This window comes from Vulpes vulpes, chromosome 8, assembly GCF_048418805.1.
Source record: "Vulpes vulpes isolate BD-2025 chromosome 8, VulVul3, whole genome shotgun sequence".
NCBI classification, from domain to species: domain Eukaryota; kingdom Metazoa; phylum Chordata; class Mammalia; order Carnivora; family Canidae; genus Vulpes; species Vulpes vulpes.
Window position 1 is genome coordinate 108,328,519 of NC_132787.1, and position 576,716 is coordinate 108,905,234.

At 44.4% G+C, this 576,716-nt stretch overlaps 1 protein-coding gene and 1 non-coding gene across 2 annotated transcripts; both read right to left on the reverse strand.

The window, feature by feature from the left end:
• Positions 1-18,343: 18,343 nt before the first annotated feature.
• SOX11 (SRY-box transcription factor 11) lies at positions 18,344-21,650 on the reverse strand. The gene has a single exon (XM_072767805.1). It carries the CDS (start codon positions 21,551-21,553, stop codon positions 20,078-20,080), a length of 1,476 nt encoding a protein of 491 aa, XP_072623906.1. The 5' UTR covers positions 21,554-21,650; the 3' UTR covers positions 18,344-20,077.
• A 192,581-nt stretch (positions 21,651-214,231) lies between these two features.
• On the reverse strand, positions 214,232-214,337 carry LOC112927796 (U6 spliceosomal RNA). The gene has a single exon (XR_003236634.1). It is a non-coding gene; the product is annotated as a U6 spliceosomal RNA (small nuclear RNA).
• Between the last annotated feature and the right edge of the window lie 362,379 nt (positions 214,338-576,716).

The following is a 576,716-nucleotide window of genomic DNA, read 5'->3' on the forward strand; positions in this document are numbered from 1 at the left end:
GGGACAGTGTATTAGTGTCCCCTATGGAGTGCTGACAGAGACGATGGGGCTGTGAAAACTCACGTTTCCCTGAAGCAGCCCCGAAGGCCCCATGCAGTGGCTTCTGTGGAGTGGCTTTGGGGCAAGGTGCTGACTGGCACTTAGCCTTCCTTGTTTCTATTTCCAGGCCAGGTTCTGCAGCCTTCCAGAAGATTCTACTTTCAATCCCTTGTTTTCTATTTGTTAACTAAGGCTGATTCTTACTGCTTGCACCTAAGAGCCCCAGCTGTCTGGGATGTTTGGCACATGACAGTGCATATGGTTTAGTACCTAATGTGACCTTGAAAAGCACATGAGCTTATAGCTCAGAAAATATTACAGAGATGTCATACAGGAGGGCTACCGGTTTAGATGCTAAAGAAATATATATATATATATATACACACACACACACACACACATATATATCCGTTTAGGAAGCCTGAGTCCATTAGTGAACTCCACTAATAGGTCAAGAAAAGTAATAGCTAGTAAATATTTTATTAGCATTTTTTGAATCTTGCTAATGGGAAAACCAACTATTTCAAAAGTAGTAAGAATCATATTTGGCGTCAGGCCATTACTCAATGCTTAGTATCTGCTATTTCTTATGACTTTTTTGTGGAATAATTAGGGAAGTTCTGATGGAATTATGTGGGCAACCATGAACATTTTTATTTTTCTGTTGTAGACCCTCATATTTTCTTACCTCATTTATTTACCTACATTACGTATTCAATACTAATTTTCTATCTATGGCATGGTAAATTTATGGCTATGTTAATATGTGAATATTTCTCCATCTAGCAAATGAAATAAATGATTTTTACATGTTTTGTTTTTAAAATATTAACTACAAAAACATATTAGATGTTATAATAATAAGACTCATTACGTGGTATCTTTCATCCTGAAGATTATTAGAGGCCTTTGCAAACCCAAAGAAAAATAACCAACAAAAAAAGAAAAAGAAAAAACCCCAAAGCTAATAGAACCTCCATCCATCACTGAAATAGAGCCGTAATTGTTTTCTTTTCTCAGCCTGTTTGAAGTCTTATTTCTCAGAAAAAAAAAAATCAAGATTAAACTACTAAAAAAAAATCAAATTTTTTCTTAATAATTAATATGATTTGCTGATTCTCTTCCAAGTAATGTATTTTACATAGTTTGGCATTTTCAAGAATTGAATTATTTGGAAGTAAGAGAAAAGTCGTTCAGGATATTGAAGGTTTAGAAATAGGAATGGGGGTCTTCATTAGGGCTTCATTAGGGCTGAGAAGCAAAGCCAACAGGATCTATAGAGATACATAGGAGGAGAGTTAATAGGGGAATTGGCTTAGGTAGTTATGGCGGCTCAGAATGCCATGATCTGCCATCTACAAGCTGGAGCACCAGGAAAGCTGGTGGCTTCATTCATTCCAAAGTAGAAGACTTGAGAACCTGGAAGTCACTGGTGTCAGCTCCCAACCCCCACCCCATTCAAAGACCCAAGAACCAGGAGCTCCAATGGCCTAGGGCAAGAGACGATGGATATCCTGGCTCAAGGGGTCAGGCAGAGAGGAATCCATCTTTTCCCCACCTCTTTATTCTAGAGGGACCCTCAAAGCCTTGGTGCTGGTGATCTTCCCTACTAGGTCTACTGATTCAAATGCTAATCTCTTCCAGAAACATCCTTCCACACATACCAAGAAAACTTTTACTGGCCATCTGGGCATCTGTTTATGAAGTCAAGTGGACATAAAATTAACCCTCCCAGGGTCCCCAATATTGCCTGAAGGTGCTCAACTGACCTCTCCTATAAAATAAAGTGCCATGGTTGACAGTTGTCAGCGTAATTAATAATCACACCCCCAAAAGCATACATGATTTAGCAGTCTGACAGGCCACTCAATAGCAGTTCCTCTCTGACACCAAATAAACTCCAAACCCTCTTTATCCTGGGGATTTACTTCTGTGCAAATAAGGGGTGGGGGGATCCAGCATTTCTCAACTCATCCACGTAGTCTACAAATGCTTGCCAATACCTTAAGTCACAAGGGCAGAAAAGTACAATAGCCACAGAAAGTTTTAAAGAAGAAAGCAACCTAATTACAGCAGCTAGGTTATTGATTAGGGCATAGGAGACAGGTACACACTCTCCATGGAGAGGCTATGGCCTTGGGTCCTGGAGCTGCCACCTGATGATCTGAGCTGCCTTGGGCAAGGCAGGTGATGAAGCTTCTTCTATAAAATTAAGTAATACCAGTTTTGCAAAGGTGGGGAGATTTTTTTAAAGGGGAGAGGGATAATATTTGGCACATAGAATATAGTTAATATATTGTAGCTATTATGGGTGGTGGCAAACCTGACCCAAGACAGTTCTGGATGGTTGGAGACTGCATTTCTAAGATTCTGCTAGAACAACAGTTGACGTGTTTATCTTACCCCCCTCCCCGTCACCCCCAAATCCTTGTGGTTGGATTGAATGAATAAGGTTCTGTACTGCCAATGGGGATCAGATTATTCTGGCTTGCCTGGGGCTTTCTGGGGTTTAAACTCATAAGTCCTATGTCCCAGGAAACTCCTCAGTTGCAGACAAACGAGGATTTTAGGACACCTGGGATTACCTAAATTCCAAAACTGCATATCAAGGCCCTTGCTACCCTGTTCCTCTTTCATTGCTACCCCAGATATGTTTCAGTAAAGACAGTGTGATTATGTTATGTGATCCCCAAGAGCATTCTTAGAACCCTTAGGAAAGCACTACTCGTATAGATTCCTGGAAGATATCAGAGACCCTAGCTTATAATCTGGATGAAGAAATGAGGCATGAATCTGAAAGGAAACATATAATATCTTACCATGAATGGTAAGTGCCAGACATATGACTATGTCAAGTTAGCAATGAGTTGCATAGTTCACAGTGCTCTAAGAGAAAAGGGACATCACAAGAGAACCTCCTGGAATGTTCTAATGGAATGCAAACCCAGCTTCAGTTGGCTGAACCATGAGGTAGACTTCCAGATGTCAACAGGCCTTCAGGTCCGTTTGTCCTTGAGTCCTAAGAACATCAACATATACTTGAGATTTTCTGCTTCGCTGCTTATGACATCATGTTTAGCTTCAGTCTGGTTTTCCCTCTGACAGCCAGATGGGTACAGCCACTCGAACCTCCAAAACTCTTTACATTACCGTCCAGAAGGGGCCAGCAAGCCTCTTTCTTTGGGCTGAGTAGGACCATCTGCCCATGTGTGACCAGTACTATAGCAAGCAGATGGTGTTATGTTGATAATACTGCTAAGAGCCAAATCCCAGCCCTACGATGTGTGGAGGGAAGGGGTGAGGGTCCAGCGGTCAGAATTACCTGGCAGAGGGGGAGGGGATGTTGAGAACGTAACGAAGCCCATCATGGAGAGCTTCATGCAAAAGACAGACCTCGGAATCTTGGATAATCCAACTCTCCGCATTATCAATGTGAAGGGTGACTTCTTGTCCAAATTGATGGGAAGGTTGAGACGGAGACAGATACCCCTTCAGCAGAACCCAGACTGTATGGGTCCAACCTCACCCAGCTTTGTCATTTACTGGCGGTGAGAGCAGCAGCAAATGACTGAGTCATCATCTGAAGGATGGGAACAGTGAGGGCCACCTGCTTCATGGGATGGCTGTAGCCATCTGGTTTGTGACCAGTTAACAGAGTCCTCGAACGTCAGGTTGGGCGGTCTATGCTTTATGAAAGGCTTAACTAATCATCCATAGCGTCGCTCAGGTTGTTACAGCCTGTCCAAAAAATACCTGGGGGTATTTCCATAGCACTGACTACCTGGGAGAGGCTGACTTCCACACTCGGAAAAGGCAAAGACCCTTCACCTTCTTATTCTTATCCAAATAGGGAGCCTCTGCTCTTACCTTCCCTGATGTGTCAGCTGGGTGGGGCCAAGGTATCCTGATGTTTGGTCAAACATAATCTTGCATACTTCTGAGAGCTTGTTTTTTGGATGAGACTAACATTTACGTTGATGGACTTCGCGTAAAGGAGATTACTCGCCACAGTTGTATGTGGGCCTAGTCTAGTCAGTGAAGACATTAACTAAACAAAAAGACTGACGTCTTTTGAGCAAGGGGTGGGGGGCGGATTTATTATCATGCTGTCTTCAGACTTCCTGCTACATCAGCCTTCCTGAACCTTCAGAGTGGAACTAAACCTCCTCCTGAGTCTCTGGCCAGATGGTCTACCCTGTTAGGTTTTTGTTTGTTTGTTTGTTTGTTTGTTTGTTTGTGTGGTTGGTTGGTTGGTTAGTTGGTTGGTTGGTTTGGTTTGGACTTTCTAAACCATCATAATCACCTGAAGCAATTCCTTATAATAAATCTTTTTCTTTGTATGTATACAACACATGGTTCCACTTCTCTGGAGAATCCTGGCTCACACACTTTAATGGAGCTGCCTTGAAAGAGTAATGTCCTAGGTGATATTGGACTGGGGGAATGGGGGCCCCTACTCGTACTAAGGTGCTTCCATGGCCTTCATGTAATTTTTCCAGGTGTCTGGTTTGTCATCCTCCCAGATCACTTTCTCTCAACTGTGCAACACCTGCCAGCATAGGCTCCATGCAGGAACCACTTTTACCAAGTGGGCGGCCTACACTGGAAGGGTCTTGCCACTGGTGGGTTTGTGTGAGGCAAGGGCTAACTGTCTTCCTGCGCCTGGCCAATTTCTCACGTGCTTTCTGCTCTACATGATTTCCTACCACCCTCCAACCCTAGCATGAGCGACCTGCCCTTTCATTCTCCTTAAGCCCCCATGAGCTCTTGCTCAGGTCTGGTCTCATCAAGGGGAACCAGCCTCCCATTGTACCTGCATTGTGCTTTCCATTCCTCTCTCTCTCTCTGGACTATGTCAACACCACTTGACACTGTCAAATTCTATTTCCCTGGTGTGATAAATCCCTCTGATGTACACAACCATCGCCTCTTGTCCTTCCCAGCCCCTGTACGTCCTGCACAGATATCCCGCTTCTGAGACTTCTTCCATCAACCATTCGTTGTGTTCAGGAGGTACAATTCCCCTCCATCACATAGGGGCTAGTTTTTCTTTTTTTTTTTTTTTTTTTAAATTTTTTGTTTATTTATTTATGATAGTCATAGAGAGAGAGAGAGAGGCAGAGACACAGGCGGAGGGAGAAGCAGGCTCCATGCACCGGGAGCCCGATGTGGGATTCGATCCCGGGTCTCCAGGATCGCGCCCTGGGCCAAAGGCAGGCGCCAAACCGCTGCGCCACCCAGGGATCCCTAGTTTTTCTTTTTTTTAATCTGTTCCCTGAAATTATGCAGGAAATGTCCCCATTTGATTCTTTATTATGTCTTGCAAAACATCTCCATCTTCTGTTTTATTTCGTATGTTAAGGCATATAACAAACTGTCTACCCCAGACCAGATTTCTCCTTTTCTTCTCTCTGACCTAGTACCCAGTTCCTGAGCTTCCTACCATCAGAGGCTAGTTTGGATGCCAAGTCATTTAAGCCAGTACGTCTCAGAGAGCTTTGCAAAGTTAATTAAACAATAGAACACCCTTAGGAAGCAAAGACCATGATCTTTATTTTCCAGGCAGATAGAAATCCGAACACACAAAGTTTGAGTGATATTATTTTTTGGCCATTGTTTAAAAACTGTCATCACTTTTATTGCCATGCCTTCTGATGCTCATGTCAGTGCTCCTGCCTTACTTTTCAGACGAGAAGATCCACGAGAGGTAAGGTCAGCATCAGGACTTTGGTAAATATTCACAAGGCTGCATATTTACAGGTCTCTAGGTTTTCCCTCTTTTATTTTCCCAATTCCACCAACCCTCTTCCCACTCCTCCCATGGCAATGTCACTCAATGAGGAAGCATGGAAAAATCCAGGTGTCGATTTTGTACGGTGGTGTGTATACCAACTCTCAGGCCACATGTTTGAAATATGGATCTCAGGTCTCCAAAGTGGGCAAGAAGCACAGAACGAGTGAGGAGGCATAAAGAGGTTTAAAAATCGGGAAATCAACCCCAAACCCAAGTGCCCCATCCCAGAACAAAAGCAAAGATTTAACCAGCATGTATTTCCCACTCCCCAGGGCTACTCTCCACTACTCCTGCACATGGTATCTCCAGAGACAGGGCTTGGCTTGCAGTTCCGGGGCCATGGGCACGCTCTCCAGCTCCCTGCATACACCCTGCCCAGAAAGCCCACCTCTGCTCTTGTTCCAGACAGTTCCCAGGCAGGTCTCACCCCTTAGCTTCCCTGTCTCCTCCAGTCAGGACCCACGAAGGCCCTAAAAGGAAAGCACAACCATGCATCTGTGTAAGCCCAATGCTCAACACGCAACGGAACTTCACAGAAGGAAGCGCGGCTGTGCAAGAAAGGTGGTATGAGAAAGGGGTGTTTATGAATAGAAACCTCATTACTTGACCCGAGATGCTATTTCTTGACAAAACAATTTTCATTTCTTGCGTTCCTCTCACTGATTTCAGGGCCATGGGTCTCAGAAGCTGGTCTGCGGCCCAAGAGCCTCAGAATCATCTGGCTACAGCGGTTAAAAGTAGAGATTCTCCGTCTCATTCCAAACACACTGAATCAGTACTTCGGGAAGTGGGCCCAGGGGTCTGTATTTTTGAGGATGTGATTTTGAGGTTTGTTTGCTACTTTCAGAAACCAGATGTGCCCTTCATGCAACGTTGTGTCATCTGCATTAATATTCCGTGTATATCCTCTCAGTTAAAGAACTTTGTCAATTGAGATAGCAATGTAAGTTTTCTGTTCTTTTCTTTTTTCTTCTGAAGAATTACATCGAACCTGATTTTAAGTATTTGCTGGACTGGAAAATAATTCTAAATTCTTGTAAAAACTGTAAAAGTAATGATAAAGTTCAAACACAGAAGTTCTCTCTTGGAACGGAGTAACCAGGGCCTTCAGACTATCCCCCAAACAATAAAACAAGATGCGGGGGCCAACGGCTATTTAGTTTGGCCCCCTGGGTGTTTGAAACGTTCTCAACGTGGACAAGGTGGGTTTGCACGGGCCTTTCCCAGCCCTCACCTATCGCAGAGCATCGGGCCGCCTGGCCCTAGCCCCTCACGCCACCACCTGCCAGCTCGGCAAGCATGAGTTTGTAGCGATGCCTCCAAGCAGGTGAGCGTCGATAAGTAGGAACTAACTGTATTATTTGTTAGACCTGAAAGAAACCTCAGGTATGATGTAGTTAGGCCACCACTTTATGTGTGAAAAAAACAGAACCAGAGAGGCTGACAGGTAGGCAGGTACCCCCTGCGAGCAGCTGGACTGACCACCCAGCGGCATCAGAAGTCACTCTCAATTCTCCGTCGCCAGGCCTGCATGCTAACACGCCACCTCTTCTCTTTTCCAGAAGAGAGGCCTCTGACTTGTCCCATCATGCAATTCTAGCCGCTACCCTTTTTGAGCAGCCATCTCCAAGATGGATATGATTTTCAAAATTATATCCATGTGCTATGGTTAATCCAATTATTAAATGTTAGTAGGGAAAAAAACCCTTAATTTTTGTACGCTAGAAAATAAATAGGAATAAAGCCCTATTACTTCCCTGTTGCCCCATCGCTCAGAGGATCCTGCACGATTCCAGGCCCGCTGAGCGGCCTCTCTCCTGGAGACTGTTGCACTAGCGCACAATTTCTCCGTGTGGACTGGGTCGTGCAGTCAGCCCTGAGAGCTCGCGCGAGTGATTGCTAACTAACACTTGCTGGCATACCACAGTTTGGAGTCTGCTGATTTATCTTTAAAAGTCACAATGTCTCCAAAAAATCTTTGCCTTCCCGTGTGTTCCCTTGAGGGATGCAGAGCTGCGGCCTGCCCTACATCCAGAGCAAGCCAAGGATGCGCCGTTCCCCATGTGGCCTTGCTAGTTGGGGTCATTACGAAGGACGGTAGTAATTGCGAGAGCTCGTCCCGCTATGTAAGTTGTTTCCCACTACGTCCTTAAGAGGTCCCTCCTATCATCCGCGGGAGTGACGTCCGCCAAGTGGGTCAGAGCAGGACAGTACGGTCGACACGCCTGCTCCCGAAGGCATCTCCCGGCACATCAATGAAGGGCTACACCTCGTCTTGTCCTAGGGAGATGAGGATCCTGGGGAGAAAGGCATGGGTGCCAATGTCTTCTCTGCCCACCGCTTCTTTGCAAGAACTAAACAAGCTTCTGCTCTGAAACCCCGCGTCTTCACCGATGGGTGGGGGAGCCTTCTTCACTCGCAAGGCTTGGCCCTCGACGTCCCCTCTAGAGGCTCGTCCGGGACCCCGCACAAGAGCTTTCCAACTCACATTTCACGACTGGTCAGTTGTTCAGTGAGCTTTCTAGGAAGCTGCCACCGGGCTTCTGTGGCAGGTTCTGGGGACCTGGAGCCCAACGAGGCAGAAGGTCCCCGCCTTCACAGGATGGCAGCCCTCAGGCAATATTTTTTATTTACTGGGTTCTTTTTGTGACCCCAGGATCTCATGTACTCCCCACACCAACGTACGCTTAGGCTCTCGTGTAACACCCAGAGGACGCGGGAGCACAACGCGGTTGAACTACTTCTCGATGGACACTTGGCAGAAAGGAGGAGACCCAGGCCTGGAAGCCAGGTCACTCATGCTGCTGAGCCTAGGCTGCCCGGTCATGCTGACCCCTTGGCTCGGCCCCACTCAGAGAGGGGGTGCCGACCCCATCCCCTTGGTCCTGCTCAGAGAGGGGGTGCTGACCCCATCCCCTTGGCCCCGCTCAGAGAGGGGGAGCCGACCCCTTCCCCTCGGCCCTGCTCAGAGAAGGGGTAGCGTGGAACCCACCATCCAGATGGACCCAGTGCAGGGCAGGAGGGGTCCGAGCTCCAGGGCCAGCCCACAGGTGTAAATGGGGTCACCCCAGCTGACTCTGCTCCAAGGACATTTCTCCACAGATGCTTTTGCTGACGACTAAATTATCAAAGGTCATAAAAAGAGTTCTTATGATCTCGCTTAAGCAGCCCTTTGCCCTCCTCCTCTGTTCCCATTAACGTCACATCGATGAAGTGAAAACTCAGATTTACAGATTTTACCGCTCTTTTTTCCTCTTTTCTTTCCCTTAATCTGAGCAGGACAAACTTCTGTCTCCCCATCCCAATTCTGTATCGGTCCTCCCGCTCCTGGTTCCCAGGACACCTGTGCTTGGCTAGCTGCTCCCACACAGCTCGAGGTCGCTGGCCAGGGTGTGCCAGGTGGCCCCCTGCTTTGTCGCAGTGACTGGCCAGCTCGTCGGGAGGCAGGCTTCACCCCCACGTCTCTCCCATTGGCTTCTGGCTGCACTTGCTCTCTCTCTCTGCCGCCCAAGCCCTCCGCTCCTGCATGACTCTTGTCTCTGTTCTCAAAAAGCTTCTGTAACTGATCTCACCTGCCTCTATTCAGCTCCTTGTTACCCAGACTGGGCCTGAGTCGAGGGATCTGAGTCCCGTGTGCTGGTGGCTCTCGTGCCAAGGGCCCTCCCGTCCACCTAGCTGCAATGTTCTATTTTGCCTCTTTGGCTTGTCGGCCTCCCTAAACAGAAGTTTCACTTGTACTATCTCCCAGTAGCTCTTGGACCAAAAATACTTTTTTTTTTTTTATTTGTAAAGCACTAGAAGTGAAGAGAGTTTAGGCAAAAGTGACTCTTCTGGAACTTGCTGGTTTCATTTATAATTACATGGAGTAGAAATATTGAAAACTTCTTACCTCCTTGCCTTGCTAAAGTGTCCAAAATAAACATGACCGAAGCTTTTCTGGATGGCCTCGCATCAGCATTACAAACATTGATTCCTGTAATATGTTTCTGCAATACATTTGTTGCTTGTGACATTCTATGAGCTAGAAAGTCAACATTCTGACCATGAGGCACAAATAAGAATCCATGGTGTTTGAGAACCTCTTCCTTCTGAGATGCCATATACTGAGTCAGAAGAGACGTCTGACCCAATCTGGCAGTGAGAAAGGTCGCGTGTGGAGGGACAATGCTCCCAGGGAAGCCACTTCTTGGCAAAGGAGTCATGACACACTAGAGATATAAAGACAAATGAGGTAGACATGGTATCACCCTGAAGAGCTGAGAAGCTCCACAGGTGTAAAGCCACTCTCACGTCCTTGATATAAATATAAATATTTCCTAAAAATCATCCAAAAACTTCTGTGGTTAAATCTGATACCCTGCTTGTGACTCTGAAAACTCTTGCTATTTCTTTCTCTTTACTCTTTTTTTCTTAAACTTTCTTTCAAGTTTAGCTTTCCTAAACTCTAGCTACTTCTCAACATTGAGCCCGTCATCCCAACTCTTTGGCTATTCAAACTGTTTTTAGTTTTGCTCATTGGGTTAAAAGAAACACAGATCAGTGCAAATAATCCCAAGGAAATAGGAGTGCATTAGGGTTTGGGTTTGGCCACATTTACGAGAAAATCTGAGTAACTGTGACTTACACACAGGCAGTAGTTGGCGATGGTTTGGCGGCTGGTCAAGGATTCGGGGATCCCTCCCCCCCTCTGCTCATGCTCACACTTCTTGTAGCTCCAGCTGACGCGAATATACTCTGCTGGAAGAAGCAATAGCAGAATGGTACGTGCCCACTATGTAGGCCTTCCTGCAGAGGTGTTTTCCTGGAGGTCTCACTGAACAATTCTCACCAGCATCACCTTGATCAGAACCGTGTCACAGGTCACCTCTCCCTGCAAGGAAGGTCGTGTTTTGGTTGGTCGTATTGGCACTCAAACCGAAAAAATTTTGTATTAGTAAATAAAAATGGCCAAATAACTCTTGGGTTGGTCATCAGCAGCCATGATTTATCATATGAAACCATTGCACCGGGACCAATAAGCCACCAGGAACCTGGTCCCCTCCCTAGACACACAGGAGCACTTCCTCCAGGAGACACATGATTCTCCCTCATGATTTCTCTGCTCCCCCATTTCTGTCTTCCAGTTTTCCTTTTGGCTTTGACCTCATTTCAGATGGGAATGGCTTCTCCTGTCCGCAGGTCCCCTCATGACCTCTCAACTCATATCTTGCAGAGAACTAGGTCAATCTGCATTTTCAACCCCAAACTGGGGAAGGAGTCTGATTACTAGTTCAGTTTCACTCTTGAGAGACAAATGAGTTTCAGCTTATGAGCAAGCCTATCGTCCACATGCTACCTTTTGGTTGGTGGTCACCACCCAGCCATTGGCCCCGGTCGGGGCAAAGGGTGTCGGGGGGGAAGGGGGTCAGTTTGTCCAGCTGGAAAGGGGACTGTGAGACAGGAAGGTCAGCAAACGATGGGATGGGCACCTGTGATACAGAAGCTCAAGCTAGATGTGCATTGGTGAGTATTTCATGGAAAGTCAAATCTGAAGGATGACTCCCATTTCTCTGAATTTTTCTAGGTCTACATACATGCTGTCTATTGCAGTTAGGTCCAGTTTTCGTTTTGATCAAGATGACAAAATTTACATCTCTGTAATTCAGTCTTAAGTGATGATACAATATAAAGAGGGAGCGAGTCTTCTGCTGGGGCCTCTCTCCACCTTCATCATGCTCAAAACATCAAAATGCTCCCCATTTTAATGAAGTCCCATGTACTTCTGCCAATGCCCAAATCGGGAATTCATGATTTTGCATTCGCCAAGCTATAGATGTCCTAACGATATTTACTTTCAAGTAGAACCGATGTACCTTGTGACAAGATTATCATGCACATTTGGGTCAAGACATTCGGTCCAGGCATACGATTCTTGTGGTGCCTTATAGATAAGCAGTCGCTGGAGTAAGTGTACGTCACCTCCTTTCACTCCCAGGTTTCCTGGGAGAAAAGTAAAGTCAAACTTTTCCCGTTTTATATGTCCTGCCGGGGACACTTTAGCTGAAGTTGTCCCTTCCATAAACTTAACTATTGAATAAAAGAATAATTTCTACTTTTAAAAAACCCACCGCATTGAAAGGAAAGGAGTGTAATCAATAAATAGTATAAGGAGTCCCGATGAGGAATCTGGAAACATGTCCAGGATCCTTTACTGCTAATTGCAAGGAGTTTTTTACTAGATAAAACTTATACAGGGTGTATTCTTTGTGTCCTTCAAAATTAAAAAATAAAACCCTACCAAGATGAAAGGCATCCCTAAAATATTCAGGAATAAAGTTAAAACATTGATTACGTAATGATTCGACAGTGCTGCCATGGATAGCTCTGGTACTCGTTCTATGGTCTGTAAGAGAAAATCAGTCTAACTAAAAACCCAAGAGTGGTTGTGTTAATTGTGCACTTGGAGATTTGTTACAATACAACACAAATGTTTCTACAAAACCAAATTTAATATACAACAAACACTCACCATGTAAACACATCTTTAAAAAAATCTGATAATAATTCCAAGGATCACTTACAGGCATCCATAAAAGCATTTTATATCCAGAATCTCAATACAGAATGATTTCTATGTCAAAATACATTTACACTGTAAATTGTTGGTAGGAAAAAACAAAAACAAAAACAAAACAAAACAAAAAACAAAAGGACACAGAGAAATGGGAGTTTGCTGGCACTGAATTTAACAGCATCAACTGGCCCTGAATAAGTTCCCTTCATTTTCTACCTCAAGCACTTCTGACCGAGCGTGTTCATCTGCCTTGCTATACTTTGCTTATGCTTTTACCCACTCGATTGGCCAGTTAAAAATCTCGAGACCTTATTATCATGCTCATTCCCATTATCAGCAGCTCTCAAACCTGCCCAGAGCATTCCTGTGGGGTCTACTCCTGTCCAGGCTGACATCCAGGACTCTGCAAGCCTGTCTGGGACGATCAGGAATCATACGGTAGTTATCAAATGCAAAACCGTAAAAGAGTCACATAAAAACCACAAGTGCAGATCGATCACACAATTTTATTAGAGTCTTTTGAACAAATGTATTCCTCTGTGAAAAACTCTTGCAAAGAGACATTGGGGTATACTATTTTCAACCCTGAGCAATAACACTGCATACCAAGGAGGGTGGGTCACGAAGCTGGTTCCATTGGAGCACGAGCACAAGCCACTGATATTCTCTATGTGATCAGGTTTTTACAAAAAAATACATAGTTTTCAATAAATAATGCTTAATTTTACAACTTTGATACAGCAATGTCATACACTGTTCTAACACACTAAACTCTGCATGCTAGATAGTCTACAAGAAGACGAAACTTTGCCATGCATTTTCTTTTCCCCCTAGTGCTACCAAACACTTCATCCTCCAGCGCACCGCCTCGGGGAGCTTCACCCTCTCTCTGTTTCACAGCATCAGGGCGTGCGCTGGCATGCAAACTCTAAAAAAGGTTCCCCCCCAACAAACCACTCAGACTCCTAAACAAAAGGGTTTTCAGCTTTTCTGCTCCCAAACCTGGAGTGGCTATGAAAGTTAAGTTTCATGTGGCCTTGGAAAATACAGACTTGGCAACAGTGTCATGCTGAAAACTGCTCTCACTCATCAGGTGGCCCTGTCCTGGTGGCCACCATGAAGCATTGCAGGATGCCGTGACCACTAGGAGCCCCAGACCGGAAAAGTAGGCCTCCAGTTTTGAAACAGTCCATTCAAAAAAAGGTGTCACAAACAAATGCAAAAGACTCTTAAACCCACAACATATGTACAAGAGTAAAAAGTAGACAAAATGGGAAATTAATGGTAATGGTATATAACGTTTCTCCCTATGTGATTCAAGGGATGGGGCATTGTGTTCTTGAACATAAGCTGGATGAAGAAAAATGTGTTAGAGGGCCCTTTGTCAATATCTATTTGATCAAAATTCTTTCTATGGTATCATCTTTATTATTTCCAGTCGCTGTTTCTTTTCTCAAAGAGGGAATATAATCCGTCTAATAAAATAACATAAACATCAACGTCCCTTCAAGGACCCTAGAGTAAATATTTCCTACGCATTTTCAGACTTTTCGTCATATTGCTTTATTTGTCATTTTTCACAGCAGAGAAAACCCACGTCTATGTGACTACATAAAAGAAGTTTGATCAAACCATGACAAGGAAGCCTCCACGTACGCACATCCAGGGTGTTTCAATTCCTCAACTGCTCATGTGAAACCACGTGGTCAACTCCGTCCTATTGCTTTCAGCGGTTTGTTTTCTCGACGGAGAGATTCTCTGTTTGCAACCACAGGCAACCAGAAGTTTCCAAGTCATTTAGAACAGTCCTATCTGTGCACTGGCAGAGGTATTGAATCTTTTAAGAGTATCTCTACCCAATAAAATTATTACTTTTATACATGGAACAGTATGAACTTATGTTTCCCTTTGTAAGCCATTTTATACTTTCTGCACTTTTGTGCTTTTATTGAGTATAAAAATAGGTCTCCTTTAAAATTCTGTTTAAGTTCACTAAAAAACTACTTGTTTGTGAAATTCTCTTATAAACTCACTGCATCCACATGGAATAGATAAAACTAATTAGGCAGCTAATGGATATAGGTAGTGTTAAAAAAAAAAAAAAAAAAAGAAAAGCAAAGCCTCAATGGAAAAATAAAAATAAAGCTTTAATGGGAAAAAAAAAAAAAAGGTATGTTAAGATTCAAGAAAAAAGAAAAGCCAGCAGCAAAGTAAAATGCAAAAAGAGTGGAGTTTAGAAAATTTTGTTTAATCTTTATTGTGAATGAAAGAAAAAAACAAAAACAAAAACCATGGGCTCGGCACAAGGGGGCAAAAACCAAAAGCCAAAACCGACAGACCAAAAAACCCAAACCAAGCGAAAAACAACTGAGTTCTTATCAAAGAGCAGAATTTGCCGGACGGATCATCAAATAAAAGGGGATATGGCAGAAAGAGTGAAATAAATGAACAGTGAGAAAGAAGCAATAATTAAAAGAAGCCCAATCTCTGAGAAGCATGTGCAAGAGTCATTGCATGGAGACAGTTACTTTGGGAACTCATGAACTCCTGTGTTGGGTTACATAAGGCTCAGACTCGGTACCCTCACAGGCCTAGGCTATACAAAGGGTATTTGAAACTGACATTCCTAATGGAAATTTTATAAAATTTGGCCCTTAGAATAACTGAGAAATATCCTGAAAAAATCTTCCCTGAAACTGTAATAAAGAAGGTTTCTTATCTACTGATAAAATCGACAACTCAGTAAACTATTTTTTGCTGGTCATCCTACATTTAAAAAAAAAAAAAAAGCACAAATATATTTGCCTCAGAAATCTGTTAAAAGCAGGGGACCACGCGGTAAAAGAGTATAAAGATTCTATAAATGGGGAGAGTCCAAGAAAACCTCTCTCCAAAGTGTCCACAAGGATACATATGCCCATTGGAAGAAAAAGTAAGAATATACATATTATTAATCATCCAGAGAATAAAAAAGTTAAGATTGATATAATATATTTATATTGAATGACTACTTTAAAATAGAGCAACTTATTTGCTTTATTTCTCAGATTCCTTAGGCAAAAGTCACTTAAGTTCTGAAGTGAAAAAGAAATGTGAATTTGTTTTACTGGACCGATAGCAAATGAGGATGGTTTCAACTCCCAGAGAAGAGAAAGGTTAAAAGTTTTGCCTTTCGAGTCTTTCTCTTTTTCAAAAATTAAAAATAAAATAACATAAAAACAACTAAATCCTCCTGACTGCTATATGCATGCATATTTAAATCACTTCCCCTCGATTAACATCACAAAGAAACATCTCTGCCCAAAAGGGTTGTAATGATCTTCTTCTAGCTAAAGGATAATCATTCTACAAATAATTTGCCCTGTGACTGTAGTCATTCATAACATACGTAATATTTGCAAAGCACAGTTTAAATACACTGCCTTTTATTAGCGTTATTTTCTTTTTTCTTAATAAAAGGGATGCATATCGGAGTGTAAGAACTGGAAGATTATTTCCACAGTTTAAAGAATTAATAAGAGAATGCTGGTTTAGGTCTTAAAGTTGGAAATCTTACCAAAATGCCATCATCAAAGTCTGTGAACTAGTTATAAACAGCAGGATACCCACTGGCTAGGCTGCGGCGCTCTCAGCGCCCACCCCCCACCCCCATGTTACCATTTTAAGATATTCTGTCCATGTTTAGTTAAAAATAAGACTTACTTAAGAGACCAAAAAAAAAAAAAATGCAATTAAACTTTTATTGAAGACTATCCAGTGGCAAGAATACCTGTGTATTATATTATGTTTTAGACATTCAATAAAGGATTCATTAAGAATGATTTTCACAATGCATTCATCAAAACAGCCTTAAATATGGTTAAAAGCGCATCCAAGCGCCGTCCTGAGTTCTAACAGGTTTTTAATTTAGATCGCTGACCACCTATTTTTCCTGTATTTTACTCTCAAGAACTTAGCTACAGAGCCTTTTTAAAATCATCATCTTCTTCATCATCATCATTATTATTATTAAATCAAGACTATTTGTTTCCATTCCGAGGCCAATCATGTTACTAATTCACCTAAAGTTTCTACCTCACCACCACAAAAAAAAAAAGAGTCCAAGATTCATCTATGATCAAAACATAAAATACATGCAAAGTTTTCAGATTTTCAAAATACATAGACTCAGTCTTAAAAATGGGTTTGTGTTTTCAACAAGTTTCAGAACTGCAGCAGAGGGCCGCCACGTAAAACCACCAGCACAGAGAATTGTCAATTGTAAACCGCTGGTTCAATTATTCGTGGCTCAAATAAATGTCCGACCAATGACTACATTAGTCTATCATTTTGAAAGGAAAAAAAAAAAAAAAAACAAAAACAGAACAAAAAAAGAAGGTAAACAACTTCAGAAATCCAGTTCCAAACTGAGAACCTTGTTAACACCATCAGCCCTTTCTTTTCCCAAGTGTACTACTGAAATCGGAGGGTTCATCGAAAGGAGAAAGCCACAGAAATCTGTCCCTCTGCAGCAAAAGCTGGTTGGCTTCGCATCCCAGGGCTGGGGGCTGGGGTGGAGGCCGGGGGAGGTAGGAGGGAGGCCGGGGGAGGCCGGGGAGAGGTCGGGGGGAGGTCCGGGGAGGCCGGGGGAGGTCGGGGAGGCCGGGGAGGCCGGGGAGAGGTCGGGGGGAGGTCCGGGGAGGCCGGGGGAGGTAGGAGGGAGGCCGGGGGAGGTCGGGGAGGCAGGGGAGGTCCGAGGAGGCAGAGGGGGGCAGGGGAGGCTGGGGAGAGGCCCGGGGGGAGGTCCGGGGAGGTAGGAGGGAGGCCGGGGAGGGCAGGGGGAGGCCGGGGGAGGTCCGGGGAGGTAGGAGGGAGGCCGGGGAAGGCAGGGGGAGGCCGGGGGGGAGGTCCGGGGAGGCCGGGGAGGGCAGGGGGAGGCCGGGGGAGGTCCGGGGAGGCCGCAGCTCCAGCGCCCGGGAGGCCGAGCCCCGGGAGGCGGGAGGGGAGGCCGGGAGGGTGCGGGCCCCGTGGCCTGGCCGTTCCCGGAGGGCTGCGGCCGCCCGCACCGGGTCTCGCCAAACCTCGGGAAACATGAGGCCGGACCTCGGTAAACCGAGTCAGTAGGTCAGAAGAGGGGCAGGGGCGGTGGAGACTCTGCTCGGAGTTTCAAGGAGCCGCCGAAAGCCGCCCCCGCCCCCCGCCCCCGGGGCGCCGCAGCCGCAGCCGCAGCCGCAGCCCGGAGGTGGGGCCGCAGGGCGGGCGCGGCCCCGGGGCAGGAGGGGTCGGGCGCGCGGGGCGGGGGGGCCCGGGGAGATCGGGGGGCCCAGCCGGAGGCCGGGAGCGCCCCGGGGAGGCGGCGGGGCAAGGCGCAGAGCCGGAGGCCGAACCGCCTTCCCGGGCCAACCGGGCGCCGGCGCGCGAGGCCCCCCTCCCCGCGCCCCGGAGCCCCCCGGCGCCCCCCGGCGCCCCCCGGTCGCCCCGGCCCCGGCCCGGATCCCCTCGCCGCGCCGCCCCCGCGTCCACCTCGGCGCGCGCGGAGAAGCGGAGAAGCGGGGAGCGGGGTCCGGGGTCCCGGGAGCGCTGCGCCCGGAGCCGGCCCCCAGGGCGAGCGGCGGGGTCTGCGGCCCCAGCGCGGGCTGCCCAGGGCGGTCACCGCGACGCGCAGCGGGGACGCAGCCGGGCGCTCGGAGCGCACCGCCCGCGGACCCCGGGCCCTCGCCCGGAGGGTGGGGAGGGACGGGGCTGGCGGAGGAGGTGAGAGGAAACGGGGGGAGCGAGGGAGGGCGGACAGCGAAGGATCCTCCTCCCTCCTGGTCCAGAAGCAGCCGCGGAAGGCGGAGGAGAAAGCCCCGGGCCTGCCCCTGCGCCGCCGCGCAGCCGGACCCCCGCCTCCCGCCCGCGCACACAAGAGCCTCGCCACTGCGCTGCCACCCCAGCACCTCCAGTTTGACTTCTATAGAGACTATGGGCGATGCGAGTTTCTATCAGTTCCAGCTGATTTATTAAAATTGTCAAGATACAGACTTCCAGCACAAAAAAAAAAAAAAAAAAAAAACAGGCAATGATGTCGACAGTGCATTGAGTCTGCTTTGCCACCATTTGCTACAAAATATGCAGATGGTCTGTACTTTATTTAGATTATATTGCACAAAATGAGAAACTTTTTAAACTATGTGCCTTTTTTTTCTTTTTTTTTCTTTTTTTTTTGCTAAAAATCGAGAATCCAGTTTCAAACCTTCCATCTGGGGCCCCATCCACATATCACAGCGTATGAGATACATAAAGTCCTAGTATAGTACAGTACATATACAATCTTTAAACTAAGATAACAGCTCTGAGGTCTATATCACCATTTTCAATAAATCTTTACCTACAAATATTGAACAAATCTCTACTATAGCTGTACAAAAAAAAGTTTGCTTTTTTTTTTTTTAAACCACAAGGCCTTTAGATGCAAGGATTATTTAAAAATTTTAATCCTTTTTAAACCAGGACATCACGTACCAACATACTTGCATGCTAAAAAAAACAGAGGAAAAAAAGAAATCAAAAGGGAAGAAGTGCCTGAAAGTCTTACTGAAAAAACACAGCAAGAATGTTCCCTTTTCACTGTACAAAAATACGCCTGAAAATATATTAATTTTTAAAAAAGACTGAGGTCTGTTATGTATCAAAAATGTTTCAATACCTTTTGTACTGAGGTCTAGGCTGTCTGGTATTCAATCAAGGAGGTATAAGGGAACAAGTTACAAAAAAAAAGTTGGCAAGTAGAAATCACATTTGTAAAACCATAAACAATTTGATCTGAAAAGTAAACTCTGATCTTAAGTCAGTTCACAGTTTTTTTTTTTTTTTTTGTGAGCGTTTGTACAGTCTGCATTTTTTCAAGCTCCCTGCAGTTTTGTTAAGAATCGGATGCATAGAAGACATCAGTTTTCTCCCTCCAAAAAAATAAAATAAAATAAAAAAAGTTGCAATGGTCCCTTTTTTGTTTTTGTGTTTGTTTTTTTTTTCTTAAAAAAATCACCAGTTCTTTAAGATCTCTTAAGGAAAAAAAAAAAAAAAAAAAAAAAAAAAGGAATCTCCAACCAACTCCCTAGCGTAACGGTTGTGCTGCCAAAAGGTCCTCTGCAGACGTCTTCCAGACTTCAAAGACCGACAGGCTTCAAACAGCGCCTTCCGGAGCGGGTCCTCCCTCCCCTCCCCCGCCCCGTCCCCTCCGCCTTTGTTGCAATCACGAATTTCAGGAAAAAGAAATAGTAATTACAAAAAACACATTTGGGGAGGGGTGGGGGGTGGGGGTGGGGGGATGGGGAATCACAACTCCAGACTAGGTATGCAACTACCTTGAGACACGGTAAAGGAAGGGAGGGGAGCAAAAAAAAAAAAAAAAAAAATAAGAAAAAAAAAAAAAGGACAGGAAAAATGTTTTAAAACTACTCATTTCACTTTTAACTGCACCGAAATCCCCATCATCGTTTTCCAATTTCTTTGTGTCACGACATCATTATCAAGATCAGCATCTTCTGGTCTCCCCTCCACCCTACCACCACCACCACCATCATCGACACCATCATCGACACCACCATCATCATCACCATCATCATCATCATCATCATCACCACCGCCACCACCGCGGCTTCCTCCCGAGGAGCCCTGCTCTGCTCTGCACCCCGCGGAGAGAAGGAGCGAGAAGCCGGGGGCGGCCCCGCTCAATACGTGAACACCAGGTCGGAGAAGTTCGCCTCCAGCCAGTCCCCCGCGATCATCTCGCTGAGCTCGGGCGTGCAGTAGTCGGGGAACTCGAAGTGGGAGCCCAGGCTGCCCTCGCTGAACGAATCCAAATCCTTATCCACCAGCGACAGGGACAGGTTCCCGGCCGCCGCGCCGCCCCCCAGCTGCTGCTCGCCCGCGCCGTGCGCGCCCTGGGAGAAATTCAAGCTCAGGTCGAACATGAGGTCGTCGGCGTCCTCGCCGCCGCTGCTGCTGCTGCTGCTGCTGCTGCTGCTGCTGCTGCCGCTGCCGGGGCCGCCGCCGGGGCCGCCGCCGCCGGACGAGGACGACGACGACGAGCTGGACGCGGAGCGCGAGGACGCGGGCGACAGCGCGGGCTGCGCGAGCGGCGGCGGGTGCTGCTTGGTGATGTTCTTGAAGCTGTAGTAGAGGCGGCTGCCGCCCCCCGCGCCCGCGCCCGCGCCCCCCGCCGCGCCCGCCCGCACCTCGTCGTACAGGCTCGCGCCCTCGGGGGACTCGGCGGCGCTGCTCAGCGTGGGGCTCGCCGGCACCTTGGCCACGTTGTAGCGTCGGAGCAGCGGCGGCGCCTGCTGGCCCGGAGGCTGCAGGAGCTGCTGGTGCGGCGGCTCGTCGTCGTCCTCGTCCGCCTCCTGCTTGAGGCGCAGCTGCAGCTCGTCGTCGTCCTCGTCGTCCTCGTCGTCCTCGTCCAGGAACACGCACTTGACCGTCTTGCCCGCGCCCGCGCCGCCCGCGCCGCCCACGCGCAGGGCGCCCAGCACGTACTCGTCGGCCGCGCCGCCCGGCTCCCCGGGCTGCGCCGCCTTGCCCGCGCCCGCCTTGGCGCCGCCGGGCGCGGGCGCGGGCGCGGGCGCGGCGGGGGCGGCGGGGGCCCGGGGCTTGCCGCACTTCTTGCCGGAGCCCTTGGAGGTCTTGGCGCCGCCCGCGCCGCCGCCGCCGCCGCCCGCGCCCGCGCCCGCGCCCGCGCCGCCCGCGCCGCCGCCGCCGCCGCCGCCGCCGCCGCCGCCCGCCGCGCTCTTCTCGGGGCTCTGGCCGGCGCTGGGCTTCGCCGCCGGGTCCATCTTGGGCTTTTTCCGGGGCCGGTACTTGTAGTCGGGGTAGTCGGCCATGTGCTTGAGCCGCAGCCGCTCCGCCTCCCGGATGAACGGGATCTTCTCGCTGTCCTTAAGCATTTTCCACCGCTTGCCCAGCCGCTTGGAGATCTCGGCGTTGTGCATGTCCGGCGACTGCTCCATGATCTTCCTGCGCTCGATCTTGGACCACACCATGAACGCGTTCATCGGCCGCTTGATGTGGCCCGACGCCGTCTTGCACCAGTCCGGGTCGCTCTCGTCCAGGGCCACCGGGCTGCAAGCCATGAATTCGCCCTCCTCCGTGTCCAGCGCCTCCCGGGGCAGGTTGCTCTCCGCTTCCAAGCTCTCCGCCTGCTGCACCATGATCCGCCGCGGGGCTGGGCGCTCCAACCCGGGCCGCTCGGTCTCGTGCGGAGGTCCCCCTCCCCCTCTCGCCCCTCCACCTTCCCGGGCAAGTTGCAAAGTCCTCGGTACCCCGCGTCCGCGGCTCCCCCCCTCCCCCCCGCCCCCCCTTCCAGGCTGCACACAGCGGCTGCGGCGGCGGCCGCCCGCGCGCGGGAAGCTGCGGCTGCGGCCGCGACCGGAGAGGCAGAGGCGGCGGCGGCGGCGGCGGCGGCCGGAGCAGCCCGGGACCCCTCTGTGTGCGTCTCTCTCTCTCTCTTTCTCTCTCTCTCTCTCTCCCTCTCTGCTCGGCTCGTGGCTCCCGCCGCAAGCGCCGGACCCCGAGCACTCCCAGGCGCGCGCGCTCCTTCTGCAAAAAGTTGAGGGCTCTCTCCCAACTAGTTATCAGGGTGTCATATGGGTGACATCACTCCCCGGGCCAGCCAATGGCTGCGGGCCGGCTCCGCCCATCTCCCTTTATTAACTCCTCGGCCACGCCCCCTCCTCCCCCCCCCCGCCCTCGGGGCTGCTTTGCAAAGATGGGGGGTGGGGGAGAAGGGGGAGGCACGTCTGGAGATATGTTATTTAAAAAAAAAAAAAAAAAAAAAAAAACACCCGCGTGCGTGCACAGATGCGCCTCTCCCCGGGATGCTCGCGAGCCGCGCAGAACCGGGCCAGTCCGGGCAGGGGCCCGCACCCCCTTTGTGCCGGGGTCCCCCGGAGCCGCCGACCTGGCGCGCTCGCTGTCCGGGTGCACAGGCTCGGGCTCGGGCTCCGGCTCGGGCTCGGGCGCGCGCGGCGGGGCGGGCGGGGCGGGGCGGGCGGGTGCGGCCCGGCGCGCCCCCGGTGGGTGCAGCTGCTTCCCGGAGCCGCGCGCGCCCGAGCCCGCCCGGGGAGCCCGCCGCGCCCGGGTCGACGGAAGGTGGCGCTTTAACACAACGCCTCCCGGCACGTGGGCTCGCCCTCGCTCTCCCTCCCGGCCTCTCCTCCTTGTCCCTTTCTCCCTCTTTTTCTAAGGCAGAGAAAGCCGCGTAAAGCCCGCGCGGCTTCCTTCTCCCCCCACCGCGCCCCGCCCCGCCCCTCCCCCCGTCTGCATTTTCTGGGTCGTCCCCTTTGCTCCGTAGGTTTTGCATCCTCGGAGGCGCCGGGGCCGCGCGCGTCCCGCCCCAGGCGGAGGCCGGAGTAACGGTCTGGGGGTTTGGCTGGGGCCGGGGCCTCGCGTTCAATCTGGCCACTCCGGAGGCAGGTTCTAAACCGGGTCCCGGGCCCCGCGAGCTCCGGCGCGGCCCCGCCCCCGCGCCCGCCCCCTCCCCGCCCCGCCCCTCCCCTCCCCCCCCGCGCGCCCCGCGTCCCCCTCTTTGTCCCCTCCCCCTCTCTCGGTCCCCGGCGTCCTCCCTCCCGACCCTCTAGCGAGGAGCCCGCACGCCTCCCGGGGCGCGCGCTGTTTTAAGCAAAACGACCCGGACGGAAGAGAAAACGAGGCGCATCCCAACTTGGGAGCCGAGGGGCGGCCCGCGTCCGTGCAGGGGTGGGGCGGGCGCTCCGGGGACGGCGACCCCGAGGTCGGGCCCCCAAACCCCGGCCGGTCCTGCTGGGCTACTTGGAAACCCGTTTTGTTTTTGTTTTTGTTTTTTTTTTTCTTTGTGTTTCCTTATTTAGTCGCTCTCCCCCCATCCGCGGATATTATGGGGAGGGGGGGATGAAAAAGCAACTCGCCGCTTCCTAGGCATTGTCCGCCGTCGTCACTGGCTTCACACCCTGCAGCGCTGGGGAGCTGGCAACTTTGAGCGATTCCCGAGATAACAGCCCAGAGTGTTCCACCAGAGGAGTCAGCCGCTTAGGACCAGTTACGGGGCCCGAGCCCTCCTCCTTTCAGGTGCCCTCCCTGCAAATAATACTGCAGCGCCCGAGCCTTGCAGTTGTCTGATGTCTTCAATAACGTGAAATGGTACCACGTTTTCACATGTTCCGCAGACCGTCGTCGTCTGTGTGGTCCATACTCCACCATCGCGGCCCCCTCCCCCTCCTTAAGCATCCTAAAGAGAAACACTGCATCCTGCACTTGGGATATTCAGGTCGGTCGTGCTGGCAATTTATTTATTATTATTTTTTTATTTATTTATTTTTTTTTAGAGCCCTCGGAACCAGAGGAATCTGCAGCCACGCATACCCGGTGACCTGAAGTCTGGAAAGGTATGAAACCAGAGGCGGTGTGTGACAATTCATATTGGCTCCCACAAGGCAAGCCCTGAATCGCATTCCTGGCTCAGCTCACACATTTCCCGGCCATTCCGGCCACTGGGCACCCCCGCAGGGGAGTGGGTGGGTGGGTGGAATGGGTGGCTCCACGCTGCTCTTCCCCCAACACCCAGGGACAGATGCATACTCTAGCCAGAAGGCTTGAGAGAATTTAGCTCGGTTGCATTATTTTCATGCAAACTATGAGGGCATCTCGTATTTCAGACTCAGAGAGAGAGAGAGAGAGAGTGCGTTTTTGAAAAAAATCTACAGCCAATTCAATATTTATTTGCCTTTTTCACTCCGTAAGCAAAAAAGTCACGTGGGACTTTAGAATGAGAATTAGGGGAGTGCAATATAAAGCTGGAAAAGAATGAGTTTCTTCTTCCAGTGCTATGATCTTCTGGGAGGAAATAGAAGTTAATATTTACCCTTTCAGATAAGAAGCGCAACTTCTGTTCTGAGAAAGATGGGTCATCTTCGGAGAAGAGAAAGCCAGCGAATCCGGGTTGTTTATTAGTTGTGAGTGGGCAGGCGGGGATGATGGGAGGTCAGTGTGGCGACTCCAGGGGTCTTTCAGTCAACGCAGGGCAGGGATGGGAGGAGGTCAAGCAGGCATGGAGGCTTGTAAGGAATGTCCTGGAGCAGATTCCTCCTTCTATTCCATAGACAAGGTAAGAATTTTCAGAGAGGATTACCTAGATTGCTATTTTGTAACATGATCTTACCATACCTATTCCATGTTCCAGAATTTACTGAGGATTGGGGGGGGGGGTGGGTGGAGGGAAAAGACAACTAAATAACTCATCTGTATACTTTTTCTGTCTGTCTTTCTTTTCCTTTCTAAGGAAAAGTTTTAAAATAAGGAAGCGGGAGGGGGGGAGTGTTTGAGACCTGCAGGCTTCTCATGGGAACAGTATTAAAAAAAAATAATAATAACATGTTTGCAACATCGTTAGTAACCAAGTATTTAAAGGAGTTTTAGGCTAACAAATGGAAAATGTGGCCCTCCGCAAGGATACACATGCCTCCTGAAAGTCTAATTTAGTAAAACGGAAACTCATCTGCTATTTTTAAAACCACTGAATGTGTATCAGGGCTAGGCCTAGGGGTCATCTTTTTTTGTAGCCAGTGTACATTTCATATATGGGTGAATACTTCTGTGTTTGTAAGCGAGATGCCTAATCGTAAACATTGTTGCAGATGCAATTCATGGTCAGAGTCTTAAGATTTACCTTTGAGCGGAGCCCCAGGTGACTATCTCTATGGTTATTATTGTCTCTTACCAATGATCTTTACAAAGAAGACCCTTCGCTTAAAGAACTATTATGGAAGGAAGTTAAGGTATTCTAGAAGTCTCTCAAAATTAGGAAAACACCATCAGAATACATATGAAACGTTCCTTTCCCCTCTGAGCAGGAAACGTTTTTTGCTAAGCCAATAATGCACTAACAATATCACGGGGTAAATACTTGACTCATTAAATTGAACTTACCCGTCTTGGATGAGCTCTGACCGCACGCACTGCTCCGCGCCTGAGACGCTGGCCCGCAGGACGGTTCTTTCTGGTCTTCTCTCTTGGTCGGCTCTCCCGAAATGAGCGCCTCCACTCGCAGTCCGGCCGCCCCTCTCTGCCTACCTCCGCCTCAGACCTGGACCCGGGGTTTGATCTGTAGATCTCCTGTCTACCTGGGCTCCTCCTTCTCTGTATCTTCCCACGTGGTAACGGGTTTAAACTGAACGCACCTGACTCTCCAGATCCCACTTTACCCTGTTGTTCCCGCAGTGCTTTAGGGCCTTGGTGTTTTATTCTAGCCACCTAGAACTTTCTATCCTCCTGGTCTTTGCATGTTGACCTCCTGCATTGCATTTAAACACCAGTGCAATACTGAGAGGGCTTACTAAGCACCTGCTGCTGCGCCTCCCCTCAACACACAGGCTGCCAACGACTGTCACTACCTGTTGGGTTCATCAGCGCGCGCTTTAAAGTTGCTAAAATAGTCTTGTTGATGTTGTCACTCGTTTATTCTCTCAATTGCCCGGCCAGAGGGTATGCTGCATTAATGCACAGCTGAGGGCACAGGGCAGGGTCCCTGAAACTTGTATGTATGTATGTATGTATTTGAGATAGAGAGAAAAAGAACGGCAGAGACACAGGCAGAGGGAGAAGCAGGCTCCATACAGGGAGCCTGATGTGGGACTTGATCCCGGGTCTCCAGGATCACACCCTGGGCTGAAGGCAGGTTCTAAACTGCTGGCCACCAGGGCTGCCCCGACCCTGAAACTTTTAAAACATGATTTTACATCATGATGAGCACACAAGCAATACACATATGAAGCAGAAGCCAAAGGTCACAAGTGAATATCTCTTCGTATTAAGCGTAATTCAGACTACTTTCTATTCCATTTCTTAAACAATTTTGGTTAAACCCCACTGATTTCATCTATTAATGAGACATTATTGAAGTTTGAATAACAGAGGCTTAGGTGTTCTAAGATTCTGAAATATTTTACCTTGGACCGGAAATACCAATTCCGGTGTCCATCCATCCATCCATCCATCTGTTCATTTGTTTGTTCTTTTCCTTCCTTCCTTCCCATATTTCTTTCCTCCCTCCCTCATTTCTTTTTTAGTAGATCTTATCACATAGCCCTTGACCTTTAACAAAAACAAAAGAATCACTCAAACCTATTGCCTCCAAAATTCATGTTTTGTCTCTTTTATTATTCACATGAGCTATGCATTTTTTTTTAAAGACTTTGTTTTTTACAGTAGTTTCAGGTACACAGCAAAATTGGGTGGAAAGTACAGAGAAGTCCCATAAATCCCTACTCCCCATGCACGTACGGCCTGCCCCACTGTGGACACAACCTACCAGAATGCTAAATTAGTGAAAATTTGTGACCCTGTGTTGACTCATCATAATCACCCACAGCTTGTAGTCCACACTGGGGCTCACTCTCGGTGTTGTACACTCCATGGGTTTTGACAAAGGGATAATGATACGTATTTACCATTATCACAAAATGCAGAAGAGTTGCACTGCTCTAAATATCATTTGTGCTCCCCCTAAAAATCACCCCTCCCTACTGCCCCCACCTCCGACAACCCCTGATCTTTCTATTGTCTCCATAGCTGTTGTTGTCTTGTCCAGGCTGCCTTATAGTTTGAGCCACGCAGTGTGTAGCCTTTTCAGATTAGCTTCGTTCACTTAGAAATATGTACTGAAGGTTCCTCGAGGTCTTTTCATGGCTTGACAGCTCACTTCTGTGCTTGTGCTAACATCCCTTTGTCTGGGCGGACCACAGCGTATTTATCCGCTCACCTACCAGAGGGCATCTTGGTTGCCTCCAAGTTTTGGCAATTATGAATAAAGCGGCGATAAATGTCCGTATGAATTTTTCTCCTGCGAACCTAGGTGTTCAATTCCTTGGGTAAATACCAAGAAGCACAATTGCTGGATCCCATGGTACGAGTATATTTAATTTTGTAAGAAACCAGGGAACTCCCTTCCCATGTGGCGGCACCCCGTTTTGCATTCCAGCAGCGATGCCCGAGAGCTGCCTGCGCTCGGCGGCCTGGCCAGCACCTGCGCCCTCGTCCTCCAGTGCTCAGAATGCCACCTGTGCATCATGAGATGCCCACACATGGGATTGCTGTTGCTATTATTTTAACCTTTCTTTGTCCAACGCCTCTAGCAGTTCCTGGCACACGGTAGGGAGCGGCTCCATAAATGTCCAGTGAGTGAATATGCCTATTTGTTCACACACCCCGGGGAGCTCCAGCAAGTCCCCCACCTGAGTCACCCCAGGATTCCCTGCTGGTTTCTACTATCGCTGCAGGTACTTAGGCTCTTCTCAAGACTATCAGAATTTGGGATCCCTGGGTGGCGCAGTGGTTTAGCGCCTGCCTTTGGCCCAGGGCGCGATCCTGGAGACCTGGAATCGAATCCCACGTCGGGCTCCCGGTGCATGGAGCCTGCTTCTCCTCCCTCTGCCTGTGTCTCTGCCTCTCTCTCTCTCTTTCTGTGACTATCATAAATAAAATAAAATAAAATTCTTAAAAAAAAAAAAAAAAGACTATCAGAATTTTCGCCACAGACCCTGAGCTGGTCTCCCAGGTCCTGTAGCCCCGTCAGACTCTTCGCCCCAGCGTGCAGTCTGGCTCTTCGGACTCTATGGGTTCATGTTCAAGGGAGCCCTTCACCCTGGAGCAAAATCCGCTGCCCTCTGCAATGTAGGCAAAGCATGCTTCTACGCTTTCTGCCTCTCCAGCTTTATCTCTCTCACAATTAATAAAAACACAAAGGGGCACGAGGGCTGCGTAGCACAGAGCAGTGGCTTTCAAACTTATGACCGTGACCTGCCATATGAAATACATTTTTACATCATGACCCTGGGCGCGCACACTACACACAAGTGAAGCCCAGCTAGTTACAGGAGGGATATTTGTGGCTCCAGATAAAGCTGTTTCACATGCTCATACTGGTCCCATTAACCCTGCGTTTGTTAGAAGGCAATTGCTTTTGCAATTGAAACAAAATTTATTTTTGTTACACTTACATTAATCAGCTTAAATCCCGCCCCCCTTCTCTTTTTGGTGAGAAGCTGCTCTAGAAAAGGATTTTGTTTGGTGACCGGACACCCAGGGATTTATGATTATCATTATCCTCATTATTATTTATTAAAAAGGCAAATAACCGTTTCCTAAAGCCCCGGTTGGCCATCCTCCTAAGCAGCCCGCTGGCTTTCTGCACAGTGCCACCTGCGGCCCCCTGCCTTGTGCCCCAGCAGAGGGGCAGCCAGCGAGGTGGGCTGGAGAGACGGTTCCTGCCTGTTACACTCCAACCCTTTGCCATCTGAATGAATGAGAGACAGACACGCTCCAAAAAATGCTGTGTGCACTTCCTCGGCTGGCAGTGTGTAGGGAGGGCGGGGGATGACACCTGTCCTCCCTCCTCGGGGCTGAGGAGGCCACTTCCCCTGGAGGCTCTGCTCCTGTTTTCTATCAGTACCTTCATCTCACACAGTCAAGAAGAGGACGTGTGATTGTGAGCATATGTGTAAGCACGCTTATAAGAATGTAAAGTAGAAAGGAACTGATAGCCAGTTTCGGAAGTACAATGTAAAAATCCACCAAATCTGACTTCTCTACACATAGCTACTGATGTATCTTAATCTCTTCCTTTTTAAAAAGACTTATTTATTTGAGAGAGAAAGAGAGACACAGCATGAATGGAGTAGGGGGAGGAACAGAGGGCAAGCAAACTCCCTGCTGACTGCAGAGCCTGATGCAGGGATCAATCCCAGGGCCCTGAGCTGAAACTGGCATTGTCCCTTGACAGATGGAGCCACCCCAGCTCCCCATCTTAATTTCTTCTTAGAGAAAACATGTTCACCCAGGGCTATGACAGCATCATTACTTTTGGTGATATCCCCCAAGGTGAGGCACCCAGGAGCGTGTGACTACCTTGCCAGTGGGTGTCCTGTAGATTTGGGGGGTGAGGTTGGTGCAACTGCAGGGGGAAGGTGCCTGGCCGAGAAACTGGTCCCCAGAGACGTCAGATGTAGCGCCCCTTCCCCTCGGCCTGCGATGAGGCAACATCCTAGCAAGGACTCCTTCTGACTCAGCCATGAGCTGTGGCCTGGGCTGCTTCTCTACCTTTCCCACATGAGCCCCGCACTCCCCCAAGGCTTTCCTCCATTGACGCCTGAGCTTCGGAACCTGTTGCTCTTTTCTTCTGGGGCCCATGCTGGACCCAGCCCCCCTTTGTTTTCCCTCTCCCCACCCCCCAGCTCCCTCCTTCTCTCCACTCTCTCTCCTCCTCTCTCCTTCTTCCCACCCCCCATCTCACTATTTCCCTCTCTCTGTCTCTGTTGCATCCTCTTATGGTCAAAGTAGTACAGATCTTCACTGTTTTTTGCCAAGACAGTTTTATTAGCCAGGCCGCCCCTTCAGTACAGGCAGAGCTGTGTGCTGCACCAGCAGTTCCTAAATTCTAAATAACCAGGCAGGGACAAGAAATAGCGTGAGCAGAAGCAAACATGCAGAGGGGCAAGGCCACAGCCCCCCTCCCTGGAGAGGGCTTCAGCTGTCCTCTCCAGTCCTGAGTGCCCGGTCTGCTCAGGAGTGAGCGCACTTCCAACCTTCTCCCTCCAAGTCCTCTGATTCCTAGAAACTTCTGGAGCTCCTGCCGGAGGAGGTTCTGGGAGCACCCGGCCCACTCACTCTGCTGGGCAGCCCAGGAAGGCCGGCCCTGGCTTCTTCAGGTGGGAGCCAGGTGACTCAGCCTCTGCTGGGCTCCCACCCAGGCTGAGACCCCGCAGTTCAGGGTTGGGAGCCTTTGCTCCTAGACGGGGTGAAGTCTGGTGAAGGGAAGATGAAGGTGCTGCCTCAGTTGGCCCAAGGGCAGAGCATCAAGCCTGAGAGGACTGTTGTCCAGCCTTAAACTGAACAGAATTGGCCCTATGTTTCCAAGCCTGACCCCTTCTCCCCTTCGGATTTCTCCCCTCTAGAGTGGGAGAAGGTCTGTCCTTGCCTGTCCCACCATCGTACTGTGGAAGCAGATAACTTGTCTGGTTTCACGGGTTTGCAACTGGAAAGGAGTTTGCCTCGAATGTCACCCTTCCCTGATCTAGATGATATTTAGATAAGGTTTGGATTTACCGATGATGCTGGGGCAGGCTAGGACTTTGGAGATGCTGGGACAGGATGCGTGTGTTTTACATAAAGGACATGAATTTTTAGGAGCCAGAAAACTGGAGTGTTGAGACTTGAATTGGGTTTGCCCCCAATACACACATTTGCGTCCTCATCCCGAGGACTTCAAGACGAGTCTGTATTTGGAGATGAGGGATGAGGGCTTTGAGAAGGGGGACGGTTGCTCCGGTGGGTTCTAATCTGAGTTGACTGATGTGATGCTCTTATAAGAAAGGGAAGTTTGGAACAGAGACAGACACACAGGAGAAAAGGTGAAGTGGGGGAGGCTCAGGGTGCAGGTGGAAATGGACAAGCCAGGTAGAGAGACTTGGAAAGGACTGTGCCTCCCAGTCCTCAGAGGGACCCGACCTTGTGACACTTGGATTTCTGGACCCGACCCTGGGACATTTTAACTTCTGGCTTCTGGTCTCCAGACTGAAATCATTGTTTACATTAGCCAGTTGTGTGCAACTCTGACACCTGAGCCCCAGAAACTTAACACAGAGGGGGACCAAAAACCATAAAGCCTGCTTCTCTTACACAGCTTCTGAAGAATTTCCCCCATCCGTTGGTTTCTGGACTTTTATTGCACTTCGGCAGTAGCAGCGGATAAGGAAAGGTCTCATTGGCCACCGTGTAGCTGGACTTCATTGCTCTGGTTGTCACAGCTTGGACATCTTATCCCTTTTCAGCTTTGGGGTCTCAGCAAAATTATGAGAACAGGAGAAGAACCATTTAAATTTGTACTCAGGCCAAAGGGCATCCCTTAATTTTTTTTAAGATTTTATTTATCTTTTCATGAGAGACACACACAGAGAGAGGCAGAGACACAGGCAGAGGAAGATGCAGGCTCCACACAGGGAGCCTGACATGGGACTCGATCCCAGGTCTCCAGTATCAGGCCCTGAAGGCGGTGCTAAACCGCTGAGCCACCTGGGCTGCCCGGACACAACGGTTTTTAATCATGTTTCTTGACCCCGCTGCCCATGGCCAGCAGAGCTGTCTTTCACCGCACCCCCCTGGCACTTTCTGCTCACCCCTAGGGCAGGACTTCTAGCATGTTCCCCCCTAATCTCCAGGGGGGACATGTCTCCCCAGGGACAGCGAGTTCTGTAAAGCAGGATGAATCTGCGTGCTTCACTTGCCTATGGAAGACACTTGGGGGGACGGAGTCTAACAGAGAGGAAGGTCCTCTGGGCTATTTATAAAAACTGGTTTCAGTGCTAATCCTCTAGGATACAATGGAGTTACTCTAGCAGGTTTCCCTGGCGTATTTTAGAGACAGGAACAGCTGACATGTACGAGAAAATTCATGCGAATTCTAGCTTACAAATGTCCTCACCATCACGGTGGGTGGTATAGATCCAATGATAAAAGTAGTATCGCGCCTGAAGGAGAAGACTCTCCTCCGGCTCCTAACTCTGGGAGATGAACAAGGGGTGGTGACTGGGTGATGGGCACCGAGGGGGGCACTGGATGGGATGAGCACTGGGTGTTATGCTATATGTTGGCAAATTGAACTCCAATAAAAAAAAAATTAAAAATTAAATTAAAAGGGGATCCCTGGGTGGCGCAGTGGTTTGGCGCCTGTCTTTGGCCCAGGGCGCGATCCTGGAGACCCGGGATCGAATCCCACGTCGGGCTCCCGGTGCGTGGAGCCTGTTTCTCCCTCTGCCTGTGTCTCTGCCTCTCTCTCTCTCTCTGACTATCATAAATAAAGTTAAAAAAAATTAAAAAAAAAATTAAATTAAAAGAAAGAAGACTCTCCTCCTTGACCGTGCGTTCTCTCAAAGGCAGAGGGTGTTTGGTTCCAACACTGCCTGAGCCCCCCCAGGCAGCAGGCCGCCCGGCCCCTAGGAGGCATTCAGATGGACGAGCAAATGAAGAAATGAGGAAGAGGACTCAGAGGTCAGAGTTACTTTGAGAGAGTGGCCAGCGGAGGAAAGAGGAAATTCAAGGAAAGGAAGCACTTGTCCTTGGCCAGCTCGTGGTTGGTTTTCTGCCTCACATGGCGACCTGCTCACAGCCCAGGCCACTGCCTTTCATATTTCAACAATATTATTTACGTGGATCTTGTCTTTTACATTCTCATGCAATGCAGTTTGGTGCTTTCAATATCGTACCAATATGTTAATGAATTCACTCTTAAACCACTTTTTGTGTGTGTGTGTGTGTTTTTTTCTCTTACCTATGTCTACAGGGATTGCCCTTGAGGTAAAGCCAGTTGTAGGACAAGTGTATCGTCTTCAGACACATTCTTACTCTCCATTACTCACTCATTTTCTCGCAACAGAACTCTAGCACTTTGGTTCCTTTTCCCTTTCTCCTTCTCCTATGAAACAAAATTCCTGGAGGCCTTGAAATCTGTGAAGATCTACATGAGCTTGTCCACTGCCACTTGTCATTATAGAATCTGAAGGTTTCTTAGACCTCAGGAGTGGGGAATTTGAGGACCTTTCAAAGGAAGCGTCCGTCACCGCATGCAACAGGTGTGCATCTCCAAGGTGAGTCTATAAAGAAGTGGGTCACCTCAGTAGGGAAATGCAGGGGCCCGTCACCCTCCCCACACGGTGCTCCATGGATCCAGGGAACAGGTCCACCCTTGATCTGATTCAGGGTGGAATTCCTATCTTAGAGAGGCCATAGTGATAATTCCACAGGTTTAAAATAGCTTTCTATGCCCCCACAGCTAGATGCATGTGTTTTTTTCCTTCAGCTCCCTCAAGCTTTTTCTGGGAGCAATGACAACTAGTCCACGTGTAGTTAGCACTTTTCCCAGGACGTAACTCTGTCGTTCCTCATACTGGGTGCTGTGCCTCTATTTACCCTCCTATAGGCAGAGAGCAACGAGAGATCTAATGGTATTCTGTGTGAATAAGTGACAGCATGGGTGAAATGTTGGTGTGTGTATTTTTGGTTCCAACAGTTGAAGAATAGGATCTGAGGCATAAAAGGAAAGATATTTATAGTATTTTCTGGTCATGCATTCACTAGCATAGCTACCTCAGCTGTGGCTTGTGTATCGTGTTAAAGTTAATTACGGCAACACTATTATGCCCGGTACGAAAATGGTTAGCTATTCCGTAGTACATATTCCAGTATATGGTAGATGTAAAAACTCCTACTCCACTGACATAAATCACATCTAAAGTTACTTTTATTTTCCAGAAGCGAAATATGAGAAACATGCAACTGCCCCTCCCCCCAAGCGATCCGCCTCAAATCCAAAGACAATGTATGGTGTCCAGATTGCCTACTTAAGAAAAAACAGGGGACATATTCTCTCTACAAGGATATTCTTCAGTACCCATTGGAACTATGGATTCAAAATTTTGAGTGCTAAATATTTTGCAGTGTACTTCGAGGGTGTCCACACACTGCTTTCTGGGGGCTGCAGAAACAGCATTATGAGCACATCTCTGTGCACATTACACCCTGGTGGACGCGGAGTGTGCGCTGAGAATACTCCGCACACGCAATTTAGATTGAGAAGTTCTGACTTTAAGGCTTGGAATCCCCATTTACTAAATTTATAAACTTAGATCAGACTCATGTACTTGCCCTGTAAGAGCCATGGTCTGTCCTTGGGAAAATGGCTCAGTACATCCCACCAGTCCCTGAAGTTCCTGGGAGGAGGAGCGGCCCTTTATGAAGCTCCCGTATGATTGTGAAGCACGTGCACAAAAATGGGCCAAGACACTGCAGGAAAGAAGGTATTTTAGCCATCTCTTTCCAGAGACGTGGTTATTTTGCCTTCAGAGTCTAGGAAGTCTTTGTCTGAATATCCTCTGGATTGGAGATGGAAAGGAGAGCGAGCAAAATTTAAATCCCGCTTGCCAGCATTGCTCTGAGTTTTCTTCATAGGTTAGAGACCTCGCTGAAATTAGACATAAAATTTCCAGAGCACGGCCATCCAGTGGACATAATTGCACGTTTCAGGGTCCTGATGAGGCCGGGAGCAGCAGGGAATGGTATTGGCAAGGCTAAGCAGGCTGTTAGTTCCATGGCAATGCGTGCTACTTGACCATGCCAACTTTGCTCTTCCGATCGCTCTTGCTATTTATAAAATTTTGCAATGTCAGCTATATTGGGAGTTGCCTGCGCATAGGGGGTCATCAGTAAGTGATACAGTGCATGCTAGGATAGCTCGTCGATGATTAATTCTGTTACTCAGGCTCTGTGATACCTTATTCTCCCTTCAACTGAACTTGGGGTCTGAAAAGGAACGATACCAAACGGCATGGCACCTCAATCTCAGAAAAAAAATACGCTTCTCTCTTCTCCACCCTCATGTGAGCTGAGAGAGTTCTACCATGAGTGACATTTGTAGGGGGCTCCACCAGGGTATATGATGGAAATTCTGTGTCTGTCCATAAAACCGAGCTTGACAACACCCAACTAAAACTCATGACTTTAGATCAGATACTCAGTCTGGTCTCGGATTAACCGCTGTATATTTTATAGCCTGGGTGCTCAAGGCTGTGCTGCTATGATGGAATCACAATTTGTGCTTAATGGATGCAGTGCCTACCAATTTGTGTCATCCCACTAGGCGCCAGTCCCGTTTGGGATGACTCGATCCTTGCTGATGGCACTCTGAGCAAAGCAGGGGGTATTTGTTCGAGAGTCCTGGTTATTTCGCTGCAGAAAACGTATTTCACGCCAAACAAGTAAAGAGAACAATCTTTGTGTTTAATATATCACAAATAGCTCATCTCCCATCACTTCATGCCCCTGCATTTTCTGTGAGGGGGTATCCATAGCCTTCAATCATTCATGTACATGTTTATATGTTTAATAGGTATTTATTGAGCACAACCGTGTCCCGGCTACTGTGATCAGGCCATTCACGAAGGGCCTGTCTTCTCCTCTCCTGGCGTGTATTTAACGAGCACATATAACATGCCCCATATTCCAGCGCTAGGGATGAAGAGGGGAGGTGGAGATGCTCGTCCTCGCAGAACGCCTGTCCCGTGGGGAGAGACAGACACGTGCAGGCCCCAGTACCATGTGTCAAACAAGGAGATGCCTCGTGGAAATACAGTGAAGTCTTTTTTAAATAACTTTCTTCTAAGAACCATGTTTGAATATTTTCCACTGCAGTGAGGTAGAGACACACACTCATTTTTAAAGGAAACGTGCTTGGCATCGGTTCCCTTCTGGAAATGTGGAGGTTGTTAAGGAGGGTGGGCAGCGCAGTCTGTCTGAAGGAACCCAGGCCTCGGAGTCCAGGAGACCACGTCCCCTTCCAGGGCCTACTTGTCCTCCCCATCTGTCCCGACAGCCTGTGACCAAGGACTCGCAAGGAGTGACACACGTGTATGAGAAGCAAAGCAGGGCAGCCCCGGTGGCGCAGCGGTTTAGCGCCGCCTGCAGCCCCGGGCGTGATCCTGGAGACCCTGGATCGAGTCCCATGTCAGGCTCTCTGCGTGGAGCCTGCTTCTCCCTCTGCCTTTGTCTCTGCCTTTCTCTCTCTCTGCATCTCTATGAATGAATGAATGAATGAATGAATGAATAAATAAATAAATAAATAAATAAGAGAAGCAAAGCACTCCTGAATCTACCTGGGGGGGGGGGGACCTGGGAAGGTGACATATTTGCGTGGAGACTGTTTCCTTGTCCACACGTGGAAGCGAAGAAGTCTTCCTTGTCCACCTCCAGAACTGTTAATAGGCCCACGGCAGTATGGTAGGGTTATATGACAACAGGGAAAGTGTCTCTTAATTTCCAAAGGACTCTTACTTATCCTATAGCATGTAATTAGCAAGCATGTATGTGTAGGTTTTGCTTTTTAAAAGATTTTATTTTATTTTAGAGAGAGCAAGGGAGGAACAGAAGGAGAGAGTCTCCAACAGACTTTGCACTGAGTGCAAAGCCCAACATGGGACTGGATCCCAGGACCCTGAGATCACGACCCGGGTCAAAACCAAGAGTCAGAGGCATAAGTGACTGAGCCGCCCAGGCACCCCGGTTTGTATATTTTTAAATGGGTTTCAAGAGAGTGAGGATCTGTGTGGGAAGGTGCACACATGACGCTGAGGACTTTTGCACTCTCCAGGCGTTTTTAACAGAAACATCCAAGCAGGGCCCAGCAGAGTTGTCCAGAGGACCCCCCTGAGACAGGATAGAGCGGAGAAGGCTGGCGGGAGTCAGGCAGGGACAGGATGCTGCTGTGTCACCCCACTCCCTGGACGTGTGAGTGTCCACATCATCCGTCACCTGCCGTGTCATCCGTCTGGCCTCAACCCGCAGAGGGACACCACACCCACCTGCAGGTTCACCCTGAAACCCATCACTCACACATCTCAGGATGTCGACTGGCTCCCTAACTAAGAAAATTAAGCAAAATAGCTTTTCCTGGCTTTTGAGAATTTTTTTCTGTGAATGTGGGCATTGCCTTCAAGAATTACCCTTGCCAGCATTTGCGTGTTCGTGTGACTTTAAATCTCAGGCATGTCTTTCCTGAGAACTGAACAACCGCAGGTTCCTCGACGAGGGGTGGATGACCCATGGGCTCCGAGGGAACAAGGTGGGGGGGAGGTAGCTGTCGGGCTTCGAACTCAAGTGTCCTCTCCACAGGATACACAACGGATATTTCATGTTTGGACAACTTCGGATCGTGGACGTATGTGTGTTCCAGAGTCGTAGACCAGGGCTGGGTGGGAAGATGGTGACCTGCCCGTGATGAAGCGGGCAGTGAGCCCGTGTAGGTCTCTAAGTCATCCACCCTGCACGTTACGACTCCAGCATAGAGATCTTGGTGCGAAGAATCCCGCATGTCATTCAGGATGACACATTTTGCAGTGAAGGTTTTAAAAATCCCCCCAGTCCCGGTGGCCTCACTGAAAAGAAGCATCCGGGTGAGACTCTCCCCAAAACAGGGAAGCTTCAGCCCTTAACAAACCCCCTAAAACACAACCGTGTTCTCTATCTTCTGAAAGACCCACAGATTCCACGGCAGCTGCACAGTTAGTCGTGCTTGTTTCGAGGGCGGCAGGCGCACCTTCGTGAACGACACACGTGCGGGGTCACCCTGTGCCAGCCTCGGCTCCTGCCCTGCCCGGCCCCACGCTGCGTGTTGGGCGCTAGCCTGGGCAGCCGTCGTCCCCCCGAGATGCCGCATCCTGCATCTCCCCGGCCCTCCCCAGCCACCTGCCCGAGCCGTAGCCCTCCGGAGACGCCTCCTTTCTGAACGAGCCAGCTGCCGCCTGCCAGACTCCCCGAGGGACCTCCTGTGCCTCAGCCCAGGCCACCAAGGGGCCGCGCTCCCGCCCTGGAGTCTCGCAGCCCCGCGCCTCCCTGGCAGCCGCCCTGGCGCGGGCAGGTGCTCGGCTACGGGCGCCGCGGGCACCGGTGGCACCGGTGGCAGGGAGCCAGGTGCTTCGTGAGCCTTGGTGCCTCTGGATGCAGGAGGAGCTGGTGGGGAGGGACGCTGAATGGCAGAGCTGGCCTGTGGCCAGGGCTCCTGCAGCCCCTGACACCCACGCAGGGCAGCCCTGGGTGCCTGGCCGCGGCGGGTGGTTATGGAGGGCGGGTGTGCCCTGGGCCCGACCCCACGCCGCTGACCCTGCCTCCCCACTCGCGGTTTACAGCGTCTCTGTCTCCCGGGCTGTGCTCTTGCTATTACAGTCTGGTCCCTGACAGCATCGGCACCGCTTCTGGCAGCTTCGTGGACAGGTGGCCTCAGGCCTCATCTCAGAGCCTTGGACCTGGAAGCGGCACCCGGACAAGCTCCCGCGCCTCCCAGACTCAGGAGGTGTGTGGTTGTGGCCTTGTCCGAGACCTCTCCGAGGCCCCAACTGTCCCCTGAATCAAGGACAAAATCCTTCCTGTCTGACCAGGGCCTCTGGATTGAGGCCTTGACCTGCCTCTTCTGGCTGAGGCTTTACGGCCAGCCCTGCAGGTGGACCCGCCACCCAGGAATGGCTCCAGAGGGAAAGAAATGATCTTTTCAAATCCTTATCAACTTAGAAATGGACATAAAATAAGAGATTAAAATACAAAAGGGAGAAATTCTGGACAAAGAGGAAATAAGGGTAGAAACCGCCAATGGGGCCGTAGAGAAGCTGGTCCCTGCGCTGCATTCCATGAGGCCCGCACGTTAGAGGAAGGGCAGGCATTTGGCTTTGAGTTAGTGAGTAGCCAAAGCCAGAAAGGGAACGCGATCCGTCACAGGATTCCTGGGGTCCAGAGCATAAAAACGAACCAGATGCTTTTCCAGAATGCGCTCTTCTGGGGACTGAGGCACGGGGAGAATTGTTCTTCTCCCGAAATCGCATCATGGAGGACAGTTTTGTGCAGAGCGGCTTCCAGGGTAGTTTTAGCAAAGCCAGTGTCTTCCTCCAGTGCCCGTCAGTGCCAGGTGTGGGCTCACCGTTTAACTCGTGCAGAAGAGTTAGACAAATCTGAGAGGTCAGAACTGGGGGAACCAGGGGACTTGTCCCCAGCTAGAAGGAGCACAGACCTTCTGAGCAGCACAGCCGGGTGTCCTCTTTGGAAGTCGCTTCTCTCACGACTCTGATGCCACCTGAGTTTCCGCAGAGCTCCCCAGAAAAGGCCAGAAGCGCAGGCACTGAGTATTGGTGGCCAAGGGCAGATGGCCCAAATCACTGTGAGCATGTCCCGAATTTCAAACCACGCTTGCCCATCCGATCTTCTCTTCTTGTTGAAATTTTTTGGACTTGATAGACAAAAATAGCAAGACACCAAAACACAACCCCTTCAAAAGACTGACACTTTGATTTCTTTAGGGTGTCAATGGATATTCAGACCTTCCTAAACTGTACAGTATGGGAATGAGAATAAAAGCAGAAAGAGAAATAGGAATTTTCTGGAAAAACATGGAAATAACAGCCCTTCCACAGATGAATGATGTGGCACATTTAAGAAATGGAATATTATTTGGCCACGGGAAAGAAGGAAACCCTGCCATGTGCAACCATTGAATGGACTTTGGTGGAATTAGACTAAGTCAAATAAGCCAGCAGAGAAAGACAGACGTGCACGGGATCATTTGCATGTGGAATCTAAATAGAAAGTCAGACTCATCACAACAGAGAGCAGAAACGTGATTGCAAGGGCTGGGGCTGGGGGAACGGGGAATGCTTGGTGAACGAGAACGAGAGCACACGTTCAACTGTAGGACAAAGAAGATCCGAGGAGCCCATGCCTACCCATCCGAGGCGACTCTAGCAAATCACACTGTAGTGTATCATTTAAATTTTGCTAAGAGCCCAGAATGTAAATGTTCCCCCGACACACAAGGATATAAATACGTGAAGCGGTAGGTGTGTTAGCTGGACGCCAGACTCCTTTTACAACGTATGCTTAGATCACATCATCACACATCACCATGTGTCCACTTTTCAGATCACATAATTTTTTGTTAATTGTGTCCCCCAAAACATGAAGTTAAAAAAAAAAAAGACGCTTGCGCCTACTACCTAGGAGGCTCTTTTTATTTACCTCCTTTAATCCTCATGGCAAACTGATACACAACTAGGAGGTTGATTTTTTTTAACTTTTTTTTAAAATTTTTATTTATTTATGATAGTCACACACACAGAGAGAGAGAGATAGGCAGAGACACAGGCAGAGGGAGAAGCAGGCTCCATGCACTGGGAGCCCGACGTGGGACTCAATCCCGGGTCTCCAGGATGGCGCTCTGGGCCAAAGGTAGGTGCCAAACCGCTGCACCACCCAGGGATCCCTAGGAGGTTGATTTTAAACACAAGGAAACAGAGAGTCAGGGAAGCTAAGGGACCACGGCCAATAGCTGGTAGAGCCTAATGCTGACTCAGATTTGCCCGACTCTGGAGCCCATATCAAAATCCATTCTAACAAGAGTTGATGGAGTATCTGTGGTGTCTGTGATATTGTCTCATATACCAGAGACCCAGTGTCATTTAAAGGCTTGGTTTCTATCCTCAAAGATTTCACAATCCCGGGGGGTGGAGGTTGGAGGAGAGACTCAGGGATGCAAATAGCTGAGCAGGTTTGTAGCAGGTGCCACGTCCATGGGCCGTGAACGGCGTGCATGGGGGGAGACCCAGTGGAGGGATCAAGGAACAGTTCAAAAGGCAAGTATTTGATCACGGCCCTGAAGGACGAGGAGGACTTCACGGATGGAGAAGGTGGGAAGGGTTATTGCTTTAAACTTGTGGGAGTTCCTGGGGCCTTGTTTATTTAGAAGTAGGGAGGGAGCGTCCGAGTTCAATTTTTACAAACCACAGGAGCCATGTTGCCAAATACCGGGGGAAATCGACTTCGACGTCGTCGAGAACGAATTCTTGGAGGGTAGGGACCGTCCTGTTCAGTCCTGCCTCAGCAATGCCTGGTGGGTCCCTGATCAGCTTGCATTTATGGAATGTAGTTTTGCAACTGCAGCAATGAATGAAATGTGGGTTCCGGCACACCTAAAATTTAGACAGACCTGAACGGTCTTCTTATTACACACACTGTAGCTAAGAGTGACCTGTGTCGTTTTCTGTGATGCTAATTGTAGCAAGTGAAGGCAAGTGTACATTCTTTTTGTTGCTAGTGATTGAGGGCAGCTGAGGATCCCAAATGTAGGGAATCCTGACACACACGCCGCCCCCCACCACCTTGGCACCTCCAGGATTTTAGTGCGGACGCAATTGTGCTATTGCCCTGAGGACAAGGTCCAATGAGCCTTGGTGGTTGCCTTTTTTTAAGATCCCTGTGTTATGTTCCTTTCCTCACCAGGTCCCGGCAGGCACCCATTTCCTGGTCTTTCCTCCCTTCTGCATCAAGTGAGGTGCGGCATTCTTTCTCTTCAGAAACTGAATATGCTGGGAGCGAGGGCCTTCGTTCATGGAGGTGATGGGAGTGGCACTCCCCATTACACGTTATGGGATCTACATGTGCATTTTCTTCACTACACCTCTATCCCTAAAGGTGAGCAGGTCGGAGTCTTGCTTAAATAACTTTGTGATGCTCTGCAGGCTGGGATGCTGGTGCCTGCGGCTGCAGGAGGCCGTCCACGCTGGACGTGCAGCCGCAGGGAGCCTGTTGCCATGTAGGGACATGCATGGAGGAGCGGCGAGGGCCTGTGGGCGGATGTGCAGGGAGCTGGCTGCTGACAAAGGTAAACGCAAGCCGAAGATCTGCCAGCATGAGCCCAGCTCCCGGTGGGTGCGCAGTGCCTGGGAGAGAAGCAGCTAAGTTCACGGATAAAGGTGGGCCAGTGAGCCAGGGGACGTGACCTTCAGAGCAAGAAAGGAAAGACTCTCTTCTTTGTCTTCTCCAGCTCCTCCTTCCCTCTTTCCGCCTCCTCTTCTCTGCCCTGGCTCTCTCTCTCTCTCTCTCTCTCTCTCCCCTTGCAATCTCCTTCCTCGTGGGTGGTTGTGTGTCCTATTCATCAACAGCCTTTCTCCCACATCACTGGGTTTGCTCTGCCTGGACCGTGATCCTGGGGCTTCCCTCAGTCCTGCACAACCCAACCCAGAGAGGAGCCCTGTGGCCAACCAGGATTTCCACAGCGTGTCGGGAGGCTGATGTCATGTGATGATATTCAGGCCAGGGGGACCTGAGCAGCTGCCCTGCAGGTGGCACCCCAGAAACACTGCCCAGTGCCCAGCAGGTAGCCGGGGGGGAGGAGGGAGTTTAATTTGGTGAAGCAAATTTAATCATTTGCCTCTTTGTAAAAAGGGACACAGGAAGAAACAAAAAAAAAAGATTTTCTTGGTAGATTTCTAATGTAAGCGGTGTTTCTAGTAGCACAAATGTCTGCATTTCTCTTTCATGGGATTCCCAAGATCGTGAAGACTTTCTGGTGGCTGTCAGGGGTGTGAGTGCGTGTCCCACCACGGAGCCCAGCACCTCCAGCTGGTACCTCTGATACCATTCCCTGCATGGAGCTCTAGAAGCACGATATGTGCCTATTTAAAGTGAAAGAAAGAAAGAAAAAAAAAAAGGAATTCAGATGGTTTTGTCCAAGGCCCAAAATGTCCCTGCAACTTTTTTTCCCTTTACTAATTAGAAGCAGCCCCAATGCATTACAAGTGGATGCATTTATAGATTTTCAATTTATGTCTACTTTTCGTTTCAGTAAAACATCTGTAAATTAAATCTACAACAGAAAACCTGCCAACCCAAGAAACCCTTTAATACTAGTCATCACATGAGGGTAGAAAATGTGGAACGATCTCTCGTAATCACTAGTAATCACTAGTTGTCTTGGGTTTCATGACAACACCAATAAGTAAATCATGCCGATATGCAGCTACCCTTAGGACTGCTTTCACCGTGCAGTTAGCGTTTGTCGGGATTTTTTTTTTTAAATAAAGAAATAGTTTTTCTTTTATTTTTAAAGATGTTTAAATCATCAATTAAAATTCTCTACAAGTTAGAATGAGACTTTCCAGACATTGGTCACAGTCATTTTGGTCGTTTCTATTGTGATGAATTGATTTTCCTCTTTCGGTTGGTACGCTGGAGCTCAAGGTTACATACCTAAGTTTATTAGGTAAATTAGATTTACTGCACATAATCTATTTACCTCCTGGGTGAAAGGGTGACCATCTATGCCCAGGCCTCGGTGTGTTTATTCTAGTTAGTTCTTGAAACTTAGAAACAAATAGAGCTGAATGGGAACTAAATCTGTCTTTATTCTACATCACTGTCGTCATCATCGTTCTCATTAAAATTAAATTTCACAAGCATTTGCCCGGCTGGTGGCAGGTAGGTGCAGGTGATTACCGTCCACGGGAAGACCTGGGGGATGTCACTGGCCAAGTAGGAGCACGAGCAGGCCCAGGTGTTTGGGGCACGTCCCCGTGGAAGGCGGGCCTTCCTGCAGCTGCTTCATGGGGGCCTGGGACCTGCACACCTCTCAGGGCTCACCTGGGGTCAGGGACTGGTGTGCACGGGGCTCAGGGAGGAAGATTGGGGTTCCCCCACTGGGGGAGTCACTGAGTCCGGGAGAAGTGCAGCGAGAGAGGGGCACCCAGGGTCCATCCAGAGGCCAGGGCAGAGCAAGCACCGGCCGTGGCTGCTGGACCGGGCAGCAGCAGGGGCCTGGCTCCCATTCTCCACATTGGGACAATGTATTCTACATGTCAGCTTGGTTGGACTGTGGTGACCGGATGTGGAACTAAAAACCAGTGTAGGGATCCCTGGGTGGCGCAGCGGTTTGGTGCCTGCCTTTGGCCCAGGGCATGATCCTGGAGACCTGGGATCAAATCCCACATCGGGCTCCCGGTGCATGGAGCCTGCTTCTCCCTCTGCCTGTGTCTCTGCCTCTCTCTCTCTCTCTCTCTCTGTGACTATCATAAATAAATAAATTTAAAATTAAAAATAATAATAATAAAAAAAACAGTGTAGATGCTACTTGGAAGGTCTACTCTAGATGAGATGAACATCTGTAATCAGAATCTTGAGTAAAGCAAGATCATCCTCCCTGTTGTGGTGGGCCTCATCCAATCAGGTGAAGGCCTTGAGAGAAAAATAACAGGGAAGTCCCCTGAGAAAGAGGGAATTCAGCCTCCAGAAGGCCCTTGGACTGGAGCCACAGGGTCAGTTCTTCAGATTTCAGCCCTGCAGATTTCAGACTTGCCAGCCCTTCACAAACGTCCTAGCCGATTCCCGAAAATAAATTTTATATATACATATAATATGACCTTCATTCACATCAGCTGTACCTACAAAATGGTTTTCAGGGTGACGTCCCCTTCAAAGACTGTAATTCTATTCAAAGATGCTTCTGTTGTTTCTTTGCTTTTTTGGTAGCTGCTCAAAGGGACAGATAGGACACGTAGCATCTTTTATGGGAGTGTTTATAGGAATTTTGGATGCCATTTTTAAAATTTTGCGATGGAGAAAGGGCTTAGAACTTTATAGGTTTTGAATTCCTTAGCATTTACCAATCAGGTGTAATAGCTATATATCTCAGCCCAGAACTCAGAGGTTGCAAGAAAGAACAGTTTTCTTGTTGTTTTTCTGTAATGTAATAATTTTTGTTTGCAGGCTCCCATCAACGAGGCTGGTACAGGTCTCTGATAGTTAGGGATGCCCTGAGGATGGGGTCTTCCCACCTCTGTGTGTCTCCCTGACCGACTAGCATCTTGCCAGCCCTCTCTTCCCAGATCCACATGTGAATTATCACCTGTCTTGGGGTTGCTGCCTTGTTGGGGTTCCTGCTGGGAATCAGGGAGCAGGACCCTCTGCCACCCACAGTGCCACCTCCACCCTTTTTCTTTCCTGTCTGGAAGCTTGGAGAGTCTTCATGATGATGCGGGTATGGGGATGGTCCTGAGGCCCACAGAAGCTCTCCTTATGCCTCCATTTCCTTAAACATTTTGTCTGGAACCTCTTGTGTTGTCCTGAGGGTTTAGGGTTTTAGATCTCCATGCCAGGAGGAGCCGGACAGGTTGGTTCCTCATCCTGACCCTGATACCTGATACCTCTCTTCTAGGAGGCCAAAAGCTCAGGGCATTCCATCTGCAGGCAGTGAGAGGTGGGGGTGGGTGAAGAAAGTGTAAAATATGGAGAAAAATGAAATTCAGTGACTATGTTAGTGCCTATCCCACCACACAGCCGTGAGAAACCTACATTCCAATGGCGTTTGGGCATCCTAATATCTTAAGGCAGCCTTTAAAAAAAAAATTGTGTTCAACTGTTAATATAACATGACAGCTTTATCCCATGCGTTAAGAGACACATCTTATTTATCTCTCTCTGTTTCCTTACCTCCTGCCTTTGCTTCTCTGGACCCAGGACAACGCCTGATACGCTGCACACACGCATGATTATTTGCTAAGCAAGTGAGTGAATGATTTTGAGAGTCCTTAGGAAAAGAAAAAAAAAATCATAAGGCAAAAAACCCCTCTCTGCTGAATTGTCCCCTGCGTATGTCTCTTTGTTTGGGCTTACTGATATAAAGCACAGACTTCAGTTGTTCTGACACATTACCACGGGCATCTGCGTCACAAAGATGCAGGCAAACAGATGCTAGCACGCCTGCCACAAATGGCTGTCTGCAAGGAGCGTGTGTAAATCAGACTGTTCAGTCTGGAATCCGTTCGGTACATGCATATTACACTATTGAAGATTTGCTGATTAAATCACCCAAGCCGAAAACAGTTACAGTAATTCCAGACTCCAATTGGATTCCAGTGTCAAGGCAAATCGTTCGTGAGCGCTGAGCTCATTTAAGCCTGGGAAGTAAACCTCGCAGGAGAGCTGTAGGCTTCACATGCCCCCCATCACTCAGTCCTCGCGTTCATCATCGTGTCGGGCAAATCGCACATCAAAACGCCGTGAAATCACGTTGTGGAGTAGGCCTCCTCCCTCTGCACAATTGAGGATAATGTGACCTAATAGATTGTGTTAATGCTTCCATGGAAATTTACAGTCTCTGAAGAGTAGTCTCCAATTCCTTTTTATTTTTTCCCTTTATTTCAGGAGAGGTGGTGGCTGTGGATGGATGTGAAATATCGTTCTAAGTGTGGAAGCCAATGGAAGTCAAACTTGACCTGGTAGCCCACGGTAAAGAAGAAAGAAGATGCGTCTCTTGGGGCCCTGTTACTCGGAGGGAGAAAACAATAGATTTGGTGTCAAGAAAATGGGGTTCCAGTCCTGCCCCTGCCCCTGGACTCCTCTAGGATATTGGGCCATCCACTGAACTTATTTTTCCATGAGTATGAAGTGAGAGGTTTTATTTCTAGTTTCCGCGGCCTTATGACTAAAATGTGCTACGTCATGGGCTTTTTTTTTTTTCATATTTATTGACTTAATGGCTACTTAGCTGGGAATAAAAGTATATAATGAGGAATATCAACATGGAAAGGCATCCAGCCTTTAGGGTTTTGTGGAAGATACTGGAAAGAGTCTGGGTTTTGTCAACAGGAAGAGTTGAGCTTGATTTCTGGGGCCGTCCTCTCTTAGCCTCTGTTAGCGGTATAAACCCAACATGGTCCCTGTGGCCTCTGCTCAGCTCTACATATTGGGAGTAAGGTTACTAATGCGATGTGTTTGTGGTAAAGATTAGAGAAAACACAAATAAATCACAATGCAGAGTCTTCGTCGTGGGGAAGATTTTCTACAATTGTTGCATAATTTCATTATTGGCAGTGAAACCGAATTGTAGTGAACTAAGCAGGATCTTGAGGTTTTTAAAAGGAAGGGAATTCCTCAGAGCATCTTTTCCACAGTTTCACCTGGTCCCAAATGTCCTGGCAGGTGGAAAGCCTGGGAATCATTCACGATAAGGAAGAGAGACTATTCCTGGCATCTAGCTGAAAAAAAAAAAAAAAAAAAGTAGATATTTGAGTCTCTTGGAATACTAACTCCAAATATCCCTTTTAAAATTAATGGCATTTTTTAGAGCAGTTTAAAGTTCATAGAAAAATCAAGCAAGTAGTACAGAGAGTTCCCAGCCTCTGTCCTCAAGACATAGTTTCTCTACTATTTACATCTTGTATTAGTGTGGACATTCCTCATGACTGAGAAGCTGATAACCATACATTAGCATTAACCACAGACCATGGGCTACATTAGGATTCATTCTTTCTTTTGTACATCCTATGGGGTTTTTAAAAAGGATATTTATTTATTTATTTATTCACGAGAGACACACAGAGAGAGGCAGAGACATAGGCAGAGGGAGAAGCAGGCTCCATGCAAGAAGCCCAATGTGGGACTCGATCCCAGGACCCCAAGGTCATGCCTGAGTGGAAGGCAGGCCCTAGACCGCTGATCCACCCAGGCGTCCCCATCCTATGGGTTTTGACAACATGTCATGTCAGAAGTTTCACTGCCCTAAAAGTCTTCAGTGATCCACCTCTTCATCCTTAGATATTGACCCAAATGGGTTGAATCCTTATGGCCACACAAAAGCCAGCACACAATTGTTTATAGCAGCTTTATTCATAACTGTCAAGACTTGGAAGTCACTAAGATGGTGTTCAGCAAGGGAATGGACAAATAGGCTGCGGCACACCACAGAGTGAACTATCGTTCCCTGATAAAAAGCAACCAAACGTTGAGCCTGGAAGAAAACAGAAGAAATGTAAAGGCATATAACCAAATGAAAGCCAATCTGGAAAAGCTACATACTGGATAAGTCCAACTAAACGACCTTGTGGAAAGGGTAGTGGTTGCCAGGGTTTAGGAGGGCCAGAGGGGTGAACAGTTTAGGGCCATGAGACTGTTCTGTAGGACCCCATAGAGCTGGTCACGGGCCTTTACGCATTTGTCCAAACCCACAGAATGGACGACACCAGAACTGTCTCCTAATGCTAACTGTGAACTTTAATTAATAATAATGTATTAATATTGGTTCATTGATCGTAACAAATATACCACACTAACGCAAAATGTTAGTAATCGAGAAACTGTGCAGAAGAAAAAAGATACAAGAACTTTCTGTGAAATTCTTTTTATAAACTTAAAATGGCTCCAAAAATAAAGTCTATTTAAAAAAATAGTGTAAAATACCATAAATGTACTGTTCTGGAAGTTTGCAAAAATATTTTGTTAGATGAGAAATCAATATGTAGAACAGTGTATATGAGACAAAATACTATAATTTTATAGCACTTCTATATAATTCTATAATCTGCAATTTGTACTTTTGACTATATATGTGTGTGTGTGTTTCTACATGCATAAAATATCTGTGGAAAGATATGTGTGAATCTGACAACCTGGGTGATAGGGTACAGAGATAAAAGCCAGGTTTACATTTACTATATGTTATTTTGTGACACAAGTACTCCTTATCTATTCAAATGTCATGAAATAAATAGATGAAATTAGCTAATAATATATCAGAGAGAAATAGCAATAAATTGGTATAGAATAATAAAATATAATGACAATAAAAGAGCAGAATCAAATAATCGTATATTAGACAATTCTGAACGCTGAAATATAAACGTAAAATGACATAAAAAATTACACAACATAATAGTTACAGCAATAAAAATGATCATTTAAACACAAAAGAAAAAGGCGAAAAAAATAGCAAAACAACATATTTGGATAGGTATGTGCTACTAAGTGAAACAATAGCAGGAGAATTAATCGACGTACAATTGGCGACAGAAGAAATGTACAAATGGTTAAATAGCAGCGCCTCACAGAAGCCCAGACGCCGACTCCTATAGAAACTCCCCTCCCTGGCATCTCCGGGTCTCGCCCACCGAGGGGCATTGCTGAGGTCTGACAGCACACAGGAACTGCGTCATTTGGGTGCCCAGAAGGAAAAGCTGCCCGGCTGTGCATCTGCACGTCCGTGTGTGGACATAGGCTGGCATGACCCCCATGTCTCCGTGAAGCATAAGCTCCCCCACAGCAGCCTCTCCCCAGGCATGAAGGTCCCTACCTCTGTCATTCTCTTGCTGGTTATCCACGGTGAAGGTACCTCTGACCCCATGGCCAGCTGCACGGTCTCCGCAGGGGACGGGATTCGATTCTCCCGGCTAGAGAGGCTTTCAGAGAGCTGCGTGATGCAGTGGAAGCCGTACCCCGAGTGGGTGAAGCAGGACGGAACGAGGTGCTTAAAGCGGTGGGAGGCCACCAAGCCCTTCCAGGAGGGAGGTGATGAGGGCCCTGTGGGGAGGACAAGAGAGGTGGGGGCAGGGAGGTGCAGGGAAGGAAGGAGGAAAGGCAATGAGGTTCTGAACACCAGGCCCTGAGAAAGTGCGGGGTGCTCTACAGAGGGGTGGGGTGGGGAAGGGGGGGAGGCAGACAACTGGGTATTTACATGATTTTTTTTTTTAATCTTCAGGAAGCCTCCGCTGTACATCCTTGGCCTGACTCACATCACAGCGAGGAGAGCCTGCCCGGCCCGCGATACCACGAGCCCTCAGCGTACTCGGTGCTTTACATTGCGGAGCATATTCATCAAGGAAGGTGTTGTTTCGTGTGCAAAAAACACCTGTTTTTGTTTTGTGGCAAACAAGCGACAGGGTCCGTCGGTGGTCGGTGGTCGGTAATGAAATCAGGAGTCGGGACTCGTGCGAGGAACAGGAGTAGCTTCTAAGCCGCGCTCAGGAGAGCCGGCCGGCGGACTGTAAGGCGGAAAGACGTTTTGTGGTTATAGAAGTGCTGGCTTGGAAGCCTTTCCTCTGCCCTGGAAAAGCAAGTTAGGATAAACTGCCCCGTTTTAATCCCAGCAGCCTACCGGTTGCATGTTTCCTTGCGAAATGAAAATAGGAAGGGATGAGGGAAGGTCCTAGGTATTAAGAACTTTTGGGGGCCCCTGAAGGGTTAATGTGGCTGCCTCGAAGTCAGGACAGCTGGATCCTTCTCCCCCTTTTCCTGAATATCCCGGGCTTTTGCTCTGCTGCTGTGTCCTCTCCTACAGACCTTCTCCCTGGGACAGCTGCTCGCATGCAAGACGTGTCCCTGTTCCAGAAAGATGGGGCCGAAGAGCATCTGGAGGGGGTCGTGGGTATAGAAGGATGACATCTTCTCAGATCCTCCCCAGATTACAGCAAATATAGTTATTTTATTTATTTATTTATTTATTTATTTATTTATTTATTTATTTATTTTTATTATTTTTTTTACTGAGAGACACAGATTGAGAGAGAGAGGCAGAGACCCAGGCAGAGGGAGAAGCAGGCTCCATGCATGGAGCCCGATGTAGGACGCAATCCCGGGTCTCCAGGATCACGCCCTGGGCTGAAGGCAGGTGCTGAACCACTGAGCCACCTGGGCTGCCCAACTATTTATATTTATATACATTTTTCATGTATTTATATGAATGTATATAAATTCATATAATTATATAAATATATGGCCACCTGGAAGATGGTCACCTGGAAGATTTTTGTGTTATTTTTTTTTTTCTGAGGAAGAAATGGTTCCTGATCCACGTAGCTACGGGATAGTTCCTGCTGCCCAGGATAGGGGCGTTATACACGGGAGGTGGGTAGTTGGTGAGATGAGCAGGAGGGTTTGGGCCATTTTCCCAAAGAACAAAAGATGAGGTTGGATGCATTGATTTCATGACAGTTTTAGGGGTGCTTAGAGGCTATTGAGACTTTAGTCTTATCTTTTTTTTTTTTTTTTCAATTTATTTGACATATTTAATGATGCCACATGAGCGACCGCCGGGAAATGGTGCTATAAATATCCAGGACTGTAGTAAGGCGTGGCCACACGGAGCCTTCAGAGGGAGGAAGGGCAGAAAGGAGTGATTCAGTCTGCCAGGTGCAGGGCCCAGGGAGGCCGGCAGAGAAGAGAAGCCCTGTGTGCTGGACCGGGACTCGGGGCTGGAGGTAATAAAAAGCCTGCGGGAGCAGGTGGGGGGGCTCTGCAGAGCAGCCCAGGTTAGAGAACCGCAGCTCCCCGCGCTGGAATCTGCTCGGGAGGACAGAGGGACTCTGTCGCATGTCCACAAAAATCTTCCTGTAGCCTAACCTGGTTTGAAAAGGTTTCCTCCAATGGCTCGGATTTGGTATATGGACGAGAGATGGCTTCGTGGAGCAAAGGAAGCCTGTAATTATGGCTGGTAATATTTCATGCTTAAGGATATTTAATTTTTCTTATAAAAGCCCTAATTTTTTTTTTTTTCTATTCTTAGCACGCACGTGGTTTTGGAGTTGGAGAGACATAATCCCGATTCCACCTTCATGTGACCTTGGACTCACTCGGGGGCTTAGATTCCTCATCGGTGAATTAGGGAAGCGGATGTTGGGCTCATAAAGCTGGTGTCCAGGCCAGGGAGCCGCGCGGGGGGGCTGCACAAAGCCGGGGTTTCTCCAAGCGTCTCCTGAGCGCCCTGACAGGTTCCGCGTGTGGACACCGTTACTGGTTTCACCGTGAACAGAGCTTAGTTTTGAATTTTGTCTTTGAGTTTATGCGGACCGTATTCTAAGCCTGTTTCCGGAGATACGAGGGTCCCTCTTCTTCGTGTGACCCTCAGCTCCTGACTCTTTGAGGGTAAGATGTCTTGGAAGAAGCTCCTTGATTCCATGCGGGGTGGCGCTTGGGCATTTCTGAAACCCAATACGCAAGCAATAAAAAAGTACTCATATTTGAAATTCCTATCGCAACGCAATGTGGCCTCTGTGCTGGTGAGGAGGTTACAAGTGAATGATTTCTGGGTTCCTAAATACCACGGAGCTCACACCCATCCTCCCACGGGGAGTAGATATAGCCCAGCGGTGCCCTGGCCAGAAATAGCTCCAGGGTCTAAATTCCTTCATGATATTTAGAAACAACAGTTGTGGGTAGAAAGGTCCATGGTCATGGTAATAGTGCTTAATTGATATTTTAGTTTTTCCTTCTATGATGCTCATTTCAAAATATATGAGTTTATTATTTGAAAAATATATGTACTTATTTTTTAAATATAGATGTTTATTTTTTTCCGATTAAACAAGCAGTGGAATTCAGACAGAAAAACATCAACATTTAGATTAAAAACTAAACACAGAAGTACAATAATAAAAATCCCCCAGTGTCGCACCGTTCACATTCTGGCTTTCCTGGATCTTTTCTTTTTTGGGGGGAGGAGGTGCATACAAATCCTTAAAAACCAAGGAAAATTAGAGCCACAGGGCATAGCCAGGGTGCCCTGTGTGTTATTCCTGGGCCACAAGGTCATGTTTGTGTGTGCATAGTATTCCAGCGGGCAGGTGTGGAGCAGCTGGCGGTTCCACCTGCTGCAGTTCCTCACGGGCTGCCCCTGACTTCTGAGCACCCCAAACACTTGAGCCACGGGCTCTGGAAACACTGTGGTTCCTTCAGAACACGTCACCGATTTTACAGAGAGCTGCTCCTGGCCGGGGCTCAGCGGTTCTCCGACCACCCTCTACCGTGCAGGTCGGTGGGCAGGGGCAGCGGATGCAGGTGTGAACACGTGGGAACCCGCGGAGAGCTCTGGACTCCAGCTCATTTGCTGACAGACTCGGTGTTCGAGGCTGAATTTCCCTGTGGCCCAGGAGCAGCGTGAAGCTCTAGGAATGAACAACACACGGACCCCGGGGTCCCAGGCTTCGGGAACCCCATGTCAGGAGGCCAGGGCGAGTCCCAGGATGCCTAAGATGACGTGGGGGCCTGCAGTGGGTGTGGGTGGAGAGATGTGGGAAGATTTCCCAGCCAAGGACATTCTTGAAAGATGGGCAGGGTCAGCAAAGGAGGGGGGGCGGGGGGGGCTGAGTGAGGAGGGGGCTCCAGGTCCGGGGGGGCTGTGCAGGCCTGAGGGGCTCAGGCAGCCCAGGTGCAGGCAGCAGCCCACAAGGCCTGGGGCTGGGGGCTCAAGAGCAGGATGGAATGGGGTGGGGAGAGGCAGACCCGGGCAGGAAGCAGGAAGGCCCCTCGTCTTGGGGCCCCAAGTCTTTGATGAAGCAAGGCTTCCACAGCTGGCCGGGGAGCCCGCGTCCTGCAGCCCGGCTGTCGGGTGACCATCCCTGGGGCGGCGTTAAGATGCCCCGACCCCCCACTTCCACGGTTGTGTGAAGGGCAGGGGGGCCTGCGGGCCTGGGCGCTGCCTGGGGGCGCAGGGCAGCCCCGGGCCAGGCGGGGAAGGAGGTGCCTCCCCGAGCCCCCCCGGGGCCCCACGGGCGCCTTCCCGCAGGCGGCTCCGTAGCTCCTCCGTACCGAGGTGAACGAGGTGGTGCTCTGGCCTGGGCTGCCCCGAGCCCACCGGACGGGTCGGGCGGCTCCTACCCAAGCGCAGATGCCTCCTTCCTGCTCCGAGGGGGACATTTCTAGGGAGCTGGAAAGGGAGCTTAGTGCCTTGAGGGAGACTTTTTTATCCACTTGCTAAAAAAGAAATACATTAAAGTATTTAGTGCATGTGTTGAATGGGGCCCGGCCCTCCCGAGCTATGCGTCTCGGGGTGGGAGGGGGCACCGCCTTCAGGCCGTGTCCACACGCGGGGCCCCACTGATGGCCGCGGGGCGGGCCTTTGCTTCCCCTAGAAGAGCCCCGGAGCGCGTCTCCGGGCCTGCACGTGCTGGAGAAGGCGGCGGGGCCCGCACGTCGGTCCTGCTTTGGCCTGGCGCTGAGCGGGGCGTCCAGGGCTCGCGGCCCGGCCACGGGGCGCTCGGCTTCTTCCAGGCAGCGCGGCTCTGCCTGCGTCTTGCCTTCAGTCTGAGAGGCAATGGGCGTTTGTCCCTCGCGGGTCCCATCTCCACCCGAGGCTCGCGGGCTGGCCTGGAGCCGTCAGCCACCGGCCGGGCGCGGGGACAGAAAGCCCGGGCCTCAGGGTCTGCGAAGAGCCCTTGGAGGACGAAGGAGGCCGCCGTGGGCCGTGGGCCGTGGGTCGGGAGCCTGGCGTCTGTGTGAAGTCACCAAGGGAGGGAGAGAGGCTACCACAGGCTCCGAGACAGGCGGGCCCTGTACCGGTGCGGACGGCCGGGCGCCCGGGGTGAGCCGCCGGGGGCCGCTGCTGGGAGGGACGCTGGCACAGGAGCGCCCGGGCAGGGCCATCGAGGACGGCCGAGCGCCGTCGCTGCGGGCTAAGGCAGGCCCACGGGGCGACTCTCCTCGGAACTTCACTGGTCGCGCCAACTTCACCTTCTGGCGACTGGACCGGAGAGCGTGGCAGCTGGAGCCGAGCCGACTCCTCCAGGACAGCAGGTGGCTGGCCCGAGCACCCTGGGGTGTGAGGCGCCGCCGGGTAGGCCTGGCGCTGCTCAGCGGGCGCTGACCTGGCCTCAGGGTGCAGGGTGGCCCTCTTCTGACCCGCTGGCAGTGAAACCACCATCCCCTGTTGAGGCTGATTTCCCCTATGGTTCCACCCCACCCACCGAGTCAGGACGCCCGCGTCAAGCGTAGGGAGCAGAGCGTGGGTTTCCCAGATGGTGATGAGGATGGCTGCATGATAAAACACAGAACAGAACAGAACACGCAAATAATGGATTTAACGTATTAAGCAAGTTACCCTGCACATCAGAATCTCGGAATTCCATGAGCCTTGTTGCAAAGAGTAAAGAGACATTTTCTAGAGAGTACATGGGTTTAGAAACAATGAAAATAGGTATGACTTGAATGTGGCTTTTTTTTTGGAGAGAGAGGTTATCTTCTCATTGCAATCTTTTCTGAATCCCTACTATCTAAACACTTTGTGGCTATTCTTTTTTTTATTATTTTTTTTGGTAGGTCCTTTGAAAATCAATAAATACATATTTAGCTTTTCAAAGTATACATTTCATGCGAAATTTTATCCATCTCCTGGAAAATTAGTACTTTTGAAGATTCTAACTCCGTTTCTACCTTCTTCCAATTCCTACGCTACTCATGACTTGTATTTGGCACTTGGCTTCTTTCTCTTCACCTCTTGGATTATTTCTCTTATGTCTACATATTTACCACTTTCTTCTTTTTAATTTTTTTTTTATTTACCACTTTCTTAATCTTCGCCTTCCTCTGCCTTAATTGCATCCCTTAATGAGAATCCGCTCTTGAATACACTCTCTTCGTTTGGTTTGTCTAAAAACGTCTTTTCTGGCCCTGTTCTTGGGAGGCATTTCATTGGAGGTTCCAGGAAGGTATTTATTTTACTTTAGCACCTGGGAGCTGAGATCCCACTGGTGTCCGTCCCCTAGTGCTAGTGCTGACAAGTCAGTGGTCAGCATCACTCTGCGCCTTGAAGGAAAGCTGTTTCGCTCAGGGTCCTGGGTGCACGTGTGTGTACACGTGGTGTGTTTAGATGTCCCGTCTCCGATTTTTACAGTACGCGATGCCATTTTCAAGTACTGCGTTTTTTTTCTTTTTCTTCTTCTTCTTCTTTTTTTTTTTTTTTTTTTGTGGGTCCTGCTACACATTTGGAGAGCTCCTTGTGTGCTGGCTGGAGACATCCTCAGCCACGACCTTAGCCTATTTCCCGGCAGGGTCACCCTTGCTCCATGCTCTTTCTCCTCCCCTGCGGGGACCCAGGGGGGCACGTGTGGACGCTTCCCCCGTGTTGTCCAAGTTGCTAAGCTCCTTACTGATCTCCACGTCTTTGCGCACCTGTGATGCCCGCAGCGTCACTTCTTAGGCCAACCTCCTGGCCGCCACCCGGGACTCGAGCTGTTTCAGGGCCAAGTTCAAGAGCCGTGAATTTTACATGGGTTACTGGTGTCGTTCAGTGTGAGGCGTTTCATTGTTTCCTTTTTGCACACACGCTCTTCCTTTTTGCACACACGCTCTTTCCCGACGTATTTCCAAGCCTGTGACAACCGTGCGCTGTGAGACGGGTTGTTTTACAAACCTTTTCCTGATTACTCTTACATCTGGAGCCTTCGTAGAACCATCGCCTTATCTGTTGTTTCTGCTGGCCGTCTTTAATGATGCTTTCTTCCTCAATTTGGCCGATTGTTTTTACCGCGAGTGGTTATTTTCCTTGGAATAGTGTTGCGAGAATTCTTTCAGAAATAGGAGGAGCTGGGATTTTTTTTTTCTTTTTTTTCTTTTCTTTTTTTTTTTTTTTCAGGCACTATGGACTCGATCGTCTGAAACAGAATTTGTGGCTTGAGTGTTTCAGGTTGTGAGTTTATGCAAGAGCCGCGTTTCCTCCAGGCCCTGCTGGGCCCTGTGAAATCTCCTGCTGACATGTGGAGGTGTGGGGAGTGGGGATCAACTTTTAGTACGTCCTTACCCTGGAGTTACAGCTCCCCCAGGGTTGCGTTTCACAGGGGGGAGGTCTTATACTAGTGGACACATGTTGGTTGGGTCCTGAGCTTTAGCTCCTTCTTCTGTTACTTCACAAAACCTTAAAAAGTGCAGCTCACATTCTCAGCCTTGACAAATTCTCTAAGGGCAAAGGAGCCTCAGCTTTCTGCTTGCTTTGTTAGGATCCTGATTTCACTTAGATTTTGGTCTGGAAATCCCTTACTATGTTGTAAGCTTCTGATGCTGTTACTATATATATATATTTTTTTTTTTTTTTTCCTGTCTTATCCAGAATTTCTCAGTTGTTTTCAGCAGTGTCAGCATGACTGACTTACTTTTTATTGGAAAGTACAATTATTCACTTTCTGCCCCCTCCTAATTACCTGAAGGATCTGGACATGACTGATTTATTTTTAGCCTAAGGCTCAAATCTATTCCAAAAAATATTTATTTTTTTTTATAAAACTATCCAATGTTAAAAGAGATTAAATGCATAAATTTGAATATTTATTCAGGATATTCAGGAAACCGAATATCCTCCAGTGTGATTAGGACCTTGCAATCACCCCCGGTCCTCCAATAGGCCCCGATCCTCCAATAGGCCTGTGATCACTAATGAGCTTAACAAATCAGGGTGCTTTAAATGAACAGCTTGAATCTTTGATGCGCCCTAACTGTGTTTATAAAGCGCTGTGGCTTACTTCAGGTGCACTAGTTCAGTGGAAGCTGGGCTCTAAGTGGATGCTCCATTATTCCACAGCCAGTTGATTGGATATAAACCCGATCCCTCTGCATGTTAGTCTTCTCATTCGTAGCTTAGAGCAAATTGTACTTGACTGGGTCTCTCGAAGCAGTTGGGGGAGTGTCAGAGAAGATAGACCACACATGCGTTTGTAAACCGTTTCCATGCGTGAATAAATATGTTCTAAGAACCAGTAAGGGACAGAATGAACAAGAGGAGTAAAATCCCATTTTTAAGTTTCTCTTTCATGGATTCCAGGAAAATTAAACTTTATAGGAGTCTCTCTGAAGCCACTCAATAGAATGCCATTGGCTGGGTTTATTACTATTTTATACGAAAAGAATTATTTGCAAAGAGAAGGCTCAGGCACCCAAAGCCACCTTTCGTTTCATTGCTTAGCCTCTGATTTCAATACACACCTTGTGTTTCTCCAAAAATTCTTTTGAGTGATGTTGGCATGACTCTGTTGAAGAGATTTTGTTTTATTCTTTGAACTGTGAGTCCCTGATACCAATGCTTATGCATTTAGGATCTAGCTTGCAGGCTTTGTTCTTCTGGGAGAAAACCCCAGGAGGGTCTTAGCTGCCCCTTGAGGCAGCAGGCTTGCTTTGGTTCCTGCAGTTACCTTGACTAGGTCACGTGATGACACAGACCTGGGCACAGATGCCTGTGTCCTGATGCCCCAGACTTTTCCATTTCTAAGGGCGGGACACTGGGCAAGTGACTGCACATTTTAGAACTGATTTTCCTCACTGAAAAACAGGAAGGGAAAACGTGTTCTCTTAATAGGATTTGAGGGAGAAGCAAATAGAGCATTTTATTTGATATTCCTTTATAAATTGTAAAGCAAAGTTCAAAATTTCAAATGCATTCATTATATCTATCTGTTTTAGCTTGTCCTAAACTATTTACTATCTATGTAATTTAAGCAAGTATATATATAAATATATGAAATTTATGTAGATGAAATTTATTTATATAAATATGTGAAATATATATATATAAATTTATGAAAGAGAATTTGTTAAATCTAAGTGGGATATCATAGTGTATGAATAAGGCCGGCAAGCCTGTCTCCTTCCGTGATGGAACCTTTAAGAAGCAGCAGGTGTGATAACCACAGTATTGACTAACTCATGTGAGAGAGACCCTGGCGGGCCAGGACAGAGAGCAGTTGCTAGAACAGGGTCTGCAGGCTGCAGGATCTTCCCTGAGGTTGCTGGGCTGCCAGGGGTTTCTGGAGAGGTCTTAGCAGGGGAGCTGGACTGGAAGGGTTTGCACATCTCCACCTCTGGAATATGTGTTCCAGGTTATATGCAGTGAGTGTTAGCCCTTCTCATAGGCCTGAGAGTTTCCAAAGACTATGTTTTCTTATCCTCCTTTCCCTGTGGGGGCTGCAAGCACTGTGTTCACATGCTTCCCTCTCACAAGACTTGGAGACAGAAGCTCACAGATGTACCATCAAAAAGGTAAATGATGTCCAGGTCAGGAAGGAATGGACCCCTGGACTCAAGTCATACTACCACTCTCCTGGTTGCACAGCCATCAGCCTGGAGAGAGAGTGTGGACGCTTGCCTCAGTCTCCTCCAATGCACAGATGCCTTCTGAGTCCATCCCATCACCCAGGGAGTGGTGGTCAAAGGCCCATTTGAAATTGGCCCATCTGAAAAGCAACTGTTCAAATTAAGTTTCTATGCAGTTAGAACAACAATAAAGGGAAGAAAAGAGAATCTGGTTGTTAGACCAAGTTCCTGGTGGCGTTTATATATAATTCGGGGTCTTTCCATTTTGCAAACAAAACAAATATTACAGAAGAATTTCTAAGAAGCTAAATCCATCAGTCTCAGGGAGAAAGCATTCACTTCAGGATGTATTCCACGAATATGAGAAGCAGCACTTACCTGATTGGTTAAGCATCTGTGGCCTGTAAGGAACATGCTTTCTAAAGAATGTGTGACACATCACAAGAACCAGAGTTTGTTTGTTTGTTTGTGAAGGTTATAAACATATAGCCATTCCTGTTAAAATAAGTATCAAATGTCTAGCTACGTTTTTTAAAACCTGAACAAAAGAGAGAGAGAGAGAAAAAAGCAAAATCAACCAAACAAAAAGCACTCTTTAATCTCATTAGATTCTTATGAGATTCTTTCAAATATCTAAATAAAATATTGCAAACTCATGATGAATACTTTGCCAGAGAAATGGGTAAGGAGTGAATGACCAGAAGAGAGCACTGAGGTATCAAGTTCAGTAATAAGCTAGATCCTCAGTAGGAGGGACTTGGAACATGGTAAGAGAAACTAGAATATTACAAGGAATTAAAGAGCACATTTCTCGGCTTTTACCCTAGGCCCCAATTTGTCGGATCCTGTGCATCTAATTTGTGAGCTTCAAACGCCATTCCTTTTTTTTTTTTTTTTTTTTTTCTTTCGGTAATAGTTTGGTAGGAGGAAAGGAAACAGGCCTGGAGTACAAAACTAAAACTTTCACACCGTTCTCTATAATTTGGTGAATTAGTTGCTCAACACAACGGTGTTGGCTCTCAGTCCGTTGGTTTATACCGATATAAACTTGGAGCCTATCCTTTCCCCAGTGGCATGCCTGCTTCTCCAGCACATTCCCTCTCTGGTAATGGCATCCCTGGCTCCCTGGCCCATCAGCCTGCAAAACACGGAGCCCTGATCAAGTGTTCTCTGCCCTTCTGACATCCATTGAACACCAAGTACTGTTGATTACATGGCCATCATGCCTCTCAAGTCTGTCTTCTCTCTCTGGCAGGTGGAACTGTCCAGTCTGGCTCCCCATTCACACCTGGGCTAGATGCCAGGACGCTGCGGGGAGAAAACAGGCAAGCATCCCCGACTGTAGGAAGTATGCCCTGGTGGGGGAAGACAGATTCAGGAGATAAACGATGAGGGGATGTGGGATACTTGGAGGTCGCAAGTGTGGAACAAATAAAGAAGGAAATGGAGACAGGGATGTCCTTCTAAAGGAGGATGTCAAGGTAGATGCCACTGAGATGTCAGCAAACTAAGTCAGTTGAGGGAGGTTGCCACCAAGCAGCTGGGGGAAGAGCATCCACGGAGGGAAAGAGCTTTTGCTCCAGCAATTGCGTAGAGTGTCTGCATGGGGTGGGAGCGCAGAGGCAAGGGGGTGGTGCCCTGAGGGTGGAGACTGAGTGGTGACCATAGAGTGTAGATGGGGAGTCATGGGAGGGCCTTGAGCAGAGGAGTGGAAAGGACGTGATGCACATGATTCACGTTTTTACAGGAAAGCCTTGCATGTTGTGAAGAGAATACACAAAGAGAGAGAATGAGGACAAAGGGGAAATAGGCCAATTAGGAGAAAAAGGGGCAGAGTAAGAGAGGTGGGGGCCCTGCCATCATCATAAGGTGACAGGGGGTCCAACTACAATATGTTTTAAGGGTGGGGTTGAGAGGATTTCTTGATACATTTGGTGTGGGATGCATTTGGTATGGGAGGAGGAGGAGGGGAAAAGATTTAAGGTTTTGTGCAAGTGTTTTGGCTTGAGTAGCCTAAACAATGTGATCTCCACTAACTAGGATGGGAGAGGGGAATACGGAACAAGGGTGCAGGAGGTTATTAGGAATTTGGTCTTGGGCATATCACATTTAAGATTCCTATTAGATATCCAGGTAGAAATGTCATATAGTCAACTGGAAATATGGGCATTTTGCCTTATCGAGAACTTTCTTCCTACAGTTGTAAACATGTCAATCAGGTCCGTTTTCCAAGGTAGATAGAAGTCTTTTGAAGCTGATAAACTGACATCACTTTTAGATTAAGAAATCAGATAAGAGGAACATTTCCAAATGTTTTACACAATGCTCCCTTCATAGCATATGTTCTTTTGAGTTATACTTACTTTCTTACTCACTGTACTTCAAAGTTTAGATCAGCGGTGAGTGTGTGCTGCGTATGTGTAAATGTGTGTTATGTAATGTGCCACTGTGAGCCACGTGTCATCACAAACAACTCAGCAACTCTTGTACACTCTTCTTTTTGTAAGAGAAAAACACAGTATTCATTTTTAAGTTTACAACTTTGTTTAATTTGTTAAGAGAAAACCAACAGTTGTCTGAAAAACATGATTTTCATAGCCATTCTCTGTCTCCCAATACACATTATTTTTTATTAAAAAGTATTCCATTATTACTCATTAACGTGTTTCTCTTTACACGTAATGAGTAATGATGAGAAACAATTATTTCTGTATTGATCCATTACTGAAGCAGAGTGTAGAAATTTCCACAAGCTGAGACCTGAAGGACACTTCACACTTTTCAACACTTTTCATTGTGTAATCTGTTTTAATATTAACTTCTTTACGTGGTTCATAATATTTTCTATAGATCGTGTAACAGTACGAGACTACAAAAAACTCTTTCATTTTGTTAGTATATTGTCTCGTTTTATTTATTTAGTTCATTATATTTTTCCATATTTCTTTTTTTTCCTTTTTTTTAAGATTTTATTTATTTATTTGAGAGAGAGAGAGAGAGAAAGAGGGAGAGAGAGAGCATGAGCAGGGGGAGGGGCAGAGGGAGAAGCAGACTCCTCCCAGCTGAGCAGGGAGCCTGACAAGGGACCCTGTCCCAGGACCCCAGGACCATGGCCTGAGCCAGACAGACCCTTAACCAACTGAGCCACCCAGACACCCCTCCCATATATTATTTCTGCTGTTTTTATCAAAATAATAGGAAAAACAAGCTTTTCAGTTATTACGTAAAGTTTTCAACCAATAGGAGGCAGATTTTTGTCTTCTATTGTTAATATCTCTCAAAAAAGACTTTTAAATGTTGTCATTAGGTTTAATTAAATTTTGGAAGTCGATGTCTAAGTGTTCTTAAGCCTGTGTAATTAGATCCTACACATTTTCCAAATACGATCATTACCTTTAAGCCTCAAGTTAGAATATCCCCTTATGACAAGGGTCAATATTGAAGATTGTAGATACACCTATATTTCAAGGTGCTTTCCTGATAATTTAGATTTTTTTGGGGGGGGGGTCTGGCTTCTTGTCATTATTTTAAACCATTCTGGGGGCAGGAAGAGCATGTAGGACTAATTGAAGAAGTAAAGGTCTGATATTTCCCATTCACTTCAGTTTACATTAATTGTCATGCTTGATTTGCTATTTCTTTGCAGGAAACTTTTGAAGCTGCTAACGCTTTGGTAAGGTGGGTTTAGTTAAAAGTCGATGAGTTAAACCTGAAATCCACTTAAGGGGGCCCAATGAACTGTGCTCCGTAACGATTGGCTGTGAAGGAATGAGTGAGGTCCACGCGGGGTCCACTCCCTGGCCTCTGCGATGCCCACTTCTCTGTGGGAGCCCGGGGCGATCACTTGTGTGCAAACCTCTGATGGGCGGAGTGACTGAGGATTGTGGAGTCGCTCTGCATGTTCAATATCACTAACACTTACGTATTTTTCCTATTTTAATAAAGATTCTGACATTTTCTTTCCAGAGCTAAACTGACTCATTTTTAGATCTACTCACATTCTACATGTGAGTCCAGTGGCTTCTTGGGTCTATCCTAGGGATTTGGTTCTCTTAGGATTCTGGAATGACATAAGCTCTATCACCCACCAACTGATGACCTAGAATGTGAACTTTGAAGCACTGTCAACATGAGTGACTGTGGAAATGGAAGGGCAGAGCCCACCCTGGCTTGTCGTGGACCAGACTGAGAAGGGATCTTTGGGAACTGGGATCATGTAGGAAGAAGTTCTCGGGTATGGAGTCATATGCATATTTTTCCATGATGATGGTTATACACAATGAACTATAAGAATAACCCTCCCTCCCCAACAAGGAATGAGATCTGCTTGAAAAATGCCAGAACACCATCCTGGAACCCAAGTGTATGATCATGACTCAAATATCAAAGCCTCATTTTTTTTTTCTTCCCTAAAATAGCTTTAAAAAAATAAAGTATGGATCTGATTGTCTCTTATACAAAAGCAAGTTGGAATTTGTAACCTGTGTAAATGCTGTAATTAAAACCTTGTTTTTACATGGATTCATTATGTTAAATTTTCCACTAATTACTGACATTTTCTTTAATGTGTACATGCAGGGAACATGAGGATATGATTAGCTGGAGTTAAAAGTGTAAGCAGTAATGAGCATATTATGGGTTTCCCTTTGTCTTCCTTTGGGCACTTGAAGGTTCTTGACAATAGGCCTGCCTTTTTATAGGGTTAGTGCTCTGCGCAATTTTCTGTAAACAAATACATGCATGAAAGTAAAACTGACAACATTCATATACACAAGTTGGATGTATTGCTTCCCTTTACATTACCTTTCTAGTGACAGGCTCTTTTCTTGTGTAGATACAAGCACCCCATTAAAGGACAGGAGACTTCCCTGATGCAGGAATGGGGTTTCTGAACGTCTCGGGCTGGGACATCCGCAGTCAAGAAACTAAAGACGCAGGAGAAGGAGGAATGTAAGAGACCCTACAAGGCACGGCACACTGCACAGCCCAATTCACTGAGTTCCTTGACGCTTATGACCAATGAACATGTTTTACTGGAAAAATCTTCTCCAGATCTCCTTCTCCCACCGTTGCAACCAGATGTTTATCCGCTCATTTTGCTTCTTTGCAGATAATACACACACTGAGAGACGTATTTCCTTTGCTTTGTTTCTCCTGGGCCTGGCTTTTTGTTGAGCTGGTGGTTTGGAGGCCCGCCCGACAGCTCTGATGGCCAGCGAGCGAGGCCACAGGGACAGAGGTAGCCTCCTGGGGATCTGCCCTTGGCCCCAGTGATGCCTGTGTCACCCCCTCCTGAGGGGCAGGCGGGGGACCCAGACCCGTCTCTCTTGAAGCCGCATTGCAAGACCTCTGCCCAGCACTGTCTGCCTCATTGTTGGTTTTCTTGTCTTTCACTTCCTCTTCTTTCCTCTTTCTAACCCAGTTCTTTCTTTTTCTGATTATATCCAACATGTGTAAGTTGAGAACACTGGAAAAAAGATCCCTATGGAATTAAGACCATGCTTACTAACATTTCACATAAGCAGAATTCACTGAAGGATTTCAGTAAGCCCACCTCAGGCTCACGCGGGCAAAGGGGACGGAGGTTGCTCAGGGCCGTGGTGACACAAAGCCCATGCCTGGAGCCATGCCTGACATCTCAGGCCTATGAGACCAACTGCTGCTTTTCACCTGGACTTTGGGCAATCGCTCTGACAATTCTGTGCTTGGCAAAATCCACAGATCATCGGATATGAACGAGGATTTCTGCCCCCCAGTTCATATTTCTAATAGCCCTGAGCGGAGTTGTGAAGTTATCCCTCTTCTCCACACTTCTGATCCCTGTCCTCTTCCTCCCTTCCACGTGTTTTGTGCCTCGTTGTTTTTGGCCCCAGAGCATTAGGTGTCGTTTCAGCTGCCTTTTGTGCTTACAAGACTTTTTCGATGCAGTATGCTCGGCTCGATAGCTATCTTTCTCTTCACTTTAAAATTTCCCAACCATTATATGAAACTAACCTTATCTAGCAGTCAAGATGTCAGTCTGATGGGAATAATTCATTATAGGTAAGGAACGATGGCTAGTTGCCTAGTAAATGGGTTTAAAATAAGGTAGTCACATTTTCAAGGAGTTATTTACTGAGTTATTTACTGGCCCCAAATCATAGCTTTGTCATTAGTGTATTTTAAGGTAGGAGGAGTTCTTTTCTTGGTGCTTCTCAAACTATATGATGTTTTGAAAAATGACTAACATGCATCTAGTGCTTTGCAAAGTGAGAAACACCTTTCATCCACGTAATCTCATTCCGTCTTCCAAAAAGGTCTATGCTATCAGAATCTCAGTTTTCCAGATGAACACACTGAAGATTAGAGCAATAAAGAACTTATCCCTGGTCTGACTTTAGGGTTTGTGCATTTAATATATCATTGGTTAGTAACTGTAAAACTATATTTTGTACTTTAAAGAAACCTTGACAGAATAGCGTTTATCTAGTGCTAAAAATGTGAACTTTGCTGGCACGCCAACCAGGGCTCAAATTCAGCTGTGCTTCTTTCTGCCGATATATTTCCTTGGGCAAATCAAATCACTTCTCTGAACCTTGTTTCCTAATCTGTGAAATGATCATGATGATCCTTGTAAAATACCTTGCCAGGTGTCTGGCACAATTAGTACTCAATAAATGTTATTATTATTATTAGTTTTGAATTGTTATTCGGAGGGGGACAGAATGGATGTTGACAAGACTAGCAATACAACGCAAGGCAGGAAGGAAGTACAATCCCTTCATGGCCATTTGCATGGCTACCATGTAAAGTATATTTGTCATTGCACTCAAAGACCATAAGCCAAAGGAACAGTTCAAAAACTGGAGGTAGAGGGATCCCTGGGTGGCGCAGCGGTTTGGCGCCTGCCTTTGGCCCAGGGCGCGATCCGGGAGACCCTGGATCGAATCCCACGTCGGGCTCCCGGTGCATGGAGCCTGCTTCTTCCTCTGCCTGTGTCTCTGCCTCTCTCTCTCTCTCTGTGTGACTATCATAAATAAATAAAAAAAATTTAAAAAAAAAAACTGGAGGTAGAGATCAGATTCCCAGCTAGAAATGTTACAGAGGAAGAGCAAAAATAGTCGCGGAGACCCACTTCCCTCTTCTCCTCGGCTCTGCTATCATTCTGTCAACATCAGAGTCAATTAGCAAGAGCGGTGGCCGACTTTCCCATTCATCCGGACCTTCAGTGTTCAGAACACAACCACTAACACCATATTTTATGCCAATGATTATATCTGGCAATGAAGTTACAACAAAAATTGGAGGAAATACAACCCTACCTTTGGAGCTCACAGCCCAGTGGAAGGCACCGTTCATTCACCCATGGAACATTTACTGAGAATGTAACACGCTCTGGGTAAAAGGCAAGCTATTTGAGGTAAAAACAAAAGTCATTGTTTTTGTTCTTAATGACATAGCAGCTATGGACGATAGAGCAATAAAGAGTTAGAGCTGAATAAAGAGTAATACATTTAGAGACTCAGGGAAACCCTGAATGCAATTAAAAACGAGGGCCACCTGTCCTAGTAAGAGAAGGGAGGCAGAGAATTATGGTAAGAAAGGAAGCTACAGGATGGCTTGCTGGGACACACAAATTCGAGCCTAAATCAGAGTCAGGTGGATAAACAGTAGAGTAGAAGCTGCCGTATTATAACTGTTCAACAAGCACCTGCAACGACGATTCACTGTCTGCTAGGATCCAGTGCTGTTTGCCATTCCTCATATTCTGAGCCGGCTGTGACTACTCCTTCGCTCCCCAGCTCTGCACTCAGGACCATGTCCAGAAGTTACATACGTGTAATTGGAAAACCAGGACAGGACACAGAGAGAGGAAAATGTCACAAGAAGAAAAAAGCCTATTAGAGAAGCACAGAATGCTGCAGAATTCTTTCAGAACGTATGGAAGCAAGACAAACAATGGAGAAAAGACAATCTAAAGTAATGACAAACATATTTTCTAACCTAGAGTCCTCCACCGAGCAAAATGAAGGGAAATTAAAGCCTTTTCTGGATACAGGAACGTTAAATAAATTCTTCATGGATATACTGGGACTACAGAAATAGTAAAGGAAATCAGGCTAGTAAAAGTAAAGTGATACCAGAAGGAAACTTTGTTCTACAAAAAAGGGAAATTAACAGCACCGGAAATACGTGAAAAATATAAAAGTCTTGAAAAATTGTGTCATCTCTTTAAAAGATAATTGTTTAAAGCAAAGCCAATCACAATATACTGTGGGATGTGTAGCACACATAAATGTATTTGAAGTAAAACGTATGACAATAGTGCAAAGAACAGGAGGAAAAAGCAAAATTCTTTGGATGTGTGCTCTTCACTCTACATAAACCTGCAAGTTAAAAATGTATATTGTAAACACTAGGACAACTGCTAAAAATCAAACAAAGACGCATTGATAATAAGCAAATAGCAGAGATCTTAAGAGATAGAATCATAAAAAATACTGAATCCAAAGAGAGGCAGAAAAGGTGGGGAAAAGGGGGAAAAAAAGGACATGAGTAGAGAATGAATAGAAAGATGACAGTCACATGATAATTGCATGAAAATTAAATCATCTGAATCTGCAGATTAGAAGTAGAAATGGCAGATTGGAAACAAGCAAAATCCATCCATCGGTTGTCCATAAGCGGCCGACTCTAAAGATATATGTTCAAAGAAAAGAATATAAAGTGATATACCATGTAGTTAATAGACATAATTTTGTGTCATCATTTTTTTTTACATTAACGCATAAACACAATGGCATTTTAGACATTGTGACCTTTTGCCTAATCACTCCCATTTTATGGGATAAATCCTTTCTGTAGGTATGTAGAAACCTGTAGAAATGACTTTTCTCTTGTTCATCCCTTTACACTAGGCCACTACTTTCCCATCTGCTGGAAACCATTTTGTTGGTAATTATAAAGGTAAAGCCACGGAGTTCCCCAATGTCATATCAGACCAGTGTGAGGGGAACCCTGTAGTGCAGGGTGAAGGAACCAGAAGGCTATGGAAGCTCTACAATACAAGAGCAGGGGATTTCGTTTCTTTTGTTCACTGGTAATAGAAATAACAAACATTGGTTCAATGACTAAATAAATCAAGTCATCAATGAACGAAATAAATGCAGAGCATTCTGGAATCATTCAGAATGGTAGTGAGTAATCATCTAGGCCTCACTTGTAGAGACAACACTGTAAAAAATACTCCATTTAATGACATATATCCATAATGGGAATACCACAATTATGCTATATTTAGAAAAGAAGCAAACCATATAATACCACATAGAAAAAAAAAATAAAACAAACACATAGGCATGATTGATACTAAGTTCTGGAATTTATAGAGATAAGCTTCATTTATTAGGGGAAAAAATCATATTGGATAGCACTTTATTCCCCAAAGAGTCTTAGTAAATAAGATGCTAAACCTTTTAAAATGAACCCTGCTGAAACAAAACAAAACAAGGGATCATTATTTTTAGGAGAATTGCAAAATAAAATAGGCCAGCAGCAACATGGCTAGTAACTGAGGTCATAAAAGCAATGGAGAGGGCGCCTGGGTGGCTCCGCAACTGAGCGTCTGCCTTTGGCTCAGGGTGTGATCCTGGGGTCCCGGGATCAAGTCCCACATCGGGGTCCCTGCAGGGAGCCTGCTTCTCCCTCTGCCTGTGTCTCTGCCTCTCTCTGTGTGTCTCTCAAGAATAAATAAATAAAATCTTAAAAAAACAAAACAAAAAACCAACCAATGCAGAGAAGCTGAGCTTCCATCAGGCCAGGCAGAGCCAGGCCCATTCTGTCCCACGCTCCCACTCTGCACTAAAGTCATTCGGGGGCCACCTCCCCAGCGCCAGGTGTCCCAGATCTCGACCTCAGCCTGCACGGCTCAGTAACTCCCACCCATCCCTAACCCAGGAACTCCCACCCGTCCCTAACCCAGCCGCCACAACCAAATCTCCACCAGGAAACTCTTGCTTCCACACTCATCTAGCTCCCAGGTCCCCGGACCGGGACTTCTCATGGCTCTTTGAATCTCACCGGCTCACCACGGATGTGACAGTCACCTGGGCGGGGAGCCTTCAGGACAGCCGGCCTCCACCTCTTAGTTGTGTGGACACCTCTTCAGTTCCTCGACCCTTCTGATTCTCAGCTCCTGCTTCTGTAAAATGGTAACAGGCCTCACAGGGCTGCATCCAGAAGGTCATGGGATCAGGAGGTCGTCCCCCGCCACCTCCAGCACATACCCAGGTGCCAGCCACCCTGAAGCCATGCCTGCTACCCACTTCGTTTTCCTCGCAAGGCGGGGAACCTCCCAGTCATGTGTGGGCCCCTGGGGGTGGGGGCCTTTCCGCCCTGCGCTTGTGCACACCCCCGCCTGGATGGCTTTTGAAGTGGCCACCTCTGATTTCTGCCGCCCCCCCCCAGCTTTCCTACTTCCTGCCCTAAGCGCCTTTCTGCCTGGGGTCAATCCCCTTTCCACTCTGCCTTCCCCAGAACAATGTGCTCGGGAAGTGGGAAGGATCCCCCCCACTTCCTGCCCCCTCAGCCTGCAGACCGGAGCTCCAGGACTTTGTTGAGAGCGGCCCTGCGCAGGGCACGGTCTACAGGCCACCTTGCTGGCCGCCCGGCCCCACTCCCCCTGCACATCCGCACCTCCGCGCCGCTTACATCCCACTGCCACTCCCAGGCTTCTGGCTCCTTGGCCTGGAGAAGTCCTGGCCTCAGGTATCACCTCCTCCAGGAAGCCTTCCCTGACTGGCCTGTAGACAGGGGGTCCAAACTTGGTCTCAGGTCACTCAAATAGCAGGGAACGTGCCCGCGGGGAGGAGAACACGCCGGCAGCCTCTCCCACTATGTGGATCTGCGGTCAGGTCTGTGGTCTGTCCTGAGGCGCATCTTGCTGCAACCACAGGGCCCCCTTCGTCCCGCCCGCCTTCGGCCCTGCCCCTTCACTTCTCTGCCCACCTTCCTTCTTGCCTTTCACTTTCTTGTTCTTAACTGGCCGATTCATAAATGCGTACAGATAACCAAAGTTAGACAATTGCGGCTATTTAAGAAAATTATGTTTCCAGGGAATTTGTGTGTGTGTGGAGGGGGGGAGGGGAGTGATTCCGAATCTTCTACATGAATGTGTTTGCTTAGGGAGTAGCAGCTGTTAAAATACAAATGTGGCTTTTGCCTTCAGACTGGAGCAGGAAATCATGCACAGTGCGGTCTGCGCGGGGCTCTTTCATCTGGGGGCTCTGTGCCTAACTGATTTAGGGACAGAGAGTAGGGCGGCCGGTGGAGTGGACGCGGGCCTGGAGGGGGTCGCAAAGCCCCCTCTCACCCTGCTCCTCCCTCCAGCCCCTGTCACTGGAAGTCGAGGCCCTTCACCAAGTGGAAAGATAATGCCCGCCTGGCCCAGTCGGGCGCAGCATGATGAAGGCGAAAGGCCCACAGACCCGGGCTTGGCCAGGGGGTGTCTGGCCTCCATGAGAAGTGACAGCCCTTTGCCGGGGTTTATCACCAAAAGGCGGGGAGGCTCATTTCCTTCCACGGTCAGGTCGGAGGTCGGAGCATCCTGCGGGGTGTGCGGGCTCTGCAGCCCCAGCCCAGGGGGCCCAGGTGCGGGCCTGACACCGGGTCCCCAAGGCCGAGCCCTGGCCTCTGGCTCCGGCGCCACACCTCTCCTCCCGGTGGGGGGCTGCGGCCTGCCCGGCGAGCTGGGTGCTATTTTTACAAGTGTCCCCGGAGGGACTGGGCCCCGGATGGTGTGCGAAGCCTGAGTCAGCCTGCGCGGGGACACTCCTCCAAGTGTCATTTCCTCTGCTGCCATAATCGGCGACATTCGCTTAACCCCTGCGCGGTGACGGCCGGTGACAGCAGCCACACCCGCCCGGCGACCCTGGAACCCCTGGCGCGCTGAGGGGACAGCTGGCCCCGCCGGCCGTGTGGTCACTGCCAAAGAATCCCCTCGGCCGCCGCCGCGACCCTGCAGCTGTCCCCGAGCATTCCGGGCGTGCCTCCCGCCTCCCGCCCCCCGCCTCCCCACCCGAGGCAACTGCTGGGCGTGGGCAGCGCGGCCCACAGCCCCCCCAGCAGCCCCAGGCGCCCCGCGGACCGCCAGCCCCCGCGCCCCCCGCGGCCCCTGCACCCCCAACAACGCCCTGCGCCCCGCGGACCTCCAGGGCCCCGTGCCCCCCGCGGCCCCCCGCACCCCAACAACCCCCTGCGCCCCCGCGGACCTCCAGCCCCTCACACCCTCCGCAGCCCCCTGCACCCCCAACAACCCCCTGCGCCCCGCAGACCTCCAGGGCCCCGTGCCCCCCGCGGCCCCCCGCACCCCCAACAACCCCCTGCGGCCCACGGACCTCCAGCCCCCCGGGACCCCCAACAGCCCCTTAGGAGCTCCCTGCACCCCCTCGGACCTCTAGCCCCCCACACTCCCTGCGGCCCCCCGCACCCCCAACAACGCCCTGCGCCCCGCAGACCTCCAGAGCCCCGCAGCAGCCCCCCAGCAGCCCCTTAGGAGCCCCCTGCGCCCCCGCGGACCTCCAGCCCCCCGTGTCCCCCAGCAACCCCCTGCACCCCCAACAACCCCCTGCGCCCTGCGGACCTCCAGCCCCCCACACCCTCCGCGGCCCCTGCACCCCCAACAACGCCCTGCGCCCCGCGGACCTCCAGCCCCCCGCACCCCCAACAACCCCCTGTGCCCCGCGGACTTCCAGCCCCCCAGGACTCCCAACAGCCCCTTAGGAGCCCCCTGCGCCCCCGCGGACCTCCAGCCCCTCACACCATCCGCGGCCCCCTGCACCCCCAACAATCCCCTGCACCCCGCAGACCTCCAGGGCCCCGTGCCCCCCGCGGCCCCCCGCACCCCCAACAACCCCCTGCGGCCCGCGGACCTGCAGCCCCCCGGGACCCCCAACAGCCCCTTAGGAGCTCCCTGCACCCCCTCGGACCTCCAGCCCCCCACACTCCCGCGGCCCCCCCGCACCCCAACAACGCCCTGCGCCCCGCAGACCTCCAGAGCCCCGCAGCAGCCCCCCAGCAGCCCCTTAGGAGCCCCCTGCGCCCCCGCGGACCTCCAGCCCCCCGTGTCCCCCAGCAACCCCCTGCACCCCCAACAACCCCCTGCGCCCTGCGGACCTCCAGCCCCCCACACCCTCCGCGGCCCCTGCACCCCCAACAACGCCCTGCGCCCCGCGGACCTCCAGCCCCCCGCACCCCCAACAACCCCCTGTGCCCCGCGACTTCCAGCCCCCCAGGACTCCCAACAGCCCCTTAGGAGCCCCCTGCGCCCCCGCGGACCTCCAGCCCCTCACACCATCCGCGGCCCCCTGCACCCCCAACAATCCCCTGCACCCCGCAGACCTCCAGGGCCCCGTGCCCCCCGCGGCCCCCCGCACCCCCAACAACCCCCTGCGGCCCGCGGACCTGCAGCCCCCCGGGACCCCCAACAGCCCCTTAGGAGCTCCCTGCACCCCCTCGGACCTCCAGCCCCCCACACTCCCGCGGCCCCCCCGCACCCCAACAACGCCCTGCGCCCCGCAGACCTCCAGGGCCCCGCAGCAGCCCCCCAGCAGCCCCTTAGGAGCCCCCTGCGCCCCCGCGGACCTCCAGCCCCCCGTGTCCCTCAGCAACCCTCTGCAACCCGCGGACCTCCAGCCCCCCACACCCCCCAGCAACCCCCTGCACCCCCAACAACCCCCTGCGCCCTGCGGACCTCCAGCCCCCCACACCCCCCGCGGCCCCCCGCACCCCCAACAACCCCCTGCGCCCCGCGGACCTCTAGCTCCCCGCGCCCCCCAGCAACCCCCTGCACCCCCCAACAACCCCCTGAGCCCCGCGGACCTCCAGCCCCTTGCGCCCCACCAGCAACCCCTTAGGAGCCCCCTGTGCCCTCGTTGATCTCCAGCCCCCCGCCCCCCCAAGCAGATCTCCAGATCTCCACAGCCCCCCACAACCCCTAGCAGCCCCCCATGCCCTCGCAGACCTCCAGCCCCCCGCGCCCCCAGCAGCCCCCTAGGACCCGCATCCCTGCAGACCTCCAGCCCTCCGCAGCCCCCCATGCCCCTAGCAGCCCCCCGCACCCTTGCAGACCCCCAGTCCCCCGAGCCCCCCAGCAGCCCCTTAGGAGCCCCCTGCACCCCCGCGGACCTCCAGCACCCCTGCTCCCCCCAGCAGCCTCCCAGACCCCCAGCCCTCCACAGCCCCCTGTGCCCCCCACGCCCTCCAGGAACCCCCTTAGGAGCCCCAGCAGGACCCTGCACCCCCACAGCCTCTCGCAGACCCCGCAGACACCCGCCCCCAGTCCCATCCAGCGTCCCCCCCCTTCCGCATCCCCGCGTCCTTGCGTCCCCCGGCAGGCGGCCCCCGAAAGTGCAGAAGAGAAGCAGAGGTTCCACTGGGGGAGCAGCCGGCCACCACTGTCTGTCACTGTGTCACTGTGGCTCCCGCAGCCGCAGCCTCCCCGGGCCTGCCTGGACCAAGGCTGCCGAGCGGGGCAGGCAGGGACCTGGGGTCAGGGCCCCCGGTGAGCCTCAGGCTGCTCATCCGAAAAGGGGACAGAGTGACAAGAGCCTCAGGATCTGCAGCAGCGCCCGCTCCCCGCGGGCTAGGATGGGGCATCTCCTCCTCCACCGCATGGGAGCTACTCCTGGTCCATTTAGTGAGTGAAGGGAAGGGGGGTGTTTTGTGAAACTTAGCACATTTAAGTCAAATTTTAGACCATTACCCCAATCTGTGTGTAGGCCACAGTCCTGGAGGGAGCTCACTTTTTTTTTTTTTTTTAAATGATAGTCACAGAGAGAGAGAGAGAGAGAGGCAGAGACACAGGCAGAGGGAGAAGCAGGCTCCATGCACCGGGAGCCCGATGTGGGATTCGATCCCGGGTCTCCAGGATCGCGCCCTGGGCCAAAGGCAGGCGCCAAACCGCTGCGCCACCCAGGGATCCCGGAGTTCACTTTTAACACAGGCTGATTTTCATGAGCACACACCCAGCCAGTTTACTTTTTTAAAGATTTCCCTTTTTAAAATTTTTCCATTTCTTCAAATACCAATGAGAAGGGTGGGTTTTTTTTCTATTAAAAAAAAATTCAGATAAAATACACATCATGTACAATTTACCATGTTAATCATTTTTAGATATACAGTTCAGTGGCATTAAGTATATTCACACTGTTGTGCAACCATCATCTCTGTCTGTTCTCAGAAATCTTCTCATCTTGCAAAACTGAAACCCTATATGCATTAAACCGTAATTTCCCATCCCTCCCCCCACCGACTCCTGATAACCACCCTCCTACTTTGCGTCTCTGTGAATGGGACAACTCTAGGTACCTTATATAAGTGGCATCATAGTACAGGTCCTTTTCGTAACTAACTTATTTCACTTCGTATGTAGTCCTCAAGGTATAGCCTGCGTCGGAATGACCTCATGACTGAGGCTGAGTCATGGGCCCCTGGATGTTCATACCACATTTTGTTTATCACCAGCCATTGTATGTTTAAACTTCTATTCTTTTTTTTTTTTTTTAAGATTTTATTTATTTAATTGAGAGAGAGAGCATGAACGGGGGAAGGGAACAGAGGGAGAAGGATAAACAGACTCCTTGATAAGCAGAGACCCTGGGATCCTGATCCCAGCTGAAGACAGACACTGAACTGACTGAGCCACCCAGGCGCCCCAGCTTCTAAGAGTACAAGAGAAAATGAAGCATAGGTCATCAGTGAGAGTGTGCAACACGAGCAGGTTTGTGAGATGAGATACGTGACAATGGGATCTTTGCAAAATAATTACTATTCCACTGTGCCAAGGCCAGTTTTACAAATTTTTTCCTATGCTATAAACATACAAATACGTAAACATGTATGCACATACATGTTACTTCCATACTCCTTTTTGTATCTCCTTCTTGTCTTTCCCTATTCAGGACAAGGACAGATTTAGTTTGGGGTGAGAGCATGGCACTTTTGTCACGTAGAGCTATACATTTTAAAGTGATTTATATTTTATATTTGAAATTCAAGAAGTTTCTCTATGCTGTGGGTTATAGGTAATTGTGGCCAGTTCAGCATTCTCTACCCTTGCTACTCTTGTCCTCAACATAGCCTGCCTCTGCCTCTCCCCCTTCTCTTCATCCTGCCTACTTCTGTATTTCTTTCACTAATTCGTGGATCCTAACCATGTAACATCCTCAGGTACAATGCTAAATAATTTCCTTACATTAAATCTAAAGCCTCTTAAAATATGGATATTCCCGTTCCTATTTCACAGATGAAGAAACTGAGGCACAGAGGGTTTATGCGACTATCTGGTGCCAAACATTTATCTGTGTCAGGATCAAGATCTAGACCAAATGTATTTGAAGCCAAATCCCAGATGTCGCCCTACACAGAGTAAGGCAGTTATCACTTTCTTAAGTCTTCTTTTATTTCCTACTGGATTTGCATGTGGATTTTACCTTTGCACAAAGAACTCCAGGATGCCAAGAACATAACTCAGGGCTCTACATCTAGTATTTTGTGCACAGTATTTGTTGTTTAATAAAAAGTTAATAAAATAGGGAAGATGTTTAAAATAAAAATATGAAGGGACGTCTGGGTGGGTGGCTCAGCAGTTGAGCATTTGCCTTCAACTCAGGGTGTGATCCTGGGGTCCAGGATGGAGGCTTTCATCAGGCTCCTGGCAGGGAGCTTGCTTCTCCCTCTGCCTGAATCTCTGCCTTTCTCTCTGTGTCTCTCATGAATAAATAACATCTTAAAAATAAATAAAAATATGAAGAACAGCAAATTACATCCAAAGTAAGCAGAAGAAAGGTAATACCAAAAAAAAAAAAAAATTGGAGCAGAAATCAGTGAAATTGAAAAAGGAGATCAATAATGAAAATCAACAAAATCAACATCTGTTTCGTTGGAAAGATCAATAAAATTGACAAGTCTCTAGCTAAGGTAACTGAGAAAAATGAGAGAAAACACAAATTAAAAGCATCAGAAATGAAAGGCAGGCATCACTATAGATCCTATAGACAGTAAAAGGGTAATAAATGAGTATTATGAACACCTGTAATGCCACAAATTTGATAACCTAGATGAAATGGACCAGTTCCTTGAATACACAGTCTGCTAAAACACAAGATGTAAACAGTCTACATCTGTTATATGAATTGAATCAATAATTGATATCTTCTGAAATAGAAAGAACCAGGCCCAGATGGGTTCACTGGTGATTCTATCATACATTTAAGGAAGAAGTTATATCAATTCTCTATAGTGTTGCTTCTCTCTTTTGCCCTTGAGCTGTTGATGGGGAGTTTTATTTGAAGACTCATGACCTTCTTCAGGCCTGAGAGATTTACATCTCTTTCATCTATTTCATTTTCTCTACTTTTTTCCTAGAATTTTTGCCAATTTGATGTTTGTCCTCTTGCATGGATCTTGCCTGTGTTTTCTTTGATATTTTTTATCTCATTCTAAGGTCTGGGAGGTTCTTAAAACTATATTTTTAAATTATTTTATTGCAGATTAAATATGTATCAGTAGTCATATGCTGAGTCTCTGGGAGCAGCTGAATTTTTAGTCCACACGCCTTTCCCCACCCTCAGCATCCTATGTTCTGTGGGCTGCCTCCAGAAACAGAGACCTGCTCCTCCATGATAGCCAATGAGAAAATGGGGCTGTCAGTTCTACAATACAGGAAACAAAATCCTGCCAACAACCTCAATGGGCTGGGGACATTGAAGTAGGATGAGTGTCCAGTGGTGTGGTTGTCATTTGTACATTGTCAACTAACACTCCTGCTTTTAGTCCAACGTCTAAATACCAACCTCTGTGCCATTTACTAATTCCGAACCCACACCCTCTCTGAATTCCAACAGCTAGATTCTCTCCTTTTTAAAGCATCTGAGTCATTTATCTTTGTTTGTTTCATCTTTCCATCCTCTCCCACCTCCCTTCAGAAATTGGTGGAAATCTCTTAACTGTTGTTGATTATTACCGACCCTTAATCTACTCTTTTTTTTTCTTTCCTTCTTTTGAACTTTTAATCTTTTATTTCAGTGGAGGTCTTTGGAAGGTGAAGAACAAATGTGTATGTTTATTCCTCTATCCTGAACTGGAGCTGCCTGATTAGTCTTTTTAAGAAGCTGATTCCCAAACGGATAGGTTTTATAGTCACTCTTTCTTGTTCTTTTTGTTGGCATTTCTATAAAGGCAATGCCCTGAGACAAAAGACGAATTGTTTTTCTGCCCAGTAAATACAAAGACAGACCTTGCCAAGGAATAGTAATGAAGTAAGACCTTAAATGGGCTTTGGAAAAGCCTCATTAAATCGCATGTTATCTTAGGAGGTTCTTTGGGATATTGAAGAGAACACAGACTTTGTATGATATACCAGCTTTTCCACATAGCATTGGGCAAATTACTTAACCTCTTAGCACCCAGGTTTGAGTGGATAAAGTATACCACTTTTCAAATTTTACAAGATGACTGTACAACATGCATTGTACCTAACAAACGCTTAATACATCATTCTGCAAATATTCATAGTTACACTCTGTTGGTCACTGAATATGTAATGGGGGGTAACCACAGGTTAGATCTCTCTGGAAGGTACATTTGAGGGGATGCAAAGAATAAGTAAATAGTCAGTCTCGTGACGATGCCAGTTACCACTCCATTTGTTCCACCCCCATCATCCCTGTGATGCCACGTGCAGCCAAGGTGAGCTCCATGGGATGATGTGGAGACAGGTTGAAAGGACTCTGATAGAACATGAGGAAAAAGGAGACAGAAAGAAGAGTAAAGGATGAAAATGAGGAAAGAGGAGTGAGAGAGATAGACCTTTGAATATCTAACTTAGAATGATTCAAAAAGAAAAGCTGAATCCATCCCTGTCCTAGTCTCTTCTGTTATAACAGAAGGCTACAGGATGGGTGGCTTATAAACAACAGACATTTATTTCTCACAGTCCTGGATGTTGGAAGTCTAAGATCAAGGCATCAACAGATTGGGTGTCTGGTGAGAGCCCACTTCTTGGTTCACAGATGGCCATCTTTTCCCAATGATCTCACATGGCAGAAGGGGCAAGAGACTTGGCTGGAGTCTCTCTATGAAGGAACTAATCCCATTCATGAGGGCTCCATTCTCATGACCTGACTGATCCCCAAAGGCTCCACCTCCTTCTACTTTCACAGTGGGAGTTAGGATTTCAACATATGAATTGAGGGGACATAAACATTCAATCTCTAACAATCGCCAAATATGGAAGAGATAATTTGTATACAAAGGGAGAATGTTTTTAAAATATAAACAGTTCTTTATGATTATAACGGAAAGACCACTAGTCTGGGAGATTAGTGTCTCAGGGTCTAACATTAACTATTAACTAAGTTACTATTTAATACTTTGGCTTTGAGAAACTTTCCTAGATACGTGGATCTGTTTCTACCATGAGGATTAGTGATCAAGTTCTCTTTTTAGATCCGACATGTTGTACGCCTCTTAAAAGATTATGACATCTTCAATTTTATGGAGTGAGAAATGAGGTATACACCTTACGTGAATAGTCACTGAGTACACTGAGACAATAAAGTATATGTAAGGCTTAAAATGAGATGAGAGGAAGGCCAAGAATATGTTACAACATTCAATTTTAGAAAGCCAAGTACAGAAATTGATGAGATTCATACGATTCTGAGTAAGTTGAGCCCAAATTTGGAAAGAACTGCCAATTTATCAGTTCAATAATGTTCAAATCCATGCTTTTATAGAACTGGGCTTATGAGAAAATAATTATAATCCATTGAAAATAATGGTTCTGTTTCAACTTCACCGATCAGATTCACATTTTACAAGCATAAATACACCACCACAAATGTAGTATAAATATCTATTGTGATAATAAAAGATATTTATTAAAAATTCAGCTTAACATTTCTCATGAAATGTGAGACTATTCAAGTGCTTTGTACAAATTGACTCCATAGGGGTCTTGATAAAATAGCAAATGAGTTTTTTAATGTTACGAGCTTTTGGAAATAGTCTATGAAAAAGAGCTATATTGTTTTTCAGCAAAGTGATTGAATCAGATGCCCATCATTGATAGAGGCAGAAGAACTTATTTGGGACTAATCAGTTATTATTTTCAGAATTTCAGTAAAGCCATATGAGATTTTAACTTTATGTTTTAGCAAGTCTTGTTTCCCAATGCAGATCACTGGTCTGAGAACATTTTGGAAAGCGTGTACAATTGCGGGCCTGTTCCAGAATGGGCTATCCTAGCAATGCTAGAGGAAACCTACTAGGCTGAAGAACCAATACAGTTAAGGCCAACCATGCCTCATGCGGAGAAGGAGCTCAATAAGTGTCTGTAGCCATGAAGCAAAGGGGGGGTAGGTGTGTGGGGGGTAAGTCCAGAAGAATCTGAACTTGAGTTCAAAGATCTGTCTCTGTCCCTTAATAAAGCACACATTCCTCAAGATGTAGGACCTCTTTGGGTCTCACAGTGAACTACCTGACTCAGGCTTGGTAAAAGGATAACTGCCATGATAATAATCCATGGGGTTATCTGTGTTTCAAATCAAAACAGAGTTGCAGGGATCTGTAAACTTAGAAAGGATGAATAGACATGAGCTTTGATGACCCTTCAGAATTCTTTGTTTCCTTCAGTTTATCTTCTCTATACTGTCCTTCTCTCTCTCTCTCTCTCTCTCTCTCTCTCTCTCTCTCTCAGAGTCTGTCTTGTTCCTCTTTACCCTGGAACTTTTGTCTGGAAATTGAAGCTTGTAGCTGTTACTGATGCTGACATTCAGGTTTCCAAGTCTGTGAAAATGAGCTATGCTTCCTTTCATAGCTTCCTTCATTTGTGCTCTTAACTCTGAGCAATTCTAAGCAAAATACTCTTCTGGGACTAACAGAGAAGTGGTACAAGGAAGGATATTGGCCAAGACATGCAGAGCTGTGAGCAGTGTTCCCACAGCAGACCCAATCTTCCAGTGAAGAATCCAATACAATGACAAAACTAGACCAGCTTTTTAAAAAAAAAAAAAAAAAAAAAAAAGAGGCCAGTATTTCAAAGGATAAACAGGAGATTTCTTTCAGGAGACCACCTAGCCAGTCTTTTCCATCAGCTGCCATACAAGATCATTGAACCTACACTAAATTCTGAGAAAGGACTGAACAATTTCATTATCAGCCAATACATCTGGACGTTCACAACAAAGTAGGATGATCAAATCAAAGGGACTGGACACGTGATTATCCCCTCTCCTCCATACCCATCCTCACGGTGTTGCCAAACTCTGTCCTTAGCTCAAACCAGCCCTGCTCCCCAGCTGCCAAACCCTGATGACTAAAGCCACACAGATGTGCTGATGAGATCCATGACAGATTTTTTTTTTAAAGGATTTACTTTTTTTTTTAATTTTTATTTATTTATGATAGTCACACAGAGAGAGAGAGAGAGGCAGAGACACAGGCAGAGGGAGAAGCAGGCTCCATGCACCGGGACCCCGACGTGGGATTCAATCCTGGGTCTCCAGGATCGCGCCCTGGGCCAAAGGCAGGCGCCAAACCGCTGCGCCACCCAGGGATCCCCCATGACAGATTTTTTTTTTTTTTTAATTAATTTTTATTGGTGTTCAATTTACCAACATACAGAAAAACACCCAGTGCTCATCCTGTCAAGTGTCCACCTCAGTGCCCGTTTAAACTTCTAAACTCAGTTTGGCTGTGCTGGTTCCAGTAATCCATAAACTGATCTCTTGGTGGGTTCCCACTCCCTAGCGTGGCTGTGCCAATGTTTCAAGACATTGAAATGTTACATTCTCATGACATTAACTTAATCCCTGACCTTCACACCCTCAATACTATCTTTTCCTAGTTCCATGGATATTAGAAGTCACAAAGGTAAACCCCCGTCCACATCTCCACTTGTTTTCCTCTATCCTATTTAGTAATAACTCCCGCCTCTGTGATTCCTTCTCCCTTATCTCAGGGGTCATAGTGTTCCTACAAACCATAGGAATATAGGTTCCTAGTGGACAACAGTGCGGTGCCTATGTGTTGTTTGACCCCATTTATTTCCTCCTTCCCCTTTGAGATCTTCCTCCATGAAACATCCAGTTGGACAATTTCTAAGTTGGATATTCAGGTTCTTTCTCCTCACTCTCTCCTTATCCCAGAAATATGCCCCACACTCCCATATGGTGCAAATCCCTTTGGAAACATACACTTGGACAGATACCTGGCAGTTTTCTGGCAAGAGGCAATAACATTTCTTGGGGGAGCAGTTACGGTTTCAATCATGCACAGAGTCTCCATATTGGGTAGAAGAGGTGCTGATCCTCCATCTTGGAAGGACTAAGTTTTCTTTTTTCTTTTCTTCTCCAATCTATGGCCATTTCTATTTTTTTTTTAAATGAATTCCTTTTTTTTTTTTTTTTTTTTTTTGCTGTATCTTGTTTGACTTTGGCCATGTTTTTGATCCTGTCTACTCCTGTAGATTCTGAGATGCCACCCTTCCGTTTCTCCGGTTTCCCTCAACGCTATTTCCAGAGTTTAACAATACTTTTCTTCCTTTCATTCCCCCCAAAATGGGATAGAGGACATGATTCTGTTTGCCTCTCTGTGAAGAAAGGAAGTTCTTGGCCTCAGCGTGATTGGTCAATAGTTCCTTATCTTGGGTGTGGAGGTCTGAGGTAGGGTAGTGCTGTGACCCAGTACAGATGGCACCATTGTATGAAGAACACATGTTTTGCTTTTACATTGTCATTTGGATGGACATTTAGGTTTTTTTCCAATGTTTTTTTTCTATTACAAAGAAAATACTATTTATGGAACTTGTTAAAATTGGTAAAGTAGAACTCATTCGGGACCATCATGATAGGTAGAGGCATCACCACAACAGAATTTTACAGTGTGAGAAACATTGGGTTCACCTCCAAATACAACATGGGCAAGTGGGCATTTATGACCGAGGAGCATGGTGGGGGTCAGTGGAGGAAAGACTAGTATAAGGAAACAGGTGTGAGCAGGGTTCTGACTAGCCTGACTCAGCAAGATTATTCCTGGAGGCAGGCAGGGTGGTCAGACATCACCTGGGGGTGGGAAAGGGATAAGAACCTGATCGGATACCAAGGGTGATCAGATAGGAAGGGTGGAGGCCTCTTGCTAAATTCTAACTTAGCCAGAATTTTTGCTAAAACTGGATTTTACAATGTAGAGCACAGATGCACCGAAGAGAAGGCTCAGGAGCCTGACTAAAATCTGGTCAACCAAAGAATTGTTGCCACTATTTCAGACGATGATGGGCAAACAGTGTCTCCAGGTTTGACCATCCTGATGTGGATGTGCGTGGTCTTTTCTAGGTTGTATACAGACAGCAATGACATTTTTAGGTTATGGGTCTGCATATATTTTGTTTTACTAGAATTATTTTCCAAATCAGTTGTACCAGTTTGCCTTCCTAATAGTAACATGTGAGAGTTCTTATTGCTGCATATTTTCAATTATTGAAACCATCAGACCTTTGAAACTTCTGTCAATTTGGTAGTTTTGAAGTGACATCTCATTGCTTTACTTCATGTTTCTGTGACTCCTCAAAAGGTGGAGAATTTCTACATAATCTTTTCAATATTCGACGTTCTCCTTCTGTTTGTGTTTTCCTGTTTTGGTTGCTTGTCTGACTGGTTTGTAGTAGCTCTTGATATATGCTGGCTGCTAATTTCTTTCATGCTTTAAGTCGGAAATACCTTTGCTCTGTTTATGATTTGTCTTAAAATTTTGTTTACGATGTTTATTTTAATTTTTACGTATAAGCCAAGCTTAACCTCCTTTTTCACTTATTAGTTGCATTTGTAAAGTCTCATTTAGGAAAGACTTCCAAATATATATCAAATAATTATGTTGAGACTAATATAATGTTGCTCTCAATTTACCTCAAAAAAAAAAAAAAAAAGAAGAAAAAAGTGAAAGATAGAAAAAAAGACTCCTATATCTCCGGAAACATATTCTTCTTGATTTAAGAACAAGTAAACAAACAAAAAACATTTTAAAGTTTTGGTTTTGAACTTTAAAATTCAGACATTTAGACATTATTATTTTATATATGGCAAAATGACTATCCCAGTAGCTCAGCTTCCTTCGGGAGCTTTAATTAATATATTCTCATTTGCTCTGTGCAGTGCTTCCTCTCTCAGACCTTAAGGATGCTCTTAAAGGTTCCAGACAGTTTTAATTCGTATTCTTTCTGTCTTTTCAGAGGGTTCTCCACCATCCTGATGGCTTAACAGAACTATGGCTCCAGGCATGTTTCTTGGTATCTCTCCACAAGGACAGACTTAAGAATTATATCAACCTCCCACTAGCTGTTGTCATTAGGATCCCAACACATGGAAAACGATGTTTCTTCTGGAGTTTCTTCTCTCAGTTGTGATTTTCCAGGAAAAAGGTAGAGAGGAAAAAAGACAAACAATGAAGGTTATTATCCGTGTGACAGTCAACCGTGAGCCAATTCCCTAAATAACTCTGTTCCCCATTTTTTCTCATCTATGAAATGAGGATAATAGCAGTACTTTCATCCTGGTGGAGGGTTCACAAAGTATATAAACTCTGTGTGTGTGTGTGTGTGTGTGTGTGTGTGTTGTGTTACCCTTCGGGCACATTGCCAGCACTATACAAGTGTTAGCTGATACAGTTCATTTTTTCTATTGTTTCCCAAGTAGGCTGTTCTTCAGCCGTTACCAAAATGGAACGAGAACAATTTACAAGCCAAACGTAGGTAATACGGTCCTTGGGTTGGCAAGGCCCACCACTTTGACAGGACATCAACACTCCTTTCTGATAAAGACAAGGCTACATAATACTTGGAGGTTCATCTTCTGGAATAATTGAGTCCCCTGAAAATACTGTCCCAACGTGCATCCCATCTCATGGAAATCCTTACAGGAAGTGATTTTCCCCCTGGAAACCGCTGTGACAGCCTGCCCCCCACATCCCCCTTGCTCTCCCTCAGGCCGAGATTCAGCGAGCTTCATGGTGGTGAGAATTACAGTAATCAGGCAGCGTCGAAATACCCCTGAGCTTGCCAACTGAAGTGTGACCCAGAACTGTTTCTCAGGATGAGTGTTGTGATTGTTTCTCCAGCTGTTCCTATTAGGATAATTAATATAATTAACAATAAAGGCCTTAATTATGGATGTTTAATGAGAGGCATTTATAATTATCACCCAAACCTCATCAAGATACATAGGAAACTTTTATTGAGTGCTTACTAAGTACTTTACATGTAGCCTCTTATTGAACCCTTACAATAATCTTTCAAAGGTAGATACCAAAATGAGGAACAATTTAATTTAAAATTTAAGAACCAGGATTGGCTGCAGTGTCCTGGGTTTACTGTAATGAAGAACCACAGATTGGGTGGCTCAAACAGCAGAAACTCCCTGTCTCACAATCCTGGAGGCTGGAGGTTTGAGATGTTGGAAGTTTGAGGGCAAGGTGTAGGCAGGATGGGTTTCTCCAGGGGACTAAGGAGGAAAGACCCAACCCAGGCCTTTCTCCTGGCTTTCAGTGACAATGGATGGCCATCTTCTCCCTGTGACTTCACATGGTGTTCCCTCTGTGACTGTTTCTGTGTCCAAATTTCCCCTCTTTATAAGGACGCTGGATTCAGGCTGACCCTAATGACCTCATCTTAGCTTGATCACCTGCAAAGACTCTATTTCCAAAAAGGGTCACATTCTGAGGTATGGGAAGATAGCATTCAACAACTTTTTTGAGGGACTCAGTTTCACCCCTTCAGTTAGAAAGTGCCAGAGCTGGGACTTAAGCCATGTACATCTGAGCTGTGCCGCTCTGACCTCTTCCCACCCCATTACCTGACACGTCCCCTGCCATCTTGGACTTGTTTCCTGCCCAAGTGAGGTTCTCCTCTCCCACCCTTCATAAGTCCTATTCTCTTCGTTGGTGTCTTTATTTCTCTTCCTTGAGAGTCCCTCCCTTAGCCTTTAGGTCAGCACCTAACTATGCTCAGATCTACCTTATCTTAAAAAGCATATTATGACCCCAAGCCTAGTTTCCCCTTCAGCTACTAGCCCATCTCTCCTCTGTTTCTCAGTCCAGCCACTGAGCAGTTCCATTGGTCTGCCATTCCCATCCCTTTCTTTCTATACACTCTGCAATGTCCTCAGCGTGCCTTCCACCAACACTGTTTACTCTTGGGTTGCCAGCAATTTCTATGTTGCTGAGGATCATGAACACTTTGACCCCATCATCCTATAGGATCCTTCAATAAATTTTATTTGATAGATGATCCTGTCATCATCCAGCACTGAGATGGCTTCTCTTGCGACACTGGCCTTTCTTGGCTTCCATTAAAACTAAGAAACCCTCATGAGCACCTTTAATATTTATGATAAGTTGGTTCCCTAAGTATTTCTATCTGCACAAATTACTTTAGTGACCTCTATTCTGATGACCTTCAGTGAATGCCTCTGAGCAACAGTCTTCTCAGCTCTGACCTGAATATCTGACTGTTCTTTCAACATCCCCAACCACATGCCCCACAGGTACCTCAGAGTCAGTGTGCGGGAAATAAACTCAAGATCCCCCAGGTCTCCTCTTCTTTCAGTCTAGAAGCTTAGACAATGTCACTACCCTGTTTTTAAATTTTGAGGTAAAAACTGGAAAGTGGGTCCTGAAGTGGTACTCTTACTCTCCTTCCTACCTCTAGCCCCACCAGCCCCCAAACCCTCTCAATGCCATCACCTATAGCAGGGCAGGGGGAATGCAGCAGCCTGGAAAGTAGAGGTGGAGATTCTTGAAATACAACTCATCTGTTCCAACTTTCCTTGGGGACTTGTGATGTTGTAATTTTAGCAATTCCTTAGTGCTTCAAAATGAGAAGCCCTAACAAACAGTTGTCCAAACAACTGTACCAAAGACACATTTGAGACACATTCATCAGCTTAGAATGAAAAAATAAAAGGAAGTACCCAAAGTCTTTGGAGACAGCAAGTCTTTCTCCTATCTCTGCTCTCCTGACAAGGACTTAGAAACAGTTTATACTTTGTTTTGACCATGGCTTTGGGGGAGGTGGGGGGGGGAGGGGGAAGTTCATGACTAATTTCTGCTTCTTAAAATTTAAAGCTGATTGAAGTTTTTGAGATACAGGAGCTTATATTTCACTAAAAGTTTATGTTGATAGACACCAGATCCTCTTCTTATTTTGTAAGTTATAGAAGCACGTCTAAATCATGATTATTTTGAATGAAGAAAGGGCCTCCAGGAGAGTCCTCAGGTTCCTCATGGAAAGGCAGGGTGTGAGACAGGTTTCCTTATGTGGAGCAGGGTCTGCAAGTGGGAAGTTTGAAACAGAAACTACCAGAGATGGAAACTGAGGATACAGAACCGCATTGTGAAAATGTAGACATGCTGCCTGCAGTCTTCCATAGAATTGACATCCTCAGCAAGTAGTGATAGCTCCAGACTTTCCTGCCCTTAACTGAGAACAGACCCAGCAACCTGGAGCCTGGAGTGGGGTGGGGAGGGATGGGGTGGAGGAGGGGGAGGCCTGAATGCACGGCTCATAGGCGGAGTCTAGTCCCCAGATGAACAGTGAAGTGAGCCTGAGCATATTGGATTTTTTTCTGTTTGTTTGTAAAAAAAATAAGTTGTTTTTTTTTTCTTTGTTGTTTTGTTTTGTTTTGGTTTTGGTCAGGGGATTATTCCAATTAATGAATAGTATTCCTCTTTTCTTCCAAATGGAAAGATTTAAAAATAACCTATCACCCAATTTGCTTTTCTCAATTGCAATCATCATGATGAGTCTTGCAGGTTTTTAGGAGCTCCCCTTTCTTGTCTATCTGTTGAGCAGATTCAAAATGTGCTATGTTGGGAATATTCACATTTTTGCAAGAAGAATGATATGAAAGACGTGCGTGGGGAAGACCCCAGATGTTTGTTGGTGGTGTGTGTGTTGTGCCAGGTAATTTAGTCATTACGTAATCCTACAAGGTGGATGTGATCACCTTCATTTTACGGCACAATAAACTGAGGTCCGGGGAGGTAGCATGTTCCATGTTCCACACCTAAAACTTGGATCTGTGGACTAATGTGGTTTTCAGAAGAGCAATTGCACATTGCTGGGATGGACACACTGCCCACCTGGAGGCCAGCTGGAGGGACAGGGTGCCCGGAAGCTAGCTAGCACCATCCCCATTCCATACAGATTCCCATGTCACTGGAGAATTAGTCCAGATTTGAATACAGGTGGTGGCTCAACCCACTGACCTACCTGCCATGTCACACTGCAATCACTGTCCTTAGAGGTGACATGACCCCAGCACTGAATCTTAGCAGTAGTGTAAAGTCTAGAAGGGGAATGTGTTAGCGACCCAATGCATACAACACTCACTCAATCCAGAACCTGCCAGAGAAGAGCTCCACAAATATTGGTGGTTTCTGAATAGTATTTCCCTTACAGGATGCTTTTGATAAGTAGGATGAACCCTCGAAAAATCCAGGATGTAGTTTAAGGTCCTGTGTGAAGAACCTTGCTCACGTCTGTCTAAGATCAGGCCCAGGCTCTGCTTCTGCCCTCCCCACTCCACCCCTACTCCTTCACCGGGCTCCTCCTCCACCTCCCCTGCCTACAGGTCCAGGTCCCCAGTGCAGTCTGTCTCTTTGTCACATTGCAGAAGGAAAAGGGGCTTTGCTTGACCAGTAGCCCTTCAAAGACCAGAGCATTTTTTAAAGATTTTATTATTTATTCAGGAAAGACACACAGAGAGAGACAGAGACACAGGCAGAAGGAGATCCACAGGGAGCCTAATGCAGGTCTTGATCCCAGGTCCCTTGGATCATGACCTGAACCAAAGGCAGATGCTCAACCCCTGAGCCAACCAGGCATTCTAGGACCAGAACATTTTTATTTTTATTTTTGGGAAGCCAATGAGAAGTAACAGGTCAGAGTCCCAATCAAGGGAAGCAGGTGAGGTGAGGTTAAGGAGGCGGCAGGCCCTGGGGAATCATGGCTGGGAGGCACCTGAGGTCATGGTCCTGGGACTGCGAGCTGCTGGGGAAGGCTCCAGGTCCAACATGTGCCAGCAGGAGACAGGATGGTTTGCTCTGAATGGTCCCCTGACCGTCTGCGGCGCTAGCACCGCGATCTGAAATTTGAGAGAGTCTCTGATGTTTTTACCTTGGAAATGCCAAATTGAAACAATTCATCTTCAGAATCAAGGAACCTCAAATTCCCCAAATGAGGCGGCACTCGATCTGTGTGTGTCATGAAAACGTAAGATCTATATCTTTGCAGGCAGGAGTCCCTGCCTTGAGAAAATATTTGTTATTCTTTTGGGAAATGACATTTTTTTCTAATTATGCTTGGGAATGTCATGGCAACCTCAAGTACCCCAGGCTTTCCTTCTTCTGTGGACTGTTGCCTTCCTTCTGCTCTCCGTCCCTCTCTCCTCCCCCCGTCCTCAGCTTCTCCTCCTCCCTCTTCTTTTACTATGCTCTGTCTTATTATCTAAATCGCTATTATTTCTGGTTTTAAGGGAAACATCTTCCATATGATCAAGGTCAAAATGTGGAGCTGTTTGCTTATTTTGCATCTGGAATTAAGAAAGCCATGGCCTTGGCCTCTCGCCCCCAGTGGAAGACATTTATTTGTTGTGATGATAACGTTCGACACTAGAAGAGGGAGTGCTGTCATCAGGGTCAAAGCTTATGCACATCAGACCCGCCAGCCGAGTAGGGCTAAGCTGATTCCACGTGCTCTACTTTCTTCGTATGTTGTCTTTTTTTTTTTTTATAATTTATTTTTTATTTATGATAGTCACACACACAGAGAGAGAGAGAGAGGCAGAGACACAGGCAGAGGGAGAAGCAGGCTCCATGCACCGGGAGCCCGACGTGGGACTCGATCCCAGGTCTCCAGGATCGCGCCCTGGGCCAAAGGCAGGCGCCAAACCGCTGCACCACCCAGGGATCCCCCGTATGTTGTCTTAATACATAGGATTCCGGTTAAGAGATGTAAACGAAAAGTACATTCTGGCTCACTATTTTGAACCTGAGAATTAAATCCCTGGTGATTTTTTTTCCCCTAATTAAAATTTTATTTGCAGACTGTGTTGTTTGCCGACTAGCTGTGTGTCCCTAAGCAAGTCGATCTACCTCTCTGGGTTTGAGTCTTTCTGCTACCCAATGTGAGGGCTAGAGAAGAGTTCTGACGACCCTCCCAGTGTGATATCTATGATTTCACTCAAATAACCATGGTCTCGACTGTTACTTTTAAGTCCTTTAAACAAACATATTGGGACTTCAACTCCTCCCCACACATACGACTTCCTGTAATGCCGGTGAGATCCTTCTGGAATAGAGCCACAAGGATGGCCTCAGAAGGAGATAGAGACTGTCTCGGGGTCACTCCCATTTCCCTTCCTCCCACATGTCCCATGATGGGTGCTCTCCCACTGCCTGTGTGCTGGGTCTTCCACCAAAGAGCATCAGCTCACGAGGCTGGCCTCCGCCTTGCTCACCATGGCCTCCTCCCCAATGCCCGTCCTCCCCAACTTTCGTTCTCTCTGTCCTCTGTCTTCTGTCTCTTCAGAATTCAAACGAACCAGTATTTCCTTCTCTTGGGCTGTCGCCAGGAATCTCTACATTCAAGAAATGTTTAGCGGAAGGAGATATGAGATATTTTATCCAAGGCCTTCAATTTATAATGGCTGGGGACACTGACTCAAGGCAGGGAAAGTGGCTTGACCACATGGCTCCCCATTGACAGAGCCAAGAGCACAGCCTGAGTTTCTTGACTTTCCCCTTCCCCCCACAGATACATCACCATTGCCCAAACGCACTACGCGTGTTGATGGAGCCTTAAATATCAGTGAGCAAGTACATGTACTAACTGCAGTAAACCCCAACATCACTGATTGCTCATAATCATTCACTGAATTTTACCAAGTAGATCCTAATGCGGGGAAAAGCCTTATTAAAAGTCAAGTTAACTCAAAGACTAGAAAGTGGTTTTGCATAGGGCAGGGAAAATTCTATCACCAAGCGGGATGGCAAGACTAGCTATTGGGTGCAGGTGGAGAAGAGACCTTTCCAGGTATCATCCAGCAGGAACCACAGCTGCCAGGAATACAAAGATCAGCCCTGCAGCGAAGGTCAATGGCTTCTCAATATTTCCTTTTCTTTCTGGGCAAACTGGTCTAATTCCCTCATCTTATTCCATCTGCATAACTGCACTGTGATTGTTATGTTTTTATTATGGTTGTTCTTACTACAGGTACACAGGAAAGGGGGTTTTAATTTTCCCTACACTTACCTGTTACCAGACTTTTGAATATTTGGCCAAAATTTCATACATGTTTTGTTCTGAGGTACTAGACATTTGATTGGAAGGTCTCCTTATCCAGAATATTGGCTGGAATTGGCAGATTTGGATTTGCATTTCTTTATAGTTTCCTAGACTTCTCCCTCTGGCCTCACTTTAATAGCCCTTATATTAGGACTTGACTCTCATCCCTGTAGGGGGGAGGGGGCCTGGCGTGACCTCAGCTCGAATATCCAGAGAAATTTCTGAGAAGCACCTGTCAAGCAAGATGTAAAAAGGCTCATCTATGTCAGTTTTGATCACTGGTGGAATGGCTTGAGCTTCTAAGACAGGAAGACATATTTTCCTTGTCCTTAGGATGCTTCCTAAGGAAGGGATCGCACACTTCAGGAGTTCCTAACAAATAATGGATTCTGGAATCTAGATTTTCTCTCCAAGTTGCTACTTGTTGAGTTGTGCCAAAATGCCAGACACGGGGTTAGCTACATTGCTACACACATGGCAAACATAGGCCGTATCTCCCAAGTAGCTCTTCAGGGAGGCCATTATATCCAGCTGAAGATGTACAAACCAAGATACTAAGAGGGTAAGTGTCTTGCTCAAGATCAAAATTGGCAAGTAGGAAACCTGAGGTTAACAGAAGATTTAAGGTTGTTTTTACAGTTGTTCTCTGGGCACGGGATTAGAAAGCAGGCTATTTCAAACCTCGTTCATCCATGCTAGGAGTCCTCTCTGTGGTGGAACACTCCACAAGTCTCTCCCATCATGACTTTGAAGGAGGACGGCAAGAGTGCATGGGGACATCTCAGAGCCAGCACTAATACACGAGCAGTGTTTGGGATGTCCTGAGTTTGAGGCTCAGCCTGCTAGGCCACAGTTTTTACCTTCGTGGTCTGAAATTATCGGGATGTCACACTGAGGGAACCTGGCTAAACGTCAGTACATAAAGCAATGCACAGAACTTCAGTTAGCTCCTGGTGAGCAGAACAACATTTAGGAATTGGGGCGGAGGATGGGCAGCAGATGTGCTCAGTGTGTGAACTGCATCCATTTGAGAAATTTGCAAGGAGTTACATAAGTTACAGAATAAATTTGTGAAATATATCCCAGTATATCCTGGGGATTTAGGAGGTGCTTACTCAGTGCCGAGCGTAGAGGCCCGGACAAGACAAAGCCCGGACAAGAGGCCCTCTCACTGAGGGGTCATTGGAGTAGGGAATCCAGAAAAGCTTCACAGAGAGAGACAGAGATTTAAGGGTGGGCTCCACATGCAAACATCCTGTGGTAGACCAGACCAGGGGCAACATGCTTTTCTGGCAGAGGGAATGGTGTGAGCTCAGGCCCAAGAAATCTCGAGATGAGGGGAAAGCTCAGAGACTTAGAAAGCATGGGGACACATGTGCCAGGAACTGATGGGAACCACAAGCCGCGGGAGAGCAAGCTCCATGCACAAGTGCGTGTCAGCCCTGCACAGGCACCCATCTTGCTGAATTCCCATTGGCTGAAGCAAGGCACATAGTAAGCTTGGAATTGAGTGGTGAAGAAATAGGCATCATCTCTCTGTAGAGTTCCTGCAGAATTACGTAATAAAAAGGCCTCAAGAGAGGGAAGGCAAGAGCTCATGGCTATTTTTGCAATCAAGCATGGATGATGAAGACCAGCATTGTCCAGCAGAACATTCTGCAATGATGGAAGTGCCGTCCAACACTGTAGCTCCAGCCACATGTGGCTACTGAATGCGTGAAAAATGTTGAATTTAACTATGAATGTGAATTTTAATTGTATTTAATTATAATGAATTTAAATTTCAATGGCTACATTGGCTAATGTTGACTGTATTGAAGGGTGAACAATACGTTCAGACATTTTTGATGGAGTCCAGCTTCTAAAGTTTTATTTTTAATCTTCCCAAGGTTAATATGAGCAGGAAGACAGTTTTCTTGTGCATCATCAGCAAAAATTATCCCCTTTCCATGAAGTGTCAGTCATTCTGAAGTTTTCTAACCTGAAAATTGGCTTATGCTTCCTAGAAGCTTCTGGCAATGGCAGTAGTCTCTTGGGAGGCATAGTCTCATGTAGTCTCACGGTGTAGCAAAGTGATCTAGGGCACTGACGACTTCCCATTTCTAGCATCTCTTGCAAGGCTGACTTGGGGATCAATGCAAAGCCTTGGTGGGGGAGGGGGTCTAGGCTAGGTGGAGGTGCAGGGGTGCTACACCCTGCAGGGGGCAACTGTCTACTGTTGGGGCCAGAAATTAGCAGATAAATGCCCCTGTCTTCCATCATATAGGGACAAGTCGGAGATTCAGTGTCTCTGGTTCTGTGGAGCATCCCCAGGGCACCAGACTGCGGCTGGCTGTGATTGAATCAGCTCAAGGATGCCTGCCTTATTGTCTTTCTTCTGGTGCCCTTTCTCTCTGACTGCTCCCTCCTGTCCGCTTCTGGGATCCACTCCCACATAAGTTACCCATAACCAAGTTCTTGCCTAGGACACTGCTGAGGGGAAACCCAGTCTGAGATAGGAGGAGATGAAAAGAATGCCCTCTTATGACCCAGGTGATGGGAATAACAGTGACTCCGACGAGTCAACACTCGTGGAGATGAAGAGCAGCAGACACGTGTGATGTGCATTTTAGAGACAGAGTTAAGGAAACATGAAAGTTGATCTTATGTATGCAGCAAGGCCTAAGAAAGTGTGCAGCAGGACCCTCCAGTTTGGGCCCCTATGTAACTAGAAGTGTCTTGTACAGGCAGAGGGAGTGGCGTCTGGAAAAGTTCAGGTTTTGGGCGGAAGATCATGAGTTTGGTTTGGGGTAAGTCCAAACCTAGTTAAACACGTGAGAGCTATGCGTTGAATGGAGCAGGAGTCAAGTCGTCCATTCCCGTGCTCTGTAGGTGTCTTGTCTGCAAAAGGAAAGTCCTCACACCTGCTACTCAGATATATAAGAAGTGTATGACATCTACCACATGACAGTTAAAAAAAACTCAGTGTTTTTGTGAGGGTAAAGTAACGCAATTTGCTTTATAGATAGGAAGATAAGTAACTTGCCCTTTCGATTTTATCACATGTCCCCCCTGCTCATGCAACTGAGCTGTGCTTAGCCCTCTTGGGAATGGCGACTTCCATTCCTCTTCTAAACTGTGTCTTCTGTGGCTTCGGATAATGCACTACGAAGGAAGCAGCAGCCTGTTTTAGGTGTGCGGATCATCGGTTTATCAAATGAGGAATTGCATTCAGTTTCTAAACTAATATTTTTGGACATTCTCTTATTTAATCACCCCTGGACTGTGTAATATATTCTAGCATATTAAGCATAGATGATAGATTAGTCTTCCCATGTTACTATGTCAGAAATTGATATTTTGAAAAGTTGTCCAAAATCATACATAAGGAGGTGGGAGAGGGAGGACGTGGACCCATGTCCTATGAATGTAAATCTTGCTGTCCACAAATTATATTGTACCTTCTAGAACCTTCCATCTAAGTTTTGTGTACAAAGCTTAGTTCAAAGGGATCCAAAAAATTTGGAGAACTTTTCATCCCAAATATTTAGTCTCTTTTGGCATTTTGATTTCCAAAGTGCTGAAATGAAACTCCTGTCTCTACCCCAAACAATTCCCTTGACTATTTACGAATGCCAGAACTCTTACAATTGCAGTTTAAAACTTTGGCCTCGGCCATTCACAGACCCTCCCCCGCCATGTTGTACCAAAAATGTTCCTAGGGAGCTTCCAGATCAGGTCAGATAATTTACTTTTGTCTGAATGTGGGTAGCTCACCGTACACAAGCCACAGACCATCAACACAGCCTTCTCGTTGTCAGTTCTGCTGTTGTGGGGCTCCAATCCCTGACAGGAAGGGTTGCTCTTTTCCAGGCGCAGACTGGAACCAGCAGGAAGCGGCACGGCGGGACGGGTCCTGGTTCTTGAGCACCAGCTTTGTGCTGGAGACGGTGACCCAGGCTTCCCTCTGATTATCCACTTGATTCCTCCAACAACCCTCTGGATGGCTCTGCCATCACCGCTTCTAGGGAGGAGAGGACCAGGCTCAGCGATGGGTGACTCGCTGGCCACCACACAACCCGTCAAGGGTTGAACCCATCTTCTCATTTTCTGCAATGCAAAATGCTTTGTGAGAGACTCTGTTTGGAGAATCCTAGAAAGTCCAAAACTAAGACGTTCAGGCCTGGTCTATGAGGTTGACCAGACGAATTTCTGACAGTTCACCTTGTTTGACAAAAGCAGCAATTTCACATGGACCCGCCCAAGCCCTAGCACGGCAGTCCCACCGGGACTTGGTTTCCAACCCTACAAGTCTAGACCCCATTTTTCTAGGGTTCTGTGTGTGCTCAGGCTGCCCACCCTCCTGCCATTCTGTCCCCATGTCAGCTGCTGATTAGAGAGGCCAATTTGGTGCTCTGGTTGAAACCCTTGGTTATTTCCCCAAAGTTTTCACAATGAATTATTATCTTTCATAAATGTCTTACAATAAGATGTTTCTTTACAAACTTAACCTGGCTTTGTCGTGATATTCTGGGTGTTTGCCCCCATGGGTGTCCCCTCCTTCCCTATCTTCCTCGTCTTGCCCTTCCCACTTAGGGAAATGGGCATCGTGCACAGCCTTTACCTACTTCAACAGCATGTTGGAGAAAGTTAGTTTGGGCTTTGGAATCAGATAGGCTCGGCTGTGTTCTTTTAGGTTCCCTGAGGAACCAGCCTTGAAACAGAGTTTTGACTGTAAGGTTTATTTGGGAAGTGACTCTAGGTATGAGACAGGGATGGGAGGACAGACAATAAAGGGTTTGTTACCAAACAAGTCACAACCACAGTTAACTCATTTTGATCCTTCTGGGGATGTTTGAGAGCCCGTGCAGTGTAGACCACAAGCCTCAGTGTTCAGTACCAGAGGATCAAGGGCATCGGGGCATCATATAGTCAGATGTCACATGAGCCTTGGCTCAGGAGATGTTCATCCTCTGCTTCTGCCCCACTTGTGGGCAGACAGAGTGGGCTTTGACAGCCAGAGAGAGCCCTCAGACAAAACCAGTGTGGACTCTGCCAATTAGAATTTGGCCAGCCTGCCCTGAAACGCTCCGGGATCGGGCATATACACTGGGTACTGACCCTGGTTTTGAATCCACACTGTGGTGTTATGTGGCCCTGGGCAAGTCTTTAACAAATACAAGCCTTCATTTTACCAATAAAACTTTAAAGCAGTGGAATTTCACTCTTGAGAGCAGAGTTTAATTATTGCAGTTGTTCCGTATCAGAGATGCTCTATGTATGTAAAGTAACACATTTTATCCCACTGGGGCCATGCTTTGTTACAGAATTTTTCCCTCTGCCTGAATTCTATTCCTGGGGTCTGTGAGCAAGAATCCTACATCCTACAGAGCTGTCTTATGTTTGAAGTTGTTAGCAGTTTCCATTTGGAAAGCATTTGCCCACCCCGGATAGGCAGGGAGATGGTAAGGTATCTTGTTCTTGTTTAGTTTTGGTTTCTGTTTTGAAGTTTCTTCCTGACATAAATTGTGTTTCCCCTAAGCAACTGGGTCTTTATAAAACTCTTGCATCTGGCTTTTGTTTGGGGCTAATTGTGTTTCAAGAATATTTTGTGCTTTCTCAGAACTGACCTGAAATGTATATAACAAACAGAGAGAGAAAAGGTCTTGGTGGGCTTAATTTAGGCAGTCACCGGGCTTGAATTCAGTCAGAATTGAGCCCTTAGTCCCCAGATGGGGAGTGGAAATGGTTGGGGGTAGGATGGAAGACCGTGATGAGGAAGTGGGTCAAATGGCCCGCCCTTCCCCAAAGAGAATCCCAGTGGCAGGTGATCTGCACCTCTGGAGCAGCCCACAGCACCATCCACACCCATCTCTGGGGCACGAATTATGCAAAGGTCACAGACACAGTGGGTTACCAGCAGGAACAGTGAGTCCTGGCGGAAAGGGGGTTAGACTTGGAGTTTATTTGGTTTGATCCGGGCAGATTTAGCTTTTTGCAACTTCCAAGCAATTTGATCTTTGGATCTAGTCCAGACTTTGAAGTGAGGCAGACCTTTCGCGCAGATTCCAGCTCTGCCCCTCACAAGCTGAGCATGATAATGTATCTCTCTGTCTCCATTTTTTATATAAAACGAGAGCAAAATCACCTACTTTACAGGATTATTGGGAGGCTTAGAAATAAGTCTTGTAAAACTGTTGGCACAAAGACTCCACTCAATAGCTTACAGACGCTTCTGTGCCTTTCAGACATGCCTGGTTAGATGGCCCATTATCACTTTAAACTCAACATGTCAAATATCAAGTGTATGTGCTTCTTCCCAAACAGATTTCTCTCTCCCTCTCTGTTTTAAGAGATTTCTCTTCTGATTTTTCTTTTCCGCATACTTGTTTTTCACATTTTTTCCCTTCTTCCCTTCGGAGTGAATTTTGCTTTTGTTGCTTTCTTTTCAGCCCTTCCCATTCAGGGAGCTGCAAAGTCACCCAGCACAGGTCGCTGAGGGATACCTGCCCCCACTCACCTCCACCTCCACGCCGTTCTAGAGTAACTGCATCCAGTATTGGCTCTAGAGCATCACGTTTACCCACTGAGCAGTGGGCCTCCGCCCCCTCCTAGAGAAAGGTCAAAGGCCTGCACCTGATGTTCAGTGTTATTTTCAGGACTGATGAAACTCCGTGAAGCGAGCAGGGATTTACAGCGAGTGGACTTGGAGCAGCAGGTGCCAGTGGCGGAGCAGAGTCGGGCAGCAGTTGGGGCAGAAATCCCCTCATGGGCAACAACGATCATTACAGAACGGGAACGTGACACAAGAGGCTCCTAACCTCCTGGATGCCAACACTTGAGTGGAGGCCACTAGAAAGAGGTTTTTCCTCTACTCCTCCTAAGCCTTGGAGCATTGGAGGATGGAGTTTTTGCATAGAAACTGAGAGGGAACCCAACAGAGGGAGGCCAGCTCGGAGGTGAGGACACCCGGGCCCCGGCAATGCCCCCTAGCTCCTGGATCAAACATACCTCGAGGTATAGACTCTGTTGCGCCCCAGCCGATGATTTGTTTCCTGTCACAATGAAAACAATCCCTCCGTGAAAGTGTGTGGTATCGGTGTATGAGGGTATTCAACACCCACCTACACACCATCGGATTAAAAGCTGTGTGACCTTTGGATGCCCTCTTCAGGTCCACTTGCACGTGGGGTCTTGTGTGCAAGAAGGCAGTCACTCTCTTGCTGATCGGGCTGCACTCCTTGGTCAGAAAGGGTCACTCCTGGAATCAGTAGCAGGTGGACCATGTCCAGCTTTGAGGTCAGCCTTTGCTGGGTGCTGTTGTCCCACCTGCCATGACTCCCCTCCCCTCCCAAAGCAGCCAACACTTTACAGTTTATGGTCACTGCTTCTTCTTATCAGTTTGGTAGAGTGGGATCTCTAGATAGTGCATTAAGTCTAGGTTTCTCTGAGTTACTAAAACTTCTGTTCCGTATTCATCCCTCCCAGACTGTGACCCCCTGCGAGTGTCTGGGCTCCCTGGGCCCATCACAAGCTCCTGCAGAGCCTGACCTGCGTGTGGCCTTTGGGTGAGTGAGGGTCGGGGCTCCAACCCAGAGAGGCCAGGCAGAGTGTGTTTGCTCACGGGTGTACCGTGTGGCCCAAGCAAGGGATTATCTCACCTGCGATCATACAAGCTTTTTCTTTCTTTTTAAGCAATGTTTCTCACACTTTGGGGACCGACCAGTAGTTGTATCAGCTGTCTCTAGAGATGCGCCAGGAGAAATTACATTTTCCCAGTACACCGTCCTTGTCGTCGCCCTCAGCACGCACTCCCACATTCACACTCACACCACACTCATATGGTTAGTTTATGAGGAGCTTTTTCTTTATTTCTTAATTTTTTAAAAAGATTTTATTTATTTATTCATGAGAGACACAGAGAGACAGAGTGGCAGAGACACAGGCAGAGGGAGAAGCAGGCTCCATGCAGGGACCCTGATGCGGGACTCGATCCAAGGGTATCATGCCCTGGGCCGAAGGCAGGCACTAAACCACTGAGCCACCCAAGGATCCCTTTTTTTCTTTATTTTAAGGTTTACTCCAATAATTTTTTAGGCTTCCTTGCTAATGAATCCAATACACAGCACAAATTTGAAGAGCTAACAAATAGTAATTAAGACACTCAAGACCAGATGATTAGACTCGGTTTACCTGGGGTGTTTTGATGCATATCACCAGGACAGAAATACCACATTGCATGCATTTGAGATAGTCATGTTTTCTGTGGGAACCCTCTCCACATTTGTATAATAAGATGAAGTACGCATGAACACTCTCTGATGTCTTACAAAATGTGCTATGACTTTTGAGTGCTCTACTACCCGAGTGAGCTTGAGAGCCCTTACTGTAGACTGAAGGAGCTTGACTTCGCAGTGGCGGTATGACGGCGCTGGGATGAGTTCACAGAACGATCTGTTGTACACAACGTGAAACATGGATAGTTAAAAAGCAACTACTCGTGGTGGTGTAAACCAAATACATTACCTTATAGACTAATCTATGACGGAGACTCCATATTCTTAGTCTTTTCTGTCTTGAGCAAACTTACTTTCAAAGCCCGAAACGTGACGATTTGAGGCTGAGGTTGTTAAAAGGGCATCTTAGGCATTATTTTGGTGAGAAGTGCTTCTTTGGGGCAATAAGAGGAATCCTGGCAAAACTGCATTTCCTCCGAGCATTTCCCCATTTTCTATTTGGCTTTCACAAGTATCTGTATTAATAAACTTACATTTTCTGATGTTTCCTCGGGTTTTTAAAAAGTGAAGGCAATGTAACTTAATTGATTTCTTCAGACTACGGGGTATGGACTGAATGTGTCTACTCAACATTCATATGTGGAAACCTAATCCCCGGAAGGATTGTATGAGGAGGTGGACCTCTGGGAGTTGATTAGGTGGTGAGCGTGGAGCGCTCCTGAATGGGATTAGAGTCTTACAAAAGAGACCCCCAAAAGCCCCCTAGTCCTCTTTCTGCCATGTGAGGACACAGCAAGAAGAGAAGAGGAACTTGGCCACTGTTGGCACCTTGATCTTGGACTCCCTGGTCTCCAGAACTATGAGAAATAACTGATTGCTGTTTGAGCTGCCTCGTCTGTAGTATTTCCATCTTGGCAGCCTGAATGGACTAAGATGATGTGTGTCTATTCTTGGGTGCAGACACGTGTATGTGTGTGTGTGTGTGTGTTTGTGTGTGTGTGTGTGAGATGGAATCAAGTGGATTCAGACTTGTTGCAGAGCAGGAGACCCCCCAGCTGGGCCTGACCATGACTATGGGTGAGCTGAAGTTGAGTTCATGGGGTTTCCCTAAGGGGAAGACAACATGCAGATCCTAAGGGGACCCAGTATCTCCAAGATGCATGCGTGCATGGGAAATGATCGCGTGGAGTGGCCACGCTCCAGGATCTCTCTCTCACGTCACCCATCCTGTATCCACACTCCTGGGTATGCACACAGGCTCCAGGAAACTTGGAGCTGTGTCTGGAGTGGAAACGTCCTAATTTCCTTTGAACAGTAGAAAAACACCGGGACTAAGAAAGTGTGTAATGTTGCTATTCCAATAACAACGGTTCCATCCTAGGTACGCAAAGCAGAGGCAGTTCACTTGGGAGAAATGTCTTCTCTCTTATGGAAATACCAACACGGAGGGCTGCCAGTGAGGGAAAGAGTCCTTCTGGATCTCTCTTGGTTCGTCCTTTCGTCCCGCAGACGTTCTTGAAGGACCCATTTGGTTCATCGCAGCTACGATTCGGAGCAGGAGCTCAGTTGTGCAAACACGGAAACGCGTCATCCAGGGTGGAAATGTGTTGTTTGGGGATATGTTTCTAGGTCTGCTCTCCGTAAGACATAGCAAGACGGACGCCTGAGAAAGCAATGGATTCCTATTATGAGTTTGGGGAAAGGAATCTCTTGATAGTATATTAAATCATTTTGTTCTTAATGAAACAGATGCTTAGAATACTTGTCTCACCCGAAGGGATTTTTTTTTTTAATAGTATGCTTTTGCTTTTCGTTGTGTTTTAATTTTCAGGAGAGCCTTTGTTTGTTTTACTGGGTGGCTTGCCCACGGACATTCCTCGTTGTGTGCTTAAATGAATTCCAGCAGAATGTAAGGTTTGAACTGCTTCTTCTCTCCCCTTCTGTGGTTGCTCTTTATTAGTCCCTAGGCTTGTGTCATTCATTTAAAAGTCATTAGTTAAAATGAAAACAGAAACATTTTGGTTTGAAAGCACACAGAATTATTTCATGTAAAATTTTCAGCAACCTCCTTGGTTGCCTGCTGCCTGAGACAGAGCAGGCCTCGAGCTCCCAAGTAAAGCTTCTTTATAAATGTGACACATATTTTGGTTTCTCCCAGAAAAATCTGAGAGCTGAGCGGTCCTGCCTGTTTAGCGTTTCCGCAGGTACCGCAGTACGTCTCATCCGTCCAGAGGCGCTGAATACTGCAGTATTTACATTGTGGCCAACATGGGTTGGGATTCCAATAATTTCTTTTTTCAGAGAGGGAAGCTGGGAGGGGTGGGGGAGAGGGAGGAGAAAATCCCAAGTGGACTTCACGCTCAGCAAGGAGCCCAACACAGGGCTTGATCTCACGACCCTGAGATCAAGACCTGAGCTGAGATCAAGAGTTGGACACGTAACTGACTGAGCCACCTTGGTGATTCTTCTTCTTCTTCTTCTTCTTCTTCTTCTTCTTCTTCTTCTTCTTCTTCTTCCTTCTTCGTCTTCGTCTTCTCCTTTTCCTTCTCCTTCTCCTTCAATCACTTTTCATAGCACATTCTTGTCCATTTGCTATTTGACTAAAAACCAATGATGCTAGTAACTCCTGTGTCATCATCCAGTGTCCCCATTTTATATGAGGAAATGGACACATGGAGAAGTCAAGTCTATTGTGGCCACAGTGAAAAATGTTAGCAAGGGACAGATGGGTCTCGAGACCGCATCTGCACTCAGAGCTGTGCGCTCTCTCGGTGCCCGTCCTGCACAGCGCAGAGTGTGTCTCCTACGTGGTGGGGGAAGGAACCCACATGGTTTGGGAACAACCCCGCCCATGGGCACAGATTACCCTCCCCTGCGTTTCCACCTCTGGGCCTTGTTGGGACGCTCGTGAGCTTATGGCCCTGAGAGCCTTTCTGCACCTGAGCCCCCAAGGCACCTGTCGCTGTTGCTAGGTTGGCGTCACTGACTTGGAACTCGCCCTTCAGTGTCCAGTGTGTCCCACGCCACCACCTTCCTGTCTTGGGAAATGCCCCATGCCTCGCCCTTAGCCCGCTTCCTGTGCGCCCCTGTCGGTCGGATCATTCCCCCAGGACCTCCCCCTCCTCCCAACCTCTGCTGCAGGCACAGATCCAGCTGCCTTGAGCTCACACTCAATATTCAGTGTTTAAAACTCACTGGACAGCTCAAGTGCCTCTGCACCTTGCAGCCGTCATCACCCCCACAACGGCAGGGATTTCCAACTGATGACCTTCGGTAGTGTACCCCCCAAATGACCTCTCTGTTCCCGTTTCCCCTTTCATGTCTAATCTAAATACAAAAAGCTGCAGTTGGCAGAGGGAAGAGCGAGATAAAAAAGAAAGAAAATCTAAAAATCACAGACGGTTGGAAGGGCACTAGTACCCCTTAGACTAAGTGTTTCCATGTTTCCACATATTTCTTTGCAGTTAAACTATTTATTCCCCCTACAAGAGGGAAGGAAAAACTACAAAGCATCGCAGCTTGCACAATGGCGAGGTGTTGCTCCTCTGCTGGAGGGGCTGGAAGGGAGGCTGTAGGTAGCCTCCCCGCCTCCTGCCTCCCCTGCTGCTTGGCCCCCAGAGGAACACTTCGGCCCCGTGGAACCCAGTTTGAAATCCACTGACATATGACAACCTCCGTGTCTTAGGCCGGGGGAAGCCGATACTCAGAGGGCTTAGGTGACTCGCCCACCTCATGTCTGCGTTCAGCGACTGTTCCCGGGACCATACCAGATGTTGCCTTGCTTTCTGTGGAAACTTCTGGGTGGCCTTTGGAACATCCCCGAGCCAAGCTCCGTTTCTATCATCCGTCTGAGAATTTCTGCAGATAAAGAGTGGGGCCCCTCAGGGTCCCCAGAAGTCTGGGAACAGCGGCAGCGCCTGGTGCACCCCGCACCTGATTTCTTCCTTCTCCGACGCATGCGTGGCTAGCGGATTGGGTGGTGTTGGGGGTGGCAGACCTCTGCTGTCTGTCGCCATGGATTCACATGGGCCTTGAAGTCCTCATCTCCGTGCACCTGACGCCTGACTGCCAGGCTGCTTCTGGCCGTGGGCTCCTGGACGGCTGGCCTCAGGGGGACCCTGACTTCTCAGAAATGCTCTTGGGAGGTGGGCGCCCAGGTTGCCTGGTGTGGGTAAAACACGCTGTTTCTTTTCATCTATGGCATTAATTTAATAAAAAAAAAAATCAGGTTGGTGGATCAATTTATCACTGGAGTGAAATTTAAAAATTCAGGGAGAGGGACGCCTGGGTGGCTCAGCGGTTGAGCATCTGCCTTTGGCCCAGGTAGTGATCCTGGAGACCCGGGGTCGAGTCCTGCATCGGGCTCCCTGCATGGAGCCTGCTTCTCCCTCTGCCTGTGTCTCTCCCTCTCTCTGTGTGTCTCTCATGAATAAATAAATAAAATCTTAAACAAACAAACAAAACACTGTCCCAGGGTTCCTGTCCACACTCGCTGGCAGACAGCATGAAAGTACAGAAAGAAGCTTCAAAGCCTTGCTCTGGCACCGAATGGTCACTTGGATCCTCTGCGGGCTGTCATTCAGTTGCCCCATCTCTAGAATGGGGTCCACAGTATGGACCTTATAGGTTTGTCTGAGGAGAAACGGTATGCCCCCCCCAAAGTGAATAAATACATCTTAAAAAAAAATGTTTCTTGAATAAGAACATAACTATTACTTCTTTCTGACTATTCTTCAAATAGAAGACGTTATGTCCAGAGATGAGCACAAAGACTAGATGCTTCTAGCATCTTTCATTTTGGGATACAGCCTGACATTTTATTTTTATTAAGTAGGTGGCATCGTCCAGGACCAGAGCATTATTTCCTGATACTCTTTGTGAGTCAAACATAAAATCCCTGTGGTCATGCCCAAAGCACTGGTGCTCTTGTCACAGAGTCTGTCCTCGCTTTTGCATTTGAAAGAACAACACCATAGAGCCTGCAGGAAGTGGCCAAAGGGCAGTAGCTGCAGGAGATTTTGGTGAACACAGTCCATTATGTTGGCTTAGTATGGAAGCTTTGCACGAAACCAACCTTTCATTGAGCTCTTGGGGTGTTGTCATCTTCGACACTAGATCTCCTTGGCGGGTGGGTCTGGATTGAGGGCTGCTGGTTCATGATTCAGACTCTGGCCATTTAGCAGCAGAATCCAGAGCATTTCCGCACTCGTTTATAGTCTGAGAGCCCCATAATTATGTTCTGTAGGAGGAAAATTAGCTGTTTCATTTATTCGATCAAAAGCTTTATTGAACGTTCATGAAACACAAAGTATGGTGCTAGGTAGGCATCGAGGATACAGCTCTGAGTAGGAAATGATCTCTGCCTTTGACAGTTTTGGGTAATGAGTGATGCAACCCCCAGGAACATACAGTTTCACTAGTGCAAGGATGCAGGTGAGAACATGACCCCCCACGTTCATGGCTAAGGTGTACTTCAGTGTTCCCATGTGGAAGGAGACGTCACAGAAACGCTTCTGTGAGACACAGCACATGTTAATTGGCCATGACCATGAAAATCTGCAGACTTTTCCCGGGGAGAAGAACAAGAAGTCTAGGAAGAGAAGATGAGAGTGTGAGTCTAAGCTCTAGACAGATAGAGGCTGATTGTGCCTGCTTGATTTTTCCCTCTGCATCTCTGGCATTTAGCACCAGTATACGTTAGCCTTATTGTTCACAGGGCTTCAGTGTTGGCAACATTGAATTAAGAGTGGAGGCCAAGTGGTGCCATAGAGTTCGGGAATCCAGACAGCCCGCACACAGCCCATTGACATCCACGCACAGGATCCCCACGGGGCCACCACTCTTTGTAAAAGCATCTAGTACCCATGTCAACCCACTGTTCAGAGGTAGACCAGAGGTTCTCAGACCTGCTCATCTCAGAACTCCATTGACTCTTAAAGATTTTTGAAGATCTCAAAGATCTTTACTTTGTGCATGCCCTATCAAAATTAAATGTATTAGAAATTAAAACTGAGAAATGTTTAAAACACAAGAACAAGGAAGCACACATTCCATTCACTGCCAGAGCAATGATGTCATCACACATTAGAAAGCTTCTGAAAAATTCCTCTCTATGCTTATTAGAGAATGAGACTGAAAAGAGCAAATGACATCTTAGTTTTATTATGATGATCATTTTATCTTCAAGGATCAACGAAAAGTGTCTTGGAGAGTCTCAGAAGTTCTTGGACCATACCCTGTGAGCCACTTACTTGGATTAACACTTCCATGACTCCCAGGGCTGACCCTAATATGACTGGACCCTCCCTTAATTTAGCTGCTTAGAAGGCATAGGCCATGGGTCCTCCTATCGTATTTCCACACTTGCTAATCTTCCCTCTATCCGCCTCCCTATATCCCTAGCTCATCACTGCTCGGTTCCAAGTGCCATTCTTGACTCTGTTCTTATAACTGAATAAAGTTTGATTTCTCCAATATTGATACTCAGCCTTGTAGATGGAGTTTTTAATGGCTTTACTGAGTTACAATTTATATATTTAAAGATCATAATATTCCCTTTGTAAAAGTGTGCAATTCAGTGATTTTACTATTACCACGGAGTTTTGTGACCATTACCACTATCTATTTCAAGAACGTGTTCACAGTTCCTGGTGGCATAGCTGATGAAGCATCCGACTCCTGGTTTCGGCTTAGGTCCTGATCTTAGAGTTAAAAGATCGAGTCCTGCGTCGGGCTTCAAACTTGGCATAGACTCTGCTTGAGATTTTCTCTTCCTCTCCCTCTGTCCCTCCTGCTTATGCTCTTTGTCTCTCTCTTTGTAAAATAAATAAATCTTAAAAAAAATGTTCATTGCCCCCAAAACACCTTATGCCCATTAACACTTATTCCCTTTATTCCTCTCTCCAATCCATAGAAATCACTAATCTACTCTCTGTATGGATTTGCCTACTTTGACTTTTTTGTGCCTGGGTTCTTTCACTTAGCATAATGTTTTCAGGTGTCATAGTATGCATCACTATGATATTTCTTTTTATAAACAAATAATATATGTTGAGAGGATGTACCACATTTTGTTCATCCATTCATCAGTTGATGGACATTTGTGTTGTCTCCACATTTTGGCTATTATGAATAATGCTACTATAAAGGTGTATATACGGGGTCCTATGTGGACTCTCTCTTCATTTCCCTTGGGTCTATATCTAGAGATGGACTTTCTGGGACATATGGTAACTATATGTTTAACATTTTGAAGAACTGCCAAACTACTTTCCAAGTGGTTACACCATTTTACCTGCATGCCACTGATGAATGAGGGTTCCAATTTTTCCAGATTCTGCTGTTGTCTGTTTGTATGATGATAGCCATCCTAATATGTGTGGAGCAGTAACTCCCAGTGGTTTTGGTTTGTATTTCCCTAATGATGAGCAATGTTGAGCATCATTCTATGTGCTTATTGGCCATTTGTATGTCTTTCATGGAAAAATATCTTAAGATCCTTTGCCTTTTAAAAAGTATGTGTTTTTAATATAAGTACCTCATTGACTATATGATTTGTAAATATTTTCCCCCATTCTGCGGGTGGTATTTTCATTTTCCTGTCCTTTGAGGCTTAAGTGTGTCTGATTTTTATGAAGTTCAACATGTCTCTTTTTTCTTTCATTGCTTGTGTGTTTGCTATCATATCTAAGAAGCCATTGTCTCACCCGATGGTACAAAAATGTATTCCTATGTTTCTTCCTAAAAGTTTTATAGGTTTAGTCCTTACATTTAGGCCTATTATTAATGTTGCACTACTTTTGTTTTCAGTGCAAAGTATGTGAGGTCAGAATTCAACCTCCTTCTTTGTACAAGTACTCCGATTTCCCAGCACCACTGGTTGAAAGACTATTCCTTTCTCATTTTATAAATGAGTTGTAATACCTTCTCTTCAGCTTTGCCAATGTTGACTACCTGGATACCAACTCAAAGGAGCCAAGACTTCTCTCTCCCCTTTTGGAACTGATCTCCATAGAGAGCATCTCTTCTGAGGGAGGAGTGGGAAGCCTTATTATGGAAACACATTAAAATAATTTCCCCAATCCTTCATAAACTCAGGGCACTCTGTAATAGCAGTGGTCTTGCAGATGTTGAGGCACACTGGACTTGAAAATATAAAGAAACCATATCTAGACTAACTTCTGCTTTAATTGACTACCTCAGGCAGATTTCCTGTTTTATTATAAAAGTAGAGGAGTGATGTTCAGTGTACTTAGTAATTGGTTCTTTTTCAATTTCCAGAGTCATATGGCAAAGATAGCATTTCTACAAAATGAAAAAGGAACTGCCACCATACTTGGCTAATAGTAATAATGTCATTTTCCTTATTCTTTAATTTTTTCGTTTTTGACATATACAAAATAAGGAGTTGAAACCCTATTTGCATTCAGTCTAGATGTGTCCCTGTTGGATTAGTCAATTTTTATATTTATATATATGAAATATTATATATTAGAAATATATATAAGAAAATAAATGATAATAATTTATAGAAATTATTGAGTGGTTACTATATGTCAGATAGTTTGCTAAATATTTTACATATATTGTACATATATATTTTTTACATATATGTTTTACACATATTTTTTATTTAGTCCATATTGCTCCTCGTGGAATAATACTATGATTATAATCTCTCTTTCCAATGAGGCTTTAAAGCAGATATGCAAATTGCCAAAGGTCACATTTTCTATATGGAAGAGCTGAGATATGACCAACAAGTTTGACTGGGAAGTTCTTATTTTTAGTCATTCCACCTGGGAAATTCTGGGAAACCTACCTATCTCATTTTTCTATGTCATTTTTCATTCCAAATTTATGCCAGAACATATTTTATAACTATTTCTTTTTCAAATGAGGTGCTCAGTAAATAATAATACTTAGTTTTTGCTTTGATTCATAATCAATTAAGTCAAGGAAAAGAAAAAAATGTTCTGCAAGGGCATTTATCTTGAAGAGCAAGTGTTGACCTGAATGCCTGAGTCTATATCCTACTTAGGAAAGATGCAAGGTGAATTGGCCACTGAAGTCTGATTGGAATTCATGGGATGGATGACGGTAACATATATCAAAGGATGGGTGATTATTACACAGTTCTACAGGGTCAGGATTGCAACTGTATAAGCTCTCCTGGCTTTATTGGGAAAAAGATGATGTCTACCAGTAATATGGAAGGCTCTTTGACATGTAGGGTTAATACTAACTCAATGTATGGTCTCCTTGATCTGAACTTAGAGCAATAGAGATATTAGAAAATTTGAGGGGGAGAAGAGTGTCAGGGCTTCTGCTAGTAGCTGGTTGAACCATAACATCTTGGGGGGGGGGGGACAATGCCTTTGATGGTATCAAGAATCGCCATAGCCTTAACTCCTGGGAGACTGACAAATAGTCCTTGAGGACAGTGTAAGGGACAGAGACATTAATGATAGACCAGGCACTTATGTGTACTTTAGCTTAATGAACAAGTGTTTTCATGTGACAATTGTTTGGAAGTTCCAGGATGGCAAATCCTCAGGAGAGCCAACTTTAAGGAGAAGCATGCATTGTGAATCTGAGAAGAAGGAATAACCAAAATGTAAGAACTCTAGCTGTCCAGGGAGCAGGAGCCAATGTAGAATGGGCACTCTTGTCCATAGACTTGAGAGGGAAATAGGTTAATTGCAAACCACCTTAATATGAAAAGTTGTCCAGATTCTGAGTCAGGACTTCTGGGCATTTCCTCTGGAAGAACGGCCAGCAAGAGCTGGAAGGCATACAGTGCTTTTTGCATAAAGGGTTCATTTTGGTGTTATTTATCATGGAGGAAAAGTGGAAATTGTGCTAATGTCCAATAGTAATGGAATATTTGAATATGTTATTATTTAATCACACAACAGAATATTATACAATCATTAAAGCAGGGATTATAAAGAATTTATTGGTTCTTTCTGATAGAATTTTGAATGATAAATGCATGATGCAAAGTTATATATATATGTATATATATATAATATGATCAAAACCATAAAATTATATGTGGACCTCTTTACAAAAAATAGAATTTCTTTAGTTATCTGAACAGCGTTAGAATTCAAGAAATGAAAAAAAAAAGCCAAAAAATGATCAGCCTTTGAATATGTATATCAGGCATGATTCCAAGACTAAAAAGGAGCCATAAAGTGATAGAATATCAGAGGTAGGTTTAATCTGAAAGATGATCACTATAACAACCTACTGATGTACAAACTAAAGCCCAGGGGAAGTGGTGTGTTGTTGGTTAAATTAAGGAAAGAACTGGTGTTAAATGTTATATTTTCTCATCTTTTCTCAAATTCTTAAAAAATGTTTCCATGTCCGCTGATGTCACTACCTCCCCCTTTTTCATCTCGTCCCCACCTCCTGGGGACCCACCCTGGGCTTGGGCAGAGATGAGTCAGGTTGAGCCTTCATCCTAGCTCCATTCCACTCATTCTAGCTGAAGAAAGCAGGCTGAAACACAAAGGTCTGAGGACACCGGTGTGATAGGATACTGCAATGCTGCTGCCATTATTTATAAATTCTCTTGAAATGTGAACAATTTGTTATCAGTAACAAGTTATTTCATATTCACCTTAGCACAGATATCATGGTTGAGAACTATGCTGTAGGTCTCAAGGTCCCTCCAAAGACCTGGCTTTTTGGTTAGAACAGGAAAAGCAAACTCAAAAGATCCCTCATCACTGCATCTGAGAATGCTGTACTCCAGGCTTGATGACTTCTTCTTCTTCTTCTTCTTCTTCTTCTTCTTCTTCTTCTTCTTCTTCTTCTTCGTTTCCATTAAGGGGAAAGGGGTAGAAGGAGAGGGAGAGGGGGAATCTCAAGCAAATTCCCCACTGAGCACAGAGCCCTACATGGGGCTCAATCTCGTGACCATGAGATTGTGACCTAGTGGAAATCAAGTCAGGTGCTTAACCAACTGAGCCACCCAGGTGCCCCTCTAGGATTGACTTCTTAGGCTGTAATGCAATGTTCCTGTGTTAAAGCGGTGGCAGCTTTTCACCTCATGTTTCCCTCTGTCCCACCTAGACAGAACAACAGAACAATACACTGACAATAGCTCACCCCACATGGATGTTCAGAGCTTGTCATGGGAACTAAGGATCTTCACTAACACAGGGTTTGCTTGTCCTCAGACTGCATCTTTCACACTCCCAACCAATGGTTGTCTTTTATATCAATAAAAGCATTGATTATCAGAAAGGTATAACAATCCCAAAAGTGTGTGTGCACTTCATCGCAGACTTCACAGCATATGAATAGAAAAGCTCACAGAAGTTAAGGGACAAATGGATGGCATGCACACTTGCAAGCAGTACTCTTCATCTTTCTCAGTATTTCACAAAACAAGAGGCTCACCATAAATAAAGCCCGAGCATTGGAATGACACTGTTAACTGAAATGATCTAGTTAACATCACAGAACACTACCACTAAAAATAATAGAATAGCTTCCTTTCAAGTGCTCATGGATCATTCACTAGATGGAACATACACTGGGCCATAAAATAAGCATTATTAAATTTGAGGAAGTTTGAAATCTTACAAACTGTGTTCTCTTATCGCAACATTTAAATTACAAACCAACAGTTGGTATACATGAAAAAAACCACAAATAGTTTGAAAATAAACACCACACTTCATAATAACCCCTGGGTCAAAGAAAAAAAAGAAAACGAGAAGAGAAATTAGAAAATATTTCAAACTAAGTGAAAATGAAAACAAAACATGAAAAGTGTGGAGGATGCTCCTATAAGCAGAGTTTGGAGGGAAATTTAATCTGTAAATATTTATATGGAATAAAAAAAAATTAAGAACAAAGACCTAAGATTATACAGTAAGGAGTGGAAAAAAAAAAAAGAAGTGCGAAGGAAATCTAAAATAAGTAGGGGAAAAATAGTAAGGGAAAGGCCAAAATCCATGAAATAGTAAGCAAACAATACAGAAAATTACTGAAGCTAAAATTTGGTTCTTTGAGAAAATTAATAATTTGAGTACACTCCAGGTAAACTGGTTAGGAGTAAAAGAGAAAAAGCACAATAACCAATGCTAGGGATGAGCTGTGGGCTTCTGCAGGTCCCGCCAGTATAAAACTGTAATAAAGTGATATCACGAACAACTGGATGCCAATAAATTTGCAGTGGATGAATTCCTTGAAGAACATAATTCCCGACACAGAAGAAATAGAAAATTGTAACAAGCTATATGTATGGGAAAAGTTGAATTCGTAATTAAAAACTTTCCCACAAAGAGTAACCCAGACTCAGATGTCTTTGCTGGTAGATTTTTATTAAGCACACAGAGAATAAATAATACTAATCTTATCAAAAGTCTACGAATTTGTTATTGGTCTCTAGATTATCCATTTCTTCACGATTCAGTCTTGATATTTTCTTTCTAGAAATTTATCCATTTCTGCCACATTTCCCAAATTATTCAGGAGTATTCTCTCATACATCTTTTCATTTCTGCAGCATCAGTTGTAAACATTCCTTCTTTCCTTTCTGGTTTTAGTTATTTGGGTCTTCGATCATCATTAAGGGTTTGTCAGTTTAATTCATCTTTTCAAAAAAACATCTTTTAGTTTTGTTGTGTTTTCTTCTATTGTCTTTCCATTATCTATTTTCTTTATCTCTGCCCTTATTTTTATTAATGTAGCCTCGGGATTGCTTTTTTTCCTAGTTTCTTGAGGTGTCAAGCTAGGTAGTTAATTTGAGATCTTTTCTTACTAACGCATGTATTGACTATAGACTTGTTTCTCGGCCCTGCTTTTGCTGCTTCTTATAAGTTTCAATATGCTGTTTTCATTTGTCTTAAGTTATTTTGTAATTTCTCTTGTGCCACCCCTCACTCAATTGCCGTGTAAGCAATTGTATGCTAAACAACACATTCTTTTTATCTATTTATTATTTATTTTATTTCTACAAATTGTAGATTTTCCAGCTTTTTGTTTTTGTGGTATTGATTTTTAGTAACATTCCATTGTGATTGGAACAAATACTTTGTACAGTTTCAGTCTTTCTGAACTTGTCTGGAGTCTTTTCTGGCCTAGTGTGTGGTCTATCGTGGTGAATGTCCCATGTGCACCTGAGAATTTACATTCTACTGTTTTTAGATGGAATGTTCCATATATGTCTGTCTGGTCCATAGGATTGTTGCAAGAGTTAAAGATTTTTAAAAAATGTTAAGTGTAGGTAAACACATTTAGGTACACACAACAAATATCACTTCCTTTCCTTTATCTATGTGCTGGGATATCCTGCAAGGGGGAAAAAAACATGCTAACAAGAAGAAGGAGGAGAAGGGGAAGGAGAAAGAAGAGAAGGAGAACGAGGAAGAAAAGGAGGAGAAGGGGGAGTAGGAGGAGGAAGAAGAGAAGGAGAAGGAGGAACAGGAGGAGGAGCAGGAGGAGGAGAAGAAGGAACAGGAGAAGGAGAAGGAGGAGCAGGAGAAGAAGAAGGAAGAAGAGAAAGAGGAGAAGAAGGAGAAAGAGAAGGAAGAGTAGGAAGAAGAGAAGGAGAAAGGAAGAGAAGGAAGAGGAGAAGAAGAAGAAGGAGCAGAAGGAGGAGAAGGATAAAGAGAAGGAGGAGAAGGAGGATAGGAGGAGGAGGAGAATGAGGAGGAGAAGCAGTAGGAGGAAGAGAAGGAGGAAGAGAGGAGGAGGAGACTGAGTGAGCCATGTTTCACTCGTTAAAATGGTTTCTTTCATTTTGCAAGTGATATTTACACCCCTCAGAGCATGTGCAAAATTCCGCATTCACAGTCGCTCGCTGTCCTGTCCCGACCTGGGCCTGTCTGGTTACCACTCCTGGCCTCCTCTTCAGCGAGCAAGCGCCAGCAGGTCTGCGCGGGGAGAGTGGGCTGTCAGAGATCACGGGGAGCAGAACGTGGTCTCTGCGCAGACGTGAGGTCATTTTCCTTGTAGAGATCATCTCACTGAGCAACGAGGAAACCGAGAAACACGGACAGTTAACTGATAAAATGGAAAAGATCAAACACATCTCAGAGAGCAAAGCAACCCTTCGCTTCCCCGATAGATGTTCCTAATTTGGAAACATCTGAGAATGATTTACTTGTGAGATGTTCGGGTTCAGGAACGGAATAGGGGCCTTTTCTGAAAACACTCCATCTGTGCTGGGGCTGATACGGTGGGCATGTCACAAAGACTCCGTAAGCAGTTCTGGGACAAGCCAGAGGCCATCTGGGCCGTCATTCCCGACTCTCCATTTCACCCCAGCCCTGCCTGCCTGCACTTCCACTCTGCTTTCATCCCTTCCTTTTCCAGAAGAAGACGGGCATCTTCTTGAGCGCATTTATACTGCTGCCCCCGACGGGCTCGTCTGTAACCTTGTCCATATGTCTCTTAAGAAGCTTTCACTTTAAAATAAAAGACAACAAAAAAATAATAAAAAAAATAAAATAAATAAAATAAAAGACAAGCATCCACCTCCCTCCAGCATCGCTGTCTGTTCAGCACGTCACCTGCCATGTGTCGTCTTTCATTGTTCCCCAGTAAGAAATGTTCAATTTCTATCTATTTGACCGAGTTTCTGCATAGTCATTTATTTATTTTGTACCTTTAGTGACAGATGTCTAAGGTCTTTCAAAACAATCTGATGGCTTGACAAATCAGTTTCATCCTCACGTTTCTGGACTTGGAGAGTCTTGCCACGTAGTACTCAGCGGAAGGGAAGACGGCCGTTTGTATTTGTCGGCACGCGGTTAGCTACAGCGCAGTAACGAGCAATCTGGACTTTTCGGTTGCTTCCTACCACACAGACGCACTGTTTGCTCCCACAGCACGTCCCGTGTGGGTCAGCATCTGAACTCCACTCCTCTTGGTCCCTCCGGGTCCCAGGCTAACGGATGCTCCGTCCTGATGTGTGCTTTTGCGATCAGTCCATCCATGGGTTGCGAATCAGGCTGATGCACACTGGCTCCTAATTCTTCTCTTTGGACGTGACACATTTTGCTTTTGCTTTCATTTTACTGGTCAAAGCAACTCTTATTCCCACTTAATGTCAGAGAGAAAGAGAACTACACTCTTTTTATGCCAGGAAGGAGCCATTCTGACACTATGTGATGAGCAGCTCTAATGACAGCCATGCCAAGTGACGTCGAATTGATGGGCACGTGCCCCAAATTGCTGCTGCTGGTTTGCGGGATATTTCAGGCAGTTCAAGCTGCTAAAACAGGCTACCGTAGACTATGTGGCTTATGTGGCAAACATTGATTTCTCATAGTTCTGGAGGCTGGAAGTCCAAGATCAAGGTGATGGCAGATTGTCTGATGAGGACCTGAATCCTGGTTTAGAGACAGTCATCTTCTCTTGTTTCCTCATGTGGGGAGAGAGAGGAAGCAAATTCTCTGGGCATTTTTCTAATGAGGGCACAGATCTCATTCATGGAAGCCCCACCCCATGGCCTAATCACCTCCCCAAGTCTCCATCTCCTAATACTAACACACTGGGGGTTTAGGAGTCAATATATGAATTTTGAAGGAACACAAACATTTCATCCAGCAAAGAATATGACTGGCTGGCTGGGGTGAAAAGTGCTTCATGTTTAAGCATGGACAGTATGCAGAGTCCTTGGTGAAGCCTTTTACGGGGTAAATAATTCTCATATGGTCCCAAATGCTCATATATGGTCCCTAGTGCTCTCCAGCTTCTTTTAATTTGATTATTTTCTTGAAGACAGCTTGACCTTTTCTTGAATGCTCATATTAACAACCAACACAAGATCCCTCTACAGCTTCTTTGCAACAGCTCCAGCAGTACTATGGCGACAATCTCAATCAGCCATGGGGAGTTTGTTCTCGAATCCAAAGGAAATGCCCAAAAGGGAGGCATTTCGCCATGACAGCACACTCTTGCGTCAGGGTGGCACAGCAGAGATCTCAGGGACCCAGGACTCTGCAAGCCAAATCACTCATGCTCATCAGCCCAAGGCTCCTGTCACATCTGCAGGTCAGCCTCCGAGGGACTGGTGGGGGAAGGCTCCCTCCGTGTGTGAGGACCCATCTCAAAGTCAATATATCACAAAACACAGCACTCTGGCCTGAGACCGGTTATATCACGTTGCCAGTTTGCTTTCTGAAAGAAGCTTCAAACTCCCTATCGCAGCATCGAAAAGCTTCTAGAATCTGCTCCTGCCAGCATTTCCAGTGTCTCCAGTCAAACACATGATATTTTAGCCACAGTGCACTACTTGCCAATTTTCCAAGCACAGCAGTTGCTTTCAGGCCTCTGCACTTTCTTTTTCTTTCCTTTTTTTTTTTTTTTTTTTTTGAAGCTGTTGTTCTCAGCACAGAATACAATATCATTTTCTGCCTGTCATAAATTCCTCTGTTTCAAGCTTCAGGGTGAGTGACATCTCTACCATAACTACTATTTTGTTCCCTGTAGCCAGAAGACATCATGTCTTTCCTTTGGCTTGTACCTCTAAAATAGGACTTATTGAATTTGTGCTTGTTTGGATGGTGGAGGATACGGGCTGGCCCACTGATAACCAGAACTAATTTCACAGATCTGCTTGCTTAAGGACAGCCTGTTACTGTTCTTCAAGTGAACTGACTAAATCTCAGTGGCAGAGAACAATCTTTCCAGAGAGAATTAAACCAAAAGAAGCAGACAGTTCTTGTTATGGAAATATTGGCCTCTCTGGCTGAGCTGTGATGGGGCTCAGCAGCATGACTTGTGGAGTTAGGTACAGTTGATGAGCCCCCTCTCATCATTTCAAAGTGGCACCCAGGGTCCTTGGACAAGAGGTTGAACTACATCCTCAGCGTCTGATGTGCTGCAAGGGCTGGGGCTGTGGGAGGGAGTTGGCAATGGAAATCAGACCGTGAAAGGAACAGTAGGATTCCTAAGAGGGGAAAATACATTACATTTACTCCCCGCCCCCGGTATAGATGGAGTGTGGCCAGTGTTGATACTAAGCAGTGGGCCCTGGGAAGAGTGGAAATCGAGCTCTTATATAGAGCAATGCCTGATACGTGATCTCACTCCATCGTCACCTCACTGGGGGTACCTGTAACACCAGGCAGGGGACAGACATGTTGGGAACTGGAGGAAATGCCAGATCAGGGCCCAGGCAAGGCCTCTTTGGGAGCTTCCCTTCCTCCTCCTTCTCCTCTTCATATGCCAGGAGCTGAGACAGGAAAGTCGTCCCCTACAGGATATGGAGTGGACTAGCTGGAAGTCAACGGTGGCTAAATGCCACCTCGTGAGTGAGTGTGGCAGAGCACAGGTGGCTCATCAGATACAGGCTGGTCTCATCTACATGAGACGTGATGCAGACGGACAAGAACCATCACCGCCGCAGAGGTGCTGATAGAACGTGACCTGGACACAGGCTAACAGGATTGGTGGGTGGCCCCATAGCCTCACAAGAAAGGGGGAAGGAGATCTGAGGTCCTACAATCTGGTCAGTGAGGGATGAAGGTCTATGGATCCCATGTTCCCCGATGTGAACCTTCCAAATGACGTTACCAAGAGTCCTCACAGGGTGGGCTGTTGGAGACATTTGGCTTGTTGGAGTATAATGCGTAGTTTCATTGGTCTTCCTTATCATGTGATGAGCCCATGTGGGAATGCACCGTCTCCTATGCTTCGGTCTCCCACAATTGTCCTCTTCCTCCCCCTGCCTCCTCCTCCTCTCCCTACCCTTCCTCCTCCTCCTTCTCCTCCTCCTCCTCCTCCTTCTTTGATATAGTAACAGAAGACATGAACTCCTAAACCACATGGATAATGACATTTCCATTTCAGCCAAGAGTTTTTAAAATTTAATTTTAGGTTAATTTCCAGTTTTTTACTGATTGGTTTAAATTAGGTTTCCATTCTCCAGGGGTCATGACAAAAGGTTCCCTGATAATGACTTTTATGGTTTCCGTAGCCCTTTCTTCCAGAACTTTAAGAAGCCTGGGGCTTTACATATTATGACTCATGTTTAGCTTATGCTTATGTAACTTCTGCTATTCAAATTGTAGTTGGATATTCAGAAGGGATAGTTAGAACCTCTTTCTCTTTCACTCTTTTTAATTTTCCTTTTAAAAAAACACACGGATTTATGTTACAAAGAAATTAATGAATACCACATTTACCCCCCCCACAATTTTGCCCCATTTCCCAATTTTCCGTAGTTTATCTCAGACACACATGGATCTCAACTTCTTTGAAAAAAATGAAGCTTTTGATAAACTTGACTACGGCTGTATCATATTTCAGAAATGAAGTCAGCATCTATCTCACTGTCCTCTCATTTCACTATTGTTTAAAGATTATTTTATTTTTGGTTGAACTATTTTCTTTTAAATTGAAAATAGTGGCCATGTGAATACTTTTCTTTCAGAAAATAAGTTATGAGAGAAACTTTACTCTGTTTGTCTGGCCCAGTCATCTTCTGGAATAAAGCAATTAAAAAGATAGTCAGACGGTCAGGTGGTCAGAGGCACTCTGCTGGTGGGTAGCAGGTTCAGGATTGGATCTTGACTCTCAGCCCATGAAGACCCTTCAAGAGCAAGTGATAAATGTTGAAGTGATAGAATTTGCTTTGTGAATAACCAGATCCCCTCTCGACTGATGCCAAGACCTGAATTGTACTTACTGAGCTAATCAGGGCATTTCACAGAGCATTTTGTGCACATGGCAATTTGTCTACACTTTGCAACCTTGGCAACAAGCATACTTTAAACCTTTCTCTCCCTGCTGAATCTTTTCTCTCAGTTCCATTCAATAAGCATCTTTTTTCACGATTGAATGTGTTGAGGAAGAAGTAGAAGCAGCAAGATTCTTGGACTCAATTCTCTAGGTTTAGGAGACTGTTGGCCCCAAATATTTTGAGGGGCAAGTGCTCCTGAAATAAATCTATCTATGAATCTTGAGGGATACTTTTGGAGTGTTTTGTTTTCAATATTGTCAGGATCTTCTGGGCAGATGAAATTAGATCTCATGAATGTATTTTTTTTAAAAAGATTTTATTCATTCATTTGATAGAGAGAGAGCCAGAGAGCAGGAGCAGGGGGAGGGGTAGAGGGAGAAGTAGACTCTCTGCAGAGCAGAGAGCCCGACGTGGGGCTTGATCCCAGGACCCTAAGATCCTGACCCAAGACTAACGCAGACGCTTCACCGACTGAGCCACCCAGGTGCTCCTCATGAACATATTTTGATAAAAAACTAGATGGGAAGTTTCTCTAACATACAAACAAATAAATAAATAGAAGGTAGAAAAGAGGAGAAATTAACCACAAGATATTTCCTTTCTGTACACCAGAGATGCCATTTAAAAAAATATATATGTATGATTATCAATGCCAAGAGTTTGAGGAACATTGTTATAAAATATAATCTTGTAATAAAATCTAATTACTCTATTTTTTTATGGCCGAAGTTTGGCTTTGCTCAAAAGAAATCAACCCCTATAATATCAGTATTAGAATAATCCTATACTTGCAAAACCATGAATAATAAATTTTTAAAAATAGTGTCTCTCTGTAGCTAAGATCTTTCACTCGCTGTGAACATATTGTATATTCACTAAAAATTCAATTAATTGAAGGTTTTGGTAATAAAGGTTTTTTTGAAAATCGAAAATTGTTAATGGATTCAGACTTAAGCCAAACCCAGTTTTGATACTTAGTGAAAGCATATTAAAAATGTATAAGACCATGTTTTTGGCTTATGAACAGATATACTTTTGTTACAGAATTTTCCTGAGGGGCGTGCCTGGCTCGCTCAGTAAGAATTTTCCTGAGAGACTGATCACAGTCGAGCAGTTGGGCTGACACGGGTCCAGTGGTGCGCTATCTGGAGAGATGTCAGTGTGCAACTCACGTAACATCATAATTGCTCTTTTAAACTTTTAATTGAAGCGTAGCATACATTCCAGAAAAGTTCATGAACTGACCCACGTACCATTGAATCTTCAAAAAGGTCACGTATCACACAGGTCAAGACATAGGCCGCTGTGGCCGCCGGGGGCCCCACTGGTGTCCACTCCCTGAGGCTGTCCCCTGTCAGTACCAGCAAGCTTGATACACCACGGCTAGATGTATTTTCCACGGGAAATCAGATACAACTAATGTATAAGTAGAAGATCTTTTACACACGTGGCAGCAGGTTACAAAACTGTAAGGACAATTAACATGAAAGGTAAACAACGCTCTTTTTATCTCAATTTTCAGGAAAAGTTAAGCTTTTCGATAAAGAGCTTTTCAGGGTTTCAAAGCTTAAATTTCCTGAAAATCTAGAAAAGACTGCCATTATATAACATCACTGGGAGTCACCTGGGGCCAGCTAATGGATGGCTCCAGCAAGAGTCTTGAGAACCACTGTGCGGGTGGCCCCCCTATGGTCCCTGGGCACCAGGACACAAAGTGTGATGTGTCTGTGAGGAGGCTGGTTTCCTTGCAGTCTACACTTCTACTCCTCACTTCAAACTATCTGCCACCCCCACCCCCTAGAGCCTGAGCACCCGACCCCCAGCCTTTACTGCCTGCTTGGACAGGTACTCCATCCCCTGATGCTACTCCCAGAATTCTTATCTCCACTTAGAGGGGAATTTGAACTTCCTTCTCCCTTCATTTCCCAAGGTTGACAAAAGTGTGCCCATCTCTCCCTGAGAAGCACCCTTGTCCAGTAGGGTCTTGTGTTGGGTTGCGTTCATGATCTACACAGACACACACACACACACACACACACACACATACCCCATTCGTGCTCACACACTCACATGCACACACCACACACAGGTTTGCTGGAGAAGCTCTGGCCCTGCCAGCTGGGAAGAATTAGGGTCTCCTCTGGACAGCACATCTCGTGGAGCAGGGGACTTACAGAAATGAAATGTCGCGCACCCTGCTGCCGGAGTCATGGTGCCCTTCACTGATTCCCAATCTCGGCTGCATACACACGGGTCTGCATGCTGCCTGCCCACTCCTCCCCACCACCCGTTGTGGAAATTTGTTTCTGACTTGCCTCACTTTTCCCTTCCAGCCCAGCTTCTCATTTCATCCTTGAAAACAGACTAAAGGGAAGACGCTGCCTTCATCCCTCATGCACAGCCCTGGGGCAGCCCATGTTCTCTGGTTCCAGACGTAGACCATCTGTGTGTGAACACCTCCGAGAGGCTGGACTGAGCTCTGGGAAAGAGACATGCTCTGGAGAACTGCCCTGAATGATGGTCTTAGGGACCCATGGGTGGCGATCCTCCGCAACCTGTTTTCCATGTTTGTGACTGTGTTTCACTATGGAATGATTCCTTTGAAATCTCACAGTGTGAACAATTCCCCGAGTTGGCCCAAATCATAATAACTAGAAGATTATTCCAAACAGGGCAATGGGATGTACATGTTTGTGGAGTCAGGGAAGCTGCCCTATGACCCCAGGTTTACAATAAGAGATTATGTTCATGGTGAACGACGCAAGAGCATTCCTCCATTTCTGAAGTTCATCATTCTTGCGGAGAGATGCGTGGTAAGTGTCATAAATAATTAAAATGAAATTTCACTTGTCCAAGGGCAATAAAGAAATTGCACTTGGTAATGAAATCTCCATGTGGTTTTATCTTAATCTCCTCAATTTGCTGGGCAGCAAAATTTGCCAGATGGTTGGTTCTTCCTGTTATTAATATAAAATAAAAAGTGAGATTTTTACTAGGTATTTATGTCTGCTGTACTTCATAAAAATGAGTATCAGAGTCAAATAAGATGCCCTCCTGAAATACACACACACACACACACACATAAATGTATTTAAAATGGGTTACTGTAGTATACATATGCATACATATATATTTACACATACATATATGAAACAATGTTAGATGCCCACTGACGAGCCCTTTTCCAACAGTGGTGACAGCAAAGCAGAACTGAGTGGACACTTTGCTCCAACATATTGAGTATCTGCAGCTGGAGACACTGAAAATTCTCCATCTCCCCCTGTAGGCCCTCACCCACTGTTTGCCTATCTTTTCTCCTCCACTTATTTATGTACTTACGGATTTCTTATTTATTATTAATCATTCGTTCTGTAGGAGGACATGAGTCATGATTTTTAGAGCATGTCCAACAGGTTCTGTCTTCACGGCCTGCATCCCATCCGCCAGGCCGTGTGGAGTATTTGGGGAAACCACCCAGTGGTAACACCATAGGGCCACTACAAAGTCTAACTGAGCAAGCACACTTAGACATGCTGCTGTCTGCTTGGCAAAGACGGAGAAAGGTAGCTGTTGAATTGAAGCTGCAGAGCAAGTCCGTGTGAAGGGATGATGGCCGGCTGGAAGCTTCTGGAAGTCTGCAAGTGCACAGACCAGAAACCGCTGCCTCTTGCAACGGTCGACCAAGGGTGAGTGTGCTGATGGCCAGCCTCCAGCAGCTCGGGAGGGGCAGTCCCAGCCGTGACTCTTCCAACACCGAGTTGGTGAAGTGACTGTGTCAACGGTGACAGTGGAGCTTGAGTCATGGTGCTTGATTCTCTTCCTGGAGATGGAACCATCATACTGAGAAAGCATAGCGCTGGAGAAGCGAGGTGCGCACGAGCCCCGCATGTGACAACGGTCGGCCCAGCTGTAGTTCACACAGCCAGAGGCTGTCCATGCTGTGCGCGTCCATCCACCTGGACTTACAATCTACGAGTATCAGTGCTGGCATTATTTTGCCAGCATTGGCCAAATAATGCCATTTGGGAAGCCCCAAAATAAAGCTACAAGTACAGATTCACAACACTTTTGTCACAGCTGAGTAACAGATAGCCAAGAATTGGTACGGAAGCCACGTCATCGTGTGAGACATCCAGAAATAAAGCAAAGTGGCTTTTTAAAGCAATTCACATATTAGGTGCTGTGAGTTCACTTTTTGAACTTTGATTCAATATGCAATTTTTTAAAAGTGCCTGTTTGAAGGAGGGCCTTCTTTTTTTTTTTTTTTTTTTTTTTTAAGGGAAGGCCTTCTCAATGCATTTTCTGTTGTTTTTCTTTGTTGCATGAACCTTCTATTTCTGTGTCACCCAGGGTACTCTATTTTGAGATTTGAGATGGGTCGCAGATAAATCAAAACCTGCTTATTTTCACAATTTCCTTGAATTTTTGCTACCACTTACTGGAAGGGAAAATTTTATAAGATGGAAAGTGGAAGTTTAAACATGCTGCCACAGTTTCCAGAAATAGCCTTTACTTTGAAAGACCCGTCTCTAATGAAACAAAGATGTGACAATGTGCTTGGAGACGACCAGGGCTCCTTACCAACTACTCTGGGCACTCAGAACCCGAGAGGTTTAACGCATAAGGAAAGTCCATTGGTCTTGTCCTCTGGGTGGATCCTTCATCCCCTCGTCTTCAGCCGCATGCCCGCCATCTGATCAGCGGCCTGCTGGGGTTCCTGAGCTCTGTCTTTAGCACAAGTGAACACGGTAAACCACAACACTCCTTGGCTACTGTGATGCCAAACGTTTCCCGGTGGGGCAAATTTAGTTGACCTGTCGTTGACATACGAGGTTTGGGGGCAACATCTATCAGGGATTGGGACCCGATTAGACTTTTGTTGCTTTTGTTTGTTTTAACTTTTTCTTTCTTCCTCGAAGAAAGTAGCGTTTGCTAGACACCTTCGCTACACACTGTATTTATTGTTGAAATCATGAAGCCTTTAAATTTAATACATTTTCCTTTACTTAACTCAATGTATGCCTATAGGGCAAGACAGAAAAGATCAATTACATTCGAATCAGGCTCCCTACACACACACACACACACACACACACACACACACATCATTTTTTTTTTTTTTTTTTTTTTTTTTTAGTTTGGCAAATTCAATGATTTTATTTTTCATTGCAAACATGTGTTTCTCCCCGGTTCCAAACTTAAGACCTCAAGGTAAAGCCTTACTTATAGCCCATTTTAATTAACTTGTAGACAAAATGCCGAGGTCTGTTGCCACAATGCCAAAAAGATCTTAAATCACTGAGCTCAACCCATTGCAGCCAGTGACACTGGTAGGGAGGGATTCGGCGGCCGCGGTTAAGCACATCGCCTTGATCCAAGGGGTGGGTGAGGGGGACGGATCGGTGATCGGCGTGCAGAACGGAACGGATGTGCCAAAACACAGCTCTGCATTTAGAAAGAATTTTTCTTTTGGTTTCTTCGGTTAAAAAAATATGTGTATATGTGCACACACACACACACGCGCACGCACACACGCATACACGGAGCTGGGCCCCAGAGTGTATGAAACACTCTAGTGGGCCAGTCTGTTGGTCTGAGATAAGGAGTAAAGAGAATCGCATGTGCATTTGCACACATGCAAATTAATGCTCCGGATTCCTTCCCTTTGTTTCACTTTGTTCTTTAGGACCCTGTTTCTGCAGTAGGTGCCAGGTGGGAAGGAGGGATGTTTTCAACAATTGCAGGGGAACAACGGTGCGCCTTTGGAACATTCAGCAAAAGCGCCCTCAGTCCCAAAATAAGATTATGGAAAGTGCGGCCCCTTTACCTTTGCTGTGTTCATCCCTGGATGAGGTGCATGCCTGGCCCTCCTCGCTTCAGCCCTTCTCCAGGGAGGCAGTGGGGAGGTGGATTCGGGAGCAGCTCTCACCCCGGCTCCACCCTGCACCGGCTTTAGCTCCCATCTCCTCCCCTAGCTTCCCCCGCACACCCTCACCTCCCCTCCTAGCACCCCCACACCCTCACCTCCCCTCCTAGCACCCCCACACCCCACCCCCCTCCTAGCACCCCCATCCCCCTCCTAGCACCCCCACCCTCCTAGCATCCCCACCACCCCACCTCCTCCCCTGGCATCCCCCACACACCACCTCCCTTCTTAGCGTCCCCTGCACACCACCCACCTCCCCTCCTAGTGCCCCCACAACCCCCACCTCGCCCCTTAGCGTCCACACCCCCCTCCAGTCCATGACACCCATCTGCAGGCTGTCCTTCCCAGCTGGCCATGGGGAAGGTGGGCAGCCCTAGTGGCCCAAGGCCCAGGCTTAGTGCACTGATTATGTGCTAACTGTGTGCCTGCTGGAATCCTGTGTCTTTTGAATGGATGGGGACACCCAAGAGATGGAGCGTTTCCAAAGTGAGGATTCCCCAGACGGTGAGCCCAGAGGTCCAGAGCTCTGCAGGATGTGCCTATGGCCTACGACCGTCACTGACTTCGCCTCATATGCCCAGACAAGCAGGGTGCGTCCTGGAACCTGGGTGCCGGCCCACCACCCGGCCAGGCCTGCACGGTCCTCTCCTAACCAGGCCACCTCCGAGCTCCACCATTCTCTGGCCCTTCCCCAGGCCTACCTGGAGCAAAGACACCTCTATGTAACCTGCCTCCTCTGCCTTTCATGTCTTTCTGGAACTGAGGGCCTGTGAGCGCTGTGTGAGCCGATCAAAGCCGGAGACAGAGCCCCCGGTGGATGGGTGCCCGGGCCCCACGTTGCCCTGCTGCTCTGTCAGGGGCCAGGCCCCCCTGAGGTCGCCACGGCCACTCCAGCCCGGGCTCGACCGCCTGCAGGCTCCTCATGGCCTCCCTTCTCCTGAGGTTCCTGAGATACTGCTTGGTGTCTGAGCAGGGGCTTGCCAGGGCCTCCCTCCCCCCTCCCCTCCCCCCTTGCTCCCCCTCCGCCTCCTTCTGCTTCTCAGAAGGCACAGGTACATTAATTCTGGTTGAAGCTGCCCCGGCATGACTTCATTTCTGTGAGCATCTCAGCACAGCTGAGTCATGGGGAGGAGTGACAGCGGCCAGGGTGGCCGGAGGCTGAGCGCCCCCACCCTCCACCCCCGCTCCCTCCCACCCGGCTCCAGAGAAAGGGCAGCATGCATGTCACACAATAGGCACCGTGATGGACCCGGTGGTTTTCCCGAGATCCTGTCTCCCAGATGTTAAAAATTAATAATACTGCTGAGGTTTTAGAAAAGGATAAACATTATTTGAAAGATAAAGACCTAACACATTTTCGTTACATATGAAAATAAGTCAAATCCAGCAAAATCTCAATAATTAATAGGGGAGTCTTTAGGACTCTATCTTTCCATAAGATTTTGGTAGATTTTAGCAGCCAGTGCCTGACCAGATGTTTGCCTAGACGTTGACCAACCTGTGAGGACGCCCACACAGCTCCCTCGGCCCGCCCTTCACCAGGGCATGTGCATTAATCTGCTGAGTAAATGTGCTCTGCCTTCATATAGCTCCCGGTGTCATGTTTTTGTTTTGACAGCCTATTAATTTTACCCTTAATTTTCCTGGTCACCCCACTTAGCTGGTGGAAACTCAAGTTTTGGCCTTAGTAACTGTCGGAAAAACGGCAGCGTTTTATTACAGAGTCATTCTTGCAAAGAAAAACACACACACACACACACACACACACACACACACACACAAAGGAGCCATTTACTATAGGGTTAGAAACATGAACTTGTAGTCACATTGACCTGGGTTCCAGGTCTGTCTACACCAGTACCAGCGAGATGCGGAAAGCGGCGTGATATTTCTGAGTTTCAGCCGGCCGCGTTATTATCTGGCGCTCCTGGGAATTCTCAGAATCCCCTACCCACTGGGTTTTTCTCTTTGACTCTAACAGGATCTTCACACTCGTACTGAATCGAAGGAGTGTTGACCACAGCTGTGATTCAGTTCAGATCCACTTGCACTTAGCAGGCCACATTCTGGGCTGGGGTTTGGGAATGTGGCCTACTGTGTCCACCTTCATCACGCTGATGGTCCACCTGTGAGTCCCAGGTACATATTTTCCTTCTCAGCACCATGACCTGTGTGTGTGTGTGTGTGTGTGTGTGTGTGTGTGTGCTCACGGACGCCCCACATAGGCGCCACAGTTATGAGTGAGTTACAGGCAGGTTCTGGGCTGTGGTGCCTCTGGTATCTCCCTCTCTGTTTCAGCTTGAGAAGCTGCATCAGACACATCTTGTGACACAGGAATTCATTGACCCTGGGCCTCCCAACCTCTGTCATGTGCATAAGTGGCTGATTTTGAGTCTCCTTGCTGCCCCCCTCCCCAACTGCCCCGTCTGCTTCCCCCTCACCTCCAAGGGTTGAAGCCTTGGCCAGGTGGTCAGGGAGATGCCTTGACCTGAGGGTGGCCAGTTGCCAGGTTCATGCGCAAAGGCTTGGATGAGGGGCCCAGAGGCCTATGTTCTTTGTCTCCACTGGAGTTGGAAGAGTGCTTGGACAAATACAAATTTGAAATGCCCTTCACTTAGAGAAAAATATATTTTTTTTCTTTAGACATCCCTCTTCATTGCAGAGAACCACAGGATTCTTTGAGGATAAGAAACAGGCAGAGAGGCACCAAGTGGAGATGGTGGCAGTGGTGATGAAGTTCAAGGAGATGGTGGAGGTGGTGGGGATGGTGGAGGTGGTGGGGACCGGGGACATGGTGGAGGTGGTAGTAAAGATGGTGAAAATGATGATAGTAGGCATGGTGAGGATGGTGGGGATGGTGGAGATGGAGATAGTGGGGATGGTGGGGATGGAGATGGTGGGAATGGGGGAGGTGGTGGGGACAGGGGACATGGTGGAGATGGTAAAGATGATGAAGATGATGATAGTAGGCATGGTGAGAATGATGGGGATGGTGGGGATGGAGATGGTGGGGATGGTGGAGATAGTAAAGGTGGTGGGGATGGGGACAGTAGGAATGGTACAGATGGTGATGAGGAGGGTGGTGGGACTGGTGGGGATGGTGGAGATAGTGATGGTATTTACTTCTTATACTGGGTTGCCAGGAAACTCAGAATCAAATTGTGTAGGCTCCTATGGGCTGCATATATAAGCATTATTTTTCTCTCCATCGCATTAACATCATTATACCATGTATATCTATTTGTATTTTCTATTTTATTTTATATATTCTTGAAAGTCAGCTCAGGTCTTTGTAGAATGTGTCTGGATGTTAGCAAATAAAATGCAAGAGTAATGATCACATGTCTACTCATTAAATAAATATAGGTAGTATCATCAGCACTTCATGTCATGTGCCCCCTTGAATCTATAAAAGGAAATGCTTAGGCGAAAGCACTTTAGCAGTTTCTCAAGAAGTGGAACATGGAATTAGCATATGACCCAAAATTTTGCTCCCAGGCACGTACATGAAAGCTTGAAAATAGGGACTCATTAGACTCCTGAACACAGATGTTCATAGCGTCACTGTCCACAAGAGCCAAAAGGTGGGAACCAAGCGAGTGACCATCCGCAGAGTAGGATGAACAAGGTACGGCGTGTCCGCACAGTGGAGTCCTATTCGGTCACACAAACGAATGAAATTCTGGTACATCCTGCAACATAAGAAAAGCATTGTAGAGACACCTGGGTGGCTCAGTGGTTGAGCGTCTACCTTGGGGTCAGGTCGTGATCCCGGGGTCCTGGGATCGAGTCCCGCATTGGGCTCCCGGCAGGGAGCCTGTTTCTCCCTATGCCTATGCCTCTGCTTCTCTCTCTGGGTCTCTCATGAATAAATACATAAAATCTTAAAAGAAAAAAAGAAAAAAATTGTACTGACTGAAATAACGTAGACACAAAAGGACACATCTTGTATGATCGTAGGAAATATCTAGGATACACAAAGGCATAGCGACAGGAGGTGGATGAGAGGTGGCAGGGCCGGGGTAACTGGTTACCGTGGGCAGTTTCTGTCTCTGGGAAGGAAAAGGTGCTGGAGGCGGACAGTGGTGCTGGTCGTGCGACAATGGGAATGTGCCGAACCCCAATGTGTCGCACACCTGAAAATGGCTAAAATGGGAGGGTTTATAATCTATAGCTACTTTACCACAGGGAAAAATAATTTTTGTAAAAGGAAGTGCTTGGGAAATTCATATTGTTTCCTGGGTTAATCATAAGAACAAGAAATTATTTTGGGGGGTGGGGAGAAAAAGCCATAGGTAATTGAAAAGTAATGTGTGTCCAGGCTTTGCTGTGTTTCAAAGACCACCTGAGTCAGAACCTGCACCTGTAAAAATGCTGGTTCCTGGATCTGCATCTGTGACTGAATAAGAATCTCTATGGTGGGATCCAGAGCTGGAAACCGAGGCAGAGCCCTTCCTTCCCCTGCCCCCGGAAGATTCCAGCCTGCACCGAAGATTCTGCTCCCTGGACGCAAGATCACCGGGTAAGGGGGCAGGTGGACAGGAGCCCTAGAATCCGCCCTTCCTTCCAGAAGTCTGTAGACAGGTACGCTTGGAGTAAGTGATATCTAATGACCCTTCAGTTCTCAACTACAGTCATGCAAACAAATAACAAAAATAGTCACTTTTTTTATACACACTGGATGAAGGTTAGGTTCCCATTGATTCACGCAGCAGAGCGGGTTAAAAGAACTAGGAAACCATCACAGATCTATTCACAGGCCACGCGGTCGCGGGGGAAGGTCTAAGTCCGAGCAGAGTCTCGGGGTGCGGGCCAGACGCGCGGTGATGGGTCTTGCCCTGGAGTGACGGAGGCGGGCTCTTGCTGCTGCTCTGTGAGGCTTCCGAGGGCAAACCCCAGCACCCCAGCACCCCACCCCCAGCCCCACTCCAGCCCTGGTGCTTGGTACCCACCGGCCTTGGCCATGCCTTCAGCTGCACCCAATTGATGGAGAGAAGACGAAATCCAGGTCAACGCGGGCTCCTCTTCTCCCCTGCTGCGTGCGCGGGTGCGTCCCGTGAGCTGCACACTGTCCAGCAGGCCAAGGGTCACCTCCCTTTTGTCCCCACAGCTGTCAAGGACATCTTTTAAAGCAAAGCAATTAAGAATGGGTTTTCTTAAAGGTCTCCGTTGAAGAAGGTGGGAAAGCAAGGGATGGGAAGGGCTGTCCAGGTAAAGGGAAGCGACCTGAGAGCGGGGCTGGAGGTGGCGGGCCGGGCCCTCCCAGTGTGGTCCCAAGGCCACAGCGCGTGGCCAGGCAGGCAGCGGCAGGTGGGGGCGACTCGGCTGGTAACCACGGATAATAACTGCAGTGATTTACACTCAAATATTGAGAAAATGCACTTTAGCAATCGCAACCAAAAACATCATGCGTGCGGCCCCGGCTCTGAACAAGCACTTTCGTAAATGTCATTTGTAAGCCGAGAGCTTTCTTTTCTGGCAAGAAACACAGACCTTTTTTTTTTTTTTTTTTTTTCCCCTGAATATTTTCAATTTACAATCCATTTTCCCTTGGGAGCTTCTGGATTGATTGCTGGGGGAGGGAGGGCGATGGGAGTTTTCAAATGGCTGAGGTCATTTCTGACTGTGGCCCAGGATTTCGTGATTTACAAAGAAGCTGAAACCTGTGCTGCGTCTGAGGGTTGCCTGGTTTCAAATGAATCACTCAGTGAAGACCCATGTCCTCTCTGGTTTATTTAAGTTTTTTTTTTTTCTTTTTTCACCTTTTATTTCTTCCTATTCTTGAAGAGTTCTGAGTCACAGAGCATTCCACTCGGAGAAAAGATGTGATTTTCATTTTATCATTTTCTGTTGTTCTTTTTAAAAATTTTTTTTTATTTTTTTATTTATTTATGATAGTCACAGAGAGAGAGAGAGAGGCAGAGACACAGGCGGAGGGAGAAGCAGGCTCCATGCACCGGGAGCCCGATGTGGGATTCGATCCCGGGTCTCCAGGATCGCGCCCTGGGCCAAAGGCAGGCGCCAAACCGCTGCGCCACCCAGGGATCCCATCATTTTCTGTTGTTCTTAATCGAAAAAGAAAAAAAAAAAAAAAGCTAGTCGGAGAACTTACTGGGCATCTTTTTAGCTTTTCGTGAACCTCCCTGCGGGGCCCAGCCTGCTATTCGGAGGCTGACACACCCACTACCAGACAGGTGGCCGTGGATGGGTCCCTCAGCCTCCAACACCCGCTTCCTCCTTTTGAAAAGAGAATGTCCCTCGTAGAAGATGATCGGGAACCGTGTGGTGGAAGCTTCCATCACGTAAAGGCATGACCCTCCACGCCAGCCTGACACTGGCTTTTTCTGGATTCGGTCAGTGAGTGCCACCATTTGGAGGCTGATCCAAGCTCCCTGACCACGTGGAATAAGGTGGCACCTGGGTCTCGGGTCACCTGAAAATTAACCAGAACCTTCTGGACCTGCGGAAACTCACACTCCACCTTTACTTTACACTGGAGCCACCGTCTGAGGGAGGAGCAGGGGACCCGCTGCCTCCTCCTGAGTGGGAGATGCTCGAGGTGCTGAGGAGGAGAGGGTCATGTCTGATTTCTCCCAAATGACGAGCTCCCGGGCCCGGATGGCACTTTGACTGGAGGTGAGCCGAGGTGGGGGGGGGGGGGATGGTCATGAGCACAGGCCCATCCTGGAATTATTCACCCCCTATCGCTTCCAGTGACTTTTTTTTTTAATAAATTTATTTTTCATTGGTGTTCAATTTGCCAACATATAGCATAACACCCAGTGCTCATCCCATCAAGTGCCACCCTCAGTGCCCATCACCCAGTCACTCCCACCCCCCGCCCAACTCCCCTTCCACCACCCCTAGTTCGTTTCCCAGAGTTAGGGGTCTCTCATGTTCTGTCTCCCTTTCTGATATTTCCCACTCATTTTCTCTCCTTCCCCCTTTATTCCCTTTCACTATTTTTTATATTCCCCAAATGAATGAGACCATATAATGTTTGTCCTTCTCCGATTGATTTATTTCACTCAGCATCATACCCTCCAGGTCCATCCACGTCGAAGCTGACTTTTAAAAATGTGCCCGCTGGAGGAAGGTGTTCTCGTGTGGAGGCCCCGTCCTCTGGGGCCTGGCTGCAGAGCAGGCCTCACTCCCGCACGTCCCCGTCCTCAGCGCCAGGCAATTCCGTGGTCAGGGCCACGGAAACGATCCACCTGCTTGGGACACCGCATGGAGTCTCAGGAGAGGCCCACCACCTTGGTAGGTCTTGGGTGGCCTTCTGCCGTCCGGCTGTGCAGTGTCTCTAGTAGAGTCCATTCCTCACGCCTTGTTCACCCCTGGTTTGAAGCCAGAACCACTGGAATCACTGACTGATGAAGTCCCTCATGGAACTGCTGACTCCCCGCTTTGGTGCGGGTGGAAGAGGCTGTTGCAGGTACGAGCTCTGAATGTTGGTGCACAGGGAAGTCACCAGATGTGTAGGTCCTGGGTCCCTTTCTAAGAAATCCGGACTCTTCCAACAATCCGTGGTGGGACCCACGAATCAACATCTTTATAGGATCTCCTTTATAGGATCCTTATAGGATCAAGAAACTGTTACAAACCTTAAAGCGCTGAGTGAACAAGGACACTGGTACCTTGCGGCCGCTTAACTCGGGGTGCGGAGTGGACTCCACAGGCCCGGCAGGTGCCACCCCTGAGCTTCGGCTCGGACAGCTGGAGACCAGACAGCAGGACCTGCACATGGCAGCGAACCACTCCCGGGCCACAGCAGGTGCCCGCAGAAGATTATTTTGATTAATCATTTATTGACATTCTTTAAGTGGGCACGTTTTATATAAATGTCCAGACTGCGGCCTTCTCTTAAAAGTTAATCACACAACACAGAGCCCCCACTCCTGCCTCCCTTGTGGGGACAATCCACCAAGTGCAGGAGGAGCAGCAAACCTCTTGGAACTGAGGGTGGACTCTTCACTGCACATCCCTGGGATGACTTTCATAGGTCCCAGGGGCCGTGGGGTTGGCTGTTCTTCATTACGCGACAGTTTTGAGGAACTAGTTATCTACCGGGAGAGAAACTTAACACACGATTGAATTTATTCGTGTAAATTGGTCTGGGTACTTTCATGATTTTAAATTGGGATCTAGAGACACACGCTGTTAAGTTCAAAATAACCTTCAGGATGATCCGATCCAGGATTGTTTTTTCCAAGTTAACTTACTTGAGATCTTCATGGGTATTAACACAAATACCATAAGTTCGGTCCCATGACCGAATACACTTGGTAAGAGAGGGAGTAGGCGTCTTCTCTACAGCTTTGTGGCTCTCCCCAATCCCCCGATGCCTGTGGGGTGTGCTGCAGGAACGCCTTTCTCCCCACCTCATCCCTCCGTGTTTTTAGAAATACCCTTTGCAAATGGAAATCTATTGCATCTCTCCTCCCCCACCCTGATTTTTTTTTAATCCCCAAAGACCCTGAATCTTAGGAGATTTAATGACCTCCAGAATTGGAACTCGGCTTTGCTTTTTGCACTCCAGTGCTCTGATTATTGTACAAAACCAGTCCCTGGCCAGCTTCAAATCAATCATTTGGATGAAATCAGAAGGTGGATTCCAGGATCCACATTTGTCTCTGGCCTCTTCAGGCTGTGGTAAGCAGGGAGGGAGAGGTGGCTTTCCTGCAGCGTTTAGTCGAAGTTTTGAGTCATCCCGATGAGCAAGTCGGTGAGTAATAGCCAACCAATTTTTACGGTTTGCTTTACGATGAATTTTATTAAGTCATCCATAAACGTAGCTTTCCCTGCTGCATAAAAACTAGTTATGTTTATTTCTTCAATATATATGTTTGTCTTGGGGTATAAGGTAGGGCAATTAAAAAAATACCCCTCATTATGAATTAAGGGAGTTCAAAGTTATATGGTTAAGACTGAAGCCGATTTTTTAAAAATTTTTTATTTATTTATGATAGTCACACACAGAGAGAGAGACAGAGACAGAGACATAGGCAGAGGGAGAAGCAGGCTCCATGCACCGGGAGCCCTACATGGGACTCGATCCCGGGTCTCCAGGATCGCGCCCTGGGCCAAAGGCAGGCGCTAAACTGCTGCGCCACCCAGGGATCCCTCTGGTGTCTCTTCTTATAGGGCACTGATCCCAATCATGAAGACCCCACTCCCATGGCCTCATCTACACTTATTCAGCTCACAAAGATCTCACTACATTGAGAGTTAGGCTTTCCTTAGGGCTTCAACATCGGATTTGGGGAGAGGCACAAATATTCAGTCCATAAACCATGGTATTCAGATATTTATTGAATTAATGAATTATGAATTAATGAGTCTGTTTCTCATGTTATAAGGTTTTTTTTTTAAGATTTTATTTATTTATTCATGAAAGACACAGAGAGAGAGAGGTGGAGACACAGGCAGAGGGAGAAGCAAGCTCCATGCAGGGAGCCCAATGTGGGACTCCATCCCAGGACTCTGGGATCATGACCTGAGCCAAAAGCAGATGCTCAACCATGGAGCCACCCAGGTGCCCTCATGTTATAAGGTATTAATGGAAGAATATATTCTGGGGACTGTAGAGTTTTGGAGACTTGGTGAACACTAGCTTTCTCCATCACTTGGCCCTGAGTGGGAAGGACACATTATCCTGCATATATGGCTGAGCCTGCTGCCATCGGACAGGCCAGTGACTTTCTCGGATGGTAGCAGTGAGGCCAGAGCCCACATATATTTTCTTAAGATTTTATTTATTTATTCATGAGAGACACAGAGAAAGAGGCAGGGACACAGGCAGAGGGAGAAGCAGGCTCCCTGTGGGGAGCTCAATCCCGGATCACGCTCTGAACCAAAGGCAAATGCTCAACCGTTGAGCCACCCAGGGGTCCCATCAGCCCACACCTTGCATCTTCTTATAGCCTAGGGTTTGTCCTTCTGTGCCTTTCTTTCTCCATCAGGGAAATCCTTTATACCACCCAGCAGCCACATGGTTTGTTGGAAAAGCCACTGTTTTCTCTAGACTTTACCAAGGTCTAGAAAATTTAGACAAAAACAATGTAAAAGTATAGACTGTGTGGTACCTGATGGTTAGATCCGTGCTCTTGATGAAACAACTGAATTATCCAGTTAATGAGAGCGTAACATTTTGTTCTGTATTCACCAGAATGCCGAACACTGAAAAAAAATTGATAGCTATCGTATGTTCTGTGCACAACACCACCTACGATCTTACATTTTCAAGCTCCTATCAGTCCCCGCAGGGACACCTGGGTGGCTCAGGGTTGATTGTCTGTCTTGGGCTCAGGTCATGATCCAGGGTCCCGGGATCGAGTCCCACGTCGGGCTCCCTGCATGGAGCCTGCGTCTCCCTCTGCCTGTGTCTCTGCTTCTTTCTCTCTCTTTTTGTCTCTCATGAATAAATAAATAAAATCTCTTAAAGAAAATCCCCACAACCATCCTGGAAGCTGTGGGAATCTCCTTCTCTATCCAGAACAAGCCTAAATTTGAACCGAGGGTTTTCTCATGCCGAAGCCCTATTCCTTTTGCAGTTCTGGACTGCGAGTGGAGGGCACCAGGGATGGGGACGTGGACCACAGTGGGCTCACCACGGCCTCCCCTATTTCGGAGACTGAGGAAGGGTGTGAAGCAGGGTGGGTGGGTTCCCGTCCTTTTTTGGTTCCCTGTTGTCTTTCCTTGCTCGTCCTTCTACCTCTTTTCTTTTATTGCCTCTTTTTGCCTGAAACCCAAGGTGTTTTTTGTTTTTGTTTTTGTTTTAACTATAACCTGGGGAAAAGAGACACACACCCCAGCAGACAGCCAGTCTGACAGGATGGGGATTCCACACATTCTTCATGCGGGGAGAAGAGCAGATGTCATGGGGAGGCTCTCCGCAGGCCTCCTCTTCTGATTTTTGTGAATAATGAGTATGATCAGCATTGTGTGCTGGGCTCACGTCCCTACACTCTTAGCTCTAAGATCCAGTCACCTCTAGACCTCACCTGCTTTTTTCAATCTTTGCAATGTCTTGTGTATCCTGGATCTGAGCTGGAAGGGGCTTCCTAGTGACCTTTGAAAATGAAAAATAAATACATACATGAAATAATCAAGGCTGGGTTTTGTATGTCAGGTGTTTGGCCTCATGGGCCTGGGGTTCATTAGCTCGGCCCACGGGCTGGGGTGAACCGTGCACCCAGAGGCCCAGCCAGCTCCCCCACTATCAAGCCACGAGTGTATAAAATACAACATGGGTCTGGGGGAAGCATCCCCTTGCTGGATATAGGGATGGATCCTTTGGCGTCGCATTCATTTCAGCTGACACATCACTCTTCACGAAGACATTTTTGTTTCCTATTTTCTCGGATTATTGCTCATACATGTTTGCAAGGATGCACCTACACAGACCATCCTAAGGCTTCCCTGAACAGCCAGCCCCCGCCCCCACCTCACCTGTTCCGTTAAAGACATACACAAAACCCATGATTATTTTGTTTTGTAATTTAAAAACAACAAAGACTGTGCTCTTCTATGGCAATGTTTGATTTTCCCAGAGCTTTATGATGATGCGTTTGCTGATCTCTATAATAATGAAGGGGGAAGGGGGGGCTAACACTGTATATCGGTATCACTTTATTTATTTATTTTGGCAACACAAATAAAGCTGAAAAAAACCTTCCCATTTGCACTGCCCCCAGAACCTTGGGTCTGTTAGCAGGAAGAAGTCGGAATCCTTCTCTGCCGTAGAGAGTGGCCCTCTGTGTTGTCGTCACCTGCAGTATGGCAATGCTATGGGCTCTCGCGAGTTTATTTTGAGGAGGAAGTGAGAAAATATGTCAAGTGTCGAGTCCGTAGGGGGGCTCCATATCTGGGCAGCTTCCTTCTCTGAGCTCCCTGAGCAAACTAAGGATCCACAAACCCCTCATTCAGACTTCCTGTGGATGGCTGCCCTCCACTGCTGCGCTGGGGGCTTGTTTTCTTTGGCTAGTTTGAAAGTTTGTGAGCAAGGCTCTGTCACTCGGGGGATGTCTTTAGATATCAAACCGGACTCAGAAACAAACCCCTCGGACACTAGATGAGTAGCCTTCTCGGGTAGCCACAACCTTTGCGGGTCCCTCGGAAAACATAAACACAGGCAGGGGCCCTCTCCAGCCTGGCGCTTGGATAAACACGCTGTCCCCTCCTCCCCCCGCCTGGCCCCCTCCTGCCTGTTTTTCCGGAAGTCTGGGAAGTTCCACATTCTCTCTCTCTCTCCTTCAGACCTGCAGAGCGGCCAGGTTGTGGGGCCCACCGCCCCCGCCTTCCCCCAGCCTCTGCCACTAGGAGCTTCAATCTCTTTGCAGCGGCAAGACCTGGAGCCTGGCCTGCAAAGACCAAAGGGGCTCGTTCCCCAGGCAGATGGGACCCAGCATCGCCCGGGCCACGCAACCGGTCTTGGAAACCCAAACATTGGCCAAGGGGCTTTGTGAAAATTGTTTTTGTTACCCCTTTCACCCAAAGCAGCGGTGGCTCTCACTGCTGTCCCCGGGGGAGCCCACTGAGCTTGCTTCTGTGATGGTTTTTGTCTTGGGCCTGGGGTCAGGAGATGTCCCTGGGTTTTGAGTCGATTTTCTCGGTTGTAGGGGAACTGGCTCCCCCAGAGACCGAACGTGTGAGTCCCCCCCGCCCTGACCTCCATTAGCACTGGACCTTCCTCACTTGAGCTGCCCAGCGCAGAACCCGCCGGGCCCGACAGGTGCAAAGGTGGTGGAGCACTGGAGCCCCCCGCCCCTTGCACCCCGAGTTCAGACCTACACCCTCTTCTGTCATCATGTGGGTAACCTTGGGGTTTGCACTGAATTTTCAGTGTGAGGCAGAGCCTGGAGAAGGAAGTGGGCAGGGCGCTGCCTAGACGTGGAGGAAGAAGGGAGCACAAAGCGGGAAGCTTGTCCCCCCGGCAGAGGTCAGAGTCACAGGTAACAGACGTGGGTGCTTTTCTGTCTGACGTCAGAGAGCCCGCAGCGCCTAATGCACGTCCTCACACCCAGAGCGTGCCCTTGCTCCCAGTAATGGGTCTCTCCCGTTCCGGAGGGAATGCTTCTCCCTCTTTCTGCATCGGATGGACTCCGTGACACACAGCTTGTTACATGGGCCACAGATCAATTTGAAGGAATGTCTTGTGGTCTTGTGGCTTCGGTCCCGCACGTTGGTTCATAGACGGGCTACACACACACACACACACACACACACACACACACACGCACACACAGCCTGCTCCTGGCTCCCAGGCCCCCGGTTCAGATTTCAGCCTGCAGCCCCTGGGAAACCCTCTGTTCCGCAGGCCCGGTGAGTGCCACCGACGACGTGGGGCCTTCCGTCAAGCCTGGGAGGGGTGTCTGCTGACCCCACTCACCCGTGTCTAATGGAAGACTGACTGGCCTGCGTTTTCTTATGGCAAATTATATGTCGGGAGGCAGAAGATTTGAAAATTAATTCAAGATTAATTTAAGGATGGCCGCACGTGGAATTATTTGGCCAACTGATGAAAAATGAAATTTTCACTACAAAGAGGGAAGATTGTAGAAGTGTCAAATTTTAATCCCATTTCCCATAAAGGATGATCATGTCTCAAGACCTTTCTGGGAACCCCAATCCATCACCCAGGCACCTGCTTTTCCCACACCCTTGGTGAGCCAGCGCATGTAAGCCAGGGTGCCGGGGGTTCTAAAAGGATTCATGTTTCGGGGGAGAATAAACTAATTAGTCCTGTACCAAGCAGGGAAAAAAAAAAATGCTGGGTGGATATTGAATCCAGATCTAGGAAAGCTCTTTACTTTTTTAAACAAATGAGAAAACACACACACACACACACAGAGGCCAGGGAACATCGTTTTTATTTGAAGTTCTGTTAAATTTTAATGACGACTGGAAGCAGCTCAGGCCTCATTGTCCCCCTAAATCAAAAGAAAAGTAGCAAGTCAAGAAAATTCCCTCTTGTAAATGTGAAGGCATTTTTGGTGACGGCGGGGTTGTGGATAATTGCAATTAAAATACACACACGCATTAATGGAATCTACTGGAATTAGGTCCTAACCTCAACTAGTATTTTTGTCTTGGAGAAATATATACATATCTAAGGAGGTGGAATTACTCCTCGAAGGCATATGCTGCTCAGATAAGAAGCCACATAAAAAAGTCACCCCGGACTGGCTGTCCTCTATTTTGAAATATTCAAAGCTGAACTTTGTCTGTACATCTCCCAGCTTCAAAAAGCAGAATGCATCTGGACAGGCTTTTGTGGCTTGTGTTTTCTTTCCCTCCAGCTTTCTACGTGAATGCACATTTGAGAGAGGATACACGTGAAGCAGTAGACTAACCTTCAATAATGCATTTTGTTTAATGCCCTATTTGGTCTGATCATTTCCTGAAAACTACTCATGTGATACCTTATTTTCAAAGCACTAGAAAAAAAAAAAAAATCAAGTGAATTGCAGTGGAGCTTTGGAAGGAACGGAATGGAGTCGAACGGAATGGAATGTGCTTCCTGGGCAGTACACTGCGCATTCAAAGTTCCTCCAGGAAGGGCGCCGGCAGGGAGCCCTCAGGCGCAGGCTGTGTGCAGAGGAGGTGACCCACCTGTAGCCGGCCACCAGGATGCAAATGCTTCCAGATCAGGTGTCTCCAGCCGGGCGGGAAGCATCTTCTTCCCATTAGATCTCCCTTCCTGGTCCATCTTGCACTTCTCTGCAGCTGATTACCTCATTCAAGAAAACCATTTCAAAGGGACTCCTGTGTCTGATGGCCTGTTTCTTTTTCTTCTCCCCTTCCTCCTCCCCCTTCTTTCCCCTTCTCCTCCTCCTTCCCCTCCTCTTCCCCCTCCTCCCTCCTTCCTCCTCCTTCTTCTCCTTCTCCTCCTCTTCTTCATGAATCAGCATGAATCAATTTCTACAGCATCTACTTCTTCAAAGCAAAAAATTAAAAAAGTTCGAGAACAGTGCCCTTAATTCGCAGAATGTGCAAAGACAAAGGAGAAGCAGAGATAGAATGTTTTTGTGTTTAAGTGATCAGTGTTGAGCTTATATTTTCTAGTCTTATCATTGTCATTATAATTTTTCCCACATTTTCATTCTCAAAATAGGATAGGGGATTGAAAATCGCATAGCCTAGTGGTTTTTAATGGTTTTAAAACCAATTTTACTACGGACATGGAAGAGTTAAAAGAGGAAATGATCCGGCTTCGATACCTCAGGAAAATCTGGAATTTGGCAGGAGAGTTTCCAGTCCAGCTTCCTCATTCTGTGAAGAGAAGGTCCCACCTTCACTGCTGTGCGCATCCAGAGCAGCACAATGATTCCCCCATGATCGAGTAAGAGCGGGGCCTTGGTGCTCCATCTCTTTCTTGAAACAGAAGCACAGGAAGAGGAACAAGGTCCATGACAGGGAGACCAGCACTCTGTTTGGACTCTATGGGATTTAATGTGTCTTCAAGATGTCAGCATGGACCTTCCTGATCCCAGAGTCTCATATAAGAGACAAAGATCAAGAAGAGATTGGGTAGGTGGCCCTAAGCCCATGGATGGTGATTAGAGTCATGGAGTGGATGGCCACGACTCTGGGAGAGCGTGTTTACGGAAAGAAGAGGAATGAAATCAAGTCCCAGAATCTACTCCAGAATAAGTATTGTGTTGGTGGCAGGGGCAGGGGCAGGGAGGTGGAGAAGAGATGGGATAGCCAAATGCAGTATGGGAATCAAGAGTGCACAGAGTCAAAAAAGCCAGGGCAGAGTGTGTTCAAGAACCAGCCAGCAAGGAGGGAAAAGGTGAAGATGCAACAGAGGGGAGAATCTCGGACAGAACCATGGCCCACAGGAGCGGCCGACCAGCGGCAGCCGCATCCTACCATGATCCAAATAACTAGGATGCTGTGGACACCACCCGATGGACTTGTGGTTCGATGTTTACCTGGCTCTGAGTAAGCGACTTGAATCCTCACACTTGGCGAATCTTAGCTACTTCGAAATTGAAACAACTCAGGAATTTTGATCACCTTTACAAGACCTAGACAGTGATGACATGAGACGGTCAGCCCCCGAGGGAGAGACCACCCAGAATGCGGGTTACTCTGAGAACACAGTAGGCCTGCGGATCCTGTCTGTGAAATGAAGGAAGGCCTTCCTCCTCTCTTCTCCAGAAGATGTGCGTTGGCCTGTTGTTCCAAATAAGTTGCAAGTTTTTGAAGGCAGAGAATGGTGAAAAGACTGCTTTTGTGAAGCCCACAGAATCTGTAGCTGGACACAAAGCAAGGACTTTGAAAATCTTCTTTTAACTGAATGCATGGCTCATTCAGAATAATTGATGATGATGCATCCACTAGGCTAAAACAACAAACAATTGATGATGATGCATCCACAGGCTAAAACATCCACTAGGCTAAAACAACTGTCTCTCCTATCTCAGAGATAGGATCTGTGATGATTATCAGATGATGAAACCTCTCCAGGTGCTATCTACCAGGAACTTCCCAACTGCCCCTGCAGCCAGCAGCCAGTGTCCCCGCAGCCAGCAGGCAGCAGACATGAGGGGCTGGGGAAACCAGTTGTTTGATGCTCTGCTACTTGGGACACCTTTACCTCTGGCTTTCTACTCCCCTAGACCTGCCAGGCTGGGTCTGTGCAGTTTTCTGGAAAACATGAAAGACCTAAGGCTCAAGCATGATAGTTATTAAACTATTATCAGCCCAAATTACTGGAAAGCACTCGATGGAGAGTAAGAAGACCCAGGTGTAGATCCCCACTTCGCCAGGGATGGGAAATGTGGCCGCTCCATTCATCTCTTTCAAATGTAGTTCAGTGCTCTGGTAAACGGTGATGATCATACCCACCTCGTGATATGTTCGTGAGGATCTGCCAATGGTGTGGAAGTTCTCTGTATGTGATACGTGTCTGTGGGGTCCTCAAATCTGGACAAGGAGTTTAGGATCTCATTTTCTCCACCCTTCCCTGTAAAAAGGGGCTCTCTGAGATGTATTTTAGGCCAAGGGGAACGCAGTGTGTTCGTGGCGCTAACGATGGAGTCTGTAGTGTGAAAGATGTTTCAAGTTATTCTTGCGCTATAAACCCCCATCGCAGATTGCTCTTCTCTCTTGTGAACAGTGTCTTCTTTCTTCTCCCTTTTGGGGTTTCTCTTGTTTGGAAGAGGCTCACTACCCTAGAAAAGCAGAGTGTGGCCCTGGGGCTGGGCTCAGGGGAGAGAGGGCTGGAAGCAGGGCTCTGACGGAGATGGCTGACCCCCAACATCCACGATCCCTTTCCTTAATGGACACACAGCTAGGAACTCCTTTTCCAGCCTCCCTTACAGCTGGCCCTTGAGAGTAGTGTCCTCCAACAGGATGTAGCCGATGCGAGAAGTGACACCTCCAGGCCAAGGCTTCCAGAGCGTCCTCTGGACTTTTTCTCCAGCTAGGTACAGGTGACAATGACATTGTTAACCTGACAGAGGCCTGGGTCCCTGAGTCCTTTCAAGGAAAATACCCATCTACCCAGGAGCATCCACATCGGACAACTACATGGGAGAGAGAGAAATATTTATTTTAGCCCCTAGATACATTTTTGGGTCTATATGTTAACTAACCCAAGCTAGTTTCTAGTCTTTGTCTTAAACTAGAGGGAGAAAAATAAGCCCCTGGTCTCACGTATAGTCCAGGCCAGCTCCAGAGTATAGTGTTTTCCAGGGAGGTTCTGAACCAAAGTCTTTACAAAATTATAGAGCATCCACTTGCTAGTACTTTGTCTTTTATCTCTCAGGAATTAACTCAATGACCAAAACAGTTAGCTGGAGCCAAGATGCGCAGCTGTTCTCTTGTGCCTTGGATTCGTGCCACCTGCTACCGCCTCACCTGCTCTGGTTAGGGCCCCATGGATCCAAGTTGTGGAGAAGCACTCAAGATAGCCCAAGGCCATCAAAACGATGGCACAGGTATCAAAAAGATGCAACCACAGTACCTGAGCTTCTTAAGATTTAGAAGTGAAACCCGAATGAAGGGAGGAGCGAAGACTCCCTTCACAGCATCCCAGATTTACTGTACATCTGCTCTTTCATCCTCTTTCCTTTCTCCTCGTTTCTTCTTCTCCATAACTTTGGGGAGCATATGGAAGCCATCGCTCCCCATCCTGGACTTCACGTGCCCTTCGGCTGCAACACCCAAACGGTAATGGATAGCTTTGTTCTTTTCTTTACATCAAGTTCCTGAGAGCTGATCTGCCTGTTTTTCCTTTTATGTGTGACTGTGGGGCAAGGCCAGGTCTCAGGGTCTTGCCTTCCCCACTAGTCTAGTCAGTTGTGATCTGGGTTAAACAGAGATATTTCTTATTTAAAAAAAAAATACTTTTGGAGGCAGCAGGAACTATGGGAAAAGCAGATGTTATGCGAGGGGAGTGTGGGATGATGGGTTGTGATCAGCGTCTCTGACACCACGGCAAGCAAAATACAGTGATGAATGAATGTGGGCTGTTATTACACAATACAAATACAAGTACACAAACCTTTCATACCAACTGTGTTTTAGGCACCGTGTTAAAGTATTGAGAAAACAAATTATAAAATAGCCCTATGTTTTAGGGCTTGTTTGGTGGGGGGAATAAAAGTATACAAATAAATAATAAATAAGAGTAAACCAATAGATGTGTGTATCCGTTACTATATCTAATTAATATCTCTTGAGCAATTTTTCATGATTGATTTCATTAATTTTTTTGAATCAATACTCTGAGGTAAACAGCATCATTGGCTTATGGAGGAGAACGTAATATTCCAGAACTTTGTGACCGGCTTGCAGGCCTGGGGTTTACTGGGGCTTCTTCCAATTCTCACTTAGCTCCTGTGGGTCCAAACCCAGTGATCTTGCCATAGGATCTTGCCGCAGGACAAACTCCACATGTCCCCAAATTCTTTCACTGATCATATAAAGGGATTGAAGGAAGGCATTTGGGATTTGGGATCTGGTCATTTTCAGGAGCAGAGTAGAATGGGGCACGAGCAGCACTGGGATGGAGCTGCCTCCCTTCCCTGAAGTGCAGGATGTGGTTTGGGTCCACGATTGCATGGAGCAGGCGGCTGAGAGCAGAACCTCTACCCAGAAAGCACCCCGTATGGCCAGTGGGGTCTGAGCTGGAGCTGGATGCTCAGGGAATTGGTTCAAGATACACAACTTGCCTTTGTTAGACTCTGCTAGGAGGATGGCAGTGAGAGCATCGGTTGCTGCCCTGCAGTCGCTAAGTTTTGTAGGATGTCACATTAGTGGCCACGGCACTACCATGTCAGTCATTTTGAAGTTTCCACCTGACTTTTATGGTTTAAATATTTTAGGATTTGGGGTTCCCCGGGTGGCTCAGCTGATTAATCATCTGCTGTAGGTTCGGGTCTTGATCCCATGGTACTGGGATCAAGCCCTTCATTGCACTTCCTGTTCAGCAGGGAGTCTGCTTCTCCCTCTGCCTCTGTCTCTGCTGCTCCTTCTACTTGTGCTCTCTCACTCCCTTTGTCAAAAAAGAAAGAAAGAAAGAAAGAAAGAAAGAAAGAAAGAAAGAAAAAGAGAGAAAGAAAGAAAAGGATTTCCTTCATGCCTATATTCTTTGAGCAACATTTTTGAGCACTGACGACATCCTAGGCTCTGGGAAACCAAAACTGAACAGACCAGGTTCACATCCTCAGGAGCTTATTGGGTGTGTATCAGGACAGGAAGAGCTCACCCCTCAAGTTTCTGCTTCTGGTCACGTGACCGTGGGCCCACTGATCCTCGGTTTCCTTCTTCATAAAGTAGGCGGATCCTGTTCATGAGGTTGTTCTGAGAGTGAAATGGGATGATCCTTTCATTTCAACAAGATGAGCAGGAGTGCACACATCACGGCGCCCCTCAATGAACAGCACCCAGGGCAGGGACCGACAAGAGCGGACACACAATAAATAGTAGGCTTCTTGTTTTATGTTCCCCCTTTACGTCCGACCCTAGAAATCTCTGCCCAGAGAACCTACTCCTCTTCTCAGATTCTACTGAGTTGTTGACTTAGAAGCAACTGCCCACCCACAAGGTTCTTCCCCACTCTGGCCAGAGCTCACCAGGACACTTGCATTCTAAATTTTGAAATAAAATGAAATTTTCTTTTGCATACATCTGTTCTACTGCTTATCTTCTTGGTGAAATCCATTCGGTGCGTTTATCAGCCATTTTTTCTAATGAGTCACATTGAACAATTTGAAGTAACTGCTATTAGACGAGCATTTCCCAGTACAGCTCCCTGGGACGACAGAAGTGCTCTGAACGCGCAGTCTGACAGGCCACTTGAAATGCCTCTGGTGCCACTAAGGAACTGAATTTTAAATTTAATTTAAGTTTAAACTTGAATACTCCCATGTGGCTAGTGGCTGCTGTATTGGCCAGTGCAATTTAGGTAATTCAGAATCCCACTTAATCAGGTATCACCTATCCTTGCCTTTTCTACGCAAGCCATTTGGGAAGGTAGTCAACTGGGGCACCTGGGTGGCTCAGTGCTTGAGCATCTGCCTTCGGCTCAGGTCGTGATCCCAGGATCCTAAGATCAAGTCCCAGATTGGGCTTCCTGCAGGGGCGGGGGGGCCTGCTTCTTCCTCTGCCTGTGTCTCTGCCTCTCTCTCTCTGTGTCTCTTGTGAGTAAATAAATAAAATCTTAAAAAAATACTTAAAAAAAAAAAGAGAGAGAGAGAGAAGATAGTCAACTGAACAGAGACCAGGATCAGTGAACTTGTCAGCAGCGCCTGCCCTAACTCTAGGCTGTGGCCCAGCGCTACACACAGAGGAGAAGTGCAATGGCCCTTTCTGGATGGCATGAACCTCACTGTGCTGAGTGAGCTAGACACAGTCTACTGTGCCGTTCCATATACCGTTCCTCGACATTGGATCCCAAAACTGATTTTCATAAGAGGGAAATGTGTGCGTCCATGTCTTGCTTCGGGTAAGGGGGACAAGAAATGAAGTCCACTAGGGACTCAGGCTGGAGCCAATGAGCCTGTGTCCGAAGGAGGCCCGGGCGTGGGGTCAGGGAGCCGCAGCATCACATGGTGTCCCAGATTCTGAGGGAGAAATGCTGTGACCCCAGATGGCTGTGGCATCGCCTGCCATCTGGTAGCAGCTGCATGGACAGTTTGGTCTGATGAACCTGAGCCAGACAGCTGGTATCACATATTAGAAAATGTGAAGTCCAAAGTCTACAGTAGCTGCCTCTGAGCCTGGGATTCTGGGGAAAGGTCTCATTTAGAAAGCTGGCCACGGGTGGGAGGATTATCTACATTTACATGTGTATTTTTAAAAACCTCCACTATGTGCATAGCTTGTTAATTCTTAAACCCACGTTAGCTCGTGGTCCAGTACTGTGGTGTCACACAAAACTTCACTCCATTTTTATTTCAATATTATATGGAAAATTCTTTCTCCAATAGCACACCTCAAGTACACATCTGAAACATCCAATTTAACCTCCTTAAGTATAACAGTGGTTCGGTGAAGAGAAATCACCAAACATGGGACTTCTCAGAAACAGTCCTCAGATCTCAAAGCGTCCTAGTGGGAGCCTTTGAGTAAGTGCCATGCTCTGGAGGTGGCCCGGGTCCCTGCAGCAACATGACTTCTCTACCGTTGATCATAGAAGGGCACAGCCAGCCTAACCCCAGAGGCCCATTGACTAAAACTGACCTGGAAGCCTGTGCAGCCCTGCTGATGCTCTGACACCGGCTTTCAGTACCCAGAATAAATGATTTTGCAAAATGGGCGTAGGTCACTAGCTTACAAACAAAATATTTTTTATTAAAAAGCATTGTTCCCATGTTCTGATGTAAAGAGCAGAGCTGGCATTTTTTTTTTTTGATTCTGACCGGTGCTTGGCATGAGTTATTGAGCCATGTCCTGGAAAGAAGCCAAGGGCGCCTGTCATGGAAGTGAACTTCTGAGATGCAGTCAATTTTCCAGTGTCATCTCTCTCCTCTCTCTCTCTCTCTCTCTCTCTCTCTCTCTCTCTCTCACACACACACACACACACACACACACAAAACCAATGTAAAGCCATGTCTACCAGGTTCCGCTGCAGTCTGAACGTTTTTAGGAAGGTAGGTATGTGTAAGACACTCCGTGATCACCCAGATATGCAGCTGAAAATGAGCTGATAGATGGATTTCTCCCCCCATGGAGGGTGATTTCCGCCTGGCCCACATTGAAAAGGCATTAGTGGGAAGACCCGGTTGCTGGGAGAGGTCGCGGCAGGAAGCGTGGCTCCGGGAATTTACGAGGCCCAAGGTCGGATACCTCAGAACTGCAGGCCGGGCTGGGCTCCTGGGCCTTCTCACCCAGCAGGGCCTCTCTGGCCAGGCCCCAGAATGCTTCCAAACCTTTAAATTGATTGGTTTCTCTGATCAAAGCCTTGAAACGCTGGAGTTGCGGGGATCTTTCGTAGTTCTGCTCCAAATCCTAATTGGCTCTTGAATTCTATCAGTGAGCATTTTGTTCCAAGTTTAGATCCATAAGAGATTCTCACTGGGGGATATTTTGGAACACACGGTGGGTTTTCCTGGGTTGGTTCATTGCAGAAGCATCCGGGCAAAGTCTCATGAGCTGTTGCCAGTTTTGGAAAGTCTTCCCAGGGAGAGTGAGGGGGGAAGCCCTGTGACTGGATTGGGGTGGGGGGGGGAGGAATATACTAGAACTAGGGAGAGGTTCTGTTAAATGGACACAACTATATTTAAAAGAAAGTAAAAATGCTCAGGATCTTTCAGAGCATGCATGCTGGATGGTAGGTGTCCTAGAAGCTACACACTTTGTTGACAGTGCTGTCAAGCTTACCTCTGGCTACCCACGCCCATTTTTCCCCACCTCTCACCCTTCCTTCCAGACAGGTGTTCACAACGCCCCCTTTGCTCATTCATTCCTCCTCTAGACAGCTTCTAGCCCAGCACGGGGAGGGGAAGAGGACTGGCTTCCTGCCCATCTTGTCTGTCCGTCCTTCGGTGATGGAGTGTAAATTCATGCCTATGGACATGGGAGCTGGGATCAGGTGAACAAGCTCAGCAACACCGCATACCATACAGTCTTTTACGTTGAACATCCATATTCTCTTAAATGCCTCATGATAGGACTGTGAGTTGCATTGCTCTGGCGCTACACGGCGGCCTTCCAGGTGGGCAGAACATGGTGCCTGGAAAAATGGTGAGGAACAATCAGTGACAGTCTAGGCAAAGCCCAGATCAGGGGAAGCCCGGGGTGTCAGGGTATGAAAGGGCACTCGTCCTGCTGTTCTGGAATTTCAACCGAGTTATAACCCAGGTAATTGTGCCTATGCAGAAAAGCTAGATTCGTATGTACAGGCCTCTGAGTGGGTGTTCAAAACCATCTGTCCCCATAGTCCCTACCTCTAGCCCATTTAAGAAAACCCTTAAAAATGACCAAAGACACAATATTTTAAAATAATTTGTATGAGTGGAGTGACTATTTTGTATCTGGTTGCTTCTCCTCATGAGAGGTGAGGAAACTCTGGGACATCCACCAATGAAGATTGGAGTTGTCAGCCCGAAGGGAAACCCATCCCCACCTCAGTGGTTTCTGGGGTGCAGAAACTCATAAACCACTCAGAGTTGAGCATGAGAGGGTTCTCAAGAGGATAGGAGAGTTGGAATCTGGGGACAGAGGGATGGCTGCCTGAGTCCCAGCTGGAGAAGGTGAAGGTGAGTGTCTGGTGGGGCTCCCTTGGGGGAGCAGCAGGGGCGGGGGCTTGTACTCCCAGAGTCTGAGAGAACAAGGATGTATAACATTTCACAAGGGCCAAGTGGATTCAGAACAAGTACTCTAGAGCCTGAAAGCATGATCAGACTATGAAGAAGAAGCAATAAAATTCCAGGAATGTTGGGGTTTTCAACATGGATTTCTAATATACCTCTCACCAAACCACACTCAACTAAAAATCAAATGAACAAACAGACAAAACATAGAAATGGTTAAGAAAGATTGCTAAGGCAACTCTAGGGGATCTCTCTGGTATCACACCACTCGTTTTGAGGAGTATTCACCAAAAGCTATAAAATATAGATGTCATGAGAAATGTAGACACAATCCTGCTTCCCAAGAGGGTGGTGTTGTGAAATAGGAAAGAAATGAATGACATTCTATAAAGCTCACTTTTGATGGGGGAAGCGGGGGCCCTGAGGGGCCAGAGAAGAGCCTGGAGATACCATGAAGCCAGTAGGACATCGCATTCCACCTGCAGTTAATGAAAATTTAAAAAGAAAGCCATGGTTGACCATTTGAAGTAGAGAGTGTATCCTGACATCCGGGGAACCTGGGAAGAGGGATGTTGAGGATGGAAGGCAGCACTTTAGACAGGGAAAATACAATATATTTTCTGAAGAACGTTTTCAAAACTAAAAACCGAATGGAAAATTCATGCTGTCAACCAGACAAAGAGCCCTCAAGACACAGGACCTGGATTTATCAAGTGGCTTCTAAGCCAGAATGGAAGAAATAGGCCACAGCCAAAGACAATGCACATGAGAGATTAGGTTATGCTCTTGTAGTTCAGGGATTGTGGCCTGAATCAGGAGGGTCCCAGCAGCTCCTGAACCTCCCTGAAGCCCTGAGTTACTGAACAGATAACATGAACCCCGTCACTCAGCGCCCTGACCTCCTGGCAAAGGGTTAGTACAGGTGGTGTCAGGTGGCGGGGCAGGAGAGGAGGGGCACACATTGACCCACATGATTTTGGAATGGGGTGGGGGCAAAGAAGAATTGCCTCCTTCTGCAAACAAAGAGCTCGGGACAGAAGTAGAGAAGAATACACATAATAAGCAGAACGCATTAAAGGTATGTATATTTTGGGAGATTTACATCAGGAAACAAATGCTTTATGAATTATAGCATATGTTCAACAAAATTAAAAAAAAAGATTCTCTGAAATAAAACATTATTTGATGACAACATCCTGAGACATAAAGAGAGGTTTTTGTAACTAAAAAATTAAACTCGGGAGACAGGTAATATTATTACAGCATTAAGTGAGAGTTTAAAACACCCAAGTTGTTATTGCAAGTGAAGTCAATGAAAAAATATCCCCAAATCTGTGGGGATAGGTGGCATTTGTTTTCTCTTCCTTCCTTCCTTCCCTAGGTGTCTACGTGAAGGCATAATAGGAATATATAATCCACAAATGGGAGCCCATGATGGGAAGATCTGGCGATGAGGTTCAAGCCATTTATACATGAAACTAAGTCTGATGAATTAGAGATTATGGTTTCTTAAAATATGTCACTATCATCCTTCATGAAGAAAGCTTCAGTAATGTGAGTATTGCAACAGGGGTGCGTTGAGTGAATGCAGCTGTATGTGCTTGACGCCCAACCCCCCCATAAGAGGACTGGGGCCTGGGGAACTTAACTAGTGGCATTAATTTTGCCTGCCATACAGCTCCAGGCGTGGGCCCCGCGGAGGCGAAACGAGGGACGTTTCTGAGGTCTCCTTAGGAAGCCCCAGGTCTCCTGTGATTCCCAGACCATCAGCACCTTCCTGCACTTTGGTTCCAGCATTTGAGATAGCTACTTGGTACACTGGGGCCCCTGAAACCAAGCCACTTTACCTGATGCTTGACTAACAAAACAAAACAAAACTGTGATTTTCAACATTTTGAAGGAGAGACTGAATTAGCTCAACGTAGTGAAAGTCTTTATCAGCTTCCAATAATGCACACTCCTGGGGAATTTTCAAAGCTAATTTTGATGAGACATGATTTTTTGGCTCATCCATGAGATTTGGAATAGCTGCAAGGAAGAGTAAATCCCACAAAAGACATGATTCTGCAAAAAATTATTCAGCTATAATAGACTAAAGAAAAGATCTGAAAACTTCTTTGCCAAGCCTGGAATGTGAAGTAGGCAAGAGTGTAGATAGATGCCCTGATGCTATTCTCTTTTGTGGAAAGAATAAATCATCCTTTGTTTAATATTGGTTTGTCAATAGTAAAAATTAAAAGAAAAAGATTATTCCCTCAAATTAAATGGGAGCAAGAAACAGAAGACAAAACACAAGACCATATAGCAGATGATTAAAGGTGGGGGTAATATAGACAAAACAAACAAGGGTAAACTCAAGAAAACATAAGGACGTAATTTGGAAATTGAGACCATGCACGACCACTGATTTACTGGGGGCATCATGGGAGGTATTCAAATATACACAACATTTTCAACATTGGTTAACTCAGGTGAGGAAATTGAGGGATAGTTTTTACCAATCAAACTTTTCTGCTTGACTGTGAGGAAGAAGAAGGAGGAGGAGAGGAAGGGGATTTCTTTTCATGATTAAAACCAACAATAAAATCATCTCATTTGAAGAAGAAAAGAAAAGAAAAAAAGGGAGAAAAGTCGAAGTCATATTTTTATAACACTGTTTTATCCTTTCGACAGTGAAATATCCAGTCCTGAGTAACAACATCTGAGTTTCAGAACGAGAAACCTGACGATCTGAATAGTCTTTGGTCTTTGGAGAAGGATGCAGTGGTGCTCAGAATGGAAGCTTCTCTTAGTTGAGATGTGAAGTGCACTTTACAAGTGAACTTTTATTTTTTATTTTTTTTTTAGATTTTATTTATTTATTCATGAGAGACACACACACACACACACAGAGAGACAGAGACAGAGACAGAGACAGAGGCAGAGACAGAGACAGAGGCAGAGACACAGGCAGAGGGAGAAGCAGGCTCCATGCAAGGAGCCCGACGTGGGTCTCGATCCCTGGTGTCCAGGATCAGGCCCTGGGCTGAAGGCAGGTGCTCAACCGCTGAACCACCTGGGCTGCCCTACAAGTGAACTTTTAGCGAGAGATTTTACATCAGTAAAGTTTTGATTAATCTCCTGATCCTGCAGAGCATTAAATTAATCATGGTCCCACTCAAACACATTCTGATTAGTTGACGGATAGAAGCCTTCGGGTCCCTTCTGGAAGAGACACTGTCCACTTAATGTGAATAAGGTCCATCATCACCTGCTCTTTCTTTCCCCTTCAGCACCTACGTTTCCTCTTTGTCTCATGTGATATACAAATTTATAACTGTATCTCTGGAGAGATTAGTGACATCTCGGGATTTTCATAGGTGGGAGATCCTCCTGTTTTGTGAAAATTGTGGAGACAGTGTAATTATCGGTGTACATTTTTCGTCATACTCAACCTTTGCTCTTGGAAGCTCACGCCAGAAGCTCTTGAGCTTTTGCCATAGACCGACCACGTCAGGTAGATCAAGTGAGGTTTCGGTTTTCACCAGATAAACCAAGTGAAAAGTGGCATAGGGAATGTTTCTTCTCCTGGAACAGAAAATCTTTCCTCTGGAATAAACCCTGAGTAAATCTACGACATGACTTTGGTCAAACCTGGAGGAAATTCGACAGTAGTTTCATCAGCAATCTGTGCCCGTGGATTTGAGAACTCAGGGTACACCCAGTGCTTGCTGGTACCACGCTTCACATATGGGAACCCACGTGCCATAAATCAAAACTTCATGTCCACTTTCAATGAGAATTGACTGGCATTTTAAAGGGGTCCAAAGAAATATTTGCAAGGAATTAGATTGGGATACTAGCAACTATCTTGCCAGAAGTCAGAAGATGAGATAGCCGCCTGCGTATTTTAAGAAGTAATAATTTTGATGATATGGTATGTGCACTTCGGTATCATCCATGTGACTTACTGGATTTAATCAGAACCTTATCTTCCACATTCTTGACCAGAAGTAAGTTGAATAAATATTTATGTCCTGCATTAACTCCAGCTCCTGCTCCTGTTGTTATAAAGGTATCAGTGATGACAAATTCGCCTTGATTATAAATGACCGTTAATGACATGCCGATGACGTAAAAATAAAGATAACAAATATGAGCCCCTTTTGTAGCCTTTATCCTTTGCCTTGATGACATTACAGTCTGATTCCTTATGCTCTTTTAAATGTGAATAACGAGCCTGGCTCCAAAATCATTTATTTTTGGGAAAAGATGCAAATTAATAAAACTGTGGGAAGCTGGGGACCCAGGGAGCCACTCTAGCCATAAAACAACAGATTTGGGGGCTTCACCCTTCCTGGTTAGTTAAGAAGCAGTAATGAAGCGGGCCTGTCCAGGAGGCAATGCGTTTTCAATTAGATTCTGTGTTGCTGGGCCCATGGGTCACCTCTAACACTCAAGAACATCTGCCACAATCCCTCACTGCCCGAATGGGCCAGCGGCTGCTCTGGGTGGGCAGTAATGAGCTGGCTCCCGGAGAGAAGCCAAGGAGATAGAAATTGCCACCGTTACGCAATGATGGTGGCTCACGAAGCCTGTGACGGGAATCCCCAGTGCCGTCCTCACCATATTCCCTTCTGTGTCCCCTTCCCGGGAATGGTAAGGCTGAGCCTGTTTTCATTCATACACAACATTGAAATGACAACAAGACCAAAATCACAGTTATTTTGAGCACAGACAGTCTCACTACCCTTCAAGGGGGGGAAAAATGCAAACATCTGTATGGTATAATCTGTTCGAGCATTATCAAATGTTGAGGGGAATCTAAAAATAAATAAATAAACAGGGGAAAGGAAGTGCTTTGAAAAACCATTACACAGGACGCGCTGCTAGGATGGGTTGTGATACAATTGCCTTTAAAAATCACTCTAGAACGTTCAGAATCCAAAACGTTCTTCTCTTGGCCATCCGTCCTTTTGGAGACATGAGGAAATATAAATATGGCTGGGATCATCTCAGAATTCCGAATTTTGCAATTTGGGCTCCAACGAACATGAGAAAATAATTAAGGAAATTGCTTTGAAAATTCTGCTGACTTTTAACATGAAGAATGTTACGGCGTAGTTAATGATCTATAATAGATCATCTTCTTACAAGCTGCCTTTCCAGCACATAAACCATCTTTAGTTTAAATGTATGTCGCAGTTGCTCTCAGGCTGGCGGCTCCGCGCTTCGAACACCAGCTCTCCAGGGGGCTGAGTCTGTGTGCTGGAAACAATCACGGGAGAGCCTGATTCCGAGACTAGTCACTCTTCGACTTCTCCTCTGAGACCCCCAGAAGTCGTGCCGATGGGGGCTTACAGTGACCGCAGTTTGAAGCGGCCGGTGTGCTCCTCGGCTAGGGCCTGGGTGGGGATGATTAATGCTTAGCCTGCGAACCCCGAAGCGAGCCGGAGGAAACGGGTTTGAGAAGTCCCTGAATGTTCCTACGTTCACTGCACAGGAACTCGGAGAGCGCGGCTCCCTGCCGGGCCTTGTTCTCTGTGAAGCCAGGCGATGACCTTTCCCCCCTGGAGCTTCGGTTCCAGCGGGGAAGACAGGCAGGGCACAAGGGACAGGAGGCTGGCGTGCATCTGGGGGTGGCGCCTGTGATAAGGACACCACCAGAAACGCAGGGCGAGGGACGGAGGGGCGGGAGGGCGCACCTGCAACACGTGTCACCACATCAGGGTCCCCGAGCCAGCTCTCCAAGGAAGCGGGGGAGGGACCTCCAAACCCTGGATGCTAAGGAAAGAGACAACCCAGAAGAGTGTGACCCTGGAACAAGGGGAGGCTTGGTCCACCAGGATCATCAGCTGCTGCCAACTCCTGCCAACTGCAGGTGACACCAGCAGCAGGTGTCTCCACGATCAGCGTGCGGTTTCAGTGGGGCAGTCGGGGTGAAAGGTTAATTGGAGTGAATCAAGACAGAACAGACGAGAGGGCTGGAGACAGTGAGGACAAACAGTGGGTACGAACATTTTTTGTAGGGTTTGCTGTGAAGGGAAATGGATGGAACAGTGATACTTGGAGAAACAGGTGCAAGGTTTGTTTTTTATTGTTTTTGTTTGTTTGTTTTGTTTGTTTTGCAATAGGGAAGATTCCAGCATGTTTCTATTTTGATGGGGATGGAAAAATAGAGAGAACGTGGTGGTAGAGGAGACACAGAGGGGCGAAGAGCACACACGTGCTATAGCACATCTTTGTGTTTAAAAAAAGCAGGTGACAAGTGCCCAGAAGAAGTTGCTGGTCGCACGCGGCAGCAGGGACGGGCCTGTAATCCCCATGAAGGGGTGTCAGGATGTGGTGCTGACCAAGGTTTGGCTGATGTGGGGTGGTGGCGTGCAGAGTGTCTTCTGATCTTTTTTTTATTTTTCAATCAGAAAATACGGGAACAAGATCATCCCCGTAAAACCGAAGGTTGAAATCCTTACCCTTAGAGATGATAGTAGTGGGAGGTGGGGCCTTTGGGAGGTGCCCAGGTCACAGGGAACACAGGAGCAGCTGACCTGACCGCCCTGATCCCTCGCCACCCTCAGCCACCCTGTTCCTTTCCCCGCCCAGCTGAGGTCCCGTGAGCCGTCTACACAAGCCCACTCTTGCTTCTCTCTCAGTGTTTGACTTGCTCATGAAAACCCCGGTAATACTGAATTATCTGCCCATCGGGTGTGTACCCAGGACGAGGGGCATGGATGAGGGGACCCCCTTACCTTCACTGACAGATCCCTCCTTAAATTCATGACCATCTTCTTGACTGAGAGATCTCCATGCTGTCCAACAACCCATGCTGCTCCTGATTCCTTAGTTTGTGTTCTTCCTAGATGAGTAACTCAATCCTCCTTCCCTAGATCCGCAAGACATGCCCCTCCCCATCCTCATTCTCAGCCCGAGGCTTTGCCGGCTACATCCCGAGGCAAAGTGTAGCAATCAGGAGAATTTCCATGTTCTTACCACACACTTCTAGGGAACCACATACTTGCCTTCGTTCCATCCCTGATGGCCTTTCCATGCTCCTGTCTTAGGCAAGCCCTGTAGGAATTAGATCCCATACTCCTTTGTGTGCTTGTCATTGTATTTTGACTAACTCATGGGGTCTTTCTCTCCCCCTATCGCCCCGCCCGTATGCAAACATGCTGTAATTTCTCTCATCTTAGAAAAAGAGTCTCTTCAGACTCCACATCCCTTCCAGCTGCCACTCCATTCCTTTCTCTGCTCTTTACGTGCAAAACCCTCAGCTATTGTCTATACCCTTTGCGTCCCGTGCCCCTCATTTGTTCTACCTCCTGTCACTGAAACCAGGCTCTTGCCTGCGTGCATCAAACAAAGGAAATTGCTCTTCTTGAGGTCATCGATGTTCTCTTTATTGTTAAAATCCGTGATCAATCCCCCATCTTTTTCTTGTTTGGTGTATGAGCAGCTTTTGGTGTGGTCCACTCTTCAGTCCCATCTGAAGCACTTTCTTCCGCCGTATGTCTGCTTGTGATGCAACTTTATGTGCCTTGCACAAGACCATGCTCGTTGTCCTTAGCGGTCATCCTGGTGACCCGCGGACTACAGGAGGCCACAGTCTCGTGCCCTCAGGGAGCACCGGGCTTGGCTGGGGAGACGCAGAATGGGTGCTCTGGTTGAGGCAGTAGGACCTGCTCAGGGCTGGCCCAGGCCCAGGAGAAGGTTGGGGTGGGGAGGGTCCAGTGGAACTTTCAGAGAAAAGGAAACACGGTGGGGAGCCTGCTCGGGCTGTGCTGGGGGCACCGGGTGGGAGGGTGGCATACGGTCGGGGCACAGGTTAGAGGGAAAACGAAGGGGGGTTTATTTTAAGGTTTCCTCTTGCCCTGCCAGGCTGGCTGGAGCAGGGGGCGGGGGGTCACCTTTAGGAAGCAGTAAAACTCCTTTACTGAGAACAGTTGAAAGGACTCAAGCTGCTGGCTGAGAGGTCTGGACTCCATTCTGTGGAAGCAACAGGCAGGGCCTTTCCCCAGCAGCAGAGGCCCCCAGGGCAGGTGTGAAGAAGGTGCGGCCCTGGTGCAGCTCACAGTGAGCCTCTCAGTGTGCTGGGAGTGACACAGGTGGTGACAAGTTAGGAAAACGAGTGTGACGGCATGATGAGCCCCTGGACATGCCACCCCTAAGCACCAGCAGTCACCTTCTCGGGGGGCCTTGGCCTGGACCAGATGGGCTTTGGTGCTGCGGGGCTCCAGCCTTCTGGGGGTCAGACGGGGCAGCTTCCTCTGCGGCGGGAGCGTGACCTCGGTGCGGGTGGTGCACAGGGGCGTCTGGACCCCGAGGCCCAGGAGATGGGGCTCACTGGCAGGTGCACCTGGACGTGGGTGCGGCTCCATCCCCACAGCAGTCCGTCCCAGGGTGGGGGCTGCAGGTGAGCTGGGTGGGGGGGTCTGTCCCCAGGGCATGCGCAGCACCACACATGTGCAATGGGCATGCACGGCAACACACACACACACAGCAACACACACACGGCACCACACATACACGCTGTATCACACACAGTATCACACACACATACTGCGCCACACACAGCAATGCACACACACGTTACATCACACAAGCACATATATGTAGTGGTGTCATGTTCCTGGACAAATAAATGCAAGTTATGTTAAGACTATTTCTAAGAAAGTACCAGAACTTTTTGATCCGCTGGTATGGAAATTACATTTCCTTTTCACACTGGAAGTCCTCCTAGGGGGATTTAAAAACAAGTTAAATAAAAGATAGAATAACAAAAATGGAAAAGAGACATTGATTTAGTTAAATATGAACAGTTCATCATATTAAATTGTACTTTTTCCCCACGGAAGTCAAAGAAACTATCTTGAAACTAGCAAAGTGAAAATAAAAACAACAATAAAACTGAGGTCAATGTTTCCTTTGAAAGTAGATCTTTATTCAACTAATTTATTGTGTTTTGGATATTATAATAGTTCTTATGATGTTTTGTGCATCAAAATATTCGATGTTACTAGAAAAAAATTCTTAAAACTACATCTTACCTTAGTAATGTTGGCATCAGCATAAGTGAGCCTCAAGTGACCCAAACTGTGTTCCACGTTTAAGGGTACAGAAACCACTCTTTTGTTTTTGCTCTTTTCAATCACACATCTTAGAGACGTTGACTGGCGGTGCTCTTAATGTTAGAAGAAAGAACATGGCCCCAAGTTCGGCATTATAGTGGCGCAGGACAATATTCTGTTTCATTAAAGGTGCCTGTGTGTCCACGGAAAGTCGGGGACGCTGCTCTGAAGGATGCGGGCAGTGCTGGGGGCAGGGACCCCGCAGCGTCCCAGAGCAGGTGTTCAGAGGTCCCGCCAGGCGCGCCAGGAGAGCACCAGGAGAGCCCCCAGGTCGGTGCACACACACACCCCCATCCCCCGCAGGAACAGCAGAAACCCAGGGATTTTCTGGAGCCTTCCTGCTGAGGAGTGTTCCTGTGTGCCCCTCCTTGGGTGCGCAGCCCAGGAGCCCGTCTCTGGGAGACCAGGGCCTGTGGCCTCAGAGGGGTCACATTTCAGGATTTCAGTGTGGGCCGGGGAAAGCTAGCACACACCCCCAAGACCCCCAGGACCCCCAGGACACCTGGGCCTTCAGAGAGGCCTGGGGGCTGAGGCCTAGCAGCTCCCACAGTAGGCCTGGCCTCTGGAACCACTTTGAAAGAAAGCTTCTGTGCTTGAGCAAACTCGGGTTGTTGGGGTTTCTGCACCTCTCTCGCCCCTCTCCCTCCTCTTTCCCTCTCCCCCTGCTCCCTTTCTCTCCCTGTTCCCTCTGCCATGTCCTGCTCCTGCTAGGATCTAAGGTGCCCCCCTAATATCTAGCGGGGTTTGGAGCCCAAGCAGCGTGAACCTACTGTCTTGTTTTTCCTTCTGAGATGGTAAAATGATGGTTTTCCTCAGCTTCAGATGGTTTTCCTCAGCCCTCCTGCCACAGGGAAGGCGGGGGCCAGAGCCTGGAGGTGGCATGGTTGGCCTGAATTTTTTTTTTGGGGGGGGGTTTGGCCTGAATTTTAACGGCCATTCAGAAACCCCTTCTCCAAAGCGCAGCTACTCCAGGAGGCCCCAAACCATGATGGTAACTCAGCCTTGTGTTCTGCACCAGCCACCTCTTAGGAGCTTCTGGTACCGCTAAGTGAAAAAAGGCAAGTGACAAAATTCTGCATGTAGTATGACCTCATTTAGCTCAACACTTTATAGGAGAACCATGGGCAAAAGCAGTACGCGGACATATGGGGTACGTAGAGAAGCCCGAGAAGGAAGGCCGGCTCGGGGGCAGGCGGGGGGCGGCCCGTAATGTTCATGTCCTTTCCCTCTGCTGAATAGTACTTCCAAATATCCTGCCTCCGTCCAAGTAAGTTTTCCATGTGTTGGCTTATGGGTCAGGACGTAGGCCACACCACTAAGTGTATTTCTAGAAAGAGGCAGAAGAAAAGAATAAAGACAGAAATACTGTCTGTATTTAGCTAATACTGTCTGGATATCAGCTAAGATTTCGGCAGTGATTTTTCTGGGTGGCGAGTAGTCTGCATACGCATATTTTTTCTTCAGTGTTTGGCCCTGTGTGTGCTACTGTGATGCTGGGCCTGGGTACGGTTTACTACCGTAGGCTTCTTGCTCTGACTCTCTAGGGACAAAGGGGCGGAGAGATTGCCTCGGAGCCTGAAGCAGAAGATTTGGTTTAGAGCTTAAGATACCATTCCGAATTAGGACTCGGGGCTGCTAAGAAGGAACTCCAGGTGGAGAGGCCTGCACTTTTGTTTCCAGGTAAGCTTTGCCATTAGAATGACAATGAGGCCTTCCAGGGAAGGGGAGCTGAAGGATCCCAAGATCCTAACCTGAATAGCAAATGCAGAGCGCGCCTCCCCCACCTGAACTAAAAAGTGATGAAAGGAAGAAAGTCTGGGGGACAGATGCCAATTCACCTCCATTAACATCATAAGTGGACATTAAAATATTCCAAAGCCTTAGATTGGATTAACAACTTCTCACCGAATTGATAAAGCCTCTTTGTGTTTCTTAACCGAGAGGCTATTTTCTGCCCTTCCTCCTTCCCTGTGGAAAAATCTCAGCAGAGTAGAAAAAAAAGTGAAGGGATGACTTACCGTGGCAGCGTGATGTGTGTGTGAAAAGTCTAGAAGCCTAGGAAAATGCGAGGAGGTGTTGCTTGCTACCCACTCAGGGCGCTCCTTCAAGCTGTTTGCTCCACGGGAGGTGCTCGCAAGGATCCCTAAGGAAATTTTCTTTTAAGTGAAGTGTATTTTTATGCCACTGAGTCAAATCTAGCTGGGGGTATATAGTATATCACGATTCAATTTATTGAATGTTACGTGAACATTTACCTAACTATATAAATAAAAGTGAATCGGATATATGCTGCTATTTAACAGGCATAATTTATATAACATAGTAAATAATACAATATGTAAATAATATCTATCACATAGCCATATAATTCATAACTATATATATAAAATACATAAATTATAGATGTCTCTCTCTTCCAAGTGAAACCGTCATTCTTAATAGACGTTTCGTACCTTTAACTTGAGGTTTTATGCAAAGTTACAACCCATACCCTTAAAAAAATGCATGTCAATTTAAAAAAAGAAAATTGGCTCCTAAGGAAGGCGGCAGCTGCGCTTTCATAAATTGGGGGCTGAGAGTACAAGCCACAGTCGTTACCGAGTCTGAAGAGAAGACAGTGGCTCAATTAAAATATTGCTAAGTCTGTGGTGGCCAAGATCTCCAACTACATTTATTTGAATTTCCACGTGAAGCCTTACAAAATCAGCCCTGAGACATGAGTAAACGAAGACCCCTCACTCAGGGTGACATTAGCATTTGAAATTCCAGAGAAAACCAAAATATTTTGAAAATATCCCAGAAGCTCTGCTCATCCTGTGGGCAGCATCTTTTGAGCTCACCGACAATAAAGCTTTCCTCTCCCTATTTGCCGCGATGAAAGCCCCCCCCTTCCCGCCAGGGCCGCTCCCCAGGCTCAGGCATATAAAAGAGGCTCTGGGTCAGCGCATAAGAATGAGAAGGAAAACTATTTAGAAAGCCTTGCTTCGGGAGGGAGCTCAGGTCTCTTTTATCTTCTGCTTTTAAACTTTAAATTCAGTAGAACAACTCTTTGTGGAGGAAATCTATCTAATTTATACCTGTTTACGTGGCTTTCATATTCCAGAGACCTCTGCCCTCCCAGTCTCTTAGCTCCTGCCCCTGAACACGTTCTGGGCTCAGCAGAGAGCTGCCCAGTGGAGCCCTCCACGAAAACGTTGCTTTTAAAAGCAGAAATAACACGTGTCATGGCAAAAGCAGCAATAACTTTGTATTTGGGGTTAATCCTCCTCTGTGCTTATATTGAGGGGATTTCATAGATTCTTAGATTTGAAAAGCAGCCTGGACATTCTCTCTCTCTCTCTCTCTCTCTCTCTCTCTTTTTCTGTAGAAGCTAAAGATAGGTCAAGTGAGTAGCCAGTGATACCAGGACAGAGCAAAATTGCCTAAACTGTGACCGGCTGCCACTTAGCTGCCTCTTGCAAACAGATCCCTTTGAATAGACTCTGGCTTCGGATCAGGCCTGGTTTCCATTAGCTTGCACTGTTAACAATGGTAACCGTGGACGGTGCTTCTCTAATGATTCCAGTGCGTGGACTCGGGTCCTGAAGCCTGAGGCCTCCGGTTCGTCTTTAGCGTTTGGTCTATCCAGTATAAGCTTTTCTTTATTACATGGTCTAGGGGGAAAAGGTGGCTCTGATAAAAAGAAGCTTCTTCCAGTTAGGAGTCAAAAAGATCTGGGATAAGGAAGTGGATATTAGATATTTGGAGAGAGATATAAGGTTTATTTATTTATTTATTTATTTATTTATTTATTTATTTAGACATATAAGGTTTAGGGGCAAGTCTGCCTCAGGAGCCCAGCTACTGCCCAATAAGGTAGGGAGGAGAAGGGCCTGGTGAGGAGAGGGTCGGACCAGGGTATCCATCACGTCCCAACCCAGATGCGCTGTCTGGGCAGATCTCGTTAGGCGAGAAGGGTAGCACAATACAAATAAAACAATAAGCATTTCTGCCACAGGGAAGACTAGGTAAGTGATGTAAGCCAGTGTAAGGAAAAGAGGGGTTTCTGACTTAGAAGAAAGTTTTACAATCTGCGTTGTCTGTACTCAACTCGATGTAGGAAAAGACGTTAGGGTTCAAAGCCAACGGCCAAGAAAGAGTTCTTGAGACGTCTTTGGTGCAAAAAGGTGATGTTTATTATTTTTTTTCTTTTTTTTTTTTTTAGGTGATTTTTATTAAACCAGGAGGACAGGACTCTTGGGCAGAAAGAGCTGCCCTGGGGTCATGAGGAGTGGCCCATTATATCCTTTCAAGTTGGGAGGGGGTCAGGGAGACCCTAAGTCTCTAAGGAATTTGAAAGCAAGGTTTCCAGGACCTTGAGGGGGGCTGCCTGTTGTTGGGAGAAGGTCATTCATTACCATCTAATAAAACCTGAGTCCTGAGACCCTTCAGATGCACATCGGTGGGTCATATGCTCGGGGGATGATTGCCAACATGTATCTTGGGGAATTTAGAGATAAAGGGAATTTCTAAAGGGATTTTTATATGTTAAAGTAGAATTGCAGGATCCCAGGGGGTTGGACTAAGAGTGCCTCTTGGCCTGAGCAACGTAACATGTAACATTGAGGCAGCTGCGTCCCCAGAGGAAGGTCGCTCTTCTTGTTTCAAGCACTGGTCAATGGGGTGTAGGTAGTAAGGAAATTTAATAATTTTATTTCTGCTTTGTTTCCCACATCAAACTGACCAAGGAGGGCAATGGAGATGAAGTTAATGAGACCCTGCGGGGCTGCTCCAAACGTGATATATAGGCTGTTGTCATCGGTACTGTTGTTATCAATTACAATACGAGGGAACCGCCTCTGTCTGGGGGCTTGAGAAAGGGTCGTTTTAGTTGGACCCTAAAAAGAGCCTGGAGACCTCACCTCGGGTCACGGGACAGCACACAATATTGCCTTCTTGTCTTTGGTGGAGGGTTAGCTTCCAACGCAAACTAAAGCTGCCGCACCCTGCGTGAGACAAGTCCAGGGCCGGACCCGGCAGGGAAAGGGGACAGGCCGCTAAGGCTGGGCACGCCTGCGATTGTGATCTATGTGGGAAACTTTAAAGAAACGAGCTACATTTCACCCGCATGGAGTTTTGATTATGAAAAAAGCCTTTCATATGTTTTTGTAAAGATAGTCTGTTTCACTTAATATAAATCAAATGTTCGGGGGTGGAGGACGCAAATGGCACTCCGCGTTCAGCGGTCAGAGCGAGCTCCCTGCCTGCCCGGGGAGAAGGCCTTCCTCTAGTTTATGGGCCCATATTTCCTCTAAGATGTCAGCTAACAGGCAGGGGTGGAAGTTCTGAGAGACAGGAGGGCGAGGCGCAGGAGAATCCCACCGCGTGGTGAGTCCTGATGGGGAAGGGCTGCAGTGGTGCTCCAAGCTCAGGGCTTGGAAGGACCACGGCCCGTGTCCCCAGACAGCTTGAGAATGTTCCAACAAAGCAAAACCCATAAAGTGAGGCGTCAGACCTCTTCCCTTCAGGATCACAGCTCTTAAATTACCAAAGAATATTTTGCAAGCCTTGCTGCAACATATGCATGATTTGTTTGTACAGAAATGCTCTGGTTCTTCCTATGTGTCATCTCTTCTTTTTAAGGTAGAGCTTAAAACCATTAGGCTACTTGTTCTTCGCTCAACACATGGCTGAGCGTCTTCGATGTCTAGGATGGTGTGTATTATCATCTCGTTCTTCCAAGACAGAGACGCCCAAAGTGAGTCTCACTTCGGGGCTGCAGACGGCCTGCCCAGCTGTGATGTGATCTAGTTAACAGAAGGAGGTGACCAAGGCCTTGATGGACACATTGTGTAAGTAAAGTGAGGTCCACGTACCAAATCCAGAAAATGCCAAGCAATGCTTGTAACTCCCTGCAGCCCCGATCACTTCTAGAAGGTGCTTTGTCTGCTTTTCCTGGCAACCAAGCAGTCACTGCATGATATTTCCCAGTGAACCTGAATTACTGGGCTCTGGCTTGCTCAATAATCCCGCCTTTTAGGTCAGGAACTAGATCTGTGGTCTGTTTATTGCTTCCTCTTTTATCACTTGGGACGGCTGAGAATTTGCAGGGACAGAGAACGGAGGTGGGAGCTCAGGGGCCGGGGGGGAAGGGGAAGAATGAGTAGTGGAAGACAGAACAGGCTTGGCTCACAGTCCTTGATCTCAGGATGCTTATAATCTAGTGCAAAGACAAAACTGTGGCATGTACAACAATTAAATGGCAATAAATAACCACATACATCATCAAGTGTTAAGTGGGTGGTAAAGAACCCGCCGTGGTGCTTAGCTGAAGATGGGCAGGTCACGGCTGGGAGCAGCCACAGGAAGGAGTGTCCACTGCATGTTTTACACATCTCGTTTAAACCTCGCAGAACAAAAAAACAAACAAAACAAAAAGCAAAACAAAAAAACATTTGAGGCACAAGTTGCTACTCATATTTTTTTATGGAAGGCTCTGCTCTTCCTCTCTCCCCAGCCCCTGCCTTCCTCACTCCCTTCCCACACAGAGAAAATGAATGACGGAAGCAGGCCCAAACCTTCATCTGTCCACCTTCCCAGCCCGAGGGCTTTCCTTCACTGTCCGTCGTGTATCTACAGGGCATCTTTCTGAGGTTGTGACATGAGTGCCCAAGTCTGGTGGAAGTTTAAAGATTCAGGATGAATGCTGATGACAATGGGCAAGTCTAAGAAGTCCTGCCCATGCCCTGTAACCTCCAACAATGTCGTGGGCTCCAGAGAGCAGAAACTCTGTGCACCAGCTTACAGCATTTGATAGCACATAATCTGGGAGTAGGAAGAAAGATTATTGCATTTGGCTTTCAAAGTGGCTTTGAAAGTTACATGGTGGCTCTGCATTGCTCCAGGTTCAGGTCTCACAGACTGTTCGTCAGAAGTGGTGTGAAGACCTGTCCCAGACGCTGATTCCGGGGCCCACACTGGACCCAGTGGACCAAATCCAGAGAACATCCAGGAATTGTGCATTATTTTATTTATTTATTTATTTTATTTTATTTTATTTTATTTTATTTTTATTTTATTTTTGTTTATTTATTTTAGATAGCATGAGAGAGTGAGAGTGGGGGAGGGAAGAGCAGAGGAAGAGGGAGAGGAAGGGGGAGAGAATCTCAAGCAGACTCCCCGCCGAATGAGGAGCCCAACGTGGTGCTTGATCTCAGGGCCCTGAGATCATGACTGGAGCCTAAACCAAGAGTCTAGACACTTAAGCGACTGAGCCACTGAGGTGCCCCCAGGAATTGTACTTTTTAATAAGCTTCCCAGGTGATTTTTCTGTACTCTACCTTCACGAACAATCAAATGGGAAGAGTGTCTGGGTGTAGCCAGGTCTAAATCACTCCTAACACTTAGTGAGCTCTCACTGGATGCTCTCAACAGCTCTATGATGCAATTCTATTTTTATCTCAACTTTACCGATGAGGATGATGAGGACCAGTCAGCACCCACGAGAGTTTTAGTTCAGAGTCAGGCATCTGGCTTATCATCATTGTCCTCTACCCTCTCCCTGGTGAAGATTGAACAAAAGAGAAGATTGTTAGCAGAATGAATTAATAATTCCTTGAATTAGTTAAAAACTCCTCAGGGTACTTCTCTTTATGTTTGTCCCTGGCTCTAGTTATAAAATACTACAGATTGGCCACTCATTCTATGGCCATGGGAATCCTGCAGGGAAACATCTGTGAAACGAAAGCAGCAGTAGCACCAACAACTGAGTCGCGTTCCTCCCTAGACAAGGCACAGCCACTTAACTCAGAAAAGGGGAAGAAGGAAAAGAAGGAAATTTTTACTTTTGCAAACACTTGCTTTGAAATGAAAATGGCCTCCCACTAAAATCACACTCTAGAAATTTCTTTCTGGGAAGAGAAAAATATATGGTTGCATTTGCATTGGCTTATAGAAAAGCAATTGTATTAAACAAGATTGATCCCACCTTCTTCTTCTTTTCTTTTTTTTTTTTTTTTTTAAATGTTGTGTTGTGGCCTGTGTGTCCATGAGAAATACGGGGAAGTTCATGGTCTTATTTATTCAATGGAAACCTTTTGAAGTCCTACCTCATGGCAAGTACCTCTCTTGACAACTTGCAACACTATGGATTCACGTTTCAGAACAAGTCAGAAGTTAAAGGCGTTTACACAATCAGCTTCTCAAGCAGAAGTTGCAGGATGTAGAAATATGTTCCAGGAACATTTTGACTAGTGAACGCCATTGATGAGCAACTAGAGGAATGGATAATTGAAGAGGAGAAGATGGTCCTTTATTCAAGTAGTAGTGCAATGAATATTCTAGAAACTACAGATGTTGGGGAGGAAGCCATTTGAGCTGCCCTCAAAGGAGATTTGTGTCATGCAACAAGGGACAGTGTGAACAGAAAAGGTGTCCTCGGGGATATGATTCTGGAGCGGGTGTCTGGAAGAAGAGTGGCTCACTCTCCCCTGGTGGTGGGCTGCAGGGGGTTAGCGGGAGCAGAGCAGAGGCTGTGGAGGTCCCATGTAGGCAGACAACACACAAGAGGTGGGTTTGTCCAGAGCACTGGAAAGCGGGTGGAGCAGGGGACACCTGCCGTGGGATGATAGCAGCCAGTTAGACTGGACACAAGAGGAGACAGAAAGGGAGTCATGGATGGCTGTGCGTCCTGCCAAGGAACCTGGACTTCTGTCTGCGGGGGGTCAGGAGCCATCAAAGGTACAAAGAGCTACGGATCTTGAGCAAGTCCTATCTTTGTCAAGGCTTCATGCTGTCACTGCTAAGCAGCTCAGACACAGACCACAGGCACCCTCCACGGATCAACCACAGGCGATCAATTAATGGATTAATCAATAAGATAAGAGCCAGGAGGGAATGATCACCCATGTGACCTATGCCCATATGATCACCCATGCCCTGTGACCAGGAGGAGTCCTTCATCGTTGGGCCCACATCTTAGTTCATGACAAAGCCAAGGCTGTCCATCTGGTTCCAGTTCCTCTCCTTGAGCACGGACTGAGGCTACCGTGGCTTATTTCAATCCTCCGGATTTTCTAACTTTCTTTTTAGGGGGAGAAATTCTCATGGGCTTCTCGCTAACTCCAACAAATCTCTTAGCATATACTCTATCTAGTAACACACCTGCGCTCATCTAGGTAGCTCTACCGCTGTAGTATTATCAAACTACGGAACATTTACATGTTAAATACAAGAAAGGAATAAAGCCAATGCAGCTCAGATCAGCAAACCCAATCAAAAGTCATGTTTTGATGAAATAAAAGTACCACCCTGGGGTTTCATAGAAATAGTACGTTTTGATAATTCTCTTGTCGTTTAATTTATTCTTTTAATTTCTGGAGTGATGGGGTCTATTTAAGTCATTGTCATATCCACACAACTGTGAGATTGTTGTGAAATATATAAATCAGGGTGGATCCAGCTTTTGTAAGGCCTGAAGCTAATAAAATTTGGGGGATGGGGCTTATTTAAGGAAACGGGTACAACACCGTGAATACATTGGAACTGCTCGCTTCTCCCCCAGGTCAGGGAGACAGCCACTGCCACAGGCTCAGGCTCTACGGGCTTCACCATAAACCCATTTTTGTGTAAAGGGCCCAGGATCAGAACATAGCAACTGCTCGATAAGAATCCGTTTCTGTTGACTTGCCTTCACATCAAGCAAGCTCTTTGCTCCGGATGACATCCGAGGGGCTACAATTTGTTCTGCGCTCTCTTCCCTTAGGAATACCCACTAAATAGGTAGCCATTCCGCCAGAATTCTTAAGGTCTCATGGACGAAAACAGTTTAACTAGTCAGAGGAAAGTGACCTAATAAATCAAAGCAGTCAATATAACCTAAAAATCCGGCCATGGTGCCCTGAAAGCAGCCCACCCAGTCCCGGGGAGTGAGCTGGGTGGCGTGTAGGTGCCATCGGTCTTAGAGAATGCGTCCTTGATGTCTTCATTTGTTTTCCCCCACTGCCGTGACCTTGACTGCCATCGGATATCTGCAGGTGGATTTACTCTGAGAGCTGAGAATGAGGGGGTATCAGGACCCCGCATTCATGTTGACATCCACTTGTGATGGGCATGTGTCTGAGAGACGTAGCCCCGGGGTCCTAGCTTAAGTTTAATGGCACTGCTCTGGTTATAAATAAAATATGGATTTGCACATTTTAAAGCCATCAGAAAGGAGTCAATAGAAGCTGAAGCAGAATGCCACTATTGCATTACTCCTGATTAAAAATAGAATCAATAAAAAAACAAATTGACATATCTCTTAAGCCGTGTCTGAGAGCCAACGTGACGCCCCGGTAATAAGCTAAGCAAACATGTACGCTGGCGTCAACATTCTAGATGCACACACGTCAGCAGCTCCGTCCTCCTGGCTGGCCCCAGGCTTCAGCCGACAACGCAGGGAGGTGCTGCTGTCCGGGCCCCTGAGGGACACAGGGGAAGAGGGTAGTCTTTGGATCCCACCAAAAATTGCCTTCAACGCCAACCTTACAAGGTCACGACTAGGTGCGTGTCTGCCAAGTCTCTCTCTCTTTGAAGTGTTCCTTCCCCACGGAGGATACGGGACAGGCGAAGGCTCTCTAGCTGAAGCTCCAGCTTGCAGAAGGGCGGAATGCTGGAGGTCCAGGCGGTGCCAGGAGAATCCGCTGGAATCCAGAAGCATAATAAATAGAGCAGGGAGACGGCCAGTTCTGCACCGGCGAAGGGAAAGCTCCAGGCCCAAGGGTGTCATTGACATAGAAAGCCAGAGAACAGCAGACAGGGGCTGAAGTGTTCATAAAACGGGGAAAATAAAGACAGAAATAGGAAGCTGGGGGGAGAGAGAAGAAAAGGAAGGGCAAGAATGAAGAGAAAGGAAGCTTTCAAACAAGCCACGAGGACAGAAAAGAAACGAGTGCGAATCGATGATGAAAGAGCGTTTGTGGAGATCTTATCCTGGCGCACTCGTGCAAAGAAAGAATTCCGGATTAGAAAATTTTTAATAATTGCTTCGGTGCTAAACGACGTGCTCTGGCAGCAACAGTGGGAATGCTCTCTAAAATCAAGCCGTGCGTTTTTCCCAAGGTTCCTGGCCTACCTCTGCTCTCCGAGGTAGCGCTGGCATTCGGTGGGGGGGACAGTGGTCTGCTTGCGTTCTTGTTTGTTTTTGGACAGACATGAGAGAAGAAAGGAGAATGTTGAGAGGATTTAATTTAACGGGCCTGGGTAGATTATTGCGTTTTCAATTTTTTTTTTCCCCTTTGCAACTATTGAAAGATAATAGTAAAAAAAAAAAAAATCAAAGAGATTCCACACTCCTTCCCACTGCTACTCTGCAAGATTAAATCATGTTTCTCAGAGATGAATACATTCAATTTCACCCTGGGAAGAAAAAAAAATCAGCTTTTTGCATGAACAATAACGAAACAATTTTATAAACTACCGAGATGTTTAATATTGAATAAATATTTAAAGCAATCATCTTTCTGTATTGCATATGTAAGCACATATAAAACATTTATACCCTGGTCTGTTTATATCCAACATAATCTATCTGATAAATGTGATTTACGGGGGGCAGGGAGTTACCTACCTGCGCGTGACCTCTATTATGCTTGAAAAGGTGGCTGGCCTGGTCACAGGCTTCTGATAATGAACTGCATAAAACAAGGATTAACTCATTGTTCGCTGCTTTATCTCAAACTAAACAGACTGCAGAAGCATTTACATTTCAAAACAGGGATTTACTCAAAATATTCAGATAAGCTGGAGAACACCTGCTTTTCAGCCTTTGCAAATAATATCTGTGCATTTTTCCTCGAAGGCGGTCCAGGCCTATCTTATCATCGAGTCAACGAGGCGCGGGCATCTGAAGAGATGGAGGAGAGAAATTCGTGGGAGCAGCGGGTGTTGAGGGGGAAACAGGAAGATGTGAAATGAGAGACAAGTGTAGGGAGGATGGGCCTGTGATTATCAGGGCATTAGGATCTCCACGGAGCCCAGGCCGCGCTTGTGTTAGCTGGTTTGGCTCCGTGAACGGGTTTGCAGAAGAGGTGGAGGGAAGGGGGTGCCCGGGGGTGGTGTCCTGCCACCCTGGCCCTCTCCAGGCGAGTGGGTGCCGCACACCTGCGCCCCCAGCCAGCGGGTCCCACGCGGGCCCGTCTGCCTCCAGCCTGCCTCCTTCACCTCCGCTGGTGCCCCCCTTTGCCATTGCCCAGAGTCGCTGGGAAAGAGCTGGGCCTGTTGGTGCCCCCTCGAGCTCCCAGTCTGAACCCGAGACTGTCCCCCTCTGGGGGCCCCGCCACGGCCTCTCGCTTTCCTGGCCTGCGAGCCGGGCTGTTGATGCTGCAGCGAAGGGGACGGCTGAGAGGTGCCCTCAAAAGCTAAGGCGGTGTTGGGTGGAGGGGTTGGAGCCGGGCTGAGGGGACGCTGCGGGCAGCTGCCACAGAATGGAATGTGGGCACCGTCTCCCCGCCCAGGACGGGACAGGCCAGAAGCCGGAGGAGCCGGGGCCCTGGCAGGTGGGAAGGCCCAGTGAGCAGGGTCACTGGTGGCCTCACGTCTGGGCCACCCGGGCCCTCCGCTGCGGGGACCACGGACGGCTGGGCCAGCGCCTGTGGCAGGACTGGGCACGTGGGCCCCAGCGGCTCAGTGATCCCCCACCCGGGGCAGGGCTCCGAGAACAGCAGTCGGAGCCCGGGGCTTGGGTCCCGGAGAGCTTCAGATGCCCCCCTCGGGACTCCCCTCGGCCTCGCTTGCTTTCTGTCTGGCGCGGCCAGCCACCCTTGGGTCCCTCCCTTCAGGTTTATTTTTATTTTTATTTTTATTTTTATTTATTTATTTATTTTTATTTATTTTTATTTTTATTTTTAAAGATTTTATTTATTTATCCCTGAGACACAGAGAGAGGCAGAGACACAGGCAGAGGGAGGAGCAGGCTCCCTGCAGGGACCCCGATGGGGACTCGATTCCAGGACCTCGGGGGTCACGTCCAGAGCCAAAGGCAGACGCTCAACCGCTGAGCCCCCGGGTGTCCCTTCCATCCAGTTTTAAGTGCTGATGTGAGCGGCCTGCAGCCACCCCCTGGGCCGCGTCTGAAGAGACTGGAGAGGAACAATTATTTTCAGAGAAGGACAAAGGCAAGGCCAGAGCTGGGGGTGCTGGGAGCGTGGCCCGGGCCCAGGGTGAGCTCCGGCTCCTCCGCAGAGCTGCCTGTGTGTCCCGGGCGAGGCCTCACAGCGTGTCCACCCGGTGAACGTCCGAGTGTCTCTGAGCTACATGTCATTTCTGGTGGCGGGAAGAAAAAGTTGAAGTCAGAGGGATTTTTAAAACACGACTTGCACGTCCCAAGGACGGGAGAAGTTCATCTGACGGGGTCGCCTGGCCCTGCCCGCCGGTGCTCCCCACTGGCCTCTTCCGCTCTCCCCGGGTCTTTTCAGTCCTGGGTGCCCCGGCATTTGAGGGCTCCTGACACCCTGGGCCCCAGGACGCCACCTCTGCACCACCTGCTGGGAGCCAGGCCTGGTGCTCCCGGTGCCCCGACGGTGCTGGCCGCTGGGCCCTCCACCCCGGAGGCTCCAAGAGGGAACCCGAGGCCTGTTCTTTGAGCAACTGGCGGCCTCCAGGGAGGGACCCGACAAACTCGGAGGTCACTAACTTGGAAGCACTCGGCGAATGTGAACGCTGACGTTACTTGGTCGCCCGTCTTTGCTCCGCCGTGGCCTGGCTGGCAGGCCCCCCGGGTCAGGGGCAGAGTGTGGCCCAGGCCACCCCTGGGGGGAGGCGGACACAGGCAAGCTCCTCCGGGCTGGGCGCTGAGGGCCACAAACCCCGACAAGGCCACAGAGCATGGCCTGGGGACGTGCTCCGACGGCCGCGTGGGATCCTGCCAAGCCAACCTGAGTGTGAGCAGCGGTGTTTTAAGGAAGCAGAAACATAAACAAATGAAGGGCAGCAGGAAATGTTTGGAGAACAGAGGCCCTAGTAAGTTGAATGTACCTTTTTATCCCCCAATCGATGAATAACAATCTTTTTTTAAAGAGTATTCATGATTTTTAGGGGCCCCTGGTTGGCTCAGTGCATGACCCCAGGGTCCTGGGATCGAGTCCCCCATCAGGATCCCCCCAGGGAGGCTGCTTCTCCCTCTGCCTGTGTCTCTGCTTCTCTCTCTGTGTCTCTGATGAATAAATAAATAAAATCTTTAAAAAAAGAGAGAATATTTACAATTTTTTAAAATTAAATTTTCATCCTCATGGAGTCATAGGGTTTGAATTTGCAGGTTTTGGCACCCAAACAAGCCGGCACCACCACCTATACTCAGGATTGACTATCATCTGCCTGATTTTAAATGGCACACACACACTCACACACACACACAGACATGCCCTCGCTCACACTCGGACACACACACACATACAGAGCAAACAAACACAGCCCAGGGGGTGGCTTAATTTGAAGGTAGGTAATTGGGTTTCTGTCAGTTTATACAATTATCCTAACATATTAATCTAGCTTTTGCATAGCAGCTCAAAAACACAGAACAAGGGATGTGAAATGCCTCCACGAGGGGCAGTGGGGACGTGGCCTCTGCAGGCTGATGTTGGCGCTGTGACTGCCCCACGTACCTCCTAGGACTCGGGGTCTGCCCTCCAGAACCTCCCTTTTTGTTCCTATCAGCTGGGGTGGGGGGGCTTTGCCAACCCTGCTCTCTTCCAGGGACAAATGAGCCGTCGTGAAATCACTGTCAACTTAACATATTAGAAGGACAAAGCATGGGTCTCATCACTGAACGTACCAGATACAAAACATGCAGGGGTGACCTGTCCATGTGGCCTAGCGTTAGGCACCTTCTCTACACCACTCATTTCTTGGAATCAACTTCAAGAAAAATGCAACTGTAGAGAGAAAACAGCCACCCGGTTGTACACCACACGCCGTCATTCGGCCCTAGGGCTGGACCCCAGCTGTGTCTCACTGAGAAGCGCATGGTTTGCAACACGATGCCTTATCAAACAGGCGTTGAGTGGCAGGACTTATTTTAAACAGTGATAAGAAGCAAAGGATTTGCATGACCTTTTGTATCGCAAGGAGACAGGAAAATATTACTCCGCTCTTGTATTAAACCGCAATGTGTTCTTGCACACAGAATGCAGGGTTGGGTGTGGGCGCTGCGCCTGGCAGTGTTCTCACGGTGGCAGAGAAGGATCTGAGGGATGGTGGAAAAGCCAACGTCTCCAAAAGGAGACCAAGAGCCTCCCACTGGCTTCCTATCCTCCAGGCTCTGCGCCAAGTGCTCTCCGTACACAGCACTTCCATGCTCAGAAGTCTACTAGTGGCTGCCGACCCTTGTTACCCCCACTGTGGGCTACAGAGAAGGGGATTCACTCGGGTGCAGGGATGAATCAGTTGTTGCCAGAGACCCACCTTGTGGTAGGTCAAGAGATGCTTAATTAAGCAGGGCTGTCGTGATGCCAGATGCCACATTAGGTTCTTTCACACTTGGCACTCCTGGGACAAACGGCCATGACTGGGTGGCCTGAAACAACCAAACGTATTGTCTCACGATCTGGAGGCCAGAAAACTGAAGAGTCTGCAGGGCCATGCTCCCTCTGAACCCTGTGGAGATGATCTTTTCTAGACTTTTCCGAGTTTCTGGTGGTTGGCTCCGGCCGCCCTTGGCCTTCCTTGGCTCATAGCTACAATCTGCACCTTCATTCTCACATGGGCTTCTCTCTGCATCTCTGACTTCATCTGGTCACTTTCTGGCAAGGACACCAGGCCCATGGGAGTAGCCCCCCCCAACTCTAACATGATATAATCTTAACTAATTACACCTGCAACAACTCTATTTCTAAATAGTCTCACGTTCTGAATGATGGTCAGGACCACAACATATCACCTTTTGGAGAACATAGCTTAGCCTGTAACAACAAGATATGCTTATAAGACTCAGACCCACAGATACCAGATATAAGTTCAATATAGACAAACTTCAGGAATGTCTAATTTCGGGTAGAGGGAAACTAAGATGCATGGAGTCTCACTTGCTTTCGGTACTACGCAGAGAATATAAAAAATTAGGATTTGCTCAAAATTGCCTGAAACGAGCATGGGACTAATGGCCTAGCCTCTCTTTCTTAATCCCTTATTGCCCTTATCATTGACCTGTCTATCTCTCTGTCATCTCCTGAAGGGGAAAATTGCTCCTTCCTTGGTTTTGTGCATTAGCACTTTCTACCAAGCTTGCTATATGCTGGGTGCTCGATAAATAAAGAGTTTAGAACTGGCCAATTTCATGGTGCCCACCATGAGCGTGGAGCCCAATGCCGATGTGCTTAAAAGTAACTTAAAAAAACCTCAAAGACACTGCCACACAATTTGTCCCCAGTTATTATGCCTCACTGCAAACATTTTGGTGGGATGGGAACTTTTTAGTAGGCTCCTCAGAGTTCCCTAGGAATTCGTACTCTCACTTGGGGGCTGAGGCTGGCTCGTACATACCTAACAGAGCTGCTGCTTCCTTGGCACCATTAGGCCTAAAAGATAGAGGTGGAGAACTATATGATATTTTTGGCATTCGTGCCAGTTAGGACTATCTTATCTTCATTCTGGATATTAACAGGGTGACCTTTGTTTCCTTAAGAGCCTTGGATCCGGGGGCTCAACCAAGAGCTTCGTCTTTCAATACACCTATGAAATCTTAACGTGTCGTTAGAGCAATACAATCCAAACCAGAGGATTTGGAACCGATTTGAAGTGGACGCTGTCAGGTCAGGGGCCTCGGCTTTGCAATTCCAGAGCCTTGGAGTAGAATCCTTGACAATGACATTTATGACCATCCTAGCAAGAACTTACCGGTAGCAACTTTCGCAACATTTCCTTGACTTTGGGACATGTTCTCATTTCCCTTAATTAAGCATAAAGAACACATTTATTTTCATCTTATGTGTGGAATACATCTAGTGCACTAGGCAGACACGATTCTAAGCACCTCCTTTGCTGGATGAGGAAACATTGCTGGGTCAACCCCATGCCTGGCGAAAGTCACAGAGATACGAATTATCCGTTGGACCCAGTTTTAACTTAGTTTTGATGTAATAGTGAAACATTTATGGATTTGGTGGTTTCAGCCCAAGAGGAGAAAACCTCTTCTCCGTAGGTTCAGGAATTAGGTCCTTGTCCCAGCCCCCATGGCTGTGACAAACCTCCCCAAGAGTTCACAGCCTCACTTTGCTGGTAAATACAAATCTGCAGTGTGGCTGGGACTCAGGTGGGACAGCTCACCGTGGTGTCAGCAGGGAGGTCTGAAGACCCCTCATTCTCATGCCAGGGGTGATGTTGACTGTGGCTGACACATTAGTGGGGCTGTAGGCCAGGTCACCTTCATGTGACCTTTCTGCATGCCTCCTCCCAGCATGGCGGCCAGGCTCCTGGGGTGAATGTGCTGGGAGAGAGAGAGCATGGCAGGGGCCCATCGCCTTCCATAACCTAGCTTCAGCAGTCCAGAGGCCTGGCGTTTTATTTATTTGTATAAATGATTGGTGGGTCACAGAGGCCTGCCAGTTTCTTTTTTCTTTTATAATATTTTATTTATTCATTCATGAGACACACACAGAGGCAATGACACAGGCAGAGGGAGAAGCAGGCTCCCTGTGGGGAACATGATGGGGGACTCGATCCCAGGACCCTGGGATCACACCCTGAGCTGAAGGCAGATGCTCAACCACTGAGCCACCCGTGCGTCCCAGGCCTGCCGATTTCAATGAGAAAGGATATGGACTCCAACCAACTCTTGTTGGGGCATCTCAAGGCTCTGGAAGGACAGGGGGCTGGAAACACCTCTGTAGGTCTTTCAGGGAAATGCAGTCTATCCCACACCTGAAGTTCAAGTAAATAGACCAGCTACACAACCTTGCTTTCAGCTTAATTCACACTTAGACACAAGTCAAACACATTATCACTTTTTCTTGGTGATTTTCATATTATTTGTATTTTCCTTCCACATGGAAAAAATGCTTCTTTTTTTTTTATATATATATATGTAATCAACCTTTGATCCTGTTCCAGCCGGCCATGCTACCTTCCTTTGAGAATCTAATGTGTGTCAATGAAAACACTCCGACCTTCTGTTTCTCTAAACTCTTTTTTTTTTTTCCATCTTACTTCTTAATAATTTCAAAATCTCAACAGAACTTTAAAGCAGGAAAGATTAGCGGCTATGTAATCTGCCACTGTTACTGACAGATGGAAAGCCAAGTTTCTAAGAGAAGGATGCACGCAACCAAGGGGGAAAATAATCCAGTGAGTTCACATTTCCTAACACTGACCTTGGAGTATCCGATAGACACCTAATCTCCAACTTCCTTGTTATAAGCCACCAGTGACATTGGAATTTCTAAAGCTCCTTAAATCTATCTATTCTCTCTCCCTCTATCTTTTATCTATCTACCTACCTATCACCCAATGCTATATCTCAACCAAGAGTTTTATTGCAGTTTTTAGCACCTGGCATTCATACTCACATTGGGAAGCAGTATTCCTTTGGTGATTCAGGAAGCGCTTCTTAAATACTTGAACAACTTACCCACGGTGCTCACGCACACACGCACCCCCCCTATACTGTCAGGCAGGAAGTGAGAATGATTTCCCAAGATACATCATCCCGTAACACTGAGCACTCTTGAATGCCATATTCAGGTTTCGATGCTGTGATTTTCATGCTGCGGTCATGTTACTCCATTTCCTGCTGTGTTTTGGGCCCTCCGCGCTGACCTAGGCAGGGTGGAGTGATGAATGGGGGCGCAGACCTGAAGAGGGTCCCTAAGTAGATGCCTTTCATCTCTGAGGAAGCAGAAACAAATGGTCTTCTCATCTCCATGCTCCCTCGCTCTCTGTCTGCCCCACAGGAAATGCACAGTGACTTTGGCTGCGAGCTGCAAAGTTTTTATTTCCCAAGAGTTACCACAGACGCTCGTCTGGCCGGTGGAATGGAGCCTGCAGTGTGCTGGAATAAAGTGATTGAAAAATCATTTTCTAGCAACAGGGACAATACTGTGGCTAAAGCTTCCAAGTAAAGCAACTTTGCATCTCCCCTCCCGCCACCCCACCACCCCCCCCTTGCCCGTGCTTCCCCTCGGGGTCAGATTTCACACTTGCAGATTAAAATGTCCATGCTGCTCAGCTGCACCCCTGCCTCCCTGGCTGGTGGAGTCTGAGCCGGGGCCTCTGTGGAGGTGCTGCTGTAGGCAGTGACACGCAGTTTTCTCTGCAGGCGTGGGGATCTAGTTGCACAGGTGTCCTCAGGTGTGTTGGTGCAGGGCAAGTGGCTCATGTTCAACACCTACTGGGTGTCCGGCAGACTCCTCAGCTGCTGGCATTTCTACATGCCTGGGTCATGTGGAGTCTGTCGAACCTTGCCCGGCCTGCGCTGGTATTTTAGACATGTGTCACCATCTTGCTCACACGACTGCTCTCATGACCTGGGAGAGCAGGGCCCGAGAGGTCCGTCTGGATCTCTGATGTGTCCAGGAAGCCAGAGGCCGAGAGACCAAAATGACTGTGCTCACCCCTCTTACCTCCCCAGAGACAGTTTTGAGGCCTGGACTCTCGAGCCACCCCCCCTGCCAGGCTGCAGGTCTGTCCAAGAGCACTGGCTGCCCTGTCCTCAGGGAGCTGACACTGGTGGTCACGGTCACCACTGTGAGGCTGGGCTGTGCCAGGCCGGTGGTGCTGGGCCAAGGCAGGGCTCCCAGAGGAAGGAGGTGAAGGAGAAGGGATAATGAGAAAATTGGGGGCAGACTGGTCTTATAGTGATGTGCTCTGGGAAACAGAGCCAGCTCGCTGTCCTGCAAGGAAAAAAATGCTTTTCTTAATGAGAAAACATCTCTAGAAATGTCTAAAAATGTCAAGTCAAAGCCCGAGTTTTTTAAACTGGCCAAACCAGAATCTTTGGAAAGATTCTCCTGTGTTTTCTCCGCCGCATCTCTCCACTGTGACCTACAAACCCGCAAACCCGCTGCCCCGCCGTATCCCGAGTGATGCTCTGAATTTCCACTGCGCTCCCACGTCCCCCACTGTCCTCGCACTGCAACCTCGTCCTGCTTGGTAAGCTGTGGGTTCCTGCAAGGATTGCATCACAGTCGAAACGCGGATACCTCTTGCTGGGCAAGATGCCCTCAGCGGCTGCCCCCCAACCTGTGTGCTGGGGACACAGCAGGCTCACCAAAGGGGGTCGTGGTAGAGCCGGGGCTGCAGCTTCAACGTTCCACACCGCAAGCGGGGCCGGACGACACCCCGGCATCCAAGCCCAAAGGTCTCGGCCCCACAGCGAGCAAGCAGCTGCCCAAGCAAGGCCGTAGGAAGGGTGCCCGTGCCGGGTCCCCAAGGCCAGCACACAGCCTCCTGGCACAGCTGCAGCTGAGCGGTGACTTCCATCCAGCCTCTCCTGCTCCGGCCTCAGAGGAAGGCCGAGCACCCCCGCCGGCCCAGGCCCCGACCTCCCAAACTGACACAGGACCAGATGTCCCCAGTTCCTCCCTGCCGACAGGCAGGTGCCTCAGTGAGGGAGGTGTTGCTGGCTGTCAGAAGCGACTGCCTGGCCTCAGACACCCGTGCAAACCCCAGAGATCCCCCGGGAGCTGGGACTGTGTGTATGTTTTCCCAATATTTGTTATTCTTTTCGCTGCAGAGCACCCAGGTTAATTAAGGCCCAATTAAAGCACAATAAGATCTAGATCTTGTGCATTCCCGATTTACGAACAAATTAACTGGTGGCCAGGGATCCCCATCTCAAATTGCAAGAAGGAAGAAGCAGTTTGTGGGTGGCTTTGGGTGTGGTGCTGGGCTAAATAGATGCTCTAAAAACCACCTGGCACATCAGGGACCTCGTCTTTTTTTTTTTTTTTTTTTTTCTGTGTCCAGCATTTCTAATTTGATGGTAGCATTTAAAGGCATGGCATCAGCAAATGGTCCATCCGAGGACTGGCATCCCGGAACAGGGCTGGAAGGGCTTGCCAAGGGACAGTCCGGCCGGCCCCATCTGTCTGCAGAGGATGAACAGTGTTTGCCTGATGTCATGCAAGTACTGGCTGTCCTGCAAGTTCTGGATGTACTTCTTGCAGGCAGGGTGGGGCCCACTGACAGCCCGTGACAGCGGGGCCTGTCCTGTCATTTTCTGCATGAGATATCTCTTTCTGGGCACTTAGAAACCTCTTTTCTACCAAAAATGCATTTACACACACCTCTGCATACACACACACACACACACACACATATATATGTACATGCATAAGATACTTACACATGATCTATTATATATTAAATATATAAGTACATTTAAATTACATCTAAAATACAATATGATTGGAATTGCTTAACACAGATAAGATAAAGAACAGGTTATTTTATGTTGACTATATATGTTCTGTCATATATGAATGCTTATATACACATGTAGAGTCTCTCCTGCTTCGAGGAATTTTGATGCAGATATTGCAAGAAAAATGTATCACAAGCTGTGTATTTCGACATTTAAAGAAAGTACTCTACATTTTAGAATCTAATATATATATCTCTCTCATGTAGTACTTAATATGCTGTGGTTTACACTGGGAACGAAAAGCATGGCGGTTACAACAAGGAGTAGCTAGCTACTAGCGCTTCAATTTTCAGGGAGAAAATGATATTCTGCAAGCATAACAGTCAGTGATCTTCCAAATCCTAATCCCTGATTAGATAGGAGCCCGTCTCCTAGGAAATATGCAAATAGAGAGGAAAGAAAAAAAATCACTCTGCAGACTCAAGCCTAAAAAAAAATCACAAATGATCTAGTTTCACTAAAACAAAACAAAACAAGAACCGAGGGAATCCTATAAACACATATCCATGAGAACATCTCCCGTCTTATTTACTTATTTATGAACCTACGTTTGTCACTGAAATCCACCCCCCAGTGAGCGCCAGGCTCACGTAATCTGGACCTGATCGGCATCTCCAGACAATTGTGGCTGCAACTTTACACCTCCCCCAATGGCAGGATATAAAATTTGGCCCACCCCAATGACACACCACTAATTAAGCTGAGCTGCTGGTGTGGAGAGAACAATGATGTCGACATCCAGCCCTCAGGGGAGGGAGTTTCAAATCTCAGACAACACCGTCCCCCAAGTCAGGTCTTAAAGGGAAATGTGCCCACAAGCTTCTGCAAATGGCACCCGTCAAGGCAGGCCTTGCTTGGATTTTTAATAACTGTCCTTAATTGTCTGCCTAGTTCTGGGTGGGGGAGATGGTCACGGACAATATGCATGAAAATCTTCCTTCCCCTTGGAGGTGAAAGAGCCCAGCAGGACATTGGGATTTTGTGGTTTGGGACTCAGGGGCAGAAGCCAGCACCGCCTACAGCACCCGCTGGATCCCTGGGTTGTGCTGGCTGCGCAGGGCAGTCACCCAGCCAGACCCATGCAGGAAACCCAGCGGGACCCTGACTCTCTACAGCTGCTGGTCCACCAACTATTGGGTAAGCCCTGACCGTAGGATTTATGAAGCATGTTAAACTGTCTCAGAAAAAGCATTCTCTGAACCAGAAAGCAGGAAGGGACCTGGCAAAATTTCAGAGGACATCAGGTATCAGTCCTGAAGAAGCTGAGTCTCTATCACGTGGCTCACGCAAGACGCACCTAGTCCCTCCTCCAGGATTCCATCCGATAAGAATCAAAACAACTCCCAAGGTCTACTATAGAAGGGGGTCTATCCACTGGTGCTCTAAAGAGTCAGGATTTGGGAAAATAAAATCTTCCATTTTCAGTAGAGGATTGTAATACGTGCATTTACCAGTTTCTTGTTTCTTTCTTTATCATTAAAGTGCCAGTTTCTCAACAGACAAACAAACAAACCAAACCAAAACAAAACCCCCAAAAACAAAAAACAAAATATGGAATGAATGCTGATTACTATTCTGGATTTGTCTAAGTCCCATTGGGAGAGTTTCTTATGCAGATCAAGAGCAGCATATGGCTGCAAGATATTAAAAACTAGATTAAATAGTAATGTAAAAACACATGAATAATAGTGTATATATTACAAAGGCCTAGGGCTGTGAAATTTATTTTTTTATTAAAAAATACTGATATGAGGACAGTATCCCAAACCAGTACCTTCGTGGATAAGCTAAGAATTCAACAGGCACAGTGTAAACTTATGTGGCGGATAAGCCCATAGATGCCACCATGTGCATATGAAGTTTCGCATATATGCACACAGATATATTCGCATTTTACTTCCTAAAGTGGGTAATTGTGCCAACTAAGACGTCCCTATACAATCTGATAGAATGTTGAGATTCCTTCTTTCCATCTTCCTTCCTTCCATCTTCCTTTTTTCCTTCCTTCCTCCCTTGCTCCCTCCCTCCTTCCAACACCAATTATCTAATACGTGCCAGACACAGAGCCAGGTATATATCAGGAGATCAAAAACAACTGTTCTCATGGAGTCTATAGTGTAAACAACTGACGATAATACAAAGAGCTTGAAATGGATGCCTGCATAGATGCACAAACATTTTTAGCGTGATGGTATAAAACAAAGGGTAGCATTGCACAGAATTTGGAATCAGAAGTTCTGGGTTCAAATCTCATCTCTGCTGCCCACTTCCTGTATGAACTAAGTAAACTGAATTTTCTTCCCAGAAATGAAATGATATTTGTGCTATCCTTCACAGGAATGGCATAAAGATGGAATGATCAAAGCTGTCAAAACATTGTGTAGAAAATATACAAATTCGGGTAATGTACCTACACCCACGGATCCCTAGAGAAAGTCAACCTTTAGCCCAGCTTAAGAGAAGAAGAAGAAGAAGAAGAAGAAGAAGAAGAAGAAGAAGAAGCAGCGGAGGAGGAAGAAGAAGAATAAAGGTTTCTAGAGGACCAGAAGACAGATGATCGAGGCTGAACTGCCACTCTTAGGGATGCTAAAGTTCAGATGGTTGTGCGTGGAGCTTGGTCAGCTCCCAGGTGGCGAGCCTGTATGTGGATGGCAGGCCAAGGGCCGAGGGGATGTGCACACCGCATCTAAAATGTGACTACATCACAGAAATTTTTCCATGCTTTGCTAAGGGACTCTATTTCTGGCCAAGACAATGACACTACTGATCTAGATTTCAAGTGGCTTGTGTCTGCAGGAGTGGGAAGAGACAGGGAAGGTCTAATGCAGGGAAGAGCCCACCTGGAGACCAGGTGTAGGTCAGCGAGTTCTCTAAGTGAGGTACCTGGTGAGCAGCTGCCTCCCTAGATGATCAATGCCCTCGACCTGCCATAAAGTGTCCCAACCTGGGTGGCTTAAAACAACAGAAATGTATTCTCTCACAGTCCTGGAGACTCCATCCAAAGTCTAGGGGTCTCAAGGTTGGTTCCTTCCAAGGCTCAGTGGGAGAATCTGCTCCTTGTTCTTCTCAGCTCCTGGTGCTTTGCTGGCAATCTCTGGTGTTCCTTGGCTGGTAGACACACCACTTCAATCTGTCGTCACATGGAACTCTCCCTGAGTGTCTCTGTGTTCAAATTTTCCTCTTCGTATAAGGATGCCAGTCATTAGATTGGGCCCACTCTAATCCAGGAGGATGTTGTCTGAGCTTGATTCTATCTGCAAAGACCCTATTTCCAGTAGAAGCTTATCCACAGGTTCCAGGGCTCAGGATACCGATGATCTTTTGTGGGACACCATCCAACCAAAAACACCAAGCATCTTGTTAGAAGTGAAAGTTGAGGGCATCTGAGTGGCTCAGTTGGTTAAGCGTCTGGCTTCAGCTCAAGTCATGATCCGGGGGTCCTGGGACTGAGCCCCGTGTTAGGGTCTCTGCTCATTGGGGAGTTTACTTCTCTCTCTCCCACTCCCTCTGCTTGTGTGTGTTCTCTATTTCTCTCTCTCTGTCAAACAAATAAATAAAATCTTAAAAAAAAAAAAGAAGTAAAAGTTATCTTAACTCCACCCCTGACATGCTGAATCTGCTCTGAGCACCTGATCCCACAGTCTGTGTTTGCCACAAGCCTCCAGGATCCTGGTCCTCACTCACGTTGGAGGACTACCTGCTGGGACAGGTGGAGGGGAGGATATAAGGTGTGTGTGGGGGAAAGAAGAATCATCCACTGCTGGGATGGGGGAAGGAGGGAGGGAGGGAGGGAGGGAGGGAGGGAGGGAGGGAGGAAGAGGGAGGGAGCCAGAAGGGTGGGGGTGGGTATCTTACTCAGAATTATTATGGTTCACTCAAACATGATTAAGTAATTTTTTAAAAGATTTATTCTAGAGTTTATTGGGGGGAATCCCAGAGAAGCAAGGGCAGGTTATAAAAGCCACAAACTGAAGGAACTATGGCCTTCCCACCTCTCTTTCTCTCCCTTTCCCTCCCTCCCTCCATCCTTCTCTCTCTCTCTCTCTCTCTCTCCTCTTCTCTTTCTCTTTCCTCCCCTCACCTGCTTTCCCTCCCAGGGTGCTCACCACATTCCCACACCTCCAGTGTTTAAGCAGAAAGCAGAGGCCAGCTGACATCGGTGAATCCCCATTCTGAGTTTCCAGGAGATAGGATCTCTTTGTCATGAATTGGGTACAGAGTCCAACTCTAAGGCCCCATCTGGGCTGAAGGGTGGGATCACTAGGGTCAGCGTGATTGCCAAGACCACCTATGTGGGAGTGGGTGATGATTCTCAAAAAGGTTTCAGAGACTAGGTGGACACCCCACGACAACACACACTGGCCAGACCCCTGAGCCCATGCTCCTTCCACTGGCCTCTGATGACATCTCAAGAGAAAGAAGTCTCACTGCAGTCTAGAGAGTTTAAGTCAAAGGTTTTAGAAGTTGGATGACTATGTAGAATTTATAAATTAGATCTTGAGTAAGAGAGAAGACTATAGGTTGGGACTGAGTCGAATTAGGAGCAAAGATAGGGGCACCTGGGTGGCTCAGTAGATTAAGCATCTGACTGTTGGTTTGGGCTCAGGTCATGATCTCAGGGTCCTGGGATGGAGCCCAGCATCGGGCCCCGGGTCTGTGCAGAGCCTGCTTGGGTTCTCTGTATGCCCTTCCCTCTGCCTCTCTCTCAAAACAAAACAATTAACAACCAACCAACCAAAACAAACAAACAAACAAGCAAACAAAAAGACAAAAGACAGAGATGAAGCCAGCAGACCTCAGAGGTATTTTAGGGGCCAAGACCAAAGCGAATAAGCACCGAGACAGCTCAGCTGAGGACAGTGGTTGGCCTCCTGCATCTGGGTTTGGAAAGCAGGTGTGAACTGCATGAAAGGGCTCATGGGGTGGAGCTGGGTTGGAACCAACACGGTAAAAATAAAACCAAACTAGGATGTAAACTGGTCATTCAATAGTGATTCTCTCCTAAGATAAAACACAGGGAGGAAAATCCAATGTATGTATCTGTCTATAAAGCGAGAGCAGCATCTGAAACACCTGTGTAGAGTTACTAAAAGAACAGTAGGTGAGCATCAGAGGAACCAGCCAAACCACTGCTGCCAGCTGGCTTTGTGACCCGAGAAAAGCCCACCTCTTACAACTCCATCTTCTATGGAGAAACAGCAAGGTTGTACCAAGTAACCTCCAGCATCTCATAGGACACTTAGGTCCGCTCTTCCATGAGTGCTTCTAAAAATCTCTGGATGAGCATCGTTTTGAGCTTTCCCATTCTGGGAAACAAAATTTAGAAAGAAAAACAGAATCCAGGTAAATACCATGGAAAAAATTGTCGTGAGGGTGGAAGTGACTGCAGGAAGCTCTCCACCCCTGCTCTGTAGGGACAAGACAAGAGGAGTTCCATGCTTTTTCACAAATCCAACAAATCTTTCTGAATTTGCAGTGAATCAGGCATATCATCACTCAGTCCTTGAGATGCCCTGTGAGGATTATTTGATTTATTTGCTTGATGTACTTAAAGCATTCCACTGGTCTGGGAAGAACTAGATGCTTGGAGGAGATACACATCGAGGGCTCAGACAAAATGCTGCAGGTAACCGTCCCTGCCAAGCAGAAATACACATGGATCGTGATTGGACACAGCAAGTGAGGAACCCATTGATATGAACCACATGGGGCTTCTGGGGCGAGTAAACCAAAAGTCAATCATAGCTACCCATCCCTGACTATAATTTCATTCGTTCAAAAGCTGACAATTCTACCCAAAAGAGCCTTCGACAGAACATGCTTCAACTCTTCTCCCCACAGATGATACCATGACCACCCTTGGATCAGAAATGAAGCTCACATTCGTGAGTTTTTACTAGGTGCTTCATGGAATTGCACACTTTTTAACGTGGGGTGTGTGAAATTATCCTGATTGTACATGAGAAGTCTGTGTTTAGAGAAGTCAAATATGACTTATTCAGGATAACAGAAGGTGGTGAGCATAGCCCCAAATATGTGATTTCCAAGCTGGAAATCCATTTCAATGATGGTGGACAGGGATGAGGATAACTTTATTTTTCGTAAAAATAAAAAAATAAATAAATAAATAAATAAATAAATGTATGTAAGATTCACTTTTGACACACCTAAAGTCCTTCATTTGTACAGATTTTGTAACGTAGCTCATTTGATCATTACAACCTTCTGGGCAGATGACATGAATACATTTTACAAGTGTAATCGATCGCCCGGAGAGTCTTAGTAACTTGTACATGAGCAAATGGTTAACGGTTGGGCCAGAATTTGATTCATGTCTCCTGGCACCCAATCCTGTATTTTTTCCTAGAACCTACACTATCTATCCTATCAGCAGGAAATAAAGTTTCAATATAAAATAGTCATAATTATATTTCTGGTGAAATTTAAGTACATTTTCTTTTGAGCAATATAGAGTAGAGCAATAACTATTATAACTAACAAGCTGTAGAGCCCTGCTCAGAATGCATTGATGGGGCTGCACGGTTGGGCCTATTATGCATATTACCCATAGAATACGAATACTATTCTGCTTGAGTTGACTTTTCTGGTGCTGCTTGGAGAAATCCCTCTCCCCAAGTCAAACATTGAGTCAATCCATTGGTATCAGCTCCCGTCCCCAGTGATACCCCATATGGAGTTTGAGTCTGCTTCTTGCAGATGGTAGGAGCTCCCTGAAAGTGAGAAAGTCTGTCCTCCTGCTGGGATCCAGGCCTCATGTCTCCAGCCACCCTCTGTGTCCTCTCTCTGGTGTTTGAATAAACACAGCACCCCGTTCTTGATGCCCAGCTATAGAGTCTTGGCACAAAGAAAAGCAGCACCCTGCAGCATGCTGTTAAGCCAGGTCCATCCTGAGATCCTTTCAAGGTGATGCCATTTTCAAATGATTGGATTCCTAACAGGAGTCCAGTTGCATCTCTGTAGCTTGGTTTCTACCAAGGTGACAGCAGCTGAGATGCCCTGCAAGACACTTTGCTAATCCGTGTGACACCTTTTTGTGTCCCGGATGATTAACCACAGTGACAAAACAGACTCTGCCACGGGTTAGACCTGAGCTCTGCCTTGTTTCAAAGTTGGTATTTCCCCCCAGGAAATTAAACTGATGATCTTGCTGAATACATTGGAAGTTTCTTTTATGAACTGCTTATTCTCACTTTTCACCAGAAAATGATGTAAATATATTTTAACTGGAGCTTTTGTTCCCAAGAGGAGTCTCATCTCAAGCCATTCAGTCATGGAAGAGGCTCAATCCGTGGTTACTGAACACACGGACAATCTAAATCTGTGACCTCTACCCAAACAAACACTGATTCCCAGGCCAGCCCACCTTTGGGATTTGCACTTTGCATTTGCATTGCACACACATGTACAGTACATTTACATCACACGTGTACACATGGGCATACATGTACACGCAGGCATATGCCTACCCCAAACTCAGACGTATATGTACACACATAATACGCATATCTCACACACACACACACACACACACACACCTGCACACACACGTTTTCATTTCAAAATGCAAAACTAAGATATAACAAATCAGTGTCTGCTCTGGGTGGGAAGATTTTCTGGTCTTCCTTCTGCATCTGCAGCCGGCTGCCACTCTAGGACTTCCCCTCCCATTGTGGCACCTGGTATTTATCTGTCCCCCTCCTGGCAGCTCTCTTTTTAGGAGCCACCTTGGAGCATTCTGATAGGTGTACAAGTCAGTCTATTTTAGGCATCCTGGAAGCAGCAGATGTCTCTGTCCCAGGTCTTGTGGCTCACTACTTGAATGTCAGCCTGTGTCCCTTGTTATAAGGCTTCGTGTTCTGGGTGCTTTCCTCCTGCACCCCTTTGTCATCAATGTCAGGATTCAGCACACTTCTGGGAGGAAAACAAAGTCATTGTTAACTTTTTAAAACAAAATTGTGAACGAATATTCCCCTCAATCTGGTCCTCTAGCATAGCTGGTCCTCTAGCATAGCTGGTCCAGGAATCTTCAGAAGACAGATGAAACCTTTCTCAAATGCTCCTTTGAGAAGAGCGAAAGTCACCTGCCTGCCTTCTCTGAGGAGGTTTTAAATGGCTCACAACATTATATTTATCTTCTAGGCCTCTGGCTAACGAATGCCAGGTATCAGGGATGCAAAGATGAGAAAGACAATTTCAAGAATGGAGACAGTAACGCCTCGGGTTAGGTGCTGAATGCTTAGAACTAACCGGAGCCTGTATCTGTGCAAGACCAAACAGCTGCGTGCATACATCACCACCAACAGGTGATCGACAGAGTGCTTGTATCATTACTTACAATCCTTCAGCTAAGGTCTTGCTGAAACCCTCACTCAACACGTATGAGGGAAACATTTGTGTCCTGATCCTGCTCAAATGATTTTCCTTTTCCATCTGGTCTGATGCCCAATTCCCACTGCAGCTCTTGGCAAACTCTACAGAAATGGTCACATAGTAAATAGATGAGGCTGTTCCGGTCATACACTCTGTGTTGTAACTTCTCAGCTCTGCTGGCGGAGCTGAATGCAGCCACAGACAAAGCACAAACCAATGAGCATGGCTCCTTCCGATAATACTATGTTTACAAAAGCAGGTGGCAGACCAGATGTGACCTGTGGTCCTGTGTTGGGCCCTGGTCTGTGGGGTCCTCTGCCAACCGGGAACCACATAGGCCTGAGTCGGATGGATCATTTCTGTGCCCTGCAACATCTCTATCAATTCCTGATACTCATCTTCCTGTGATTTCCTGATGTTCACTGTTCAGGCACAGAACTTTCTTTAACTTTTATAACACAGACTGTCTCTGTTTCCCTCAGTTTCAGAGCAAATCTGTATAATCCTGGAACAATTGCATGGCAGCAAGCCTGAGGATAAAGAGGATGAGACAGGGAAGAAGGAAATGAAAGATAGGGGGTGCATCACTGAGCTGGTGAGTATTTGAAAAACCACCTGCTCTTCTCAAGGAACCATCTCCAGACATAGATAGATCACTGATTCTTGGGAGCTCCATCTGCGGAGGAGCAGGGGAGGACATGCCCACCAGGTCCTATCTTCCACTGACTAAAGCTCACTCTATGGGGCAGCAAATCCCTGTCCATCCAGACTGCACATGTATGGGTCCTGAGTGGGTCCCATGGGTTTATACTCCACTGCAGCAAGGAATCTCTCCTCTGATGGGACAGATGCATAGATGGGCACAGAGCAAGAGGTTGTGGGGTTGTGCTTGATGCCACTCCATTGAGGAAGCAAAGGGCCAAGGGCTAGGAGGTACCTATGAAGGAACCCATACTTGTACTACTCTGAACTCAGGGCCTCCTATTGTATCCAGGTCCCACAGGATTTTTGTCATAAGAAATTCCCTCATTTCTTCCTTGAGGGAGGAGGCAAAAGTCCAACAGTCCATGGAATTCCATTCAAGGTGATGGCTGGCCATATTTCTGACAAGATGAGATCAAGAAGAAGAGAATCTTCTGCTGTCGCAACTGATCTCAAGACAACAACTGGTAAGGATGCAATCCTCTTCACCACTTATTAGATCTTAGATCTGTTAAGAATTCCCTTACAGTTCTGGCTTTATCTAGATGGATAGGGTTTAGTTTTCTTGAGGGATTTGGTTTGCTTCCTTGGTTTGAATGGAAGGAAGGATATGATCCCTTAGTTGTCCTGCCCTTGATACACATCATACCAGCTCACCTGCTTTTCACTGGGCATGGCAACACCTCGATACTTATCTTAGACACTCATTCAGGCTCAGGGACACTGATAATGCTTTCTGGTGTTTTGATCTCTTGTCCCAAAGAGACTAAAGTGAAGGTAGAGAAGGTAGACAGAACTTCAAGTTCAGTGGGTGATCCCAATAAAAATGATCCCCATTTGGATAGTAGGGCTGACAAGCTGAACTAGAGGTGATAGGATCAAGAAGCATACACCCCATCAGTAGGTCAATGAGATAATGGTGAGAGCTGCCAATTATACCTCCATCTTCTGGACCACATGCTCACATATTCTAGCTTTGAAGGACACATTACCTGTAGCTCTGCTATTGGTTTGGCATCATATTGAGTTCCCAATGCCACCTAAAGTCCACCACCAAACTCAGCCTATAACCAGCCACTGTCCCATTCTATCAAGCCAGATGTTTCTTCTGTGTGACAGGGTTCATGGTAAAACCTGTGGTCACATCTCTACAGACTCACATTGTTTGCCCATAAAATCACTTCTGCTGGTCTAAGGCAGAGTCATATGTAGTCAACCTGTGACCAAATGGCTCTCTGGTCCCAAGAAGTGGTGTTAGAAGATTCATCATCACTTCTTGATGTTGGCCAGTGCATTCAGATCATGGATGTAGTTAGTTCAGCCATGGAAGAAGAAGCCCATAGAAAGAAATTGGGTTAATAATGACATTATAGGTCCATTAAATCAACCTTTCCCTGAACCCAACTTGTAAGGCATCGTCTTACATGAGTCAATATATCTCCTTATTTTTTAAAAGCTGGTTTTGAGTAGGAGATTAGGCTGGTGGATGGCAGTGAATGCAACAGAAAAATATCCAAGCTATCTGACCACATTAGTTCTACTGTAGTGTGTTGTGAAGGTGTCATTTACATTTTTGGGTCCTGGGCCTCTTCTCACTTCTCTTGATATATTTTGAGTGGCAGTAGCTGAATGAAAGGGTGAATTTTATCCTGATGTTTCCAGGGCAAGTTTGTAGATATGCTACCAATTTCAAAGTTTGTAAAGTAATATCTTACATGGCACTTGCCCAAACTCCATCTGTACGCCAGTTACATCAGAATAACCAGCGTGCTTGTTGAAAGGACAGATTCCCTGGCCCTACTGTAGATCAAATAATTAATAATCTTTAAGAGGAAAGCTTAGGGATCTGCATTTCCAGCAAGCTCTCTGGATAATTTTCATTCACTGCCAAGATTGAGAACAAATGTCTAGAGAAAATTGGCTCAGATCAAAGCCAGAGTAGGAGCATGCTGATTTAGCTGCCTGGGATGAAAAAGTCCTCATTAACCTAGGCTCAAAACTGTACATGTCTGTTTGCACTTTTCAGGTTGAACTAGAAAGGGCAGTAGCTTCGTGGTCAGGAGAACTGTCACGCTCATCCTCTGTCCGTCTCTAGCACTACAGAACCTTGGAGAAATCACCTTTTGGGGGTCTCAGTTTGGTCATCTGGCAAGAAAGAGGGAAAGGATTACATAAGATTACATTTAAGAACCTTTCCTCACAAGACATTCCAAAGCACTCAATGACATCAACCTTGGTCAATGGCTACAAAACTTTTATATTCTTAGGCAGATATGTGTAATTGTATTTTAATTCACTGATTTTGACTTTTCAATTCCCACCATGACATTTTTATAGGTAAGCAAGAGGGCAATGGGAAGGGTGTGTTTAACAGTAAATGGTCCCCCAGAGATACTAATCAGTAGGAAACCATCTATGAGTTAAGAGTCCTGTTTCTGAAACTGAACTTTCACATCTTGAAAAGAAATTACATGATCTTATGGTATACAGCTCTATGACATAGTTGAAAAGTAGTTCACCAGGTGAAATTTCGCCTGACTTAGATTTTCCACTTTCAGAATGCACATAATTTGAAGGCAAATTATATAAAAATCTAGAAGAAAGCACACTCGCATACTCAAATTATCATATAGATGCTCCATGTTATTTTAGCCAAGACGTTATTACCTTACGGACTGCATTTTCCTCTCTGTGGTCCTATAGGAATCTCCCATCTAGTCTATAATGCGTGATTTGGAAAGACTGCTTTCGACTGGAAGAATTTGCTTCCAGCCCTATAAATCCGATGTGAAAATTCATCACATTTTCCTGCTTCAGACAAATCCTTGGTGTCAAAGCTCTGCAACCTCAGTGCCTATAAAAACAACCCAACTGAAGTGTTGCGATTGCTTTTGTAGAAATCCTCCTTCTCTCCCTCAGGCCCTGCAATAAGTAATGAAGCCTTAAAAGTCCTCAAAGGAAGCATTGTGAAGAGGTCAATGCCAGGGCTGGTGCAGCACTATAGCCTCGCTGGGCCGATGGACCAAACAATCTGTGGCCCAACAGCCTAATGTGGCGTACTTCGCGTCTTCTGGTCTCTTCCATTCTTCTGTTCAGACATTTCCATTAACAGATCAAGCCACAGAGCCCATTTCCTGCCATTCCAAGGAGCTCTTAAAACCTAACTTAATTTAACAGCGCTGAGTAAAGGCACAGGTCCCGTGTGCCCAGGTCTCATGGACCTGGGCTGCACCAGGCCCACAGCCCGCCACTGGACTTGCAGGTGAACAGCTCCAGGGAGTAGCTGGGCATAGTCTCCACACACCAAAGCTTCCACCCTCCAGCACACACTGCTCCCTAGCAATCACGGTTCTATTCTAAATCCTGCTCTCTCAGCTGAAAATATGCTCCTTGATCCCCAGTGCCACCAAAGTCGCTCTATTCAAATGGGGTCTCCTCCTCACACGTTTGAAGGACCTCGAGCGGACCTGCCAGTTGCCATCAGCTGACGGATGAGACGTGCATGTGCCACAGCGGGCAGCGTGTCCCGTAGGCACTGTGCTGGGGTGCATGGAAGGGCTTTCTGACCCGCGCCAAGGTGTGAATTCATAACAAGAGAGGGTGTGCGCAGACTTTAACAGCTTGTCAAATGTGTGAGTTGAAGATAATGAATTCGAGGCCACTGGTGGGGTTTTTCTCTGGTTTGCAGGTTTATTAACAAGGAAGATATAGATACAAGAGACACCTGGAAAAAAAAAAAACCCAGCATGTTCTGGGAGGGCTGAGAATCGAATGGTCTTTTGTGAAAGGCCAGATTGACTGTGGAGAGTAACTGGGCCTGTGGACTCCCTCTCTTCCCCACAGAATCAATCAGCCTTCATTTTCACCAAGCCTGCACTTAGCAAAAAGTAGCCCCAGTCTGGCCATTTTGAAATACAGCCATGATTTTATGGGAAACCTTATCCACACCGCCCACTAGGCAGCCAGCCATTCCCCACACGCGACTATAGAGCCCTCGAAACGTGGCTGGTCTGAATTGCAAGGTGCAGTTTGGGGGAAATGCGCACTAAATTTTAAATACTTATCACAGAGAAGTACAATACACCATCGATGTTTTTATATTAGTTATACATAGAAAGGATGATATTTTAGGTACATTTGGCTACGTAAAAGGTAATGCTATAATGAATGAGACCTCTTTACTTTCTTCAGTGTGGTTACTAGAAAACTCAGATATGTGGATGGCTCCTGGTCTTTCTATGGGACAGCGCCACCTTAGCCACCTTAGATTCTTCTGACTTAACCCAAACCCCGAATAAGGAGATGTCTCTTTAAAGTGATCAAATAATCACTTCGTTTTGATGTACTTCCTTTCCTCACGATGATGTCTGCTTGGGAATTTTTAGATGGCAGTTAATAATTCTTTCGTAGGTCTTCAGTCTTAATATCTGCGTACCAGATCTTATCTCCAGATTCATAAACACACGTCACTTTTGAAAATAACCCTGAAGTACTTAGTGTGAATTTGAGCAAAAAATAAGTTATTTTATGATCTCTCCCAGAAAGATTTCGACTTCATTTTCACCATAGCAACTGTTAAAGGAGACAAATATTTTTACCCCAAATCCATTCATGACTTCCTGTACCAATTATTTGAAAGATAAGTGTTCTAATAACCAAAAAAATATTATCTCCTGGAAAAATCCTGCTCAATCTCTGTCTCTCCCCCTGCTTCATCCGTGTCTCCTTTATCTTCAACAACCTAATTGATTCCTTTCCCTCAACTTACGTATTTAATTTGTACCATACTCGTGTAAGTTATTTTTTTTAGAAGAGTACATTTTTTTTTGCTATTGAGCTGATATTTATATAACACAAAACTATTTAGAAGTGTGCAATTCAGTGGTTTTAGTGCATTCACAACGTTGTGCAATCATCATCACTGTACAATTCCAAAATATTTTCATTGCCCAAAAGAAAATCCAGCCCCATTCAATAGTCCTCCTATCTTGGTCTTGCCCTAGCCTTTGGCAACTCCTTATTTACCTTTTGACTATATGTATTTACCTATTCTGGAAATAGAATAGAACTTTCAGAATCACATAATTACACGTGGTTATATATAATATAAAATATATAAAATTATACATATGTGTATATAAATAATTATATATGAGCATATGTTTCAGATACATATTCATATAAGTGGATTATAGTACACACTATGATTCTATGAAGTGATTATATATTACGTAAATCTATAATTATATTTACGGTATAGTCCATACATATGCTGATGCTGGCAGTTGCTGAGAATGTCCGTTCTGATTGTGTATTGTGGACTGTGGAAATAACTGCAGGTGGGCTGGAGACCCACTGGACCCAGTCTGAGGCGTGGACCTGAGCTGGCCCCTGTCGACCCCAACTCTAACTAATGAGCCCCAGGGACAACTGGGTTTCCTGAAACTAATGTCAGTTCAGTACCATTGTCAGGAATCCTCCCAAATACGAGTGTTTCCTTTTCTCCAACATACAGCCACCCCAGTAAAGGCCAGAGATCCCTTTGGGGGAGGCTGAGAGTAAGATTAACAGTATAAATTTGGGGCATGGTAGCTGAGTCCTCAAGGGGACCCGGCCTGCTCCTAACTGAAGTGGTTGTAGGTCCATAAACTGGCTCAGGGGAAGAAAGGCACCTTCCAAACTGCTGGTTCAAACAATAAAAGGTGATGAATGAAGAACCATTTGTGGCAAGAAAGTAGTGTTCTCAACATAATCATACATTACAACTTATTAAAGATGGAATAGGGGTCAGCTTTAAATAATAGAAATAACAAAGTAGTGGAACAACAACAAAAAAGCAAATATTTATAAAATCTTGGTATAGGAAATAATTTTCTAATCATGATGCAAAACCCCAAAATTATAAAGAAAAACAATTGCGACTATTAAAGCACTAATCCAAAAAAGTTGAGCAAGCCAAGTCTGATATAAGCAATGGTAAGTTTAGATTTTCATCACCTCCCACTGGGGACATGCAAACTCCAATGTGGCATTAAAAATGATTCTGACTTTGGGTCCCATCTACCTTTCTAGATCCATGTGCTACGCACTGTCATGCAACCCCTGGCTCCTGGAGTACTGTCTACACTCACGGTGGTACCCGTCATTTCTTAAGCACAGCAAGCTTCTCTCCTACCCTTTTCCCCTTGTTCATACTGATGTTTCTCTTCCTCCTTCATGCAGGAAAATTCTATTCATTTATTAAGGACCCTTGAGTTCCATCTCCTTGAACTTCTCTGTCTCTTTTTGCACTCTGAGTGGGGCCATGTGACTTGCTCTGGCCAGTGCAACGGCAGGGGTGAAAGTAAGCAGAAGTGCTTGTATCTCTGCCTCCACCATGGGACACACTCATGAGAGGGTGAGGGACAGGAAGCACAGTGTCCCCACGGCCTTAGCAGACGGACACTTGGGCCCAGCCGAGAGCAGAGGACCCTCCCAACCCAGCCCCGACAGGTCATGACTCTTAAACTAATGCCTTTAATAAATGCCTTTTTTTCTTTTTTTTTAGCCACTGAGATGGGGATGGCTTGTTAACAGCAGGACTGCAGAGCTGATAACTAAAAGAGGGCCCTTGGAAGGCAAGGCCGTGCTTCCTTGGAATTTGCTGGCTCACTGGAGCATGGACACTGGTAGACGCTTCTGAGCTGGGGAACGTTTACAGGAGGCTGCTCAGGGGTGTGCTGGACAGTATACACTCACACCGTTTGTCGTTTGTCAGGGCGCGGATGCAGGATTTGTTTTGGGCTCAGTGGAGGGGACTGGGAACACTTCCACATCCCGTGTTTTGTGGGGGCCATGTTCCTGGCTTTTCTCAGATCCTTTATCTTTGTCTTCCTACAGCAAATGGAGTGACTTTCCTGATAAGTGAATGCAGAAGAATAAACGGTTGTGCTGTACCCGCCCTCCACCTTCACGGGGAAGCAGGGGTGCACGGGGTGCAGGCTCTACTCCTCCCCACCAGTTCTCAACCATCTGCCCTGTGGGAGACCTGTCACCAGTCACAGCTGCTAGGACCTCTGGGCTCCCGCCTGGTCCTGTTCTTCATCTTGGTCGCTTTGTGCCTGCCTCTTATTTCTTGGTCAACTTTTCCATTTTTCCAGGACCTGGGCAGGGAAGAGGGGTCCTATAAGTAAGAGGTACTAGTGTGAGAAGATTCTAGAAGTAACCTAGGACGGGCGGTCAGAAGCAGGAACTGGGGGCATCAGGAGCACTTGGCTGGCAGGTGCAGTACCTTTTCAGGTGATGTCTCCTCCAGCCCCTCCTGCTGCCCTGAACCCGCGCCCTCCCCAGCGTCCTCCCCCCACCCCACTCCTCATTCGTGAGGGAAAGTCCAGACCCAGCAGGGCTAGCTGCCGGAGAACTGGGAGCAGGGCAGTTAAGGAAAAGGGATTTTGCACGTTTCAAAACAAACCACTTTCCCCAGCCCCTGTCTGGGAGACCTGGGAGAGGGGAGGGGTGGAAACAGAATGAGCGAAGGAACTCAGGGCCCACCCACCGTCTCAGCAAAGGGCTGGAGCCGGCCAGGGACTTGGACAGGACACCGGGTTTAAGTCATCCTGAAGTGAGCTTTTTGAGAACTGAAAGAAGTCTCAGCTCCCAACACGAGACCGTAGTTCTAATGGAAAGTGATTGGAAAGCTGTGGGACCTTCCAAGAGGTTGTCAAGTGGTAGGAAATAGTAGATATTATGGAGAGATGTGAAGGCAGGGTTTGGAGAAAAATAAAGCAATTTCCTTTCGTCCCACGCCGAATCCAGACCGTGAATTATACTGGTTCCACTAGATAGCCTTGAGGCCTACATTTCTCATCCCTGACACAGGTCTGGTCTTATACGTATGACCTTCCATCGGTGTGGCACTCTCTCTCTCCAGACCTTCCACAGGTGTCTACCCTCCACAGGTGTCTCAGGGACCCCCCAAATCACCCTCTTGAACGGCCTGAGGATGGCTCCCAAAGCCAGTTCTGTTAGCACGCAGAACGGTATGGCTCCCTTCCTGGCTCCTCACAGTGCTTTAAGACAATTAAAGAAGCAGTTCTCTCCCCAAGTAAAATGCTCTGACCTTGAAGAGTGAGAGGCCAGGCTGCAGCCATTTCTTAACATAACGATTGTTGGCTTCCCAATATAAGAGCATTGCCCACAACCCAATATCACAAGAAGAGGTAACAGGAATCGCCCGATACTATGCATGCCAGGGAACCCTGGGGACAGAGCGATTCTAGGCAAAATGAAGACACACAACTGGATAAAAGGAAGGAAATCTTCACTTTTGAGAAGAGAGGGCTCCGAGGCTATGAGAACCACTCACCTTAGTGCAGGGGGAACAGAGTGCACGGATTTTGTTCATGATCCCAGGAGAGTTCTCAGCTGCCAACAGGTGGTGATGGCAGTGGTCTTCCCTAAGCATCCATTTGATCACACGCCCCCACCCTCAAGACAGGGTAAATTTTGAATAGTGAGGGTTTAAACAAGCTAGTACTAGCCCAGATGATTTTCTAAATTGGGCATCTCGCAGTTCCTAAAATGGGAGTAATGGACATTCTTTTAAAAGTCCTATCGTGTTCCACGTTCCGGAGTGAAGATCTTGGCTTTCAGTGGGAAGCTCGCGTTTCCGCAGTAAGACTGAGCACGACATCATTACCGACTTCTCTTTGCCACAGAAGCAAGTGCTTCCAGCATTTTTGTGCTTGGAGTTAACTAGGGACATATTCACTGGGAAAGAATGAGACTTGAAAATGTAAAGATGCACAAGTCGAGAATATTTCAAGATGATCATTTCATAGATAGCAGCCTACAACTATGCAAGGAATAATAAAAAAATGGAAGCCGCCTTCCCTGTACCAAATGCGATGTAAGGAAAAGACGAAGTTGTGGCATCACTAAAGTCCTTCTTCTCAGCTAAGATGGAACCAAAGAGATTCTTCTGGATGATTGCTTGAGCCCGTTGCACAACGTGGTCAAAAGGGCTTTAAAATCCTTGCTTCTTTGGTACTGCGCTCACTTGGAGGCCATGCTAACTCATCGAGTCATGCAAAATTTAAGGAAAGATCTCGATTCCCTATTAACCTTTCCCGTATCATACATCCATATATAATTGCAGACTCCTGTCTGTGGATGCTCACCCTGTCTGGTCTTCCTTGCCCAGCTGAGACCCCGAACACCCTAAATGTTGTAGCCCCTGCTAGAAGCACTGAAGCCCTGGAGATGCTCACCCAGGGGTGAATGAGGAGAGATCTGTGAAACTCTTCAGCCTCATAAAGGGCGGGAGTGAAGGAGACACAAGAGCTTGGTTTCTACTCTCGCAGGTGCCTGGAAGTCTTGTCAATTATTTTTTTTTTCCTGGATGTGTCAATAACTGTTCTTTCTTCCTTCCTCATGATCACCAGGCCTTCATCCCCTTAGGCCAAGATTGCCACAGAGCATCTTGATTCTCTCCCTTCTTCTAGACTCACCTATTACTCTGAAGCCACAACAATGGTTTATCCCTATTCTTTAATTCTTAAAACCTAAGAACTTCATATTGCCTTGGTGATGAGGTCCTCAGATGTGCCAGTTTCTAGTACAATTAGTAAGTATCATTGAAAAAGAACTCTCTGGCCTATACTCGCTAAATAACTTGGCACTTTTTTTCCTTCCCGATGTCACATTTCCTTGTCTTCTGATTATTTCAAGCAGAACCAGTGGTACCTTTCTCCGTGTCGTTCTATACCCTTTCCAAACTTCCGTACCCCTCTCTGGTCCCTCTGCTCCCTGGACCCTCGTCAGACCACCTACCAGGTTTTCACCACCTCCCTCCGGGCCCTTACTTCCTCTTTGGTGTCCAGTGTCTGGCGTTGATTGTGTGCTACTTCGATGGCTAGCTTGCTTTTCATGCACAATTCCCATCTCCTCAACTAAATCGTCATCTCAAGACAGGAATCCTGGCTTCCAATTAATTTGTTCAAAAATCAAAAAAAAAAAAAAAAAAGGATTGACTGAACATCCAGTGTTGAGGTGGACCACAAAAACAAAACAAAACAAAAAAACCCACAAAGATCAGAAGAAAAACACATCACAGCTCTGAGCTCTGAACACTCCAAAGCATACGAGTATCTGTTTGATTATTCGTGGTGGGAATTGACATTTTACATATGTTCTTACTTTTTGTAGTTTTTCTTAGAAGGATATATGTGATGCAAAAGGGAGTATAAAAAATAATACATAATTATCTAGAAAATTATTTCAGAAGCTAACACTTGTATATACAGAGAAAAAATACCTAAAAGCTTCCTTAGGTCACACTTCAAAATTTTATTGTGAGAGCAAATCAGGCTTTCAGTGCTAAAATCACCCGTCCACAGGTTTGCCCCGGTGCCTTCGACCTCATTGTGAGGAGCTGACTGCTCAGGGTAGTTTGGGGACTATAGGGGGAGCAGGAGACCCAAAAACTCCCCCCTTCTGTGTCTTTTCCAGCAAACGCTCCCAAAGCTGTGGTTTCTGTCTTGGGGGGTGGTGATCTCTTCTTTCTGTTAAATCACAGATGTGTTACAGGGGAATGGTAGCCAGCGGGTGCCCCACGAGGACAGATTGGTTCTGGGATTAGCTGGGAGTTATTAGTAAGAGGAGGTAAAGTTTGATGAGATGAGCTGGTTCTGCAGCCCAGGAAGGGGGTACCAAAGGCAAAACGGTCCAAGAGAAGACAATTCTAGGTCCAGTGGTGGGGAGTGAACACTCAGCGTGGAGCAAGCTTTGGACAGTGCAGAACAGAGGAGAGGAGAGTCCCTAAAGGACTCCATAGACCCACCCCTTCTACCAAAGCCTTCAGCTGGGAACATGTCCCAGTTTACGGACTGCATTCTTGAGCTCTTTGCAGGGGCAAAAGCATCAAAGCATCATCTGCTGTCACCCTAGCAGCAGTGAACCCCTCCTGTGACTGCCCGGCCTCTGCTCATGGCCCAGGGACATGTATGCAAGGAAGAGGGCCCGTGTCCGCCCCTCCAGGGTGCTCACAGCTCTGGACCATACACTGATCCTTCATAACCCTGCAACTCCCTCTTGCCCATCTTCTGCTCACTCTGGGCCCCTTGCTTTACCCTTGAGCCTGAAACCACCTCTTCAACGTCAACCTTTCCCTGCGTGTGCATCTCCCTCAGAGCCCTCCCCCGGGGCCCCTCAAGAGTGAGGCTTGCATGGCATCCACCGCTGTATCCTGGTTCGGGCTCTCGGGGTCCACAGTAGGGTGACACGGCAACAGTCTGTCAGGCACCTTCCACTGAGTCTTGGGTGTGATGCTCTCCGAGCTCCCGACAACCACTTTTCTGCTTGTCTCCTGGACAGGGGGGCAGCTAAGCAGCTGTTCCCTCCAAGTGAACCTCGGATGTCCCCGGGAACAGCCTGTTTGGTCTCATTCTGTGCATCACATGCACGGTGGACAGATACCCTTGGAGCCCGACACCGTGTACACCTTTCCTAGATGTTCCCAGAATCTGCTCCAGATGCACTGTACGGTGGCCTCCCGCCGCCTCCCTGCTCTGGTGCCATCCCTGCACCATTTCTCATCCTTCGGAGCCAACAGCAGCCTCCGTCCTCCTGGACGCAGCATTAAGAGCTGCAAATACTTAATAGGAGCTGGGGTGTTAGATTAATTGTATTTGCTGCCTTTCCCTAAACCGTTCCCCCGCAAGGGTTGTGTGTTCTCTCTCTCTCCCAAGGGCCAGGCAATCACTGTCTCCCAGGATCTGGGATGTGCCCCGCCCTCTCCAAACCTTGTTCAAAACAGACATGTCTTTGCTTTACTCTCCTTCAATCATTTACCCACATTTCCTATCCTATTTCTTTTCTTCTGTCCAGTCATCTTCCTACGGAAAACTTTTTTTTTTTTTTATAATAACTCTACTGTGTTTTATGCCACAGGTGAAAGAAGTTTCTAACCAATGAGAAGACCGTTTCAAGGGCTCCTGTAATGTTTTGATGTTGTACCTTGTAGACAATATTGTTAGAAAGGACTTTATGATTGCAGAAGGGATGGGTTTAAAGATAAAGGATCATTATGAAAAGTCATTCTTAGTCTATTTTAAAAAATCTGATTTTCTTAACATACAAACCTATTAGCAGCCTTTTAATTTCATTTGTTTGTTTTTTTGAAGAAAATTCCTTCTCTCCATCCCCAAAAGTCCCATCTAGATCAATTCCCAGTGCTAGGAGGGTGGAAACCATTCCCCAGTTATCTGGTCTACCAGAGAGTCTCGTTGTTTTTGCTTCCCTGTGTTCTCTGAGTACAAGCTCTGGCTTCTTTCCTGCTGTTGGTCTTTTCTCTTTGGTTTTGAACTGGGCCCACCATTGTTTCTCTGGGCTTCCTGTACCATCTCCCTCTAGAGAGTTCTTTCATGTGTTGTGTGGGTGGGCATTGTGTGTTGTGTGGCTTGGTCTCCAGACAGAGCTCTCGCGGACTTCAGTGAGAATTGCACATGGGGCCTGAGGCAACGTTGGGGGAAGGAAACTGAACTTACTCAGATGGACTTCTCTGAAGTCTAAGTCAGCTCACAGCACGGACATGAGCCCAGAGTGAGCAGGACCTGCGGCCCCTACGATGGGAGTGCGGCGGGGAGCGTGAGGACCAGCCGCGCCCCAGGAAACAGCAACGTGTGATAGGAAGTGCTTGGGAGTTAGAGTCAGACTCTTTGACTAATGCTAGGTCTTCTACTCCCCAACTGTATCATCTTAACAAAATCTTTGTGGAAATTTACTCATTTGTAATGAGGATAATAATGCTAAGGGGCACCTGGGTGGCTCAGTCGGTGAAGCGTCTGACTCTTGATTTTGGCTCAGGTCATGATCTCAGGGTCCTGGAATCGAGCCCTGCGTGGGGGCTCTGTGCTCAGCAGGGAGTGTGCTTGAGATGTTTTCCCTCTGCCCCGGCCCCCACACTCTCCCTCTAAAATAAATAAACAAATCTAAAAAAAAAATGTCAACGCATAGAGCTATTGGTAGGATTAAGCAGATAAGCATGTGGCACACCTAGGAGACTATATGATGCTCCATATTACTTTGTTTTTTTTTTTTTTCATTTTAAAATTTCTTTTGTAGTTTTTGTTTTACTTTTATTTATTAATTTATTTTTAATTTTTTAGAGAGAGGGAAGTTGGTGGAGGGAGGGACAGAAGGAGAGGGAGAGAAAGAATCTTAAGCAGGCTCCAGGTGCAGCTCAGAGCCCAACACAGGGTTCAATCTCATGACCCTGAGATCATCACCTGAGCTGACATCAAGAGTCGGATGTTTAACTGACTGAGGCACCCAGGTGCCTCCCTTCTGGATTTTTTTTTTTAAACTTCTGGAAACCCCATGAGATCACTTGTGTTCTTTGAAATTAATGAAGCAGAAGACGTGCCTGACCCAGCAGCCTAGCAGCGCTGAGTGTCCAATGGGCTGATAGGTTTCCGTCTTCTTGCTGCATGATGCGTCTTTTCTCCAGCTAACGCACGTAGCTGTTACTTTTCACGGCTCCGGGCACCTTGCCCCACTCAGAGACGTAGACACAGCTAAGATGAGCTGGAGCATAATTCGGGCAGGGCATTAGAGGCCTGCTCCTCGGTGGCACAATTAGTGTGGCTCTTTCTGTCACTTCCCCGGGGAAATGTCTAGCCAGAGCGTGGCCATGACGTGAATTGAATTTAGTGACTGTCAGCTGTTTGTAATCTGCAATCTTGTTTAATTTCTGGCCAGATCCGTTGTTTTGAACACTCTGCAGACTTTTAATAACATTTATTACTTTTTCTTTGCTCTATTGAAATTTATAAAATTGAGACAGTGTAAAGAAAGATGAAATCACTCACAATCCCATCACCTACAGATAACCAAGATTCATATTTTCATCCATTATTTTCCAGTCTTTCTTTTAAGATATTTAACATCATATTTCCTTAGCTCTAAGATTGCATAGATTATAAGATGCGTTATTACAAGAGGGCTTTTGGGGGGAAAAGAAATTGGAAAGGACATAGGCACCACCTTATTCAACGTTTACATGGTTTGTAAGATTGCATCACATTTTATTTTTTAGATGCATTGCATTTTAAAAATGATAAGGGTTAGATATGAGAATCAAAGACAAGTAAACACAGATCCTGCATGACCCCAATGTATCCAGTCTCAAGGACATGACTCTGTGAAGCATCCGCGGGGCAATAAATTGAGCTCTGCCCTACATGGCTGCATGCTGCCTGCATTACCCACCTCCCAGGTCTCTCTGGGAATCTCCATGTAAATGCAACGAATGTCCTCCCTTCCCCAACGTGTACACAGAGCGGCACTTCCTGCCGCAGAGCCGTCTGCATGTGTCTTTCGAAGATCATCTGTTGTCCTCTAAGCCGTATAGAAGCTCAACACAAAGCAACATGTAAGGTGTGCTCAGGATCACCCTACACCCTCAGGTGGCTGGAAGGAAAGAAAATTCTAAAAGAAAGAAACTACAACAAAATATTTTTATCAAAGATGGTACATTTTATTTGGAATATATATAATATATATATTATATATATTAAATCAGCTTTGGAGGCAATTCTGTTCCTGTCTGCCTCCTTCCCGTGTTTCATTAGCCCACCAGCGGGGTGCACACGCATGGGTGCCTGCCTGGCCTCCCCTGGCCAGTTCTTTTAGATTTCCATCCAAAGCTGATATAAGCTTATCTTGTCACTCCTTATTGAGACATTAAATTCTGATAACATGTTTCCTAAAATTGAGAAACAACAATTTCTTTATATTGGGCATTGTTTTTAAGTTAAACTTGATTTGGCTGCCACCTACCTGGCTTGGCTGAAAGTTGAATCTCAGTTTGGGGTTTTCCATCTGTTCCCTTGAGCTCACACGAAAATCCTCGGCTTATGCAATCTAATACCTCTGACCGTGTGCTTCCGGAAGCCTCTTGAAACCCAAAGAAACAGTTGATTCCCTGGTGTGAGGAAGCCCAGGGCCCAGAAGTAGGGTAATATTTACCGGAGACTGCGGGAGGAGCACCTGTCCCTTCCCTCCTCCTCCCCCTCAAAGAGGACCCAGAACACGGCAGGGATTGACGTCTTGTGCTAGAAATTGCTCAGCCACCCTGGACATGCAGTGAGACAGGAGCTCCCACCTGCCCTTGCGGGTGTGGGCGCGTGACGGAGACCAGAGGATGTGAGCAGAGGGGAGGAGGGCCCCTCCTGGGCTGGCCCATGCTCCCTTCCATTGGCTGGGTGCCCCGGCTCTGAGACCCTAAATGGAAGACAGACCCACAAAGCAAGAGGGGCCTCCTTCTCAGTCAGCAAATAGAGGAGAATCTCCTGCCTACCAGAAACACATGCCACCCTAGAAGGTCGAGAGAGAGAGAGAGAGAGACAGAGAGAGAGAGTTCCATGTGTAGAACCACTGTGATTCCAGCGTGTTTGTTATGTAGCTAGAATTATCTTAAAAAACGCATCTCTCAAGTATCTGTCTATAACATATACAGTCATAATCGCAACTTATTTAACCACCTCCTTACATTTAGACATTTTGCTTCGTTGACATTTACTTATTAGAGACAATACTATAATAAATATCCTTGAAGAAATATCTTTGCCTACTTGAAGAAATAGTTACGGGAATACATATATTTTTATAAGTGGAGATTTGTAGTCCAAGTGTATTGAGGATTTTAAATGTCAGCTTAATTGGATGGGAGCTAACAGATCGCCCTTAGGAAATGTGTGCCACCTTAGACTTCTCCAGATAATACATGCAAGCATCTTTTTGATACTTTTTTCAATCATGTATATCAGCAATCATTTCACTGTTTGTCATCATGACAGGAAACAAACTAACTTTTTTTCTTCTTCTTTTTTTGTTTTACTTATTTGCTACAGGTGACACTAGGTTTCTTTTCCTTTCACATATGCTTAAAAGCTGTTTATATTTTCTTATGTGTATTAGTTTTTCATGTGTTTTCTGTAAGATTTGTTTCAGTGGATTGTTAATTTTTAATTTTTTTTTTCTAGTGAAGAAACTTTATATATTAGGAATATTGTGCTTTTGTCTCTTGGTTATCTTGAAAATATTGTCTCTTGGCTTAATCTTACTCATAATACATTTTGTCATACAAGGCAACTATATTTTAAATTTATATGGACATATTGTTCTATTATTTTATTTTTTATTAAATATTTTATTTATTTATTCATGACAGAGAGAGAGAGGCAGAGACACAGGCAGAGGGAGAAGCAGGCTCCAAGCAGGGAGCCCGGTGCGGGACTCGATCCCAGTTCTCCAGGATCAGGCCCTGGGCTGAATGCGGCGCTAAACCACTGAGCCACCAGGGCTGCCCTGTTCTGTTATTTTATGACAAATAAGTATTACTGTCTTCTTTGTAAAGCCACGATATTATAAGAAAAGTTTATATTTTCTTGTAATTAATGCAAAGATATAAATATATATGCATGCATATACATTTATGTATGTAAATATATTATTTTGGATAAATATATTTGTGGTGTATTTAGAATCAGGAGTTGATGTGTATGTGTATATATATATATATATATATATATATACACAGTTTAAATAAACACAGAAATATATGTGTGTGAGTGTGTGTATATAATCCATCTGGGAAAAGTATGATGTAAGAGAATTTATGATTTCCATTCACATAACAAATTATAGTAACATTGTTCATCTACATTCCTGATATAAAATTCTACGTTTGTCACACACTAAATTTCCATATATATCTGTATCAGCCTGTGATGTTTCCATTGACCCACTTGCACACCAAATGCACAGTTTTGAGCCCTGCTTTACATGATTGCATGGGATTTCATCATGTGGATGTACAATAATGCACTTGGCTTATTTCCTCCTTGATACCTTTCATGTTATTTCTTTCAAGATTAATTCTTTAAATTAACCCCATATCAATACTTTAAAGGCTCTTGACACATATTTTCTTTTCTTTTTTTAATATTTTATTTATTTATTTATTTATTCATGAGAGACAGAGAGAGAGAGAGAGAGGCAGAGACACAGGCAGAGGGAGAAGCAGGCTCCATGTGGGGAAGCTGATGTGGGACTCGATCCAGGACCCCAGGATCACGCCCTGAGCCAAAGCAGACGCTCAACACCTGGGCCACCCAGGCGTCCCAACACAGATTTTCAGTACGATCTCAGAAAGAAATGAGTGACAACTTCCATCACCAGGAATGGGTGCGAGTTCCTGTTCTATCATATCGACACCAGCGTGGACACTTTAGAGAATGTTGGCCAATTGGAGAGGCTGAAATAGCCTCTTGACTTCATTGTGAGCTCTGATCTTCAATGGATCATTGTAAAAATAGAATTTTAGGATCCAGCATCGTTATTCAAATTAACTCTGCATAAAGGGTGTGACCTGGTTAAGAGTTAATCCAGAAGACTTCAAAGTTCCAAATTACTTTCCTGAATGTGCTTGGAAGTAGGAGAAAAAACAAAAACGAAAACAACACACTTCTATGTTCTGAGCCTGATAATATTATAATGTAATATTGAGACCTTTATCTTTCTCGTAGAAACCCCCAAGTAACTCTAGTTTTTCAAGGTGGGGGGGGGGGGTTCTGTGGCAGAGAGCAGAGCGGCTTCCTGGAGGTGACCCAAATGACCACCACTCTGGTGGGAGGCGGTCGGGTCCAGCATCGCTGTGGCTGAATGAGGAACTCCCATCAGCTCAGCAGGATGTGTGCTGCACACACGCACACCCAAGCCCGCAGGAACGAGGCTAGGCCCAGCCATGTGTGCTTGGGTAAATCTGCTTCTTCCTGAGATTGAACAGCATCCTGCTCAAAGCCCGGCCAGCCCTAGGAAGTTCACTGCTGGTGCAGGTGAAAGCCTCCTCTCTCCTTTCTTTCTCATCAGGAAAAGGCTTTGTGGGCAGCCTGTGGCTTTGCCGGTGACTCTGGGCGTTCCTGGTCCACGCTGGCCCTCTGTGACGGCCGTACACTTGGGGAAGCCAGAAATGTCGGGATGCAAAACTGAATTTCAGAAGCTCCTTCAGGTCGACGCTAGGCCACGTTTGCTGTTGGAAGCACACTGCAGCCTGCTAGTGAGAGGCTGCTAGGTTCTGACTTATGTCAGGAGGGGAAACATCATAAGCAGAGGAGGGGTAGTTCTACTGCTTTCTTGCCACGAAGAACCCTTCCTGAAGAGTCTGGTTTTGTAAAATTGAGTGACCCCCAGAGGCTGAGGGATGCTTTTCTAATTCACTGCCAGTAGCAGCAGCAGCAGCCTGTTCCCCAAGGACAGGATGTAGCTAATAATTGCCAGGTCGGAGGAAAGGCAGGAAAAGAAAATCACTGTGACCGTTAGACATGACTATGAATAGCAGAACTCCCCAGCAAAAGAGATAAAACCAGAGACAAAAAGCAGCTTGCCTTGCACCAGTGGTAGCTGCCGTTCCGAGAGACTAGTGTTTGCACAGCTCAGCCCGGGCAGTGTGAGGCACAGGGTGTCAGGGAGAGGTCTGGACAGGCAAAGCTAAAGGCCCTGAGTTTGCAAGCCTGGCCTTCTCAGCCACATAAAAACACCACCGATTGCCTGGGGGGCAGATGTGGGAAGAGCAAAAGGCAGGTCCTCCTACCCCAAACCCCAGAGAAGCCCCCAAACAAAACCAAGCCCCAGAGCTCGCTCCGGTGCATTCCTGTGTCAAACACCATAATCCCCTGCTACAAATCAGCCCCCCACACAGAATGTAAATAAGACATTTAAGATACCAACCTAACAAAGTGCTCCACTGAATCAATCAATCCATTATGTTTGTGGGCACAGAAAGGTTTATATAGATGCTTTAAGTGAGCCAGAGAAAGGGGGAGGAGTAAATGTGTTAGAGGTCAGTGTAAATATTTGCCTACACTAACAAATGTATATATTTAAAAACCAGAGGGGAGAGCTTGTTGAAGAGTAAGTAACAGGATGCATGCTGTTCCACATCAGATAGAATTTTCTAAAAATAGTTTTGACGATGCCCCCTCCCATAGAAGGGCGAGTGTCAGAGGAAGGGGGGGCAGGGCTGAGGAGGAAGGCCCCCCCCCCCCCCCCCCCCCCCCCCCCGTGTCTCCAGCCTCCAACCTCCCCTGCAAGTCTTCCCTGGAGTGAAGTCACTGTGGTCGTTCAGGACTGAAATACAGTGGACATCTAATGGAAATACCCTACTTTTAGGTCAACGGGCTCTACCTTAAAAGGTCTCTATTTTGTTCAGAGATATTAATAACATCTGAAATGTTGAATGAAAGTAAAAAGTATCCTCTGAATGCTTGTGTTCGATGAGTCCCAAGATTTAAGTTTCATAGAATTTTTATAAATATATATATTTTTAATTTATGAGGCATTGGAGGCCACCTTCTCCACTGTCACGGCCCAGATAGTCCTGCTTGTCACTGTTGCTTCGGGTACAAGTGAGAACTTGGCAAGACCGAGGGGAAAGTAGAAATGACCAAACGCTGAAAGCCCTTCATCAGAGTCGCACTTTGAAACCACATCATCGACAAAAAAAAAAAGACAGCATTGCTCATTCTTGTTCTCTCGATAGCAGGGCCAGTATGGTTCTCAGAGTCTGGCGAAAGGTTCTGAGGAAGTAGCTAATGGACCACAGCGTTACTCACTGAAGTTTGTTGGTTGGTCATTCACTCACCCACTTACTCATGCCAGAGCATTTTCCAAAAACACAATAGAGCAGTACACCACAGTTTGGAAAACTCTTATCCAAGTTTTATTTTCAGACTTCCTGATTTAAATACTTTGGTATCAGCTTGGAAGCTAGATGGTAGTAAGAGTGCTGTCCAGCCCATGGATTTCTTCTAAGATGACTATCGCGGCACTAGGAATGGTTTCCACCATCAGCGTGCCCCGGACTTGCAAGACTGAGAACACGTTCTTCTTCTTGGCTGCGTCAGAGGCCTCCAAAGGACCTGGAAACATGGAGTCTAGAATGTAGGACTCAAGCTCCCTGCTTCAAATGAGCTTGCTATGAGCTTCCGCAGTGCTGTACCTTCTGCACGGAAGAGTCCTGAATTCTGCAAAATTTTCAGCTGAAGTACAAGGAGTGCATGTTACGTTGGGATATTTCACGCAACACGACACGACCCTGATCATGGTTCTTGCAACCATGCACCCACCTCTTCTAGACCAGTTATTCATTCTTTACATGTTGCCAACCATCACAAAGGATTTGAAACGCAAAGCTCATTTGGATGTCCTGGGTATCTTGGACTGATCGGTCTCTCTTGCCTGCCTCTTTGGTACGCCTCGTCACGTCTTGCGTAAATATGCTCTAACACAACGGTTCCCTGCCTCATCAATCCACCTCAAGATCCAGTCTTGTCTTTCTTCTTTCTCTTTTATGAATCAGCCTGCACTTCATGTTTTCATCTCCTACTCAATTTTCCTCGAAATCTTGCTTCTACTTCACTCTTCTGTTGACCTGTGGATTTCTAATCATAAACATAATATTTCTGAGATAGGATTATTCTCAATGTCTTGGATCATATTTTTAAGTTTACTTCTCATTTTGGACACTCAAGAAAGGGGCCCTGGAGGAGATGATATTGAAGAATGCATTAGATTTCCATTGCAGAGGGACAGTGAGGGTGGAAAGGCACTTTAAGATGAAGCATTCGTATAAAGAAATATCTACTTAGCGTCTACTATGTGCCAGAGTCTATGCATCGAATGTGAACTGAAGACCAAATTATAGTCTATGATTTTAATAGTTTTAATTAACTGGTAAAATAAGACATCTGTATTAATATCTATAGTATAAGTTCCGGGGATTAATGGTGTCACACAATAGTTATATGTGGCGTCTTATGGCTCTTAGAAAAGATAAACATTTTCCTCAAATAGGATGGTCAGAGAAGACTTCCTGGTGGACAGGAGCTGGAATGCATCTGTAAAAATGAGTAGGAACCAGTAATCGGAAGGGGCGTGGGCAAGCAGAGCTCTGCTGTGTTTATGGAGATGCATGCAGCACTCGCAGAGGATGATCCGAATGGAGTGATGTCCAAAAAGAGGTTTGGGAGGAGAATGTAGGAAAGGTTGGCTACACAGAGCTTGAAGGGAGCTTCAGAGAGCTTGAAACAACAGGCTGAGGAATTTGGAATATACCCTCCAGACACCAGTAAATCTCTGATGGTTTAGAACAAAATGATTCTTTGTACAGAAACTATAATTTTCTGGCATGCCCCATTCAATCCTGCTATTTCACCGACCGCACGTGTTTGTGGAGTGCTTTAAATGTTTCTGTTTGACACAGCTAATTACATCACCGAGGCTTAGCACGTCATCCCAGGTGAGTGGGCTGCCCTGGGTCTCCCGAATGAACCGTCCCTCTCTGCCTAGGCATGCACCTGTAAGCTGAAACTTATCAAATGGTCTCTCATTTGGAGCAGTGCTAGTTATGAAAGAAAAAAAAATATGCCTTTAAATTTGAAGAAGGAGGTAATCGTCTTCCTTAATTAAGAACTGGAAAAATATTTGTCTAGACAGCCTGAAACTGGAAAAGAAGATATGATTTTGAACAGATAGAAGAAAATTGGCATTAATGAAGTGTCTAGAGAAGATATTTGAGAAACAATTCATCTTGGGCAAAGCATTTTGTAAACAGCTCTATTTCCCTTGGCCTGAAAGCCTTGGAGGAGTTTCTGTAAATTGGCATGTCTGCCTGCATAACTAACTATCTCTTCAAACGCACCATTATATCAATGCCCTGATCTGCTCTGACAAACTTGTCATTACATCATGCTTGCTTTAAAAATGAGAGCAGCTTGACTGGTCTCCCATGTGGCTGAAAATATATGAGTTTGAAATTTAAGAACCTCTATTTTAAATAAAACTGGAAGGGAAGGTAGGTCGCCATTAAAAAGTATCATCAATTACATAGAAACCAGATTCTAAAATGATGGTTTGTCTCAGCATTCAGGCCACACAACCCACTGCGAGGGCCCTCTTCTAGAAGCAAGGGAAAGCTCTGAAGAGGCCTGCTACGGTTTCAGTCATTTATATACATTTTAATGGATTTATAATTGGATTCAGGATTCCAGCTGGAAAGCAGGAGTAGGAAGTGGGGAAAATGTGTCCCTGGGTATTTCCTTTATAGGGATCATTGAGAAACAAGCCACATACTGAACCAGGAGAGAGGTGGGACTTGGTATGCCCCAAATTGAAGAATATCTCACAGAAGTCGTCCTGAAAAAGCTAAGCATCTGCCATCTAGCTGGCGAGGCTGACAATTTTGACATCCCGAGTCTGATCATTAATACGATTATTCATTCCAACCAGGACTAAGTCATTCTATTTGCATTAACTAAATATATTATGAAAAGAAGTCAAGCTGGCCATGGCAATAAATGGAATATGGAGATCCCATTTACTTCTCTGGCAGAAACCCAATATCCTTTCATGTTCCTTTTTTCCCTTCACAATGGACACAGCTGGGAACCTGCATATATAAACAAGAAGGGCTGGGCTGTTGTTTTTAATTCCTCTTACGTTTGAGGATTTTCACGATTACGGCTTTGGCTAATTTCGAAGTGATTCCAGCGTATTTCCTCATGTCGCAAACACAGAAATTGCAATTTATTCCAGGAAGGCACATAGAAATGTTCTAGCTCCTATTCCTTGTTTTATTATTTTTTTTACAGATATCTATGCAAATTTGATAATAAAACAGAGCTTGAAGTATTAAACAGTCATACGGTTGGGTAAACTCTTATCTAGTCATTAAATAAAAATTGAATTATTAAGGCTGTTACTAAGCCAGTAATAATTAACAGAATCGCTTATTAGCAGCTGCCTAAATGCTATGCTCTTCAGGTGTTTTTGCTTTGCGAGGAGAATAAGTGATTTTGAAGGTGCCCTGTTTATTTTCTCAGATATTCTTGAGAAAATCAACTCCAAGCATCGCCATTCACTATCACTGGTTGGCGTAAATAAGTGACTTAAATTGTTTTTCTAAAGTGTCTTCAATTCCAGTTATTTTTCACCATGACCACAGTGTGGCTTTACAGCCAAGGTCAGGCCTCCGTGTTGACAGGGGACTTTCTTTTGGATGAAAATACTGAAAATTCTGGTTGCAGTGGCTGAGTCCTCTGTCCCTCCCGCAGGCCTGCACTCATGGCTTCAGCTGTCCCTTCCCGACCCTCCTGCTGGCCCTGAAGCTCATAACCATCCTTCCTGCTAATCGGTGTTCCTCCTCCCTCAGAACACACACCACACACATGCACACATGCACAGAGACACATACATGCATCCACATGCACGCACACACACATACACACACACCACTATTCTCAAAGCATCCCCTGCCAATCCTTCTTTTACTATGTCCCTTCAATTCTTATGTGTTCTTTATTCTGGCATATATTTTGCATTTGCCACCAGCCTGCTATTTCACAAATTACTCTTCTGGGTGAATGTTTTCCTCCCAATAAACTATAACTTCCCTCAAGAGCTTCTGTGTGATTCTTCGACCTACCTCACGCCATCTAGCAATTTAGTTGGTGCACAATGGATGCCTCGTAAAGACTTTTAATTAGCCATCTCTCCCAGAACCACATTTTGTTGTGTTTTTCATTGCCTGGTTACCTAATTACAACGGTCTTTATGGCCCTGAGGTCATTCCCAATACCCTCCTGGTCCCGGTCAGCCTGCAATTGTCACCACGTTAGCTTCTCCTTTTGGCAAAGATGTCATTGGCTTCTGCAAGCCAGACGAGCAAGCTCCCTGCCTCTGCTTAAGTGCTTCACACTCCTGCACTGCTGTGCTGCTGCCTTAAACAAGAGAGCAGCCCAAGGCAGTAAAATCACACCTAATGCGTACTTGGGACATTTTCATGGGGTTCCTCACTCCCTACATATTGCGGGATTTTTCTTGCAACAAAGGGTTTTGGAAAAACATGATTTTATGTTAGATATAGCACAGACGCAGAAAGGCACATAAAATATAACGTATATAACATAAAGAATTGAGTGAGGCCGACACCCTTGTCATGACCACCCAGGTTAGGGGATGGAACTGTGGGCCCCTGAGTGCGAGTGACATATCAGCCCCCTCTTTCATGGAAGTCACCTTCTTATTTTCCCTTCTACCTTCATCTCTCCAGTGTGCTCCACTACACACTATAATTTAGCTTGCCCATTTATTTTCATTATCTTCTAATAATTTTAAGAATTCAAGACCAATTGCTTTCTGAGTATTAATTCTACATGAATGCTTCAGTAAGCTCTGTGTTTCGCTGTGAACTTACATATACGCTATGCATATTCTCTTAGCTGCACAATACACACATCCGTACGCACACCTGTATTCTCTCTACTTTCGTCTATCTCTCTTTCCACCTTTATAACTATATATATATATACACCACTTAAATACAAATTTCACTGCTACTTAATAGTCCTCTTGATTTCGAGCCATTATGCATGGTACGATCTCTGTGATTTTTCAGGTTTTTAAATTTTGGAATAAATTAACAACTATGATGCTGAAACTAAGGGAAAATGTCAATATAAAATACACTTGGATAGCTTAATACCTATGGGTACTGATGGGACATAAGAGAAAAAAAAGTTTCTTTCATTAAAGACTTGATATAAAATCTATAAAGATTATTTTCAGAAAAATTACTTCTCATGCCAGGAAGTACTAAAGATAGTGTTAAGTCCAGTTCAGACAGTGATTTCCTTCAGAAGGGTTCAGATGATTTGCACACATTATCTTGTCCTTTTAGCTTCTGAAGAGTGTCGAATCATGGGTAAGTAATGATGATCTTATTTTGAGTCAGGCAAGAAGGGCAGAAAAGAAGGCCAGCAACGACAAAGGAGCAAATGAAATACGTGTGTGACCTAACACAGCATCCTGCAGGTCCTGTAAGATTTCACGGCCTCCGACACGGGACGGCTGGTAGTCCAACGCTAAACACAAATGTAGAAAAGCTGGAGCAAAGTCCTTGCAAGCCGACAAAGTCTATCTTTCTGAGTTTGAAATCAAAGTAAGACAAAAGGAAAGGAAATCAGCCAAGGAACTCATCAGAGGGTTTTACTGGGAGTTGCGATTGAAAGTAGAGTGCAGAGGGACTTTCAACATTATTGAGCTAGAATTACACAGACCACGTCTGGGTACTGAGATATTTCTAAACCAGCCTGTTAGGTTTGCATTTGTATCTGTGGCCTCAGACCCATCGGCAGGAGGCAATTCGCGATGAAGTCAATATAACAAGGACAGAGCTAAGGTCCATTTGGAAAAGCCTGATGTCGGCTCTATGTTGCCCCTCATTTATATTTGTCCACTTCCACATTCAAATGGAAGGCTTGAATGATTCCAGATTTAAGCCAGGGCATCCATGCTTCAGGTAAAAGGGCATCACATGTGAAGTGTGAATCTGGAGAGCAATCTCTCTGCTGATACTGTAAGCAAGTGCTACGATTTATCTAACACCTGGAAAAGATCAGTAATATCTCCTATTGTTGAAGCACAGTGGATGTGATGCCTTAACTTCATTTCAATACTAAGCCTCTGTGCCTCATTCTGTTGTTTAGAGTTATGATCAGAATACAGGATCCCCTCTTTTTTGAATTAAAAAGTGCTGTAGCAAATACAGACCATAGTAGTGACTTTGGTCTCATCTAAATGAGCTTGAAGTGCCAATAAGACCTATCTAGACTCAAATGTACAATATATATATAAAACAAGATCAATAAAAATCTGCAAATACCCAACTGTCCCTATTGCTCATAATGGAGATTATGAAACAGAGTAATAGTGACTTATGGGTGAATAAATATGAATGTATTCTACAATACAGAACGAATAAAAATTCCTGAGCATGTTCCTGTTTATGATAAAGGTTTTATCTTCCACTTGAAAAAGAAAAAAAAAAAGTTCCAGTAGTTCAGCTTACTAGGCATTCACGTAATAATTTGTTTAGCTATTGGTTTGTTGGTGGCTCTCACTTGCACTATAAGTGATATTTAATCCATTAGGTCACTTCAAAGCAATGAAAAAGTCATTGTTTTAGGACTTGGAGCTCATAGAGATAACTATGTTGAGGTTTCTTATTGAACATAGCATGATATGTTATTTTTGAAAAGGGTAGGTAAAAAGTTCATGTCTATTTTGCATGTGTATTTGTGGATGGAGGGAAAACAGAAATCTCCAGCATCTGGATTCACATTCTGAGGAATTTACTTAGATTTTCTTATTATTACTGTGATTTCACACCAGTTTTTAGAAGCACATTGTCACTTATAGATCTGAATTTACTCTTACAAAGAGTTGAAGAATGTTCTGAGAAATTTATAGTGGGTCTAAGACTAGCTAAGCTTCTCAGAGTCCCACAGGCCGTGTTGTGTTTATCAGATCACTGACTCTATGGGGAAAAAAGTGCTTTCTTGTCTCAGTATTTCTCTCTCTGGTTTGTGTTCATTCTGAATGGGATTAAATTAGTGTGAAGAGTTTGTACACCTAGACTATGGATGCTGGGTCCTTTAAATGGTACCTTGAAACCATACAGAATCCAAACCATCCACTAAAATGGGGTCATCAACCCTACAGGGTGATTGAGAGGATTCAGTGGGATCTTACAAAGAGCTCTCATGAGGCTTCAACACCATGATCCACTCTCCTGTTTTCCTCCCTCTTCCCCCAATGAATCAACACCAGGCCTCAGTGATTCTTCTTGGAAGGGTCCTTCCAATGTGTCCTCTTCTGTTCTGCTCCATAGAAACTTCTCTAATTCACCATCACTTGTCATCTGAAATATGGAAACCAGCCCGTCTGGCCTCTTGCCTCAGGCTTGCTTCATTCTAATAGAATGTCCCTTCCTCAGCCAGGCCTGCCTTCTCAAAACAAAAATAAACATGATCATCTCCTGTTTCAAACCCTTTGGTGCCACCCCAAAGTCCCCAAGATAAAGTCAGCTTCCTTCATATGGCTTACATAGTCACCCATGACCTGAGGCTGCCCAGCTCTCCAGGGCGGTGTCTGAGCTCTCTCTCTTCAGCCTTTGGTGCTCCAGAAAAGAGCATCTGTGAGAGAATAGATGCAAACAATGAATTTCATGAGTTTAATAAATATACAGCTAACATTTTCAAAACTTAGGGTATAATTTCCACAAGCCTGGAGTAGGTAGGTGATGTTAGAAAATAGTCAAACACTGGTTAGTAATAGGACCCTGGGAAGTCCCTTTAGTTCCACATCTTGGCTCCTTGTGTGTGATGTGAGGGGCTTGGACAAGATGATCCCTTGGGTCTTAGAAGTCGTGGCCCCTCAGGTCTTGGAGGTCGTGGCACTCAGAAGTTCCTTGACCGTGCACTCGTGTTGCATGTTCATGCTGTGTGTGCAAACAAGCTGAGCAACGTGTCAAAAGAGGTCAAGTCCATCCTTACACAGTGACTCCTCTTTTTCAGAGCTGAAATCTACAGTTTGGGGCATGGTGTGAATTGTCCATGAGCATTATTCATTAACATGCTAGAGAACCTGTTACTGAGTAACTCTATCAGATGCCTTGCTAGACACCTCTCAGGCATCTTTCCATTGAATTCTTTCAATGTCCCGTATGATGGATGGGTCCCTTCCACCCGATGCTGCAGAAGAGAAAACTGAGCCTCCCAGATGAGAAGCCTTGCCCCACAGAGGGAAGATGAAAACAACCCCAGTCCGTCAAAACTCAGGGTCTTAGCCATTGTGGCACACCTCCTCCTAAAATCCCACCTGCATCTGGATCTCATCTGAGATCCCTAAAATCTCCCATTGTGAGAAATATTCTGCTTCTTCAGTGTGGTCAACTCACTTCTAAACTCTGATCATCTCTGACTCTCAGGAACAGTGTGACCCAAGCCAGGATTTGAGCCCAGAAACTCGTACCTGCTGCTGCAGCTCTGGGTAGATGCCAGTGTGACCCCTGAACCCAGGCTGTGAGGGGGGGCGTGGGTAGGGGCACCTCGGACGCACTTTGCCCTCTGCGCCCCCCTGGCCCTTGCAAAGGGGATAGGACCTTCAGTACCTCACAAAGACAGACCCGCGGTATTTCGACTCTAATTATCATCATGATGGTAAAGCTGGTCATCATATGCCAAACATCAGGGTTATAGTGCCACAGTGTCAAGTGTTTTCCAAACTCCGGCATTGCCCACAGGACCTCGATAAGGGGGTGTGCTTTCTCTTCATACCCTTGTATCGGGGTGTGATAGCCTCACTGTTTCATTAAAATGTGGGATTTAAAAAGGAAATCTTTCACTTTTCTTTCTTTCTTTTTTTTTTTTTTTTTGAATACGAACATTTCATGAATTTGCATGTCATCCTTGTGTGAGGACCATGCTAATTCCCTCTGTATCGTTCCAATTCTAGGATATGGCCTACCGAAGCGAGCCTTAAAAAGGAAATCTTTAACTCCAAAACAAAAAATGAGGAAACTGGTCTCATTTGTCGTAAGTGCAATTTGAAGAAATGCAGGCATCACTAAATAGATGCAGGACATTTTTTTACAGTTTACCTGTGTGCTACTCACAGTCATCGGTTCTACCAAAACGTTGTGCAAACCGGACCAGTTCTTAGGAAATCTAGATGACTTGATTGCTGGTTTTTACAATCCTGCAAGATTGGACACATTGTCTCCATTTTACAGATCTCACATCATGATAATCTGCGTAATTTGCCAAAAATGTGCAATATTTCTGATTCCAACATGTTTGATCTTCCCACAGCCAATCCAGCTGCAGATCAATTAGATTCATGTCATGCAATCTTTTCTACTGTAGGCACACACTTCTTTGTTTTGCGTCTATGCTGTTATTCCTTCTTACTTTGACAGTCATGGCAAGCGACGGAGAAAACCATCAACCAGAATGTAAGTCACGATACATCTCAAAAATTTTTTTCCTTATAAAAAGGGACTCTGTGTTCCAAACTGCTAAATTTAAAAATGCTGTTTAAAATTGTGTGTCATCTTCCTTATTGCTCATACAAACTCCAGAACCTTGGGTTAGAAAAATCCAAAGGACGATCAAACCAACGCACGTCTGTATGTCCACAGGGAAGGACTCCCAAGTAGCCCATTTTCACTGTGAATGATAATGAAATTCAGCACCTGTATGAAGAGCCTTTTCAGCCGTCCACCTCACTCACAGACTGTGGCCCACAAAAAAAAGGGACAGCAGAAACAGTAACCTACAGGCAACCCATGAGAATACCCCTTGTCATGATGGATGTCGGGCTTCGTGCACCAGTGCAATGACATGCCACACTGAGACATTTCAATGAGATTGTGTAAACTTTACATCTATTACCTGCAAATCTTGAGGTGGGAGTGGGGAGGAAGGATAGTGGGAAGGAGGTTATTGAAGATACTATAAGAAAATGAGAGAGGATGATGGGGGAATCCAAGTGGCTGAGTTGGTTGAGTCCAACCCTTGATTTTGCCTCAGGCCATGCTCCACACTCAGTGGGGAGTCTGCTTGAGATTGTCTCCATTTCCCTCTGTCCCTTCCCCCATGTTCTTTCTCATAAATAAATAAATAAATAAATAAATAAATAAATAAATAAAGGTGAGAAGACAAGTGGGAGAGAGAGGGAGGCAGAGGGAGGCGACCCAGATTGCCTGTTGCCGACCAGACACTCCTGACTGTCCCTGACTTCACTAAAGGTAACAGAGCTGAGATGCATCTGTGTGAAACAGGCCCTACCTGGCGCTAAGACCACAAGCCCTCAACAAGGGCTTTCAGCCTCAATTCAACTGCTTAGCTCAGGCTTTTCATCATTTCATGTAAAAAAAAAAAATCCACCTGCTTAGAGTGGTTACCTTAATCTAACTTGGGAAATTATAGCTGCAACTAGTATTTAGAAAACCACCTGGCAGCCTGACAAGTGAGAACACAGTGCCTGTGAGCAAAAATCCAGGCTCCTTGAAGCACTTTTGCCTGGGAAGATGCTCTACCAGAGCTCAAAGGTAGTTCCTACAATGTGTGGACATGTCAGATTTCAGAGCAGCTTTTTAAGCAACAAACAGAGGAAAGATGTTATTTTTTTTCACAACCATTGTGCCTTTTGAAAGAAAGGGGCCAGAGTGTGTTTATCTGACCTGTTGTGACATCATGCTGTGTTGTGACAGGCTGCAGCACAGTGAGTAAACAAATGACAAGCAATCCCTCATGGGATGGTGATATCATAGACACCTCTGAACGAGGGGACCTAGGGACTTAGTAGGGGAGGCGGGCAAGGTGGTGCCAGCATCTGGTTGGAGAGGAAGCAATAATAGGTTTGTCATTTTCTGCACGGTGTTGTTTTGGATTTTTATTTTGTATTTACTTCCAAATTCTTTATAAGCCCAGATCACTAATCTCTCAACATTTTCATATATGGTTTGATACCATGTAGCAATGTCCTGTTTTTGTTTTTGTTTCATTGCATGACCTCATTGACATTATTCTGCACTTCTGTAGCTCTTTTCCTCCTCCAGTCATTTTTTAAGCTTTGAATTGCATATGGATTGCTTTTCATTCAGAGATTATATCCTTAAAAAGTTTCCCATAAACATTTCTAATTCTTTCGATCTTCTATTCCTATGACCCCTACTCCAATGATTAATGCTATCACTGATAACAATACTGAGCACCTACTCTAGGCTAAGCTCTGTGTTGATACTTTCTACACTCAATCTCTTATTCTGAAGACCTTGTAAGGTGAGCATTATTTTATTATTTTACAGGTTGGAAAACAAAGAGTAAGAGAACATAAATAACTTGCCTAATGCCACATGCTTAGTAAGTGGTGGAGCTAAAATCCTACAAGAAATCCTGGAATGGAAGAGAAAAATACTCAACACAAAGGGTTTCCCAGATACTGGTTGAAAGTGATGGGAGGGAGACTTGAACTGGCCACTGTCAGAGAAATCTGAGTCTCTGGGATGTAGCAAGTCCACACTGCATGTAGTCTAGTCTGTGGGAAGATGCTGAATATGGTTTTCAGAAGCTGGCTATGACCAGATGCCCTGCTCTCCACTCTAGTACTCAGGCTGAGAGCTTCCATCGTGACCTTTATCTTGGAGTGTTTCACCCAGTGATCTGCATTGAGGAGATGCCGCCCACATGATCTTTGCCCTCATGCTACATCTCAGAGAATGGCTATTTTAAATGGAAACAATTCTTTTCTGAGGGAGAAAGAATATGACATAATGTGGCTGTGAGTGGCCTGTGAGATTAAGGTTCTCCCGGGTTCCAATCTTAATTTACATATTCAACATCAACATACCTGCTATCTCAATATGATCCGTGCTTTGGTATGAACCATAGAGTTTACTGAATATAAGTGAACAAAATACCTGTGTTTTAAAGAATTGTATAATTGGAATAATTCCTAGGGTGGCTAAATATGGTCTGGGATTGTTCAACTTTGAGACAATCCATAAACCTCTGATCCTATGGAAAAATAAGATATGATGTCAAAGATGACCAGTCCCAGAAAGGACATCTTCCCAAAGCCATCTCCAGTATCCCCCTGGAAGACAGACAAAGGCAGTTTTCCCAGAGAACAAAAATCCGAGCAACCAGACTAATGATTAAGAACCTGTACAACCAGCTACGGGATCCTCACAACTACTCCTGGCAGGATGTGAAATGTGCTGTGGAATGCTGACCACTGAGCATTGTTTTCCATTCTTCAAAGAGTGGTCGTCCCCATCACTCCCACCCTAATGAGTCTGGTTCTCTATTTGTGTATACTGGGTGCATTAGCAATTGTTTAATTTGTCATTTGGCTATAGACCACCACACCACGAGGGAGTAGAGGAAGACCGATCAAAGAACTGGATGTCAACCAAGAATTCTTAATCCTAACCTAGAACTGAGAGAAAGGACATTTTTGTAGATGTGTGTGCTTGGGAAGAGGCGGTTGCAAAACGTGGGGGGCTGTAATCAGTGGCTGTTACTTTTGCCTCCTAGCATCAGTCCATCCTCCTTCAAATAACAATGTCCCAAAGTCTGGAGGAAATATGTCTCCTCTCCTGTGTCTAATCAATGAGAATGTAAAGTTACAAAGGCAGAGGATTTGCTCTACACTGCTTAAGTAACTCATTTCAGTTTCCCAATCAAGCAGAGTTCAGACAGAAACAAATGACCCAGATCAAGCTGATCAGGGCCGGTGAGACTCAATTCCAAAATGTTGTTTCTGTTCCATGGAAAATGAACTCTTGCCCTCTCTGAAGCACACAAAATGTGGATATATTAGAATGGCTGTAGCTACCTCAGGAGGAAAGAGTGCTGCAAACAGGTTCAACCCCGAGGCAGCAGAGCTGAGATGCGAGGGGAACTTTGCTCGGTTAACACTGTTTGAGACTAGGGTCAGAGGTCTCTCCAGGACTCTTTTTGGCTTGTCCTTAAACTCAGGTGAGTTGTATTTCCTATTGAAAGCAACAGAAATCATCTCATCCAACCAATTGGCAACGTTCTTGGCAAAATGAGAGATGTATGGTCACTACTGGAAAATCTACAAAACACAATAAGTGCTTTTCATAATGCTTGATGTATAGTATAGGAAACTGATAACATTTCTAGAAATAAGAATTTGAAAAAACTAGGCCAGATTATATTATACTAGAATAGGAAGATGGGAGTATTACTTTACTTTCAATATTTGTAGGACATAAAGTTAAACAAATCTGGCATGAATTCTTTTTGGAGCTTTTATTTATTATCTTTAAATTCAAAGTATATCTTTAGATGTGAATCTGGCATTTGTACTATTGTGAGTGTTTCCAACCCTTCAGGGGGTTGAGAGAATCTTTTTTTTTTTTTTAAGATTTTATTTATTTATTCATCATAGTCAGAGACTGAGAGAGAGAGAGGCAGAGACACAGGCAGAGGGAGGAGAAGCAGGCTCCATGCACCGGGAGCCCGACGTGGGATTCGATTCCAGGTCTCCAGGATCGTGGCCCGGGCCAAAGGCAGCCGCCAAACCGCTGCGCCACCCAGGGATCCCTGAGAATCTTAAACATATATGAGTGTGTGTGAGTATACACAACACAAAAACACACACACGCCTACAAAAGCTTACCAAGAAGTATAATTTTTATATTTGAAAGTGGCATCTTAAGAATTTTCCCCAGTGGGAATGTGCCTTTAGAAGTTCTCCTCTTAGCACACCAGAGAGGCTCAGTTGGTTAAGAGACCAAGTCTTGGTTTTGGCTCAGGTTGTGATCTCATGGTGAGATTGAGCCCCTGCATTGGCTTCTTGCCCAGTGTCAATTCTCCTTGAAGGTTCCCTCCTCCTTCTTCTCCCCTTGTTTGCTCTTTCTCTCTAAATAAATCTTTGGGGAAAAAAAAGAAAAAAAAAATCTCTTCATACAAATACTGACCAAAATCAAACTGCATATTGATAACACCTGCAAAATTCAACTGATGGCAGCATAAAGTCAATCTAACATCTTTTTGACATAGCTTGGGTTCACTAGATTTTACTATTCTCTCCTAAGTTGAACTATGGTTATTTTCCTAAAAACAAAAAAAAGTTGCAATCATGTTATTAGAATTTTTAAATTATAAACTCAATATGTCATCATTTCCTGTCTGGAAGGATATCTATGAACATTTTTAGCCTTAAAAGATTCAAATGAATGTCTGTCACTTAGACAAATGTGTTATATTAGTCTTTTTAATAATTAGGAAATACAACTAAGTATACATATTGAGAATACGCTCAAAAAATAAATTGAATATTGAGTGTGGAACAGTTAAGCTTGGTTCACTTTTCCAAAGAGATATAACTTGGGCTTTCCAATTTTTTAAATTTCCTTTTGTGGTCTGGTTAGGCTTTAGGCATGAAGAGAGCATTTATATAGATCCTGAAGTATTGGCCTGTAAAACAAGATTGTGTATTGGATTATCAGTATTATTACCAATTGAGGAATATCTAATATCATGTCCATTTAGCATCTCCTATGAAATAATGAAACTGTTTATAAGACTTCCACGGTAATGCCAGCAGGAAAGTAATTACGTGAACACAGGACAACTGCTTCTGTGAAGAAAAGGAATGTCATAACAGCATGAAGAAGAAGGGAGCAAACCATCTGCCTTACTCTTACCTACTTCTATTCTCAGACTATGCCACACTTACTCCCCGCCCCAAGGCTTGAACAATGTTTATAAAAATTCTAGTGAATACTGCATACTTTAGATCATCATTGCATCCTAAAATATTCCCAGGATTAAAATTGATCACATATTGGGTGAAATTCAATCTCTATCAGCTTCTATCATTTAATTTGCAAAACACAGACAATCCATTTTTATTTTTATTTTTTGCAGCTGGAGTGGAAATTAATGTAAGCATGCTAATGATTCCGAATGCCCAGGTATACAACAACTTGGAAGCTTTCAGGCCAATAGTCAGTTGTGTATTTGTGAACTTGCTTGGAAAGATGGAACCTGTGCTACATTATTTTCCACTCTCAAAACTCTCCCACTTAGCGATATAGCAATGAAACATTTATTAGGAATAGTTATAAATACATATTTTATTTATTTTGGGGGTTTACTTCTCTACATGAGTAGAAAGTGCTAATCTTGCCCTTTCTACAATTGTTGGTGTTTGGATTACAATATTTATTGTTTTCGACATAATTTAGTTTCCAAATTCCACAATGCATATATTCAATTTCATTCCTCTATTACCTCATATATGTAAATGGCTGAGGAAGTGAAATGCTCATAGTATCCATAGCATGAAAGTGGTTTCTGTCAGCAGTGACACTTACCCTGGGTCAACTAAGGTTAATAGTGGTTTTCCACTACAGACTCTATTTTCTTCACCCATCTCAGTTTATTTTTCCAGGTTTTCAAATAGAGATCAAATAGTGAGTGAATATTGGGAAAATCCTATACAGAATTATAATTTTTTATATTAATTATTTTTTATAATTAATTTTTAATGTGGAATTCAGAATTTCTCATCACTAGAGTTCTTCCATGAAATGAACCATATCTAATAAGTTCATTAATATAGTTACAAACTAAATGTTCCAGTTAAAGCAAGAATCAAAAGGTAGAAGCTCCAGTTAAAAGCAAGAATCAGTTAAAGCAAGAATCAAAAGGTAGAAGCTCCAGTTAAAAGCACAGGGACTGGGGATCCCTGGGTGGCGCAGCGGTTTGGCACCTGCCTTTGGCCCAGAGCGTGGTCCTGGAGATCCGGGATCGAATCCCACGTCGGGCTCCTGGTGCATGGAGCCTACTTCTCCCTCAGCCTATGTCTCTGCCTCTCTCTCTCTCTCTTTCTCTCACTATGTGCCTATCATAAATAAATAAAAATTAAAAAAAAAAAAGCACAGGGACTGACTACAAGATTCCAAATGTCTGTAACTTATGAGAAACACATCTAAAACATAAGGCATATCCCAAACACAAGGTTAAAATAAAAGTAAAGATAAAAAGGTATAGCAAGGGATTATCAATCAAAAGCAACCTAGGTAACTATATTATCATTGGCGATACTGACTTTAGGGCAGAGGGGGTTACTAGACATAAAGAGTGAGTAATGAGAGGTCCAAAAGATAAAAAGTTCAATTTATTGGGAAGATACAACAATTTATGAATCTCATATAATTTTATGGCCTCAAAACATGAAAAGAAGAAACTTATACAATTACAGGAGGAAATGTAAAATAACTCACAATCATTGTGGAAATTTTGCAATGTCATCCTCTATAATAAAGAAAAACACAAACAGATAAATTGTTAATGGTATGAAGCTTTAAACAAAGAGATTAACAAATGTAACCTAGTGCAAAGAGAAAAGGAGAGAGAGAGGTGGGGGAGAAGGGAAGGAAGGAAGGAAGGAAGGAAGGAAGGAAGGAAGGAAGGAAGGAAGGAAGGAGGGAGGGAGGGAGGGAGGGAGGGAAGGAAGGAAGGAAGGAAGGAAGGAAGGAAAGAAGGAAAAGAGAGGGAGGGAGAGAGGGAGAGAAGAAGGAACAAAGGAAAGAGAAACAAAAAGAGAGGAAGAAAAAGAAATCCACGGCAGAATGGATTTTTTGCTAGCATACTTGCATATTTTTCCAAAATTGAACATATCCTGGTCCAGAAAGCAACTCTCAACACATTTCTAAAGGTTCCAGTTACACAGAGCATATTTTCTGACAACTGTGCCATTAAATTGGAAATAACAAACAAACAAACAAAAAAGATACAACAAAATACACTAATGATTGGAAATTAAGAAATATATTTCTAAGCAACCTGTCAATCAAAGGCAGAAAGTATAATGGAAATAAAATATTTTGAACTGAACTACAACAAAACTACGATATATCTGAACTTGTGTGATATCACTGCAGGAGTACTTAAAGAATACAATTAAATATATACATGTATAAAGATATACAAATTAATGAACCAAGAATCTATCTCAAAAGCTTAAGAGAAAAAGAAATTAACAAAATAAACCCAAGGAAGTAAGAAAGGAGAAGCAAAATAATAATAATGATAATAATAATACTAATAATAATGATAACAGTCAGAAGTTATTACAGTAGAAAACCAATACAGAGAAGATAAATCCAAATAGTGGTTCTTCAAAATAACTCAAACTGGTAAACTCTGTTGAGACTGGTCCAGAAAAGAAGAGAGAAGGCCCAAAGGACTAATTTCATGGATGAAAAGGATCAGTCTCTGGAGATAGGCAGATATAAAAAAGATAATAAAATGATATTAACAGACAACCTTAAGCCAATAGAACAATTTATTAAATGGACAAAGTATCATAGAAAAATATAACTCACCCAAACTACCCTCCCCACAGCATAGAATATGTGAGTAGTTCTTACTATAAAACATTGATTTCTAAAACAAAAACCCTTTCCACTAAGAGAACCCTAGGTCCAGATGGTTTTACCTTCCACATTTTTCCCAAATATTTAATAAAGATATAATTCTAATTGTACAGGATCTCTTCCAGAACTCATTTCACAAACTGATTGATCTTTAAAGAAGATAAAGAAGAGCAAATCATAGGTCACCTTTCTAGTGAATAGAAATAAAAAAATCTTAAACAAAATATTTTCTGACTAACTATAAATCATGATTTCACTGAGTTTATAGCCAAATGCAAGATTGGTTTATTATTAGAAAACCAATCAAAGTATTTCAACTCAAAATCAGTTCCTAAAGGATTGTCATAATATAGTCATTTCAGGAGATTCTATCCGCATTAAATGAGGTTAAAACTCCATTCCCAATAAAGTCACTCAGTAATTTAAAAATAGAAAGGAACTCCCTATACTGATAAAAGGTGTTTATCAAAGCAGCAGCATATACTTTGCTTAACATTGAAGTGCTGGATGGTTTCCCTTAGGTTCTATCAGAAGGGGGATACTTCCTCGGTCACCACGTCTTTTTTGGTTTACTATGCAGTTCTTATCCAGTGTATTAAGCATGATAAATTAATACTATCCAGTATTTTAAAGAAATAATAAAATGAAAGGTCTACGAATTGGAAGAGAAGAAATAATTCTGAAGGAAGAAACAAAACTGTAATTGTGGGTAGGTGCTCTGATGGAAAGACTCCAAAAGTATCTGTAGAAAAGCTGAAAGCACTCATGAGAGTTTACCAGAATTGGGGGAGATAAAATCAATTAAAAACAACAACAACACTGTATTTCTCTATACCAGTAACAAATAAATTTGAGGAAAATATACTCTGTATAAGATCCTCTCATGTGTAAGATGAGATATAATTATAACAAGAAGAACAATAGTACGAGATCTCTTAGTGAAAAAATATAAGCCTTTTTGAGTGATATTAAAGGACTAATGGAGAGATACATCGTGTTTCTGCACTGGAAAACTTCACAGTGTGATGTTATAAAGATGTCATTTCTTTCCATATTGAAATGCATGTATTCAGTGCAATCCTAAACAAAACCCCAAAAGAATTTAAAACAAATGTATAGGGTAGCTTGAGGAAATTATTCTAAAACAATTATGAAAATTCATATAATCAAAATAGTTTTGACACTCAAAAGAAGAATAATCTGGGAGATCTTTATATGTCTGCTATCAAGGCTTTTTATAAAGGTGTCGTGATGAGTACAATGTGGTATCTGGCCCAGAGAGAGACCAATGAGCAAGAAAAAAGAACTCAGGAATAGACTCTCAGACATCTGATCAGGACTCATGATGAGAGACACTTTATTAATCAACTGGAAGTGGGTCATTTAGATACGTGGGACTCAGTCAATAAGGGATCCATGCACAAAGCAAAATGAGCTTGAGCTTCTATCACAAATACAATTTTACTCTAGATGAGTTGTTAGCCTAAATGTAAAGGGAAAAACAAAATAAATAAAAATAAAAATAAAATAAAATAAAATAAAATAAAATAAAATAAAATAATAAAATAAAATAAAATAATAAAATAAGATAAGATAAGATAAAATAAAATAAAATAAAATAAAATAAAATAAAATAAAATAAAAAAGTGAGCTACAAAGTGATATAAAATTAGAAATGTTAGCATAGGACAATTTCGTTACCTCAGATAGAGTAAGATATTTTTGAAAAGATACAAGAGCACAAAAGTTTATAAAAGACTGAAATATTGGACTAAGGTAAAAGTAAACAACTATATTTACTGGAAGTATGTTTTTTAAAGATTTTATTTGTTTATCATGAAAGACACAGAGAGAGAGGCAGAGGGAGAAGCAGGTTCCCTGTGGGGAGCCCGATGTGGGACTGAATACCAGGACTCGATCCCAGGACCCCAGGATCACGACCTGAGCCAAAGGCAGATGCTCAACCCCTGAGTCACTCAGGCGCCCCTGTTGGAAGCACTAAAAAGAGAGTGACATCAGGGCAGCCACTGACGGGATGATTACACCTGTGACCCATTGATCTGCAGATGACTTATAGCTAATGAGCTCCCACAATTTATTATTATCATAATCATTATTAGAAGACAAGTAACCCAGAAAAATGAGCAAAACATATAAACAGATACCTCACAGAGGAGCAGATACATGTCTGAAGAATATGTGAAAAGGTGTTCACTGTTAATAGAAATTGAGAAAGTGGAAATTGAAATCCTCGCGAAATGGTACACACCCGCAGCCCTGAAAATATAAAGTGAGTCCCAAAACCCAGTGCTGTGGAGTACTTAGAGCGACAGGAATTCCTGCTCTGCAGGTGCCTGAACCCTTGTCCCTGTAGAGTTAAACACACATGTGAACCAGTAATTCCATTTCTGAAAATACATGTAGGCAGCAGAAATCAGGTATGGGTGCAACCAGATAAAGGTACAGGGAAGTTCACTGCAGCACCGTCCACAAAGACCTAACGACTGGAAATAATCCAAATAAGCATCATTGGTCAAATGGGCAAATGCCTGATGAAATATTCAGACAATGGGGGCACCTGGCAGGCTCCGTCGGTGAAGCATCTGCTTTGGGCTCAGAGATAATCTCAGGGTCCTGGGATCCCCCTGCCCCCCACATCGGGCTCCCTGCTCAGCTTCTCTCTTTCCCTCTGCCATTCCCCACCCCTGATTGTGCTCTCTGACTCTATCTCTCTGTCAAATAAATGAATAAAATATTTTTTAAAAAGAGAGAGAGAAAAAAAAAAGAGAGAAAAATTTTCAGACAATGGCATACTACACAGGAATGCAAAGACTACAACCCTTACAATTAATTTTTAAAAAATCCATTGTTGACTAAAAGAGGCAAGGAGCAAAACAACACATGCTATACAATTCCGTTTCTGTACAGTTCAAAAATATGCAAAACTGGAATATCTCAGGACATGCATGTGGTCATGAGACTATAAACGAAGAAAAGAAAGGATTATTTTATGAGTCCGGTCGTGGCTGTATTGCTGGAAAGCCTATGAAGCAGAAGTGAGGTCAGGAGTTGGGGAGACCCCTGGGGTCTGGCAATGCCCCGATTCTTGCTGTGGTAACGGTTACATGGGTGTTCCCAGTGATTTGTTAAACTGTGTACTTATACTTTGTGGATTTTCCTGAATGCGTATTAACTCACAATAAAAAGTGTAAAAAGGGGATCCCTGGGTGGCGCAGTAGTTTAGTGCCTGCCTTTGGCCCAGGGCGCGATCCTGGGGACCTGGGATCGAGTCCCACATCGGGCTCCCGGTGCATGGAGCCTGCTTCTCCCTCTGCCTGTGTCTCTGCCTCTCTCTCTCTCTCTGTGTGACTATCATAAATTTTTTAAAAAAATTAGTTGACCATACAGTTCAGGGTCCACTTCTAGATTCTCTATTCTGTTCCATTGATCTATGTGTCTGTTTTTGTGCCAGTACCACACTGTCTTGATGACCACAGCTTTGTAGTACAACCTGAAATCTGGCATTGTGATGCCCCCAGCTATGGTTTTCTTTTTTAAAATTCCCTTGGCTATTCTGGGTCTTTTCTGATTCCACACAAATCTTAAAATAATTTGTTCTAACTCTCTGAAGAAAATCCATGGTATTTTGATAGGGATTGCATTAAACGTGTACATTGCCCTGGGTAACATTGACATTTTCACAATATTAATTCTGCCAATCCATGAGCCTGGAATATTTTCCCATCTCTTTGTGTCTTCCTCGATTTCTTTCAGAAGTGTTCTATAGTTTTTAGGGTACAGATCCTTTACCTCTTTGGTTAGGTTTATTCCTAGGTATCTTATGCTTTTGGGTGCAATTGTAAATGGGATTAACTCCTTAATTTCTCTTTCTTCAGTCTCATTGTTAGTGTATAGAAATGCCAGTGACTTCTGGGCATTGATTTTGTATCCTGCCACACAGCCAAATTGCTGTATGAGTTCTAGCAATCTTGGGGTAGAGTCTTTTGGGTTTTCTATGTAGAGTATCATGTCATTGGCAAAGAGGGAGAGTTTGACTTCTTCTTTGCCAATTTGAATGCCTTTGATGTCTTTTTGTTGTCTGATTGCTGAGGCGAGGACTTCCAGAACTATGTTGAACAGCAGTGGTGAGAGTGGACATCCCTGTCTTGTTCCTGATCTTAGGAGAAAGGCTCCCAGTGCTTCCCCATGGAGAATGATATTTGCTGTGGGCTTTTTGTAGACGGCTTTTAAGATGTCGAGGAAAGTTCCCTCTATCCCGACACTCTGAAGTGTTTTGATCAGGAATGGATGCTGTATTTTGTCAAATGCTTTTGCTGCATCTAATGAGAGGATCATATGGTTCTTGGTTTTTCTCTTGCTGATATGATGAATCACATTGATGGTTTTACGAGTGTTGAACAAGCGTTGTGTCCTGGGGATAAATCCTACTTGGTCATGGTGAATAATTTTCTTAATGTGTTGTTGGATCCTATTGGCTAGTATCTTGTTGAGAATTTTTGCATCCATGTTCATCAGGGATATTGGTCTGTAATTCTCCTTTTTGGTGGGATCTTTGTCTGGTTTCGGAATTAAGGTGATGCTGGCCTCATAGAACGAATTTGGAAGTACTCCATCTCTTTCTATCTTTCCAAACAGCTTTAGTAGAATAGGTATGATTTCTTCCTTAAACGTTTGATAGAATTCCCCTGGGAAGCCATCTGGCCCTGGACTCTTGTGTCTTGGGAGGTTTTTGATGACTGCTTCAATTTCCTCCCTAGTTATTGGCCTGTTCAGGTTTTCTATTTCTTCCTGTTCCAGTTTTGGTAGTTTGTGGCTTTCCAGGAATGCGTCCATTTCTTCTAGATTGCCTAATTTATTGGCGTAGAGCTGTTCATAATATGTTTTTAAAATCGTTTGTATTTCCTTGGTGTTGGTAGTGATCTCTCCTTTCTCATTCATGATTTTATTAATTTGAGTCTTCTCTCTCTTCTTTTTAATAAGGTTGGCTAATGGTTTATCTATCTTATTAATTCTTTCAAAGAACCAACTCCTGGTTCTGTTGATCTGTTCCACAGTTCTTTTGGTCTCGATTTCATTTAGTTCTGCTTGAATTTTAATTAACTGTCTTCTTCTGCTGGGGGTGGGGTCTATTTGTTGCTTTTTCTCTAGTTCCTTTATGTGTAAGGTGAGCTTTTGAATTTGAGATCTTTCCAGTTTTTGAATGGATGCTTGTATTGTGATGTATTTCCCCCTCAGGACTGCTTTTGCTGCATCCCAAAGATTTTGAACGGTTGTATCTTCATTCTCATTAGTTTCCATGAATCTTTTTAATTCTTCCTTAATTTCCTGGTTGACCTTTTCATCTTTTAGCAGGATGGTCCTTAACCTCCACGTGTTTGAGGTCCTTCCAAACTTCTTGTTGTGGTTTAGTTCTAATTTCAAGGCGTTATGGTCTGAGAATATACAGGGGACTATCCCGATCTTTTGGTATCGGTTCAGACCCGATTTGTGACCCAGTATGTGGTCTATTCTGGAGAAAGTTCCATGTGCACTTGAGAAGAATGTGTATTCAGTTGAGTTTAGATGTAAAGTTCTGTAGATATCTGTGAAATCCATCTGGTCCAGTGTATCATTTAAAGCTCTCGTTTCTTTGGAGATGTTGTGCTTAGAAGACCTATCTAGTATAGAGAGAGCTAGATTGAAGTCACCAAGTATAAGTGTATTATTATCAAAGTATTTCTTCAGTTTGGTTATTAATTGGTTTAAATATTTGGCAGCTCCCACATTCGGGGCATATATATTGAGGATTGTTAAGTCCTCTTGTTGGATAGATCCTTTGAGTATGAGATAGTGTCCCTCTTCATCTCTCACTATAGTCTTGGGGGTAAATCCTTCTCACTATATTTTCAACAACCACTGTGTTAACAAAAATTAGTATTCACTGCACAGTTATCATCTTAAATTTATTCATTATAAACTCAAATAAATATATTGTTAAACTAAAGGATATTGATGTCTATTAAGGTAGGGGGAAATCCTCTTATAAAATGCTACAACTTGTGTTTTCTGAATGTGTATAAAATAATGCCAGGTCAAGTAAAATGTGCTTGTATATGTCCTGTTAAAAAAAATCTGTTATTTCCTTCAATCTTGAAAACCAAAAAGTGATGTGCTCATTTTAATATTCAATAAAGGAGGAAAGACTATCCATTGGAAGAAAGACAGTCTCTTCAATAAATGGTGCTGGGAAAATTGGACATCCACATGCAGAAGAATGAAACTGGACCACTCTCTTTCACCATACACAAAGATAAACTCAAAATGGATGAGAGATCTAAATGTGAGACAAGATTCCATCCAAATCCTAGAGGAGAACACAGGCAATACCCTTTTTGAACTTGGCCACAGTAACTTCTTGCAAGATACATCCACAAAGGCAAAAGAAACAAAAGCAAAAATGAACTATTGGGACTTCATCAAAATAAGAAGCTTTTGCACAGCAAAAGAAATAGTCAACAAAACTAAAAGACAACCTACAGAATGGGAGAAGATATTTGCAAATGATGTATCAGATAAAGGGCTAGTTTCCGAGATCTGTAAAGAACTTACGAAACTCAACACCAAAGAAACAAACAATCCAATCATGAAATGGGCAAAAGACATGAACAGAAATCTCACAGAGGAAGACATAGACATGGCCAACATGCACATGAGAAAATGCTCTGCATCACTTGCCATCAGGGAAATACAAATCAAAACCACAATGAGATCCCACCTCACACCAGTGAGAATGGGGAACATTAACAAGGCAGGAAACAACAAATGTTGGAGAGGATGCGGAGAAAAGGGAACCCTCTTACACTGTTGGTGGGAATGTGAACTGGTGCAGCCACTCTGGAAAACTGTGTGGAGGTTCCTCAAAGAGTTAAAAATAGACCTGCCCTACGACCCAGCAATTGCACTGCTGGGGATTTACCCCAAAGATAGAGATGCAGTGAAACGCCGGGACACCTGTGCCCCGATGTCTCTAGCAGCAGTGTCCACAATAGCCAAACTGTGGAAGGAGCCTCGGTGTCCATTGAAAGATGATGGATAGAGAAGATGTGGTCTATGTGTACAATGGAATATTCCTCAGCCATTAGAAATGACAGATACCCACCATTTGCTTCGACGTGGATGGAACTGGAGGGTATTATGCTGAGTCAAGTAAGTCAATCAGAGAAGGACAAACATTATATGGCCTCATTTATTTGGGGAATATAAAAATAGTGAAAGGGAATAAAGGGGAAAGGAGAAAAAATGAGTGGGAAATACCAGAAAGGGAGACAGAACATGAGACTTCTAACTCTGGGAAACGAACAAGGGGTGGTAGAAAGGGAGGAGGGTGGGGGGTGGGGGGGAATGGGTGACGGGCTCTGAGGGGGACACTTGACGGGATGAGCACTGGGTGTTTTTCTGTATGTTGGTAAATTGAACACCAATAAAAATTAATTTATTAAAAAATAAAAAAATTATTAGAAAGTATAAAAAGTACCTAATACAAACCTTTTTCAAAAACCTGTATTTTACATTCTAATTGAACCTGGTACTAATGGCAAGAATTATGAGCCCAGATCTACATTTCATGACCTTAAAATGCCAATTTTACTTGTCGCTTACAGGCAGCGTGTTCCACACTACTGCCCTTGGTCAAGCCTCTGTCTGGTTACCGACGTAGGGGAGGGAGATGGAAGCAGTGTGAGGGGACTTATAGCACTGAGTTGCTAAATCCTCATTCCTTGTGAACCCAGTGATTCACTCTGCATTTTCCGGCCATCCCATAAAATTAATAAATGTGAATTTTCACCATGCTCATCTGAATGTCTGAAGATTAGTTGTCATTGAGCTGCATGTGGAAATAGCACACTTAACATCATTCTGATGTTTGGACACCTTGTTTTCAACTCTGCCAAGGTTCTTGGAATATGGAACTGGATATGGATGAGGTAGGTAAGTGCGTCAGCCTCAGACAAACGTTCAAGAAGTTTATAGGCTCCTTTCTTTGCGCTGCTTTACTACTGACTAAGAGAGAGCATTTTTGAAGCACTCAAGTTCAGTTTTATTTTGAAACAAAAGGTGTCTTTCTCATGGAAATGGAAGACTGCGTTCCACTAGATCATGCAGGGGTGAATCTAAGAGCCTAGGACATTCAGACTTAGCAGTGTCTTCTGTTTACGAGCCCGTGGCCTTAGGGTGCGATCCACTTCATGGACGATGGAGTCTGCCAATTTGCCTTGACTTCTGAGGACTTGGCCTCCTGGGCAAAATGGAGCGAGCCCGCTTAGTTGTGTTGTTTTGCACTGAGCAGTGGTAAAGGCTATTAAATTAATGGAGGAGACGTTTGTTCTTTTAATATCGTATGCATGAGACTCTATTCTTTTTGAGATTATCAATCATTAGTTGGTGTGGGAGAGCTCATTTAAAGCAAGAAAGTGAAAAGTAAAGCCTGCCCTTTAATGCAGAGTTCCTGGCCATATTGATCAGCATCTGATATTATGAGAAGAATGGAAAGCGTTTACATTCAGAAAGCTGCTAAAGCTGCACTTTTACCACTAAGAAAATTGCACTCAGAATGTGAGTGAAAGTAATTGTAAGTTTACTCAATAACGAGCATCTGATTTGACTAAAGAGCTCCACATTTTGGTAGAAACATCTTAACGGGTTATGGAGAAGCAAAGGTTCTCTGCCAATAATAAAGCTCACCTGGACTGTGTCTACCACTTGGGTCTGAGCTACTTCCTGCTTTTGGGAGAGAATTTTTACCTCCAGGGTGTGTAGCTTGCAAATTCAGCCTACTTCACAATGGAAAATGTCAACAATGCCAGTCAGTCTGCACTCCTTTTTCAATTTTGTCTGGTTAGTCCTTTTGCCAGACAGGACCGGTACTGGAGCGATCACTCCTAAACCTGCCCCAAGTTGAACATCACCCTTTTGCCTCCAAGCCGACCCTCTACCTAAAGAGACGTGCATGGTAATTTGCGAATGTGTAAGAATTTGGTCCCACCTCACCTGAAAATATTTTGAGAGAATATTCTGAAATGGTTTTATGCCTCAGGCATGACACCAACCCTGGTGGAATGTTGAGAGAGGTGGTCGGCATGTCAGCCCTCATTTTGCTGTCAGGCACCACAGCCTGTGCTCTAGATTTAAGGTCACAAAACCTGGCTTGAGCCCCCACTCTCTGATTGACTGGCTGTTTGACCTCAAGGAAACCATTTGTCTTCTCTAAATTCGAAAGAATTAAGATGGAATTATCTTGAGGATTGAGTGGGAAAATGTATCTGAATGTCTAATGGCAAGAGGCATCTATACCTCAAACAGGGTGACAGATGATCTCACTCAGGCACCACTCCCGCCGGGGGGGAAACAGGGCTATCACTCTTGTACTTTGGTCACTAACCTTTTGATAAAAATTGTTACCACTCAGTTTTTTGTGTGTTTCATTAGATTGTGAGAATAGAGATGAGTTCAATTGTGGAGATTTTACCTATTAATAAATGCATTTTAAGCTCCTTTTGTGTGTGTGTGTGTGTGTGTGTGTGTGTATGTATTTACACTGTAGAGTATATGACTTTTTTTTTATCTATTCTGGTGTTTGTATCTAATTCGTAAAGATATTGATATGCTTTGAGTCTTATAAAACCATTTCTCCAAGGCTAGCTACATAATTTGTGGGTCCCAGTACAAAATAAAAATGTAGGGCCATTGTTCAAAAACCAGAAGGAGGGATCCCTGGGTGGCGCAGCGGTTTGGCGTCTGCCTTTGGCCCAGGGCGCGATCCTGGAGACCCGGGATCGAATCCCACATGGGGCTCCCGGTGCATGGAGCCTGCTTCTCCCTCCGCCTGTGTCTCTGCCTCTCTCTCTCTCTCTCTCTCTCTCTCTCTCTCTCTGTGACTATAATAAATAAATAAAAAAAATTAAAAAAAAAATTTAAAAAAAAAAAAAAAGAAAAAAAACCAGAAGGAAGAGACATGACAGGTACTGTGATATAAAGCTTTCTACTCTTTTTTTTTTTTCATTTTTTAAAACTGATTTTAGAGGGGGAGGGGCAAAAGCAGAGGGAGAGAGAGAGAATCTCAAGCAGACTCTCACCTGACTGTGGAGCTGAAAGTGGGGCTTCATCTCATGAGATGAAGTGGGGCCTTGAGATCCCTCAGGCCTTTGACCTGAGGCCAAACCAAGAGTCCATTGTTTTACCAACTGCACCACCCAGGTACCCCAAAGCTTTTTTCTTTGAAAAATGGTTGAAAAACATTATTACCTATAAACATGATAGATGTGGTGGTAATGCATGAGTAACAAAATTTATAAACTGCAGAAATGATTTTTTTTACTGCTCTGAGCATATACATATAATATAGTAATTTATACTTCATTAATGTGAGAACTTGATCACAAAGATTTTTCTGGTTGACTTTCTTACAAATTTATTTATTGGACTATCAAAATTTATATGTTAGCCACTTCACTTTCAGCTGATAACTGAAAGAGAGATCAATCTACTGAAAGATCTTAAATAAGTTTTAATGATATTTAATTTTGAGAAGAATCTTTCTGCTAAGGCGGCTATTCCTGGGGATATTAAGAGTGTTTTATAGGATGTGGCAAAATCGAGATAAAATTCTGCTAAATTATTTTGAAATAGAAGTTTTAGTGCATGTAGGGCTAATGATGCTTTCATCTTCAATACTTTTCTTCTGTTATATTTTCTGTTAACCTTTCCATTTCATTTGTCCAGACATTTTTCTTTGTGAGAGCCAATCATCTAGATATTAAGTCTGTGTTCTGTTTTTCATGTGTACCTTGTTCTTTTTCTTTAAAAGATTTGTGAATGTGTGTCCTTTCTGGACTCTATGATGGCTCATCAAATTTAGCTTCTCCATCACCAATTTTTATGAGTATCAGTTTGTCTCTTTGCTGCTTTCAACATGAATTTGTGTGAAGTGTACCACTCACTCGTCCTGCCACATCTTCTGTCCTGTGCAGTTTTCCTTTATGACACTCATTTCCTCCTTACCTTTTTGTTCTCATTTAATTCTTAGGGCTTTATATGCTTTTCAAACATCTACCACTAACTTCTTGTTCTGCACCATGGAAAACAGGGTTGTTGAAAACTCTCATGGTGAATAATCTTCCTCCTCTAAAGTAGATTCTTCTGAGTTTTTCTGAGGTTTGTGGTCACTCCAATTTTAAATCATTGCTGTTGAGAACTTTGATTCATGTTTACTCCCTCCTCCTCCTATGTCTTTATTCATGGACAGAACCAGATACACCCAAACACAACAGCTATCAGAAGATTGTACAGATTGAATTTGGCCCATGCTCGGTGGACAAGGGTGGTGTTTGACTCTGCCCCAAATGCTTCAGAAGCTGTTAACTGCTTTCTAGAGTCTGGGAGCCTCTTGCTCCCGGCCTGATGTTTTCCCATCTGACTTACAAATATTCCGAACCATTGGGTCACGAAAGTAAAAACAGCACAGCCCTCACAGAAAATGCTACCACTGTCTTTTAGTTGTAAAGTAATGCAATCGGTACAGGAGTGTATAGAAGAAGAATTGATGGTCTTTCTTCCAACTCCTCCTGACCCTTCCATTGCTGTTCCTACCCACCTTCTCTAAAAAGTTTAGTTTTAACAATTGTGGGTAGAGCTTAGCAATATTCCCTTTAACTTTTATGTATTAATGTAGACACACACTTTCTTCCTTTTTTTCCATGATTCTATTGTATACAATATCAAGTGGATAATACTCTATAAAATATTCTGCAACGTGTTTGTTTTTATTTCCATAAAGGTATAGCTCAGAAAAACTTTGTTTTTAGTATATTTCAAGATTTTTAAGTGTCTTATGGTATTTCATAACAGAAATATTCCTTTTTTTTGAGTACCTTCTCTTTTAATGAGTTTTGTTGTTTACTGCTTTCTGCTTTTACAAAAAAAAATGTTATGTTAAATATCCTTGCAAAAGTTCTCGTATGTACGTAATTGCAAATATTTTTGTAGAATAGGTACTAAAAAGAACAATTATTGTTCAAAAATGAGGATGTTTATGTTTTTTAATCAATGATCCCAAACTGGCTTCTAGAAAGGCAGCACTAAATTAGCTTCCCTAACAGCACTGATTTTTCCTCACTCTTCCCAATACAGTTTATTGCCAAAGATGCTAATTTTTATAAAAATGGTGGGAAAATAAATTGTGTCCTATTATTTCTTTTAATTGGCAATTTCCCTAACTACTGATGAGAGAGTATGATTTTATATGCTTATACTTTTTCTTCTATGCTTTTTTGCTCTAAACTTCCTGTGTTTATCATTTGCACAATTATTCTTTGTTGGTCTTTGTACATAAATGGCTTTAAATGCATCAGATATTAAGTGCCATCTGTTCTATATGCTTTAAATATTATCTCCCAACCTGTCATTTTTTATTTTAATTTTAGTCAACTGGGTCAATTTCTTTATTAGTCAAGGATTTTGTTACTTATTTAAGAAGTTTCTCCCTTCTCAATAATTATAGCCCACCTTCTCACAGGATGATATTCAAACCTTTATCCGATTCACTTTCTAGATTTTCACCAAAAAGTCAACCTGGAATTTTTTCTTTTATTTCCTCAAAAAACATATAAAATACATCCTTCTGGTTTATAAAAAGAGACTAGAATTCTTGGAGCCTCCGTGGTTTCTATGATTAGTAAATCTCCTGACCTAAGGAGAATCCCACTCCTCAATCCTCCACAGCAGCTCTCACTCAAGAAATGACATACAGGTAATTCTGTCAAAACACAATAAAGATTTTGCACTCTAAAATCTACTTGTAGCAATTGCATACAAAGATTGTGCAATTTGTACTTGCCCTCACATAAAGATATTGCCAGTGAATAGGGACCAGATTATAGTGGAGAAAATCACTAAACTGCTCAGAATAGTTTAATAGAAGAACAGTAAGACTCAGCCAGGAACAGGCTGAAATATTTATTTTGGGCCCCATGGTTAACAGCAATACCAATACTTCAGGTTACACTAATGCTAGAGTCATGCTCAAGTTTCTAGATGCATATTTTTTAAAGATTTACTTATTTATTATTTTTGAGAGAGAGAGAGAGAGAAGAGAGGAGGGGCAAAGGGAGAGGAAGAAAGAATCCCAAGCAGACTCCCTGCTGAGCGTGGAGCCCCACGCAGAGCTCAATCCCAAGACCCTGAGATCATAACCTGAGCCGAAACCAAGAGCTAGACACTCAACCAACAGAGCCACCCAGGAGCCCCTAGATTCATATTTTTTAATCGTTGTTTATGTTTTTATGCTTTAGTTATTTAGGACATTGTAGAATTTCACTTCTCAACTGAGACTTTTTATATACATTTTATATCTTAGTAAAAAAATGGAATCACTTCAAGAATAGTTACAGAGAGAAATAACTAGCTGACCACTGTGGCCAGGATTCTGATGCCCCGGGTACCTACACTAGAAGAGGAGCCCTCCTTCAGTACTAAGAAGCTGTACTGAAGCACCCTCCACAAGCTCATGGGCACTCAGTGACTATTGACTGAGTAATTGATCTCTAATTATAGTATTTAGTCCTTGAGCCTTCTATAGGAAATGACAGTTGTCCTGTAGAAGACAGGGAGCAAAGATTGCTTAATTGGGACATAGCCATTTAAACATTGTGATTTCTTCTGTAAGCAGTTCATGTGAGGTTCATACGTGACATCAATTAGGTGGTCTCAGGATAAGTCACCTTAGAACTGGAAAATTGCTCACAGAGGCCAAAATGTGTCAAGAAATGTGTGAACAGGGCCACCTGGGTTGCTCAGTGGTTAAGTGCCAGCCTTTGGTTCAGGGTGTGATCTCAGTCTGGGGATGGAGTCCCACATCGGGCTCCATGCGAGGAGCCTGCTTCTCCCTTTGTCTATGTCTCTGCTTCCCTCTGTGTCTCTCATGAATAAATAAAATTTAAAAAGAAAAAGAAATGTGCAAACAAAGACTATACCTTTCCTGTGTGGCATGCTCTTCAGGGAAAAGAATCATTTGCTAGGACCTGGGCATTAAGGTAAGCACATCTTTGGTGCTGACCAACCGGGTCTCGTGACTCTCTTCCTCTAGCTTCCCGATCTGTGATAGCCATTTCGCACAGGGATGCCAGGAGGGAAAATGAGATAATAAAGCCGAGATCATATGCTTTGAGAGGTGCCAGATTAGTACAAGGTATGGTTATTAATTTTGTAGGCTATTATTAATAACCCATAAAGAAAACCTGAATTTAACTTCATGCCAATTCACTGGACCACGAACTGAGAACAACCGTGCGTCAGAATAAAAAGAATGTTATTTTCTTAATCCCTGTAGCAAAATTGTTTGCAGGACACCACATGCTTCTAGGGATTTCACTGAATAGAAAATCATTCCAACCAGATATTTGGTAGACCAAAACCCATTAATTCACAGGTAAACAAGAGCAACCCAAATGTCGAATTCTGGGAGTATGCATATTTTTCTATTACTACCAAAGGTTAGCTGCACATGCTTTCATAAGCAAAATAAAAGGAAGGAACTATTTCATTATGAAGATTCAGTTCCTCAATCACAGTGAACATTTTTGAAGGCTGCAGCCTTTAGTAGTTCTGAGAATAAGGCGTCCAGATTCAAACATACAGCAGAATGAACAATGTGTAGACAGGACGGTGAGGCCGCCAGCATGCTGGGAAGTCCCTGCTGTTCTATTTACGGGCTGGTCAGTAGGACTTGGAGATTGTTGAAACTGGAAGGGAATTTAGAGGTCATTTGGTCAACACCATCTTTTTTCAAGGCTTCAAACCCTCCAGGATTTCCCTGGTGAAAACATTTGCATAAGTGTGTCTGAAGTGAGAGGATCTTGGAGCTAGCTGCTGCCTCACCAGGGAACACGACTGTCGCTCTTCCTCCGGTGTGAACAGCCAGTGTTGGTTGCTCCACCTGCGCAGCTCAGCAGCCCTGCTGGAAATGCAGCAGAGGACCTCTGGATCCTGCCTCGATGGCTAGCAAACAGCATCCTAACGGCATCCCCAGGTCCTCCCTGCTGGGCCTGCGGCCCCGAGACATCTCCCATTCTGACCCCAGGCCAGTCCTCCCCACTGACACATGCTCTCCTGTCCATCCTGCTCTCCAGTCGGAATGGGCTCACGGTTAGTCATTTCCAAGGGCAGGGCGATCTCTGCACCTCACGTGCTCGCCCCCGCTCCTCCACCCGTGGCTCGGGTGCTCCCACTGTGCCCTTCTCCCATATCCAGGGTGATTCTGCTACGGCGCCTGGTACTTACCGCACGGCAGCACTTACCCACTAATCGCCCATTTACACCTTCAATCCCTGATTCACCGCTGATTCTCTCATAACCTAGCTGGAATCGGAGCCCCAGTTGACACGGGATGGGGTTCAGGGGAGGATGTGGAAGGTAAACCTTGGCCTTCAGTTACCTCATCGTTCTGCTGGATGCAACCCAGCAGAAAGAGGCTACTTCAGGTAGAGCACCTGAGCCCGGTGCACCGGGCTACCCCACAGGGCTTGGTCTGAACAGCAATTGTTCACATTCCACCAACTGCAGAACACCTTCGTAGGCAAGCCACCTCCTCTCATCGTGCTGGAAACCTTCCCTCCTGCTCTCTGCCTCTTTCTTTGGAAATGCTGACCATTCACATTGTTCCACTCAGGTGCATATTCTAGCTTCACTTTTGCACCAAAGTGAGTGGTGGTGGGAGGCAGGCCATGGCACATGGCATTACTGTAGGAGTGTCCGTGGCAACTTGTTCAGACGGTGTTGTGGGAAGACCCTACAGAGAGACAGGGAAGAAACACACACACACACACACACATACACACACACACACACGAGAAACAATGGAAGACTCATAGTTTGTAGACATTTTCAGTTGTGGAATTGTGATGCTAGAAGAACCCACATAATTTCAATCACTTTTCCTTTATTTACTAACATCTACCAAATGCTGGTATATTGTAGGCACTGTGATCTGTGCCAAGTATCCCATGGTGATCCAAAGACCATCTTCATCCTCCCTGAGTGAGCAAGGTAGGAGAGAGGAACTGAATTCCCTATAGTGTTATGGGAACTTGATGGGAGTAAGGTGTAGAAGATTTGGTGTTTAAGGTCATAGAAAAGGTCACATGCCTGTGAATTTAAGTGTAAGACTTTGCTGAGCAGTCATGACAGAAATTGTATTTATAATAGACTCAAAATTTGGGGGCAGGTTGTACAGTGCCTATATATGATATATTGAATGTTGAAGGAAACAATATTAAGGCTTTCTGGAGGATGTCATGGACCTAACCAAACACTTAACTTTCTTGTAAACACAGAGATCACATCTTATAAAGAGTCTACACTGTTCCACATGTTGCCCATCATGCTTTGAATATTTCTCCCAAAGGCTCAGCCCCTGGCAAATAATTCTGTGAAGGACAGGCCATAAGATAAATTCATAAAAAATACTCCTAATGCCATCAATTTTTGGACACACCCTTTCTTCTTTTCAAACAGGAAGAATGTCTGTGGTTGCATTCGAGGCCCCAGAATCCCTGGGGTGGAGGGGGAGCTGTGGGACAGCAGGTAAGAAGCCAAGGGTGGAGATGGTAGGTGGAAGAATTGAAAAATATATTTACATGATGTAGCTGATGTTATTATGTTCATCAGAAATCCTCATTATTTGGTCTAAAACTCATATTCCTATGTTGTTAAGAAGTAAACAGTCTAATAGGAAGTATTTATTTTGTAGTAGAACCAATTTGGTTGGTGAAAAAAATCAAAACAGATCAAATCTGACATTATGCATCTCCACATACAGTGGTGTTCCATTGCTGTTTTTAATGTGGTGATCCTAAGAATGTTTCCATAGGACTTCCACGTCAAACAGGAACGTTTGAACACATTGAATTTTTTCATTTCAGTAAGAGAGAATAGTGTTTTCCTCAAATATGAGAATGATAGTGGAATATGACATATGTTAGTTTTATTTTGTGTGGTGCTAAGAGGGAGAAGTTGGATTGATTAACAGAAGGTTCGGGAGACAGATTCCAGATTTCAGCTTAGTATGAAGACAATTATGGATTTTTTTTAAGAAATAATAAGTTCTTCAACACTAGACATGTTCATATACAAATTAGAGAGTCAGTTTTTGGAAGGTCTTAAATGATAGGTTCAAATAATTGACATGTGCCATGTATAGAAGACTTTTGTTTTGTTTTTGTTTTTTTAGAAAGAATAGAATGAGCAGAAGGATGATGGAAGAGGGAGAGGGAGAGACAGAACCCCAAGCAGGCTCCACGCCCAGCACAGAGCCTGACACAGGACTCAATCTCACAACGCTGAGATCATGACATGAGCTGAAACCAAGAATAGGATGTTAAACACACTGAGCCGCCCAGGCACCTCGTGCGGATGACCTTTTAGAGTCCATTCTTGACCAAAAGTTCTGTGAGCCAGATTTTCTTGGTATCTTTCCACTTTGTTGATTCAACTATTTTCAGAATGGTTTTAAATGTTAATTTTATTGTACAGTAATGCTCTGAAAACACAGAGTTAGATCTTTGTCCTGGTTGGCCATTTCCTTTCAATCACAAGTTTATGGCACTCACAGATCTAATTGGCTCTTGTGGGATATATATTAATTATCAATTTCAATATATTTCCATATTAGGTCTGGCAAGATTATCACATATATTTATAGTCTTTTGATGACTTCTAAAAGCTCAAGTACAAAATCAGAGGTACAGTTGATGATCATCTTTGTGCGTGTCCATCATAGTTTTTTCAGAGTCAAACAGGCACGTTTTTTAGTTACTAGGGTGTATTCACCGAGGGTTTATCACCACGGCTGCCCTGTGGATGGTGATGGGGATTCTTGCCCCGTGCAGCATGGCCAGCTCCCATGCAGGAGAGATCATTCTGAAAGTCCACGAGAAATGAAAGATCAGGGACTAGTCACACCTGTGTTCAATCATAACTGGAAAGAAGTGGGGATACCTATGAATCAAAACTAGCCCTCAGATTGTTGCATTTAACCTTGTACCAAATTACCAGAGAATTAATAAAAGGCAGACGCAATTATAAATGCACATCACAGCAAGAACGAAAAAATAACTATGTTCTTAAATTTGCCAAACATGCGTACATTACACATACATATTACATACGCATATATCATTGAGATCCACATTTCTTGTTAATTTGAATAGAACACATTGTCTGGAATTGCTGTACACCATGACTGGACTTCAGAAAGTTTTTAAAAAATCATATCACTAAAATACACTTCACAGAAATCAGATAGGTACCAGTGTTTATCACATGTATAAAAATATAAAACACACATTACACAGGTTTTCAAAACCAAATACATCCACTATAATGGGTGTTATTTTTTTCCTGAAGTTTCTAAAGCTAGCTAATGAAGGGAAAGGCATCAGAATATGAAGTGATTACAAATAAAAATCAATTTGCAGAGAAAAATGATGGGAAGAAGACCCAACTGGCGTGTAGATAAAATTGATCAGGGGAGCAGTGCATTCGCTTGCTCACTCTTTCAGCTGACATGTGCCTTTTGCGTAACCGGTGTGGAGATGGCTAGAAGCCTCCCCTCATTTCTGCACGGGGAGAATTTTTATCTTGCTGTCTCACAATTAATTTAGAGGTCTGATACATTATTATTCGTAGACATTTATCATGTACTCATTTCACAATCATTTCAGACGTGGAATGATAGACTACTATCAAATTGTTTGTTGAAGATGAAAAGTAACTGGAACATATTTTCAAATCACAGATTTGGGATTTTAATGAAGATATTGAGGCACAAGGGACAGAAAACGTACATCTTGTAATATGTTCATTGTCTCTGGTTCTATAGACAGAAAACATGATTGCCGTCGACTTTCTTAAAGAATACTGGAAAATATTGCAATTTGGGGTTATAATGAAACCCATGTTACTGATGCTTAAGCTCTTGTGCTAATTAAAACTGGGGAGGGATTTTTGCTCTTGTCATTCTTACAACTATATAGAATATAAAGAGTTTTTAATAATAGTCAACAGCGTGTTCTGAGTCCATATATATTAGTGCTAATCAATACAGATACGTATGTTTAAATATACAAAAGCCTAACACCTCAAACTTCACAATCTTAATGATCATAAAGACTCTCCTAACTAAATCAGACTCACACCTTCATAGCTTGTAGGGATTTCATTCTAGTATGTTCTCAGTATTTGCTCCTGATTATGGATGCGCTTCACTAAACATCAAATCAGAAATGTTATTCTATCTTGAGAGCCAATGCATTTCCACAATAGGAGTCCATTTGACCACATGCTGGTGTTCTCCATAAAGTCACTTGTATTTAAATCAGAGACACAAACCTCTTTCTTTGGTTTCTCGCCCTTCCCCCTCCGCCGGCTGGCGGTATATTTTCCTTAGCATTCGTAATGTTAATTGGAGTTACATGTGTGCAGTTGGATCTGAATGTACTTCCAGATGTGACTTTTGTAAGCAAGGCCTTTCAGACAGAAACCCCTTCATATTTCAAATGAAACTGCATGCACCACACAAAGTACCTTCATTTATAAAAAAAAAAAAAAAAAGTTCCAAAGGACACAGCCATTAGTATGATTAAACACAACGTTAAAAAAAAATGTAAAATTACATCTATATTCCGAATTAGGTCATCTGATTTTGATTCTTGCTTTTTTTCTTATTTTCTACTTTGGAATTTGCAAAGGTCCTGGGGATGTGATGTTTAAAAAAAATAATAAATCTCTGTTATTCCCTTTTAAAAAAAAATTCATGTGATCCCACTTGGCTTTGTGGAAAATTGAGGGCAGTACTAGAAATCCTATAAGGTAAACGATGCATTTAAAATGATGTCAGCTGCCTGAAAATGAGTTTTATTTGTGCCCTTACCTAATATTTTGGTTATTTTCTAATGACGGCAGATATGATACCAAGGAAATAACCGCTTTTGTGCATATCCCGGAGGGTGGACGGAGAAGAAAACAGGACCGAGACAGTCTGAGAGAGCCCACTGTAAAAAGAAACGCAGAAGCAATTAAACCTCACTTCCTGCAAGGTCCGTGCGAAAGCACAGCGCTGTTTCCATGGTCATGTGGCCGCGTCTGCTTTCATCTGGCAAGAATTCTCTTATCGTTTAAGTCAGTGAATCCTAAGTTTTTTTTCAACGGAATGAAATAAAAGCTGAATCTCGGTAACAAAGGGCAGACCAGGCTTTTCAAGAACGTGCCTCCCTGTGCTATGTGGTTAAAAATATATATATATATATGTTTAAGGGTTGTCGTTTTGATTGTAGGAAAAACCATAATAAATAATATCAGGAGCAGAGCATCACATATTTAAAAATCCAAAGAAGCAGAGCCATGGAGAAACCCTGGTTATACTCAATCAGAGAAACTGGGTGTGGGGTGTGGGGTGGGGAAGGGGCAGGGAATCTTCAATGAGCCGTGATGTGGCCCCCCCTAAGAACACCCTGAGCTTAATTTTCGCCCATTTGTGTGGGGCTCATTTATAACTCTGTGCCTGGTTCTACTTCATTGGCAAAGCCAGACACCAAAACGAGTAATTACCATAATTATTTTGGTCCAAGATGAAATCCTTTCGCAGAGAACACGTTTTGTTTTGTATGGGATTGTTCTTAGCCATATACGTTTGAGTGAAATTTCTCTCCGGAAGCATTTACAAACAGCACAGTGACTTCATGGGCGGGTGGGCTGGTAATTTAACATATTCTTATCTCTTTTTGACTCTTTTTCATTTTCTTGTCACCACTTTAGTTTTTATGTCTCTACTTTGGGAGATACAACAAATAACATGCATAATTTAATTTTCAGCATTTTAAGGCAAAGGAGTGGATTTAGTTTTCCCCAGAGCGTTTTATTAAGGAAATATTCTCACAGCAAAGAAAAATCCAATATGAAATACAAAAGTGAAACCAACGTGTGCGCGGTGGTATATTTTATTACGTGGGGCTTATTTTGATCAATCAATCATACTGAGACCACAGATTCTTTAGGTCCATATTTCACTGCAAATACTGGTGGGGGAGTTCAGTCTAAATCTCCAGTGTTTAATGAGGTGTCTGTTTCATCCTTCCTAACTGAGATGCTCTAAAAACCAAAGTGGTGAAACTTAATAATTTTATTAGACGGTAATAGTTATTTTATTAACATTTTTCTCCAAGGATTTTTCTGTCTGATTATGAGTACTTTGCAATTTCAGACAGTATGATGGATGCTACTTTTCTATGACAAGAATTTTAACAGCCCGTCTTCAGCGCTCAATGCACACCCAATTATGCGTCTGAGCTAGTAACCTTGAATTTATGTTGCCATGGTGACAAACTGGTCATGCATTATGGATTATCATTGAAATTCTACACCCCTACCTAGCATAATGAGAGTTGGGGACTTAATCAAATCAGCCATTCTGTGTGACACAAAGTGAAGAACTAGCTCTCATTGTTCCACACCGAGGAAGGAAGCGGGCCTGATGGGGAGGCAGCTGCAGTCCTACAGTCTGATAGATGGCCCTTATATACATTTGTGAATGTATAGACAGATGGTGCTCAATGCCTGGAATTTCCAGCTTAGGCAGCAGCTGTTCGGATAACCTCTGCCGTCTCACCTTGTTGTCATGGAACATTGAACAGAGACTGAGACTGTGTGTGGATACATTGACAATCTGACTGAATTTACACTGCATGGCATCTTTCTTTTATCATAAGACGGCTGGCCTAGAATGAATGCCGGGTGAGGGTAGAGGAGGTGGGTGCGGGGCCGGGGGTGGGGGCTCGGGGGAGGGGAGGGTGGCCAAGAGTGCCCTTTTGAAAACCAGACCCTGGAACTGGACTATCTCCCATCCCCATTTTCCAAGAAGAAAGAGACCCAGTAGTGTGGTGATCTGTGCCTTGGAGAAATCCGGGGGGGCTGCTTTTCCAAAGCCCAGGACTCCTAAGCAGGACCCCCTCGTCCTTGTAGAGAGCTCGCGCTGCCTCTGTCCCCTAGGTGAGGGGTGTCTCGGTTATCTCTGTGCCTGTCACTGAGACAATTCCAGCCCCGCCAGGTCAGAGCGGCAGGGTGAGTGTCGGGGCAGCAGTGACCAGAGAGAGACGGTCCCCACCTTGGCTGGCTTCTCTCTCTTCACAAAGCGCGGTGAGTATGAATTAGCGAGAAACCATCCCAGCAGCTCCTGCTTTGGTGTGATTTTCACAAAAACGGACTTGTTAAATGATCTTTTTTTTTTCCTCTCTCTCTCTCTCTCTCTCTTTTTTAGAAACCACTGTGCTAACGTGATGCTTCAGAAAGGCATGTTTTTGAACAGAATATCCAGCTCCCGAGGTCTCAGGATCCATACGAATGCTTCTCAACCAAAGCACGAAGGCTCGTGATCGGGCTTGAATGACACGCTCCCGTCCCTCTCAGGCCACCACGTCCCATGACCATCCATGAGGCTGACCTATTAATACCCCTGGAAACGCTATGCATTTCCTGGAGCATTCTCTGTCGACAGACATTCGACCCGTCTCTTTCTTCCCTCTGAAATCCTCTCTCTGCTCGATTTTTGTTATCCCTTTTATTCTTTCTCTTTACCTTCCCAACCTCAACACTTAAAACTGCCTGAGCCCTTTGGTTTGGAAGACTTGTTTACGTGTGCACGGAGGAAGGCCCTTTTTAAATATTTCATAAGGCTCTGGGTGTCTCGCCTGGTTTGGCAGGCTTCCACGACTGCAGGATGAGCAAAATTGTCTTATCAATGAAACATGCGTTGACCCAATACATTATCACGGCTCCAAAAAACCCATTACCCTTTCTCATGTTAATGCTTAGCAGACTATGAAGTATTTTAGTAAGGTCTGCGAGACAGGGGAGTCTCCAAAGCCAGCACTATCCATATCTGCGGCCAAGAAGAAGGTTGCTTTTTAGAAGTCTTGAAATTGGGTCAATATTACACATTTAAAAGCTTCCTGGGATCTATTATTGACATTCAGGGAATCAGATGCATAGAAAAATATTAACAATTGATAGATACCTGTTTGTTATTTTCCAAGGCCTATTATAGGCTATCCATAAATAGGTAAAGGACTTAAAATATGAATTTGTATTTAAGAATGTGGAAATTGTCACCAGAACACTGACATTATATTGAAACTAAAGCACGATACTGTCATAAAAATATTGAACACCTGAATAAAAAGTACAGGCACGGTAATCTGGAGCACCTGATATATATATATATATCCGTTTTATATGAATGTCTTGTACTAGGGTGGGGGAGTTGTTTGTTTCAAATGGATGAAAAGCAATATCCATTTGAATTCCGTGTCTCTGTGCTCATGCATAAGCAGCAGCTTTAATATATTATCATCACAACTATTATACACGAGTTCTCTTTTATTTTCCTGAGAGATGGCACTTAATGAGTAGTTTTATTTTTTTCCGTAAAAATGTCACAAATAAGCAGGCTGAGAACATCCATGCAAATGATACTGCAAGCTCTAAATATGTATTTTAATTTTTTGACAAAATGAAGGAAAAAATGGTGCATTTTTCCCATTAATTCTTTAAATTAATTCTTTAAAACTATTCATGTATAAATATGCCCTAGGCAGATATATATTACACTTAAAATGTCATAATTAAAGGTAACATTATTTATTGCCTCTAGAAACGATCGCAAATGTGTAATCTTGGCCATAAGAAAGTTTTTCTAAACAAAACTGCTACTTATATATTTTTTTAAATATCTTCAAAGGGTTTTTTTTTTGTAAGTTTCCAAATACACGCTAAATACTTGCAGAATAATAATTTGAATGTATAATTAATGATTGTAAAAGTAATTTGAAAGGATGGATTTCTAGCAGAGCCCTAATTCACTGACTAGGTCTTATACAGCACCCCGACACTTAAAGTCAAAAGCATATTGTCAACTGTGAAGATTAAACTGTGGAAGTTTGACAATCAATTAGTTCCAAAGAGCCTCTTCACTGAGCGCAGTAATGCTCGTGAGGCCACATCTTTCAACCAATTCTCCTAAATGGTCTAATAAGAATTACCTACATGAATTTTCTGTAGCTTATTTAAAGTAACTTTTGGTGGGGGACTTGAGTGGCTCAGGTGGTAAAACATCTGGTTTTGGTTCAGGTCATGACCCCAGCGTCCTGGGATGGAGCCCCACATTGTCAGGTTCCCTGCTCAGTGGGGAGTCTGCTTCTCCCTCTCTCTCTACCCCTTCAGCTGCTTGTGTGCTTTCTCTCTTTCTGTCAAATACATAAATAAAATCCTTAAAAATAAAATAATTTTCAAAAGAGTCATCAATAGAAAACATTTGTGATAAGCAGATCTGCAGATAAATAGACATGCACATGTATATATTTACATACTTGTCTAATTCCTCTTTTGTGTGACTTCATCATTTCTGCCCATACTAGGGCTTTTTGACCATCTCTGCTGTGACACGGATTAACAGAAGCTGAGCATGTGTGATAAGTGAGCTTAGGTTTTGTTTGTTTATATTTATTAGACATGCATTAAAAATGCACAAATTGGGAGTGTCCCAGTGAAAACAGGAAGACCTCCTAGGAGAGAGTCCCCGGTGACATAGGATTTGGAATGGGTGCTGGGGAGTGACAGCAGTATCTTGCTATCTGCTGCTGAAGCTGGGGAACAGGGACATGGTCTCTGTCACCAGCCCTGCATGACCCCCCAGGCTTGTCCTCCCTGCCGACCCACGCTGGGAGAGGCACCCAACACTTAACCACCGATCCCTACTGGCCCACGTGTCAGAAGGTTGACCAGTATGCCACGTATCAACAGGTACGACGGCCACACACAAGACTCGAGACCCCGAATCTCCCAGTTTAGAAGCATCGCTGCAGTGCCCCTCTCTTTACCACACGCCCTCTATGTGGCTCATGGTACCTATTCATGCCATTTTTGGAACACTGGCCTAAGTCCCAAAGTTGTGATATTCTCTTTCTGTCATAAAGGAGACAATGTCGTTCCACAGTCATGTTAATTTGGGGGTTTTTGTATACTGGTTCTTTGTGAAAGATTAGAATGAACACCATGGGGCGCCTGCCAGCTGATGAGGCCGTGGTGCCTTATGGACAACAAAGGTCAAGTGGAGCCCCCCACTCAGAGCAGGGGGCTCCCTCCTTATGCAGCCTGAAGCGTTACCCTCAGCCTGCAGATGCCACAAAGCTGCTTCTGACGTGGCCTGGCCTCTCAGGACAGGAGCCAACACCCTTCCAGGATCCGACAGGTCAGGAGGCCAGACCGGGAACGGCCGAGACGGTCCACAGCCTCCCGTGGTCAGAGCAGACCAGCCTGGGCTCCTACACCTCCCTCCCTCCTTCCTGCCATGTTGCAGCCTCCACTCCAGGACCCTGGGCTCCCTCCTGAGCAAATCTGCTCAGTCCCCTGCAGTCGCCAAGGAAAAGTTGAGCTCTTTTCTGAGGGAGAGGGGGCTGGCCTCCACACAGCAGGGGCTGTTTTCTGCAAAACACCTCCACCTGACACACTTCCACTTGCTGAGAGCCTGAGTGTGCGCCGTGGGTTGTGAGGTGTTGACCTGAGCTCAGTGCATTCAGCGAGACACACCGATCTTTCCTCTTCCGTGGAAATGCCCTCCCCTGCCCACGAGCTGGACAGCACAGGTGGTCCAGGCAGCTCAACTTTTGACTCACGGATCACAGTCTGCTGACACCTGTTCTACTTCAGAGAGACGGAGCTGGTGTTACTCCTGCTATACCCCCTGCCCGCCTTCCTACACGCTCTGTACAGGGGACAGTGCGCACCCCCGTATGTCCGCAGGCAGGATGTGGAGACAGCTGGGCTGGAGATGCTAGTTTTCAAATAGTTCTTAAGCAGCAGAGCATTTTATCACCTACTATTCTAAGAAATGCAATCTATAGATCAGATTTTAGAATAGGAAGCTTGGTAGAAGTAGGGTACCGGCTTCACCCCCCAGCAGGCCGGCCTCCCACACGTTCCCTGAGCTCCTGTCCTAATGTGAAGAATCCCGACAATGAGGAAAACAGTGTGAAAAATCACTGGTTTAGCAGAATGCGTGGGGGGTGTGAGGTGAGAGCAGGTCATAACGAAAGGCGTGCCACCAAATCCTGTGGCATCTCAGGCAGGTGTCTCTGCATGCCTGCCTCCGAATCTGCAGCCTGGGGGAATAATGTCCCTGCTCTCCCATCCTCCTGGAGCAAAAGAAAACCCCCTCTTCCCAGGACACCCACAGAGTGTGGGCCAAAAGATGAAAACAGACCCACAACCTTGCCTGACTTCTGGGAATCTGCTTAGGAAAAGTAAGTGTGCAGTTAATATGTTGAAAGATCAGAGATGCTCTCTGGGAGATTTTAGAAATAAAAAATAAATAATAACAGCTCCTTATTTTATATAACCTATATTTATGAAACATAATCTCCACCGATAATCTGCCTCACACACCAACAGAGATATCTGAAAGTCAGATGAAAAATATATTTGGAAATTTTCCGAAGTCACTATTTTGCATCAGAGAAGAGATTAAAACCATAATGTATGCCTTCATTCCCTTATTTATGAATCTCATTTGGTCCCTATCAATCAGCCTGATTGACTATTATTGTCAACTAGACAAAATACAACCTGTAGAGTGATTTGAAATAGGAAATTGATCTTGTTTTTCCATTCCCCTTAACATCCTTCCATGGTTCTGGTCTTCTAACATGGTTTGTGGAGTCTCGTGGTCCTTTATTTCTGAATTTAACTCTGGGGGCTTCCATTTTTCAACTCTATCAAGGCAAGTTAGTGCTTAGAAACATGTATTTTTTTTTCATCTTATCATTTTTAATTCTAGTGAGTATACTGTGGATCATGCTAATAGAATGATGGTTTAATTTTTGACAATTAAGTAACAGAAAAATGACAGCCCGATGTTCACAATTGCAAGAGCTGCATAAGAAGGGATCCTGGGTGGCTCAGTTGGTTCGGCATCCAGCTCTTGGTTTTGGTTTAGGTCATGGTCTTAGGGTTGTGGATTGAGCCCTTAGTCAGACTCAATGCTGACCATGGAATCTACTTGGGATTGTCTCTCTACCTCTGTCCTTCCCTCTGCTTCCATGTCCTCGAAATAAATAAAATCTTAAAAAAAAAAAAAAGAAAGAAAAGAAAAGAAAAAGAAAAAGAACTGCATAAGAGTCATTGTTGGGTTTCTAAAAAGTCTTTGCTCTGATAATACGATATTCACTATGGAAGAAATAGTGAATCCAGAAGAGATGCAGTCATTCGTGGGAAAGAGGAATAGACATAACACACTGAGCCAGAGTGATTTCTGCTTCTATCTCACAAATAAATGTTTATGATTAAATCAATACATTATCTTCGCCTTAAGAAAAGTATTATTATTTACAATAGTGCGTTACTTGCATGTATTAAACATGGGCTATGTGTCAAGAACACATTGATTATCTCCTTCGAATCCCACACATCTCCTTTAATTTATAAATGAAGCCACAGAGGCTCAGTGAAGAAGAGTAATTCGTTTGAGTTCAAAACTGGCTTATGGTCAAAATGATGAATGTTTGCCTCATTTTTTTGTCTGTGATTTTGAATTTCTCTCTGCCCGATGGGTTGGGATTTGCTGAGGACACCATTCAGCATCTGTGGAGAAGGAGTCCAGCTAACTGGAGGCAGGTTTTGTTAAACCACATCTCCCCACTGGGAACTGGATGGAAGAAACCAGACCCTCCAGAAGGCTGACTCTAGCTCTCCAGCCGTGCTCCTCATGATTGCCCCATAGCGGCGTGGATCAGTGCCCATCTCTTCTCCTTGATGCAGTAGGATTGAAAGAACAGAGGTTAATTACCAAGTAAGGGAAAGTTTTATGATTTTCCTCAGCCATGGCCATGCCAGTCTTGGGGCAGTTAGAACACAACTCAGCCAACTGGGCTTTCTTTAACAATCATACTCTTTATCAAAAAGGTGGCCATAAGTTACCTTTCTCCCAAGATAGCCCTGGTTTATTTCTGTGGCCCCGCCGTAACTACGAGGAGGACCTTCTTTCGCCCTCAAAGGACATTGGATCAGATAACAAATATGGTCAACTGACTCATAGCCACTAGCACATATGATGTCTACTCTATATTGCTATCATAAGTCAAGATACAAAATTGAGCAAATGTGTAAATAACTCTATCAGTAGCTATTATATGACAGCTTCAGTAATCGAATTTAAATGATCATTTATTACTGCCTAACTTAACTCTAGTATTCGTTTCCAGGGCTCATGGAGACAGCATGGGTCTCCCAACACTTTTCCAATGAGGTAGAAATAACCTTCTGTTTTCTACAACTTTAGCGATGACAAGCCTTCGGGGCCACACAGCAGTGAGCTCTGTCTGCAGGGCTGGCCTCGGCGCAGCAGGAGCATGCAGCTCTGACCCCACCCATGCTCAGCTGTCCTCCTACCATGGCCTGACTTCTACTTGCCTTTGTATTCTCTGAAATCTTGGCACCAGCCATGGCTTCTCTTTCTCTGTCTCTCTCCTCTTATTCCTGGAGTAGAAATCTTGATGCTGGGAGTGATAGTCCAAAAGTAGAGAGAAAGAGCAAGAACAGTAGGAGCACTGGTGTGGCTGCACAAACTTGAAGGGAATAGCATGTTTTCAAAGTACAGTTGCATCCTGACTGCTTTACAGTATGAAAGTAAGCCATTCTTGTTTAAATAAAGCCACACTAGGTTATTATTTTGGTGACACATCTTAGCTTGTTGATAGCCCAGTGTCATACAATTAATTCACTGTCAAATGTCAACCTGAGTTTATAGGAAAAAAAGAAAGAGAGAGAGAGAGAGCAAGGATAATGGAAAGAGAGAGTGAGTGAGGGAGGATGGAGGGAGGAAGGAAAGAGGGAGGGAGATAGCTCTGCTTGCTCTGAACCTTGTGATTCCAATGGACAGGAAAAACTGTGATTTCAAATAAGAAAACTGAGAATCTCTGAATAGAGATACCCAGAAATCATGATGAACCAAAATTACGTGAACAGGTTTGGATGGATGACAGAATGGTCCTCAAGCAGGGTTTCTGAGTCTGTACATGTTGATGGTGCTGAAGAACTGCATTTCTGACCCACTTTCAGGAGCTGCTAGTCTAGAGGCCACATTCAGAGACCTCTGGGATTTGAGAAGGGGCCGCTGTGAAGACACTGCGCTGGCACACATGTGGCCAGCTTCCTGGTCTTCATAGGTCTCCATACATAAGATGAGCTTAGAACTTCAGTCCCCAGCTCCACCGAACCTCTGGTCTCCAGGATGGACCTTGCCAGTCCAACCAACTCTTCTCTGAGTCTCCTGTGGAGATAACCAAAATAACATGGTTCTTGACTGCTTCCTAGGGAAATTTGCCTAGCTGGGAGGCACGCTGCCTGACCTAAGACTCAGAAATTAAATGGCTCAGGTGGAAGAAATTAAATGGAGAAATTAAATGGCTCAGGTGGAAGACAGAAGGAAACCAGCCAATGGGCATTGAAGGTTAGGAAAGACCTAGGGGATCTCACTACCGAGATGATGGAGGAGGTTTCCCTTTTCCTCCCACCAGGCACGTCTAAAACTCTGGACGTTTTAAAAAGCAACAGTAAGAAATTCTGAGACATGTTTCTTTTTGAGCAGGAAAGACAGACTGCACTGAACGGGGAAGGCAGGCCAGTGAGGGAACTAGGAACTGAGGAATGACACAATGGTGGGTGCCCCGGGGAAGATGTATGGCCTCATGTATCCCAGCAGAAGAGGTAGGCCACCTGGAAATACCCTAGGGGCAAGGTGTAAACATCCCAACAAAAGCCTTCTCTCTCTAGCCCTCCTCTCTAGCCCTCCCTGAAAAGGAGCAGCCTCACAAGGTGGAGAACCTTTAGAACATCTGCTCTACTCTGGACAGCACAATGGGAACCAGTGCAGCCCTACTCACACTGCCAGCAAACCCCGACGGCCAGGTCTGGACAAGGAGGCCCAGCTGTGCTGCTGGGGTGTCAGAAAGGGTAGGGTGGGGAACCAGGGTATCACCCCCACTGTGGTAGTGGAGACCCCTTGGAAGGCTGCACCTCAGTCCCCAGCCTGCCCTCACCCGCCCAGATACTGTGGGTTGATTGTCATGAAGTGTGACCTGGGGATCGGGATTTTAAATCTCCCCCAGAGATTGTAGCATGAGGCAAAGTTTGGGAACCACTGACCTAGAACAGGTGTCAGCAGACAGTGGTCTGTGAGTCAAATCTGTGCAATGGGCCGGCTGGTTCTTATGAATAAATTGCTGTTGGAAGTCAGTCTCACCCACTTTATTACACATTGTCTGTGTCCACTTTCCTGCTAGAACACAATGCTGAGTAGTCATCTCAGAGAGTGCCAGGCCCCAAAGCCCAAAATATTTACAATCTGGCTCTTTACAGAGAAAGATTGCTGACCTCTGACCAGAGAAGATAGTTAATCAAAGTCAAGATGCTTTGCTCTATGACATAACCTTAAACATGGAAGTTAAGTTCTACTTTATGTATTTAAAGGACAGTTCTACAAATAGGTTCTTCATAAAATAAGTGGATCATCCTCAGAAGTATTTCCTTGGCAGTTCATGAGATGAGGGACAACCTCCAGTTTGCGATCACACAGGGGAAGACGGCCAACACGCAGGAGGAATGAGAAACCACCGAGGACAAGGTGCTGAGGGGTCTCGAGTTCCTGCAGAGGAGAAAAAAATAAAGAAATAAAAACAGCGTGAGGGAGGAATTTGATCGTTGTCCTCAAATATTTGCAGGACTCTAATATGCCAGAGGGTTTAGATTTATTTTATGTAACCTCATGAGGAAGATAGATGCCCAGTAGATGGAAGATGTGGGAAATTAGATCTGACACAGCATTAGATAGAATTTCTACCAATAAAAAATGTCTTCCATGAGATCATTAGCTTCCTCTCATGGAATATTCATGTGAGCTGACCCCTTTTAGCACCTGGGATGTGTTGGACTGCTTCCTCACCCCATTCCTTAGACACTGTATCAGGGCACTCGGATTGACATAACAAATAGAGCCCAGAGTGCATTTGGTGATATATTCTATTTGCCCACGGGGTCCCCCTGACTCAGCCCTGCTTTTTGCCCCAGGAGGTTGCCCTGTGTGGGTTCTATCAACCTCATGCCCTGTGGCTTCCCTTTGGATTTCTCCAACAGGGAGATCCTGCTGAGATTGGAGGGGAGCAGTAGAATGAGGACCAGGTATTATAGTCCGGTTCCCTCTTGGGAGGTCATCTTGGGGTGGCCGTGTCCTTGACAAAACATCCTTCTCCTTGATGAGAACCTGCTCAATGCCCCTCTTTTTGGCTCCCAGTAACCCTTTGTCCCCTTGTCCCTTCAGGCGGCTGGTAGACCTAGGTCACTGCATGTCTCCTGTGGGTCCCCTACGACCTGCCCATACCTGTATAATTGGTCCCTTTGCAAATAAGCGTTCCTCAAATTATCCTAATTTGAGTGTGCTCCCTTATTTCTGTCAGCATGCTGAGTGACAAGTGGATACTGGCTCAAGCACAGTCAGACTCTATTTTTCACTCACAGAAGAGTTCAAGGTGGGTGCACTTGCCATTTCAGAAGCCTGGACGTGGGCTGTTTATCTTCAACACAAGTGTGCCCTAGGGTGCGGCCTTCAGTGGGGAAGGGGAAATAAAATATAAAGAAGTGCATGTGGGTGCCCTCTGTGAGCCGCATCTGGAAATGGTACGCCTCATACTCATATTCCCTGCCTAGGACTTGGTCATATGGCTTCTCTCAATTTGGCGAACTGTGTCGAGTGGGGTGGGAAACGTTACCTAGCCATGTGCACAGGAAAGAGAGGAAGTAGAGGTCGGTGAGAAGCCAGCGGTTTCTGCCATAGACACTGACCCTGAATTGGGAGCAATGGGTCACTTTTGGCTGATCCCTATTAGTAAGTCAGGGGTAGGGACCCAAATCAGGTGAGCCTCTGCTATCTCAGGGTGCATAAAATCAGGTAAAACCTCTGGTATCCAGAAGCTACCTCCAGTTCTCACCACGTAATTTGCCCATTTTGTGCTGGAATAGAAATCATATTAGAAGTCAGGTCTTTCTACGTGAGCAAAGAGGAAGGGATATCTGAATACGTTTTTCAATTCCTTCTTTGCATTTCATGATCTCCTCACTTTAAATCTAAACCTAATTTGTACAAGGCTATGGGTCTCCCACAGGACAGACATTGAAATCAATCTGAAAATGCTAGTTAATCAAAAAAAGACAAGTCCAATGGACTGGCAGAGGAATAAAGAATGTCATTGCACAAATATAAAATGAATCTTCCAAGAAAAAAATCTTTAATGAGAGAGATCCTAACTTAACAGCCACATTAGAGTGGAAATTAAATGGTATTTCTGCGTAGTGGAGTGAGAGCTGTGCCCCATATATTCCCCTCGGGGCACCGGTGGTGGTAGGAAGCAATGTTGTAGGAATCATTGGTGCTCTGCCCATTTGTCTTCTACCAACTGCCTTACACATCTCTCAGCAGGTAAGAGTATCGTCAACCTAGCCCAGGGATCCCTGGAGACTTCCGCCATGCCCAGGTTGATTGAAAAGGACCATCATTGGTTGAAAAGGAAGCACAGATCCAGGCTCTCTTGACTTATCAGAGATGGCGTCTTTCTTTATTTTCCTTTGATGCTTTCCTCACTCGCCCTTTCCTGAGAGGGTGTCCTCAATAAACCATCTGCAAAAGAGTCCCTGTCTCACTCTTCACCCAAAGAATCTGTGCGAAGGTCACTGGTATAGGAACTGTATAGCTCAGGGATAGAAATTACTTGACAGTGTCCACCCTCAGCCTCTACCCTTGATTCCACCACAGACACTTCTACTCAGGTGATGGTAGGGCTCCAGAGACAACCTTGATCAAGGGAGCTCTAGGGACATCTTCTATGTGACCAGTATAGGATCTGCAGTACTGATGACCCTGAATGCAGGGGACTAGGGGCCTGGGAGGGTAAAGATGCTGATGGTTGATGGTACTCTGGACTAGACACCCAAAGTGGAACAATGAACAACTTGTTACCCAGAAGAGAACAGTCTGGTTCTGCAACCAGAGCAGGAGAGAGCAGAAAAGACAGCATTGACTCAAACTGTAAGTGAGTCCTCCCTGCCATCATGAGCCTGGGGTGTCAGAGACTGGCAGATGGGGGCAGGATTAATAACCTGCCACTGGGCAGATGAAGGTTCTCTCCAGGGGAGACAGGTAAGCCGGTAAACTGACCTTGCTTAGGATCCATGAACTCACAAGGCTTGAGGAAGGCTGGGGCAGATAATAAACAAGAGGTGGGTAAATAGTGAAGTCTGGACACACCCCCCCTGACCTTAAGGCTTCTGAAAATGGGGCTAGTGCTCCTTGGCAGGTCTTCTTCTCAGAGAATGGAGTGAGGGAGTCATGAAGGAGTGGTGTGAGGAGTCAGGAAGACCATTCCTACGGTGGTGGCTCCGTTGCTATAATTCTGACACTGGGGCCAACCTGCCCCCTCTCTCACTTTCCAACAGAGCATCCTTGTGATGTTTGAATCCCAAGCTTTAGGGAATTATAAGCCAAAACCTTCATAAATCATGAAGCTATATTCACAACCTGGACTAACTTTACCCCTTCTCACATTTACTTTTACAGTCTTTTAAAATATGAAGAAGGATCTTTGTTTGTTTCCTCGATAGAAGGGATAGGGCTTAAAAGGAGCCAAGCTGACACTCTGAGAGTAACCCATGCGCTTGTTTGGGATGCAAATGAATTGGTATCCTCTTCCCTTTTGGCAGGAACTCTGTAGGCTTGGAAATAACATCAAGATGAGGTAAAGGAAGTAAATAATTTATTGCTAGATGAAAAACATCATTTCCACTAACCTACGTTGCATAGTTAGTAATGTAAGCCAGGCCACATTCAGCTTCTAGAGGTTCAGAAATTCTATGCATAGGAAGAAAGTAATCTGAAGACCTCAGTGAACCATTGTGGGTTTATTTTGTTAGGACCGTGATATATGTAATTTGGTAACTTCAACTTTAACCTGCCCCGTCTAGATGCATTCTATAGACTGCCTAGTTTGGGAATCTATACGTAATCTTGGCCATTTATGTTTTGGTGGAGAAGTTGCCTGACCACACCTGTTCAAACACACCATGTGTGTGTTTTTTCCTACGTTTCCACACTTCTACAAAGGTTTGCAATTTTTAAGTGTCTTCTTCCCCATTTATCTGTGAGCTGCTTGAGGCCATAGGATGAATCTGTTCATATTTTCCCCTCAAATTTAGCATAATATCTTCATCACAATCCATGCTAAATGTGCTCATTAAATAAGAGGATGAAAGAATGAACTAAGAAAGACAGATTCAGCATAAGCTGAGTGGCTTGGAGGTATAGCTGAGAAGTAATTTATGTAAACACAAGAAATACAGTTTTCAGATTGGCAAGGCTTTTTAACTCTTCCACTGATAAAAAATAATAATATTATTAAAGGCTCATCTTGTCACATGCATGTGGATATTTATATATAAAAGCAGAATTTGTGTCTTTTTGAACTGTGTTTCTCCTCATAGGGGCAGCCTCTTCTCTAGAAAGTTATCACACACCCACATACACACACACACACCTAGAAAATATCTAGTTAAGAAGGGCAAGAGGAAAGTTTTACCATAGATGTGGATTGGTGGCAGTGACCAAGGGAATAAATCAAAACAGCAGATATTGGGAAAAAGGATTGAGTGAGGGGCAAACACTATGTAAAATGTTTTTACATTGTAAAAATGTAATTTTTTTTTGCATTTTACATTTTACATTCCTACATTCCAAATGTAGGAAGCCACCAACATCGCCATAGATGAGCTGGAAAAGAATGGAAATGGAACTCTGGTTCCAAGCCACAGCTGCCCTCACCTGGATCACTGACTAGCCTCCCAAATGGACCCCCTACTTCTGTCCTTATAAACCTCGCATTGAGTCTCAACACAGTAGCTAAAGGGACTCTTTGGAAACGTAAGTGGGGACATGTCCCTCTGCTTCCTCCAAAGGCTCCCTCGCTCCAAGCAAAGAGCAGGAGCTCCTGCTCTCATCGAGCTCTACTCCCACTTTCTGACCTCTTCTAGCACTCCCCCTTCTTGCCTACGCGGCCAGCCTTGGGGCATCCTTTGCGATCCCCTCTGATGCACATGTAGTGGAGAACTGAATATAGCATGTGAGGGGAGTTGGGTCGAAGCTGTTCCCCCTCCCTGCCCATCCCTTTCTGCAAACATGTCCCTAGGATGGACTAGGATGGTGCTGCTTCCTTCCCCTTCTCTGATGCTTGGTTAGAGAAGCAAAGTTGTCTTCTGTGACTCTTGGTCCAGACCAATCACATGCATCCAGCACCAGGGAAGGAGGTTCTAATTTCTTCCGTGTCACTTGAGAGTCTTGGCGAGAGGGAGGACTGGATTCAGTCACTTGTGGGTCTTGACCCTACCACTCCCCCTGTAGAACGAAACTTTATCCCTGGTGTCTGATGGGGAGACGTGAACTGTACACTGTGTCCCCCCTCACTCACCCTTCTTACACCCCTCACTACTTCTCTGGCAGAACTTTTCATCTTTCTACACAAATAAATAGATGGGAGAAGGAAGACAGTGGTCCTGGACCTGGTCCTTGTCAGTGCCTTAGAGAAGCTTCCGTTTTGTTCTTTCTTCAGGTAGATGGAGTGACTACCAGGACAGGTCTTTCCAACCAGAATTCAAGGATCTGTAATATTCTATGTCAGCAAGTCCACAAAGAAGCAAATACAGGAATTGGTTCTTTGTCATCTTTTTTCTTTCTTTTTTTTTTTTTTTTTTTTGCTATTATCTATGTCTGTGATTTAAGTCATAGTTTCTCTGAAATAAAGCTTAAGGAAAATGCACATATTCATCCATTTGAAAATTATTGAGTATAATTTGGTTTTTAACTAAGCTACAATCATCTTTTTGGCTTTTTCTTGGAAACATGGTTGCCATGATTCTCTTCTGCACGTGCATGGAGATGTGCTCCCTCGCGTCTCCCTAACCCCGCCTGCAATGCCATGGTCCCTAGCCTCTGCCTGCCATGCTGTGGTCATTTGTTTTCATCTTCCAGTGACATCAAGAATGTACTGGAACTTGTGGGTGAACCAGACATCACGTGTATGAAATCTCATAGGGAGGGTTTAGCATCCTGTGGAGAGTTGTTTCCTGCAACGAACGTTCAGAGTTGATGTGGAGGACATAGCGGCCGTGTCCTTTTGGTCTTAGGGTTAGTTGCATCAGGAGCAGCCTTATAAAACACGCAGAATCCTTCATCAGACGAGCGAGGGAAAATGACATCTGGCTGGCTGCCAGTATCCCTCACGTATCTTCTTCTTCTTCCTGACCCAGGGAACCTTGGCCACCATTCAGTCTCTCCTTGCTCTGACAGTTCACTGGCACCAGGACAGGAACAGAAGACCAGCTGTTTTACACTGAGAGCTTTTATGATAAAGGTGCTATCGTATCTGATTTGAAACCTGATTTTTTTTAAAAGGCAATAACTTATCAAGAATTGCATTTATGTGCAACTCTATGATTGAGCCAGACATTTCTTTCTATGCACCCCAATGCCAAATGGGCATCATTCAGAAATCTCTTACACAGGTATTTTATCTCTACAGAGACGCCACTCTGCTTCATTCTGCAGGCTAGTTCCCTGTAGAGTTGGGAGGAATTTTTGTTTTCTACAACTCAGCGACTCTGACAGGCAGTTTTGTGCATTCTTAAGTTCTTTTGTCTACACACACAAGCATGGGGATCCTTCCCCACAGAAAAAAACTGCACGTGACTATTGTCCTTCCATGGTTATCTGAAGACCCAACCCAGGGGCAGAAACTGAGTGAAGCAAACGCTCCTTGACATTTATGTACCTTGGATACCTAATGAAGCACTCTTCCAAGAAATTATCACAATGTGCCCAGACGAGAATTAGAATTAGGGGAAAACCAATCACAATTTGGTTGGCTCGGCTTTTATCATTTCAGAGAATGATATTGAACATGTCAGAGATTCCCAGATTTCATTGTGCCTTTTCTACCTCAACATTACAGAGAAGTGTAACCACAGCAATTGCCTACTGTCTGCCCTGAGATCTATTTCCACAAACTTCCATTACATCAGACTCACTGCAGGACAGGTGAGCTCAGCACAGATTACTTCCTGAAACTGATCCTCCCCACGATAGTGGAACATTCTATGGGATGGGTACTCCTAGTGTCTATATGTCCTCTTATCCCACTAATACTTCTTGAGGTTCCAAATTATGCTACTTATCACTCAAGGTATTAGATATAGAACAGTGCACAAAACAGACCAAGCCCCTGCCCTCGGGAAGTTTATATCCCAAGGCAGAGAGACAAATGACAAAGAGCAAGAAGAAGGAGTATATCAAGTGCTCAATGTCAGCTCAATGGAGGAAACTAGAGCAGAGAAGACAGTCAGGGAATGTGAGGTGTGGGGCAGGATGGCAGTGTTGAATAGGATGTCTGAAAGCATATATGTATAAATTAAAATTTTATAAATATTTTTACATGAGATTTTAATATATTTGGAAAGTTTTGCATGGAGGGGTTTTTGTGTTTATTTCCATGTTTATTTTTAGTGGTTACAGAGGGAAGCTCATTGAACAAAAATGGTGCTACGTTCCCCCTTTATTCCTATGCAATCCAGAAATTCACAGAGAAACTATTTGCATGGGAATGAGCTGGTACTAAATGAACTAATGAGTGAATGAATGAAATGATGAGTTCACCAGAGAGAAGTTTCAAATAAGAGAGAACTAAGTTCTCATCCTTGGGAGGGTGCAACACCTAGGAGAGCACCAGCAAAGGCTGGTGTTGCCAACAAGGAGAGCAAAGGGACTGAGTGAGGTTCAAGAAAGGGCAAGTGGAGAACAGATTTGAAAGCTAGAGAGATCAAAGGAAACAGGAAAAGGGCCCCTGGATCTGATTAGTGGAGCACTATCAGTAGGCTGGGGATTGGGAGCCCGTCACAGAGGGCAGGTCTTGTCCACAGGAAAGGATTCCAGGCTTGAGTTCAAACTGTAATGCACTCTTTTAGATGCATCTTTATGGAAGACAAAGATGAAGACGGAGGAGGAGAAGGAGGAGGAGGAGAAGGAGAAGAGAAGAAAGAAGAAGAAGAAGAAGAAGAAGAAGAAGAAGAAGAAGAAGAAGAAGAAGAAGAAGAAGAAGGAGAAGAAGGAGGAGGAGGAGGAGGAGGAGGAGGAGAAGAAGAAGAAGAAGAAGAAGAAGAAGAAGAAGAAGAAGAAGAAGAAGAAGAAGGAGGAGGAGGAGGAGGAGGAGGAGGAGGAGGAGAAGAAGAAGAAGAAGAAGAAGAAGAAGAAGAAGAAGAAGAAGAAGAAGAAGAAGAAGAAGAAGAAGAAGAAAGAAGAAGGAGAAAGGAGAAGGAGAAGAAAGAAGAGGAGGGGGGAGAGAGGAGAGGAGAGAAGAGGAGAGGAGAGGAGAGGAGAGGAGAGGAGAGGAGAGGAGAGGAGAAGGAGAAGGAGAAGGAAGAAAAGAAAACCAAGACAAATTTTGAGAAGCAATACAATATATTGTAAAGACCGTTGGATGGTCTAGAAGACCCGGGTGATCCATGACAGCTCCATGACCACCTGTAAAATTAAGGTAATGCTTGTTGTGCTCCTAGAGGAAACAGGAGCCAAGTGAAACTTCTTTGCAGCTGGGAAGTGCTGTGAGCTACCAACTATCCTCGTCACTAGGTCTTTCTCTGATACTGGGCTGGGCTCAGCGCATGTTGCTTCTTTTGTTTTACTGACAACAAAACCATCTTATCGCGCAGAAATTCATGGGAGGCTGTGACATGGTGAAGGAAGGTTCAGGGTCAGAAGATCTCTGTTTTCATTCTCACTTGACCAGTGAGTGGTTTCCAAATACATCGAAGACTACATTGCTCCATTCCTAAAATTTCTCCTCATTGGACAGGTTGGCAAGACTTCTGTGGTCTGGTTGGTGTCTTCCCGCCCGTCAAAAGTAGCCCCTTCACCTGCCCTCCATAGCCCCTCCACCTAAACACCCATGTGTGCCCAACCCCAGCATCTTCCTGAGCCTAGCTTATGTCATCACCCCAGCTCATGCTTCCTTCCTGTCTCGCCATTCCACCCAGGACCCAAGTCACAGCCTGGCCTCTACTTTCTGTCTTTCCTCACTTGGAGTGAATTGCTCTTTTCTTCACACTTTACTTACTATATATCTTTCTTCCAGTTGATTGTTCACATATTTGTGTTTACTACTATACCGGAAGCCACTTTTTAAATATATATATATATTTGCATTTATTCTATGCAGAATTTACTGCTGGGCCATAAGTTTTTGTTTCTTCAGTTTCTTCTGGGTTATCTTTTTCTTCCGTGCAACCTCCTCTTCTGGCTTAGGAACGATCTGCTCTTTTTCAGTAAGAATCATCTTGATGTGGCAGGGAGAGCTCATGTATGGATTATTCCAGCCATGAGCCCTGTAAGTTCTACGTCGCATCTTGGGAGCTTTGTTCACCTGGATGTGCTCAACAATCTGAGAATCTACATCTAGACCCTTACGTTCAGCATTGCTCTGTGCATTTTTAAGCATGTGCAGTAAAAATTCAGCACTCTCCTTGGGCCACCTACCCTGTGTCCAGCCCCATTGTTTGGCCTGCGCACACCTACCAACTCCACCATTGTAGCGATAGAATGACACACATGCTTCTGCAAAGTGACATCTTTCAGATACTTGGTGGCTTATTGGATATGCATATCCTTGATGGCCTGGGGAGTATCACGCGTGCTCTTAAAGTGAACATGAAGATTTGAACCTCTCGATTTGCATGATTCTGTAGGGTTTCAACTGGGTCCAGCAACTAGTGAACCATTTTTGGAGGTCACCTCAGGCTGCGTGGGGGCTGGAAGCCACTTGAGGACGAGACTGAAGCATGTTTGTCAGGGCCATCCATCCTGTCACCAGTTGTGCCCCAACCATTAGTGTCTGTGGGGGCACTGAACACAGGAATGGCTCTGCCCTTCAGTTATCACTGGCCTCGGCTTGACCCCCTGTGAGACGAGGCTCCTGGGGAAGAAGACCCCCAAAGACCCATTCCAGCCCTGATGCCTAAAGTTTCATGATCTCATCTTTTCCCAGACTCTCCGTTCTTCCCATCCTAATCCATGTCCATGCATTTTGAGAAAGCACGTGGTGAATAATGATCACACATACAAAACTGGAATTGAAATAGTGATTTGCTAGACAAACACACACAAAATCTGGACACAAGTGTGAAGTGTGAATCCTTGTCTGAGCATCTGGCTTCAATTACCAGGGTCAGGACAGATTTAATTCTATAGTCACATGTTTCAAAATTATTTTTAATATATATTTATTCACAAGCTCAAACTCTGTGCTCATAAGAATGATGGACTAGCAAGGGAAAAAAAATGTTTGCCCGTGGGTCATGAGATTTACACATGGCTTTATATATATATAAAGTTTAAATCACTACCTAAAAATGTTGTTTTTCCCTTTCTCCTTGATGAGAAAACTGCAAAACTGGCTGGAATCCTATAGCAGAGAGGAGAACGCATCCTATCTTGTATTTTCCTCATGCCATCTAATGAGCGTGGCAGTGCTGTGGGCTGCACTGAGTATTACTTTGCAGGTTCTTGTTACAGTAAAAGTTAATGCTGTACTGAAATCCTGCTTAATATTTACACTTGTGTGAGCCATCGAGATGATGCATTATCTTAAGTGCATTGCCTCACCGTGTCTGTGATTCAGCATCATTAGGCCAGGATGAGATCATTTTAAAAGGAAGATTTAAAAGAAATCAAGGTTCTGGGAATTGATGGGGAAGAGGGAGAGACTGTGCTAATGATACTGAGCATTTTATTCAAACCTTTTGGCACAGAGAGCTTCGTGTGGCTCTTGCTGCTGCTGCTGCGAGCATTTCAGCTCGTGGGATTGTATGATGGTTGACACACAGTCATTATTGGATCAAAACTTGGGACCTACATGGGGAGACATTGAGGTTATGAAATGTCAAACGATGTGACTCCAGAAGGAAGAGCCCCTGTTATCAAAATTTTATATATTTTTTTCCCAAAGCAACTTTTTGAAGAATTAAAGAGGAAAATATTTCTGGCATCATTGAATCCTCTAACATTTTTATTTTGTGTATGGTAGCCTCCTCTTACCCACTCTACGCCTTCCAGTAGATGCCCAAACCATGGATGGTACAAAACCTATATTCCCTATATGCACTATGCGTTTTTCCTGAACACACATACCTATGACAAGGGCTAATTTCTAAAGTAGGTGCAGTAAGAGGTTAACAATAACTCATAATAAAATGAAAACAATTAGAACAAAATACTGTAGAAAAAGTCATATGAATGTGGTCTCTCTCTCCAAATATCTCATCGTCCTGCGCTCACCCTTCTTGGGATGATGTACGATGACAAAATCCCCACATGATAAGATGAAGCGAGGTGACTGACATAAGCATTGTGACCTAGTGTTAGGCTACTGTTGACCTACTGCCTATAATTCAGAAGGAAGGTCATGTGCTTCTGGGCCATGGTTGACCTTGGGAAACAAAACCCATAAACAACAAAAATGCAGATAAGGGATAACTACTGTACTTGGCATCCAGTAGGTCCTGAATAATCTCACTTCCCTTGGCTCTATGACACATGCTCCCTAGTGAACTGATCTTGGATAATTTCTCTGCATTAATCAACATTAACCATATTTTTAGCAATGTTAAGGATGCAGACTTCTAACTTTATTGCAAACACACATTGCCAGAAAAACCGTCGCTCTTGGATCATTCAGTCTTGGCTTCTTGTTAAGAAACTCTAAGTTTGAGAATAAGATGGATATTTCTGTTGCCAGGGGAGAGGGCAGAGGACAAGTTGTTATTTCCAAAATGTACCAACCAGGGAATACGATACGGATGTCGACATTTTAGTAGAATTGAACAAGTACTTCATGGCGACAAAGGGTTATGCCTCCAACTTTTCTTGGTGATCTTTCCTCGGCTCCTGCTCATAACTACCCACACGCCCTTCTCCCTCCCTCCCTCAGATCTGAAGAGGTCTTAAAGAGTGCCTTTTCCATCTTTCACAGATGTCCTTGAACAAGTAGGGGTTATAGACACAGCACTTCCCAAGTATTGAGCATGTGAGTGATTACAAGGCAGGTTGATGCACTTCAGTCTAGTTTAAGGTTTCCACTCACTCAGATGTAGCTTAACCGTAATTTCTTACATCTCCTGATCTCAGAACCACAAGAGATGCTCACGACCCCCGAGTTCACATCCAATGACAGGCTAGTCTCCAGGACTGCCCCCAGCTCTTCACCTCTGCACGCAGCCTGGTCCTCCCCAGGGGCAGAATACGACATGAAGACAGCTCCTAAAATCCTGGTGTCGGTGACTTCCACTCCTAAGAAGAGTTACCTGTACGCTTCCTCATCATCCGCAAACTTTTTTTTTTTTTCACCTTGAGCTCTTTTGTTGATAGATCTTAAAATAATTTGGTGTGACCCAAACTGGTTGAGAAACCGCATCTACAGGGAGTTGATCATGGGCAGTCTTGCAGCGTAAAGATGATACAGCTTTAGGAAGCGAAGATGTTTTATCTGGAGAAGAGAGCGCTCAGGTTACAAATGCTTACTGGTGTATGAGAGCGTAACTGGACTCACGCAGTGTGGCTCTGGATCACAGAACTGTGTTCAAAATCTGGAAGAAGGGATAAACTCAGCGACTTTTAAGGTCTCTTATAATACGGGGTATGGGATTTGCAAATCCCAGTGCAATGTGAAAATGGAGGTGCTGCTTAAAATAAGAAAAAATGTAATCAAAGATGCTAAAATATAATTTTATTTCATTTTTTTCTACTCTCTCTCTCTCTCTCTCTCTGTTGCCCTGTCCTGAAGGTTCTATTTCTTATTTAATGGCATACTCCTTGGGAATAGGAATCCAGTGGGGCAAGTACAGACCCCTAGGGGTGCCCTAGGCACCCCCAGCTCTGCCACTTGGTGTGCCTGCATGGCCATAGGTCCTCCTCATGCTCCCTCCCGCTGTCTGTGGACTGACGCTGTGCCCATGTCGGGGTTGGGAAGCTGAGCCAGGTATCTGCCTTCCCATGGATCCCCGTCCCCACCCAGGTGAGTGTCCCTCAAGAAACTGTAAGCCCTGTGCTGGGACACACTCTGTACTAGGTCGGGGCGGGTGAGAGGCTGACCTGCCAAGCTGTCTTCCAAGGGCTCTGTGGCTGCCAACCCAGGGCGGGGGACAGCCACCACTAGGCTTGTGTCCAGGCCTCTGCCAGGGTTGAGTGTAGCAATGCAGGCCACACAGGGGCTGGGAGAAGGTTGGGTGGGGCCCAGTGGGTCAGGAGGTAGGGATCACGCAGCCAATCACCCCTCCCAATGAAGTGGCTAGTTGTGGGATACCCCTGAGTCAAGGCCCAAACCCTCTGTGTGTGCTCCGTTGCACCATCCAATAGCACTTCAAAAACACAACTTCATGTGTATAATTATTAAGAATCTCAAGACACCACCAGCAGACCCTGAAACCCCCAGCGCTGGTGCCTTCTGGGCTCTAGGCCTCATCCCACTCTTCAGGGCCCATCTCTAGGGAGCAGGGGGTGCATGAGGGGTGTGAGCAGGCCTGTAGAGTCCGGCTGCCAGGCTACACTTCTGGGCTGTGAGTCACTAGTGAGCTGACCTCTTTCCCTTTGGGTTTAGTTCTCAGTGAAGCAGCAACATAATGACACCTGTCCCATAGCATGGCTTGAGCGCCACGCACACCGCATGTGCTGGGTGTTTGTACTCACCAATGGTGGTGTCACCGTCAGCTCTTTTATCCTTGTTTCTGATAAGATTGTCTTGTGGTCCATTGTGTGGTCTGGATTATTCAAGATTCATCAAGAAGGCCTAGTCTCTGGTCCCTCTTCGTATGTTTTGTCACCACCAAATGCCTTGAGGAGGGACACAGAGAGTCATTGGATATCAAATATCTGCAACGGGGAAAAGAATATATGAAAACTTAAAAGTTAAATAGAGCAGATGTTAAGATTGGAGAGAAGAGGCATGGCTTCTTGTACTCGGCCCGACCCTCGCTCCATGTGACTTCTCTACCAAACAAGGTGCCGCACCTGCACCCCAGGAAGATTGGGGCCACTCTGTAGAGCACTGCACATGGGCTGGTCATCCCGCACATCTCTGTGCCCCCTTTCCTTTCAGAAATATCCTCTGTGTGTTTGTGTTGCCATCTTTATGGCCACCAATTAACGGTCTATCGGCTGCCCCACGTGTCTCTTTGTCTGTTAGAAACAAACACAAGAGTGAAGGTTTTAGGCCTGACAAATTTTGTTTGGCTAGCCTGCTTTATACTTTCAGATGTAGACACGTTAAAATCTTCTCCTATGACTAGAATTTAATTCCTTATAATTTTATCATTTTCTTTAGACTTCATATATTTTGACATTCGATGGTCAGGGGCATAAAAAACCTGATTTCACAACTCCTTGGCAGCTAAATGTTCATTTTAGTATTGCATAAGATTCATTTTTATTCTAATCTCCCCGACATTATCATTTTACACCACTTTACATTTGCTTAATATTTATAAGGCATAACTTATCATTCAGTGTTTTGCGTGTTTTAATTTTATCTTAAGCTAGTTGTTTACACACCGAATCAGATAGTCTTCTAATTACTTAGTGTAAGATGGTTACGTTTACTGTTACAACTGATTGATATATTTGGAATTATTTCTACTGTCTTAAGTGTTTTTCTATTTTTACCTTTTTCTTTGTCACTGCGTTCTTCTGGATGGATAGTTTTCTATAATACTTTATCCCCTCGGAGGGTTTTGCTTCTATTCTTTTAGAGGGACTTGTATATTATTGACAGACATAACTATATTGTTTGACTTCTGATTATGGTTATTTGGTATTTCTACCTTCCTCCTGACTCTAACTACTCATTGACTATTCCTTCCTACCATGCTATTGCTGCTTAGAGGTTTATTTTCAGTTCTTTATAGTAAGAAATTGTTTTCTGTGAACAATGAATGATCCCAAGCATATTCAATTTGTGGGCTTATGATTATTCTTTAAACCGCACCTTCTTCTTTTGCTGGCCCTCCCACACACTAACATAGACTCTGTCCTAGTTTCTCTGGTGTGGGTGTGTGTGGGGAGCAAACTCCCATCATTAGGGTCTGCTCAAAAATATCTTTATTTCGCACTACCACTTTTTAAAAAAAAACTCCATGCTTGAATTTTAGATGTTAATGGAAAGTTCAAATAGTTAAAAATCTTACTTGATGTGTAACCGCCTTCCCTAAGATTGGTATTAGTGATACTACTTTGAAATGTTCCAAGTTTATAATGTCGAAGTGTCTGTGATGTGAACATGCATAGTTTGGGTTCTATGTTTAAATAACTTCATGGCGCCTCAGCAGCAACTCTTTGATGATAGTTTCCCCTCCTTTGTGTTATTTGTATTCCTTTCTTGGTTCCTTGGCTTTCACCTTCATTAGACACTTCCAGATGCCCTTCCTCTTGCATGCCCGTAACTGTACACACAGCTCTAGGCTGATGGGTCTTCAGCTGCGTGAGGACACGTCCCCATTTCTTACTTAACTGGGATCCACTATTTCTAGTGAGAGGTATGCTATTCGTCTAATTGAAGTTCGTTGGAGGTAGTTTATTTTTATTTATTGTGCTTGGGTGCCCTTTCTAAATAAAAATTGATCTATCTTGAATCTTTTAACAAATTAGTAATTATTTCTTATTCTTTCTCTGGTACCCACTTTACCCTCTGGTGGGATTTTTATTAAAGGAATGTTGGAGCCCTATGATGATTGTTCTTCTCCGATTGACTTATTTCATTCAGCATAATACGCTCCAGTTCCATCCATGTTGAAGCAAATGTTGGGTTTCACTCATAGTGGAATATAAGAAATAGTGAAAGGGATTATAAGGGAAAGGAGGGGAACTGAGTGGGAAAAATTAGAGAGGGAGACAAATCATGAGAGACTCCTCACTCTGGGAAATGAACAAAGAGTTGTGGAAGGGGAGATGGGTGGGGAGATGGGGGATTGGGGATGGGCACTGAGGAGGGCATATGATGGGATGAGCACTGGGTGTTATACTAGATGTTGGCAAATTGAATTTAAATAAAAAATGTAAAAAATATTAAAAATAAAGGGATGTTGGAGACATTCTTCAGTGGTTAGAGAAATAGTTGGGAAGGAAACCTATTCTTCTGTTTCCCACGACAGTGCTCATTAAAGGAATAATAAACTCTGTGTTTCTCTGTGTGAGTCTCTTGAACGGGCTGTTAGTCTTCTTTTCATTTCACAAATTCTTGTAAGCTCTCCAGCCTTCACAATGCCCCGTGCGTGGTAAGCAGAATCCCAAGAGTGGCCCACAGCTGTGAAAGCCTTCCCGCGTTGAATGCAGGTAGAGACCGTGGATGCAACGGCACGGCTCACCTGGGTTGTAAATGAGGGCTTATACGGCTAAGGGGAGAGTCTCTGAATGGGCACAATCCAATCACTTCTGTCCCTTAAACGCAGAGAGGTTCTTCTGGTTATTAGCCGAAGAAGTCTGAGAGATTCAGAGCACAGAGGAAGCTGGTGCACCGTCACTGGCTCACAAGAGGGAGGCTGCCCTGTGGGAAGGAATGCTGGCGGCCTAGACCAGGACAGAGCTGCCCCTGTCGACCAGCGAGTAAACCTAGACCTGTGGGACCTCCAACTGCCGGTGACAGGGAGCTGGACTCTGCCAACAACCCCAATACATTGAAAATGGAGTCTTTCCCAGGTGCAGTGATTTCTCCTTGTGATAGCCTCGGTAGATAGCCAGGAGAGCCCACCGGGCCTCTCACATGAGATTAAAGAGGTGTTCCTTTAAGCATCTAAATTTGTAATAATTTATTAACACAGTAATGGAAAAACTGATACTTCATCTCCTACACTAAAAATAAAAATAAAAATAAAAAAATCAATGTCTATATTCTCCTTCCTCAAATTTGTAATGGACTCTTTTAGTAGTAATTGGGTACTAGTACCAGCAACACTCAGACTGGTGGTAATTTAGACCTGTTTCATTTAAGCGGTTTGTTGAAACACTCTTTTGATAGTGATATAAAGACAAAAGTTTTTCTATCAAAAGTTGAGTTTCTGTCCTTTGAATACCCCCCCCCCCCATATTTACCCTTAGGTCATAGTCTTCTACAGAATTAACTCCATCTAGAGAGAAGTCCTCTTCTGGTCATTTCCTTTGTGTTTCTCAACATTAAATTACTGTTAATATGTTTGGGTTATTTGGTTTGTCGTCATTTAGAGTATATTTTAATTCTTCTCTCCTTCTCTGTCCATTGGTGACTATCCTTTCCTGTCTCTGGAGCTTGCATTGCTTCCACCTGCCCTCTGTGCTGCCCGGTGCAGAATCTCACCTTAGGACCGTCAGTTGGGGGCTTGGTCTCAGTGCCGTTTGGGGATGTCACGGATCCACTTATAATAAGCCTGTGGGAATTTTGGCTCAGCCCCATGTCTAAAGGCTGTCCTATGTCCCCTCCTTCTCTAGACACAATTTCAATAAGCCATTGGGCAGAGCCTGGGTGGCTCAGTCGGTGAAGCACCCACCTCCTGATTTCAGCTGAGGTCGTGATCTCAGGGTCCTGAGATCCAGCCCGGCATCAGGCTCCGCTAAGGGAGGTGTCTGCCTGCGATTCTCTTCCTCTGCCCTCCCTTGCTCTCACACTCTCTCTTCTTTTCTCTCTCTCTCCCTAAAATAAATAGATCTTTTTTTTTTTTTTTTTTAAAAGCCATTGGGGAAGGTGAAATTAACAACTGCTTTTGGTTTTCAGGTCCCTTTTAAGATAAGCAAATACTTTATCTAGCATCTGGCACTGAGGGGCAAGCCTGCAAGGAAATGCTCTATTTCCTTTTACACCACTTTGGGGCTGCTCCACAAACCTCGTGGATGTCAAGCTCCAGCCCCATTTGCCTTTTTGGAATGTTAAATCGGGCTCACAAAAAAAAAAAAAAAAAAAAAGTAAGACCCTGTTTTAAAGCTCGCCTTGCTGTTACTGTCTGAAAATATTTCACCTGTCAACATGCCTGGAGCAGAGTAGCTGGTCGGGAGGTGAACCCCTAAGCCACCTCCCCTAGAAGGCACAGGGACTCCACCTTTGTCCCTTCACTGTTCTCGGGAGCAGAAATGATAACACCCGGCCCCTGCTTAGCTCAGGAGTTTGTCAAGACTGTCATATGGGAGGAGGTATCCAAACATGCTTTGAAAACTGTAGCATTTATGAAAAAATGTTAAGAAGTTGCATTGGAAGTCCTCTGTGTTGACTTGTATCCATCACTGAAGGCTGGAAATGTCACATGCGAGGGGTGGTAACAGCCTCTTACCTAAGAAGATGCAATGTGGGTGCTGAGGGCACCAGGCAGTGAGCTGGAAAAGTGTAGAGACAAGTCAAGGGCTCAGTCTGCGCTGAGTGTGCTCTCCTTGACACTTGTCAAAGGCAGTCACAAATTTCATGTACTATAGGGTTTTGGTACAAGTCTGTGAAATGTCCCCTGAACACTCAGAATCTATTCAGACAAGCTGGGAAATAGTTTCAGATCGTTTTTAATGGAGAATTACATGAAAGAGCATGTTTACTTCTCATGTGGCTTTGCAGCTGGAGAGGAAAAAAAAAATTAAAAGAACTCTCGGGATATATGTTGGATACAAATAGACTTGTTTCCAGACAGCCAAGTGGTAGGTTTTTATTAAGAGGGACCAGATGTTTTTAGGCAGGGAATGAATTTATTCTGTTTCATTTTTCATCCAAATAACACAGAACCTTGAATATGCAATGTTACCAGATGGACCTGACCCAATATCCTTTATGCAGAAAAAAGAAAAAAAAAAAAAAGCAACCTTATAAGGAGCTGAGGCTTATGTCTCAGAAAGGCACTCTGCAGAAATGGGGTCAGCCTGGCCAGGGGAGTCCAGGACACTGAAATCAGGCTGATCCCAAAGGGAGGAACAGGTGCTTCTTTCCATAAATGATCAAAGTTGCTCACAGCACACAGCCACATGCATAATATAGAGAATGTGGCCACGTGGGACGGATCACAAGGGCTGGGGGTTGAAAACAGTAGTAGAATATTGGTCCATCCCAAGGACAGGGGACGAGCACAGGGATTTGGGGATGTCACAGGGAAGTGCACATACATGCCATGCTGTCAATGCACAGAGGCCTGTGGTTTGCGTTAAATATTTCTAGAAGCAGAAGTAGGAACTCAGCTATGACATCTGGTTTCAGGGTTGGGACCCATGTTCACTGGAAGTGACAAAAACAAGGAACAGCCTGGACTCCAAGCCAGGGGACAAAGGAAACTCTTTTCTTTTTTCTTTCTTCTTTCTTCTTCTCCTCTTCCTCCCTCCCTCCTCCTCCCCTCCCTCCTCCTCCCCTCCCTCCTCCTCCCCTCCCTCCTCCTCCCCTTCCTCCTCCTCCCTCCCCTTCCTCTTCCCTCCTCCTCCTCCTCCTCCTCCTTCTTCTTCTTCTTCTTCTTCTTCTTCTTCTCCTTCTTCTTCTTCTTCTTCTTTCTTCTTCTTTCTTCTTCTTCTTCTTCTTCTTCTTCTTCTTCTTCTTCTTCTTCTTCCTCTTCCTCTTCTTCTTCCTTCTTCCTCTCCTTCTCCTCTTCTCCTTCTCCTCCTCCTCCTCCTTGTCTACCTTCCAAGGACCATGCAAGGGTTTGCATGCTATTAAACTTAATAATAATTCTGTAATAAAACATCACTGTCCTGATCACCAAGGGGGAGCAAATGGGAAAGAAGATGAATTGTAAGGTTAAATGTGTATTTACACAGCCTCAAACAGCATCCGAGACATTAATTGGTGTTAGACTATTGTAAATGTGCTGTTTTTACACTGTCTGAGAACCTCGATTTCTGAAATCTCGATCAATTTAGGCTGCTGGACACAGGCAAAGAAATATCAGCAAAGAGAGCTCTATTTCCTTTCATGACTGCTTGAACATTGCCTGATTTTAACCCAAACACAGCTCTCTCTTTTACTATGTTACACAAAAGGGTGAATAATGGTGAACATCGACCAACAGTCTGAGTTTTGCCAACTTTCTCTGAGAGCAAACTTCTCAGTCTTCCGAGTGACTTCAGATGGAAGTTTGATAGTTTTTTGATACTGGATAAATTGAATACTTTGATATTCGGTAAATAGTTTGCCACAGCATCACAGGGCACTGTGATTCCTGGGCTGCCTACCTTCCAACTAGTAAACCGGTGCCACGTATCTCAGTTTCCTGTTTGTTGGGGAAGTATCCTTCGTGTTTGTCAGGATGCAGGCTGGGCTATTGTAACGAAGAAATCCAAAGATCCAGAAGCTTAGGTTCAGAGCTGTAGGGTAACATCCTGGGAGTGGGCTTTGGCAGGAGCTTCTGCCTTGCTGGCTCCTGCGCAAAAGGGGGGTGACAGTCGGGGAAATTACCTCAAGGTGCTGATATGGAAACTGCACACATGCCTTCCCCCAGTGGACCAAAACACCACCCCTTGACTTCACCTGCCTTTAGGGAGCCCTAGCAATGCAGTCAGTAGTTGGGCAGCACCTGCCAGTGGAAACAAGGGAGTTCATTCTTCTAAAAGGGAAAATATCAAAAAGAAAGGGGGGACAGTTGCAAGTGCCTGCCATCTAGGCCTTCTTTTCTCTCACGGGCCCAGGATCCTGGCATGAGAGCATTTAGAATACTTTATTATAATTGTTTATTTAATGATTTGTTGTGTCATCCCCGTCTAGGTTCCAGCAGAGGCTGGGCCTTTTCCTGGTTTCTTACCACTTAGCAACTGATCTGGTGGGTGGGGTGGACTTTATCAGCTCTCAGAAGATTGTGTTGAAGCCACACCTATTTAGTGTAGTCACAGTTCAATGTTACAGGTAAGGCACTGATGTTATTAGCTGGGTACATGGGAAGAGACTCTTTGCAAAACGCTCTGCAAGATAATCTGAAACATGCGCTATCTTAACTGAAGATTTCTGATTTTTAAGTGCATTTATATTTAAATATGTTCAATCACCAAGATGATTGATTTTTTAAAAAGATTTTATCTATTTATTCATGAGACTCACAGAGAGAAAGGCAAAGACATAGGCAGAGGGGGAAGCAGGCTCCGTGCGGGGAGCCCAATGTGGGACTTGATCCTGGGACCCCGGAATCATGACCTGAGCTAAAGGCAGATGCTCAACCACTGAGCACCCAGGTGCCCCTTTAATGTAACATCTTATAGTACAACATTGATGGAGCTATTTTAGCACTTTTTCATTGTGTTAAAATAATCTGTTTTTTTGCCTTGCTTCTGGATGGGGAGCAGGCTGAGTGCCACCCTGGTATCTCCAGCAAGTGGCAAAATCGATGAGATACAGCAGGCGGCCACTAAGCATCTGCTGAAGGAATAACAGAACAGATCATCGAATCAACTAAACCTGATGGGTAGACCGTCTCACACGCAGGTACCGGGCGGAGAGGCAGGTATTCCCAAATTGTGTACAATCTCTTAAGCAGGTTGATTTCTTCCCAGTGTACCTGATACATGATTTTCTTTCTTTTTAAACCAGGCAATTTCTCATGATTCGGTTATTTTCAATTCATTCCTCGGAAAATGGCCAAGAATGACCAAGCACCATCTTGATCACCCAGTGAGCTGTGGAAACCCTAGAGATGGGGCCCTTCTCCTGTACAACTGACATCTCATCTTTACATCTATGTAAAGCGTCTGTACATGTGGGGACGCCTGGATGGCTCAGCGGTGGAGCGACTGCCTTTGGCCCCGGGGTGTGACCCCGGGGTCCTGGGATCGAGTCCCAAGTCGGGCTCCCTGCATGGAGCCTGCTTCTCCCCCTGTCTGTGTCTCTGCCTCTCTCTCTGTGTCTCTCATGAATAAATAAATGAAATCTTTAAAATAAATAAATAAATAAATAAATAAATAAACAAACAAACAAAATGTCTGTATATGTAACATACATAATATTGTATATTATATAGCTATAACTATAATATACATTATATGTAATTATACATGTCATGTATTATGTACCTACATTATATATTATATGCATTTATGTATTATCTGTATTAAAATAATACATTTATATATTATTTATTATTATATTTTGATAATAGGACAATATAATATAATGCAGTATCCTTGATAGACGTTTTATTATGCACAACTTATATATCATATATATAAACATTACACACAGGTGCGCACACACATCTGAATCGGAGACTTTTGCACTTTGTTACTCGGATAATCCCACCTTTTGGCTGCCCGGCCTTTCATTCCGGGGCCTGAGGGACACTGTCTATTCTGGAAGTGGCGGTGGCTCACAGGCTCCGGGCTCCAGCACAGCTGGGGGAGATGACAAGGCGCTGTCCAGGCGGCGCGGCTGCGGGGGGCTTCCTGCTGGCTCCGGAATCCCCCTCCCACGAGGGGAGGGGAAGGAGGGGCCTGGAGGGCGCGGGGGCGGTCACACACCTGTGTGTGCACACGCGCCACCCCCAGACACAGGCACGGGCACCACCAACCACACACGCGTGCACACGCGCCACCACCCCTGCACTCATGCCCACGTGCCACCCCCCACACGCGTGCCCACATGCTGCCACCCACATGGACGTGGCCATGCACCACCCCCCACACGCGTGCCCACGCGCCACCACCCACACATATGCACACCTGCCACCACCCACACAGGTGTACTCACACACACCTACACATGCGTGCACACGCGCTACCACCCACACATGCACACTCGCCACCACCCATACACACATGCCCACGTGCCACCCCCCCACACGTGCCCACGTGCCATCCCCCCCACACGTGCCCACGTGCCACCCCCCCCACACGTGCACACATGCCACCACCCACATAGACGTGGCCACGCCCCACCCCCCATATGCGTGCCCACGCGCCACCGCCCACACATGTCTACACACACGCGTGCCCACGCGCCGCCACCGTCACACTCGTGCACACGCAGGTGTGCCAGGGCAGCGGGGAAGGGCGCAGGGCGGGCGGAGCGCGGGAGCCCACGGGTGCTCCGCGGGGCCTGGGGCGGGAGCAGGCGGCCAGGGCAGGTTGGCCTGACCTGCGGGGGCTGGAGCTGTCCAGGGTGCTGGGGCGGCGGGCTCGGCGGGGAGGGGGGCAGGACCCCTCAGAGGAAAGGGCCACCTCGCCTTGGGATGCCGGGCGCCTTCCCCTCGGCTTCTGGAAGGCAGCCCGTGCTGTGGAAGGAGCACGTAACTGAGGCCCAGTCTGCACCCCACGTGCAGCGAGTTTCTTCTGCGGCTGCAGGCGGTTGGTGGCCCTGCCTCAGTGTCCCCATCTGTGTGCATTTTGAAGTGTGTGCCCTTCTTGCTCCTTCCTCCAGGGAGCCCTGCGCAGCAGGCCGGGGAGGGGTTCTCTAAGACCACAGGCTCTAAAATGTTTATGCATCATTTAAAAACAACGCTCTATGACCTCTGACTCGGGGTGTGCTTCCCTGTGGGTATTTCTGCCCCTTATATTTGACGGCGTGTGATGTGAGGGGACTGACCCCTAGTCCGGTGTCTTCCCGGCAGGTGTGCGCTGGAGCAATGAGCAGAGGCAGCACCAGCCCGGGCCCAACACCTGTTAGAAGGTCACGTGTTCGTCTCCCAGGATGTTCCTCGAAACACTTGAGAGAGACACTTGAAAAGTCAGATTTTTTTCCAGAAAGGATTTTTAGAAGGTAACGAGTGTTGCCATTTCAGTCCCCATTATTCTCTGAAGTTGGTGATATCTGAGGTCGCTAATTTTTAATCTTTACTGATTTAAGATATGTGGTGGCCCTTGCACTTAATCTTAGCAGACCTTGAGATGAAAGGATATCCTATTATTTTAAAAGGCTGAGCCAATTTTTTTTTGAAAGAATATCTGCAGAACAGATAGGTGAAGAAGAATATTGCCTTAGAAAGTTAGGAATCTTGTAATGATTTCAAAGAAAGTATACATGATTATACATATTTTTAAAAATCACTAAATGAGAACTTGTCTAACCTTTTTCTTTTATGCGCACTTATCTTTCTGCTGCAACATAATAATTCTTTTTGGTACGATAGGATTTGGAAGTCTGAATCTCATGCAAGTTTTCCCATATTTAGGGAGTAATAGAGAACTGTCCTGATCTTTAAAATCCCTGGTGTGATTTTTATGAAACTATGGAAGTACTATCTTCTTTAAAATATGTTGAAAACAAGGGGGTCTCAGTAGCATTTGTTTTTTCACTAATTACTTTATTTTTGCCTCAACTAAAAGAAGCACCCCAGGCCCTCCCTTTCATGCATCCCATAAGTATATGGGATGTCCTTCCCACAATTGAGTCCCATGAATTTGAATTCTGTTTGATGAATTTCTGTTTCTTGTCTGAGGTTAGCATGTCTTTCTGTGACTTGGGCTACCTACAGAATGGCAGGGCAGCCTTTTGGGCCGGTGCTTGGAAATAGTAGGTAAAGTTTCCGAAACTAACCTTCGGAGTGAGCTCCAATCTCGCCACATGGAATCCACGCCGGGATTTGGCGGGCACCGGGCCCACCCAGAAGGAGGTTTGTCCCTGGGAGGCTGGAGGCTGGGGCTGGGGCTGGGGTCCCCAGCAAGGTGTGGGGAGGAGCTGAGCAGTCGGTTCTCTCCTCCGCTCTGGGAGGGGAGCAGAGTCCCATACCTGTCGCTGGCTGGCAAAGGGGGCATCTTTTTAGCCCAGCCTGAGGATGTTGGGAGAATGTGTAAAGTGAATTTTTCAAAAATAATCATTAGAGGCTTGTAATGTGTGTCCCATTCAGGAGCCTCATGCTGCGATGGCCTTTGGAGGGAGGGGAAATGTGGTGTTTCCAGAGCCTCTTTTCTCCCGACAAACACAGGCACACAAACAGCCCTCTCAAAGGGCTCTCTATCCTAGACAAGAGTTTTTGTTTTTGATGTTGGAATTTTAATGTCTTTGCTTTGCAGCATCTGCTGATTCCCCCACGGCGGACTCCCTTGCACGAATCCTAGAGATTTGAGATTTAACTTGTGGGGTTTCCTTTCTTTTATTGGGTGGGGGGAGCTTTTTCTTTTTCTTTTAATTTTATCTGAATAACTATTTCACAATTTTATGCAGAAAATATCACCTTAGGGCAGCCCGATGGCTCTGAAGGCACTGCCTTCAGCCCAGGGCGTGATCCTGGAGTCCCGGGATCGAGTCCCACATCCGGCTCCCTGCATGGAGCCTGCTTCTCCCTCTGCCTGTGTCTCTGCCTCTCTCTCTCTGGGTCTCTCATGAATAAATAAATAAAATCTTAAAAAAAAATCATCTTAAATTTTATTGACTATGTACATTGTTGTATTTAAAATAGTCTCATATACTTGTTAACTGTTGATCCAATGTACAAAGTTGCCGTTCATTGCATACATATTAACTGGTTACAGAAAGGGTCATAAGATACAAAATCTGCCAACTCTGGCCTCAAATCCTCTCCCTAATACTTGCCCCTTCTCACATAGTTTATAAAATCATTAGCAGAAACTTCAGATGTATCCATAATCCTCAGTATATGAGATTCTAATAATCTCCCAGTTATAATGATCCTATATTCCAGAGAGCTCAGGTTCAAATTTTTTTCTTTTTTTTTTTTTTAAGATTTTATTTATTTATTCATGAGAGACAGAGAGAGAGGCAGAGACACAGGCAGAGGGAGAAGCAGGCTTCCTGTGAGGACCCTGATGCAGGACTTGATCCCAGGACCCTGGGGTCACGTGCTGAGCCCAAGGCAGACACTCAGCTGCTGAGCCACCCAAGTGCCCCAGGTTCAAATTTTCCATGTGAATGCTCTCGCTTGTGATTGTCGAGATGTTCCTAACTTTTAGTTAAGGGAATGTTGTCACAATCTGTATTATCAATTGCTTTCTTTAATATAATCGACTTCTTCACAAATTGGCATTAATTGAAATGCCTAAGAGATTGAGTCCAACTTTGGAAACATGCCCTGAGCCCCTACGCCATGTGTGAAGGCTCCTGAGATGCTCAGGGAGGTGCAGCTTTGGATGTGGGCCCTGTCATCAAGGAGCGGACCGCTCGTTTCTACTCTCCTGCCATACTTGAAACAATTTTAAAAAATTTATTTAGACGTGATTAAAGAATTGGGAGTCAAAAAAAGAGAAATTTATATCCTTAATCTCATTCTAAATAGATTCTCTTCGCAGCCCAGTCGAATCCGAGTAGGAGAACACGCTGCTATCAGAGAGGGTATTTATAAAACTATGAGTAAGACATAAAAGGAAATTTCAAAAATGATTAAGCAATGGGTAATTAGTATTAAAGGAAGGACATTTTAGGAATGCACAGAATTCTTCCTATGAGGGATTGGATTACTTCAGGGCCTGTAACTAAAGGAACTTGCAGCATATTGGGTTCTGGATCCCTCAGCCAGCACATTTGTTGAGCATTTATGCATGCTATTTTTTTCTTCTGTGACTCCTTATCTTTCCCACTGAAATGTTGGCCAACATTATAAGCATGGAGTATTTAAGAACTTGGAGGAAAAATGCAGAGTTCATGGGTCCAACTTTCGGATTTCGTGAAGAGGAAACGGGGACCCTGAGAAATGAACGGACTTTGAGGTTCACGAAGTAAATGATTGGCAAAGCCAGCGCTTTCCCCATTACACGTCTTTCTATTAATCAGGACCTTGTCCTAATCAGTACTATGTCTAATGTATATTTTTCCTCTGGGGATTTCTGTCCATAGAAATCTTTTGATTTCATGAATGTTTCCCCGAGATTCTAGAATGTAAAACGCAATAAGATGGTAGAGGGCTAAATGAAAAAGGGAGATTTTTTTTTTCTAAAAAGGAGCCCCTTGTCATTCTGATAACACGCACAGTCCAACTAGTCTTCAGGAGGACAATACCCTACAGCTCTGTGGTTCTTCTCTAAGACGTGATAGTGCTGGGTTTCCAATGCGGTTGTGGAAGAGTGTGTGTGTGCGTGAGTGTGTGCGAGTGTGCAGCACCAGAGCTGCTCTCTACAGTAGGAATTTATGACAATTACTGCCTCGTAGGGATCATCAATCACCATTTCGTGGACTAGAACAAGAATGATGTCCAGCAGGAGGCTCGGAGAGCCGATTCGGTTCTGGGCTGGCCTGGTGGAGCTGGATCATCGTGTGTCTCTGTAACGTCTATAAACTCTTGCGAGACCGAGCGTGCCGACTAAACTCGAACTCTAGCAAACACAAGAGTTAGAACATTTCTAAAATTTTGAGGGAGAATGATTTAGAAACCTTACATCACACAGCCTCCAGCGCTGGGCACAGGTATGGAGAGGCAAATTTCAGCTTAATACAAAGAAGGCTTTTCTTGGATTTTACGAAATTTTATGAAAGTCAAGTGAGCTTCCTGGTGAAGCCAAAGATTTGGCATGTTTGAGGTTTGAAAAACAAGAAAGCGTTGGGTTCGGGGATGCCGTCGGAGAGCTTTCTGCACTGGATGGGATGTCCCACCTGACGACGGCGACCCATGTGCCTTCTTGGCCTACGAATGAAGCTGCTCCCTGTCCAAATACAGCAGAGGGGACCCCATGCCCTGGGCAGAGGCGGCACACCTGAGGGGGCCGGGGACAGGGAGGAGGACCCGCTGTGGTTTGCATATCCTCGCCGGAGCTGTGCTAACGAGCAAGCAGAGAAGTCCAGCTCATCAACATTCCTTCCCGCTCCAGGGTGACACATTGTATGGCAACGGATCAAAAGGGGCATGTCTGACACACAGGATGAGTTCCAACCTTCTGTGGACAGAATGAGAATTGGGATGGCTCCAAATTTGCCTCTGCGCATCAGGAGGATTCAGGTTCCTGCACGGACAGACCTTTGACACCCCAGAGGCTTCGATTTCTCCCCACTGAGCTTGGCACCGTACCGTTTTTGGTTGTAACACCCCCGACAGTCACGCGAATGCACACTGTCACTCTCCCCGCCGTGCCCACCGAGCATCCCCATCCCAGCCCCGAACTGCGGCTGTGCCGCGGGCAAGCCGGGACTGCGGGGGTCGGGGGCACCCCCTTGCCAGGGACCCCCATGGTTGGTGACTTGACCAGATCCATGTGTCCTGAGAGAGGGCCTTGTGCTCCCTGCCTCTCGCCCTGTCTCCTTGCCACATATTATGTTTTTATTGTAATATGATTAGATGCTATGCAGACTGTATTTTATATTAGCGCCTGTTCTATTCCAGTATGACATATTAAGCTATTCCACCATTGGATCTCTGCCCCCCGCCAAAGAAGGGGGACATGCCATGAAAATAAGCCAGCGGGTGTCCGTGCTGGAGCTCTGGAGGGCGCGGTAGCCCACGAGAGTCAGCCACTCCTTCCCACCCGGAGCACGTGCGTGTCCTCTCCCTGGCCAGTACGGACCCGTGACCTGCCTGGAGCAGGACCGTGGGGAGGGGGGGCTGTGGGGTGTGCAGGAGAGCACCGGGGCTCAGGAGCGTCGTTCCAAGGAGCCGGGCTGCTGGGGCCTGAGGTCTTGTTTGCAGAGCAGGTCACCCGCCCAAGGTCAAGTGGGCGCTGCTTCATGTCTTCATCAGTAACGGAGGAAGGATGAGGGAGGACCACCGGCTTCTACTCAGGGGTTGTTTTGGAGCTAAGACACCTGTATCCTCGTCACCTTCATTTACATCCTTTTTGGATTTTCTTTCTGCTGTTTCTCTCTTGGCCTTCTCCCTTTGCCTCTTTATATCTGGTCTTCCCTTTTCTCTTTCTTTCTTTCTTTCTTTCTTTCTTTCTTTCTTTCTTTTCTTTCTCTTTTTCTTTCTTCTGTCATTCTTGCTTTCTTCTCTAAGATTTCACGTCTTAAATTTCATGTTTTAGGCTCCAGAAGAATGAGGAGGAAGGTACAGAGGTTTCACACCTCCCCACCGTTGCCCACGTGGACACCCTCCTCACTGCCACGGGCCCCACTGGGTGGGACATTGGCTACCATCCTGAGTCACACACCGTGACACACCGGGACACAACACCACCATCAGCCTGGGCTCCCCAGGCTGGGCTCCCCCGTGTGCATCAGGGTGCCTTCTCGGTGCTGCTCGCCCTGTGGGTGCAGCCCTGCCCCTGCGCCCCGCACCTGCATCTGCACGCTCTCTCCCACTCTCTCCCATCCCTGCAGACGCCCATCTGGCCCTGCCTCAGGCCCCACACATTCCTGGATGCCAGCGTGTCCAGCCTGTCAGGACCCTGAGAGGATCCACTTTCAGCAGAGCCTCTGTGTCTTAGGCTGAGCAGGGAAATGCTTTCCAGAATGATTCCTCTGATTCTTATGATTCTCATGGGTTAACGCTGTGAACTGTATGAGCCTCCCTCATCCAACAGCCAGAGCCTCACGGGCCCGTCACGCTCATCAGACTGTCCCTATTGTGTCACATCCCAAGGCGCTGCCGGTGAGAGAGACAGACCAACAGAGAGACAAAGAATAAGAGAGATACAGAGAGACAGAGAGACACAGAGAAGAGAGATCTACTAACCAAGGCCTCGTTCACCCTGGACCTGATGTCCTTTGTGAAGAGCGACTGGAAATGGGCTTGGCTGTCCGGGCTGCAAGACCAGGCGGGCAAGAGAGAGGATCTCCCCAAAACCTGTGCAGGCTGCGGCTTTGCTCTTGAGATGCGACGCCCAATTCCACGCTGCTTGCCCTCCTGTCACTACTTCAGCTGAGGCTTCGGGCCTTGACTGGCAAGTGAGAGAGGGCTTTGCACCGCTATATGACAGATCCTTCTCTAGGCTGCCCCTTCAGGTGTGCGAAGACGCGTCTTCCCCTCCCCTGAAAGGCTACCTGAGCAGGTGGGGACAAGTCACTGGTCCTGGCTGAGGATGGAGGAATGCAAATTGGAATGCTTTCCTGGCAGAGGCGTGCGGCTCCCTGGGGAAACAGAAGCCTCGGGACCGGAGGAGGAGGCCAGCAGCCGGTTTTCCAGAAGTCTCCAAAGTGTCTGCGAGGGGAACTCGGTAGAGAGCAAATGGGCCAGGGAGCGCTGGGCCAATGGGAGGAGCCCCCGCCGGACGCCCAGGTGCCCCGCGGCGCCAGCTGACTGTGCGGTCAAGGGCAGCGGGTGGCCCAGTGGGTGGCTTTTGGGGCCCTTGTGCGCGGGCGGCACAGCTGACACGCTGCGAAGCCTGCCAGCCTCCTGTCCTCCTGTCTCCCACGCGGTCTCCCGCCCTCACCCGATTCCCTCGGGAAGTCCACCTAAGCAGCATTTTGCAACGAGCCGTGTGCTTAATTTCTCCAAGACTAGGTCCAAGGGATAGAATGAAATTACGGATTTCTTCCAGTGCCTCGGTCTCCTGGGGATTCAGCGCTGCCCCCGGCCGCTCTATCAGCCGTTCAATCCCTTTTGAGAGGGAACGGGAGGGACACTGTATTTTCAGATGCACAACTTCCTTTTGGGCCTGATGATTTGGGATACAGGCTCTGATAGCGGAGTCTATGTCTTTGCTCAACACAGACTTCTTTGCTTTGGGGGATGGGGGGAGCAGGGGGTAAAATGAAACCTGTCCAAAGAGGAGCAGAAGCAAAGCAAGCTAACTTGGAAACACATTCCATGCGAAATGGCAGACTGGGGCCCTTGCCCTCTCTCAAATCCTGGCCTCGGGCTTTCTTAGAATTCAGTTGATTGTTTCCTTGGAGAGGAGGAGCCCTGCACATTCCTCCTGAAGCTTTTGGACTCTCCCTTTTAATCCGTTCTCAAATGGCACAAGTCACAAAGCCTCCCCGGTCTGCCCAGGAGGGAGCACCCCCCCCCCCAGGAAGTGCCTCCCCCGGACAGGGGTCCCCGGCTCTGAGGACCAGGGGTGGAATGACCTTCGATTCCAAAGGACACTTTGATTCCAAGAGCAGCGCTCTCTCGGTGAGCCGTGTGTCCTGATTTTATGTTTTTGAGATACAGTCTTTTGGGGAGAACTACACCGTTTCAATAAGCTTATTTAAATGTTTCATTTACTCTTCTCCAAATGGCAAAGCCAAGCAGACTTTTTCTCTCTACCGCAGAGGACACGGACTCATCAACATCCTTCTCTGGAGAGAAGCGAAAAAAATGTGGGTTATAGATTCACAAAGAAACTCTGTGGATTTTTTTTTTTTTTAAAGGAAATGAAATCAGCATAGATCCAACAGGAAACCCATAATCATGTTGTCACTTCTGGGGCGATGGGTACTTTTTCCATGCTCTGTTTTATTGTCTAAACCAGAAATATATCCTCTCTGGGCCTTGATTTTTCTCACCTATAAAATAGACTAGATGAGGTAAAATATAAGCTCCTAAATAATTTCACAGTCTGCAGGTGGAAAAAACTGTTCTTTGAAAAAATATTAAGCTCTCTGCTGTGATGGAGACCAGCAGTGACAGGCCATTCTGCACACCCTCATGCGAAGGTGGCACACGCTCTCCGGGTGGGACCCACGTGGGCATCAGGGATGCACCTCTGCACCGTGGGAGGTCAGGATGGCCTCTCCTCATCTTTCCTCCAAACTGTGTCTCCAAGCCCACAGCTGGCTTCCCCCTTGAGGTTGCTCTTTGGCACACGGGGGAGGCTTTGTGACTTGGGCCATTTGAGAAAGGATGAAAAGGGAGAGTCCAAAGGTTTCAAGGAGGAAGGCGGAGGCTTTCTCCCACCCAAGGAGATGAATATTTTCACACCTGTGAGCCAACAACATAGATCGAATTGAATCCCAATTAACAGTCTGTAATTTTCGTGTTGGAGACTAGTGGTTTCAGATTTATGAGAATTTCTATTTGGTTCTGTCCTACGACTCACATCTGCCAACCTAAGTGTAAAGACGGAGGCTAGTTAGAGACGTCCACCAGATGCAGGGTGGGAGAGAGCTGCCTTCTTGCCTTTGTGGTCCTTAAAACCAGACTGGTCAAGCCTGCGTCCCCGCGTCCACCAGGGGGTGCTCAGCCCCACTGAACGCAGGGCGGCAGGCTCTGAACCACTTGACTGAGAGCAGCCCAATGGAAGACGTCTGCCTTAACCCGCACCGGTCTTTCTAACGTGTCATTGTTCTGCTTGTGTCAGGAGAATGACATTTTTTGAAGAACACAAATACACTTTGCAAACACAACATTTTGATTTAAACATGGTAACTTATCCATGCATGATTTTTCATAGCTATAAAAATAGCAGTAGAGCCGGATTCCCCATAATATCATTTCAGATGTGCTTATATTAAGCTTCATCAATGGTACCAAGTCTGGAAAGTGGAGAAGAGAACCATGGCTAAAAAATTTAAAAAAAGAAAAAAGAAAAAAGATGTCGATCTTGAATATTTCTTGTCAGCTATTTTCTAGGGAAGTCCATCAGGTTAACACATGCTGGTGGACAGTACATAATGATCCCGGCCTTTTAAATCTTTTTAATGATAACATTTGGTCAGGGTGATATGAGAGCGCATAGGCAAACCTGATGTCACTCCCAAGTCTGCAGATTCTAAATTTGGAATCATAAAAAACTGTGATTTTTCCATAATTTTCATTTATGATAAAAGATTTCTATGATGCAAATAAAAATGAATAATCTACATGGCTTGTGGGCTGCGATAATCAGCACGTTTTGATGTGAAATGGCTGAGACAGGAGACAACTTTTGAAAGCGTATAAATGAGCAATATATCCCTTACTTACAAAAATTGTCCTGAGTTAAAGAATATATACATGGTTTGCCTCTCAGTAAATACTGTACACAGTTCAGATAAACACCTCATCACTCTCAGGAGAAGATCCAGTTTGTTACTTTAAAATGTTAGTTTTTCCAGCAATTATCTGCACTCTGTATCCCTGCCCTTGATGGAAAGTCTTAAGCATGGTTCGTGGTTAAAAGAATTTGATAGAAAACCTAAACTTTGGTTTATCAGGAAACTACACAGAACTTACTCCAGAAAGTTTAGATTTGGATGCGTGGCAGTTTATTTTCTATTTTTTATTTTTATTTTTTTTAGTTTTAGTGTCCAATTGATAGGAAATGAAGACACCACTTCTGAAAGTGATAAAAAAACAAACAAACACGATGAAACTTTTAAGTTGGTTTCCTTTCATTGTTTTGTTCTCCAATTTCTGTGATTCAGACATCTTACCCTGACAGACAATTGCCTGAGATACCTTTGCTTTTGCCTTTTTAGCTGCCTATGCACTTAGTGTGTGAGGCCGCGGGGTGTGTGTGTCTGGAGTGAGGGGTTGAGACACAGGAACAGATCACATGGCAAAAAAATAAAAAAAGAAGAGCTGCATTTATTGTTGGTTCTGACTTAAAAATTTTTTAATCTTTATATTCTCAATAGAAAATAGGACCAGATATTTTGTAGTATTTCTTCCAAAGCCCAAACCCTTTGGATCTGTGAAAGTCAATGTTGTTGCCTAATTGCATGACTTCCTTTCCGTTCCCTTGGAGGTATTGTAGGGTGACGCGCCAGTGCTAGTCTAGCTTCCAGTGCATAGACGCTGCCTAGTAAGTTTTCTATCATCTTCTATGTATCTACGTGTCTACCTATCTATCATCTAGTGATCTATTTATCTGAGTGTTACCTATTTACCATTCAGCATCTATGTGTCTATCCATCTATGTACCCAAACTATGTCTATCATCTTTCTTCTTCCTCTTCCTCTTCTACTTCTCCATCACCATCACCACCACCATCATCATCACCCTCAAGAAAATAACAAATATTTTCCTCTTGATTCATCTGTTCCATGGGAGAGCTTAAATTTTGATAATTCTTGTTTTCCTCCAGCATAAGTTCCCCCAACAACTTATATGTATGTTAAAATCAAGTGTTTGGTCTGATAGGATATTGACAGAAAGCAGCACAGGTCAACGAATACAATGCTTGATTTAGAATCTGGAAGATGCTGGAGAAAAACTGATATGACTTATTGTGTGAACCTTCATGAGTCTCCGGAGGCCTCAAATCTCCCAAACAATATAGTAATGGTCCTACTCCTCCCACAATGATAATACTGACCAAGACAGAGTCAGTCCTTCGGGAGAGATTTGGTGCTAAAACAGCACCATTATTTCCTTAAAAGGAATGTATTTTCAAAACATTCTTTTAAAAAACAGATCAAATATGGGCCTAAAGATGAATAGATTATTTTCCGATTATATCTGCGCTGTGCAGAGACTCTCCTGCAGCAGAAAGATTATATAAACATCAGATGCCAAATGTTAACTTAAATTTGTTAAATTTAAATTTTGTTAAATTTGTTAAATTTGTTAAATTAAATAACTTACTAATTTTGTCATTCTTTGGAATAGCATTTAAATAACTCAAGCCACAGGACACACACCATACATTAATATGGCTTTAAAACTCATTCAGATGTAGTCTTGCCCTTAACATGAAGAAGAAAAGAAGAAGAAAGAAGAAGAAGAAGAAGAAGAAGAAGAAGAAGAAGAAGAAGAAGAAGAAGAAGAAGAAGAAGAAGGAGGAGGAGGAGGAGGAGGAGGAGGAGGAGGAGGAGGAGGAGGAGGAGAGGAAGAAGGGGAAGGGGAAGTAGGTGAAGAAGGAAAAGAAGACACTTCCCATAAATTTGGCCATTGAAAACCCCACAGTGAGCCATATTGTTATCTTTCTGTACAGGAACACTGAAAACTCAACAGAACCCAGCCTCATAAGCAACATTCACTAGTCTCCCTTGTGCTTACAGGTTATTACATAGGAACAAAAAAAGAAAGAAAACAGATTATCCTGATTCTTTCAGAACTTGGGAATTCAAGAAAGCCAATGACCTACTCCGCATATATTAGATCCAAGGGCGAGGGTCTGAGCCAATGATCACAAGGCTGTGTCAGTGACAGGGGCCACAAGAACAGAAAGAGTCCTAAAGGAATAATAAAGGCCAGCTTAGCGCATCAATTTTTTCTTCTTGAATACCACCCTTTATTTTCTCTCTACTTTAGATTTTCTTCCATCATTTAACCAGGAAGTTGATTCTGAATGTTATGACATCAGAATAAACAGTGCAGATACTGGGAGACTTTTTGGGTGGTTATTCCCAAGTCCCGAGACTTAGAGAGATGAAGTAGAGAGTTTGGGAAAAGAGGTGAACAACGGAGAAAGGGATTTGCAGGTACCTGGGGAGATATTATTTCATATAAAGTCTGAAACCCTTCCCTGTGTTGGAGAGGTCTTTCTACATGAGTCTTTTTCTTTTCTTTCTTTTCTTTTTTTTAAGATTTTATGTATTTGTTCATGACACATACACACAGAGAAGAAGCAGGCTCTCTGCAAGGAGCCCGATGTGGGACTTGATCCCAGGACCCCAGGATCACACCCAGAGCGGAAGGCAGACACTCAATCATTGAGCCACCCGGGCATCCCTTACTACACTCAGGCGTCCCTTCTTTGGTAGGAAGAGGAGCCCATTTCTTACGATAGTAGAAAAAAAAGCAGAATAACCATTTTTGTGACTCTCCTGTCAACAGGTATCGGGTATATGACGTCTGCTTAGGGGATCTCATGCTCCGATCTAGGATTTCTAATGCAGAGCAAGTGAGATGCAGGAATGACCAGGGGAGGTTGGCAAAGACATCAGCAGCAACAGCCCATGGCAGGGGTAGTGATGCCCTCCTCTGCTCATTCCGGGCGCGGGCTCCTGCCTGTGCTCCTGGATGCCTTACTTCCCATCCCTTGTGCTCTCAGGACCCACGCCTGGCTCTACAGTAACTCCAGGTCATTCTGTGACCTGACCAAATTCCTTTCAGACTCAAGTTAGCTAATGTTAATTGTGTGGCTCTTGACTAAATGCCATGATGAAGACAGATGTTAATGATGGGGTCCCTCAGAGAAGCAGATTCTGCTTACATCCTGCCTACACCAGAAGAGCACCAGTCCCCGACCCCCGACTGGGCATTTCCGTAATCCATCACTTCACAACTATTTCAATCCAAAACCCCTCTATGCCCTTCGATATTATTCAGGACAGCAAAAAATGCTTTCTTATGTGGCTTGTACTTATTTAAACTTATTAGTAATTAAAACTGAGAAATTAGAGTATATATGTTCACTTGCTTACAGATAACGATACAATTTCATGGCACGTTAGCACAACTAGCATATGTTCCTAAAAAATCAGTGAGTGTAGTGTCAATGGTTTCTCCAAATCTCTTCAGTGTCAGGCCAGATAGAAGAGAGCTGGATCCCCACTTCTCCTCTGCACCAACTTGTTGCAATAAGTTGGGAGGTTAACATAGGTTCGAACGCACATGAAGAATATTCTAACAGCCTTTTCATAAAATTGTGCATGTTCTCCTATGATAAGACATTGAAACTTGAACAGTGTTTCTTTATTTTAATTTATTTTATTTATGTATTCATAAGAGACACAGAAAGAGAGGCAGAGACACAGGCAGAAAGAGAAGCAGGCTCCCTGCCGGGAGCCCGATGTGGGATTCGATCCCAGGACCTTGGGGTCACGTCTTGAGCTGAAGGCAGATGTTCAACCACTGAGTCACCAGGTGCCCCGAATGGTGTTTGTTTCTTAGAGGTTAATGACAGTGTGAATTCTGGGCAGACACCCGTGAACTCCACTGCATTGATCTACCTGTACTTCGAAGGGACTTTTCGCTCATGCACGGTTTTGCAACACCATGCACCGCTTGTTGGGAAAATACTGGTTCACAGAGCTACCCAGATTTTCTACATGTCAACACATTTCACTATATAATAGCGAAAAAAAATCACATCTGTTATTATCACCACCCATCCTATTAGAAATACCTCTAAGTATTGAGAAGCTGTCAAGTTAGCATAATGGATACAAGTTTTCCCTATTTCTGGTTTCCACTTGAGAATTCCAATGTTATCACTGGCGACAAATACAGTCAGTTGTTTTTCTTGTGGTGACAGGCTTACTTTGTTCCTTTTCCAGAAAATATCTGCCAAACACCCGAGTCTGAGTAACCAGTTTGTCCCTCGATCTCTCTTTTTTGTAAAAAGGTGTCCTGCGAAAAAGCAGCTGATTCAGCGAGCAGCTCAGATGCTTGACAGGTTCTTTCCTTGACGTGACTATGGCAAGAATCGTACAACTAGAGGCAACCGCAGCGCTGTAGGCACAGAAGAGCAAGGCCACGTTATGTAAGATTTGAAGTTTAGTAACATTAATAATAGATACAGCTTCATCAAGGGGACTCTTCAGTGAAACTCGCTCACACACGCGCACACACTCATGCAGGCACTTGAACTGCAAGGGTGGGGCCTAAAGACCCCAGCAGCCAGTAGTCCATTTTGGTGCTGCTGCCTCGACTTCTGCTTGGACCAGACATTTTACCCATCAGTGCTTACAACTTCAGTGAGAACATCAGCAAGGCGAAAAAAGCAAATCATATCGTAGTTCCATTTAAAAAAAAAAAACACCAGTTTTGAGCTCCCTGATATCCTGCAGATATCTCGGGCACCCCACGGGTACACCGACCAAAGAACTGCTGGCTGGGTCCTTCACCTTCTGGGCTCTTAGAAACTATTTTACACCTTCTTGACTCTCCTTAAGCCTCACATACCTCCTCTCTCCTCATCCTTGTCTGGTAATTTGGTTCCACTGTAAGTTCAGAAGCAATCTGCAAAGACCCCCCACCTGTACCCCGGGCCCACCACGTTTCCTAGTCTACCTGCACCGACTCCATGTGCTTTCCCAGTGGATAGATTGTCAGCTTCCTGCCTAAGACCTGTCCGTCCTTTGGGCCTCTGTCCTTGCCCACTCTAGCATATCCCTGCAGCTCTTGCCTCCCCTTGTCCTGAACTGTCTGTCATTCATTGTGTACTGATTAATTCCTATCAGAATAAAATCAATAGAGTAGCATCTGCCTTAATCAAATCAGCGTTCCTTCATCTCACGTTTGCCTCTGGAAGCCGCCCCGTTTTGCTGCCTCCCTGTATCACAAATCCCTTCAACATTTATTCTCATGCGCTGTCTCCAAGCTTCTGCTCCTTCTCCTTTGAACCCACTGGAGGCAGGCTTTCTTCTCCACGGCTCCATCAAACAGATCTTGACAAGGTCACCGGGGACCTCCACGTTACTAAGTCCCATAGTTCACGCTCAGGCTTCAGTTCACTTGACTCTCGCGGAGGAAGGGGGTGGGGTGTAGTTAACTGTTCTTTTTCAAAACAGTCTTGTTCCTTTAGTTTTGGGGTGCAGGGTAGCTTTTTCATGAGGCACTTATTACATAAAGCCCACGGTCTGTACCCCTTAGCTGTTCTGCTCACGATTCTTGCCATGTTTTCAACTAGGGTGTTACATACAAGTAGTGTATGTGATTTCAAGGGGATCTCCTTGGGGAAGCTTAGGTTTTGCTCATAATCCTACAGGCATTTGTGATAGTTGACAAATCCCTTTCCTCCTATACTGGGATTCTTTTCTCCTCTTAAGTTAAAAGTAAATATAACCATTTGTTAGCTAATTAAATTAATATTAAGAGGAAAAATAATAAAATATGTCTCTTGCTGCCAAGAAATGTACTATTTAATCTGACCAGCTAGAGGAGAAAGAAACCATGACCCTAAGAACCACGGCAAGCTGTTGCTCTACCATTGAGTGAGTACACGCACACACACACACACACACACACACACACACACACACATTAGAATAGCAAGAATTAAGAATGTTAAATAATTGGCATGTCAGGTAATCTATTCAACTCTCACCAAACCTACTGATTTCACCAGTAAAAGCTCCCTCAGGCAGCTAAGTGTAAACATAGAGACATATGGACAGAATGGGACAGTGGCCCTGTTTGCATGGAGATTTCTGCATTTTACCTTGACTTGGGGGCTGATTTTCTGTTGGTTATTTTTAGAAGCGGTGCCAATGCTTGGGAATAAGAGAGTGAGAGTGTGAGAGAGGAATGGGCCTTCATGAGGGTTTCCTACCACACGGTGGGAACCCTGAGAGTTTGCCGCAAAAATAACTTCCCTTGCTCACCTACCAACTGACAATTATTTGAGTTAACGAGCTTTCTCGAAGAATACAAATCATTCTCCAACTTTATGGCAGTGGCTTTAATTAGATTAGCACTTACTAGAAATTAGTTTAAGTGAAGTTAATTCTTGGCATCTTATCCAGGATAGATAAGAAGGATAAGGATGTAAAGAACTACAATCGCTAGCATTTGCCTGAAACGTTAACAAACGCAGAGCCCGTTTCCTGAAGGTGGTCTTGAGCCTTCAGATAACATGATGAGGCCACTGATACTATTTTCACTTCAGGTGGATAAAGTAGGAGGCTAATGGTCTTGGTGAGGTGTATGCAGTAAACTGTGGAGCTGAAGGTCAAATTTTGACCTTCTCAGTCCATGCCCAATTTATGTTCTTTCTAAAAGGAGGGGATGGAGTCAGGGGCAGGACATAAATCAGCCTCCTCTCACTGGACACACTCTCTCTGCCCTCACAGTGTGTACTTCCTCACCCTTTGGGGCAGGTCACAGCTTTGTCCAGAGCTCTTTGAGACTCAGCTCCTAGTAAGACAAAGGTCCATGCTCCTAGATGGTCTTGTTAAAAATGTCACCATCCTTTGTGTGTAAGGACACACAAACTTAACCACAATCTTTTTTTTTTTTTCAGTGAACCATACCCAGAGTTTAGATTGTTATATTTAACTGTTTTTAAAAACATGTCCTTTTTTAAAAAAAAAAAAAGTTTGGCCCACCACTCTGCCCACGAGTAAAAATTATGTAAACTTTGACTCTATTTATTCATGGTATAAAAGGCTTGCAATGTCATTCAGAGAGAAACATTTAGATTCACATAGGTCTCAACTTTTGTCAAAAAGGCAGACACCACTTGCCACTTATTTTGAATTTATATATAGGGCACCTCTTCTCGAAGCTTCTTAGAGGTATAATGGAGATGTATTTTATGCTTCTGCTGAGCTCCCTCATTTAGATTGCCATTGGGGCAGCATTGCTAATATTCTCAGATAACTAAGAAGTTTTAGTCTATAATGGATAACGTAGTAAATGAGATATTTTACAATAGAAAAATATACGTATGTAAGAAAATACATATAGTAGGGGCTCCTGGGTGACTCAGTCAGTTAAGTGTCTGCCCTCGGCTCAGCTCATGATCCTGGAATCCTGGGATTGAGCCCCGCATCCAGCTCCCTGCTCAGCGGGGAATCTGCTTCTCCCTCTCCCTCTGTTTATGCTCACTCTCTCTATAAATAAATGAATAAATAAATAAATAAATGAAATAAAAATAAATAAATAAGTAAAATCTTTAAATAAAAAGAAAATAAATACAATAGAAAATATAAATAAATATGCATTCATATACATTCATTTTTTGTGACTTTTTTAGATTTATTTATTCACTTGTTAAAAAGACACTCTACCCAACATTGACTATTGATAGGGATCATGATTTAGGCATGTGTGAATTGAAACTTTCGAGAGAACGATTTTTAGCTACAGCATATTAACCTTTATAAAAGATTCTCTAGAGGAGAACATTATTTCAAAGAGTCCTGTTTTCACCAGACTGTTTTTTAAAAAGTTTTGCTATATATCACTGATAATTTTAATTATTATTATTTTTTTTCAAAATGGAATTGCTAGTCACAGCACAGAGAGATCAGGAAAGGCTGCCGGGAAGGCAAAGCTATGCCAGCTGGACCCCTTGATATCTTGTCCAGTGGGTTTCCACTCATGAGCAAAAGCGCAGTGGCCGTGCGAACTTCGGCGAGGGTCAGGCAGGGAGACACACAGGTCTGTTAGCATTGCTGGATTGTTTGGTGCTGGTGAAAAATATGACGGAGTGCGTCGATTTGGTCAAGGATGAAATTGAAAGCCTTGGGAATCATGATTCGCCTGAAATCACTAATCCTACAATTTTAAAAGACTCTCAACCATCTGGGGCCACTGGGGGATGTGAGGGCCGAGCAGGGCTTTTTACCTTCAGGCTTCTTTGCCCTTGGGAGAGTTTCACACGTCTGGGCAGATGTTGGCAAAAAAATTCCATCTAAGGAGGATGAATTTTCGCCCAGGAGGATTCGAGTTTGCGACAGACTTTGAAAACACCCGGGGTGCACCAGTGTTCGCTACCTCAATCCACCCTTCTCCTCTCAGGTTTTAATGACCTCCACACTCTTTATTAGCTACAGTCGCGTAATCCACCTGTCCTTCCACAGGATCTGTTCACTGTGTTCTGTTCGGTCGGTCATTCATTCAGTCATTCAGGAAATGTTTGTTAATTTGGAAACTGTGTCTCCACTAAGTTGGAACATACAGAGCCTTTAGTAGGTCCAGAAGAAAGTCAGCCTTCATCGTTTCATGGGAAACATCTTTAAATGGTTTATGGCAACGTGACTGTGTCTGTCTATACAATATAATTTCTTCTAAAATTTTGAAATGAGGAATAACGTAGATTTTTATGGAAAAAAAAAACCACATGAGTAGTTTTCAGAATGAAAGCACGGCGGTAATATTGGAGCCATGTGGTCTGTAAGTGGACCAGGATCACAAAGAGGGCCAGGGGAGCAACCCAAAAGCAGTGGAGACAATTACTCTCGTCCCTTTAACATTCGGGGGCGCCTAATCGCAGAATCATCTGCTCCACACCATCTGCCAGCTGTGGAGTGAGGGAAAGTAGCATGTGCAGGTACTGTAATATACAATCTAATTAGTGTACTAAACCTTAATTTATTGGAGAAATTGTAAATATAAAAACAATTACAATCTAACAAATCTATTCCTCTGCTGCTGTAATGAACACTCTGCATGCGCTGGGTTATTATGCATGGTTTTCCTTTTCATCTTATCTTGAAAGGTACCTTCCTTAATATATCACGGGGACAATGAAATCACGCTCTGCTACCTGTCTACACACTTCTTCCGCATTTGCAATCGTAATCGCAGTCCGCTTGACAAGGGAGCCGCTTCATTGCAAATAAGTGCAGAGTTGAAAAGTCATATGCCAATCTGGCTCTCGTTCTGAGGGCAGCTTGAGGACTCACCAGAGATAAGGCTTCTCAGATGACTTTTCAGCCTTTGAATAGAACAATTTAAAACAATCACTGTCCAGTGACTGCTTTTTCTAGGTTCTTCCTCCTGTTTTCTTCTACTGCCTCTTATTTTCCATATTTTCTGTTTACCTTACCCCCTCTTCTTCCTCTTCCCCTTGCTCTTTTTTGTGGGCCTGGATGGATGGCCTTGTCCTCCATGCGAGTGAAAGATGTATCAAGAAGTGTGGACTCCTGGGTGGACCATCAATACCTCTGCTATCAATACCTAAACTTAAAACAACCGTCTGGTTGAGCAGGGGGGGCCTTTAAAAGATGAGATAAAATAATTCAATACAGAGATTGAGTATCAGAAAAAAATGAGATTACGTGGCAGAAATTAAGCTGGATTTTGCATTGTGGATAAGCTAGGGACTTTCGTGATATCAATTATTATTTTTTTTAAAGATTTTATTTATTTATTCATGATAGACACAGAGAGGGAGGCAGAGACACAGGCAGAGAGAAAAGCAGGCTCCTTGCGGGGAGCCTGATGCAGGACTCGATCCCAGGTCCCCGGGGTCGTGCCCTGAGCCAAAGGCAGATGCTCATCCCCTGAGCCACCCAGGCGTCTCTCATGTAAATTCCAAATAGACTCTGATAGGTAGGTAGGTAGGTAGGTAGGTAGGTGGGTGGGTAAAATAGGCTTGTTTTGTGGGATGGTCTCCGTTACTTAAAGACCTTTCAGGGCTTTGTTCACTCACCACGGCTTCACGGACAACCCTACAGGTACATAGGCAGGTGGGAGCCCACGTGCTTTAGCGTCATGGTTTCTGGACCTCCCTGAACGGACGTGCAGGGCTTTCGCAGGGACCAGCTTGCACTGGGGCTGCTGGCCAAAGCTCCAAGACAAGGGTTTTGCCCCTGCAATTGTTTGGTGCCCCTCCTCTCAGGAGGCGGGCACTTCGGTGTGATGGAATTGGTGGTGTGTGACTTGTAGTAGGACCGGTTCGGCCTGAAGGAGCTCTCTGCTGCAGGTTAGGTCCCTCCCCCAGGAAGCCATCTAGGAGAAATTTCTTTTGGTCCTTGAGACTGTAAAAGGTCCAGAAAGAGATCTTTTCCCTTCTCTCTGACAAGTAAGAATTATGAGTGAGAAGCTGAATATTGGCTACAAGCAGGTTATCATCAAGTGACGAGCTCCACTACACCAAATGTGATGTCCCTCCAGGGCTGCATTTCTGTTGTTTTTTTAAAAAATATTTTATTTATTTATTCATGAGAGACACAGAGAGAGAGGCAGAGACACAGGCAGAGGGAGAAGCAGGCTCCCTGCAGGGACCCCGATGCGAGACTCCATCCCAGGACCCTGGGGTCACGGCCTGAGCCAGAAGCAGGCGTTCAACTGCTGAGCCACCCAGGCGTCTCCTGACTCGTTCTCTTCTGTGACTTTACTTTCTATTCCTGTTTGCCTAAATTGTATTGATTTATTATATATGATTTTTTTAAACGGGATGTGATAAATCTTTATTTCTTCCTCACCTGCCTGAGGGTCTCTACTCTGTCAGGTGCAGAGTCAAGTGCCAGATGCACCTGTTCTGCAGTTCATGTCTCCGACCCTCAAAGGGCTTCCTAAAAACTGGGGAACAGGTGGGATCAGATAGTCGTGATACTCTGCTATCAGCCACAGTGGAGATCATACAGGAAAGGGGAGGGCCCGGGGCGGGGGGAGACGGGAGACTTAGGAGCATCAGAAAGGAAGTTTGGACTAAGTTGGAGGGGATGATGGGGATTTCTCAGCAGGACACCCAAGAAGGGATAACTGAGGCAGAAGGTCCCAGAGGCAAGGGCAAAGTGACAGGCCAGAGGACGGCCTGTGGGACCGTTCGGTTGGATTCCAGAGCCAGGGCACTAAGGATGCTGACCTCTGAGCCTGTGTCTAAAACTGCCAGCAGCAAGCCGGATTGTGGATTTCACTGCGGAGCAAACCGCTAAGAAACTCGAGGCAAGGGGTGACATCACTGCATTTTCATGTTTGTGCTGTGTAAAAATAAGATAAAATCCACAAATGTCAGCTGAATTAAAGTGCGTTTTAAAATAACCCCGCTGACATTTACTGCAGAATTCGAGGGCACGCCCGCATTTATTCATAAAACGAGGAGCCAGGCCCATGACTCAAAGTGGGGTGAAAACCTGCTGCCCCTCCTCCGAGGAACGACACAAATAACCTCGTTTTACGTGGCCCGTGTGTATCTGTCTGACGGTCAATTGAGACAGGTTCGATTTTGCCCCCCTTGGCTGAATTTTTCCGGAGCACTTTCGAAGCCATTCTTGCCGTGTTTGGTGGCCAACACACATATAATGGCTTCTGGAGAATGATCGCGTGTTGGTCTGGGCGGACCATGCTCTCCCTGGAATTCGGTGTGTTTTCACAGCACATGGAGACTGATCTGCTAATCTACAACAATACCCGAGAAGGCCCTGTTCATTTTTCAAGGGGAAGGCAACCTTTTGGCTCCAGCGCGATCCAGCTGCACAGAGGCAGCATCCATCAGGATGACATCCACTGCAGAGCAGCGTACCGCGTGGCACGAGAGCGCAGGGATGCGCCGTCCTGGCTACAGCAAGGACAGGAGACGTGCAGGTCAGAGTGCACGAGTACTGAAGGTGAGCTCCTGAGCTTGCACGCCCATGGCTCACGGAGTGGGGCATCGACTCATATTTTGGACAAAAGTCTTTCGGCCTCTCTGCCCTTCCTACTCCCTTCAGCTTCAGTAGGTGTTGGCTGCATTGTTTTATTGTTCTAAACTTGTGGCTTTCAGCTGAATTCACTGTGAGAGTTTGTTTTTTTTGTTTTTTGTTTTTTGTTTTTTTTGTTTGTTTGTTTTTGGACTTATTTACTTATTTGAGAGGGAGAGAGAGCATGTGCAAGCACGTGCAAGGCAACAGGGGCAGAGGGAGAAGGTAGAGGGAACCTCAAGCGGACTCCACGCTGAGCACAGAGCCCGATGGTGAGGAGCTCCACCCCGGGACCTGGGACCACGGCCTGAGCCAAACCCAAGAGGCGGACACATAACCGACTGAGGCACCGAGGCGGCCCCGTGGTAGCGTTCTTCATGCACCCCTGCCCGTTGCGCGAATTCTCTCATATTGGGTAGAGAATATGCGTACTTTCAGGCCCACTTCCCTCCCTCACTTGTTATTTTAGTCGATCAACAAATAAATACTTATTGAGAAAATAGACTTCGCCGGGCGCTCCGCTGGGCTGCGGGGATGTAATATGAATACGACAGTCCTGCCTTTGTGGAACCCACCAGCTGGTGAAGAAAGACACTCAGGCCAATGATCACCGTGCAGCGGGCTTCAGGTAGCGATGTAGCGTTTGAGGGGAATGGCAAGTAAATTAATAACTTTTAAAGTGTGCGTTGCTGCTGTTGGGATATGAAAAGTTGCCTTCACCTGGTTCCTCAATATCTGGAAGAGGGATTTCTCACAGAGTGAGAGTTAATCACAGGTCCTCAGCAGTTTTGCCAGAGTCCCTGGGCTGCCTTAGCAAATCCCCCCACCAAAGGTGGACTATTGCCTCTGAGCAGCAGTGGATCTGAGCTGGGGTTACTCTGCAACCCCTCCCCACTGCCGTGCAACCGGGGACATCTTGCAATGTCTTGAGACATTTTTGTTTGCCATATCTGGATGGGGTTGGGACGCTTGTAAGTAGGGGCTGGGGATGCTGTCAAATATCCTACAGGGGCCCGCCCAGCCCCCATAACAAATAATCATCTGAGAACCTAAAATATCAATATTGCCAACACCGTGCAACTCTATTGTAAAGTCACTTACAGGGTGGCCGTACCTGTACCACCACGGTATGTGGTCCGCAGGCAGCGAGATATGTTTTAGAACATGAAAGAAATCTTCAATGAGATTCCTCATTTTCTCCCATGTCCAGATCATTTCTTGGGTCCCAGGTGAGTGGCTTTCTTATGTTCCACCGATGTTTTAATGTAGATGGACATGCCTTTTATTTCCCTGTACTTTTTCCTGACGTGATGACACACAGGCGCCGTCCACAGTGGTTATTAGGGCTTGCCTCTCCCTCTCCGTTCCCTGGCTGCCCTGGGCCCGGGCCTGGCCCTCACAGCTGCCATCTGCCCACCAGCAGCAGCTGTCACTCTCCGCTGCTGCCCATGACCCGCTCCTGCCCCGTCCCCACCCGGCCCTGCCGCCAAGTGGTCAGGATCCCTGAAGCCAATCTCAGAGAGCCTGCTCTTCGCGACCGTAGCTCGTGGAAGGGGTGCAAGAGATGAGCTTTTTCTTGCAAATGTGCGTCCCCTGTTATGGAAGGGACGGCTGTCCAGTTCTCAAGCACGGAGACCGAGAAGGTTTGCGTGACTCCATCTACGGCTATGGCGAATGCCTCTCTCACAGCCGCCCACCGTTTCAGGGTGAGGTCCTGTGTGGCTCATGTTCTCTTTGCAATGGTAACCCTTTCCAGAACACGCTTTACTAATGGCTGGGTGATTGGAAAGCTCATTGCTTAATGCATGAGTAACCCGAGAGCTCAACTGACCATATTCTGAAGTTTACATAATAAAAACATGTAAAAAATTGTTGCTGTTCACATGAGTAATGTGGTTCTCCACATTATGCAAATCAAAACCTCATGTCCTGCTCTGACATATCAAATGTTTGGAAGCGAGGACTCAGATCTGGCCTTCACTGTTATCTTTAATGTGTGCGTTGTGCTTTATAAAATGCTTTACTTATTTGACAGAGACAGAGCATGAGCAAGGGGAGGAGCAGAGGGAGGAGAGGGAGAAGCAGGCTCCTGCTGAATAGGAAGCCTGACCTGGGGCTGGATCCCAGGACCCCGGGATCACAATCCGAAGCTGAAGGCAGATGCTTCACTGACAGAGCCACCCAGGTGCTCCTAATTTGTGTTTTTTTTTTTATCTTAGACATATTTGATTCAATATAACAATAATGCTGGGCACCTTGGAGGTTCCGTCGGTGAAGCATCTGCCTTGTGATGCCAAGGTCCTGGGCATCACACCGAACTCATCACTGATAGCCAACGAGGGACTTGATGCGAATGAAAATAATCTTTTTTCCCCCTTATTTTGTCATATAACAAATCATTTCCTAACATGCAAAATTATAGCTCTGCAAATTATCACGATCATTATAGGAAATAATATACAAGAACTCTGGATGTATGCACTCATCGTTTACATCCCTGGCCAACTACGATGTCAGGTATCTTGATGGTGTTTTATGAATGGAGAAAGGGCATTCTGACTTACGCGTCCATTCTCCAATCAGTCCCTCCCCAGCTCCCTCCTTTGCATCCTTTACATACAACCGTAGCCATGACTTTATTTTATCCCCCGTCATGATATATATGCTTTTGCTCTGTATAAAATATTTATTGGAAAAAATACACATCGTGCTTAGAGATGCTGTGTGGGTTCATTTTTTGGCTCTTTTTGTAAATATTGCACATAGATGTTGGAAAAATTTAGCCATGTCTGTATTTGTATAAAAATAGATTAACTGTGATTAACTTCTGACCCGGAGGCACGAGGCTTACCTCAAATGCGCTCAGCATGCTAACAGGAAATTCTGTCTTTGATGATTTAATTGCCCAGGCACCAACTTCGGGACAGAGGCAGTAGGCTGGTTTTCTTGATGGGCATGTTTTGGACTTGAGTTCAGACTTTAGAGACAGTGCGCAGACAGGCTGGACCCTTCCCTGTCTTGGCATTCAGGTGGGGCCCATCAGTATGCGGAGAGTCTTCCTCTGCTAAGCCAGAGCCAGGCCCGGCGTGCCCGAGACGTCACACGTCTCACCAGCCTGGATTACAAAACATGGCAGCGCTCGAGTTAAGGATCGAATCATCACAACTTAAAACTCAGGGGCCTGGTAACTGGAAATTGAGCTTCCAAACGGCTGGTTATTTCCCAACAGTTCTGAGGGTCACCCCCCTTGAAAGGTGTCAGAAACAGCCACCCCTCCAGGCCCAGCCCTGCCTCCCTGACTCACGCTGGACTCCACTCCTGAGCACTGCGGGTCCTGCTGATGCCTCTAGTCCACGGGAGAGCCCCGCTGTCCTGGGAAGGTCCTTTGCCCACAGGAGTCCACCCTATTTAAATACCAAATGTGTACTATCACGTTTAAATGTCCCACTCCCGTGCTCAGATCCCGTGACACCATAGGATACGAAGGTGACACGTTCATGGTATAGAAAGGCACACCCTACAGTTAGCAGGTCAGCCACCTGCCACTCTCCCATCCTCCCACCTTTCCCTGACTCCTGGGCGAGATGGCTGTGAGCCCGGATCGTCCAGGCTTCTTACCAGCTCAGCCAGGGCCTCTGCTGCGTGTCATCTCTAGACCCCATGGGACTGAGAGACAGAAATCCTGTCCCCATGAAAGGCTGTGAAATCCATCCTTCTGTACATCCTTCTATGTTTTTTTAAAAAATATTTTATTTATTTATTCATGAGAGACCCAGAAAGAGAGGCAGAGGCACAAGCAGAGGGAGAAGCAGGCTCCATGCAGGGAGCCCGACGTGGGACGTGGGACTCGATCCCAGGACTCCAGGATCACGCCCTGGGCCAAAGGCAGGTGCCCAACCACTGAGCCACCCAGGCGTCCCTGTACATCCTTCTAAAACATGCCACCACCTGGCCTGCATCTCTGAATAACAAAATCATTCCACTCTTTCCCATTCTTACCAGGATATTACTTGAGGCCCACCTTTCTACGATATCCTTAAACCGTGTATTTCGTTCACTCGGCTGTGATCTCACCTCCTTACAAGACCGTGTAGTCATTGCTTAGAGACCCTGCCCTTTGTCACCTCCTCCCGCAAGTCTCTCCCACCTTTGGTCTCAGCTAAGCGTGTCGGGCCCTCGTGAAGACTCTCAGTGCCTCTCCGTTCCTGACTCCCCCCAGCGTAGACCCTTACCATGCTGGGGACGCAACAGGACGCAGGCCAGCGCGGCCACTAGTTACCTGAAAAATTGAAATAAACAGGGAGCCAGAAAACTGATACGGTATGTCTTCGGTATTTTATTATTACATAAAAGGTATACATTTATGCTCATTTACCAAAATTCTGATGTAGGGCCAAGAAATTGTCTTTGCACTTGGACCTGCTGGCTGAAGCTGGGCGCCGCCTTTCTTACATAAACCGCTACCAGGAATGCCTTCTGCATCGTCTCCAGATTTGATTCTTTAAAACGGAACGCAGAGCAATCTGAGCGCGTAATTCTTTCAGGTTCATTGACTTCGCCTAAGCTTTTACAGGCGTTTGGCTCACTTTTAACTTACAAGCCTCGTGTCATCGTCATCTTTGGCTAGTTTTCTTGATACTCGATTGCATTACAGGATAGCAGGAACCCCTCATGCAGGCAGGCCTGGGGTGACCAAGAGCTGCCTTTGGGTAAGCCGGTCACTGAAGCGGTGAGGGCAGAAACGCAGGTGGGTGCTCGAGAGTCGCCGGGCCGCGTGCTAGGGGCGTCAGGACCATCTGGCACAGGTGCTGGGATCCTAGTCCACTGGCACATCGCTTGAAGGCAGTTCACGTCACGGCTTGCATGGCACCTGGGGTTCCCAGGATGCACTTTCTGCCCCTTGTCTTCAGGCATTTCCTTCACCTGGATTGCTCCATCTCACCTTCTTCGTTTGCCAAACCCCTACCCGGTCCTCAAGGCTCGGACAACCGGCACTTCGTCTGCAAACCTGCTGTGACACCTGCCACCCACTCACCTCTTTGCCTCCAGAGACCTGTGCAGACCTTCAATCCCTTCTCTACATTTCCTCTGGATACAAGGTGTCGTATTTGATTTCTTCCCCACTAGACTTCAAACATCAAAGACCAGTAGCCTCTCTGTCTTTTATCTCTGCATCCCGGGACCTCACCGAGTGGCTGGCGTGTGCCGTGAATTTTACTTTGTTGAGTTAGTGAATGGATGGCTATCCAGCTCAACGGGGTTACTCTCTGTCTCTTGATGCCTTTGTGACCCTGGTCCCGCGCTGGCCGGTACGGTTTGCCCGAGCCACTGAGGGCTTTAAAATTTTAATCAAGCGGACATAAAAATACAGTCCCTTGGGCAAACGAGTGGAATTTCAGGTGCTCACAGCCTGGGGTCTCCGGGTCGCCAGCAGGGAGAGAGAACATGCCCATCGCTGCCGCACGTCCTAGGGTCACCGTTGTGTCGCCTTGCTGGCAGCCCCACGTGGGAACAGCCCCGCCGCTGCTTCCCCTGAGGACGGGGAGTCCCTGGTTTTCTCCACCTCGGCAGCACCTAACGCAGCGTTCTCTTCTTCAAACGACTTCGCTGATACGATCTCTTCTTCCTTCCGAGTGGTCTGTGGCTCTGAGCCTTAACGCATTTTTACGGAAAGTCGTTTGCCTTCACGGCGTTGATGTCGAAGGCCATCGGAGATAAAGGCTGCAACTTGCCGGTTCAAATCCCATTCACACAACCTCAACTGCAAACAGCCTTATCCGTGGTCATCCGGAATGTGATCACGCACAAGCTTGTCCTGCAACGTGGCTCTGGCTTGGGGTCGCTTACGGGAACTCGACTGGCGAGAAGCTCAGACCACTGGTCAAAGAGCGTTTATTCATACAAACATTCGGCGTTTAAGAGGTGTTCCCTGTACAGTGTCTTATCTGCTTCCCTTAGCAGGGACCTTTGGGGTCCACTGCGCTGTCCCCAAAGCCACTGGTCTGAGGGAGTCGGACCGCAGCAGCAGCCTCCTCCCCGGCATCGTGCTCTGCGGCGGCGGGAAGCGCCTCCCAAGGCCCGTCTCTGCGTTGGCGCCCTGGTCTTGGTGGTGGGCACGTCTAAGGGGCTGAAACACGGGCCGGTCGGTGTGTCATTCTTTGAACCCAAGTCGCAGAGATGGTTTTTACTCTGCTTACATCAGTTTATACTCAGTAAGTTAAACCACGTTTAGGAATCTCTCGTGTCACGGCTTCTATTGGTTTATGTCTGAGCACTTGGTGAGAATGGCTCTGACATAATTCGCAAGGTTCTCTCTCTCTCTTTTTTTTTTAAGATTTTATTTATTTATGACAGACACAGGGAGAAAGAGGCAGGGACACAGGCAGAGGGAGAAGCAGGCTCCATGCCGGGAGCCCGACATGGGACTCGATCCTGGGTCTCTAGGATCATACCCCGGGCTAAAGGCAGCGCTAAACCGCTGAGCCACTGAGGCTGCCCTGCAATGTTCTCTTTTTAAGTTTCTCTCACCCATCAAGTCTCTCCTCAGTTAAAAAAAAATATATATATATATATATTTTTTTTTTCTTTTTCATTTATATATATAAATGTTTTTTCTTTTTCATTTATATATAAATGTTTATATATATATATAAATGTTTTTTTCTTTATATATATATATATATATATAAAATGTTAAAGAAGCCAAAATTAAGCTAAAGGGTATTAAAAAAAAACTAATTTTTTAGGGATATATATTCCTTGTAAGTTTTGCTTAGCCTCCCATCGACTGGTTCTGTAGGTTTGGATATGTGGGTGGCTCCCTGGATTTCTAGGCTCAGAGGAGATGGGGAGCCTTCCCCTGTCCCCTAGCTCACCTCACCACCTTCTCCTACTTCCCTGTCCGCTCTCCCAATAGGGTCCCTTACACCCTCTCGGCCTCCTTCCTGACTTAGGGCGCCCGTAACCAAGCACCAAACCCACAAGGACGCTTGTGTGAGTGCACGGACTCTGTGAGCCCCGGGCATCCTTGCAGATGTAAGCACGGGTGCTCACCAAGGAGTGCATCGAAGGAGGTAAAGGACGGTGCAGCCAGAGCAGGCAGGAAGTGGGGGAAAGGAGGCAGGGCACCGGGAGGCTGGGAGCAGAAATAGGCTCAGGAGCCGAGAGAGGAAGAAGCCAAAGCCTCTGTGGACCTGGCTCTGCGGGGAGCAGGAGGGAACTCCGGTCTCTGCTTCATCGCCCCGCATGCTCGTGACCCTGCTGGGACAAAGCATTGCTTCACCACCTCACCGACAAATACACTGAGGTTTGGTGAGATCACGAGAATAAGAAGGGTTACACAAAGGGGTTCGTAAATGCTAGTAGATCCGGGTTTGGAGGGATGTGTTTCAAGAATTTGATCATTTGTCTGTCCTTATCAGCTTCCCATTGCCCTGCAAGGAGGTTTGGTTTCCTTTTTCCAAGAGTGTTTTTCTCACTGTGGTAAAATAGACATAACATTTACCCTCATGACCATTCAAGAGGGTGTGGTTCTGTGGTGGAAAGTACCCTCACCCGCCCTTCTCCAGAGCTTCATCTTGCAGAACTCAAACTGTCCCCCTAAACATCTCCCTGCCCCCCACTCTTTGCCCAGCCCTTGGCAATCGCCAGTCTCCTTGTCTGCATCTCAGTGTATCTGATTCCTCTGGTGAGCTCCTAATATGGACTCACAGTCTGTCTTTGTCCTTTTTTGCAAACGACTTGCTTCACTCAGCATATGTCAAGGTACATCCGTGTGGTAGCCTGTGTCAGAATGCCCTTCCTCCTCCTCCTCCTCCTCCTCCTCCTTCTTCTTCTTCTTCTTCTTCTTCTTCTTCTTCTTCTTCTTCTTCTTCTTCTTCTTCTTTTTAAATTATGTATTTATTTTAGAGGGAGAGAGAGACTAAGCAAGGGGAGGGGCAGAGAGAAAGAGAGAATCCAAAGCAGACGCCCTACTGAGCGTGGAGTCCGATTTGGGGCTTCCTCTCACTACCCTGAGATCATGACCTGAGCTGAAGTCATGAGTCAGACACTCCACCAACTGAGCCGCCCAGGCGCCCAAGACTGCCCTTCCTTCTTAAGGCTGAGCAAGATTTCATTGCATGGATCTACCACATTTTGTTTATCCATTCATCTGCCACTGGACAAGCGTGTTGCTATCATGTCTGGCTACTGTGAGCATGGGCGTACGGATACCTGTTCAGGTCCCTGCTTTTAGTGCTTTTGGGCATCTATCCTAAAGTGGAATTGCTAGATCATAAGATAGTTCTGTGGTTGAATTTTGGAGGAACTGCCATATTGTTTCCTGCAGTAGCTGTATCATGTCATATTCCTACCAGCAACGCACAAGCCTTCCAATCCCTTCACATCATTTTTTGGTTTGTTGGCTTTGATAACATTCATCACAATGGGTGTGAAATGATAACTCATCTTACTTTTGATTTTCATGAATTTTTTTTTTTTTTTTTTTTTTTTTTTTAGAGAGAGAGAGAGCGAGCACTCAGTCAGAAGTGGGAAGGGCAGACCCCACACCCAGTGCAGAGCCTGATGTGGGGCTTGATCTCACCCCAAGATCTTGACTTGAGCTAAAATCAAGAGTCAGATGCTTGAGTACCTGACTGAGCCACCAGTCTGATTTTATTTTATTTTTTTCCTTAAAGGTTTTATTTATTTATTCATGAGAGAGAGAGAGAGGGAGAGAGAGAGAGAGGCAGAGACACAGGCAGAGGGAGAAGCAGGCCCCATGCAGGGATCCCAACATGGGACTCGATCCCAGGTCTCCAGGATCAGGCCCTGGGCTGAAGGCAGCGCTAAACCGCTGAGCCACCCAGGCTACCCTAATTTTCATGAATTTTTAAGGACTCCTCCAATCTCCAGGACATTGGTCCTGGCCTTGTTCTCCTCACTTGTTTCTGTCCTGTCTCTCAGGCTTGACTGATTCCTCACTTCTCCTCTCTGCTCAACCTGTCCAGCTTGACCACCTCTTGGTTCACAGGCTCCTGTCTTGATTTTCCAGGGCCCTCCTGGTATATTCTTCCTCCCTCTCATGCGGGGTATCTCTGGACCTGTCAGTTGATAAGAGCAGCCACTTTTCGTGCTTTGAATAAACCTCCTGCACACCCACCAGCCCTGCTATTTAATCTGACAGCTACATCGGTACTAAAAGTCCCAAACATGACACATATGGAAGTAATATTAGGGTTTTAATCGCAACAACTCTGAATACAATGTCAGACACAGCAAATTGTGCTAGATACCCACTAACTTTTCAGTATTTATTAAAAAGATAAGTATTTTATTTGTAATGCCCATAAAAATTAGGTCACATATCACCTATTTTAGAGGAAAAGAGAAAAGAAAACCCTTTTTAATGGCTCTCACTATGAGTTGCTGCAGGAAGAATTAGCCATCAATTTGAGTATTATACATAAAACAGCAATAAATATGATATTCACAATCTGAAATGAGCCTCATCAACCATTTACAAAGAACACCCAGTTTATTTAATGGGGTTGTATTAATACATTGCTGTGAAGATAATAGCTCCAGACTGCTCATTTTAATGAGGGGACTGCCACTGGGTAGACATTCAGTCTACTTTCATGACCCTACTGAGAAGATGGAATATTTGGGGCTTTTTCTTCCTCATATGGAATAAAATAAATAAGTCAGAAACCTCTTTCTGGGAGGTGTTGGATATGATTTACTTGGAGAATCAAATCATGCATATCTACCCTTGTTTATTTATGAAACTCAATGTATTCTGAGCCTTCTTACCTCCTGGTCTTCTGGAGGACTCAGGACCTGCCGATGAGGGATCAGTACTGTCCTAAGGCCACCCATCTCTTGAGATACCTGTGAGCAGTGTCTTTCCTCCACCCTCTGAGTGCTCCATAGACCCTTCCAAAGACTGTTTCCATGGATGCCTGACATTGTCACCAAAGCTCTGCTTATTCACCAGAAAAAGTGTCAACTGAGCAGCTTCCCCCAAATTATTCGGAAGTGCATGCTAAGGATTCAAGAATCCTTTGGGATCTGATTAATGACGAGGCTTTGGCTTTCCTTTCCCAGAGTTATGCAGGCTGGAGCTTGACAGGGAGAAGACAGTAGCAGCACCTTGTTGAGAAATCTTTCAATAATCAGTGAAGAATCTGTTCCCTGAACAAAGTTTTGTTTTGACTCACTCTTTGCTCAGCCTCATCTCCATATCGTTCTGACTCCAGTGTCTCCTTAGAATGTCATCTCGTTATCACGCCAGATGTACTCTGGAGGGAAAAAAATACCAATTAGTTATTTTCAATTTTTGGAGGGGCAGCCTCCAGAGTGCTGAGAATACATTTCCGTGGCTGATAAGCCGCAGCGCCACCTAGGGTGTTCCATTATACACACGTCCCAACTGCTCGCCCTATTTCTCATGTGCCCTCTGCGACGCAGGGTGATCTTAACATAGCAAGTGCTCCCATTACTCCTTTCCAGCTTCTTCCCTCTGCTGCTCAAAGTGGCTCCCATTGACTGAGACCAGAGTCTTCACCTCTTCCTATGGCCTCAGAGAGTCTGCAGGACCCGGCCCTTCTCCGTCTCTGCAGTTTCTTCTCTCTCCCTAACCACCTAAATAAGCTTGTTGCCACCAACCCACCACTCCACCTCAGGACGTGTTTTCTCATGAGGGCTCAGCTGAAACTCTCTTGTTCACTTATTTCCTGGTTGCTTCATCCCTGCCTTGAGTGCGCTGCTTCTGGCTAGTGTCCACAGTAGCACCTGATACAGAGTAGGTACCTGATAAATATTTGTTATGACTACATGAATTCAAGACTGGGGTAGGGTTTGGGATGCCTTCGCTTGCAGGGTCTTGGGGCCTAGAGAGGGGACATCTGGGATGTCCCTTGGTATCTGCCTTTGAAATTAAATGCCTGACACTCATGCCTCCTCACTTCCTTGGCCTCTGAGTTCAAGACCTTATATATACTAGATCAGCAGCATTATTCTCCATTAATTTGCAATTTGTGCTACAAGCCACATCCTAAGATCTAAGACTCACAGGAGATGTTTCAACCTGCGCTTTCCTCAGACCTTATCCTGGAAGGAGCTGAGGGGTTGATCAGCTTCTCCCTGGTTGCTCATCATAGGCCCAGACTGTCCTCTGATCCCTGCAGTGACCCCTGCCTGCTGACAGGTGTGGGGGTTGCTAGAAAAGGGAGCCAGGCTCCAGCAGCTTTGACCAACCACAAGAACAACCTCACCTTGGACAATCTTAGGCCTCATCGGCTCATATGGCATCACTTCTCTGTTTGGGAAAGAGATTTTTATTTTTATACATTAGGAAGAAGGCAGAACAGTAAAAATAAAAAAGTTGTGTAAAAGTCTGTGTTGACACAAGCATGCTAGCAGCACAGGGGGCTGAGCAGAGGCAGAGAGGCACAGCCAGAGCCTGAGCCAAACCACAGATTGGACATGTGACTGCTGCTTCTTTATATTAAGGAAAAAAGTTCCTCCTCATATTAGCTTTCCGAGCACTTTGACCACGTCCTCTATTACACGGGAGTCTATTTCTACAAATGTAGATGTGAAAATTCAGGTTCTAATGAGACCAACAGGAGATCCTCCAGCGTAGGACCATTAGCCATACCTCTCTTGCAATTGATAGAGGACGCTCATTATTGTCCACTGCCCTGTATTTCCATCCGCTGGAACTCGAGATGTTTCTGCATCAGCTCTCAGAGCAGATGTGGACGGAGTGATGGGGTGGCTGATAGAGCACACTGTCTGGTTCTGGGGCCTGACCTCTGGAGACAGCTGTTACTTCCCCTGCAAGAGCTCATGTTGTCGCTCATGTTGCTGCATGTTTTTGTTTTGTTTTGTTTTTGTTTTGTTTTTTTTTTTTTTCTAATTTTATTGTGCGTTTCTTGAGAATCAAAAACATTCTAGGGCTCACTGGCCATGGGGGCCCTCAAAGCAGTTACGGTAGAGGGGCAAAGCTGTAGCTTAGTGAGTTGTGAGTTGGGGATTTGGGGCGACTGATTTGTCACCCATATTGGGACACTTACAGGATCACAGAGACAATAGTCATATTTATATGAACTTCAGGATGCACCAGGCCATCATGAGCAAATCAGGATGGATGGCTGCCCTATAACCACAGACTAGTTATTCTCCGCTGGGGCAAGGAACCATCACCTGCGAGTATTTCAGATGTAAGCAGAGGATGATAATGGAATGGAAACCGTTTAGAACCACTGCATTTGGTAACAACTTTATTACCATTTTTAAAGCAGGATTTCCCGCCTTTGTTTTAAACAGACTTTTGGGGAGTGTCTGGACTTGGATGCAAAGCCTTTGAAGAATGACTCCTTAGAGGTGGGTGGCTTTTCAGAGCTCTGTATGCTTGGGGTTGGACGGCTTCAGGCTCTACTCCTTGTGACCACTTCACACCCTGTGCCTTATTTTGGTCTCCAGTCCAGTGTCTGACTGCTGGTGATGACACCCCTTGCCCACATGTCAATGCGAGGATTTGAACAGAGCAGCCTTCCTTCCTCGGTGTAAGTGAAACTCAATGCCCAGCACGTGACCTTGTCTGTCCCCCACCATGCGGGACACTCCTCTGTGCCACTGGCTTACCCAGTCTTTCCCTATCCATGTCCTCTACCGCCCAGCCTCTAGAGAACGCTCTCAGGTGTCACCAACCTGTGTTATGTTGCCAGCCTCTTGAGTTATTTCCAGCCTTCGGTGTGACCACCCCAGATCCAGTAGAGCTGCTCTCACAGTTCAAGACTCCAAAATTTAAGTTCTATCCTCTCTCACGTTTGCAGACTCTCCATTTGTCCTCAGCCACCCCATGAAGATCTGAGGTCTTCAGCATGGTGTAAGGACCACTCCCTGGTTCCATCTGCCCACGTGTCCCCCACGGCTGGCCCTTCCTTCATGGGGCCTTCGCTCTCAGTTCGGACCAGGCAGCTCTGTTTGTTCTTCAGCTTCCAGATGAAAACACACATATCCTGCGAGGTAAGACTTGAGTTCTCTTTTCTCTGTGCCCTCCTTGCCTTTCCTCACCTCAAAATCTACCTGGCAAACACTACTCTCTCTTACTTACGTGGTGAGCTCCTGGATGGTGAGGACAATTTTTTTTTTCATTTTTTTTTCTCTCCTGAACTGAGCAGACGTCATCCAAAAACATACACAGAACACTGAGAGAGCTGACGAATGAACAATCCACAGTGATTTCCACAGATGTGTTGCTGCACGAGTGTAGAACAAAATCCTATAGGCAGGGTAGGGGAGGCATGAGGAACGGACCCCACCTGCTGTGTCCCTGGAGCCCTCTTATATAATTGCATTCCCTGCTTCCTGGTATTATTCTCCCATCTTTTATCACTTTTTATCTTTTCATGTAGTGGCTAGGAGGTCAGACTATCAAGTTCATTTTCAATTATTACAAATATTTCTTCGGTGTCTATTTATACTATTGAGGATAAATGTGTGAACAAAAAATATTACGAGGCATTCCTTCCTGGTGCTTACAGGACGTCAGAGGTTTGTGGATTGAGAATGTTTGACTTGGCTTTGGAGAAGGAGCAAAATGCTTTATGGGCAAAGTCAATGACCTTGAGTGACCTTGTAATATTTATTTTTCCTGCTCAGAGTTCTCGTTCGGCTTATTTCTTCATTCTCTTTTTTATTCTGGTTGGCAAAGGTTGTCGACTTGCTGATCTCCACATAATCACAGGGATCGCGGGCTTGTTACGATAGCAAATGAAGTCCGTGACATCAGTACCTCGACACAGAAAAGTTTTATTTCTCGTTCACATCACGGTCTGAGGAAGATCAGTGACTCTCCTGTGAGTCCTCTGAGCATAAGGATCCGAAGGTGATTTTGTTTGCAGCAAAACCACTGGAACACTTGGATCCAGAGGATAAAAGCCCAGGCCAAATCTGTGAGTGACTAATAGGTTTTGCTAACTTCCCATTGGCCTGCCTCTCGTTCCATGGATCCAGCCTAAATGACAGGGTCCCAGAGAGCCAAGAGCACATGGCTTTAGTGAGCACCAACAGTAACACCACACTAAGGCATTGTGGATTCCTTTAGGAAGAAATTATTAAGCATGTGTATTGTAGACTGGGATAGATAATACTAGATTCTAGTGGGTGCAAGATACAACATTAAAGAGAAGAAGGTAGACCTTATGTCTCAGTCTCTGCCATTAAGCAGTGGGCTTGTTAGGTGGGCCACATGATGCTTTGGGCCTTCCATTATCTCATCAGTAAAGAGATGATATTGGATTTAACGGGCTGTAGGGTCCATTTTCACTTTAAAATCCTCCTTTCTAGGAGCTGGCATTTCAACTGGAAATGTAAGATGAAAGAAAGCAATACTCTGTTAAGACGTTTAGAATTCCTAAATGAAGATATGATCAGAACAGAACTGGTTTCACCAGCTGGTGGGGCACCATTTATTATAAACATAAGAGCCCTCTGGCTCCTACAACCACATCACAATGGTGACTTGTACATGCGAACAGCATTTCGTAGTCTCATGTTTCAGTTTCTATATGTTCCCATAGCTTGCCTTCTTTTATTCTTGCACATAGGATGACATTCTTCATTTGGAATGCATGTAGTTTCTTTCAAACAAGCAAGTTTAAGTTAGGGGAGGAGTTGGCTATTTGTGTGTGTGTGTGTGTGTAAAAGAGAGAAAGAGAGAGAGAGCTAGAGAGTGAGAGAGATGCCAGACAGTAAATATTTGAATGAAAGCTCTAGGTTTTGCAATGCATAAATCTCTGTGCAACTACTCACCTTTGCAGGTTTTGTGCAAAAGCAGCCATACACAACACGTAAATAATTGATCATGGCTGTGTTCCAATAAAGTTTCATTTACAAAAACAGGATATGGGCTGCATTTGACCAGTTTGCATACCTCTGACTTAGGGTCGTGGATATTACAGTGAGCTTTTCCACTTTCATCTAGCTAATACTAAGCTATTTCCACCCCAGTTCTGTGTATTACTAATGAACTATTTCTTTTTAGGATGATCTTTACATGGTATATTGGAAGTTCATTAGAGCGATTTGTTAATAACTTTATCTTCTATTATCTGCAACAAAACAGAGACTCAAAACAATGCACATTTATTATCTTACAGCTTCTATGGTGAGGAAATGCAGCCAGTCTTGGTTGGATTTCAGGCCTCAGGGTCTCCAATAAGACTCTCAGCATTCACGAGGGTGGGCTCAGCTTCTAAGCTTTGCCAGTTGTTGGCAGGATTCAGGCCCTGGAGGATCACTGGACAGAGGCTTCAACACCTTGCCATGTGGGCTTCTCCAGGGAGCAGCTCCCTCTGCATGAGAACTGGCCTCAGTTCTCATGCAGTGGGAGAGACAAGACACAAGTCTCACTTGGCTAAGCAAGGGCTTCTTGCCACTCTTGCCATCATCTGGTCACTGGCGATCACACTCGAGGAGAGATGTGAGCCCCAGTAGTGAAGATCATCAGGTACTTTCAGCAGCTGCCCTGCCACAAAAACCCACCTATTGGAGGCAGTTTAAAGCTAGGGTTCCAGCAGCCCCAGTGGCTCAGTGGTTTAGCACCGCCTTCAGCCCAGGGTGTGATCCTGGAGGCCCAGGATCGAGTCCCACATCGGGTTCCCTGCATGGAGTCTGCTTCTCCCTCTGCCTGTGTCTCTGCCTATCTCTGTGTGTCTCTGATGAATAAATAAATAAAATCTTAAAAAAAAAATAAAATAAAGCTAGGGCTTTTCTGCTGGACAAATGATTCATGCGGCAGGTTTATGAAATTCCTAGAGGTAGGAATAACCAGTTATTTGCATAATTGAATTTCTATTTCTAAGGAATTTTGAATATGCAAATTAACATGACCAAGTATCTATCTATAATAAAAATCACTTAATTGAATGCTTCCCCAGAAAGCTATAAATAAAATTTTTTGTTTTGTTTTTTGTTTGTCCCTAGAGTTGATCTTTGCGTAGGCAGTTTTCTAGGATTAGTTACCTAGAGAACAACTAAATATACGAAGGAAACGGTATTACAAGCTACAGACACCAGGCAACTTCTCATTACCTCAGCAGATCATTTTCTCCAGGGTGACAGGTAGAACTTAGGCCATGTGAAAGAATGGATTCTGAACTAACTTTTTTTTCTTACATACTGAAAGGGACACTCTGGCCTTATATGAATAAACACAAGAACATCATCTCAGAAAATTAAAGCCAAGGAAGGGGAAAACAAAACAAAACAAAAACAATAACGGCAACCGAAATCTTATAGCCAGATTGTGAGATAAAACCGATCTTAAACAGTTTGCAAAACAGGGACATTTCATCATCTTTTATTTATGGAATTCGTTACAGTGGGATGCCAGTATGCCATGCACTAAAGGAAACCCTGTAATTGGCCCTCAGGAACATCTGGGCCGTGAACCAGAAGGTAGGAGGTGCATTAGCTGCCTCAGCTCAAGCCTTAACACTCGGGGTGCTAACTGGCTGGGTGTGTGTGGTAGTAATTTCCCATCCACCTCCAGATCCTGCCGGGACCTATGCAGGATGCAGGAGACACGAGGCAGTATGAATAGAAGTCCTTATTTCTGCTATTATTGCATACGAATGTGGAAACAATGCTTATTTTCATTAGACCCTGAAGGAACACATTTTCTCAGACAGTGCGGAGGCACCTGTTAAATCATTCAGCATCAGAAAGGTTAAATATTCATCTCTGGCTTGCACTGTAATAATACGCCTCCCAGAGTCAGCTTCTCCAGGCGGAATTGGCTCCCACATGCTGAAGGAGGTTTTGGAAATCTGGAAGTTATTCCCATGACAGCAACATTTTCTTTGGCCAGAAATCTGCAGACTGGACACAGTTCCTGGTGGTGGTCAGACCAAATCAGAGTCTGCATTTCACAGGCAGGGTACAGGCCCCCTCGGGGTCTGGGCTTGCACGGTGCCCTCAACACCCGGTGACTTTAGCAAAATAGAGAAGAAAGTCTGGAAACAGGGCCTCAGTAGCACTTTGTTGTCAGAGTGCTCTGTCCAACTTTGGGTTATCTGGTCTCTGTTTGGCTCCCCCCGAGTCGTGGTGTGCTCCTCCCCCTCACTTTTTATGATCCAGGAACACGGAGTACGTTTGATTTCTTTTCACACACTCTGGGATTTCTCATCTCCAAGTCCCTGCCAGGAATGCACTCCCATTCTCTCTCTTAAAAACAGTCAACTCACAGGCAGCACGAGAAGTTGGCTTGGATCTCGCTTCTTCTAGAAAGTCTTTACTCTCCCCAGGTCTCCTAGAACATGCACTTCTTCTGTTGTCCTTCCATGTTATTCCTAAGTATTTATGTACACGTCTGACCCAGTAGAACTTCCTTCTACAGGCAAGAACTTTTCTATTTGTCTCTGTCCACCAATGCTGGTGCGGAGTAGAATGAATGAATCATTGAGTGAATGAATTAATTGATACAGTCAGTAGACGTTTCTAAGGATAGATCACTCATTTAGGAGCATTCTCTAAATATCATTGCCATGTCTTTGGAAATGCATATGCATCGAAATATATGATAGTTAGTATACTGGTTCATCTTAGAAGGGAGTTGCTTTGCTTTTATTTTGTACTCAACAGACACACGTTGGTGTCTGGGAACACTGGAACCCATTCTAGATTTAAAGCACGTACTCACATATGGTATCATTTGAGGAACAAATGTCACAACCACCAAACCTGATAAAAAGATAAAAAAGTTTTTTTTTCTTTGCTATGCATAAGAAAACACATTCACCCAGAGATATGCTCTTAGCAATGTATCACATTATTGAGTCTAATAAATTCACAGAAAATATTCATTCAAAACAGAAGGCAATAGGGAATACATGTTTAAAACTTACGGGGAAAAAAATCCTTTCTCTGAAAGAAATGAACTTTCCCCTACCTCTTTTCAACTGTCTGCTTTCGTAAAGCTCCTCACACGAATGCAAACACATCCACATGCCTGCACACGCATACACACTCCAAAACCAGTCTGAGGAAGTGGGTAATTCTGGCCACTTTCAGGCCATTTTTTTTTGAGGGAGAACCAACCTGGTTTCTGAAGTGAACACAGCAAGAGGTATTCTCCAGTCCATCTGCTGCTGACCATTCATTCTTAGTTGCCAAATCCATCCCTCTTCCTGACTGAGATCAATGGCCTGTGACAAAAATTAAATGCTGTCTTCAGCTTCCAGATTGAGTGATTTCAGGTCTTTTCCTCTGGAGAGCACCTGCAGGGCTGCTCCCTGACCTTGAATTTCAGGCATCCAGGCTCGTCCCTGGAGCCGCCGAGGGGAGAGTGGGTCGCCATCCTGCTCTGGCATCCTCTGACTTCTCTGCCCCCCCAGCCCGCTCCCAGCTAGCAGAGTGCCACAGAATATATGGAAAACATCCTATCAGAAAGTTGCCTGGATCATCTTATCCTGTGATGTCATTTCTGTCTTACATTCTTGGGTTCCAAATCTAGTTCTATCATGAGCTACGATAGTCTGGGGAAAAAACTAACTTCACTCTAATATGAAGCAGTTATATAAAAATAGATCAAATTAGGGTCCAACTCGACTCTGAGCTACAAATCTTTACCTTTTTTTTTAAATGTTAAAAAGACCTCAATATGTTACACAATGAATGTATTCAATGACAACCCTTGTTTCTCAGGCTCGCAAATGAATAAATCTAAGCTTCCATGGGTTCAAAACTGTGTTAAATAATTTATGTCCTTGGATTAAAGAAATCTTGAGACATAAAAAAGCACTTTCCCAGTTTCAGTTGCTTCTTTACACTGATGCCCAAATAACCGACCCTCAGGTCTGTACTAAAGGACATGCTGTTGGAGTTCCAGAATGTAAGCTGACTTCTCTTTACCATCAGGCAACAGTCAAGGTCACTTAAGTTATGAAAGTGCTACGTATTTTTTTATTCCAATTTCAACTTTAGGGTCATTTCAGACACAATATTAATCTTGCCAGCTGTCTATAATAACTTTTATTAAGCAACAGCCTGAAGTTAGATTTACTCTTTTAAATCACCTGGTTTTGACGAATTTTGCCTAGTTTTACATATCAATATCTATAATGTTTTGGCATAAACACATGAAAATCGTTTCCAGTCCTACTATGGGAAAAGAGTACATTTTATTGTAAGTTCTTGTGTAAACAAGGGATAGCATGCAGGAGAGTATCCATTTCCCTGCTAAAACTTCAGGACAGAAGTATCAGTGGCTCACAGAGCTAAGGTCAAAAATCAGTAGACCAAGCGAAACCTTAATTTTATTTCTAGTGGGTTCTTTAATCAATGGCATGGATTCAATTTTCAAGCTGCATTTTCAAAGGCCCATTTTTACCTAAGGCCTGGTTCAAATGCTCAATCAATAATCATTTAAATGTGCAGCTAATCTCAACAAGATAATGATCTCACTTTTGAGTCAGCATTTGAGTGATAGAAACAACTGATAGTTGTAATTGGTTTGCAATTTGAAAAATTAATCTTTGCTTCAAGTTTTTTTTTTAATATTGAAAAGAATCAAATGGACTTTTTTCTTCCAGCAGAACTGAGAGTCTCCTTAATATAAATTTCAGCTATCTTGAATATCCATCACGCAAACTATTACTTTACATGCATAAGACATTCTGAAAATACTGAGATAGACTCTTGCTATTATAACATCTGGACACAGCCATGGAGGCCCTTTTCTCTGGGCAATCCCATTTGTCTCAGATTACTGCTAATGTGTATTTCAAATATACAGAGCAAAATGTGCCACGGGGACAGGGAAGGGGAAGGAGATCCAAAATGTATAAACCATTCCAACAATAATCTTGACAATTTCATGTGGAGAAAATAAATATTTTTTACCATTTGAGTCCTCTAAAATACCTGCAGGAAAATCAAGATTCATGAAAACTAATATTAAAAGCATTATTTGAAAAAAATAAAAAAATAAAAAAATAAATAAAAGCATTATTTGTTTAATGAATACAAAAGAATATAAAATGCAGTGGTTGGGGTGATAGCATGCATAGGAAGTGCCCCTAATGTTGGCACCAAAAACGCTGCAGCTGAAGTTGACCCTACTGCTGATTAGCTCTGAGGAGTAGCCCAAATAACTGAGGTCCGTGCTTGAATTTGCCTTGTGTATCACTGCATCTCGTAGACTGGAGAGTCTCCGACATATAGCCTGCACTCAATAAAGACCATTTTTGTTGGAGACATTAATGAATGACTAAGGCAAACCAGATTCCCTCTCTGAGCCTCAGGTTTCTCACCTGTGAGAAGTGTTGAGGCCAAACAAATATAAATGTAGTAATTTGAGAAATTACAGAAATGGCTGGTATTTGGCCATAGCATCTGAAACTTATTTCAGTAGGCAGTTGCAACCCCAGCACCCACCTACTGTCTCCAGGCTTGAGGAGGACCATGCTGGGAAAGGATACATGTGGGTCTGCAAGAGAATAAGAAGTCTTGACAAAATACCTTTGTCTAAGTTTCACAGAATTTCTTTTCTCCTAGTACACCATGACTGTGGACGCTGGCCTAATTTTTCTTTGATCTCTAACTGCTTTGGCTTCTGTTGATTCAAAGCCAATTTTGATTTCTGAATCTATTTTGTCCGATGACTCCCTCAACATGTCAGCCTTTGATCTATCCTCAGGTTGAGCTCCCCTGGTTTTTAGATGGCTTCTCCTGATCCACCATCACCAAAAGCACAGTGTGACCTCAGCGCTGCTAAATAAAATAAAATTAAATTAAAATTAATAAAATAAAATAAAATAATAAAATAAAATTGTTTGTGATTTGTGCCACTTTTCTCAATAACTTTGTTTCTGTAATGACCTTCATCAAGCTGAAGATTCTGAATCTGTCACTCCCAATGATCTGTGCTTACTGTCCAGCAGGCCCTGCGCTAGCCAGAGGGGACAAGGGAACACAGAATTTCCTGTCACAGAGCCTGTAGCCTCATGGGATTAAAGTACAACTGTAAGCAGGCCTGCAAGAAGCACATGGGCATCTGAGAGAACAAGGCAGGATGTAAATTGTCGGGAAGCTGGAGAAGGCTTCCTGGGCATTGAGTAGGCCGAGGTCTGATGAAGAGTAGGACGTAAATACATGAAGATGTCAGGGACGTGGAGGATGTCCAGGCAGAGGAAAGTGGTCAACGGCATGAAGGCAATGGGCATATTCTGTGCAGAAGGTAACAAAGCACAGCCATGGGCAGGGCAGGAGAGAAATGATGTAATAGGTACCACTCACCAGTCATTTAAGTATTATCTAACTCAATTCCACAACAGTCTCTGATGTAATTACTGTCCCAATTCTAGGGGTCATGAAATTGGCGACTGCTCACTGTCACGTGGCTCCCTATTGGAGAATCCAGACCCAGACACCCAGTGCCGAGGCTCAGGTCAGAACAGAGCGCAGACCTGGGGGAGATGTAGTCATGCATTCGCTTAGAAGGATTTGTGTGAAAGTACAGAAGGTGAAAAGGGAACAGAGGAAGTAGAAGAGAGGGAGGTGCAGAGTATGTCTAACAAATTTAAGATTAACTGTGTGAATCCTGGGCCTTTATATATCCTCATGTGGGTGTGAGAGATTCCCAGAGGAATCAAGGCTAAACCACACAGGTAACATCTGAGCTCTATGTCTGTTTCTCTTACTTGTTTTTGTTTTTCTTAATAGAAAGAAATACAGGCCCAAGGGGGAAAAATGTTACTGATTTGTAGGAAAATCTGCATTTTTAAAAAATAAATTAAGGCTACTAAAATCTTCTGAATTTCCTTCTCTCTTGAGATCTCTTGATCCAAGCTTACTGTCACTTTTCCATGTATAGTTGGGTTACTGTGATTGTGTTAGATAGCCATTCTGATTATTGCCTGCTGGACTGTTCCTAGCTAAGAGCTTATAAACTAAGTTTTTTATTTTATTGGGCGTTACTGTGTATATCTACATCATCTATGTCTATATCTATATCTATATATATCTTCATTGATAAAGGTTTGGATGGAGCTTACATATAATTATATTCGGGTGTGCTTCTGCTTCTGATATTTCCTTCTAAGTAAGAGGGTAAGTCATTTCTCACCAGCAAGCACAGTGTCACGGTGGGACAACGTATTCTCACAGAAATCAAAGCATGCTCTTTCAAAGAGTTCTTACAACATCAACTCCAGATTAAAATAACAACAACAAGGACGACAAAGACTTGGTAACTAGCCTGTAATTATATTGCAGGAAAAATGGAATTAGAAGATACTGTTCTCCATAACCAGTAATCAGATCCCTGTTCCTGGTGCTGGGTGCTCGCGTTTTCCTTCCCATTGGCGTCTCTCTAAAGATCAAGTAACCCTGATGGGAGGTTTCCATAGAAAACCCAGCTGCTACCTCTGGTGATTTGAGGAGCAGTCTTCTCTCAGTGACCCACTGATAACCAAACTCACGCGCTCTTCTGAATGACGCGGGTACTGCAATTTCCCCATTATGAGCCGTTTAAGATTTGATTAGTAAGATTTGATTTGAAAATTTCCACCAGACACCTCAGGAAAAATTGATGGGAGAAGCGAGCAAGAACTACACTTGCACGATTCAAGTTGAGTAGAGACAGCTGAGAAGTCCCTGTAAGCTGTTCGCATTTTCCAAGCCTCAACAAACATCACCTTCCTATAAATAAATACACACTTCTGTATTTAGCGTGTTGAAATAGGAAGAAGGTAAGTATAGGCAGGCATTACCCAAAATATATTCTAAGAAACTCTAGCCTGGAGAGATGCCCGGGGATAAAATCTTCCCGACCCATGTGAATTTGAGTAAGGCTGTGTGTATTATCCTTCTCTTAGAGACTTACGGTAAACTTTAGCGTGAAGAAGGCTTAACGGCTTGCAATCCAAAGAATCCTGTTTCGCTATCTTAACCCAACATCTCCCCAATAATTGCTTAAGACGAACAATTTTCATCACAATGGCTCTTCCATGGAGCATCTTCTAAATAATGGTTTTAGGGATGCCTGGGTGGCTCAGTCAGTTAAGTTTCAGCCTTTGCCTGAGGTCTTGGTCCTGGAGTCCCCGGAGCGACCTCTGCACCAGGCTCTCTGCTCAAAAAATAATGCTCTTAGAGGTGAAAACTGTGGACCATTGTCATATATATATAAATATATTATATTAATGCAAATTCACAATGGGCTAATTTCCTTTTGTCACCTTCAGTCACAATTGCAGGATCAGGGGATGCTATTGTTTCCCTAGCCTATACCCTCCTCGACCTTGCATGTAAACTATAACAATTGTCTTTACATAATATTTTCCATTTACATCTTCCTTCCTGTGCTCCTTGTTACCCTAAATCCTTTCTGTTCTATTCCATGATAAATTCTATCTCACTTTAAATACTTTCCTGAAGATTCGTTTCCATGTGGTTTAGTTCAATAAACATTTATTATATGCTTAATTCATGTTTAAGTCTGAACTGTGGGCCAGAGATGTGAGATGGAGGCTAGTCCAGCAGGAAGACAGCCCCACCGGCAGGATGGCATTCGCATGCCATGGGCCATGCTGGAAGAATGTCTGTGGAAGGAGCAGCACACAGTTCTTGCATTTTTGTGTGTCTTAGATCTGCTTGGATTATTTGTTTTAACTCAAGTATCCCTTTTTAGAATACACACACACAAACACACACACAAACACATACATATAATAGAATTTCAAAAGAAACCAAATATGTTATATTAAAATACAGGTATAAAAATATTTTCAGAAATTTGTGATAACAAATAAATCTATAGACTTCTTCCTTAATGCGTTAAATAATTAACTAATAAGATGTGGCATTGTCTCTAATAACTACCATAGGTTTGAAGACGGAGGTAATATTTTAAGATCTGCAACAGTTGTAATATGGTATGAAAATATTTATTTTCCAACCTGTAGACAGAGTCACAAGAACTTGTAAATGCCTGTGTTCTGTTGACTGTATTCACTGGATGTAAATTTCCGCCGGAGGCCAATGTACATAAAAAAGCACTATTTTCTATTTAAATTTATAGATCCCTCCTGAAGTGTGTACAAGGACTTCCTAAGATTAAAAACCCTCCACCTGGGAACCACCAGGTGAACAGCATCTTCAGCCGGAGTCCACGGACGGAGATGAGTAATAGCCGCCCCGGTGGACAGAGGAGTGCAGGTCATTCGACACAGCTGAAAGAACAGGGTCAGTCGAGCACATTCGTGTGACAGTGCATTGTTGACATATGACTTACAAAAGAAATGAGGTGCTAAGTAAGGGATGGAGGCCCTTATTAGTGATAGTTAGAAATAAATAAGGGACGGAAGCCCAAATAAGAATATGAGTCATCAGTGATGTGTTTTTTCCTGTCATCAGTGATGTGTTTCTTTGGTCATCACTGATCTAATTTTTTTTAACTTAAAGAAAAAGCATATATGTATATATATGTGTGTATATATATGTATTCATATATGCATATGAATATATATGACATGAAGGAGAAAATACCATCATATATAGGTAGGTATTTGTAGCATATAGAGAGATGTGTACATTTCCCTGATTAGGTCATAAATTATGGAAGGAAAGTTTGTGTCTCACATTTTGTTTGTTTCTCAGTGCAGGGCTCTGCAAATCACAGATGTGCAATAAATCCCGTGTTAGTGAAAATCCCTCTGAACAGTTTTACGGATGACTCACTCTAGGAACTATGTATCAAACAGTAATCCTTGACACTAATTCTAAATCAAACTGTTTGTATAACGAAATATTCAGACTCAGAGGGGGAGATCTACGCGCTCAGATGTCCAGGGCACCAATGAAGCACGGGAGACCAACTATGTGGGACGAAGCACAATAGGAAATTGTTTGAAGAAATGACGATGTAGGCACAGGATGGGGTATGGACTATCACGCAGTCATTAAGATGATGAGAAAGGGTTTGGAAAACATGGGGACATCTTTATGATTAATTTTTAACTTGAGAGAGTCGTAGTACAGTAAACGCAACATGAGGCCAAATTTGTAGATTTACGTACAAATTTAAAGTGTCCAGTGAGGTGACTCATAATTCATTTGGAGTGAAAGGCAAATTGCTCCCGGAGAGGAAACAACCCGGTGGCTGTGCCCAAAGCAACACACTCATCCTTGACTTCACTGCATCTCAAGATGTCAGTGTACTAAGTCAACCAGTGCTGAGAAATAAAGGTTATCGGTCGAGCGCTTGATTTAGAAGAGGTCTTTGCAAATGAATAAATGTAGAAAACAAAACAAAACAAAAAACCCTAAATTAAGAAGACAAATGTAGAACTTTTTCATGTCAATCATGGATCCCAACATCACACCCTGTTTTCATGTTTCCATGCTGTTGGCCCCAAGTGTGGTGCTCTGGGCAGTCACCCGGGATGAACGGGAGGGACAGAGACCCCTCCAGCATTTTACTGGCACCCAAAATTGTTGCAAAAAGAAAGAAATGTGAGTTTGAATGCCTTCACCATACGGTTTAATGGCTAATAACCGGATCTGACCAAAGGCGTTTACACGAAGTGGGGGCACAGGGGCAAATGCTTCAGGGAAGCAGGAGCAAACTCAGTAAAGGGGATTGGGGGAGCCGCCAGGTGCTCCCTCCCCTTCCTCCTGGAGGCCGAGCCTGCCTGATGGATGAGGGCCCCTGCGGGACGGAGAGGCAGACCGAGCTGAGCTTCTAGGCCTGCAAGCAGCCCCGCCTCTCACAAATGGGCGATTCTTCGCGTTCTCACTGAGGAGACGGAAGCGCAAGGAAGAACCATTAATTATACTTTTGCGCTCAGGGTCTAAATATATTAAGAAAAATGTTCACTCCCGTGATACTCGCCAGTTTAATAAGAGCTGGCATCCGAAATGAGGTAGAGTGAGAGTCGAGCACCAGAAAAAAAGACAATTGACTTGACCCATCTGCTTTTTCTGTTATTAATACTGTGAAGATCTGCAAAGTGTGCAAAAGCTCCCCGAGCGTGCCCGGGTCTCTCGCCCTCGGGCCCCGCGCTCGCTGCTCCCTCCCAGGCAGGCTGCAAAGTTCTGTTTGGTTGTCTCCCTGTCACACGCGCAAGCTGGTACATGTAGGTGTCACACGCACAGGCTCGTGCACGTAGGTGTCACAGGCACAGGCTCATGCATGTAGGTGTCACACATGCAGGCTCATGCACGTAGGTGTCACAGGCACAGGCTCGTGCACGTAGGGGTCACACGCACAGGCTCGTGCACGTAGGTGTCACACACACAGGCTCGTGCATGCAGGTGTCGCTCTAGCTGGGGACGAGTCCTCGAGTCCTCGAGACTGAACTTGGTGTCCCGTTGGGTTTCCCGAGCCGTCTTGAAGCCTCCGCACCTAGGAACTCAGAGTGGGCACTAGGCCTTCCTGTCCCCCCGTGAGGCCACCGTGGGCCTGCGTCAGAGGCTCCTACTGCACCTGAGCCCCATGGGCTGGCCCGGCTCCGCAGTGCTGGGCTCAGGTGCCGCATGTCCTGCCCGGCCTTGGCACCCACGCCAGGCCGCAGCCAGTGGGGAAATCTGCGCTCTTTCCCCTCCTGACGCACTGTCCTGAGAAGCAGTCTCTTCAGTCTCCTCTCTCAGGGTTTTCTGTTCTAGGCACAGACACATTTAAAATTATGTCTGCCTGTTAGTGAAGAGGCAGGAGGTCCAAGGAAGGGCAGGCGGCGGACGGAACAGAAGACTGAGCTGCAGAGCGACCAATTCTGAGTCATGCCCGTGGTCACGAAGCCCAAGGGACACAAAACCCTGTTTGTTTTTCGAGCATGAGGGGTTTCTTCTCAGCTCCCGAAGGTGTAGACGAATTAGAAGGGATGCAAATGGTAAGGATACTGGTCAAGGAGGTGGAGGGACCGGGGTGGGGGCCGGGGGACAGGACAACCTGTGGCTAAGGTGGCTCGGGTCCCGCGGAGGGAGGGAGAGGTCGCCTCTGACACAACATAGAGCGGGGCTGGGAATTCCCTGGTGTGAGAAGAGCTCATCAGCATGAAATGGAAGGGGATAACCTAAAACTCTTGGAATAAGGAGGAAAATACCCCAAAATGCTCAGAAAGGGTGCCGACAGCTCTACCATATTGGCAGACTCACCAAAGACCGAGAAATCCTGAGTTTGGAGAAAGGTGGTCAGGTGGACAGAGGGAGTCCTCGGGATTGTCCTTCGCTTCTTGATGCCAGAAGCCCACCCTCGAGGCCAGAAGATGGGCGTCTGAGCTTCATGCTCCAAAAGGACTGGATGACACTAGATCCGGGGATTTGTTCACACAAAGACTGCGGTTGTGAGTTTAGTCTTCAAGTGGTTTGGGCTAGAAGAGCCAGAAGAGTGGGCTTGGCTGGAAAGAGGCCTCCCCGCCTGGCAGGGTGGATTCGGGACAAGCTCAACCGTGCTCATGATCTTGGCTACCTCACATCCCTTTTCCTTTTTTTTAAGATTTATTTATTTATTCATGAGAGACACACAGAGAGAGGCAGAGACCCAAGCAGAGGCAGAAGCAGGCTCCATGCAGGGAGCCCGATGTGTGACCCTGGGATCACACCCTGGGCCAAAGGCAGACTCTCAACTGCTCAGCCACTCAGGCGTCTCACATTCCTTTTCTGATCCCAGAACAAGGACATTTTCTAAGAACTCTACCCTATGGTCTCAAAGAACCTTCCTAGGCCTAAAAATTTTACTTCTCCTGCTTATACTGTCTGAAAAATAAAATAAAAAACAGCTAAAGCCCACACTCCCCTTTAATCAGAATGAGCCGTACTTTTCTCATGTTCATATGACATTTGCTCTAATAGTTCTCTCCAGCTTATACATGAGCTTTTTTTTTCTTTATTTGTACGGTTTTGCTAAATTTTGAGATCTTGAAGAAGAGGGACTTTTAAAAAAGACTTTATTTATTTGACAGAGAACACGAAGAGTGGGAGGGGTAGAAGGAGAGGGAGAAGCAGACTCCCCGCTGAGCAGGGAGCCCGATGCAGGACTCAATCCTAGGACCCTGATATCACAACGCAGCCAAAGGCAGACACTTCCCCAAGGGACTCTTTGTAGTAACAGAGGAACCTACTATATGCAGATAGAATCCAGCAAGATGACAAAATCTTTCCAGGGTCCGCAACACCTTATAGGGTCCAGGCCTGACTGAGGGCTTAAACCCTACTTTTATTCCACCTGTTCCTGCAGCTCCAGCCACATGCCTTTCCTGAGTCCCCTCCATCCACAAGGCTCATCCCTATAAAGTCACCTGCTCAGAAGGTCCTGTCCCTAGAATGCCATCTTAACCCCAATTTCAATCAATTAAAACCCTGCTGGAAAGCTCAACGCCCTTCATACATTCAGGGTGTGCGACCCTGCTGCCAGGCCTGACATGTCCTGCCCACAGGCTCTGGGTGGCTTGCGTCTTCTCTGGAGCCTTCTGGTTGTGATTCTGGAACATTCCTTGGCAGAAGCAAGCCGGGTGGCTGCATGGGGCTCATCCGAAGAGCTGGTGAAGGATAGCTTGATCCTTGCTGCTGCCTCCCGGAGGCGTAATGAGCAGGACCAGGGAAGCTGAGACTTTGCTTTTCACCTGGCTTTCCAGGTGTGTGTCAGGGCAGTAGGGGAGAACCATGGCCTCACAGCCAGGGCTGGTTTTGCTGTTTTCATGCACTTATCTCATAGGGCCTGCCAGCCTGGGGGGCCCCGGAGACATCCCTGCCTTGCATTTCTTTCCCCAGTGAGACAAGCAGAGAACCTGCACTCAGGATGCTTGTTTAATAAGAGCTTCCGGCACCCAGAGCAAAGCAGAGTTTGAAGGGATATTACAGGTAATTGGTTTCTTGTTTTTTTTGTGTGTGTTTTTGCTTTCAGAAGCAGGTAGCAGTTATCAGCTGAGCTGATGGAAGACATCGCTGTGTTCTCCTCAGCCTGGATCGGGAAGCAGAGACGTCCAGCATGGCCAACCTTTCGGTAGGCACGGATGTCTTCCTTCGGCCACAGACCAGGAGGGTCGAGGGTGGCATCGGCTGGGGCCGTCACCCGGGTCACTGCGGCCCCACCGAGAAGCCAGGGAAGTAACCTCGGCAGGACCACAGTCTGTGAGCCCAAGGGACAGCAGGGATGGTTGGCAAGAAAATGAGCATCTCCGAAATGGACTGTGAGGGCAATGTCTGTGGAAATCCAGGCCAGCACACGGGGCTCAGATCGCGTCCGGGGACACTGCCCACGCTGCGAGTCGGCGGGGACCCCAGCTGCGGGAGCACGCGGCAGGCCACCCCGACCTTGCTGACCTTGCCGCGACGTCTGCGCCGCTCTCCGGCCTGCGCGCTACTCCCCGCCTCAGAGCACGACAGACAGCAAAAGGGGAAAGGTAAGGAAGATTTACCAAAACATCCTGTAGTCAAAGAAAACTGGTGAAAGGAAATGAGCATTTCTCGCGGAACAAGTAGGAGCAAAAGCAGTTGGTGCAAACCTCCCCAAAACAGCTTAGGCGGAATGGCAGATGTTGCGAATGCCTGGCGATGGGATTAAAATCTTAGGACAAGTTGGAGGAGGTTTTCAATTTCATGCCGGGCCGGCTGTCCCCCGGCCCCACGGAGCCTCCCTAATGAGGCGAACCCTCGGTCTGAGCGGAGCTGTGCAGCCTCGCCGAGGGCAGAGTCCCGGGAGAAAGGCGCTGCGCAGGCACAGATGGGGCTTGATGGATCCTAAAAGGAAGCATTACCTGCCGGAGTCACTGAGCAGCCACAATTATTACAGGTCTCTGAGTTCATTGTCAATTAGAGTGGCAGTTAAAGCAAGCAGCAGCTGTGACAGATGGCTTGTCTCCAGCTAGTTGTGCTAATGGGATCAGAGCCAACTCACATCTTTTCTTCCCTCTGGAAAGGAAAAAAAAAAAAAAAAAAGACCCACATAGTTGTCAATTAGTCAATGTAAAAGGGGAGAAAGCATCGTTCCTACAAAGGGGTCATTTATCTGTTTCCTTCTAATCCCCGCTTCTAGCTTTTTGAAGGAGAGATTTTGTTTATTTATTGCTTACTTCAAACATGTTTTAGTGGAATGTTCAACCTAGAAGACATTTTGTGCCGAATCTTTGTTCCGTGTGAACTCGCAATATGGTCTTCCCATAATGGCACCATTTCAATCAAGTGGTTAGCATTTTAATTGGCCAACTCCTTTTTCTGGCTGGAATTCGGAGGCCATTCTTCTATTTACATAGCGCGTGGGATCAAAACACGAAAGGGCTGCATCTGCATGGAGGGGCTCACCCCAAATAAAATCCAGCCCAGGGAATCTGGCTAATACGCATCCATAAAAAGAGCCATTGAACAGAAGCAAACCGCAAGGTCTAAGGAGGGTGCGCGCAAGTCCGACGCGGGTTGGCCTGCTGGGTCGGGGGCCGGGTAGGGGTCCTCCTCTCGCCGTGGCAGGGATGTAGCCGTGTCACAATGTCATGGCAAACTGGCGTGTTCATAGTGGACCAGTGGCCGTTTTTCCTACAGAAGCAGAACTCTCGGAAGGCAAGGCCATGGAGTTTTCGTTTTCTCTAATGTTAACCTGCTCATGACCCTTGGCTTTGGATGTGCAGGTGGGGAGTCCTGTGGCTCTGGCAGCGGGTGAGCAAGGAGACTGCCTGTTCTCATGGTCTCCCCCCACCATTTCTCCATGACACCTGTGCACCAGGACATGCATTTCTAGGGTATGGTCCCATTTGACTTGCACCAACAAGAATCCTTAAAAATGTCTGGGATTTGGGACGCCTGGGTGGCTCAGCGGTTGGGCGCCTGCCTTCAGCTAGGGGCGTGATTCTGGGATCCGGGATCGAGTCCCACATTGGGCTTCCTGCATGGAGCCTGCTTTTCCCTCTGCCTGTGTCTCTGCTTCTCTCTGTGTGTGTTTCTCATGAATAAATAAATAAGATTTTCTAAAAAATTTCTGGGACAGGGACACCTGGGTGGTTTAGTTGGTTAAACTTCTGACTCATGGTTTTGGCTCAGGTCATGATTTCAGGGTCATGGGATCGAGCCCTGCATCAGGCTCCACATCAGCAGGGAGTCTGCTTGGGACTTTTTTCCCCTCTGCCCCTCCCCTCCAGGCACATGTGCACACTCGCTCTCTCCCTCTCAAATAAATAAATAAATAAATAAATAAATAAATAATCTTAAAAAGACATATCCAGGATAAGAGTTGGAGATAAAGACAAAATAATTAGTCAAAAGGCAAGAAATCCAAATAAATTAGTGGTTTCATTTCCAAATAAAGCAATTTGGGGGCAAAACTATTTTCTTTCTATTTAAGGAAGGCGTAATCAATCTGTGGAATCTGAGTTAAGAAAACAGATATTATATATAACATAGTTTCATTTTTCCCATTGCTAAATTCACATATAACATTATGGAAGGTTTATTTATTTATTTTTTTAATTTAATTTAATTTAATTTAATTTAATTTAATTTAATTTTTTAATTTTTTTAAATTTTTATTTATTTATGATAGTCACAGAGAGAGAGAGAGAGAGAGAGAGAGAGAGGCAGACTCCATGCACCAGGAGCCCGATGTGGGATTCGATCCCTGGTCTCCAGGATCGCGCCCTGGGCCCAAGGCAGGCGCTAAACCGTTGCGCCACCCAGGGATCCCATGGAAGGTTTAAAGAGCACAGCAAAATTTAAGGACAAAAGAAGTCTCCACACACATATTGGAAGGAAATGACATTTTTTATTTAAAACCAAATATGTAGACCCCTCTGAGCTCTGTGCTGTGAGAGCCTGGAGGGGTTCCTGAGGATGTGGCCCACCAGGGTGTTGTGCCCCCACGCGGGGGCCCCAGGGGATACTCACTGTCTTGCTGGCTCCTTCCCAGTCCCCACCATTTGGTGGTGACAGTGATTTGAGTGTTCCTAGCAGTTGGAGGCTCCAGCAGCTTCTGCTCCAGTCCTGGACACAGCCCGGCAGGGGGACCTCTGTGCCACGCGGGTGGAGAACACGGCGGCAGGACTGACAGCCCCCTCGCTACCTGTTGCATCACTGACAAGGCCAGCTTTGAGCACACGGACCACTCCCCCCAACTCAACTCACCCTGCGTGTCAGAGGCAACAACTCATTCTTAATGATTCTGGTGCCAACACAGAAAATTCCATAGGATGGACTAAGGAAAATCACCAAGGAATAAGCAAAAGAAATGTCAACGGAACACAATATCCCGCACTTTGAAACCAGTGCCAAGGACCAATGAAGCTTTTTATGGCCTTACTTTAGTAATTAGATGCTGGATTTCTGGAAAGAAAAGAAAAAAAAAAAATAAGGAGAGCATACAGGGAGAGACCAGGCCACAGACACCCAGTAATTTCAAGGCATGATGTTCAGCACAGTCACCATGTGTCACTCATTCCTCCAGACCCCTCCATGCCTACCTGCGCTGAAAGCCACGTCTAACCACCACCCGGGCCCAAGGACTTGGCTCAGTAAGGAAGAATGAGAGAGCGGGCAGCCAGGAGACAGGACCTGGGTTTGCCCAGAAGTCACGGCCATCCAATCCTTCCCTGGAAACGAGGGCATGAGCTGCGGCGGCAGCCATCTGAGCTCCTCATGTGTGTCTGTAGCCCGATCCTGCCCAACCCCTCAGCAGGAGTGTCGAGTCCTCAGACCACCACTGTTGAAAGCCCTTTGGGTATGGATGTCTGTATCCGTATACACGGTACAAAATAAGCCCTGAATGACCGTCTTCGCCAAGTGCTCCCAACTCTAGGGTCTGAGCTTCAGTGCCTTCTCAGTGGGGACATGGTAGGTATGAAGGAGAACCATATTGATCCTTGAGACAGAAAACCATGATGTTTGAGACAAAAATACACCGGATGGGATTACCAGCCACATCAGGCAAAATAAATATTGACCTTGAAGACATAGCAAAGCCACTATTCAAAGTTAAGCAACAACAGAAAAAAAGGAAAGTTGAAAACATGGGATTAGCTCCGGGGAGCAGAGGGCAAATGCTAAATGACCCAATGGGCGAAGGGTTGGTGACACCAAAGGAGAGGCAAGAGGGGGAGGACAGACAAAACTATATGAATAATTAAAGACCGAACTTTCTGGAATTGGTGAAAACTATATATGTGTAGATCCAAGAAATCCAATGAACCCCAGGACAAGATACATAAAGAAAACCAAGCCAAGAGAGGTTATGATCAAATTGCTCAAAGACCAGTGAGAAAAGCAGTATCTTAAAAAGCAGTCAGAGGGAAAAAAAAATACATACGCATTTCATTCAAGCAGAGAAGAAAGTACAGATGATGGCAAATTTCTTGTTAGAAATAATGAAGGGGATACGGTGGAGCCAAATCTTTAAAGTACGGGAAGTAAAATACTCTCAACCAAAACGGCTCTAAACTCAACGAACACACACAACAGGAGTCCCGGGAAGAGGCGAGTGAATGAGGCAGGAAGGATGTTTGAAGAAGCACATACATCATTTTTCTTCCATAAAACTCCCTTGGATTGTTACAAGCCTCCTGTTAACGCCCCGAGATCTGAGAGTGTCGATATTGACAATTTTTGCCACTTTTCGTATTGCATCTATAGAGAAGCCAATTTTGGAATATTCTTTACTCCACCGGAGGAAGGGAGCTACATGCTTCCCACACTGCCTACTGAAAATCTCTGATTTTTCTAAAAAAGCTATTGCAATGACAAAATGTGCATTTGAAATAATAAAATGCCTTTTACAATAGACTGCCTAGGGGAAGAAAAAAATTCATTCTTAAACTACGTATCTTGTGAATGCTGTATTCACAAGAAACCTGCGGTATCTCTCAAGTTAAAGAATTTCTGGGAAAGAAGTCCAATTGAGATTTGACTTTCACTCTCATTTTGAGCTAGGTTGCCTCACTTTTAATATGTGTGTGTGTGTATATATGTTTTTTTTTTAATTTTCTGTTATTTAAATTCCCGTAGCATTTGTGATTTCTTCTGCTTACACGATGATGCTACTATAGTTTACAAGTGGTAGGTCACTGATGGTGTAGAGGGATTTCATCCTTGATTTATAAGAAATCGTGACTTACCCAAGGTCACATGATGCACTAACTTCTTAGAACCAGAACGACAGTCTGCGTTTTAATGCTGGGCCACGTGACTTAGATGAGGCTCCGGTGGTGTTCTCTCTGTCTGCATTTCACTCTGGACACACAAGGGGATTCCAGTGGTGGAAAAATACTCAAACTGGTAATAACAGATCGTAGGATTTGCAAAAAAAAAAAAAAAAAGATTGCTTTTATCACACGTCAGAGTTTCTGGTTTCTTAGTGTAGTTTTTAAGATCTATTTTCAAAAAAGCCTCACACTTTTGAAAACAACAAAAAAGTTGGGGCTAAAAACCTTGCCCTTGTTGCCTTTGTCCCCTGTCTAGGTGAAGTCTTGGATGACTTTAGAAGCGTCCTCAAATTTCAGGACAGGTGGTGCCTCTTTCCTCAGGAGATCCTGGGGTCCAGACAGCTGCTTAGAGGTGAGAACACCAGGGCAGAGGTTTTATACCCCAATTCGGGGACCTGCGCTGGGCTGCCATCTCGAAAACCCGCAGAGACATCTTTTCAGAGCATTTGTCCTTGAACTGGTCCGTGCACTTGGATGTGGCCCGCTTCCCTGGGGCAAAGGAGGCCTCATTCTGGATGTGGAGAAGTCTTACTGCCTTGAATAAATCACAGACAGGTACATTCTTGTTTTGCTTATTATTTTTTCAGGGATTCTAAAGGGGAGAAAATAATGAGGAATGAAACTCAGGAACCAGACAGGGGCAGCTCCATCGCCATCCCATAAGACAAATAAATTTTTAGAAACTTAAGGAGAAATGCTACTTCTTAGGAAGGCTCTCTAAGAAAGTTGTTTGATCAGGATCCAAATGACACTGAAAAAAACCAGTTCTCATGATTGAAAATAAAAGGGCAATGACACCCCAGAAGGTGGACTACTTGGTGGGAGGCCCTGAATCTTGTGTGGGTCCTCTTGGATATGGTTACGGAGGAAGTTGTGTCTTTGTGGCGGCCTGGTGGGTGTCCCCACAGCCGTGCGTCATCTCTCTGGTGGGGAAACGTGCACATGCCTCACTCCACATGCAGTGGGTCTGGGCGGGACCCCACAGCCCTGTAGGAAAGCCTCACAAGGGATGAGGATTCGCCCCCAGGCTGAGACCCAAAGCCGGCATTTACTGGGAGAGGCAGCAAGTCATAATGGCAGTGGGATGAGTCCTCCAGATGAGGATCCCGGGCTCAGCTCATCATTTCTTGCACAAACGACAGGTATGCGTGGGAGGGACTCTGAAGATGGGGTCTGAACAGGGCAGCATGGTCCTCGACTTATGGACTTAGATTCTTACTGGCAAAACCGTGGCACCTCTTCCAGCAGATCAGTGATTATAGGCACAATGTCCACGCCGGGAGTGGGAGATCGTGTGAGGACTGAGCAGCCTTTTGTGTGCAAAGTGCCAGGATCCAGATATGGGTCTGCTCAGGATGTGTGACCGAGACACAGTACAGTTTAACAGGTAGAGGCAGAGTAATTAGGAAAACTGTGAAGCTGGGAGTCTGGAGGTTCAGATATAGTTCCGGTGGGGCATAAATAAACATGATGACAGCAACATCACTTTATCAAATACAAATAGTGTGAAAGATGCTTTATGTACGTTGTCTTCATTCTCAAGATGACATCACAGTGTAGATATTATATTGCCCTGAGAGAACTGAATCTCTGAAACCCCGGGTGGCGGGTGGCAGTCATACAGTCGCATGAGAGCCCTGGGAGCCCTGGGAGCCCATGCGAATGCCCGGTACTGGGGTCTGAGTGCACTGCACAGCGCCGTGTGGCCTCCGAGCCACCAGGTGTGGGGCTTGCAGTTCACCCTCTGCACCATGGTTCTCAGCGGCTGGACACTACCTGTCCAACCGACTGCACAGCTCGAGGTAAACCAACTTCCATTGGATTTGTAATGTGTTCTGCAAATGCAGCTTTTTAATGGAGTGTCTGCTTTGTGATTTTTATTTTTCTATCAGTCTAGGTCTCCCAGGACGGTTGGATCATAATCTGATCCCTTTCATCACAATTCCTCCAACGTAGCCCATGTGAAGATGAGAGACAACGTTCCAGGTCATTCTCAACATTTGACTCTAGATTCCAGATTTTTGGCATTTCTATTGATCAGTGCATTTATGGGAATGGTTTCCACTGGCCTCTGAAGATCCTGTTTCTCCATTGGACAAGCCCCTTAGGGACCTTGCAGGGGTCATGGCAGAGCTCAGCCTGGGAGTCATCACCTGCTGGGAAGACCCAACCACTTGTCCATCCATCCCTGTGGCCGCCATGCCACGTCCAGGCATCTGCAGCCTATGGCCTCTGCTGTCTCCGGGTGCCGACCAGAAGGGTGGCTCATTCTCCATCTAATGTTGGCTGCAATTAATTTTTACGAAGGGGACTAGAGCTTGACACCTTTTCCTTGGATTGTCAAACGTCATTCCTTTAATGTCAGTAGCTCTGACTCTTGGCCTGTTTGTGGATTTTGTTGTTTTTTGAGCCAGTGCATATATCATTATGCCAACTCCTTTTCTGGAATGAGGTAGTAAAGAAAGAATGAAACAGGTCTTCTGAGGTAGAAGCTCTCAATTACATTTTACCTCAGCGATGGAGCTTGCATGGGGTGGTGGCTGGTACCTCTCGCTGCCTCTTGTCTCTCAGGAAACTAACTAGCAGCCAAGAAACCCTCCAGCTTATGACACTCTGTGCTTACGTCCAATAAGTTCTATCAAATTCTGGCTTCTCACGAGCAACTTCCACCCTCACCATTGATCCTACAACATCATGGAGAAGACCAACCGAAGAGAAAGCAAGCTACACACACACAGAAACAAAAACTCAACCCAAACACTGATGTGAGCCCTAAATATTCAATACTGCGTAAGAAACAGCAGGGCAAGGAGGCAGGCCTAGGCCGATGAATCAGAGGAGGGCCAGGGAGAAACGTCCACCTGTGGGACCACTGGGAGTCAGCTGCCCGTGTTTCTGGGCCTGAGGACAGAGTGATGGCTGGGGCGGAATCTTTCAATGGGCTGGGGAGAGACCCCCCACCTGGGGGAAAGCACCCTCCGATCACAGCGGGCTTCAGAAGTAGGACAACAGCAGAGAAGGAAAATAAGCCTGAAACAGTCTCGCAGGAATGCCTGCTACTTCCAGGGCCGTGGGCTACTCCTGTCTTAAGATCTAATGTTCCAGGGCTGCCAGGGTGGCTCAGTGGTTAAGTGTCTGCCTTCAGTCCAGGGCGTGATCCCAGAGTCCCAGGATCGAGTCCCATGTCAGGCTCCCTGCATGAAGTCTGCTTCTCTGCCCATGTCTCTGCCTCTCTCTCTCTCTCTGTGTCTCTCATGAATAAATAAATAAAATCTTAAAAAAAAAAAAAACGGATCTAAGGTGCTATACCCCAGTTAAATGCTAAATGTGCTTAATACGTGCTTCCATAGTGAACGTGTCCATCTTACTCTTCCCTGTTACCTTTAAGAGCATTAAGGGTGTATGATTCCTAATTTGAAAATGAAAATGAGAGTACTTGCTGCTGTCCTGGTATAGGCGGGTTGTTGCCTGGGGGCCAGGACACCCGGGCGCTGCTCCTGTTTGCTGTATCTGGGTGCTGCACAGTCCAGGGGACCCATATGACTTCTCTGAGCTTCTCTGTGCTGCCTGGGCCTCATGGACAAACCCGGGTTAGAACAGGCCTGGTCCCAACCTGGGACTCTGATGTCCTCACACTGTGCAAGGCATTTCAGGCCTACGAAAGATCCCACATGGAATAAGACGGCAAAGAGAAGTCAACTAGCTCGTGTTTGGTTTTGCCTGGAATTGTCTTCGCCCAGTGTGATGAGGACCCAACGTTTCAGGTGTCTGCTATCTTTCAGGCACTTTTATTTTTTCTTTTCTTTTCTTTTCTTTTCTTTTCTTTTCTTTTCTTTTCTTTTCTTTTCTTCTTTTCTTTTCTTTTCTTTTCTTTTCTTTCCTTCTTTTCTTTTCTTTCTTTTATTTTCTTCTCTTCTCTTCTCTTCTCTTCTCTTCTTTTCTTCTTTTCTTTTCTTTTCTTTTCTTTTCTTTCTTTTCTTTTTTTCTTTTCTTTTCTTTCTTTTCTTTTCTTTCTTTTCTTTTCTTTCCTTCTTTTCTTTTTTTTTCTTTTCTTTTTCTTTTCTTTCTTTTCTTCTTTTCTCTTCTCTTCTTTTCTTTTCTTTTCTTTCTTTTCTTTTTTTCTTTTTACAAAAATTGAATTGAATTCTCATGGGAGTCACCATTTTACAGAGAGGGAGGTTAGGCCTAGAAAGGCAAAGGAAAGCACTTGGGTCGCCGCCTAGCACAGTGCCTGACCCTACAGGTGAGCAGGGTACAGGGTGAGGAGTGTGGGCCAGCACCCACTCAGCGAGGCCCGGCCTCCTGAGCCTCTACCCCTGCACCCACCACAGTTGTCTCTGGACCACAAAGGTCTTTGACTGCCCATGTTTTCTTCTTACAAAAATTGTAAAGCCAAACAAATATTTGCTTACTTAGTAGATCAATGCTATCGTGCCACCATGGGATTCTTTTTTTTATTTTTTTATTTTATGATAGTCAGAGAGAGAGAGAGAGAGAGAGAGAGAGGCAGAGACACAGGCAGAGGGAGAAGCAGGCTCCATGCACCGGGAGCCCGACGTGGGATTCAATCCTGGGTCTCCAGGATCGCGCCCTGGGCCAAAGGCAGGCGCCAAACCGCTGCGCCACCCAGGGATCCCTCACCACGGGATTCTAGATACTGGGGAGCAGCAGAGAATCTCAGAGTTGAGGACAGTGCCATCTCGGACATCCCATCTGGTTCTGAAATCCTAAAACTCCATGACTCTGGTCAAAAACAGGTCAAGGATGGGTGTGTTATCTCATTTTCAATAAATACAGATTTCCTTCACTGTCCTATCCTCTGGGATTCAAGTCAGGAGCTGTGCGATGTTATAGAATTTGCTAATTAAACTACAGACACGAGATAACCTTGAAATACATTTTAAGATATCAACATGCAAGGAACTGGAGGGTATTATGCCGAGAGAAATAAGTTGATGAGAGAAAAACAATTATATGGTTTCACTCATATGTGGAACATAAGAAACAGAACAGAGGATCATAGCAGAAGAGAGGGAAAACTGAGAAAAAATCAGAGAAGGAGACAAACCATAAGAGACTTTTAGTTCTAGAAAACAAACTGAGGGTCGCTGAAGAGAGGGGTGGGGGACGGGGTCACTGGGTGATGGACGTGAAGGAGGGTGCGTGACGGGATGAGCACTGGGTGTTATACCGAACTGGTGAATCGCTGAGCTCCATCTGTGAAACTAAGGATACACTATATGTTGGCTAATTGAATTTAAATTAACAAAATAAGATACATTAAGCAAAATACCCACAATAAAGTAAGATCTGTCTTTAATTAAGTGATTCATTCTTTAAAATGAAAAAAAAAAAAAAAAGCAAAAAAAAAAAAACAAAAACAAAAGCCCAATGCTGGCGTCCGGGCAATATGGGCCTCCCATCTGCTGCTGCAGAGATGAGCCCAGTCAGGCTGGAGCTAAGCTCACTTTGTCTCACGTGGAAGGACCCTCAGCTTCACGACAGTGTGGCCTGAAACCAAGCTTCAAGAAGCATGGAAGACTAGGCAAGGAGCATATTTCCTTGCTCAAATAACATTTCACAGATTGTAGTGAAAATGTAAAAAACTGCCACATTGGGGAAGGCGAGGGGATTTCCTTTCGCAAGCATGGACTTGAGTTTGTGGTCTCTGTGTCTGAAGGCCTGGGGCTGGAGGGCTGTCCGCTGCTGGGGTTTACCCCGGCTGGGGACAGGACGGACGCTGAATGTGACCACCGACCAGAAACGGCTCCAGGAAGCACATCCTGAGTGGGAATCGTCTCGTGTTGGTAACGGGCAGCGAGCACCTTTGCATGCGGCCCGCCAGGACCCGTGGAGCGGGGATTTTCTGAAGCACACGCTTGAATCTGAGCCCTGGTTTTTGGCATCTCCTTCTAACCCCCGAACAACGCCCCTCCAGAACTCCATATGTAAAATAATTTCTAAATATGGACTCTGACTACATGGAAATGCACGTGGGTTTTGAACCAGTGCTTTGGAAGAGAGAGAGAGAAAAAAAAAAAGTTTGGTTTATCCCATATAAGTCATGAGGGGCATCTGCCGAAGTGCCAGAGACTCGGGACCGAACAGAGACCTGGAGACCCTGAGTGCCCTGAAACCAGGACGAAACCAGGGAGTGAAACAGCAGGGGCACTTGCACACCTTCACAGGCGGTGCCGGGGGTCCGGAGCCAGGCCCAAGGTTCTGAAGGTCACCTTTGACAGGCTGTAAGCGTTTGCCATCAAGTGTGCTCGCTGTGGTCAGGACAACCTGAAAGTGGGGGTCCCGGGGGGTCGACCTCAGCCTGGCACCCAGCGGGGAGCAAATGCCCAAGGAGATCGGATGCTCGGCCACCCCTCCCTCTCTCTCCCCCTTGCCTATGCTCGGGGCTCCCTCCACAGCCTACGACCCCAGTTAATGCTCACTGTCCCAGCACTTTCTGGAAGGGAGCACTTTCTTTCAGGGAAACGATAAGGCTTTGGGTCTCAATGTTCTGTCCTTTTCTTACGAGAATGTGCACTTATACCGAGAAGCTTTTAAAGAATCCAATGAAAAGTAAGATTGAGAAATACTGGGATTTGGGGTATTTATGGACACTCCCTAGAATCTCTGTGGGTGGATGTGATACGTGCTTGTTATGTGAGGTCTTTGAGACCAATGCAATTTTTAAAAAGTACTCGTAGAAGGTCCCCTGGCCTTCCAACTGGTCTGTCCACCTCAGGCATATGCCATGCTCTGTACCCGTCTCGACCCGCCCGGACGGACCTCATCAGCCTGACACACGAACTTCTGAGAGCGAACCGAGGCACAGTACTTTGTTTTTTAGGGTGATAGTCAGGAGTCAGTGAGTAATTGTTGATGACGTAGGTTCCCTGTTGAATGGTTTCTGAATGAGCACATTTTTGAGAGCACATTCTTGGTGACATAGGATCCCCGTTGAATGGTTCTTGAACAATTGCACACTCCTAATTCTTGGAAGATTAGCAATGGCGAGGTTTCCCTATTTCTGGTATGACTGGGCGTCTTTCTCCAACCCAGTCAACAGCGGGGTCCCGCTGGCCAGCCCTCTCCTCGCTGCGCTGAGCCGCGGGGAATCCTGCGGAATTTCTCCAAGGACCAAGTAGGGCGCTCTCTGCCCTGACCTTGCTCACCTCACCCCCCACCTGTGTGGCTCAGAAGAGGACGCTGGTTTGTGGGACAGTGATGACGCAGGCAGGTAGGCGGCGAGGAGACCGGTCTAGGCAGGGGTCCCAGTGAGACAGCGGAAGAAGGCGCATCAGCGTCCCGGGTTGGGAGCAGAAAGAGGGCCGAGGCTCTGCGTCCTCCCGGCATCCACCCCCTAAGCCTGAGTGTGTCCAGGTGGCACCTGCGTCCCCATGCCAGGGAGCTGACCCCGTGAGTGTGTCCAGGTGGCACCTGCATGCTGTGCCAGGGAGCTGTCCCCGTGAGTGTGTCCAGGCAACACCTGCGTCCCCAATGCCAGGGAGCTGACCCCATGAGTGTGTCCAGGTGGCACCTGCATGTCTGTGCCAGGGAGCTGTCCCTACTTGGGTGTTCTGGGGGTGGAAAGGCCACAGCAGCTTTGAAGTTCACGTATGTGCCACAAGTGTGGCAGCCGTGAGGACGAAGCCCTGGAGTAGCATCGGGCGGGGATCAGGGACCGGGGAGATGCCGAGGGCAGGGGTGGAGGTCCCCAGATGCCGAGCTTGTCCATCGGCACAGCCCGGGGGTGGACGGCTGTCCACAGGCTCAGGCTGCACAAACACCAGCCCCGACGTAGACAAAACCTCACGGGCCCAGCCCCCAAGGGCTTCGCTGGCCTGGCGCTTCGCAGGTGTGCGCTGGCTTGTCCCGAACACACAGGGCGGGCTCCTTGCGGTCGCGGCTTGGGGCGCGGGAGACCTGGGCTCATGCTCCCTCCGTCCTCAGGGCAGCGGGTCCCTGGCCACCCGGCGCTCCAGGAGAAGCCGGTGATTTCCCCGCGGGTCCCGGGATGTGGAGGGTTTGAGGCCAGCAGAGCAGCTTGAGGGACGCAGGCCCCGCTGGGCCCCGGCTACGGCCACGGGACACAGAGACGGGCTTGTCGCCTTTGCCGCCGCCCAATAGCTGGCTCTTCCCCCATGGACCAGCCTGTCACAAAATGATCCCTGTCCTCCGCGGTTTCTCCAACAATATGTCATTTTTCTCTGCCGGTCGAGAGGCTTCCGGGCCTCCTTGAGCCAACTTCTCCGCAGGTCAACCTCTTTGCCTATAAATGTCAGAAAATTCGAGTGAGCTTTCATCTAGGAATCCCATTCCCAGAGCTGATCTGGGCAAGGTTTATCTTCTGAAACGGGTGGGTCTGAGTTAGATGTGGGTGGGAGACGCTGATAAGGAAAAGCTCCTAGCGGGGGAGCCGGGGTGCTAAGCAGCCTCCAGCAGCAGCTCTGCGTCAGCACCGCCTCTGCTCCCCGCCAAGGCCGCCGAGTCCAGGAGCGCAGCCGAGCGGGGGATCCGACGACGGGCGTTGGAGGCCCGCGCTGGGAATGAATAGTTGGTCCCGAGGGAGAGGACGGTGACAGAGGGGCTTCTGTGCACCCTCTGAGGACGGAGAAGGCATCGCTGCAGAGCTGCCCGGGGTCTTCAGTCTGCGCCCCCCCATGCGGGCTGTAGCCGGGCCCTGTCCACGCCGTTAATTTGAGCAGTTCTGTGAGCTCTTCCTAACGACTCCTGTTCCTCGTGGGGGTGGTTTGGGAAGCCATTTGGGATCCTTTTATAACAACCCCCCAGGAAGTCGTCTGTCCTTTGTGATAAAAAAGAGGTTTAAGCTCATTTTCATGTCGATACTATTAGATTCTAGAACGTTTGCTCGGCAATCACATACAGAGACTTCATAAAAGGCGGGAGAATCCTACACGTGCTCTTAAAGTGTCCTAAAAGTCTGCAGGATAAAGACAAGGCATCGGTCAGTTTCCGGTGGAAGCAATGATGAAAATCATCTCATCACATTAAATCTATCATCAGAAAGAAGGCTTTCAAGGAGAGCGTCTAGATACGTCCATTTGCAGTTATAGAAACCGAAGACCAAATTCTAGTCCGTGTGACCCAAACCGGCCACAGCAGCGCTCAGTGAGCTGCCCTATGCCGGGGGCTGTCCCCCAACCCCGTGCTGACCCCCTTATAACCTCCTTCTCCTTCATTCCTCTGTCATTACTTTCCTCGGGCCCACCTGAAGATCAATAAGTTTAGGTTTATCAGCGAAGGACTTATTAAGGCACCAAAGAGCCAGGTGCCCCCTCCCCTCGAGGTGCTGAGCCCAGGCCCATCTTGGGGTGTGCGAGGGGGCCGCGGGGGCCAGTGGGGCAGAGGCACTATGGCCTGGGCGCCTTGCTGACGGGCATCTGTTTCTGTTTTCTGACCATTTGGGGTGAAAATGAGACAATGGTTCTTGTTGGTAGAAGATTCAGGGAGCTGATGACACAGAAGTATTTTGAGCTCAAGATGCAGAAAAGACAAAGGACGACTCTCTTTTCTTTAGGACTGACCTGCCCTGGAGAGGGAAGCTGGGGGGCAAGACTGGCAGGCATCTGGGGACATGTCCCTGTGCAGCTCGACGTAGCCCAGGGAAGACACAGATGTGAGAAGCAGCCCTGGGCTGGGGGTCAAGCAGAGGGGTTTTGTGCCTCGCTGGGAGACCGGGGACTGACCTCCGATGCTCTGGGGCCTCCACGTCCACGCTCCCAAAAGGAGAACAGTAGACCATCTATGTGCCACCCAAGATTCCATGAGGCCTGATAATTCACCTTGTTCATTAAAAAAAAACAGACTTGCTGGGGGACCTGGGGGGCTCAGAGGTTGAGTGTCTGCCTTTGGCCCAGGGCGTGATCCTGGAGACCCGGGATCGAGTCCCACATCGGGCTCCCTGCATGGAGCCTGCTTCTCCCTCTGCCTGTGTCTCTGCCTCTGTCTGTGTGTCTCTCATGAATAAATAAATACATTAAAAAAAAAAACACCTGCTGTTTCAGACTTTTCAAAATTTAATAAATTATGGAAATGAATTTATCTGTTTTAATTTGTTAATTCAAATGTTTTCAGTGCTGTATTTTTTATGAAGATTTTTTTCAGAGGATGTCTCGGCTCACAGCAAGGGGAGGGAAGGCACAGATTTCTCATGCGCCCGCTGCCCCCCCTCCCCCAATGTGCAGCCTCCCCCAGGGTCAACACCCGTCACAGGCGATAGACCTGCATCCACGCCCTGTAAACACCCCAGAGTTAGTGGTTTGCTTCAGCCCTGCCTCCCGGTGCTGCACATTCTGTGGGTTTGGACAAACGTCTAACACATGCATTTACCATTGTAATATACAGAGCGGTTTCACTGGCCTAAAAATGCTCTGGGCCCCACCTAATCACTTGATTTTCAGCAAACCTGTTTCGAGGACATACCACCACCAGCCAGGCAGTGCGCTAGGCACAGCACGTAACACAATTTACAGTATTTCTTGCTTTTCTGGTGCCGGAGACGAGGGTGCCAACAGCTTGACGTGGTCGAGCATCACAGGTGTTATAGTGAGGTTCTGCAAAAGGGGAACGGTGATTTTTTTGTCCTTTTCTTGTGATGACCCTAGACTCCTGAAACAGTGTTCCCTAAGAAAACCTTCTTACCGTGGAAGACAAAGCAAGAGGTTGATGAATCACATTAATGATTAAAGAACAGTGACAGACACAGTGAGGAAATAGTTCGGTTCCATGTAACCAGTGATTTTTTTTTCCCCTCGAATTTCTGATTACTTTTCATCTTCCCAGCTCTCTGGGTACAAGTTAAAATACCCCAGTTAACATCTTCCTTTAGTCATCAGATATGATACCCCTTGCAGGCATTTTGCTGACTTTTCCTTTTTTTTTTTTTTTTTTTTGGAAAGACCACATTTAAATACCCTCTGAACATGTGAGCACCCATGAATTCCGTTCTCTGTATACGTTTAAGACCCAACCAAAGTAGGCTTTTGTTTTTAAAGCTTGCTATATTTGTACTTTTAATTTAACATTAGTGGGACATCTGCCAAGCTAATATAGACACTTCTCTATGCACTGGAAAACCCAATTAGGACTTGTTCTGAGTTTGATTATCAGTCAGAAACATGCATACAGAAATATTCATTACAGAGCTGCTGGGAGCTGAGATAAAACAGCAGATGGCTGAGTTACACGGTCCCTGTCACTCTCCCCCAACACAGTTTCACGTTCGCTTCTTAAGAGACAGGTGACCAAATACCCTCAGGGGGACACAGTGCCCGTGGGGAGGGGCACCATGTGAGGACGGCGCTGTCCCCTCTCTGGGACGGCACCGAGCATTTCACGCCAAGGTAGAGGATGCAGATGACAGCACCTGTGACCACAGCCCGTTCACCCCACTGCTGTGTTGGTTTGAGGCTCCCCTGCATGGGGACGGGGAGTGCTCTCAACTTTAATTGAGGATTTTCAGAGACTGTGTATAGGGTAAAATACTTGGAGAGCCTCAGAAATGGGCCCACTGCTCCTCGATGTGGATGAGAGCAAGGGGATGAAGAGGGCGTGAAGGATCAGGGTGCTGCCCAGGATGGGGTTCAGGACAAAGGCAGTATGCAGGGGCGCTGGGCAGCGTGAGGGCAGAGGGGACACGGAGCAGAGGGACCCGAGGACGGAGGGCAGAGGGGACACGGAGCAGAGGGACCCGGGGACGGAGGGCAGAGGGGACACGGAGCAGAGGGACCCGAGGACGGAGGGCAGAGGGGACATGGAGCAGAGGGACCCGAGGACGGAGGGCAGAGGGGACACGGAGCAGAGGGACCTGAGGACGGAGGGCAGCAGGTGCGTTGGGCTCTGCTTCTCGAGACTGCTGTTGGACCCAGGTTTCGAGGTTGCTCCGAGTGCGCTTCAAAAATGAGATTATTTCACCTTGATGAATAGAACTTTGTTAAGCCAGCAAACTAAATCAGCAGCAGCATCCAAAATGGGAGCTGGGCAGCCTTGTCTTCCTCCCTCAACGTCAGGCTTATGAAGCAGCCTGAGGATTCCTTCCTGAGCTTCTTAATTGTCTTGTGCTCCCAGCCTGGCTCAAGGCAACCGTACATGTGACGCTCTGGCACAAGCTGCCTCGGGGAGGTCAGAGGCGGCTAAGCGCCCTCCCTGTCTTTGAGCTGTTCGCTAACAGGATCAAAGCCCCTTGAGCAGTTTATTTGAAAAGCATTTGAGTAATTTAGCTCCTAATGGCTTCAGCATGTTGGCTATTTCAAACATGAAATATATTATTTTAAAAATGAAAGAAAGGGAAAAATAATGTCCATATCGGTCTTTCCGTTAAACAATGCCCATTTCCTGCATCAGCTAAGGAACCAAATCAAAGAACACAAGCATCAAGGCAGCAGGACTGTGTGTCTGAAAGCGATTAACCCTATTTGGAAGCAAAAAAAAAAAAAAAAAAAAGAGGGAGAATTTGGAATTTATGTTTTCTAAAGTTAGCAGGTCGTTTTCTATGTATCAGTGTAATGATAAATGGAAATAATTGGAGGCCTCGTAATGCCAGAGACTCAAGATACTCCGGATCGGGGCAGTCCTATCTTCATAAACTTTATCTTCATAGGATTTGGGGTATTTGGTGATAATTCAAGTGCTAACCCACTCTGCTGGCGTATGTAACGGCGGTAAACACTTGCATCTGGACAGTGAACAAAACTTTGATGCAAACCAGAAGACATTTGGAGACAAGGCTCTGCTCCATTCGTGTAGCGGCAGTGCTCTGCCTACCGGGGACTGGCTCCCCGGTTTCTTCTGGAAGGTCCAAGAAGGTGACCCAGCATTTACAACATCTTTTGCCAGGACACAGCACAGGGTGGGAGGGCTTCTAGGGAGAGAATCTCCCTCCTCATCCGGTCACTGTTTTTTGGAGGAGTCAGGGTCTTGTCCCATCATATCCATTGTACTGGTCCCAGTGGAGTCCCAGAGAAAAAGCCCGAGGAAGGTGACGTTTCTCCTAGAAAGGTAACATTTCCTGGCATCGATCAATGGTGAATATGGAAGTTCTTTACCAAAAATGACAATCTGAAATGGACCTTCGTGGGTAGGAAACACTCTCTCGTGCTGGTTCCTGATAAAGTGCTTGGGGAGCAGTCTAGGTGTTTTTGAGGTTGCTCCTCTGGGGCCATGTGGCCTTTTCTCCAAAGATCAGCCTGGGAATTTCCGAGGAAATCTCTTTCCCTGGATTTGCAGGGAAATCCAAGGTACAGTTGAGTAAACCACACACATGTTCACGTCTTGACGCAGTTTTGTGTCACTGTTGATATCAGCTGGCATCCGTTGTCTCCAAACCTATAGTAAAAGTGCAGTATTCCCCAACCCAGGACCTTGTGGGCAGAAAGGGAAAAGGTATGAGCTCCTGCTGGTGGAGGGCCACGGCCCTCACGTGGGGAAGAGGGGCCGCAGACAATGTCGGGAGTCATCGTTTTCTTCTCACTCAGGGAACAAGGAGGCAACTGGCATCTAGTGGGTAGAGGGTGGGGTGACCACTAGGACAAGCCCTCACAACAGAAATGTACCCAGCCCGCCACACCAAGAGCACCAGGACGGAGAAGCTGGGCCTGGAGCATTACCTGGAAGGCGAGGTTGGCGAAAGTAGCTCGGTTGGGTTAACAGCACTCAGGAGTCACGGAAGAGGAAAGTGAATTACAAGATGTAAGAATGCAAACCTTTGTCGTGTGAATATATTCCTCTGGGTTTTTTAAAAATATATATTTTATTAATTTATTTGAGAGAGAGAGAGAGAGAGAGAGAGAGTGCACCCGCAGGGGGAGGGGCAGAGGCAGAGGGAGAAGCAGGCTCCTTGCTGAGCAGGGAGCCCAACGCGGGAATCGATCCCCGGACACTGGGCTCACGACCTGAGCCCAAGACAGACACTTCACCAACTGAGCCACCCAGGTGCCCCTGCCCCAAAAGTTTTGCTGTAAAACCTGGGCATTTAGGGTTTGCTTTGTTTTGTTTGTGTTTTTATAAGGTTATAAGTTTCTTTCAAAACAGGCTGGACATAGAGGCATCTTGAGCCTGGTTAGCTGTAGGGACTGTACTAGCTTTCAGGGCTCATTCCACATGGCTGGACAGGTGGAAACTAGATTTATACAGTTGTTTTTATTGAGATTCAGGGAAGATGTGTGCAACATTGTTCTGTGCCCGGGTCTGCGCTCAGCACTTCACATACAATCTCATGCAATCCTCCCAGCAAAGGCTTCGTTTAAGTAATTTTTCCAATTACTGAGTGTACCTCCGAGTGAGTCCATTCTCTTCACTTTTTGCAATAATACCGCTGTCACCTTTGTCATTAGCTCCAGTTGTGACTCAGAAACCACACAGAATCTCTAACATTGCTCCAACTTCTGCATGTCTAGGGCAGCTCTGAGCTTCACCTGAAGGCTGTGCCTTCCTCGCTAACTCCAGGAGCATCGTCTCCCAGCTGACGGCAAGACAGTCAATCCTTCACCCCGTCTCAATTTCCTCTTCGCAAAGCTTCCTCTCATCAAGACCTTCCTCTCACGGGAGGTTTCCCTGTTCCAGCTGAGGTCGGAGTGGGGAGGCCGGCGGGAAAGCCGTGTCCCGCGATGAGCTAACACTGTTCCTTCTATCCAACTGATTCCAGAAGCCTCGTCTGTAAGGGGCTCCTGGGCTTTAATTCTCTCCAAGCATCTTAAGTGCTACAGAATGAGGCTCCCTTATGTGCGTACACTCCTAGGTATATGCATATTTGACATCGCTCTAAAATAATATTTATTTTCAACATCAGGTATAGACACACTTTCAGATGTAGTTGAGGTAGACACAGATATAGATGCAGATGCAGATATACCTACAGATGATATAGATCCAAACTGACGTCAGGTGGGAAGGACCGGCCGGATAAAAATGCAGAAGGACCTGTGGGAAGGATTCCGCTTGTTATGTGCGTGGCGTGAGGTTGATGAATATGGATCTTCAAATACGGTGCCCGTGTTTGTTATTTCTTTCTTTCTTTATTTAAGAATTACATTTGGGTTTAACCTCCTGTTCTTATTCCAACCTCTCAAATTATAGCCTCTGCTCATCAATCATCAGGCCATTTATAATGAAAACATTCATAATTACAAACCTCCTACCATGAGCCTCTTCAGCTACATCCCAGAAGTCTGGTACGCAGGATTGTCATCATCACGTTTGCGATATTTTACCTTTTCCCGTTGTTTCTTCTTTGACCTATGAATTATTAAGAAATGTGTTTTCTGATTTGCAATGGTATGTTTTTCAGAGTTCACTTTCTATTACTGGTTTTTAATTTAATTACTTCTTTTTTCAGGTGATTTATTCATATGGCATTGATGTGCCTATCTTAAATGTTCCTGTTGTCTAGCATTTTAACTCCATCATCTTTATCCATAAATTTACTACTTATTATTATTCTAATGTTGTAAAGTTAGAGCTTGCTTATGTTCACACACGTTTGCCAGGTTTTTTGCTCATATTTTTTTCTCACGTCACCGAGTCCCTTGCAGGATCAATTTTTATTTTTCATTCTTCAAATGTTGCTGTAGTGAGAGCTTGTAGCAAATCCTTTAGAGTTATAAATTTTGGTGCATGGGTTTCACATATACACAAAATGTATGTAAGTATGTGTGTGCATGTATTTATCCTGTACAAATGCTTAGTCTGCATCAGCCCTGAGCCCATGCTCTGGGCCCACCCAGGTGCTGTTCTGAAGATCTACAGTTGCGATGTAGTTCTGACCCTCAAAAATGTTAATAAGGCCACACAGAGCCATCTAGGAGAGAGGTATTCACAGGGTTCTCTGAGAGCCATGTGACATTTTCCTGAGTCAGAAGACAAGAGACCAACCATGCAGCTCCTTGGAAGGTGACACTGGAGGGTGACCCGAATCAGGGGAAATTAAGAGGGACTAATGTGTCCCAAGGCTCCCCATTGCTCCACAGGGGGGCTGATGGGGTAACCGGGAGATGTCTGCAGGGAGGTGGAGGTGGCCCCCTGCCACTGCCCTTGCTGACAATGAAAAGACAAGTTCCATCAACACTCTTAATCTGAGGCCAGCTGGGCGACCAGAAGGGTGATATCTTGACGTCAGACACCTATGGCAGACACTCATTGCGTGGAGCTTGTCACCAGGTCAGTGCTTACTCAGCGTGCATTTGGTCACCATCCACCTGGACCAATATATCTTCTGTGGAAATATCCAGGTTTGCCATCCCTTTCAAAGCGTTTTCAGCAGTGGTTCTCAAAACTACTGTGAGATTTTGATGCTCAAACCAGAGATTCTTTTTTCTTTCTTTTTTTTTTTGTCTGAGGCATGGCCTGGACAACTGTTTTTTGTTTTGTTTTGTTCTGTTCTGTTTGGGTTTTCCAGGAGACTCTAATGCACATCAATGTTAAGAACCCCTGGCTTACAGTCTCCGATGCCTCCGTCAGCTTTTCTCAACATGGTTCTACGAAAGAATTAAGCCCTACAGAAAGTGATTTGATTGATTATCTTCTCTGTTCTTCCAAAGATGGTGTGTCCATAGTAACATTCTAGTGCATGGGAGATAAATCAGTTCATTACCACAGAGGACGCCTGGGGCACTAGGCTGGATTCTTTAGTGGAGAGAGGTGATGTTTATAATTTTTGAAAGCTGTATTCAACAGCTAGTAGGTTAGCAAACTGATTCTCTACGGGAGAAAAAAAAGCCCTGAGTGGTTGCATCTGCCATGATCTGTGGTGGAAAGACTCCCACCATGGATTTCAACCCACCAACTGTTTAAGAACTGGCTTGTGAAATTCCTGAAGAGTTAAAAAATAACTTCCCCGTCTTGGCCGCACAAATTGGTGGAACAGGTCTACAGTACACTCTTCATTTCTTGAGAAATTGGTCTACTTAACCATGAGGCTGTATTTGAGGCCATATGGTTGCTGTTGCTTCTTGGATTCCATCAAAGCAACTCAAGTGCACATTTCGTACCAATGTGGCCTGGAAGACAGGGGCTGGATTTGCACTCATGCTCTCTTCCAGGCCTGCCCTGCTTTTTTCCTTTAAGCTTCTTTGTTCTAATCGGTTTTTATATTGGGGTTGTATCCAATATTTTCCTTAGAAGAAGGTGTTTTTCTGTTGTTGTTTTCTTTTTTACCTACAAACAAGATGACTTTTTTCCTTGTTAGATTATCCACTCCCAGAATGTACTGTAGGAACAGGGCATCTCACAGCTGAGAAAGGTGGCCTCTACATCCTGAAAATGAATAACCTCAAAACTTTTACCTCACTTTACCTACTGCTTAATCAAACAGAAATATATGAATAGGTCGTTTCAACATGTTATATTTAACACAAGAAAGGGGTACATGTTGGTTCCTATGGAAGGACTAGGAAGGACACAATTCAGCAGTGGTGAGGGCTGGAAGTGTACAAGGAAGTCCTCCTGACAGTGAGGACTCCTTGCCGACAGCCCATGGGTGACTCATGGGGTATATGTGGTGAGTGGGAGAGGGGAGAGGTAGGGATGTTCCTGGCCAAGGACTCAAGGGCATTGTCAAGTAAACTGCTATAAAAATAAGTTATTGGGCAGCCGGGTGGCTCAGCGGTTTAGTGCAGACTTTAGCCTAGAGCGTGATCCTGGAGTCCCGGGATCAAATCCCACTTTGGGCTTCCTGCATGGAGCCTGCTTCTCCCTCTGCCTGTGTCTCTCATGATTGAATAAATAAAAATATTAAAAAATAAAAGAAAAAGAAAATCCACTTAAAAATAAGTTATTTTAAATTTAAATTGAATTAATCTTCAGAGCTAAAAAATAATGTTTCTCTCTCTCTCTCTCTCTCTCTCTCTCTCTCTCTCTCTCTTAAAATATTGCTTTACATTTGCCTGGAATTTTTTTCTTTGATTATTATAGTGGAAGATGAATGACAGGGAAGAAATCTGATCCATCTGACAAGGCTTAAATAAATGTCACTGCACAATACAATCAGAATGACAAGCAACCTTTGGAGAAGAAGGAAGCTCACACAGGAAACTCCTCTAAAACTAATTAATAATAACAATTAAAAGCTCTGTACAATCATTTTGGAGAAAAATTTGGTAATTGCTTATAAAACTAACCATATTCTTGTCACATAAGTCAGCAGTCATGCTCTTTGGTATTTACTCAAAGGAAGTAAAAACTTACATCCATGCGAAACCTACACATGATGCATACGGCAGCTTTATTCATAGTTGACAACTCAAAGCAGCCAAGAGGTTCTTCAATAGTAGAATAAATAAATAAACTGAAACATCCAGACAATGGAATATTATTCGGCACTAAAGAGCAATGAACTACAAGCCATGAAAAGAGATGGAGGAAAATTACGTGAATATTCCTAAGTGAGATAACCCAATCGGAAAAGGCTATATGCTGTGTCCTTTCAACTATATGATATTCTAGAAGAGTCAAAACTACTGGCTCAGTAAAAGATTGGTGGTTGCCAGGGGTTGGTTGGGAGTGGTGAAATAAGCAGAGTCCAGAGAATTTTTAGTCGGTGAAAATACTCCATATGATATTATAATGGTGGATACGTGTCATTTAACATTTGTTCAAATCCATAAGATGTACAACACCCAAACGAAACCCTTACATAAGCAATGGTTTTTAGGTGGTGATGATGTGTCAACATGGGTTCACCAGTTGTGACAAGCGTGTGCTCTGGAGTGAGATGCTGCTCGCAGAAGAGGCTGCGTCTGTGGGGCAGGGGGTGCGTTGGAACTCTGTACCTTCTCCTTGACGTTGCTGTGAACTTAGCTGCTCTAAGAAATAAAGTCTATTAAAGAACTAAAACTCTTGGGGCACCTGGGTGGCTCCATGGGTCAACATCTGCCTTTGACTCACGTCATGACCCCGGGGTCCTGGGATCAAGTCCCACGTCGGGTTCCCTGCATGGAGCCTGCTTCTCCTTCTGCCTTTGTCTCTGCCTCTCTCTCTCTCTGTCTCTCATGAATAAATAAATAAAAGCTCTAAAAATAAATAAATAAATAAATAAATAAATAAATAAATAAATAAATCTCTCCCTTCATCTCCATTTTAGCCCTAAATGAGCATTTTTATGCTCAATAGGGAATTTATAGAACTTCTGATAAGTCAAGTAACGACACTAAAAAAAGAAACTCTTTGGAAAGTTTGAGGAAAAAACAACAAAGAAAACGAAAATAGACTGTGACAATCGCACAACTGATATCTCCGACTGAAACTCTTTGTGATATTTAATTTTTATGTCAAAAAAGAAATGATATATAAATCAAAGATTCCAGGAAGGGGAGAATATTTGTGCATGTGAGTTATTCCCTCCTCTCTCCTTTAAGATGAAATGTGAGTTATATCCTACATTTAAAAATTGAGCAGCATGATCTGCCTTTCTCATCAATGATTTTGTCATCACAACCTGCTTTGCCAAGAAGTTTACGTAAGTGCCATTTAGATGTGCCTCCTTCCCATAGTACTTAGTCATCAGTACGTTGCCTACTTTATGTTCATTAATACTGGCAAGTTTTTTTATGGCATAGCGTCAAACCTCCAGACCTTTATGGTTGATCATGACAAATATTCCGCATCTGCTCTAGGCTCTGGAGGTCCCCAGAACGTCTCCTGGTCCGCCCTGGGATGAACTGGTCTTGGTTCCCGGCTCTGGACGGTGCTCAGGTCTGCTGTACATTGCCACGTTTCCCTTGATCTGGCTGATGTAAGGGGCACCTCCCTTTAATGGCAGAGCACAGGTGCATGTTTGAAGCTTCCATTCAAAAAAAAAAAAAAATCTGCTAAGACTGCGTGAGTCACAGCCCAGCGTCAGGGTGGAGAGAACATGCTCTGCCAATGCAGCGTGGTCAAGGTGACACAGCAGCGAGATTTCCTAAGCGCATTAATCCAGTCAACCAAAAACGGAGCCTGTACAAACGTCCCCGGACTTTTCTTTGCTACGGTTACAAACCCCCTCCCGTTACAACCACATTTATTAATCCATGTGTGACACAGTCTCTGACTATCATATATTGGTCGCTACGGAATCAATTCTACGTCACTGTTCATTGCACTTTTGCTAAGAAGTCATCAGGGTTATAAAGCAAGTTTTCTGGTTCCCTGCATTTCTTCCCTCTGCTCTGATTTCCTCTGAGGTCAAATAAACTCCAACACAACTGGTCACAAAGGCGGTGCCTAATGTCCTTTCTGACCCCCCCGGGGTTTTGACCCATGCGTCTCACTCAACTCGTTCAAATATTTTAACTGGCTCGTCTCACCCCGTCCATTCACTGTCCCTCACTCCATCCGCTATGGCCTGACTTTCTCCCTCCTCCTGGACGCCCTTACTGAAACTGTTCTCATTCAGGTCACCAACATCAAAGGTTTTTTTCTATCATTGGCTCCAGCACGTGGTTCTCCAGCTTTATGTTGTGAAACAGCTAAGATTTAGCTGATATATTAAGCATCCCCTCGGCTTGGAAATGCTCAGCTCACTTCTGGCGGAAAGCCAAAGCCGCATCCCCTGGTCCCCCTGTCCGCTGGCAGCCCCCTACTCTGTCTCCTTTGCTGGACACCCCCCCCCCCGGCTCCAGAGTTCTTTCTGAGACTGTGTGTCCATCAGAGCCTCGGAGCAGAGCCCACTGGTCCGTGCCCCATCCGTCCTTCTGTGATCGGTGGCCGGGTCTCCTGCCCTGCTCTCCCAGCTGCTGCGTCTCTAACCTGCATCTCTCAGCTACGGCTTCTCCCCGGCCTGCATCCCAAGAGGCATTGCAGGCTGAATTCCTTCCAGGCACTTCAGAGTCTGCCCCAAACTAAATGTCATCATCTCTCCATAGACACTCCTTTCGTCCTTAAGTCTTTATCCTGGCCATTTATATGGTCTCCGCCTGAAGCTCGCGCAGTCCCTGCTGGCCCTGCGCTACCTTATTGCCCTGCATCCCATCAATCACCGAGTCTCTAGGGCTTTATCTGCCCAATACTTTTCTCCCAAATCCTCTCCTGTACCCAGGGCTCTGCTAATAGCAGCTACCGTGTGTTACTTTCTACGAGCCAATCACCAGGCCAGCCCTTGGCTTCACACCATCTTTGCCTTCTGAGGCAAGTATTGATTTCTATACGCTGCAGAGGAGAAGGCGGTCTCAGAGATCTGGAGGATGAGAAAACTCAGGCTACGAGATGTTATATAACGTGTTTGGGGGTGGGGGGTTGTGATTTGTAAAGCTGATGGACCTCAAAGTCTACATGGGCTTTTGGTTCTGTCTCTACACTTTTTGTGGTCAAATAGTCAAGTACTTTGCATTTGGTTTGGATACGATGCTTCATCCCCATTTCTCTTGGTTCTAAAAAGTTGATAGAAGTGATATTTGCTAAATGCTTACGATGTGCCGGGAGCCGCATCGGGTGCTACAGGCAGACACGTGAGGACCCTTTTCTGCCCTCAGCAGCTCACATGTTCCCCAGCATCGACTAATAAAGACAAAGTCATACTCCAAAAATGCGTGTCATAAGTAATCTGTCAATTTTGTTATTTTAGAAATTTGGTGACAAAAGAGTTTGTGCCATTCAACCCTTGAAATATTACCCTTGGTGGCATTTATACAAATTATCCAGATGATTCAGGCCAGGAAGTGTGTTCATCATAAACAACTAGGTATTTGCTAATGGCATCTTTAACTCGGTTACTGGGACCAACTTGCCTTTTTTTGCCTCAGACTTAGTTAATGTGTCCCGTTTACGGATTACATCGAAAAAAATCCGATGAGGTTCAGATCTGAAGTCAGACAGCTCAGGGTGCGAGGAATTTTGCCAACCTGTCATCCTCTCGACAGCACCCCGATCAATGCGCGCCAAGAAATTCACGTGTTAAACACGTTCCCTCTCCCCCACCCCGTGAGATGTAGCCGTATAGACTCTGGTTTTAAGCAGTAATCAGCAATAATGTATTGCTTGTTCCCTAATGTCAGTATTGGTGATTTAGTGATTAATTATCTGACTGCTGTGTAGTGCTTAAAATAATCCAAATGCACGAAGTAAATTAGTTGATCAGGAGAAAATTCTATCATGCAAATTCATGCAATACAGACCCTCACTGTCACACTCATCGCTGACAACATAAGTGGGTCACCGGAGTGGCTGGCCCCTGTTAATTTATTTTCTCAGACACACCATACATATTCATGATATCCTGCTGTTTGTCTGTCACCTCAAAGAAGCCCTATCTTCAGAATCACAATTAACAGAAAATATGCACATTTAGCCAATGAGAAAGAGTGAAACTAGAAGAGTTGTGAATCTGATTTTATTTTATGCTTTTTTTTTTTTCCAGACCCTATGACGGATTGGAAGCAACAGCAATTTGTCCATCTGGTCTTGAATTGTTAGTTCATGGACAGTGAGGTACAAGACTCCCAGGAAAGCAAGTATTTGTGAAAGGAAGATATTCATTCATTTTAAGGTCCCACAGCTTGCTAAACTGCTGCACATTCTACTCTAATTGACAGTAAGTGCACGAGGATTGTGCCAGATAAGGAAATGGAGCTAAGTGCGCAGGCCACCGCCCAGGGTGGGAGCGCCACATCCCATCCTTCAGGCTAATCGGTAGTGGCAGGATCCTGACATCACTGCCACTGTAATAACTGAGCCGGGGCAAGGGCTCTGTCAGAGGGTATGTGTTCACTTGGGCATTTCCTTCTTTCTAGGAATACAATGTGTTTCATTAGCAAAAAGATAGAAGACAGGATAATTACTTCCTCCAGCAGAGATGCACCTCCTCATCGCGATGGCTGCAACAGGCAGACGCAGGGAAAAACAGACACGTTTTGGATGACATTCATTTTGTTTCAAAGGCCACATTCATCCAACATGGTATTTATTTATTTATTTATTTATTTATTTATTTATTTATTTATTTAAAAAAATTTTTTTTGCAAGAATGAGCCATTTCCTGAATGGACACTTGTTGCTTCGGGGTGACACTGTAACCTTCACTGTTCTCAACTTTGTGTCAAAATCTGTGAAACGACATCTCCATCTGTGAGGGAAAAGGTCGGTTTAAAAAAATGGAATCTATCCATGATTCTTGAGTAAAGAAATAGGGTGAGTGAGGGGCTAGAGCAGCATCACGTTACATACCTTCTAAAAAGATACGGAATATTAAATGGCGAAAAAATGCATCACGAGTTTCCCCAAAGCCTTCGTGTATCCTTTTAGACATGTACAGAGCAAAGGATTAATTCCACTGGTAATATTTGTGTCAGAGCCACACCAATTAATTTAATATTCTGATTGGACAAGCAGTAGAGCTTTAACGGCTGTTAACTTTTTGGCAAGTAGCTCTGGGAAGGCGGTAATGAGATTAACATTCAGAGGACAAATTTGCTTTTTTGCTGTATTTAATTACTACTCTGACACCACATAGTGTTCACTCTGAATTCTCTAGACAGGACACTAGGGAATGTTATCCGCATTTGTGACACATAGCGGGACCTGCTTTGGAAACACTGTGGGAAATAGAGTCTTTATAAACTGCTCTCTTCAAGGTCGGGGACGTTCCCGAAGAAGGTCGGGGTAGATGCTTGAAATTAAACTTAGGTGCCTACATTCAGTCCTTGGTGGGATATAGAAACAGCACTTAATCCTCATCCATACCTTAACTATGTACGAAATATTTTTACGATCGTCATGTCGTTTGATCATTCCTCAAAACTCTTCGAAGCAAGGTGCACTGTGCCTATTTTATAGATGAGCGTAGCTGTAGTTACGGGTCTGACATCACGCACATTTTGTTCTGAAAGCCTGAGCCGAAGCTCAGGTATCATTGGGCTGCATCCCAGAGTGTTTCCAGCAGCGTAGAAAGGAGGTGGCTTTGGAAGCCTAGAGTCATTTGCTCATCTATCGTCACTGTGCTGCCAGGATTTGTAAATAGATACTCTACTTTTTTTTTTTTTTTTTCAGACAAATGAGGAAATAAAGGCAAGAACATGGTCTTGGTTAAACTTCTGGAGGAAAATGAATTAGAGGAAACTTCTAATTCCTTAGAAAATATTGAAGAAACCAAATCAGTTACGCGTCTGGTCCTGTATTTGTCACCAAACGGCTTAGGGGATGGAGAACATAGCAGATCTGGGCCTCTTTGTTCTCATTGATATGAACATAAGATGCCTCAAACCCTTTTTCAAAATAAATAATCTGTAATCTACACATTCTCGAGTGTCCCTATATTTACAAGTTTATCTACAACTACACACAGATGGGCAAGTTATAATCATTCTTCAACTTTTTATTTTATTTATTAAGTTTTTTTAATTTCAATTCCAGGATAGGTAACATACAGTGTTGTATTAGTTTCCGTTGTACCCTGTAGTGATTCAACACTTGTAACATCACTCCATGCTCATCCAGAGAAGTGTACTCTCAATCCCCTTCACCTATTCCATCAGCCCACCCCTGCCACCTCCTTTGTGGTGATCACCAGTGTTAGTTGAGAGTCTGTTTCTTGGTGTGTGTGTGTGTGTGTGTGTGTGTGTCTATTTCTTTTGTTCATTTGTTTCTTAAATTCCTCATATAATGAGTGAAATTATATGGTATTTGTCTTTCTCTGACTTATTTTACTTAGCATAATACCCTCTAGTTCCATCCGTGTTGTTGTAAATGGTAAGATTTCATTCTTTTCTATGACGGAGTGATATTCAATAGTATATACCTACCACATCTCCTTTAACCATTCATCTATGGATGGATACTGGGGCTGTTTCCAGAGTTCAGCTACGGTACATAATGCTGCGTGTATCCTTTCAAATTACTAGTTTTGCATTCTTTAGGTAAAGACCCAACAGTGCAATTCCTGGATTGTCAAGTAGTTCTATTTTTAACTTTTTGAGGGGCCTCCATACTGACTTTCACGGTGGCTGCACTGGTTTGCCTTCCCACCAACAGTGCACAAGGGTTTTTTTCTCCACATTTTCACCAACACTTGTTGTTTCTTGTACATTACTTAACTTTTAAATTCCTTCACATTATCTTATGAACATTATGACATTTATCTTTTTGGTTAATAAAGTATTTGAATGGCACTTGTAGTTTATAATGGCTAAGTCTACACAAGATACACTGAATGCAAGTCTTTCCAGTTTTCCCATCCATCCATCCAACCATCCATCCATCCATCCATTCAAAAGTACTTATTGATTCTATTATGTACCAGTTACTGAGACAACAGAATTGACAAAGTGCAACCCCTCCTTCAAGAAACTAATAGTCTAAATGTGTGGTATATTGATACCTTCTGGGCTTTTTTGCTTTTGCTTTTGTTTTTGTTTTATAAAAGTCATCGTGATCAGTAAAGAATAATCATTTCCAGAAACATTGGAATGTGATTTATTCATTCAGCAGCTAGTTCATTTGACAGAGAGAATATATTAACTATCATACTTGAAATAGGTGAGGACATTTAATTAGATATGAACAAGAATGATTTTTTTTAAATATTAAATAAAAGGTCAAGCCTATAGGACAAAATTGGATTATTTCATTGGCTCTTGTCTTCTTCACATGAAAAATACTTTTTTGATATTGGCATCTGGACAGAGAGGAAAGTTAAAACAATCACATGATGATGAATAATTTCAGAAGTATTTGGTTGGTACTTTTTTGGGCGTGTTGATGTTCTGTGTGTTCATACAACTGGTATCTATTTCACAGTTACAGCATACAATGTTGTTTTGAAAGTGAGATCTACTGTTGGCTAATTCTGTCATTGATGTGTTGCAATGCCAATAGCATGATAGACAGCCAGCTATCTGTTGAGGTATAATGTGTACACTCACTTCCCTGTTTTGTGGCTTGTTCAGAAAATTCACAATGTGAACTGGCACTTCCTTAGGCATGCCCAGAGTGCCCGCGCTGCGCCAGCCTCTGATTGGCATTTGCTGGCGGGATGGAATGGCCAGTGAGACTCGCCTGGGTTCAGGTATTATTACTTTAGATAATTACTAAGTAGAGTTCCCAGATTGGCATTTCAGAGACAAAGCAATTATCAAAGAATAATTAAATCACAGCATGAGTGAAGCAACTTTACATTTCACTAAGTAGTTTACTTTAGGCATTTTAACTAATTCCAGCTATCTCGGTAGACACAGGTGTCCAGATCTCATATATTTATGTCGTGCTCCTGATCTGGCACATGGTGGCTTGCTCTCTTCCTTCACACACACACACACACACACACACACACACACACACACACACATGCAGTTGCACATACACATCCGTGCACACTCACACGTTGACTTCATCATGTACATTACTAACAGCAGTTGACACAGCCTCTTCTGCTATGGCTGTTCTTACTGGATTCTGTTCACTCATTTCTCTTTTGTTGCTCTGTTGTTCAGGCGCCCAGCCCATGAGCTCAGCAATCATTATTTCCAGGACTCTTTTTCTTCTGATGATGATCTTGGAGTTTCTTCTTAATCTGTAACACTAGTCACAGAGTGAAAGTTCTTGCTGACCATATCTTCCTTATATCATCCCAACTGCTCCGCAACCACCCGGCCTTCGCTTGACTTGAGTCTGATGGACAGCTCCCCAGAGACTGTCTGCTCTGACTCCGCATGATTGTTGGGGTAAGAAAGACAAACACGTCAAAGGAAAGATAGATGGGATCTCAAAGGAGCCTCCTGTGCTGGATTCTACTATTCAACTCAAAAATTCTCCTGGCAAGTTCTTCTCAGTCAAAGGGAAGCCCTGCAATCAAAATTAAGTTTATGGTCACCCATTTCTCCTGGAAAGGTACAGAGAAACAGCTCATCATTTGCAACCTTCACTGTGTGTCAGTTGCCAAAGCAAAAGAAAAATGAGACTTTACAACAATTCATTATTAAATATAATACACATAGAAGAAAAATGCCTGATTTTTTTAACTTTTTTTTTTTTTGAAAGAGAGAGAGTGGGTGCATGAGCAGGGGCAGTGGGGAAGGGGCAGAGGGAGAGGGAGAGAGTATCCTCAAGCAGACTCCCCACTAAGCACAGAATCTGACTTGGAGTTCAATCTCACAACTGAGAGAACTCTGAAATCAAGAGTTGGATGCTTAACGGACTGAGCCACCCCAATTTTTAAATGCTTAAGTTAGGCTTTCAATGAATCAATATGAACTTAGAATAAAACTTTACAGAGAAACTTATAGGGACAACGTGATTTGGAGAATTTAATAAGGAAGGAAAAGTCCATAACTCTATCTACCTACATACATGTAATACACATACACCTTTGCATATTTCCATTATGTATATTTATATAATATGAAGTATAATCAAATTACATAATATTTTATAATATATGGCTATGTAATATAATAAAATATATAATCAATATATTATCCCTGCATAATCAAGAAAGATTTTTTTAATAATTCTATATAACTAGATATCTATTTGAGGCAGTCACATTGAAGCAAGCAAACTCTGACAATCTAGAGGCCAACTGGATGGAGGGAATCATCCTTCTAGTGGTCATGCTCCCCTGGAGTTTTGTCCTCCTTCCCGGCTGCACAGGGAACTGGCATAGGTCCACAGAAGAGCTAACGTGCTCTAAGAAGAAGAGCTAGAAGTTTACCTTGAAGAATAGAAGATTCAAAGATCCACAAGAGCTGTCTTCAGATTGATGAAGGCTGATGCAGCCATGGGAGTGGCTATGTTTTCACAGATCCTGGAAGTTGGTACCCTGACCAGTGGCAGGAGGATTTTGTCCCCATGGAATGAGTTTTTCAGTAGTAAGAGCTTCTCAAATGGGACCAGTCTCTCAGGAGAAGATAAATCTCCTTTCATTTCAGATGCTCAGAATAAGCTGATTCACATATGACAGAGAGATACAAGGTGGAGGGTTGAGTATCACATGTCTGTTTGAGAATATATATGTGTGTGTTTATGGGTGTGGGTTGTACAGAAAATGAGGGTCGGAGTGGATGGCCTCTTAGGGTCCTTGTGAGCTTAGGTGGCTATAATAATTGTCACAGTCAGATTATTTCTCCACTTCCTCCTTTTTAATTTATCTGGAACATCCAATCCAGAGCATCTATGGATTTATTTATTTATTTATTTATTTATTTATTTATATTTATTTATTTAACAACCAGTGAGTGCATAGGGGTGGAAAGAGGCCAGTCTGGAGTTTAGAGGTGCGACCTCTGGCAACTCTAAAACTTCTTTAGGCCATTATTATCTGCATTTATAAAATACAATCTTAGGACAACCCAGATCTATAATTCTTTCTTATCTAAAGGCTACGACTATATATGCTACTCATAAATGAGCCTATATAAAATGAGCCATTTTATATATTCATTAGCTTTGGCCAGTGCAAAAGCACTGCAGAGAAACATCAGCACTAAGGATCATGATGCAACATCACACCCAAAGGATTGTCACAGGTAGACATGGACCCTTTGATTGAATACATTTTACAGACCCTTAAGAGAAGCGGGAGCTGCTTATTCTCCAAGCAGCATCCTCTACTTCTTGGAGGAAACTTGGGTGAGGTATTCGAGGAATAAATAACATTTATGCTTACTTAAAGCAATGATTCTATTATCACCCAATGGTGCACATAAGAGCTGGATGCTTCTCTTTGAATTGTCACATTTGTTTGTGGTGAGATTTCTCCTGGCGTGGTCTGGTCATTATACATCTGCCTCTCAAGCAGCACCACCGTTTCTTCCCCTGACTTCACTTCCACCCGAGTTCCAAGGCTTTCTGATTATTAAACTGCAGAGAGTTGAAATTTGCTATCGTACAATTGGAACTAATTGTCTGAGACGATTTACATCCATCAGTGCAAGGTTTATGGCTTTTTAGACTCAGTGTAAGATGAATAAATAACAGAGCTTGAGTCATTACTCTGTTTTATTACTTGTGATGTGCTGGGTAATCTGAATATAATTTGGGCACCATAGCTTTGTCAAATAGTGGACATCTGTCAAGTTATAAGTTCTGATGGTATTTTGCAATCTGTCCACTCATACCCTTTACAGTTGCTACCCTAAAACCAAGGAATTGAGGTTTTGCAGGTTTTTTTTTTTTTTTTGGTTTTTAAGTCAGAAATTCTGTTGGAGAATTGAGAGTAACTTTCACTCCATGGATTGTCCTGATGGTCACATGGGCTTCTTTTCTCACTCCCTGTAATGACCACCTTGCCCCGCTCACACACTGCACCCTTCCTTCTGCTCACATAATGGACACAGAGGAAGCCAATATCACCCTTACCATCTCTCTGCTTTGATGAGAGCGTGCACAGGGAGCCAGCCAACCAAGCAGATGCTGAAGGAGACACACAGTGGCCTCTGTTCCCTCCCTTGCACATGAATGGGTGGGGTGGTTCACCAGCCCAGGTTTTCACAAGCACATTTTAAAGTACCTAAATTTTTTTTTCAAAAATGGTATCTTTCACCTGCTATTAGGGAAGTGTTTTCATAGTTAAACAGTTTTTACTCTTTGGAAATTTCTCCCTGATTCGGATTTATTTTTATATATATTTTTACAAAGCCATTTTAGCTTTATAATTTTTCTGGCTTTATATTGCCCATTAAAGCTAATGGACAGTTGTTTGGCTCATTTCTTGAAAATGATCCATGGAAATTCTTTCAACTCCTATTGCCTCCTGAGAAATTCTTGGATGTGTCTCACTGTATATAGAGGACAAAATCTACACTGAGCTTCACACAGGCTTAGAGGGGAAAAAAGGCAAGAACATGGCTAAATTTACCTGAGAAAAGTCAAGTACAAGGACATAAGGTTCAGACAGAAGTGAGCCTGTGCAGCACGCTGTATTATGATTTCATGCTGCAAGCCATTCATCATGAGAAGGTAGGAAATCATGGAACTCAGGTTTCGGGAAAAATGTATCAGGCAAGGAGATATGGCATGGATGTGAAATTGAATAAGTGTCACATCATTACAAAGTTATCGACTGACTTAGTGACTGGATCCAAGGGATGAGGAGGACAATCTAGCCTGGCTTCAGGGAACTCGCAGTCAGCAGTAGAAACAGACCCATCCCAAGGAGATGCAGTGCCCAGCGGGGCATGATCCCAGTAGGGGTGTGACTTCTTTGAGTGGGATCAGGGAGCCTTCCACAGAACTGATTTGCAGGACTCCCTGGAAGAGTGAGAGTTTGCTGGGAAGGGAGGGAGAAACATATTCCCTTCCCATGGACCGGAGAGGCCAGCTCAGGAGTGTGACTCTTTCCCAAATTTCACGTCTGTGTTGGCTTTTGTCTCAATCCTCTTCCCTCTCTTCCTGATAACACTGTCAACTTCTGCTTCAGAACTCAGTCCTCCCTCCTGCTCCCTGGTCCTGTTCTTCATGACTACATCTCTGCAAAGGTCTCAGTCTGGAAGTAGGTGCTGATGGAGCCAGATATCTCTTCTGGACACCAGCCCCGCATCCAGAGGTCCCCTGGATGTGTCCCCAGGATCATCACAGGACCTCTGGTGTGACGCTGAAACCTCCGCGATGCACTCTGGCCTTCAGACCCTGGTCTTCCCTGCCTCCCTCTCCAGAGAACAACCTAGTCTTGAAATTCAGTTTCCCTCACACCACAGCATGGCCCAATGGCTATCAATGTCTTCTATTTCCTCCATGATGAATTTTTAAAATCTCACCAGCATCTACAGAATCCAGTCTGATCCCAGTTTACCTTCTCTCTCTTGACTCCTGCTCACCCTCATGCCCTATGGTCACACTGTAGAGACCTTCTGCCTTCTGCCTGGGAAGGACCAGCCTGCCCCCCACCAGGCTCAGGGCTTCTCACATCTGCTTTCTTCAGTCCAGGATGCTCAGGTGTCACTCATCATTCTGGGGAACTTGAACTCTTCTCAGGTGCCCCAGTCTAGCTTACATCTCCTCCCTGTGCCCATGGCCCTTAACACCAGTGTAGTTTGAATCATAACATGCTTGTTCATGGGGCAGGATGTGTACGTGGGTCACTGCTGTAGCTTCGGCGACTTGGAGGCAGATAGAGGAGAAAAGAAGGAAGGGTAGAGCGAAGAAAGCAGGAGGAAAGCCAAACAGGAATCTGAAATCACGAGATGTTTACTAAATTGTGATACTCCAGTAATTTGATTAAATATATTAATGGCACATTTTAACTGACTGTTACGTAGCTAGAAGAACAATGAAATTTAGAATTGTTCTATCCAAGTAAAAGAATTCAACCAAGAGGCCAGCAGGCTTCCAAAATAAACACCGGTCCCCAAATTATTCTATTCCAAAGTGGTTTTTTGACCAGTGTCTTGGACTCCAGAAGAAAGTTTTTTTTGTTTGCTTTTATTTTGGGGTTTTGGTTTTGTTTTTGTTTTTTTTAAATCGAGGATAATTTTCAGTCTGAGGCTTCTCAGTGGTTGGCTTCCATGCTTAACACCAGAAATGACAATATCAGCTCCATTAAATTCCAAGTGCTTTTTCTTCTGTAGGTAATAATCATTGTGATATCGAGGAACCAAGCCTTCAGAGCATTTGGAAAGTCATATGGAAAGTCATAGAGAAATAGGACCCGGCTGCTCATTCTCAAGTTAACTGTCGAATCGTGTTCCCATGCCTGTTTACCGCATCCAAGTTTTTGATATTTTGCATAAACTTCTTCGAAAAATGATTTCACTGAAAAAAATTTTAATTTGATTCTTCCCCTCATAGAATCATTCACGTGACCGGCTACATTTGAGTTAATTTGGTCGCTGCCTGAGCCAAGTTTGCAAAAATGTGCTAATTATTTTTGATAAAATTCTTTCATCAATTTTTAGCATTTGAGTGAAAAAAGGAAAAGAGCAGTGAGGAATAAAGGAATGGAATAAGAATCATGGGAGTGGACACAATGGAGGAACATCGGAGGTGAAATTTTTCCTCACACTGAGGCCAACTAACTGCTTTGGCTTTGAGTTCTTTCTTGTGTTTCATTTTTAGGAGATATTTTTATTTCACATGAACAATTTTGACTACGAGTCAGTTAAAGTCGTGTTGGCGAACTCTAGGTCATTTTAAATGTATGCAGATCAATTCATTTGATAGCGGTTCCATGAGAAAACAATATACTTAACCTGATAAATAGGAACAAACCACTGAAACCCTTTGGAAAAGGCCAATAAGCAAAATCAAAACATCCAGCTTCTTGTCAGCTTATTCAAAAGGTTTACATCAGTTAGTATCTGAATTTCTTTCTCAAACCTTGCAATATATTTTTTTTCCAATGTAAGAACATTGGAGTTGAGTGTCAGATTTCCTGGTATTTTTGTTTTTTGTTTTTTCTATTACCTAAGTCCAAATTGGCCAGACTTCCCCATTGTGGATTTTTTCTTAAATTTAATCTTAAAATGAAGCTAATTATTTGACTAAATCAGAAATTAAAAAAAAAAAAAAAGATTAACTAGACCATTTGTTCAAACTTCAGTCCCCAACCAGAAACACGGTGTTCAGTTCTTATAAAGTTTTCCTAGGTTGTGGATTGAAAACGTGTCATGCTGACAGCAAGCAATAAACAATGTTTTATGAATCGTGCATCATGCAGAGAAGCTAAGGAGATGGGGATGGTGTTACTGAGTACCTCCTCTGACAGCCGCTGAAACAGTAATAACAAAAATAAGTCATCTCCTGTCTGTCCTCCCCGCTAGGCCTGAGATAGCTCTTTTATAGCAGAGTTCAGAGAACATTGATATTTAGGGGGATTACAACCTTGCCTTACCGTTTACCCTGTATCAGATATCTGCCTGAGACAAGCGGCTCCTTGAAAACCCCTGACTCTGTCACACTGTAGACACGTGGTTTCTGAAAGTATTAATGGTATTTCTGGAGGCAGCTCCCCTCTACCTTTCCAAGTGTCTGGGATACTCTTGCATCAGACCCACCCACCAGGATGTTACACACTTTGCTACCATTAGCTTCCTCCTTCAGAAAGTGCCTTTGCTGAATTCTGTTTTGGAAGATTGTTTTGAGTGTCGGCCACTTGACATTCCCTTCTCTTGCGTTCTTTTTTTTTTTTTTCTTTTAAGATTTGTGTTTATTCATGAGAGACACAGAGAGAGGCAGAGACACAGGCAGAGGGAGAAGCAGACTCCCTGTGGGGAGCCCGATGTGGGACTTGATCCCAGGACCCCAGGGTAACAACCTGAGCCAAAGGCAGACACTCAATTGCTGAGCCACCCAGGCGTCCCTCACTCTTGCATTCTCTGAAATAGCATTGGGAAGACAAAGTCAAACATACCCCTCAAGTCCTCTATCAAGTTCAGTGGAACAAACTTTTTGAGAGAAATCTGAGAAAGAGGCTTATGATTGATTAAAACTCAGCACATATGTAATAACATAGTAAGATGATAGCCTAGTAGTATCATATCAGTATTAGTATCTCAGACTTAAAATATTTCTAATTTGTTAAGGGGCTATTTCCATGTACTCAATATAACAATATATTGATTTAGGAGAAAATATTAAAAACAGTCCATCCTTTTTCAATTTGGGCTTGTGATTTACAATATGCTTTTAAACATAGCGTCTCAGTTTTTCCTCCTATCAACCTCATGATGGAGTCAGGAAAGTATACTTACCTACATTTCCCAAATTATATATTTGGTGTGTGCCGAGCTTTTTTAAAGGGATGGACAACATGATGGCTCATTTCCATGAGGATCCATTTGTACATGAGCGGCCATAGATCCTCAAGGAAGAATGGGTTTTGACATTGGGGTGAGCTGTGTAACACTTGACATTTGAAAATTTGGAAATATCAACAGGATGATTGCAAATGTTGAAAGTTTGCTTATTTCAGTGGTTGACCTAGAGAGGATAATGATGATGAGGTCGACGGTAGTGTAGTAGGCATTGGATTGCAGTTCTAATAGTTCCTGCACGCTGGTGTTTGCAAGGCGACAGTGAAAACAATATTAAGAAAAGATTGATACTGCCCGTGATTCTCACAAATATATGGAGAAACAAAACAAAAATCCAGGAAGATCATGAGGTTCCTCTTTATTTCCTGAGCATGACGTCCTTAAAGTCAGTAACTATTTTGAAGTGGAAAATACACATATTTTTGAACCCTGCAATGCCATTCTGGGAGACTCACTCACAGACATTAGTGTAACAGGGTGTGAGAATGTGCGTGCAAGGATGATTGTTGAAGTACTACCACCTGTCAGTAGGGAAAGGGTTGAACAGACACATGTTCATCCTTATTAAATTCATACTGTGAAAGTGTATGTGGGGGCTTAAAGTGGAACTAGAAGATATGATGCTAAGTGAAATAAGTCAATCAGAGAAAGACAATCATATGATCTCACTCGTATGTGGAATTTAAGAAACCAAACAGAGGATCATAGGGTAAGAGAGGGGAAAAAATAAAACCAGACAAAATCAGAGAGGGAAACAAGCCATAAAAGATTCTTAATCATAAGAAATAAACTGAGAGTCACTGGAGGGGAGGTGGGCAGGGGGATGGGGTTATTGGGTGATGCACATGAAGGAGGACACGTGATGGGATGTGCACTGGGTGTTCTCTGCAACTGGTGAATCACTGACCTCTGCCTCTGAAGCTAATAATACACTATATGTTAATTAACTGAATTTAAATGAGATTTAAAATTTAAAAAAATGAATAAGATAAGAAAGACTATTTCAAGATTCAATTTGCAGGCACTTTCTATAATCTCTCATTGCAGGTATGGATAACCACTTGGGATAAAATGATCTTTCTATTGTTTCTTTTAACATCTTTTTTTTTTTTCCAGAAATACCATAAAATGGATCATCTCTGTATCTATTGATCTCTAGGCACAGCTGTATAAACTTAGAAAGCAAATTATGAAATGTTGTGTATAGTAAGAAACTGTTTTTGTAAAAATAAATGAAAGATCAATCCACATATTCACGTACTTATGAATGAATGTGTTTGAAGGAATAGAGTTGTCTGACTATTGAATTGTACGGAGTAAGGTAAAATGTCAGCTTCTTTAGGGGAATGGGATTGAGGGTTTTGACACACGAGTTTTAACTTTTTCTTTAATAGAGTCGTACGGAACAGAATATGTGAATACAAGTGGCTTAACCCTAAAAAAACTGCAAACTCCGAAGCCATCTAGAGGCAGGGGTGTTGAGGGGATAATGAGTGCACCGCTTACAGGTTTCTGCAATGACCCCTGATTTCCTAATGTTTCTTCTGTCTTTCCCAGCAGGATGACTTTCACCCTCACCTTCTTCTGCGATGGTTCTCAGACTGCAACGTGACCACATTCTCCAGACCCTCCACCCTATGCAACCGTTCCCCAAAGCAGACAGGGCCTTCTCTCTTTCTCGCTCTTTCTCTCTCTCTCTCCTTTCAAAGCATGACCAAAGGCCAAACTCCTCTCACCAGCATCCTTCCAGTTTCCACCATTCAGACTTTTTTGCCCAAGGAAGGCTGAGAACACGTGTATGGTCTTGTTGGGGGTCTATCGTGGGAAGTCGAATCTGCTAGGGAGGAATGAGGATGTCCAAGGGGAGGTGGCCTCCAGAAAGCCTTCCAGAGCCTGCTACTTGAACCAAAGTGCTTCACAAACTAGAAATATATAGAAGCCCCGATGCAAAGCTTCAACAAGGAGTCCAATTAAAACATCACATCCTGAGACTCTGACACGTATCTCTGTCCTGCCCATACGAAAGTCCCCAGAATGTCCCTGGGCATTCACAGGTGGTTCTTCTTATTTCTCAAAGACCTGCTGTGTTGTGGGAGGAGCAGCCTGGCCGAGCAGGACAATCCCGAGACACACACGGACACTGGCCTGCGAGCCCGTGGTCGGATCCGAGTCAGCCTTCCAGAACCACGGACAACTTGGAGGCAGCTGCTTTTCTGCTTGGTGCGTCTCCTCTGAGGGTCACCGGCTACGGGCACAGGTGGGACAGCAGGTCTTGGGGCGGATAGTGTCTCTGCCTCCACCCCAGGACAAGTGTGCCTGGGGCCCAGCAGCAGCAGGCAGCGCGGGAAGCAGGGATGGCTACGGCTGCTGGAAGCGGGCGTCCCTCGGGGCCCCGGGAGGTGGGCCGGGGCGGGGGGGCACCAGAACACGGCGTTCGTGCTAATGATATATTCTGCTTTCCTTGGGCATGGTGGATGGTGTTTGCTTGTTTACTGAAGGCAAAAAAAAAAGTAGTGACAGAGAGAAGTTTTATTTGCAAGACCGTAGATTTTATTTGGTGCCAGTTTTGTAGCACAAGGAACATTTGAGAAGTAGTTTGTAAAAGGCCCCCCAAACTGGGGGGATGCTCCCCTTTGTCTCACCACAGCCGCTTGCATATTCCAAACCACTAGAGTAAGACCCAGAAAGTGCTTCTGTTCCCTCCCTGCGTCTCTAAGTTGGCCTTCAGGGTGGTACCATACTGTTCGATTCCTGTAGCTCTCTGATGTATTTTGAAATCAGGACATGTGGTGCCTACAGGGTTAGTTTCCTTTCTAAAGATGACTTTGGCTATTCAGGGTTGGCGTTTTTTGTAGTTCCATGAGCATTTTAGAATCGCTTTTTCTATTTCTGTTGAAAAAATGCCTTTGGGGTTTTGATAGGAATTGCACTGAACTGGTGGATTGCTTTGGGTATGTGGAATTTTTACAATATTTAATGTGTAGAGTTGTCTGTTTGTTTTGTGTATCAATTATACCTCGACAAAACTGTTAAAAACATCTTTAAAAGTCTGCTCAAACCTTGCAGATTCTCACTCCAGGCTGTACTATCACTGGGCGTCAGCATCAGAGAGCTCTCTCTCCCTTGACATGTCAGCATTTACTTATTACTTTTTTTTTAAAGGACGCATATTTAAAAAGGCTACATTCAATATTATGGAGTTGAAATTTTTCCCAAACACTGCTCTTGTGTCTCGGAATCCCCCTCTAGCAGACTTCCCACCTGCCAAATTTAGCCTGAAGCCTGCTTCTGCTTGACCCTTGAACTAAATGTGACTATCATGATTTTAGAAGATTCCTTGGAAAGATGCAAAGAAAAATGTGTGACAGAGACCTTAAGTGGCCTGCAGAACTAGAATATTTACTAACTGGGCCTTTAGAGGAAACACTTCCTGACTCATAGCTTAAGGTGTTAATGTCCACTTGCGTTTGCTTGTTCCTGATTCATTTCTTTTTATTTCTTTTTATTTTTTTTAAATACATTAATTTTTATTGGTGTTCAATTTACCAACATACAGAAAAACACCCAGTGCTCATCCCGTCAAGTGTCCCCCTCAGTGCCCGTCACCCATTCCCTCCCACCCTCTACCCTCCTCCCCTTCCACCACCCCTAGTTCGTTTCCCAGAGTTAGGAGTCTTTACGTTTACTTCTTTTTAATTATTTTATTTTATTTCTGATTTTTTAAACATTTTAGTATAACTGACATGCAATGTTATATTAATTTCATATGTACAATATGATCATTTGGCCATTCTGTACATTATTCAGTGCTCATCGTGATACACATACTCTTAATCCTCTACTTCACTCACCTCCCCCACACCCACCTCCCCTCTGGTGACCTCAGTGTGCTCTCTGTCATAAAGAGTCAACAATTTTGTTGTTGTTTGTCTCTTTTTTTTTCTTTGTTCATTTGTCTTGTTTCTTAAATTCCACATATGAGTGAAATTGTGTAGTATATTTGTCTTTCTCTTGACTGACTTATTTCACTTAGTATAATTATACTTTCTGGATCCATTTATGATGTGGCAAATAGATTTATTTTTCTTTTTTTTTTTTTTTTTTTTTGGTCTGGTAATATTCAATAGTATATATACACCACATCTACTTATCCATTCATCTATGGATGGACACTTGGGCTGCTTCCATATCCTGGCTACTGTAAATGATGCGACAATTAACATAGGAGTGCCTGTATCTTTTCAAATTACCATTTTTGTATTCCTTGGATAAATACCCAATAGAGGAATTGTTAGATCATACGGTAATTCTATTTTTATAATTTTTAGAAGGATTTGTATTTAAACAAGAAGGGATCTGCATGTTCACACAGAGAGACTCTTGTTAATTTAACAGTTGGAACCTGGCAGTGTACAATCAGGATTTTTCTCATCCACTTACACCGGTTGTCAAATTTCCCTCTCCCTTGGGCAAAGCCTATGACCTTCCCAGCATTAAAATGTCCCGTCATGAGCCAAATTAGTCTCCAGCTTGTCTTCTCTCAACCTCTTAGCTCATGACTAACTTTTGGGTCAGGGGTCCGTACAGGAAAGCCCACAGGGTCCTCTCATGCTTCTCTCATCTCAGCCAAAAGAAAGAGGAACTCCTTTATTTTTTTTTATTTTTTTTTTTTATTATTATTTATTTATGATAGTCATACAGAGAGAGAGAGAGAGAGGCAGAGACATAGGCAGAGGGAGAAGCAGGCTCCATACACCGGGAGCCCGACGTGGGATTCGATCCCGGGTCTCCAGGATCGCGCCCTGGGCCAAAGGCAGGTGCCAAACCGCTGCGCCACCCAGGGATCCCGGAACTCCTTTATATATGTGATCTTTTTGCCTTCCTCTTCTGATTCCAGCCTTCAAGAGCTGGGGCTCAGAGGATGGAAGAGAAGAGAGGACACAGTCCTCCCTTGTGGTCAGATAATACTCCCCGGTGAATGTCCTGAGGGTGCAACACGCACCATCTTTGCAGAAGCCAGTCATGGTTCTTGGGCCGCTTCTCACTGCTGTTGCCACAGCTGGCCTCTGTGGAAACGATGCTTTGCATTAATGGTGCATGTGGGTCTGGGGGAATGTGTTCAATTTACCCTTTGGCTTTTATTATCAAGGACTCCTTTAAAAGGGATCCATACTCCCTTGAGTTTTGCCAGGAGTCTAGGCACCCAAATCCCCTTGAGGAAGCCCTACCACTTCTCCCGCTGCTTTTCTCCACCATGAGGTACTGTATGGGGCCATGGGGTCCCCAAGTTTTCCCATGTTCTCCAAGATCCAGGGAGAACAGGAATGTAGACTCCCTCATTCCTAGCCTACACTAACCACAGTTTCTACTCACACTACTGGCTTGTGTCTCTTCATCACAGATCACGCTTTTAGAAATGCTCAAGCAAGAGCAAGGTACCAGTTTCTGAGATCGCACATGCCCCTGCACACCATGGAAAACACTTAAGATTTCCTGACAACTCCCCGGCCACACATTCTTCTGGAGCTCATAGTAGGCTGGTCACGCACAGATCTACAGCTCAATAAGCTCACAGTTTGGGAAAAGTGCTATCATCCTTCCATCAGGGGCCCTGCTTCCCAGCAAGGGACCCCACCCCCAGTAGCCACTCCTACTCAGCTACGGAAGAGGGATCGGTTTCCTAACTTCTGTACTCCCTTCTACGTTGTGAAAATTAGGTCATCTCTTCATGATGTTACTTGTTTGTGGTTTTGTTGACATTATTTTTATATCATCAGGCTTGTCATTAATTTTTGTGCCTTGGTCCTTTGGTCTTATTTAGAAAGACATTCCCTACCCTAAGATGATGTACAGATTTACATACATCTTTTTCTGGGATACTGTTAAGGTTTTACATTTTACAGTTAAAACCATCGGTCAGGGATCCCTGGGTGGCTCAGCGGTTTAGCGCCTGCCTTTGGCCCAGGGCACGATCCTGGAGTCCCGGGATCGAGTCCCATGTCAGGCTCCTGGCCAGGAGCCTGCTTCTCCCTCCTCCTGTCTCTCTCTCTCTCTCTCTCTCTCTATGTCTATCATAAATAAATATTTTAAAAAATAAATAAATACAATAAAACCATTGGTCTAGCTAACACTTGTTTTGAGGCCAGCAGCTGAGACAGTGATTAAGACTTGTTAGTATTCATGTAGGATTCTCTGGAATCCAATACCACTTAGTAAATAATATGTATTTTCACCTTTCCATTGAAATATCTACAAAGTCCCACTTTGTCTGTGAAATCCTCTCTGAACATTCTATCTTAGATCATTAATGTGTTTTGCTGTTTATATTCTAGTACCAAATGAGTATTCAAAGAATGTTTTTATAATATATATTTTGAAGTCTGTGGGAGCTTGTCCCTGACCCCAGCATCCACCATAAACACAGAGTACACTCCTCTTGACTTTTTAAAATTATGTTATGCTCTTGGGCATTTCTGGCATTTTTCTAAAATCTGCTATACATGGATAAAGATTTAGGAATTTTAACAGGCTCCGTAGTAAGGTTCTTGAGTTTTTTGTGTAACGGTTAAGAAACTTTTCATCTTATTCAACATTGTTTCCACATTACCAAGGAGTGTCTAGTAGAGGCACTTAATAAATATATTCGTGGAAAGCCAAGGAGTAATTCTCCCCAGGATCTCACATTTAGAGGCATACTTAAATGTGAATCTTAGCTCGGTCTGTTGTAAAGATTAGAAAAGGTCTAAATGTAAATGTACCCGAGAGAACGTTATATGGAATCTGGCACATAGTAGGAACTTGATACTTGGACAGTTTTTCTTAATATCCTCTCACTTAATAAATACTTAAGAAGGTGACCATATTTCCTTTCATTTCCTTTCCTTCATTTCTTAAAACTGTGGAAACAAATCACCTTTAATAGAATTTGTAGCAATTTAGAAATACCCAGCCAGTTTGCTTAAATACTTTTTCAGTAGGCTAATTCATCATAAACCAACAAATTGAGGGGAAAATGAGTTAAATTCATGAGGTAAGTCATGAAGGCTTGGGTTTTACTGATGTCCACGTTGTCTCTGAGTAATGGAATTGCTATCTATTGACTGGATAAATGATTACATGTCTCTACATCTAATTACTGAGGAAATTAGGGAGCCCAGCTTAGGCCATACATACATTTTCTATAACACAAATTCCAAGCTTGCATTTGAGGGATGATCTCTACCATTTCTCTAGTGCTTGAGATACAAGGCAGTGTCATTTTTGACTAAGGATTAATCGAGAATGCATTAAAGTGATTTCTATTGTAAAGAAAAAATTCTCTCCTTTATCTTGGGGAGTGACTCATCCCAAGGAGAACCATCTCTCAGATTAAGAGCTACTTCTATTCACAACATTCTTATGATATTCAAGTCAACTTTCTGGAGTAAGAGATTGTATTTCTTCTCTTTTTTGGACTGAGATGAAATGTTTCCTTCCTTCTCTTCAAGAGAGACTCGATCTTCTGGTTATGAATTGCATGTTTTGCTGCCAGCAACGCTTTCGTTGTTGAAATATTCATAAAAGATCCTGGGCTTGTGTTCCAGTGATTCACATCAGGGAAAAAAGGAAAGCTGTTATTTTGAGCATAGGGTAAACCTCGGCTCACATAAAGCTTTGGCACTGCTTTCAACTTTGAGTTTTGCCCCAGATATTAGGAGATGGCTTTCCGCAGTCAGCACGCTGAATGGCAAAGCTGGGCTTCAGGTGAAATGGCCAGTTGTGGTCCTTGATGGGAAAGGCAGAGTGAAAAGTCAGTGTTTAAATGAGGCCAAGACTCCAAAAGGTTGTGTTCCTTACCCCACCCCCACCCATGAGCAGGTGGTCCCGTGTTGCATACAGGCCTGAAAACATCAAGACACTGCCTCCCAGGCAGATGCACTGCACCTGGTATCTGAATCCAAAGAGAACTTTGGCCTTTAGTATTTTTCCCTGCAGCCAACGTGCAATACCGATGGCTGCAATTTACAGAAGGTGATGTCTAAATGCTTTAAGATGCTCTGGGTGTGTGCGTTCATACATACCTGCACACGCATATGTATGCACTGAGTGCATAACCGCAATGTGACAGCCTAGGGCCTGCTTTCATTGTGTTATCCAATTCTACTTGGTGTTCTGTGACTTTCCTGGAAGGATTTTGGAGTTGGTTCCACCCAGAAATGCATATTTATGCTTCATCGCTATAATTATGGGAAGCACCTAAAGCCAAACTGGAACATTGCTTTATCCACTCCCCTGTTTTATTGTCAAAGGTATCAGAGGAAAGAAACACTCTCAAAGGCCTGTGTGCACTCCTGATAATGAACTGATTCCCTCGTCTCCCTTGGATTATAAGATACGTTTTGTGCGTGCGTGTGTGTGTGTGTGTGTGTGTGTGTGCATTTTCAATAATTAGAAACATTAGAAGGAAGAATTAGGAAAATTGTCTATTGAGCATCGGACATGGCGGGTTTCGACCTTGAATGCATGTGAATAAAGGTGCATTGTCCTACTGTCACGAGGCAGATTTTGAAAATCATTAAACTCGTTGACATATGCCCTTCAGTAATTTAAAGACTCACACTCTTGAGTTTTCAACCTGTTACACCATTTGGCTTCCCCGGCCGGCCTGCACCCTGCGGAAGCCTCTTGAGCGCCTGTTTTCCGAGGGTGCGCACTTATGGCAGCATCCAAGCCTGTGGTGAGAAGACAGGCAGAGAAGAAGGACGTTAAGCAAAAGCCAGGCCTTTCTGAGGCAAAAAGAAGGCAGCTCTCATCTTGAATAGAGGGAGGCTGGAGCAGCTGCCCTGGCGACATGCATTCTCTCCTGATTCCCAGAGTCATGCATCTCGTGACAGGCCTGCCCACTGCCCGCCCAGCCTAAGCTCTCCTCCCCGACTCACGTTGAGACGACCTGGAGAGCTTTTGCTTGCAGGGATTGTGTTTCCCATTGTACATATGGTGTGAAGATCACAGATGAGAAACACGAGCGCCTAAAATAAATACTACATGAACCCAGAGATGCAGGGGGGGCCCCTGGGAGCTAGCAAATGAAATGCCCATCAGTCCCTGACACACTGGAGGCTCCTGCGATTGGCAGCTTCATGCCTCATTATGCTTGGATCAGAAACACGGGGCTGCCCCAGGCAAGCTCTCTGGGTAACAGAGAGGGGCGCACTGGGGAGACGCGCTCGGCTCCTGGCCATGCGAAGTGCAAAGACGGGGTGCAGGAGAACAGAGTGGATTCATCAAACTATGGGAAGATGGGGCGTCTGTTGATCCGTTGGCGCTGAAATGCATCCTAAGGCTTCCTTTGGCTTTCAGGTGTGGTCGTCCGTGGTGGACTGTGTGTTTACTGTGCACTTTCAGTGCAATTATTTGCACTGATAATATCCACAGAATGAAACAATAAGCAGGTTCTTCTCCAAAGGAAGAAACACAATGAAAAGCTGAATGAACTACGGCTGCCATACAGGATCTCTGAAGCTGGCTTTCTGTGCACGACCGTGGGGAAAGCAGGGGTGCGGGGCGCTGGCCCCACCGGGTGCTGACAGGTCTGCGGGCGCACTGGTGATGCAAACCATGAGCCGGGGGTGGGGGTGGGGGCGCCCTCAGAGGCCAAAGGGAGTAGACATGGGAAACTACAGCTGTGTAAATAGGAGTCTAAAATTATTACGGAAAATATTTATCTGGGAAAAACATCCAACAACTTCTAAACTAAAATAAATACTAATAGTCTTTATTTGAACACACTCCCCCTGAGAAAAGGAGAGAAAAACGTTTCCAGGTATAAAAGTAACCGTGGTTAAAGATTCTCGCCTTTCACAGTGAAAGAGTGTTCTTCAGGGTCACTCAAAGCATTTGGTAAGATTTACGGGGGACTCTTGAATTAATTAGACTTAAAAGAGGGTAGTTATTTAGCTTTTTAGGTAGGTAGGTAGCTAGTAAGGACCCCACTCTCTTCCACACTAAACGTACATGAAATATTTATTTACACCTGTGTGGCAGGGCTAGGTGACGCTGGAGGCAAAATCAACGTCTTGTTGCAACATGAGGCATCGAGGATGCACACATCGCAGAGTAGTAACAAGCGACACCCTGAGTATTTGGCAATTCTCCTTCCCTAAATCCAGACCGGGCATGTTGGGGATAGAAACATTAAATTTCTAAAAAGCGCATCTAGTAGTGGGTGAAGATGGGACCGGGATGGGGCATTTGGGGTAAACTTAGAAGTGCCGTCCCGAGCACACACTGCGTGGTTACTATACATGGGGAAAGGTTCATTTCTCTTTTGTGCTCAGTTCGTGATTCTTTCCATGTAAATAATTATTTGTTTTATTGATGCTCGTCTTTGAGCAGCACATTTCTAGATTTCCTGAGAAGCTTCTTATCTGGTTGTTCTTTAACGTGCTCCTTTCCATAATGTATACAGCTCGAGCTCCATCGTGTCTGTGAGGCATGCAAGAAATCAATCACTTGGACCAGATAACCCCTTGAAAGTTTTTTTTTGGAGACTCCAAACTTGGCATCGAGTTTGGAACCTGAAATTTGAGTGTTTGGAGAGGGGACATGGGGTAGGTCCACAAAGGATTTGATGAATTCTAAGTAATAGGAGTGCCAGCTGTCCTGTTGGTTGGGTTTTGTTACAAAATAAACAGATCCCATTCGTAATGATCCTTCACTCTCCAACTCTTCAAATTCCTTTTAAAGCAACGAAGCTATTTTATCACCACCATGCAGAGGAAAACCTTTAGAAGTTCCTTATTTCAGTGAATGGTTCTATGGACATATTTTTTTTTAACATCATAGATTTTTTTTTTTTTTCAGAAAGGAAACCAAGAAAAGGCTTGACCATCCATTGTGTGCATGGAAAAAACCCTTCTCGATCTAATGCTTTGGCAGATGTTTACTGGACTTTTCCAAATGTGTTCCCCATTGTCCCACCATGGCACTGCTCACCATGACATCTACTATCCCTCTTAGAGTTAAAGACGAGCTACCACCTAGTCCCACTCATTGCTACATGTCAGGGAACCAAGAGTCTGAGGGAACAGGGCCAGGGAGGGAGCCAGCCACAAACCGCAAGATGGCTACATCACCACGTGGCTAAAGGGAAAACCGTCCAAATCCCAAATAGCTAGAGACAAAGACGTGATGCCATCCTCTCAAGGGGCAGAAAGGGCCAATAAAAGCAAATGTTTGAGGCAATTTGAAGGTGTTTTCTGTAGTGTTCCTGAGCTAGAGTTTAGATGGCACCGGCTGTGTCCTGGTGAGGTTCTTGGGTGATGGCAGGAAAATCCATGGTACGTGATGGGTTGGAGGCGAACCTCTCAAGCTGCAGTGACAGGAAAGCTCCAGGAGGGTGAGGAGCAGAATTATGAAGTAATCCAGGAACAAGTATCATATCATCTGCAGTGATTTATTTCCAGGCAGGATCCAGATGCAACCCATGTGACTCTGGATTAATGGGTGAGTTGATGGGCACCATTGATGTCCCTTGGCCTATCCTTGAGTATGGATTTTTCTAAGTCTGTAAATTGGAACATTCTTTAACTTAGACCATTATCTCCCCAGCATTAGGTCTGGTTTGCTGCCTCCATGATTTGTGCTTTGTTGAGATCAAGAGCAGGGCTGTTCCTTAGAAATATAACCCAAGGGAGGCCTGGGAGGCTCAGTTGGTGAAGCGTCTGCCTTCATCTCAGGTCGTGACCCTGGGGTCCTGGGATTGAGTTCCCACATCAGCAGAGAGTCTATTTCTCTCTCTCCCTCTGCTCCTCCGCTGCTTGTGTTCTCTCTTTCTCTCTCTGAAATAAATGAGTAATATCTCAAAAAAAGAGATGTAATACAAGTGGTACATGTAATTTTAAATTTTCTCATAGACACATTAAAAAAGTCAAACAAAAACATGATTCATTTTCATTAGGAACTTTCCATTATCCAGTATAGCAAACGTTCCATTTCAACAGATTCCACTGTCCGCATTTCAGTGGTTCATTAACCACATGTGACTAGTGGTGCCATGTTACAGGGCACAGAGCAACGTCACCTGTTTAGTATGTCTTTTTAATTAGAACTTGCTTTTTGTACTTTAAAGTCTTCACTGCGAAAGGAAATTTTTATATCATCATAAAAATCATAAGTTTGAGGTGATAAATAGGTTTTTCTACTATGTATCATTCCATACGACTAAAATTAAGCAGCATGTTCATATACTACTTTAAATTAAATTAAATTAAATTCATATGCTACTTAATCCTACTTATGGGACACCACTAACACATAAATCAAACACAGAGAAATATCTGACCTAACCAATCAAATTGTACCCAGGGAGCTCCACTGTTTCTTACAAAGGTGTTTTGTTTTGTTTTCTTTCATTTTCCCTCTGAAACTCCTCATGAAGTACATGAGCAGCTATGATCTCTACAATATAGTCTAAAAAGTAGAGGTGAAAATTCTATTATACATGAACATTAGACATATTAGAAATCTAACTTGGAACTTTTGATAAGGTCAGGATAAATTCATTTTCGTAAAAAATGAAAGGATGAACATAATAAAATATATTTCAGACACATAATAAATCATATGTACTTTTTTTTCTTGGCTTTTCTTCAAAAATGCCTAAACCCCTTATATGAGGACAGCATCAAATTGACACAATATGTCAATTAGCTGTAAAATAGTAGCAACAAACATTAAATGTAATTCTTGCTCATTGTGAAAAATCATAAGGATAGATTCCGTTATCGATGCCTTATTTCTCTCCAGCAAAAAGAAACACATCTGTTTGGCTCTGTCTTATGATTTGTATTTATTTCATAAAATATATTACCATTAAAATCAATGCCATTGCCATTAATCAATTCAAAAGAACCAATTTCTTTTGGCTTTTACAAAAAACTATGAACCACAACATACCAGAAGGTGGTGAACCCAGCGCTCTGTGCCATTGCGTATGGAGGGCCTGAGACTATCCCAGGCTTTGGAGGATCCTTAGCCACAGAACTCTGAATAATACAGGGTCGTCTCCACTTTCCTCTCATTTCTTACAGGAAGCATTAATCCCAGATGTCTGGGGACAGGGAAGGGAGGGTAAAATGCCAGGTGGGGGAACAGTGTATGACCCGCCACTCTGTCTCTGTCCACCTACAAACCCACCTCACACAGGAATGGGGTCTTAGCCCACTTGTTCTGTCTGCAGGCACTTTCCATCTTTCAGTAGATGCCACTCAGCACGGCTCTTCAGCTCACAGTTAGCATCTATCCTCATGAAGGATTCTCAGCTCCTGACTTTTGGGCTGGGCAGTTCTGTGTGGTGCGGGCTCTTCTGTGCCGTGTGGGCTGTTCTGTGCATTGCAGGGTCATTAGCAGGGTCCCTCGGCCCCCTAACTGGGCGTCAGTGTCACCCACCCCCATCTGTGACAACCACAACATCTCTAAGACTGCACGCACCCCTTGGGGGATGGTGGCCCCCGACTGAGATGCAGGGTCCAGTGTGTTACCTCTCAGGTAGTGCCCTCTGTACCTTCTGGGTGCTGGTGTAGGCTCTCGTGTTAGCTTTGATTTTCACCTTTACTCAGGATTACATATGCTCTTTTCCAATAGATTTAAACACAATCCACCCAGTGTGCCCTCCTCTAGGCTCTGACTGCAGTGACAGACACCTTGGAGACAGGGCGAGAGGTGAGGAGGGTTGGTGTAGAGTAGACAAAATGCACTGCAAAGAGGCAGTGGCAGGAACCAGAAGCCAAAGTGCAAATGTATAGGATGGGTGTGTTCTAAAATCCATCTTTCAGACAGGATTTTTAAGTGTTATCCTCAAATTTTATGCTAATTATTATTATTATTTTTTTTAAATTTTTTATTTATTTATGATAGTCACAGAGAGAGAGAGAGAGGCAGAGACACAGGCGGAGGGAGAAGCAGGCTCCATGCACCGGGAGCCTGATGTGGGATTCGATCCCGGGTCTCCAGGATCGCGCCCTGGGCCAAAGGCAGGCGCCAAACCGCTGCGCCACCCAGGGATCCCTATGCTAATTATTTTATTTTATTTTATTTTATTTTATTTTTAGGGAGAAGGAGCATACAAGTGAATCAGAGAGGGAGGGGAAAAGGAGAGAAAGAGAGGAATCTCAAGTAGACTCCACGCCCAGCATAGAGCCCATCGAGGGATTGATCTCACCACCTGAGATTATGACCAGAACTGAAATCAAGAGTCAGATGCTTAACCAACTGAGCCACCCCAGGGACCTATCGAATTTTAGATCAATCTCTACAAAATGTCCTCCCATGACTTGTCAAAGACACATTTACTGTCTTAAAATAAATAAATAAAATAAACAACAACAAAAAACACTTTAAGTCATTATAAGTTATAGTGTTATATCAATGAATGCATAAATAATAATTACCTAAACTCACTTGTAAACCTCTGGCAGATGCTACGGAATCAACTTATTGTTTATAACTAATAATTTAAAAAATAGAGCAAATGAATAAGTAGAGTAAGCATTTATGCTGCTTTTCCTATATAAACACTAGCTCAGGGTAAGCAAATAGCTGATGAGGGGAAATGTGTCTTTATGGAAAGCTTTCAGCTAATAAACACCTAAGTAGAAGTAAAATATCACCACTTTGTAAATCTAATAAATAAGTAGGCCTATGTAATGCTCATCAAATGGTTGATGAGATTTTAAAAAGAGAAAGAAGGGATCCCTGGGTGGCGCAGCAGTTTAGCGCCTGCCTTTGGCCCAGGGCGCGATTCTGGAGACCCAGGATCGAATCCTACGTCGGGCTCCCGGTGCATGGAGCCTGCTTCTCCCTCTGCCTGTGTCTCTGCCTCTCTCTCTCTCTCTCTCTGTGACTATCATAAATAAATAAAAATTTAAAAAAAATAAAATAAAAAGAGAAAGAAGAGGGAGCAGGCATTTCATATTCTTTGATTTTTTTTTTATATTTAAAAAGAATTATTTCCAATCTTTTGTTGCTGCTTATAGAAATAAAGTTACTGCCAGTATTTGGATTGTATCCTGGATCCATAGTCAATTCATTTATTAATTCTATCCGTTGAGTCTAGATTTATTGAATTTTCTAAATAAACAACAAGGGTGTCTCTAAATAATGATTTTATGTATTTTCTAATTAAAGGCATCCGTGCAGATATCCACGAAGCTCAGGAAGTGAAGCGGGAAGAGCACACACACAAACTACATCTGGGCCCATCGGACAGAGTCAGAAAAGATGAGCAAATCTCACAAGAAAACATCCCGTCCATGGGACCTTGGGTGAGCAGCCGATTCGCTCTAACAGTGGACGTGGACTGGAAGATCATAGGGGAGCGTGTCTCTGACGGCAGCCAGCACCTACCGGCACGTCCAGGACGTGGTGATGTGGAGATGCGTAAATCAGTGATGCAACATCCACGTATGTGAAATACTTTGTCTTCTCTGTTTACGCAAGTGTGAGCACAGGACCTCAGAGCCAGAAGAGCGTCTTAGAAATAAGCAGACTAGAACTTTGCTTCTGGAAGGAATCCGTATTATTCCTATTAGATAATCCTCCTCCCAAATTTTCTCCATACCTACCACAGAGACCTGGGAACACATTATAATAACTGTGTTTCCAAGACTTTAGATCCTGATCCTTTTTTTTTTAGAGGCAAAAATAGTGCTTGAAAGTGACAACTCAAGGGTTATAAATTACTGAGTAAATAAATTCATTTATTATGGCCTCCAAACAGGTTTTGGTTTTAGAAAACACACAGGGGGGCATTGGTGGCAGGTGAGAGCACCATATTTCATGCATTCATTAGTGCATTGTCTAATCAATAATGATCACAAGTCAGCATATGTGATACCCATCTAAAATAGTATCGTAAATGACCCGTAATGCTTTTATTAAATGTATCATTTATTTTTATGTCTTTTTTTTTTTACACTTTCACACATTTTCCCCTTTGGGATACATGAATTCTCTCTGTTTTTGGATATGTTTGCCAGTATGGCAAGATTTGGCACAATCGTTGCCAGCGTACCTGCTGTCTCTGCTTCTTCTTGTTCATATCGATCGCTTTCGTGATACTGTTGTCTCATCAAGTAACACATAGACTTGGCTTAAATTTGTCATTCTTTTCTCATAAAAATACACTTATGGTGGTCCTAGAGTTAAGTTTTTTTTTTAAACTTATTTTAAAATATATTTAGGATCTTAAACTAACATTGTCATTAAAAAAATCTTTCCTTCCTTCAGTCACTCATTAATATGTTTAATTACTAAAATCAAAATGCATATTAGGGGATCCCTGGGTGGCTCAGCAGTTTAGTGCCTGCCTTCAACCCAGGGCATGATCCTGGAGACCCGGGATCGAGTCCCACATGGGGCACCCTGCAAGGAGTCTGCTTCTCCCTCTGCCTGTGTCTCTGCCTTTCTCTCTCTGTGTGTCTCTCATGAATGAATAAATAAAATCTTAAAAAAATGCATATTAAATTTTGACTGAAGATTTATACCATCAGCTTCCTTAGGTGCTTAGAGAATGCTTTCTATCCTCTGTGTAGAGGGTGAGTTACATAATGGGGAAGAGGATCATGGGGCTGCTCTTTCTGCTGGGAGGGCCCCTTCAAATGACCTTCCGAAACCATGCAGGGAGGACACAGTTGCTGTAGGAAATTCCAGATGGGACTGTCCCCCCCCCACACACACACACACACTGCACGTGCTTGAGAACGCCTCTTCGTGTGCTCGAGCTCGAGTTTCCTTCTGTAGGAGGACCCTATGGAGGAGATAGATGCCCAAGGCCTATTTCATGCCTAAAAGTATCTTACTCCACAGGGAATAGTGGGCCATGAAAACGCAAAGGCATCGAATGCCATTTTACCTTGGACCTTTCTCTGACTCCTCTTGGCAGGGTGACATCCAAAGATGAACTTTAGTGCTGGATTTGGTGCTGCAGCTGCTCCTAGCTGTGGAGCTGGCACTGGCTCTACATTTGTAACCGGTGCTGGAGCTGGAGCTACAGCTGGATGTGGCCCTGCAGCTGATGCTAGAGCTGGTCCAGGAACTGGCTCTACCTCTGAAGCTTATTCTAGCCCCACAGCTGACTCTGGCTCTGGTGGAAGGTACACTGGAGAAGACCTTTCTAATAGTTGACGCTGCAAAGGAGACCCAGCTAGTTTAATATTGCACAGGGGGCTCCTAATCCTGAGACATTCGAACACACGATGCCTGAAATTGGGTTGTATTGGAGAATATTTAAGCTAACTTTCCTAAGAACACGGTGTAGAACCGGCCTCACCAGTGACCTGGGGACAAATCACCCCCTGGAAGGATCAGTCAACACTGTACGTACTGATGAGAGGACCACTCAAGCTCCCGGGGTGGAAGGAGCCTGTGAACTGCAGCCTTCCTCCAAATTTACCAATCCGTTTGTCACTCTTTTATGTCTATGATGTTGCTAAAGTTTGGCTTGATTTTCATCTTAAAATGTGTCGTTTCTTTTGCTTCTACCAAAAGGCTGTTAAAGTATAACCTAGTTCACCCCCTTCTACATCACGATGCCAAGAGTTCATTTTTCTGTTAGTTTTAATTTCCCTGCTCCCCAGATCTTCTTCACCCAGTGATTTTGTTTCCTCCCAAGAAGAGGGCCAGGGAGTGAAGAGAGAATCAGGTTCTGGAAACACAGCCACCAGTAACCTGTGGGCCCCAGAGAAGAAGCTCTCCCTCTCCAGCACGATGGCATCTGGGTACGTTTATCACCTGTGCGCCACCTGCCACACATGTGAATAGGTGTGGCTGAAACTCTACTTTGCTTCTGGCCAGGTGAGCAAATCACCGCTTCTGGGAAGGGGGAAGAAAAAAAAGACTCCCTAACCGGCTTCTGTAGAGCTTCTGGAAAGCAGCTTATCCTTCCTCTCACCTCATGCAGGTAAGAAAGAGGCGGGCGCACAAGCACTGCTGGACATGCTGTTTGAAACCAGAGTGCGTGGGGGCAGCAGGTGGCAACGGGGAGTCTCCAGACTCGAGAGTCACACCTGCAGCCACTTTGGCCAACCCCGTGGGCGCAGGCCCAGGCTCTGGCGTATGAATCCTGACGGCTCTTTTATGTCTGGTTTGGGATCAGTGGAAGTTAAAATAAAGCCATCAATTCTCGCGGATACAGAAGACTTTGCTCCAGGCTTCTGAGCTCCCTCTGCATGGCAGCTAATGTTCTCCCGTACACATGAAACTTTGCTTCCTGCAGACACAATGTTTTGAAAAGTGCAGGCATCCGAAGAAAAGCATCCTTTGAAAGCATATGGATCGATTGTCCTTCACCCTTCCATCATGCCCACGGAGCACGCCCAGAAGAGTGATGTGATAGATGTACAAGCGCCTGTTATGAAAAAGAGTTTACGCGGCTCTTGTCGTGAGACTGCCCAGATGCTCAGCGATGGTGAAGCGTGTCCCTACAGATCCCTCGGATAACACGTCCCCACTGCAAGGGGAGGGGCACATTGCAAGTTAAAACCTGAAGAAGCATCACCAGCGGGCATGGCTCATCTTCTAGTATCATCACGGCCATCATCGTGATGCTTATCACCCTTAGTAGACATTGAGAGAACATCACCACTGAAGTGTTTACACATGTAAAAATAAGGTTAGGCTCTTTTTTTTTTTTTTCCTTCTTTCATGTTGTGTAAGACTTAGAAATGATAACTGCCTGAGACTAGAAAGGGAAAAAAAAAATTATCAGAGTTCTTTTCAACTTAACCAGGGGGCCGGGGATGATTTCCACCTCTGCTGTTCCGCTGTTTGCAAGAGCGGAACTAAGGAAGCGGGGACCCGAGGCGTAGCCTGCCTTCCCGCCCTGCTGGCTGTGCCACTGGCTCACCCGCCTGCACAATAGCCTCGTGAACACGGTTTTTATAATTTTCATTAAACATGTTTACAGACTGGCTGTTTTTTCCATGTCTGAGAAAATAACAATGTTTCCACAAACCGTTGGGGACTGGTGCTCTTACCCACGCCTTGCGTTGCCTTTTTCGTTCTTACCTTCTTGCATACTTTTGTGTCTTGAGACTCAGGTTTGAGCTGGCCGCATTCCTGATCTGGAAGCCAAAGTTTTTGATGCCAAATCTTCCTATCTAGATTCTTGACAGCACTGCTGAATTGATGTCAGACTTTTCCCTCATCTAGGCCTTTTCTTTTTTTTTTTTTTGGTCTTTCTACCAAATGTGTGTGTGCATGTGTGTGTGTGTGTGAAGTGGCTTCAGTCTATTGTGCCGTGATATGCTCTCCGCATGTGCTAATATAATTAGTGACTGTGAGCTTGTATTGGCATCTCGATAAGGATTACCAGAAAACTGAGAGCCTGTAAGCCTACACAGTCTGGTAATGTCGGAATTTGGGTTTTCAGGCAGGCTACCCTGGTTGTGCCCTATCAGTCACCTACCTTGGGCATGCGCCTACCTATCTGCCTTGGCCTATGCCAAGTCTGTTTTCACAGGGCCTTCCTCCCGGCCAGACTTGTGATTACTGCAACTGCTTCACAAACTGTAATGTCTTCTGTGCACAGGAGACTTTATTTCATATAGTCATCATTATTTTGTGACCATAACTCTTTGTAGATTTGTGCTACTTGTTTCAAGTGAGACAGCACTTGCTTAATGTTGTTTTTCTGGAAACCAGGGTTTCTTTGTCCTGAGGAAGAGCCTTGGAGCCATAGTCACCCGAGGAGGAGATGGTGTGCACCATCCTGCTTGTGAAGCATCATCTGATCCCCGTGGCCACCTGTGATCCGTGCACATGGGGCCCGTTCACCTTTCTGTCTACCCCATGGCACCTTCGGTAAGCCTCATGGCGGAATGTGAGAGTGGTTTAGTGAGGCCGCTGATTCAGCTTTGTAACTAGACGTACACCCAATGTCCAAGGTGGGCGGTGCCAGCTATAAAACATTGTATTCCCAAGCCTGGTTGGACACAATATTTATTTAAGTTGGAAAATAACTTCTTTGGGGGATTAGTTATCAGTATGAGAAACAGCAGAAGTTCTGATAGATGTTTGTTTGTTTGTTTTTCTCTTGGGTTGTCTTGAAAAGTCAAGAGCGCACAAATCCTGGGACGTGCAAGAAAGGTGAGCACAGACCAGCTTTTTAGTCTTTGGGACTCAGCGTCACCAAGATGCAAAGTCTTCAACCTCCTTCATTGTTCCTTTTCTCTCCCCCTCCCGATCTTGTGGTGTTCTCAAGCTCTGTTATTCCTAACGGAGATAAGAAAGGGGTAAGAGAGGTCAGCCTATTGCGGTTGCTGTTCAGCTCTGAGATCTCCAGTGAGGGTCCTGGGAGTATATTCAGGGAGCATTGATTCTTGTGTCCACTGATGCTTCCAATACTACTGTTCAAGTGAACCTCTTGGGAGGATGTGGGGGGGAAGCAGGATTGGGCAGACAGAGAAGTTGGAAGTTGAACCTCTTTATTGGCAAGACAGATGCTTAGCCACCCTGCCAGGGAGTGCTGGAGCCGAATGACTGAGTATGGTTGTGGTTGGAAGGTGTGGGTGCTCATCGCCCTCTGCAAGCAGCTACTCATGAACCTGTGCCCTTGGGTGAGACACCTGTTGGCAGAGGAAGTGCTGAAGGAGCCTATAGCTGAACGGTGAGCCCACCTTTGAAGGCGATCGGGGAGGCACATCTCTTGTTCCTCCATCATAAGAATGAGGTAACATGAAAGTTCTTTGCCTGATAAATAGGCAGAATACAAAGGACTTTTAGGGCAGTGAACTTCTCTGTATGACACCGTAATGGTGAACACATGTCATTGTACATTTGTCCAAACCCACAGGATGGACAACGCCAAGAGCAAACTCTAATGTAAGCCGTGAGCCTTGGTTAATAATAACTAACCAATATTGGCTCATTGATTATAACAGATGTATCACTCTTGCAGGATGTTGATAAAGTCCAAGGCTATGCATGTATGTGGAAACACCATGTACTTTCTGCTCAATTTTGCTGTGAGCTTAGCACTGCTTTCAAAATTAAGTCTACTAACCACAATAGCAACAATAATAATAATAATAATAAGGAATAGCAAGATGTATTTAAACTGGCTAAAACCAAAATTGTGATCACAGATGTCGTGGTCTCATGTGAGATGTGCAACGGCTCTATGAGAGTGAAGGCTGTCCTTGAATTGGTCATCTTGCACTTTTGTGCATTATATTTCTCAGAAAACAAGATAAAATGTAAACAAGATGAAATAAGCAAACCAAAGTACAACCAATATCACTTCGTGCAAGGTAGAAAATGCACCTCTGGGCCAGATGGCTGAGAGCGTCCTCTCCTCCTGAGAGGCTTTCTCCCTCTGGGCAGAAAGCACCGCCTATGCACTAGTGGGGAGTGGAGCCAGTCCTGCATCCCTGTATCGTGCACCAGCTACAGCAGCATGGGACAAAGGCTACACCCCATTCACCCAGTGACCCCAGCATTGCACCCGGAAGCACCCCACACCAGGCATCGTGTCTCTGCATCTTCTCTGCTCCATCGTTCTTCCTTTTCAGGCTCAGCCCCTGGTCTCAGGTCTGACAAACTTGGCAGTTACCAACAGCTGGACCCTTTCTGAAATGTCCACTTGGGGAAACTGGCATCCTAATCCTCGTGCCCTGTCCTTCTCACTGGGTTATGCTCCTGCCGCTTGCCCGTCAGTCCCCAGGGCTGTGGTCCTCCACTTTGTCACAATCCTTGCACCTGCCTGGCCCCACGGAGGCCACAGGGTTTAAACATAATCCAATTCCTTGCAAACATCTTTAACTTCCTTGCACATTCTCTTGATTATTGTATTTTCCGGCCAATACAGAATCTGCTTAATTATCTTCTTACACCAAATAGCTGAACATCACTGGACAAGACTCTCACAGACATTTTAGTGCTTCTTCCTGAAATTTATAGTCACAGATCTCAAATAAGCACCTGACATGGGCCAGAAGGGAAAGTGGGGACAGAGCGTGGAGGGACTGCCTTCCTTTCCTTTGCGACAGTGAAGGCATTGCCCTCTGCTGCCTGGACTCTGAGGGGTACATCTGAGAGAGAAGGAACACCAGAAATGCTAGACTGGTTCACTCTAGAAAGGATGGTAAGACTATTCAGTGAAAGAAAGAATAGATCGTGAGTGGCCAGAGCAGGGGATAAAAGCAAACTTATTTAGAACCTGCCAAAGCCTTTTATTGTTCTGAAATGACTTCCAGAACCACGAACCTGACCAAGGGAAAATTATCTGCAGCTCAGCCACACCCAACATCGTGTTTCTCTACCTTCTTGGACGCTCTTAGATTAGCCATGCACTCGTCATATTTTTCAAATATTTTGGCATCACCTGTCATAGCCCCTGGACAGTTTTCAGTAACAATAAAACTCAGTCTCAACTCAAGGATTATGAGACCGGAAAACATTTGTTGAACATATGGTTTAAATTATTTTTTTCTGTGTCTGGAAAATTAGTAGATTTCTAACCTACAGAGAGCATAAAAAATATAAGGGTAGATATTTCCCGGTAAAATCGCTCCAACATCATATAATTTATTTGTATAACAGATGATAGATGTGCCTAGATATTTAGCAAAGCCTCGTTATAATGTGACAGCTTCCAGATAGAGTATTGAAGGAGATCTCCCTCAGAACGATGCCTGCAACTGATCAACAATACACATTGCAGATGTGGAAATTAAATTAATATTGAATGCATTCAGTGCGCAATCTAGAAAAAAGACACGTCTTTTACTGCAAGATAATCATTTAGTTATATGATATTTTGTCCAAAAACATTTTAATTGGCAAAGCATCATACACTACATGAAAGAGAAAATTAATTAACAATAAATAAGAAGATAAGGCAAAAGGAGAAGATAGGAAAATAATCTCTAAAAACTAAAATATTATGTGGAAGTGTAATTTATGAATTCCTGGAGAATATTAATAAAATGAAAGTTACCATTTTGAATGTTATTTGAAATTCTGAGAAATGTTTCCTTGGCATTTTTTTCTTACCATCTATTTTTTTTTTAAGATTTTACTTATTTATATGAGAGAGAGAGAGAGAGAGCATAAGCAGGTGGGGGATGCAGGGGGACGAGGGAGAGGGAGGAGCAGACTCCTCCTTAAGCAGGGAGCCCGACATGGGGCTCCATCCTAGGATCCCGAGATCATGACCTGAGCCAAAGGCAGATGCTTAACCAACTGAGCCACCCAGGCGCCCCTTTTTCTTATCATCTTAAGTTTCATAGCTTGGTTGTTATGTCTCTCACAATCTGTTCTATAGAGATTCATATGTTAGTTTTAAAAATATAGGGAATAGCTTCTTAGCACGATGCGTCTGCTCTGATTTGGGGGGACAGTTCTCACTCCTTCTGGGATTCCAATCAGAATGCATGACTTCTGCGTTTAAAGGAAATCACATTTTAAAATTATTTTTGTTATTAGGGATGAGTATAATTTCTGAGAACAGCAAAAGTCACTGAGTGAAATCTGCTGGACAGGTGTACGATGACAGCTGAAGGAATGGCTTTGGGTTTTAAGAGCAGTGGTGCCTGGTTGTCTTGTGTAGCTAATAAGCTGACTGCAGCAGAGGTTTTCTAAGAGAAATTCCAGAAACTTCTAAAGAAAAGGCAACATCATTGGAAAGGGGTATCATTTCTCCGGTTGATTACTCGGAAAAAGAAAATTCACATAAACCCACATGTGTGTCTATGTTTATCTAGAAGCTGCTTCTATGAGCTGGAGCTCCTGGTTTGAGAAAAACAAATAGGCATGACCACTGGATCCTGGACCAGGAGAAAGAGATGAAAAGGGACATCACAGAGACAACTGGTGGGATTTAAAAATAGACTGCAGATTATGTGATGTTATTGTATCAATATTCAATTGCTGGGTTTGGTAATAAGCTATTTTTGGGGTTATGGATGACAGGGCCCTTGTTAGAGCAAACACACTACAGTATGAGGGATCACTTGGCTTAAAACTACTCTCAACTAGCTCAGAAAAATCATGTAAGTGCACTTGCATGTACACGTGTGTAAGCATGTGATGTGTATGTATGTGTATATGAGTTCTCAGAAGGGCTGTTTCTGTGTTCTTCTATTCTTGCAACTTTTCCATAAGTACACAATTATTTCCAAAGGTTCGAGCCCCAAATAACAAAGAGAAGCTGTCTTTCCCCGTGAATATGTGTTTACATGTGTCCATGCATGCACATTGCGTGGGTATAGTTTGAAAACAAGTCATTTTTGCACGTACAAAAACTTGGGGGAACACATCTATAATAACATTTTAAAGCTCACCAGCCATTATCAGTATTTTGAATAATTTCTTCTAAAATCTTTACAATTTGTAGATTATTATATAGTGTAGGGTGGATTTTGTCATTTGTTTTTATAATTGCACACCCTGATTTTTTCATTTCACATTTTCCTTAAGTCCTTTCCACATGACTAAATATTATGCACCATTCTATAAGGCGACACGTTGCATATTTGGGATTGCTTTGTTCAGAAAGCAGGTCCTGCTACTGCGTATTTGGGAGGCCGAGTGACATAGTAACCGGCTCACAGACTGCAGGAGTCTGCTTGTACTTTGAAGTCCATTCTTGACTTGTTGTGGTTTATTCTTTCAATGGTTAACTTTAAGCATTAACTTGGCTAGATTAGGGTGGCATTTTGGGGATCAAATGCCAATCTAGATGCTACTATGAAGAATTTTTAAGATGTGATGAATACTTACTAATCAATGGACTGAGTAAATAGATATCCCTTCGCAGTGTGGGTGGGCCTCTTACAACCAACTGGAGGCCTGAAGAGAGAAGCATGTAGGGCCCGGGAGGAAGAGGAGGTTCTTCCTCCGGGGTCCCAGCCTGCTGGCCTGCTATGTACATTTTGGACTTGCCAACACTCACAATCTCACAAACCCATTTCTTAAAATAATCTATCTATCTATCTATCTATCTATCTATCTATCTATCTATCATCATCATCATCATCATCTATCATCTATCTGTCAATGATCTACTTATCTATGTTCTCTTTCTCCTATTTCTCTGGGGAGCCCTGAATAATATAGCTGTCCATTTTGAGTAAGTTAGTCAACTGTTTTTTGCCTCTGTTTTCCCATCTACAAAATAGAAATAACAATAGTACTTACCCCAAAAGATTGATATGAGCACAAAATATGTCATACTTCAGTGTGCTCAAAAATTATCTGGCTGACCTCACAGCTAGTGGATGCTAGCTCTTTTTAATATAGATACTTTTTTCCAGTCTGGAAACACTGTTAATAGCATCAGGGTATGCGTCCCAGTGCATACATTCCCCTATGTATTCTGGAGCGTCTCCTCGGTGGCTACCAGGGTCAGTTTCAGAAGCTACATGACACAGCCTCCGGCGCTGCTCTGACATCCCACCTCATCGTGCCCACACACACTTTATGGCCATCCCTTTGATTTACTGGTGTGCTCTCCCCCAGGGCTTCACTATGCGTGTGGTTCTCCCTTCCTTCCAGGCTGAGGCCTTGTTCTGATGCATCTACTCTATTATTTTGTAATGGCTATTTTCTTATAAGACCCTTCTAGATACTGAATCAAACTTAAAACCCATTATTTTTTTCTTTCTTTGATGTCACCTTTTTGCTATTTTGAGTGTTAGATTTGAGTTGTTTTGTCTGGTTTATTTGGAAATACAAAGACATACTCTGTCTATCACAAATAACGGAGATTGGGTTTACAAAGGCAAGTAAAAGCACACAGGGGTGAGGTGGCCCGGCCTCATGAGCATGTGTTTGCTGTCCAAGCTATGCTGGCTGCTGATTTTGCCATGTGAGTGATGTCCATCACTCTTTGTGAACACACTGGGGATCTCTGGGCACTCCCATATGAATCACTTCTCATGACTGCCTCTAGCTCTGCTTCTGCAGCTCCTGTCTACTGCCTGTGTGCTGTGCTTGGCTCCAACGACCTCCTGATATCTTCTTCCCACCCCCTCTCTGCATGAGGAGGCTCAGTCCCCTGAAGTGTTCAGACTGTCTGCTGAGAGGCTCAGATCAGGGCTGAGCAGCGACATCCAGGGCAAGGTGCTCATAGGGGCAGTCCAGAGACTGTCCATGGCCCAAACATGGACACAGGGGCCAATATAACCAGGTAGGAAACAGGGCAACTGGCCTCTCATGAGGTAGGGATACTTTGCACTGAGGCTTCTCAGTGCCGCTGACTGACCACATTCGACTCTCTGGGGACCTAAGTGACAGTGTTTCCACTCCCTTCACCAACCTTATGAAACATGACTGAGTTACCTCCTGAGGTCACACTTCTCCATCATAAACAGAATTATGTATTTTAAGGTGTCAGTGAGGAAACAGAGTCCAACAAGAAGCAATTGCTTCTCAAGTTTAATTTTTAGGACTTTGTGCATGTTTGAAAACAGAGTTCACATAAAATCTGCTGCACTTACATGCTTTATGCTTTATTCTAAAGGAAAATGTCTCATTAACCTGTGGCTGATATTATTATAACATCTTTTCCTTGATTACTAAAGAGAAGAGAATGATTTCCATATGGTTTACAAATTTATTTTATGATGAATTAGTTCCATCTTTTACCTTAGCAAAGCAGATACAGAGAAGAGCAACTTCAGCAGAATATGAAAAATAGTAAAGAAAACAAAGGAGTGAGCGCTCGCTTTCATGCACTTTGAGCATCGCTCTGCCTTTTGGTGCCGGGGCTCTCGAGCAGCCGTGGGGTGGCTCTGGAGCAGCTCCAAAGGCAAATCTTGGTCTGAACCATCAGACAACCATGCTGATGTCTGTAAGCATTGTTTAAATGCACCCACTGGAGCCAAGGAGAAAGTTCCAACCCTTCACATGAACTTAGTGGGGCCGTCTGGCCTCCCTTACCCTTAACCTGGCAGCCTTGTGACAAACCATGCTCTGCTTTGCTTTCTCCCCAACCCACCCTGGGCCATCTTCCTGGCGCATATATACAAGTGTGTCTGTATGATGTGTACAGGTGTGTATATGTGCATGTGCATATGTACATGTGTGTTTGTGTATACATGTGCATGTATGTGTGTATGACATGTATATACATGCATATGCATGTGTGCACACGTGCATATATACATGTGTATGCAAATTTGTGATATAGGAATGTGTGCATGTGCATATGTAAATGTGTGTATGCACCTGGGTGTCTATATATGCATGTGTATGTGCGTATACATAGATATTTCATATCCACTGATGTTTTGCAGAGTCCAGACAAATCAAATTAAATAAAGAAATTGATGATTAATGGACCATTGCCCCCTTTGTGTATAACCTTGTTTTATACAAGGATAAGTTTCTTCTTTCATGGTCAGCTTTATAGCCTTTACTCTGCTGTAGAGAAAAGCTACCATATTATTTTACTTCACCTTCACCTAAGAATAAAGCAGATGTAAGTTATAGGAGGCCCCTGTTTAATCTTTCATGATTATCTGGAGTCTGTTTATGATTTCTCCTGATCAAAATGGGCGCCACCAAAAGTAATATGCTTCGTGACTGGCTTTCTGTAGCCGGTGTGGCGAGATGTTTCTTCAGTCAGTATTGTGATGCTAACTAAATCATCTGCTGTAAGGCCATGCAGCCAAGGAAAAATCAAGAGAAAAAAAAAAATCTATACTTAACGCTTAAATTGCCAGCTTCATGCAGTATTTAAGGTAACACACACAGGACTGCAGAATGAGATCAGTAAAAAATGTATCTGTATTTTTCTTAATATCCTTCAAAAGAAACCATGATCTGTTATACAGAATTACTTTCTCAAAATCACAATTCATTATTTAATAAAATGAATAAGCATTATTTGATCAAAATACATAATGTAGAATCTTTATGTGCTGAAACTAACAAGGTTTGTTTTAAATTTCTAATTGCTTCTGGTCATAATTCTCATTTTCCTAGAATTATAATCCATATATATATATATATATTTTTTTTTTTTTACCTTAGTCCTTTACATAAAAATAGCTTTTTAATGTGTGATCCATGCTTGAAGACTTTACAGGCACACTGGAATCACAGATTTTAAAAGTCTTCAGACTTCCTTTGTTTCTGAAAGCACAGATAATTGGTAATATTTTTATGACTTTACTATGAAAGTACATCGAAACATTAAATAGCATTAGCATCACTTTGTAATACAAGAAAAATAAAATCAGCTACTTTCTAAACTACCGAGCTTTTTAGAATAGGGCTTATTTACAAATGCCTTAAAGCTATGTTCCCACAAGCATCAAGAAACTGTAGAGATGCAATGAGCTTATGGGGACAGAAAATGAAGTCATCACCCTGGCGCCATCGGGCTGGAGAGAAGGCTGTAGTTCTGGAAATCTCTCTTCCTCATTTTATCAGAAAGCAGATGAAATGAAGAGTGCTTCCAGGCTCCTGCAAGTGTTTTTGAATTTCTAGTAGGGATTTCAGACTTTTTTAACTGAGCATTTTAAGCAGCCATAATTTTAAAATCGTATTTTGACAATTTCCCATGAACTAGTGTAATGAGTCTGCATAAATCATGTACCCTTTGAGAACTGCCATTAACATACCCTCTGAGCTGAGGATGCACATGCCAGAGGGTATGTGTCCCCTTCCCGTCCCCTCATTGTCACATGGCTACCAGACCCCAGCTCCACGTGGATCGAGGCCCCTTCCCCACACAGCCAGCAGCACCTTTTCCAAATCTAACCATCACTGGGTGTGGTCCTGGGACTTCCTGAGCTGGAGCAAGCTTCCTTAGCCCTGCAGGCCTGGCTCAGTTGCCTCTCCATCTTCCCTGGAACTGATTCTTCTCTCCTGGGATCTTCCCATCTCTTCAAACACCTTACATAATGTCCTGTTTATCTCTGATAATCCCCCTCATCTGAAGTCTGTTTTGCCAAAGATTAATATAATTCTCCAGTAGAAGTAGTGCTAGTGTGCTATGGATTTTTCTTTTCCTTTAGTTCTAAAGTATCCGTTTTCATATTTATAGGAGATTTGTTATAGACAACATGTAGCTGGGGCTTGTTGTTTTTGTCCACTCTGAAAAACCTCTGTCTTATCATCAATTTATTTAGACCATTCATATTTAAAGTGATTATTGGCATATTTGTTTGCACCGTTTTCTATGTGATCTGCTTAGTTTTTCCATATCCCTCATTTTCTGCCTTCTCTAATTTTTTTAAAAAGATTTTACTTATTTATTCATGGGAGACATAGAGAGAGAGGCAGAGACACAGGCAGAGGGAGAAGCAGGCTCCACGCAGGGAGCCTGACGTGGGACTCGATCCCGGGACCCGGGGATCATGACCTGAGCCAAAGGCAGATGCTCAACCGCTGAGTCACCCAGACGTCCCTGCCTTCTCTGGTTTTGATTGAACATTTTATGAGATGCTCTTTTGTCTTCTCTCTTAGCAGGTCAACTGCACTACTTTTAAAAATATTTTAATGACTGCTCTAGAGTTTGCAACTTATATCTTACAATGTAGATTTATCTTCAAGTAACACCATTTGCTTCATAGGTGGTACATCTATTTCAAAACAGATTATTCCCAATTACTCCCTCCCACACCTTATAACACTGCTGTCATTTATTTCTCTTTTACATATACGGTAATCACCCAGTACACTGTCACTCTTGTGACTTTAAACAGTTACCTTTTAGATTAAAAAAAAAGATATTATTTCCCTCTGGCTTGTTTCAACATTCTCTCTCTCTCTCTTTTTGAAAATGTAATGGCAGTTTGGAATTAGAAACAAAACAAAACAAAACAATGTTGAAGAGAAAGAGTCCGAGGCTGAGGAAGCACCTCTCTCTCCTCTCCCTCCACAGATCTGCATCATCCTGTCCTGGGTGTGAACAGCTGGACGTGGCTGTGGCTGAGGACCGTCCAGCTTCCTCCGTCACCCATATTCGTTTGGATGACAGGGTGAAAGCGAGCTGGCTTTCCTCATTCCACTTGGTAGGCACACTTACTACAAGCCCGTGCAATGAATGGCTGAGTGAGAGAATGGAGATAAACAGGTCTTTCAGTTATCCTCGGCTCCTTGCCCAGGGGGGAGTGTTTGTGGTCCACATGTGGTTTTTCTATGTCTCTGCATTTTTTTTCCCACAAGGAAGCTATTGCAATAATAGTTCAGAAGAACAATACTGAGGCTCCTGGCTGAGAGCTAGGAAGAGAATGAAGACGAATGTGAGAAAAGAGAAGGAAGAACAAGATAGACTCTTGTGAAACCCTTTATGACGGGAAGGTGGAAGCGGTGGGAAAGGGTCTAGCAGGTGAGTCTTCTCAGTGGAGGAAGCCAGGAGACCCCCTGGCAAGCACGGAGAAGGTGGAGAGCATTACCCGGGGAGGAACAGAGTCAAGGTCTCAAGGCGCCCAGAGGCTGAAGAGCCTGAGGGGCTTACAGAAGGCATGACGTTGGGCAGAGTGCATGGGGACCCTCTCCCCAGTGCACCCAAGGGTAGGGCGACGCCCTGTGGAACAGGATCAGGAGTCCGCAGCCCCAGACATCAACTTTCCCCCAGAGAGATTAGTCTGCAAGAACAGAATGGTGGTGCTGGTGGTGAGGAATCAATAGAATAAAAACTCACTCTTCCTTAAGAATGAGAAAGACTTCTCATAGAAAAACAGGTTTTTGCACATGTGCAGCACATCTAAATACCACGTTGCTAAAATAAACAGCGCTCGGGGGTGGGGGGAGTAGCTGCTTTTCAATTTCTAGCTTAAGCTGCCTTAACCCCGTGAGTTGACGAATCAGATTTTATTTCTGTGTGTCTGTTTCCTCGTGTCCTTTTTGTAAAGTCTTTGTTAGGTATAACAGTTAACAATTAAAACAACTTTAAGGAAGAAAAAAAACCTCATAGTTCAATGCTAAAGCTTATATTTGTGTTTTATTATTAATAATTCATTAGCCTTTAATAAAATGTAGTTTTAATTTTCCACCTGTGCCTTGACCAGATTCTTATGATCACTTGTTGCGCAACATCCCCTTGCCGCGTGCAACAAATCCTGCCCGTCTGTGCTCCGCTCAGGTCTCTTCAGACTTCTGTAGCCTGTTAGTTCACCACCAACCTTTCGGACTTCTTTTTCCATCCCCTCACTTTTTAACTTATTTTAAGTACTTATGACCCTTTAGATGTGAGTATGACGTGGAAGGTTACCCAGAACACCAAATCCACGTTGCTAATGTGGAAGATAATCTTCGTTAGGCATGGGCAAAAGTAGAGCGTGCAGTTTCATGTGGAAAGGCAGGAATTTGTGCATGAGCTCCCCTGAAATAAGGCGTGAGTAAGGCTCTCCTGAAGAGTAAGACTGCGGGGAGGTATTTCCCATATGCTCTCGCAAATTAGTTGCTAATTCCATCTGCATGAACACAGTGACATGGGAGCGTTGTGCGACCAGGGTAGAGGATGCTTCTTCAGTCTTGCTTGTGGGTTCTATTGTGCCATCTGCAAAGACAGAAACGTACTTCTCTGCCTTTATGCTCGAGGACTGTAAACAGGCGACTGTGTTCTTGCGACGATGGTTACTGCTGTGGACAGACAAGATGCTTTCCCAAAGTGAGAGGTGTTGACCATTGAGGAATGGGTGTCATTTTTCAAAGACCAACCGTCGCAGTGTAGACACATCCCCTCAGATCTGCCCACTGGGTAACCTGGGTTTAAGAATCCCGGGAGTCTGCAGAAACGGATCTTTGAGTTTGGATGAACTTTTGAGATGACCTAGTCTAACATTCTCACTTCTCAAATGCCCATGTGCACAGTCTGTCCCCCTCTGTTATAAGAAGGAGGAGGTCCTCTCTGAACCCATCCGACATGTTATGGGCAGGGGTCCGTGGCACTTACTACCACCACTGTGCAGGGAGTGACTTGCAGAGCAGTTAACATACTAACTGACCTACAGGTTTACCTACACACCCATCCACCTGTCAGTCTTGAGGATCTCTGGTTGATTCACACCAAATCCGCTGGGGCACAAGGCCATGTGCCTGGTGAAGAAAGGACATTCAGAAAGTGTATATGACACAGACTCCACAACAAGTCGGCTATGTAGATGAAAATGTCAAAATTCACTTAACTTTGAAAGCTTTGACCAAGATCTCAGAGTTATGAAAATAATTACACCAAGGATCCACATTCCTGATTTCCAGTTCTGCTGTATTCTTTCTAACATACCTCATTTCCTCTTTAAATTTATACAAAAGGATTATTGAATTTCACTTAAGGACTTCTTGAGTTTTCAATGCTTAATTATGGAAGTGACACTCTGCTTTGGTCATCTTATAAAGCTGAGAAACCTCATCCTCAATGACATGTAAAGAGAGAATTATGAATTGTCTTCTTTGTGTCTACGGACATCACATTTAAAGAGGATGCTAGGATGTTCTGCACCCGTGGTTACCTGGGAAAGCTTCCAGAAACACGTTTGTGGCTTTTCTGAGTGTAGGCAAAATAGTGTGGGAGCTGACTGGGTTTGCATAAGGTGTGTTGTGGATGAAGAACAGACGTGAATGTGGTTTGATTTGTGGACCCCGGCCCCCATCCTCTGGTGAAACGTGTATCCTGAACTGTTAAAGTACTTAAACATCAAGCCTCCATTTCCCTAAAAACACTTTACAGCTTCCGAGAAGGGAGGAAATTCAGGGTAGAAATAGAAGTGAGCCTTCAGGAGCTTCCTCAAGGTAGAGGGTAACCTGTGTGCTTACCCTCTAAGCACCTGCTGACACACAGGATGGTTCCAGGCGTGGTGTGGGTGCCAGGGCTCCGGTCTTTGGGGTCATTCACTGGAGAGTGGGCACGATGGTGAGCAAATACAGAGAACACTGCAATGTGGTACATGCCTTCTTGGACATGTAGGCAAGGGTCTAAGGGAGCCCAGGTAAGAGGGCCATTCCTCCTGCCGGCCGGCCCAGGAACATCTGTCCAGAAGGGTGGCATTGCAGGTAGGCCAGCATGAGGGAGGATTCACCACGGTTGTACCAGCACAGGTAGCAGCCCTGGGGCTGCGGGAGGAAGGACAGAAACTCAGAGGCTCCGGAGGTGGTTCTGTGTTGCCTGCTTCATACGTCAAACATGTTTAATCGCTCCTTTTGCTAAATCCATTTATTTATTTAAATATAATTTACCAAAGTGTTAGATGTCCTTTTCAATAATTTAGAACACAGACACAGTAACAGAATCACAATGCATTCTAATTCCCAAATCCTTCCTCCCATCACAGGTTGGAGGGTGCGTTGGGCCAGACTCTCCCGATGCCCATCTCTCCCTCCCACCCAAGAAGGGCATCACCACCTGAACTGGGGATATGAAGGGCACGGCATGGGCGGAGTTAGAATATATTTAAGGCACTTGAGCATTAATCTGAGTCAATGCTAAATGAAGAAATAACAAAAAGATAGAAAAGTGTCTGCTCAGAAACCTGTCCGAAGTCCCGATACTCAGACGTGACAAGTGCTGTGCTACCGGACCGGCCCAAGAGGGGGATTCCTACCCCTCCTCACTGTTCCTGAAAAGGTCCCATTTAATTCTCTTAATGGAACTCTGAATTATAGTAGGTCCCCTAAAGATCAATAGTAAGTTATCACTTTAGAATCTTCCAGCAAATGTTAACGTAAACCATTTTCACTATAGACACTGGGCCAGGCACTATCGGGTGTCTGAAAACGTAGGAAGTACTACCTGGACCTCTAAGAACACCATCTGCCCGTGAAGACGCTGCCCGTGGGCGCTTGAGGGTAACACCTGGGAACACGCAGTGTGCACAGTGACACCCGTGGGGCACACGCATGGAGGTAGGTGCTCAAATGAGGTTTATTTAAACATGTTGGCTGAGCTTTTAGGTTCATAGATGGTAATAGCAATGAGAATTAATAGATGAATTGGCATGAAATGAGCAAGTGACTTTAATGAGACATGTGAACTTATTTCGCTACTTTGCATAATTAAATTACAGCTGGATTTTATAAGAAAAAAAGGAGAAATGTGAATTACGAAAAGGAAAAAAAAAAATCTGTCATCTATTTCTCTTGAGTCACAGTGCAAAGCCCTGAAATGGTAGCGAGATCTGTAATTATGACTTATTAACAGATGGAGTCCCCTGGAATGTATTAAATTGTATTTGAACACAGAGAATAGTCTTCTGTGCCCCGCCCCCGACCATTCCTAAGTTGAAACTTAACCCCTAATGTGACAGAGGTGAGGCCTTTGGGAGGTGATTAGGTCATGGGGGGGAACCCTGAGGATTGGGGTTAGTGCCCTCAGAGAAGGGACCCTACGGAGCACTGCTAACCCCTCCCAGCAGGTGAGGACCCAAGTCTGAGATGTGCAAGAGGCCCCTGAAGTGACCGGATGCACTCCGAGCTGGGACCTCCAGCCTCCAGAAGTGTGAGGAATCAGGTGCGCTCATTTATCCCCTACTGGGTGTTGAGGGCCCAAGAGAATCGGGATCATGTGGCTCCTTGTAGCTAAGCAGCTTCCTCACCTCCCTGGCTCAGGACACCTGTCTGCCTCCGCCAGTGGTGATGCATCTGTCTTACCTCCTTCCCCAGATCATTGTGTAAATACAGTTTTCCTGATAAACAGGAAGTTACTATTGATCGGGCTGTGTCCATTATTAACGACAATTATTATTATCCAGGTAATAAACTGGAAAGATTCCTGAGTACCCCCTGACAACTTCTTTCATGTCACAAGCACACATTGTCATTTAGTTCTTACACACCGCCCGCAGACGTGGGGATGACCATCCTCGATTTACCAAGAAGAAGTCTGTGGCTCTAGGGTTCCAGATGCCTCGTTTTAATTGGTCACCCAGCTAATAAAACAAGATGAAATCAGAGAGGGAGACAAACCAGAAGAGACTCTTAATTATAGGAAACAAATTGAGGGTCTCTGGAGGGGAAAGGGGTGGGGGTCGGGGTCACCGGGCGATGGGCATGAAGGAGCCCACATGATGGGATGAGCACTGGGTGTCGCGTGCAGCTGATGAATCCCTGACTCCTACCTATGAAACCAAGCATACCTTATATGTTAATTAATTGAATTTAAATAAAATGTAAAATAAAATGAAATAAAAGATGAATGGGTAAAGAAAAAAAAATTATGCGTAGTCATATAGCTGTGATGGCAGTTAAGGAACGGAACCCAGGGCCACCGGACCACAAGCAGATGTGCCCTCCTCCAAGCCATGCTGCTTCCAAGGCAGGACAGACTCAGGCCGACGTGAAGTGGCCGAGACGGTGCGGCCCCATTCGGACGCTGACCCACACCCTCCTTGTCCGGCCCAATCTGGAGCCATCTTTCGAAATGCCAATGTGCCCTTCACTAAAAACTCCTAAGAAATGAGAATACGGAGCTTCCTGACTGTTTTTAAGCACGCTTTAAAATGTAGATTTCCACTGGGTGTTATACTAATACTGTATGTTGGCAAATCAAATGCCAATAAAAAAAATATACCAAAAAAACATAGATTTCCTTGTTTAGTCTCTTGAAATGAATGAGCTGGTCTCCTCGTCTCAGAGGTTGGAGACTGCAGGTCTGTAGAATTTTGCAGGAATTTGTGGAATTAGCAATCGCCTCCAGCACGCTTGCCTCAGGTGGGGACCCTTTCAAGGAGGTGGCTGTGGGGCTGACTGGCGAGAGGCTGATGTTTTGAAAACAAAACTCTTGGTTTTGTCCCCAGGGCCAGCTTCCCCGGGGGCTATGAGGTGGTTCAGGAGCTTTGGGTTTAAAAAGAAATCCTTGCTGACTTCAGGCTACAGAGATTTGCTTCCAACAGGCAGCACCTACTTCAAAGGGCTCCCCCAAAGGATGCCGAGCATCTCCAGCTGCTGGTCTTGCTTTCTTCCTATTTCCCCTAAAGCTTAAGCCCAAATAGTTCACCTGCCTGAGGACACTGGGGAAGGGGGCACCAGACAAGGCGGTTGCCTGCAGATGGAAATGTGGGTGCTGCAGAGAAGGATACCCCTAACAGCATCCAGCTCCAGGGAGCATTTCTCATGCTCAAGGAGTCAAGGAGTGACACAGAACAAGCTCTGGCCATTAGCTCCAGCAGGAGAGACCTCCATCTAAATCTATTTGTCAAAATCCTTCCCTTTCCACTCCTTTAGCAAATATGATGTGTGATGTAGTAGAGTTCTCCAGAGAAATAAAATCAATTGGATACATATGTATCTATCTATCTATCTATCTATCTATCTATCTATCTATCTATCATCTATCTATCATCTATCTATCATCTATCGAAAGAGATCTATAGATGGATAGATAGAGAAGGATAGATATATCAGCTCACATGATTGTGGGGCCTGGAGACCTGGAGAAGAGTTAGTGTGACAGTTTTGAGTCCAAAGGCAGTATAATTCCCTCTTCTGTGGGGGAGAAGAGTCTTAGTTCTGTTGGAGGCCTTCACCTGATTGATTGAGGCCCACCTGCACCGGGAAAGTAATCTGGTTTATTCAACATCTACTGGTTTAAATGTTAATCCCATCTAAAAAACACTTTCAAAGAAACATCCAAAATAATATTTGGCCAAATATCTGAGTACAATGGCCCAGTCAAATTGACACAAAAATCACCCACTGTGTGTGGTTTCATCTGTATTTAAGTGAGGACTCTGATTGTCTCCTAAAGTTGCAGAAGCCATTGAGCTGTGATCCTTTTCTTCCAACCTCTTACCTTCATGAAGGAAGAAAACCATCGTCACTCCCCTGAGCACAATAAGCCTTACGCAGCTTCTGAGAATGTGTGTGCACCTAAATGCATCTTGGATGGAACGTGAGCCAACTTCCTCAAACAGACCAGGTGGTTCACAGGTAAAACAGGGTTAATCATAACACACGCACTTCTTAAAATGTTTCTTCTTGGTAAAAAATAAATTCACTAACCCCTGTAATTTCGTTTCATTTTTGTTTTTTAGCCGAGCAAATATTGTGACTTCAAATGAGACGTCAGTACACAGAAAATAGGAGGATGGAAATGCAACCAAATCAAAGGATCCACACCCCTGAGCATCTTACTAACAATATCCCGTGACGTTGTTCGCGGTGTGACACTTTAGGTGTCAACCCATTATTTCAACCTTTGCCATGTTTGCAAAGAAGCAGCCTTCCTTTTTACTTCGGGAAGTGGTTTTCACGCGAGATCTTGATGGAATTCCTAGAGCTGTTGGTGGCTCAGACTTAATTGGAGGTGATGAGCTTCCCCTGTCACCAATAGCATTCACTTCACCTTTCAGCAACTGTCCACCCTGAGAGGGTCTCTTACCTTATTACGACAGTGCAGGTGGCTTGTAAGGCAAAGAAGACCTTCGTATCTTGAAACCAAAGACGTGACTCACCTTAAGATTCTTGATTACAAAATGAATTGAAAAGCCAACAAGCGTCTTTTGTCATAGGACTGGTCAACCAGGACCGTCCTCTGCACCCTTTACATTAGCCACTCTCTGCCCAAGCACAGGGTGCTGCCTTTTGGAGAAGTCCCTTGGTTTACAGGCCCTTATCCCATCACTCGTTGTTCCCATCGCCCAGGTACATGGAGCTACGGAAGTGAGGTTACTTCCATTTCTACAGTCAGCGTTGCCATCTATTCCGATGGGATGTTCAGAGTGTCCCACGACTATAGAGCTTCATGTCCATGAAAATAGACAGGGATAAGACAATGATAAGATGCGTCAAGCTCACAGACTAGCTCAGTACAGGAGCGATAATGAATCTGACGCAAATGATCTGAGATGAGGGGAAGACACAAAAATAAATAAAAAATAAGCTTTCTGTGACTTTTCATTCTTGACATGTGTATTCCCTTTACTGTCAGATTTCACAACAGTGTTAGCTGCTTCGCCTGGCAGAGGAAGCGAGCTGTCTTTTGTTTTGACTTACGAGGCCACTAATCCCGTGTCTAGCATGCCACCAAAACCATCCTCAAGGCTCCAACCCCAAATACCTCCACATTGGGGTTTAGGGCTTCCACGTATAAGCTTTTCAAGGACACAAGCCTTCAGCCCAAGCACCTTTCCTGGACCTAGGCTCACCTCCACTGTTTTATACCCTTTCTTGAAAATTTAGCTCGAGTGTCACTTCCTCTGGGAAGACTTTCCTGACTACATTGGATTCGGGCACCATTTTGAATTTGGTCCCATAGTAGCCTCTTCTTCCTTCTGTCTCAGCAAACCTGCCGTACTTGTCTATCACTGTTGTCATTGTACTACGAGACCCTCATTGAAGGGAACACTGTCTAGACTCTGTTCTCATTTTCACCTCTCCTCCTACTACTCCCATAATCATCACCATTTCTTCCCTGCTGCCTCCTGAGCTATCAGCTGAATGCTCATGGTGAGCCGGGCATCTTGCCACATGCTCTACATGCAGTATGTCATGTTATCTTCCTGACAACTGTATGACATAAGTAATACTGTTATTCCTGTTCTTTTCTTTCTCTATTGAGGTATAATTGGCACACATCATATCAATTTCAGTGGGAGAACATAATGATTTGATATTTGCATGTATTATGAGATGAGTCTTGTTAACACCTGTCACCACACATAGGTACAGAGGGGTTTTTTTTTCCCCCTTGGAATGATAACTTTTAAAATTTACTCTCTTAGCAACTTTCAAATATGCAGTACAGTATTATTAACAATAGTCACGATGGTGTACATCATGGCCCCAGGATTGACTTATTTTGTGACCAGAATTTTGTGCCTTGGATCCTTTTCACCATTTTGTCCACTCCTACCCTTGTCTCTGGCAATCACCAATCTCTTCTCTGTATCTATGAGCTTTTTTTTTTTATTCTCTATACATGTGAGATTATATGATATTTGTCTTTTACTGTTTGACTCATTTCACTTAGAATAAAGACCTCTGGGTCCATTCTGACAGGTGTGAGGTGGTATCTAATTGTGGTTCTGATCTGCATCTCCCCAATGTTGAGCAAAGTGCAGCATTATCACGTATCTGTAGGCCATCTGTGCATCTTCTTTAGGAAAATATCTATGCAGATGCCCTGCCCATATTGTAATTGGATTATTTGTGTTTTAGCTATTAAGTTGTAGGAGTTCTTTATGTATTTTAGATATTAATCCCTTACCAAAGATATGATTTGTGAATATTTTCTACAATTCAGTACTTTGTCTTTTCATTTGTTGATGGGTTCCTTTGTTGTTCAAAAGCTTTTTAGTTTCATGTAGTTCTATTTGTTTATTCTTTGCTTTTGTTGCTTTCACTGTTGGTGTCAAGTCCAAAAAAAATTACCAAAAAGAATGTCAAAATGTTTACCTCCTATGTTTTCTTCTAGGAGTTTTATGGCTTCTGGTCTTCCATTCAAGTCTTTCACCCATTCCAGTTGATTTTTGTACATGGTGTAAGTAAGGTAGTGCTTCAATTTCTTTCCAGTTTTCCTAACACTGTTTATTAAAGACACTGTCCTTTCCTGGTTGTTTATTCTTGGCTTCCTGATTATAAATTAGCTGACCATATATGCATGGGTTTATTTCCGGGCTTTTTATTATGTTCCATTGATCTCTGTGTCTGTTTTTATGCCAATACCATACCATTTTGACTAGGATAGTTTTGTAATAAAGCTTGAGAGCAGAGTGTGATACCTCTAGCTCTGTTCTTTTCTTTCAAGATTGCTTTGGCTATTCAGGGTGCTTTGTGGGTCTCTACAAGTTTTAGAATAGTTTATTCTGGTTCTGTGAAAAATGCTATTAGAATTTTTTTTTCTTTGTAATTACACTGTTCAACTCAGGCACACGGGAAGTGAAGTCCTGATATGTTCTTTCATTGAATTTGTGGATCCTCATCATAGACTTTGATGATGAAAATAACATTATTAACAAAAATGTTCTCCTCCATCAGGTGGGTGTGATCTGGCACATCAGCACCAGTCCTGCGGACAGAGGCGTGCTGGCCACCTGCTACAACAAACGTGTTCTCGGGGTTTCTATGCACCTGCAACCTGGGGCTTATGTGGCCACTGGGTCAGCGCATGACTTACGGGCTTAGTGATGGGCAGAGGTGAGCGCTCACAGGGAAGCTGTAATGCCGTAGGTGGACGCTTGCTGCAGGGAATATGACCCGCAGCCTGAGACTAGAAGCCGGGATCAGGGCTGTTCCAGCAAATACTATTCGAATTTGGATATTAGAAAAATGTCAATGCAATTTTGCCATGCATTGAATCTGTAGATTGCTTTGGGTATTATGGACATTTTAACAATATTATTTTCTCCAATCCATGTCTTCAATTTCTCTCATCAATGTTTTTATGGTTTTTCAGTGTACAGATCTTTTACCTCCTTGGCTAAATGTATTCCTAGTTATTGTATTCTTTTTGGTGAAATTATAAATGGGATTTTTTTTACTCTTTCAGGTAGTGTATTATTAGTGTTTGGAAATATAACATATTTCTGTATATAGATTTTGTATCTTGCAATATTACTAAATTCATTTATTAACTGTAACAGCTTTTTGGTGGATTCTTTAGGCTTTAAGGAGATAGATGGATGGATAGATACATAAATAGAATTATGTCTCTGCAAATAGTAAGTTTTACTTCCTTCTTTCTAATTTGGATGTCCTTTATTCTTCTTTCTTTTTCTCATTGTTCTGGCTAGGACTTCCAATTCTGTGCTGAATAAAAGTGGCAAAAATAGGCACCCTGAAAGCTTTTCCTCTAAGAGCATGATGTTAGCCGTGGTCTTGTCATATCCAGACTTTATTATGTTGAGGTACATTCCCTCTATGCCCACTTTGTTGAGAGTTCTTGTAATAAATGGATTTTTAATTTAGTCAAATGTTTTTCTGCATCTATTGAAATAATCACATGACCTTTATTTTTCATTTTAACTGATGTGCTGTATCATGTTGATTGATTTGTGGATATTGGATCGTCCTTGTATCCCTAGAATCAATCCCAATGCTGTTCCCTTCTGGCAGCAGCCACAGAAACCAGGGCACCAGATGTGAGACCTGGAGCACTCCCTTAAGAGATGCTGGCATTCTGGAGCATGGCAGAGTGAAAGCACACAGACAGTGCTCACCCTCTGAGGTCTCAGGAAAGGTTTACAGTCAGCCTTTAGATTTCATTACAATTATTTAATTTAATTGCATTTAATTATAAGCTTGCCCCTCAGGCTATAGCTATGAGAATAAGCCAACAGGCCTCTTTCCAGAAAGATGGAGCAACTAGGACTGTTGTCTCTTGCTTGTCCTGAGGGTGGTAGCTGTTTAAGAATAATTTCTCCATTGGTCACATCCTGTGAGGCCATGCTGGCCATTAGAACCAGGTAATATAGTGCTATTCCCTGAATAGCAGCCACAAAAGCCAAGACACTGGACAAGGGAATAAGATCCTTTTTAGAAGACAATAGTGGGCAGTAGTGAGACCACCAGAAAGCACAAAGACTGAGTCCACTGGCCGATGTCACGTGAAAGCCCCTCTGTAAGCTTCAATAAGTATGCCAGATTGGAAGCCTGCCTCCTAGGCCAAAGCTCCTGAATAAGCAAATAGTCATTTTCCTCAGAAAGACTGGGGTGTATGTCTATTGGGCAACCATGCCCTGGGAAGAGGGGTCTTCCATGAACTGCCTCTCATATTGTTACAGCCTGTGGGACCCAGGCACACAAGCCCCCCTGGCCTCCAGAGCTGGGCAATCAAGGGGGATCCCCAGGGTGGCAGCCATGAAAACCAGGTCAGAGCTCCAGATGTGTGTAGATGCTCCCCTGTGGGAGACACTGGTGCTTGGGGAGTTTGGGGGGGAGGAGCACAAAGATGGCACCTGTGAGAACAGGATAAAAAGAAAACCAAGGAATAGAAAAACAAAGAAAAAATAAGGGTGGGGAGATTGTTCCCACCAGATTTTGCAGGGCAGAGGGAGAGCCAGAAGATGGTATCTGCCAGCCTGCATTCCTGGAGAGCGCCAGCAGGTTCCTGTCCATCAGACCAATGCTGTAAAACTAGGAATTGAGTCTCTGTCACATAAAGTCTGAAAAGCCCACTCTTCAAGGGGCTATTTTTGTGCTGGGCCTGGGGCAGGAGAGTCTGCCTGTGAGGTCTTCAGGAGACATTCCTCAGGCCTCTACTGCCTGTGGTCCCGTGGGGATGAGCCACGTTGGTGGTGGAGGTTGAATTGTCTTCCCCCAGGAAAAAGATATGTTGAAATCCTAAACTTCAGGACATCACAGTGTGACCTTATATGGAAATTGGGTCCTTGCAGATGTCTTTCGTTAAGATGAGGTCATCCTGGAGGAGGGTGGGCCCTAATCCAACAGGACGGGTGTCCTTCTAGAAAGACAGCCATGTGAAGACAAAGCCACACAGGGGGAGGCCATGTGATGACAAGGCAGAGATTGGAGTGTGCAGCTGCAAACCAGGGAATGTGAGGGCTGCCAGCAGCAAGAGCATGGGAGAGGCAGGAAGGATTATCCTATAGGTTTCAGAGAGAGCTTGGCCCTGCTGACACCTTGGTTCCAGACATTTAAACTGCCTCATTTATGGTCCTTTCTTAGGACAGGCCTAGGAAACCAACACTATAGATAGTGCTGCCTATGTAAAACTGCTCCACATTCCGGGCGTAAGGTTTCAGATGTCTCACTACTTATGATGCTATGTTTGATAAATTGGTTAGGGTTGCACTGCTCCATTGTAAGGACTCACTCTTTCTTTTTCTTTCTTTCTTTCTTTCTTTCTTTCTTTCTTTCTTTCTTTCTTTCTTTCCTTCCTTCCTTCCTTCCTTCCTTCCTTCCTTCCTTCCTTCTTTCTTTCTTTCTTTCTTTCTTTCTTTCTTTCTTTCTTCTTTTTCGTTTTTCCTTTCCAATTAACAAGTGATTACGGGGACTAACCTTTGGCCCTTCGGAAATATCCTTCCCAGCAAATCTTCGATGTATGACTTTAGTGTCCGTTAATGATTGATGATCCTTGACTGAATCAATTATTTTCTCTGGGGTTGAAACAAGGTGTTTTCTTATCCCTCCCACATTCATTGAATTGTGGTTTCTGGAAGGATAAACTCTCCCTTATGAACTGAGAATGAGCTACTGTGGTTCTGCCTAAAAGAGCAGGAGAAACATTTAGGTGTCGCCAATAATGATGCCAAGTGTTATGCTCTCCCACTCCTGCCTTCACGCCTCTGGTACACAAGGGCCATTGGTGCAGCGGGGTGTGGGAAGGGACTGTGAGCACCCACTTTTGTCACAATAATTGTCCTGTCTGTGGCCAGTAGGAGCAACTTCACCCTGGCTTCTCTGCCCTCCTTATGTACCTTGCTTGGCCTTGAAGACCTGGTCACTTTCTGGCAAAATAAAGGTAAGTAAGTCATTCCCTGTCCTAGATTTTCCCCAGCTTAGTTCCCTAGAAACAAGAATTTTGATCCCACTGGGTCCCTCCCACAGCTTCTAAGGATCTTTTCTTTTAGAAACTTTTGGTAGAGAGAGCTGGTAAAGTTTCCTTTCACAAAAGATCCTGAGCTCACAGTCCTATTTCCTATTCCAGCTTAACAGGTCAGGATATTTTCTGCCCTTTGTTGTTCTATCTATATCAATTTTTCTCTCTGACGCTGGAAATTTCAGCTCCTCAGAACTTGAATACAGATTCTTATATATTCTATGAGATAAGCTGCCATTTGTTCTAGCTTATTTTTGCTATTCCTTCAGACGTATTTTGATATTTCCATCACAAACCCTTTGAATATTTAAGTTTATTCTTATTTTTTTAACCTTGTTTTATGGCTGTTATAAATGGTGTCTTGTATTTCCCACCATGTCATAAGAAGATATATTTTAAGAGTGTCCACAAGCTTGTTATTGGTGTATCTTCCAGTTTTATTGAAACATTTATCCTTAGGAAACGTTCCTATTTATCTGCACTCTGTTTTTCCATGGCCAAGTCCAATGTCCTTGCTGTTAAAGAGCCATTTCATGGTTTCAGGTCTCAGCTTTAGGCCCTTAATGTATTTTGAGTTTATTTATGTGCATGGTGTAATAAAATGGGTTGAAGTGCAAACTGGTGCAGCCACTGTGGAAGACAATAACCTTCTAACCTCAAAGGGTAAAAATCAAACTGCCTTGCAATCCAGGAATTGTACTACTGGGTATTTACCCAAAGAATATGAAAAGACTAATTTGAAGGGGTACCTGCACACCATGTTCATCGCAGCATTATTGACAACAGCCAAATTACAGAAACAGCCCAAGTGTCCATTGACTGATGAATGAATAAAGAAGATGTGGTGTAAAAAAAAAAAAAAAAAAAAGATGTGGTGTACGTACAATGGAATATTACTCAGCCATCAAAAAGGATGAACTCTTGCCTTTTGCAAGGACATGGATAGAGCTAGAGAGTATTATGCTAGGTGAAATAAGTCAGTCAGAGAAAGACAAATACCATATGATTTCATTCTGAAGTGGAATTCAAGAAATGAAACAAACAAAAAGGAAAAGAGAGAGAGAGAGAAACCAAGAAACAGGTTAACTAAGAGAACACATTAGTGGTCACCAGGGGGGAGGTCGGTGGGGGTATGTGAGAAACAAGTGAAGGGGATTGAGAGGATACTCATCATATGAGCACTGAGTGAGGTACAGAATTGTTGAATCACTATGTTGTACACCTGAAACTAATACAACACTGTCTGTTAGCTACATTGGAATTAATAAAAATAAAAAGTTAACAAAAGAGCTATTTCACTTGGGGTTTTGTCAGTTGTCTTATGGTTTGCAACTCCCATCTAGCTTTTCCTTTTCTTTGCATGTAGGGAGGCCTCCCAAACTTCTAACAGTAGGAAATAGTCCATTTGTATTGATTGTAACACTGAACATTGAACTTTTCTGATCCTAAATAAAAATAAATTAGCATATAGATCCTTTAATTTTCAAAATTGATGATTTAAAAATACACCTATTTCACAATCAGTAGTCCAGGTCTTTGTGACATATGTGAAAATGTCCCCATTATAACAAAAACTGTGTCTCAAAGACCACAATTTTACAGCTCTGTCTTGTAAATTTTGGAGTGTTCTGACCTTGACCTTGATGATTGTTTTGAGCATAAAAACTGCATTTATAGGTGTGATGAAGTTGACGAGAGCTGAAATCACAGCCTTTTATATTGAAGATGGGTTTAAGACCCCAGCATTGGAGAAGGAATGGTCTTCGTGGCTCATCAATCAGGAACATTTGCAGATGTCCAGCATTTTTAAATTTACTCTTTGGTAGTAAAGTAGTGGGAGTAAATAATCCTGATAATGTGCTTCTCCGAAGACAGTGAAGACACCAGAAGACTGCCCAGTGACCATGAGTGGTGTCACCGTGGCCACTTCCACAGGATACTTGCAGACAAAATGAGCAACCACCATGCCATAGACCTAAAACACTTCTCAGACCCTTCAGCAAAACATTCCGATGATTTGTACACATGCCATTTTCTTCAATCCAAGTGATCTTTATGCCAATATCCAGAAGGGAAGACAATTGGCTTCTGCTGTAGAAAAACATTGTTTTTCTGCCTTATTGGTGAAGGGAGAGTTGATATTTAAAAGTAATAAACTGTGTGTGCAGAGAAAATGACTTAGCTCCCTGTGGTGTATTCAGTGAATTATACAGTAAACTTTCATTTGCAGGAAACATATTATCTTTTACACCAAGTGTTGGGATCTCAAGCGGTGGTTAGAAGAACATCATTTTATACGCTTTTCACTGTCGTCTCTTGGTTTCAGTTTAGAGGGGTGGTTTATCAGTGACACATCACAGCAAATTAATAGGTACAGATAAAACCTTCCATAAATATTCATTACACCTCATTACTGCAAATTAATGAGATATTTTTAAATTAAGCCTAGTCGCATTTGGTGCTGAGGATCGTGTTTTAATATATGATGCTCAGAGATAAATGATGGTCGTAAAAACGATTGGGCTCATTGTGGGAAACTTTTAGCTAAGCTTTTTTAGTAGCAATTTGGTTAAGCACTGACTACTATTATACCTGATTTGAGAAACTGCAAGATTTTTTTTCTGTCCAGATGAAGATTTCATGTGTTTTTTTTTTCTTCTTCTTTTATAGATTTATTTATTTACTTGAGAGAGAGAGAGGAAGAAAGCAGGAGCAAGAGGGGCCAGGGAGAGAGAGAATCTCAAACAGAATTCCTGCTGAGTGCAGAGTTCACAAAGGAGGGAGGACTCACAACCCTGAGATTATGATCTGAGCCAAAACCAAGAGTAGAATACTTAACCAACTGAGCCATCCAACCATCCCTGATGTGTGTGTGTGTGTGTGTGTGTGTGTTTTCCATTTGCATTAGGAACCTGAGCACATACTTCAGGATTTTTCAAGAAAATAAATGCATGCAGTTGAGTATAAATTCTCTAAAGCAGTCAGAACTGTTTTCTCTCTCACAGTGAACATGTAGTTGTCTAAATATCCACGAAGTTGGAACGATGCTTCCATCTGTAAGTGCCTTAGGTTCCACTCTAGCTACCAGCTCACACCTAGCCTGTCACTGCCTGCTTAGAATCTGAGAAGAGCTTGCAGATTCCATTTGAATTAGATCATTTTAAGCCCCTTTCTTCTTACACCCTCTCTCGAGAGATTTGTTTTATTGAAAATCCTCATTTTTGCTGTCTCTTGATTTGTTCCAAAGAAGTTATAGCGTTCTTGTTTTTCTGAGGTTGCTACTATAGCACAATGTTAGCTCCTCCTTATGAGCACATTAATAATATTCTCTCAGTCAAGAACCACATGGACACCATAGCCTCACACAGAAATAGATCGAGTGTTCCAAGTTCATCAATAATTAAATCCATCCTTTGGTCACATCTGTGAAAGATCTGGCTATCTAACTGAATTGATTCTTTAGTTCATACACACACACACACACACACACACACATAGACTTAGCCAGAATAGGAAATATCCAGAGTCAAATACTCCAAAACCTAGAAGAAAATCTTCTGATCTCTGGGTGCTTTACTCGTTTCCTCATCTGAAAATGGAACTTATTTTATTAGATAATATATAAGTTAACCTCCAGCTATAAGATCATATAATTCTAGCTATATTTTGTATTAATATTTTCTAGGAAATATAGTTTTCATACTATAGAAATATACTAATCTAATGTCTTCTGGAACAAAATGATCATCACCGCCTAGAGACTAACTACTGTATCTTTTCATTAATTAAATTCTCCTTGTAAGCACCTCTAGAATATAAGCACATTAGAGAAACCTTGCAAATTTATGAACTTCTGTGTCCAAGGGACTCAGAAGAAGACCAGAAACACAGTTGGCTTTTCCTGACTCAAGAATGAGTGGGTGCAAGGAATCCATACAAGATTCAGAGACAATTGCAAAGCAATTTATGATTAAATTAAATGATTTAATTATGTTCTTGCAAAGCATTTATGATTAAGTGGGAATGGTAGAAAGCAGGCAGTTACCCTACAAAGTACTGCATAGTGAATATTGTGAAGGTCATTGTCAATACAGAGAAGGTGGAATCAGTTGGGACCAGAAGCTTCCCCACCCCCAGGAAAATACCCCCAGGAGATGGGGGTTGGGTTTAGAAGAGGCAAACACTTGAAATTCAAACTCAAGAGCTAGAAACCCAGAGTGAAAAAATGTCTTGCTTAGTCTCTCTTTTTGTTGGTTTATTGTAGAATCAGGTTACCTGATACCATGAAAAAAAAAATAAATAATCTGAGTATTTGTGGAATGCTATTGAGTACATAGATTAATTTGGGGAAAACCAGCATTGCCACCATGTTGTTTCCTGCATGGACATGTTTTATCTTTTTAATTTGTACAAGCTTTCCTTAACGTTTTAACTATAAACTTCATGCTTTTCCAAATTTGACATATACATGTATTTTTAAAATACTTTGTCACAAATACGTTTTTCTAGAGTAAGTATAAAACTTTCAATCCATTTGCTACTTGGACATAAAAATCCAATTACCTTTTAATAATCACCTTGTATTGAATAACCTAGCACAACTCCCATATTCATTCTGGAGATCTGTATACAGCATTTTGGGGGACCTCTAAAAGGACAATGATAATCTGTAAATAATGGCAATTTTTAAATTTTCTCTCTCAGCTCACACACATTAATAATTGTTGAGCTGAGAGAGAAAATTTAAATATATATATATATATATATATATATATATATATATATATATATATACTTTTTGCTTGCTAGAATACCCATATTTGTTTAACAATAAATGGGGAATGGGAACATTTGTACTGTTTCTGGCCGTATTAAACATTTTGTGTTTTTGTGTTTGGTCGTATCATATTGTATGTTTCCTATAATTCCTTAATCAGGTTACAAGGGTACTTTTCTGCTCCTGGTTTTGCCATGAGATTTTATTATGTGTTGTTTTCCATTACTTGAATTTGGAAATTTATGCTTTTCAAGGAAATTGTCCACATAGCCCAGGTATTAAAATGCATGGGCATATGTTCTTCATAATATTCTCTAATTTTTTTCGGTCTTTATTACATGTGGGAATAATTGTCAATGTCCATTGGTAACATTGGTTATTTGCACATTTTCCCTTTATTTTTTTTCTTGGCCAGCACTGCCAGAGGTTTGTCAATTTTATTACACTTTCAAAACAACAAATCTGGCATTGTGAATCCTCTGAATGGCATCTTTGTTTTCTGTTTTATGAATATCTGCTTTTATAGTTATTACTTCCTTTTTCCTACATCTTTGAGTTATTCTATTGCTATTTTCCTTACTTCCTGTCCTGAATGCTTGACTCATTCATTCCCAGCCTGTCTTACTTCCCAGCACAAGTATGTGTGCTTTAAATAGCCTTTCAAGACCCTCTTGAGCTCTATCCCCCGCTCTGCCCTGCTGTTTTTGGTATGGTATGTAGGACTTCTATTTTTATTTATTAAAAGTATCTTATAATTTCAATTATTACTTTACATCTGATCTATGTTGTTTAGGAGTATGCTGTGAAGTTTCTAAATATATATTTTAAAGCTGTGATTCTCAAAATATGCTTCCCTGACCAGCAACATAAGCATCACCCGGGAACTTGCTAAGAATGCAAGCCGTGGGCCCCTCTCTCTCCACTGACTGAATCAGAAACTGGAGCAGAGGTCCCAGAAACCTGAGTTTTAAAAAGTCCTCCCTGACTGATAAATTATTGAACACTATAGCTGAAGAAAATAAAATAAAACAAAATAAAAACAGTAAACGATTAACAAAACTATAAAAAAAAATCCCCCTTAAGAATCTGATGTTCATAAAACAATCATATTATTTATTTTAAAAGTAGTTGTTTGAAGGCAGAAGATATATTCTGAAGGATAGTGGTGTTTTCAAGTTGCTTTGTGCCTAACTGGCATATTGCTTTAGTTCGTTTTCATAAATGCTCCTCGGGTGCTTCTAAAGAATGTGTCCTCTGCCATCACTGGATGTGTGAATGTCACAATTATGACAGGAGAATGGTGTATTGTGTTGTTTCAAATCTTCCGTCTCTTAATATTCTCCATAATAGATTCTCTCACATGGAGAATGTGTGAAAACCTCCAGTAGGATGGATTTTCCAATTTCTCTTTGTTCATCTGTCTTTTTTTGCTTCGTAAATTTTGAAGGTGTATTTTTACATACTTTTGCATTCCTTTTTCTAAAAAGTGATTTTACAAAGATATAATTTGCATATCATAAAGTTCACCCATTTAAAGTTTATAATTCGATGGGTTTGGTGTATTTATAAAGTTAATTTCTATAAAGTATATTTTACAAAACTTTTTACACTTTATGTTATTTTATAACATTTATTTATAAATTTAAATCTAATCCTGATAATCTAATTTTAGAACAATTCCATCAACTCACTTCCCATTCCCACCCCCCAAGCCCTAGATAGCTATTAACCTATTACTTACCCCAGAGATTTGCCTACTCCTGATACTTCACATAAAGAATAATACAATATGTGGGCTTTTATGACTGGCTTCTATACATACTATAACATTTTCAAGGTTCATCCCTGTAGTAGGATGCACGGTAACTCATCCTTTTATATTGTCAAGTAATATTTATTGTACAGCTACGTCACATTTCCTTTACTCACTCATCAAGTGACAGATATTTGGATTGTTTTCATTTGGGGGCTTCTGAGTAATAACACCATGATCAATTGTGTACATACTTGTTGGTGAACATATGTTTATGTTTCTCTGGGCAGTGGAATTGCTGGCTCACTCGAGCCTCTGTTTAGCATTTTGAAGAAGCACCACACTGATTTCCCAAGTCTCTGTACCATGGAACAGTATGTGAGGGTTTTAACTTCCCCACATCCTCACTACCACCTATTTTTGCTTACAGCAAATTTAGATTACATGACTTGGCACCTCATTGTGGTCTTGATTTGCACTGTCCTGATGACTGGCAGTGTTGGGCTATGTTGAGTATCCTTTCATGTGCTTATTAGCCCTTCACTTGTCTTTGGAAAAACACTTATTAAAATATTTTGTCCTTTTTAAAATTGGATTGTCTTTATCATTGAGTTCTATGCATTCTTTGCTTCTTTAATATCTTCTACATACAATTCCCTTATCAGACATGCGATTTTAAGATATTTTCTCCTATTCTGTGGGATGTCTTTCACCAGACTGATAGTGTCCTTTGAGCACAAGCCTTAAATTTTTATTAAGCCAAATTCATCTATTTTTGTTGTTGTTGCTCATACTTTTGGTATTACATCTAAGACTCAAGTGTCAAATCCAAGGCCATGAAGATTCACCACTTTGAGTTCTAATAGTTTTGCAAGTTAATAATTATTAAATTATTAATATTAATAATGTTAATTACTAATACTGTTGCTGTGTGCAATGTCCTCTATATGTAAACCAGACCAAGTTTATGAATCATAGTATTTAAATCTTTCACAACCTTAATAATTATTTTGAATAATTATTCAATCATTTCCTGAGGGAGCATGGTATAATCTCTCCATAATATTTTGTGGATTTGTCTGAATCGATTTTAGCTGTTTAAATTTTTGCTTATACATTCTGAAGCTGTTGATTAGTCACCTATAATTCAGATGTATTATACCTGTAGATTTAATACTTACTATATATTTTTATCACTATGAAGCATTTCTTACCTTAAAGTCAAATCTATTACTCTAGCTATATCAGCTTTCTTTTGATTAAAGTTTGCATGATATAAGCTTTAATTCTTCTTGCTTTCAATCTTCATATATCATCATATTTAATCTGTGCCTACACAAAAGAAGACAGACTATAAACACTAGTAATTGGTTACTAGATTGGTGTCATAACTAAGTAAACCCTAATCAAACCTAACATCTTTCTATTGAGAGCACCCTTGATTCAAGTGTGGGTCCAGTAATTTATTTAAAAATATTTTTTGAGTATCTACTCTAAAAAAAAGGTATTCAATGAACACAACAGACACTGTCACTTCTCTCACAGAACTTGTAATATAATACATTAGTATTTGTAAATTGTGAATCACTTCTAGTTACAAACTCTGTTATTATGGGATTGTAATTGCTATGCTTTCCCCCCTTTTTTTTAAGTTTCAAATTTTTAGTTAAATTCCAATTAGTTAACATATAGTGTAATATTAGTTTCAGGAGTAGAATTTAGTAACTGATTGCTTACCTACAATACCCAATGCTCATCAAAACAAGTGTTCTTCTTAATACCCATCATCCATCTAGCCCACTCCCTGCCCACCTCTCCTCCATCAACCCTGTTTGTTCTAGGGGATCCCTGGGTTGGCGAGCAGTTTGGCTCCTGCCTTTGGCCCAGGGCGCGATCCTGGAGACCCGGGATGGAGTCCCACGTCGGGCTCCCGGTGCATGGAGCCTGCTTCTCTCTCTGCCTGTGTCTCTGCCTCTCTCTCTCTCTCTGTGACTATCATAAATAAATAAAAATTTAAAAAAAACTGTTCTCTATGGTTAAGAGTCTTTTTTATGGTTTGTCTCTTTCTGTTTCTTCCCCTCTGTTCATTTATTTTGTTTCTTAAATTAGACATGTGAGTGAAATCATATGGTATTTGTCTTTCTCTGACTTATTTTGCTTAGCATAATACCCTCGAGCTCCATTCACATGGTTGCAAATGGCAAGAGTTCATTCCTTTTTTATGGATGAGTAATATTCCCATGTATATGCCACATCTTCTTTATTCATTCATCAGTCAATGGACACTTGGGATCTTTCCATAATTTGGCTAGTGTTGATAAAGCGATAAATATTGGGGTGTATGTGCCCCTTTGAATGACTATTTTTGTATCGTTTGGATAAATACTTAGTGGTGCAATTGCTGGGTCATAGGGTAGCTCTGTTTTTAACTTTTTGAGGAAGCTCCATACTGTTTTCCAGAGTGGCTGCACCAGTTTGCATTCTCATCAACAGCATAAGAGGTTCCCATTTCTCTGCATCCTCACCAACAACTGTTTCTTATGGTGTTGATTTTAGCCGTTCTGACAGGTGTGAGGTGATATCTCATTGTAGTTTTGATTTGCATTTCCCTGATGAATGAGTGATGTTAAGCATCTTTTCATGTGCCTTTTGGCCATCTATGTGATTCCTTTGAAAACCTGTCAATTCATGTCCTTTGTCCATTCTTTAACTGGATTAGTTTTTTGGGGGTATTGAGTTCGATAATTTCTTTAAATGTTTTGGATACTAACTATCAGTTATGTCATTAGTAGGTTGCCATTTAGTCTTGCTGATTTCTTCCTTCCCTCTGCAGAAGATTTTCATCTTGATGAAATCTTAATGGTTCATTTTTATTTTTGTTTCCCTTGCCTCAAGAGACATATCTAGTAAGAAGTCACTATGGCCAATGGTAAAGAGTTTACCATCTGTATTCCTCTCTACGATTTTGATGATTTTCTGTCTTACAATTAGATTTTTCATACATTTTGAGTTTATTTTTGTGTATGGTGTAAGAAAATGGTTCAGTTTCATTATTTTCCATGTGGCTGTCCAATTCTCCCAATAACATTTGTTGAAGAGACTGTCTTTTTTCCATTGAATATTCTTCCCTCCTTTGTCAAAAATTATTTGCTTTTTGTGCCAGTACCATACTTTTTTTAAAGATTTATTTATGTATTTATTTATTTATTTATTTATTTATTTATTTATTTATTTTAGAGTGAGAGAGAGCATGCACACAAGCAGGGGGAGCAGCAGAGCCAGAGGGAAAGAAGGATCCTCAAGCAGACCAGACTCCCTGCTGAACACAGAGCCTGGCATAATGCTCAATCCCAGGACCTGGAGATCATGATCTGAACCAAAATCAGGAGTTTGTTGCTCAATTGACTGAGCCACCCAGATGCCCCAATACCATACTGTCTTGATCTATAATATAACTTGAAGTTAGGAATTGTGATGTCCAGTTTTGATGTTCTTTTTCAAGATTGCTTTGGCTGGTCAAAATCTTTTGTGGTTCCATACAAATTTTAGGATTGTTTTTTCTAGCACTGGAAAAAATGCTATTGGTATTATGATAGGGATTACATTAAATCTGTAGATTGCTTTGGGCGGTATAGACACTTTAACAATATTTGTTTTTCCAACCCAGGAGCATGGAATGTTTTCCCATTTCTTTGTGTCATCTTCAATTTCTTTCATGTGTATTTTATGGTTTTCAGAGTAAAGATCTTCTACCTCTTTGGTTAGGTTTATTCCTAGGTATTTTATGGTCTTGGGTGCAATTGTAAATGAGATCAAATAACAGTAGTGATAGTGGGCACCCCTGTCTTATTCCTGACCACAGAGGAAAAGCTCTCAGTTTTTCCCCATTGAGGATGATATTAGCTGTGGGTTTTTTGTAGATGGCCTTTATGATGTTGAGATATGTTCCATCTATCCCTACTTTGTTTAGGGTTTTTATCAAGAATGAATGTTGTACTTCTTCAAATTCTTTTTTCTTCATCTATTGAGAGGATCATATGGTCCTTATCCTTTCTGTTATTAATGTAGTGTATCACATTGATTGATTTGCAAATATTGAACCACCTTTACAGCTCAGTAATAAATCCCAGTTGGTCATGGTGGTGAATGATTCTTTTAATGTACTGTTGGATTCAATTTGCTAGTATTTTTTGGAGGATTTTTGCACCCATAGTCATCAGGGATATTGGCCTATAGTTCTCCTTTTTAGTGGAGTTTTTGTCTGGTCTTGGAATAAGGGTAATGCTGGCCTCATAGAATAAGTTTGGAAGTTTCCCTTTCATTTCTATTTTTTGGAATAGTTTGAGAAGAATAGGTATTAATTCTTAGTCAAACATTTGGTATAATTCCCCTGGAAAGCCAACTGGCCTGGATTTTTATTTATTGGGAGGTTTTTGACTACTGGTTTAACTTATTTGCTGGTTATCAGTCTGTTCAAGTTTTCTATTTCTTCCTGTTTCAGTTTTGGTAGTCTATATGTTTCTAAGAATTTATCTATTTTTTCCAAATTGCTCAATTTGTAGGCATATAATTTTTCATAATATTCTCTTATAATTATATTTCTGGGCTGTTGGTTGTTATTCCTTCTCCCTCATTCATGATTTTATTTATTTGGGTCCTTTTTTTTTTTTTTGGCAAGTCTGGTTAGGGGTTATCAATTTTATTAATCTTTTCGAAGAATCAGCTCCTGGTTTCATTGATCTGTTGTATTTTTGTTTTGTTTTGTTTTGTTTTTAAGCTTTTATGTATTTATTCATGAGAGACACAGGGATAGAGAGAGGCACAGACACAGGCAGAGGAAGAAGCAGGCTTCATAAAGGGAGCCCAATGTGGGACTCAATCCTGGGACTCTAGGATCTTACCCTGAGCCAAAGGCAGACGCTCAACTGCTGAGCCACCCAGGCCTCCCTGTTCTACATGTCATTTATTTCTGTCCTACTATTTATGACTTCTCTTCATCTAGCTTTAGGCTTCATTTGTTGTTCTTGTTCCAGCTCTTTTAGGTGTAAGGTTAGGTTGTGTATTTGAGATTTTTCTTGCTTCTTGAGGTGGGCCTGTATAGCTATATACTTCCCTCTTTCATTTGTTTCCATGCAGTTTCTGTTTCTTCTTTACTTTCCTGGTTGACCCATTCATTCTTTAGTAGAATGTTCTTTAGCTTCCATGTATTTTTGATCTTTCGGAATTTTTACTTGTGGTTGATTTGAAGTTTCATAGAGTGTGGTTGGAACATATGCATGGTATGATCTTAGACTTTTTGAACTTTTTCATTTGCGACCTAATATTGATCTATTCTGGAGAACGTTCAATGTGCACTTGAATAGAATGTATATTCTGCTGCTTTAGATGAAATATTCTGAATATATTTGTTATGTCCATCTAGTCCAGTGTGCCATTCAAAGCCATTGTTTCCTTGTTGATCTTCTGCTTGGATCATCTGTTCATTGCTGTATGTGGGGTGTTAAAATCCCCTGCTATTATTGTATTTTTATAAATGAGGCCTTTTATGTTTGTTTTTAATATATTTGAGTGCTCCAAAGTTGGGGGCATAAATATTTACAGCTGTTAGGTCTTCTTGTTAGATAGACCCCTTTTTTACAATGTAGTAACCTTCTTCATCTCTTGTTACCATCTTTGGTTTAAAATCTGGCTTGTCTGATCTAAGTATTGCTATTACGACTTTCTGTTGACATCCATTTGAATGAAAAATATTTCTCCATCCCCTCATTTTCAATCTGCAGGTGTCTTTAGGTCTAAAATGAGTCTCTTAGAGGCAGCACACAGATGGGTCTTGTTTTTTGTTTTGTTTTGTTTTGTTTTTTTAATCCATTCTGACACCCTATGTCTTTTGATTGGAGCATTTAGTCTATTTACATTCAGGGTAATTATTGATAGATATGTATTTAATGCTATTTTATTGCTTGTTTTGTCAGTGTTTCTGGAGTTTTTCTCTGCTCCTTTCTAGTCTTTTTCTCACTCAGAGTCCTCTTTTAATATTTCTTCCAGGGCTGGTTTAGTGGACATGAACTCTTTAGTTTTTCTTTGTCTGGGAAACTCTTTATTTTCCCTTCTATTCTGAATGGTAGTTTTGCTGGATAAAGTGTTTTTTTGTTTGTTTGTTTTTTATTTTTTATTTTCCCATTCAGCACTTTGAATATATCATGCCACTGTCTTCTGACCTGCTAAGTTTCTTTGGAAAGATTTGCTGTGAAACTTCTTTGTCTTCCCTTGTGAGTTAGGGACTTCTTTTGTCTTGCTGCTTTTAGAAACTTTATCTCTATAGTTTGCAAATTAGGTACAATATGTCTTGGTATTAGCCTGTTTCTGTTGATTTTGATGGGAGTTCTGTGTGCTTCCTGGATTTGGTTGTCTGTTTCCTTCTCCAAATTAGAAAGGTTTCCGTTCATAATTTCCTCAAATAAAGCTTCTGCCTCCCCTTTCTTCTGTTTATGGGACTCTTATCACACAAATGTTATTATGTCTGATCGAGTCACTGAGTTCTCTTAGTCTACTTGCATGATCCAAGATTTTTCTTTTTCTCTTATCAGCTTCATCATTTTACATAATTCTACATCATTTTACATAATTCTATATCATTTTATTTGTTTCTCTACTTCTTCCATCCTTGTGGTCATTACATAAAGTTGGTTTGAAACTTGGTTATTGAATTTTTTTTATTTTTTTATTTTGGGCTCACTAATTAGTTTATGCTGATGGATGGGGGAGAAAATGGCACCAGCCAGATCCTTTATTCCCAGAGATAGGAGGTCTTGCCTGCTACTGTTGAGGAAACCCTCCCAGAAGAGCAAATGATTTCCCCTTGTGCATCATATGTGTTATTCAGATCGTTGTTTTCACACTGTCTATGTCTGTGTGGCTTGCCTACCTGGAGCAGCACAGTGCACTTTGGGCTCTATCCCAGCAGGGTTGTCAGAGTTTTAAAACTCCAAACTTTAGGTACCTGGTGTGGCAGGGACCTGTGATTGATCCTCTGGGGAAGTGTCTCGCCACACTGGAACTGATGCAGGTTTCACCCAAAAGGGCAGTCACACCAGAGTGCAGGAATGAGGGGTTTGGAGCAAAGCACACTAAAGAGCCAGTGTCTAGGTTAACTGCCCTCAGTGGACATCTCTGTGTCTATGCTGAGGGGCAGGGGAAGGAAATGGCCCACCCCAGCTCCTTTGTCCCCACAGGGGCAATGCCACCTCTTTCAGATGCACTCCAAGAAGGGGGAGTCATTTTTCTCAGTGCATCTCTGGTGGTGATCCACAGATTGTGCCCTCTGGGTGACCCACTTGCCTTCTCTACAGCACTAAGGCAGCACCCTCAGGGCTCTATACCAGTCACGCCACAGAACACTGAAATTCTAGTCTTTAAATCTTGCTGTTTGCAAATACTCACGGAAATCAGCCCCTCTTGTTTTTCCAGCCAATAGCTTTGGGGAAGTGTTTTCCTTGTGCAAGATCCCCTGTGCACTCCTCTCTCTGTGTCTCTCTCCCCCTTCTCCACAACCTGGGCTCCCTCCCTCCATGGTACCCATAATCCATTTCTCCCCAAACCACAGGATGATAAAACTAAGGCTTAGAGTTGCCCTCAGTTTTCTGTGTAGTAAATGACAGATCTGTGGATCTCAAACTTGGTCTGATCCAGAGCCTGTAATCCTAATCAAGTGTATATGCTTACAAATGCCATAAACACTCCATTGTTGATAAACAAACAAGAGCCCTAAATGCTGTGGATGAATTGGAGATTGTACATGGAAATCGATGGATCTGATCCCCATATACCAGAAATTGTCTAAATATCACTGATGTCTTCTTAATTAATATGTTATACTTATGTTTTATTTGGGTAGTTATCATATAAATCTGTAATTACAAGATAAATAAAATAATATAATAACCATAAATATAATAAAATAATTATAAAATAAAATATATTATAAAATATATGCAGTGTTTGCTTTGTTTTCTTTGTTTTGGTGGGGAGCTGAAAGTTCACTGCATTTTTAGTGTACCCTCCTTTTTCTCCCCATATAAAGTTTGCCAAAGAAAATTCTTCAAGATTCAAAATGTAACACGTTCACAATTAAATATAGCATATATAATATTATATATAAAATTTACAGGAGAAAGTTGTGATATCCAGAGTGAGGTCATATATAAAGAGACATAGCAATTAAAGAAAATGATGCTGATAGGTAAAACATCACTTTCTTAATTCAGTGCTATTGGTTTAGGCAGTCCAGATTAGATGGATGAAAAAATTAAATTTCTGGTGACACAGGAAGTCTTTCAGAAATATTATTGAGACAACGCTTTTTGAACTAAGCTTTTCTCTCCCTCCAAAGTCTTTCACCTGCTACTTATGTCTGTAAAACATCCTATTTAGAGTCTATAAAACTTTGCTCAAGAATTAGCTAAAGGCTTACTCTCCAACAAGCTTACATTATTTTTCAACATTAGGGTGTCCCTTATGAAGGATTGGAATGAAGTGGTGGATGATACACTGTATTAGAAGCCAGAAAAGTTGGGTTCTGACAAAACCTTACTAATATTGAACCACGTTACATTTGACCACAGGTGGGAGGATTCAAGGGGCCAGGACTATGGGCCAGGTGTGTCCCCCTCATTCTGGGCACAGTATATCACATGGTCTCAAGGTCACTTCACCTACACTTCCTCCACTTGTCTGAACAGATATGACAACCTCCATCTCCTGCCTTTTGATTTGCAGTGTCAATACGATCCTCTTTATATTTATTTTTTTCACTATTACTTAGAAGAGTAAGGTTTGTATTTTAGAATAGGTTTTATAATGTGTATAGATGTTTGAGTCAAGGTCAATATGAGAATCTACTCACAGGTTTGATATGTGCTGGGGTCCCAAGTGGGTGCGACTTGCCTGAGATGGAGTATACTCTGCTTTGCTGGCTAGAAGTGCTCTTTTGGAATTTTGGGACCTCCTCTTAGACTTCTACCTGAGATGGAATATTCTCTGCTCATCTTAGAAAATAATAATGAAAAAAATTGTGTTCAACTTTGAAACAATCCTCGACTGGCTGGGGACAAGACATGAGAGAACATGTGTGTCCGCTTCCCTGTTTAGTGCAACAAGCCTCTTCTATCAGACTGGTGGTGAATTCTGTGGGTGGGTGTGGAGAGGATGAGTGCTTCATGATGCTTAACTGAATTCAGAAGCAGCTTTTTAAATCCTCCCGGTTGTAACCGTGGCTAATTAAAGAGTGTGACTGGTATAGACAGCTTTCTGCTAATGTATACTTTTAAATAGTAGAAACTATTTGGGATTAAAATATTCTTCATTTTTTTAAAGTTATTATGCTCTACATCTTGCCTTCTCCCACTGTCTAAATAAATCTATCAAGGTTTAAAGCAGACACTGCCTAGCTTATAGCTGATTCCTACTCTTCAGTGTTGGCATATCTGCTAAAATTCACAGTATTCCTTCCTTTTCATTCCAGGCAGTAAACAATGCTGAAAGATTAAAAAAAAAAAAAAGTCTTATAGGAAATAAAAAGTTCAATAGATCAAGTAGCCCTTACAAAATACTATTTAATGTTTTAAAGGTAAATCAATCAGAAACATTACATTTTCCTTAAAATACAGATGGTTTTTTAAATCGAGAGAACAGTGGTTTTACACAATGCTTGAAGAGTTTTGCCAACCCGTGAGATATTTGAAAGCTATTTTCATTGCTCGCTAAACAGTTGCTTTTCTCAGATCTGCTGATAATAAACTGCAGCAGTATGTTGACATCTCTCATTTGCGGGGAACAGACAAATGGAAAGGAAAGGAAAAGGAGACAGTGGCGGGTGGAGAACAGGTGCCTCATGCCTCACAGGGCCCTCAGTCCCACTGGGTCAACAGGAGTGTTGAGCTGCATTTCATTTCTCTAAAGCCAGGCAGCCAAGCTCCCCCAGGCCACGAACTCAGACCAATGATGCATCTGCCCCATTTTCTCCACGGCTACTTCCTCTTCATGCCACTTTATTCCCCAAACCTCCTGCCATGTCCTGATTTAAAGTAGTCTTGCTGTGAGAATACAGCAATATTCTGATGTTTGGCAAGGAGGGTCTGGAAGGAGGGTCTACTAAAACACCAAGGTGCAGAGCCTGGAGAAAGAAAAAGGGAAAAAAAAGAGAGAGAGAGAAAAAATTATATCTATTTCATTTCTCTTTGTTGAACAGGTTTGGTGATAAAAACATTTGAGGAAATGTAAACAGAAATGAAACATAATGAGAGAAAAACTAGTGAGTCCTTTTGGAAGGCACGAATGAGCCTTGTAGAAACTGCTGGTTTTCTTAATGCATTTTATTTATGCATGATTTTCTTGACACCAATGTTTCAGAGCAATTTAATTTCACTATTTTTTCTTTGCCTCAGGCCATGCAGTGCCTCAGAGCACTGGGCTGTTTTCTAGACGTTTATTAGGTAGGCTCTTACTTGCTTTGGATTCTGAGTCTGGTAGGATGAGAGATTCCTTTGCCTATCTTGTAGAATGTATGTATTTGCTGAATGCAGAGCATGGCCAGTGTCTCCAAGAGATCTTAAGAAATGTGTGTGTTCATATGCTTACGAAGCATTAGTATTTAGTTCATCTTTTATGTTTTCAATGTTTTAAGTTTGTAGAACTATTTCAGACTCCTATGGAATCACTATCATAATGTTCAACAGAGAATCATTGAAGTCTGAAGTATCTGTGTTGACAGCTTGGCTCCACTACACTGTGGGACGAACTCCTGATCCTTGTATAGTGGCAGGCACTCATTTTTATACTAGTGTTTGTTTTGTATAATCCTTTCTAAATGGCAGCAAAATTTACTTTTATAGTTATTATTAGAATTAATTGAGGTAACATTTAGGAAAGCATATACACATACACTGACATGTAAGAATACGCTCTGCATATTTTCTACTTTTCCTATAAACACAGGTGATACTGCTACTCCACTTTCCACTACTATGTAACAAGGATGCCTCTCTTCCAGCTCCCAGTAAGTTCTTTCATTTTCTTTTAAACCATCACCAACAGCACTGCTGAGGAATAGCACCCTTGCCCTGATGGTCTCTGCAAAGCCCTCTCACTTCTGACTACCATTTGGTCCTCAAGAAATAACCACATTTTTGGATTTGTGTTATGGCAAAACCCCATAGCTGGTCTTAGAATCTGTTCTGGTTTCCTATTACTGCATAATAAATCACTTCCAAACTTGGTGACCTGAGACAACAGATATCATGCAGTGTCATTCCAAAGTCCTGTGAGTCATGACTTCAGGGGCAACATCTCATGGTCCTGCAATTAGAAGGAAGCTAGGGAAGAGGTCATCTTAAAACTTCTACATTCATATATCAGGTGACTTGGCCAGACTCGCATTGGAACACATGGAGCTCAATGGTGTCTCTTTGTATCTCCACGTGGTACCCGCTCTTCACACCATCTTTCCGGCGTTGAGGGTTATAGAATTGGTTTTCTCCATCTTCACTGAGGGCTGTCATTGCACAAGACTTAGGAGAAAAGGGGGCCAGGCAGAAACTGTGTTGTTTTTTATAACTTTGTCTTAGGACTCACATAGCATCACTTCTGCCAAATTCTTTCGGTCAGAGTAATAACAAATGTCTACCCAGATTCAACAGTAGGAAATATAAAGCCTACTTCTTAATAAAGGAGTATCAATGTCACAATGTAAGAAGAGTTTATGGCATCGACTATGGATTTGTTTGGCCATCTTTGGAAAATATAATTTGTCACAGATGTGTGTGTGTGTGTGTGTGTGTGTGTGTAGTATACAAGCATAGAGTAAAATGATATGCAAGTGATGTTCTTAGTATATATACATACTTTGTATATTTATGAATATCAAACTATCTACCCGGCAGGCTGTACTTTGAGTTATGCACACAAAACCATTTCAGCAAAAGTAAAAAAAAAAAAAAAAAAAGAGTTGTTTTTTTTTTTTTACAACTGTCAGTTTCATTAAAAGCACAGACATTTCTCCAAAGAAGATACACAAATGCCAATAAGCATATGAAAAGATATTCACCATCGCTCATCATTAGGGAAATGCAAATCAAAAGCACAATGAGACATTACCTCACACATATTAGAATGGCTATAATTACAAAACAAGGAGTATTGGCAAGGATGTGGAGAAATTTCTACTCTCACGTCCTGCTGGTGGGGATGTAAAGGGGTGCGGCATCTATGGAAAATAGTCTGGAGGTTCCCCAAAATTTAAAACAAAAATAGAGTCACTAGATGATCCAGAATTCCACTTCTGTGTATATAGAGAGAATTGAGAGCAGGGTTTTGAAGAGATATTTGTTCACTCGTGCTCAGAGCAGCACTGGTCACAATAGCCAAGATGTGGAAGTAACCCAAGTGTCCATCAATGAACAAATGGATAAACAAAATGTGGGGTACACATATAATGGAATATTATTCAGCCTTAAAAAGAAATCCTGACACATACTACAACGTGACTGAACCTTGAAGACATTGCATTAAGTGAAATAAGCCAGCCATAAAAAGAATCATCATATTGTATGATTCTTTTTTTTTTTTTAAGATTTTATTTATTTATTCATGAAAGACACACAGAAAGAGGAGAGACATAGGCAGGGGGAGAAGCAGGCTCCCTGTGGGAAGCCTGATGGGAGACTCAGTCCCAAGACCTCAGGGTCACAACTTGAGCCAAAGGCAGACGCTAGACCACTGAGCCATCCAAGTGCCCCATACTGTCCGATTCTACTTAATGAGGGTAGTCATATCACAGAGACAAGTAGCACTTGTCTCTGGGGGAAGGAGAGTCTGGGAGTTCAGTGTAATGGATTTTGTTCTGCAAGATGGAAAGAGTTCCAGAGATTGGACGCCTAGTAGTCGCATTAATACTACCACCAAACTGTATGCAAAAAGTTCGAAGATGGCAAATTTTATGTTTTTATCACAATTTAATTTTACTCTAAAATTATTTATTTCAGGTAAAATTGTTAGGTTAGTGTAGTCATTTAAGAAAGTGAGAACATGGTGTCATGCTCAAGAACATGAATTCCGAAGCCAAGACATGTGAAGCTTGCCTTCGAGCCCAGCTGCTGACTGTAAACTGGGGCCAATTCTCATGCAAAGCCCCCTGGTCTGTAAAATGGAGAGAGCAGCGCCTCACTCAGGTGAGAGTTTGCACAAGATAATACACTATGAAATGCTGAAAATAGTGTAGGGCACATCTTAAGGGTTCAATAGGTTTTTATTTAAAATGATAGGAATATCTTAAAATCAACATTACCAACCCTACATATCACATGTGTTTTGTTTAAAAGTAAAAATCGTGACTCCAAGTGAAAAGTCTGTGATACTGGTGTTTGTTTATTCTGGGTTCATGTTTTATGTTTAATTTTCAAGCATGCTGGCTTTTTTTTTTTTTTTTTGATTCTGTGAATTGGTGATTCACTTCTTAGCTCTTCAATTTTACGGAGTCGGTAGAGACAAAGGTCTCAGGTGCAGGAACTGGCTACATTATAAAATCTCCTTGGAAGGAATGCGGCATACAGCTTAGGAAACATTGTTTTGTATTTTATTAGCACTTCTTGGTTTATGTTTTGTGATTTGTCTGCTTTTTTGGTTTGTAAATAAAATAGCCCCACACCCTCATTGATCTCCTGTAGCTTCCTGAAGTTAATCTGACTAGCAATTTACTGTTTAGACCTTCTAACCTGTAGCTTTCTTTGTGATTTTTATTACAAATATTTACTATATTCACCTGAAATTTACTGATAACTATTAAGGTGATAGATATGGCATACTTTATATTTTTGATATTTTTATTGTTAAGCACATATAGACAGGGCTATGTTTCCCATCAAAAGAAATGTAGTCCGGGCAGTCCGGGTGGCTCAGCAGTTTAGCACCACCTTCAGCCCAGGGCCTGATCCTGGAGACCGGGGATTGAGTCCCACGTTGGGCTCCCTGTATGGAGCCTGCTTCTCCCTCTGCCTGTGTCTCTGCCTCTCTCTCTCTCTCTCTCTCTGTGTCTCTCATGAACAAATAAATAAAATCTTAGAAAAAAAAGAAAAGAAAAGAAAAAAAGAAAGAGAAGAAAAAAGAAAAGAAAAGAAAAGAAAAGAAAGAAAAGAAAAAAGAAAAGAAAAGAAAAAAATAAAAGAAAAGAAAGAAAGGAAATGAAAAGAAAGAAAAAAAGAAAAGAAAAGAAAGAAAGAAAGAAAGAAAGAAAAGAAAAGAAAAGAAAAGAAAAGAAAAGAAAAGAAAAGAAAAGAAAAGAAAAGAAAAGAAATGTAGTCCTGGCATCTGGGTGGCTCAGTGATTGAGCATCTACCTTTAGCACAGGTCGTAATCCTGGGGTCCTGGAATCAAGTCCCGCATCGGGTTCCCCGCAGGGAGCCTGTTTCTCCCTGTGTCTATGTCTCTGCCTCTGTGTGTGTGTGTCTTTCATGAGTAAATAAATAAAATCTTTTAAAAAAATGTAATCCTGTCTTAGCAAACACTATCACCCTTTCAAACACTGCCATGCCATTCCTGACTTTCCTTGTAAGAGAGCAAAATGCAATTATTAAATACTTAACTTATATCATCTTATCAGTAAACATTATTGGATATAAATGTCTATTCAAGAAAAAAAATAAAATTTCCATTTTGTTTTTAACATAATTAGGAATAAATTTACTAAATCAAATGATCTGCATGGATAAAAATGAAATATTAATTGGTTAATCATGCAAGAACATAATAGGAGGTGGTTGTTACCTTTATAAAAAAATAAGCCTCTAATCTATTCTAAACTAGAATAGTTTGATTACACAAAATCCTAAGATTTAAATTACAATAGGACTATTAACTAAATATATCCTTTAAGTCCTCAAAATATCTCTTTAAGTGATTTTTGGGTTTTACAGATTAATTATGTGTGAATTGATAGCATGTGGACTCCTCACTAAAAGGAATTTGTTTATTTCCTGTCTTTGAACATCTTGCGTAGAACAACTAAACAACATTTCTTGATTTCACTGAAATTAGACCATCCAGATACAATGAGCATTCTTTATAAATCCACATTCAAGTTTGTCTTCAGGTCTTTAACTTGAAATCATTATTTCCTATTGACTCCCCTAATGTTATCTTTGAAATGAGCAAAAACTTAGGAGGAATAATTCCCATAACATGGAACTGAACATCTCTTACCAGTACGAGGTGAGGGAGGTCGGTAGGTAAAGGGATGGAAGGAGATTTTATTTTAAAATAGTTTGCAAAGATATAAAATCACATTTCCCAGTAGTTTAAAGCCAGCTTCATCAAAGCTTTATAAGCATATTAAAATAATTCATACTTCACTAAAAGGCAAACACTTGTGTGGAAATTCCTTTAAAAATAGTGGAAAATACACTTCTTTAGTATGGATTTTAACATAAGGGAACCCTGTATTAAATTAAAGCCATCCAGTAATATTAATGCGATGTCTTACTTTGCTTCGTCTGAGCCCTCCTGATATTATGACCCATTGAAGGCTGTGTCAGCTGTGCTTGGTGATTTGGATGCAGTGTGACACATTGATGTTTTACTCATCTGCTTGAAATTAAATTATTTTTCCTGAAGTTCTTTTGCTGCCCAGAATGTTTTCTTACATTCTGAGCTATATTTCAGCAGACCTTTAAATAAGAAAGTTGGCAAGCTGAAAAAAATTGGCAAAAAAACATATTACATATAGTTCATTATATGTAGTAAGGGGTAAATAAATACTTATTAAGTAGGTGAACGAAATAGTCTTACCTAAGCAAAGAACACCAAGGAGTAGATTTGTTTGAATCTTATAAGATTTCCCGGTTCTGAAAACTTTTCTTTTTGGCATATACCATGGAGCATTTAGGGCAGTTTAGAGATCAATCTATCGGACATTCCTATTCCGCAGATGTGGTGCATACGTGGGCAGGTGCGCGACAACAGGCTGGCTTCACGAGAGCATTGTGCTGTGTGTATACAATGGAGGGTACTGACTGGACACAAGTGGGAAGTGGAAAATTTGAATAGACCAGATCGATAGATTTAAATAAGTCTACATGTTCTTAACACCCAGTGGCACTGATCACCCCTTGTTTCCAGAAACCAGCCTCCTCCGTCTGCTGAGGCCATCCACTGACTGATGTTGCCCAAAGACTACATGGGAACTCATCTGTGGCAGTAATCATGAAAGGAGTGCTGATGCTTTTTTTGCAAAAATACTCATTTCCCTCTCTTCTGTCTCTAGACTTGTAAGTATGGTGAGATCTCAGCATGACTCTGGGGAAACAAAACAAAACAAAACAAAAAACAAAAACCAACAACTTCTGACCCAGTAAGAAGGAAGAAGAAAGTAGCTATCAATGCATCACCATATCCTCACATGCAAAATGGATTTGCACGCACAAGCATGTCCGTGTTCCTATGTGTGAGTGTATACACGCACACACACACACAGAAACTTGGCTAATGTGTGTAAATGGGCTCAAAATGTTCATGTAGGCAATAGGTGGGATTCATCCACTCATCCCATAAAGTTGACCCTCAAGAGATGCAGATAACATCTCCTTCACAAAGTCAGCAAGGAGTCATCAGAGAGTGGAAGGTCGGTACTGTGGTGTTTATCTTCGTTAGATAGGAGGGCAGCTCAGTGACATAACCATTAGAATAGCATCCCTAATTTTAAAAAGGATGATGACCTTCAGGAATCTCAGAGGATAAATGGAAACACTCAATTGCCTTAGAATCAACAGCACAGTGAGGGAAAAAGGCGGAAGTGGTCAGTCAGGAGATTCGTTTGATCTGAGTGTGTATATTTATTTAATCGTGTGACTCTAGGACTAAAGTAGATGAGTAGACATGAGTCATGGTGACTTCTAACTAATTTCTAGACCCTCTGTGACAACTTTGACTGCACTGGGATAGCTCTCTCATCCCAGTTTATGGTCTCATGGAACATTTTTGTGATTGGAGAAGGGAAACAGAGCCGGGTTTCCCAGTGCTCCTGGACAATATGCTGGCATTTGTGAAAGACTGCAGGGTGAGACCCTACAGATCTGAGAGAAGGTGGAGAGGGGACTCTTTGTGGGATGAACTTCAAACAGCACTGTCACCTGTGAACTTCCTGAACGCCTTATTCACCACCAAACACTGCTCTGCCAAGTGATTTATCTTACTGGAAAAGTAGGGCAGCAATGGGTGGAAGCCCATGAGATTCACTGGCTAGCACATTGTCTATCACCTGGAAATAAATGGCTCTAGAATAGTAAGTAGTGAAGACTCAGTGATGATGCTGGTTTGAAAACAACGTCTTTGAAGTCTGAGGTGATGCTTCTAAGGCATGTAATAGGCTCTGAACTGTTGGCACCGATGTTATGTTTATTGTGTCTCAGATAAATTACATGGATTCAGACACCATTACACCTGCTAATCCACTTTGCTTCCTCTTCCATGACTTCATGCTCTGCTTGCCTCAAGGTGTTAGATCTCACAGCAAGAAGACTTCCAGCAGGAGACACTACCACTATCTCCTGAAACTAGAAATTGGACAGCTATCTCATTCTCTTGAATTGACAGCAATTATCAATCCTGGTTATCGAGAGGGAATAGCAAAGAAGGAAGACGGTGCCTGGAAGCTAGGGTGTCCTCTAGGTTGTACTTCTTGGTACTTTAATATGGTAACAACTCACAGAAACGTGCAGCAACCCTATCCCAACTTGGACCACTCAGCAAAGAGATTTTGCTCAGTCCCACCAGCTAAAGAGTTCTGCTCAACTGAAACATTGGCCAAGGGCAAAGGATATATGAAAATCAGTAGTAATGGTAGAGAGCCATGCCTGGGGATCAGGAGCAGATGTGAGAGCTACGCTATCAACCTTGTCAGGATGGATCAGGTTTGGTTAGGACGATACGTGAACCTGGAGATCTCAGTGGTTTAATACGTCACTTGGCTGATGCCAGGTTCAGTGTAGGTCAGACAGTGCATCAGGGCAGCTGCCTTGTGGGCTTCTTCCAGCCGTGAGCATCTGCCACACATGGATTCCAGACCTGCCACAGGAACGGAAGAGGGAAGACAGAAAACTCACCCCAGCTATCACATATCTCTGATTAGAAGTGAGAGTGGCCCCTGTAGCTCGCAGTCTGTTGTCCAGAAGGAATCATCTGGCTCCGTCTAATTTCTAAAGAGCTGAAAATATATGAGAACAAAAGGAGCACTGCATTGAGTGAGTGCTGTCTTCTACACTGCCCACGTGTTTTTCTTTGTTGTGTTATACACACACACATACACATATGGAGACCTACATATACCTGCATACGCATACATATACACAATATATACACATACGCACATATACGTACATCTTCACATACATATACACACGTATATATACACAATATATACACATTCACACACATATACACACAATATATACACATACACACATACACAAGTATACACATGTACATGCACACATAGACATAGACACTAACACATAGACATATATGCATAGGCACCCGTAGATGCACATATATAGACACACATATGCACACAGACACAATTTCGTCCTTGGTTACCTTTTTCTTTCAATTCTACGTAAAATAAAACTTGACAGTTGTGATTAACTTTATCATTTAGATGGTCACCAGATGTTTAAGTAGAATCGTGTTAGAAATAGAATAAATGTTACCCAGAGACAAATACAAGAAACCATAGACATTTGTAGACATTTGGATTCATTTTCAGTAAAAGGGCAATGGCTTCATATTTGAAGAATCAGTGGAGGCCCCGTGGCCCCTGACTCCTGCCCCAGGTTCTGCCTGCCAAACACTATTATATAGCCTTTAAAACAATCATTCAAGTACTGGCTTACTAATTTCAACTATGTAACCCTCTCCAATTATACATACATAAATATATGTATATAAATACATATATAAATAAATACATCATTTATATTTTAGAGTGTTGTTGTCATTGTTTTTGTTTTTCTGCATAGAATACTGCGTTTCTGATTCCCACATTAAACTCTGAATGATCCAGTTAAAAATGCTGGGAGATCTGGGACCAGAATCCAGTCTTCCAATAAATATACTACAATACTATTTTGTCCTACTATATCCTACTGTGTTTGGCATGGAGAAAAACAAACAAAAAATATCACCTATATGTTAACAGCCTCAAGCAAAATTTTTCTCTATTCCATATTTCAGAGATTACAGATCCTTCTTTAAATTGATGACAGATCATTGAGTAGAAATGTTCACTGTGTGACTTTACCAGAGGGTATTTCATATCACCACTTGCTTAAATTAGCACAAACAGTGGGACTCCCACTTCAAGTCCTCACTTCTATGTACTTGAACACATAACCGTTTCGTTGGCTGACGTTTTGGCAGCCGATTCAGCTTAGATCCAGAAATGAAAGGCCAGGTCACTTGTCATCCAAAGTACACTTCCGGAAGCTAGGTTGCCCAAATTCTGGAGAAATTTGTAATGCACGACCTAAGACATAAATACATTTTTTACATTAAAAAAAGAATTAGTAGACAAAATGCTGAAGCTTAGAGTGGAATCAGAAATAGATCTGCATGGTTTGAGGGGGCCTAGACGGAGACGAGTCCCAGAGGCTCTGGGACTGAGTGGGCCGCTGTGGCACGTGTGGGGTTCCAGGGTATGCCAGTGATGGGCTCTCACATTACAGGCAGTTCAGTACTTGATGGTATCTCAACAGCGCAGTGAGAAATGGAAATGGTGTTTAAGGTAGACGGTCACCGCAGGGAGGCATGTAGGGTGAGGAGGAGGAAGTACAGGGAATTGTTTCATGGGCTGTGGTGAGCTAGCCCCATGACAGCCCCCATCTAGGAAAGATGGCCCAACAGCAAGCAGGGTCTGGGAAGGCAGGGCCTCATGGTGAGGGAAGGCTGCCATGTGGTGAGCGCCATGTGGTGAACGCCATCTGGTGAGGGAAGGCTGCCATGTGGTGAGCGTCATGCATATGGTGAGTGCCATATGGTGAGCGCCATGTGGTGAGGGACGGCTGCCATGTGGTGAGCGCCATGTGATGAGGGAAGGCTCGGGATGCTAAGGGGCCCTGCCTACCATTTCCAACTCATGGTTCCTGGCTGCCCTGTCCGAGCACCTCTTTCATGCTGAGTCTCCATAGGCCCCAGGTGTTCTCGAAACCAAGATGAAGCAAATAAGAACTTCAAACCTGAATTACCCTGCAGGGTTTTTATATTTTCCGCTACTTAAAGATTGAGTTCCCTATAATTTAGCCACAGAGTGAGCCCCATTTGATAAAGAATGGAATTAATTTGGCAAAAATATCAGGTTTGTTGAAATACTGAGGTTTTCTATTACACTGTGGGAGAAAATTACATGGAATGAAGAAAAAAACTCGGTACCAACCCTGAGATAATGTGGGCTGGTTCCTGTTGCACTAGCCCTGCTAACATTTAGGGGAGCCCCCAAGTGTCACCGTGGTATGCAAATTTGCTTCCCAGGGGCAGTAGCCAATGCACCGCAGGGCAGAAGTGCATACAGATAAGAACGTTTTTAGAATTAATGAGTTTAATAATATAATATTTGCTCTCTATTTGTTTCAAAAAAAGATCAGTAAGGTTCTAAACCTTTTGATAAACTATGTTCCTATGTTGACAATGTATAAATGGGATTCTTTAATATGTATTTAGGTTATGTTGGCAGGGATGTTTCTAAATTTATATTTATCTATGCATGTGATTATACTTACCCTATAAATGCAGAGTTAAAGTCACTGTTGAAAAACTTTTTTTGTGTATTTTTATCTTCACTATTTTTAATTGAATTGCAGTTAAATGGAATTGAGAGAGAACAGTGTCGGTGATAGGGAGCTTCCACACAGATTTAAAGAGAAAGGTGAATCATATTTATTTATTTTTAAGTTTTTATTTAAATTCTACTTAATTAACATACAGTGCAATATCAGTTTCAGGAGTAGAATTCAATGATTCATCACTTACGTAAGACACTTAGTGCTCATCACAAGTGCCCTCCTGAATCTCCAGCCCCCGTCTAGCCCATCCTTCACCCACCTCCCTCTATCAACCCTCAGTTTGTTCTCTATCATTAGGAGTCTTTTATGATTTGTTTCCTGTTTTCCTTTCTCCCCCCTTTTCCATATGTTCATCTGTTTTCTTTCTTAAATTCCACGTAAGTGAGACCATATGGTATTTGTCCTTCTTTGACTTATCTCACTTAGCACAATACACTCTAGCTCCATCCATGTTATTGTAAATGGCAAGATTTCATTCTTTTTGATGGCTGAGTAATACTTCATTGTGTGTGTGTATACCACATCTTTTTTTTTTTTTAAAGACTTTATTTATTTATTCATGAGAGACACACAGAGAGAGTCAGAGACACAGGCAGAGGGAGAAGCAGGCTCCTCACAGGTAGCCCGATGTGGGACTCGATCCCAGGATCCTAGAATCACACCCTGGGCCGAAGGCAGATGCTCAACCATGGAGCCACCCAACCATCCCTATATACCACATCTTCTTTATCCATTCATCAGTCAATGGATTTTGGGCTCTTTCCATAATTTGGCTATTGTTGATAATGCTGCTTTAAACATTGGGGTGCAAGTGCCCCTTCAAATCACTATTTTTGTATCCTCTGGGTAAATACCTAGTAGTGTAATTGCTGGGTGATAGGGTAGTTTTTTTAAATTTTTGAGGAACCTCCAAACTGTTCTCCAGAGAGGCTTCACCAGTTTGCCTTCCCACCAACAGCATAAGAGGGTTCCTCTTCTTCCACATCATCGCCAACACTTGTTTCCTGACTTAATTTTAGCCATTCCAGTAGGTGTGAGGTGGTATCTCATCATGGTTTTGATCTGTCCTTCACAAATCATATTTATAATCTTTGGTAGGAAATTGTATTACAAACTGAGTTTCCCATCCACAGACCTCTGAATCCAGATTATAGTGCTTGCTCCATTTTTGTGAGTATTTGATCTGAGATATTGTTCTGATGTCTCCTTTTCTTATAATGACTTTTATTTCAGTATTGGTTCAATGGTGGTGCATTAAAATAAGTTGTAAAGTGTGCACTCCTGCTCTGTTTCATGAAAGGCAGTGTGCAGGTTTGGCATAATTCCTCCCATAAATGACAGAGCTCATCAGTGAAGGCACTTGGGCCCAAAGTGTTCTCCATGCAGAGGTTGTAAGTATAACTTCGATTTCTTTAGTGGATGCAGGACATGTTAATTTTGCCTGACTTCTCTCAGTTTTAATGATACACCTCCTTCAGGAAATTGGGCATAATGTTTAAAATAGTCTTTTGAAATCATTTTAATGTTTGTAAGATATGAAGTGGTAACCTCCCTTTCACTTCTCCTATGTCATGGTACTATGTTTTCTCCTCCACTTACCAGGTAGCGTAACTAGAGGCATACAATTTTACTCACATTTTCAAAGAACCAGTTATGGATTTTATAAACTTTCTTTGTTGGTGATCCATTTCCTATTTCATTGATTTCCACACTTATTTCACTTCCTTCCTTTTCTTTAATCTGTGATAAACATGCACATTTTTACTAGCTTCTTAAATTAGAAGATTGTATGATTGATCTGAGGCCCTTCTTTCCTAATGTAAGCATCAATAACTATGAATTTTCTTTCAATTGAATTAACTGCATCTTACAATATTATTATATGCTGATTTTAAACTTAATTCAGTTCAAAATATTTTCTACTTTTAAATATCTATATTCATCCCAAGTGTAATTTAGAAGTATATATTTAATTTCCAAGTATTTGGGAATTTTTCGGATCTGTTTGTTACTGACTTTTAATGTAATGTGACTGTGGTCAGTAAATTCTCTTTTTATGATTCTGAGTTTTATATATTTGGAAGGAATTATTTTCTGAACTACTATAAAGTCTACGTTAGTGAATTTTCCATGTATATCTGCAAAAAAAATGCATTCTTCTGTTTTGAAGTTCTGTGTTCTATAAATATTAATTAAGTCAAGCTGGTTGATAGTGTTTTCAGGTCTTTTGTTCCATTAAGGACTTTCAATTTATTTGTTCCACAAATTACTGATGGAAGACCATTGAAATCTCTGATGAGGAGCACTGGCTGGCTCAGTCAGAGAAGTGTGCGGCTCTTGATCTTGGTGTCATTAGTTCAAGCCCCATAATCAGTGTAGAGATTTCTTAAATAAATAAAACTTTAAAAAAGGAAAAAAGAAAAAAGAAATCTCTGACAATAACTGTGATGCTTTTTTCTATTTGTCCTTTCACTTTCGTGAGTTTTTACTTCACATATGTTGTATCTCTGTTGTTATACTTTTTAAGACTGCAAAGCACTCTTGGTTTATTAAACAATTTACTTGTGAAATGCCCATCTTATCCTTGGAGATATTTCTTGTTTTGAAAGGTACTTGCTCCAATCTTAATCATTCCAGATTTCTTACGGTTAGGGTTTGCATGATGTATCTTTTTTTTTTTTTTATATCTTTTTACATTTAATGCACTAGTGTCTTTATTGTGAGAGATTTTGGTAAACATCATACAGCTGGATCATCCTTTTTCATCCAGTTTGACAATCTCTGCCTTAAATTTAGATTATTTATAGTTAATATAATTTTGATATATTTGGCTTTAAGCCTCTCATTGTATTTGTTCTCTATATATCCCATAATCCCATATGTTCTTGTCATCCTTTACTTATTTTTGTGCATTCTTTTATATAAACTGTATTTAAGTTTTTCATTATTTATTTTTTATCTCCATTTTACCTGAACTATATAGATTAATAGCTAAAACTCAGTGGGTTTTTTAAAAAAAATTTAGTTATTGATTTAGGATTTAAAAAAAGATTTTATTTATTTTGTTTTGAGAGAGAAATATCAAGAGAGCACAAGCAGGGAGAAGCACACTCCCTGCTGAGCAGGGAGCCCAATGTGGGGCTCAAATCCCAGGACTCCAGGATCATGACCTGAGCTGAAGGCAGGCATTTGATCCTCTGATCCACCCAGTTGACCTTGATTTATGATATCTATCTATTTATTTATAGCTTTTATTTATTTGAGGGAGAGAAAGAGAGATAGCAAGAGAGAGAGCACAAGCTGGGGGGAGAGGGAGAAGCAGGCTCCCCACTGAGCAGGGAGTTCGACATGGGGCTCAATCCCAGGACCCTGAGATCATGACCTGAGCCAAAGGCAGATGCTTAATCAACTGAGCCACCCAGGAGCCCTAGGATTTTTAAAATGTAGATTTAATTTATAACATTACACCTTCAAGTTATACCACTTCAAGTGTAATTCCAGAACCTATTGGCAATAAATATGTTCTTCTCTCAAATGTGCCATATTTTATAAATCTTTTACTTCTATATACATATTACAAACCCCAAAATATATAGGGGTTTTTTGCTCTCATGGACCTCTTTGCTTTTATGATTTTTTATTTTTAAATAAAACTTGAGAAAAACATTTTTTTTGTATTTTTATGCAAAATACATTTACATCAATACACATACCTTTGTTTGCTTGTTATTATACTCTTTATTCTTATAAGTACTTCTATATTTACCTTGAGTATAATTTCCTCTTTGACCTGAAAGCCTTTCTTTAACATTCCCTGAAGTATAGGTCTGGTAGTGCCAAATGATCTCACCTTTGATTTTGTGGAAAAAAAAAAAGTTTAATATATGAAAGATAACATTTTTCAAAAGAATAGATATAGATATAGAATATAATAGATATAGAATTCTAAATTGACTATTTTATTTTTAACACTTCAAAATTAGTATAAACAAATTTGCCCTTTTTTCCCCCTAGAAACATATGGTCATTCCTATAGTTTTCTCCTTGTATGTAATCAATATACACTTTTGTATATACGATCTATATATTTTTTTCCTGGCAGCCTTAAATACTGTCCCCTTATCATGACTTTTTAGCAATATGAGTATGATGTATTCTTTAGCTATTTTCTTTGTAAGAAAATAGCTTCAATTTGTTTTTATTTTTTGGATTTGTATATTTAGTATATTCATGATATTTGAAAAAACTGTTCACCATTATTTCAAGACTTTTTTTTTGCCCCTTCTTCCTATTTCCCTTCATTTTATGTGCTAATTAAATGTATGTTAGATATTTTGATATTGTTCTACTAGTTACTTAGGTTTTGTTCTTTTTTTTTTTTTTTAATTTTCAGTTACTTTTCCCCTGTTTCTTCACTTTGGCTTTTATTGCTATGATTTGAACTCACTTATTTTTCTTCTGTGGTATCTATTGTGGAATTGATTTTATTTGGCATATTTTTCATTTCAAATATTACATTTTTCAGCTCTACATTTTCAGCCATTATTTTTTTAGCTTTCATTTTTTCCCTCATTATGTGCATTTTCTAAAAATTCAAAAGTTCACTTATAGTTGCTATTTCAAAGTATTGCCTGATAATTTCACCATCTCTTTCATTTCTGTATTTGGTTCTATCAATGAATTTCTTAAATCCAATTATCAGTCACTTTTTGCTAGGGTATTTATTTATATATGCAATTTTTAAAATTTTTATTGTCTTCCTGAGTTTTTGGATATAGCCCACTTGAATGTTTTTGTTTTATTGCCTTCCTTTGAGGAGTTTTAATGTTTGTTCTGAAGTTACTTTCAGGTCAGCTTAATTCTTTCATTTTTGATTTGAGGATTTGTCAGAGAAGGTTTACAATAGCGGTTTCTTCAGGCTATTCTGGAATCCCTACTGACAAGCTTTTGTATTCCAGAGTCTCTGGGTCTGGCTGGCACACACTCTAACGTCTCCCCACACCCACTCACCTGTTACTCTGGCTGGCCTGTGGCCTCTGGCCACGTGAGCAGGTCAGTGTTCAGCCCAACACTCTGTGAAAACCCTATGCAAATGAATGGAGTCCTTTCCTTCGTAGCTCTGCTTTTGTTGATATTTGCCATGCAAATTCCAATTTCCACAGCTTCCCTGATCTCTTAATTCTGTGTTAGTTAGACTGTGAGTCTCTGCTGGGATTCCTCACTCCTGAAGCACTGCCCAGAAATGTCCTGCAGGCAGAAAGCTGGGACAATTGTTTGACTCACATCATTAATTTCTCTTATCTCAGGAATTACAGTTTAGCTCTGCATGTTGTCCAGTATCTAAAAACATCTCTTTTATACATTTTGTCCAATTTTCTCATTGTTTCCATAGCACCATAATCCTCATATCAATTATTCCTATGTCAGTGGGGTATTTTCAGTTGTTTATTAGAATAGCACCGTGCTATTAATATAGTGAATATGGCTAAGACATTGTGTAAAATTGCAAATATTTTATTTCTATTTTTTAACATAAATGAAACTTCTGAATGTCTTTCCTAAAACCCTAGTATATCACATTATATCTAGGAACTTTCTCCCCTGTTTCAAAGAAATTCATCTCTTTTATATGATGGCATTCAATGAAAAATTGGCAGGATTAACTTTGCAGCAAATCGTAGATATGCATCCATTTCACTGATTAGGAATTACTAAATTTCTGCAGCATGCATTTTCTTAACCCTATGGATACTGGGTTTCATATATGAATTGCTATCAAAAACCTGTGTAATATTTTAGATGCTTGTATTCAGAGAAAGTGTTGTCAACAGACCAGCAGCATTAATGTCAGCTAAGAACTTATTAGAAATGTAGTAAACTCTCAGGCCACATGCCACATCTACTGAATCAGAGTCTTCATTTTAGCAGTTTTAGCAAGAACTCCAGGTGTTCTGCAGGCACTTAAAATCTGAAAAGCACTGCTGTCCATGTGAATCATAGTCCATGATTCATAGATCAGAGTCTGTCTGAATTTTCCCAGCCTAGCTCACCTGACAGGAATATATTTAGATGCTGCATTAATAACAATACCTGGTAGAAAAGCAATCTATTTGCTTGTGAGTTCTCTGGCAATCCTCAGGCTGCTGCACATCATCGAAGCATCCAGAAGGGCTCCCATTGGCAGGGCATATCTGTGTTCCCATCAACGATACCAGCTGAGAGCCTGTAACACTGCTTCTTTAAATCTGAGAATGCAGCAACTTGATCTATTTAGGTACATTTCTTTTAAAATGAAATTTGTTTTAAATCAGTGGAGTCACTGTGATTTAAGAATGCATTTATTATATACATTCAACAAGATCTGCCAGCTAATGGGGCAAATGGTATAATTCAATATATTTATTTTCCCCCAATGTTAGTCTGAAAAAGAAGATATGTTTGGAGAAGCCATTTCCTTGTGTTCTAGAATTTGATAACTAAGAAAATATGGAAAGAAGCAAAAACGAGCCACTAAAATCTAACATCAGGTAAACACTTGTCTTAATGGTCATCCTACTCCATCACATTGTCAGGTCTTCATGAAGATACTCCCTTCACCAGATCCCACAGAGCATCCTTCTCTTTGGCTACAGGTACCTCAGTGGGCCACACATCAGCAGGTGTGAAGGAGGTCACAGTAATACTTCTTGAGGAAGCGTTTAGAGAGTCTTAGTCATGTCTATGGCCTGGGGGTATTGGAGGGGCAGACATCATGCAGGGCAGGAAGTAACTACAGAGGATTGACTGTGAACAGTGGGAAATCTCTTGCAGAAATCCTGTTTTATGTTTATCTACTTCCACTGAGAGCCATAGCTACTCGGCAGCTGGGAAAAAGAGACAAGGATTGAGATTTTGAGGTGGTGACAGCAGGTATGTGCACAGTGGAAAGTATGATTCTAATAGACACACATTTGTTTAGTAGCAAATCACAAAAAGAATAACTAGTTATGGGGGAAAGCATGGCTTTTAATTCGATATAGTGTAACTGATGTTTTTTGAGCATTTCACGTCTACCTTGATGCAAAGACATGACAAGTTCTATGCAGATTATGGATAGATCTCTGTGATATGAAGAAAAATATGAACATACTAAGAATGAATAAACAGTATCCAAATAGAGGTGAATAAAAACATTAAGATTTTTCTTTATGTTTGTCTTTTTTTCTCCTCTTTCCTTTCATTTTTTAAAAACATTTTCATCTTACTCTTTATTAATTATATTATTCTTTGACATCTTATTGAGTACATACTATTACATACTAGTGCCAAGAGCACATTATTGAACAGGAAATACACTTCCTCAACACTCAAGATGTACAATCTTGTCTAAAATGTAGAATTAACCATGTAATCACTTTGATGAATGTACAATCACTAGGTGAACTAAACGCTTTGTATTGGGATCTGAATGGTGAGTGAAGATGGTCAGTGAGGCTTCCAAAATGAGGCCAAGGCATCTTTAATACCAGGAATCACACCAGGTACCTTGGAAAGAGGAAACCTGGCAAATATTAGCAAAAAATTATGATCAGTATGAGAGGAATGCAGAGAAAATTATGGAGGAAGGTGAGTGACTTCAGAGAAAGGTTGAAAGGTAGCAACTCTCAAAGCCATGAAAGACATTGAAAAGATTTTGACTTGGATGTGTGGGAAGCAAGTGTTGGTGGTCACCTGATCTAACTGGTATTTAGATAACGTCATTTTTGCTTCAGGGAGTAAAAAAAAAAAAATTAAGAGGCTCAGAGTGTTTGTGGGGTATCCGTTGGTGATGTTGTGTATCCTAGGAAAGACTCAATTACTCTTAGGACTGGTAGATGGACAGAGGGGCATGGATTAGAGTATTTAGGTGATAAGACTGAGAGTATTTAATGATAGGGTGATTGGACACGGCAGGTGAGTAAAGACAGGTGTCGAGGATCACGGCAAGCTTTCTGACATAGATAACCAAATAAATAGCAGCACCACTAATCAGATAGAGAATGTTGGGAGAGAACCTATTTGGAAATATGATGAGTTTGTTTCTTGGTATGTTGCAATCTCAAAGAAGAGATGTCCAAAAACAACCGGTCAAGGATCAGACAAATTGACCAATGAGAAGAGATGAAAGCAAACACCAAATCCAGATATAGTTTATGTTTGTGCTTTGATATTCATGTAGAGATAAGTGTGCGCATGTGTGTGTCCTTGAATTGACTCTTTAGCAAACTTTGGATTATTCTCCAGTGTCAGTTAAATCCTAAGCTAAAGCTTGGTCTTGGCATATGTGTAGTAGAGCAAAAAGTGAAGTACATATTGTAAATACAAATACATTTACACAAAATCCTGATATTTTGTCCTATTTACTATGGAATTTTAAACATATTTTATGATCTATCAGAGCTTTAGTTTCCTTTTGGACAAAAGCATAAACAGTTTACCTAACCTTGAGGGTGATGGGGATGATTGAGACAACATATGTAAATCACTGAGCACAGTGCCAGGCACAGAGTCATCTTCCAACTAGTGGCAATTACTATTTCATTATTCAAAAATTCTTGATATATTCTTAAGAAGAAGGATCTGAATGTGGAAAGCTTAACCAATAATTTCAGCAGAGATACTCACTCCCTTGTAGTCCAGGCAGGCTCTCACCAAATAGGTCCTGCTCCTGGTCAGAGATTTTACTTCTTATGCTTCTAGTGTGCTGTGTCTCTCTAGAATCTCCTCAAAGATGATTCTTATAAGTATGATATTCACTGATGACTAGTCAGCTAATATATTTAATTATCTCATATATATATATATATTATATCACTTTCATATATGTTGAAAATTATCCTGTGACAATCAAAGATAAAGAGGCAGGCATGATGTCTACCAACATCTACTCAAACTAGAGTGCCAACACCCTGCATGGAATGTTAAACTCAGAGACTGTTTCCCATATTCTAGCATTTCCTGAGCTTTAAAACAAGAAGTAGTACTATAGACAGAAAGATAATTTTTAATGATAAAGTGGTCAATACATCAGGAATATAATAATTTAAAAATGAAGAAACATCTAAAATATAGCACCAAAGTACATGAAAAAAACTTAACAGAAATGAAAAAGAAAAGGAAAATGCAATGATAAAAGTTAGATATCAATACTGACCTCTCAGTAATTGATAGAACACCTCAATAGAACATTAGGAAAAAATATAGATGCCTTGGGTGATACAATCAGATGACTTGACTTAATTGACATTTACAGAACATTTGTCCCAAAATTTTATAATACACATTCTTTAAAAATAATTGAGAAGTCTCCAGGATAGATAATATGTTGAGCCACAATAGAAGGTTCAGTAAATTCTTTAAAATTAAAATTCTACAAATATATTCCCTGATCACAATGAAATTTAGTGAGCCACAGTTGAAAGAAATCTTGGAAAACTACAAATATGTAAAAATTAAACATCACTACTCTAAATAATCCATGAACCAAATATTAAATACCAAAATAAATTTTTAAACACTTTAGTATGTATAAAAATAGCAACACAAGGGGCAGCCTGGGTGGCTCAGAAGTTTAGTGCTGCCTTCAGCCCAGGGCATGATCCTGGAGACCCAGGATCGAATCCCACATCGGACTCCCTGCATGGAGCCTGCTTCTCCCTCTGCCTGTGTCTCTGCCTCTCTCTCTCTCTCTGTCTCTCGTGAATAAATAAATATAAAATCTTAAAAAAAGAATAGTAACACAATATATCAAAATATATAAGATGCTAGTAAAATAATGCTTAGATAAAAAGTTTTATCTTTAATACCTATATTAGGAAAGAAAACAACACTAACCTATAATAGATTCCATCTTAAGAAGCAAATTGAAAATAAGACCAAACAAAGCAGAGAGCAAACTAAATCCACTATAAACAAAAACGAGTATATAACACAGGACCAAAAACAAAGTAGAAAAGATAAACTAATAAAGAAAACCAAAGTTGATTCTTTAGAATGGCCAATGAAGTTGAAAAATCTTTAAATAAACCATTCAAGAAAACTAGGAGAAACAAATGACTAAACTCAGGAATTAAGATAATAATAAGGAAATATTGTGAACAGCTTCATGTCAACAAATGAGATGAATCAGATGCACTGGAGAGATTCCTACAAATTACTGAAAGTCAATCAAGGAGAATTTAATTTTATGAATGGAGCTTTACCAACGGGGAAAAAAAAAGTGATTAAAAATCTTTCTTCCACAAAAATCTGAGGCCCAAATGACTTCACTAGAAAATTATATCAAATATTTAAAGAAAAAATAATGCCAGCTCTTTTTTTTCACAATGTAGAAGATGAAGGGACACTTCCCAGCTCGTTCTATGAAGCCACCATAATCCTCATACCAAAACTTGACAAAGACATCACAAGAAAGATTACTGCAGACTAATATCCTTTCTAAACAAACTCACCAAAATCCTCATAAAATATTAGGAAGCCAGAATCAAGGGCATATAAAAAAATATTATGTACCATGACTACATGGGATTTACCTGTGGAATACAAGGTTAGTTTAACAACTAGAAATCAATCTATATAATATGCAATCCTAACAGAGTAAAATATAAGACAAAACACACAATCGTATCAATAGTTGGAAGGAAAAAATGTTTGACAGAGGGGTCTGTTTTATAAAGGTACTAATTCCATTGATGAGGGATCCTCCCTCATGACATAATCATCACCCAAAGGCCCCACTTCCTGATACCATTGACTTAAGGATTAGAATTTAATCTTGAAGGGAGATAAACACTCAGACCATAGGGCCCTGGGAGAAAATATTTGCATACTAGTATGGATTGGATTATGCTCCCCCAGAATTTATATGCTAAAGGCCTTACTGCCAATACCTCAGAATATGAATTTATTGGGAAATAAGGTCCTTATGAAGATAGTCAAGTTACTGTGAGGTCATTAATGTGGAGCCTAATCCAATATGACGAATGTCCTTAAAAGATGGAGATTTGGACACAGACACACATTGAGCAAAGACGATGTGATGGGACCCAGGGAGAAGGTGGCCACTTGCAATTTAATCAGATTCTGGAACAGAATTCACCTTCTTTTTCGCTTAGGAAAAAAACACCCCTGTCTACAATTTGATTTTAGACTTCTAGTCCCCAGAAGAGTGAGACAATAAACTCCTGTTGTATCAGCCACTCGTTTTGTGGTACTTGGTTACAGCAGCCCTAGGAGACTAATATGCATGTCATATGTCGATAAAAGCTTCGGATATTGAATCTATAAGCAACGCTCACAAAAACTCATTCAAAAGATGACGAAGAACAAAAATAAAAAGCGAACAGGAGACTTAGTATGAAGAGGTAGGTGCTCAAGATCATTAGTTATTAGGAAAACGTAAATCAAAACTATAGTAAATTACTACCATGCACCTATTGGTAGGTGCCTATTGGCACCTGTTTTGACAAAAGTCAGACAAAATCGAGTGTAGACAGAGAGAGGCTAAACGTATCAAACATTTCTGGTGGAATGTAAAATAATTTAGGCACTCTGGCCACAGTTTCTTAATAAGATAAACATAAAGTTGACATATGTCACAGCAAGTCTACTTCAGGAACCTACTGAATGAAAATACACATCAACAAAAGACTCATGCACAAATGTTAGCGGCATTATTCACAATAGTCAAGAAAGTGGAAACCACCCAAATGTCCATCAACTGGTGAAAGGATAAACAAAGTATGTTCTAGCCACAGGGTGGAATATTACTCAGCATTAAAAAGGAACAAAATGTTGACACGTCGGTACACCCCCAGAAACATCTTGGTAGCTGGCTCACACTTGTGACCTTGCTTTTGACCTTCTCTTCCTGCAGGTGTTCTCTGCACAAATCCATGTCCTAACCCTGCACTCTCTGCCTCACCTTGGTGGGCCCCTCAGCTCTTCCCTGACCTAACACAGCTCCCTAGACACATTCCTGATGCCATGAGGCCCTGCCAGGTCTCCTGGTTCTGATTCTTCAACCTGGCTGCAGGACATATTGATTGTTGTTTTTAGAGAAGGGAGGAAAATCTTTGGTCTGCTAAACAGAGATGGTGATAGCATCCCTAACGGGTGACAGAGCAATGCTTCGATTTCTGCCTCGGTATCAAATGTCTATCTAAATAAATAATAAGTGTAGCCTCACTTTATAATTCCCTTGTGCCGGTTCCAGTCCTAGCAGAACATGTCCAGGTTTTAATTAATTGACAGTGACTCTACATTGCTGTATAGCTCTGAACGACTGACATTTAAGAGAGATGTTCTCCTCATGATATTTTATTATAATAGTCCTGTTGCCTATAAATATGGGAAAGGACAACATAATTATCATGAGGCTCTTTGCAAACAACACTAAACCATTAATAAGACAGAAGTATGCTTACACGGTCCAATAAAATAGGCAACCCAGGTTTACGTGTTCTAACTATTTGCTACACATTACATCACACTATGATTACAGCCTAATGCAGCATGACAGCAGCCTAATTTACTGATGAGGTTTTTATCTTTTCTGGTTTTATTTATAGAAACAGATATTTGGCCATATTGATATCTGGGTTTATCAAATATTTAACCCACATTTGGGGAACACTTACTGGTCTTATTTTCTCATATTCTACTTACATAAATACCACAAACCTTTTATTAAATATTCTTTTGATATAAAAGGTATTTTCTCTTTATATTAAAAAAATTAAATAAATGTATAGGAGTGTACATAGAAAGACCAAAAGTCAATAAGAAACCTATAGGCATCTTTCTGTGCTGTTACTGCTCTGAAAAAAAAAGAAAAAGACCAAGCTGGTTTTCTGCTGATTCTTCATGTGATATTTCAAATTTCCAAATATAAAGTTTAAGAGAGTGTCCAAGGGGTATTTTTCAGTTTTAGCCAAAGTAAACAGGAGGAAAGGAAAGAAAGTGTTTTTTTCTGTAAGGAAAGGAGCAGCCTTCTGCAGGCAGAGGTTCTCAGTGCATATGGCACATCTTCTACAAGGAAAAGATTGTCACAGAGGCATCGGGTACCACAGCCACTAACCTAACATTAAGCGATGGGCTGGTGATATGCCGTGGCACCCTGTGCCATGAGATTGGGGGCACCCGTGTCTAAAAGGCATGTCCCCCACCAGTGAACTTTACGACCTTGCACAAGCTATTTTTGCTACAGTCCTAAGACTGTGTGTAAGTGGAAGAAACATTACCTGTATCATAGGGTGTTCTGAGAAAATGAAGCACCTGGAGTGTGCAAGGCACTCAGTGAGATGACCTCATGTAGGCACTAAGCATTGAGAACAACAGTCCAGTTATTGTGCACTTGCACGATGGACTAGGAAAGTCAGAGCCAGAGCATGCCATCTGGTCTGGATGCATCTTTTCTATTTAAATACATGGAAGTATATTTTTTAAAAATAAACAATTAGTTGGTAAATATATTTTAGTTAGCATGGCAATTAAATATTTCCAGGTACAGAATTTTTGTAGAAAATGAGATATGGATTTCTATTGCATATGATGCCTTACTGTAAAGAGAGGTCAATTAGGGGAATTACTGGTGATACAACAGTACTTTTGTACAGGCATGACTCCAAGAGCTGTACTCCAGGCTCAAAATAACCAATGTTCTCATCTTGAAAACCAGTCTTCAAAGCAGGCATTGTATCTCCATTTTACAGATGGGAAGAATAGGCTCAAAAGAGTTTGAAATATTGGACAGGGGATGCCTGGGTGGCTCAGTGGTTGAGCATCTGCCTTTGGCTCAGGGTGTGACCCCGGGGTCCTGGGATCGAGTCCCACATCGGGTTCCCTGCAGGGAGCCTGCTTCTCCCTCTGGCTGTGTCTCCACCTCTCTGTGTGTGTCTTTCACGAATAAATAATTTTTTTTTAAAATATTAAAAAAAAGAAATAAATAAATATTGGACAGGACACAGGTTCCAGGATCAAGATTAAAACCCAGGTCAACAAGCACCATGACTACTTCCCCACCAGCACAGTATGGCGGGGGATGGAAGAAGCCAGTTTCCAGACACGACCTGAGCCAGGTGTTGAGGGCAAGGTCAATAGAAGTAGGTCACATGGAGCATACATTCTGGATATGACGTAGTGAGAAGGGAACATTACCTTTGCAGACTTTTTTCCCCTGTAACCCATAACCCCAATCTCATCATGACCAAAGCATCAAATAAATTGCAAGTATGAGACATTCTACAAAATATCCAGCTACTACTCCTCAAATCTGTCAAGATTTGGAAATGTCTGAAAATTTTGTGCGACTGAAAGGAGCTGAAAAGTGGGATCACAGCTAAATGCAATGTGATTTTCCCAAGACAGGAAAAAGAGGACCAAGACAAAACCAGGGAAATATGAAAAAACCACTAACTCTGGTTAATAATAATGTGTCGGTATTGGCTTGTTACCTGTGACAAGGGCAGCCTACTATACGGTGGTGAGGTGTTAATAATAAGAGACAACTGAGTGTGGGGGCATAAGGGAAATCTCTGTACTATCTTCATTATTTCCAAAGAATTCTAAAGCTGCTCTAAAATGAAAAAGTTCATTAAAACAAAAACTGGCCTCTAGTAGAAACAGTTTCCATTATATCCCAAGTTGGGGTTTCACTATAGCTGAGAAGTCCACAATCTTTGTGTGCAAAAGCAAAGCAAAACAAAACAAAAAGACAGTGAATTTGCTTCTGCACAAAGACCTTCAGGTCGAGGAGCAGGAGCAGAACCCAGATTGGCCAGAAAATTCAGGGTGCTTCGTGGTATGTACCTTGTTCCATAGCCCATGTGGTGGGTCAGGGCAGCATCAGAAATCCTTCTTCATCCTCACTATCATCTCCTCGGTGTCTGATAGAGGAACTGGAACATCACAAATGATTAAAACAAGAAAATGATAGAGGCACCTGGATGGCTTGGTAGGTTAAGCAACTGATTCTTGACTTTGGCTCAGGTCATGGTCTTGGGGTTGTGAGATAGAGCCCCACGTGGGGCTTGTGCTCAGCTTGAAATTCTTGAGGATTTGAAATTCTTGAGAATTGAGAATTTCAGCTTGAAATTCTCTCCCTCTTCCTCTCCCTCTCCCCTCTGCCTGAGCCCTCTCATTCTCTCTCCCAAATATTTATTTATTTGAGAGAGACAGAGAGAGAGAAAGATAGAGCAGGAGCAGAGGAAGAGGGAGAAGCAGACTGTAGACCCCACTGAACAGGGATTCCCCACTCTGGACTCGATCCCAAGACCCCTCTGGATCATGACCTTTGCCTAAGCCAGATGCTTAACCGAGCCACCCAAGTTCCCCTAAATAAATAAATCTTAAAAAAAAAAAAAAATAAGAAAGAAAATAGTGAATGAATGAATGAATGAATGAGTGAGTGAACCAAAGTAACATCAACTGAACTTAGTGATTAAGACAAAATGAAACAACCATGACCAAGGGAAAAATAATCAATCCAATGAAAAGAAACCAAAGATGTTTTTTAACATAGTGTTGAGAAAACACCCAGCAGATTGATCCTTCTGTCTCTTCAGTCCCACGTTCGGGCGCCGTCGGGATACGGGCTGTTTTCCTGATGCACCAATAACTGTGTCCTTGATGATCTCTGACTCAGCAACGCATCAGACCTCCACCGTCCATATCCTCACACTTGCACTACTGGCCAGAAGTAAATTTCCTTTCAAAATACAGTAGAATAAGAGTCTTTTCCTTGAGAATAATGTGAAGTAAAAATGTAAAAAAAAAAAAAAATACTGTTTTGAAAGCAAGAGGATGCATGGGGGGAGAGGAAATGACTGGAGATGCTCGCATTATTTTCAGGTAAGTGGGCAGAAAAGCATTTTTGTTGTGCCATTCTCTTTCTGTACAGCATTTTTCTTCTGCTTGGAATTGGCTGCCTATTACATATAAGTAAACAGAAGTGTCTACAATATGCCGGAGCTATTTCCTGCTGAACAAAACAGTGCTCATTTTTTATATAAATGTTGGACTTTGTTTTCATGCTCTCTAAATTATAGTCTGCTGCAGAATTGCACACCAAGACATTTTTTTCTGAGGAAGACCCATAATACATCCAAAGCCACAAGGCAATGAAAATACTGATTCTTCAATAATTCAGACACTTGCACTGATTTAGAATAAAAATTGGGGACAATAAGGGAGAAGCACAGCCTCCCGGATTGTGTCTAATATGGCTAATGGCGTATCATCTATTTTCCTTGATATGTCATCATATAAAGGATCTGCCATTTGTTTATTTGTCTAAGCTACAGTGTAGACATTTCTAAAAATGCAGTTGTAGGGTGTCCTTACCGCGAGCTCTGAACCAGATGCTCTGATCCAAGTTGTGACGGTCGGAGAAGGGCAGGCCTCTGAGCCCGTACCCTGAGCCCTTGGTTTCTCCCGTGAGCTCCCCCAAGCCCACACCCAGATCCCACCCGAGAGACACCCCCACCCAGCCCAAGAAGACCCAGGCCGCTCGGTGTGCTAGAGGTTCTCCAGCAGAAATGTCCTCGCAAGGGGGTTTTAGGCTCTAAGTCTTCCATTCCCTTCTTACAAATTATCAGAGTGAACCCACTGTAAACACACATAAACATCCACAGATAATCATGGAAGTGCAAGCCGCTCCCACAGGCATCCCACTCACACAGAAACATAATGCTGCCTACAAGTGTTTCTAGATATTTCCTATGCTTATATTCAGAATATACATCAACGTTGACAAAAATGTAGGCAGGCATTCCACGGCTTTGGTTAACACCTCACCACAACGCGGGGGCTTCAAACAATGGGAATGTAGCCTCCTGTGTTCTGGGGGCCAGAGGTCCAGACTCAAAGTGTCAGGGAGCCCGGCTCCCTCCCAGGGCTCTAGGGGGGCTCCTTCCCTGCTGGTGGTGCCAGATGTATCTGGGCTTGTGGCCGCATCACCCAGTTTCTGCCTCGGCCCCATGTCTCTGTGGGGCTTAGTTCTTTCTGTGCCTTTGTTGTATAAGGACACCCGTCCCTGCACTGAGGGCTCATCCCAAATACGGGATGGCCTCATCTCAAGAAATGTAAATGATTCACATCTACAAAGGCTCAGATTTCTATAGAAGGCCACACTGGCAGGTTCTGGGGGATTAGGACACAGACTTATCTTTTTGGGAAGGACAGTTCACCTAACCATAAAGCATATGTGTGACTCTATGGGGATCTCTGGGTGGCGCAGCGGTTTGGTGCCTGCCTTTGGCCCAGGGCACGATCCTGGAGACCCGGGATCGAATCCCACATCAGGCTCCCGGTGCATGGAGCCTGCTTCTCCCTCTGCCTGTGTCTCTGCCTCTCTCTCTCTCTCTCTCTCTCTCTCTGTGACTATCATAAATAAATAAAAATTAAAAAAAAAAATAAGGCATATGTGTGACTCTATGCACACACACACACACACACACACACACAGGTACTGTGTGGGATATTCTGAAGGGAGTGTAGTGCAGGGTCTTACAAAGGTCCGGGTGGGAAATAAGAAAATCAGAAGGGTTCGTGCGGCTCCTATGGCTGATATCAGCCCCCAAACAAGAGCAGGGGAGTGGCTCAGAGAGCAGGGAGGGTGGTCAGGGAGGATGGCCCCTCGGTCCTAGAGCAGAAGCCACAAGCTCCCTGACATCCCTGCTCCCGCCCTCTCACCTCCAGCAGGACACCCCCATCAACCACCCAACTGGCAGGGGAGAAGGGCGTCCCGTGTACGTGTGCAGGTTGGCCTCTCAGGCCCAGGCACAGAGCAGAGCAAGGGAGACGGCGGGTCCAGACACACGAGCAGAGCATTTCTGGCTCATATGGGACCACTCAGCAAAGAAACTACACAGACACAGTCATAGGTCCTTTTCCTTCCAGCACAAATGGGAATATCCTACAAACACTGGTGCAAATGCACACATTCACTCAAGACTGAGCTGGGGGTAGTTCTTAAAAAACACACAGTGTTCTTCTCATGAGTTTTCACCCAATCTCTTGAAGAGATACGGGATAGTTTTTTGGAGCTATCATATGCTAATGGGCATTTAGCTTATTCCCACTGTTTCTCAATTACAATAAATCTGCAGTGAATATCCTTGGACGTGTATCATGAATGCAAATTCCCCAGACAAGTTCTAAGAACTCAGCTTCTCAGTAAAAGGTCTTGTGTATGTCCCAGGGAAGAGCCATTTCCAAACCGACTTTTGCAGATGTTGTGACAGTCCCTACAGCTGCCTGTAGTGTACGAAAGTGCTTCTCCCTTCAATGTGCTCGTGAGCACTGGGAGCCAGAAAGCTCTAAAAATATTATCTGAAAGCTATTCTCTAATTCAGCAGATTCTTTCCTTCCTGCGGGATGTGCTGTCGTGTGGGAACAGAGCCATAGAGAGAAGAACGAGACTCCTAGGATCTGTTGGACTTTGGCTCAGGCCTCAGCTGGTAACACCCACTTGCTGTGTGACCACGGCCACTTATCTCACCTCTCTGAGCTTGCTTTTTCTATAGACAAAGTAGGAAATGGAAAATCTGCCTCAACTTACCTCCCAGATGGGGGGAAACGTGAAATTATGTATATGAAAACAACGCAAAGGTGTTCCTCATGATCGTACAAAATACTCGCAATTCTGATGATCTCTAAAGTACAGCGTCAGCTCTCCTCACCTGAAAAATGATTGCCATCAGGGGACTTTCCATTTATTTCTTCCTAATAATTATTGAATCCATATTTCTTCTTTTATTTTTTTATTTTTTTTTAATTTTTATTTATGATAGTCACAGAGAGAGAGAGGCAGAGACACAGGCAGAGGGAGAAGCAGGCTTCACGCACCGGGAGCCCGATGTGGGATTCGATCCCAGGTCTCCAGGATCACGCCCTGGGCCAAAGGCAGGCGCTAAACCGCTGTGCCACCCAGGGATCCCTCCATATTTCTTTATATTAAATTATTGGTTTAAAAATTGAATCAAAACCTAAAAATACTCACAATAATTGATAATCCCAGGTGAAAAATTATGAATATATAAGAACTACTCTGCCTTTAAATCAAATGCATTTTCCCCAAGGTATAATTTTTAAAAAATTATTTAACTGTGTAAGGCTCATCAGAAGCATATTTAAGTTCACAGTAGAAATAGAAAGCTCACATAATGTTTCTTATCCAGCCAGGACCAAATTTTGTTTTGTCCATAAAGCAATGTAGCTAGAGAGGAGCCTTCAAGTCTTAGGGGCCTCATCTGTAAAATGGGTTAATGATGGTTACCCTCCTACCCGGTAACACAGTCCTAAATCCTCCAGGGAGTCGCAGTACTAATTTACTGCCAGGATGAAATAAAAACCATACAGTCGAGTGTAGGACTTTTGTGCTTCCCTGCCCTGCAGAGAGCAGGAACTGGTGCTGAGTGCTCAGAGATTCGACAGCAGGGTAGCTATGGGAGATTTTACTAGGATTTTCCCAGGGACAACGGGGAGCCCTGCTGCTTAGATCAGCAACTGCCTTGCACGTGGGGCCGAGTCTTCCTCTGAGCTTCCTGCCTTCCAGAAGTTCTGTCTGTCAGGAGAGATTGGCACAGACAAGACATCGGTTAGCAAAGTGAGGAGGCTAGTTATTTCTTCTAGAAGCCCAGCCACGGGAGACCAAGGAAGGCAAGGGTTTGAGCTTTCTGTTATTAAGGTTATTTAGAGCTACTATCTTATTCAAAAAGCATTCAACAACATTTCAGATGGTCAAATGTTTCTAAATGACTCAGAATTTGTTTAAAAGGTTGGAAATTTTAGGGGCACTGGCTGGCTGAATCAGTGGAGTGTGCGATGCTTGATCTCAGGGTTGTGAGTTTGAGCCCCACATTGAGTGTAGAGATTACTTAAATTCTTTTTTAAAAAATATTTTATTTATTTATTCATGAAAGACAGACAGAGAGAGAGAGAGAGAGAGAGAGGCAGAGACACAGGCAGAGGGAGAAGCAGGCTCCCTGCAGGGAGCCGGATGTGGGACTCGATCCCAGGACCCCGGGGTCATGCCCTGAGCCTAAGGCAGGTGCTCAACCGCTGAGCCACCCAGGTGTTCCTAAAAATAAATTATTAAAAAAAAAAAGTTTGGACCTTTTAGCTCCTGAATTTTGGATTATAGATTTCATGTTTACTTTTCCCTAAAATTAACTGTGGGGACAGCATCCTGTTATATAAACAAATATTGAAGATAATATTACGATTTACTCTAAATTGCAGGGTAGAAATTAAATATATCATCACAGTGAATATCCGGTCTCATGAACACATTTGGTTAGGAAAAATGGCAGGTGGGTCTGGCTATATTCCGTTCTGATTTCTTTGAGTTTTGCTAGTAAAATACAATGATTTATTATTCCTTACATGTTTGGTTAAATTGCTATATAGTGTACTTAGTATATTCTATGACCAAACAATACATCTTAAACAGTTGTAATCCTGTAATCCCACTTTTGGCCTCCCTAGTGTTAGAATTTTTTTGTTTTCTACTTAGAAAATATTAACTTTTTGCTTTCAATTTAAACTATTTAAGCTAAATATTTATTTATTTATTTATTTATTTATTTATTTATTTATTTATTTAATTTGCTTGAATCTCTCCCATGAATAAACAGGTCTCATTTCCCTGAATCATACTCTCCATCTATTTTCTGAGAATTCGAATGTATCAAATACACTCAACACTGAAGCCTGAATGAACGACTTGAGTCTCCCTCTGTCCAATTCTGACGTCACCTCCACACTATCTGAGGGTCACCTTCAATTCCAATTTGACAATGTGCATTTAATAATCCTTCTTGGGGAAGGGAAATTTCTGGTGGCAGAGAGCTGAGTGAACCCTCCATGATCCTCTCAATAATGCTGGGAGTTGTCAAGGTGGGTCACCAGTCTCAGCCATCTGGTTGGAGGACCAAGCCAGACCTCACAGAACTGGGTGCCATAGGCCTTGTGGACAGCAGGATGGGCCAGGTATTGCATGATTCTGGTAATACATGGTTGACAGCTTGGCTGTCTATGGGAGGATTCAGCAGGCAAGGGCGAGTGGGCTCATCTGAGGGCCCCATGTGCCTTTGCCCTGCACACGGCCCTGGGTTTTAAGAATTCTTGCCATTTTCAGGACAAGGATTTCTGCTGAGTGGACCTTTGCTGGTTCCAAGTGACATTGGTTCGAAGTCTAGCTGTCCACCTGGCCACCTGGGTTAGGGCTAGAACCAGGACACAGGTGAGCAACACGCATCCACCAGGATGAGCTGAATGCACGGTTTACATGAATTTCTGTAGAGCATCTCCATGAACAGCATAGCCTGGCCATCCTGCATCACGATAAGGCTGGGCCCTTAGGTCAAGTTAAAAGTTAAAAGCCAATCTATTACTTTGTAAGCTTTGAGAGAATTTTCATTGAACTTTTCAAAATATCATAATATTTTATTGTAAAAGATTACTTCCTTAGAGCACAGGCATTCTCTGTCTGTCTCTCCCTCTTTCTCTCTCACACACACTCATGGCTTTCACATCTTTAAAATGAAGTCTCACACAATATATTTGACTAACAGATGTTATAATTCATAACCCATGTTCTGAATGTCATGAGGTTTGGGGTACAAGCAACACTGACAGGGGAACCACCAAATAAAAACTTGGACAGTTGCCTCAGGCCCCTGGTGTCCAAGTCAGTTAAAAATGCCACCAATGGTCACCTTCTCTTCCTCAGAGCTCCTGGGGCCATCATCACTACCCTGCCCCAGACCCCACTGATGTTCAGCAGGTAAGGCAAGAATGTGGAGCATCACCTCTCTCCTCTCATTCACAAACATGCATCTCAGCTCAACCGTCATTAAGCTTTGATTACTCAGAGGCCCGGCCTTCAGAGAGGCGTCTTCTACCCTCCACAAAGAGGGAAGAAACCCATGAGAATGAGAATTAGCACTCATAATGACCCTTTACCTAGGATTTATTTATTATTTCTAATGTAAGAATGAGATCCCATTCAGAGCCCCTTCCCAAAGAGACCTGCTGTTGACTCACTTCACATTTTAAACATAACACAGAATGTTGACTTTCCAACTGATGCCACAGAGTAAGGCAGCTGTGGTTACCAGGGGCCCTTATGAATGATTGGGTCAAGGACGGAGTTGAAGGGATAAATGAGGGATGTGAATAAATCAGTCAGAAGGGAGGGAAGGTGGAGTGAGATGTTGTCCCCACCCAGAGCACGGCCCATCCACCTGAGGCAACTGTCTATAAACTGCATGCTTTATTGTGTTAAGGACAGAAAAACACATCTGACATGGGAAAGAATCTTACTGCTTTGCAAGGCCCCGCACCATGGAGGGAAATTCTTATTTTAAATTTCAGACTCACCTAACCTCAAGGTCTGGTGAGCCTATCTTCATAAGCACTACATGGACTTACTCCATAATTATCACAAGTCTGGTCCTCAACTCAATGTTGGGTTGAAGGAGATGCCTGTGCGTCTCAGCCTCTCAGGATGCTGGTAGGGTCATGGTTTCAAGGGTAATCTGGACTTAACTGTTTCTCCTTTGTGCTTCATCTTTCAGGCCGAGCCTAGAGAGAGCTCTGGGCCTTGGAAAAGAGAATGAACTTGGGTGATGTGTTAAATGTCCTCGAGCCACTGACATTCTCACTCTTGTTTTTCTGTACACCTGATTGAATGGGTAATACTTCTGTTGGTCAGATTCCCGGGAACATCAAAAAAAAAAAAAAATTGGTCAACTTTCTGGGCCCCTTATGAACAAGGCCTCTTTTGAAATAATTTATATCTGTTATGAACTTGTAAATTATTCATCTTTTGATTAATATGCTAATTAAGGATTTGCTGTTAAAAAGGTATAAATATCTTTCATTGCCTAAAGTAATTAGAATAAGTAATTACTTAAACATTATGATTCTGGTGTTTAATTACTACCAGAAAAAAAAAAAAGGGAAGATACAAAAATACACTGGATACAGTTTCAACTGTTGAACCAAATGACAACATTTTATGTTGTTTATATAAATATATGCATATGCTTTGGAAGACTTGGATACTTGTTTGCTCCAGCAGACATCATCCCAGTGTCCGCTTCATTGATGATCCAGAATAGTGGTTTTGCTATCCGCAGGCCTCTTTAGAAAAAGAAAGAAAGCAAACTAAAAAAAGAATAGAAAAGGAAAAAAATATAAGTACTTATCATGTAACTGTGTGTATTTTATTTTAACTCTTAATGATCAATTTTTAAGTGGCTATTATTACTGGATATGATGCAAAGTGCTATTGATGATAAGTTGAATAAAGCTTTAGAGTGTCCTGTACCATTTGCAAACTATTCTGAGGCATTATAGAGATCACTGGCATCTAGAATCTTGCCCATCCCTTTAGATAATCATTTCCAAAGTTCAGATCATGTTTATTAAAAACAAAAACAAAACTGTTTCATATAATACATGTACACTTCTTCTTAAAATAAATACATGTACTATTATTAGGAGCCAATATTTTGAAATTAATTTTTAAGGACCTAAGCCTGGACTTTTCTATATATGCAGTTTGATGGATGCATAGTAAAATTTCTTTTTTTATATAAATTTATTTTTTAATGGTGTTTAATTTGCCAACATACAGAATAACACCCAGTGCTCATCCCGTCAAGTGCCCCCCTCAGTGCCTGTCACCCGTTCACCCCCACCCCCTGCCCACCTCCCCTTCCCCCACCCCTAGTTCGTTTCCCAGAGTTAGGAGTCTCTCATGTTCTGTCTCCCTTTCTGATATTTCCCACTCATTTTTTCTCCTTTCCCCTTTATTCCCTTTCACTATTTTTTATATTCCCCAAATGAATGAGACCATATAATGTTTGTCCTTCTCCGATTGACTTACTTCACTCAGCATCATACCCTCCAGGTCCATCCACGTCGAAGCACATGGTGGGTATTTGTCGTTTCTGATGGCTGAGGAATATTTTATTGTTTACATAGACCACAGCTTCTCTATCCATCATCTTTCGATGGACACCGAGGCTCCTTCTACAGTTTGGCTATTGTGGACATTGCTGCTAGAAACATCGGGGTGCAAGTGTCCCGGCGTTTCATTGCATTTGTATATTTGGGGTAAATCCCCAGCAGTGCGGGGATGTGAACTGGTGCAGCCACTCTGGAAAAATGTGTGGAGGTTCCTTATAGTAAATTTTCAAGACCCATGTGTTTGTGTGTAACATCTTTCAACCTGTGGATCTGAATCACTTAGTGATTCGTCTTCATTTGACTTAGATTCTGTTGAACCAAATGACAAGTAAGATTAACTTACTTTCCAGGTTTTACTTACTCATTCATCCATCCACCAATACATTGTATGCATATTTATTTACAAGTTAGATACACAGGCAAGAAAGGATTCATTTAGGGTGCTATATAAAATGAGTAATTGTGGCTATATATCTATAATTAAAAAGTCACATTGATCATTATTGTTTTTAGGTTGTACGGTGTGACCACAACTGGACTTGAATGGGATGTAGAAGGGAGGTGAGCTCTGCTGTGTTCTTCTTGAGGACATAGTGTAATCTTTAATCCACACATCCTTATAAACATTTTGAACCACTTGTGCCTTTCTCTGTGTGTTGCCTAATTAACACAAAATAATATAATGTGTAAATCTTATTAACGGAGCACTCTTTGATGTGTACCAGTGGGACAGCAGGCAAACTTTCCATCCTATGTGTCATGGAACCCCATCCTTCCTGGGCACTTGCTTCTGGATGAAGGCACCAGTCTCAGAAGTAAATTGAATACTAATGACTGATGAGGGTTGTTTTTTAATATTAGATAACAATTCATAGAATGGCCAAGTTAATATCTTCTTCCCCCTGCATGTCCTAGAAGTGGGTGAATGTACATTTGCAAACACACCATTCAAGTTCGGCGAATATGCTACTTTCTTCCATTAAGATGCTCCTGATCCTGCCAGCCTGAAATCATTCCTTCTATGGAGCCTCATGGCCTTTTACTTTTTCTCATTCATGACACCATTTTATCTGTCTGTAATAGTAGCTAGTATGTAAAAACCACTGATCCTAAGTAGTTACTCCATGTCCTCTATGATCTGGTGACTGCTAAGCTCAGGAAATCATTTCATTTAAGTGGTAAACCACCCAACTGCAGATGGTAAACCAGGGAAGCTCTTAGCAAATGCCAATGAAAGAGTGACTGGATCTTCCAGTGACTATGAAGGCAACCTGGGACAGCCAGTCTGAGATGCCATGTTGCAGGATGTGACTAAGACCAGGAACAAAAGCGGAGAATCGTGGTTTATGGGGCTGAGGAACCCCTGAGCCTGGATTCATAAGTTTTATCCAGGACTCTGAGTAGCTGTTAGTTGATAAATAATTATTTCTCGTGTATCTTTTTGGCTTACCGATAAAGGCATCTTTCAATTCAGGTGAGAAATTGTAAACTATGTTTAGGGGAAGGGGAAGTCATCTTTCTGGATCAAGATAGAAAAATATGATTGAGTACCTTGAATAAGATTTCTCTCGTTGTATATTTGACTTTAGAAGAGCACACAGTGGCCTTAGAAACCTGACATACCCAAATTCGATCCCTGACCTGTCGTCACTGACTGTGTGGAATTCATTAAATCACTCTTTTTGGGTTTGTTTCCTCCTCCATGAAATAGGACCAGACATGTCATGATTAACAGGTATGGTTGTAAGCATTGTCTAGAATGATGAGTTTGAGGATCCAGTACATCATAATTGCTTATAATTGCTGTTTTTTTTTTCTGACCTCAAGTCTTCAAATTCTCATGTAAAATCAAATACAAAAGATCTTTGACTTAGATCTTTAGGCAAGAACCAGACAATCTATTTCCAAAATTATTCCATTAAGGAAAAAATAATTTTTTAAAAAAAGATTTATTTATTTGAGAGAGTGTGTGTGAACAGGGGGAGGGGCAGAGGGAGAGGGAGAGTCTCAAGTACACACCCCACTGAGCATCAAACCCAATGCAGGGCTCCACCTCACGACCCTGAGATCATGACCTGAGCCTAAATCAAGAGTCAGACACTCCATGAACTGAGCCACCCAGGCACCCCAAGGAAAAAATCATTTTTAAACAACGCTGTCAAGTTAGTCTAAAAAAGTGATTCAGGAGATTTGTGCATATGGTTTTTTTCTACCATGGAAATAACTCATGAATTGCAGAGGGAGAAAATCCCCAAGGCAGTTGCTAGGGAAAGATGCAAAAGAAAAGCAGACAAGTGGTGCACACTTAAAAAGATGTTTTCTTGAGGCTCGTTGCCTCCCATAATATTGTTGGCAAAATATTACTGTAAGACTCTTGTGAATTTCTGTATTTTTAAAAGCAAAGCTTGTCAAGTGATTCATGACCTAAAATATAGAGATTGATGGCCAAAGGATCGGGAACAATCTTAGTAGGTAAAGAGGGACAGACAAGACACACACAGACTTTGCCCTCTAAGCCACTGTGGCAACTGTGGTCATTTACACGGCAACACCGAGCAACACAATTTCTTGTCTGTCTTGCATTGACCTCATGTACTCAAGAATAGACACTGCCTATTGAATGGACGCGCTCCAAAACTTGAATTTCAAAGGGAAAACAATGCTTGTAAAAGATTACATGAAAAATTCAGATGGAGAAAATTAGTTGCTCTAATACGTGTCTACTGACAGAAAAGGGGGTGGGACATGAAATAGGCATTTCTCATCTAATTTGGCTCATCTATATCCTTGGTGCCCTGGGCCATTAGCATCCGCATCCCCTGAGAGTTTGTGAGAGACACAAATTCTCAGTCACCACCTAAAACTGACTGGATTGGGAAATCTTGGAGCTGGAGTCCAGTAATCTGTTGTAACAAGCCCTCCGGGTGATTCTGATGCAGGAGGCCCAGATCTCTGCCCCTGACACACAGTTTTCACACCACACTCTGCAGGTTTGAGGGATGGACCACGTAGACCACGGCTGGACCTGTGATTGTGTCTCTAACACCTTGTCTTGCTGCATGTTTGTAATGTTGCATTTCAAATATATCGCCCGGTAGATGGACAGACAAAATGTAGTTATGGGCGTGAGATCCAGAGAGTTCCAGACCTGTGTCCCGGCTTCAGATTAATTACCTATCTCAGAAAACAGAAGCACCCTTGAGCCGCCATGGTGCAAACAGGCTTGGATACTGGTGGAACATGACCCTAGTCAAGGCTGGTCTCTTTCTCCTCCCCTCTGCCTTGCCATCCCCCACACCTCCCTCCCTCCAGCCAACACCCCTCTAAGCTGGTGGTTGTCTGGGCAATGCATGCTGGACAAGGATGCAGACTCAAAAAGCTCTCAGAGGAGGCATCTGACAATCACCAATCCATTTATTTTGATGATGAGGAGTCTCAGGTTCAGAGCCATGTTCTTCTCACTGGGCTGGGTCTCTGCTCTGTTTGGTGATGCTGGGTGGCCAGGCCATCACCCAGGCAGCACTAAGCAAAGCAGCGCCCCGACTGCCGCTCACTCTGTGTTTGGACTCTTGGCAACAGTGGACGGTGAAGCTAAGTCAACACAGGTGAGAACGTAATCTTGTTCTCAGACTCCAGGCTGCTCGACCTTCATTTATAATGACTGACACGTTTCTATATCTTTAAGGGGATGAATTCTCTAAGTAACTCTTTTTCTAAAAACAAACAAAATATATTTACACTGCTATTCAGTAGAGTAATTGCATTAAGAATATTAGTCCATCTGCACCACAAAAAGCTCGTCAATGCAAAATCTTCACTGCCCTCCCCAAAAATGTAAAAGATGGAATAATTCTTCTTCACCAAGCTCGATGAACCAAGTAGAAAAGCTCAGTTATTTTTTTCATCCCCAGAGATGTGGATAACATGTGGCATATAATAGATGTTCATCCAATTTTTTAAATATATTTTTATAGGAGTTTGATTTGCCAACATATTGTATAACACCCAGTGCTCATCCCGTCAAGTGCCCCCCTCAGTGCCCATCACCCAGTCACCCCATCCCCCTGCCCACCTCCCCTTCCACTACCCCTTGTTCGTTTTCCAGAGTTAGGAGGCTCTCATGTTGCACCCTCTCTGATTTTTCCCACTCATTTTCTCTCCTTTCCCTCTAGTCCCCTTCACTATCACCCAATTTTTAATCGGATAATTGAATAACAACACAGAGCAAAGCAGCTACTTTTCAAATTCAATCTCAATGTCTAAGCACACATCCACTCAGAGCTTCTTATCACATCACCACCTGAGACAGAGGTATCATCTGATTCAATGACTTTCCATTGAGCATCTACTATATACTCAACATAGACTTCTAAACAACTAAATGTCAGTGTGAGGTGATAAAGGTGACAAAAACAGTGTTTACAAGGCACTGAAACAATTCAGGTGGCAAGATTTATTTTTTTTCCAGAGGATCAAGACATTCTTCCACCTGCAAATGAAACCAAAACTTGGTTTCGAGGGGTGCGTGTGCGTGGAGAAAGTCGCCGGGCAGAGCCGTTCCAGGACCTCAGAAGGGCATGCACATGTCTCAGAGGCACGCTCAAGCAGGGGCCTTGCACACATCCCACCGTGTTCCTTGAATGAACAATGGTAGTCCCATTTCTGGAATCCAACGTGACAGGTACAGTTTTCATCACACCTCCACGGACTGTGCTACATGGGTCCAAGACTCACTTCACCCCGAGGTGTCTTCCCAGTGTTTCCTCGATGCTGCATTCAGATGCCCTCCAAGAAGCCAACTCCCGAGTGAACCAATTGAGCCCTTACGAGTACGCACACCACCCTTTAAACAAATGGACTTATTTCCAATAACTGACTGTCTGATGTCCCCTCCCGCCCAGTGCTGTGTGGTCTTTTCCACAATCGCATTAAATACACTAGTCTGGGAACACCTTCCACTGTAGCTGCTATAATAGGTTAGGAGGTGAGCTTCTCGTGTCTGTGCCCAGGCCCGCGAGGTTTTGTGTCAAAATCAAGGCCACATTGTTAGCTTGTGGTGATGCCTGGTTTGGTGAGGAAATGAGCAGAGGTGAAGCAGACCACAAGGTACATGGTGGGGAGACCTGAAGATGGAGCCTCGTCTGATGGGCACGGAGCACCCCCTGAAGAACAGCCCTGGATCGCGGCGACAAAATGTCCTTGTGGAAACACGTGGTCTCACGACGAGTGTGCACTCAGACCAGGGGGAAGGGAAAACTTCCAATTTCATTGGCCTGTTATTGGAGACGGCAGACCTGCTGTGGCTTTAGTGGACTTAGAGTTTGGGGAGACATCTCACGGTGCCCCTCAGCATCCCTTTCCCAGGAGGAACTGCTCGAAAACCAGCTTCTGTAGTCGGATACGTCATAGACTGCTGTGTCGGTGGATTGAATGGCATCCTCTGACTTGTAACAAGTGCCTAAGCCTTACCATTTATTACGCACTTTCTTTGCCCCCAACCATATACCGAGGAGATGCCTGTATCTCTTCTATGGAAGCCCCTCCAAGGTACAGACCACTTTTCCTATTTCTGTAGGAGCATAGGGAACATAGGGGTCTCGTTTTGCTTTTTGATACCCTGGTGGATAAGTGCAAGAGGCATGATTCACACTCAGCTGATTTGGAAGCTCAGATGCCTTCCTCTTCTGCCCATCCCTGCCTTCTAGGGTGTCCCCTGTCTTTCGGGGAAAATAAGGATTTTTCATGTTACCTTGGGGACACCTGAGTATGAAAAAATATAACCTTTCCCTCCCCTTAGCTCTTAAGATAAGTGCAGAGCTCGTCTGGTCCTGTGCACCAGTCTTGGCACCTGTGTCCCCTCACCCCTCTGAGCCCCCAGGTTCTCATTGTAGAAAGTGGGACCCTAGTTCTAATTGCACAAGGCCACTCTGAAGGTTAAATGCATTAGCGCCTGGGGAGTGCCCAGCGTGTGCAAATGTGATTTCTCCTCCCTTTCGTGATGTGCCTTTTTGCTGCCAAAACCTGTTCTGAGGGATGTCTTGCTCATTATGCTTATTGTTGCTGTTTTTTATTCTATTGTTCAGGTGCTTATGATTATCGAGGGAACACCACCCTCTAGGTGGTGACACACTAGGTCCTGGCCTAGAAAGATGAAGGGGGAGCAGCCTGTGACCTCGGGTCCTTCCTAAAGTGAGTGCCTGGGTCACATGAAGTCTTCTGTGTGCCGAAGTCTATCAGGTCACAAAGGCGGCAATTAATTTGCAGGCACACACACACACACACACACACACACAAAAGAAAAAAAATTTGCAGGCACGTCCTGGAGAGTGTGGTCTTCCTTGGCACACCTTCCTTTTCCTCTTGATTACTTGACGCTATTATTTATTTAGTGCATAAGCCTAATAAATGTTGGGGAGATAAAGCCACTGGGGGCTTCTCGTTCATCAAGGATTCTCTTCTGCGTCATGTATTTTAAAATATATTTTTGGTTTCTAAAGTCTGCAAAGATAGAAACAAAGTCGGATCTGCTATTCCAAGTGAGCAAAATAATAATAATAATAATAATAATAACTATTTCTCCATTCCTTGCTGGCTACATTCATTTATAGCTTCCCCCCGTTTGTAGACAACACGATGGTTAAGGCTTCTAAGGCATGAGTCTGGGCTGCACAGAGCTGCTGATGCTGGAGAAACGAGGTCTCCCTCAAATGGACATCTTCCATTTATCCTTCCCTTGATTCTGTCCACATGCGACCGTGGTTTCGTCTCCTGCGTGTCGTCAAAGCTCGTGCTTTCATTCCCGCCACCGGAGACGCAGCGCAGTGCAAGGCCTTTGCCCCCGCAAGCACCCACCGTGACAAACGCCAGCCCTGCGGCCACTGGGCTCCCCCGCAGCCCAGCGCCCTCCAGATGTTCATCATCCCGCCCCAGGCCGGTTTGTAGCGGCTCCTCTGACTGCCCTTGAGAGAAAGATCACAGAGGGGGAGATAACAGAGTCGATTTTTCTGGAGTAAAAGCTCTCAAAAGTAAACATTCCGAAACCCTGTATGTAGGCGTCTATTTTTCTTTAACCTGAGGCTGCAAACAGGTGCACATTTCTTGGGGAGTCTCCATAGCACAAGCGTGGTTTGCAGAGTAGAAAGGATTTTTCATGTTACCATGGGGACACCTGAGTATGAAAAAATATAACCTTTCCCTCCCCTTAGCTCTTAAGATAAGTGCAGAGCTTGAAGCCTTTCATCTGAGGCCATTTATTTATTTTTATAAAAAATAAGTGCCACCTTCCTCATTTCTGTTCTTTAGGACTCCGTGGAAGGCCGTCTCCCTGCTGAGGTAGGAATGCAGACCCTCCCCTGCCTGCAGACCCTCCCCTGCCTGCAGACCCTCCCCTGCCTCCCTGCACCCTCACTGACCTCAGGCCCAGCCCGGGAGCCTGGCTTGTGCGGCAGCGGGGCAGGGAGTGAGGGCGGCCTGCCAGGGATGAGGACCCTGGCGGACAGGCCTGCCCCCAACCCCTGGCCCCCCTGCTTCTGAGAAGGGTCACCAACTTGGCCTTCCTTACAACTGGCCAGATGCTCAGTAAGAGCCAGACATTTGCATCAATGAACGTGAGTTGTGATCAGTGATGTGGCCCATGAGCCAGCACACACCCGGCGGATGGTGCACCCGGCCTGGCTTCTGAGTCTAAGAATCCGACCGTCTAGAAGATTCACTCCCTTGAAAAGGAGGAAATGTTGCGCCCCACACACACTCCCCGTCCCCAGGAGAAAAGAGGGCTGTTCCTAGCCTGGGAACGTCTTAGCAGGTGTGCTGAAGAGCGTCCCTGCGTCCTGGGGGAGTCCAGGCCACACCAGCCCCCCCAACGCCACATGGAGCGTCTGAGGAAAGTTGGCCGCTTGCTCAGGAAATAGCGCGTTGCAGCACCAAGCTGGTCTGGGCGTAGAGATGCATTTAATGAGATGAATCTGCAGTTAGGACGGAGACCTGAGGCACGGGTGCTTGAAGCTACATTGAAAAGCAGGTGGGGAGAGTCCCACCTGAAGAGGAGATGGGATGGTGGCGCGTCCTCCCGAAGCCATGGCTCCCGCGCTAGCAGTGAGAAAAAGCTTACAAAGACAGAATTTGGGGCCCGCCGACAGGAGAAGGAACACACAACCTGGCCTTCTTTTTGTTTTTTGGGGGGTTTGTTGTTGTTGTTGTTCATTTATTTTTTATTGGAGTTCAATTTGCCAACATATAGAATAACACCCACTGCTCATCCCATCAAGTGCCCCCCCTCAGTGCCCGTCACCCAGTCACCCCCACCCCCCACCCACCTCCCCTTCCCTGGTCTTCCTTTTGGCAAAGCTTGACAGGTCAGGCCGCCGACGTGACGGAATTAGCCAAGACACCCACACAGTCCCCAGGGCTTGGGGTGGGCCCAGTAGCTAGGACCCCGGTCCCAAGGGGCCCCCGCTGGACGGCCCCCCAGCATCACAGGCGTGCAGGTGCCCAGTGGCCCTCACTTCTCAGAAGTCGCCCACCAGAGCCCTAGGCCTCGGGCAGGGGCAGGAGGCCCTCCAGGCCCAGATCCGAGAATGGGTTTGCGGCTCCTGGGGGGAGACCCAGGCAATGCTGCGGGTCCCTGAGGAGTGTTCCCTGCCTCTGCTGAGCCAGCCTGAGACTCTCTGGCCAAGGTCACCGCCCCCACCCCAACCCCAGATCGGAGCCCAGCATCAAAGAAAGAGCAATGCTGGTCGACCTGCAGGGGACGATCAAGGGCAGGTAGGGGCCCCACCTGGCTGCAGTTTGGGGTTCAGCTAGAGCTGCGGATGGACCGGCTACCCTGGGAACGACAGCTCGGATCCCCTATCAGTGCCCGGACTCCAAGCACCCCCAGCTGTGGGTGGTTTTCTGGGATCTTCGACATTTTCTTTCTTTCTTTTTTTTTTTTTTTACATTTCTTTTAATTTAACTCCAATTTGCCAACATCTAGTACGACACCCGGTGTTCATCCCGTCAAGTGCCCTCCTCAATGCCTGTCCCCCAGTTACCCCCTCCCCCTGCCCTCCTCCCCTCCTGCAACCCTCTGCTGGTTTCCCAGAGTTAGGAGTCTCTTATGGATTTTAAGAGAAAGGAGGGGAACTGAGGGGGAAAAATTAGGTACATCTTTGACGTTTTTAAACATTTTGCCACCTTCTCCTTTACTATGGAAGTCTCCACCCACCCGTCCACCCCAAGCCCTGCAGGTGCTGGACCCCTCTTCCCACTGAATATGTTCTCTGAGTGGTAATGATGGATTCTTAAAAATCTAGTCTTGTCACCTCTGTGTGTGGTGCCTCATCTTTGGTGTGATGATTTGGATTTCCACCTGCTATAGTCTCTGGCACTTGCCCTCACTTCTTTTGCTCCTCTCACTAGCCTTTCCTTTTTTGGATTGACAACCTTCTCATTCTTTTCTCTACCTTCTCCGATTTTGGGAGCCATGCTCTTCCCTTCTAATCTTTCAGCATTTAACCTGGAATTTGGACACTGCGTTCCTAGTTGGTCAGGGTAGACAAATATATAACATCTGTGGATATATTGATCCTGCTTCTAGAAACAGAAAGACCCTAAGATATTTTAATTCCTTTTATTCCTTTCCTGACTATTGGATGTGTCACCGTTTTGTCTATTTCTACATTCCATTTTTAACTTGACAAAATGTGGTAGCTATTATTCTTCTATGTAAAGTATGTTTACGTTTGCTCACATATTGCTGCAAGACTTTACTCCTCCGGGCATCTCGCCCTTTCATCTGGGACTACTGTCCTTTACCTGACACATAAGCTTTAACATTTCTTTTAGGATCTGCGGGTGGTAAATTCTCCCATTGTTTTCTTTGTCTTGGAATGTGTTTTTTTTTTCTTTTTCTTTTGTCTCACACTTGAGTTTAGGTCACAGAATGAAGGCTGAGAGTGCTTTTGTGCACACACGGAAGGCCTCCTTGCAACCTGTTTCATTGTTGCTATTAACCACTTTGTCAGTGTAATCGTCTCTCCATTTGCAGATATATCGATGCCTTTTATGTCTAGCTACTTCCAAGATGTTCTCTTTGCCTTTGGTTGTCTTCATTTTACTAAGACTGTGTCCATGTGTGAAACTAACGTTCCTTTTTGTCACAGCACGGGGGGAGTGGCCAGGAGGCCAGCTGTCGGGTGCATCCCTTGATACAGGGGTCGGTCCTCCGAAGTCCCAGCTTCAGGGGGAGTCGTTCCCACATGTGTGACTGCCCCCACTCCTGCCCCTCACACCTGCTGCGCTGAGAAACCCAAGCTCGAGTTCACCAGGCTTTCAAATGAACTTAGACATTGATCTGGTTCCTTCTCTGAGTCCCCTCTGCTCTTGGATGTCATCCTCTCCTTCATTCTTCATTTGAGAAATCCGGCAATTGCTCAGGGCTGCAAGTTTTATTTCCTTCCTGGCTCTGAGATCCCTACCCTCGCTTCCTGCGAGCAGGTCCTTGTTACCTTTCTGTGTCACCATAGAAGTGACATAAAAGCCCACCTGTAAGCCCCAGAAGTCAACATCACATACGCCGCTCTTGGTGCTCTTCCTACAACATGAATTTAGCAGCTTCCAGTCTTTGGCACCTTCCTGTTGCCCTGAGAGTGATCTCCAAGCTTTGTGCCTAAACCCAGCTGTGCCCCATTCTTCTCTGCCTGCTCCTGTCCGGGCAGGTGACTCAGCTGTGCACACAGCCTCCGCCTGCCTTCCTGCAGGCTGCTCTCCCTGCCTGAGACACTTGTCCCCATTCTCTTTTCTGTGCTTTCCAAATCTACTCCTTTTCAATGGAATTAACTCAAGAATCTGTTGTTCCTACCCTCAGCTCTGCGCACACGCTAGACTGCACCTGCCCCCCCTCCTCCCTGGAGTCCCTCTGTTCTACATTTACTTTGCTCTGACATCTGGCTGTTTGACCTTGCTTTAAGCCTGGAATTCTCATCCACAGATACTTGCAGGGACCACCGCCTGCTCCAATAAGATCCTTGTCAGCCTCTCCACCGTTCTTACCTGATGGCAACTTTTCATGCTCATCCTGCTTTATTTTTGCCCGATTTGCAGTTTTGTGATGCCTACGTGTTGGGTGGCCCCAGTTGGCGTCCTAATTGCACATGGGGATGATTGACCGATTGAAGGGAGTTTAACTGTGCCGCCCTTTGATTTTTCTTACTTTCAGTAGGTCTCTAAATGAGGACGAATGCCTTGTTACTTCCTAATCAAAATGTCAAGCCCTTAAAAGCCCCCCACTTATAGAAGTTATACCCTTATTTTGAGATAGTACAAGACATAGGAAAACATCTAAAAGAGACAAAAATAATTACCCATAACTCACCACTCCAAGGCAACTATTTCTATTATTTTTTTCTTTCAGTGATTCATGATCCTTTTAGTGCTCACAGAGTCATCATTCTATCTAAAGATCTGTATTTCCTGCACTTTTCCATACACACACCATATACATTTTCTCTGTGACTATAAACTCTTTATAAATAGCATCTTAACATTTCTGCACATTATTCCATAAATAGAAACATCAAAATATACTTAATCATCCCCATGTAGTTGGAGCCATAGGCTGCTTCCAGTATTTTATTAATATACATAATGATGAAATCATACATTTGTTTCATAAAGAATTTCCCCCTATATTGTATGTCCTCTTTAAGATACTTGCATGTAAGTATAATTACCAAGCTGAGGGATATTAATTCTTTTAAGCTTCTTTGTATCTTACCAAATTTTAAAAAACATAATCTTTTAAATGTTGAAAACTCAAAACAGCTATGAACTATGAGACCAATTCTACTTTCCTTTTGCAAGAACAATGCCCGGTTTGATTTGTATTTATGTGGGTGAAATTATTAATACAACTGCTAGTTTGTTCACACAAGAGAAAGAACCAAAGGAGATTTTGATATTATTGCCCTGCCTCCTGAACTCTGAAATAGTGAAGCGTAAGGCAGTTAATCTCCAAAATTTCACCATAAATGTCAATATAATTACAGATATTCTCTGCATCTTTTCTTACCTTAATGTTTTCTAGCCAATGTTAATCTTAATTCTTCAAGCTCTTTTGACACCACAGAGCTTGATGAATAAAAATAGTTTGAAACATATCCTATGAATCTAATTTATGTAGCTGGCATTTTCATAAATAGGTATCCATGACCAGCATAGCTTTGTTTTTACAAAACGCATTTTGCTTTTTAGCTGTACTGATTTCTGGACATAGCCTGCATGGAAAGAGTACAAGCTTTTCTAAGATGCATTCTGCTATTCACAGCTGAGTGGACATCAGTTAATGGCTTTTACTATCAAGACCATGATATATCATGAGTGAGCATAATTAGCTAAGGTTCCTTGATGCTTTCCCCATAGTTCTTGGGAGCCATTTATTTTACTTTCTTTACATTAGCTAAATATAGTTCTAGCAGACCTGAATCTGAATCACCCCTAACTAGATGTCCCAAGGCAAACTGGCCTGACTTATAATCAATAGAGAATAAAAAATAAAAGCTATGGATGTCATAAAAAGACCGCATTTCTATAAATTACTTAGGAAAAAAAAAAGTTAAAGTGTATGTTAGTGCATTTTGGATAATGCACAGCAAAAGCTTATTATGAATAGCCAAACATCATTTAATCCCCACTTGATTTATATGGTTAATGGTGGTTTTGCCTCATGGGGTAATTTATAGGTAGTTTTAAGGATCTCTTTTATTGGATTAAAAAATAAAATTAGGATTGTAAACAGAAACTAAAGAAATATTTGAAGTTATTTTTTAATCTCTAAATTAGGCTTTTAAGGGGGTTAAAAGAGCCTTGTGTTGAAGTCATGAAATAAACACCCTACCTGAATAGTCTGTATATAATATTATATTTTGAATCATGTTGTTACAGCCTTCTAGTTTTCAACATCAATCTTCAACAACATGACCATCATTTCTATGTTTAAAACAACCTGAAAAACTCTTCCTCCAGTGTCATAAAATGTATGCAGATGAGGAGGTGAAGGTAGCACACAATTCTTTTTAAGCAAGAGATCGTGAGTTTTCACATTTACTAAAGAATATATGTGCATTAAAAGAAGAGGGAATTCCTTCTTCCCCGCCATTAATTGTCGGCTGTAATGGCATCAGCCAGCTCATCATTTTTTCCTGCTGTTGTAAACATCAAGGTCATTTTGAGGTTCTGCCAAAATGAAGATCATTATCTCCAGAGCAGTATTACAACAGAGAGGCTGAGCCCTGGGGCTGCCAAGAAATCTGAGAAATGAGGCGCTCAGTGAATGCTGTTTTTCTCTGGATGAAGGCGGATTTTGCTTAAGAAACATTCTTACAGGGTCACATGAACTGACAGTAAAGACACTGAAATGTCCCCCTGTCATGCAGGTTCAGTCCACAGCTCTGCTACCTGACAGTCCCCAGGGAAGGAACGGTGGTAGAGAATGTGTCACTTAGGTCCTCCAGGAAACAGATGCCAGAAAGCCAACCACCATCATGGTGGCATGAGGGGCTCCACCAGACCGCTCTCCAGTGAAACTGCCAACAAATCCTTAAAAAGCCACCATCCAGAGGCTCTGGAAATGGTCCTAAGGACGAAGAGCAAATGAGGCAATATCTATTCAACAAAGTCTGCGAGAACTTGGTAAGACAGTCAGGGTCTGAGGTATTTGAACTGAGATTGCTCCATCCTTCCGAGTCCCAGCTGAGTGGTGGGCCCTGCAGACAGCTAGCCGGGCCCTCAGGGCTCCCTGCCTCTCTGCCAGTGCCTGCTGGGAAGGCCTTATTCCTTTGGGGAGTAGGAAGTGGGTTTCTCACTTTGCACCAGAGACCTCATCCCAGCTGGGGGGGAGCCCCTGGCAAGTACTGTCAGAGGTCGAGGTTCCCTCACCCAGGCTCTACCCATAGGACAGTGGGTCTACCTTAGGTGTGGAAGGCTTAGAAGATTGGGCCCTGGGAAGCCTGCCCCTCACTCGTGAGGTGGGGTCCATGCTTGGAGAGGAGACTAGAAGGACAGGGCTACCCTTGCTCTGTGTTCCATCAGACTCAGCTATTACAGCCAAGCGTCACTAGAGAGAACTCAGGGGAGCTCATGGGAGAATGACGGCTGCATGTGATCCAGAGAGTTCTGGAAGAGAAGTTAGAAGTCAGGAAAGTCAGGAAGCCTACAAGTGCCAGGTCAGGTGGCATCTTATGATGGAGATGAAAGACAAGATCTTTAGAATCATCTAGACAGGTTTGGGCCTAGCTCATTCACTCACGAGTTCTGAGCTCCTGAGCAAGTGGCTTAACCTCTGTGCGTCTGATGTTTTATCTGTGAACAGATTATACTTTTCCAGACAGGGAACTGGGAAGATTAAATTAGATCCTCTATAAACCACCGTGTGTGTCACTGTCCAACCAGGAAACCAATTTTAATAGAAAGTAAACGTTATCAGCAGTATAATTGTCAAAGAATCTAAGCAGGTTTTGTAAAGAATTGTCCAAAAGGTAACTGAAATGCAGTGACTTTAAGGAGTGACTACTCCCTCCACCGTCCAGGACTGCAGGGCCTGAGAAGAGAAACTCAAACAATTAGAACTGAGAAGCCTGGAGGAGGCCCGTGCTGCTGGCAAGTAGCTCTGTGAGCAAAGGCTCGCACTACCCGCAGGGGCTGCTGCTGGAGTGAAGGCCATGGAGCCGTGACGTTCTTGGAAGGAGGCATGTGAGAAACTCGGAGAAACAGGGCCTCACTTCCCTCAGCCTGGCATCGTCTTTGGGTGAAATGGAGCTGAGGGCCAGCCAGAAAAGCAGAATAATGACTTGCAGAGTCCTGAACCAGCATCTCAAAGCAACGTTGAGAAGATTGGCTTTGGGGCAGGGAGATGGTAGTTTAAATCCCTAGCACAAGCATTTTAAAATTTTATAGTTGGGGAGTACCCGGGTGACTCCAAGGGTTGAAACAAGATCAAGATCAGAATGATCTTGATTTTGGCTCAGGTGGTGATCTCTGGGACATGAGATCCAGTCTTGAGTCAGTCTCAGCACTCAGAGGGGAGTCTTCTTGGGTTTCTCTCTCTCCTTCCCCCTCTTCCCCTCCCCCTACTATCTCTCTCTGTCTCTCTTTCAAATAAATAAATAAATAAATAAATAAATAAATAAATACATATTTTTTTAAAGTATAAAAAGTTACAGTTGGCAAATCTCAGTTATGGTCATCAGTACCATCTTGACTGGTGGACAATCTCAACGTGGAAGACCTCTGGAGTCAACATCACACATAAAGGATATCACAGTTGGGGGCTTCTAGTGGTTGAGGGGCTTTTACGTTCTCCTATGCCGTGCATTCACTCCAGACGTGTCAGATAACCAATGCCCTTTTCAGTCATTTTCCATTCAGAGGGCTGGTAAAAAGGAATGTAAGCTGGGCCCAGTCAATATGGAAGCATTTTCTGGGGAACGACAAAAGCTTTGCTGAGAGGAAACATTTCTAAATATGTCTGGATTTGGTGCAACCCAATTTTCTAAGTAAAGAAATAAATACACGGTGATCATATAATTTATGCTGTTTTGGGGATTTAGGAAAAACGGTCAATTCCCTGCTCTACGTTTCTCAGCAGAGTCCTGGTATTTTTACTACATTGAAGATTTGGGGATCTAAACCATGATTCACGACTGAGTCCCTTGTAGCCAAAGGGGAGGTACGGTGCTCAGATGCCCCTTCTAAGAAGAATCTATCCACCAGATGCAGGTAGGGAAGTCCACTGACACCCCCAGCAGCCACACCATGGGATCCACCATGATATTTGCATTAAGGTCCTGCTCTCTCCAGGAAGCTCCCAACCAACGACCAAGCAAGACAACGGTACTGGAACCCGTCCTGCCCAACACAGGACTCACTGCCGGGCCACCTTTGTACTGGGGGGTCCTTGCTGGGTGCGACAGGCCTTCTTCAGTGCTGCCCTGCAGGGGAGGCTCTTCCAAGCTAACCCTCCTTTCACTCTCTCCTTCCCGAGGCCAGGGCTCCACCGTGCTGTGAACTCCTGCTCCCTCTCCTGCTGTCCTTCATGACCATGACCCCCGATAATTTTTCCCTCTAACACCATCTTGATGGCTGTTTCTTTTTCTCTTTTGATGTCCAGAAATTTAACCCACTATGTTTGGTGACAGCTTCATTGAGATAAAATGCATCTGCATGAGACATACAATCCAGCGGATTTTTACCCCTTGCCATGTGCCCCCATCCCCACTGTCCATTCTAGCACATTTCTATCCCCGTCCTTCTCTGCCCCAGTTCTAAGCAGCTGCTAATTTCTTTGTCTCTATAGGAATCGACATTCTACACATTTCATATAGAGTCATAACATGTGGTCTTTTGTGACTAGCTTCTTCATTTGGCATCATGTTTTTAAGGTTTCTTCATGTGGCAGCCTGTCAGTCCCACAGTCCTTTCTAGGGCTGAATAAAATCCCAGCAACTGGATAAATCACCTTTCATTTATCCAGTCATCTATTGATGGGCACTTAGGTCGTTTCCAGTTTTTTACTATTATGAGTAATGCCTCTATAAACTCTCATGTACTAGGTTTTGTGTGGACATAAGTTTTCATTTTTCTGGAGTATGTACCCAGGAGCAGAATTTTGGGGTCATACAGGAATTCCATACTTAATCATTACAGGAGCTGCCAGACTGTCTTCCAAAGTGGCGGCACTATTCTACGTTTCTGCCAGCAATGCACAAGGTTCCCGTTTCCCCACATCCTCACCAACACTCATTGTCTGACTATTGGGGTCTAGCCATTCTAACGGGGTGAAGTGGTATGTAACTGGGGTTTTGACCAGCATTTCCCTGATGATCGGTAATGCCAAGGCACCATTTCATGTGTTGGTTGGCCATCTGTAGATCTTCTTCAGATATTGTTCTCTTCCTTTCTAGGGTCAGTGTTTGATAATCTGATGCCAGAAGATGTCCAGTCAGTTGCCTTATTCCCATTTCTGTCTGAAAAGCCTCAGGCCTATGGGGTGGTGCTTGAGGCCAGATCACCATTCTACCAATGAATCTCCACAACTTTGTTGGCTTTGAGAGTGCCCTTAGGCTTGACTGCCAAAATGGTGAATTGGTGAATTTGGTGAATTAACTGAAATGGTGAATTTTGGCATTTTTGAATGCCAAAAATGGTGACATTTTTGCTGTTAATGAAGTCAGTTCCTTGGAGATGCAATCAGGAGATCTCTTTCTCAAGCCCCATGTCTCCCCCTAAGCATCTCCTGAGCCAAGGTTCTTTTTTTAAGATTTTTTTTTAATTTTTTATTTATTTATGATAGGCACACAGTGAGAGAGAGAGAAGCAGAGACATAGGCAGAGGGAGAAGCAGGCTCCATGCACCGGGAGCCCGATGTGGGATTCGATCCCGGGTCTCCAGGATCACGCCCCGGGCCAAAGGCAGGCGCCAAACCGCTGCGCCACCCAGGGATCCCGAGCCAAGGTTCTGAAGCTGGGGGCGAGGACAATAGCTAGTTTATCTCTGAGTGACACCACACTCTGGTGGCTGAACAGTCAGTGGGACAGGGATAGCAGGAACCCAGTGGCCTCAGCCTGCCGCTGCCCAGGTAACCTGGGTGTTCAAGCATGGGTGCTGCACTTGCCTAGGACTCAGCCTCCTCACCAGAGGCAGTGAGACAGTGCAGAAATGCCCACATCTTGCTCTTCCAGGGCAAACATGCCTCTGCCAGGAGCTGGAGAAGGGAGCCCAGGACATGCTTTCAGCTGCGGCATCTGGCGTAGAGTCTCCAGGTTCCTCCCTGAGCTGGGATGGGGAGGGAAGGGCCATCTTGGCTCAAATGGCACAGACTCTTACCTTTGTTACTGAATTTTTGTAGATGCTCTTGAGTAGATGTTTCTTAATTTGCTGCTTGTACTTAGTACCCTCTTCAGAGGCCTTTAAATAAAACCCAGAAGGCTTTATCATCTCCATCAGTTTCTCTGGGAAGCAAGTTAACAGAGCTCCCACCCCCATCATCTTGGTAAAACTCTCTTTTTATTGAAAATTATATGCAAAGAGGACTAGTTCATAAGCCAACCAACACAGAGACATTGGCTGACATGATATGTACTACTGTGAACTATAATTATGAGTGGACATGTGTCCTGGAGGTAAAGAGATTACTGTGACACCCAACTCCTGGGACCCTCTCAAGGATAGCTCAAAAAGTAAAGAGGGAGCTGAGATTGGAGGATTATTCTAGCCAAGGAAATGGAGAGAAAGGGTTTCCTGGAAAAGCCTGTGGTTGTGTAGGTGATATAAGAGCTCTAGTTTGCTGGAAGCACCCGCTAGTGTTGGTGAGGACCACCGACCCCATGAGATATGGCCCCTGCCCTCTAGGCACATGCAAAATCCAGTTAGGAGACAAGATGTGGACTCTCCAGATACTTGTGCTGTAAGGTCACTTAGGGATAATCTAGCACAATTTTTGTTTTATAAATTAGAAAACTGAGGCCCAGAGATGAACTTTTCTAAAACTGCTTTGGTGGAAGTGATCTCATCTGGAATGTAAGCCTTCTATGTGACCCAGGGGTCCTGCCATAAATAACTGTGAAACTGTCCATGATCAGCACGTGTGAGAGGTGATGACTGTGAGAATTCGGAAGCAGGGCCATCGTCGTGGGTGATGCAAACAGGGAATGCTGCCCGGGGAAGGTGGACCTTCACATGGGTTGGAACACAGTGGTTCTCAACCTGGCTGCCCAACAGAATCAACTGTGTCGCTTCTGAAAGTCCCATGACCAAGGCTTCCCACCAGGTGCCCATAGATTTTAATGTTCCCTGGGATAAAAGTACTAAGAGGGACAGGAGTGATGAACAAAACTTGCAGGAAAGTATTCCAAACAGAGAAGGATGATGACCTAATTCAAAGAAGTGGAGAAGTGAATGTTATCTTGACAAGACAGCAAACATAGACCTTTATAAATATATTTATCATCAAATGAATCAAGACAACCCGGGTACCCACGTGGATTTATTTCACAGTGGTTAGAAGCCACTAATGTTTGGCAATGCTCTGTGTTAGAAAGTTAAACGACAGAAAGATACAGTGACCCTCTTCCTAAAGGGTCTCCCACTTCCCCTACTGTGAAAGTATGACTCCCTAAGTCCAGGGATCTCATCCCCAAGGACGTCTCCCGTCATTTCCTAGTGCTGACCTTCTCTTCTTGACTTTTCTGGAATACCCAGGGTACTTCTTATATTCAACCATTGTGCACTTTCTTTTTTTTTTTTTAATTTTTTTAATTTTTATTTATTTATGGTAGTCACACACACACACACAGATATATATATATATATAGAGAGAGAGAGAGAGAGGCAGAGACATAGGCAGAGGGAGAAGCAGGCTCCATGCACCGGGAGCCCGACGTGGGATTCAATCCCGGGGCTCCAGGATCGCGCCCTGGGCCAAAGGCAGGTGCTAAACCGCTACGCCACCCAGGGATCCCCCATTGTGCACTTTCATGCACATCTTTCTACTCAACTGGACCATGCCTTTTTTTTTTTTTAATTTCCCTTATCTGTCATGTAATGGATAGCCTCTGAATATTTGTTACCCCTGCTTCATAATTGAGAACACTGAAGCTCAGGAAAAGCTTGGCCAGGGAAACAAAGTGATTAGTAGCAAAGGTGGGCTGGATCCCTTAGAGGTTCCTCTAAGTTATTAGAGTTGAGATGAGTCATTCTAGCCCTCAGGTGTAGACCAGTACCTAGAATGTCAGGGCCATACGCCCATCTATAAGTGCACCCTGCTCAGGCCACACGCCTGGTCCTGGAAAAAAACATTTAGCTGCCAGCGCTGTCCAGACCCAGCTTATCTGACTCTCATGTCTTCCCAAGTTCTGAACAACCCTTAGCCCAGGTCTGCTTCTGCTGGTTTCTCTAATTCTCTGGACATTTTGCAACCTTGGAAAGTCCAGATGGGTCTGCCCTCCAAGGAGTCAACATGATGCCTTAAGAGAGGGACCTTTTTTCCCATCTCTGCAGAAGCCTGACAGGAGGGAGAGTCGTACCTTTGTGTCACTTATTGTCAGCCGTCAACCACAAGGGCGCACAGAGAGCAATGCACCAAATTATCACCAGGTAGCTCTTGAGTATGTCTGCAGCCGGTTTTGGGGGCCTTCTCTGTCATCACAGGTAATTTCAGTTGAGTCACATGTTGGAGCCAGAGACACTATTCTCTTTTCTGGACTGTGCTATTCTTTTAATCCTAATAAAATGTATCACAACATATATGAGGAGAGTTAATCATGCTTGTAAACTAGGTTCACAGATAGAGGTGTATTTTATGGATGTGCATAAAAATAGTCAATATACACATACAGACACCTCAAAATGATGAATTGATCATTGTTTGCTAACCATTATATATCGTGCAATTACCTAACATCAAAGAGTTTTGGCTGAGTGTAAAATAAACTCATTGGCATTTGTATTTTTCTTTCATTTTCTCTCTCAGTGTCTCTGAACTGAGAAGTTCAAAATCACTAAAGGCAAACAGAGTCATTATTTCTGGCATGCAGTCACCAAAACCAGGATCATCCCAGATGCTCATTACAGACATTGAACTCCCAGAATAATCACATCAATTCAGACCTCTGGTTAGTTCAGGAGGTCCAATTTAAATGCTGATGATGCTGGGGCACCGGCTTTTAAAGAAGATTCTTTACGGGAAACTCTGCTGCTTTCCAGCAGGACTCTGCTTTAGACATACTAAAAACCATCATTAATCAGCCAGAGGACTCTTCTTGTTCAATAATGGCAAAATTAAATATTACTATTTTTACACGGTATATCATGCAAGGATGAGATCTGGTGCCATTTAATATGTATCTATAGCTGGACACAGACTTGACCTTGTTCTTTGCTTTTTAGCTGGTTTCTGGAGATTAATTTGGCATTTGGTTGTTATGTACTATAATCTAATCAACCATTTAGAGTCAGTCCATTTGGTGGTTAAGAAAACCAGATCTACTGTCTGTTCGTTTTCGTCAGTGCTTTGTTATCATTCTTGGAAATATGACTTGAATTTTGGATCTGGCTTCCATACTTGAAGACTTGGCAGTGCCCCCTTCCATAAGCGGAGGCTTCCATGCTCCACTTCCAATATCACATGAATTATTTTTATGGCTTGTTCACTGACATATCTCTAAAACATAAGAAAAGTGCTTGGTCAACTGGAGGTGCCTAATACATATTTTTGATAGTTAAAGGAATGCGATTGATTCCCAAAGCCTCCTACAGCCAAATCTTGATTGAAGTGTGGTTTCCAATGGGATGTCTTGGACACCCTCTGTTTCCTCAGATATAATACTTCTCAAGTTAAAGCTTATTTTCTTCCTTATATTACTTTCTTTACCTAAACTACACTCTCAATCCATATGTATATATTAAAATTTAGAAATATACATATTTTTTAATTCCAGAGATCCTACACACACTTCGAAGCTGTAATGAAAGCTCACCTGCTCCATTCCCACTGAGCTCTGATGATCTCTTCTCTTCCAGTTGCCAAAGTACCTTGTTCATGTCATTCCCAGCCTTTATCATATTGCACTGAATTTTGCCTAATGATGATAATAATTATCATTTACTGATGTCTCTGTGACTGGCATGAAATGCTTCTTTTATTATAGACCTGTTACAATAATCTTAAAAGAGCAGTATAGTATATCTCCATGTTAAAGATGATAAATTTGGCATCAGAGAGATTGATCAATTTTTCCAAAGTCACCCATACATCTGTAGCTGGATTTAAACCCAGATGGGCTTACATTTATGTTCGTTATGCCTTAGCACCCTATCTCTTATAATCATAATATACCTGTTTAGTATTTCCATAATTTAGGAGACCATAACTCTGTAAGAGAAGAGGCTGGTTCTTTATTTTATTTATATTAATAGAGCCTAACATAGTATTTGGTGCATAATCTGTGCTCAGCAGATGTCTTCCTCTCCCTAATGTCAGCCTAAATCTCTCTCTTCCTGCTTTTCTTATTTCTCATATTGATACACACTTTCCCCAAGCATATGTGCTTTAAAAATTGTTGATTCAACACTTAATAAGACTGAAACAATTCTTTCCCATTACTCATGACACTTTGCTAAATAAGAATTTTCTCTAGGATGAGATTACTGCAAGAGCCTCTGAAACACTCACTACCCCACCTCTTCTGCCTCTCTCTCTCTCTTACAGTCTGCCCTCCCATAATTTATCAAAGTCTTGTCAGACTACTCTCCCTAAATGCCATTTTTATGATCTGTTTCAAAACCTCCACACCTCCAATAGCAATCCTAATGCCCACCAGTGAAGCTCAAGGATTTCCCCTGGAGGTGATGGCTCTCCAAAGGGCCATATTTCCTTTGGGACTACACCAGTCTTGACAATTCTTGACTGGGCTAACCTGTTGTCCTCATTTTCCCTGGCATCTCACAAACTCCCACTTCAGATTCTGAATAGTACATAAGTGTCATACCTTATGGGTTAAACTCAGGCACCTGGGATCAGAAGTGAACTCTGGTTCTGCATGGTGATGTTCTTAGGTTCTGCACCTCTGCTCCACCCTCCCTGTGACCCATGTTCTAGTTTGGTTCATCTCACTGTTCCTGTGCCTAAGTGCTTAATTTTTTTAAGTACTTTATCTATTTGTTAGAGAAAGGGGGAAGCCGGAGATGGGGGATGTGGGGAAGGCAGAGGGAGAAAGCATCTTAGTAGACTTCAAGCTGAACACAGACCCCAACCTCAATCTCACAATCCCAAAACCATGACCTGAGCTGAAACCAAGAGTTGGACACTCAACCAACTGAGCCACCCACATGTTCCACTAAGTACTTAATCTTTTACAATGTTCCCCTGTCTACAGTTCTTACTGTCACTTTGTTTCTCAAGATAGTGCCCTAAAGACAGCAGAGAAGGAACCTGTGCTCTACTTGGTGGTGATGAAGTAAACAGGTGAATGACCAAAGCATAAAGAGGATGCAAGTGGAATCCACATTTGTTTCTTCTCCAGCCTCCTATTCCTGATTCCACTTCTTTTCAGATTTCCCTTTCTTAGTTGTAGGGAACAGACTCCGGTCCTGGAGACCCTATGCCTCCAGTCTAGTCCCCTGTCTTCTGAAATGATGGTGGCAAGTCTGGATCTGGTGACAACTCTCACAGGGATATTCTTTTCAGACATTGGCAGTATAAGAAATAGAGTTATCTTTCATTTTCCACAAACTGTCTTCCAAATGCAGAAAACAAAATTAAAAATTCTCCAATAAAAAATAATTCTCCAATAATTTGAAAACAATCAGTTGGGGATTGTTAAGAACTGAAATTTATCAACTCTCTAACATCCACTTCAAATGAACAGTGTATGGTATGGGGCAGTTCTGCTAATCTGATTCTTCATTTAAATAAGTATTAAAAATAGTGAATGCTTTATTAGGTTCTTTTCATGTACCACCTTTGGGTTCCCACAAGTTTGTGAGGCAAGTGCAATTATTATATCCATTCAATGATGAGAAAACAGAAGCAGAGTTTAAAGGTGCCTAGGATTACACAAGTCTGGTGAATGTCTATGCGGAATTCAGGAATTGGATTTATGAGTGCCTGTTCTCAAATACTACATTCAATTTTACTGTACTCAAACTATTCCTGCAGTATAATGCTTTTTTAAAAAAATGAGATAGCATATGTTAAAGTTTAGCCTGTACCCTACTCCTTATGATGACTTAGAACATCCATATACTTTTGCCTTAAAGAACACAAATGCATTAACTTAAGTGAAGTGTTTAAGTAATGTGTCTATGGGACACTATTGTGTACACAGAGTCCCTCCTAAGAAGGACATTTGGAACTCACATTTCTCTAAAGATTGCAACATCCTTTTCCCAAAGACAATTACTGATGATTGAGGAATGAAAAATAGTTCCATGAGGGCAACCTATCAAAGTGAAGTGCCCTATAAGCCATTAATCATAATAAATGCCTCACATGGAACAATGCACTTAATCTTTTCAATAACCTTTGAAGTACATATAATTTTCCCATCTTACAGGTGCATAAACCAAGGTACAGAGAAGTTAAGCACCTGGTCCCAAAGGAGCAGGTGGCAGAGCTGAGATTATAACCTAAGTGAGGGAGCTCCAAGCCTGCATAGAATGCTCGTCTCCCAAGCAAGGGGAAGAATCTACCATCTGGTCATGGCTTATAGACATAACCTCGAGATGGAGGAAACTTAATAGACAGAGCAATGCATTCATGAGTGAACATTTCGAGAATGGTTCACTGCTGCACCAGTCACTAACCAGATAGATCCCTCTCCCCATGGCCTCACCAGCAGCATTAAGAGGATGGTGTCTGTTCATGGTGTCCCAGCCCAGATCTCATTCCGAATGTCTCAGTTCATTTTCAACTTTTCCTTGCTTCTTTCTTCCCACATCTAAATGGTACTTAGCCTTTTATTAACTTATTTATTTACTTATTATGAATTCTCCATTCCAACACTGCGCTGACACCTTAGATCAGATCACATATTTGCTATTTCTGATTGTTGCTTGGCTCTCCCTGAGAAAGGATTGTTAGTGCTCTGGCTTTGAAGCTCCTGAATTCCCAGAGGAAACACCCTTGCTGGCTGGGTTCCTATGTCTGGGACTTTACACAAGTGGACATATTCAGCAGGTTGAAATAACATGAAACACTAATCATATATGAGTGTGGAGGAAATAACCACTATGCATTTATATTGTTTATGGCTCTTGCCGGTTTTAGAATGCCATTAAGGCACTGGGTTTCAAGATATAGTCTCTAGCGCTGGCTCTGTACAAGGACTCCACAAATCCAATACATGAAAGAAATAGGGGAAAAAATGTACGATTAGAACCTGTTTTGAGAAAGTGCATTTTACCTGAGACAGAGTTTTGTAAAAGCTGAGCATGTTGTGACTCACCTAAATCTGTCACTTTGGAAAAGGAACTAAGGATTGATTTCTCAACCAGTGTCTGAATCTTCTTGAAAATTAGATTTATTTTGCTTTCCATGTGAGAAAGATGTTCCTTTTAGTGCCCACCTTCTATTTAAGTAGCCTTGGGCTGAGCTTTAAGTCAGAATGAAATACGATCTTCGCTGTGAAAGTACCACGCCACCTCTAACGCCATGATCCTTTCCTCGCTGAGCATGTTTCAGTAAAGGAGCTTGAATTCATGCAAAAAGGGAAGACAAGGAAGGTTAACTTCAGATTATTTTCCAGATTAGTAGAGAGATTCCACTGGATTTGCCTCACATCATGATGCTCTCGCCATTTCTTGATTGGAAGAAATAGAGTGATGACATGTTTCTCTACCTCCTGGATGCAGTGACTGATATTACATGTCCCTTATTAAGAAACAGCCTTTCACAGAGCTCTTCAATGACCCTTCTGTTGCTTGGAATAGTGAGCGGAAGGTGTGGAATCAAATGCATCATTAGTGTGTCTTCAGAAGTTTCAATAGAAGAGATTCCATGGCTAACTGGATATACATGATTTTGCATGTGAACATAATTTAAGCCACTTGCTAATGTAACAGAATGAATGCAAGTAAGAGCACCGATAGCTACCGCATATTTTTAGAACCTGTGTAATTCTGTTATGTAAAATGCATGCAGGTACTAGAATAGAACAGTGGAAACCTAATATGCTTTACTAAATTTCACAAAATGTTGCGTCTCTCTCCGCTATATCACTTTAGTTAATATGTGGTAATTGATTCCTTTGTATTTTAGTTGAGCTGAATTAAATTGCACAAGTTGTGACCATTGGAGTTGTGACCTTTTACTCACCAAAATATACCTGTATAGTTAGAAAATAATATTAGATATGAATATGTATACATATATATACACACATACACAAATTAATACACAATCATATGTATAGGCAGCCAGAGGAGTCAAGCACCTGGTCCCAAACTAGCAGATGACAGAGGTAGGGTTATAACCTAAGTGACTGAGCTCCAAGCCTAGAACCCAGGCTTGTCATGTAGTGCTTTTCACCCAAGCAATGGGAAGAATTTTCCACCTGGTCATTACTTATAGACATAATCTCAAGGTGGGGGAAACTTAATGGACAAAATTGATGCATTCATCAATCAACTTTAAGAGAACAGGGAAAATAAACTCAATATATATATTTATATATCCACTAAGTTAAAAAAATTCCAAATTGCTATTCAATTTGTAGAAACATATTGCAATTAACTATCAGGCACGTAAGTACTCTGAGATATACTCCCCTGAATCTAATTTGCATCTGACAAGATATCCAAATACTTAAATATCCAAATAATTAAAGTGGCTATTGGGAACAATAGCTTAAGTGAAGATCTTAAAAGATGAAGTTTATGTTAACATATCTGGTAAATAATTTTAAAACCTAGAACTTTCTCGCCATGCTAGGCATTTCCTGTGAACCTTCATTTTAGAATCAGGATGAGAATTTTCATTTTCATTTTAGGAATCAGGATGAGAATGATTGATTAAGACTTTCCCGGGGACTTATAGTAAATTCAGTGGTGATTCCAGGATTTATATTCAGCTTTCATTGACTCCAAGCAGAGTGTTTCTGTCAAACCACTAATTAGATATGACTGAATGCATGAGCCCATGCAGGTTTTGTTAATACTGCCTGGAACTGGTCCTGACATCGGCTGGCCCTGGACTGATTTCCCACGGCCCATAGCCTGCTTTGGGCCATCACATCTTGCTTTCTTAGTGTCTCTTCCCTTGATCGTTCCACATGTAGCCCATTGCATTTGTGAAAGACCACACATCACCTGCCAAGGGAATCGATGGCCAATTTATTTAAAGATGCGCAGAGAGCTTCTTTCTAACATCTCCAGAATCTGGTGCCAACAGTTGGTATGAGATTGAGAAAGTATGTGATTTTGAGAGACAAGTTAAAGCCAGCTGGTATGGTGGAGAATTCCAAACAGACCAATTACCTTGATAAGCATTTATTGACTGTCCCTGTGTCAAGGATTCTAAGTCTCTTTCCAGAGATATATAAATGCCACTCATTTCCTAGGAAAAGGCGCTATTCAGTGTGGATGTTTCTTTATACATATATTTGAGAGAGAGAAAACACACGAGGGAGAGAGAATCCTTAGCTGGCTCCACATCCAGTGTGGAGCCCAATGTGGGACTGGATTTCACAATCCTGAGATTATGACTTGAGTTTAAATCAAGAGTCTGATACTCAACCAACTGACCCACCCAGCTGCTCCTCAATTTTGTATTTTTAACAGCAGTTCCTGTGCAAATGGATTGGAAACTGGGAATTTAGTTGACTGGCTGTTGATCAGATTAAGTAAAAGTAATGAATACTTGAACCAGTATGGAGGTGATGTTGAGTGGTAGGGTCATCAACATGAATTATTTTATGGAATTATTGACAGATGGGATAAGGAAGATCAGTTAGGAAAAGAATTAGGAAGAGTGAGGTTTCTAAAGTGAATGATAATAAGGGTGGGGAAGCCACTAGCTAGTTGGAAAAACTGGTATGTTGATAGGTAGTTAAGAACTACTTTTTGGAGTTGTGAATTTAAGGTGTTTGGGAATTTCCAAATGAATATTAGAAATAAAGGCCTATCATTGAGAGAGGTAGAGTCTGCAGCTTGAGGATCTTGGTTATTGGCTAGTAGAGAAGAACTTTCAAAAAATCACATTGGGCAGAATTTCCTTCCACTCAGCACACAGTTGGTTCTTCCCAGCAACACTGCATCTTTTAGACAGCGTGATACATTTAGCTGGCATGTCTGGCTTATACTAATATCCATGAATGAGGGCATGACCATGGAAGAGCATCCAAGACGTGGGATAGCACTGCAGATTCTCAACAAAATAAAGGGAAATGCCAATTGTTGCCAAACACCACATAGAGACACCATGGATGGTGGCTCAGAACGGGGGCGGCAGGAGACTAGGGGGTCTCAGACTCTCGAAGGTGGAAAAAGTGTGAAGGGAGCCAGCACTCAGAGGATAGATGCCAGAGGAGGTCTGAGGAGCCAGCACAGCCCAAATCCACCTTCCTGGGAGCCCTGTTCTTCCCAGCAAGATGAGAAAATGACATAAATCGTCTATAATTTTAAAGACTATTACACATCTCAAAATAAATCCTGCTAGCAAATATTTCCTAAGATTAGGGGAAGTTAAAATGTTATTTTAAGGCCTTGATTGTTAGGAACAGTGTTTCCAAGTAGATAGAAGGGGAGATTGCCAAAATATGCCATCATTTCTGTGCCAAACATTTCAGGGCTGTTGAGCCCATTATGTGATCTGTACTATCTTGAGTGACTTGGACAGACCCTCAGTTAAATATTGTCCCCTGAGTGTACCAGCTATGCAGCCACATGTATGTGTGTGTGTCTATATTTTCATACATTTTACATACATTTGTCTATATGTATGTATTTTATACATACAGATACATAATACCTATATATATATATATAATACATACATATTTTCCCCTAACATCTCTTTTTTTAAATCTTTGAAAATGCATTAATAATACCTGTTTCCTAGGAATATAGCTGGGATACAAATAAATGGGTTCTATAAAGAATGTCAATCTGAACACCCCTAAGTGCTAACTTGTCTGCTCGCAGGATGAGACCCCTCTCTGCTCCCCGCAGACACCTCTGAGACTTCACAGTCTGCTCAAAGTCACGGGCTGTGTCCTGTAAATTCTCACATCTTCTACTTAATGCTAAGACAGTGTATTTTCCCCCTGGATATCTCATTTTGGGGATAAGCTGCTGATTTCTGGCCAGAGTTCCATCAGGAACATATCTCTATATCTGTAAAGAAGCCCCCCCCCCCATCTGCAACTTCCTGACTTCACCTGATTATAACATCTCTCTGTGCACCTATACCATTTACTTGCCCAAAATATCTTCCTCCAGAACCCCCAGGATCAAGAGCATAGACTTCTCTGAATAGCCCTTTACTATACATGGATGCATGTTATGTACTAATGCAAAATTCTCTCTCTCTCTTTCTCTCTCTCCCTCTTTAGGGTGAAGATAGCTTACTTTTGAGAAGTACTCCAGTTTTTGACTATGAGAACAGCAACAATGTCAGCCTAAACTGTTGAATTGCAGAAGCTGGGAGGACCTGAAGTTTGGTGGTGTCCAGAGCAGTACAGCAGCGTTGATTCAGATCCTGGGCACAGCTCACATCTGGAGGCACCCATATGGCAGGCAGGCAGGGCAGAGACAGTGGTCGGCCCAGGGAGGCCAGACACACCCAGGAAAGTCACACTATACAAGACACAACCCTTATTTTTCATGGGATGGTTTTCAGAGCATCTTCCTGAATTGAAGCAGGCTGGAGGGGTATTTGTGCTGGTGAAGAAGGTCCCAGCTGCCCTAAGACTCAGTTCCAGCACTGCCTCCTCCCTGAGGGCTTCCCAGCTATGACATCCTGCCGGGCATTCTCCCCCAGGAAAGCATCTCTTAACTATCCTGTTTTCCCATAAATTCTCAAAACACAGTAATGATGTTTTCCTTGGTTGCGTTTCCATCCCTGAATTAACAAAGCGATTAGCACACAGAGGAGTATGGGGCACGTTTGCTGCATATAAGGACGTCAAGGCAACACACCTCTGTGCACCACAGAGCAGTGAACTTTACCAATTCATAGAGGCCGAGCAGGTGTGTTCAGGAAGGGCATGGCACTGACGTGCTGCCTGGTGAGATTTTGTTTTCATCGCATTCCCATTCTGAGATTTATGTCACTGCGGTTTCCTGTGCACCAAACACAGGATATTTCATATACAAGGTATTTTCTTTTTTTTTTTTTTAATTTTTTTTTTTTTTTTTTTAATGATAGTCACACAGAGAGAAAGAGAGAGAGGCAGAGACACAGGCAGAGGGAGAAGCAGGCTCCATGCACCGAGAGCCCGACGTGGGATTCGATCCCGGGTCTCCAGGATCGCGCCCTGGGCCAAAGGCAGGCGCTAAACCGCTGCGCCACCCAGGGATCCCCCGCTGCGCCACCCAGGGTTCCCTACAAGGTATTTTCTTATATAATCAATTCAAATGATCATGAAAAGAATACACAATTAATTGGCACAGATTTTTAGGGAAAGACCTGTAGTCTAAACAAAGGAGCTGACCCAGGAGAAAAGCCTTAAAATATTTAAAAGCTGTCATTAATTTCTGTAGTAGGCAAATTGTGCTTAGAAAACCTCAGTTTGACCACTTACTGTGGATTGTGAGATACATAGACCAAAGATAAATGTCAAAGAAAGAAACCCACACCCCTTTGTATTTACATAAATCCTTTATGCACGATAAGGTAGTATATGTATGAAGCTCCTAGCACGTACTCTAATTCCTTGATGTTCGATAACATTTAGTTTCCATTTTTTTCATTTCCAACTTCAAGGTGATCATCAAAAATGTGCCTACTAGAAGGGTTCCTGGAGATTGCTTTAACTAACAGATTAAAAACTAAGTCAGTAGAGAAAATCATTTGCCATATTCAATGGTTCATTTTCCTTTTATGAAAAAAAAAACAGCTTTTCAGACGGTATCTAAGTGCATAGCATGCAATCAGGCTATAATATGAATTACACATTGACAACTTTGCGCTTTGGAGAAAATATGCACGTGCATTTACATCTGTGCAGTTTTCTGCTCCGTTTTCAAAAGAAATAATTTCATATGCTAATCAATTGCCATTAACTTTCACCATCTTTTCTAGGAAAATATACAGGAGAGAAGCTCAGGTCAGATGAACTCTATGGCTCCTTCTAACTCAATGACATTCTAATATTTTTCCAAAGGCTTCTGAAATAGGAGCAAAATCTTTAAAAGCACCCCCCGTGGGAATAGTCTAAGAGATATAGAAATGATGGCATCCAAGGTCTCTTTCAAACATAACCTCTAGCGTATTTATGAAAAGAACGTATAAGAGAATATGATAGAAATGCAGAAAACATGTGGCCTTGGCATTTATCATTCTCTGGACACAAATCCCTCCTGATCTATGTGTTAACAATAGAAGCACCACCAACAAAAATCACATTAATCACAGGACACAAACCGCTTCTCTGTTATCTGCCTAATTCTCCCTCACAGACTATATGTCACTCTTACTAAAATCCACAAGGAACACTTTTTTGTGGAGTATTTTCTTTCCTGCTAGATCATTTTTTAAGCTGTGAACTGATGGGACCCACTGACTTAGAAGATAAGCTGATTCAAGGGCTCCTTAGCTCACCGAGCTGGTCATTCTGTGGTAGATAAGAGACCAGCTCAAGGAGTCAGGCTGCCAATTGATATTCATGGCGTTCGTGTGGTTTAACCAGATAAGTCCTTCCACGGCGTCCCTTGGGCCCTCAGCATTCTGGCCAAGTGCACGTAGCTCAAGGCTCCTACTTTCTCCTACCTGGGGACACATCAGCTGAGGTGGCATGGAAAGGTCTACCAGGAGGCCAACTGACATGAGCGAGGAGCTGGGGTGAGGGGTCCTACTCGGTCAGTACCGACTGGGTTATATTGTTCTTTCTTGATCTAACAAATTAAATTCCATTTACAGAAGCGGATCTTCCAGTAGATGCTTGCAGACACTTGAAATAAGAAAAGAACCAGCCTGCGTGCCTAAGGAATTCCCAGAATTCTAAAGAGATGGGATGGAAACACACCAATACTGCCATAACCAGGCATCCGTGCTCATCAGGTGACAGGATGGAAGAGCTGTAATGAGTCTGGGAGAAGAAAGATGAGAGAGCGCCAGAGCTTGCTGGGAAAGATGAGTAGGAACCTCAACCTCAGGTTGAGGACAGAGAGCATTTCAAGCAGCAGGGATGGCCTGTGCAGCCCCACGATGGTAGAAAAGTTCTAGAAACACAGGAGGAGAAGAGTGAGCTTCAGTGTGAAGAGGAGTGGGTGTGTCCAGACCATCGTCACAATGTGTAAAACAGACAGGGCGTTCTGACAATGACCATCCAAAGCTTGAGGAGCTGACTGAGTCGCACGTGTTTATTGAGGACTTTCTGGGCTTCATCCTTACAGGACTACTTTGTTTCAGTCCACGAAATCACTTAACCGTCAGAGCACGTGTACCAATCAACTGGCTCTTAGGGGTCATGGTGATTTCAAGTCAAGAACCTTTGGCTGACAATAGTATGACTCAAATTTTCCATTTCCTCTAGAGTTCTTAACACAGAACTTTCCCCAAAAATGTGCTATATCCCATTTGCTGGTCATTAAACTATGATCTTTGAATGAGCCGCTTCCCTCAAGTAGGAATATTGCATAATCGATAAAATTCATCATTTAAAAGCATTTTGTATATTATGCATTCCAAAAGGAGAAGAAGCAGCTAAAAGGAGCCTTTGATATCGGTTTAATGAACCACTTAAAGATTTATCATTCTTGTCTTATAAGAGGAGTATATTAATGGTTGAGGGTTTTTTTTTTTTTAATTTATTTACTATAGGAAAAATAATGGAAAAAAAGGAAGTAAACACTTATTCTTAATTCAAAGATAATGAGCAGGAGGCTCTATTTTAAAAGAATACTGATGTTCATAAAGACACTCATGAAACAGATAATTATGTATACAAAATACCATTTTGCAAGTAAAAGTGCAGAGCGAAGGCATTTTTTTTTTTAAATAATTTGACATCTGTAACCTATCCCCTAACATTCTGTTCAGAGAAAATAAGAGTTGTGGAATTTTGTCTGTATTACTTGGGTCACAGAGCTGCAATCAGAGAGAAGTAAGTTGATCTGATGGTGCCCATCTATGGGACACGTATTCAGTGCATGTTACAGGACCCTTGAGGCAGAGCCGAGGGAGGCAGACAGGAGTTCCCATTTCGGCTCCATCCCTCACTTTCTGTTTATAATGAAAAAGGTTTTCAACCTGCTTAGTGTTCCTATTTTTAAAGAGTTTTTTTTCACTCTACTTTGCACTGAATAGGGATCCATGCACTGGTTCTCATGGAAGGATCAATGGATGAATATTAATCAGTTCTTCAATCTCTCATTATTATATCCTCAATTTACCAGTTCATTATTTTTCCCAGCACCTTTAGTAAACAAAAGGTTTTAGAAAGAAATACTTCTTAATTGTGTGTGCGTTCCTCTGAGTAACAGACTGCTCTCCATTGATTTGATGTCAAGGTCCTGATAAGGCATAATGAGCCAAAAGTAAAGTACCCACAAGCAGAGGAGATACGTCACAGTTAGCTATGGACCGTGACCCCTCTGTTTGATATGACCAAGAGCTGAGGCTGGTCTTTCTCAAGTTTGGAACTTCAGGACAGAAATTCTAATGCTTCCTTCTCAACTGAATGTGAGTGTTACTTACTTTGCAGAGGTCAAGAGGGTCACAGCTTCCCGGTAGCAGGCAGATTTAGGTCTGCATAAACTTTTCTTGGGATTATTAATAAAATTACAGGACTAGAAAAGTTGGCATTTCTCCAAGGCCTATAGAATGAGGCAACATTTATTTTCCCTTTTCCTTTGCTGGGTCTTCTGCTTCCTTCAAATAATAGCCATGGGACTACCTTCTCCAGTTGCCCTTTCTTCTCCTTCTTCTCCTGGTTCTGTGGTGATGAATTTAAATATGTTAGTGTAACACGGGACACCCTATATTGAGAACATAGATCTAGACAAGTCCCTCAGGGTAGAACAGAGAACACTGGAGCTCGGAGGGACTTATTCCTACCATAGAGCCGCATATCTTTCAGAGTCCCCGGCAGCCTTTCTCCAGGGTTCCACACGGTCCCTGGCTATTTGGGGTCCTCCTCTGTGGCATCTGCCCTAGGCCTCTCTGTTCCCCAATGCATCCTTATCATGCCTCCAACAGGCTGATTGTAGACTTTCTACATTTGAATTTCCCCAATCTCCAACAACATACACCAAGCTTGATTCAGACAAGGTCACTATATTGGTAATGCGTGCATGGAGAAGAAATATATTTCTAAATGAAATGTAATTATAGTTGACTTTCAAGATCAACTAGAGCCAACAATATGGAGTAATACAGATAGCTTGGGTTAGGGAGACATTGTCCTGGCTTGGCAGCCCGTTCTCTGTGTGAACCTGATAAAATACTCTACACGCTCACTGCTTTGCTGATGGGTGAAATAGGGGTTTGAATAGTCTCCAAAACTTCTCCTGCAGCAAAATTCTACAATTTTTCTTTTCAAATTCATAATTGATAAATCCACACTCTCTTTTTAAAACTCTTTCTGAAATATTTCAAAATATGGAAGGAAATACTCTCTTTCATTAGGGGCCAATTTCCATTTTAATGAAATATATTTGCTTGTAATTCTTCTTTATATATAAGAATATTTTAAGTAAACTCTTAATTTTGAGGTGTTTTTAGATTCAAATGTGGCTTTCAGAAAGAATACAGAGACATCTCCTCTACCTTTTCCCCCCACTCTCCTCCATGCTAACATCTTGGAAAACTATTACCCAGTGTCACAGCCAGAATGTTGTCATTGACATAGTCAAAAGAGAGAGAAGACTTTCATTGTCCATCACCACAAGGTTTCTTCCAGTTGCCCCTTGATAGCCACACCCACTTCCTTCTGTCCCATCCCCTCTGTAATCTTGGCAACCAATAATTCCAGAAATTTGTCATTTCAAATCTTGTAAGAATGGAATCATACTAGCAATCCTTTGCAGATTGGCTTTATACATTGAGTGAAATTCCTGGGAGATGTATCCACATTCTTGTGCACAGCAATACTCTGTACTTCCAATCGCTGATTTGTTCTCCACGGTGTGGCTGCCCTGCAGCTGGCTAGCTGTTTGCCTGTATAAGGACATCCAGATTGTGTCTTGTTCTTATCTTAAAACTGCATAAACATTTGTGTACAGGTTTTTGTGTGGCCATATGTCTTCAACACCCAGATGCCCAAGTGTGCCATTACTGGGTCATATGGTGGTGACATATTTAACTAAACAACAACAAAAAGCCGCCCAATGGTTTTCCAGAGTGGACGTACCATTTCACATTTCCATGATCAATGTATTAGCTTCTTCACCATGCAGTATTTGTGGTTATTACTTTTTATTACTTATATATGATAATGTATCATTGTAGGTTGATGTATGATTGACAAAAGTTGTAGATAAAGTGTATAGGCTGATGTTTTGATATATGGATTTATTGATTCATTGTAAAATAATCACACAACTGACCTCATTAATATATCTCTTACATCACACAGTTAACCATTTGTGAGAACGTCTAAGATCTATTTCTTAGCAAACTCAGTGTGGTTGCAATTTGCATTGTGCTAATGGCTAATGTTATAGACTCAAATTCATATGTTGAAGTCCTGACTCCCAGTATCTCGGAATGTGACTGTATTGGAGACGGTGAGACCTTTACAGAGCTGATTAAGTTAAATGAGGCCATCAGGGTGGACCCTGATCCAATCCATCTGATGTTCTTCCAGAAGAAGAGATTAGGACTGCAGAGAGACAGCAGCAGGTTGTGTACTTAGAGAATGACTGTGTTCCCTGTGAGTACACAGAAATGTGATTGATCTTTGTGTGTTGATCTTATATCCTGAAACCTCGTAAAAGTCACTCATTAGCTCTCGGAGTAATGCTGGTTTTACACTCATTGGGATTTTCTACTTAGACAATCACGCCATCTGCAAACATGATCTTTTTTTCCTTTCCAATCTGTACGCCTTTTATTTCTTTTTCTGGGAGTTACTGAAGGTAGGGTGTCATCAAGTGAATTGTAAGGGGAAGCAGACGACACGCTGCATGCTATTCTGCACAATTAGATGCACAGTTGGAACATTCCTGTATTTAGACAGATAAATACAACCCTTCATATTTTACAAAAATAAAAACAAAAATCCCAGGTCATTCCTCTTTCTGAGAATCTGTAGCTATGTCATCGGTTGGCCATGAAATTTGGCCCACAGCATTTGGGGTGTGCTAGCGTTGTGTATCAGTCAGGACTCTCTTAGTGGCACCTGACCTTAAAAAACTCACTTTGGCTAAAACAAAAAGAGAAATGTATTAAATCAAAGAACTAACATGCCTGAGGTGAAGGTTCACTAGATGCAGGTGCTCAGCCATGCTCAGCATCATTCTTACAGTTAGATTCTTTTCCTGCACTCATGATCCGAGCATAGCATCTATGGCGGTCAGCAACTCTGGGCTTGCATTCTTTACCCTGAATGAGCATCAGCAACAGGAGAATGGTTCTTTCCCAATATTATTAGCAAGAGTTACTGGGAGATCTCCCTGAACCAGTTCCCAAGGCTGTTGAATGCAACCCTGTCACTGAACTAATATTGAGTTAACACACACTGCAGCCTGAAAATGGGGTGTTTCTCTCCTGGTCACATTTTCTGAGAGTGAGGAATGAGTATTTCCTAAGGGAAGGAAGGAAGTATGTCCTGGGTTCCGAAACCAGAAGATGAGAAGATGAACAGGGGAAAAAATTAAAATTAAGCAACAATCCGACCCAAACTGCATATATTCACCATATAAAGTGGTCTATTTACAATAGTTTCCCCAAAACAATGGTGGCCATTTGTAAGTCCTTACTGTGTGCTTGTGATCTTCTTTAATGCTTATCGTGGACACAGGGCGACTGAGCTCCTAAGGGCTTTTAATTGATGACAAAAAGCTACACAAAATAACTGAGCAATTTTGATTACCAGGCTTGGGAGTACAGAGCCAGTTGGCCTATCAGGCCCCATCTCGCCGAGTTTATACAGCCTCAATCTGCTCTACCTCCTGCATATGCCCTATTGACTTACAAATAAGATGCCATGATGAATTAAAATATATGTGGAACAGCATATCCAGAAGGACTTACGTATCTTGTTTCCTCTGTGGACACACACTAAACTACCACAAACCAGAATTTCAAACCAGTGTTCACACCCCGGACCGCTGATACTGGCAAATGCTCTCCTCTCACTCATCCTTGATGGGAAGGACCAGTATGTACCTGGGTCAGAAGTCCATGTCCTAGGTGTCAATTGTGAATCTTTGGCACTTAGAGTCTAAAAGGGGATGAGGCAGTGTTCACAGTCTTGGTCCACATAGCAGCTCCTCTGGCCCCATGGGTTCACACCTCCCAACAGAAACTTCCCACCTTTTCTGGGGAAGGTGGAGGACCCCAGCCTCCTCACCTCCCTGCTGCTGTGCACTTTCCAAGGAGGTGCCCCTCCCCCTTGGTGCAGAGCACCTGTACTGACACAGATCATGTGCACAAGTCCGTAGAACATGGTTGAGGCCCTGTGTCACATCGCTGAGATAGAGAAGTCACTACAGAAAGGAGCAAAAGGAAGACTGTTTCTGCTCCACATACTGTGACAGCCTCTATCATCCAAACAATGTTTGAGGTGTAGAGATTGATGTAGAAAAAATAAGGAATGACTTTTCACATCTATGCAGAAAAGATTCAAGCCCCCACCTCCTATATTCACTCAAGTCTCATGCAAGGACATGCCCAGGTTTCTCTGTGAGTGCCCCCCACCTGCCCTGGCCTCTCAGTGAGTGCCCACAACACGCTGAGTGGGATAAAAGTCACGTGACTGCTGCAGAACTCAGGGCACTTCTCTGGGCTGCAACATGCAGAGGCCCTTGGAGACAAAGACATCTTTACAAATGAGAGTGCCCAGGCTTCAAAAGCAAAACACACAGCATTGCATTTTATGGATATGCAGCAAAGTTAAAGGCTACATGCGGTTTTCCGGAGGAAGGGTCATATTGCAAATTTTCAAGCTGCCATGCATTACTTTCAAGAATGAGGTATTTAGAATGCATCAGAGAAAGGATTTGCGGGAGAAAAATCTACATTTGAAAAGGATCATGGCCAACAAAAGTTGTCTTGGGAGAGGGAGAGGGCATCCAAGAAAATTGAGTACACTAGGAAAGATAAAACTGCATCCAGGTTGCCAAAGTCAGTGAAATGCTGGCCCCCGACCGAGGTCTCCCCCTCGCACCTGCGCTGTGGTGGGGCAGTGCTCGGCGACTCCAGGTCTTCACTGGTTGCACACCGACCCAGGTGCAAACAGCCCTGAGTGCCCTCGATGAAAAGCAAGCACTGCACACCGAGGGGTCAAAGGGGGATCTATGGGGATCCATCAACACAGCCAGTAAAGCTGCTAGCTGTCACATGAGTAGTTCAGCTCAACCCCCTGAGGGTGAAAATAGACGCGTGAAAAAGGCCGTGTCTCCAGTCAGGGCCCCACAGCTTAGAGGGTCAGCTCACGGATCCCCCGACAATTGGAGAGGGAGATGTGTAGGTGTCACTGGGCTCCTGGTCCATTACCCAAATATTTGTGTCTTCAAAGGGGAGCCTTGAAAATCCCCAAAGCTTCATGTCAAGCGCCATGAAAGGCAATGGTCAGGGAAGCTGAGTCAGGACTCAGTGGCACCCCTTCCCTGGTGCTTATCTTTGTAAATTGTGAAGTCTGGAAGGATGCAACGGTGACAACACTCTAAATCATGTGTGTGTGTGTGTAATATATGTGTGTATATATATGTAAATGTGTGTGTGTATAATTCCAAGTTGTTTTTTTTTTCAAAGAAACTCATGAGAAAAGCTGGGTCCCTCTGTTAATGTCAATGTCAGGGGTCTACTGCTGAGCCCACAGTCACCAACCCAGAGCCCACCCTGAATTCCCTGGGCCCTCCCCGCTCTGTCCATCATCTTCTCACATGTTTTGCTCTAGTGACGAATCACTTCAGGTTTTCCTATCTATACTATTATTTCAGCTCCTGCCATCAGACAACCCGGCTCTAACTCCAGAGCGCCAAGGAATACAGATCTCTAAATCCATACATGCAATGGCATAAAATTCTGGTCACGTTTATTCTTATCATTCAGACCCTCTGGTAGCCTCGTATTGTCCTTGAATCTCTGAAGCTCAGAATGGAAGGTAGACTCCTAAGTCCACTCACCGTTAAAAAGTATCCATGAGCACGTGGCCTGCGGGAAATCAGAAGAGCTTGAATCTTCCATCTAAATGATACATTTTTTGGAAACCTTTTCAAACAGAGCTGAAGAAAATAGTTCATGCCTTCCGCAGCCAACTCTCCGCTGTCCCCCTGGCATGCAGGTGGGGTAAGCAGGGGCGAGCCTGGTCACAGCCTATCGAATCAGTGCTGCAGATGCTGTGCACCTGTTCAGCATTTAAAATTATGTTTATGTGGAAATCACAAGTAAAGTTAATGAACCATAAAGCTAGGAATAGGCCAGGATCTGCTTTTAAAGCTAAGGTCCTACAGTAATACATTTGCGGCTCTGCTGTATGTTTTTTAAATTTGTGTTTAATTATGTTGCTCTTGTAATTATGGGGAGCTTTAAAATGCCTGGGATGTTTGCAAAGACCTTTATTTATTACCCCTAATTGCATTCTGAGCAACAAAGTCTTACGCTCGTCAAGAGGAATAAAATGGAAATAGACGGAGCCCGATGGTACTTGGTGATTCGGCTCATGCCGGTGGAATGGGTGCTTTGGCAAGCCTTTCTTTGTAAATATTCAGCCTTATTTCATATGTATCAGAGTTGGAGACAAGCACCACAGCAGAGAGGGAGGGTAATGTGGGTGCACCTCGACTCCCCAAGCAGGGAGGTCTCGATTGACCTCAGTGTATTGGTCCTTATATCTTGGTTCCCGTTACCTTTATTCATAAGACACGAATGGAACAGGAATGCACTAGTATTTGAGCTCAAATTAGACACAATACGATTCTTTGCTGCTGCTGAATACCTCTATGTATCTTCCACGGACAGAGAAGGGAGGTGAAGGGAGGGCGCTAAATCTGCCCCAAGTGCGTGTGATGCTCTTACTGAGCCTTGATTTTGAGCATTTTGACTTTCCACCGACCTCCCTGGCTTAATTGTATGTTTAAATCAATATTTCAGTCACCTATGGACAGCCTCTCGCCACATCACTTGGGAATCCAAAGCCCGAGGCAGTGGTCCTCGGCCCTGCCGACAGGTTAGAGTCACTTGAGCATCTTACAGCCCGGAGCTCAGTCCACAACCTGGAAGGCTTGTGTCAGAATCTGCAGAATCTCAGATATCAGCATCTTTGAAGTCCCTACCAGCTTCCAGGTATACTCAAGTGTGACAACTAGTACCTCAAGGAACAAATGTGGGACACATTTCATTCTACGTAAAATAGAAGTCCTACCTTAACTGATCAAGTTGAGTAAGTTTTAAGGCAGTCTGATGAATAGTAGTGGTAATAATCATGATCTCAATGATGATGGTGGGGATGCCAGCTATTTAGTGAGAATATTTCTGCTTTCCAAGCCCTTTGGTAAGCTCTTCATATTAACTCGGTCACTGACTGCCCCTAGTCATCTTATGAGCTTGGATTTTTATGGTCTCCATCTCATAGAGGAGAGAAGTGGGATTCAGACAGTGTAGGTGGCTTGTCCGAGATGCATATCCATTCAGTAGTAAAGCTGGGGTAGGACTTAAATCCACATCTGCCTAGCTCTAAAGTCCTAGCTCTTGACCATCAATCTTCTGCTTATTAAAAAGCCTACAAAGGTATCACCTCATCTAGCATCCCATCACTCTGTTAAGATGCGTTTATTTTACCTAATAGAGCACTGTATCGTCACTCCTCATACGGTAGCATAGCCAGGTGATTCCAAATATACCATAGTAGCCTCTATTCCCAACCCTTCCTGAGAGCAACATAGATGTTTTTCCAGAAATGGATAATACTCTCCAAATATTTAACTGTATCATTCTTTCATTAACACACACACACACACACACACACACACGATTCATGGATAAATGTAGAATGTTTGTTCTATGTCAAATACTTTCCTATACGTAACACAGAACTTGGCCTCACTTAGTTCCTTATCAAGTGAGATACACTGACAGTAGAACATACAATTGCAAAATGCCATGCATTGATATCACTATGCAGTGATAGTGAAGAATAGAAACATTACAGAGGACAATATGATTAAGATAGCTGGGTGATCCTTGGAACCATGAAAATGTTACATATATTTGTTTAAATCAAAAAGAAAAAAAAACTCTAAAAATAGAAAACAAATGGAAACAAATGGACCAAAAGTACATGTAGTGCATGGCAGACGGGCTCAAAGAATTATTAAGTGATTTCAAAACCAAGGGTAAAAACAAACACAAAAAAGTCTTATATTGCATTTTTATTTAGCCTATCACAATTTTTTCCTGTAAATTGTGTTCTACAAATATTAGCTATCCTATATTGCTATAACGCTACTTCAAAACTATTGCATATACACATAATAGTGTAAATAGGAAAAAGAGAATATGTATATTAATATCATTAGGAATTAAGATTTTCATCATAAGAGAAAATTAATACAAATCAGAGAATGTAAATGAAAATCAAGTCATATAATCTTTACATGAATTGTAAAATGATTATGAACTCATTCTTTTTTTTCTCTTCTAAGAAGTATAAACTGAAGTACTGGGAAGCCAGTATCATTTAACATGCCTACCATCTCTGGTTTCTAAATACCATTTCCCATCAAAGAGAACCAGGGCTCCCTGAAGAATGGCTGACCCCAGCCTGCAGCAGAAGATGTTTGAGCTGGATGAAATCACCTCTTTGTAGGTTAAAAATGTCAATTCAAAGGTTTTACCTAATACAAAATGAGCATGGACATCTGGTCATGTCAAAAGCAAAGAAGTAAAAAAAAAAAAAAAAAGCAAAGAAGTTGTAGCAAATGAAACAGGGGCCTGTCTTTGTGTAAGAGATAACATGAGAGATGGAGTTTCATGGCCCATGAAGAGAAAACTGAGAAGCCAAGAAAACAATGACCTCATTGGGTTGAACTGCATCATAAAAATCATAAAAAGGGGCACCTGGGTGGTTCAGTGGTTGAGCATCTTCTTTTGGCTCAGGGCATGATCCCAGGGTCCTGGGATCAAGTCCTGCATCAGGCTCCTCACAGGAAGCCTCCTTCTCCATCTGCCTATGTCTCTGCCTCTCTCTCTGTATCTCTCAGGAATAATAAATAAAATCTTAAAAAAAGCATAAATAAACAGATATATACACATGCATGTGCATCTGACCATTAATAATGATAATGCTTTTTTAAAAACAAATAAGAACACCCTTGCTTAACATTGGAGGTGCCTACTATGACACCTGATCATGATTCTAAAGAGTGATAAGTAAAATAAAATATAGACATTCATCCTGCCTTTCCTGAATGGACTGCATTTCAGGAAATGAAACAGTTGATAAGGTTAAGTTTGTTACAGAAAAAAAAATTGTAGGTCATAAATTTAGGAGAAATTATAGAATTTAGAAACCCCTATTTTGCTACTCCTAATAAAGTAATGAATCTAGAAGTATCATTTCTGGGTAAAATCTACTTGGAAAGATGGACAGGGAGGTCTTAAATGTGTAAATCAGGTTGACAACATATAACTCAATGATAAATCTTATCTCCTCAAAAGGGCACAATAAGACAGTGATCACCTCCCAATAAGACACACTAGGAAATGCTTGGCACCATCTTATCAAGTATTCTTATGAAAGAAGAAGAAGAAGAAGAAGAAGAAGAAGAAGAAGAAGAAGAAAAAGAAGAAGAACAAGAAGAACAAGAACAAGAAGAACAAGAACAAGAAGAACAAGAAGAAGAACAAGAACAAGAAGAACAAGAAGAAGAACAAGAACAAGAACAAGAAGAAAGAAGAAGAAGCTGCCAAATCTAATCAAGCCTCCAGAGCTAATGGAAATATTATTTGAAAACATAAAAGGGGAAAATGTTAAATAACACAAGATGTGATGATCCTAAATCCAGACTGGGGAATTCTGCAATTTTTTCAAGAAAGGCAAAGCTTGGGGGAATGGGAGGGGCAGGTGGGGACACTGGTCCAAATGGAAGGAGATGTAAGCTTCAAGCCAACCAACTGTGGGATGAGAATCTTGTTTATGTCCTCATTTGAACAAACCAATTGTAAACTCACTCTGAGATACTCTAGAGCAGCTGATAACCTGCTTGGAAGGAGGGGACATCCAGTGGCCATCACTGGGTTAGAGACAGAAAACATGAATTTGGAGGGGATGTACATTGATTCACAGATGTCTGATGTTTGTCTTAAAAAATTCCAGCAAACAACATAAGAGGAGCAGCTAAATGGAGGAAGGCATAGAAGAGTTCAACAGGACCAGTATTGACAAGGGTTGAAGTTGGATGAAGCCCTACTTCATGTGTGCTTGGACATTTCCATAAGTACAGTTTTTAAAAACTATGAAAAGGGATCAGAAAGTGTGATCCCAAGGAGATGATACTATGGAGAATTTTATAGGATCGATTGGCGCATAACTGTTCCCCGGGAGAAGAAATCCAAGCAATGAGAACAGCCAGAGAAGCTCCCACGTGTGAAGTGGCACAGCTCGGGCTGGAGACCAACAGCATTTCCATGTCCCTGGAGCACCCATGAACCGGGTGTGGGATGACAGGAGAAGGAGTCAGATCACTGATGAACAGGGAAACTGGGAAGGAAACCAATGTTCGAGGTCAGGAGTCTAGCCTGGGCTATCTGCGACACATCTCCGTGGGACAGTGGTCTAACCTCTCTGGGCCTCAAATTGGTCAGCTGGGAAATGCAGTGGTTTGCCTATCACTAGGTGTGACCAAGATGATCACAGGAGAGAAGTGGGTGAAAAACATGCATCAAGCTCCAAAGTAATACGCTTGTGCCAGTTTTTGTCATTATCGTTAGTTACATGCGGGGCATGTGCATCACACTATGAGCCCAGAAAAATGGTTCCTGGTGTTAGCTGATACCTACCTTCCTGTTGAGTTAGTCTTTGTTGTCATGGTGAAGTCATTTCTGAATGCACTCTGATGAATTATAAGCACAAACTTGGAATAACCTAGTATGATTACTTTTTTTTCTCTCTCACTAAATAACAAACACAAAATTATGTTACATAATTGAGCATATCCTGAGCACGTTGAAAAACTAATTTACTAGAAATCAAATCCCACCATTGTGCCCTGACAAAAAGTTCATTCAATATTTGGTAATTCTTTTGAAAAAAAGAAAGAAAAAAACACCTGTAATTAATTTATAAAATTGTTAATTGGATTTTCACACTATACATTATTCTTATTACAAAGGGTTGTAGGCTCCTTCCCTAAGGAGAAAATTAAGTGATTTTATCATTTTCTTTTATTACTTTTTATACTGAACTCCAGCCTGTAATCTCTTTTTAATGCACACATTTGTGTGGGTGTGGGTGCCCACAGGGCCTCCTCGGTGCTGCTTTCAGCTCAGGGACATCTGGTTAGCTGTGACATTTAGCTGTGATGGCTGTCAGAATGCAGCTCTGTGTACTTTCCCAGAAGGCTCCGTGGCTCCTATGTAGCCCCATTAACTCAGGCTTCCTTATTCTTTCCACGTGTCATAGAATCATGATAGTGAACCAGGAAGTGGCTATTTGAGAAATGCACAATGAACAGAACCAATTTATCATGTTCTGTTAAATGAAAGAATAACAATAAAAACAAAATTGCCTGTGACAAGTGTGAAGCTTTGGAAGGATTTGACAAGCGGATGGTAGCACAACAGGCTGACCAGCGGTGGTCTCTGCCCAGGGCACCAGGTGACTCTTAAAAATCTATGGCACACATCGATGGCCTTTAACAAACCATGTACAAGGCATGCACACTTATTTTCATTTGGGCAAACACCCTTGATTGAACACTGTGACCTTAGGAATTTTTGCAAATAGATAGAGTCTTTAGAAATAAAGTAAATGAGGAATGAGTGCTGGTCGTTCATGGGAAGTGAGCTCACAGCACCAGATTAGAGAGCAGATTGGCTTAAACATAAGGGGAACAACATTCCTAGATGTATGGAATCACTGAGTTTAGAAACTTTAAGATTTCACCATCTCTGCCAGACAAGCTCAGTGAGACACTCACTGGACATGTCCATCCATGATTGGACAGTTCAAATTATCCAAATGATCTGCTTCCTTCAAGCTATTGACTCATTCATGTTAGTTTTACCTTCTGGGGATCAAACAGAGCAATTCTACACATTCCTCAAATATTTGAAAATGTAGAACCAAGTTATTTGCTCATCTAACTAAACTTTCTTCCGGATTTCTCCTTCGGAGGACTGGCTTTCTTCCTCCCTTCTCATCCTGGCCAGGTTCACCTTGACTTAGTCTGGCCTGCCACAAGATTTCAGACACTTCTTTAATAGGAGTTGACTATAAGCTCCCAGGGAGTCGGAGTAAAATATAAAGACACAGTCTGTGACATATCCTTCATTGTCACTGAGGAAATGTCATGCCAGAGATTCCAATCACCAGGCTCAAGGGAAGATTATATATATCAGCACCAATGTACATGCGGAGTAATGAGATCTTGGGCAAATACCTTCCTACAGTCACAGATTTCTATGGCTTGGCGACACAGACCACAGGGCCAAGTGGTCTGTCCACTCAACACAGATCCAGTCTAAGAGTTTGCCATTATGCTCTAGGACCAAAGCTCACCAGTGGAATATTCTGGAGTAATTTAGCTCTACTGTATACAATTTCATTCTTTGAGACCTCTATATCTGGCCATCTTAAACTACCATGCTGGCTGCAGAGCTGCAGTTGGGTTCTATGGTACTGATAACATAGTCACAAATACAGCAACCCTAGCACATTTACAAAAGTGGTTCTCCTCATACTGTAGCAGCTACTTGTTTGGTAGCCCTTATTCGTGAAAATCTCAGACAGGACTCCAAATACACCCAAAGAAATAAATTCTATAAGAGCACAGAAATGAAGATGAGAGAACATGATATATCTAGACAGTTTCTGCTCAGGCCACTTGATTTCCCAAACTGTGTTTCCGGAAAATTATATTAATGGCTATTCCCTTGAAAACCATGTGTCCCGTGGTCAAATAGTTTTGGGAAGTATTGATTTTTAAAAATTCATGCTATGTTCTCAAAGAGTAATATAGTATACCATGCTTCCAAAGTGTGTTTCTTCTCTCTCTACATTAAAAAAAAATATATATATATATATAATATTTCAAAGATGCAGAAAAGTGAAGGAAAAATGAAAAGAAATCCATACACATACAGCTGAGATTAAAGTACTGTTAACATTTGTGTTATATATGTCAGGTTATTCATTTTTTTAAAGAAATGAATTGGAATAGATATACGTAAGTTGCCAACTCCTCATTCTGTCTTCATCCCCCATCCCCGGTAATGATCACTTTCCTGGAATTGGAGTGTGATTCTTCCCATCCATTCAACCACTCAATCAACCACTATTTATTTAATACTAAATTTGCTCTAGGCACTGGTCCAGGAACTAGAATAAAGCTGTTAAAAGAAAAAAAAAATATGAAAGCCAGACATCATACTGGCTGTAGTCTAAGGGGAGTGGACAGACGATAAATAAGAAGAACAAGTGAAAGAATGAAAGATTGATTAACTAGTGATGAAGGTTTTGCAGAAAAACAAAGCAAGGAAAGGAGGTATGTGGTGGTCAGGGAAAGACTCACTGGAAGAGCCGTGTTCTAGCCGAGCTCTGAGGATGTGCTGGGGATAGTCATTGACCATCAGGAGGAGATGGTTTGAAATGGAGGGAGAGCCTCACAAAGACCCAAAGGTGTGTTCAACAACCAGCCAGAAGCCAGGGGACTAGAGTGAAGAAAACAGGGAGGTGGAACGCAGTGGCAGATAAAATCAGAAAGGCTTCTGGGCTGCGTGGGGTATGGCCTGTGGACCACTGCAAGCATCTGCATGAGATGGAGTCACTGACTGAAGGTCTGAGCTTCGGGGTAACACGATCACATGGCTGCTCTACACGCTCCGAGGCCTTGCCTTTTCTCTGAATTATATGCTTTGAGAAATATCTATGTCAGTACAGATAACTATAGTTGCTTTTATTTCCATTGTGGGTCATATTATTTGCATAAATATATTACAGCATATGTATTCATTCTACAACGGATGGACATCTGAGGGTTTTTTTTTTAGGTTCAGACTGTTTCAGAAATTGCAGCTAGGGACATTCTCGATGTGTAACTTGGTGCACATGAGCAAGAATTCCTCTAGGGTGTATACTTAGGAAGGGAATTGCTGGTCATAGTTCCACACACATTCAAGTTTTACTGGATAATGCCAAAGACTGTCCACAGTGTGGGCAATACAATTTGTTTTCACCAGCAATGTGTGAGAGTTCCTGCCGCTCCACATCACTGCAGCACTTGGTGTTGTCAGATTAAACATATTCTCAGTCATGGTATCTTACTTTTTTTTTTTAATAGTACCGTTTTAAAGTGAATTCCTGTAATTATAAGGTTTGTTACTTTTTCATTCATTTTATCGGATGTGAATGAATGTCATTTAAACCATTTATTAAATTTAAAAAGTTTATGCATGTTTCCGTTTGTCTTTTTGTTGTTGTTGCCACATTGTAGCTCTTTATATAGTGTGGATATCAGTTGTTTGCTGGCTGGGTGGTGCATTGCAAAAATTTCTTCCCATTCTGTCACTTGTATTATCAATTTATTTAAAAAAAGAAATCTTTAACTTAACGAAGTAAATTTCATGTGATTTTTCCTAAGCTTAATTAATTTTTTGTCCTTTTGAAAAACTCAAAAAAAAAAAAAAAAAAACTACTTTCCCTCCACTGAGGTCATGATATTCTTTCATATTTTAAAGGCTTTATATTTTGGCCATTGATATCTACATTTTAATCTATGATGACTGGGCATCAGTATATAGTATAAAATATGGATTTAATTTGTTTTTTTTTCATCTGTATATCCAATTGTTCCAACATTATACATTGCAAATACAGTCCTCTCCCCTCTGATCTTAATTGCCATAAATAATAAATATCAGGAACTATGTAGCTGGTATTTTTAAAATATAAAAGGAGTAGAATATTTATAACTTTGGCTCATTTTGAATATTTAGATCAAATGGAAAAATTCTTAGATAACAAACAAAACTAGGCTGAGGGGAAAAAAAAACAAAACAGGAAAACTAAATAATCCTAAAACCAATAAAAATCCCACCAAATCTGAAGTTAAGTTTTGTCACACACACACAAAAACGCCAAGCCCAAAGGGTTCACCAACAATGTTTGCCAACTATTAAAGAATTAATGTAAAAACTTTCAAAAACTTCTCAGGGGTTGGAGAATGAAGGCACACTCCCCAGCTCATTTCAGGGGACTGTCACGGCCCTGTTCATAAAAGAAAGCTGACAGACCAGGACCCCATGATGAAAGGAAAACACGGGCAAATCTCAGCCATGACATGGATGGGAAAGTCTAAACACAACATAAACAATCACATTCAATGACATTTAATGTGACTCAGTTGCACCCATCACCCTCCAGGAATGAAGACCTACTTTAACTTTTGAAAACCAAAATATGAATGAAATAAATAAACACATTAAAAATCCCAGGAGGGATCCCTGGGTGGCGCAGCGGTTTGGCGCCTGCCTTTGGCCCAGGGCACGATCCTGGAGACCCGAGATCGAATCCCACATCAGGCTCCCGGTGCATGGAGCCTGCTTCTTCCTCCGCCTGTGTCTCTGTCTCTCTCTCTCTCTCTCTGTGACTATCATAAATAAATTAAAAAAAAAAAATTAAAAAAAAAAAATCCCAGGAAAGGAGAAAGGATTTGCCATCCGTCTAGCTGACAGAGAATGAATACCAGACTAGATAAACACTACAGCACATCAATTGTTAAAAAGACAAATAGAAATGTAGATAAAAATTTAATTGAATGAACCTAACAAAGACACCCGTATCCCATTAATCGTATGAAAAATGCTAAACTCATTTGAGAATAGTTCAACAGGTACAGAAAAATGCTTTTAATAAAACTTAAAATGAATGCGTATAAAACACGCACAGGTGCGTGCACTCGTCTTGGAAATAGAAGCAGGAGGACAGAACTTCCTCCCCCTGGCAGGGCAACTACGCAACTTCCACAGGATCCTGCCCTGCCCTCCTTCCCCATCTTATCTTCTCTCCCCTCCCCTCCTTTTCTTTCCCTCTCTTCCTGGACTAGTCTGTGCAAATACCATTAGGTGTTGCCAAACACAGCAGGCCTCCCCACCACCACCCTGCCAGAGCATGCAAATGTGGGGGGCCAGGGCAGGTGCACCCAGGGGTGATGGCCCAGCACTAGCCCTGGGATGCAGGCTGGGGAGGACAGCCTGGCTGGGGGTGTCAGAGACTGAAGGGTAGATGTATGTCACCTGCACCAGAGGAGGAATCTGTTCCCTGAGAGAACCACGGGACAGATTTGACAGCTGGTTCTGTGTTTTGTTCCATGTGCCCAAAGGCAGAGGACAGAGGGGTTGCTGTCATCTATGGAAACACCCTTAGTGCTCCAGCCTGACCTTGTTGAACCCCAGGCCGGGCGGTCTGTCGAATCCCAAGCTCACCACTGATAGAAAGGTACCCCCTCAACTGGCTCCCAAACACAGTCCTGTCTTGGGGAATGTCTTATTGGTGATGTGCCCTCGCCTCTTCTCTCTGCCCACTTCAAAGAAAAACTCCCGGGGTGGGGGGTTGCAGCCAACTGCCAGATCTGAATGGGAGTCTTTCAATTGTGGGGGCTTTCTTCAGATGCTGGGTTTGGTCTGGTCTGCTGCACGTTGGATAGTTGATCTTCCTCTGTGATGGTCTCTCTGGCCTCCTCAGGCCTCCCACATGGTGAAGAGAAGGCACTGAGACCTGGTACAAACTTCTCTTCCAACTGCTGGTCCAAAAGTCACCAGGTTCCCGTTGACTGTTGGCCAACATCTGGAGATGCACTCTCCGGGGAACACCTCATTGAAGAGAGATCATTTACATCCATTTTTCTGGATTCTTCTTCTAATCCATCCTCCATGGCTAACACAGTCTAAAGACATGGCTCCTTTAACATCTGTTTTTAAATATCTTAATTGCAAAATACTTTTTTTTTTCGGCCAGTACCTTTATTGCATTCTATTTTCAAATATAATTTTAATGATATTCATCTCTGTTCAGAGTCAGGTCTGTCCTTCAAACAAAATTTCTGGGCCATCGTCAGCCAACTGTTGGCACTGGCAAACATTAGCAGTACATTTACCGAAGTCTGTCCAGTAGCATTGGATATTTGCAATTAACTGCATAGGCAATTGGACATTAAACTAATTGTGTGCTATGCAAGCCAATTGTACTCTCAAGAATGAAGAAAAATTATGGCCGCATTTTAGTAAATTATAGTATAGTTCTCCCTCCGTGCAACTGGATTCCCTAAATTAAAAGCAGGCATAAAACTGCAGTAGCAGAAGTGAAAATGTGGATTCTTGTTTTCTTTTCAGTTGGTGCAGTGTTTTCAGAGAGTCACTTTTTCTTCCATCTTCATAACCCACATTTTTAGTTTGTCACCAATTGCCAGTGGAAGAAAAATGTACCCCTTCTGAAATGTTCCAATTGTTGTTTTTGTTTTCAGGATAGAATCATGGTATTGGTTCTAGTTCATATGAGCTACTATTGTTTTCATGTTGTCTATAGGTAATAATATTTTTAATGCTAAAAAAATGTGCATGAACATCTTGTGGCTAACAAGACATTGGTTTTACCATATATAATTACATCTTATTTATTCAAAATCAATTTTTTTTCAATTTTTTTTTACATCAACTACTGAGAGAACAGTTGAGAAACTGGACATAGACTTTTTTTTTAAGGAGATGGATCTTTTTTTTAAAAAAAATGTAATCCATGTATATATTACAAATCCTAGATTAAAGCATATTTCAAAACCATATTATCTATATTTAAGAAATCTACTCAGTGCCCCTTTGGACTATCTCGCTTTCCACCCACAGAAGATTAAGTTCAGCAAGTTGCAACAAGGACCCCTAGAAATAGAAAGACTGGGAGCAAAAAGCAAATATAGCTGACAATCTGACAATGAAAGCAAAAAGATAAAAATAATAAACCAAAGGCAACTTCAAAAATTGTACAAGCGTGGGAAACTGGCAAATATTCCATACAGAAACAGCCTCAGAAAGCAAAGCTCTATTACAACAAAAACTCAGCATCTGTAGCACTTTACAGTTCACAGCAAGTGGTTTGCACAGAGTATTCGCATCTATTCTTCTCTTTGACCCTATGCATAAGCAGAGAAGATACGCAGCATCCCCTTTGAGTAACAAGTTACTTAGCATCCTGGACTACATGGTGTGTCCACCCAAAATTCATTATGTTGAAATTCTACCCCCCTCCAAGATGGTGGCATTAGGAAGAGGGGCCTTTGGCACTTAGGACTGGGTGAGGTCATGAGGTGGAGTCCCCATGAATGGGAAGCACCTAACCATGACTTGAAGAACTCAGGAAGGACTTTTGAGGGGAGAACAGCCATTGGTGCTGAGATCTTTGAATTACAAGATCAATATTTAGCAACTGGTCAGGGATGGGGAGATGTCCAGAGATAACAGTGACTTGGTTTTTCTTTCAAAAAATTGGATATAGTGTGAGAGGGAAATTATGGAAGATGCCAAATGAAGGGTTAACAGACTGAACAGGCTCGTATATGAGCCAACAGTTCTATTGTCAAGTTGGCTATTCTGGAAATGAAATTTCCTACAATCTCATTGGCATTATTTCTGGCTTGCAGTTGTCCAAAAGTGAATCTGTGCTAGATTGTGAGATGGAAGTGAAACACGAGGCATCACATTCCGAGGTCCTGTGAGACTGTGGGAGACAGGTCCTGCTCGTCAGATGCAGGCTTTCCTTTGACTCTCCTGGTGCACACACAGCTCTCCTGGACTACTGACCCTGCCCAGCTGCATTCCCAGGTCCATCACCAGAAGCCCTACTGTCAACTTCAAGGGAGATAATAGTGGCCAAAACTGGTAGACTTCCACAGATTTCTATACCTGCCTCCCTTCATGGCTCTACACCAGCATCTGGACAGTTCTCTTTTCCAGCTTTCCCCTCAAATTCCAACCCATTCATGGTTTCAACAGTCAGTGAGTGACCTGTGTGGATGCTCTTTGTCTCTTTAATTCTCTTTATAACTTTATAACTTTACTTCACAGCTGCTGACATGATTTTGTAAGGTCTAATTTCTTAACCTAAAGTAGTTTTTGATTCTGTTCTACTTCTATTTCCTATTAATAGAAAAGCAGTCACCACTGGACGGTTGGTGTCCAGTGTAGTTCTAGGCAACAAACATTAAGGATGAGAATGTGGAATTGATTCTTTGATTTGATTTGATTAAAAAGGTGTCAGATACCCTGTTACATGGTAAAGGGGTCCTGGTGGTCCGTGTCATGCAATGACAAAAGAGTTGCTTAAATTATTACCTATAGGCATCAATCAACAAGTACATATGCAAAGCAAATCCTACATGGTAAATTTTAGTGAAAATAAGGGGCATAATCAGATAGGTTGGTTGACTGTAAGTTTGCTAGAGATCTTGGAAAAAAAATAGATAGATGAGACATGTATTTAGATTCTCAATTCAAGGTCCATAAGGGACCGGAAAGCTCCTATAATTGCCTTAAAAGCAACTTGACCTCCACACACTACAGAACTGAGATATCTGGAAACCAAACCTGTAGTTTAATCTACTGGGCAACTGAATCACAAGACAAATTAGTGCAACGATAGATGGGGGGCATATGTGCAGATTTTTACATGGCTGAAAACCTCAAATTCCTAAATTCTTAAGTATTATTCAGTCATTAAAAAAAAAAAAAAAGATGGAAATCCTTCCATTTGTAACAACAGAGATGAAGCTTGAGGATATTATGTTAAATGAAATAGGCCAGACAGAGAAAGACAAATACTGCGTGATCTCATTTATATCTGGAATTTCAAAAAGCAAAACTTAGAGAAGCAGAGCTGACTTGGTGGTTGCCAAGGGCTAGAGAGTTGGAGGTGATGGGGAGATGTTGGTCAATGGTACAAACTTCCAATTATAAGTGGGATGGGTCCCGGGGATCTAATAGCAACTGTAGTTTATTATTTTTTTTATTTTTATTTTTTTGCAACTGTAGTTTAAAATGCTGTATTGAGCACTTGAAAGTTTCCAAGAGAACAGATCTTAAATGTTCTCACCATTAACAGCAACAACCACCAAATGCTAATTATGGGAGGCGAGGAATGTGTTAACTAACTTTATTGTGGTGACCGTTCTGTAATATATATAACTAATCATAGTTTATGCCTAAAACTAACACAATTCTATATGTCAATTATAACCCAAATAAAGCTGGGAGAAAAGAGGTTTAGCCTGGGGTGCCTGGGTGGCTCAGTTGGTTGAGTGTCCAACTCTTGATTTCAGCTCAGGTCATGATCTCAGGGTCACGAGACCGAGCCCCGAGTTGGGCTCCTCGCTCAACAAGGAATCTGCTCAGGATTCTTTCCCTCCGTATCTCTCTGCCCCTCCCCCTTGCCCTCAGCAGGCACGCTCTCCCTCTCTCTCTCTCTCAAACAATAAATAAATCTTAAACGAAAGAGGTTTGGCTCTTCATAGTCACTCATTCATTTGTTTATAGCCTTCTTGTAGTTGTTTGAAAGAAAAACGATACATGCAACTGAAAGAAAAAGAATTGTGGTACTTTATGCTTAAGTAACCATAATTGCTTACAAATGACATGTGTGTACCTGTTGGACGCTGCTCAACTTCTCAAACCTTGGACTCAGATTTGGACACTGCCACCTTCACTTCACATCGCAAATTGATTTTCACACACCACATGCTTTTTACCCCAGGAACTGAGCTCAGGTTCAAAAAGGTAAAACACCATTGAAAAGATTGCAGTGCGATCTAATGTTGAAGCCATGACACACTTTAAGCTAGTAGCTCACCTCATTGCTCCATACAAGGTGAGTATCTTTATTTCCCTTTAAGTACCTGTGGCACCTTTGTGAATTTATTGTGGTGCCCTGAGGCACCTCGGCACGGCACACAGTTTGGGAATTGGAGTTCTGCACCGATAACCAGAATCCGGTCTGAGAGTTCCCAGGGAAACGGGAACAAAGTGGTGCCCGTGAGGAAATGCAATATGCACCCCAAGAATTGCCAGATTTCACCAATTTACACTGACATACTTGAGGAATATGTATGGGAGTGGATCCTAAGTGAGTTAAATTAAGCCCTGCCCAAAACGGGAGATTCATGTACAAAACCAACAGCTGCTCTTGTTTTAAGCCACTAAGTTTTGGGGTGGTTTGTTATACTTCAACAGATTACCAGAAGTATTATTAGACCAGTCATATTATCATATATATATATATATATCTTTTTTTTGTTTTAGACCACGTTGTCTTTGAGATGGAAAATGTAGCGGCCAAGACTGGGGGTGCTTGGGAATCAGGCTAGCTGTGGACAGAGATGATCCAGGCTATTCCTAAGTGACATTCAGCAAATATTCATCAGGGTGCTTTGCTACCCACCCGACCTATAGGGGTTCAGAATAGTCTTAGGATCTGTGCTCTCAGAGTTTATATTAAACTAAAAAAAAAAAAAAACCCAAAACTGCACACTAGACAAGTGATTTAATTAATGCAGGAGACAGTTTTTATGTGGCAAATGCAGGAGCCTGACGAGTTGAGAAGTCAACGTGAGAGCTAGTGATGCTTCATCTAAGGGACTGACCTATAACCTGAGCTCTTAAGGTTCTGAGGAATTAACCGGTGATGTAAGTTTGGGGGGTGGGAGGGGTGGGAGGGAGGTGTGCAGACTCAGGAAAGAGCATGATGGCCACGGAAGTGCAGCAAAGGGCAGGCCCCAGTCCCTGCGACTCGCTCGTGTGGCACTCTCCTGTCCCTACATATGCCAAATGACTGAACCTGAGGACTGTGGTAGTTTTTTCTTGATTTAAAATGTTACTTAATAGGATGCAGACTCGGAATTTTTGGAGTAGATTTCATATTGGCTTTTCTTTCTATCCAAATGAGTACAGGAATATCCTCTGTGTCCTTACCCATATGCCTTCTTGTCATATTAAAAACACTGGCAGCCATTTGTATATCTCATGAATCTCCCCCATTAATTCACTCGGAGCTGGTGCTAGACAGCAGATGGGCAGAAATGTGCTGCAACCAGCCAGACTCTCCCCGAAGACTGAGGCGGTTCCCTTCCCCAAAGCCCAAGTGCTCTTAATTACCTGTGCAGCTAGTAGACTGGGATCTGCCTAGATGACAGGGGGTCTCAATGTCAGTTCTACAGAGGTCGGAAGGCTGTGAGTGGCTTCTTTTGGACCTTTCCTGGCTCTGTTTCTTTGAGCTTCTATTCCCCCCTCTCATATCATGAAGAAGTGCTGGTTTGTATTTTATCACCTGTCACAGCAGGGCCGCCCAACCACGGGTCAGGCACCCCCAGGCCTCATTCACATTCGGCTCTCACTTGAGATGATGGCATGTCATTTTAGGATGCATGGGACTGGCTTTGGAACTAAATATGGACAGTGAGCATAGAGGCAGGCCATCCGGTGTTCTGGATGTGAGTGCCTAGATATAGGAGAGAAGACTACGAAGTTCCCACTTGAAGCTGGTTAGCAACACCTCAAGCCTTTCAGACCAACTTGCTGCAAAAAGAGAGTGTCATTTGGGGGAAAGTAGGTGCTCCACATGAAAGACCCTGTTTTTGACAGAGACTAGCTTGGTCTTGTTCGTTCAGAATACTCTGAATCGGGACGGGTTCTCTACTACAGTACATTGTCACCTTTTGCCTTTTGCATCCTACCCCTTAGACAGCATCTGAATTACCTTCAAAGGGGTCAAGAGAGTCAAGAGGAATCCTTGAACAAACCAATCAGCCCAAGAGGTATCCCCCAGTCTAGTGATGGTGACTAGAATTCAATCTTCAGCCAAGCTTCCAGTCAAGACTTTTCTCTCCCCGTCACTTTCAGCAAGCATGTAGGGAGGGCTTGTTTTCTACCCACTGACTCTGGGGTAGTCACTGAGGATACAGAGACAAATATAATGCCTGGAGGACTCCATAGCTTGGAGAGGAATCAGGACAGCGAATATAGTGATCCCTGGCTTGCGGTAAGTGCTATCGTCAAAAACCAAGCAAGGAAGCTTGAGGAAGTAGCACTGAACACTACCTGGTGCTTTTGAGGTCATTTCCAGGGAATGTGGTGCTTGAACTGAGTTTTGAAGGGTGTACGCATTTTCCCAATAAACAAGGAAGAGCCTCGTTAAAGATGTGGATGTATAAAGGTCCGTGTTTCATTAAATGGCACAATCATTCTTATATGAAGTGAATGTCTAGTGTGGATAGGAAACAGGCAGGAGACAGCGCTGAAAGTGACATGTTGCTGACCAGGTTGTAGGGCTACTTGAATGCCACAGACTTCACACTTTATCCTATAGGTAATGTGTGTGTGTGTGTGTGTGTGTGTGTGTGTGTGTGTGTGTGTTTAGCGTGAGCTATGTTAAACAATGGAAAAATATAGATTTCCCCTTCTGGAATTTGGAAGTAACATTCCCATCCTTATCTGAGATAAACCCTGAAATATTTCTTTAATATTAAAAGGGCAACACCAAAAATCATTGTAGAATCTGTGCTCTGTTAAGTTTTTTTCAAAGACACTAGGAGAGTCTTTCCTCATGTGAAAGGCCAATCACCCCTGGCCTTATAACCAGCCACTGGCTCTCTGTCTGTGGAAACTGCATCCTCCTGGAAATAGGCTGTTAATGTGAGACACACAGACTTTGTGCTTAGGAATGAAAAAGAGCAGGTGGTGTCTTGGATATGTCCTACAATAAGCTGAGAACTAACTTATAGGGCAAGGGTTAGATGTCTGAATTGTTCAATACTGAGAGCAATTAGGATAGAAACTTTTGTTTCATGTCTGGGAGATCTTGAAAACTGGCAGTAAATACTCTTATCTTCTATTACTCTAGCTGTGTAATGGGGTAGAGGCAACACTTATGTAAGATTCATGCCGTAAGATGTAGTGCACATAAAGTGCTTAGCACAGTACCCGGTGCATATAAACTGCTTAATAAACACGCTGATATGGGAGATGCAGAGGGAGTGAAAATAACATTGTCTATTCCCAATTCACCTTTGAAATGTCCCAAATCTTCTGCAGTATCCTGTAAAGCCCATGACAGCCTCCTTGACAGATGGGTGCTGGGTCCAATGCTCACCTCAAACAATCTCACTAAATGGGAAAATGGTGAGAATGGGCAACCAAGTAAATGGATCCTATCATATACGCATTTTCAAAGAAGGTATTTAGAGAGTAAAGGGCTGATCTGTGATTCCTCAGGGCTGTCTGTTGTAGCTCCATGGTAAGGAGGGAGGAAATAGTTTCCCTATACAATCAGACTTGCTCTTATGACCAGAAATTAAGCCAGCCAAATGTCTGGAAAGGAATGGGGTTGCCTGCAAGGTTAGAGTTTTACCCTTCCTCCCCTCATTATCCCCCTGCTCTTTTTTTTTTTTTTATCTTTGCTTCTCCTTTCTTTTTCTTTATTTTCTCTTCTTTTCCTTTTCAGGGAATTCTAAAGACTTGTCAGCTCACTGCTGTATTGTTCTCTTATCAACCTGTCATGCTGCCTTGTGTCAGCACCAGTCCATCAGAGTGCTAGTCAACCAGCATGAGAGGAGGGTTGGGTATGGAGCCATTAGTCGCAATTATAATCAAGTCTGCTAATGGTCTAATCAGAAGCTATTAGAGCAGAGGCTAAGTCCATCTGGAGTCTAGAAAGGGTAGGGGCATAGGTTAACATCACACGGTCTACAGCCCCCCAGCCTCAATCTTCTCAACTTGCCTTCTCTACACCCTTCCGCTCCTAAATCTCTGATCCTGTGTCATCTGGATCACCTGTGCCAACCCCACATCACCTTCCTAGTACAGAATTTAATAGTAATTTTCTTCTTCTAGCTCAAAATTAAATTTCACGTGAGTTGCTTCTCCAAATTTTTGTTAGAAAGTCCCACTAGGGGGGCTCGGTTGGATTTACCTTGAGGATATGGATGGAATGGGCAGGGCGGTGGGTGTTCATGAATGGCAGTTCCCAGGAGATTTGAGATGAGGTCACCCAAGCACTGAAGTCAGAGGTTTAAACTTTAAAAAGGGAGATAGAAAAGCATTGCCTATATCATCATTTGGCTTTGGCCTGTCAGTTAAAAGGGAGAGGGAACATGTTTAGATGTCAAAACACCTCACAAGAAGGGAGTTGATCTAGGTCCTCAACTTCACATGGCTCTAACAGTCAAAGTGGGATCCTGGAAAGGCAACAAAATCATCATCAGCACCACGTAGAGAGCACTGACAGAAAAGTCTCATCCTTTATGGTATAATAATAAATAATTCTGTGGTATAGTAATAATTTTTCCTTGCATGACTAGGTGTTGAGAAGTATACCAACAGTTTTGTAAATACTGTCTTAAGCTTTACCTTATGAGATATTGTACAGAGTCATCTCTAGATCTGGTCTCTCTGTATTTCCTGGGCACATGGAAAGACCTCCCACCTTCTCTTAGAGCTACTTTGAAGCCATTGGAATCATTCCAGCCAATGGAATGTGGGAAGAAGTGCTGAGTATCCTTTCTGGCCAGAGGCAGTTAAGCACAAGTGCAATATTTCACAGGACATGTAGTGACATCATTTGGTGGAGGCACCCTGGATCTCTGAATCACCACATGGAGGGTAGCAATCTGGGGGAAATCTGAGACCCCTTGCTGGGCTCTATAAGAGCAAAATATAAGCATTGATTATGTTAGACCACTGGGACTCTGAGATTTGTTTATTACAGCAGCAGAGCCTATCCTATCCCAAGTAAGACAAATAAAAGAAGCCTTGGTATGGAGAGGGTGACTGACCTATCCCAGGTCACTAGGAATCCTCGGACCAGGATGTGAAATTATGTTAGTCACACCCCACACCCCAGTGTTTGATCAGGACACTCTTTTGGCTTCACTCAGAAAGGGATCCTGCTCATTTTCCAGGACTTGAAGAGGAGCCAGGGCTCCCCAGTGAGCAGGGCTACATATATCCACAGATGGCTTCCATGCATGTATGTGCAAGGCCCATTGGGAGAAAGTTGCTCTGGCAATTTTTCCCTCCAGTTTCTGTCTTCTGACATCAATTTAAGCCTATGTTTGTCTTAAAAATATTTTTTAAAATATGAGTTCACATCACTCACTAAGCTGATAGATTATAATGAATGTGAGTAATGTTTTGCATGTTTATTGTGGCTTAGAAGCAGCAATAATAGATTATGGTTTCTTCTTCCCAGCAGCAAAATCACTAGACATTTTTTTTTTTTTTGAGGAAATACCTTGGTGCAATCCATGACTATTTTATCTTTTCCAGGTACTAAGACTGGCAAAGGCACCAAGCCAGGAAGGTGGCAAGCCTGGGTGCCATTGTCTCTAGGAGCTTGGTTCCCCCTAGGGAAGGTGAAAGAAACCCCTACTTTAGCCTTCCACAGATCACATTACATAAACAGAGTTTGGCTGCCTTCTTCCATAGGAGCATCTGCTCCACTGATGGTCCCTCATGGACCCATTTTGTTTTGTCCAAGATAGGGATCATGAGTAATGGATTGGGCTGAGCCTGCTAATGTGTGATGTAATTGTCAGAGGGATTTAATTATCAGCACATTACATGTGGGATTATTGTGCAGTGTCATCTCCAGTTCACTCTCGGGCAGCTTAGAACCAGCATGAATCAGAGGCAGTGAGTTCTCCAAAAAGTCACTGGTGATGCTTTTGCTCTTCTCCCACCTGTCTGAGAGCTTTGAACAACAGTGACCTGTTTTACTTGCTAATTTCACTGGAAAATCTGTAATAGATTACCACTCCTCATGCATCATCTCGCCACTGCATGAAAGCCACTCACCCGTCACACAAGAGTTTTTATTTTTTTATTTTTTTGAAAAATACTTTGTATTGAAGACACTAACTTATTAAATGCTAGCCACTCAGGCATGAGACCCACGAAAAAGAATAACTATCAGGCATACTTTCATTTCTGTAGAAACAAACCATCTAAATTATAAAAGATAGCTCCATCTGGTTTCAAGATAGATTAAAGAAAGACATAGCGAAGGTATCACATTGTACGTTCCATTTAGCAAAGTAAAATAAATCATCAATACTAATAATTATCAGTTTATTTATTTATTTATTTATTTATTCAGTTTATTTACAAAGCAGAAGATTACACACATTGTAGTGGAAGTTACTTTTATGTTGAGTATAGTTATATACTGAGATTGTGGTAGCATATAAATTAGAGGCATTCTCCACAGATTAAATGTTTACGCTCATTATTATTAAAGCTGCCATAGGAGTGGAGGGATGGATTCAGAAACATTAGGTGACTTGTTGAGGATAGGAGATAAGAATTTATGTAAGAGAAGTAAAGTCAAAGGTCAGAGGTTCACTCAGAAAATATAGTTAAGGAAATAAATATATACATATTTTTTAAAACTTAGACATGTTTTTTCAACCAAGCTGATACATAAATATCATTCATCTTGGGACTCAAAGTTTCTCCTTTAGGATCTGGAGAGTTTTCAGCCATCTTCATGGTCCAGGAAGTGCACAATTTGGTTGGTCGCATCTGACCCACTGCCTGGTGACCCCGCTCCCCTCCCACATGTCCACCTGCCCTCACCCACCACCGAGCACCCCCTTCCTCCCCTCCTGGGTGCCAAGCCCACTGTCACTCAATACTCTTCCTCCTGGTAGGAAGAGTAACATTGGCAATAGTTCTATTAACTCACAGCAGAGGATTTGTTAAATAAGTCATTAAAATTCCATTTTCAAAAGAATAGTTGATTACAAGAAAATACCATATATGAGCTTCACAGAAAAAGCATTAAAGTGTTTATATAAGATGATCCCAGTTTTCACTAAAAATGACTATATATACAGAGAAAAATAGTTGTTTTTAAGTTATACTTTACTGCATTGTTTAAATTTCTACAATGAATAGTAGCTATTTTATTTGAAAAATTTAAAAAGTCCTTGTTAATTATTTTTGATTACTTGTTAGTTAATTAGAAAATATATATACAGCAACTTATTTGGTGTTTTATTCACCTTCTAGTGATGTGTAGCCTGATAACTCTTTTATATCCCTGGATGCGTACAACTCTGTCCACAGCTCTGTACATAACTATATACCTGCATATGTTAGTGTGTAACCAGACTGTAGTTTCTCATCTTTATATGGAAAAGCTGATATCTGATCAACTAGACTTTTTTTTCCTTTAATCAGAAACTACTTGATGTGATCTTTAATTTGTAAATTATCTGTTTAATTCATGAGCCAAATACTCAAATGATCAATTCCCATTTATACAAAATTAACTCTTTATTTTATTTTTTTAAAGATTTTATTTATTTATTTGTGAGAGACCCAGAGAGAAAGGCAGAGACATAGGCAGAGGGAGAAGCAGACTCCTTGAAGAGAGCCTCATGTGGGACTCAATCCCAACACTCTAGGATCATGCCCGGAGCCAAAGGCAGATGCTCAACTGCTGAGCCACCCAGGCATCCCAAAACTAACTTTTTACTTTAAGATAACTTACTTATTTAAAAAAAATCAGATTCAGGGGTGCCTGGGTGGCTCAGTCAGTTTAGCCATCTGACTCTGGCCCTCAACTCAGGTCTTGATTCCAGGGTTATAAGTTCAAATCCCTAATTGGGCTCCACACTGGGCATGGAGCTTAGCTTAAAAAAAAAAATGTCTGATTCAAAAGGTGATGAACAGGGACCCCTGGGTGGCTCAGTGGTTGGGCATCTGCCTTTGGCTCAGGGCGTGATCCTGGAGTCCCAGGATCTAGTCTCACATCGGGCTTCCTGCCGGGAGCCTGCTTCACTCTCTGCCTATGTTTCTGCCTCTCTCTGTGTGTGTCTTTCATGAATAAATAAATAAAATCTTTAAAAAAAAAACCCAAAAGGTGATGAACATTTCATTAACACATCAATATGTTTTATTATTGTTTAAATATTAATACTAAGAAACATGCCTTTTATTTCATTGCAGTCATATAATACTTAAAAACCCTCTTCTGGAATCCTATGCTCTGAGCTTCAGAGTCCATGAGGCTTGGTGTTTCCTTTGTGAGCACTAATCAGTCTTTGTTTTTCAACATTAAATGGAGTTCCTTATACATAATGAAGATTGGTTGATCTGAGCTTTGCCTGCTCTTTACAAAGTCAAACGTCTGTGAACAAATTGAGATTACTTCTATTTATCTAATTAATTATAACCTGTCACTAACCTTCAGCTTTCCCAATCATGTACTTATCTATTTTTATTTTTTTCACATTTTTGTGGTCATCATTCCCGTAATCCTCAGTATTCCACATGAATACCCCTTGGGACCACTGAGATCTTTGAAAAAGAATGCTGGATTCCTGCTGAGGTGTTTGGAAGCCTCCACACTGTGTGCTGTGTGATCTTGGGTGAGACAATTTATTAGTTGTAAATTCCTTCAGGAGAAGAGGTGGTATTAGCATATTCTTTGCCTAAACCCCAAAGTTCTCGAAAGAATATATAATATGAATTATGTTACATAAATGCAGATTTTAGCCTCTTCTATCATACTAATATGTATTTAGTTGTTTTCGTTTTCCTTGTTAAATATTTGAAACTATTAACAAAACACATCATATTTTTCATTTTATTTCGTCTGTACAACAATCACATTAATTTTACAATGGCGTAAAATTTTAACCTTTTGTATTATATATCTTTTGAACTATTTGACTAAAATTCTCTTACAAGTTCAAGACATCAGCCAACTTTATAAGCATGTCCCAGTTTCTTAATAATGCAATATATATTTAGTAATTTAAAGAAATCACTCTTCCAACCTTAAGATATAAATACTGTTTGTTGAGAGAGAGGTGGGAAATAGTATTCAGTTCTACTTCTTTATAAATCTGTACTTATGGAGAACTGCTCTCAACCTTAAGCATTTCCTCAATGGCAGGGGTAAATATAGTGAAGAAAAGTTAGAAAATCAGCAAAGAGAAAGACATATTTTGACAATACCAAGTGGCTTTCTCCACTTAAGGGCATCCTCCACAGTCCTGTAGAGACAGCCTGAAGCAGTAGAGTGTTAGGTTGAAGACACTGTGACCATTCTTTCACTAAATAGCTGTGAGTCCACTGGCAATATGATTAACCTTTCTGGATTTTTTATTAATTTATCAATGAAATATGAAGACTGGACTGGGCAGTTTTATTATTTTTTCATTTTTAAAAAGATTTTATTTATTTATTTGAGAAAGAGAGAGGGAGAGAGAGAGAAAGGGGAAGGGCAGCAGGAGAGGGAGAAGACTCCCCACTGAGGAGGAAGCCTCCTTCCTGGGACTCAGGAATCATGACCTGAACTGAAGCCAGATGCTTAACTGACTGAGCCACCCAGGCACCCTAGATTGGGCAGTTTTAAAAGTCCCTTTCAGTCCCAACAATTTATAAATCTGTGAATATTTTAAGAAACAACATAAGAATAAGAGATATGATAATCAGCTAGAACCACTAAGCCCCAAGTAGCTCTCTGTCACAGGCCAACTGGTAACTGATGTCTTTGAATATTTCTATCAAAATAAGATCACAAAGTGACTTCTCCCCATCTAAGAGTCAATCCAAGGAACAGGTTTGAAATGAGTTGATAATTCCATCTCATAGACTCATTTATTCATCTTTTTAAGATGCATTCATAACACTAGAATGTCATATTTGATAAAGGAATGTGCTTGAAATGTTTTCCATTTAATTTTCCAAATTAAAACCTAAGTTTTGAATATTCTACAGGAAAAAAAAATGTAGAGCCCCCATCAAAACTTCCACATTTGACCTTGGACAAGGGATCTATTCTCTAACTGGTTTATTTTCTGTTTGCTTATGAAACAAGGAGTAAACTCTTCTTCTGTCATAAATCTTTCCAGAGGCAGCCATCTAAATAACAAATTGACCCAATTTAATACAGTAAGTACAGAGAAGCACAGTGAGAATGATAAAGGTGGATCATTTCCCTCAGATCTCCATGCTAATTTTCAATTCTGCACTGCCACGTTCAAGGTCAAAACAACCATCTGATGTTTACCTTGTCAGCTCAACAAACCTTTATTTGAGTACTGCCTACGAACCAGGTGCTGTGTGTGGGGTGATGGAATGAGCAGTCCCTCTCTCTCAAAGGTCACAAATGTACAGGTATATAACCATCATCTTCACACCCAATTTCATCATCTCAGCCAAGTTCCTAAAGCCCATCCAGACTATTGCACAAAACATTAATCTGGTAATGGGTTCCTCTGAGGGGTGCAAACTCTTTGGACAGGTACATTCAGGAAGACAGAAGAAAAGATGCACTTTCAAAAATACATTCAAAGTCAGCAAGATTAAAGAAAAGAATTAGAAGTAAGATCTAAACAGAAAGCTCTAAGGCCTCCTCCAGGTGCCGAGTTGACCTCTCAGGGCTGAACAGGACATCCCCCTAAATTCAGCACATCATTGTTTTTTTGTTATTCTCTCAAAGATGAGTTCAAGAAATGTTAATGAGTCTGACACCACTGACCTTGTCACAGAAGGAAGTATCTGTTGGGGCCGGTCACTATTTTGGAAACACAATCCCCGCTTGAATGGGGGATTAGGGAAGGGAGGCTAACATTTATGGTTCTTAATTTTAGACCTGCTACGATAAAAGAATGTCATTATTTCTTAACTATTAATTAATACAGTATGTGGAAAACACTTATTATATGATTTCTTATTCAATCAAAGGTGATAGCAACAAATGCGCATTCAAGACCACAGAGCTTTAAGTGGGTTATCCCATTTAATACTGACACAATTCTATGAAAAGAAAACTGTCTTTATCTCCAGTACCATCCTTGTTTTTATAAAGATGATGTTAAGGGAGAGAAGGTTACTTGCCCCTGGTCTAACAGGTAGACTAGGTGACATAATAGGGTTTCAAGGAAGAGTTACCTCCAGTCTCTATGGTTAATCATTGCACGATGCTGCTCAGTCTCACTTCTTTTTGTTTAGCTCACAAAGTCTGATATTAATATTTCTCTCTGTTTTTCTCAGTTTCCTTTTCCAGCAGACATTTTAGAGTTGAGGTTATTTAGCCAAAATGCTATCTTCTTCCCTTGAGCTGGAGAAGCATCAAGCATCAGAGCATGCTCTCTCCCCAGCGACAGCATGGTGGATGGATGAGCCAGACACAGAGAATATTAGGAGGACACTAAATAATTCAAGAGGCTGAAGCATGGTCCTAGAAAAAGAACATGAAATCTCAGCTGCCTGGGTAAACAAAGGGATGAGTAACTCTGGAGGCATTCTGGGGGGCAGGTCACTGGGAGCTAACAAATCCACAAAGCATGCAGCTAAGGTCAGCCAAACTAATGAATTCTACTTGTGTGTACTTTCAAAGGAAGGTATTTCTATTGATCGTCAAGTAGATTTTGGAAATGATGCCACACCCGATAATGCACCCAGGATTTAACCTTAGGAAATACTTGCAAACACGTTTTTTATATGCGGTCCAGGGTAAGGGCTTAAGAATCACGGAGCTCAGGACTCAGGCCACAGCTCTCTTAGGACCAGGGTGACCTTGGTAATTGGACCCTCGTGAATCACTTCTTTCAATCTGACAGTGCTGACAGGCCTGGAGGTAGTTCCTGACAACGTAGAGTTTGACTTTTGAGTCTAACATCTATGTCCATTTTTATTTTCTGCTCCTTTATCTCCATCTCAGAATGGGCTTTTTTTTCGGACAAGATTTTCTGAAAATGAATAAAGAAAAATATTATTTACTCTCTAAATAAGTAATAAGTTTCTACTCCCCCACCCCACCCTAGGAGCTGCCCTGGTTGAGGAAGTTCTGTGATGAGTAGTCCAATAAGGTCCCTGGGCCCATGGTCCCTGCCACTGTCAAATGGAAGACAGTGAACATGACTAAGTTCCTTCCTTTGGAAATAGTTTATTTTAATGGAATAAAATGGAGATGACCAATTTCTTCCACGGGTATAGCTTGAGGACAGCACGTCTTCAATCTGGCAGCTCGTAACCCTGTGTCAGCCCTAGCTCAGCACTCCTCTGGAGTCTCTGTTGAACCCCCAGAAATACAGGCATCCTTTTATCTAATCATGTTCTATGGCCATGTGTTTACTTACCTGCAAGAGTGTATGATTCTTGAACTCAGACACACTTGCCTTTATCGTCCATTACTTCCTTTCATATAGATAATTACCCAAATGAGCTATAGCCTTAACAGAACTGAAAAAAATTATGAATTGAGGAAGGAAGCAAGCAAGGAAGGAGAAGAGGACAAGAAAGAGGAAAAAGAAGAGAGGGAAGGAAGGAGGCGCAGAGTACCGGTAGATCGTGACCAGTGCACTGTCCACATTTTCTGAATATGTGGTATTTTAGAAAAAAAGTTCAGAAGTCAACCAGTTCACTAAATTTAAAAGGATTTTTGCTTGTCTTGTATTTTGGTTAAAAATGTAAGACTTTAGTAATGGCAAAAATGTGCATTCCCTTGAAGAAAGTAATTCCCCATCTTCCTCCTTTACGCACTCCTCTTGTTTACTTTCTTCCTTATACTTTCCACATTTCATTCATTATATTAGCATTTATTAAACAGCCCACAGGTGCAGATCCACAGGTGTGTGGGGTTTTGACTCAGATGAGAAAAGAGTGTAAATGAAAGTCTATCTCATGCTACTTTTATGACTTTGGGTAAGCTATTTACCTTTCTAAGCTATGTTTTCTAATTCATAAAACTGACATACGTCTAGCCCTTAACTTTTTGGTAAAGGTTGAGTGACAGTGTGTCAGGGCTCTATCAGATATTGCACGTGCAGATAGCTGACTGTGGGCTATTGTTCAGAAGGATTCAGCGAGTTGTCATCATTGTCACTATTAATCCAAGGGCCCTGACCCTGTTTTCTCTTCCTACATAAGGATGGATAGAAGGAAATAAATAGTCCATAGCTACAGTCGCACAGAGCCATAAGGGCTAGTGGCTGCTCAGCTTCACCCACACTCAATGATTCAATGTCACACCACTGATGAGGTCCAGTTTAGGAAAGGATGGGTGGTCTCTAAGGGGTGACTTAATCCATCTCCTTATTTACAGATGAGAGGTGTGTGGTGACCTCATCTGGGACTCCCCAACCCAGGTTTTCCCAGAGTCTCTTGCTCTGTACCCCAGCCCCATCATGGTCTGCATCACTTCCTCTAATGGCGATGGACTCAGATTCCCAGACGTGATGGTCCACAGGTGCCCAAAATGTCCCTCTCTCATTATTGCAATATGCGGCTTCGGTCGCTTCAGTGTTGTGTGTACCAGCCTAATTGAGGGCTAAGTGATGCAACACAGCTAGAGTTGCTCGAAGCTTAATCTGTGCCCTAAGTATTTCCCCTGGGCTTTGGACATCTTGCTGCTGCTGCGTTAGCAGCAGAACTCATGGGATAGGCACACGTCCCTCACACCCGAATGTGGGGCTGTCCTGTACAAATTCTGTGATTGCTTCATGACCCCTGACTGTATTTGTGTTTCTAATTTTGGTCTCGGTATCACACTTCAATGTTTAAATTTAGGACATGTGTTTTGTGAGGTGGATTGACAAGACTACTTTGTAAGCCAAGCAACTTAGAAGAAACCTATAAGATCCTTTTACTCTTGATCAAAATATATCATTGTCTGTCTTCTGGACTCTAAATTTTCCTCTCCAAATATCCAGCAAGTATCTTGAATATTTTTGTTAGAAAATCAAAGAAATCTCTTGAGATTAGACACATGGTAATTAGCCTGTGAGAAAGGAGCCCTGGGCAATATTTGCTATTCATCAGATGTTGACATGTGTCATTACCTCGTCTCAGAAACGTCAAGAACTTTTTAAGTCACAACACGCCATTATATGGAGCATCTATCAGTGAAGACACTATTACTGCCATGACTGGCCACTCATGAGTTTGTTCATATTTTAATTCTCCAAAGAAAATCTTAGCTCCAGGTCACCAGATGGAGGATTCAGAAGCACCTGACCTTTCTTCATTCAACAGAAGCATTTACTGAATCCCTACTGCTTAGCAGGTAAATGCCCGCAGCATTTGAATGTATGGAGAAAAACAGTCAATTCATGCACATGATATAAACTGAGTTTCTAAATTCTAGTCCCACATTTTCTTCTTAAGGAGTTGTGGTCTTTCAGCAGAACTCCTAACACCTAGTTAGGATTCTTCAGCTCACTTCCATCAATCACCCATTTCTTCAGTCAACGCATGTATTGACCACCTCTGGTCCACTCGTCACTGTATTGGGAGCCCTCTTTTCTCTGGGACCCGAAGACCAAAGCTTTGCTTGAATAAGGACCCAGGAAAGTTGTAATGTTTCTGTTCTCTGCTGACACGGGGACAAGGAGAAGAAGGGCCCAGAAAGACGAGGGAGCAGCTTTGAGGACCTCATTCGGCTCATTTGTTCTCATCCTAATTCCCACAAAAAAAAGACATTTCCTAAATTAGGATATGTGATCTCTCAGAGCAAGTGCAGAGGAGAATTATTTGTCTTCTTTATCAAACCGTCTTCAAAGATCTAAGAAGTAGCATTTACATGAGATTTCTTTTCATCGGGCTAATTGTAAATTATTCTCACCTTCTCAAAAACCAGCAGCACAAAGTCAGGTACTTAAAAGTCTTGGAAGGGGCAGCACACTCGTCCAAAAATTCTGTCATTTGGATTTCTGACTTCACCTTGCCCCCACCCGACTGACCACGGAAGCCACTGCTCAGGGCAGGCCACGCATTAACTCAGGAGATCAGAAGTCTGGAGCCCAGGTTGACTGTTAGAACACAACTTTTTTTTTTTTTTTTTTTTCCAGCTGGATTTTTAAAGCTTCCCAGTGAACCTAATCTTTACGTGTTCCTAAAGTTTCTCCATTGTTTTAAACTCCGATGACCATTTCAGGGCTGTTTAACTCAAGATCTCAACTCATCCCGCTTGTTTGTGGAGTGTTAGTCACGTTCTCTGGTCAACTGAGGTCTGTTCAGTTCTACCCTTTGGAGGCCCAATAACATGTGGAGGAATTGGGTCGTCTGTGTAACACTTTCTGGAACGTTCCTGGCACGTGCTAGGTGTCAGCTACCGAAGTTGCTGATCTCTGAAAGGGGGGAAAGTTGTCCACCTCACGGGGCTCCCTGGGGGAGTGAGATCCTTTGAGACTGAAGGTTTTGAGAGGCTAGCAGGTTCTAGCCTGTCCCCTGAAACTAGTCAGGTGCTCCCACTGTCTCCCGGGGTGCTCACCATGGCAGCAAATCCTGCCTGGGCGGTGCCGAGGAGGGGGAGCAGCTGCACCACTTGGCACCAAGCTCAGGTTGTCTTGGGCAAAGTACATCTGCCACTTCCCAGGATGGGAGGCCCAGGATAGTTTTTTGGGGGAGTCCCTGTTTACTTACTTATTTTACTTCATTTCCCCTCCAGATCCGTCCTCCACGCACCACAAAGGAGGTGAAGGAGGCCGGGGTGAGGAGGTGAGGGCAGGCGCCTGGGTGCTCTGCCCGCTGGTTCCCGTGGGAGCTGAGCAGCAGGATTTCCTGGAGAGCAGACTTGCTGGAGGTTGTTTGCCCTCCGCGGGCCCCCGGGCCACGGCTGCTGGCTCACCAGGGACGCAGCCTTGTGGCTCCTGGCGCCAACATGGCCAGGTCCCCAGTCCCTCCTGCACCCAAGAGGGCCAAGCATCTCCAGCTGGCGAGGCAGGAGGAGGAAAAGAGAGACAGGGAGCCCAAGTCTCAGGCAGCAGGGGCCTTTCCATGAAAGCAGGTTGATGCCATCAAAATGACTTTTATTGCCTTTTCCCCTGAAAGTCATCCCAAGGCCAGAAACAGAGTGTCCACAATGAGAGATATGAGGTCAATGGGGATGAAGGCAGGGCTGCCACCACTCACCCCACACTAGGGGCTGAGCACTGAACACCCCAGATCAATGTTCCTCCAACTGGACACCACTGACATGCAGGACTCAGGGATTGTGCACAGTGGGACTGTCCCACTAACACTCTGTGCTTGGGGACCATGCACAGTGGGGCTGTAGGAGGTTTAGCTGTTTCCCTGGCTTCTACCCATGTGGTCCCCGTAGCACCCACTAATTATAACAGAAAGATGTCTCCAGATATTGCCGGATTCCTCAGGGTGCAAAATCAGCCCAGTGAGGGGCTGCGGTGCTTGGCATCAGACTCCCCCTTCCAGTCCTCTCCCCGATTCCTACATTGTGACTAGGTATCTGTGCTGTCGTGCAGGGGCAGTACTGAGAGTAGCATCAGCACAGCATTAAGAGCTGTGCACACCTGGGGTCATCCTCGGCTGTGTGACGCGGCTCATGGACGGGAGGTGACATAGTCATAGGGCCACGACTCTGCTTTTGGTCTGACACCGACACTGAACCCGGTTCTTTTCCTGCATCAGGGCTGGAAGGGGCTCCCGGATGGTTGCTCGTGCCACCTCTTCTGGAAGGCTTTCCTCATGCCCCTGATTTCCATCCGGCAGGTGTAACAGTCCCGCATCGACTCACTTATTCCTTCTATTTGCTGAGGATCCCGAGGGACAGGGAGAGAGGACAGGTTCGGGATCATGGATGCCCCACACCCCCCAACCCGCGCTCCATCCACCCTCGGGGCAGCCTTAGGCTCAGGGGAAGGCCCCGGGCACTCTGGGAGTAAGATGGGAGCTCCTGTCTACACAGCTGGGGAGCTGTCTGACTCCAAACCCAGACCTTTTCCATGGAGCAGTGTTGCTGCTTCGTAGGGAGGAGAATTATCCGTGTCCGTGTCTGTAAGCCTGACCTACACAGACATATTGCCAACACCCTGTTTGTGAAGGTTCCAGAAGTCGGCTTTGCAGCTCAGCAGAGGAAGGCACAGCTGAAGGTCTGGCTCTTCCAGGACGTCGACTTCGATCACTAAGTGGAAACGGCCTGCGCCCCCCGAGCCTGCGCAGGGTACGGTCTGCGCCCTCCTCTCCGCGACCCTGCTGACTGTCGGTCGAGTCCCCGGATCACCGTGCAGATCCCTGTGTATCCCCCGAGGGCCCCGCAGGCTCCTGTCCCCATACCCCCCCCCCCAATTTATAAATGTCCTCGACTGGCTGCCCGACTGCATGTCCAATCAAACCCGCGTGCAAATCCTGGGGGCGCTGCCTGGTTTCCAGAGCATTCTCACAAGGCATTGCATCCTTCCCCAGGGATGCAAGATTCCTATTCGTGCTCTAAAACCCAGAAATTGGCCAGATTTTCCTGTCCCTCCTGCCTCCCGCCCCCCTAATTAACAGGTATCGTTTCCGCGAGGCAATGCAAACTGAGGCAGGAGTTATTACTGTTCTCTTACACACCGCGCGGGCTTCACAGTCAAGGTGCACGGATCTCACGTGGTGGCTTCATTTTCCCAGGGAGGTCGCTGGCCCTTCGGACACCAGACACCGCGGGGGCCAGGCCGTCCCTCCCCGGGGCGACAGGTGTCACAGCCGTGCCTCCCCTCCATGCGCTCCTCAGTGGGCAGGCTGTGGATGGGGCGCCGTGGCCTAGTGGGGCGGGCGTCATCCCTGCTCTGAGGCCGGCAGAGGCCCAGCCCTGGCCACCAGGCCGGGCTCTCTGGGGGGACGGGGGGACTAGAGTGGAGTCCTGAGACACACGGCAGCACCGAACAGGAAACGACAGAGGGGAAGGACAGAAGGAGAAGGCGCCTGGGCCCAGGCCAGAAGCGTGTGGGCCCCGGGGTGCTGGGGGAGCCATGAGCACCTGCAGGCAGCCTCCTGGGGGGGGCGGGGGGGTGAGCAGGTGCCGAGGGCCCGTGTGCCATGTTTCCTGAACACCTACTAGCTGCCGGCGGGGCTGGGCACGGAGTGGGGGGCACATGCCCAGCCAAGCCTTGCACAGACTCAAGGCGGGAAGGGAAGCAGGACGTGGGGGGCAGCTATGGGGTGGCCTTGCTGGGAGAGTGCCCGGTCCGTTCCAGGGCTGCGTCTCACAATCCCACCCTTGGGGCCTTCTTTCCAGGGGCCAAACAGAACAACTATGCTGCACATCACGGTAGGGCCAGGGGCCAGGGGGTAGATGCGAGGGACAGAAGCCCTCCCCTGAGCTCAGAAATACATATGAACATGTGTGGTCATCAGTTACTCCGTGTCGGCTCTATTAGCATTTGGGGCTGGGCAGTGACTGGTTTCAGGGGCTGTCCTGGGCAGGCTGGGTGCTTTCCCAGGACCCCTGGCCTCCACTGCTAGATGCCAGGAGCCCTTTCTCATCCCTCCAAGTTGTGATGACCAGAAATGTCTCCTGATGGAGCCAAGTACCCCCCACCCCCAGCCCAGGGTCGGGATGGAGCAAAATCACTGCAGGTCACAGACCAGATAGATATACATGATCTAGATCTAGATGCTGCGTAGACAGGTCTACACCATAGCTGTCCACCCAGGGGCTGCACCCCGGTGGAGATGCTGGGGCAGTGACGAGCTGGGCGCTCTTCCCGGCAGGCCCTGGGAGCCCCCCGTCTCCCCGTGCACAGGGCAAGCAAGGTGGCCCTTCACGTTAAAGTGATCGAAGCAGAGCAAACCGCAGGAAGCCGAGAGCCCTTCTCTTTCCTTGGGTCCAGTTTTCATTGTCAATGAGAAAATTAAGGGAACAAAATCGGAAGAGGAAAGCACATGGGAAAAGCAGAGAGAGAGAAAACAGACGCTGGCTCCGTAACTGTAGTGGGAGCGAAGGACAAGATACGGAGCATTGACCGGGCGCTGGGCCGCCAGCACCCTGGGGCATCTGCTGTGGTCACGCCCCAAGGCGGCTGGACCCTGAGAGTGAAAAATAGGCTTTTGGAATAGATTCACTTTTATAATTGCAGAGTAATCTTTGGGGCGTACGAGGAAAAGGTCATATATTTTTTTTAATATGAAGGAAATGCCATTATTCAGACATTTGAAAAGGTTTTACATTCCAATGTCCTTAACCGCTGTTAAATATGTAAATAATATGTAAGTTCTGTCTCTACAATGATTTACTGTAAAAGCCTGGCCTGTCCCTTCTGGCTGGGAAGTTGCCACCTCATGCACGCTTTAAAAACAAAACAAAACAAAACAAAACAAAACAAAACGGTAAAATGTACCAGGATGCTGGACGGCACCTCAAGGAAATGAGTCCCTCCCCCCCCCCCCCCCCCATGAAACAAACTGCAGGACACAGAAAGCCCAAGGACATCCTCTGCACCTGCTGCGGCAGGGGAGGCGCTTCTTGGGGTTAAGATCATGGTCTGCAGCGGGTCCTGTAGAAATGCCAGCAGGTCCCCCAGAACAAGAGAACACCTTCATCAACACGTTATCACCAGGTCATTAGTGACGTCAGCCAATTAGGAGACTCTCTCGCCCAGCACTTATTGTGGGATGGCCATATGTCACCCCAGGGCTCAGGGCTGGGGGTGCAGAAGGAGCAGGGGCAGGAGCCTGCGTGTGGGGCTGGACAGCACACTCCCCCCCTGCGGCTGCACCTGCCCCGGGCTGCACACCAGAACCACCCCCCCAGCAGTCCTCAAACCCCTGGGCATCCAGGCCTCCCCACCCGAGGTCGAAGGGATCCCCATCTCTGGGGTGGTTACGAAGCACCGGACTTTGTGACCTTCCTCGGGTGGTTCTGTGTGCAATCGGGGTCGAAAAACACCATCTACTTTCTCTGCCCCAAGTCCAGGCTTCAGGTTCTGGGCCCAGGCTCCCCCCATCTGATCCTCAGAATCTGAGAACCCCCATTGCTGAAACGTGGTTTCCCAGGGGTCTCCCTAAAAGGGCTGATTCAATCAGTTTGGTTTAAAACCAAGAAGCATGCACTTCTAAGAAGCAGCGCGTCTACATGATTCTTCCAACGAAAAGAATCTAAATAAATGACTGAGAAACCCCTGAGGGCTTCAGAATTCCTCCCTGGAAGTGCGCCCCACGCCCTGCTCCTTCCACATCACCTGCCCCCAGCGAGGAGCTCACCCAGACCCCAACAGTGTGAGGCAGAAAGCACCCCGGCACATTCCCTGTCCCTCTGTCTGGACCCCTCCTGTCCTGAGTCCCCCGTGCAGGGCCGGGGTGGGGTGCCACCAGCAGATGACGTGTGCCTTGCTTCCCAGCGCCAGGTTCAATCCAACCACTGCCTTGACTTCAGCAACGGGCCAGAGCTTGTACCACGGATGTTGGCAAAGGCCACAAGTCATGACTTTCTTTTTTCTTCTGACCAGCTGGTGGTTAACCGCTTCCCCACAAACGCCTGGTGTCCACCGTTTTCCAGGAGACGGGAGAGATGACCTTGAGGCAGTGCTGGAGCAGAATCTGGGAGTCAGCGCCTGGGGAGTCGGGAAGTGTGGTGGTGAGAACTGTCCAACGTCCTGAGAGCCCAGCCAGCCCCACGCCCGCGAGGACGGTGCCAGCACCTCCCAGCTCTTCCCAGGATCGCTTCCCACCAGCACTGGTTCCTTCTCATCAACCTCATTTCCCACCTTGTAACAAAAACGCTTCCAGACTCAATGTTAGAGTGACTTTGGCTCCCGTCTACAAAGCGTTGACTTTGTGGAGAAGGTTGTGAATTTGCTGCTCTCGCGGGCTTAATTTAAGCATTCTCTTGGCAAAATCATGTATATTAGCTATATTTAGATACAAATCATCTGTATCTTCACACATTTTTTTTCTTTTGAGTCTTTATTCACCCCTGACAGCTATTTTCTGATTGGATGGCTCCATTTCGATGGTTTAAATCCTAAAAGTGTTATTTTATACATAAAGAGGACTTTGAGATGTTGAGAGTAGCGGCTCCTGCCCCCTGGCATTCCAAACTGCCTGGGATGGCGGTGCCTGGGACGATGGACATGCGGGGGGCAGACAGGGACAGGGTGTGTGGTTCACGTCTTTCTCCCTCCAGCACCCTCTCGGGGCCATCCGTGCTCCTGTCACCCTGAATCGGATCTCAGAACCCTGTGTAAACAGTCATGGACCTCTCTTATTACCCTGAAGAGAAACAGAGGCAAGGCGTGTGCTTTATGGAACAGTAATTCATTGAGTCTCTTAAGCTACACGCTTTTCTATTTTAAAAGATTATTATATTTATCAATATTAATGATTAAATAACTTCCCAGCATTCACAAAACAAGTTGAAATCATTAAATGCCAAAGTCATGTTTCATTTGATCAATCTTCACCTTGAAATAAAAGAATATGCTGCTTGATGAGCTTATAGATATACGCAGTGGCGATTTCTCCATCTACCGCCTTCCAGAAATTAAGTCATCTAAGTGTTTTAGATTGTTTTGAATATTGCTTAAATATTCATTTATTGTTTGAATATTCATTTCTTAATCCAGTAGCAATGGCACGTTAATATTAAAGGAACTGAAGGGTCTTTTCACTTTTTAGATTTATGCAGACTTTGCTCCTGGATCCTGAGCAAGGAAATGGTCTCCGGGGTGAATTGTGGTGTGTGGTTATTCACGTGTGTTTATATTTGCAGAGTAACTTTCGTCATTCTTTCTTCTCATGAGAATGAGCAGAAGCAGCAGCCAACACATTCGGATCAGGTATGGTTATCACAGCTTGTTCTCTAATCATTGTGGAACTTTAAACTGTGACCTGCTTAGAAATAAAAGGGGGTTGGAAATGCTTTGGTATTCATGACCCTACTTCCTACACACTCATCTCTCAATTCTTGGATGTTCAATGAACAGATTCAAGTAACAATTATGTAAGGCAGAATGGAATAAATATCACCTGATTCAAACACTGGGTTACAGGAATATAACTTCCCTTACCTTCCTGAGAAAATGTGAGCCACCGTGTTCTTAAAAAAAAAAACAAACAAACAAACAAGAATAAGAGGGGTGAACCTATGATTTTTAAAAAGATCTTTTGCCTCGAGAGTACTTATCTAAATGTGTGTGTGTGTGTGTGTGCACATGCACATACCACATACACATCCCTTTCTTTGGTTTGTTTCCTGATTTCTCTGTCCTTAGAGTAGCTTCCGTGGCACAAGGACCCAGGTTCTGCGGGCTCAGTCAGCACCTGGTACTCATCCCTTATCACAAAGTCTCCACAGAGAAGATGCTCATTAAGTATATTTTGGCTTGCTGACTACCTTTCCTGATGAACGAATTAATAACTACACACCTGAATGGATAGCTAAATAAATTCTAGAGAAATAAGCTTGAAGAAATAGAGATTCTTTCTGATGACATATTTTGTATTGAATGGACATTTATTCCTAAATGATAAAGTTAGTACATGTAAGTTAGTATATATATATATATATATATATATATATATATATATATTATTTATATATAATATTATATATATTATATAATATATATATTTATATATATATAAATTTTATTAGCAAAAATCAGGGTCCTATAGGCCCCATTGCAAGGATGATGATTCTTTAATAAGATTCTAGACCCTGAAATCTACTACAGAGTGAAAATATTGGGATAAGCTTATCCTCTTCTGGGAAACTTTACACGTAATTATGAAATTCATGAATTTTAACTCTTACTAACAGGCCAATAACTCAGACTTTTAATCCAGTTCAAACAAATACAGATATTTTATATATATTTACATTTATTATTATTATTATTATTATTATTATTATTATTATTAAAAAGTACTTACTGGGGTGCCTGAGTGGCTCGGTTCATTAAGCATGGGACTCTTGGTTTCAGCTCAGGTCATGATCTCAGGATCCTATAATCAAGCCCCAAATCAGGTTCCATGCTCAATGTGGAGTCCCTCTCCTTTCCCCTCTTTTCCTCCCTGCTCTCTTTCTCAAGTAAATAAATAAAAAGTTTTTAATATATATACGTGTGTGTGTGTGTGTGTGTGTGTGTGTACTTACTGAGTCAGTGGAGTGTTAGGCTCTTTTTCTACTATCAGTATCACCTCTACTATTTGATATTATGTGACTTTTAGCTAAGTATTCATTTTTTCAGTATGTGAAATGGATATAAGAACAGTGGCCATCTCAATCATGTAATTCTTTATAAGTGCGTAATATTCAAATTCACACATTAGAAGGTCTCAATAAAGTCTGTTTTTCTAAAAAATAATAATATTTATTACAAGAGTAATGGCATAGTTTCTGGAATAACTTTTTAGTGCTCTATATGTTTCAAGAAGTGAGTGATGATCGTGAGATGAGATAGTCTAGAAAACTTATATAAAGAATATTAGACTTGAACCACAAAGACAGGCAGTATGAAGAGCCAATTGAGATTCTGGATGGGTGAAATCTAAACTTGGAGTCCTAGGGGAAGATAAGAATGCCTTTGAGAGGCACCTCAGTATCTGTTAGTAGAGCATCAGACTCAATTTTGGCTCAGATCATAATCTCAGGGTTGTGAGATCGAGGCCTGAGTCAGTCTCCTTGCTCTGCAAGGAGTCTGCATGAGATTCTCTCTCCCTCAGTGTCTGCCCCTCCCCTCACATTCTATCTTTCTCAAGTAAATCAATAAATCTTTTTTTTAAGAATTTTGTTTAGAAAAGTTGAATTGGTATATATACATATACATATATAAAGTGTAGAAGTAGGAAAAGACACAGGTATTTGAGTTATTCAAAACTAATCCAATGATGGAGGCTGATAGTTAGAAGTAAGTTGGCAGCAAAATATTGCTAGAGGGTCACACAGATAATCTATGGTAAATTAGTAGAAAAGATATTTTGCAAGCCAAAGGTGAATGTAAGTGAAAACTGGCCACCCTGTGGAAGACCCTGAATGAACCATAAAAGCAGAATCAGAGAAGGTCCCAGAAGGATCTGTTCCTGAAGGCAGACAGGGCCCTGGGAAACCTGGGCTCTCCCCACTGCCTCTCCCGCTGCTTGCACCACAGAGAGCATCCCCCTGAAATCCTGCAGTGAAGAAATCCAAGACCTCTGAGAGCACACTTGCCAGATTTGGCAAATAAACACACAGCGTGCCCACTTACATTTAAATTAGAAATATACAATGTAGAGTTTTTATTAGGAGTATGTCCCAGATAAGGATATATTTGAACAGATGGAAAAGAAAAAGAGAAGCAGTCCAAATGAGCACAGAGGCCAAGTTAACAAGGCACATATTTAGGGAATGATGAGAAACTGAGTTCCCCTGAAGTAGAAGGTGCTAAATCTTAGACAAAGACACCAGATGAACATAGGTTTTTTTCTATGCATTAAACACTATGTTAGATGCATTATATTATTTGATTGGTCAGTATTTGCTAGGTCAGTATTGTAACTACCTCTCTGGGGCATCTGGGTGGCTCAAGCCGTTAAGCAACCGACTCTTGATTTTGGCTCACGTTGTGATCTTGGGGTCGTGGGATGAAGCCTTGTGGCGGTGTCTGCACTGGGTGTGGAGCCTGCTTAAGATTCTCTCTCTGCCCTCCAGTCCCCCTTTCTCTCTACAAAACAAAACAAAACACATTACCATTTTACTAATGAGTACATTGAGATTCAGAGAGTTCAAGTGCCATGCCCAAATTTATGCAACAAAAAGTGACATCTAAATATATCTAGGCCTATCCAACTACCAGTAGTGCCCTTCTCCTGAGTCACACTGCCTCAGTGCAGGTAGATGACAAATTTCAAGCAAAAATTGGATACCCAGCATGTGCTCAGATTCTAGAGGCATCCAAAGTAGAAAAAAAAATGCATTATTCAATGTGTGTGTATATGTGTATGTATGTATATATAATCTTCCCCCCAGAAACCGAAACAAATAACCACGTGCCTCCAACTTACGTCACTCACTTTGGCTCCCTTACACATGTCTTAGCAAATGCTTTGAGCTCCACCCAATACCAGGACAGCTACAAGTTTTGGAGGCCATTCTGAATTCAATTCTCACTTTCTCACAGGTGCTAACTTATAAATCCCTGATCAAACACAACTGTTAATTAAGAATACTCAATATAATTCTCGCCTCCAACACGTGTTAACTCCAAACTCCCTGATCAAACTAAAATCTGGTACAGTCCCCCCAATAACTGTTTATGTGCTAAGATCACACTTTCTCACAGTGAGGTGGACAAGTACTATGCTTTCTCCATTTGGGGGTAATTGTATTAGTTGTTGTGAAAGTCACCGTAGCAGTATGCATGAAGATCAATTTTATGGAAAATATAGCAATCACAAAGCCATGAAAAATAGATTTGGGCACAGCGTTATTGGAAGATGAGATTTCATTGTTCTCTCGATTGCTCGTCTAATATTCCAGAAGGCATGTCTAAAATGATAGCCAGGGGAGTTTAGCAGCATTGGCTTTGATTCAACTGTGGAAAAATAAGTATATAATTATGAGATTGCCACAGGTTTTTCTGTTGTTGTTTTCAAAGTTCAAAGAAATAGATAATAAAGCATGAATACAAAATGACTTCTGAGAAACACAGATGCTTCAGAGCAAACTGTAAGTAGGCAACAATTTTTGGCATTGGCTGTGTTGGGCTGATTCAGCTGCGGGCTTAAGTGGGGTGAGGTGTAGCCTATGAGGATGGCATTAGAGGAAAATTCAAAGGAATGTTTCTGGCAGACATGTAGAAGATGTCGTAGAAAACACACAGGATTAGGAGTAGGGTTAGTCTAGTGCAGAAAGGATGTTATAAAGGACTTCAACCCGTAGACTAACATGCACAATGGAGTGGGGTATGCAGGCTCAATGTACAGTCTGAGCCACCCAGAACATATTTCCGCTGCGAGTTCCCAGCGCTATCTCCTCTGGCTGAGAACCAGGGCCAGAATCAACAGTCATTCCTGCCCACACTCATCTTTTGCTGTAATTTGTTCCCAATCTTGTATTTGGACCTAGGAAGCATAGACGTTCACTGACAGAGAAAAATATCTGTGGTTCTCCTTGTCTTATATCTGCCTCCTTGGTTCCATCCATCCCCATGGCCTTCCGAACTGCACCTTCTTTTCCTCTCTGGAGCTGTGAGATCCCAGGTATGTGGCTTCTCCTCTGAATCCTCAAGTTATGTTTGCCAATTGAGATAATACCATTATCAGAACTACATCTAATATTTATTAAGCTCTTGGCTCATTCTTAGCATTCCTTAGGCATCAACAAAGGTTAGGGAGTTCTTCCCTTTTAATGATTTGCTTCTCCTCTGACTTATCACCACCTCCTGCTCCAGGTGCCTGACTGGTTTAGAAACCGAGCCCGGCTTCGATGGACTCATGCTTGTACTCTGTTTTCCACTTCACTGCTTGGTTTCTGACTCACTGACTTGCCCCTGACTTTCTGATATTCCTTCTTGGCTGGACATTCACAACTTACAGGGACCCTCTTCGCCTACCTTGTCTATCTGCACCCCTTGCCATTGCTATGGCTACAAAGCCATAGCCCTGGAAAATACCATAAACCCCTTCCCTGAGCAGGGAGAGAAAATACAGAAGGGTTAAAATGTCTTTAGTCTATGTTTATTGTATATGTATTGTCTATGTATATTGAATTTTGATTTGCCAACATATAGTATAACACCCAGTGCTCATCCCGTCAAGTGCTCCCCTTAGTGCCCGTCACCCAGTCATGTTTAATTTTATTTTTCATCTTTATTTTGCAAAATATTTTTTTCTAGAAAAGTCATCAGACTTCACTGAGGTGTTATAAAATAGTAAGTGTTGGTTCAGAAGAGAGGTGACCAGAATAACAGGATGCCTCTATCTCCCCTCATACTACTGCTAGTCCTGAGAGTCCAGCCAGAGACTGGGAACCTGCTACTTGTCACTGAGATAGTGATTCAGAAGTTCTATCCTCAAAGGCATTGATTTAGCCATCTTTGTTGTAAACTGGATCATCATTTCATTTTTTTTAACATTTATACCTTTCTGAGTTTGTTTAGTAATCATGTCTGGTATATGAGATTGGACTTAAGAGCTGGCTGGTATGTGCACTTCTTTGTCTGGAAGTTACAGCTTTGCTACTCACAAGTGATGAGGCTTCAAACACTCATGGAAACTTCTGTGCTTCAGATGTGTAAAGGGTAAGAGTTGTAAAGGATTGGTAATTTTTACTTTTTTCAAAACAAATCCCTTTTCTTCCCATGGAAAAGAGAACTTTTCTTTTTCTCTTTGGAGCAAAAGAAAAGTTCTACAATTCCATTTTATAGCATTCCATAAACTTAATTTTCCCATTCAATTGTGTATCCACAAGGAAGTGCTAACCAGAGCTCTGGTCAGCACAGGATACTGAAACCACCCTCCACGGGCTGTGCCAGCAGAGGGTTAGATAGTCAGGATTCACAGGTGTTGCTCAACCAAGACAAGACGGAGGGCAGCATTAAGTCTTAAGGGATCACTACAGAATTAACAATAGGTTAGCCCTATCTCTCATGTCCCAGCTCAAATGTTATAAGGAAATGCAACCACGCTTGCTAGGGGCCACCATAAAGTACACTCTTTGTTTGTATGTGGGTTTCACTACTTCAAGACATGAAGAACTAGCTCGGGAGAAGTAGAGTATGCAATCTTATAGGTTTGGTGGAGCAGTACCTTTGAAGCAATTTTAAATTTCAATACATTTAGCAAAGTACCAGCCCATGCAGCTTCTGTCCATTACTACATCATGTAAGGACAATCGTATGAAGTTTCAGAGAAAAATGTGATATTTTGGGATGTAGTGACAAAGTACAGATTAGTGACAGATGCTAAATTCATTTTTGCAACCACCACAAAGACAGTGGGGACAGTTTAACAACAATTACAAGTAAGTGTCTACAACAGGACCATGTGCCTCTGGGTTGGAAGAGATTTGCCACCAAATATGGCAAGTGAAGTGAATAGCCTGATGAAATAGGTGTGGTATCTCCTGTGCACCACACCCAGCATCACAAGGATTGGCACTAAATACTCCAAGTGCTGTTTTTTTTTTTTTTTCAAGCTGCTCTCACACAGGCAACACATTATCATGTGCTCTAACCAGAGAAGCTATCAAAATTTATGCAGATAACAATTCTCTTTAGCAATGCCAGGGAGGCTGGAACAGTCAAATATATCCCTTTCTTTAGGGTTGGTGTGCATGCCTAATATATGGCATTTCTTCATCATTATTGAGGACAATTAAATTTTGAATTGATATCCCTCTATTGAGGAAGTTCTAGAATGATGTATCAGAAATATACGCAGATCCTTAGTAATAAGACATCAGTAAGTAGATAACACCTAAAGGAGAACCATCTCAGTGCTTCCTGAAAATGGCAGTCTCAAAGTTAAGAGGAGAGCCGATGGGGGCATCAAATCTGAGAGGACTCAGATTTACCTCCACGGCAAGAAGAGAACTAAGGTTGGAAATCTCAGGCACTAGGCCACATAAGGAATGAGGAGGGTGACAAAAATTCAGGGTTCCAGAATATCAGGAAATAATAAAACCAACCCCAAGTAGTGATGATCACCATGAGGTGATATTGAAAAGCAAGGACTAGATCCCAAACCATGGGTCTGCCAGGGCATGGGCTTGAGAAACAAAGTCTAGAACACCAGGAGAAAAGAGTGGCTTAAGGAAATACTTGTGGAGAAGTTGATGGAATGGGCCTTGCTCTTCAAAATGTTGAGACAGTGGAGGATTGAGGTGAGGAAGACTTGGGTATGTCTCCAAGGAGAAGACGTGAAGGGTAGGAGGCAAGGACCTGCCCAGGGAAATAGACAAAGTGGTCTTCTTGGTCTACTGAATCCCCTAGGGCAAGTGGGCCCTTCTGGAGGCCTGCCTACTGGAGCTAACCCCAGGCTTGATGCTAGAGTGGGTGACGTGACCTACAGAAGCAAAGATGGTCTGACAGTCCCGCCTCCAGGCCCTCAGCAACCCAGGGCTTTTTCCAACTGATTCCACTAAAGCACAGTTTTCCTCCTTAGAATTCATCTTTTCCTACACTCCGTTCATCATTCCACCTTCTATGCCTATTCTTGTCCCACAAATGATTATTTCTGGTTTCTCTCCAAGTCCCCCACTCCTTTATCCTCCATGATTTGTGGAATTCAGAAATATTTTCTAACTGCTAGCCTAATGGTATGGAGCCATTCTCTGTTGTCTTGTTCTCAGTGGAAATTGAAGTCGGATATTAAGGACACTAAGAAAATATTCCTTTACATATTTCCTGATGTTTATTGACTGACCAGTTGTCCCTGTGTACCTACAGTTTTGTAAAAAAATTGACCTTTTGGCCTCTGAAGACATAAGAAAATGCTAAAATCAGACCACAGCAAGCTCTTAAAAATGCTCAGACCAAATGGCAAATGTTCATTACAGATTGAACCGAATTTCTTGTTGGTGATAGAGGAGCTGTACAGAACTGGTTCTTTAAATGGAAGACCCTGGGATCCCTGGGTGGCGCAGTGGTTTGGCGCCTGCCTTTGGCCCAGGGCGTGATCCTGGAGACCCGGGATCGAATCCCACATCGGGCTCCCGGTGCATGGAGCCTGCTTCTCCCTCTGCCTGTATCTCTTCCTCTCTCTCTCTCTCTCTCTCTATCATAAGTAAATAAAAATAAAAAAAATAAAAATAAATGGAAGACCCTTTCCCCTGTGGCTGAGGGGTGAGGCGGTCTAGGATGCTGGCGGTCTCTCTGGCCTGACTCAGAGCATCCACACCGGAGGTCCCTGGAATTTCTGACAAAATGCCCGGGGCAATGCATGGCACCCACAGAATGTTCCCGGCAGTCTCTGAAGGAAATCTCCAAAGTACAAGCAAAAAGCACAAGCATCTCCATCTATGTAGAACACCAAGGGGTACATATCACACCCACATCCCCACATCACACACACTCCCACACAGCCCACACTGGAGGGGTCCAGGAGCTTACAGAAGGACAAAAGTCTCTTCAGTAAGGAACGGTGGAAAATTGAAGTTTTGTAGAACTTGAGTGCTGTCAACAGAGACACCCTTCGTGAGACATGTCTCATGAATGGGGGCCACTGTGAAGGTCACGCGGGTTAATGCGTGAGAAGGAGAGAAACAAGACAGGTCATTTCTAAGTTCTGAATCTCTCAGTGAGTTTTGCAAATTACTTGACTTCTCAGAGATTCTGTTTCTGCATCTTAAATCAAGACTGCGTGGGCTACATGTAGTCTAAGATTCTGTCCAGCCCTGCGACTCCATTTCTAAATTTGAATATTGTTCATTTAAGGGTTTCATTGGAATATGCATCCATTTAACTGTCCAGAAATTGGAGCAATCTCACTGTTTTTATCTTTTCTTAATTTTGTTTAATTTTAGGGCAGACTGCAGCCTTGTAGAAAAATTGTGAAAATAGACTTCTGGTATATTCCACATTCAATTGTTCCTATTATTACCCTCCGTCCTAGTGTAATACAGCTTTTATGATTAAGAAACTGATATTGACACATAATTAGAAACTGAAGTCTGTGCTTTATTTAGGTTTATTTCATTTTCACCTAAAGGCTTTTTCAGTTCCAGATTCAGGACGTCACATTGAGTTTAGTCACTTGTTCCTTGAAGCACTCCTAGGCTGTGACAGCTTCAGAGACTTCCCGTGTTTTTGATGAACTTGAGAGTTATGAGGGGTGCTGGTCAGGCATTCTGGAAAACATCGCTCATATGGGATTCATCTGATGTTTTTCTCAGAATTAGACGGGGGTTATGGATGTGGGGGAGGAAGACCACAGAGATAAAGTGTTGTTTTCCTCATGTCCTCTGGAGGGTACACACAATCCACATGACCTATCATTGGTGAAGTGGATTTTGATCACTGGACTGAAACTGTGTGGATGAGATTGCCCATTGTCACACTGTGCTCTCCCAATGAAGGTGCCCTACACAGCTCACGTGAGAGGGCGGGCGTCGAGCCCCTTGTCCTCGAAGGCAAAGTATTTTCAGTTATTTGGAAGTCTACATAAAATAATTTTTATTGCTCCTTGTTCACCACAGATTTTTTTTTTACTCGATAATTTATTTATATCAGTGTAGACGCTGTAATATTTGCTTTTCAACTGAGTTTATAACCCAGGGTTATTTGGCTGCTCAAATTGTCCGAGCTTTGGCCATTGGGAACTTTCTCAATTGCATATCTGTCATTCTACCCTAATTATTTGTGTGCTTGTTTTGTTTTTATTTTTGTTTGTCTTACACTTTCCAGGGCACTATAGGAGGTCTAGGATCGTTGTGTATATGTGCTGCCCAGCCCTAGAGTCAGCCCTGATTCCTCCTACTGAAGAATAATACTAGAAATCGAGATCTGGAGTTCGAGTGTGTTCCTGCCGAGATAGTGTTTCTAGACCTTCTTAACTGACAGAGCAGCAAAATATATGTATGTCTCATACACCATGCAATACACACACCTATAGAGATAAGTAGTTCGGTCTGTAACTGTAAGTATCTCTGTTAAACTAAAAACATTTCATTCACACTTATGTCTCCAACTTAATCCATTACTACATGGATTATCCTAACGCCCTCTCCCTTGCTTCTCTGTAAATTCACATTCCATCAGTGAGAAACCTGGTTCCCAGCATTCATCATCCTTTTATTTGTTCAGTTCCAGTATACAGAGATTATGGTTTCAGAGTTAACATATAACCCGTGAGAAGCATCCGTGTCACACAGAGTGCAGTGTTTACGTACAGTTTCTTTTGCCTTTTGTCTTACGACATTTCTCATTTCCCAAGTCTCAGAGGTCACCGTCTTCCCCATTCCCTTCAGTGAGCTCCTTTCACACATGTATAGGGCAGTTAAATTGTTTTGTCATATTCTGCATTCCGTCCACAGGTCCCCCTGACCTCTTAAATGATTTTTAATTTGCATACATTAAGGTTCACTCTTGTGCTGTAATGTTTCGTGCACTTTAACAAATGCAGTGTCGCGAATCCACCAATATCGTGCAGACTAGTTCCATTACCTGAGAACATCGCCTGTGCTTTGACCTATTCAACCTGCCCCCATCCCCCAGGACTCCTGGTAACCGTGGATTATTTTTTTTCACCATTGCTATTGTTTTGCCTGTTTCGGGATATCATACAATTGGAATCATGTAGTAGGTCGCCCTTTAGATGGGCACTTTCCACTCAACAACACTGCATTTAAGGTTCATTTGTGTCCTTTGCTTGAGACCTTATTTCTTCTAATTGCTGGATAATATTCCTTTGTATGGATTTACTATAGTTTGCTTATCGATTTACCTATGGAAGATATCTTGGTTACTTCCAGTGTTTTGTAATTAAAATAAAATAGCTATAGGGTTGCCTGGGTGACTCAGGCCGTGAAGCATCTGCCTTCACCTCAGGTCATTGATCCCAGGGTCCTGGGATCGAGCCCTACGTCACTGGGCTCCCTGCACAGCGGGGAGTCTGCTTTGCCCTCTGTCTCTGCCCCCAATTCATGCTTGGTCTATCTCTCTAGTGCTCTTTTTCTCTCAAACAAATAAATTAAATCTTAAAAAAAAAAGAATAGCAGCTATAAACATTCAGGTGCAGATTGTGTATGGGATACAGTTTCAAAGCAATTGAACAAAAATCTAGGATCATTATTGATGGATCAGATAGGAGGATTGTCTAATTTTGCAAAAAACGTACAACCTGTCATTTGAAGTGGCCGTCTTATTCTGCATCCCTAGACAGCAACAAATGATAGTCCTGCTGCTCTGAATAGTCACCAGTAATTAGCATTGTTCATTTTTTCTTTTTTAATTTTAGCCATTCTTATCAGTGTGGTAGTATCGCAGGACCATTTTAATTTTGAACTCCATGATGACAAATAATGTTGAGCATCCTTCCAGATGTTGATTTGCCATCAGTGTATCTTCTTTCTCATTTCTTTAGTGGTTTTTCAGGTCATATCTTTTGCATAATTTTGAATTATTGCTATTATTATTTTTATTATCATTATTATTCAGTGGTAAGTGTCTGTTGTATATTTTGGATACAAGTTCTTTATCAGACATGTGTTTTTCAAGTATTTTTCCCCAGCCTATATCTGGCCATTTGATTTCTTTCATCAATCTCCCACAGAGCAGAAATTGAAATTATTTATCATCTTTTTCCTTTCATGGATCATATTGTAGTTTTGATCACGAATCTAGGTAATGCAGCTTTTTCTCCTCTGCTTTATTCTGCACATTTTATAGTTTCATGTTTTATATGTAGGTTTGTGACCAATTCTGAGATAATTTTTGTGAAAGGTGTTAAGTCTATTATCCTAGATAAGGATAGTAATGATGGTGATGTTGGATATAGACGTCCAATTGTTCTCGCATTAGAACAAGAAAAGATTATCTTTTTTTTCCATTGAATTGTCATCGTTCCTTTGTCAAAGATCGGTGACTATATTTGTGTATCTATTTCTGAGGTCTTTATTCTGTTGGGTTGAATCCACGGTATCCTTTATTTAACATCACACCACCTTGATTGTGGTAACATTATTATAACTTTTGAAATCAGATTGTGTCAGTCCTACAATTTTGTGTTGTTATTGTACGGAACATCTAGGATCTTTTTTTTAAGATTTATTTATTTATTTGAGAAAGAAAGAGAGAGAATGCACACAAGTGGGGGAATGAGCAAAGGGAGAGAGAGTCCTCAAGCAGACTCCCTGCTGAGTGCAGAGCTCAGTGCAGGGCTCGATCTCAAGACCCTGAGATCATGACCTGAGCCAAAACCAAGAGTCAGACACTTGACCAACTCAGGAGCCCTGGGTATCTTTTGTCTTTCAATATATCCTTTAGAATCAGTTTGTAAAATGTCTACAAAATGGTTTGCTAAGATTTTTACTGAGAACTGAATCTAGAGATCAAACTGGCAAAACTTAATCTCTTAATAGTAATGAATCATCCAATCCATAAACATAGGATAGGTCTCCATTTATTAAGATCTTTGATTTCTTTTTAGCTTTCTACCTATATATTATATATATTTTTTGTCATATTCACACCAAAGTGGTCCATTTACTTGGTCCTATTGCAAATGGTGATTTTGTTTATAATTTTAAACTCCAACAGTTCATTGTTTCATATATCAAAAGCAATTTTTAGGTATTAACCTTACATCTTGCACCCTTGCTATACTAGCTTACTAGTTCTGGAGGTTTCTTTATTGGTCCTTGGGACTTATACAGACACAATTATGTCACCTGTAAATGTGAGCAGTTTTATTTCTTCTTTCTCAGTCCATATAGCTTTTGTATCTTTGCTTTTTTTCTAGCTAAGACCCCTAGTGCAAGGTTGAATAGAAGTGGTGAGAGAGGATATGGGCATGTTTGCCTTCTTCCCAGTCTTTGGGGTGAAGTGTCCAATCTCTCACCAATAACTATGAGATTATAAAGCCTTTAGTAGATACTCTTTAATAAAATGAGTAAATTTCTTCTATTCCTATTTTGCTGAAAAGTTTTTTTTTTCATTATAAATGGGCATTGAAGTTTATCAAATGCTTTTTCTGCATTTCTGCATTAATTAATATGGTTATATAATTTTTCTTCATTAGCCTGTTGATGTGATAGATCACATGGGTGATTTTCAAATGTTGAACCAGCTTTGTATACCTGATATTGATCCCACTTGGTCAGGGCATACAATTCTTTTTTGTAAATTGTTAGATTTGATTGAACCACATCATGCTGAGGATTTTTATATCCATTTCATGAACTATACTGGTCTGTAGTTTTCTTGTAATGTCTGGTTTTGGTGTTAGGGCAATGCTGGCCTCAAAGACTGAGTTAAGTAGTTTTCCTTTTGCTTCTGCTGTATACAGAATAAATAAAATTAAATTATATAAAATGCTCAACAAAACCACAGCAAAAATAAACAAAACAGGCAAAGGGACCATCTGCCTTTTTAAAATTTATTTCTTCTTTGCCTTTCAGTTTGGCACATTTCTATTGACTCATCTTCAAATTCATTGATTTTTTTCCCCCTCAGACGTGTCCAATCCACTGATGATCCTGACAAGCCATTCTTTATTTCCATTAGAGCGTATTTCATTTCTAGCGCTTCCTGTTGATGTGTTTTTAAAATTTCTCACTGTTTACATTGCCTTTCCTATTCTTACATGTTGCCTACTTTGTACATTAGAACCCCTAGTATACCAATGATAGTCACTGTAAAATCACTATGTGATAATTCTACAATCTGAGTCAAGTCCTGGTGCTTGCTTTGCCTCTTCAGACTGTGTCTCTCCTTGCATCTACTCATGACTTGCATTTTGTTGTTGCTTTCATTCACAGGCAGATATGATTATAACCAGTAACAAGAACAGAAGTAAATGGGCCTCTCCTGGGAGGTCTTATGGTAATATGGTTGGGGTTAAGCTGTGTTTAAAGTTTGCTCTAGCTGTAGAGTCCTCCAGCTCTTCCCTTCTTGTCCCCTTGTTGAAGTGGGTCTTCCCCAAGACTTGTCCTGAGACAGAGCCTGATTTGAAGCTCCTTCTACTGGAAACACTGTGGCCATGTGGAGGTCAGCTGGGGTAGTCTTGGGGTTCCTGAGAGAGGAAGTGCTCTATAATCATATGATCAACAACTTCATGACTGAGTCTAGGCTTTTCGTGCAACAGAGTCCCTAGGATGTGGCCTTCAGAAGTGTTCTGTAGGATCCTCTTCTCCCAGGTTAGGTGGGACAGGATGGTACAGGGGCTTGGAGGGTGAGAAGTATGCTCTGATGAAAGCTGTTCTCTGGGCAGTAGGCTTTTGCTGTGGAGAGTACTCTGGCCACACTCCACAATGGTTACTTCTTCCGTCCCCTCTGGAGCAAGGCCTGAGTCACTCTCTGATTCCACCCTGATCCTACCGGGACTTCTGTGGACAAAGGAAGCCCAAGGACAGTAACTCCTGGCAGTTTCTCACTCTTAGGCTCCAAAAGTTCATCCAAACTGTCAATTCTCATTCCCTCAGTTTGCGGCTCCAACAAGCTCTCCTCCAGGTGAGCTGATCTGGACTGGGATTGTCTGTGTTCACCTTTCTGTCCAGACCTCAGAGCGGTGGTGTACACTCTACCCTTAGTTCTCTGAAGGATTCAGGAAAAGTGGATTTTTACTTTGGGCATCTTATTTCTTACTGTAAAGTGATGACTTCCAGTCTTTTTACATGTTGGAGGTGAAACAGGAAGTATCCCACTTTGTTTTAACTGCTTTACCCTTTCCCTGTGTTTGTCAGCAAAGTTTATATTTATTTTATTTTATTTTATTTTTATTTTTTAAGATTTTATTTATTTATTCATGAGAGACATACAGAGAGAGAGAGAGAGAGAGAGAGGCAGAGACACAGGCAGAGGGAGAAGCAGGCTCCATGCAGGGAGCCCAATGCAGGACTCAATCCCGGGTCTCCAGGATCAAGCCCTGGGATGAAGGCGAAGGCAGGTGCTAAACTGCTGAGCCACCCAGGGTTCCCTTTAATTTATTTAGAAAAAACAATTGTGACAATAAAAAAGAACTAAATGACAGTTTGAAAACAATTTCCCACACCAAATGGCATTAGTTTAGTGTATACTTACAAGTGATTATAAATGGTGCTATGCTAACTCCCAAGCTCTGGTTTAAGAATATACATTTTATGATACACAATGATCACTGCTGATTACATAATATTGCCCTTTCATAAAAGTGTAAAGCATTAGTGATAACATAGGAAGATAAAACCAATTTTAATTCCAGAGCAAGCTATACCCATCTCTCTACTAGATTCATGCTTTTAAGGCCTTACATATTGAGGATCCTCTCTGTGCCAAGAGCTGACTAAGTATTTGTTAAACTTATTCTCACCCGATACTTAGGAATATCATGCTAGGTGATTATGATGACATTATTTGTACAGATGTAAAGCCTTAAACCAAGATAAGTGAATATTTGACCGAGGCCATAGAGTATAAGAGATGGAGTCAGTATTTAAATTCCCCTACATTAACTCATTTCATCCTCCCAACTGCTCTGTGAAAGCAGTACTCAGCGAATCCATTTCATTGCAATTCAATTGAATTCAATTTAACTCAGGACACTGCTATGTAACTAGCAAGGACTAGGTGTTAGGTGTGACACGTTGCATTGGGAATGAAGAGATGAGTGAAAATTCTCTCTGACCTCAGGAAGCCCCCGGAACATGAGCCTACTGGTGAGCATTTTCAACCTCTCTCTGGATGCTAAAATAGAATTAGGGACAACCCACAATGATGGGTAGAAAGCATGCATGAACTAAATCTTCAAAGATGGAACAGGAGTTCTTCAATATATTCAGGATAGAGGTTGGCAGTATGACAGAGAACAGTCTAGAAAGAACTTTAACAAAGATATGGAATCCTTAAATGGCATGCCAGTATTCTATGAATTTTTTTCTTTTTCTTTTCTTTATTTTATTTTTTGGTAAGACACATTGGGGTAACGAAGCTGGGGATGGGAACAGAAGTTGATAACAAGCACCAGGAAGCAATACATCATTCAGGGTTCCAAAGGTCAGGCATTTGAGTTTTGAAAGATTTGACATAACCTTGTTTAGCTGTATCAAACTTCAGTTTTAGAAAGCTTATGTTCTTCTGAATATGGATGCTAAACCGAGGCTCAAAAAGATGAAATGGAGTATTCAAACCTGCACTCTAAAGTTTTAGAAGGTGCTTCTATGTAAGTGCTGGACTATATGCCCAGATGTCGGCTGATTGACTTAGTGATCAATTCTTGCTGATGTTTCTTCCACTCTGTATAAAATTGTAAGGGCAGTTTGCTTTGTACTCAAAATTTTCTTATTTTAAAGACATCGTGATATCATTATTATGTGATTATTTGATAGCCACTTGCATGGAGAATTTTTAAATTTATTTTTTAGAGTCCTCAAAATTAATTTAAAAAGCCTATTGCCCTCAGATGAATTAAGACATTTGACTGATTGATATTTAGTTATGTGTTTATGTAGTGTTGAGCTTTTGAAGAGACACTTGGATAATTATCACTATTGTTTTTGCTCTAAATTAGATTTCTAATCATGTTATTATCATATGTACAAATTCTGGCAGCTGCATTTATAAAATCTTTGAAAAAAAATGCATGTTTTCCTACATTCTTCCCTTATTAGAACTATTGCCATTCAGTCACAGAAGTCATCAATATATTAATAACAAGAGATAGAGTGAAACAGATGAGCAGGAGCAGTTTGAGATGAATATCTAAGGACTCCAGAATTTCAGAGCCCTGGTCTCTCATATGCACTCTGCCCTTTCACATGGTAAAATCTTAGCAAAGAGAAAAATAAAACAGTTTCTAGTCCCAATCTTAGATATTAAACTGAAATTCCATTGTTTTTCCATTCACTGAAAACATGTATTCATCCTTTAATCCCCAAGCATCAGTCACTATGGAGATAGATGATGATAGATAGATAGATAGATAGATAGATAGATAGATGATAGATAGATGATAGATATTCAGAAGACTGATGTCATATGGGAAATGAGCTGAAATGGGAAGATGGGAATTCTGGGGCTGCAGTTTGGTTACTCTACAAAAACGAATACTGCAGGGCCGTCCCGCATGGCCAAAGAGCACAGCCTGGACCAGAAGCACATTGTCCACAGACAAGACTTGCCATCCCTTGTTGCATCAGTATCTCTACTGCACCTCCCTATAGGTTGGCCTGCTTGTCTGCACAGCAAGGATAATAATAAGAATTAACTTCTGAGCTGTTGGGAACAGTATATTGAGAAAAATAACGTGAAGGTTAGCACCTGCCTTCCCTTCCAAGTTCAATGTGTTGCTGCTGTTGTCCTGATGATAATGATGATATTACTCAGGTGATGGTGTTGAGACTAACGGGTGCCTTGATGGCCGTGCTTCTCAACAGGGGTTGTTCTTATGCCTTGGGGAATCCCTGGAGCGTTTCTGGTGGTCACAGCTGGTGGGAGGGGAGGGGATGCTCTGGCAGCTAGAGAGTAGAGGCCAGAGATGCTGCTAAATATCCTCCAGGACAGCCCACACACAACTAAAGGTGATCAGGCTCTTCATGTCACTAGTGACAAGGTTGACGAATGCCACTTTGTTGTCAGCTGTGGAGCTAGGCCTATTACCATAAGAATAAATGCCATCTCTTAATAATCCTTAAATTCTAATTGCTGATCGCAAAAAAAAAATGTTTCATAAAATAATGCATTTTATGCCTTTTTTTTTTTTTTTGATCATTTAAAACAGATGCTATTAACAGAGGCATCATGCCATGTGCTGGAGGTTCAAAGATTAAACAAATGTCATCTTTAGCATGCTTACAGTATATAAGGTCACACAGGGAGACCCATAACTAGCAAGTGCTAAGACATGGAAGTCATGGTGACTGGATGTTGCTCACAACGATGGCCTGGGTAGACAGGACAGAGCCATGTCATGCATGGTACTGCTACTGTGCAAAAGTTGGTGCTCTGCACTTGCAAAGACCAGGGAAACAGACCCAAACAGCTTTAAGCAGGGAGCTATCATGAAAAGATGTGTGTTCCAGAAAGCTTTTCCAGGGATCATACACATGAGAGGTTAAAGAGGCAAAGGAAGGGAAATGAGAACCAAAGAAGGTAGATGGACAAACGCAGGCTGGCAATGGGGAAGTTCTAACCTAGCAGGTGATGAAGAAGGGACAGAAATGGCTCATGGGGGTACATCCTGACACCTGACAAATGAGTGGACATGGCAGGAGAAAGAGGAGTCTTAAGAATTCTAGATTTCTGCGCGGCCGACTGAGTAGATGGAAGGAAGAGACACCTGTGGGAAGAAAAGAGCTTAAAGTTCTTGAGGTCAGGTACACAGGCAGAGGCGTGGCGTAGATGTTTACAGAACTTGGGAGAGGGACCACTTGGAGCAAAAAGAATACAGAAAATAACCAATAGACAAATTTGGTTAGTGGGACTGGGCAGCAGCCAATGCAATAGAGGCCTACGTCTCATTAGGTTATGGTCTAGTCGCTCCGGACTTTGATCTTGTTAGAAATATGGATGTCCTTTAGGCTTTGATCGATGAGTCTGGAAACCATGCACAAGAACGACAGGATCACAGACATGCATCGGATGCCAGCCAGCAAACAGGGGCAGATGGCAGTGGAGGGAATGGATGGCAAATTGGCTTTTTAAATTATCTGATGCTCATTCCAAACGTCTCAGGTCGGTAAAAATATATAACTCAGAGGCTGAGAGGAATAAGTGAATTTGTAAGGATGTAATTGTATTAATATGTTTATTATATTGTTGTATTCCGAATTCACGATTCTCGGGCAAATTTTCAATCTCTTTCACTTAAGTATCCCTGATAAGGTATTGCATTCAATTACTGTTCACTATATAATCTTTGGATAAATACATGATTTTCTGTGACCCCTGGGTGGCTCAGTCTGTTAAGCAGCTTCCTTCAGCTCAGAGCATGATCCCAGGGTTCTGGGCTCGAGTCCTGCATGGAGTTCTGCATCGGGCTCCTTCTCCCTCTGCCTGCCACTCCTTATGCTTGTGCTCATTATTTCTCTCTCTCTTTCTTATATTTTTAAAAGATTTTATGTATTTATTCATGAGAGACACAGAGAGAGAGGCAGAGACAGAGGCAGAGGGAGAAGCAGGTTCCCCGTGGGGAGCCCAATGCAGGATTTGATCCTAGGACCCCGGGATCACCCCCGAACCAAAGGCAGACACTCAACTGCTGAGCCACCCAGGCATCCCAATAAATGATTTTCTGTAGCAGAAGTACTTTTCTCAAGTTAGATTTGACTCCCTCAGGTTTAAATTACACATATGCATGTGTGTGTTTATACACGATGCATGTGAACGTGTGTATATTTGCACACATACACACATATGTGATCCCACACATGACAGCATGCACACACAGAGACAGCTCCTTCTTAAGATAATGTTAAATTCAAAAAAGTTGTAACGGGTCAAATCTTGTCCAGAGATTATACAGGATCGTGTAGACCGCATGTCCTCGGACATATGCAGGGCTACAGCATAGGGCAGAAAGAAGCATAGTTATACTTGGGTCTCGGTCTAGTGCATCGAGGAATGATTAACTGAAGGAAAGACTCGGGCCTCCCCCAGAGGGCTTCCAGGAAAGGCCGGCCCCCATCCCCAGGACCTCCTGGTGAAGCCCCCCAGTGCTTCCCCGCGTCACCCTGATGGCATGGACGTGAGGCAACATGCTGCTCTCCAGAAAGCCCGCGCTGCCCAAGATCCTTAGGAGAGTGTCTGGCAGAGGAAGACTATTCTAAGGTGCCGGGGCCTGAGAAGATCGGTGGTGCACCCCACACGGCCACGTCCTGGGTAGTCTCACCTGCGGGGGGGCTGTGACTAGTAGCTCGTGGTGAGTTAGCATTTGCCCAGCAGCTTATGGGAAAGGCAAGCATCCCTTCCGTGTTGATCTTCAGGGTAACTTTGTGCCTCCAGGTCAGAGGACTTCAGACTGAGGGGAGGGCCGGCACTGCCAACCTGCTGGTGTCCAGCTTCGCTGGTGCAAAGTGCTGGGTCTCCTGGTTCTTGAGCAGCGACTGTCCATCTCCCTGTGATGCAGGACACTCTTGTCACACTCTGAGGTCCGCTGTGGGACAAGAACCGCACATTCTTTTTCAGAAAGCAGCTGACCCATTGGGGGCTGGCCACCCTAGAGCGAGCAGGTCCATGTTTCTACTTCCCCGGGTTGGGCTGGACTGTTCTGTGGGACGGGCTGAGGTGGGGTGTCCTCTTAGCATCCGCCTACTAGCAGGTAGCTCATCTCCTCACTTAACAAATAACCATTATGTACTCAGGGAGCGAAATCTGGGTAAGAGCATCAGTAATGCCCTTGCTTCTCCCCCTGGGACCACTCTGGACAGCGGCTGCTGACTCATATTCCAGCTAACAGACGGTTTTTCTCTCCTGGTGGCCAATTTGGATTTGACATAAGAAACCATGGCAGTACTCAGCAAAAGCAGACCTCGACCACCTCCCCTCCCGGGTCCCCCGGGCGCCTCTCCTCAAGCTCACGCTTCCCCAGTGGACCCTTCATGCACTGGGGCTTCACCTGGGCCCTGGATGCTCAGGCGTGGGTCCAGGAAGGGAGGAGGTGTCCACTCTGCAGAAACTCATAGTCTTTAACCGAAGTTGGACAATGATGCAGAGGGACCCCTCAGGAGCATCTCCATAGTCTTAAGGTCAAGCGACAAAGGTAGCGAGTGGACACCGCTGCTTCTGTGACTGACACTGTCGCAGCATGAGGGTTCACAGGTTAGTACCTTCTTTCGGGCACAATAAGACCATGCTGTACCGTCCTACATTACCAGGGTTTATTAAAAACAATTAAATAAATAAATAAATAAATAAATAAATAAATAAATAAATACTGAGATTTGAGAATTTAGGGGGAAATATGCATGTCTCAGATTTCACTTACAAATTTAAAAGATTATGTTGATTTAAGGCCTTAGGTTTTCACAGTCACACTGGATGCCTGATAACAATTTTTGAAGTATTCACTCTCATTGTGCTCTTTGCTAAGACCGGGAGTTAGTGGGTGAGTGGAGAGGGGCTCCAGCGAGGCATCACAGAGCTCACAGGGGTGACCCTACAGGAAGAGTGCCCTCCTGACCAGCTGGGAGCCTTAGGCCTGGAGCTGCAGCAGGAGGCTCTGAGCTTCCACTCGGATTCATTTCTGTGACCCTATCTGGAGTTTTTGGGGTGTGCGTGTGTGTGTGTGCACAATGACTTGTGTCTGTGTATTTGTGTGAGCACACATCCTCATATGAGGCCCTGAATGTACTGCGTTTCCTGTTGGTACTAGAAACTACCCAGAGAAGTCAACCAAATGAAGGCAGCAATGTAGAAACTTCTGTCCCATCATCTTCATTTACTAAAATGTGATATACCGCATGATTTTGGAGATATTACATAAAAAGTTTGATGGGAAAATGTTATAAATTTGTGTTGTAAGATACAGGATAAATATTTGTTAAACATTGGCTATGTATGTGTTTATGTGTGTGATATACATATATATAATATATAATTATTTATAACCGCTTTTACCTTTTCTAATTTATTTGTAATCACTCATGCATTGGGACAAATTCATGTATATTTGGGAATATTTTAAATACCTAATGCTTATTAAATTAATACAAATATGTTTGAATGCAACATCATGCTTACACAGATATGCATATGCATGCCTCACAATTTATATTGTACACACAAGAGCAAGTTCTATAAAAACACAATTATGTGGATTCACACATCATTTATTCAAAAGCTCTGAAGAACGTTGTTTATCACATAAGTGAATTTTTCAGATCATTGAACCTTAATATTTCAAGCATAAGCATTTAATTTTGAATATCTGCAAGGAAATCTTCTGTAGTACACTCCCTTGAGTTCTCAGGAAGATAATGTGGAGCATAATAATAATGATGATAATAAAACAAGAATGTTACCGTAGATTGAGTACCTTCCACATGGCAGTCACTTACACACACTTATTATGTTAGAGAATCCTCCAGACTGGTAAACTGAGCACACTTGTTCATGCATCACACTTGGGTAGAGAGCCTTAGAGAATTGAATAACGAGATTTGAGTCATAAAACTTGAAGAGGTGGAGTTAATACCCAAAGCTATGAGTAACTCTAATGTCTGAAAACTCTAATGTCTTCCCAAAACATCATCTTGCCTTGAATGAAGTATCACACTATCCTGCATGGTTCCTATACGTTGTGACCCAGCACAGCTCTGCACCCATGGTCTCCTGGGACACCCAGATCCCATGATCTGTCTCTTGATATGTATCAGTTTCTCTCATACTCATCTCAGTTAGCCTCAATTTTGTTTCTTGCAGTGTGCTCTGTCTTGGTGAATCAGAAGGGGCGTGATAAAAATTGTAAGGTAAAGCTTATTTGGTAATCAGGTGTATGTGCTAAGGTATATATATATGTTTTATATATATTTACTTCTTCAACCAGGTGTGTATATATATATAGTTATATAACTATATATATATATATAACTATATATATAACTATATAAATATATTTTATATATATATATATATATATATATATATATATATATATATATACTGTGTGTTTGTGTGTGTGTGTTTCTGTTTTCCTAGCAATGAGCCTGGTGGGAAGATTGTCTTGTCTGGAAAGCAAGCAGAGTCTCCTCCGTGTGTATATTCACTTGCTCACAGTATTTTATTGAAGAGATCTATGTAGAGGGAAACACAAATCTCCAACAACACTAAAATCTCAGTAGAATGTACTTCTAGAAACATTTAAGAAATACTGTAGGTCAGTTTGAGTATTTCCAAAATATGTTCCCTTAAGAAACTCCTTTCCAAATAGCTTTAGAGTCTTGAGAAAGGAAACGTGTTAATAAAAACAGCAGGCTCTCTCCTTCGATGTCCTATTTTAAGGGATTCGTGCAAAGTGCTACAGAGAATGTAAAGGTTTTATCTACGTTTTTCCATAACTGGTTTGGCTTTTACTAAATTCTATGAGATGAGAACCAAATCTCTAGTTTCTTTGCAGCATATTAACAAGATAGTTAAAGGAAAGAGAAGGCCTTGAGAAAGGAAAGCTATTCCTTAAAGTCTGAGGACATGGTAGATTTTGAAAGAAAACCAGCTCAGGTTCACAGGGTTGCTAGAAAAATCTAAGAGACCCTGCTAGCAACACTTCTGTGTCACGCTCTTCGTACACGGATTCCACTGGGCAGCGCGAAACGTGAAATGCGGCCTGAGAGCTCACTGATGAAAAGGGCACAGATCATCACAAAATTCACTTTAATTAAAGGTGGAATTTGGGCGGACAGTGAAGGGAGTGGCCGCGTGGAGGGATTGACAGGCTCAGTGTGGTGACACCAGCGCTCTGGACTTTCTCTCCAGAGAAATGCCATTAAAAAAAGATTTAGTCCTTGGGTAATAGATTAAAGAAATCAAAAATAGACACATGTTTGTTCCTTTTTATCCGTTTATTGGTTCTAAAGCTGTTTTCCATTTACCAAAATTTATTCTGGTTGAAGAAGTTTTACAAATCAGTGAAAAAATGAAAAGTTTACCGATGAAAAGATTGCCGATGTCTGAGAGCACGTATATTTATTTTCACTGCCGCCTCTGAAAGGACTCCGAACGGTATTTTCCAGATGATACCAAGATCAATAAAGATCAGAACAACAAAGTAGAAAGACAGTAGTGCAGCTTTGTGTTTTACCTTTAACCCTGAGGAGCTCAGGGACTCCAGTCTCTTCATCAACCCCCCCAGGAGGAGCCCTCAGTATCGCCCGGGGTGCAAGAGTCATGCTCCTAGAACTTCTGGCTGCAACGTGGCACCTGCCCTTTCCCTGTCCTCTCCAAAAGAATTGTGCCACCCTCCCTGTCTCTGCAAGGCGTGTGACCGGCCAACCCCATCCCTTGCACTGGGAGGTCCATTCCCTGGCCCTGCCCTCCCTCCCACCCCCACGGTTTCTCTCCTGTCCCGGGTGACAAAGCCCGCCAGCCTCTCCTGTTCCAGATGACTTACCCGAGAGCCCCTCCACAGCTTTACTTGGACTTACTCTTTACTGCAAACCCTCTTGTTTAATATCAAATTAATACCAACAAGTTTATTTGTATGTGAATCCTGGTTTATTAATACTAATAACATAGTCAAGTTGAGATCTATGACTGGAGTTTAATCAGTGACCAGTGGTTAAGATATCCACATTATCTCCATAGTGTTGATGTTGCAGGCTATGACCAGGAGAGCACCTGGCAGGTAGCCTGTGTCCCAGGTGTCTCACGGAGAACTCAGTGAAGGAGTTGGACCCCTAGAGAGAATATTAACTGACGGCCAAGAAAAGACACACAGTTGCTAGCAGTTTCACGGTGGTGAACAGCAGAGCTGGACTCAAATGTTGGCTTTCTGACCCAGAGCTTCTCTCTCTCAATATACCCTATTCTCTAAGTCTTTCTCTTCCATAAATATAAAATTCTTCCTTTTTTTTCATTAAAATGCATTAGTTCCATGATTTTTTTCTTGTTTTGTTATTAAGATGTTATTTTTTGAGAGCAGGTTTAGGTTCACAGCAACATTGAGCAGAAGGTACAGAGGTTTCCCACACAGCCCCTGTCCCCACACCCACACGGGCTCTCCCCAGCCGCATCCATGGAACCTCACTGGCATGTCACTATCAGTCGGAGTCCACAGTTGACCTTAGGGTTCACTCCTGAGGCTGTCCCTTTTATGGGTTTGGACAAATGGGTGATGACCTGTATCCACCATTATAGTGTCCTACCGAGTAGTTCTGGTCCCCAAACTCCTCTATTTTCTCTCTTATTCATCGCTCCCCCAGCTCCTGGCACCCACTGCTCTTGCTGTCTCCATACTGTTACCTTTTCCGGAACATCTTAGAGTTGGGATCACACAGTGTGTAGCCTTTTCAGATTCTCTTCTTTCACTTAGGAATGAATATGCAGTTAAGTTTCCTGAGTTACACAGGCAACCCAATTAGGAGCATCTCAGCTCACATCTTCCTATTTGAACATATTAAACTATAGTACATGAGGTATGATGTTAATTATACGTAGACTGCATACGCGTATGTTGTGTGTGTGCTTCCACAGAATACCGTATCGTTCGAAGGTTGTATAATATTGAGCAGAGTTGTTACAGTGCTTCAGTTTTCTCATTTGTAAAACTGCAGGTAAAATACCATAATAGACACGGGCTATTCAATGTACTTAAATCCTAGATGCTGGAATCTGGACAACCTGGTTTCAATCCCTGGTTATTCTATTTCTCCTGAAAGATCATAGTCAATTTACTTAACTTCTTTTTGCTTAGGTGTTTCCCCCTAAAGTCAGTTTAAGTTATTCTAAAACAGCATAATAAAAGCACATGCCTCACTGTGATGTTGTGGAGATGAAGTGACATTTTTATCATTTTTTGCACAGGATCTAGCAAATAATGATGTTCTTTAAAAATGTCAGCTCTCCACGTCATCATCTTCACCGTCTTCAGCTTTTTCTGACATTCTTTGACTTGGTGGTTCAGGCAAATCAATTTTATCATTTGCTATAATCATTCTATAAATCGTATTTGCTCAAATTTGACTTGACTTTTATTACACTGAAATATTTTTATTGAAAAGAAATATCAGAAGTGAAGGAAAACTCTGGCCAACATTGATTTGAATATTTTTTAGATGCTCTGAACTTGGGAGAGGCATAGGAGATGTTGGATTGAGCCGGAGCGTGCCTGCAGCTCTCGTGCCGATAATCTCGCTATTTCATCTGCGGAGTGTTGACATAAATGTGCACAGTCTATAAAGCATCCTTGACGGAAGTGGGAAGGAACAAGTGGTTCTCTGAATGGCTTCTATTTTGATTTAATTCCTTTTGTATTAGAAAGTAAGTTTATCCTTAATAACTGATGATTCAAAATGTCATTATCATTTTGCTGTGAATTCCTACGGTTTGCCTCCATTATATGCTGTTCAACAATGAGTGAGATTATTGAGTAATATTTCCACTTATTCAAAATAATGAAAGAGCTGTTCTAGTAATTTAAATATTACAGTTTTTAGGGAGCTCAAGGTTTCATATTACTAGAATGGATAATAGTAGAGTTATCTAAACTAACTTGAGGAAGTCAAAACTGATCACTTAAATGTTGCTGGACCAAAAAAAAAAAAAATGAGCTAGTTAGAAAATAAACAATTAAGTACAGATTTGCTTATTTTCTGACTGGCTGCACACACACATACACACACATACAAACATTTTAGACAGATTCAGATTTTCGGGGATCCTGGGTGGCTCAAGCGGGTAAGCGTCTGCCTCCAGCTCAGGTCATGATCCCGGGCTCCTGGAATCGAATCCCACATTGGGCGCCCCGATCAATGGGGGGTCTGCTTCCCCCTTTACCTCTGCCTGCTATAGACCCTGCTTGTGCTCTCTCTCTCTCTCTCTCCCACCCAAACAAATGAATAAAATCATTTTTTAAAAAAGATTCAGATTTTCATGTCACGAGTCACAAAACAAATGTAAAAAGAGATTAGATAAATGTCGGTACCGTCTCTTTATGAAAATCAAAACTCAAGTATCATAGAAAAATAACTAAAAGGAAAAATTACTGTTTAATAACATAATATTTTAGTTATTTCTTCAAAATTAAAAGCAGTACAAGAGACCACTAATCACCATATATGTACCGGAAGATAAAGCAGGAAAAAGTTGAAAATGATTAACATATAACACTCCATAGTGACTAGATGGGACACATTATAGTCCCGACTTAGGAAAGAAGAAAAGACAAGAATTATATATAAAAGAAAAAATCCAAACAGGCTGTTAATTCTGTCTCCTACATCTCCAGTTTTCCCGCTGCTGTGCCCTGATGCAAACCACCTTCACCCCCACCCTGTCCACGGTCCCCCTAACCCAGAAGCCCAGCGCCCCTTGTCTGCAGTGTGTCATTCCCTTCGTCCCGGTTATACCCCCCACCCAGACGCTTCCTCTCTGACCCTCTCTCCCTCCATCACTCCCAGGACAAACCGCAGGCCCACTGACGGGCAGCCTTCCACAGTCAAGCGTCCATCTACCGGGGTGGCTTCCAGCCTCACGGGGGCCCTCCGACCTGCCACCCTAGTGCGAGTCCTTAGGCCAGTCACCCTCCACCCCGCAGGTGGGCCCCTGCCTTCTCTGCCCTCCACTTCCTCGGTTGCTGACTCTGCTTTGATTGCCAGGCAGTCAGAAGAGGCTCCCGTGGCCTCTGCCCTGTGTCCTCTGGTCAGTGGATGGATCATTCCAGCACCGGTCAGAAGCCAAGCTCTTCGTTTGTGTAAGAGGTCCGGACACCTCTGAGCTCTTCCATGCCTTCATGGGCTCGTGGGCTCTGTCCTCTTCCGCTGTCTCCTTCCGTGGTCAGGCTCCCCACCAAGCAGCACTGTTGGGCGTGCAGTGACCGTGACCGCTGCCACTCAATGCCTATGGCTAAGGGCCAGTCCTTCTCCTGGTGGCTGGGAAGAGCAGCCTTGGGAACCCATCACTGGCAGCATCTTGAGACCCTTCCTTTCCTTTTGCTTCAGTGAGACTGCTCTGCCCACTGCCCTCCTTCCTCCCCATCCCCTTCTCAGTCTATGGACCCTCCTTCCTAATCTCTCCATATCCAGGTGTCCTGGATCTCAGCCCTGGGCTCTTTTGCTTCCTCCCTCCTTGTCTATCCCCCAGGAGAGCTCCCTCAGCCCCCAGATGGAGGCCCCAACTGTGGGGATGGCTCCCAAATGCACACCCTAACCCAGCCCTTCACTCTGATTTCATAGTCCTGTGGCTGACCATTAATGGGCCTTGCAAACTATTTCTGAGATCAGACCCAGAACCCCTTCAGGGACTCCAAACCTCTCACCAACCAGAGGGTCAGTCACAGACTTGGGTTACCCTTGATCTTCCTCCTTGTCTCCCCCTCCCCATTGAGGAAGTCTGTCCCCTGTAGTATAGCCTAAGAGCTTCCTGGAAATCGGGGTCTGCTGCCCCTGCCCCTGCCTCCCCACCACCCTCTAACCCGTAGGCAGCACTGAGCCACAGGTGCCGTGTTCATTTCCATTGCTGCATAAAACTTGTCTTGGAAGCTTAAAACAATGGCTCCTCATCACCTGCCACAGTCCTGAGAACTGGGCTTACCTGGTGGTGAGGATGCAGTCCAGCCGCGAGCAGGACTTCGTGGTCCAAGGGCTGGAGCTCACTCAGGATGGCTGACACTCCTCACCGCCTCACCAGCTGACAGATGGACTGAGGGCTAGGCTCCTACCACATGAGCATCTCCGCTGGCCTGTGGAGTGTCCTCAGCACCTAACAGCTTGCTTCCCTCCCAGGAGCCACCCAAGAGCCCCAGGGAACTCAACGGGGAAGGCACCAACTTTTATAATATGATATTGGAAGGGAAATGTACTTTTCTGAACTCTACTCCTCAGACAGGTGAACTCTGGGAGGAGACACGAGACTGGACATCGGGATGTGGGGGTCCCTCAGGGCCACCTAGGAGGTTACCAGTCAGATCCCTTTCAGAATAAGGCAGGTCATTTTTCCTCTATTCAAATGGTTTCCAGTGGTTTCCTCTTTCAAGCAGAATAAAAAAGTGAGAATCTTTCCAACGGCCTTATCCCTACACCCTCTCTCTCATCTCCACTCCAATGTGTCCAACATCCCCCCATATTACATGAAAAGAAAGAGGAATGAAAATAAACTCAGATCCCTCACAGGTGAAGAGCATAGGTGAGGCAGAGCCAAGGAGCTAGTTCTCTGGGCGATTCCACCGAATTCCTCTAAGCCCGCGTGGAAGAGCAAAGAGCCCGTGTCAGGGAGAGAAGAGGAAACCTGCCTGAGGTCCAAACTCACTCTCTGTGCAGTGGGGCCCCGGGCAAGTTCACCTGCACCTGTGCCATCTCTAGCAGGGAGATTCTGGAGAAGCAGAGATAGTGCTTCAAGGCAGCTGGAATCAGCTCTGGGGACAACCCTGCTCCGTGATGGTGGAATCCAGGAAGACAGTCACATGGACTCAGTGCCTTTGGACACCAAGCAGACCCTCAGATGGCCACGTGGGAAGCCCCCGTCGCAAAAATGGGAGATGCCTCTCACCTTCCCCACATCAGTGGTCGCTCACTCATCCTTGGGACGGTGAAGCGCATGAACATGCTCCATGCCTGTGCTTTATGAAGGCAGGTGTCTCCACATCTGTCTTTTTCAATGGCCCATCTACCTTCTCCATCCCCACCCGAAATGCCTGAATTCTGGGAATGTGCAGACTTGTAAGAATGAAATGAAACATGTCATCTCTGCCTCCCTGAGGTGGCACAGGCTGGTGAGTAACATGAGCACAAGCTCAAGGGTGCACCTCTTCCCGCGGTTGCTCATCAAATGAAATCTTGCATCGACTGTGACCAACCATTACCTTAACCCTACAGCCGTGGAAGCAAAACTTGACGATCATTCCATATTTTTATCCCTTAAAACGATGAGTTTTTCTCCTCTGTACCAGGGACAATCTGAATCTGTCATTTAATACATGGGATGGGCCAATATCCAGAGCTTTCCCAGAGGCTTCTGGATGTATTGCAGCTTTTTTAAGTACTGTTTAAAGTTCAATGTTGCTATTCATTAAAATTTTATTTACCCTTTGAAAATATTTTATAAATGCCAATTCTGTGGGGCTGTTGTCGAGAAAAATATGTGAAAAGTGCAGCAGTAAATTCAGAATATACTCAGCTCCAGAAACACTCGGAAGACCGGTGTCCAAAGGCGATGTCTCTCTCAAAGTGATCATCTTGGGAGGAAAAAAAAAATATTTCTTCTGAGTATGGTCTCAGGAAATTTAGAATTATGTTAGAATTCTAGCTCTCCCTTTTAGTGAATTTAGGAAAGTTATATAGACGTCTTGGGTCATGGTAGCTCGTCCATCAAACAGGAAGTTCGTGGCTGCTGCAGGGACAGGATCAGGGAAGGGAGACACATGGGTCCTCTGGGGACACGGGCGGGATCAGAGGCACACGGGTGACCTGCTTTCACCACTGATGCAGGAACACCTGGAGCAGAAGCGCGTCTGCCCCAACCCCACTCTGCAGCTGCCCCCCCCCCCCCATTGACACAACCTGAATCAGTACCAGGCTTGCACAACTAGAAACAAATTCTGCACTTCCGTACTTCTACCTTCTGTTGTGAAATGTTCCCTTCCTGAACTCTTCTTATTTCCACATCTAACCCCCACCCCTGACAATGGATTTACTGTTCTGGTGGTGTCCTGGGGTAGGTGTTGGCTGTCCTGTCACCCGCCCACTAGCCCCAGCCCCTCCTCCAGGAGGCACCTGTGAACTTCCGGTCCTGCCCCAGATCTGTCCCCAAGCCTGGCTGTGATCTGGTCCAGCCAGTCCACCCGCTCTGAAGGAGAAGGGGAATGTCCAGACAAACACATTCATAAATATCATGTTTCTTTAGAAAATTTGCTGTATTGATTTATGATCATATTTCTATAATCAGATCTTCAGAGAAATAGCATGTCTGTGTGTGCGTGTGTGTGTGTAGACATGGTATTTTTTTTTAACGGAATTCTTTTTTTTTTTTCATGTTAAGCTGCATGAAAAAAGCAATTTTAGAGACATTTCAGAACATAGAAAAGAAGAAAATACTTAATTTCTCCTTAGAACACTAAACTGTCTTTGACATACAAGTATTGAGGGAAAAAAGGAAGGAAGGAAAAGAAAAGAGAAAAGAAACCCACCCGAGTGCCTTCGACATAAGGGCAGCCAAATGGTGTTGGCTCACACATAATGCTTTATTTTAAAACTGCTATTTATTTGCTAAAATATGTGGGCTCTGAACACCTGTCCTTTTTTGATGACGTTTTATTTCTTATCCCCCCCCCCTTTTTTTTTAATGACACTATACCAGAGTGCAGTGAATAGGTGAGCAGCAGGTAGGCTTTCCTTGGCAGCAAGGGTGTGAGTCTGACCTACTGGAGGCGGGTGCCCGGTGAGCACCGCTGCCCACGAAACGTGGTGCCATCGTCACAGGAGGCCTTTTCAGCGACTATAGCCTAGGGACGGGGTAAGCATGAAAACCGGAGTCTATTGAAGAACGGGGGGGGGGGGGGCTTTTACGGTCTCACGGGAATTGGTGACTCAGTGGCCTCACTGTGTTGAATTCATCTAGAAGCACAAGATGCCGTTATGGAGCAATTTCAGGGGGTCACTCTCCTTCGTCCACTGGACCATTGTTATTTTCACCAAAAATGCAGGATTCAAGAGTTGAAGTGGATAGTTTGAGCTCCTTATGGTCTCTTCCTCAGCAAGAAAAGTCAAAAGGAGTTAAAGATATACGATGGGGGCACCTGGGTGGCTCAGTTGGTTAGACTCTACCTTCAGCTCAGGTCACGCACGATCCCCGGGTCTTGGGATCAAGTCCTGTGCCAGGCTCCCTGCTCAGTGGGGAGTCTGCTTTTCCTTCTCCTGCTCCCCCAGCTTGTGCTCTCTCTCCCGCTCTCTCTCTCCCTCTCCTTTCTCTGTCTTGTGTAAAATAAATAAATAAAATCTTTTTAAAAAGTGGCACATGTACAGCGGTCAGTTAAGTTGTCCTAACCCGGTCACCACCGACTGAACTGCCACCAGTCTCTGCCATGTGCCTGAGCTCCCTTCCCGCATCAGGCTGGGGCCTGCGGAGGGTCAGGCCGGTGGATCCGAGTCACCGTGGCTTTTCCGTTCCTGGCCACGGGTAGTGCCGGGGTCCCGTGGTCAGAGAAAGGAAGCAGCCCTGCTCCCTGACCTCGCCCCTATTTGCTGCCTCCAAAAAACAGGCCTCCCGGATCCTGAAATTTGTAAATATGGGAAGATTTTTTGTGTGTGTGAGGAAACAAAACCTGCTTGTGTAACTTAACTCCCATTTTGTCGCTCTTACATCTCACCCAAACTTACCTGAAGGTTTAGTCTACAGATTTCCAGGACTTTTCTTCACAGAGGAGCCACCGTGTTCCTAGCATAGAGGGGTCCCAGGTGTTAGCAGAAGGCCACTGATATTCTTGGCTAAAAATTTCTTCCTCCGGCCCTTTCTTTTATTTCCTCCAATTAGAAACATTCCTAGGGGTTCAATCTTCTTTCAGAGAGCCCTTATTAATCACCCATTAGCCGTCAGTACCACTTACTACAGAAGAATCGATGAGCTTATGAGCATCTAGTGTGTCCCCGTCGTCCTGTACCATCCTGCACACCATTAAGGCCCTGGCTCCCAACATGGTTCATAACTACACAGTTGCTGCTTGAACACATGTGCTGACACGAAGACAGGATAGGGATCCCTGGGTGGCGCAGCGGTTTGGCGCCTGCCTTTGGCCCAGGGCGCGATCCTGGAGACCCGCGATCGAATCCCACATCAGGCTCCCGGTGCGTGGAGCCTGCTTCTCCCTCTGCGTATGTCTCTGCCTCTCTCTCTCTCTCTCTCTCTGTGACTATCATACTATCATAAATAAATAAAAAATTAAAAAAAACAAAAAACAAAAAACGAAGATAGGATGAAGGGAACCAAGGGCGGGAGGGAAGGCAGGCAGGGAGGAGGCGGCGGACAGAAGAGCTGAAACATCGGTGCCTGGAGTCCCCCCGGGTGAGGTGTGACGGTGCCTTGACCGGGGTGGTGGTTGTGACAGTGGTAATAAGTCACTGACGAATAGACGTCAGGGTCAGCACGATTCCAGGATGGGCTGGCTGTGGTTTGTGTGGACAGTGATGTGTGTTAAATCTGAAAATAAATGTGAGTCAGAACAGTCCTCAAAACAGGAGTAAAAATGAAGAGTAGACAAGAGAAGCCAAGAAGCCAACTGCCTCTGGAAGAAAAGAACAAATTTGGTGGCACGGAGCCCAGGAATCCACTGGTTGGTGTAAGAGTAAGAATCACCCACCCGCGTCCATGGCCCCCGAGTCACTGAGAACAAGAATGAGTGACCGGATGGAAAGAGCAGGTCCTGAAACGGGGTGGTAACATCTGGAATAAACCGAGGCCAAGCTGGCAAATGGGAGGGAGTAGGAGGAGGCTGGAAGAGCCCCAGGGCCCAGGGCAGGTCCAGCCTGAGAGGGAGAGGGCGGGAGGAGGGAGGGGGCACGGGGGAGGGAGGAGGGAGGAGAGTGGAGCGCAGAGGTGAAGCTCACCCTGGAGCCTTGCAGGCTACAGCAGGGTTCTAAGAGAAGGGTGGCCAGGCCCACAGGGATACCTGGAGCCAAAGGAGTCCTGTGTCGCCCAGACTCAGCCACCCTCCTGGTCCCTGCCACCCTCCTGGTGCCCACCACCCTCCTGGTTCCCACTACCCTACTGGTGCCCGCCACCTTCCTGGTGCCCACCCAGCCTCTTGGTCCCCACCACCCTCTTGGTCCCCACCATCCTCCTGGTCCCCACCACCCTCCTGGTCCCACTGCCCTCCTGGTCCCCATCACCCTCCTGGTCCCACTGCCCTCCTGGTCCCCATCACCCTCCTGGTCCCGGCCACCTTCCTGGTTGCTACCACCCTCCTGGTCCCCGCCACCCTCCTGGTCCCCACCAGCCTCCTGGTCCCCACCAGCCTCCTGGTGGTCCCCACCAACTTCCTGGTGCCCACCACTCTCCTGGTCTCCACTGTCCTCCTGGTCCTGGCCGTCCTCCTGGTCCTGGCCTCCCTCCTGGTCCCTACTGCCCTCTTGGTCCCCACTGCCTTCCTGGTCCACCCACCCTCCTGATCCCCACCAGCCTCCTGGTCCCCACCAGCCTCCTGGTGCCCACCACCCTCCTGGTCTCCACTGTTCTCCTGGTCCTGGCCACCCTCCTGGTCCCCACCACCCTCCTGGTCCCCACCATCCTCCTGGTCTCCACTGTCCTCCTGGTCCTGGCCACCCTCCTGGTCTCCACCACCCTCCTGGTCCCCACCACCCTCAGTCTTGGCTGGTAGCAGCCTGCAGATTGCAGAACTCTCTGTGCAGCCCAGGCAGGGCCTGGAGGCGCTGTCCTGTGCTCCCCTCCGAGATAAAGGACCGTGGTGCGATGTGATGTCATCACCTTGAAGCACCTGCTGCTCCTCCTGAAGAGCCCCAGGATTCTCCACATCCTATGTCCATGCATCTTGGCATGCGACAAAGCTGGGAAAGCATTGCGTCTTGCCATTTGGATGAATACGTTGAGATGTTGTCGATTGGCACGAATAATCCCTGGGCATCTTAGAGGACATAGAGTCCACTTCATAGTTTGCGAGTCTAAAATGAAAGTCTTAACCAGAATCCGTATGTTTAAAAACAGCAGAAAATTAGGGATTTTTATCCTCAGTATAAGAAACCACTATTGCATAATTTTTAATGCAGAGCCTTAAAATAATGTATCCCAAGTCTGGTATTATTATGTGAAGTCAGCATGCCTAACGGGATGTTGGGGATGTTGCTGAGCAAATAATGTTATCTTGCAGGTGGTGGGAATTGATAAATGCACGCGGAGACCTGTGTCTTCCCGTGTCGAATGATCTTTTTTAATGTATAGCTATTAGAGCAAACTAGAGTAGTCTACTAGTGGGGGCCTCAGTAGGGGGAAAAAAATTGTTTTCATGACAGTTCGACAAATACAGGTGGTGCTGCTGTGACTATAGATGTGTTTCCAGAACATTTACCAGACACCAGAATGACTTTTAAATTTGTACACATTCACAGAGCTGAGGAACAGTTTGGGTCAAGAGAAAAAGAAGACAGCAAGAGGGCAATTGCATGCAGGAATCACAGCATTTTTTTTTTATAATTTTTTTATTTATTTATGATAGTCACAGAGAGAGAGAGAGAGGCAGAGACACAGGCAGAGGGAGAAGCAGGTTCCATGCACCGGGAGCCTGATGTGGGATTCGATCCCGGGTCTCCAGGATCGCGCCCTGGGCCAAAGGCAGGCGCCAAACCGCTGCGCCACCCAGGGATCCCCACAGCATTTTTTTTTTAAAGTCAGCTCCAGCTGATGTAATCCAGGGCTCTGCCTAGCAGGTAAGGATGGGGCCGGGATGCGGGGCTGGGATGCGGGGCTGGGATGCGGGCCCGGGATGTGGGGCCGAGATGGAGGGCCAGGCCACACCAGCACCCTCCATGCTCTCCTTCCCCAGTCTATACCGGTTATTTTCCTGCCACAGAATAGCATTGTTTGGTTTTACGAAGAAGCAGCCATATAAGGCTCAGTTTTCACACGTAAGAACAAATAAAATAAGAACAAATAAAATATGTGTAATAGATAGTACTGGCTATAATAAGGGTTCTAGGGATGTATCACTTCCTACAGCGCGTCCCAGAGTGAATTTCTATTTCCTCCTGGTTTTCCACGCAGGCTGGTGTCTCTCAGTTGGGTGAGACGACAGATGCGTGGTTTTGGGGATGCACAAGCTTTTTTCTTGTCATCACAAAAATGAAACTCCCCAGCGGGGCGGGGGCCGGGCGTGCAGGAGCGCATTTGCGAACCTCAGTTACAGAGGCTGCAAACACGCCAGGGTTAATGGACAGTCCACTCTGGCAGTCTGTGAAAAGAATATCTTTGGTTTCATACAGTTTTCTGTTGCTGTTGTTTTAATTGGACAGAATGTTCATAAATGAATTCCTGTTCATACTCAACTGTGGGTTTTCAAACTTGGAGAGCAATTCTTGGGAAAACTGATTTATTTAATTAAGAAGGGATGGGGTTGTTTGGGCTGTTTGAAACAAATATTAATTTGTAAAGACCCACGTGTCCCCAGCGGGGCTGTCAAAGCACTTGCTCAGGAGGTATGGGATTAAATATGTAATTTCTAAATTCTCACGAGGAGGGAAAAAAGGACAGCTAGGAAGTCAGCTATGACTACCTACACGGAAATACTGAAATTCATCTTATTTTCACCCAGAGCTTACACAGTTTCCTTGAAATGGATACCACAGGGATCATGCATACGTGAGATCCGAATAAAGGAAGAAATCTATCTAGTTTCTGTGCGTTTGTTGTTTTTTGGTCTCGTAAAAGGGAGACTGAGATTATTTAACACCGTTAGGCCACGCGGGCATCAGTAGATGTCAGTTGCTAGTAAGTGAAATGCTGCCAAAGCGACTCTGTTTTGAGAAGGACCAGGCTGTCTGTGGCCCCCAGCTCCTTTTCAAGCGGATGGAACCAAACAGAAACATGATCACTGTTGAATTAAAAAGACCACGCGGCATGTGGCTCGGTGGCCCACAATCTGCCACACGTTTATGGCCACGCAAGATGGGCTGAGTCTATCTCTGCTTCTCCCGCCCAGGTGGGCCACTGCTCTGTTTAAAGGCACCGGTGAGCGAGCATCTACCCCACGGGGCGGGGGCCGTCCACCCCCATCCACCTGTCGTCTGGGGGAGCCGGCTGCGGGTGCGGCCAGGCTTCGGGCCCTGATTCTGGAACATTGGCTTTTACCTCCTCTGAGTTTTAAATTCCGTTGCCTGTCAGTCACGGGCAAGTGAAGAGAACGTAGTCACCCAGAAAACCAGGAGTTCTGGGGAGCAGGGGGCGTGGGTTTGCAGAGGACGCTCGGCTGCCGTGGCTTGTTTTTCATTTGCTCCAAGGTAGACAGTTCTTTTTGGTCTTAAAATGTGTCTTGAAGCCTCTGCATCCAGGGTGGAAGCAAAGGGCAGGGAGTAGAAAGACTGAAGGAGCGAGATCTGTGAGGCAGGGATTAACTTTGTTCCCTGAAGACCGAAGGCCTCAGTTTCCCCAAATGTGTGTAGGGCCCGCAGCCTCTTCATCACGTGAATCAAGCCCGAAGGCCTGGAGTCCGTGTTGAGAACGGAGAGAAGTACTTTAGCACGTGGGTAGTTTGGAAAGAGGTCATGACTTTGCCCGCTCCCGAGGCTCCTGTGGGTTTAATTTCATATAAAATGTCATGTTTCTGTAAACTTCATTTTTAAGTAATGCCCTTCCTACCTCTCCCGTTGCCTCCAAGCTCAGAGGAGAGTCGGGGTGGTACTCAGGGCCTTCTGACAGGGAAGGTTCCCAGAATCCTGAGGCCAACCTGCAGGCGCAGCATCGCTCCCTCCTAGGCCAGCGTCCTTACCCATCGGGCAAGGCTCCGTGTGATCCCACTGAACTGGCGCTGCCTTCCCCTCTACGTCTGGCCGTGATCATCCCCCCACACCCAACAACCCCCTCGGCCTGACCGCCTGTCTTCACCACGAGCATCCCTGTGTCCGACCGATCCAGGCTCAGGACAATTCTCACCTTCCCAACCTATCCCAGTGCAAGGTAAGGTAGGCGAGGGGGTGTGGCTGGCCTGAACACAGGGGTTTCTTCACATCTCAAGCTCATTTCCGGGGAAATACACTCCTACCTGGGACAGGGAAAAAGACTGGGTGACTTTTAACTTTCAAGGAACTTACAGAATGATGATCTTCTAGACTTTAAAACTCTGACTACTAATGAATTTTCTGTTTATTTTAAGCAAGGATCTTACCGATATTTATTTATTTATTTATTTATTTATTTATTTATTTATTTATTTATTTATTTTTGCTTTTAATGAGGAAATTACAACTAAGTCTCCAGGGGTCTGCCCAGGGTCTGCTGGTTAGGGGGTCAGCAGTTTGGGGACTGGGGGGTACAAGGAAGCAACAGTGCTCTTGGCTAAATCGGTGTCCCTTTGACTATACTCCACATAAGCCTTGCCTTAGGTCAGGTCGGGATTGGCTTTGACTTTATGGAAGGCCCCTGCAATCAGAGTCAATCCATCAGTATCTTTATGCATCAGGGAACAATAGAGACTTTTCTGATTCATAATCAGTTAACTCTGAATTGCAAATATTTAAGCTGGAGGACAAGCAGAGAGGCTGTGATCCTCCTTGAATGGGAATGATTTCTTCTTGTGAATTGGTTAACCAATAGTGTCTTTCATAAGCATTTATACTCCTCAGAGAAGCACCCAGACCAGAAAGACAGGAAGGTAAAGGAAACAGCATTTAAAAGAAGAAGACAAAGAAGAAAGGAAAAGAAAAGAATTGGAGGAAGTAATTAGATTAACTTGGTAAGTTTACAGAAAGCAAAGAATTCCACAGAGGCACCAAGAAAGTTACCCCGGGCCTTGGCCCTCCTGGGGCCCCCTGGGGTGTCCCGCAGGCAGAGGTTAACCTGGTGGCTGCCGCGAGGCCGCTGCATCCGTCCCCAGATTCTGTGCACGTTTAATGACCGGTTCGAAGATGCGCTGAGTTGTTCCCATTGAAGATCCTTTCTCCCTGTCGCCGTTTCCCAGGGACCCCTCGTTTGGGGAGATCTGGACCCCCGAGCGCTGGAGAAGCAGGTCCCGCAAGAGCACCCACCCCGGGAGCTCCGGGGGCAGTGGCAGCCCTTCGGAGGGTGCAACCCGCCCCCCCACCGGGCGCTGCCTGGAGCAAGTGAGGGGGTGGCCTCCTGTCTGCTGGGGCCAGGGCGGGCCGGGCGGGGCAGCCCGTGGGAGCACCTTGGTGCTAGGTGCCCCGTGGGAACCGTGGGACGGCCTGGCTTGTCCTCCGCTGAGTTCCTGGCCAAAGAGACGAGAGCGTGGCACCTGAGGACCACTGGCGGGTACAGGAGCCGGCTTCCCCGTGGATCAAATCACCCCCCCAAACGCAGAGTCCCCCAGGCCTCTTGTCTTTACCAAGATGCCTGGCCGTAACCTAGGGTGCCGGACCCTCTGGCCCCGGGTGCGAGGGGTGAGCCGGAGGGCCTGTGCCGGGCTGCTGAACAGCAGGTGGGCAAGTGCGCAGCGGGGTGACAGGGCAGTTCCTTGGGCGCCTGGTGACTCCGTCCCGCAAAGGCCCCTCTCCCTGAATCACCAAGATCCAGACATTTTACCGTCGCTCTCTTCTATCCGTTCCTCATTCCCAGAGTGACACCTGGAAGTGTGGGGACGGGAGCATCCTCTGGCCCATCTCCCTCGGGCACAGCTCTCACGTATCTGGGGGTGCAGGCTAGAGCCTGGGACCGGGGTGGGAAGCGCTTGGGGCTCACGGAGGGTGACAGATGACTCAGGGAGCCGGTCTGAGACCCCGCGGGGCCCTGTGCACCCTCCCGGGCTCCTTCCAGTGCTCCCACACCCGCCTGCTGAGGCAGGCTCCTAGGCCAGGCCGCAGGGACGCGGCTTGGGGTGCACTCTCCTGGGGGGCCCTGGCCTCCCCTCGCTGCACCTGCCCGCACCTGCCAGGCTGGGCCCCAGCCCTGGGCTCTTCTGGGGCCTCCCTGGGCTCGTGAGAGGACTGGCAAGATCCTGCGAGGACCCGGCCACTCTGGAGCTTTTGCCTTGGACTTCGTCCTAAATTCCTTCTTTCGGGGAAACGCAGCAGCACAGGGGACTCGCCCCATTGCCTGTCTTTTGTGGTGTGGACTTAATGGGGATTGAATCTCAGCGCTTGGAGGGGGTCCTCGGCTGGAGGAGGGCAGGACTGAGCGGAGCCCTTGGCTCAGCGGCCTGGAGACCGTGCGCTGCCCTTGGTCCCGCCAGGGGCAGGTGTCGGCACAGGCCGGGCACCCAGAGGGCACCACATGTCTGCGGCCCGCAGCTGCCCTCCCACCCCTCTCCTGCAGCCGCCTGACGCCATCCTCTGGCCCCAGCCCAGTCCCTCACCCCCTGCCTCACCCCCTCGAAGCCACCGCCTTGACAAAGTGACATAGGAGTGACTTCTCAAAATACAGGTGGCGGGGCCTCCCTGCTAGTTGTGTGCGTCTCCACCCCCCAGGTGGAGCGATGCAGGGGGATCTCACGAGTTCCCTTCCATCCATCTTAATCCAAGAGGATAGGATTCGAGATTCCAGGCTCCTCTGGTATATTGCCCAGAGTCTCGTTTTTTTTTTTTTACACGTTGCTATTCTCCCCTTGGAAGATGCTGTCTATGGAGCAAAACAAATGCACCTCTGAAAAAAGTGGAAAATTCAGAAGATTGAGACGGTTCTTCCTCCAGAAATCCTCGATGAATCCAAAACGTGGGAATGACCTTTATCAGGGCTCATTCCCCAAATTTCCCGACTGTGGGACCGCGTCTCAAAATGTTAATGTAACTGAACACCGTGGAGCCAAGAGGATCGCTTCATGCATCAAATGAAGGAAGCGATGCGAGCGGCTTGAAACCCCATTGTTCCACTAGCGGAGCCTCAGCCTCCGGGTGGCTGACCCCGGGGCCGTCCTCACGGCGGACCTCTGCACAGTCCCTGCACTTGTGAGTGCTATGAGGCCTTCATGGAGTGTTGCTGTTCCTGAGGCCCTAGGGCGGCCCTGCTGCTGTGTGGACCTCACAGTGAAGACTCGCTTCAGCTGAGAATTGTCTAGAACGCAACCAGCCCTTCTGAGAATAAATAAATAAATAAAATCTTAAAAAAAAAAAAAAAAGAAGAAAAAAAAGAAAACAGACCTGAGATCAGGGCCCCCTACCATCCTAGAAGCCCCTGTGATGTGGGAAGCAAAGGCAAAAGAAAAATTAAATTTCTTTACTCCCTTCAACCCATTGACAAGTCCCTGAAGCAGGTCGCAGAGTGACCTTCCTCCGGGCGCTGGGCTGCTCCGATGTGGACACTTTGCCAAAGGCAAGGGACAATCTCAGCCCGACCCCAGGATCCTATGAATCTAGTTTAAACATACAGAAAGCCCTTTGGAGACTTTATCTGTCTCTACCCCCCAAGATACATGTAGGCAACCATCCCCCGAGCATATGACCCCACTGATGTGCATCTGGAGGGTCGCAGGACTCAGGTTTTTCTAGGCAGTAATAAATGACTCTTTCCAACAATAACTAGCCCCCTAAGGTCCTGGAAACCTTGCTTCCAAGTTCCTTAGAGCCTCACACTCTCCCTGACTCCCTTTCCAACATGAAGGTATATAACGGGCCACCCCTCATGACCCCAGTGCAGCTCTTTA

Coding starts and splice junctions, on each gene's coding strand:
- SOX11 (XM_072767805.1), bottom strand. CDS start 21,553: ATGGTGCAGCAGGCGGAGAGCTTGGAAGCGGAGAGCAACCTGCCCCGG.